The sequence below is a fragment of the Neovison vison genome, chromosome 1 (genome assembly GCF_020171115.1).
Source record: "Neovison vison isolate M4711 chromosome 1, ASM_NN_V1, whole genome shotgun sequence".
Taxonomy (NCBI): Eukaryota; Metazoa; Chordata; class Mammalia; order Carnivora; family Mustelidae; genus Neogale; species Neogale vison.
Window position 1 is genome coordinate 146,611,377 of NC_058091.1, and position 576,716 is coordinate 147,188,092.

Sequence of the window (576,716 nt, forward strand, 5' to 3'; positions counted from 1 at the left end):
CATGGTTCATCTCCCCTTCCAATTTACCCAAAAGCACATACCCTCCCCAATGTCCATAACCCTACCCCCCTTCTCCCAACCCCCCTCCCCCCAGCAACCCACAGTTTGTTTCGTGAGATTAAGAGTCACTTATGGTTTGTCTCCCTCCCTATCCCATCTTGTTTCATGGATTCTTCTCCTACCCACTTAAGCCCCCATGTTGCATCACCACTTCCTCATATCAGGGAGATCATATGATATTTGTCTTTCTCCGCTTGACTTATTTCGCTAAGCATGATACGCTCTAGTTCCATCCATGTTGTCGCAAATGGCAAGATTTCGTTTCTTTTGATGGCTGCATAGTATTCCATTGTGTATATATAACACAATAGTTAAAGGTTGGATATAACTCAGTTGCCCAGCAACAAAAGAATGGATAAACAAAACGTGATATAGCCACACAACAGACTATTATTCAGCCATAAAAAATAATGAAAATCTGATACAACCTAAAAGAACTTTAAAGCCATTATGCGAAGTGAAATACACTTGACAAAAAGGATAAATATTGTATGACTGCACTTATAAGAAATATCTACAATAAGCAAATGCATAGAGACAAAAAGTAGACTAGATAATACCAGGGATAGAAGGTAGGATAAATGGGGAGTTATTGCTTAATGGGTGGAGTTTATGTTTGGGATGAAAAAAAAAGTTTTGGAAATAGATAGTAGTGATGGTTTCACAACACTGTGAATATAATTAATGCCACTGAACTGTACATTTAAAAATGGTTATAATGGCACATTTTATTATATATATTTTACCAATCCCCTCCCCCTAATTATACTGCTTCATTACCAAGTATGCTTTACACCAGAAATGCAAGATTGGTTTCAAAGATAAAAACCAATTATTAATAGACTAGAATATAATCATTTCAGTAGACACAGAGAAAGCACTTGATATATTGTTTAACATAAATATCCATTAAACTGTATTTGTAACTGAATTCTAAAATCCACACTTTTAAAAAAAATTTCTAAGTTAGCACAAGTTCAAGATAATATAATTAAAATAATGTATCATCATATTGCAATGTTTTTAATGTAAGATGATTCTATTGAAGATGAAATCTTCCCAAAGGTAAGATGCATAGTTCCAGATTTTAGTTTTGTAAATCCTATGGGACTTTCTACATAGAGTGTCATGGTATCTGAAATAAAGATATTTCATGACTTCCTTTCAGTCTACATTGATTTATTTAGTTTTCTTGCCTTCCTGCACTGACTACAAATTTCAGCATGATGCAGTCATTCTTATCTTCCTTAAGCATTGTAGAAGAAATTATCCACTCTTTCTCTATCAAGTGTGTTGTTAGCTGTGGATTTTTACAGATGCCCTTAATGAGATTAGGAAAATTCTCTTTTATTCCTAGTTTGCTAAGAGTTTTTGTTTTGCTTTGGTTTTTATTTTACTAGAAGTATATGTTGAATTTTATCAATTGCTTTTTCTGCATCAGTTAATATAATCATTTGGGTTTTTTTCTTTATCTGTTAATATGATGGATTAGACTAATTTTGAATATTGAACCATTACATTCCTGGGATAAACCCCCACTTGGTTGTGTTGTATTATTCTTTCTACATATTCCTTGATGTAATTTGCCAGTATTTCATTAAGAATTTTGCTCCTATGTTTATGAGAAGTACTAGTATACACTCTCTTGCATAGTCTTTGTCAGTTTTTGGTAGCAGAATCTCATGAGTTGTACTGTTTCCTCCTCCACTATTTCTGAAAAAAAAATATGTTAAATCAGTGTTATTTCTTCATTCAGTGTTTGGTAGAAATTGCCAGTGAAATAATCGAGGCCTTAATTTTCTTTTTTGGAAGATTTTAACTTACAAAAGAAACTTATAGAAGTACAGATATGGGGATGTCCATATTTTTGGTGTTTTGGTATTTGTGGCTTTCAAAGAATTGGGAAATTTCATCTAAGTTTTTAAAAATTTCTGTACATAGAATTACTTATAATATTCCTTTGTTATTGGTATTTTTAACACTTGTGGGATCTTCAGTGAGCGCTTTCACTCCTGATACTGGTATTTGTCTTTTTTTTTCTTGGTGATGTTGTTTCATTGTTTTTCCTCTATTGTTTTTCTTCTCTTCATTTCATTGACTTCTGCTCTTGTCTTAATTGTTTCCTTTCCACTGCTTGCTTTGGTTTATTTTGCTCATTTGTTCTAGTTTCCTAAAGTGAGAACTTTCCTCTTTTTTAATATGTATGTTTAATGCTACAAATTTCTCTCTAATCTCTTCTTTAGTATCCCACAAATTTTGATACTTGTTTTCTTTTCTTAGTTTAAAATATTTTCTAATTTCATATGATATTTCCTCTTTGGCTCACAGATTACTTAGCAATATGTTTTTCAGTTTTCAAGTATTTGGAGATTTTCCAGGTATATTTCTATTGATTTCTAGTCTGATCCCAATAGTTAAAATTTGTTAAGGCTTGTTTTATGACCCAGGACATAGTCTCTCTTGGTCGATGTTTGTTCTTGAAGAGAACGCATGTTCTGCTATTTTCAGGTGGGATTTTCCATAAAATGTCTTTCAGATCCAGTTGATTTATGCTTAGTTTTTCCATATCCTTGCTAAATTTTCTCTGTTCTTATGCTAGCAGTTACTGAGAAAGGAGTGTTGAAGTCTCCAACTGTCATTCTGACTTTCCATTTTCTTTAAGTTCTATTAAATTTTTGTTTCATAAATTTGAGAGTCTGCTGTTATACAGAAACAAATTTAGGATTCTTACACCTTCTTGGTGAATTGACATAATGTGCTTCTGTATCCCTGGTACTTTTTGCTCTGAAGCCAACTCCATTGTTAATATAGCCATTCAAGCTTTCTTGGACTGGTGTTTGCATGGTATATTTCTTTCCATTCTTTTACTTCTAACTTATCTATATCATTAAGTTTAAAGTGAATTTCTTGTAGACAGCATAGAGTGGGTCTTATTCTTTTATACATTATGATAATCTCTCTTCCAACTGGCGTGTTTTGACTATCTTAATTTCTTTAAGGGATAAGTACTTTATTATATCTCAAAATGTTGCTGATCGTGAATTCAGATGGAGTTTGGATGATAATCCTTCTGTTCCATATTCTGCTGACTGGGATTAGTTAATGCTATTTTACATATGTATATATATAATTTTATTAGGGTATAATTTGCATAAAGTAAAATTTAGTTTCAGTGAGTTTTGACATAGGTCTGTGATATGGACCCACTGCCACAATCAAGTTAGAGGACATTTCCATAAGGACATTTCCAAATTTCCCTCATGATCCACTTTCAGCTGACAGCAGCAGGACTGGTCTGAAGGTCCAAGTGAAAGGCTTCACTCACATGTCTGTAGAACATTTATATTTAATGTAATTATTTATGTCCTCCATTTTACTATGTTTTCTGTTTATCTCTTTCTCATTCCTCTGCCTTCCTATTACTCTTCCTTCCTTTAATTTTTTGAGTATTTCATTTAGTTTGTTGACTTTCTTCAGTTTTATTGTAACATAATTACAATATAATTGTAATACAATACAATATAATTAACACACAGCACTGTGTAAGTTTAAGATGTACAGCATAATCACTTGGCTATATATTTTGCAAAATGATCACTACAATAAGTTTAGTTAACATCCATCATCTCATACACCTCATACAAATAACTAAAGAAAAAAATTTTTTCCTTGTGATGAGAACTGTTAGGATTTACTATCTTAGCAACTCTCAACTACACTATAAAGCAGTGTTAAATATGGTCATTGTATTATATGTTATATCCCTAGCACTTGTTACTGGAAATTTGCACCTTTTGACTATCTTCATCAAATTCTCCAACCCTACTCCCTGCCTCTAGTAACTGTAATCTGATCTTTTTCTGTGAGGTTTTTTTTTTTTAGATTTGACATATATGTGAGATAATATGATATTTGTCTTCTGACTTAATTCACCTAACATAGTGCCTTTGAGGTCCAGCCAATGTTGTCACAAATAGCAAGATTTCCTTTTTTATGACTGAATAATATTCCACTGGTATTCTATAATACCACATTTTACCCATTCAACCATAGTTGGACACTTACGTTGCTTCCTGTTTGGTCTGGGCTATTATAAAGAAGTTGCAGTGAAACTGGAGGGGTATATCTTTTCATGTTAGTGTTTTCATTTTCTTCTGATAAATATTCAGAAGTGAAGTTGCTGGATCATATGATCTATTTTTAATTTTTTGAGGAACCTCCATACTGTTTTCATAGTAGCTGTGTGAATTTACATTCCATAAGGGTTTCCTTTCCTCTACATCCACTCCAACACTTACTTCTTGTCCCTCTGATAGTAGTCATTCTATTCCACGTTTCATTGCAGTTTTGATTCGCATTTCCCTGATGATGAGTGATGTGGAGCACCTTTTCATGTACCTGTTGACCATCCGTATGTCTTCTTTGGAAAAAATATCTATTTGGGTCCATTACCCATCTTAAAATTGGAATAAGTAAATTATGGCACATTCTTCCATGAAATACTATACAGTAGTTATAAATAAAGTAGATATGTAGGTCCCAACAGAAATAGAGCTCTACAACACATCTTTGTCCATCTACATTTTTTTGGAATGTGTAAAAAATGCCTACTTATAATTACCTTGGTTTAATATTAACATCACATTTTTTTAAAAGATTTTATTTATTTATTTGAAAGACAGAGATCACAAGTAGGCAGAGAGGGAGGCAGAGAGAGAGAGGGGGAAGCAGGCTCCCCGCTGAGCAGAGAGCCCGATGTGGGGCTCGATCCCAGGACCCTGGGATCATGACCTGAGCCGAAGGCAGAGGCTTAACCCACTGAGCCACCCAGGCGCCCCAACATCACATTTCTTAAGGCCACAAAACGCTACACTATTGCTAACAGCTAGAGATAGTGGCTCACCAGCAGGTGAAGCCTGGAATAGACTAATCACAGCTGAATCCCCAGAGCATCTTAGAATCTGGAACATCAGAGACACACAGAACTGTTTCACAAGTCAATAAAACAGTCAGGCCAACAGCTCCAAGGCTCCTTCTGGTTCCAGTTCATTGATTCTAACTGAGGAAAAATGAAAAAACTGTCCTTTTTAATAAAATGGTCCCAACGATACCTACCTCAGGGAGCTGCTGGGAATATAAATAAAGCTATCCAAAATCTAGGAACTCTTTTGTTGTTGGTCTTCCTGGATAAAAATGACTCCTCTGCCAAGTTCAGAGTCGCTGCGGACGTTTCAGAGAGGCTTTTTTCAATGTGTATGGGTGGGGGGAGGCATGAAGGACAGGACAGGAGGGAGGGTCAAACATTAAAAATAGTATTAAAGATGAGGAAGGAGAGGGCGCTGATGGCAAGGGCCAAACCTGAATGCAACGCAGTTAAAAAGTAATGTTGAGAATTAAGAAAAGCTTTCTACTTGTTCTGAAGTCCCATTCTGGTTCTCTCAGCTCATTGCCATTTTTTTTTTTTTTACCATAATTGATGGCAAACTAGACTGTAGTCTTTTAAAACTTACGGGTGTAGGGACAATGTGTACAACTAGTTATTAGTTTCCTAGGGCTGCTGAAACAAGTTCTCACAAACCAGCTTAAAATAACAGAAATGATGCATCCCCTCACAATTCTAGAAGCCAGGAGTCTGAAATCAAGGTGTCAGCAGGGCTGGCTCCCACTGGGAGCTGTAAAGTCGTGTCTGTGCCTTTCTCCTAGCTTCTGCAGATTTATCATTTTGGTCTCCCTCCGGCTCTGTCTTTACACCACCTTCACTCTGTGTCTCCTCTGTGTCTACGTGTCTACGTCTGTGCCTTTTCCTCAAAAATCCTTGGCCATTGTATTAGGGTACACCCAGATAATTCAGAATGATCTCAAGATCCTTAATTATGTCTACAAAGATCCTCTTCTTCCCCAAACTAGATCAACATTCAGAGGCTCCCATAGACATACCTTTGGGGGTTAAGGGCAATCATCAGCCCACCATAGCTTGTTTGTGAGATTTTTGTTTTGGAAGAAGCCTACAACAACAGAAGTATAAACTGAAAGGAGGCAAAAGCTAAAAATAAAAATGTTAAGTTTACTGGGCCAGTTTCAAATTAACAGATGGAAGTGACTTGTGGTATCTTCTTCAAAACTTTGTGGCAGCATTTTAAAAAAATTGACCCAAGCTAGGAACACTCCTGAAATGGTTACCATACACTTTACCCCTAAAGCCGTGGTTAATTTCCTTCCTAATTTCTAGTCATGGAGCTTAAAGGAAACAAACATTCTCAATTATACTGACATTTGTAATTATGTGAGAGGAAAAAAAGCACGAGTGAGCAGCCTAACAGAGTTTGAGGTGCCATGTGCTAAATTTAGATTCTGTTTCCAGGGGTGCCTGGGTGGCTCAGTTAGTTAAGCATCTGCCTTCGGCTTAGGTCATGATCCTGGGGCTCTGGGATTGAGCCGTCCATCAGGCTCCTTGCTCAGTGCAGAACCTGCTTCTTCCTCTCCCACTCCACCTGCTTGTGCTCTCTCACTCTCTCTCATCCATGCTCTGTCAAATAAATAAATAAAATCTTAAAAAAATACATATTTCAAAAAACCTTCTGTTTCTAGTAAGGTGATGGGCTGAATACCTGAATGAATTCTCTTGTTAAAAACAATTAAAAATCTGAGAGTTAATGACCTGTCACCAAAGTAAGGAATTCTCAAATCAGGGATTGAATACAGGTAAGACTGTAGCCAGCCTTTTCCCAAACAAGGAGGGAGGATGGAGACAGACACTGAACTTTGCATTCAAGGCCTCAAATGGCTCAAGAGACGTAGCCCAGAGTCTCCCCAGCTGAGGAGTTTAACGAAGATCTTCCCCGCAAAAGCGATCCCAGTGGCTAAAACCATCAATTTCAGAATGAATGTAGACATAAACTGGTTTTGCTCTTCAATCTCCCACTTTTCCCATCTCAACCCCAGCTCAAGATAAGCAAGAAAATGTATTAGATCAAATTTTAATGCTAAGTAGGAAAGAGGAAAAAAACAGAAGCTAGCCTTCATGAGTGTTTTCAGCCTGAATTCACACGGGCTGGGGGAACTGGGCAATCCTCTCGCTGAACACTGAGGTAAGAAGAAGCTAGCGGAGTAGCTCCCACAGACCGGGGAGAGGCAAATGCGGATCCCGTCTGGAGGGCTCCAGCTCTAACTCAGCTAATGATAATTTCTGCGGGCAAAGTTCCAAAGCATCAAGCAACGGGTTGTACTCAATTATTAAAGTACCATAAACAAGGGCCAACAAAAACAAAAGAAACAAAACACAAAACAAAAAAACAAAAACAAAACCAGACTGCATGAGAAAGTCCACAGTGTTACCCTTAATCCAGTTATGGCCTGAGGCCTGAAATAAGTGTGTTCACGTATTTACACAGAAGCAATGTATATATAAAAGTTGTCAAGCAAACTCTAAGCAGAGACCCAGGGCTCCATCCCACGACCCCTGCATCATGACCGGAGCGGAAAACAGACGCTTCACCGACTGAGCCCCCCGGGCGCCCCAGAAACGACCGTGATTTTAAGTTTACATGCACTAATAACAGCCCCAAGACATACTGGCAAAACTAAAAGGAGTCACAGGCGAATTCAAAATCACAGATTTTAAAATTCTCCCCTCAGTAACTGAAAGAAGCAGCAGATAAAAATGTATTTTAATTCGTCTCAGGAGGACGCAGCAGGCGCGCCCACACGCGGGCCTTATCTTGGGAACCGAGGAGGGTTTCTGGAGGCGAGGGGCCCCCCAGACTCGTCCCGGAGAAGCAGGCGCTGCGGGAGCGAGGCTGCGGGCCGAGGGGCGCGAGGGGAAGGCAGCAGAGCCAAGGGACCAGAAAACAGCATCCACCTGAGGAGCCAGGCTCCGCGTGGGGAAAGGGAGTCACCTCTCCGCGCACCCCGGGCGTGAGGATGGAGAACTCGGGAAGGTTCCTCCTCGTCCCATTACCTCGGGAAAGGCTCCTCCGCGGCGCGTCACGCACGGTAGGCGACAGGGAGACGTCTGCGAGCCCGCCTGGCACCCCCTCGCCGAGGCCCGCCCGCCGCGGCCGGGCTCGAGCGCCTCACGCGGAGTAGGGCGCGCCGCTCAGTGCGTCCCTCGTCGCCCAGCGCGCAGCCGCGGTGCCTACCCTGCGCGCGCCCTCGCAGCCCCGCGTGCGCTCGCCCCGCCCTGCGCGCCCGGCCCCCGCGCGCCCGAGGGCCACTCGCGCGCTCGCCTCCCGTCCCGCGTCCTCGCCCCGCGCGCGCCCTCACTGCCCCGCGCGCTTGCTCCCCGCGCGCCCTCGCCGCCCTCCCCAAGTCCTCACCCCGAGCTCTCTCGGGCCCTATCCCGCCCCGGAGAGAGGGCAGCACCTTCCCTAGGCTCTAAGTGGCCTTAGAGAGAATGTTGTATTGAGATGTGTCGTTCCAAACTAACTCGAGCCGTTGTCAAAGGAACAGTAGCCCCCAAAGGTACGAATAAATGTTGGGACATGTCAAGAGGAAAAAAAAAATTAGTATATGTGCTGCCGAAGCGAGCACGGAAAAAAAAAAAAAATTAGTAATGATGAAGACGATTTGAATCAAAACTACCAAACCTCCCCCAATGAAGATTCTCCCCGTGCACACACACACAAAGGGTCAATAAGCGCATGAAAAAGTGCCCAACATTATCATTAGGCATCAGAGAAACGTAAATTAAAACCAAAAATGAGTAGAAATCATTAGCATTAAGAATGACACATGTAGGGGCGCCTGGGTGGTTCAGTGGGTTAAGCCGCTGCCTTCGGCTCAGGTCGTGATCTGAGAGTCTTGGGATCGAGCCTGGCATCGGGCTCTCTGCTTAGCGGGGAGCCTGCTTCCTCCTCTCTCTCTGCCTGCCTCTCTGCCTGCTTGTGATCTCCGTCTGTCAAATAAATAAATAAAATCTTAAAAAAAAAAAAAAAAAGAATGACACATGTATTTCTACTTCTGGTCAAGGTAGAATAACAGGGGTCAGACTTACTTCCCTGTTTTAAATAAGCCAAAAAAAAAAAAAAAGACATAGCTAGAGATATAGGTATCATATATAACATACCACTCAACAACTGCTGAATATACATAATTTTCCTGCACACATATAAGAGTTATAATAATTGATCACACACGGGCTTCATCTCTACAAATTTCCAAGGAATAATATCATATAGAGATACAAGGTTGCTTATATCATAATGCAACTATGTTCAGAATCAAAAACAATGATAACTAGTAAAATTCATGGTTGGAAAGTAAGAGACATTTTAATATAATATATTGGTCAAAAATAAATCACAATAGATCAGAAATTATTTAGCACTAAATAATAATAAAAACATAACCAGGATGTAGAGGGAAACACTGACATTAGAAGAGAAGAAAGTGAAATTTAATGGGCTAAAAAATTGAGTCCAAGTACTTAGAAAAAGAACTGCAAAATAAACTCAAAGAAAGAAAAAGGAAATAATAAAAAGTGGAACTTCATAAGATAGAAAACATATAATAAAGATCTGTTTAATATAATCTGCTTAAAATTAGTTCTTTGAAAAGACCAAAACAAAATCAAAAAGCCTCTAATGATTTTACTGGTCAAGGAAAAAGTAAAGAGAAAAGACACAAGTCACCATTACCAGGGAGAAGAGATTATACTGTAGGTGTTGCAAACATTAAAAAGATAAAATAATAATATAAAAATATTTTTGCTGATAAATACATAGATGAAAGGGATAAAATCTGAGAAGAGTATCAAACAATTAAAACCCTGTATAAATAGCAACCCTAAAATGTCAAGGATTGGAAGACTCTATTGTTAACATATCAGTTCTCCCCAAATTGATCTCTTGATTCAATAGAATCAGTTCAGTTCCAATCACAATCTCACTAAGATTTTTTTGTGGAAATTGACAAGTTTATTCTAAGACACATATGGAAATACAAAGGACCTGAACAGCCAAAGCAATCTTGAAAAACAATAAAGTTGGAAGACTTACACTATCTGACTACAAAACTACAGATTGAAGACAGTATGATACTAGCAAAGGGTTGAAAAATTAGATTGGGATAGAACAGAACCCATTTGAAATGATAAACCACAATGAGATATCACCTCACACCTGTCAGCAGTGGCTAAAGTCAAGAAATCAAGAAACAACACGTGCTGGTGAAGATGTGGAGAAAAAAGAACCTTCGTGCACTGTTGGTGGGAATGCAAACTGTATGGAGAACAGTAAGGAGTTTCCTCAAAAAGTTAAAAATAGAACTACCCTATGATCCAGCAATCCCACTATTGGGCATTTACCCAAAGAACACAAAAACATAATGCAAAGGAATATACGCACCCTGATGTTTTAGCAGAATTATCTACGATAGCCAAATTATAGAAACAGCCCAAGTGCCCATCGACTGATAAATGGATAAAGAAGATGTGTGTGTGTGTGTATATATATATATATATATATATATATACAAGGCAATATTATTCAGCCATAAAAAAAGAATGAAATCTTGCCATTTGCAATAACGTGGTTGGAGCTGGAGAGTATTATGCTAAGCAAAATAAGTCAGACAAAGAAAGACAAATACCATATGATTTCACTCATATGTGGAATTTAAGAAACAAAACAAACAGAAGGAAAAAAAAAAAAAGGACAAACCAGAAAACAGACTCTAAACTCCAGAGAACAAACTGATGGAGATGGGTAGGGAGATGGGGGAGATGGGGGAAATAGGGGAAGGGGATTAAAGCACACTTACCATGGAGAGCACTGAGTATCGTAAGGAACTGCTGAATCACTGCATTGTATCACTGTATTTCTGAAACTAATAAAATACTGTATGCTACCTATGCTAGATTGAAATTTCTAAAAATTAATACTAACAAAAATATTTTTAAAATGGAATAATAAAAACAAAACATGCAAAGAATAGAAGTCCTTTGTTGTTTTTCAGCAAATAATGCTAGAGCAACTGGATGTTCTTATGGGGAAAAAGTTCATCTTTATCCCTAGCTCACACCATATATAAAGATTAATCTGAGATAAACATGAAACTATAAAGTTTTTGGAGGAAGCAATGAAGAATAACATCGTGATTTGGAGGTAGACAAAGATTTCTTAAAAATGGCACAGAACTCCATAAAAAAGACACTAATAAATTAGGCTTCACTAAAAACTTTTTAAACTTCTGCTTAACAAAAGATGCTGTTGGGGCGCCTGCGTGGCTCAGTCGGGTGAAGCGTCTGCTTTTGGCTCAGGTCATGATCTCAGGGTCCTGGGATCAAGCCCTGCATTGGGCACCCTGCTCAGTGGGAAGCCTGCAGCTCTCTTTCCCACCCCCCTGCTTGTGTTCCATCTCTGTGTGTGTCTCTCTCTGTCAAATAAATAAATAAATAAATAAAATATTGGAGAAAATAATGTTAAGAAAAATGAATAGGCATGCTATAGAAATATGTGCAAAGAAAAGAAAGAAAATATGTGCAAAACACACATCTGATGAAAAACTCATGCCCACCGTATACAACACAAGAGTTCCTACCACTCAAGAACAATAACTAACCCAATTTAAAAAAAAGGGCACAAATTTTAAATAGACATTTCATCAAAAAAGATAAACCAGTGGCCAATGAGCACATGAAAAAAATGGCCCCCATCCCATTAGGTAAGAGAAATGTAAATTAAAACCAAAAATAAGTAGGAAACAAAAGCATGGAAAATGACTCATGTATTTCCATGGGATGGAGGAGGAGGGACCAGATTTACTCTCCCATTTGAAACAACCGGGGGGTGGGGAGGCGTGGGGGACCAAACAGCTGAAAGAAACAAATGGGATAATAAAAAACAGAGATCTCTAAAGAGACAAGTGAACCAGTGAGGTGAGCAGAATGATCGCCCCAGCTTGCCCAGAGTGGGGAAGAGACACAGTTCCAGATGCCTCCCCAACTTGAGGAAACACCCAAGAGGCTGGAGAGTTGGAGGCTGTCAGTTTCTTGACTAAGATTATTACAATAGGGTCAGATAAAAGGGTTTATGTAATTTCAATGCTTAAAAGTTATGACTTCTTTCCTATAAATAAGTCCTGGGGATATAAAGCAAAGCAGAATGACTATAGTTGACGACATGGTGATGTAGATTGAAAGTTAAGAGAGTAAATCCTGTAAGTTATCATCCCAAGGGAAAAGAAATGCATAACTGTGTGTGGTGACGGGTGTTAACTAAACTTACTGTGATAATCATCTTGTCATATATGCTCTAGAAGCCGAGGGCAGGCTGCCCCAAGATGGACCACTTCGGCATGAAGATTATTTTGAGCCGAAGGCAAATGAGACCCTGCAGGACCAAGAGAAACTTTGTGCCTCCCTTAACTACATCAAAGAAACTAAATTGGGGTGTTTCCCAGAGTAAGGGTTATTACCAGAGATAAACGTTATCCGAGTGACCCACCTGGATGGCAGAGCAAACTTCTAATTACCAACACCTGCTCGTCTTCCTAGTCCTCTGCAAATTGTTCTCCTTCCTTCCAAAGTCCCAGACCCTTACCTCCTTCTCTGTAGTTCAGGATGACATATATGCCTCGTTTTGCCTGATTGTCTTTGGATTTTTACATATATGGGCTCCCCGCAGGTCTGCTATTAAATTTTATTTTTTTCTGCTTAATTTGTCTCCTGTCAATTTGATTTTTAGTCCCACTAGAAGGACATTGAAGGGGACAGGAGAGTCTTTCTCCATGAGAATTCATTTATCAAATTCTTATATTGTACACCTAAAACCAACACATAGTGTCAATTATATCTGTTTTAAAAATGATGACTTCTTTAAAGTGAAGACTTTCTTTATGACCTAGTGCCTAGAGTGGGAGAGGCTATGATACTATTTGAGATTTGAATTGGGTATTATTGAAGTTTTAAACAAAATGGACTTTTAGTAGCCAAAATTTACTAAATCTTCCCAAGATTTCATCAAGGATTGGGAAGGGGATATTTCACAGAGCATGACTACTTCATAAGCTAGGTATAGTAGGTCCTCAATACATATTTGTTGGGGGGAAAAAAAAAGATTTACCTGAGAGCCCACATCTTCCCAAAAAGGCTTTACATTCTGATTCTCTTTTGCCTAATACTCCCGAATCCAGAGGGCTTCTCCTTGCTTGTTTTTCTTTGTCTTCAAAAGTTTGATCAGCTTTCACTCCCAGTTGATTATAATTTCTGGCAAAATTCACTTAGTTCTCAAAGAAGCATGTCTATGTCTGTGGCCAAAGGCTTTCCTATTTTCTGAGGGTCCCCTGAGCTCCTAAAGGATGCCTTCCTGGTGTGATGGCTCAGAAGCAGGAGCCTCCGCTTGCCTTTCCCCACCAAGCACGTGCTCTCCTGCCCTCTCTCCCAAGGCGAGCTGGAGCAAACCCAGCCTGTCCGCTGCTCTATACTCACAGGCCACCGGGTGTCAGCACTGAGCCATACGAAAGCGACAAACCGGAGCAGGAGGACGAAATGCTGAAGGAAGAAGAGAACTTAATTAAAGTCATCCAAGATCACCCATTTTCAGCCAGGGCAGATGAAAGAAGTCATAGGACGGGGGTGAAGAAACAGAGGGATCATCACAAGTTTGAAAACATTGCCCAAGGTGTTTAAATAAAATTAGTTATTATCAACACGGAGGTAACAGGGTGCTCCGGGGAGGTGCATGTGTGCAGACAAACACGACCCTGAGGTGCAGGGGAGGGTCCTGCGCTCCTTCCACCACGCTGTCATCCACCTGCGGGACTGTCCTGCTCGGGACTCTCAGCCTCAGATCAGTTGCCCTGCCCTTCTCCGCTTCTCTGGCTTTAGCGACAGCGCAACTGCGGGAATGAGCGCCTTCCCACAAACACAGCATCTTTCATCTTCAAAGGATGCTCAGTTCAGCTTGTCAGTCCTTTGGGTCGTCCAAGAACAGGTCTGTGTGTCTCTCTCCCCATCCTTTCTACCCCATTCCCTCCTCTGCTCCCCTCTCTGCCTTGGTCTGGCATCCCAAACCTTCAGCTCTCTCTGTCCTAGCCAGTGGTCCTGCCCGTGAAGAGAATATTGAGTCCACGACCCACCCTGTGCACAGATATTCTGCCACTGCATCTCATCTTCCTTCTTACTGCTTTGCAAGGTCTCCTTCTTGAAAGTATGGTCTGCCTTTGTGGAGACAGTTCCAGAACCTTCTGTCCTCCTCTGGCGATTACTTGCACCAAGGTCAAAGGACTCCTTAGTGCACAGGACGTCTCTTCCACGTGAGGCACCATGGATAACGTTCCTGGCCTCTCTCATGCAGTTTTAACGTTTCAGGTCTTATATTCAAGTCTTGAAACCCTTTTGAGTTTGTGTGTGTGATGTGAGAACCTGGTTTACCTGCATTCTCCAGCATGGAGCTGTCCAGTGGTCTCAACACAGCTTACTGAAAAAACTGTCTTTTCTCTGTTGTATATTCTCGCCCGCTGGGTCATAAATTAATTCACCGCATAAGTGAGAGTTTGTTCCCGGGCTCTGTATTCTAGTCCACTGATCGAGGTATCTGTTCCTGTGCTCAGTATCAGTGTTTGATTGCTCTAGCTTTCTTGTAGAGTTTGAAACCAGGGACTGGGATCCCTCCAGCTTTGTTCCTTTTTCTCAAGATCACTTTGGCTATTCAGGGTCTTTTGTGGTTCCGCACAAATTTTAGGATGCTTTGTTCTAGTTGTGTGAAAATGCCATTGGTATTTCGATGAGGGTTATATTGAATCCATAGATTGTTTTGGGTGGTATGGACATTTTAAAAATATTAATTCTTTCACGTGACTTATTTAGCATGATATCCTCCCTCTAGGTTCATACAGGTTATTGCAAATGTCAACATTTCATTCTTTTTTATGGGTGAGTGTATACATACAAACATACATACATGCATTTGTATATGTATAAGTATATATCACGTCTGCTTTACGTGTTCATCTATCAGTACACACTAGGTTGCTTCCATATCTTGGCTATTGTAAATAATGCTTCAATAAACATAGGGGTGCATGTATCCCTTTAAATAAGTGTTCTTATTTTCTTTGGATAAACATCCAGAAGTGAAATTGCTGGATTGCATAAAATTTCTTGTTCTTATTTTAAAAAGGAAGTGATTCATTTTCTTGACTATATTAAAAAATGAAACTTCGTTACCCTAAATTCTGAATTAGGACAGGTAGGATTACGGTGAAACTCTATCATAGTCAGGTGAATGAAATCTGAATAAGGACAAAGCTTTCCAAAGAAGGGGAATATGTCTACAAGGGAGGAAAATCTGTTCCAACAAACTGGATAAATAGTATACTGGAAGGCTCTCTTGTGCTCTAGTGCTAACGTTCATCTACTGCTGATTGATCTTCCTAATACCATGTAATGCAAATATGATCTGAATGCTTTTTGACAATGAAGACCACCATGGCTAATAAAAAGAACACTATATTTCATGGATCTAAAGAGGTTATGATAAATCACCACATAACACATTCCAAGTAGAAGTTATGTAGACAGTGTTTCCCATTATTTTCTGATGTTAAGGGACTATTAGAATAGAAGGTATTCTATTAAACTGCACAAATATAAAATGTATATAACTGGACCACTTTCTTATACTATTCACAAAATTAACTCAAAAATAATTCAATAAATAAACGCAACAGATAAACTCAAAGTGTATGAAAGGCTTAACTGTAAGACCTGGAACCATAAAGAAGAAAACATTAACAGTAAACTTTTGGACATCAGTCTTAGTGATATTTTTTGGATCAGTGTCCTTAGGTAAGGGCAACAAAAGCTAAGATAAACAAATAGATGACATCAGACTAAAAAGCTTTTGCACACCAAAGGAAACCTTCAACAAAATAAAAAGGCAACTTACTGAATGAGAAGATATTTGCAAATAATACATCCAATAAGAGTTATGTCCAAAGTATATAAAGAACAATTCAATATTAGTAAAACAAATAATATGATTATAAGTGGGAAGACTTGACTTTTTTTTTCCCCAAACAATGCATACAGATAGCTAATAGGCACATGAGAAGAAACTCATCCTCACTAGTCATCAGGGAAACGCAAATGAAAGCCATAAGGAGAGATCATTTCACACTGGTCAGATGGACAATTAGCAAAAGACAAAAATCATTAAGCATTGGTGAGGACGTGGAGAAAAGAGAACTCTGCTGTTGGTGGGAATTGAAATTGTTGCAGCCAGTATGAAAAACATTATGGAGGTTCTTCATAAAATTAAAAATTGAGCAGTACCTTCGTGGCTCAGTTGGTTAAGCCTCTGCCTTTGGCTCAGGTCAGGATCCCAGGGTCCTGGGATCCAGCCCTGCATCAGGCTCCTTGCTCAGCAGGAGCTTCTCCCACTGCCTGCTCTGTCTGCTGGTCCCCCTGCTTGTGCTTTCTCTCTCTCTCTGACAAATAAATAAATAAAAAGGAAAAGTGCACAAATAATCATTAGTGCAGTGCATTTTGTGAGAATATGATTTTGTGATTTTACAAAGCAGCCTGTGATTTGTACTTACTACTATACAGAGGCCGACTTCACCTCGGAAGGAAGCTGCTCTTTTATTTTCAAGAGGAGAGGGCATTGAAAAGGTTGGAACAATGCCCCAATCCTGCTCGGAGGATAAGACAGAAACCCCTTTTCACTGTGGGTGGACAGCGCTGAGCAGGGCCCAGCTGGAGCCTGAGGCCAAAGGGAACAGGTGCACCCCTGGCCACACAGCATACTCTCCTGAATCTTGAACCACCGGAGAGTTAATAAAAGTATCCCAGGGTTCAAAAGTGACTCCACATGAGCCCGCACTGACCCATCTGTTCACACACCGTGGTCACCCCTCCAGAACCCACCGGACCCGCGGGGCCAGGACCCACCGGCTGACGGGCACCGGCCGTTCCTGGGACACAGGAACTCAAAGTCGTCAAACCAACAGCCGGTCTTCATTGAGACTTTCTCGGGTTTTACTCATCTCGGAGTTTTGCATCACTTTTGATTCTTTGAATGTTGCATTAAAATAACATCCTGATCCTTGAGGGTTTTGCCCCTTCCTGACCAGTGCGCCTCGGTGGGGACCTACCGCCTCTGCCTTATCCGTGCCCTGTGGCTGGAAGATGGTCTCGCGAGGTTTGCCGGCTTCTCGCACGCTGGGAACGGCGGACCTTAGGACCCAGCGGAGAGAGGCGGGGACTCAGGTCTGCGGCGGGAAAGCCGACCGGGAGCTGGGCGACCCGCTGGGGAGCAGTGGTGGGGGGAAGAGGAGGATGAAACGGAGAGTTCTGATGAGAGCGTGCGGGAGAGCCAACCCAGTGTGGACACAAAGGAAGCGAAACATCTGGATGCTACCTGTCGCAGGCCTGAGCTCCCTGCTCCCGCGCCACTGCTCCACATTTCAAGCCCGCGGCCCCCAGTCTCCTGCAGAGACCAGGAGCCAGATCTGATGGCAGAACCCCACACCCGTGGTCTGAGACAGCAGGCTCAGCCAAGCTCCGGAGTGAACGAAGACATAGGCCAAAGAGACAGAAGAAGAAATGACTGGACTTTTCTGCATCGAATCTGATCAAATAGCTGGCACCCCAAATCATATTCTAAATGCCCAATGCCGTGGCCTCAGCAACATCAAATGAGCCTATTTGGAGCTCTTCGGCTGCCGCAGGCCAGCACGTTAAGAGTGACCGAAAGACTGGATGATATTCTTCCAGTTAAGCCTTTATATTAAAGAGGAAACGCAAGAAAAATCAGTCAAATAATGAGACGGTTATTTAGGACATTTGAACTTGAGGAAATGAATGTCAGAGACATAATGATGTATATTAGATAAAATGCAGCTAGATAAAGGTCATTCCAGGAAGACCTGAGAAGATAGGACACACATGACAGGATGTAAAATTCACTACAGAGGGGTGCCTGGCTGGCCCCGTCAGTAGAGCACATGCCTCTTGATCTTAGGGTTATGAGTTCAAGCCCCATGCCAGATGTAGGGACAACTTAAAAATTTAAAAAAAAAAAAATCTTAAAAAAAGAGTTCACTTATAGAGATTTTTTAAATAAGTTCAAAGGTACTTTTTAAGTGAAATTAAAGATTGCTAAGCCACCTTAGAATAGAGCCCATCCTTTCTGTACATGCAGAAGGAGGGCCAAGGAGAAGCCGGATGCAGCCATGGGAAGTGAGAATGAACATATATTCCTGGAGAATTTGTACAACTACTTGTTGCTCAGAATGGGCACCTGGATCCTGGCTTCCTGAGAGCGGCTTTGGAAAGCCCGAAACCATGAGGATTTAGATTACATGCACAATTTGTTATTAGAAATCCCAAAGACAGGGTAATCATTCTAGGAGAGACCCATCGGTAGTATGTGAGAGGATGTACCGCCAACATAGATCCTGGACGACTGACAGAAAGCCAGCAGCCAGAACCCAGAGCAGAACAACTCCCTTGACCACATCTAGTGAATGGGTATCTATCACTGGAACACTGGTGCATATAATTTGCGATATATGCATTCATGCTTGCGTTGAGGGTTTAGCGAATTGTACCTAGCTGTATGTTGTTACTGTCGACGAATCACAGTAAAACAAAAATTCATAAAGTCGTGAACTAAGAAGTCCCTCTGGGGGGACGCCTGGGTGGCTCAGTGGGTTAAGGCCTCTCTGCCTTTGGCTCAGGTCATGATCCCAGGATCCTGGGATCGAGGCCCGCGTCGGGCTCTCTGCTCAGCAGGGAGCCTGCTTCCTCCTCTCTCTCTGCCTGCCTTTCTGCTTCCTTGTGATTTCTGTCTGTCAAATAAATAAATAAATCTTAAAAAAAAAAAGTCCCTCTGGGGAATGCTAAAAATGATACCTTCAGCTGTCAATAATCCAAACCGTCGTGCTTAGAACGGGCAGGCTGGTCAAACAGTGTAGCCTGACTTAAGTCCCAGCTGTTGAACCAGAATCGTCTGCAGTGCTGGCTAGAAACACAGATCCCTAGCATCCATCCCAGATCCACGGAATCTGGGTTAAGGGATCTGTCAGCCACTTTACCAGTTGGTTGTGAGACAAAAAAATGTGGGCAGAGCTTATATTTCAAAACAAGTAAGTGAGACCATCCCCACTAAGAAAGATCCAAGACTTCTGACCTTGCTAAAAGGGGTGGGGCGGGAGGCTCTGTCCTGGATCCTGCCCCCTGGGACATCCAAGAGCCCCAGAACTGGTCTTTGAGGACCAGATGAGGACCTACACTCTTGAGGCAGACTCAGGATTTTCTCAAATAGAAGAAAGGGCTTCCACCAGCACCTGTGGGATGACCAGATCGAGGTCCATTCTTCGGAGTTTTAATCCCATCTACCAAAGAAGCCCATGGGCAGAGGGCAGGCAAAAGTGCCCTGACTGCCCACCATCTTGCAGGATGGGAACTCCCTCCAGGACCCCAAACACCCCTACAGATTTATGACTGAAAATATTTGGGGTGGAAGGAATGCTCCCAATGCTGGAGAATAAAGCTTATTCTGGGGCTTGTTCTTTTTTCTTTTTTTAAGATTTTATTTATTTATTTATTTACAGAGAGCAAGCACAAGTAGAGGGAGCAGCAGGCAGAAGGAGAGGGGGAAGCAGACTCCCTGCGGAGCAGGAGCCCGATGCAGACTCTATCCCAGGACCCCAGGGTCATGATCTGAGCCGAAGGCAGTCACTTAGCCGACTAAGCCCCTCCCCAGGCATCCCTGGGGTCTGTTCTTTAGCATGGATATAACATGAACATCTAATTATTACATGGAAATGAAGATTGGCCTTTCCTGTGTCCTCAAGGGAACCGCGAGCCTGCACCCCTAACAGCTGAGCCTTCAAGCAAATGTGCGTTGAATGTTTTTATGTTAAAGGAAATAAACCTTTTAGTTAAAAATCAATAATATATCGATGTCAGTTTCTTAGTTTTGACAAATGCTCCCTGGTAATGTAAGATGTCAACAATGAGGGGAAATGGGTAGGAGGTTATATGCAAATTCTCCTCTTCTGGCCATTTTAAACCTGACATTTTTATAATTATTTAACAATTTAACAATTATTTTAATAATAAGTTTTAAAGTAAAACTTATTAAATGTAAATAAATACAACAAAGCCACCTGGTGGAACCTGCAGGGGAGGCTGGGATGGTGTTAGGGGTGGGGTTGGGGCGAGCACAGGTGGGTGGTTCTCAGACCCTACCTTCCTTTAGGTTCTGGCCTTTCTGGCAGAATTTCAGCTTCCATGACTCGGAGATTTTCTCCTTTCAGCATCCCTGAGGATGGTGTCTTAGCACTGGCTTCCCCTTCCTGCGGGGTGAAATTTTTTTTATGTAACCTCTACTTAATCCTTTGTGTCAACCCATTGGAGCCACGGTCACCCCCCAGCGCTGTCCTTATTGCCATCAAGTTACAGCCATAAGACTGAAAGGGTGGAAATGAATTAGCCTACCTCTAAGAATTGGCTTGAGATGTATTTCCCCTCTATTTACATTCTTTGCATATGTAGCTACTGTGAGAGTCACACAAGGCACTGTGGTGGGGTGAGAAAGAACAAAAAATTGGGGGGCTCATCAGCTCTACCTGGAACCCTTCGTAAGGCAAGTTTATTTTAGAGTGTTAAAATACGTTCCACTACGCTTATTTTAAGAGGTAACTACTAAGAGCGACAATTAAAAAAAAATTTTTTTTTTAACAGGGAATGTTGGGCCCTTTCCAAACTCCCACTTAAAAGAATATGAGGGATGGTGCTTTGGTGAGTGCTGTGAAGTGTGTAAACCTGGCGATTCACAGACCTGTACTCCTGGGGATAAAAATATATGTTTATAAAAAATTAAAAAAAAAAGAATATGAGGGAAGTAGGGGGATGTGTGCTCTTTGTGCAAAACTCTGAATGGACGCATTGTGTGAGGCCAGAGGAAAACTTAATTTGGGTAAGATTCTAATTGTCTTCTTCCTTATCATGCTGGAGAAGCTGACAAGCTATATTTTACCACTCAAAAAAAAAAAAAAAAAAAAAGTAGAAGGCGTACCTGGTTCCCAGTGCAGAATTCGGGAGGGGCTGAGAGAGCACGCGGGATGAAATGTTTCCTTTTGGTTTTCTTCTCTTTGAAAGCCATTAACCGTCATTTATTCAGACTCTTGCAGTGATGTGGCATGCAGCATCCAGGAACACAAAAACGGACCTTTTATTGATCCGAATCATCCGGCCCAGGTGCAAGGCATAGCCCCCGCGTCAGCAATCTGCTGTGTAGAATGGTGACAGGTGGGGGCAGATGAGGCCGGGTGGGGGCGGGTGAGGGTGGGTGGGGAGCGACAGCCCTGGTGTCTAGTGCGTGGAAGCCAGGGACACTGCTTAACATCCTGAGACGCACGGGAGAGCCCAGCAACAAGGGACATCCGACGAGAAGCATCCAACCCCAAATGCCAGTAACCCCAAGGATTCAAGAGCAACTCTCTGCAGTTTGTTCAAGGTTGAGGAAACAGAGGAGTGTATTTGGAGGGTAATGACTGTCGTGCCCCATGGGCTATCTATCACAACTTTCTCTGGGTATTAGAAAGTGTTTCTGGTACGTTCCCTTCAGCTAAGGGAACTGACAGTGAATGTGTCCTTGAAGTCCTTAGGGAGAAGATCCCAGAGGGAAGGAGCTTAGGAAAGACCGCTTAGGGCAGTCTGCTATAAGCCAGCAGGGTGCACAAAAAATGGCCTGACTCTCTCCAGAAGAGAGAAGCCAAGAATTGCTTTGCCACCATGAACATGGCCGGAAGACCCCACGTCTGTGCAGCTCAATAAGGTCACTTCTTGTGCTACTGAGCTCTTGAAATGTGGCCAGTCCAAATCAAGACGTGACACCAGTGGAAAATACCACCAGATTCTGAATACTTAACATGAACAAGGAATATAAGTACTTCATTCATGATTTTTATATTGATTACATGTGGCAGTGAGAATATTTGGGATGTGAGGGGGTAAATAGAATACATTATTAATGTTAATTTCACCCATTTCTTTTTACTTTTTCCATGTGGCAATTGAGAAGTTTCATACTATGCTTGTTCCTCAGGTATAGGCCTGCACTGTATTTCTGTCAGACTGTACAGCTTTAGAGTCTCATGGAGTAGGGTGCCTGGGTGGCTCAGTGGGTTAAAGCCTCTGCCTTCAGCTCAGGTCATGATCTCAGGGTCCTGGGATCGAGCCCCGAATCGGGCTCTCTGCTCAGCAGGGAGCCTGCTTCCTCCTCTCTCTCTCTGCCTGCCTCTCTGGCTACTTGTAATCTCTGTCTGTCAAATAAATAAATAAAATCTTAAAAAAAAAAAAAAAAAAAAGAATCTCATGGAGTAAGCCGCGGAGGGCTGGTGTTAACCTCTGTACAGATTCCTTTTCTATCAAATGTATGTGACCTGCTGAAGGGCTGCACCTCCTACTGAAGAACCAGCCCAGATAGTTGGAACTTTCTTAGATGAGGCCAAAGCTCTAAGACCTGGAATATACTTTTAATTTAAATTTTTATTTTTTAATTTTAAAGATCTTATTTATCCATTTGAGTGAGAGAGCACAAGCAGGGGGAGGGGCAGAGGGAGAGGGACAAGCAGGCTCCCCACTGAGAGGTGAGCCCAACATGGGACTCAATCCCAGGACTCTGGGATCATGACCTGAGCCAAAGTCAGATGCTTAACCAATGGAACCGCCCAGGCACTCATGGAACATACTTTTAATTGGTTACTACACGGTCTTGTCATGAGCGCTATACATGGAATATTTGTGTCCCACCAAAATCCATATACTGAAGCCTAATGCCCAGTGTGAGGTTAGGAGGTTAGGCCTCCAGGAAGTCCTGAGGTCCTGAGGTGCGCTCACCAAAGGCATCAGTACTCTTGTAAAGCAGAGCCCACAGAACTCCCTAGCCTCCTCCACCATGCGGAGAGATAGCAAAAAGACAGTTGTCTACAGGAAGTAGGCTCTTCCCAGACACTCAATCTGCCAGTGCCTCGATTTTGGACTTCCCAGCCTCTGATACAATGAGAAATAAATTTCTGTTTTCTATAAGCCACTCCAATTATAGTATTTTCGTTATGGCGACCCAAATAGACTGAAACAATGGGAATTACCAGTGCTTATGCTGTGATGTTGGTACTGAGTAACAATCACTGGTGACATTCAAATACATTTTTATTGTCAGCCAAGGTAGGCCCCAGCAACTCTCTCTCAGTGGTCGAATATATAGGCTGAGACTGGGATTTTCAGCCCAGGATGAAACGGGTCCCTTTGGTGACGCCTGACTTGTCCCTACTGATTTGCATACAAGGAATACCCTGACACATAACGGGCAGAAGCCCAAATACTTTACAGGGAAATACCTTGAGGCTATATAAATATCCATTCATTGATGTTTCTTGGCTCAATTCGTTATTTCTTCCATGTTTGCCAAATAGTGCTTTTCAAATTCCAACATTCCTTCTGTTTATTATTTGGGATTCTGTAAGAAAATGGATGCTGTAGGAATAACCTTTTATTCTTATATATTTATTTATAGCAGTGTGGACTCATGGATTGCTTTATTCAGTGGGTTACATTTGTTACTATCATTTATTTTGAAGATCAAATTATCCCAGATTTCACCAGTTAAACTCCACTTAAACTGACTCTAGTGTCCTTTTTGATATGTCCCATCATTCTTTGAGAACTTCCTCACTTCCTGGCACAAGAGGTCTTGTACGTTCCCTGCCATAGCCATGGACTCAGCCATTCCTGTATAAAGCTCTGGTTCATCTTTGTGAAGACTGGTATTTAAATACCAAGATGTGAGCCCTGGGTGTGATCATGGCTGTTGGGGTGTTGCTGCTGCTCCTAGGCCCTCTCCATAGATAAAGACAAGGAGTACATGTATCTGCATAATACAGAAATGCACATTTTTATTTGTATATCTAGAAGCCCAAATATATTTCTCTCTCTTTTTTTTAAGATTTTATTTATTTATTTGGCAGACAGAGATCACAAGTAGGCAGAGAGGCAGGAAGAGACAGAGAAGCAGGCTCCCTGCTGAGCAGAGAGCCCAATGCGGAGCTCGATCCCAGGACCCTGGGATCATGACCTGAGCCAAAGGCAAAGGCTTTAAACCACTGAGCCACCCAGGCACCCTAGAAGCCCACATATATTTCGAAAACCTTAGGTTTACACTACAATCCTAATCCCACAGCACAGATTGGTTCTAGTTTTTTTCCTTTTTCATATTGGTAACTCCTTTCTCCCACAGTGAGAAACTTGGTTCCCATTATCCTCAATATATTCACTCATTGGCGCATCACTACCACCTACCCAATGCACTACTAATCTGGCACTGGTGCTACCACTGCACTGCCCCCCCCACCCCAATCCCATGTGGGCAAACTCCTAAACCCACTTGGGTTCCAAAACCCTACACAAGGCCATGGCCTCGCCCCCCGTGTGGGTGCTCTCCTTACTCTTCATTGGCTCTGATATCCCACGCTGGGTTGCTGCTGACACCACTGCCCAGACAGGGATGTTTTCCTCACTCCACCCCCGCACAAAGGCCTACTTTACTCTGCACTTGTAATGACTTTGGACTGCATTCAGGAAGTCAGGCAGGCAGGCTGTCAGGAACCAACTAAAATATCTTTGAGACAACTTGGAGCATAAGCAAACATGTTTTATACTTTTTTAGGACAGCCCAAATGGTTCTTCCGAATCTCATCCTGTCTACCTATAGAAGAGTCAGGTAAGTATCTTAGGTGAGTTGCTTCATAAGACGGTGCTTGCTCTTGGTGTACAAAGATACACTTCTAATTTGTAAGAGGAGGCCTTCATTGAGAGTATCACTAAAGTAGAATATTCATTTTCAGTCATATATAGCCTTATAAAAAGAGATCTCTGTTTATTGAAGTCAACAGGATACTTAGTACCTAAGGTAGTTTGTTTGTTTTTTTTTCAATGACATATCCTAAAATGACCTATGAGTTCAAATCAAAGTTGGAATGGATGAATCATGTTAAGAAGTCCTATAATATTGTAGAGGAGCATTTGGGTAGTAAGTATCTTTTCTCCAGAATGAACTGCAATGTGAGGGAACACTATCTCTAATAGAAAAACATTGTGGAGGTGCCTGGGTGGCTCAGCCAGTTAAGAATCTGCCTTTGGAGGCACCTGGGTGGCTCAGTTGTTGGGCATCTGCCTTCGGTTTGGGTTATGGTCCCAGGGTCCTTGGATCAAGCCCCGAGTTGGGCTCCCTGCTCCACAGGGGACCTACTTCTCCCTTTCCCACTCCCCCTGCTTGTGTTCCCTCTCTAGCTATGTCTCTCTCTGTCAAATAAATAAAATCTTAAAAAAAAAAAAAGAATCTGCCTTTGGCTCAGGTCATGATCTTAGGGTCCTGGGATTGAGTTCCGCATTGGGCTCCCTGCCCAGTGGGGAGTCTGCCACTCCCCTTGCTTGTGCTCTCTCTCCTCAAATAAATAAATAATTTTTAAAAATAAAATTTAAATTTAAAAAATGGGATCCTATTATACAAGTTTTTCTTGATAATATATGCCACAAACATTGTCCTGTGAATCTAGATACTCTATGACCTCATACTTTTAGTGGCTAGGTAATATTTTGTTGTATAGATGCACCATAATTATTCACTTTTCTGGTTTTGGGTACTTTCGTGGTTTCACATCTGGGCTGTTAGAAATGATGTCATAATCAACATTTATGAGTAAGTCTTTGCTCACTTCTATGATTCTTTCCTTTTTTTTTTTTTAATTTATTTGACAGACAGAGATCACAAGTAGGCAGAGAGGCAGGCAGAGAGAGAGGGGGAAGCAGGCTCCCCGCAAAGCAGAGAGCCCGATGCAGGCCTCGATCCCAGGACCCTGGGATCATGACCTGAGCCGAAAGCAGAGGCTTTAACCCACTGAGCCACCCAGGTGCCCTATGGTTATTTCTTAAGCATAAACTTTTACAAGTGGAATTTGAGTCTCTGGAGCAAATAGTGTTGTACAAAATTGTATTACTCACATGACTTTAATTATATATAAATAGAATATATAAGTAGGATATGCAGAAAGGGTAATATACTTTCCCAAAGTATGTGACAATTGTTTATAAATATAAGTACTATACAATATATAGCATTTTGGTTGGACTCTTTGCTTAATAATCTCTGGGAAAATCAAAGAACAAACTTGTCTCCCAATAGTCTCAGAAAAGTAGGATTGCTAGTTTGAGCCTAGTTCCAAGGACTTCCCTTGGCTTTTGTGGTAAGAAAGAAATTGTTGCCTCATATCACACTGGCGGTACAAATAGTAAAATATTTATTTTGGAATATGTGCTTTCTATCTGAATAGGATTTGGAATTTTAAAATCTTTTCAACAATATTTCAGAACCACAAAATACAATAAGCTTTGAATTAAGTATTGAGATTTTCTCTTCCCTACTGTTTGATCAATTTTTTAAGAGAAAAAAAAAAAGTGCTACACAGAATACAATTAAATCTTAGTCCTGAATAATTGTGTGCTATTGCCTGGAACGCAGAGAGTGGATCAGATGTCCTCCTGAATTTGTTTCAGCTCAGCAATTCCAACTTTTATATTCAATGAGCTTTAACTTGGAGAACTTATCACCCACTGCTCAACCAAGCCCTTTCCTCTTTACCACACATTTTCTTTGTGCTTTAATTTTCCTTTTATAGTCACAGAAGGTGTCTGCCAACCCCCCATTGTTGTAATTATGGCAGTGTTTTTACATGAATATTACTTTAGCAATGAAGGAGACAAAGGAGTGCAATGCCAAGTTCAGTAATGCTTCTAGTCATAAGCATAGAATATTCTTAGAGTATTAACAAAAAGTTTAAAGTCTTGGTTTAAAATCTGATGTAATATGATTATGCTTGAGAGTAGAAGAAAATTCTCAAATGCTTCCTTAACATGCAAAGGAAATACAATGCTTTTTTTTTTTTTTAACATAAAACCTTCTACAGAAAGATGGGGGGAAAAAGCAACCCCCCATCACAATGTTATAAATTATTTACCCTCTCTAACTCACTGAATTATAGTTTTATAATTTAATAAAATTCTTGTCTCTATGAGTCTATTGCTCTAACATGCTATATAAATGACTTATGTTCATTGGCCTAATTCAGCTTTTGTTGCGGTTGGTTGGGGTGTGTGTGTGTGTGTGTGTGTGTAAGTGTGTGTGTGTGTGTTTGTGTATGTGTGTGTATACCTATGTTGAGCAGTATAATGGTTACCCATTGTTTGATCCTCAATATCTATGCCTGACTTAACCTCTTCCAATAGTCCCCATTTCCACTTAGAGATCCACTGCTACTCTACCCCCAACTATCCCACTTCAGGGATGGAACAAATGGCACCTGCTTTAAGGCAAAGAAGACCTTCCATGGCACTGACCACGGTGCTTAGGTCAGACCTGAGCCTGTGGTCCAAGCCAACAATGAATTTTAGGGCTTTTGATGGCATTTCTGGGACACATTTCTTTTCCCCGCCGCATGATATGGAATGTAAAGTTAGAACTACTATTGTGACTAGGATGCTAACCTCAGACCGAATCTAACACCCAAATAAGTAAACACAGAAAATCAAAGAGAAATTTAACCCTGATTGATACACACCTGGAAAAATAAGTTCCCTTTGTTGTGTAATGTGGTTTGATTTAAGCTGTGTTACCTGCCATTGAAAGTATAACTGATGTGAAATCTCAGGTGTGGTTACAGGCCTGGGAAGCATGGAGGAAGCCACATGGTTCTGGCCTTCTTCAGTTCTTCTCTAGAATGTTCTTCTTTAGATCAATGCCTATTAAAGAAGAGATGAAGTGGAGGTATGGAGAGAGAAGTTAACCCAGGTGTCATGGTTAATTTCATGTGACAACTTAATTGGGCTAAGGAATACCCAGCTAATAATGGTAACACATTATTTCCGGATGTGTCTGTGCGTGTGTTTCTGGAGATTATATGGAGGATGACGCTATTCTATACACCTAAAGCAGTTTCTGGTTGCTTTTCCACTATGTTCTCTATGTCTCCTCCAGGCATGCATAATACAGCTGGTAGACCCATCCAATGAGTTCTTAATTTGATATATTATATTCTTTTCTTCTAGAATGTCCATTTGATTCTTAAGTATTTTTTTTTAAAGATTTTATTTATTTATTTGAGAGAGAGACAGTGAGAAAGAGCATGAGCGAGGAGAAGGTCAGAGAGTGAAGCAGACTCCCCATGGAGCTGGGAACCTGATGTGGGACTCGATCCTGGGACTCCAGGATCACGCCCTGAGCCGAAGGCAGTCGTCCAACCAACTGCACCACCCAGGCGTCCCATTTGATTCTTTAATTATCAATTCCAGTTCTAACATTCTTCATCTCTTTTATTCTTTTTATCCATTTTCATCCATTTTTAAACATTGATTATGGCTGCTTAAAAAAATCAATGTCTGCTATCTCCGGCACAAGACTTATGGGTCTACTTCTATGGTTTGTTTCTCTTGACTTTTGAGTCACATTCTCATGTCTTTTCACGTATCTAGTAATATTTGTTGTATTCTGGATGATGTATATAAAAGAATCATAGAAGCTCCAGAGGACATCTTCCTCCAGAGTTTCCTTTTTCTTCAGTAGATTGGGCAAGAGGTTGGTGATCTCAATCCAGCCAGGGATTGAGTTGGGCTAGACCTCATTGTAAGTTCACTAAACTAGATCTGCTCTGGTTCATCCTTATTTCTTGGACATGGTCCTCCAAGGCTTTTAATTGAGAACCTGGCAGTCTTCGTCTCCTTAGCCCAAGAGGATGCATTTTCCTCTGTTCTTTGAGGATTCTGAGCTGTTAACCTCCCTCTATTTAGCCTCCCACTCTATACACTCAAATATGGCAGCTGCCTTGAGGGGAGACAAGCTACATATTTGAAACACACTTCCTCCTTCTAGCAGGAGTTTGCCTCCTCAGTACTGCAGAATGCAGGCTCTCAGCTGTCTTTGTATAACCCAGAACTCACCACATGTCTCATGGTAAAACCAGCCACATTCGCAGTTCCTCAAATTTCCAGTCTGTCATGTCAGCCATGCACAAAACTTCACTTACTTCTCTTTCCTCAGTGGAGTCCCACTGTATAGGCTTAGCCTGATCCTCCCTCTGCGCCTAGACTCAGCAACTGCTGTAGTTAATCCAGTTTTTCTGATTGCTGTGCAGGAGCATTGTGTGGCTGTGACCTATTTTATTCTACTCAAAAGTGGAAGGCCACTTGTGGGTAACCTCTTAACCAAACTAGCATTTAGTGTGGTGGCCCAAGGAGTGGTCTCAAAATTCTACCCTTCTAGCTTTTTGACCATGGAAAATTCACTTAACATCTCTTAGGGAGAACAATGGCTACTTCTTTGAGTTCTTACATGGGGAACTTTCCAGGTATAAAGTGTTTTAAATAAAAGGCAATCTCTTTTTTATTCATTTCTTTATTCATTCAAAGACATTCCTTGAATATTTAATGTATTCCAGACACTTTGCTAGAAGCTGGGTGGGAAAAAATGAATGAATAAGACTTGGAGGCATGATCTCACAATTCTAGTGGGGAAGAAGAATAGTAATTAAATAAGAGAAATATATTGTACAATTATGACATTAGTATAAGATAAAATGGCACAGAGAAAGGAATAATTAATTCTGTTGATAGGACAGGTAAGTTATGGGAGATTTCTCAGAGGGAGTGAGTGACTTACAAGTGAAAGTTAACCAATTACTGTAGAGACTACCAGTTCTCTGCCTGAATCCATTCTCCATCTGTTCCATAGAAAAGAGTCATTGTTGGACAAATTGCTGCACACCTGGAGAACACAATCTCAGCTGCCTTTGAACCTAGGTATGTGTCGAATTTCTGTGTCAAAGTCCTCACTGAGATGAAAATAAGTAACAATTGTAATGCCTCTTGGCCTTAAAACCTTGCATATACAATGCCCCATACTTTCTCTGAGAGCCAGAGTGTAGGCATTCGTACACCCAACTTAGCCACTCAGACAAGGACAGCAACCTAGGAGATGGCTAAGCAATAGGATATAAGGAGTCCAGGTCCTTGAATGATAACATGAACCCTACCCATCCCACTAACTTGGACAGCTCACTTCAAAACTCTCACGTAAGGAGAAAAGGATTTGTTTTCTTTAAGCCATTCTATTTTGGAAACTTTTTGTTATTCTATCTTAGCTGTACCATACCCAATTGCCCTGAAGAAACACTTCTAAAAACCAATAAGAAAACAATAAGCCAAAGAGAAAATGGGCAAAAGTCATGAATAGGCAGTTTATGAAGGAAGAAATGTAGATGGCCAATAAACATATGGAAACATTGGAAACATTCAAACTTACCAGCAATTAAAAAACTACAGATAAAATTACAGCAAGATGTCTGCTTGCTTATACTGAATTCACTCTATATAATGTATATGATTATATATGCAATGTATATAATGTACATATATCTTAACAATTCACTTTCTAGGCATTCGTTTTAAGGAATTATTGTTCAGAATATGGGAATTCATTTAGAGTTGTTAGGTAATAATTTATATAAATCAGAATTGAAAGTAATTTATATGCTTAACATCAGGTAATTGAATTAAATAAATCTGGGTAGAAATAATATTCCATCATTTAAAATAATTAGTGGAGGGGCACCTGGGTGGCTCAGTCAGTTAAGTGGCTGCCTTCTGCTCAAGTCATGAGCAGGGAGCCTGCTTCCTCTTTCCCTCTGCTGCTGTCCCTGCCTCTTCTCTTTCTGTCTCTCAAGTAAATAAATAAAATCTTAAAAAAAAAAAAAAGATAAGTCAAGGCCCAAGAGGTGCCACTTGAAGTGAGAGTTATCTGTCTGACCTGACAGTCATGAGTGAATAATAGGATTGTAGACCCAGGTCCTGGGAGCAGGACATTTAAAGTGACCAAGCTTAGCACAGGAATCACAGAAAGTTTCTCCTTTTCCAAATCCTTATTAGAAGGGGAAAAAAGCCTCTAGAAACTATAGCTATGACCTGGTAAATAAAGAAAATTATGTGATTTAAAATTATCCCCCTGGCTGGAAAATTATTCAATGATAGTTGAACATGTTTGCTTAAGTCCAGTGGTTCTGATTTAAGACAGATAAATGCCCATAATGAAAATACAGTGGGTATTTTTCTCAAGCTTCTTGGAATCATGGAATGACACAAGTTCTCTTCAATGGGAATTTGCCTTTAAATGTGGCTTTAACTTCTGGGGGAAGAGAAGTGTCAGTGCACGTCTAATCTTCTTGGAGTTGTGTTGGGTTGCCTTCTGATGCTCACCAATAATTTATAGAAAGAAAAAGAATACATCCGACGTGGCTAAGTCGTTTCTCAAAATTCACTTTGAAGAATATGTAATAACTGATTTCAACTGACTTCAAGTAATCATTTTAAAAAGGTCAAACCTATCAGCCAATACAGAAACTGAATGTGATGGGAATGTTAAGATTTCAAAACAACTCAAAGGACTGTGGGAATGAGAAAAGGTCACCTTTTTTGTTCCAGAACATACTGGTAATATGGCTAAGTATGTAAATGCATACTTAGTTGCACAGAGAGGCTGTGCCTATTAAGGAATGTTTGATTATCCAAAATATCTTAAAATAAATGGTTTTCAGAAAGACATGTATTCTGAAAACTATGAATCATGGAAGGAATCGACCCCCCCCTTTTTTTAAAGCTGTATAATTGAAGCCACCAATGAAGGGTAAACTATTTCATAGCAAAGTTGAGAAACATATGAAAGAAACATTTTCAAGAAGTTGGTAGAGCATGCAACTCTTGATCGTGAGTAGTGAGCTTGGGCCCCACATGGATATAGAGGTTACTTAAAAAACAAAACAATGAAGCTTTAAAAACAGATAAATAAGTAAATAAAGCAAATCTTCATATGGCACAAGAACATAACTGATAGTTCTATGAAGAAAAATGAATGACATTTATTACCAGAAATGATAGAAAGCAATCACCATTAATTTATGGTTGTATTTTACAAGAAAACATTTAAATGTATGTATCTATATTCTTATGTTGAAAAGTGTTGAAAATGTTTTTAATAAAAAAATCAATATTGGGACGCCTGGGTGGCGCAGTTGGTTGGACGACTGCCTTCGGCTCAGGGCGTGATCCTGGAGTCCCGGGATCGAGTCCCGCATCGGGCTCCCAGCTCCATGGGGAGTCTGCTTCGCTCTCTGACCTTCTCCTCGCTCATGCTCTCTCTCACTGTCTCTCTCTCTCAAATAAATAAATAAAATCTTTAAAAAAAATCAATATTAATATATTGTTCATACTGAGACACTAGGTAAGGAAAATATCCTAATTATTAATATGTTATGATACCAATAACCATTAAAAAATAACAACCATCATGCTTTTGACAAGATGAAATAGATTTATGAAATCAAGATTTTATCTTCATATAGAATGTTGTTGTTGAAACTAGTTTCACAGAGTTAATAAAGCTCATTATTCCTTTTGCTTATCTGTGTTGTCTGCAATAAACATGTATGTTTTACACAATAAACATGTAAGCAAATTAATGTAACTTTTGAAAGGCAATAAAAATCGGAAAGAAAGAAGGATAGAATGAAGGATGAAGGGAAGAGGGAGGGAAGAACAAAAAGAAAGGAAGGAAGGAGAGCTTTTAAATGAAACTTGACCTTGCATCAGCTCAGCAAGGACTGGAGGTAACATACACGGGAATGGGATGGGAAACATACATGGAGTCCTTCAGTGGTTGAGGAGCATGAGAGAATTGGAGAAGTAGCTAAGAGTCTGAGTCTCTCCGTGTGTTTGTGCTTTAGTTTTCCATCCCATTATATCCTACGACCTACCCTGCAGAAGTGATAGGTATTGTCTTTCTTTACAGAGGGGGAGATGACCCCCCAGAGTGGTGAGGTGACTTGCTGATCATACTGTATGAGCCAAGACCACTACCCCACTCCCAAAGTTCACCTTCTGTGGTGAGGAAAAAAAGGTAGTTGGGCACAGTCCAATTTTCCCTTGTATGTCTAGCAGCTCTTAATCTTTCTTGTTTTTCTTTTTTATTCCTGTGAAGAACCAATAACTTTTCAAAGCTTTTTTAATGTGTGTGTGGGTTTTTTTTTTTTTTCCTAAGTAGGCTCTATACCCAACATGGGGCTTGAACTCACAACCCTGAGATTAAGAGTTGCATGCTCTACTCAAAGCTTTTGAGATGGCACATCTGCCCGAGATCCACCTCCTGTTGCACTGTGCGAAGCTACACAAACGGCTTCCTTAGAGGAACTGTCTTGACTTTCTGCTAAAGAATGCTTGCTGCCACTCTGTAATAAAGATCCAACAAGACATTAAAAACCCACGCAGACTCCTTGGTAAACATGGCTGGGCCGGAGTACTGTTGCTGTGTGCTAAGGGCACAAAAATCTTGCTGTCAGCTCCTGTGAGTTGACAGCTGCAGTGGCAGATGGTAAATAATAGAAAAAGAGTTCTCTAAGTGGCCAACGTTATAGGAACCAGAGAGAGATATCATATAATTATGTCAGCTCTAATAAATAAATTCATCATTTAAAAAATATTTATTTACTTGAGAAAGAGTGTGTGCATGCGCAGGGGGAGGGACAGAGGGAGAGGGAGAGAGGGTCTCAAGCAGAATCCCTACTGAGCACGGGGCCCGACTCTGGGCTTAATCTCATGAACCAACTCTGGTCCTGAGCCAAAACCAACAGTTGAATGCTTGGCCAGCTGAGCCACCTTGGCACCCCTGTAGATTCATCATTTAAAATAGTATAACAGGGGCACCTGGGTGGCTCAGTGGGTTAAGCCTCTGCCTTCGGCTCAGGTCATGATCTCAGGGTCCTGGGACAGAGCCCCACATTGGGCTCTCTGCTCAGCAGGGAGCCTGCTTCCTCACCCCCCACCTGCTTCTCTGCCTACTTGTGATCTCTATCTCTCTGTCAAATAAATAAATAAAATCTAAAAAAAAAAAGTTAAAAAATAGTGTATCAATCAAGCTTTTTAAAATAAGTAAGCCCGGGATGCCTGGGTGGCTCAGTTGGTTAAGCAGCTGCCTTCGGCTCAGGTCATGATCCCAGCGTCCTGGGATCGAGTCCCACATCGGGCTCCTTGCTTGGCAGGGAGCCTGCTCCTCCCTCTGCCTCTGTCTGCCTGTGCTCGCTCTCTCTCCCTCTCTCTCTCTGACAAATAAATAAAATCTTTAAAAAAAAAATAAAATAAAATAAGTAAGCCCTTGGAATCCCACCCTTTTTTCCTGTAGAATTTAGGCCAGTGCTATACATCTGTGTTTCAGTAAAATGAAATCTTTTTTTTTTAAAGATTTTTATTCATTTATTTGATAGACAGAGATCACAAGTAGGCAGAGAGGCAGGCAGAGAGAGAGGGGGAAGCAGGCTCCCTGCTGAGCAGAGAGCCGGACGTGGGGCTCGATCCCAGGACCCCGAGATCATGACCTGAGCCGAAGGCAGAGGCCTAAACCACTGAGCCACCCAGGCGTCCCAGTAAAATGTATCTTAAAGGAAAAATTTTAAATTTAAAATAAGACCCTTCTACATTCTTCTTGACTTTGTTTCTTATCACCTCCCTCAAGTTCCCCTTAGAAAAAAAACCAAATACAATTACCATTTACCATACTTGCTGGTTTGCTTTATTTAATGTTGGTGACCCCAAACAACTTAAGAAGAGTATACAGGAAGCCCAAACTGCCTCAAACACAGGGTCGGTTTACTTCCTCACACAGTCCCAAATGTTGGAGATGGTCCCCTCCACCAACTGGCCTTCCCTCTGACCCCATGTGACATGTGTCTTCCTAGCATCTTTCCTTCAACTGGACGGTATGAAAGAGAGAACATTAGTCCTGGAGTCAGGCTGTTCCGGGTTCACCTGCTGACACTTTTTCTTGGTCACGTGAGCTTGATACTGTTGATTAGTTATTCTGAGCCTTAGTTTCTATATTTTCAAAGTTGGGAAAGAAGTCCTCCCACATGCCTTTTAGGAAGACTTCAAGCATGAATGTCAAGTGAGTATCAAGTATCAAGTGAGTGACCCAATGCTCAATCTGGGGGAAGTACTTAACTGTTGTTAGTTCACACGTCATCTGATTTACATTCCCATTACCCCCAACACACTCCTGCCTGCCACCTACTATTGACGGTGATTCTCTCTAGATGGTCACTGTCCTCCAGGAGACTCCATGCTCACTGGAGGTGAAGACGGTGCCCGATCTTCAATATAGTTCATTTAAGTGTCAGTGATGGTCAATAACCAATATGCTTGGCTAGCCTACCTTTCAACCAGGAGCAAATGAGGTGTACAGCTAGGCCAGTGCTTATCACTATCCATCAGCGATTGATACACTCTGGTCAGAAAACCTGGCAGTGGCTGTTACACTTTTTAGCTCTAGTAAAGCATTTCCCAATATCCCATAAAAACAGAGAGCTTTAGACCATTCAAATCAATACACATTGGGCAGCAACACTGGAAAGCATCCACTCTAAGACAAAGAGTCATTTAAGAAAGGCTATTGATTTTCGGTTTGTAAACACATGAAGCCCATTTTCCCCTACTGGACCAGGCTGTGGGGCCCATTCCTAAATGAGGCTACACCATAGAAAAATGTCTGATGCTCTCTTGGAAGAGATCCAAGACAAATACGCATTACAGCAAACAGCCCCCTGAGTCTTGTCATCTTCCAGATGCAACATGTTATTTTGCAGTCTTGGAGGTAATTTCTGAAATATCTGTCAAGTGAAAAATGTTCACTGGTATATAATATAAAGCCTTGTGTGACTGGAGGGAAAGATCATTATTCAGCCTTTGTAGATCAGAGTATACACTGTGAATTCAGTAAGTGCTATGTAACTGTGAGTTGAATTGAACTAATCAGTACTGGTCTGTTGGAGGGCAGAAAAAAGAAATCCTTTAGTTTTCATATTTTGATTGAAAAAGTCATTCTCATGGTCTTCCTGCAACTGAGTCTTACTGCAATCCAGCACAAGTGGATTTCTTTCAAAGCTGGGATAATTTCTACCAGTTATAGAAGCATGTTAATTACGTGTGGAGGTTTGGATAGAGTTGTGTGTATGTAAAATCAAATTCCTCTTAAAATCATCTCGCCTATGAGTATTTCCCACCCAAATTCGGTCTCCTTTGGTTTCAAGCGTTTAAAATATGAACAGGATTTAAACCAAGCTGCAAAATGTAAAATATAGATGGGCATTTGGAAAAGACAGGCTTCTTTTCCATTTAGGAAATATCATAGGGTCCCAGGAGTTCAGATAGCATCAAAATAATGGGATGATTCCATAAACTTCCAAAGGCAAGTCATCACCTGTGGAAATGACCTAGCCAAACATCCCATTCCGTAAACCAGTCAAGTGGCAAATTAGATATACTGCTAATTGCTGTGTTGTCCTGTGGCTGAGAACAAAAGCGAAGAGTAAGGGACCTGTCATTGCCTATTGACTTAGCAAAAATGTAAAAAGCTATGATATCTGATGCCAGTAGGCTTCAGTAAATTCTAGCAATCTTGGGTGATGCTGAAAGCAGCAAAAAAATGATGCCTTTCTGGAAAGCAGTTTGGGAAACCACAAAAATGCTCCTAGGCTCTGATCCAACTTCTGGAATTTTATCCTGGGAGACTTGTGCAGATGTGAACAAAAGCTATTTGCACAAAAACACACCAATGTCAGGATGGTCCATACTGGTAGTAGAAAGAAACGTCTAGACTGCAATGCCGGCAGAAATACAGTCGCTACTCTAGGGACTGGTCACGTCAAGAATGACTGTAAGATCCACAGCACATACAAAATGCGTGGTTGGGGGGGAAGCACGATGGCGGGGACAGAGAAAACATGAATATCATAGGGTCCCAGGAGTTCAGCTAGACAGTTATCAAACCACTCTGAACACCTGCAAACTCAACAAGAGATGGAAGAAAGGAAGAGCAGCAATTCTAGGAACAGAAAAGCCACCACTTTACAGAAGGTAGGACGTGCAGAGAAGTGAATCTGAGGCAGCATATGGGAAGAGAGACTGTGGGGGGAGGGGCCAGTCCTGGCAAGCAGCAGAGCACAAAACTGGGACTTTCAGAAGTCAGCTCCACTGAGGGATGTCACTACAGAGGCTAAGCGGGGGGTGGAGCCCTGGCGGGGACAGTGTGGTCTCAGGACCCGCGGGGTCACAGAAAGACCAGCGGTATCTGAGGGTGGCAGAGCCCTCAGGTATCGGAGCAGGGAAGCCGGCTGCAGAGACAGAGCCAAGGAGGGGCTCTCGGCTGGAGGTTAACGTAAACCATGATCCAAGTCATATTCGGGCCACTGCTCTTCCAGCAGGGACCCCACAAGCGGCAGATCCAGGGAGATCCACCTTCCTTTTCTGGGAGGAGCGGCACAGGAGCGAGCTGCAGGAATCTGCTGGGTTTAGAGACTCCCAAAAGGGCTGCGCGCCAGAGGCAGAAATGCTGGGTCACAGGCTGGGTGAGCTTGGAATGCGGACCAAGGCCAGAGAGAGGGGAGGGATTGTCTGCTTTTCTCTGCGGGCACACGGAGGAGCACCGGAACACTCAGCTCCTCGGGCTGGAGACTGGGCGCCACCATCTTCATTCCCGCCCTCCAGGGCTCTATGGAAAGCGCTCAGGGAACAAAACCTCCGGAGCGCCAACCTGAGCAGATTGCTTAGCCAGCCCCTGGCAAGGGCGGTGCAATTCCAGCTCCGGCAAAGACATTTGACCATCACTGCAACGGCCCCTTCCCCAGGAGATCAGCAAGACCAAGTTCACTAATCAATGAGAACTGCGGAACTCAAGAGGTAGGGGAATACAGCACAGACAATTCAATGCTTTTCCCCATGATTCTTTAGTTTTGCAAAGTTAAATTTTTTAATTTTATATTTTTATTCTATTCTTTTAAAATTATTCCTTTTCTATTTTAACCTCTTTAACTATTTTATATTATCAATACCTTTTAAAAATATTTTTAAATTTTCATGGTTATAGTCATAGTCTATCCCTTCATTGTATTTAACCTTATTTTTTGTTAGAAAGAAATTTCTTCTTTAAAATTTTGGGATACAGTTTCTTCTAACAGACGAAAATATACCCTAACCCCAGCATATAACTTTGTTCTAGTCTCCAGCCTGATCACATTCTCTCTTGTTTTTCATTTTTTCAACCAACTTCTTCCCAAATCCTTTTTAAAAATTCATCTTTATAGTCATATTCCATCCCTTCATCATGTTTACCCTTATGTTTGTAAATACATGTTTTTCTTTTTTTTAAGTTTTGGGAGGCATTCTCTTCTAACAGACAAGTGTGTGGCTCTGTTCTATTCACCAGTCTGATCATATATATGTATGAGTGTGTGTCTATTTTTCCCTTTTTTTCCTTTCTCTCCCCCCGGTTTTGGATCTCTTCTGATTTGGTTAGTGTCTATTTTTCTAGGGGCATTGCTACTTTTCAATATTTTATTCTCTCAGTATTTTATCTCTCATAAAATAACAAGGCAGAAAAACTAACCTCAAAAAAAAAAAAAAAAGAATAAGAGGCAGTATGGATGGCTAGGGACCTAATCAATATGGACATTAGTAAGATGTCAGAACTAGAATTCAGAATGATGATTATTAAGATGCTAGCTGGGCTTGAAAAAAAGCATAGAAGATACCAGAGAATCCCTTTCTGGAGAAATAAAAGAACTAGAATCTAACCAAGTTGAAATTTTAAAAAAGCTATTAATGAGGTGCAATAAAAAACAGAGGCTCTTACTGCTAAGATAAATGAAGCAGAAGAGAGAATTAGGGATATAAAAGACCAAATGACAGAGAATAAAGAAACTGAGAAAAAGAGAGACAAACAACTACTGGATCACAAGGGGGAGAATTTGAGAGATAAGTGATACTATAAGACAAAACAATGTTAGGATAATTGGGATCCCAGAAGAAGCAGAAAGAGAAAGCGAGGGGCAGAAGGTATATTGGAGCAAATTATAGTAGAGAACTTCCCTAATTTGGGGAAGGGAACAAGCATCAAAATCCAGGAAGCACAGAGAATCCCCCTCAAAATCAATAAAAACAGGTCCACACCCATCATCTAATAGTAAAACTTGTAAGTCTCAGTGACAAAGAGAAAATCCTGAAAGCAGCTCGGGACAAGAGATCTGTGACATACAACAGATAAATACTAGATTGGTAGCAGACCTATCCACAGAGACCTGGCAGGCCAGAAAGGACTGGCATGATATATTCAGAGCATTAAATGAGAAAAATACGCATCCAGGAATACTATACTCAGCTAGGCTGTCATTGAAAATAGAAGGAAAGATAAAAATAAATCTTCTAAGACAACAAAAACTAAAAGAATTTGCAAGTACCAAAACAGCTCTACAGCAAATATTGGGTATTTACCCTGAAGATACAAATGTAGTGATCCAAAGGGGCACGTGCACCCCAATGTTTATAGCAGCAATGTCCACAATAGCCAAACTATGGACAGAGCCCATATGTCCATCAACAGATGAATGGATAAAGAAGATGTGATATATATATATATATATATATCACATATATATATATATATGAATACTATGCAGCCATCAAAAGAAATGAAATCTTGCCATTTGCAACAATGTGGATAGAATTGGAGGGTATTATGCTGAGCGAAATAAGTCAATCAGAGAAAGACATAATCATATGATCTCTCTGATATGAGGAATTTGAGAGGTAGGGCATGGGGTCATGTGGGGAAGGGAAGGAAAAAATGAAACAGGATGGGACCAGGGAGGGAGACAAACCATAAGAGACTCATAATCTCAGGAAACAAATTGGGGGTTGCTGGGGGGTGGGATGGGAGGGATAGGGTGGCTGGGTGATGGACACAGGGGAGGGTATGTGCTATGGTGAGTGCTGTGAATTATGATAAGACTGATGATTCACAGACCTGTACCCCTGGGGCAAATAATGCATTAATAATATGTTAAAAAATAAAATAAAATAAAATCGGCAACATTGATCCTCCTCATTGTTATTCCTGAATGTTTCTCCATTCCCTGAGGACATAAATTGGGCATGGGGTATGGCATTAACCTTTTCTTACAAGTGGTCTGGGTTTCTAGAGCTCTTAAACATGACTGACTGACTCCTAACTTGCCCATAAGGAAAATACTGCCCATTGGAAGCCTTTAGAGCTCTGGGAACCAACGTTCATTCAAGAAGTCAGTTTGGTTCGATTCTCTAAATATCTGTGGAGTGCCCACCAAATGCCATGCACTGGGCAGGACTTGGAAGGGGCAGCAGGGGTTCGTGGCTAAGAGTGGGGTCAATACCCAATTGAAACAGATGACTTGAAGTTTGGGGCCCAGGAACCTGGGTCTCAAGGAGGAGTACCCCAGAAAAGTACCATGGAGTACATGCATTACTCATCAATGAATTTTCTGCCAAAACATGAATTCATTCCATTTAATAGCCTATATAGTCAATGGCTTTTTTGCCTATAAATGGCATTAAGGCAAGTGAACTTTCAAGTGATAAAGCATAATATCGAAGAGAATTATTTAAAATGATGAACCTTTCTGCTATGAAACGGTGATCACTGAAACTTTCTTTGTCCTCCTGGGATCACTCAGAACTTATTTTCAGCTCTGGCCGCCTGTTTCCAGCTATTTCTGTTCTCAGCATTGCATAGGTCATGCTCTCTGTTCTATCTACCACTCCCTTCGAGGGTAACACCTTCTAGCAAAGGTCTGCCTGGTATCTGCCTCGGAGCTCAACCAAATGAAACTCGGCAACAGAGGTACAGCTCGTGTTTTCATCTGGACTGTGGCTTCTCCATGATGGTCTATTGCTAGGTAACCAACCGCACCCCAAAGTAGAGAACAGCAGCCATTTCCTAGCTCACAATTCTGCAGTTGGCCTGGGGCTTGGCAAAGGAGGCTTATCGCTGCTCCTGGTGGCATCACCTTGAGTGGTCCAAAGAACGGCGTCCTGTATGGGGCTGGCAGCTGGTCCTGTGGGCCAGGAGCTCCGCTGGGGCTATGCGCAGGGAGACTTCAAGCTCCCCTCCACATGGCTCCCTTGGGCTCCTCAAGGAAGCTGGACGCCAAGGGGGAGCTACTGAAGAGACCGACACGCAGCTGGAGATCTCTTCAGGCCCAGCTTTGGAAGTCATGCCATGTCGCTATGGGACATTCATGTCAGAACAGGGTCCAAGGGCAAGAGAAGTAGAGAAGGAATCATTATCCCCAATTTCCAGATGAAGAAATGCACTGTGGGTTTCAGCAAGTTGGGTGATATTGGACAGTGTTGCGGGGGACAGCTGGGGGCACCTGATGTCAGCTTCCTACTCATCCTTGTTTCCCACTTGTAGGACAGGAGCAGTTGGCATGCTCCCATGCTCTCCGCAGGTCCCTGATCCCTGCCATACACCCCCTTCTGTGACACCCTGGTGTTCAGGCCTTACCACTCCCACCTCATCCCCATCACGGGGACGTCAGCAGGAAGAGCTAACGCCGGGCCCCAATAGGCAAGGCACGCCATGGGGACCGTGCGAGAGCTGGTGGCACAGCCTAGGAGCAGGCCACGCTCTGCAGATGGCCAACTCTGCTCCGGACACCTTCCATAGGGGATGAAAAGCCAAGCCACTTCCTCCAGGCCCCACAAGCCAGCCGACAGCAGTCCCTGTGCCAAGAGAAGCTCCTGGCATGGTCCTGTCATTCCCACCTGCTCTCTGAGGGGCCTGGGACTGAAAAGTCAGCAGGAGAAACTACCTACTCTGTGCTTTACTTTTATTTTTTAAGGAGACAGTATACATGTGTCACTTTTTCTCTAGGCTCCAAGCTAGGCTCAACAGCCTTACTACTCCCCTCCCCGTTCCTGGCCCAGCTCTCTGGACTTGATCATAAAGGACGCTGCGCTGTGGCGTGGGAGTGGGCAAGAGGGCTGGTCCCCCTGACTGCCACCTGCTTGCAGTTCATGGACCAGCATGTCCGGGCATTTTCCTTGGGACAGAGCTGTTAGCTAATCAGTGCCCCTTCTCTGCATGGGATTGAGATTAAAGCTGCAATCAGTGCTGTGGCCAGTTTCGTGGCTCTGAGCCCCTGGGGCTCCTGATTGAAGGAAACGGCCCAGCTTCTGGAAGGGGGGTCCGCTTCCCTCCAGCTCTCCCAGGATAACCTCCCTGTGGAGGGAAATCTGGAGGAGCCTGGCTTCTACTTGTTGAGAAGCGAAGTTAATGCCAAGCAAAAAGGGCTTTTTTCTTCCCCCTGGCAGGGGACAGGGTACCCCTTTCTGGGGCAACCTTTGGGGCTTACATGTATACACACTTTCCCCATCACTCACTCTCACTGCTTCCTCCCCTGCTTTCCAGGACTCTGGACTAGGAATCAGGAGACCGGCTCTTCTCCTTGTCGGATGGTATTTGGGGGCGATGGACTGCTTGGGTCATCAACTGTGTGGTCTTGAGCAAGTTACTCAACTTCTCTGAGTCTTAAGTTCTTTTTTTTTAAGGTTTTATTTATGGGGCACCTGGGTGGCTCAGTGGGTTAAGCATCTGCCCTCGGCTCAGGTCATGATGCCAGGGTCCTGGGATCGAGCCCCACATCACTCTCTCTGCTCTCCCTGTGTGCTCCCTTGGTGAGTCTGCTTCTCCCTCTCTGTGTCCTCCCCCTCTCTATCTATTTGAGAGAGAGAGAGAGTTGCAAGGGGAACGGTAGCAGAGGGAGAGGGACAAGCAGACTCCACATTGAGCTCGGAACCCAAAATGGGGCTCGATCTCAGGACCCTGAGATCATGACCTAGGCTGAAACCAAGAGCCGACGCTCCACAGGCTGAGCTGCCCAGGCCCCCAAATTCCTTATTTTTAAATGAGGATGATAATGCCACCTTCTTCCCTGGGCTGCTCGGAGGACTGTGTACGGGGTAAAGCATGGTGTACCTGACATCTAGCCAAAGCCCAGGTCCTGTTCACTTTTCTTTCTGTCATCCTCTCCCTACTCCTGGAGGAACTGCAGCAGGCCGCTAACTATTATCCTGCTTCTCCATTTCCTCACCTGCACATTGTGAATAATAGTGCATTTGGAAGCACTTTGCAAATGCCAGAAACTTCTGAGTACTTAAGCCCACTGTGTTGGCAGATGCCTTTGAGGGGAACATACGCGGAGAGACAGGGAAGCCATGGAGCACTCGCGGGCAGTGGGGCAGCGGCTGAGGGTGACAGAGGGAAGCACATGACTGAATGGGAAGAAATAAAACGGGCCAACCTGACCTAAAGGGGTTAAGACCCCTCAAACCAATACCAGTGGTTTTGCAAGGCTCCCAGGAGACCTCAGCTCTCTGGGGCCGCTCCAGGAGGGCAGATCTCGGTACTGCTGGCCCCTGTGGTTTCCAAGGAGACAGGACGGTCACAGCCTCGTGCTGGACGGATGGCAGATGTGTAAATATTTGTTGATGAAGAGATTATAGCCCGTTTCTTTCACAGTGGTAAGGAGAGGGGGCCGCAGCACCGGGGAGAAGCTGGAGAAGGAACTCCTGGATGTTTCCAGAACCCCATTTATGCACCTTCAGCTAATGGAAAACTAGTCTGCTCTCCTGAACAGGCTGCAAGGGCAGACCTTCTCCCAGAGGGCATTCTCCCTCAGGCCAGGAAATGCCAAGAGGCCAATGGGAGAAGGGCAGGCTCTGCCGCTCTCCCACAAGCTCCTGCGGAAAAGGGCGGGCGCTGTGTTTGCAGGGGAGGGAACCTGGGTGTCTCAGAGTCGTCACGATGCCTATCGATGTGAACTATAAATAGGGTCCGTTAAATTAAGTTCAACATCACTACTTTATTTATTTTTTAATTTTTTAAAAAGATTTTATTTATTTATTTGACAGACAGAGATCGCAAGTAGGCAGAAAGGCAGGCAGAGAGAGAGGAGGAAGCAGGCTCCCTGCGGAGCAGAGAGCCTGATGCGGGACTCGATCCCAGGACCCTGGGATCATAACCTGAGCTGAAGGCAGAGGCTTTAACCCACTGAGCCACCCAGGCGCCCAACAACATCACTACTTTAGATTGAAATATTTTTAATCCATTTTGTTCAAAGTTGATGCAGACTGGTTTCCCAGAAAGCCAACTGTGAGATAGACAATGTTGCGCAAGAGTGTTATTGGGACACGCTCTTGGGATCAACACCGATGGAGAGGAAGGAAGGAATTGGGATTGGGCAGAGGGCAAAGTTGAGCTACGATGCTCTGGAGAGGTCTGGACATGGGGTGACCTTCCACAGCTGTCCTGATTTGGAAGACCAAGCCCTCCTGCTGTTCACCTTGATGGAGGAAAACTACCCACCTTCTCACTTCTGACCAGAGCTGCGCCCGTTAACATGTGTCCATGCCAGCCTCAAAGATGACACTTTACGCTGAAGTTTGAGCCCCTGGTCCAACTCTCGGAACTATCTGCTCCTCCAAATAAATTTGATTTTTAAGTTTTAGGCACTTCCCGGAGCCAACAAGAAAGACTTTCAGGGCACGTGTGGGTTTAGGAGATAGAACACAGCTCTGAAGACAGCAGGAGGGACTCTGTGCTGCAGAGAAGAGCCATTTCCTTTTCATTTCCAGAAGCATCTGCCCGGCCCCGCGGGGCCTGGGGCAGCTCCTAGAGCCCATCTCTCACCTTGCTTGAACTTTCTAGTCTCATGAGGTCTAGTGACCTCTTCTCAGAATAAAGACTTTATAGAAATACAATTTTATAGGAATACAGTTTTACAGAAATAAAAACAGGATACAGAGTCTTACAAAGAAAAGTAACTATACTTAAATTCAGGTAGTTAAAATTTTTTTTAATTTTTGATTTAGAAATGGTAGGCACTGGTGCCCCCTTCAAGGTACTCAGGATGGGGTACACTGCTTCGTTCCTGCAGGCCTGTCTCCCTGTCCTCGTAAACCAGGGGTCCAGATTCTCCCGAACTTTCAGAGGCCGGTTTTTGGCTGCCCCCTGACTCCTCTCCAGGCCCTGACCTGCACCCGACAATGCTGGCCAATGCCTCGTGCGGAGTAGACCCCAAGGGACCGATGTGAAACTCAGGAAAAGCACCATTGGAAGGTCGGCCTGCCTGATGTAGCCACCAGTGCCCCAAACAAGCCAAGGGGACTCTTGGATTATTTGGCCCCTGCCCGCCACCCCTGGGATGGGCTGTGATGTAGCCTCAGTCTTCATTCCGGGCGTGCACATGGCACAAGCAGGAAAATCATTCTGTCATGGGAAGATTCCAGGACTCCTCCCAGCAGCCGTTCTGCTTCTCTGTTTTGGGATTTTTCTGGGAGGCTCAGGACCCCTCTATGCTCAGGCCCCTGCCATCTGGCCAGGCCAGTGGGCTCCCTGGGCTGTGTGACTCCTGGTCTGCTCTCTCGCAGTCTCTGTACTTGGCTCCACTGGGCCCTGAAGGAGGGCACGGCTCCCTTCACTTCTGTTGTGCTTGACTGACGTGGGTCCTGGAATCGAGGTGTGGGCGGGTCGCCAAAGTCCTAGAGGACCTGAGCCGTCAGTCCACTCTGCCTTGAAGGTATCTTTCTCTTAGAGACATGCAATAAGTTGATACAGATGGAATATTTGTATCCTCCCCAAATTCTTAGGGGAAGTCCTGTCCTCAGTGTGAGGACATCCGGGGGTGGGGCATTAGGGTGCTGATTAGGTCATAAGGGAGCCTCGCGAATGGGATTCCTGCCTTTAAAAAAGAGACAGCAGAGACCTCCCTTGTCGCTTCTACCGTGTGACAAGGTGAAAACAGCCATTTATGAACCAGGAGGCTGGACCTCAGCAGACACCGAATCTGCCGGCACCTTGAGCTTGGATAGCAGCCTCCAGAACCAGGAGAAAGACATTTGTGGCTTAAGCCGCCGAGTCTCCAGTACTTTTGTTAGAGCAGCCTTAAGGGACTGAGACATAAATTCTCTACTTTACTCACAAAACACACAAACAAAAGCCCACAGACTTTGAGTAAAGTGCACTGACCTTCAGCTCAGCAGACACGCACCACATGTTCTTGAACTTGGCTGAGGGACACAGGGTCCGGAGGATGGTGGGGATTCCGGTTCTCCGGGAAGCGGAGGCCAGGGTGGGATGAGCCTGCAGAGATTGATTTATGGGGGAAAGGTCCGTGAAGGATAAACGTGGGGGGAGCGGCAGGCGAGGGGCCCCTCACGCCCGATGCTGGTTACTCACCCGTAGAAGGCAAGGGGAAAGGAGACTTGGGTGGAGAGACCTTGGGCGCCGCCCAGAGATAGTCCTGGTCAGGCCAGTGGAAGGTCCTAGAGTGAAGGTTGCCCAGTCGAAGCCAGGGAGGAGTGGCTGGGGCACGAGCTCTGTGGGAGCCAGACAGGTGAAGCAGGTAGAGACTGTCACCCCCGGCCAGACAGGTGAAGCAGGCGGAGACTGTCACCCCCGGCCAGACAGGTGAAGCAGGCGGAGACTGTCACCCCCGGCCCCCGCCCTCTCCCCAGCAGCACTTTCCCTCAAACAGGCATCTCGACAGGGAGCTCCTGACCGTTGTCGTGAAGGGAAATGAAGGATTCTCGCTTGGCTGCTTGCCTCCTGGTCCACAGGCTGGACCACTATGTACTCCAGATCTTCTATTATTGCTTAAAAATAGGCAATGGCTCCTCTTTGCATACAGTCTTCCGACTCCTTAATAAAGCACCAAGGCCAGTCACTGCGGGGCCTTCTCCCTGTTCTCTCAGCAACAGTTCCTGTGCCGAAACCCAGGGATTTCAGGTGTGGTCTTCAGCACATACTGTTCCAGGGGAGCAGGACCTTGTTTGCTCTGTGACGAGCACACACTGTCCGGTGTCACCTGGTCCTAGCAGGTATTTACAGGGGACACTCCTGTGAATCCAAGTTCCTGCACTTAGGGATGGTATGACTCTACGGCCCTGCACACACGTCCTCTCCTCTGCGGTCTCCTGAGCACCACAGACACGAACTCCCCCTCCCCACTGCGGTCCGCTGACAAGCGACGTCGGCTCGATCACCCGGTATACGGCTGTTAGCTCACGGAGGGCCATATTTGCCCTCATGTTTCTCCTACTTTGACAGCCATGAGAGACATTAGAGCTGTCCTCTCCCATGGGCATTGATGCCAGCAGAGCTACAATGGAAAACTACTTCACCTGTCTTCACAGAATCTCTTGCAGTGGCAGGAAACCATTTGGTCCACATTTCCTGGCCCTCAGTCTATGCCAGCTGTGTGTGCAGTTGCGGGGGTGGGGGACAGTCATGTCCCACAAGCCCCAACTGGTAGGATTCTTCTTGCCAACAGTCAACCACACAGCTTGTAAATTCAAAACATTCATCGCTCACGCTTGCCCCCCTTACAAGACCCTTGATTTGAGGTAACAGGAAGTGGAGCAGACTCATAAACTTTTGATTAATTTCATTTTTTTCCCCAAAGGTGAAAGCAGGCACTGCACTAGCAAGCTATATTTATTATGAGTCTAACAGGTTTGGTTATCTGGGGTCTGTGCTCATTCTGGATTTTAGAAATAAGAACAAAGTTCATTACCACAAGCCAATCCTAACTTTAAAAAAGTAACCAGAGGGGCGCCTGGGTGGTGCCATTGGTTGTGTGTCCGACTTTTGGTTTCAGCTCAGGTTATGATCTCAGGGTCGTGAGATCGAGCCCCGCATCAGGCTCCACGCTCAGCAGGGAGTCTGCAGGGGATTCTCTCTCCCTCTTCCTCTCCCCCTCCACCCCTCCTCCTGTTCTCTAAAATAAACCTTTGAAGAAAAAAAAAGTAACCAAAGGAGGTCAAAATGCCACTTGTAAAATCTTTTTATTGATATAAATATACATATGAATAAAATACCTCAGCCTGTAATTTAAGTGAATATTTGTGAAATGTCTTAAAAAGAGTAGTATTTTGATTTTTTACAGGGGTCAAAGTATTCTTTCTTCAAGTCATACATTAAAAGCTAATATGCAGACAGAAATTAAAGGCCTTTGAAAATCACAAATATTCATAAAACTTCATTCCAATCAACTATGTACATTAACCCGGGCACATGGCAGTGTCAGCCGTGGGCCTCTTTCACTCTGTTCCTCGCTGTGCTTACTGACGGTCCTGCAACGGTCACCGACCAAATTTAAATGTACAATTCCACATCAGGAAGGAAGAAGTTCCCCATGGGAGAATGTAAAAACCATAGCCGAGATCTAATATATATAATTTATACAAATTATTTATTAGTGTGCTCTGTTAATATACTCACAATGTGCAATTGCATACATCAAGAATAAATCTATCGAGTCAAGTGCAGATGTGACACGGGTACCCACGGCAGTGCCCCACGGTCAGCCGATGGTGTTACCTGCGTGAGTTATGTGTCCAGTTCCTCTGTTTACTTCCCCAAACTCATCCTGCAGGGCAAACTGTAGCTGCCTCAGAGAAAATTCAAGTAGGATGCATGGAGAGTTGCTGGCATTCACTGAAGGCAGATGAAGAAATGCTTCAAACTCAAATCCAAGGTGGGGAGAAGACCCCTCAATGGGTCCATTTCTGTTTTCAAAAAGTAAGTAAAGGAGAAAGAAAAGAAAAAAGCACCAAGAGAAGAGCGTCGGAAGTAGGAAGAGGTGCTGCCCTTGATTCCCCTCTGACGGCTAACCGAGCACCCTGTGCCGTTGGCACGGGGGACCTTTACACAAAGATAAACTCTTTTTCCGCTTCTTCACCAGAGTCGCTGGACTTGCCGCCTTGGCGGCCATCTTTACTGGATGACCACTGCTTCTGTTCTTGATACTCCTGGGGCTGCTGGCCCCAGCTTCTCCTTGAAACTGAAACAGAAAGGGAAGGGGGTCATTATAATTGAGGAACAAGGTACAGTCAATGGCCTGACCAGTAATGGGGTGAGATGCAGGGGCTCCAAGAGGCAGGAGGGCTTGGGGGGGGAGTGGACACAGAAACAATTCACCAACTACGTGTAGAGACTCGAGACGAAAATTAAGAAAAAAAAAAAAAAACACAACAGAAAGAAAAACAAAAGAAGAAAACATAAAAAGCCCAGTCTATGAGAGGGTAAACCTCTCACAGCTGTGGCTGCGAATCTGGGGGTAAGGATGGTGGAAGAGAAGGGGCTCCTCTGACCCCTCACGCCCCTTGTGTGGCCGAGAGAACAAGACAAAGCCCGGTGGAGGTGTGGCCAGACAGATGTCCCTCATGATGCCTTCTGCCACCATCTAGAGTTAGCTTGCCTCTGCTCTGGGGCCAGGACTTGAGGAAGGGCCCAGCAACTGTGGTGAGACCTTTCCAAGCCTTGGCAAACCTTGTTCTTACTCTCTAGGAAGACAACCATTTAAAGTCTTGTCAAAGGAATGAATACCACTGATGGTGCAATCAACTCTTTTGGAACTAGCTTCTGGAAAACAGGCGTGCCAGGACTGTTCCCTGCTCTGATCACATATAAACATGAAGGATCCCGAGACTTGACAAGGCAATGGTGGTAGACCAGTTGCCTGAACGGAGCCTTGGGTACCAGTCATGTCAGACAGGCTCCGCTCTACGATTCTGCTCCTCACAGCTACTCTGGAAGACAGGTTTTGTAAATGTGGAATCTGGGTTGACACTGGACATCTCTCTTGGGTCTCTCTTGGGTCACTTGGATGGCTCATTCGGTTGAGCATCTGACTCTTGGTTTTGGCTCAGGTCATGACCTCAGGGTCCTGAGATCAAGCCCCTCATCAGGCTCTGCATTCAGTGGAGTCTGCTGGAGATTCTTTCTTGCTCTGCCCCTCCCCCTGCTCATATGCCCTCTCTCTAAAACAAATAAAATCTTAAAAAAATAAACTGACTCTCTCCTTCAAAGACCCTGTTCTTTACAACTACAGCACAGCTTCACTGGTACCACACATCTAGCGTACAGATCCCACTTAATTAAAAATACCAAGCCACAGGCAGGTTAAGCAACTGACTGAACCACCCAGGGGTCCCCCAAATGAGTAATTTTTAAAAATGTGACTTCTTTATACCTAACACCTCAGATGGAAAAGTGATAGAGAAACATCACAACTGATTTTATTTTTTAGCTTGAATCGTGTAAAAAAAAATAAATGTCCTTTGATAGTTGTCAACAAATCAGTTTTGGGGAAAAAGGTAAAATAGGTTTCTATACATAGCTTGTCCTTTATCACAAAATCAATATGACAGTAATACACAAAGAGTCCTCTCAATTCTCAACTTTTGCGTGTGCAATATGCACAGGAGCGGGTTTACAGTATCTTCATTGCGAGGGCACTTTGCAATAATCTGACCCCCAAATAGAGCATTACTAGGGCAATCTTGCTAGAAAATTCTAGTGATTCCCTCTTAAAACAAAAGTGACTTTTTCCTGTCAGGTGACTCAAAAATAAATTTCCAACACTACAGGTTCAAAAGAAGAAATAAACATGGTGATACACTGCTTTTTGTCTTCAAAGCAAACATACTGGCTCGAATTCTTAGATTCAAAAGGTTTTCATCCCTCCCAGTAGTTTAGCTTCCTAAAAATCCCGGGCCTAATTCATGTTCTGTGACATCAGAGTACTCTCTAAGAATGGAGAAATTCATGCCATCAACAATGTTTATGTCACAGGTAAAAACAGAGCACCACGGACCAAGGTCGCTGGGGCATAGCCAATGAAATTCAGGGAGATCTCACATAGGAGTCTTCCTGCAGAAAGCGGACTATCCTTTGATGTCCTTCAATCCACATCCAAGTGACAATGATTTTGAGTCCTCCAGGGCTAGGGTCAGGGCGGGGGACGGAGTACAGAAAGATACAGCAAACACTGGTTAACAGGCTGGGTTTTAGGTTGGTGATGTGGACTTAGTACCAGTCACGAAGGCACGAATTTTAATTTGTCCAACACAGTCCCTGAGACAAATAACACGGTCTTTCTAGGGGCCCGACAAAACAGTTCACTAAGGCAGTGACACTGTTTAAAATTTCATTCTAAGGCCCCTGGGTGGCTCAGTGTTACGCATCTGCCTTCAGCTCAGGTCATGATCCCAGGGTCCTTGGATTGAGGCCTGCATCCGGCTCCCTGCTCAGCAGGGAGTCTGCTTCTCCCTTTCGCTCCCCCGCCCTCCCAGCTCTCTCTCTCTCTCTCTCAAATAAATAAAAAGTCTTTTAAAAAGTCCACTCTAGGGATGCCTGGGTGGCGCAGTTGGTTGGACGACTGCCTTCGGCTCAGGGCGTGATCCTGGAGTCCCGGGATCGAGTCCCACATCGGGCTCCCAGCTCCATGGGGAGTCTGCTTCGCTCTCTGACCTTCTCCTCGCTCATGCTCTCTCTCACTGTCTCTCTCTCTCAAATAAATAAATAAAATCTTAAAAAAAAAAAAAAGTCCACTCTAAAAATATTCACTCTCACTGAATAAACTCTAACATTTGTGAATATAATCATGAAACTAGCTGGCATTTCCTTGGCGTTGTCGGGAGGCCCGTGAGCAGACAAGAGACCAAAGGAGGTGAGATCAGGGAACGAGAATCTGACACGTAGCCAATCCGCTCACTCTCCCAGACTCCTGCCTTCTCATCAGCCCAGAGCACGGGTGCCAACAACTTTGTAGGCAGAATGTTCTTTGTCAAGTTTGTTTTCCAGTACTCTGGCACCAACTGTTTTGGTTACATATAATTAGGATGCTGACTGCAATGATATTGAAGTAGGTCTGGTCAAACCTCCCGCTAATGAACAGTCCAAATAAGATTATGTCTGCTTGAAACTTAGAACTCTGGAAATCATTTTAAAATATTTATAAAATCCAGGCTTTTTTTTTTTCCTTTTCTTTAAAACTAATTTAGATGAACCTTCTGCTAGGCAGCCCGATGTAATGCCTGACTTTACGCACGATAAAAAAGAAAAATCAGATTGTTTCACTCCACTTCTTCAATGCAAGTAGCCGTGAAGCCAACATGTTAGGGCATCTCCATACGTGTCATCTATGCACGAGTTTACTGCCATCCCACGTACCATTAAAATGATAAAAAATACTTGTGTAACTGAACAGGTAATTTATTCAACACAAACGCTTCGTGTATACTCACCTCCCATCTACAGTGCCAATGACTGGTGCAGAGAGGCTCAAACATGAAATCTGTCATTCTTGAGATATTTTGACTTTGCATAAATACACACACACACATACATGCTCAAATACATGTATACACATATACATGTGCTAATTTTAAAGCTTCCAAAATGTGCATATAAATTCAGAATTTGAAAACTGGAGCTTTTCTCCACTTTAAGCTCCATGAGCATTCATATTTCCCAGGAGGAAAACATGATGACCTTAAAAATAATATTCAGTAGCCGGCCCTGATTTTTTTTTTAAATGTTTTCTGGTAAGAGCCAAAATTGCAGACCAACTGTTAATTTTTTTTTTTTTTCAAGAACTTTTAGGGGTAGTAGAATCCAGATCTGGTGGAAAAAAAAAAAAAAGGTAAAACAGAGCACCAGCTTACAGACCATAAGCCAAAGCTGGGTACTGGTTGGCTCTGGGTTGGATTATGGAAGAAGCAGGTGACAGATAAAAGGAATGTCAGAAGAAGACGGCCTGTACAAACAGGATACGTTGTGACACACACAAAGCCAAAACCACCTATTTTCTTCAAGAAAATAGGACACACTCTAATGACAACATCACAGCTTATCATTAAACTCAAGACAGGAAAGGGGATGAAATTCAAAAGTGACAGAGAGTTCCAGTAAAAGAAAAGGAAGCATTTTATACCTGTCAAGTCAAAACGAAATAGCCACATAATTAAAACAGTAATCATGGTAAAACTACGCAGCATGCTTTGAGAACAACAGCCTCTGTTTGTTACATGGTACTTGATTTAGGAAAAGAAAAAAGCTGTTTTAGCATCAACAAAGTTGCTCATGAAGGATTTAGAGGAAGGCACACAGCACGTGTGACAGCATCGCTCTGCCGAATGCCATTTGTTAGCCAGGAACTAACTATTCAGAAAGCAGACTGCTTTGCGGTTCTCAAGGATGAAGACAGGAGTTGGCACTAACAAAACAAAATTCAAATCTCTGACATTAAATGACTTTAATTGAAGCTCCCGTAAAAATTACATTTTGGGGGGTTCCCATCTGTATTTCAAGAAACTGAGGCAGAAAAGCAAATACAAGATGGTCCTGTTGAATTCCATGAAACTTGGATGCAGCCCACGATGGTGAGGACTGTAGGCTGAAGAGGTCATGGAAAAATCTGCAAAGGGCACAGAATTCCTTGCCTTCCGATGATTTGGTTTATGCCCGTCATCAGCCTCTTTTCACTATCTCAGGGCCTTCCTGCAGGTTCAGTGTGGTCCTGGGGGCAGTCTCGGTGTGTGTGCTGTGTGAAGTGTTTTCAGTGGCTTCTCAAAAGCAGGGACAATGTGTCACCTCAAGCTGCCTTCTTCCTGAGAGAAGTCAACTGATACAATAGTTCAAATGCAAATTTTCAAACTCTAGAAACATCTGTGTAACCTCATCAGAAGAGGCCACACAGAGACAGAGCTCCTGTTTCAACAGACTCTAAGAAGAACTCTACCTCTCTTCAGAAAATGTCTTAGGCATTCATTGCTTTAATTTTTCTACCGCTTGAACAGATTTTCTGGAAAATATCAGAGGCAATCTCTTACAGAGAGAAGAGTTATTGTAAGCATGTGTCTATTGTAAGTTATCGTAAGGATGTGTCTACAAGCAAACACACAGGAAATCCATGTGTGCGCACGTGCGCGAGTGTGTGTGCCAATAAGACTTTATGTACAAAAACAATGGGTCATAGTGTTTGTTTGTTTGATTGATTATAGGGTCAACCACAGTAGTGTCTGGGGCATCACTGGTATTTATTTATTTTAAATTTTTAATTGAAGTATGGTTGACCTAGTAGTTTCAGGAAATCCTCTAAAAGTTTCTCTAGGTAGGGCACGTGCTACCTGCTGGCCCAGGCAGAACGTTCGTATGTGACCTATGCTGTGGATGGCGTCCTTCACTCCATCTGGTCCACCCCAGCAACTAGCTGGTGTGTGCCAGATCTCCAGGCAAGTCAGAGCTTATGGCTCATCCAACCGCACTGGCCAAGAAAGCTGGCTCCAAAGGTAGTTGCCCGTGGGGCACCAGTAGGTGCTTTTTTGTCGTCGTTTTGGTTTTTAAGCCTCTGTCAAGGGAAGTTCTCAAAGACAGTGGTCCCCGTTTGAGCCATCGTAGGGGACTCAGTGGGTTGTTAAGCTGGAGGGTGGGTCACGAGAGTCAGACTATCAGCTAAGGAAGTGCTGGAGTTCGAGAATGGCTTCTCCTTTTGCAATAAAAAAGAGTTAGCCCCATAATAAGATCATGCCCACTGACTTGCTGTCCAGGGCGCTAAGAAGGCTGTGAGGGGCCCGGCCGTGCCTTCGTCACTGGGACTCTAAGCTCACTCACATGCTAACTGCCCCATAGAGTTTTACAGGAAGACAAGTGCCCTGTTTCAAGGGAAGAAGTATTTCCAAGGAATCTCACTCATCAGGATATTTTATGTATCTTTTTTTCTTTTATGATACAAAGACGCCCTTTCAGATTTTTCCAGGTAAGTTTATAAAAAGTGATCAGCCAGGAAGATCATCAGTACTGAGTCACAGAAAACATGTCTCCTCTCCGGATCAGCTACGCTTGCTCTAACATCGCCCCTGCTGGAGATTAAAGCCGACTGGAAATCTGTCTCCTTTTTTGTCTCCTGGGACTCTTCGGCTGCACTGAACATGGCAGAGTTTACCATTTACCACAGTGTCCAACGGAAGACAGGTGCCAACGAGTTGTAAAGTTGAATAAACTGTTCTCCGAGGTTGAAAAGTTAATTGGTACTTTTTCTGTCTCCCTAAGGGGTCCTCAAATGTCCCAGGAGAGGTCGTGGGCATGGTGTGAGGTCTGCCTTTAGTCCTGGCTTTTTATGGCTCCTTTCCCAAAAGAGTGTAAGGTAAGGCGTTACGGCCAATACTCGAGAAAGGCAGAAACTGTGTTACTCTCAGAATTTCTGATCCGATCCCAATTACAATCTAACAGAAGAGTAGAGAGATCGAGACAACAGGAGGTATGACCCCAAATATAAAAATGAACCTACATGGTCACAAAATTTTGAAAGGACAAGTCACCCTACTCCAAAGTAACTTGATCCTCCTCCTGACGGTTTCTGAATTTAGACTTTTAAGTTCATATATATTTTTTTTTTTTCTTTTTACTCCAAAGGGAAGGACCATCCTGTTGCCATTTAGGAAAAAGAAAAAACACAAAAAAAGCAGTTGTCCGAATTAATCCCTGGACTGGTTCTGGGAGAGAAGTTACTCAATTAAAGTTCGGTTTTGTTAGTGCCAGTCCGGAAGCTTTGGGTCAGCGAGGGATGATAACCGAAGGCTCTAACCATTTGTTGGCTGTGACTTCCTGTGCCCAATTGCATTCACTTCCTCTTCTGCAATGGTGGAGTACAGTTTTGAAGATCTTTTCCCTCCACTGGAAGGCTTGTCACTGTCATGATCTGAATGTCTTTTGTAATAATCTCCTCTTTGCACTACTGAGGAAAAGGGATTCGTTTTACCCTTTATATTAGCAAATACATCACTGTGTTGACAATAATGTTAACGACTGTTAGGATGAAAAATTAAATATCAGAGAACCCACCCCACTTAGGATTTAAGGAACCTACAGTGTTGGGCCTGCCCAGATACACCATCACCTACAGAATTCAACAGCCAACATTATGGAAATGTGGTGCAAAAATGAGGTGAGCTCTGAGTCTGCCCCCCCCAGGGGTGCTAACAAAAGGCCCCCCGTGTTATCACTTCTGATTCCAGGATGGATTAACGAAAATCACATTCACTATGGAACAAACCAGAAGAATCATAGCAATTTACCTGTTTCAGAAATTAGTTGGGCACGCTAGTCCAAAGGGAGGCACAGAACAAGGAAATGAAGTAACCAGCATGAATAATGCACAAGAAAACAGGAATGAGAACATCAGGAGTATTTTCTAAAGAAAAAGACAAGGCTCGCGAGCGGCTATCATTCCTGGGCCGGCAGAGCTGGGGAGCTGATAAACAAACAGGTCGGACTCTTATCACCTTGGGCAGACTTTACATACTCCTCTCAGATGCACGCATATTTTCAGTCCAATTTCAATACCAAGTGACAACCACAGTGATCTCTGTGGTTAACTCATTGTGGATCCCCGGGCAAAACTCTCCAGGCCCTACCTAGAAAGATGGGGGCATGCATCACCCTCGGTGTTCCCTCTAGAGGGAGAATGAGGAAGGGTGTCAAACGTCTGCCCCAGAGCTCGGAAACGTCTGAGGGGCAAAGACGTTGCTCAGGGACCCGGAGCAGGCCAGGGCTCGCTGGTATTCACCCACTTGAACCAGGGGCGCCATGACACCCATTTTCAGCTCAGGAGGCTAGTGGCTTCCTCGCGGCCTTGTTTTCGTCGTCTGGGCATCTAGCACACATAGCTTTTCATAAAAGTGGAGCAATTTCCAGAACTTCCTTACAGGTCACGATGCGAAGTCGGCAGTCACAGAAAGAAGGGAAGACGAGGATAGGCATGGGGGAGGGGCTGCCCGGGACGCTTGCTGCCGGCTCATGGGTCCGACTGGCCACCAACCAAGGTTCTGCCCTCTACGCCAAGACTTCCGAGGGCTACGGCTATCACAGCAAATCTGTGTTTGTCCTTTCCATGTAAACAGACTCTCGGCACCGGTTACCTCTCCTGGCTTTCAGTGCTCTGCTTGACATGAGTGTTCTATCAGCTTTGGTCCAAACCCTACCTTCTTTTATCTATAGCCCACAGGTTGTGCGTGAAGCCTGTACCCACCAAATGAATCCCCAGAACGGAGAGAAGAAAGCAGGCAATGTTTTTCTTTTTTTTCTGAATTATTATTATTCTCCCAAGCCACAAAGATAGTACTCAGAAATACTTTCTATTAACTTCAACACGAGACTACCATTAATAACAGAAAAGAGGCCAGGGCGGGAAGATGTCAGAGCCTGAAGGGTCAAGGAATTCCACAGCCATCAGGCCTCTACAAGAAAACCAAGCAGCTTCAAACCATAACAGGCGCCATCCGGTCATGCGTGATGACTCATGTGGCTCTGGAACGTCCTTACAGGTGGGGGCTTCAAGACAGCAATTATATAACTCTGTATGAAGGACAGAACCCAACCGTCCATAGTGTTTTTAACAGATTGAGCGAAGTGGGGAGGGGCGGCAGAGAGGAATGGTAGGTTGCCGAACACGTCTCGCCTCCACTGCTCAGGGAGAGGGCAGCCAAGTCCCCGCATATCTTGCTCTGCTCCAACCCCAGCAAATCAGGAGCAGCCAACTGGGGACAATGATTTCCCGAGGGTGTCCTTGCAGGTGCCACGCTTGTGAAAATAAGGAATGCATGACCTCATGATTGAGCAAGCAGGAGGAGCTGCCAGGTCTCTTGGGCCTGCGGGGGCTGCCTGCGATCATTCACAACCGGGGGGAGCTTTTCTGGGAAATAATGGGACCTAGAGTTCTACATGTCCCCGCGATGAGGCACAACATATTTAAGGCACTCCTTAACTGCTGGGAGCCCGTGCAGGAGCACCTAGTGATTATAAAGAAGTTAAACCTTGGCTTCGGGTGTCTGGTATATTTTCACTCATTGTGTATGGTCTTTCATTGAGATCCAGAATCATCAGAAATGTCGATTCAAGTTTCTGAATGGGAAAACTGCTCTGGTTCCAAAAGTTTAGTCCAAGGGATGCTGATTTAAACTCTAAGGTATTAGTTGAGTCCAAGATTAACTCCTTTCTCTTGAAAGGACTCTCCTTGGAGAAAGCGGACGTACCGGAAACATTTCTTACCTTCCTGGGAAAATGTCCTGGGACTAGGCTGGGGGCTACTCTGGCCATCTCTCTCCTTGTCTGATGGAACTTTCTTCAGAACAGGCGGAAGAAGAGCGATTTTAGGGGAGCCAGAGCTGGATGGAGAGTCTGGGATGTCCTCTGGAGAGACACAAACGCATGAATCAAACTGTTCCACAGACCGGATTCCGAAAACATAAGCCAGGCTAATCTTTAAATACGAACGGCCAGTGATTTTTTAAAAGCGTTGTAGAACTTTTTTGGCCAAAACCCAAGTTTTGTGTTCCTGCAGGTAACATCTACAAACAGTAGGGGGAAAAGTAATTAAAACTTAGGAAAGGTTAAAATCTCTAAAAATCACAGATGTGAATTTATCTTGTAGACACAGAATTTCAATGAGCTGGTATTTGAAAATTATGCTCTAAGTGAACTCCATGTTCCTTTTGCCTCAGACACAGAGGCGGCTGGATATTCCTCAAACATGTGACATTGATAACCCTCCTCCTTCTACCTGCTGCGGAGTCCAGTGAAGCGGTCACGAAATACACACGAACATATGCACGTAGGAACATGGGTGCGCGCACCTATATAGACCGAGACCACTAAGAATAACTTCGCATCCCAGACTTTTAGAACTGGAAGGACTTCGGTGATCCCTGGACAAATGAAGAGATTAACAGATGACCCGCTGAAAGAAAACGACAACGTTGCTAGGATGTGCAGGCCAGTCTCTTCATTCTAAAGGTTGTACTCTCTCACTTTAACTGAAAGGATGTCCTGAACCGCTCTCCTTCCTCTGCTCTGTGGCTGGCAAGGCTATCTGAACTCGGCATGTGTGCGTGCGTGCACAAAGACGACAATTTTCAGTCAGGCTCTGTTCAGCCTTCTACTTCCGATTCAACTCTCCTACGTGCTCCACTGGATGAAGAGGATATGAAAGAGCTCCCCGCTCGAACAGTCTCTCAGGGTTGTGGAGAGGAAACGAGCGGACCGGGAAGTGCCTGCTGACTTCTCAAGCGCTAGTCTTGATACAGTCAGTGCTAAGGAACAAATGAACACACTGAACAAATAAATTGAAGAGAGAAGCTCCTTGAGACAGAATACCGGGAATCCAGCTAATCTGACATTCAGAATTCCCAACTGAGGAGCCAAAGTACTGTACGAGCTAGGTCCGTTTTGTAAGAGCCCTTCCCTTATCACAGACTAGAGCTACACCTTGTCGATGAAAATACCGGCCTGATTTTGAGTAGTCATTTAAAACAATTCTTCCAATTATTATTATTATTTTTTGGTTTCATTCTCCGCACTCTTTATATTATGACGATACTCTGTGTGCACCAAGAAATGTTCCGTGTTTCCCAACATAACAAACTTCGGTCTGTAAAACGGTCTGAGCAGACTTAGGATGCTCGAAGAGATCTGCTCCAAGGGTCAGAGGCCTGACGTGACCCCAGGGTCCCTCTGCGGCTGTGCTTTGGAGACCATGCACTGGGTTTCTTGAGGGATGACTGGGCTGTGGAGACCGGCAAGCATTAACCAGCTGGCCGCTTGGTGAACAAGACACGTTTGAGGGAAAATGGGAAAGACCCACAGTGGAATGAATCCACAGTGGGATTCCCCACAGTGGAAGGTGCGTGGGACGCTGCCTTTTTTCTCATTGCACCCAGTCCTCTGCGTGTGGATGAATGACTGTGGTGAGCTGCGTGTCTGTCTTTCTAGCACCCACGCCTACGGGGAGGAGGCTGGTGGGAGTGGTCACCCTGGGGGTGTCCCAGCGTCTGGCTGCTGCTCACCAGCTGTGGGACTTGTCCAACTGAGGGTCCTCACCGTCCACAGGTGTGGTGGGGACATATGGAGTTTACACACGTAGAACACTTAGAACAGCGCTTGACACAGTGTTTGGTTAATATCAGCAGGGATGGCGGTGCTGAGGATACTCTGACCCTCTGCACCTTTACCCTTACTTGCCTACTTACGACAAGGGAAGACAATGAAGAGGTTCTATGAGGTTCATTACATTATCCATTTTACTTTTGTTAATGTTTAAAAATTCTCATAGTAGGCCATTGGGGGAAGAAAAAGAGAAAAAAGAGATAAAAAAAGAAAAAAAGAATAAAGGGGGAAAAAGAAAAAAAAAAAAAAGGCTGAGAGGGAAGAGCAGTTGTAGGAAAGAAAAAAAGGCAGAGTCTAATCCATTTCTAAGTTTCTTCTACCAGTAGATTTTCTAAACAAGAGTCAGCAAACTGCTTCTGGAAAGGGCCAAACAGTAAATATCTCAGGCCTGCAGGCCAAACGGCCTCGGTCACAACAGCTCTGTTCTGCCGTGTGAGAGCCGAGCGGCGGGACATAATATGGAGACAGGTGGCCTGGCCACATGCCGCCAGCATTTCATTTACAGAAACAGGCCCATGGATGGCCAAGCCATGTTCTAAACCCAAAATATTTCACGTACTATGGGGCAAAAAGAGGAGAACTTACACTCTCCCTATTTACTGCCTGCATCCTTATGCAGGGCCTCCCGAAGGGTGTGTAGACCCTTGAGGCCGTTCTCAGGAAGCTCAGAGAGGCCCTGCAGTGGGCCAGCGCAACCCAGGGCTGCCCTCTCATGTGGCCCTCTAACCTGTGGCCTGAAGGCAGGGGCAGTCTCTGAGGCCCTGCGCCTGGGTGTTGAATAAAGAAACTCGTCAGGGGCGCCTGGGGGGCTCGTGGGTTCAGTGTCTGCCTTCAGCTCAGGTCATGATCCCAGGGTCCTGAGATCGAGCCCTGCATCGGGCTCCTTGCTCAGCAGAGAGCCTGCTTCTCCCTCTGCCTGTGTCTGCGGTTCTGCCTGCTTGCGCTGTCAAATAAGTAAATAAACAAAATCTTAAAAAAAAAAAAAGAAAATTAATTCTTTAGCCTTTGTCCCTGTTGAAACTGCTGGCAGGTTTCTCTGAGCCCTCCTGCAGACCCCTGTGCCCATGATCATTGGCAGCTCCCGAACTGTGGGTAGAGTCGCAATCCAGGGAGCCCCGGAAACCGCCTGACCCGGGGGTCACCCCCTGCCCAGCAGAACCCTTACCTGGCCGCGAGGCAGTTCTTGGTTTCTGTGGGATGGTGGGCCGCGCCGCCAGGCTGGGTTTGGGGGACTGCAGCGGGGGCTTCGGGCTCGTTGGAGTGCTGGAAGAGCTCCGCGACCTGGGGCCCACGTCCGCTTTGGGCTCCGCTTTGGCGTTCTTCTCGGGTGTTCCCACACCAAAGCGGCTCTCCGCGACACCTGGGTGCAGCTTAGGCACTGCGATGAGAATGGGGACAAAGAGCACACTTGAAACTCAGAGGAGAAAGAAACGGATCATTCATAGCTAGGAGAGGTCTGGTACAAACTGCCGTAATCTTTTCCCATACTTTCTCATCACAGGAACATCCATATGGAAGCACGTCGTTCCAGCATGCTTGTAGACTCGAACACGCTGGAAGACTACACTTCTTTGTGGAAAAGCAATGAACTTGGTGGTGCTCTTCCGATCGCTCCTGACTATTCCACAGATGGCAAGCGTCAAGTTCAAGCGTGTCGGTGTCCTGCAGGCCAAACGGCCTCGGACGGAGAGCACGCAGGGCTGAAGGCATTGGAAGCACTCAGCTCTTTCTCAGATGTGGCACGAGGTGCAGGTACAGGAACGACCAACCACAGGTGCCTTGGTTCTGGATAATCATGAGCAGGAAGGGGTCTGGCTATGGGTCCCCAGCAAGGAGAGCTACACTGATGCCCAGAACCTCCCACTTAGAACCTCCCAATCACACAAACAGCTTCCGGATGTCATCCTCATCCCACCCCTGCTGGTTGAACATGAGCTACCTTCCAGCTCTTACATAAAGATACCCAAGCTCAACCCAGGACTTTGAAGCAGCAAAGCCAGGTTCCTGACATGTCATTTGTAAGTTACTCTTCAGTTCCCTTCAAACATGTCTTACTCTTTTACTACACCTGAAAAGTCAGAGGACCAAAGGGTAGTGGACATTCATGCTGAAAGAACATTCTTTCATCTCAAACAAATGGGCTACCTTCCACCTCCTGAGTGTGACTGATTGGACACATTGGACATGGCCCTGTCTTCCCCCTACTCCTCAGATGCCCACAGTTTGGGAGTTTTCCTCAAAGACACTTCTTCCCTCTGGGAAATTGGAGAAGGTGCCCTGTGCTGGCACACAGCTAGCAGGGCGGGAGACATGGCCCAGGCAGAGCGACATGGCATCCAGGGGAAAGCTGACAACCCACAACACAGGGCCCCATTCTCCTCTCATTCTAATATTTCTTCTGTCAATCATGTGTGATTCCTGGAACCGGACAGGAAGTGTTTTTCCTTAGAGGGTGATGGTCTTACCTGCCCCACCTCCATCCAGACGTTCTGTGCTGCCCAAGGCCAGGCTGGAGGATTCCTGAGAGATGGCCTCATTCCCAAGCTTCTGAAAAATTCAAGCACACAGTCCCAGGAAAGTATATCTTTATTTAAGATGTAAGAAAAAGAGGGGCACCTGGGTGGCTCAGTGGGTTACGCCTCTGCCTTTGGCTCGGGTCGTGGTCTTAGGGTCCTGGGATTGAGCCCCACGTTGGGCTCTTTGCTCAGCGGGGAGCCCGCTTCCCCCTCTCTCTTGCCTGCTTCTCTGCCTACTTGTGATCTCTCTGTGTGTGTCAAATAAATAAATAAAATCTTTAAAAAAAATGTAAGAAAAAGAACATAAGCAGATCATAAATGACAACAAATAATGGCCCCTTTACTATTCTCACACTGACTGTGTCCCGCCTCTTCTGTCTCCCTTAGCTGCCTTCTGGAACAAAGCTTGAATGAGCAGGTTCTGTTCTGTGTTCACAGCTGGGGCTCTGGGGTCCGGAGAGTGGTCAGTCCCTCAGAATGTTCCCCTGGGGTGACAGGTGCGCGGGCTCAGGGAAGCTAGGAGGCTTGGGGACAGTTCCAGTTTCCGGTGGGGGTTTCCTGTGGGGATACCTCGATGGCTCCGCAGCCCCTGATGCTCCAGGCAGCAGGGGCACGGACACTCTGCAAGTTGACGGACCCTCTCTCCAAGTTGAGTTCCCCAAATCAAATTTTAAAAGTAGTGGAAACCTTTTCAACTTAACTGTGTAAGATAGGCAAAAAGGGGCCTAGAGCCAGCAGGGCCTTCCCTGTCACTGACACAGAACCACAGGACACAAATCTATTGTTTAATCTACTGGCCATGGATGAACAGAATTAACTGTAAAAACCCCAAAATGGGCACCTGGGTGGCTCAGCGGGTTAAGTGTCTGCTTTGGGCTCAGGTCATGATTTCAGGGTCTTGGGATCGAGTCCCACACTGCGCTCCCTGCTCAGCAGGGGAGCCTGCTTCTCCCTCTGCCCCTCCTGCTCAGGCTCTCTCTCGCAAAAATAAAAGACTTTCGAAAAGAAAAAGAAAAAGACCCAGAGCTCTAGGCAAAGGGGTCTGTGATAGCAAAAGGGGGTGAGGTTAGAGGCCGTTGTCTACGGGAAGGAGCAGGAACTCATGAAGCTAGGCCTCTGCCTCTTCCTTACGGTGCAGAGAGCCCACCTAAAAGGGGGGGCATCTAGATCCAAAAAGTTACCTGAAATGGAACATCTACGGTTGGCTTAATAAGGCCCAAGTTCCCCAGTGACAAAGACGATCTGCATCTGCTTCCCATTCAAAACCACAACACAGCTGGGCAGGTAGACCGGGAGGCTGATGACGTTTGGCCTGTCACTTCCCGCTGGGGGCATACACTTCCAACAAACCTGAGCAGCACAGAGCGGCTGCCGCTTCCCAGCTTCTCACTATTTGTGATGCTCTACGAGGAGTTATCGGAGACTCAGATCAGAGCTGCCTCATCTACCACATGTACCGGTCGGCCACGGCCAGACCCTGGCACAGATCGCCACCCCACAGCCCCGACCCCAAGGTAGCAGGTGTCCCGGGCTCCCTCAGCACGACGACGTTAGCTCCTTCGCGGAAGGTGGCTTAGCAGGTCTCCGAGGAGGAATGTGCACACAGGTTCCATGTATAGAACGTGCACATTGTTTGGCGTCACGGAGGAAACGGGATTCCCAAGGAAAGGAAGCCCCGTTTCAGGGTCCCAGGCAAGCCCTCAGTTCCCACGGGGCAGAGAGGCACGAAGTCCCCGCCTGGACCAGCAGGGGGCACGCGAGCCTGGGAACAGAGCCCCGCCCAGAGGCGGGGCCTAAGCAACACCCCGCCCCCATCTCCTGGCCTCCAGAAGGCAGGGCCACATGCTCCTGTGCTCAGACACAGGTAAGAAGGTGTGCTGCTTAACCATGGCCAGGCCCAGGCTGTGACTAGCAAGCCACCAGCGCATGAATCCAAGGGGACACCGGCTTTCGGGCGTGTGAGTGCTGGGCTGGGCTCTGAAAGCCAGGGCCTCCTCACACTTTGCACCCGGGTGCCCCGCTTACTCCATTTAATATATAATCCGAGGAGTTGTGTTTTCTTTTTCCTTCCCGGCTTTCTGAGGAAGTTAATAGGTATCAAAAACGACAGGGTGGAATAAGGATAAAATACTGTGACATCCATTGTCTTTGAGTGCCAGCAGCTGAGGAGGTGGCCCCCAAGAAAAGATGGGGGCTCTCTGCATTCAGTACTTGTTACTCGCCTTTGTTAATAAAAGAGAAGTGCCATGTGTTCACTTCACGGCTCTTTTCCTTTAAATACATGTATTATATGTGAATAGTGCAAAGAAAATTATTCAAGAGTGAAGACACCATAAATTTTAGCAACAGTATACTGACCAATGGGGCTTATGCTGCTTTTATGAAGAATACAGTCATTTTAGGGGAAAATATTTTTATACTAATTTTTTAAAGTTTGATTGTTTTTAAGAGAGCAAGTTCATGAGGCAGGGGAGGGACAGTAGGGGCAGAGAGAGAATCTCAAGCAGACTCCCTGCGCAGTGCAGAGCCCAATGGGATCAATCCCATGACCCTGAGATCATGACGTGAGCCAAAATCACGACTCAGATGCTTGACTAACTGAGCCACCCAGCTGTCCCTTATACTAATTTTTGAAAATCCTTCCTATTTTATTATTCTGATAGAATACTCCTGACCAGTTTCAATTTCCAATTCAGGCATTGTAGGTAACCCTACAATGTAGGTAACCCTACAACGGCCTCTAAGTGTTCAAGTGAAGGAAGAGTTACACATCTCCCTTTAAACCAAAACCTAGAAATGACTAAGCTTCATGAGAAGGCATGTCGAAAGCCCAGACAGGCTCAAGGCCAGGTCTCTTGTGCCAAGGAGTTACCCAAGTTGGGAATGCAAAGGAAAAGTCCTTGAAGTAAATGAGAAGTGTTATTCCAGTGAACACATGAATGGTTAAGAAAGCAAAACATCCGGCTCTCTGCTAAGCGGGGAGCCTGCTTCCCCCTTTCTCTCTGCCTGTCTCTCTGCCTACTTGTGATCTCTGTCAAATAAATAAATAAAAAATCTTTAAAAAAAAAAAGAAAGCAAAACATACTTATGGCTCACGTGGAGACAGTTTGAGCAGTCTGGACAGAAGATCACACCGGCCACAACTACCCTTAAGTCAAAGCCTCATCCAGAGCAAGGCCCTGACTCTCCAGCTCCATGAAGGCCTGAGGGAGGTGAAGATGCTGCAGAAAAAAAGTTTGAAGCTAGCGGAGGGCAGGGGTGTCATGAAGTTGAAGAAGTTCCAGAACAGAAAAATGCAAGGTGAGGCAGCAGGTGCTGATGGAGAAGCTGCAGCAATTTCTCCAGAAGATCGAGCTGAGAGAGTTAATGAGGGTGGCTACACTAGGAAACAGACAGTGTAGACAAACAGCCTTCTTTTGGAAGAAGATGCCATCTAGGACTTCCACAGCTAGAGCGGAGAAGTCAGCGCCTGCCTTCAAAGCTTCAGAGGACAGGCTGACCTTCTTAGGGCCTAATGCAGCTGCTGATTCTAAGTTGGAGCCAATGCTCAGTCCTTCGAAACTCCCAGGGCCCTTAGGAACGGTGCTAAAGCGACCTAGAAGTGAATGACCGACAAAGCTTGGAGGATAGCACATCCGTTCATAACATGGTTTACTGAATATTTTAGGCCCACTGTTGAGACCTGCTGCTCAGAATAAAAGATTCCTTTCAAAACATTACTGCTCATTGACAATGCACCTGGTCACCTGAGCGCGCACTGTGGTTGGCTGTTTTCATGCCTGCTGACACAGTATCCATTCCGCAGTCCACGGATCAAGGAGTCCTTTCAACTTTCGAGTCTTACTATGTAAGAAATTCATTCTATAAGGCTAATGCTGCCATAGACAGTGCTTCCCCTGATGGGTCTGGGAAAGTCAACTGAAAAACCTTCTAGAAAAGATATGACATTCTAAATGCTATTCAGAACATTTGTGATTTATGGAAGAGGTCAAAAACCCAGCACGAACAGACTTTGGAAGATGGTCACTCCCACCCTCGTGGAGGACGTGGAAGGGTCCCTGACTCCAGGGGAGGAAGTCCCTGCGGGTGTGGTGGAAACAGCAAGAGAGCTGGAAGGGGAGCCTGAAGAGGGGACAGCGTGGCTGCCATCTTGGGATCAGACCTGAATGAATGAGGATGTACTTTTGACACATGAGCGAAGCATGTGGTTTCTTGAGACGGGATCTACTCCTGGGGAAGACGGGGTGATGATTATTGGAACGACAACAGAGGATTTACATTATAACATAAACTTAGTTGAGAAGGCACCAGTTTGGTTTGAGAGGGTTCACTCCAATGCGAAAGCAGCTCTGTTGTGGGTCAGATGCTGTCCAACAGCATTGCACGCTACAGAGAAATCATCGGTGAGGGGGAGAGTTAATCAATGTGGCCAACTTCACTGTTGTCTTATTTTAAGACACTGCCACAGCCATCCCCACCCTGGAGCAACTGCCACCCTCATAGGTCAGCAGCCATCAACATGGAGGCAGGAACCCCCACCAGCAAGCGCAGATGATCGTATTTTTTATCGATAAAATAGTTAAAAATAATAAGGTAGGTACAATGGCTTTTTTAGACACAATGACAGTCACATACTCAACAGACTACAGTATGGTATAAACATGATTTTCTATGTACTGGGAAACCCCTAAATCCATTTGACGTGCTTTACTGTGATATTTCCCTTATTGTGTTGGTCTGGAACTGAACCTGTGACATCTCTGGGGTCAACCAGATGGGGGTCCCCATCTCTGGGGAACAACGTGACATTGTTCTAAATAGGCACAAGATGGCGCTAGGAGCTCGTTACTGTAAGCCTTCAACACCTAAGACCTAAACCACAGGAATGTTGTCACTCCGAGTCAATTTATGTATCCAATCCAACATGCATGGAAAAAACCCTCCAGCACGTCCCATCTTTCTACCAAAAAGCAGCTGTTCATCCATGAAAAAAGTGATAAAATAAGCAGCTCATTAGTGAAAACAGCAGTTCATTGTTGTAAGAAATTCTATAAAATGGATTGAAATTTAAACATTTCCTTGGGCGTGTGACTCACCAGTGATGTGGTCACAGTGCTTATTCAGAATTCTGACCAGTGAATTAGCAGAATACAGTCAAGTGGTCCTGCCCTCTGCACCCTCCTCAGCCTTCCATAAGGGTCAATGAGTAAGTTAGCAGAGATCTGTCATGAGAAAATTGCTGGGTAACTACTGTGCTGGTAGGAGAACTACGGCAAACAGTTGTAAAGTCATGTGGGATGCAGGATTTAATGAAAAAATAATCAGCTGTTAAGCCATATGAAACCCCTCCACACCTTGGTATATAATACAGTTTACGAGTAACTTTCTAAAAATCAACGGGTCATTGGGGTGAACCATTTATTCTCATACTTCAAATAAGACAGATAAGCAATTTTCCTTTCTTGGGGAAACCCAGTTACGTAGATGAAAAAGAGCTCAGATACACATGCAAAACCCAAAACCCGGGCTAACATGGGTATGTTGATCTTAGCGATCACAATAAAGCTATAATCTTTCAAGTAGCTACAAGAGAAAGGAGAGATAATGGAAGAAAAAACACCACAATGTCTATTTTAAAAGATATGCGAAGGATAAATGATATATTAAGTCAGATTTTGGGAGGACTGGGCAATTTTGAAATGATCAAGCTTTTCTTGAAGCAATCCACAATATATCTCATTGATCAAGTATTTAATTAATTCTAACAGAACACCTTTACTTTTTTTCCCTTTTGACTTTAAAATCTGAAACAGAGCAAGGAATTTTTAGGTTTGGAAAGCGGAACTCTGAGAAAACTGAAAAGGAGATCTATTTCTATATAATTAGAATCTGGTTTCAGTATTTTTTTTTTAAGGTTTTTTAAAATTTTTAGGTAATCTCTACACCTGACGTGGGGTTTGAACTCACAACCATGAGATCAAGAGTTGCATGTTCTACTGACGGAGCCAGCCAGGCACCCCCATAGTTTTGGTATCTTTATTAGCCTCTATCCGTTGTTTCTGGTCACGCTCAGGTCTCATCTTGGATTCAACAGACTGGTGCTCTCCCCAGCTGTGTGCATTTCCAGGCATTGGGGGTCCCAGGCTCCTGACTCACACAGGAAGCACCTCCGCAGGTGGGGACAGGCTGGCAGACTCTCAGCCAACGACTTACCTTCAAACGCTGTGGCTCAGAAGAGCGGACCCTCGCGCTGGAGGGAAAAGCTGGCCATGTCTTCGTCATCTGTGCTTTGGGTTCTTTCGGATAAAGGCTTTTGGTTCTGGATTTGTACTGAACCGAATGGGCTAGCTCTGTACCTCTCTCGCCAATGAACACCAAGAGGGGGCGAAGCCACACAACCGAGTCAGAAGGGACCCAGCCTCACCTTCTGTGCGCAGGCCGCTCTCCTCTCCTGCTTGGCCTTCATCTCCGCCATCAGGCCGCTGCCCATCACCTGGATCCCATACCTTCGCCCGCCCTGCGGGCTGTTCTTGCCGTCGCTCCGCTCCACCCTGCCCAGGTCCTCCCCGTGACCTTCCTCAAGCGAGTCGGGGGTTTTTAGCTCCTCTGTCTGCTCCGAACTGCCGTTGTGCTCTGCGGGCTTAGCGTCCTTTCTGGGGGTGTCCGTGGCCGGACTTTTGACGGCCCCTTTTGGCGAGGACGGTTCGTCCGGCATCAAGACCGTGGGAGGCCGCTCAGATTTGGACCGGGACTTGATTAAATTGAGAAAGCCGCTCTTCCGAGAGTCTCGCTTTTTCTTTTCATCTCCTCCCTCGCTAAGCTCGTGGGACTCAGAGCCTCTTGAAGATGATCTCCTGGGATTCAAAAGAACAAATACTGTGGGTTCTGCTGTAATTAAAGTTCTAGCCAGAGTCAGTCAAAATACAAACACGGAGCTTGCTGCTGCCCTGGCAGCCGTTCTAAAGCAGTTGAAGAATTTGAGTCTTTGCCCTTGATAAATAGAAGTGGGGAATGTTGTCAAAGTCGCAGGTAAGGAAGTGAAGGCACCACCAGCTAAGAAGGAGAACCTGAAAGGGTAGGTGTTTTTGAATCTTAACGCTCAGGTCAACTGCCTCTCCACTTGTAAGACCTTCCAGCAAAGCTGGCTCCACACAGACACAGAACAGAGATGGCCTTATTTAATGTGAATGACAGTGGAAAGGGCCGGCCGTCCCCACAGTCACCTACAATCCTTGTGTCATCACTAGATCACATCTGAAATCCCACCGTTGGTGCGCAACTCAAACAAAGATGTGGGTCTTTGCCTCAAGGAAACACCACTGAAGGAGGCAACAGGGACGGTGAGCTTTGGCAGAGCATTGTACACAAGAGTCAAGTTCAGGAACGAAAGAGAATATTCAGGAATGGGGGGCTGTGTAGGGGAAAGAGCAAGTCCAAGGGGTCAATGGGAGGTCTCCCTGGTGCCTTTCATTTAGAGCTGGCAGACTCCGGTCCCGTTAGCTCCTCTGAGTCCCCCATGAAATCATGACCAAAGGTGGGAAGAAAAAAATAAAGGCAAGAGCCCCAGAGCAGAAGAAAGGAAAAATAACAAAGTCTGGAAGCCAAGAGAAATTTTGACTAAAAACAGACTTAACAGACGTGGAAAGCCGCCCCCTGAAGTGCTGGTGGGGGAGACAAGAGGCAGCGGATTTGCACAAGGCTCCTGGTGCCTCTGGAAACAGAAGGGAAGCAGGAGCTCTAGAGAGGAAGAGAGCCAGAAGTCCATTCGCCAAACCATCATATCCTCTCCCCAAACCAGAGATCAAAATTGCCCCTTTGCACCCAAGTTTACCCAGCGGGCAGGGTGAGGGCCAGCAGGAAAGCTGAGGCACATGTTCTATCAGGAGACCAGGGGGGTTCAGGTGGGGGGCAGCAGACCGTGGGACCCCTGGCATAAGGATTATTTTAGGCTGATTAAGAAATAGCAGACACCGGAGCAGCTCTGAAAACTGAGTACAAGTTGACCTTTCAGAAGAGCCATTTATAAGAGAAATGTCCATTTGTAAGGGCGTGTTCTTCTCAATAGCAGGGAAAGGATAACAATCTCTAGAAATTTGTCAATGGGGAAGGTATGGACTTAAATCTGTATAACACCCTTAACACAGTTATAGTCCTTTTCCTGGTAACCTCCCCACACTCGTCCCCTGCCCACCAGCCCCACATCTTTCTTTTATTTTTAGCTAAAAATAGTATTTTAAGGTGGTGGCTTGAGCCGTTCTGGGGAACTACTCCATTTTTCTGGGTCTCTCCCATGTATATAGAGTGTATCCATGTTTGTGAACTTCTGTTTTTCTCCTGTTAATCTGTCTTTTATTATAAAAGTACCTCAGCCAGGAACCTAGAAGGGTAGAGGGAAAATTATTTTTCCTCCCCTATAATCGTAAGAAAGCCTGCATATTGGGACAAAGATATTCCCAGGCTCCTTCCCTCATTCTGGGTTGTAGAATGGGCCAGGTTTACACCCTCTAGGCAGGGGGTCAAATTTCCCAACAAGCTCAAGAGAAAAGACTCAAAGACTTGGATAGTCAGGGAGACCCTCCCCCAACAAAATGGTTCAAGAAGGGTACCCTACACCGAAGTCCACCAGACAACAGGCTCCACTTGCTGCCATGTGAACTGGGGAGACCCTGGGCTCCTGATCCAGTCCGTCCCAAAGATGTCCTGGAATGCTCTTGGCTTCAACATGAAGAAGAATTCAAAGACAGACACACAACACAGTGGATAAGCAACACAAGTGGGAAAGTTTATTAAACCAAAAATACCCACTCAAGGGGCACCTGGTCAGCTCAGTTGGTGCAGCAGGCAACTCTTGATCTCAGGGTTATGAGTTCAAGCCCCACAGAGAGATTACTTAAAACATAATATCTTTAAAAAAACAAAACAAAACAAAAACAAAGTACACTTGTAAGATAGGAGTAGATAAGCTTAAGAGAGAGCAAGCTGTGTGCAGGGGTTTGGGGTTCTACCTTTTATGTGCAGTTGTTAAAAAGAGTACAATATTCATTATTTGGTGTGGGGAAGCAGAGCTTCCGGTCGTGGCGCCGCCATCTTGGGCCTGTCTGGTGGAATCCGGCTTCTCACAGACGCTGCCAGGACGGGACTCTGACCTTCCCTACAGCCCGCTGTGGCCCCCTTCTTGCTGGCCTCTGGGGATCCTGTTAGAGCCTCACTGCCTCTAAGACACCACCTTCCAAGCTCACTAGTGTTCCATTTCATTTCAAAAGAAAGAGCAAAATACTGTTGCGCCATCAAACAAGCATAACGGGAAAAGGTGATGGCAGGAGTATAAAACCAAGGTTGGAAGTTATAGCTGAGGAAATCTCCCAGATGGTAGGGAATAGGGGGCAGGTAACAGAAAGAATGAGAAAACGAGAGACAAAAGATCAAAACAAAACAAAACAAAACAAAAGCTAGTGGATTCATAGAGGAAACACGTAAGTTGCATAATGGATGTTTTAAGAAAAAGAATATAGAGAAAAAAGAAGGGAAGACATTATGAAAAAAATAATTCAAGAAAAATTCCAGAACCAAAGCACATGAATTTTCCAGTTGAAATGGCTCATTAGTGCCTCGCAAATGGATTCAAAACAAAACAAAACAAAACCTACCCAGAGTCAATCATCATAAACTTCTGGGAACAAAGAGAAAATGCCAAATGCTTCCAGAAAAGAGTAAATACCAAAACAAGTAAGAAAGGATACAGGCTCATGATCACAACAGACTTGTTCGGGCCAAGGGCAGCCTGCCTCAAGATGGGCTGCTTTGGGATGAAGATTATTTTAAGTGAAAAAGTCATCAAAATCCAGCTGATTCAGGAAAAGCTCCTTCCATCTCCCTTGACAGCCTAAAAGAATTTAGACAGAGGAGCTGGTCCAGGGAAAGAGCTGTTGGCTTTGAGAATTGCACTGTGCCATGAACCAGGAGTGGTAGACGAGGGAGGACCCTAGCAAGGCCTGTTGGATCAAGGTCCTCAGTGTCCCACTGTCTGAGTGGGACACTCAGTGTATGCCAAACATTCACTCTCCTGAGAATTGCATTCCTTCCCGTTGAAGTCCCAGACCCCTGTCCCCTTCTCATCAGCTCAAAACAACATATACGCCTCATGTGGCCTGACCGTCTTTGGCATTTCCCCTCTGTGAGGCTTCCCTGTACATACACTATGATATTGGATTCTCTCCTGTTAATCTTTCTTTTGTCAATTTGATTCTTAGTCTGGCTAGAAGGATCTTGAAGAGGACAGGGTATCCCTGCTCCCCGACAGACAGATTCTAACAGTAACACTAGAAGCTAGAAGAGAATGGGACCAGGTTTTGAAAACTCTTTGGTACGATGGATTCAATCTAGAATTCTGTATGTAGTCACACTGTTGATCAAAATGAAAGATGGATCTATGAGTCTCCCAAGATGCCCTTCTCAGGAGACAACCAGAGGAGGCCATCCACCAAAATGAGGGAGTCAGGAAAGGAAGGAGAAGACAAAGGCCAAGGGAAACAGGAAAAGGACACAAGTATGTGGCAAGGGGAAGCCCCCAGCGGACCAAGACGGGAGGTGGCAAGGGACAGCAGGAACTGCTCCCAGATGCCACAGAGTTGGTCAGGCATCAGTGAAGGACGTGTATCTGTCCGTCCCTGGAAATGACACAGAGAATACTTGAGCAAATGCAGAGGAGGTTTATAATTTTCTTGGAGACGTATGGGAATGGCAGAGACAGGACTACGGAAAAGTCAGCCAACGCAAAGGGGACGATTATTAACTGTAGGGAACATAAAAAACCACGAAGGAGAGCAGACCAGAAGACAGTGTACCTCAGCTGTGCACATTCACATGGAAGAGAGAGAGAGAGAGAGGGGGAGAGAGTGTGTGAGAATGTGTGTGTGTGTGTGTGTGTGTGTGTGTGTGTGGTGGGCAGTCGGGTCCAGGGTATCAGAGCTAAATTGTCATCCTCTACAGTGAGGAGCTAACAGTCATGCCTGCTACCTAAAACTGAAAAACAGGAAAGAGCAAAAAAATGTGATTAAAAATATGGAAGTACAAATAAAAAATAAGCAGCGAAAGGCGTAGGAATGATTTGCCTCTGGGGAATAGGGAGTGGGGAAAGAAACAATGGAGTTCTTTTGTTTTTTTTCTTTTTTCTTTTCTTTTCTTTTTTTCCTTTTTGGGGAGAGCCTTGTAGAACATCTGGTATTTTAAACTAAGAGCGTTTCTAACTTTGATTTGCAAACGTTCTTCATACAGCTTGCAGATTCTACCCGTGCCTAGCCCTTTACATATCAAACTGACAGTCTGTTTTTATACAATAAAAAGACATAAAAAAAAAAAATCAAAACTTCTAGTAGATTCCACCATTTGATGAAAATTGATCTCTATTTCTACTTGTGCACTGCAACTTACTCCCAAAGCAGTATCTTTGTAGAAAGTAGATTTTATACCTTCTAAAAACATGCCTAACTTTCCTCCAGAGCCTATCACAGAAGAAGGCATCATAAGGATGCAGGAAATCACACGGGGCGGGTGTGAACAGCTCAGATCAGGAGTGCGTATACTTCTCCACCAACAACATATCACCTTCTGAAGTTTGGGAGGCAGTGAGCCTGCAACTGGGTCTGTGGTTTGTAGGGATACAGGGCGAGACAGTCCGAATTCATCCCACCAACTGCGACCGAAGGCAGACTGTATGTTACAGGCAGGGTCAGACATTCAAGTTACAACGAATAGGAAGGCCTAGGGGATGCTTCCGAAGAACAGGCATTCTCTGGGGATGGATGACTTGAGAGCCCATCCTGAAAAAGGACTCTCCTGTTCCGTTCTGTTTAGGTTGGCACGTCGGGACTGCCTGAGTCTTTTACACTGAGAATGCATCCGTCCATTCCTCGTACCGTAAAAAAATTTAAAACAGAAGAAACGCTCAGAGGATTGTGTGCACTCTAACAGATGGATGCAGGGGATTTAAAAAAAAAAAAAAAAAAAAAGCTTTGCGCCAGTGGCAGAGAAAGAGCAATTAATCTGGGGGGTGGGGACGGAGCCATCCCGAGACAGCTTCAGAGAGTGAACGACACCGAGGTGGGTTCGAGAAGAACGGAGCCGGGAATGGAGCCCAGCACGCCACAATTCGCAAGCAGGTCCTGAAGCTTCCAATGTGCAGTAAGCTCCACTGGCATGGACAGAAACACTCCACTCATTTCCACCTCACCATCCGCTGAGGCAAGAGAAGGCCCGTCCACCCAGACTGGCCCCGTGTTGTCCCTCCCTGTGCGGGCCCCCACCCCGCGAGCCTCCGCTTCCCGCTGTGGGTGCGAGGCGCTCCTGAACTGGGTGTCTCCAGGGGACGGCACAAGACCACAGGACACAAGACACGGTAAGAGTGTGTCTGGGGACAGGTCTGCATTTGGGGTGGGGATTAAAGAACTCGGAATGAGTCCTGCTTATGGCTGGAAGCGTTCCAGGTTAAACCGCTGTCAGCAGAAGTTCCTAAAAGGCCAGTCTTTTAAGGAAACAGCACTTAAGAATAAGAAAAAATAAGAATAAGAAAATGAGACAACTTCCTTGCACACTGCCTGTTGAAGCCCCCCATGCACTAAACTCTGAGCCAGGAGAGTTTAGAAATAAGTGACGTCAGCTGCCGAAGTTCACTGTCCTGACATAGAGTTCTCCAGGCGCCGGTGGTAAAGACCTTAAAGACAGCCCGTGTGTCCTATGGTCTATTTTAGAACAGTACGACGGTTCTCCAACTTCAGCATGCCTCAGTTTACCCTGGAAGGGTTAGAAAAGTACAGACTGCTGGGCCCCATATCCAGAGTCTCGGATTCAGTGCGTCTGGGGTGGAGGCCTGAGAATCTGCCTTTCTAGCAAGTTCCCGGCGGACAGTGAGATTGCTGGCCTGAGATCACGTTCGGCAAACATCAGAAGAGTCAATCCCACGTCATAGAAATAAGATAAACAAGCCCTGGCATGGTGAATTTAATGGCGCATTAGGAAGTATTATTCGTGGAATGACTCTGAACTCACTTGGAATCCATTTTGGTCACCTTCTTGGTGAAAAATTCATCCACACCTTCGTCCACTCTTCCCATAAGGCCATTCTGCTCACCGTCTTGGGGGATGACACTGGCGGCGCAGACCTGCAAGTCGAACACGGGGAACGGTCATTCAGGCCGCGTCACTTGTCACACATCACAGTCCTGTTCCAGGCACGGTGAGGAGGGTCACGGGAAGGACGAGACCGGCTAAGTAAGGGCCCCGATGGTCTACAGGAGGGCAAGTTCTGCTTCGAACTGTGATGGGGGCAGGAACAAAAGCGAGGCGTGCACTATTAAGGCACAGTTTCCTGTGGCTGGCTGTCCCAGGCAGTGAGGCGCCCAGTGCCCCTAGAGACGGAGGAAGGCATTGCGGGTGCTGGTAAGGGAAGAGAAAATGCACAAGGGAAAGGAAACAGGGCTGGTTCTGAGACTGGAGAGCACTGGGTGGCCAGGGGCCAGTGGTGTGTGGGTGGGGTTAATGGCTCAGTCCAAACCCTGGGCGATACTAACATGGGCCCCTGCAACCAACCCCCCACTTCCTTTCTTTCTGGTGGGAAGAACCCTGATTTCAAGGTGTGAATACTTACTTGTATTAACCAAATACCATAATTCTACCTCCTTGCCCATGATCGGTAGCTAAGGCATATGATATAATTCCAGTCAGTGAGATGTAAGGCAAAACTGCTAGGGGCTCATGAGCAGGTTTTCCTGCAGACGAAGGAATGTATGTTTTCCTGCATGATTATATGCGGGAGGACGTGATGTCGGAGCCACAGCAGCCCCGTGGGGTTCAAGAGAAGGCAAGCCTGAGGACAAAAGCCAACATGTCTTGGACAACAGAGCAGAAGGGCACAAAGGACAGAAAATTCCTGAGTGTTTGTGCTTTGCTGCTGAATAAACCAGTCTTTGATCCTGAAAATTTTGGATTTCTTGGCAATATTTCTATTTAAGTCATGTTTAGTTGTGTATCTCTTGTTATCTCTACTGAATGAATACTTCCCAATTAATGACAAAGGACCTATGGTGAATAGTCTTGAATCTTACGCTGAAGAGTGTGGAATTTACTTTGCAGGTGATAGGGAAACCACAAAAGAAGGGCATGACCAAACCTGAACCCTGTTCAGATAATTCTAGGGCAGCATGAAGGGCATACTGGAGAAGCCTGGGAATGTATGTAGGCGTATCTGTTCAGGAACACAAAAGAAAGATTCCTGGAAGAGTCTAATCTGGAGGAGATGAGGAGCAAATTAAGGGCTTGAGAACTGAGAAAGGAGGTGCCTCAGATGAGGTCGAAGTTTCTAGGCTAGGTGAATGGGAGCCTCATTCGAGGCAACATAATTCGAAGACCAGATTTGGAGCAAGAAATGATGAGTTCAATTTCTGATGAGCATTTGAGATGCTGTGGGAAACCCAGGGTCAGGCACCCAGCACACACATGAAAGCTTGGGTCTCAGGCGAGAAGGTATAAGGAAATCATTTACCAAGTCAGCATTGCTCCTTGAATGGACAACTCACAGGGAGCTTCACCACCTGTCTGACTTGTGTCTGCAATGGAGTATTAAGTTAATATTTCACACCAATAGGTTGTGGGCCCTTGAGAAAGAGGGCATAGGTTGCCCATTCCTTTGGGCACAAGAACAGATTCTCCTGTGGGTGAGAGGCTCTCTGTAATCTTGATTTGTAAGTGTCAGGCTGCCTCGGGGGGAATCTGGCTCCTGTCCGAGTCTGCATACGTGCTATTTAACGAAAGAGCCAATCACATGCTCTAAGCAATCATCCACTTCACTCACTGGGAAATCTCCATTACGAAAATGAGCTGTGTGTCTGAGTTCATGTTTGTGAAATGCTGAAAAGCGAGCTGATAACAGATTACAAACAAAAGTACTCCCATGAAATGCGAATAATGCCAGTGATGTGTCTCATCTGAATGTGCTTCTATTGGAGCAAGGCTTTCCTACGCAGCAGAATAGAGCAGAGAATCGGCAAAGTTCTGTAATTCAATTAGGGAGAGAAAGCAGCTCTCTGAGTCACTTTTACCACAGAAGAGAAAGCAGCACAGAACGTGCTTGTGTTGGCATTTCTCCTTCTGTGAAAGAACGGAGACTGCGACCTCTCTGGTAATGATGGGGCCCCGTGTGTGCTGAATGCTTCATCGTTCGCACAAGTGTCTCGCACGTTAGGATTTCAAGAATGTTTCCCATCTACTCTTTGCACTGAAAAGGAAAGGTTAGTTTCATCTTAGTTTTTGATTAGTCACAGATCAAAACAGTGGCTCAGAGAGTGGGAGGCACCCACACGGGTCCCCTGATTGAAGGACGAGAAGGATTATGAGCCCAAGACAGACAGTCCTAACAGGGGGCTTCCTTCCAATGGACCCATAACTCCCTTCAGAGGCTCCCTTCTCAAATTCTTCTCATTTTGAGAAAGAGGAAAAAAACACGATTTTTTGATAGCATAAATTTCTCCTTTAAGCCCTTTCCTTTCTTCTTGCTTTGAAATGGAATGCAGAGCGAGCACAAAAGGTTCTCAGGGGTCAGGGAGAACTTCAGTGGGTTTCAGAGATGGAAGCAGACAGGGCTCAACAAATCAGTCCGCTTTCCTGCATGACGGGCCAGCTTTCAGGGCTGGACAGACCTTGAGGCTGATCCCTCCCAGTCTAACCCTGTCATTTCAGAGATAAAGACGCTGAGAGCAGAGAGGTGATGGGAAGTCCAGAGTCGCTGGGAGATCCTCAGTGAGAGGCGGTTTAAAATGTATCCGTTAAAATTGGTAGGGGGAGGTGTCGGAAGCTTGTATGGAGAGCAGCAGAAATACTGAACACAAGAATGAAACTGTTTGTCAGAACAGTTCAAGGCTAAACACACACGCTGTTTCAGCTCAATTGCTAGCAAAAGGAAAGGAAGGGACACAGAATCATCAGAAGTTCCCTGAATCCCACTGGACTTTGGTCTTTCTGTCAAGGAGCATACATTTCAGACTAAAAAGTACAGCATCATTACTGGAAGGGGAGAGCAGAAATCCCTCAGCTGGCTGGAATGGATGCATGCAAAGAAAACAGGACATCGGAGTGGCTGTTGCGGTATCTGACAAATCGAAAAAGTCGATTTTGCACTTTGGTGTATGAATACATGCTAAAAGGATAATTTGCGAATGCTGAGAAGATGAGCCAGTGATTATGAGGACTAATGACAATTCAGACCACCCTCCGGCAGGCTTATGAACATGATCGCACCAAGGAAACACTGTGGGTGGTGCACCTGGTTTCCGACGAGGCAGCTGCCAAACCTCTCCTAATGTCTCCAGAGGCCGCATGGAGATAGATGGGCAGGGAGGGAGGACAATTAGTATATTATTAGTGACTCTGAACACATACACCCAAGCAGTGCTAATGAGCGAGCTGAATGATCATGGAATCTTACACGCATAAATTACAGTAAGAATCACGGAGAAGAGAGCGCGAAGGAATTAAGTCAGGAAAAAAGTAACCGAGAGGATGAAAAGTGAATGAAATATAATAAAGGGACAAAAATGGATGAATTTGAGAGGACAAAAAAAACCAAAGCTGATTCTTCCAGAAAAAAATAAAAATAAAAAAAAGGAAAAGAGTAAAAAAAGAGACAACCTTGCAAAATGAGGAGAGAGGCCAAATAGATCAGAAAAGGGAAAAATGGGACACAGCTACGGTTCAGGAGATTAAAAAGTTTTAAGAATGTTATAAACAATGAAATGAACAATTATAGTAAGTGGATGACATCCTAGAAAAACACTGATGGCCAAGGGGGTCTCAGGAAGAATTAGATAATCTGATTAGCTCTCTAACAAAAGGAAGCAAATCCCTAGAAGAGGAATCCATGTGTAGGCGTCACTAGCACACAGGACACATCAGCCCAGATGGCTTCCCAGGGGAGGGGCAGAAACTCTCCACTGGATACAGACAGCTCCAGAGAAGAAGAAAGGAGAGCTTCTACACTAATATAGGAAGATAGTAAAATTGTGAAACCCAAGTAGAGGGATGGTCTAGATAAGAATAAGAAAAACCATAGGTCTCTCTTATTTATGCACATAGATTAACCCCCGCAAAATATGGTAAACAAAACCCAGCAGTGTATTAAAGCAAAGCAAGCACATACACCTGAAAATAGTATGACACAGGAGGTTAATGATACTAGGGTTAAAAAAGTAATCAAGAGGATTACGATTATCATCAAGAGTGGTATACCTTTAGGAAGGTCCATTATTGTGATTCACCACAACAGCAAAACAAAAAGAGAAAAATGATTAATTTCCAGAAAAATAAGTGATTAATTTCCAGAAATACTGAAGGAAGAAACCAATCAAAATTAAACTTTCATTCACTGAAAAAAAAATTAGCAAACTAGGAAGGAAACTTTCTCAACTGAGTAAGGAACAGCAGAAACTGCTACATGCCTACCCAGTCTTGGTATCAAATCCTGACTTATTTGGCGTATCCATCAGACCAAGTGAAACACATTATCTTCTCAGATGCTCTTGCACCGGGGGCTGGAAATAATGGCTCATTTCTGGACAGTGAGATGTAAGAGCAAGTATACTAGGACTTCTGGGTAAGCTCACGTTGCCTGACGCATGTGCCCCCTTTTTTGTCTGTCTGCAATACGCTTAAAAATACAGAAGGCTACAGTTCTTGCTTGAGAGTGACCACTACCAGTTACCAAGATGACACAGCTATGAAAAAGTGAATACATCCACTCTCACCACTTTTACTCATCATGGTACTGGAAGACCTAGCCATAGCAATCAGACAAGAAAAAGAAATACTTTCACTGAACATGACACTACGTACAGGAAAAAACCCAGAAGACTCCACTAAAAAATTACCAGTACTAATAAGTGAATTCAGTAAGGTCACAGAACCTTTAATTAATATGCAGAAAAACATTGCATTTCTATACAGGAATAATAAAGTAGCAAAAAGAGAAATTAAAGAAAGAGTGTCATTTAGAATTGCAACAAAAAGAATAAAATACCTAGGAAAAAACTTAGCCAATGAGGTGAAAGACCTGTACTCTGAAAACTATAAAACGTTGATGAAAGAAACTGAAGATGACAGAAAAATATGGAAAAATATGGAAAGATATTCTGTGCTCATGGATTGAAAAAACAAATATTGTTAAAATGCCCATACTATATCCAACAGCAATCTTAAGACTTAATGCAATTCCTATCAAAATAGCATTTTTCATAGAATGAGATTAAATAATCCTAAAATTTGAATGGAATCAGAAAAGAGTGTAGATAGCCAAAGCATCTTCAAAAAGAACAACAAAACTGGAGGTATCACATACCCAGATTTCAAGCTATACCACAAAACCGTAGTGATCAGAACAGTATGGTATTGGCACAAAAACAGACTTGTAGATCACTGAAACAGAATAGATAGCTCAGAAACAAAACTGTGATTATATGGCCAATTCCTCTTTAACAAAGGACGCATAAATAAGCAATGTGAAAAAGACAATTTCTTCTTCTTTTTTTTTTTTAAGATTTTATTTATTTGACAGAGAGATCACAAGTAGACAGAGAGGCAAGCAGAGAGAAAGAGGAGGAAGCAGGCTCCCCGCTGAGCAGCGAGCCCGATGCGGGGCTCGATCCCAGAACCCTGGGATCATGACCTGGGCCAAAGGCAGAGGCTTAACCCACTGAGCCACCCAGGTGCCCCGACAATTTCTTCTTGACAAATGGTGTTGGGAAAACTGGACAGCTACACACAAAAGAATGAAACTGGACCCCTTTCTTATACCATATATACAAGTGAGCTCAAAATGCATTAAGAACCTGAATGTGAAACTAGAAACTACAAAAATCCATAAATCCAAGGATAATAAACCACATTCTTTCCTACACGGAGCTTACAGACAGAGAGTGCCTAGAGAACACTATGGCGAGAGCTATAAAAACAGAATAGCTATGAGCAGTAGGCACTGGAGGAGCCGAGGCCTCCATGGAGGGTTGTTCAGGCGGTGCACTGTGCACAACCAGTCTGTGAAAATGACCTCCCCTGAAGTCATGTGAACACAGACCTATGGGAGGACAGAGATAGACACAGAGACGGCTTCCTGGAATACTGAGACAAGTGGAGATCTCAAAGATAAGTGGTTATCAGCCCAGGAAGCGTGGGGAGTGCAGAGAGCAAGTGATGAGAAAATGGCTACAGCTCTGGAGGATTGATACCCAGGCTGAGAAGCATCAATGTCAGGAATGACAAGGAGGAAGGTGGACAGCAGATCAGGGTCGGCAGCAGGGACCTGGTGTTCAGGGTCAACTGTGATGCTCCGTGGGGTACAGGGGCTATGAGAGGAAGACAGGTTTGCAGAGAGAGAGGCTCCCAGTTCTGAATGTGTGGATCCCGAGGGGCTCTGGGACACTGAAGTCCAGGAGGCAGGTGAACACTTGAACCCAGAGTGGAGTAGACACAACAGAAATCAACAAGTGGCAATCGGGCCCAGGCAGCAAATAACACAGTTGGAGGCCTCATGTCCACGTGGGGCCAAGTGCCTGGGCCAATCTCCAGCCTCCCCCCTAAAAGGGAAAGGGCGAGAGGGAGAAGGGGCCCCTCCCGGCCACCTACCGCTGCCTGGGTGGGCTGCTGCTTCTTATTCCGTTTTGGCCTTAACTTGGTAAAGTGCTCCAGCTTCTTCCCCTCCTCGGAAGGCAGCTCGGAAATCAGCCCGGAGCTCCGCTTCTCTGGTCGGAAGGACGGGAAAGGCGGGTCTTCGATGTGAATGGGCACCTCCTCCAGCGCCTTATCGAGGTCAAACTCCATCTCTGAGATAAAGCAGAGCCCTGGGCTGACGCTTACTGCGGAAGGACGACGCAATACAGAATTCCTCAAAGGGACTCTAAGTGTATCGCGGAACAGCAAGTGTGCTCCTGGTCCCCAACTGTTCATACAGAGCATCCCTGGGAGGCAACCCTAAGGTGGTCTGAGGTCCCTGCTGCGGGTGTGTCACAGTCCTGGGGAAGTGGCAGGCATTCATTAATGACTCACCGAAGGCTCTGGAAACGGGTCGCAGCATCCGGCTATGGATACTCTTCCTTTTGGATTTAGGAGTCATCTAGCAATGAAATAAAGAAAGCATTTAGGTACTCACAGAAAACTTGCCTTTCAAACTTCAGAAACCTCCTGGGGGGTGGGTGAAGGGGCGGCTGCAGAAACATCTGGGATCACATGTTACACTCAGTATTTGTTTCCCTTCTTTCCAGAATGGTTGATCAGCTACATTCTATTTATATGGTGGAAAGGAACAATGAATGATACAGAATATAATTCCAAGCTGCACATGAGGATATTAAAATGGATATAAAAAACCAGATTAAAAGATTGTAAACACCAGGTCCTAACAAGGGAAACTGCCAACTATTCACTGTCCGTTAACACCTGCACATCAGGGATGTAAGGCAACCCCCAACTCTTCATCCCTTTAAGGGTTTCAGCACTTGTAACTGTTTCGTTTCATACTTCTGCCACCAAGATTTTGAGGTTTACATTATGGGAAAAGGCTAACTAGGAAAAAACTGCTATGACTTAGGAGTCGGTATCTGCTGTCTCTTCTCAGGAAGAGTCTTTGATCCTGTTAGTCTTTTAAAAATGAGATCAAACCCCAAATCACCAGTGCCAATCTTGATGACACAAAGCCAAATCTAAGGGGGGGTCTTAGCTTCTCCCACAGCAGGACCCCAACTGTGCGAGCGGGAGGTGGCCTCAGTTATCATCCAGAGGAACGAATTTTTTTTTTATTTTATTTTATTTATTTGAGAGAGAGAGACAGTGAGAGAGAGCACGAGCGAGGAGAAGGTCAGAGAGCGAGGCAGACTCCCCTATGGAGCTGGGAGCCTGATGTGGGACTCGATCCCGGGACTCCAGGATCACGCCCTGAGCTGAAGGCAGTCGTCCAACCAACTGCGCCACCCAGGCGTCCCTGGAGGAACGAATTTGAAGGAAGAAGTTGTGTCACAGAGATGACAAGGGCTCGTACTGGAGCTGGCATTAGGAGCAGCACCGGGGACAGAGCCATCGTGAGGATCCCTCAAAACTGCACACTTTGTAATCGATATACAGATGAATGGATCTGCGGGATGTTTTAATTGGTCTGATACTGGAAACTAGTATTTGTCTAAACTAAGAGACAAGACAGCTTACTTGGTAGTGTTTCGTTTCATAGGGGGTCATGTAAGGCTTTCTCAGAAAACATCCACACACATGAAAAACTCTCTTCGGTTCAAGGAATGAATTGGTTCACATTGATTTTTAAAGCAAACTACTTTACAGTTCTTACAATTTTATTCCAGATTTAACAACAGTAAAATCTTTGCTGTTATTTACTACTGAGAGAAAAGGGAGAGAAAAGATGAGCAATCGTATTTAAATTCAGGCTGGTCGTCTGGAGATATACAGTGAAAACCTGATTTGGTTCTTTCATTCAAGGTTTTGTTAAAGGCAGACGATCTAAGGACTACCTATCTGTAAAGTAACAGGTCTTGCGGGTTCAGTGAAAATGGCGTCAACACAATGCAACTGGAAAGGGACCCAGCTTCCAGGTTGTTCTCCTCCCCAAATGGCCCTGCCATCCACCGAACGAGATAGTGGACTGACGGGTCTCTCCATAGGTGAAACTTCTAAAAATAATTGATTTTCAGAAGTTTCACCTATGGAGAGACCCGTCAGTCCACTATCTCGTTCGGTGGATGGAATAATTGATTTTCGGGCGCCTGGGTGGCTCAGTGGTTTAAGCCGCTGCCTTCGGCTCAGGTCATGATCTCAGGATCCTGGGATCGAGTCCCGCATCGGGCTCTCTGCTCAGCAGGGAGCCTGCTTCCTCCTCTCTCTCTCTCTGCCTGCTTGTGATCTCTGCAAATAAATCAATAAAAATCTTAAAAAAAAATTGATTTTCAGGGGACACAAACTCCCAAAATATACACTACATTTAATGAAAATGTCTTTAGTATTCCATCCCCTTTGTGCACAACCATGATGGGTAAAAGGAGCAAGCAGCAGCTGGGGATATAATTTCCAGCCAATTCATTTAGACAGCCACAAATAAATCAGAAAGAGGTTTTAAAATGCATGGAATGAAGATGTCTTCCAACATTTTTTCCTGTGACTCTTGATTAGATTTTATAGAAAGAGTGTTCATGGGCAAAAATAATCTAGCTCAAGTTTCCCTACATAACCTTTTTAAAAGAGACCAAATGTGTGACCATTATGACATTTCAAATATATGACAATTTTAAATATGTGAAGCAGAATGTGTATATTTAATTATATATAAAAGAGTACATGGACTGCATAACATTTATAAATAATATGAAAATATATATAAGAAAGGTATTTACAAACTAATGTCCATCTGTGACTAGGACATTCGGCTCAACCTGATTTCACAGACACACTGAGGACTGTAGGAACTTATCAGGATATTTGATGGCAGACTTCAACCAAAGGGGAACTAGTTCATTCTTGGTTTGACTTTCTAATGCTTCAAAGCTATCCTTCATTTCATACGCTCTGTACAAGTGTAAATATCTCCAGAGGGCATTTCACATAAAACTCTTCCACTGAATGGGACATATCTTAGTTTTGAAGTTTTTGACATTTGGGCAGGGACAATGGACTTTAGCTAAAACAAGCAAGACTTAAATGAGACTAGTTTCTGCAACTGGTGTAAGAATGCAATTCGATTTTAGACATTTCTTTTTGTGCATGAACAGTTTCATGCTCTCTTATGGTTTAAGTATAACAACGGGGGGGGGGGAGTAAATTTTATTTCACTCCTCTTTTTCTTTCCTTCCTTTCGAATTTTTTCTTCCTTAACAGTTTTAGAGAAAAAAACAGAACTTGCTCACTCTTTACTGGCTCACTCCTATGATCCCACTACATATAAATCTAAAGCAAGAGGAAATATAACATTGAGCTACGATTATCTACCCAAGAATATATTTCGGAAGAAATATTCTGTGTTTCTCCAGAAATCTGGTTTAGATGCACTCTACGCCCCCTCCTCACACCTGCTGATCACACGAGTTGCAACCGGGGGGTGGGGGGTGGATATCTAGCTTTACCAGCCTCTTCAGAGCTGTTAGTGCTCTTACATCAAAATAAAGGGCTAATTTTCTCCGACTGTTTCCTAGTCTTCATTTCCTGCCCTGGACATTTGTCAATGAGTATTTACTGACAGGAGGGATCATAAAGTGCCCCTCAGATAGAGGGTCAGAGCCCGAAGAAGAGGTACACACACCAAAGGACACTTCACACATCAATTCATAGTTAACTATTATTTTAGGCCTAGACAAAATTACTTGAAAAATGCATTTTGTAATAAATTATTTTCAATATTCACATACTTGGCAAAGAAGAGGAACAGTGTGTTAAACCCTTTACAAAGTAACTTCAGAAGGAAAACCCCACGCGTAAGACTTCTTTCTCATCCCAACCTCACCATGGTCGACTGCAGACGAAAGGCAGGGCCCTATTCTCTAGGAATCAAAAGCAACACAATGTCTACATTGCTCAGAAATCTCACTCATTTCATTCGGTTTTTATAACGGAATTGAGATGATCTGTTTGTCACTCAAGTGATAGAACTACTTTAACACTTTAACAACTTATGTTGGAGTCTGATGAACAACACAACATTTTATTCCTGTTAAACTCACTTTTAACACGTAATTCCGAGACACATTTTTTTTTTAAGCGAGAGTAAAATTGTTTCTATTACCACAGAAATAGGATGGAGAAGCTGCCTTGTTCATTTCATCAAGTTTGTGCAAAGAATAATAAATAACACTCTCACTTTGGGCTCAAGAATCCCTGATTTTCTTTTCCCTGAGGTTAAAACAAACAAACAAGAACAAAACAAAAACAAAGTTGGTTTAAAAAAAACAACAAACAGTTGGGAAATGAATTGGGAAAATTCTTCTGATAGAAGAAGCAAATCATGATGCCAACTTTCTACATCCCTGGGAAGCAAGAATCAAGAAGAAAAAAACCAAAACAGAACCCAGACATTTGAGTGATCTTTTTTTTTCTTTTTTTCTTTTTTTTTAATACAAAGGGAAAAACCACTTCTCCCCTCTTGAAGGCTGATACACTCTTCATCAACATTCTGCTGGCTTTCAGGCAGAGCTAGGATCTTTTCAATTCATTGCCTGTTTTGCTGCTGAACCAGCTTGTAAAACGCAACCTTGTCTCGAGACTGCTGCCGGTTTCCCGCAGGATCCGCAGACGGATGACGACACTCAGTCTCCGGGGAGACCAGCCGGGCAGCGCAGAAGCAGATGGAGCACGAGAACACAAACCAGAACAGCCAGAAACTGCAGAGCCACCAAGAAATACTTACACTTGTACAGCAGAGAGTCTCCATGCAGCAAAAAGGAAGGAAAAAAAGATGAATGGGAGAGAGATAAAGCAACAGGATTACAGGAAAAAGGGAGGGAGAGACACGGTTCACAAACAAACAGAGAAGCCCCATAAAAAGCTTTCACAGCAAAGGAATAAGGCAAGAATGAGGCCACAGTTATTGGCTTAATGCGTCCATTCTAGCTCTGGGTAAGCAGCCGCACAGTTGCACAGTTATAGCTTGAAAACGGCAGAAACTCTTAGAGACGTGACCTCTTCTGTCACATGCGCACAGAATGCCACCTACAAACCCCAGAAGGCAGGGGCCCCGTTTGGGGAATGGAGACGTCATCAGCTCCAAAGGCACATGGTAGATAGAACACTGGACAGACACTGGGGAACTCCATGCAGGTTTTGGTTCTTGGGCCAAACTGCTAGACCCAGAAACAACACGGGGACGGGGTTTCTCCAGGCATGTAGAAACATCCCTTCTGGGGGTCCTTCTCTATCATCTGATGCTCCCCACTGTGCTTTAGGATGAAGGAGTTTTGCATCCTCTCTCCCTCTCAGTCACCAAAGCTTTTCAGGAATGGAGCTGATGCCAGGTTCTAGAAAGCAACCTACCCACAGTGTTATCAATGGTGATGATCCCTTATGCCTTATATTGGACATTCGGTCTCAATTAAACAATCTTTTAAACCCCACTGAACACCAGCAGTTGTTAGGTCATCTTCTTAATGCTGCAAATTTGTAAGAATTTTTAAAAACAACCAAAACACAAGTCCCGTTATAGAACATCAGGCTTTGTGAAAGCAAAATACTTGGCGGGGGAGGGGGGGCCAAGGGAGTCTTTTCCAAATTTCCTGAAAACACACCCTGACGAAGGCTACCTACGCCATCCACCTGGGGCTGACTCTTTTTTAAGTTCCTTACTTTTTCTGTGGCACTTTTTCTCAAAGCACAACACAATGAAATCATGGTGCCCCACAATCTGAGAATGGGGTGGTCTGGGTCTCTTTAGGGACAATGGTGGCACAGGGGCATCTGGGTGGCTCAGTCAAGTGAGCATTTGAGGCTCTGGTCACGATCTCAGAGTCGTGGGATGGAGCCCTGTGGCAGGTTCCACACTCAGTGCAGAGTCTGCTTGGGATTCTCCCTCTCCCTCTGCCCCTCCCCCTGCTCTCACGTGTGTGCTATAAAGAAATTAAAAAAAAAAAAAAAGAAAGAAAAGGTGGCACACCAGAGGCCTTCCCCATAACCATCGCCAACATCACCATTATCATTAGCATATTACCCGCTTATCAGAAAGGCTTCCATCAGCAATGTGCCAGAAAAGCCTCAGTCTCCAGACTCATTTCATATTTTATTAGGTAATTTTCTTCAAACAGATCTCATTTTAGGATTCATTAAATTAGATCGAAACAGCCTTGCTAGATGGGAGGAGGAAAAGTAAAAATACATTTTCACATATTATTGAATTGCCTGAAATAAAGACTCCTGCTCCCCTTTTTAAACACACATCTCCTCGGAAGTTTCCTTGGAGACACAGCTATGGATACAGACATGAGTGAGTTACAGTTGACGGTTAAGTCTCACGGATTATTTTAGACTTCCCTTCTTCTTATGAAAGGTTAAAAACCTTTAACACTTTTTTGTCAATAAGACAAGTGCTCTGTCCCAATGGTCCACCTAAAGATCATTATTAAGTGATGGTGAGGGACCTTTCAATTGGTTCAACTCCTAAAATGATAGGCAAGCATGAAAAAAAAAAGTTCCTATGAAGAGGGAAACCATGGCAACAGGCAGCTCAACTTTTCAACGTAACAAAGATCATTAGCTCATGCCTCTACTCCTTCGGCACACTTTTCGGAACCCAGTTAACTATACTGACTCCAACATCTCTCATTAGGACAAGAGAAGGACCAGTGAGTGAAGAGAGATCATCCTCTCTTAAGAGTAGGTCTCACGTTCGAGGCTTTGGCATCCCAGAACTGAGCTCTCATCTCGAATCTGCCACTTATGGGGTTGTGAAGTTTTGGCTGAAGTTTTTGTAACATCAGCCTAGTTTCTAGTTTGTAAAATAATGTATTGTGAGGATTAAATAAGATAAAGTGAATATAAATGTTTATAGTGCCATTCAGTGGCCTCACGGCACTTCACTAACTGGGAGTGACAATGAACATTAGGAATACTGTCATCTTTCCACGTCCTATTCCCAAGTCAAGGACTAGGGTGTGAGGATGCATGCGTAAGTAGTAGACTTAGATAGCCAAAAACTGGGAACGATCTGAAAGCCCATGGAACAGGGAAATGGAGAACGCAAATGAAACTTAGTGAAATGATAGAACAGCAGTTAAAAGGCAAAAGAAGTTTCACAGGTAACAACATGAACGAACCTCAAAAGGTTAACATTGAATGAAAAATGCAAGTTTTGGAAAAAATAAACATGGTATGGTGCCACTGATGTAAATTCTAAGCCACACAAAATAACACTATCTATTGTTCAGGAATCCATGTATATCGGAACATAGGAACTAAACAGGTAGGTACAAACTCGTAACAGAGATGCCTTTGAGAAGAGAGAGAATGTCGGTACTGGTCGAAGGAGGCTACCACTTTACCAGGGACGTTTTGTATTACTTAAGATTCAACCAATGTTTACTGAGCACCTACTGCATACCAGGCACTCTTGAGAAGGGGGATGGTACAGCTCAGTCACAGCAGGTGGTACCCATGTCAGGTTACTGGGCTGCTGGTAACACTAAGTTCATTAGGTGGCGACCTCCCAACCAACCATTATAAGGGTACCTTGGTAATTAATAATTACTCCTTCGGTAAATAACAGTAAGTCTCTGTGGACTTTTGTTGCATGGGGATGACCCCATTTTCAAACAACCATCGACAACCCCTAACTGGATGAATGGCTACAAGGGGAACTACAAAACTGGAGTCCTTGCCACTTCTCTCGTCATTCCCACATTTATTAGGTGCCGATCCCCTGCAAAGATTATTCCTTTTAAAGGTCCTCTGTAACCTCCTCTTTTTTACTTTCTTAGTATTGCTATGGGCTCATGGCAATGAGTCATCCTATCATAAACTATTACTGTCTTTATTCTTTTCGGTGCTCAGAATGACCGGGTGAAAGCCATTTCAATCTGGATTTTGTAGCCTTTGAAATGGTCCCATTTGACGTGGAGCCCATCCTTGCTTTTTGATACAAGATATCCTAGGCTTACCTTCCGCTTTTCTGTGCACTTTTAGAATAGATCTGGGTAATTCCTGGTTAATGAATTAGGTTACAAAAATTAAATACTTCCTACCAGATTTTCAGCTGAGTCAATGCTCAAGGGGAACCAAAGATCAGTCATTCTTAATTGATTTATACTCTCAACAGCAAACCAAGTAAGAGTCTCACATGTGTGGTTTAAAAAGCAATTTCTAAATAAATAAAATAAATAAATCAAATTAACTATTTTAAAGTAAAGTCATTTCTACGCATTTCCATTTTTAAAATGTTGAGCTGGTGTAGACCTCCAAGAAAAAAACAAGAGATGCCTAATCCTTTCTGTGCCGACTGGTTAGATAGGAGCAGGTTTTAAACTTTCCAGAGAGTAGGGCTATGTAAGGCACAACTCTGGGAGAAGTACAATAAATCTGGGGACAGAAATCTCTGTCCTAATGCATAGATTTCATGAGGTGCTATTTCCCACCGAACACATCATTACCTCCAGCTCTCCACATCACCCTATTAACCTCCATATCCAGAGTCCCAGAGCATATGGAATTAGATGGCATCGCGGTGTTAAATGTGTTGAAGGAGTAGCCCTGACGAGAGCCTATCATGAAATCACAGGACTAACAATGTGTATGTTAACTTGATTTGCTTTCGTACTCTCCAGATCCGCACATTTTTTTGTTGTTGTTGTTTGTTGCAAGAAAATTAAAAACCTTTCTCTTCCCACCTCTGTCATGTTTTCTTCAGGAAAACAGTTAATGGCTCACTTTTTGTTCGTTCTCACTCATCTTGCAACTGATGCCAAAGTGAAGTGTTACACTTGTGTGTTTTCTTTAAAAAGTACCTATAAGTTAATGCTCTTTCTTAAGGGCTGTGCAGAGAATGAAAGGGCTCGGTTCCGACTGCAAGCAGGCATCTGGAGGGCCCAGGTTAGTGCCGCCAGGCTCAGCAGCACATGCTTGCGGACACGAGAACCAGGAACGCACCCCTTTTAGCACTGCTATAAAAAAGACCAGGACTTCACTGCCGTATTAAGCGCAATGTTATTCTGACAGTCATAAAAAGTTGAGTAAGATTTTAACTTTTTTAATTGCAAAAGAAAGAATGAGTAAATAATGAGGGAAAACATTTGAGAGAAGTATTTTAGGCTCTGCTAGATCTTTGGAAAATCCACATAAAAATGGAAGGCAGGAATGAGGCGGCCAGGAGATTTAAAAACTCGCCTTCAGAATGGACATCATGGCTCAGTGACATCAAGAGGAATAATCAAAATTAGCCTAAAATGCTTAATATAACACATTTTTTTCTTTTTAAAATAATTTTGGCCTTTACAGGCAGGATTTTTGAGCGTAGGAGAGGGATGTGACCTGCCTTCTGTGTTAACAGGCTCTGAGCACCAGTGACCAACATCTCCAGCCCCCCCCTTTATAAAAGATTTTATTTATTTATTTGACAGAGAGATCACAAGTAGGCAGAGAGGCAGGCAGCGAGGGAGGGGGAAGCAAGCTCCCTGCTGAGCAGAGAGCCCGATGTGGGACTCGATCCCAGGACCCTGAGATCATGACCTGAGCCGAAGGCAGAGGCTTAACCCACTGACCCACCCAGGTGCCCCTTAATGTAACACATTTACTCTGTCCGTAGGATATCAGCTCTATAAAGATGACAAAAAATAATCATTAATACCACCACCACCATCAAAAACCAGATTAAATCCTTTAACAAAATGGGGCGCCTGGGTGCTGAGTTGGTCAAGCATCTGACTCTTGATCTCAGGGTCACGAGTTGTTCAAGTCCTGCATGGGGCGCCACAATGGGCGTGAAGCCTACTTAAAAAAAGCTTTAAATCCTACAACGATTTATTCTACTGGTTTAAAAAAACTTGAGTCCAGTAAACCCCAGTGGTGCTAAGTGAAAAGAACAGATGGTGACTGACGGGCCTGATGCCATGGGATTCTGGCTGGAGAGCTGCAGCAGCCAATCAGCAAGCAGGAGATCTCGTTCTCGCTGGATCTCCTGGATCTCCAAGGAGTCTTAGAACTCCTTATCCTAAATCTCCAACCTCAAACAGATCTCGGGGTAATGATGGCTTACCACCCAAACTCTATAAAAAACAGATCTGGCTCAGAAACCAAGGTCTTTGTCCTTTTCGGTTCAACTCCATTTGACTGACATCCCTTCGGAATGGACTCTCCAGGGAGACTCTCGAAAGAGAACGGATTCTCAAGACGCCTCTCTCCAGCTGCGGATCCGTTCGTTTGCATGTTATTTGCTCACAACCTTCCATCATCATCATCAACACTGTCCGCTTCATCTATGAGGAAATGTGCCAAATGCAAGGCAATACTGTTTGCCACCAGTGATTTTTCACTGGCTTTGGTTGCATTTTGAAGTGAGTTAACTATTTGCAACCCAAGCTACAGGGAACAGTGAGATAATCGGTCTATTGAAGTCACTTCCTTCGTGCCACTCTGTGGCGTACTGTAACCCAAGAGGCCTGGCTATCTTGAAAGCACATGGGTACAGTCTCTACCTGTCATCCTGACCTAATATTAACCATACAGCAAGCCCTACATGAATGCCCTTCATTGACATTCTGCAGCCTTTAAGATTTCAGTATCAAACACCTGCATACCGAAGGTCAACAGAGTCAGTGACCTGGGAAGTCGAGGCACAACTAGAAGCATTTCTGTGGTTTCACGATGCCCAAGATAGAGGATGCTCTGGAGCAGTTTTTAGGAAAAGACCACTTTGGCCGTGCTGACTTGGGTATGGCTTTGGGGGATTTAAACTGAGGACCTGCTCAAGGGCGGAGGTCGATGTGAAGCTGCTTCCAGAGGAAAATCCTGGGTTGGTTGCCGGCACCCACCCTATAGCAGAGCTCTGGTTGGGCCGTCCTCTGTCTGAGGAAGAAAATAGTCTCATGGCTCAATCTGGATAATCAGATGTTGGGTGTGAAGCTGGCTGCGTGACTTCTGGAGGCTAACGCTTCACCCCTTCCCAGCAAGCAGAACAGAGCTCCATGCAGGCATAGTGGGGCACGGTTTATGCTTATGTTTACTTGTTTATGGTTTTTTTTTTTTTAACTCCTCTTAACTCTGTTCACTCACTGTTTACCTTTCAATTTCTATTTTATTAATTACTAAATGTGCCACCTAAAGTAGCTTCTCTCAAGGAAAGCAGGACATGTATAACTCCAAGAAGCAACTCTGTGAATAAGGTCACACAATCTAAACTAAAATATATCAAAGAAATGCAGTTACATCTGGAGCACGGAAATAATTTGTTTCTGGTCTAGTTTCCAAATGTGGGTTTCGGTCTGGAAGTCAGCAGGATTTTCAGAATACACATCAAGGGCCAAAGCTAAAAATTATTTACTTTATATTTTGATTTTGTTAAGGAATAGGCTAGGGGCACCTGGGTGACTCAGTTGGTTAAGCGTCTGTCTGCCTTTGGCTCAGGACACGATCCCGGGGTCCTGTGATGGAGCCTGCTTCTCCCTTTCACTGCACGTGCTCCCTTTCCTCCTATCTCAAACAAATGAATAAAATTAAAAAAAAAAAAAAAGAAAAAAGGAATAGGCTTGTGATCGATGTTTGACCACAGCCCTGGTGGCTGGGAAATCAAATACCAAATTCTAGCAGTGTTGGCAGTTTCCTCAGAAGCAAGTCTGGAGAAACCAAGAATTTGGAGAGGCCAGCTTTGCTCTGAATTTCCACATGGAGCTCAAGAAGGAAGATGACCTCACCCAACCCCAATGGGTATCCCATCCCTCAACTACAACTGGGACTATGAGAGGTTGACATCGAATCACGACAGCCATCGAATGCAGCCCGCTGCTACTCAGATGGTCCCCGGCACCGAGCGGAGCTCTGCACCCAGGCTCCCCCCAATCCACCTGCAGCTTAGATCCTGCTTCCTGTCATTCCCACGTTATTCCAGCCCGCTCGTTCCCTCCACAGCAAGCCTCTACTTTCAAAAGATGTTTGGCTAAACCCCCAACTCCAACAGGCAAGAAGGAAAGCCAGGAAACCGACTGAACATGGGGCAAGGAGCATGGCCCGATTTGCCCGGAATGAATCCAGACTGGCCACCTATGTTCTCTGATCGGGCAGCTCGCAGAGGCAGAGAGCCCCCTGTCCCAGGTCTCTCTGCTGCTCGTTCCCAGCACCTCCAACACAAGTTAGAACGCTCCCAGTCCACTGACAGGAAGAGTCAAACCGCGTAAGGACAGAACGGCCTGCAGTCATGCAGACCAGCCCACGGAGCTCCCAGTGCAAAACCCTTGCGCATGGGCTCTTTCTCACCCAACCTTTGCTGCCCGTGACCCAGGCCAGCCTGAAGGCCAGAGATCAGCAGAGAGGGCATGGGCTTGGGAGCAGCGCCCAGCTCTGGTTGTCCCTTAACTAGTGATGCGTGCCGGGACAGGTGTTTGAGTATCTCTGACCTCTGGGAGTCCTGTCTGAAAAATGCGCTAAAAGCTCCCACACATGGCTGCTGCGACAAAGTCACACAGGGCCGGTAGTGGGATGGGGCTCTCCTTTTTTCTTATCCAACTTATTGAGAGTTGAGATCATGGAGGACATAACCTATAATCCCATTCTTCGAACCTCATAGTTTTTTTTTTTTTTTTTTTTAAAGATTTTATTTATTTGACAGAGAGAAATCACAAGTAGACGGAGAGGCAGGCAGAGAGAAAGAGAGGGAAGCAGGCTCCCTGCTGAGCAGAGAGCCTGATGCGGGATTTGATCCCAGGACCCTGAGATCATGACCTGAGCTAAAGGCAGCAGCCCAACCCACTGAGTCACCCAGGTGCCCCAGAACTGCATAGTTTTAAAGATAACCTTTTCATACAAGGAATTATTTCTAGAGTCTGCAGAGAAATCTTTTACTGACACTGGATGGTATCGACTACAGAAATCAGAAAGACCTAAGTCCTGTGCTCTTAAGGAGAATAGACTCTCATAGGGAAGCAGAACCAAGCAATAACCATAATGCAAAGCCAAGTCACTGAACAGGATTCACTGAGCAATTATTATGTACCGAGCAGTGGGCACGGGACCATGGGAGATGCGGTCAACAGCATAACCGGGTCCCTGCCCTCCAGGAGCTGAGAGTCCAGTGTGGGGAGGTGGACAAAACATCCCTCCAAGAGTAAGTTAGTTCATTTTCCGTGATGATCAGTGCTAAGAAGACGAAGGATGATAATATGGTGGCAGACTGGAGGGCTTCCTTGCCCAGGAGGGTCAAGGAAAACAACTGAGAAAGAGGCAGTTGGGTTGAGACCTGCAGGGTGGGAAGAAGCGGCTTTGGGAAGATCCGGGTGTGGGGGGTGTGTTCCAGTGGAACAGCCCATGAGATGGGAGCCATGGCAAGCTCTGGAGAAAAGCAGTCAGCCACCATGGCTGGAGGGAAGTGAACAAAGGAGAGAGCAGAAAAAGGTGGAGACAGAGAGGCGGACCATGAGGAAAGCACATTTATTCTGTGTGCAATGGGAAGCTGTTGGATGGTCTGACACCTGGGAAGGTTCCCAGGCGGCTGGGTAGGGACTGACAGGTCACAGACAGGCAGGAGCATGGGCTGCTGGTATGTGTCATCCAGGGTGACAAGGCTGAGGGACAGAGCGGGACAGGGCACTCTGGGAAAGGGAGCAGCTAAGCCTGCTGGGCAAAGCTGGCGTCACAGGTGGGGACCGGGCGTGCCTGGGGGGTGTCCGTGGCTCTGGTGTGGACACACTAAGTATGACATGTCTGCTGGACATCGAACTGAGACGTGAGCGGAGCAGTGGAAGATACAAGCACAGCTCAGGGTAAACTGGGGTAAATGTCGCGAACACAGAAAGACGACACAGTCGGGAAGGCAGTGATCACCACGGGGGAGTGTGTCTACACCGAGGTTGCACGTGCTCACCACCCGCTCACACCCAGCTGCTGAGCCCAGGCACACCCGCCATCCCAACGGGACAACTCGGCCAGGGCCTGGCAGGCACCCCCACTCGACATGTCCACCACCGTCCGTTTCTGGCAAGACCTGCCATTCTCCCGGAGGCCTCGTATGCACGGACTCCTTGCTCCTGAAACAGTATATGCCTGAGCTAGCCCTTCCTGCGTCTACAGGACTGGGGCGTGGCCTCCAGCCTCTTCGCTGCCCTCCACCCTTCACCCCTGCCCACAGCCTAATGCTACGACAGTTGCTGAATCTGCGACGTTCTCGCCTTGCTCTGAACCTTCGTGTGCCCTGCTCTCGGCCACGCTTACTTACTCATTCTCCTGCCAACCGACTTCTCTTTCCAGTGCCTTCTCTCAACGTCCCAACAGTTACCGAGCGCCCACTATGTGCCAGGCGTGATGCTCAGAACCTTCCTCCAGGAAGCCTTCCTTGACCACACCCCTCCCCCACGCTGGGCTGGGCAACGTACCTTCTAGAACAGCACTCACACCCCACATCCAACACTTCACCGTATCTAAGGTGGTCCTTAATGAGGCGCCACGACAGAATGCAGATGCACACCTCAGGAAAAGCAACCGTACAGAGGCCCAAAACAGCAGGAGGAAAGGGGCGAGTCTGTTTAGGGTACCATGTCCTCCCCCTGGTCTGGATCTCTGCTCAGGCCCCGCTGTGCCATGAGGAAGAGTAGGTCAGGGCGAGGAGCTGGGCCCATCTAGTGCCGGGGTCAAGCTGAACCCCATCGGGGAAAGTGAGCTTCTGGTGACTACGGTTTCTCAGACGTCTTTGATGGTGACCAATCCTTTTTACTTAACTTTTTAGGTTTTACTTATTTATTTTTAGGACTTTCTGCAGCCAACATGAGGCACCATCCAACCCCGAGATAAGGAGTTGCGTGTGTTTCTGACGGAGCTGGCCGGGTGCCCCCAACATTGTGACCCACCGTATATATGTGGAATGTATTTTCCATAACGACCGGACGCCTGCGTGCATGGACATGTTGTTGAAACAAACATTTGGTGTCATCTGGTACTTTATATTCGTAATACTTTATGTTGCATTTCAGAGGAGTATTTTTTTTTAAGTCCTGGTCAAAACCATGACATTCACTTGATGAGGCACTTGGGGGTTGAGACAGGGGGTTGAAAGACACATTCTTTTCTAATTCTAATTCAAGCCTTTCCGGATGACCTCATTTCGGTGGCAGACGCCCATCTCTCCACACCCAAGCAAATGCGTGTGCGGGCTTTACACCAATGCCAGTTCCGTGATGTCCAGAGTGAGCTGCGCCATGTCTTCGGCACGGCACACTTGGTGGGGATATACCGGTTCCCTCACCTTCCACTTCCAGCTAGAAGCTGAGAATGTCGTTCAAGATGAACAATAAGCATCTACTGGATGGAGAAATGGCCTGCCAGTCTGTATTTTTAGTTCAGGAAGTCTTTGATAGCTCAAAACTACCTAAGGCTTCGACAAGAAATACTCCTGCCTCCTCCCTGGGTGCCCCGGCCAGCAGCCATCTTTGTCCAGCTTTTTTCTCTCCCCTGTTCCCGGGTAAGTGAGCCGCCTTGAAGGACTGCTCACCCTCACCCTCTTCGTGAGATGAACAGACGACACATACACACACTTACTATCTAAAGGTACTGTTTTCTACGATTTGAATATTGTTTAATTCAGAAATTAAAGAGGACATTTAGTCTTTGGTTTCCACTGGCAAGCAGTGATAATCTGGAGCTTTCTGACGGAAGAGAGAGGTTGTTGAAGCAAATGTGTGTACTCTGCAAATATGAGTTTTCTAAGGGCTGCAAAGTGGGACTGATTTTAGAGAAATCATCTGATGTTGGTTCTATTGCACTATCCCCAGGAGTACTGAATCTGTGATTGCTTGTGACGGACTTAACTAGTTAGGACTTAAAAAAAAAACACGTCCAGTTTAAGGGAAATATAAGTATACTCTGTGTCCTCAACACACACACACCCCTCTAAACAATGGAATGTTTTTTGTTCATTTGTTTCATCAATGCACAGGCTATTAGGGTCATTCGTGTAATTTAACTCACAAAAGAAACCAAAATTATCTTTTACAATTATCATTACATGTCGGAATTGAGCTCGGAAGAATCATCACATCCTCTGCAAGTCAGGTAACGGACTTGGATGCTGGTTTTGGAATGCCCTGACCCCACAACTAGTGTATGTTCTAAGTCATTTTATGGGGGGAAGGATTTAGTAAGTCCTCCCCGTGTTCCTCCTCAGGAGTTTGGTTCATACTGGGAGCAGTGCAGCCGTTCCGTCACAGGCCAGGAAAACGTACAGGGATGACTGTAGAAATGGGATGTCACAGGGATTTCCCATGAGGTCTCCTTTGTCCCTTGGGGGCTCCTGAGGGTGGTCACTGTTGTGTGTTAGGCTTTCTAAAAAAGGTTTTGGGGGCAGATCTCTAGGGAGCTCCCTGGAATAAGGCCTCTGCAAACAGTATTGGTGTCAGTCAAAAATTAAAAGATTAAGGTAACTATCAGTTGTCAGGGAATGGGGACCTCTCTGGGGACTTGTGGGTGCCACTGGCATTTCCACAAAGGACTGCCATAGAAATCACTAGAAACTTCGAGGAACATTCAACACCCATTCTAGCTGCACTATACAGACTGTACTATAGTTGTGAAAATTTATAGTTGGAAATCAAGAGGTTTTCATAGGTTGCTTTGAAACCCCATGTTTCTTGTGCTCTCTTTCTCAAATAAATAAAATCTTTAAAAAAAGCTTAAAAATTATATATTAAAATTCAACGCTGAATTTGTTAAGGGAAAATAATTGTTATTTTGTCATTGAAATAAAGATTCATAAGATGTACTTGATAATAATTCAAGCCTTTTAAAATTCTTTTCCTAGGAAACAGCAGTAAGGAGATGAACGGCTTCTCTGCATGAATATCTTTTGATTTCAAATGGGTATGATGCTCATTAAAATAATTGAAAGTATTACATACAATTAGTGAGCTAGTTATGCTACGAAGCAGACCCTGGCTCTTCACCCACTTGGCACACGATCCTAAACCCCGAGCTTCTGGGATTTTTTTAAAGGTGGTAAACTATATATAGCGATAAATTAAATACTGAGAAGTAACTCATCAGTAGAATGTGAACCGCATCCCTTGATACTCCAAAGGCCAATGACAAAGTGAAGTTCAAAGAGACAGCTGGGAATACTGATCTCCTAAGAGCACCTGCTCGCAGGGAAAGAACAGATGGTCTGCGGACAGTCAAGCAGCGAAGGAAATACGCGTCTCAGCGTGACACAGAAGGCATGGGTGCCGAGATTATAAGCATTGAGCAAGTTAATTAATCATTATCGGCAACAGAATAACACATGGAAAGGCAAGGAATGGTCCAGGTAAACCTGAAGTGGGTAGATTCATTTTGAACAACAGAGTGTGTCAGATTTTTGACACAGCGGTTTCCAGTCATGTGTCAAACTTGCAGGCTTACATTAGGGTTATTGGGCACACGCCCTTCACTTGTGTTCCTGGTTACGTAGCAATTTAGTCTGGAATTAGTAAGCAGATAGGTTACACAAAGCAATGCAAGTCTAATTAAATCTAATGGAAGCTTTAATTCTGGAAGTAAGAAATCTACCATATAGGACAGCCATATACTGGTTGAACATGTAGACTACGGTACCGAACTCCCCGCCTTTGTTCAAGGTCACTTGAACAAGTTACTTAGCTTTTCTATGCCTCAGTTTCCCCATTTGGTAGACACAAGAAATTAATGAGATCTATCATTCTAGGTGGTTGAAAGGAGTGAATTGGTTCCTCTTTAAACAGAGCTAAGAACAGTGCCTATCACATTACAGGGACTACACCCAAGTGTTAAATAAACGAACAAGAGGACTTCTGATTTTCTGTCTGGAGTGAATTGACATCAGAATCTCTGGGGCAGAGATTGGACACAGGCTGCAAAAAATCTGCAGCTTATTCTAATAGTTCGTGTTCTTTCTGCCCCTCCATGACGCCATCACTTGGACTGGATAACTTCTTTGCTTCTTTCTAGCTAAAAGAAAAAAAGATAATTATTTGACTGAAGGCAGTTTTGTAACTGCCTTTTTACTTAAAGAAAACTGCCTTTTCCTTCAACAATTCCGAAATTAAGGCTGATGAGAAGGTCTTGGGCGTCAAACCACTCACTCATCAGTCACCCTAACTTCTGCCCTCACTTACACAGTAAGTTTAAGAATTCAGTCATATAGGTTGTTTCCGTTTCCAAAAAGGCAACCACTGAACTTAACCAATATAAATTTCTACCTCTCATTTATGGTGCTAACCCTTCCTTAGGTGTGATTATAGTGTGGTTCCTTACAGAGACATAAGGACCGAAATGGGATTGACTTTTGGACCAGGGAGAAATGGAAGAAACAAGATGATAAGATTATCTAGGGGTAGGGAAAAAAGAGCCGCCCAGATTGCCTACTAAGTTTGTTAAAGAAATGTTCGAAAATAGATTTAGCAGATGTCATGAACATCACAGGCAAAAAAAAATGCCAGGATCCTGAGTCTATAAGTAGAATCTCTAAGGAGAAGGTTGGAGGAGTCCAAGTTACTTTGGAATGCCCTAGGGATAGTGTCACGGGCTCTGGGCTACCAACCAACATTTCAGGGAAGAGCAAAGTTACATCCCCACGCTTGCCAGGGCTCTGCTTTGTGGGGGGCACAAGTCCTGCCCAGTGGGGCTTCACGATTCCACGTGGGAAAGCTTGTCTGCAGGCACGGATGCACTTGGCCTTCTGGGAGTCTTCCACACAGCAGTTAACCTTGTGTCCTAGCTTCCTGGATCACTTAAGCCAGAAATGTTGCCAAGGAACAGGCACAGCCTCATTTAGAAAACCAAAACAAATTCAATGTCTCTGCCTTGAAAAGCTGTTCTTCAAACTCTTTTAAAATGGTCCCACGTGAGGACCACAGCATGAATCTGGTGATAGACGTCAATGAGAAACACAAATGACTTGTCACTCTGATCACGAAAGGCAGAGGTGGGGGGCGGGGGTAGTTTTAAAAGGTGAGACGAATCCTCTCTCCCTTTCAAATTCGCTCTGAATTTGTGCCACTGGCTTAGGGTAAGAAGCCCAGAGCCCAGAAAATTGATTTTCTTTAGGCAACAGAGCCCTGCCCTCGGGGGAGCTGTCGTGGCGTGTAATGTGCTGTCTGCGGGTGGCTGAGGACGACGGCGGGCGGAGGGTATCGAGAACATCCTCGCAGTCCAAACACACTCACACACACACACACTGTAGACGCACGGACGTTCCTGCTCATTAAACTGACAGCAAACTCAGCTCGGCTTTCTGCTACTTCACAAGTCATTAGCCTCATTCAAACAATGATTAAAGCATTCGCTGGAACAGACCACAGCAATTCTCATGACTTAAAAATTCTGCCCATGTATTTGGGTTTCTGTAGAGAGCTCCGTCCTGTGTTTCTCAGGTCACCCCCCTCAACGCCTTCCTCTCCCTGCTCCGCCCCACAATGCTAGAGGTGTTCATGTCAGGAGTGACAATCGGGGCCAGGAAAGGACCACCCTTCTAACCTGGGCCACCGTCAGAGCGTGGTTCTGAGAGACCTTGGTCTAGTCCTGCTTCCTCTGTGCCACAGCGACAGGAACATTCTTACAAAACGGAAGCCACTCTGAGCTGGGCATTCCTGAAGCGTGGTTTTGCCCTCTGGTCCTCCATTTTAAAATATAAACCAAATGCATCTGCATTTTTAAAAAAGGTACAGACTTCTAGCTGTCTGATAAATAAGTCTGAGGGATATAATGTACACCCCTGTAAGTAGAGTTAGTACCCTACTGCCTACTGGAAATCATACTGCCAAGAGGAGATCATAAAAGTTACCACCAGGAACAAAAAGTCTGTAACTATGTGTACAGACGTTAATTTACTGTGGTCATCCTTTTACAATATATACATATATCAAGTCATTGTCATACACCTCAAAGTAAAACAATGTTGGGATGTCTGGCAGGCTCCATCAATAGAGCCTGAAACTCCCGATCGCAGGGGTTGTGAGTTTGAGACTCACATTAGGTGCAGAGTTTACTTTAAAAACAAATAAGAAAAGGGGAGCCTGGGTGGCTTAGTTGGTTAAGCGTGGACTCTTGATTTTGTCTCAGGGTCCTGGGATGGAGCCCTGTGATCCACACTGGGCGGGGAGCCTGCTTAAGATTCTCTTTCTCTCTGCCCCTTCCCCCGCTCATGTGTACTCTTTCCCTAATAAAGAAATCTTTAAGAAAATAAAAATTAAAAATAAAACTTAAGAGTATTATATGTTGATTGCATCTTAATAAAAAAATAAATTTAGGGGCACCTGGGTGGCTCAGTGGGTTGAGCCTCTGCCTCCGGCTCAGGTCATGATCTCAGGGTCCTGGGATCGAGCCCCACATGGGGCTCTCTGCTCAGCAGGGAGCCTGCTTCCTCCTCTCTCTCTGCCTGCCTCTCTGCCTGCTTGTGATCTCTGTCTGTCAAATAAATAAAATCTTAAATAAATAAATAGATAAATTTAAAGAAATTATTCCTCTCCTCTCACTCCACCCACCTTAAGAACAACCACCTTTTTCTTTCCCATGACAAAACCAAAGAAAATCAAACGAAAACAAAGTTGACACAATGAAACACCATCCTTACAGTAGCTAAGTCAGTCTTTCTTAGGCAACACACTCTCATTCTAAACCACACAACTTACACAAATGCAACAAAATACATCTTACTAGCTCACGTTTTCTTTATTCCTTCCCAGCTCACACATGACTGAATAATTCTGGCAGGAAATGTGACATACAGAGTTAATTTTGAATTTTTAATTCATATTTATTTTCTATAACATACTTATTTTCTTTTAGGGTTAGCCTAAGACCTTCCAGAAATAGTCACCCTATGTTAACTTCCATTGCCTCAAGATGCAAATGAGGTATAAAAAAAATACTAAAGCTATATTTTATAATATACTAGACAAGTTATTAAAAAACTTGAGAATTCCCAGATATAGACCAAATACACTTGTAAGTTTACAGAGTTATATAGCAAATTATTTGTCATCTTTCGCTATACTAGAATGGTCTTTGAAATCTAGGACTGTATTTTTGGCTTTCTTTTTTTTTTTTTTTAAAGATTTTATTTATTTGACAGAAAGAGATCACAGGTAGACAGAGAGGAAGGGAAGCAGGCTCCCTGCTGAGCAGAGAGCCTGATGCGGGGCTCGATCCTACGACCTTGGGATCAAGACCTGAGCTGAAGGCAGAGGCTTTAACCCACTGAGCCACCTAGGCACCCCTGTATTTTTAGCTTTCTTTGTAAGCTTCCTTGTATATATATGATAGGGTTTTATCTGGAGGGTTCTCAATTATTTTATTCACAGACTTTAACAGATAACAATGGCTTATAAATACGGAACTACTCAAAGCATGATCTTTTCTTCTGGACTAGAAAAATAACAGCAGGCACATCAAGTCCTTGGTTTTAAAAGTTGAAAATAAGTATCATTCCTCACAATGGCTTAATCTAAAAATTACTAGAATTATTAGCTGATGTAGAAACATTTGGGCAAAAAAGTGGCCGAGATACTGTCTCAGCGGCACCTCTCAGATTATGAGGAATTCCTAAAAACATGAATTATTTTAGTGAAACATAAAAATATTGAGAGGCACATACAACTGTTTTTAATGGTAAAGTAAGAAGTTAACTATACTACTAATACAAAATTCTAAAATAATGAAATAGGAAGTAAAATTATCCTCAGAGGGAAAAAAAAAAACAAACGTATCAACACGCTGAACACTCCAGGTACGTGGCCAGATGGATACACAATGTGAAATCCAGAAAATGATTTAGGAATCAAGGCCTACTGCTGGGTGAGCCCTTGATGTACATTCCATCCTCTAAAGCACAGGAAGCCAAGGGAACTAACCGGAAATGCAAATTTAAGGCGATACCCCAAAACTGGGTAAATTAAAAACAGAAAAAAGCACCAGAGGGGAGAAAAATGATAGGACCAAGACAGAAAATGCCATCCTACATATTTCGTGTGTGTGGGGAAAGTCCTCCCCACCTTTTTAATGGGTTAATTGCAAATATTTTGTCACAAATGACCTTCAGAAGTTAAATAATCCATTTCTCCTAAGGAAGTTAGGAATTCTTTCCCACTGCAGCCACAGGCACAGATCCAGGTTTTATACTCACTGAAACTTCCAGAACTTTTCCTTGGGAAGGGGGTATGGGGATACTTTTTAAGAAACAACAACAAAAAAATCCCCCCAAAAAATGAGCAAAGGAAAAAAAGAGAGAGAGACAAACCAAGGAAGACAAACCAAGACCAACCAACCTATTCTCTTCACTCCAGAGAACACACTGAGGGTCACCAGAGGGGAGGGGATGGGGGACGGGGACATGGGGGCAGGGATGAAGTAGGACGCCTGTCGTGCTGAGCGCTGGGTGATGTAGGGAAGTGGTGAATCACTGTATCGTACACCCGAAACTAATATTATGCTGTATGTTAATTACACCGGAATACAGAATAGAATAAGATGAAACAAAGTGAAGTTTTATGAACTTATGAATCCAAAATAAGGTACAAGCCTTTAGCGGGGACCTGATGCTTCAGCTTCATTAACTGTCTCTGTAAGCAACACGTTTCTGAAAGAAGGCTCTCTGGCGGGGAGTTCTGTCTGGGTCTGGTTTGTGATGGTGAGCGCTTTAAAAAAGAACAACAAACTGCAGCAAAGCCCTGTGGCGATGGGGTGATGGCATCACCTGAGGACGCGTCTTACCATACAAGTATCCAGATCTTCCAAACGCTCCATCTCCGTGAGCTCCTCCTCCGTGACCACCGAGCGCTTTGCCGGCTTCTCCTCGGCCAGCTCAAGCTCGAAGGTCTCTGGCTGAGCGAGGGTCTTGCCGCGTCTGCTGAAATGGTCGGCCTGGGAGAGTGGAGGAGAGCCAGCAGCAGAGGCAAGGGAAGAGTGTGTTAGCCGAGCCCTGGGGGACCCTTCCACAAGGGGGCGCGGCGAGGGACTCTATCTGCCTGCGGCCAATGACGACGCTTAATGCATTCGCCCTAAAATGACTTACCTCTTCGCACCTTTGGAGGGTGGATTGTCTTAGGCCAGAAATTTAAAAACCTCCTTTAGTAAAAGACAAGAAAACTTGGTCTAAAAGAAAATAAGGAGTGTTCTTTTTATTAATTTTATTTTACAGTTCCTCTGAAAGAACTTCTTTCTCCATCTAGTGCACTAAAAGTATCTAATTAGGGGAAATAAGATGATTCCAACCTTTCCTGTTTTTAAAGGGCTGAAAGGAAGGAAATCGCTAACAAAATTGCAACTGCGGCCGGCTTTCATTGTTTTCAGGTAGTGAATACTGTATCTGATAGGATTTATTCATTCCCACTGTTAGGCTTTAGGTAAACCTAAAAACATTAACGATAAGAGGTAGAATAAACGGGGCTGACATTAATAAACTCGCGTGGCGGGCTGACTCATCGCCAGGAACTTTGATTTAATTCTTCGGAAACGACGAGAACCAGTTGACAATACCGTGAACCCCTGGCTACGCTTCTAAACAAAGTGGGGAATATATCAGCATCACTGGAATGTCTTTGAAAACAAAATTTCAGTTTTTAGATACTATTCCTCTCACACAGCAGTTAACCTCTCCTCTTACAATCCAAATCAGAATACTAAAGTTCAATACATCAGTGCTCCCACACAATTTTTTAAATTGTTAAAAAAAATTTTTTTTTAAAGTATACTTTTTGAGTAAATTCTTCAAAGAAAGATAAATGCAAAAAAAGTGAACAATTCAGCCGTCCAGTGTGGTGCCTGTGGGCAGACATGTTGAGTCAATATCAAGGGGGAATTCTGAGGGAACCCTGAAGCTGTGGGTTATCGAGCAAGTTCCCATAAAGGATGTTCCATTGATTTTGTTTCTGCTTATTTAAAAAAAGGAAAAGTCTGACTTGGGAGCTCTAAACACTAACACAGCTCTTTCCTGTGTCGTAAATGAGAAGCTAGTGCTTCTTAAAACCTCTAGGGTGATGAACCAGTTTTTAATATCTCCGGTCTGCCATACGCCGACATATCAGTAAAATACAATAAACGTGAAACTTTGGAGAAATAACATGTGTTTGCATTTGTGGTCATCTCCGACTGTTCTAGAAACTTCTCCGTGTTTCCTCTTGGTTGCTGACCTGACCTTGTTGGGGACGGGTGCCGGGTGGAGTAGGCCAGCTCTAGCTCCTCCCAGGCAGGAGACGCCTGTCCTACCTTTTCAGTTTTAGAGGACGGCCTACGTATTTTTCTGAAATAGTCATGATGTCTGCCTCACGGAGAAGAAGTGGTTATGTTTTTCTCATTGTGGGGTTCGCTGGTGTCACCAACAACTCAATGCCATAAACCCCAGCCATCTCCAGCCTGCACAGTTAACTTGAAGTCTTTCTCTGGGGAAAATGACAAGACTTGCTTGAGAGATCTGTACCCACATCGCACTGCTAAAATGTTTGCGACATGAGACAGAAGGAGTAATAAAACCTCCATTGGTGCCTCAGGGGACTTCCTGAAGCTGAAAACACATGACATTTCTGATATATTTTATATATGCAGTGATATTGGAAGTCTTGTACCTTGATAAAGCCAATCTCTAGACGAAAGAAATTTCTTTCTTTACCTCAGTTATATCCAAGAGGCCTGGCTGGGCACGCAGCCACTAATCCCTAGAATGTGTCCACTTACTCTGGCCTTTCTTTGGACTCCACATATCTCCTTCCCCTCACCCCACGTTTTCAGGAATAGTCCATTCTCCGATGTGAGTCAGAGAGCAACAAAATATGCATACAAAAGTTAAATGACCTAAAATATCTTAATTTTAGATCTCAGTCTCAGTAGTATTTCTTAGCAAAACTTTGATCTGCGTTATAAATGCACAACAAAATTTCTCAATACCATCACTTTTCCGTGCCCTTCTATTCCCTCTGGAGAGATTCTAACATGTTCTAGAATCGTCTGGAAGCAATGTCAGAGAGGAAAAGGATTGTGGCCCAGAAAGCTGCAGAGGAGTAAGATGTGGGAAAGAAGCTGCCTCCCCAACTCGGAGGCTGCCCGCCGTCACAGCGGGCCCCAGCCGGAAGTCCCACTCCGGATGGGCACAGCACTTACCAGTTTGTGATGGCAGCGTGACAGCGCATCCAGGATTTCGTCCACAATCCGATCAGACAGGAAGGAGGCCACTGTCAGCTTGACCTCACTACGTGAAAGGCAAAAGGACACAGTAGCATTTCAAAATTTGTGCAAAGAAAAACCATCACCCACCCCTGATGCTATGTCGAGAAGGTCAACTGTGATTCTGCTTCTGTCTCTGAAAACGGAATATCGAACATTTGCACAGGGCTAAGGATTTCCAAAGATGAGCCTTAAACACCGCCATAAACACACAGGTAACAGACCTGCTTGGCCAATTTCAACCTGTCTCTGTGATCTCAAAACTCAAGATGTAGGGGCATAAATGAGAACCATCTGGATAAAGAAAAACTGAATGGGAACCAGATGTACCGTGTGGGGAGGAACAATTCCTCCATTGACATAAAGGAAAACAAACCTGGGCTGGAGAAAATAAGAAAGTCTAGTCTGATTGTTAAACTTGGGTTATTACTTTAATATGCATGTCCCCTGCCTTAAAAAAAAATACAAAGCTTTTTTATCAATCCGGTGGTACCACACTGAGCTGCTTCTGCCATACTCCCCGTCTTAACTTCGACTGTTAACAAATCCACCGCTCTCTTGCCTTTTATGAACAGGTTACCAAACGAGCACCTTCTGTGTCCCTCGTCTGACCTTAAGAAGGCATCCACTCGACACAAAGTAACCCACTAGTTAGTTTTGGGGTTTTCACTAATAAACAAGTCACGAGGATCTCTGTCAGAAAGCTGGTACTTTAGTCTGCATTTTAGTTATCTGCTATTCTCAAGAATTCAAATTCCACCTGTTGTCTTTAGTCCGAATAATGCTACCGAAATGCACATACCCATAAACGGACATGAACACATGACACAGCTGAAGGTGAGTGTTCTGGAGAGAGACAGACCCATGCTCCCATATCGCCTCGTGAATTCAGTCTGCTTTTGAAGTCAAGAATCATTCAAGTTTTTAGAGCAGGGAAAAGAGTTATCAAAATAAAATTATTTAACCCTAAAGCTAATGTTGAAAGTCTATTTGTGGAACAGGGAAAAACCTTTCTAACCTAAAGGCAGTAATTTGCATTGAGATTTTTTTTCTGCCAAGGCAGATTTTGGATGGCAAGGGAAAAACAGAGGCACTAAGTCTTTGATGTCTACATTAGAAATTTTCCTAGGCTAAAGATAAAACAGCATTTCTTTAATTCCTGTCTCTGAAACAAGGTCTTGGGAGCTACTGGGCTTATCTAATACTTTACTTTATTATTTCCCAGAGGTGTCTGCTGGTAAGAGTCACCTGGGTCTTATTTTTTTTTAAATTTTATTAACTTATTTCAGAGAGAGAGAAAGAATGTGTGTGTGAGAGAGAGAGAGCATGAGAAGCAGCAGCAGAGGGAGAAGCAGACTCCCCGCTGAGCAGGGAGGCCAATTCGGGACTTGATCCCAGGTCTCCAGGATCGTGACCCGAGCCAAAGGCAGTGACCCAGCCAACGGAGCCACCCAGGCCCCCTCACCTGGGTCTTACTAAAAATACAGATTACTGGGTCCCACCGCAAACCTGGGGCAGGAGGGTGGTTTAGGAGAGTAGGGGGACTGGCAATCTAATTCTGACCGGTACTTCCTCCCATTTTTTAAGGCATGTTTGGGAATTTTCTTCCCCATAAAACTATAGAACCAGTCATTTATTTCTCTTTCTCTCCCCCTTTCCATCTGAGTTGGGGAGGGTTGGCTTATCTGTTTCAAATTGTAGCACGAGAAAAGATCCTTTAAAATGCACTTAAAAAAAAAAAGTTTCAGGATCATTTTATCATTTTGTTACTGGATAATGTGCTTCCTTATTGAACTCCCAAACTGCAGATTTTGAGAAGAAATGATTCCACTGAACCTGCGTGGGCACAGCTGTGTCTGGATGTATACACAGGTGGGGGCGTTTGTATTTTCATTCACATGTGCTCCGAGGACCACATTATAAAAAGCTGAGCAAGGAGTCCATGAACATAGAAGTGATTCACTGACATGAGGAGTTCTAACCTGCTGGTCACTTTCCACAATGAGCCCATCTTTAAAAGAAGGGACCGTATCTGACAGAATTTGGGACTCCAGTAAAGGTGTCAGAGTGTCATCTATTGGTAATTCAATCCAGTTGGACAGAAGGATGGTGGCCAATGCATTTTTTTTCTTCCTTAATATTTCAGGGGCTTCAATAAAAATCCTAAAACTATGGGTTGCAGAAATACTAAGCATACCTAGTCTGGACTCGAGTCAATAAAATCATTGGTCTATGGGGTCCTGTAAATCTTTGAAAAGGCCTTTCATTGCTCAAGTCTTACTGTTCAGTTGAGTTCACCCTAGAGTTTTTTATTTTTAGAAACCCCAGCACACACACGGGACAGCTGCACCCTAGACCCAAGACGGTCGCGTTGCTGCAGAATCCTCAGTCCTCAAAGTCTGACGATCTACTTTCCATAGCTAGGTTGTATCATTGTTGGCTTATTTTAAATCTCATTTTTCTCATAGGTTCTCATTCGGCTACACATTATTCATTCTGTGTTAACGCAACTCCCAATTCTTCAGAGAAGAGCTGGGATTTGTTTTGTTTAGTAGTTGTTGTTTTTAATACACTGAAGTTCCCCACCAAGATCCAGAAACAGTTAAGAGAGGACACTTAAAAAATATTTCTAAATTTAGTTTCTAGCCCTCTGACTCCCCAGTGGAGGAACACTGAGAATTCGTGGAGTATCATTCAGACCACGAACCCCCCGCCCCACCCCACAGAGTTTCTAGGTGGAAATTGAGGACAGTTTGGTGATCACACCTTCTCAACATTCTTGGCGTATTTTTCAAACTTTACCAGGCACAAATCTAGGTCAACACACCAGAGCGGCATCAGCACGTACCCAGTATCCAAACCCACCAAAGAACACAGGGGGCAAATTCAGCCAGGTCCAAGTGGGCCTCCTCGCCTATCTCCAGACTGTGCACTTGCTCCGAACAGCACAGTAGTAGAAAGCAAACAGCAAGTTAGTAATTTTTAAAGGTGGAAGATAAGCTTCAGGAAAAGAAGAAAGGGATTACAAACAGGTGTACCCCTCCTCCACCATTAAAAATCAAACACTTAAAAGAGCAGAGAGCTGTAGGCTCCTGAATAAGGCAGGCCTATCTGTGGTCATCTGGCTTTGGAAATGTATAAACCTGGGCATTCATGCAGAGCTCCGTTTATACACAATTACTGCCCCTGAGATATGCCGAACACACCGTACCTGGTGAGAGCCAACAGTAACCAGTCTCCCCAGCTACCTAGACTGCATTCCCAGGAACCACAGAGCCTCGGTTTCTTAACGTCATAAACCTACCTAATTTTGTTGAGGATATCGATTCCAGACTGCTCCAACAGGACATTTTTCACAAAGGTCCGTGGAATGGAAATCTTTTCGGTGCTGGCGTGAATCAAGTCTTGTCGAATGTGGGCTTTCTTCATCACGTTGGGACAAAGGTCCTCGGCAGCATCGACCATGGACTCCAGCAACACCTGTAACGCAATGCAGTGGAGGGGAGAGGTGACATCAGAGCACAGGGCTGGGGGAGAGGTGACGTCAGAGCACGGGGTTGGGGAGAGGGGACATCAGAGCATGGCAGTAGGGCAGAAAGCTGAGAGCTGGTTATACCAAACCCTGAGCCCTCCCAGAACAGGGACACAGAGTCTCGGAGCACGACCAAGGATTCTGAGCTGCTCCTGGGGCACCAGTGCTGGCTGGCTGATCGCTGGATTTATAGCTTTAAATCACCGGAAGCCCCAGCCGAGCTTTGGGCTGGCATCTGAAGGGTCACGGTGTGACGGCTGCTTGTAACACAAAGCGCTCGGGAGAAGACGAAAGAAGACATGTATCAAGCCTTTATACACCAACTTACCGGTAGCACCGGACTATTCTCTCTGCTGCTAGAAAAGAAAGTGCCAGATACCCCTGGAACATGTATCAAGCGTGAACTCTTACATGATTTTGCAAATCACAGAAACCCCAAATCGAACCCTTCAACAGCTCTGTCAAAACATAGATGGTGAAAAACCCACGGATGTATGCTTTTAAAAGAAAAGCTTTAATGTTCAGTAAAGTTACAACTGTTATAAGACACAGCATGAATGACAAGACAAAAACATTTAGTGGGCACTTGACAGAGAACAACCAAAACTCTGGAGTTTGCAAAATGTTTCTGCACCTTTTATCCTTCTGACACCTGTGAGATGGGGGAGGGGGTGCTTTTCACGTGATCACCATTTTGAAGCTGAAGAACGTGAGCAGGGGAAGTTAGACCATTTGCGGGAGTTGGAGGACACGGCTGGGAGTGTGGACAAGGGCACGAAACGCACCAGCGTGAGACCGAGATCTGAGTCCTCGCGGAGGGACACTGGGCTGTTGCTGATTTCCCCATTTTAATTTCCTCCTGTATAAAATGGCAAATAAAATAGTTCTTGCCTCCTGAAATTACTGACGATAAAATGACATTACAACACTTGAAGTGTTCAGCGTGGTGCCCAGCACGTGATAAAAAGCCTGTCACAGGTCATATTAGGAATGTTTCCGAGGATGCTACTTTCAACAGTAAGATTCAGTGGAGGGAAGCCAGCTTGACCCCGTCACTAGTCCGGGAGAACAAGGACGAATGAAGCCTGTCACGGGCAGACTGGTCCCGTGACAGGCTTCATTCGTCCTTGTCCTTGCTCACGTATTCACAGGCCCCTACCTACTAGTAACCCCTCATTCTGCTGCGGGATGAGCAGCAGAGCAGCAGGAAGCAGGATGTGTATAAAGATCTTCTGGAAAACCGGGGAGGATGGGGAGGAGGCAGCTACCTGAGAAATTTCCAAAAGCAATTCATCTTCTGACAGCGCTCTGGCCCTATTATAACGCTAATTACTGATTTCACAAATCATTTCAAGAAAGCTGCAAGCAATGCAAATACATCGGTTTAAAACAAATTACTTTCCTCTTTGGCATGAGAATAAACGGACACTCTGGTCCAGACTGTGTGGCATCCGGTACTCTGATCAGAAAAACCTCAGGAACCAGCATGCTATTGGGATTTTGTTAAGTTCATCCGTATGTTTGTGACTTTCGGAAGGGTTCCTTCTGCATGACAGCGCAAATTCAGCTAGAATGAACCTCACACCTAGAGGGGAGGCCTGGCCTCCAGTGTAGACCCTGACATGAAATTTCTGTGGAATGTTATCTCAGAATAACTTTGCAGATCTCTGCATTCTCGTTACAAATTCATTTCTCAGGCCTCTTTCTGCTCTCCAAATTGATAACTGCATGACTTCAACCCTATAAAAAGCAATTTCAGCCTGCCCTTGGCACTCAATTCAACAGCGGCTTTGGACTGAGTCCCTACCACCCCCTGTAGCCCACCACTGACCAACACGAGAATACTATATTATCCCACCAAAGAACATCATCCATGGTAGCCTTTGACCCATATAATAACCTTCTAAGTGAAGGCTGGTTTCCACGAACCCATTTTATAGCTAAGGAAATCGGGTCTTGGAGAAGAGGAGCGACTTGCTTGAGCTCACTTAGCTGGTTAAGGTGACAGGTGAGATGGGGTCTCGGATCTTCTGTTTGCTATGCCAGGGACCCTCTTCTAGTGCCCGTGCCCATTGTTCTGAGGAGCCTCCCTTTCCTCTCTCTTTATAACTTACAATTTTCATCCCTGTTCCCTTGGGTCAATGGTACCCAAGGCTTCCATAGTAGACATTCTGGTCATGGGCTTGGTAGAAAGGGGAGAAAAAGTTACAATGGAGCCTCTGACCACTTCTTGGTATCCAGCCCCCAGCTAGATTCTAGAACAGAAGCTCCTTCCAAGTATCACGGCTTCCGCACACCAAACCATGTTCTCCAACACCCATCCTTCCCACGGTTTCAAATAACTACCTACATTCCAATGATTCTCAATCAAACGTTTATGTACAACCACCTACATAATCCAGAACATACATATACGTACATACAAGGCAGTCTAAGCATTTCACCTGCATTTTCTACCGTGAATAGGTCAGTTGTAACACACTTCATCCTCCCCTTACCCTCCACTAAACAGGAACTACAACAGCAAAACCCACCAGTTCACAAAGTTTTTATTGTGATGGTACCAGACGAGATCAGAAATTTTAGTCTTCAACCCTGTCCACCATATCTACCTCAAAAACATGTTAAATTTACTCCTATATGCTTCCTCAAAAGCAGAAGTAGGTCAGAAGATTATTCATTAGCACAGAATAGAAATCTCCAAAATATCCGGTAACTGCTCAACTTGCTAGTTTCATTTCTTGTCCTATTTCTGTATTCCCCTTCTAGCTATTCCCATTCAATTACAGTTGAAGTTTCCCATATGATGGCCCAGGCTCCATCCCCAGGCTTTGCACACACCATTCTCCTGGCCTGGGATCCTTCTTCCTTCCTTTGTAGCCAGAATAAATGGTCGGTCTTCCTCCATACTCAGCTCAGCTCAAGCATTACCTGTTGAACAGACTTTCTTGCTCTTCTCCCCTTAAGCCCTCTACACCCCAAGCTTTGATGACACTCCTTGGTAACCATATAGCATCTAGTGGAGACTTCGGAAATTAAATGTGTCATAAAACGGTCAAGAATGTAGCACCTTGTAACCACTTGGGGGTGTGAAAGAACCCTTCTGAGACTCTGATGAACACTCATCCAGAAAAATTAGTATAAAACTTAGCAAGTAATTTTAGAAGTTCATCAAGAGCTAAAGGCACCAGACTGCAGGTATACAACTTGTACCGGATGGCCATTGTGAAATCCTACCCTTTATTGCCAGGACCTAGCACACATTTTTTTTTTTTTTTTAAAGATTTATTTATTTATTTACTTGCAGACAGAGATCACAAGTAGGCAGAGAGGCAGGCAGAGAGAGGAGGAAGCAGGATCCCCACAGAGCAGAGAGCCTGATGTGGGGCTCGATCCCAGGATACTGAGATCATGACCTGAGCCGAAGGCAGAGGCTTTAACCCACTGGGCTACCCGGGTGCCCCCTTAGCACACTTCTTGAACAGTTTCTAAAAAACAAAAAATCTCACAAGCCCAGGGACTCACTAAATGTGGGTACTAAACAGTCTATCTTTTCTCTACTAATCTCTCTTTCTGTTGCACTGGTTTGTCTACTTTTGATTAGTCCTAATTATGATACGTCTTAATATATGCTAGGGTAAGACTGTCAGCCATCTTGTTTTTCTTCGTAAGTGTCTGAGCTCTTTTTGAGCATTGCTTTCCCATATATTCAGAATCAGCTTTGTCAAGTTCTGTTAAAAACCCATTGGAATTTTTACTGAATTGTATCCAATAATAGATGAGTTTGGGAAAAACTGACATCCTGTGATGTCTCTTCTATCCATAAACCTGACACATATTTTACTTTGTTTCAGACTTTCATGAAAGACCTTCAGTCAAGTTTTATAATTTTTCATCACTGAGGTGCTGAACATCTTTTTGTAAAATTTATTCTTAGGTACCTTAGATTTTTCTGTCGCTATTTAAAAGGGTAATTATTTCTAATGATATTTTTGAACTAGTTTTTGTTGACATATAGAAATGCAATCAATTTTTACATATTGGTGTAGCTCCAGCAACTTTATAGTAGTAACCCTAACAATGTACCTGCAGATTCTTTTGGGGTTTCTATGTAGACCATCAGAAAATCATAAAATGTACAAATCAGAATAATTTTCCTTCCTTCTTAATCCTTATAATTTTCATTTCTTTTGCTTGTCATATTGCATTGGCTACAGTCTTTAAAGATAATGAATAGAAATGATGCTAAAAGACATCTTTGCTTTCTTCCTGATTTTAAAGCAAAGATTTGTATCTTTCCCCCCAATTTATTTAAAAAAAAAAAAAATCCAGACCTACAGAAAAGTTGAAAGAGTGAGAGAATATTCATATCCTTTTCCTGAAACTTAGCAATTGCTAATAATTAGCAACATATGCTTTTCTCTTTCACTGGATCATTTGAAAGCAAGTTACAGGTATCAAGACGCTTCCTTCCTAATTTTTAGCTTTAGCTCATTAGTTTCCAGCCTTTCCTCACTTCTGATATTGGCATTTACAACCCATGTATTTTACTCCCTACTGGTTTAGCTGAAGTTCAGAGGTTCTTATATTACTATTAAACTTATAATTTAATTCTGAATATTTTCTTATTTAAATCATATTTTTGCCTTTGACCTTCTGGTTATAAGTAATTCTTAGAGGACTCCAGGTGGCTTAGTTGGTGGCTGTCCTACTCTTGATTTCTGCTCAGGTCATGATCTCAGGGTGGTGGGACAGAGCCCCCTGTCAGGCTCTGCACTGAGTGTGGAGCCTGTTTAGGGTTCTCTCTCCCTCTGACCCTCCCCTGCTTGTATGCATGTGTGCTCTCTCTCTCTCTCTCTCTCAAATAAATAAATAAATAAATAAATAAATAAAAGTAATTTTAAAATCAGTAAACAACTGGATTTTTGCCCAAATTTTCTTTGTCTACTAAGTTTTGTTTGAATTGGGACCAGAGAATATGGTTTTTAAAAAATTACTGTGATGTTCATTATGACCTCCTTAGCATTTTTATAGATATTCCAGGTATCCTTAACAGAACTAATATTATTCTGGTCCACTTGATCAGAACTGAGAATTCTGGGGCATCTGGGTGGCTCAGTGGGTTAAATCCTCTGCCTTCGGCTCAGGTCATGATCCCAGGGTCCTGGGATCGAGCCCCACATCGGGCTCTCTGCTCGGCAGGAAGCCTGCTTCCCTTCCTCTCTCTGCCTGCCTCCCTTCCTCTCTCTGCCTGCCTCTCTGCCTACTTGTGGTATCTGTCAAATAAATAAATAAAATTAAAAAAAAAAAAAAAAAGAACTGAGAATTCTGTTGCTCCAAAATTCTTCTTTTTTTACTACTTAAACTGAAATGGTCACTTCCTTAATGCATTATTATTCTCTTTATTCTTTTTTTTGAAGTATAATTAACAGTATATTAGTTTCAGGTGTACAATATGATGATTCAGCAATTCTATACATTTGTCAGTGCTCAATAAGGTAAGTGTACTCTTAATTTCCTTCACCTGTTTCACCCCCCTCCTCTGGTGACCACCAGTTTGTTCTCTGTATTTAAGGTTTTGTTTTTCTGTTTATTTTGTATTTCTGTCAATTTGTTTCTTAAATTCTAAATATAAGTGAAATCATATGGTATTTGTATTTTTCTGATTGACTTATTTCACTCAGCATTATACCCTCTAGGTCCGTCCCTATTGTTGCAAATGGCAAGATCTTATTCTTTTTTGTGGCTGAGTAATATTCCATTGTATACATATATTACGTCTTCTTTATCCATTCATCTCCTGATGGACACTTGGGCTGCTTCCATATATTGCCCATTGTAAATAATGCTGCAGTAAGCATAGGGGTGGATGTATCTTTTTTTGTTTTCTTTGGGTAAAGACCCAGTAGTGGAATTACTGGATGATATGGTAATTCTATTTTTAACTTTTGAGGAATCCCATACCATTTTCCATAGTGGCTGCAGAGTTTATATTCCCACCAACAGAGCACGAGGGTTCCTTTTTCTCCACATCCTCACTCATACTTATTTCCTGTCTTTTTATTTTAGCCTTGTTTCCGGTTTAAGATTTGACCTGCATTGTAGGTTCGATTTGCATTTTCCAGCATCTTTTCATGTGTCTACTGGCCATCTGTCTGTCTTCTCAGAAAAAATATCTATTTAGGTGCCCTGCCCATTTTAATCAGATTATTTGTTTTTTTGGCATTGACTTGTAAAAGTTCTTTATATATTTTGGATATTAACACCTTATCAGATACATCATTTGCTAATATCTTTTCCTATTCAGTACATTGCCTTTTTGTTTTGTTGGTCATTTCCTTTGTAGTACAAAAGCTTTTTATTCTGGTATAATCCCAAAAGTTTAATTTTGCTTTTCTTTTGCCTGAGGAGACATATCTAGAAAAATGTCTCTATGGCCGATCAAAGAAATTGCTGCCTATGCTTTCTTGTAGGAGTTTTATGGTTTCAGGTCTTGACATGTAGGTCTTTAAGCCATTTTGAGTTGGTTTTTGTGTGTCTTCTAAGAAAATGGTTCTGTCTCATTCTTTTGCATGTAGCTGTCCAGTTTTCTCAGCACTATTTGTTGAAAAGGCTGTCTTTTCCCTATTGTATATTCTTGCCTCCTTTGTCATAGATTAATTGAGCATAAAAGTGTGGGTTTAGTTCTGGACTCTCTATCCTGTTCCATTGATCTGTGTGTCTATTTTTGTGCCAGTACCATACTGTTTTGATCTCTATAGATTTTTAGTATATCTTGAAATCTGAGATTGTAATACCTCCAGCTTTGTTCTTCTTTCTGATGACTGTTTTGGCTATCTGGGGTGTTTTGTGGTTCCACGCAAATTTTAGGATTATTTGTTTTAGTTCTGTGAAAAATGTCGTTGGAATTTTTGCGGGAATTGCATTAAATCTGTAAATTGCTTTGGGTAGTATGGACATTTTAATAATGTTGGTTCTTCTAATCCATGAGCATGGGATAGATTTCCATTTGTTTATGTCATCCAATATTCTCTATCATTACTTTACTTAAATTTACTTCACCAATTACTGGTAGTCATTTTCAAAGATTTCTACCATAATAGTGAATTTGTCAATTTCTCTTTGTAATTGTATCCACTTATTCTAATATACATGGACCCATAGGATTAGACGCATACCTGTTTGAAATTACGCATTTCTGGTAAATTGGATAATTCAATGATCTGTTTTATTTCCAGTGATGCCTCTTCTGTTGTATCACTAGATCTGGATAGGATCATTCCTCTGGTGTGGGACTGAATCTTATACTGCAGGATGGTTAGGTTCATTGTCACCTGCCCATCCCAGTGGCTGTGACAAACGAAAATAATCTCAAATACTTCCTGATGCCCCTCTAGGTATACAGTATAACCCCTGTTCAGTACCTCTGTTTCAGTGGTTACATGAGAATTTTAACATGGATACTCTACTTCCTGTCTCAAGCAGCACTGTCCAACAGAACTTCCTGAGATGATCAGGCGACCAACAGGGAGCCACTAGTCAGACACAGCTATTGAGCACTTCAAACACGGCCAGTGCAACTGAGGAACTGAGCTGGAAGTTTTTTAAAATTTGATGTGAGCTAAAATTTAAATGACCACAAGTGGCTAACAGAGAATACACTGGATGATATACGTCTAATGCAAATGTCTTAAATCTTTTCCAGACCATGACTGGGACCCTAGACTGGTTTTCCTCATTCCTTATCAACTTAACTACTCGCTTCTAATACTTTATTTCTTCTTAATTTTATAGCACAAATGGGGCATTAACACTGTTGATTATACTCAGTGTTTCTCTTTGCCCACACTCAGCATTTGCCCTGCTTGTTATTCTTTCTTGCATCTCAGACTCTGATAATTTTTCCTTTGTCCCAAAGTATATGTTTTTTTTGGAAAAGATTTATTTATTTTAGAGAGACAATGAGAGGGAGAGGAGGAAAGGGCAGAGGGAGAGAACCCTCGACTCCCCCGCTGAATATGGATCCCAACGTGGGGCTCGATCTCATTACCCTGAGATCACACCTGAGCCGAAGTCAAAAGTCGGACACTCAACTGACTGAGCCACCCAGGTGCCCCAAAGTATATCCTTCAGGTGTTTATTTAGTATAGTCTAGTTAGAGTAAACACCACAGATTTGGTTTGGATGAAAATATTCTCATTTCACCTTTATTCTTAAAAATTAGGTTTTATTGGATATATCGTTCTTGGTTTATACTCCATGTTCTCTCAGAAGCATGAAGATTTCCTTTTCATTGCCTTTGGCTTCCACCCACTGTTGATTTGGGAGCTGTCTTGTCGGTCTTAGTATTGGTCTTTTTTAAGTAATATGGTTTCCCCTCCCTCTGGCTCCTTGCAATGCACTCTCTTTGTTCTCAGTATTATGTGATTCTAGACATCGGATTTGCTTTTATCTATCGGACACGGGTTTCACCGGACTTTCTGAATTGAAAGATTCTGGTCATCAGTGCCTGAAATCCTCAGCCCTCATCTCCTCAACTGTTACCTTTTGCTGTTCTCCCTTTCCTTCTGGAAATCGAAACTAGGCTTACGGTACCCTTTCTCACTCTCACCGTGCTTCTTCACTTTTCTTACACAGTCTTCCTTTGGTTACTCTACGTTACCCTACCTTCAGACAGTTGGAGTCGAACAGGCAATGCACTGGAAATGCGATCATCAGATTTCACTTTGCCTGTATCTCCCCGATGCGAGTTAGGAGGGTATCTCCTAACTGTAAAAATAACTAACAATACTCAGAACACTTACATAGCATTTGTAAAGTAAGTTGGCAGCTACACCCCCGTATTCTGCTTTGAGCCAACACTTACTGCCATCTACCACCAGCAAACACAACCTCTGCACTCAAGTGCCTGATGTCTTTCATTTGCTTTAAGAAATAAGTAGAGGGAAACAAGAAAATTCAGAGAACCCGTTTAGCCAAACCAAGTGAACACCTGCTAAAATGCCATCAACACCCCTCAGGACTAATTTCCTTAGTAAATCTGAAATTGACCAGTGAAGTATTTCACAGGGTGTGCCGGGAGTGAAATCATGAATTTCCAAGGCCAAAACAAGCACTCTAAAATTTAAGTCCCAAAGGGGAAAAATAAAAGTTTCTTTTATGTTAAAACACTCAAATCTCACTTACTCATCTACTACTACTCCGGGAATAAATGTTAGGATCAAAAACAGGGAAAACAGGAAGAGAGTTGTCTTTTAAAAACACGTAAAACAGACCAGCCCAGAGAAAATATCGCCTCTTCTCAATGAAGGAATTTCTCCAAATTTAATTGCTTTCTTCTCCTCCAGATAGTCTGCTGAGAAGGCTGGTTTACCTGGCCATTCTGTTGCTTTTCTGAAAGGGTATTTCTGAAAGATGTCTCAGAGCGCTATTTGAACTTATTATTACCCAATATTCAAAATGTTTACTGCTGACCTTCATGCAGGACAGTGCCTAGACACAGGGGATACACAGCTGAGTGGCTTAAAGAAAGCTGACTTACAGCAAGATCAGGACACAACCTCGGGCCTACTTGTCCCATTTTTTAAAAAACCATTGTAATAAAATCTTAATTTTTACGAAATAATCCACCCACTTTAGCTTCTGCTAGTGCAACATACTAATTTTAAAGAACCTGGGAAACAGAGAAAGGGCTTTAAAAGCTAAAGTAGATACTAGTAGTGAAGTAAATAAAGACCACTGTGGTTTAGTGAGAAAGTCAATATGGATTATAATGAAAACATTATTTCCTACATCGTTTTAAGAAAATCAAGATCTTGAAAGGCTATATACATAGACAAATGGGTAGGGTGCCTCAGTGGCTCAGTCAATTGAATGTCCAGCTCTTGATTTGGGCTTAGCTCATGATCTCAGGGTCATGAGGTTAAGCCCCACCTCAGGCTCTGTGCTCAGCACAGGGTCGCCTGTCCCTCTCTCTCTCTCTGTTCCTCCCCCTGCTCTTTCTCAACTAAATAAAATCTTAAAAAATAGACAAATGGGGATTTTTTTTTGTTTAAATAGTAAAATGATGTCCACTTGTTAGTAAGTCAGAAGGAAACAGAGAAGACGTGAGCTGCCTACAGTCTGTTGAAAGAAGTCTATTGTTCCCAGTTCCAAGGAAATTAATGAGTAACATTTAATTAAGAAGCTGTGATTGAAGATTTGCAATGATTCCTGCCAGACATTCCCAAAGGGAAAGGAACTTGGAACTCAAAAGGACTGAGAGTAAAGAAAACAGGCCAGTGGGGACTACAAAAACGGGCCAAGGAGGAGTCGGGGGCCTCCAAGAGCCATGAGAACAGAGAGAAGCAGGCTCTGAGGTTTGCAAATAAGGAAGCGCTGATGGAGAACACGGCTGATACTGACAAGGGGTCAGAAAGGCCAGCCTCAAAAAAATGTGGGGAATGTCTATTTACAGAAAAATATTTTGGGTCCTAAATAGACTGACATTAGTGCAGGCTTTGAACAACTCAAAAGCCTTTTGCTTCAGACCTCCGCCTTCTACTCCCTTCCAAGAATGAGGGGCAAGTCAACTAGAACCCCTTGGTGCGCAGAGAAGGAGAAGGAAACGTGTGATCAGAAACTCCACGGTCAGAAGCTGTTTGGCAGGGATGTTCCTGATGCAATATTCCACCCTGATTTTTTGGGTTTGGGGTGTTTGTTTTGGTTTGGTTTGGTTTAACAGAAGTTTTATTTCTCACTCCCATAAAGTCCACCTCAGGACTGTGGGATTCTGCAGAACAGCTTCTCTCCCTGCAGGGGGCTCAGCGTTACAAATGACTCTCAGTTTCTGACCCTTTTTTCCACACGGGCCTCCAAGACTGCACAGGAAAAGCCCCAGATGTTTCACGCCGACTTCGACACCAGCCAATTCTCAGTACGTGAGGAATGCTCACGGAGACGTTAGAGGAAAACATTAGATGATAGATACGAATATACAATTTAGAAAAGAAGAAAAACCAATAGATAATAAAATTACCTGACTTATACTAGCTATTAAAAATAAAACAAAACAAAGACCAAATAAGATTTTTCTATTCCTCTAACCTGACAAATAGGAACAGAAGACTACAGTAGTGTCAGGGAGGGTGTGGCAGCGGGAACACCGGCTGCAGATGTAGATGAAAGTATAAAAGGTCCCATCTGACCTGGAAATGCGCCAGTTACTGGCATTTACCCTACCTGGATTAATTAGGAATCAGACCATAAATAATAGCAGTTGTGAGGTAACAGAAAATACGTATAATGCTCTCGGGCCCCAGTTCCTGGCACAGAGCTCCTGAAACCCTTGCAATTTCCTGAGAGAAAACACTAGAAGCATCTTCAGTTCTAAAATCTGGCCTGTGACCCTGATTCCTGATCTAGGCTCCTAAAACCCTCGTAATATCCCGGAAGCTAGGTGTCTGTTCTAACGAGGTGACACAGAGTGGGCTTCTGAATGGTTCCTGGTTGGAGACTGGTCCCCGAGAGACCAAACACCACCCTCAGAAGGTCGGAATTCTCAGCCCTGCTCCCCAGTGTCTTGAGAAGGAAGAAGGGCTGAAGACGAAGCTAACGATCAGTCATTATTACGTGATGAAGCCTCCACAGAAATCTGAAAAGGACACGTTCAGAGAGTTTGCAGAGTGGTGAAGACCTGGAGGTGTGCAGGGAGGGGCGTGCCAGGACAGGTAGCCCCCTCCCCTCGCCCGACGACCTTGCCTGGTACACCTCTTCCCTTGGAGTGTTCGTCTGTACCCTTTATCATATCCTTTCACAAAGTGGTCAGCGCGTTTCCTCGAGTTCTGTGAGCTGCGCTAGTCAATCAGTCGCACCCGAGCAGGGTGTCATAGGTGTCGTGGGAACCTCTGACTTAATGACACAGCCCGTCAGTCAGAAACACAGGTGGCAACCTAGACTTGACCTTGGTGTCTGAAGTGGTGGTGGGGCGCAGTCCTGTGAGACTGAACTCTCCACCGGGGGGGGGGTCTGAACCCTCCCCAGGGAGATAGTGTTGGAATAGAGTGAAGTTGTCGGACCCTGAGAACCACTCTGTGGGGGAGAAGTCTCACGCATCTGGTGACCGGAAGTGTCATTTGGCGTGAAAGCAAAGGCGAGACACGCACAGGTGAGTGGAGGTTTCCAAACACACCGGCAGATCCAGACAATGAACTACTATGTAGCCATTAAAATGATGGTGATTTTCCACTTATCTGGAATTGTACTCATGCTGTTGTGCCGAATCCAAAAGCACTACAGTCGGTACGAACAATCGTGCATATGGACACGAACATTTGGGAATTCACTAAAATGTTAAGAAGGATGCTATCCTTGGGATTTCAAGTGTTTCTTTCCCTTTCCTTTCTTTCACAGTTGTCAGTATTATTTAAATGCTTCACAGACTAAGTTTCCTTTTTAAAATAAAAAATAAATAGCAACAAAGATCGTTTCCTTCCTACACACTGTATCCTTCATGGAGGATGAAACAAGTGCCCTTAGGAAACAAATGAGCTGGCGGAACTCTGTACCGACGGGCCTGTCCTCCTTCTGCCCCTCCGTCTTTACTCACAATGGATGCAAAACACCTACATTAAATAAAAGAAAGACGACTCACTCGAGTCTCTCTCTGCATTACATGCCCAGGAAGATAAGAGGGGCTTAAACTTCTAAATAATCCACAACATTTTCTCCTTCATTAATTTAATTTACAAGCAGAGTAATTATCATGTTGTGAAGTTATTACTGAGTCCCACATCCAATCCCCATGAGCTGAAGCAATCTCATTCTCAGGAGAAAACCGACCAAATAACTCTAGAAATTGAGACATGGTTTTTTAAGGCATCCTTGAACAGGCAGAGCAGAAATGAGGACCACCTTCTGCAGGTACAGTTTCTCTGTGTAGTTGTGTTTTCAAGTAACCTTAAGAAAAATCTAGTCTCCAGTTAGATTTCAGAGAATTTTTTTTCTTCCCCAGTCAGGGAGCCTGTGGATGAGTCTCTGCAACTTGGGTTCCTTGTTGCTTCATCTAAATCCCTGTCCTTGTCTTTCAATCAGCTTCTCATGAGGACCATTACCCACTCACCCAGCGGGAGGCCCTCTGTAGATCAGCTTCCGGTTACCGTCAATGGGGCTCCTGTCCTCCGGACATTCTCTAAATCAGATGTGATGCCAGAAGATATTTTTTTCCTAGAACAGCCTTCTCTTCCTGCCTCGTAAGTGGAAATCCATCATTTGCTTATCAATGGCACCTTGTAAAGTGCATTTAGAGATTTTTCCATCAAAAGTATCAATTTTCTAGGTTTGACTCGCTCTCATTAGGTAAGAAGTTACTCCCACATTTGTCCACAAAGTTCAGACAGATCCGGTGTTACTACCAGTGCCTGTGGGGTAGGTGAGCGCACATATACAAATCGCAACCACAGAAGTAGCTACGGTAAGAAATGCCGTCACACACAGCTGTCCTAGCGATTTCCCGCCCCAAAATAACGGAAACTGCACACACCTTCAGTTGCTCATCTACGACTCTTGTCACTTCTCCAGCCATTGACTCCAGAGTTTCTTGAATGGGACCGGACGACAAGCCGCTGGCCCCCGCCCAGGACGCGCCACCGACGTGGTACAAGTTTGGTAACAACTGTAATAAAAACACAAATAACCTCTCTGTAACTATGTAACTAAGTACCGCAGTCACTGTAGAGTTAGTGAAAAGGGTAAGAAGCTTATGAGGGAGGCTCTGGTCTTGATCAAAAGCTTCATACAGAGTCGTAAACTGTGGAGTTCAGGATCAGATTGTTACCTCTGTGCCCCTTCCCGTCCTCCTCTGCAGAATGAAGGTTTTGACTAACGCTCAAGATCGTCCTCCTGACAATACTGGAGGGCTGTGTGAGTCCAAGAGCAGAGCCAGGGCCAGGCCCCAGGCTCTCTGGCCAGCCCCACCCCGCCGACCCTCAGTCTTTTCTCCATGAAGCCAGACTTTGGGGACCAAATTCCAATTTGAAAGAAGCTTCCTTTTAGAGGTGACAGGGGGGAGTTTCACCCTATCAGCTTGGAAGGAGAATACTTTCAAGTGAGCTGTTGCTCATGTAAACTACAACTCTACCCCTCAGCTCTTCAGGACCCGATGACAACCCTTGTCAGCACAGGGTCCCCTACTTCTTTTTTTTTTTTTTTTTAAATATTTTTATTTATTTATTTGACAGAGAGAGATCACAAGCAGGCAAAGAGGCAGGCAGATAGAGAGAAGGGGAAGCAAGGCTCCCCGCTGAGCAGAGAGCCCGATGCGGGACTCGATCCCAGGACCCTGAGATCATGACCTGAACCGAAGGCAGCGGCTTAACCCACTGAGCCACCCAGGTGCCCAGGGTCCCCTACTTCTTATTCTGTGTTTGATGACTGGTAATTAGCCCAGGGAACAGAAAGGAGGCAAAGAGGAACTCCCCTCACTCTGCCACTTGTCAGTCACCTTGACATTGGGTAGAAAGCTAAAAACAGTTGGACCTCGTTTGTAGACCTGAAGTTTAAACAAGCTTTTTATTACACAAGACTCTCACGTAGCCTGAAGTGAAACTCACCGTTTTAGAATTCTTCGCATCACGCATGAGCCTCTCTGCTGACTTTAAGTCTTCCTGGACAGCGTCTCCCGCACAGTTTCGTAAAGAGTTGAGATGGTCCTGTACTTTCACACATATTCTGTCAATCATCTGCTCCACGCCGTGAGAAGGACAGCAGGCACCCAAGGCAGCACAGCCAATATTCAGAGAGAAGAAAACACGGAATGAATGAGGACAAAACCACCTCTTAACTAGAACATTCCAGAAGGTAGCTTTCGGCCAGTTACTAATTTATCTGTTCGTATCAGCAGCGTTCGGCAACATTAACTCCAATAAAAGCTCAGGGACTTCAGTCTTTTTTCCTGCCTTAGGAAATGCAGCACATAGAACCAAAGTGTGTACTTCTGGATGATTCAGAATTTCCTGGCTACTCTGTGACATTTCGCTAGATAGTAACTCTCCTTCATTAATTTCTATTAAGTACCCTCTGTGACAGACACAGTGCCAGGTACTGAGGAAACAGAGGAATGGACTGTGTAATTTGGCGCTGGCTGCAATGACTAGAAGATGGCGTCCACAGCCAGTTGGTCTCAGTATTACAGAATCATAAGATCTCTGGAAATTAATATTTTAAAAAAGATTTTATTCATTTATTTGAGAGAAAGAGAGCATGAGCAAGGGGAGGGGCAAAAGCAAAGGGAGAAGCAGGCTCCCCCCTGAGCAGGGCTCAATCCTGGGACCCTGAGATCATGACCTGAGCCAAAGGCAGACGCTTAACTGACTGGGCCACTCAGGTGCCCAGAAATTAATATTTTTAAAGCTAATTCAATTATATTAGGTACTTCCCCATATAAATTAAACAGCCACCCTTCTGCCCAAAAAAACACATTGAGGTTTTATTATTTTAACACAGGCAATAATAAAGTTGATAACATTTAGTTTCTATTCCGTGAAAGCCCCTCTCCCAGGTTAATTACATCTGAATCATTTTCAGTCACTCCAGGGACGTAAGCGTGAAACCCAGAGGGAAGTGGAAGATCTCTACTGGAGACAAAAAGTACCAGAGATAGGCAAGATTATGTCCTTTTGTATTTGCATTTACAGAGAAGAGCATAAAGAAAGCTAAGAATTCTAATGAAAGAGATAAACTGTGGTTTATAACGTCTCTCCAGTATTTTGCTCAGAACTGCAGGCAATTTCATGGTCTTAAAAAATTACTCCTTCTTCCAGGGACCTCACATACCCAGAGTCCTATCCCATCTGGGCATTCACTCGGCAGAGGCGGCAATCTAGTAATATTTTTTTTTTAAGATTTTATTTGTTTTTTTGACAGACAGAGATCACAAGTAGGCAGAGAAGCAGGCAGAGAGAGAGGAGGAAGAAGGTTCCCTGCCAAGCAGAGAGCCCGATGTGGGCTCAATCTCAGGACCCTGGAATTAAGACCCGAGCCGAAGGCAGAGGCTTTAACTCACTGAGCCTAGGAGGCATTACTAGGTGCCTCCTAGTAATATTTTTATTTAAATTCACATTTGCTCTATTTTGAATGACTTGAAATAACAACCACTGGAACCAAAGTCAGCCCTCCTTCCCCCATGAAGTCTGTGACAACAGAGACTTGGGTCCAGTACTCGGAAGACTTATGGTCTAAATACAGAGTGGTAGCATCACCATCCCTCTTGTCCTCCTGTTCTAGAAAATCTGGTTCTAACATTACCCCATCTGCCTTTCTAGGGAATTAGGAAGACAACCCAGTAACACCACTCACAGAACCTATTCCCTGACATAGGGTCACTAAGTCAACATTAATGTACATTAAGAACAGCTCCTATTACCATCAAATGTCCTGGGGTTATAGACGTGAAGGACCCGGAGCTCCCCACAGGAAACAGAAGTTCTATGAATAATGCTCTAAAATCTTAGCTCATAGGGAGCAATCATATCTTAACTTGATGTGTTCTCACAATGCCCTGCAGAGAACTAACTATAGGTTTTTAAAATATCTTCTTAATTGATGTAAAGTCTAACTCTTCTGTTGTATTGATCTGTGCCTCCTCAAGCGAGGAGTCATCCATAATTCAGATCTTCCCAAGAAGAAGACTTAATTTCTAGAGACAAACCACATACTACAAAAGGAACTGATACAGCTCTGAGGCCACATTTGAGAGGCCTGTGGAGGAGGCACTGTGAAGTTGGTCATCCTGAATAATCGGGAGGCCAAAGAGACTCCCGAAACGTGTGCGGTCCCCAAGGAGACAAGTTCCCATGACCTCAACACTATGTTCCGTGAGTGGAATTTGTAAAATTACATCCGCAAGAAACATAAAAATATAGTTCTTCCATTGAAGCAAGACATAAAACCTCCCAAGTCTCAAAGGTTTGTCTGAACACACAGTTACTAAGGTTCGGCACAGCCCAAGAGGTCATATCCAGATGCTTCACAACCAAAGAGCTCAGGGCCCAGGAACGTTAACCTACAAAAGATGACACAGGATGACTGTGTGGAAGGCAAGTCTAAAATTCTGACAAGAACTCGAGGATTTGGACTCTCCGTTCATATTGAAGTTCCTAAGGCACACAAATATGAGGAGGAAGGGAGACAGGAAGCCGGAAGACTGTCATCCCTGGGCTGGCCCGCCACACGTGTCAGGGTGACAGCACCCACGCTCTTCATCTGAACGGCCACTCCGTGCCTCGAGCCCCAGCACTCCACTCTCCTCACGCAGCCCGCTGAAGCTGTTAACTACCACCGTCCATCCGAGCGGCTCACGTCCCTCTGAGGAAATGTACTCTGTCATTCTTGGCCACGGTCATCTTTACGTTGAGTCCTAATCCGTCTTCCCACGTCCCCTGGGACAGACCCATGACTCTCCCTTGAGAACAATAATCAATGGCAGGCTCGCTTCCGTGGGACGGTCTGGCACACGTCTGAACGCAGGCAACTCCTCTTCCCTAATCTGCTTCTCTTCAGGCTTCACGCTCCTGGTTCCTCTTGCCACTCTGCTATGGTGACAGTCTCACAGTCCCCAACCCTTTCCACCCCCCGGCCCCTTCTCTGCATTGTCTCTTCCATCTTGGACCCCCCCCCCAAATAAAACTGATTGTAACCCAGGAGAAGGGGATCGGAAAGTTAAGCGGGGCGGGCATCTTCCTTACTGTAGCAAGCATACCTCCATTAATGCGGTACAGGTCAAGCTGGCTTCTGTGGCAGCTAAGTCACACTAGCTCACATCACACCTGTTGGGGACCACTTAGGCTTTTGCAAACGTACTGGGCTAAAGAACCCGAAGTTCAGAACTTAGAACTCCTAGTAATAAATGCCATCTTTGGTTGCTCTCCACTTGTTTTAACTGTTCCAGCAAATGCCGCACTTGCTGAGAAATTTCATCTTTCTCCATGTCAATCTCTTTAGTTGATTCAAGAGACAGACTGAATGCCTAAAACCGAATGCGATACCGTCCTGAGTAAGATACACCTTATACCACCCAGTGACTGAGAAGCCTGGAAGTGGAAAGAAATATTCACATCAACAGTAACTCAAGCTAGAGAGCGCTCCCTAATAAAAGACCCATAAGGGCACCCACGTTTTGTTCATCTTGTTCTGCCCAAGCTCAGCTCTGTTTCCTAGAAGGGTGCCTGCCACATACTTAGAAGTATAGAATGATACAGGAATGATACACAGGAATGATATGAAGTTGTGCAAGATTTCAGCCAAGGGAGGGAGCCCATCTAGCTGAGGTTGAAGGTGGCTTTTCAACTGGGTCCTGAAAGACTTCTACAGGTTGAGAAAGTCGAAGGGAATTTTAAGCAAAAGAATAAGCATAAGCAACGGCACAGGCAGACACCTGTGAGGACTATTTCCTGATTAGGAAGAGGGCACTTTATTGTAGGAGACAGGACTGGAACGTTCAGCTAAGGCAAGAGAGTGTGAGACCCAGGCACAGGCTAAGGAGGTGGAACAGGGTGTATGGGGCACGGGGTATCCCGTCCCGGCTCCTGCCACAACCGTGAGGTCTACAGATCCTTACCCTGTAGCACCCTTGGTCACTCAGCTTCCCTGCCTGATGCAAAGGACATGGGCTATAGAGAGCAGAAGGAGACATGGAAGGTAGATACACCAGTTCCCACTGTACTTATGAAAGAAGACATAGAAGTGAGTTGATAAAAGCACCTGAGCAAGAGGGCTGGCAATGGAAATGGGAAAAAAAGAAAAAGAGGAACAGCTGCAAAGACACTTGGAAGGTCAACGGGTGGCCACAGCGACCATTGGCTGGTGGTGGCAAGACATCTAAGATGGCCCCAAGGGTTCTATCCTTGGTGATGAGGCCACTGAGAGAAATGGTAAAATCAGGAGTTCCAGAGACAAATTTTGTCTTAGTGACCCCCTATCTCAGACATGCTGAGCAAGTGTTGATAAGTCAAATTTGCTGGAAAAAAAACAGGGATAGACCCAAGAGTTCCCTACAGTTGGAGCATTAAAATGGTAATGGTGGATGAAATAGCTAAAGGAAACAAGTACTAAGCACAAAACTTAGGAAATGGACTGCATTCAGAAGATGAAAGGTTTAAGAGTCATGTGGGAAGGAGACAGACAGGATCCAAGAGGAGCAGAAAGATATTCAAAATGGCACACTGTCCATGAATGAAGCAGTGAGTCTTCGAAAGGATGAGGCAAGTCAATCGTGACGGTATCTGTGACAGTAAGACTAACAGCAGCAACAATAATGGTTTACTGGTGACAAGTCAAGTTCTTCTCATGCTTTATCTCGGTGAATACCCCCAGCATCTTCAGAGTTGTCTCCCCGGCTTCACAGATGAAGAAACCAAGGCTAGGACAGGTTTAAGTGACTCACATCAGTTCACGCCCACAGGGAAAGCAAAGCCCATCCTTCAGTCTGGGTCGTCCGCACTATCCTGCCTCCTCTCATGAACAGATGAGGGAGAAAAAACCCAGGGACTTGGTGACAAAGCACCACAGAGAGAGCCATTCTGGTACAGATAGGGACATATCTGGAAAGGTTACGAGGTGATGGGGTAGCAAAGAGGTCAAGCAAGAATAGAAACTCCACATGTGAGGCAGGAGGGGAACGCACTGGATAAAGAGCTACAGACAATAAAACTGCCTTCTCCCTTTTCAAATACTGGTCAGCAATGTTTATGAGTGAGAAGAGTGGATTTCGGGAAAACTACAGGCACTTCTGGGCCTATTTTAATTTTTTTATTTTTCCAAAGTCTTTATATTTTGCGAATTCAGTGTTTTAAAAAAAAAAAAAACCCACATAGGAAAACAGACTGAAAAGAAATAAATCAAGACCATGTGGGTGAGGGTATGCCCGAGACTGCCTTTATAAATAAAGTTTTATCAGAAGAGCCACCTCATTCACGCACACAGTGGCTATGGCAGCTTCCGCTCTCCCACAGCAAAGCTGAGATGTTGCAGGGGCACCTTACAGCCTGCAAATCCGAAAATGTTTACTTTTTTTTTTTTTTACCAAAAAGATATGCTAACTCCTGATGAAGAGAGTTTATGAGCTGGATAAGTATACGAAAGCAAAGGGAGAGTATGGTATCTTAGAATCTTAATGAGAGTTCTTGGCTACCTAGCTGGCCGGGACAGTAGTCACAGAGCGCCTATACTTTCTGTATTCAGATTTCTGGAAATTTCGATAAGAAGTTTCAGTCTCTTGGAGATAAATCTCTCTTAAAGTAACTGAACCAATTAAAGTCTGAAAACTGCTAATCATAATGTCCTAAGAAATCCCCAAAGAGAAAAGGTGGCAATATACCTACCACACAATGACTCAAATAATTCAGACAGATGTCACCCATGCAGAATTTAACATCCGCACTACGCCCCCTGTGTCCCATTTCCTCCAGGCTGAGAAGACGAAACTTACTTTTAAGAATTAGCATTAAAGGTTGCTGCAGTAATTTTTTTGGATGGGCAAAATCCCCTATGATTGAGGGGCAACGTTGGAAGGATATTGCAGTAAGAAGAGCCCGTATTACAGCAGCTCAGAAAGGAACCCAAGGCAAAGACTCAATGTAAGATTTTAGCACTGTCACTGCTTTTAATGTTCACCACTAAAACCAGGAAATAACAGTAAACCATAAAGTGCTAAGCTAATATTCGTCCCTTACAGGGGAGAAAAAAAAACAGATTTTTCAGGCATTGGTAAGGGCAACATTTTGTTTTCTTTCTCAAAACTCCCTGCTACCTCACCAATATTCATAATTACCATTTTCCTTTTTTCTTTTTTAATTTTTATTTTTAAAGAGTTTATTTGACAGAGATCACAAGTAGGCAGAGAGGCAGGCAGGGGTAAGAAAGCAGGCTCCCCGCTGAGCAGAGAGCCCCCCATGCCAGGCTTAATCCCAGGACCCCGAGATCATGACCAGAGCCAAAGGCAGAGGCTCAACCCACTGAGCCACCCAGGCACCCCTTTTTTTTTCTCAATATACTTCGTTTTCCTATTTCCTTTACAAAGAATACATGTTTGCTGTAAAGGTTTCAAAGAACACTGTGAAGTATACGAGACTGAAATGCACCTAAAACCTCCTGAGGAAACCCTCACAGACCTCTATGCAGACCTATGCGGTCTTCCAGATAATTTCACCCACTTGGAGTAATATGTGACACCTTTTATCGTGGACACTTCTCTTTCATTCTCTTTTAAGAAAAAGCAACAGCAAAAAATTAAAATGACATTTGCACAAGGTAAGAAAACATTAAACCATTAAAAAAATGGGTCTCAATGACAAATTTTGCCTACCAGTCCCCCTGCTGAGATAAACACTTTTGGAAATCCGCTGTTTTTTTAAATTCTTCTGGTGGCTTCCATTTGAAATTTAAATAGTAGACTTACATTTGTATTTTTCTAAGTAGATTATTTTAATTTCAGTAATAGTTGACTATATTTGTATTTTTGATTTAAGAATGAATGTCAGAAAAGAGATTGAGTCCATAAAATAAAAATTACAAATTGAGCATACTTAACACTACTATTCAACTGTTCTCCCTCTTCAGTTTCTAATTTTCATTAGTATCAATACTGGTGCATGAAGACTTCTAACATTCACATTTTTTAACATAACAATTAGGTTTTCCCTTCTCTGTGTTGATATTAAAATTTTAAGCCCACTAAAAGAAAGGCGGTTACAGAATAATGATGATGGGACCTGCACAGCAAGAAATGTAATCCTGTGTCTTAATCCCGCAGCTCCCAGCAGACTGGCCAAAGGGGCAATTTTTAAAAGCTTTCCTTCAGCTTCTATGACTATACGGATTTCATTGTTGCTCTAGTTTCTTATTATTACTTCATAATGTGTCCTCTCTTATTTCTCATTGTTATGCTGGAGAACTTCCCCAGAGAACTTTTTGTGCATATGTGATATGTGGGGGTGATTTCTCTAAGTCCACGTCTAAGCCCATTTTAATTCTGTCCTCATGTCTGTTTGACAAAGTGGTGAGGTGTGGAATTTGTGGTCCCAAATAAATCCCCCACTGAACTTGGATGACATGACTTCATTTGCTTCCAGTGATTGGGACGGACGCTAGTTCTAGTTCTCCTGTAAAATAGCCCTTTGATTCTCTCTGACACTCTTTCTAAGATTTTTTTTTTTCCCTCTCTTATAGGTGTTCTGACCAGGACATGTCTAGGTGTGGCTCTTTTGGCCTTTCCTTTGGATCAATTTCAGAGGGTCCCATCAACCCCACAATTCATGTTTTCTACTATTTTTTCTCCTTTTCAATTTTTGAGCTCCTATCGGAAGGCTGTTGGTCATTTTGAATCCACTCACCATTCTGTTTTACTTTCTTTCATGTTTTCCATCTTTTTACTGCATGTTTTAGAGATTTTCCTTTACTTTTTCTTCCAGAGAGACACCTTACTTTGTGCCCTGCCAGTTTATTTAATTCTATCTACTGCGAGCACATTTCCAGTTGCTAAGCATTGTTTCCTGTTGCTCAGCGGACTATTCCTATTATGGATATAATATTCCCTCAAGTCCCACTTAACTTACTAATTACAGTATTTTTCAAAGTCCTTGGCTGTGCTCTGAATTATCTGAGGTCAGATTTTTGGTTTATCTTGCTCTTTCTTTGACATATATTTCCTCAAATATCTTATGATCCTTGGTTTGGGTTGGTATTTTGGAAGAAAATAATCCACATTTCTTTTATCATCATAGTTCCTTTTTCTTCCCTAGCATTGGGTGGAGAGAAGGGAAATAAAGTAGAAAAGGAAACACTTTAGTTTCCCTTTAGTAATTAAGTGTTAACATTTAACAAGTTCTTTCTCTTTTTATTTTTATTATTTTTTTTAATTTTGAGAGAGAGAGAGACGGATAACACAAGCAGGGAGGGGGAGAGAAAGAACCTCCAGCAGGTTCCACACTCAGGACGGAGCCGTGGTGGGACTTGACTGCAAGACCCTGAGATCATGACCTGAGCCAAAATCAAGAGCTGGACGCTTAACCAACCGAACCACCCAGGTGCCCCAATACTCAACAAATTCTCAATTATTTGGGGGAAACTGGAATTTGTTTCAGACTCACAGGAGTGTGAGAAAGGGGAGAGAGAAACACAACGTCCCTGACGTAGCCAATCTGCTTACCCTCAGATTCTCTCATCCGTAATAAGGGGTTCCTACTATTTGCAGGGAACCCTAAAATATGCTTTATCGACACTCTTAAAAAGCACAAAATCATCAGCAACGAAAAGCACATTTTCAGAATTAGAATTAGCCTATGTTTTCCTCGCCCTGCATCCTCCCCCAAACTCTACTTCTGTTTGTTGTCATCTTCAGAAGCCACTTCTTCCGGCTCCCCTGGGGATGACTCGGGGGCAGAGATGCTGCGCGCCCCCCTCGGGAAATTGGCCGCGGTGAGCGCGCCCGCGGGCACGCGCCTCTCACCTGCTGCGTGGTGCTGGTGACGATGCCCTGCTGCAGGCGGTACGCCTGCTCCTGCAAGTACTTCCGGGTCTCGTGATTCCGCAGCAGGTAGTTTTCGATCTGAAAAGCAAGCACACGGATCTCTCAAGGACACGCCGCGACTCGGTGGAGGGTGACGGGAGAAGCCAGAAACAGCGAGGTGCTGAACTTGGAACCAAAGCTCAGATTCGCTGACCCCACGCCCATGACCTCGCGTAGACCGGAAGTGGGCGGTCACCGTGATGCACTCTGGGAGTGCGAGTCGGAGCCGGGACCCGCGGGTCCCGGGAGCAATCCCATGTGACTGGGTGCCCGACAAGGATCAGTGAGGGGCTGAGTGCCCCGCCGTTGGAGACCCCACGCGATGATCCCTGCTTTCTTGCACACAATCAGTCTCTCCCTCACGAGTCCTTAACACCCAACAGTTGCAAACTTAAATAAACGTCCCAAGGTGGACAGGTGGCGGCCTCCGAAACTCCGAGCCTGTAGGAGGCGGACTCCACCGGCCCTGAGAAAGCTATCTGTTTGAAGGGAAAAAAGGAGAAAATAGGTAGAAAATTGGAAGGCCACCAGCTGTACAACACAAAGACATACACTAGTTTCATTAACTCATGAGGTCTTCACGCTATCTCAAAAACAGCACTGGTTTTAGCAAAAGGAGAGAAAATACGAAATCAGATTTCCTCTGAAAATAACGCTTGAAGTTGCCTGAAGTCTGTATTTTTAGACACGATCTCCTATTAAAAATTCAAACATACAAATGATGACCAGATGGAAATGAAGTGTTTAAGAACAGTTATTCAGTAATAAGAACGGGGTTAACTGCTGGGTCTGATGGACGCGTATGAAGATGTCGGCAAAGAATGATTCGCCATCAGTAACTGCACCATCTGGGTTTTTTGTTGTTTTTTTTTCAGTTGTTGTTTTCATTTGTTTTTAATAACACCAGTTAACCGTTTGGCTTTAATTGGTCACTGTAGTTCCCTGCTTAAGAACGTCTAATAACTGGGAGTCTCTCCATATTATTACATTTTCATTTTAATTTTCCATATGCTAAAATGACCACTATTTAATGCCAATTAGAGACAATTAAAATGCAGACTATAATTACTATCATCCATGGAAACCATAAAGCAGAACGAAATGTACTTTCTACTAAACATAAGTGAAGGAATCATAAAAATGAAGAGATCCCTGAAATGAAACATCGTTTAAGTGACACATTAGGACCATGGCATTTTATTATATTAATTTTCTCTTCTGCTTCCCCCAAAGTCATGTCCTTCCAAGGTGACATTACCATTGATGGGAAATGTTTTCGCCAAAAAAAAAAAAAAAAAAAAAAAAAAAAAAAGAATCCTGCCTGAAATATAACAGGTACACACTGTCACCCAGCTTTGGGTACTTTTGCTTTATTATTTGTCCTTTTGCATTTGGTCTTGTTAAACACTGTCCTGGGGGCCAGTTGTGAGAACAGCTTGTACGAGAGGCTCGGCTCACGTATGGGCCACGCACCCAGGGCTGGCCCATGCATTTCCAGACTTTCTAGAGGAGTATCAATGGTGCTGCACAGACTAAGTCTGGAGGGATTTATTTATTTATTTGTTTGTTTGTTTATTTATTAGAGGGAAAAAAAAATTTAAAGCTCATTTCTAAAAGCCAGTGCAAAGGGAAGGAAGAATAACAATGATTCAGTTCCTTTAACATCAACCACTAAAAGGACTGCCTCTTAGATTAGCAGGATAAGCCTTCCTTCCCCACACCCTTTCAGGGAGGACAGAGACCCCATGTCCTACAGGCTGAGGATGGAGGGCCTGACTGAAGATGGGAGGGAAAGGGCCCAAAGTGTGGTCACCATGTCTACCGGTCCTCCGGGGCAGCTGTGACCTGGACGGCCCTCTAGAGCTGATCGACACCTTCAGTCTCACTGCTGAAAATAACAGCAGCATAAAAGACAAAAAGACCTGTATTTCAATGTAGAAATCATATATTTAAAAACAAAAACCAACCCCCCCCAACTTCTAATGATTGAGTACAGGGTCACAGTGTTATTCTTTAGTAGAGTAAAATTAAAAAGTATGTTTCTTCTGGGGAACAGACTTCTGTTAAAATGAAATCTTCACGATGTAAGAGTATAATAAGTATTATAGAAAAAAAAGATAAATGTCAGCTTTAAAGTCACTAATTTTTCATTAAAGAAAAAACAAATTTCACAATTAACATATTTGTAGATGAGGCATTTCTTCTGTTTTTTATGTCCTCTCTTTTTCTGCTTTAAGTATTGTATATGATTACACTTTTCTCTCCTTAGTATATTGACTACACTTCTTCTGAAACAGTTTTTAGTAGTTACCATAGCGTTTGCAATATACAGCTATTTCAAGTCCACTTTCACAGAATGCTGTATCATTCTGCAACTGGTACAGCTTCCTTGTAAGAGAGCACCATCAGTTTCTCCCTCCCCTCGTAACAATGCTATCTTTGCACGTTTTGATTTCTCCTTCACTTTAAAAAAAAAAATTTATTTATTTGTTTGAGAGAAAGAGAGTGGGGGGGGCAGGGGAAGGGAGAAGTAGAGGGAGAAGGAGAGAGAGAGTCCCAGTCAGACTCCCTGCTCATCGTGGGGCCAACTCGGGGCTCGATCTCACATCTCACGACCCTGAGATCATGTTCTGAGCTGAAATCAAGAGTCAGACACACAGTTGACTCTGCCACCCAGGAGCCCTCTCCTTTACTTCTGAAGAAGATTTTGCTAGATACAGAATTCTAAGCTGCTAGATTTTTCTCTTTTGGTGCTTTAAATATTTCATTCTACTTTCTTCTTGCTTGTATGATTTCTGACCCAAAGTCTGTTATAATTCTTATCCTTATTTCTCAATATGTAAGGGCTTCCCGCCTTATCCCCAGCTTCAAGATTTTCTCTTTATCTTCGGTTTTCTGCGGTTTAAACGTGGTATCCCAGGGCTCCTGGGTGGCTCAGTGGGTTAAAGCCTCTGCCTTCAGCTCAGGTCATGATCCCAGGGTCCTGGGATCGAGCCCCGAGTTGGGCTCTCTCCTCAGCGGGGAGCCTGCTTCCTCCTCACTCTCTGCCTGCCTCTCTATTTGTGATCTCTATCTGTCAAATAAATATATAAAATCTTAAAAAAAAAAAAAGGTAGACACTAAACGTGATACCCCTACATGTAGATTTTTGGGGATATTTATCCTACTTGGCGTTCTCTGTGTTTCCTCAATTTGTGGTTTGGTCCCTGTCACTAAATTTGGAAAACTCTCAGTCATTATTATTTCAACTACTTCTGTTCCCTTGTCTTCCTTCTCCCTCTGGCATTCCCACTGTGTGGATGCTCTATCTTTTTTAACTGTCCTGAAGTTCAGGAATATTCTGTTCTGGTTTTCTCCTCCATTCCTTTTTTTTTCTCTTGCTTTTCAGTGAGAAATTTACATTTACCTATCTTCAGGCTCAATGATTCTTTCTTTAGCTGTGTCCGGTCCACTAATGAGCTCAAAAAAGGTATTTTTCATTTCTGTTCCAGTGTTTCTGATGTCTAGTACTTCCTTTTCTTTCTTCGAGTTTCTATCTCTCTGCTTACATTACTCATCTATTCTTGCATGTTTTTTACTTTTTCCATTAGAGTCCTCAATATACTAATTAGTTATTTTAAATTGTCTGGTAATTCCAAAATCTGTGTCATATCTGAGTCTGGTTCTGATGCTTGTTTTGTCTTTCATGATGCATGTCGTAATTTTTTTTTTTTTTAATTTTTTGTTGTTGGGGTGCCTGGGTGGCTCAGTGGGTTGGGCCGCTGCCTTCAGCTTGGGTGGTGATCTCAGGGTCCTGGGATAGAGTCCTGAGTTGGGATCTCTGCTCAGCAGGGAGCCTGCTTCCTCCTCTCTCTCTCTGCCTGCCTCTCTGCCTACTTGTGATCTCTCTCTGTCAAATAAATAAATAAAAATCTTTTTAAAAATTAAAAAAAAAATTTTTGTTGTTGTTGAAACTGGATATGATGTATCTGATAACAGGAACTGAGGTAATCTAATCAGGCTTTTAATGTGCAATTTTATGTTAATCTGGCTAGAAGCGGAGTTATGCTTTAATCTCTTCCCATGTCCCTGTTTTTATCTCCTTGGTTACTTTGGGGTTTCCCTAGAAATCCTTTCTTAAATAAAGTATCTTACAGCTTTGCTCATTTGTAATCTGCTGTTATCACACTTGATGTGCTGGTAAGGTATTGGGGAAGGGAATAATTCTATAATCTTAAGGTTAAATTTAGGTTTTGTTTAGTGGGACTGAGTTCCTGGGCTGTGACCTGCCAAAGTACTTCTTGGCCTTTTTTTTTTCCCCTTCCCTTCTTTGAAACAGGAAGGCTAGGATTGTTGTCTGCTTTGTCAGATAAAGCTCTGGTAGAGTAGTTTCCCCCAAGTGTAAGCCTCTGTTATATAGACAACAGAATGCTTCAGGTATATTTAAAAATGGCTACTTGTTCCTGTCCCCCTACCAGAAACATGAGAGGATTTTTGTTCAATCTTTCCTGTGATAAGTTGGTGGGGGCTCTTGGAGGTGAAGCCCATGAAGGGGTCAGGACCTCGCTAAGAACTAGCCCCTAGGAGTTCTTAATTCTTGGGCTAGTCCACACTAAGCCTCCAGCAATTCCTCAATTGCTGGTTAAACACTCCTCTGAGTTACTGGCCCCATTAACTTCTGCCCTAGGTGAGCTGATCTTGACTTTGATTCACAGTGATTCTCTGAATCCCATCTGTCCAATTACCAGAGTGACAGTCTCCTTCGCTTTTGCCTCAATTCTCTGATGGATCTGAGAAGAGTCACCGATTTTCTGTCTGTTTAGCATTTTTCTTGTTGTGAAGATGGGAGTATGATCTGCGCCAAACTCTTGATCTGTCGAGTCTAAACCCAGAAAACTGGTGTCTCTAGGATATGTCTTTTCTTACAAGTTGTTAATACCCTTTGAGAAAATATAAAGAGGTCTAACATCTTTATGTTGCTTTGTGGTTTAGAAACTTTTTTTCGCATGCGCTAACTGGTTTGGTCCCTGGGCACCACAGGCAAATTACTTCGTCATCCCATCCTTTGGTTTTCTTATGTGCAAAATGCGGACATAACAAATCTATCTCGTGGATTTACTGTAATAGATTATCAGTGTTCATTTATGTAAAGCATTTATAATAGTGTCAGGTCCCCAGCACGAACTGTATGTTAAACATCAGCTAAACATGGTTCCTGTCTAGTTGTACGTTTTAGAGACAAAGAAACCAAAGTTCAGAAAAATTAAGTAACTTACGGAAATTACAAAGCTGAAAAGAATTTGATTTAGTCAGATTTTTTTCTTTTTTGTGAAGCTTTTTTTTTTTTTTTTAATTAGAGAGAGAAAGAGCACAAGTGGCGGGGTGGGGGGAGTGGCAGAGGGAGAGGGAGAGGCAGGCTGCCTGTGAGCAGGGAGCCCTGTGTGGGGCTGGATTCCAGGACCCAGGGATCATGACCTGAGCTGAAGGAAGACACTTACCTGACTCAGCCACCCCAGCCAGATCTTTTGAATACAAATCTGGAATGATTTCTGTGGCCACATCAAGGCTTTCCCTCTCTCCACCCCCTGCCTTATTCCCTTTTATTCAACCAAGTCTAAGGAGCATCCAAGCAGGCAGGCCAGGCACTGTGCCAGCTGCTGAACAACTAAAAAGATGAAAAATACATAGGTTCTGCCTTCAAGGAGGCACGGTCACTAGAGAAAAAGATATATGGAGTCAGGTAACTTCAATGACATCACAAGGCCAGTGACGGACAAGGACAGGAAATTCTGAGAAGATCCCCAGCACAGGGGAGGAAAGAGGCTCTGAGAAGTTTCCAGATGTGCTCACACTTGCATTCAGCCATCGACAGACACGCACAGTAGGTAGTGGGGAAAGCACGAGCGTCGACAGACCGGAGCAGTGATGGCCAATTTGCAGCCACCAGGAGAGTTTGCAAAAACGCAGATTGCTGAGTCCCACCCCCATTTCTGAGACCCAAGAATATGCATTTCTAACAAGTTCCCTGAAGTAGAGCAGAGCAAAGAGGCAGGCTATTAAGAGAAGAAGGTAGCAGTGGATAGGAGGCAGATCCTGGGTGGAATTTTATACCAATTCAAGGAGAGAGGGTTCTATTTTAAAAGCTACTGGGGTTGGGGGGGGGCGACTGGGTGGCTCAGTGGGTTAAAGCCTCTGCCTTCACCTCAGGTGATGATCCCAGGGCCCTGGGATCAAGCCCCATGGTAGGCTCTCTGCTCAGCAGGGAGCCTGCTTCCCCCACCCCACCCCTGCCTGCCTTTCTGCCGACTTGTGATCTCTGTCTGTCAAATAAATAAAATCTTAAAAGGCACTGGGGGCTGGAATGCGGAGAGGTGGGCTAAAGATGTTAGTTTGTTCCAATGTGCCATGAAAGAAGATGGCTCTTTTTGACCATGACAAAGAAAACAAACAAAAATCCTGCTGAGAAATGATGAGCCTTGAACAAAGCCATCCCTGAGAGGGAGAGAGGAGAAGAACGCGAAGGAAGAGGTTTTTGCTGTACAGTCTGTAAACTGGACAATGGCATGGCTCTGGAAGACGTGGGGAAGAAAAGTCAAGCGTGGGAGGGAGGCTTGGATGGTACCACATGACGGGCGAACAAAGAAGGAAGAAAGGTTTCAAAGATGGCCCAGCGACCCCCACAGTAAACGTGGAGTAGGCTTCTTCAGATGGAAAATCCTTGAGCGCATCTAAACATGGAAAAAGGTAACCATAACCATAGAAAGAAAAGGATGGAGATGGGGCAGAACAAGAGAACAGTTTCCAGCTCAGGCAGAGACAGTGGGCTCACAGGCACATGGATGACTCAGCTTTGAAGGGGGGTAGCCCTGTCGTTTTTTGGGGTTGCCAGAAAGGAGAGGGAAGGGGTGTGGAGTGAGACACATCTATAAACAAAGATGGTAAAAGGCGATCCCATCCGTAGCCTCAGTTTCTTAGTAAGAAAAGAAGGAAAGTGGGGCACCTGGATGGTTCTGTCGGTAGAGTCCAACTCAATGTTGGCTCTAGATCTCAGGGTCCTGGGATCGAGCCCCATGTCCGATCCGTGGGCTCTGTGCTCGGCAGGGAGGCAGCTTAAATCCTCTTCCTCTCCCTCTGACCTCCCTTCTATTCTGTCTCTAAGTAAATAAGTAAATCTTACCAAAAAAAAAAGAAAAAAAGAAAGAAAGAAGAAAAGAAAAGGAGGGAAGGTACTAGCTGCTGAGGAAAAGTTGTGCTGACCCTCAGTTCCACACATTCTCGGAAGGACAAACAAGAAGCTGTGAGTGCTGGCACGCCGATGGGCCAAATGTTATTCCACTTAATTTTTAGGATAAGTTTTCATCTTTCCTATGTCATTCCTCCCCCAGGCATACAGGATGTCCACCGTGACCACAAGAATACAAGCTCAGGGGAGAAAAGCTTCAGAAAATACTGAGTCCTGTTTGTACGTTCAGAATTATTACTAACAAAACCCGATTCAAACGGGAGTTGATGACCATGGAGTTAGTGATTCTCCAGTACCTTTTGCAAAGCCTCTTCTGTTTTTTCAGGGTTTGTTTTCAGGGCTTGAGAAGCATCATACATAGGGATCGGCATGAATCTCAATGTATAGTTCCTAGAAAAAGGAGAAAGGGATGCTTATTTTAAAATAACACCCCACTACCTTCATTCAGCACTCTTTTTTAAATCCCGAGAGAGCTGCCAGTGTGTATTATAAAATATCAAACTCACAGCCTATCTCAGAGTCCTAGCTCACAAGCCCGCTTTCTCCGGGTTGTGTGTGTGTGCATCCATGGGAACCCACGGCACCCACGGCGGGCACCGCGGCAGCCCGTGCTGTCTTCTAACAGCAACACGATTGGAAGCATCTGGTTTTGTTCCTTTCAAATCCAGATTTTCAAACTGGGCCGAGAGAGAGTGGCTAGGAGGTTAAGTCCAGCATCTGCCGGCTACTTGGTTTTCGTCACCAATGGATCTGAACGTTCTCAGAGCCCCACAGGGGCCCCATGTGACGGGCAGCCCCCAGCCGAGAAAGGAAAACTAGGAGACAAAACCAAAACACCTGCATGCAAAGCAAGGACAGGAGTATCAGCAAAAAGTCTGTTCAGGCTCTGCGCCCCTTTCAACAGGGAGGCCCCCGAGCGGCCATGGTCTTTGGAAAAGCTGCCTGGCTCGGGCTGCCTGGCTCAGCGCCTTGCCCTCTGCAGGTCCTCGCAGGCCCCTCTTGCACACGGCCCACGCCCACAGACTCTCTGCTCACAGCGAAGCAACTTGTGGAAAACTGTGTGCCTGGATTATCTCCTGCTGCTCACCAGCTACTGAGACCCAGGAGGGCAGGGGGGAGTCATCTCTGTGTCAGGCAAACAGCACGGAACCCCAAATTTACACCCTGGCTTTGGACCCCACCCCTCACACCTGCTCCCAGACCACACACTCGCCCCGGAGATGACTGCTCTCTCCTGCCCCAAACCCATCTGCCCTTTGCGACCGCATGGCACTCAGGAACAAAGACCTTTGGAGCCACGTGGGAACAAGTGGGATCCCCTCATGCACTGGGATCCCACAGTCGGCCGCCCTGTCAACACTAAGCAACACTCAACGGTGTGATTCTTGTGGATACTGAGGACTTCTACTAGAAGAGTCAATGAACAACTCGCTCCCAAAACAAGGTACTAATCATGAAGAACGAATAAAAAGAAAAAAAAGAAGCAGCCATCTTAATCATAGCGGTCATCTGTATTAGTGCTACCTAACGGGGAAAAAATGTCTTTCAGTCCAACATAAGGGTAGTTGAATGCAGGATAACGTGCAAAGAAAAAGGCTGCCATTTCCATGACTTCCATTTTTTTACCTTGGCCTTGTTTTAGCAGAACTGTTTTTGTTTGGTTTCAGAGGGGCCAGCCAACTGAAACGAGGAGACAGTGCATCTGTTTTTGAGCCTGGAGCATTTTCCTTGGCCTCATCCAACGGTAATCACGCGGCAGACCAGCATACTTTATTTAAACCAGATGGGGTTCTGGGGCCACTGGCATCATGGAGCGGCGCGTAGCTAACAGACTAAGCCGGGGAGTGCTACCATCAATCCAGAAATGCTGAGTACCGGGTGCGCAGGTTCTTGGCATCCCACAAAGACCAGTGTGGGCTGAGGCAGTCCACAGCAGAGGCAACTGTGCTGTTCGCACCTAAATGTAGCTATTTGTAAACAACTGTTTCCATTCAAAGGTTTCCTGGTGCAGTGGGAGTAATTATAGGCGCAAGGCTCCAGGCAGAGGCGGAGCAAGCTGCCTTATCCATATTTAGTGACCATCTGTGGGGGCAGCCGCTGTGACATCCTGGCTACATCAGAACCCTGGGATTTAGGACTGGAGCACTCTTAGGGATAATTAACTCTGGCATTCTCCCTCTATAAAAGAAGAATTAATCAGAAAGGAGCCATGCTTTGCTCAAGAGGATAGGCGTGGTGGTGACAGAGCTGGGGACTGAATGGAAGGCCTGTATTTCCAGGCCTAGGGTTTTATCCAAGACACACAGCCAGGCAGGAGTGCTCCACCTGGGAGGCCTCACACATGAAGGGGAGTCTGGGAAAAAACGCCAATAGTGAGCATTCCCTGACCCCTTCCCTAGGGGACCAGCTTCTGTGCTACTGGTTCCTTATTTCCCACCCACATTCTGTAACCTCTCATTTCCAATGCTGCAAACCTGCTTTGATCACTCCTGCCTTCAGAATACAATATGAGGACGGAAGAGCTCAGAAAGAACCCGATTTCTAGAATTTCTTCCAGCCATCTTCGTATTATTGCCTCGTTTTGCTGACTGGCAAAGTCAGTCTGACAATAAACAATAATTGTAGGCTTAAGTTACCACGGTAATAAAGAAAGCCTTTGACAGTAATGAGACGAACTTGAGCCTGCTATCCCTCCATTTTGGTATTTTTTTTGGGAGCTCAGCTTTCTTTGCTCCACTGTATTCAAAGTTGTCATAATGGGCAAAAAAGACACAACTGATGGAAAGAGAATGCAAAACCACGAGGAAAAGCCAGGTGAACACTGGGTGGGCCTCTCCACCATGGTCTCATTTAATCCTCACGACTGTGGGGAATCCCTGCCCTCGTGGCCCAATGAAGAAACGGACCCCAGAACAAAGTCTGTGTCTTCTGGGTCTCATGACTGGGTAGCATTGGCTGACTCAGACCTAGATCTTCTGGATCCAAATTCCTTGCTACCTCCATCACCCCACAGGTAATACAGACCCCACTGGTTCTTTTGTATTGTTCCGGAAAGAAGTTGCAATTAAAACTTACTTTTCCATGGCAACAGCTATATCTTGAAAGCCTTGTGCAGTGATGTTGTTCTTGTCCCATATGACAGTCCTGTTGGGAAACCACATCACATAAATGATCAGACACTTAGGGATGGAGAAAATGATTCCCCCCAGTGAAGATGAAACTCTTACAGATGACATCATCTAGATAGTTTAGCACGAGAGGCAAGGAATGACATCAACTTAGTTTTAAACGCGCCAAGGATGAGCACTTCCGCCGAAATTACATTCTTAACCCATTCACTGCTCACACAGTGTGAGAAAACCATACTTCAAAGCAGCAGTACCCTCGTTAACTTGCCATGATGTTACCCAGTGCTTGGTAGCCAGAAAACTCTAAAACCTGATTTTCTCTGATACTCTCTCAACATATTCTCCCAATAGCATTCTAGTACTCGCGTCGGAAGTGAGAGCTGTTTATAAAAGATTCGGAAGCACCCCTTGTCCAACACAAGAATTTGGGGTCCTGAGACTTTTGTCCGTTCTAAGTAACTAGAAGGAATCCGGTCATATGGTCTTCTGTTTGCACCACTGCCCTGACATTCTACGACCAGCCACCCCAGAAAGCTCTCACTCTGCTGGTAAACCTCTGGTTTCTACAAATAAGATGCTGTTTCCTTTCTCAACAAAGAATCTATTTTGGAAGAAAAGTACTATTTCACTTTCAGAAGGTGAACACATCAGAGGTATTTTGGTGTTTGTGAGTTCACCTGCTACATGAAGCAGCTTTTATTTGTCTGATCCAAGAATCACACTTCTAACTGCTTTCCGTTCCTGATCTCATGGACTTCCCTTACATACACTCGTACCTTCAAGAAATGGTTGCAGTTTTTGGCCTTGGTATAGATGGAAGGTTCAGGAGGGTAAGGGAAGCATCAGGAAAGAGCCCCTTAAGAGCAAATATGAGTTAAATATTTGTTCACCGAACTGCTGGACTCGGGAGTGGCTGGAGCTCTTCGAAGGACAGACAGGAAAGTGGTCCTTAATAAAAGTGATTACCACGTAGCCAGCCCTTAAGAAAAGCCACAGTTGGGAAATGCCAGGAGTGGTCGAAAATCACCACCCAGAATAGCTAGCCCCCAGGATGAACCTGCCTTTAACCAGGGATCCTCGGGTTTTAAGTCTTTATACTGGCAGCAGTGGGGGAGGGGAGGTAAGACAGGCCCACAGCCAAGGATGGGCGTGCTGGACCAGTGGTCTTTCATCCCAGCTGCGGACACTGTGAAACGGGACCCTGCCCCAGTCGCAGGTGGGTTTTCTGCCACAGTGGAAACCTTTAAGACAACAGCTCGTGAAAATCACAAGGTCTAACTTTGGGCCCCGGCCCTCCAGCCTGCAATCCCAAGTGTTTTGACAAAAGACTTGAAATGGTTGCCTCTGCTTCCCAGCTGGCTTTCCCCACTGGGCACAGCCAGCCCTCCAATGCCGGGGGCGTGGAGGGGGACTGGGGCTGGGGCTGGAATCTTTTCCAGAACTTTCTAAGGCCCTGCTGGAGGCGAGCGTCCTTGTGTCAGGGCTGAGGGCCTGACCCACATACCTGAGCTTGGTGTTGATCTGAAGTGCTTTGGCTAACATCTTCGCGCCCATGTCCCCCATGCCGTTCCCGCTGATGTCCACTTTGGTCAGGGAGGTGTTGCTTCCCAGGGCATTGATGAGGATGGTGACCTCGGTCTTGAGTTTTGAGTCGGCCAGGGACAAGGACTGCAGGGGCTGAGGAGGGAACGAGAGGCAGCAAGCGATGACATGATCTGACGGAAGAGGCTCCTCTCCCTGTGACCCGTTTCATGGAGAATCACTGGGGTAGGGAGCCGTACCCCCTGCACGCACTGCACCCCTCAACCCAGCACTTTGCTTTGAAACTCCGGCTCAAAGACACTGATGGACAGGACCCGAAGGTTCTGGATAAACACAGACTCCTTGTGTTTCAGTGCTGACCCCAGGCCACCTCTGTCCACCTCTCTCCTAATGGAAGCGTGGAAGGACACCTGGAGTGGCAGATGTCAGCTCTCTGGAAATGGGAGGACCGGAAGAAATAAGTAAGGAGAGCCATAGAAATTCCTGAGCTTCTGTACGGCTATGCTATCCCTTTTTATCCATTCTATTTTTACGCCAGGTGAAATGACATCTTAAAATATTAGCGGAGGACAAATGCAAAATAAAAGCCAGCCAAGATCAGTAATAGCTGACATTTACTGAACACGTACCGTCCTTAACCACTGGTCCAGCTTTTCACACGTACTTACTCAGAGAATCATCCAACACTTATGTGCTATTATACTCGGTATTGTTATCCTTCTCCCAAATGAGACACAGAAAGGCTAAGTGACTCCAGCGAAGCCACAGAGTTAGAAAGTAGCTGAACGGAATGAATTTTGTACTCTGGGCCCCTTGTAGCTTATCCTTGACCCTTTTGATGACCCTCCTCCAATTTATCTTAGAAGAACCAATCAGAAGACACATAATTTTTAAGAAAAGACAAAAAGTCAAACGATGTGGCCCAGCGGCAGGTTCTGTCTGCCCCTGAGGAACTTGTTTAGGCCTCTGGCCCACCCCCCTGGCACCTGAATTTGCAATTCCTGAGTTCAGCCAGAACGGAATTAAGGAAGTGAGTATGGAGAATTCTAGAACCCAAACCAACATGGCCCCGACTGTCCGAACTCAGTCTTCCCTGGGGGATCTGGACGTCTTCCGGGTTGCTTCAGGTGGTCTCGAGGGGCCCAGCCATCCTACACAGTTTTAGACGCTATCCCTTTTTACCCATTCTATTGTTGATAGAATAGAAGGACACCCAGGTGTCCTTCCACGCTTCCCTTAGGAGAGGTGGACAGAGCTGGCCTCGGGTAAGCAATGAAACACAAGGTGTCTGTGTTTATCCAGAACCTTCGTACTTACTCCATATGCACGCTGACATTACAGTGAAGGGGACACCAAAAACAGCGGCTTGGGCCGTCCATGCTCCACCACAGCCCCTGGGTTCAGGGCTTTTGAGATGTGCCTGGAGATGCTGCCTGGCGTCTGTCTGTACCCACACTCGACCACCAGATACTGGTGGTTCAGGATGCATCAGCAACAGGGTTGGGGGAGGCCAGATGGGGACGCTAGTGGCTTCAAGACTCCGTCACCCATGGAGTCTTGCATTTGACTACAGTTCTACCAAGTGACCACGCTTCCCGTCCTCCCTGTCCAAATCTGGCCATGTTTTCTAAACTTCATACAGCTACGGTAAAAATCACAAGGGAACATATCAACGTGACTCAAATTTCTGAAATGAGATGACACTGAGAACCGGACAGCCCGCTGATGCTTAAACATAAGCAGCTTCAGCGAGCCTGCGTTGATGCAAAGGTCCCACCTTCCAGGAAACAGAAAAAAAAAAAAATGAACTACAATGCTTCAGCCTCGGGAACCTTCAGGTTTCAAATGAAAACAAATGCGGTGTTCCTTTAATAAAAAGCTCGACTCCCAACTCTCGTCATTTCAGTAATCTCTATTCAACTACTACAAAAATGATATATTACAGCTCCTTCCTCATTCTGGAAAGCTGCCAAGTCTCCAAGCGAGTAAGCGCTGATTCCAGTACTATATTCCAACTCCAATACACCCCAGTTAACGCTTAAAAATAATAGGCAGAGCCATTAACGCGAGCGGAACAGCCTGAACTGCACGCATATTTATAAGGTCTCCCCTTCCTGACTTCCTGCACTTCCGTGGAAGCATACTGTTTGAAATCTTACTATTTCTTTTCACAGCTGAACATGCTTAATCTGAGACTCTGTCTCCTTGCTACAGGCATTCCCAGGAGAAAGACGTTCACTTCCACTGGTTACAACAACGGGTTTGCCTGTAATACTCCAAAACAAGATTCCCTGTCATCTCGGCCCCTCCGCGTTACTGTCCCAGGGCTCGAGGCGCAGTGGCCTGACAAGCACGGTCTGTAGTTGAAAGTGACACGGGGGCCCCGGCATCTAGATTGTTCTAACCAAATAGAATGTGCAGCACGTGGCGAAGACAGTATTCCGCGAGCCGTCAAAGAACAGATTCTGTACACACAAGGTTGGGGCGTACAAAGCAAGCGATGATTTTATATATGTAAAAATCTTCAAAAAATAAAAAGAGAGCCCAATTGTGTCAGTCACAGGTGGAATTTTGAGAGTCACAAGCCTCAGCTCCTAATCATTCTGAATTGTTTTGCACATTACTAATTCAGAAGTAGGAAAAAATAGAAGGTAATTGCTTTTTGAAAAAACCACCTACTTTTTAGTGACATGAACACAAAGAGCTTTCTTTCCACTGTATATGATTAGTGCCACACTTCTCCAACTTGTAACTTGACACAATTCATGTTGATGGAGGAAACTTTTCAGCCTGCAAATATGGTTTGAGGTGTGTTTTAACTATCAAGACTGTTTTTAAGTGAGGGACTTTGGAAATTACAGAAACAGAAGACCCTTGTGTAATAAGCAAAATGTGAAGTTTTAAAATCTATTTGTCATAAAACGTAAATTTCCCTGAAATGTGCACTAGGAGACAAGTATTTGTGGATGGACGGCAAATGTGATGCTGCAATATTAGCTTCCTCGAGCTTTAAAACTGGGCCAAGACTGGGAAATCAGAAACCCAAAGCGGGGTGGTAGAAAGTCCAATTAAATAGGCAAAACTGTATCAATTCTGATTTATGACCCAAATTTTAATAACCCAGTGAAAAAAGTGACAGAACAAGGACAGTGTTACCAAATGAGGACAAAGAGAAGGGCCCATATTCACTAAACAATAATGAGTTTCACTTCTAGCCCATAGGTTGGAGATTATATTCATACAATGAAGAGGCAGGACAACCGAATTTTCTCCCGCCCTCCAGGTTACAGCCACACAGAGAGGTGTGGGCAAGGACAGGCGAGGAGAAGTTCCAGTCTCCACCTCTCCTGGCCCCTTAGCTTGCTCAGAAAAGGTAGCTTCCAGTCCTAATAGAGTTTGCTACTACCCTATATGGAACTCAAAAGGAAGAATGACACTTTTAATTTAAAAATGTGTCATATCTCACATGATTCACAGAGGAAGTCACTCTTATGACCTACAATACAACTGCCACAAAACATTAATTATGTGAGTCTTTGTCGGAGAACACACGTTGATTTGGGTTTGAGGAACCGTAAAAGCTGGCTGGTAGCCAAACAAGACTCCAGTAAGAACAGACAAACTCTTCAGAGCATCATTAAAATGTAAGGCACAAAATATACGATACACCAGGTTTAGGTTAAAGGAATTAATAATGGAGTGCTTCTTGCTCTGTCCACAAAATCTCTTTTTCCTGGGGTGCCTGGGTGGCACAGTCAGTTAAGCATCTGACTCTCGGTTTTGGCTCAGGTCATGATCTCAGGGGTCATGAGATCCAGCCCCGACTCCAGCTTCTCGTTGAGCACAGAGTCTGCTTGAAATTCTCTCTCCCTCCCCGCTCCTGCTCCTGCTCTCGCTCTCTCTAAAAAAAATCTTAAAAATATGTATCCTTTTTTCTTTTTTTCTAATGCATTTTAAAGGGCAGCAAGAGAGGACAGGGTTTAAAATTAAATTTCTTTACCCTGAACCGTGTCTTGGCCAGGAGCAACAAAAGGGAATATGAGTAGAAGGAGGACACTAGAGCTCTAGAAGAAATTCAAGACAGGTGGCCAGCCTTCTTAGTCTTTTATAATTCTGCAGAATTGCCAGACGGAATTCAAATTAGCAAGATGATGTTTCCCAGCATGATATAAGGTCAGAAAGTCAACTAGATTGAAAAAATACTCATGCCTGCAGAATAGTGCATCAGCTGAAGTTAGGAAGTAGTAAGTCTTATTAAAAGATGGGCTTACAAGCCAATTTATACTTCTTTTAATCTTTTAGTTACAATCTTCCTTTAATTAGGAATGAGTTGAAACGAAGAGCAAGCAATTTTAAATATATTCTCTGACTGTACTAAAGCATAAATATTTATTTCATTAAAAAAAAAAAAAAACAAGAGAAATGGTGTCTACAGATAAAATTACCTGAAAGCATAGCAACATTAACTGGAATTAATACTCACCGATTCCTCGTCTTGAATCATCTGTACTAAGTTGTCCAACACAGGGGTCAGATTTCTAAAGAGATTTTAAAGATGTGGACAGTGAAATCAAATCAAAAGCTCTCATGAGGTTGCTTAGTTTCATCATTGTCATATTAAAAAAAAATTCAAAACTCTTACTTGGATTTCATATTATTAAAATTTTTGCCTAATGCCAGGTGCTGTATTGATCTGTTTTTACTGAGCCACACTATTAAGGTGGATAGGTCAGATTCTAAACCTGGAAAGAATCAGAGTAAGCAGATAATCAAAACACACATGTATAAATAAATTCTCAGCTGGTATACAATTAAGCAAAGGTGACATGAACTTGGGTGACTTTCTGTACCATCCAGAGGGCTCTGGGATACTAACCTTCCATTTTCAAAGGAACTTTTTTGCTCTCTTTTCAAGTCCTATTATTTCATAGGGATAAACTCATTCTCAGCTAAGACTTAACCTAAATCTCATATACAATCAGTGGCTAAGTCCAGTCAGCAAGGAACGGGGAAAGGATGGTTCTCATCTCTGCCCACAACTGTGTAAGAGAAGATGCCAACATCCCGTTTGCTGGTAGGGGACTCCAGTGGCCTTTGCCAACTAAATAGGCTCCCACTCATGCACTACTATAACTGGCAGAAATGAAACTACTGAAACAGTTTCTGAGTAAATAAATAAGGATTTTATTTTATTATCACCAAGAATGCAGAAGGTTAGACCAAGATCGTTATCAATATTCTGGTGACAATTTTTTTTTAACTGACTTGTTCTCTTGCACTTTTGGCTGTGGTATCAACTTATTAAGACTTTGGCACTGACGTATGCCATAAATAAATTCTGTTAAATGTAACAGCCCTATTAGTCAAGAAGCGAGGTAACATGCCCATTAAGGTGTTGTCTAGGTTGGGCTTTCTGTTTTCTCCTTACTAACTTGCTTCAAATACTATTTCTGTTTCTTTTCTGATTTCAGACTTACCGTTATCGGAGATATCTAAGCTGGTGATGTTGTGGATCTCGGCGATGCAGCCTTCTAAGACTTGTGCGCCTCCTGATCTCAGCTGGAGAAACACAAAGGACGTACGAGGTAAAGGGGTCACCTACTGGACGTGGAACCAAAAAACATGAAAAGCAGGAGATACAGTCTCTGACGTTGTGTCAAAGGCGTATTAACTCTGTGGTTACCATCAATGATAAAGAGCCAATCACTAGTCATTGCTACTGGTCCCCATAGCACTGCAATCAGGAAATGGCTAGAAAAAGAAATAGAAAGATGGGGACCATACTCCCCATCAGCATGGGCAACGCAGCCTCCATCAGCCCACAGACACTGTCTTCATTTCTGACTTTTGGAAACCTATAAATCCCTTTTATACATGAGAAACTGGTATGGATTTTGTTCAATTATTCCAGATTTCAGGGCAGAACTCCACCAAGTAACAGCAAAACCACCAAAGGAGACAACGAAGATGAAGTCTTGTTGACTGTCAGCCACTGCCTGAAGTCCCAGCCCGGCGTCCCACGGAGACGGGGCGCGGTCACACGGTTACAAAGCAAATGGCGAAAGGTGATTATGAAAGCACTTGGGCAAACTCATTGAGCCACAGAAGAAAAAGATGTTAGATCAATTTAAAATATTATTATGGTTGGCTTATAGCAAAACGAATTCTCATTTCATGACCTCATTTATTTTAAAGAGACCGGCAACCTATAAAACTCAATACTTTGTATCCTTTCCCATCAAACCAAAAGCTACCTACAGAGGTCAGAGTATCTTTTTGTTTTCCACTCAGCAATTAAGTGAGTTCCTCTTACATGTAAAGGATTTTAAAGGATGTAGATTTCTCCCAAAGGGACCTATGGCCCCTTTGCTTGGCAAACTTACTATTTAGCAAGGGAAAGAAGCTATCATTTATTGTGAACCTATTATGTACCAAGGTAATATGGTGGCTTCCTTATTGATAGAAGAAAATTTAAAATGTATCTAAATTTCTATACCAAGTGTAAAATGCAAAATGCTACTTCCTAGAACTTGTGCAAGTTTAGATGTAAGAATTTAAAGAATCCTTATTTCACTATTTTAGATGCAATGTTTTTATGGCGGTTGGAACCAAAAGGGGCCAATTTCCCTGGCTGCTGGGTGTCTGGAAGAGTTTTTGCACAGATCTTTGGGACTGCCCTTTATCCGGGAGTATTTTGGTTGGGCTGTTTAAATTCAGCCTTTCCCACTTTCTGTGGTGACTGCAGATTCCTCTGGGGGGCTGAACTCTAAAGGGGAGTGTCACACAGGGACAGACCTGGCCAGGAGGCTGGTCTACACACTTGAGGGAAACCTAGACCAATCAACACCCAGTTGAGGGGCTTTTACCCAGTACGCGGAGCAACAGCCAAGAGTCAGCCGGTCATTTTACTACCCGTGGTTGTCTTCCCAGGAACTCTCTTACCCACGGCCCCGAGCCAAGCTTTACCGCATCATCTCTAGACTGGCCCCAGCAGCTGCTACTCAAAGTGTGGTCCATGGACGGGACGCAGTCTGCAAAGTTTGCTACTGGTCTTAGCTACAATACATACAGAAACTGACTATAAATGCTAAAATTATAAATAATTTTAGGTCTGCTGCATCTATTAACAAAAAATGAGGGCTTATGTTTTTTATGTCTTTTGAAATCTTTTAAAATATATTTTTATTATATTTTTACGAAAGTATTGGTTTTTTATAAACTAGACATTTTTTTAAAAATGGTAACAACCAGGTTCTTCACTGCAAATCATTTTGAGCAGCAAGCCTTCAGAGCCCAGCTTGTTAATACTGGAAGAATTGAATGTATGTTCAGGTTATGTCAAAGGTAAAGCAAAAGATATTTCAAGCAAACACTTCAAAGGAACATAATTTGATATTCAGAGCATGAAAAGACGATGCTTTTGAGAAGATAAACATAAGTGCCTAAGTCTCCACAATCTGATTATTTGCTGGTAGTGATGTCTCTGGTGAGAAGTAAAATTTCTACCAGAAAAGTATCAACTTGTTATTATTATCAAGTATAGTAAAAATATTCCATTTACAAATATGGAAAGTACAGGTGACATTTCAAGGGCTTGATGCTGTTTATTTTATAAATACTCTTGACTGATAATATTTCTAGTACATACCCATAAAATGAACATTTTCCAATGGTTAAAAAAAAATCGAATATATCCACAGACCCTAATTTATTGATTCATAAAGTACTTACACAGTGGCCAAGCTAAGGAAAGCCCAAGGAGAAAAAAATAAAAACATGTTATCAGCAGTAAACAGAACAGAGATGCTGAAGCCTTTATCAATATATCAGGTAAAAAAGCAAGAGTCAGAAAGACACTTCCAACTAAAATCTGGTCCCAGAACCAAAATCAAAAATTTAACGGAGAAAAGAACAGATCCTTGGTTACCAAGAACATTCGATTGAATTCACAGGTTATTAGAGGCCTAAAACTCTCCCAAAGCTAAAGCTTCTGCAAAACAGTAAAAGCTTTTCCATTCCTGTAAGTGAAAATTCTTTTAAATGAATTTGCATAATTAGAGGCTGTGCCTGCATGTGTGCGTGTAAAACTGGTTTTTAAATTACCCTCATTTGGATCCTACACACTAGCATTATGGAAAAGAAAGCAAGATCAAAGACGAGTCAATGTGACTGAATCCCTGAGTACTTTTTGGAAAGTTAAAAATAAACGCACATTTCTTTCCACGGAGAAGGGTCCTCTCACCCAAGAAAGGTGGGCACATTTCAGATGTGACTCACAGTTCTAAGTGAATGGTTGCATCTAACCCTCAAATAGCCATTATGGGGACAAGAGAAGCAACGGAAAAAGCCTAGAGAGAACTTTTAATAATTCATTTTCCTTTGGGGCACCTGGGGGCTCTGTTGGTTGAGCATCTTGACTCTTGATTTCAGCTCAGGTCAGGATCTCAGGGTCCAGGGATTGAGCCCTGTGGCAGGCTCCCCACTCAGCAGGGAGTCTGCTTCTCACCTTCTCCCCCTCTCCTCTCCCTCTCTCTAAAATAAATAAATAAAAATCTTAAAAATAAGCATTCATTTTCCTTCTTCAAGATCACTTGCCATTTAGAACGATGTGGCAAACATTAGAGATTTCAATATAAACTACCTCCCCCTGAATTATTATTGTTTTTCTACAAGAGTCCCAATTTCAATTAAAAAAATATATATATTTTTTTATTCTGGGAAATTTTCTCACATAAAACTGTGAACAGCATAGGTTTCTCCAAAGGACAAAAAAAAAAAAAAGAAAATGATTTGACAAGATCAGTTTCAAACTGTCCTCTCGCTAGCAGGGTCCGATGCCAAAAGGCAATTCAGAACCTACGAAGATAGATACAAACCGTCATTTCCTAGGTGCAAACAGTTGTGTGTTTCATATTCTTCCAATATACTTCCTGCCATGACGGCAGTTTCCACTTTGCGACCCACGTGTGGGGCCCAACAGGAAACTGATCCATGGGGGGGAACCACAGTTCGACCCCCCGTCCCACACACGGCACACCTGTCTTCGCGCCTCAAAGCCGGCGGCCCACGATCCGGTCGGACGGCATTGCCTCAGAGGTTCCTGTTGGCTCGCTGCGACGTCCCACTCATTACACATTTTAGCATCTGGGGCTCCTCTTTCCACACATCATCAAAGCATCTTGCCATGAACAGTGGAATGATGTGCAGGGAAGTTTCTCCTTCAAAGAAGGAACTCTACACCCAGACCTACAGCTAATTCCCAGCTGTAATTAGCCTTTGCATCTCCTCCGAAGCCTCGGAGATTTTGCTCTCTCACTTGGAAGCAGACGCGTTGGAAGAAGGCAGTTGAAGCCCTGACCTGCTCTCCTGAAGTAGGTGTTTCTTTTACAAATGAAGAAGATCTCATTTTTCAAATGACGAAGATTTCGCAACACAGGCCAGAAGGACAGACCCACGACCTCCCTTCTGATAGACGGGTACGTGGGAGGATTCCTCCGAATGCCAATTTCACTGCGACCATATAGAACAGTTCCGAAATGCTGCTTTGGAACTAACCTTAGAGGCAATGGAACACATTTCTTTGAATGTCCACACGGATGCTGAATGAATCCTTGCCCTTTGAGAGCGAATTTGGATCAGCCACAGGCCATTCAGAGACAGGTTGGGCCCTACAGGGTGATGGGGTTTTGTGTCTGATTATCAGGCATGACTATAAATGGATGAGACTAATTTTTCTTGAAAGTTTTAAAATAGTTTTGAAGGCAAGTCCCAAAAATGTTTCAGAAAAGGCAGAATATTTACATGGCTTCTAAAGAAGAAATTTGCAGAAAGGCCATACTGCCCCATGCTGTGAATTCAGACATGCAAAATAAGGTTTCACTACAGTAATCCTCTTCCTTCCCAAATTATGGCTCACATGTGCCGGGCTCGGCAGAGTGCCAGATGCTGTCCCGTAAGCTGTTCAATCTTCATTCCACAGGTGAGAACCAAAGGCTGAAGGAAGGCAAGCCAAGTGGCTGAGTGAGGTTTCAAAGGGCGCCTTTCTGATTCCAAAGCACCCACCCTTTGTGATGACCCCTTCTGTCTCCTATGACTACTTGTACTCCTTTTCCTAGAGGGATGAGTCCTTGTTGGTACTGTCAAGACCAAGGGAAGGAAAATGAAGTGGTAACATAATTCATGGGGGACACCTTAAGAAAGGCAGATGTCTTCTTCTCTAAGTGGAGATGATAACTGAAAATGAAAGCTCAATTTCAATACTTATTAGCTTAGCCCTCACGGATCAAAAGACTGAAGTCTCAAATTTTGGATTCAGGTTTCCAAAGAACAATGACATTTGCGTTGGAGGAAAAACACCTGCCTGGTACTTTCGTTTTTAATAGCAGTAGGTATAAATGTCCGCTCTCATTCTCACTGATGAACGTGAAAAGCCCCCTTCAGGGAAATACAGAAATACTCTGAGACCCACAGGGACAGCTCATTGGGCGAGGTGAGCACGGACAGTGAAGGACGCAGCAATGCTAAAATCAAAAACCATTTGCTTAAGCAAAGCTTTCTAAGTTTCCTATGTAGACACTTTAAAAAAAAAAAAAAACTACCCAAGTGTAGTTGACACGCAGTGTTGTATTCATTTCACATGGACAATATAGTGACTCAACAATTCTACACAGTAAATGTTCACGATGGTAAGTGCAGTCCCCACCTGACACCATACAACGTTATTACAATACCACTGACCATATTTCATCTCTGTAAACAATGCCAACTTGAGAGTTACTGTCCTCTCTCCTCCCAACTGGTCTCAACCACCATCTGAAACAATAGCCATTTATTTTCTGTAACACCCACACAAACCCGACTTTAAAAATTAGCCAGTGGCAAGTAGCTATTGTGTAATAAAAGGAACTATTTACTTCTAAATAGACAAAGACTATGTGGTATTTCTCACTTGTGCTTTGTTTCCATGGATGGGGTAGACCGTTGTATGAGAGGCATTGTTAGGGGGCAATGAACTCGTTCAGTGCCCACATCGGCAACCGTCCAGCATTATACCTTAGACACGTGACTTTTCTCAGGTCAGCCCCTCATCTCGACTCAGTCATCTCTGAGGAAATGACTTCCAAAATGACGTGGTGTCAGGGAGAAGTTTTACTTCCCACTACCACAGGTGGGAAATTTATGTGATCGTGGGGAACATGATGGGTGGAATTCTTGCCTGATTTTGACCAGCATGTGTACAGTAGAGGGGATTGTGTCCAATATGGCTAAAGAGAGAATGAACAGAAAAAAAATAGATACATGCATAATTTTAAACTTCCTAGTGGGCAACAAACTTTTTCTGAGAGTACTACCTCAACTCTCAAGAGTCAAATAATTAAAGGGTTAGCAGTTAATCCTTACTTGGCCAAGCATTCTAAGCGGATAACATCACAACCCCAACACCTTTACAGGAGACATTCACCCCACCATGCAGAGGAGCAAAGTGAAACTAGTTAGATCTGGACACCTGTCTGTAAGAAGAAAAATGTGACAAGACACCTAAATTTAGAAAAATCATTTGGTGTTTCACCAACTTCCACGAGCAGCAAGATAAGGTGACATTATAGACATGACCACCGGGACCGTGATCAAGTGTTAAGGAGGTGGGAGAACATAGTACCCCGGTAGTCTGAAGGCTTCCCATTTCTCAGCAGTACCACATATCACAGAATCCGTAAGTGAATGGCCAACACGAAGCCGTGACTACCATCATCCTAACGGCCAACCCTATCATCAAAGAGCAATCATTTGATCTGGATTCCTGCCTTAGTAAGAAAAAAATTATAAAGGAAAAGTCTACTAGCCAGTGGATAGAACCATATGAAATCGCCAACAGTCTGACATTTCTGACCTACAAAAATGTCGAGTTTATCGGTTCGCCAATAAAACTGTCTTTGAAGGTTATCCTCAGTCAGATCACAAGGGAGTTTAAAGAACAAGCCACATAGCGATTTAACAGTGTTCATATGGTATCTGACAGCTTCTTTTGAGAAGAGAATGTCTAATCATACTTGATGTTCTAATAATTACCCGTATAATTAACAACAATCAGGAAAGCATACTTTCATCATGACGGTCATTAGTAAGCCAGATTATTTCAGCTTTAGACCACACTTTCCTCATCCAGAAGTGTGGGAACCAGATGATCACTTATGTCCCTTCCCAGTCTGATCACAGAATTAAATGGAAGATGTCGTACCGATCGCGATTCCTCTATTTAATGAGGAGAGCAAAACATTTGGGTCATTCAGTGGTATGAGCTAGAGAGCAGTCAAGTTTATACCAATCTGCTTTTTTTGGATAGAATAACCATTCCTATCTCCATTCTTCTTACCCCTCCCCCATACAAAAGTTTTCACGACTACCAGGTTCTGTAAGAAAGTACTGGTAAGCAATTAATTCATATTTCCAGCCTTGGTTTCTATTATGTGGTCTGTCTCCACAGATAAAAGCACAGTGGGGGCGTTTGGGTGGATCAGTCAGTTAAGTGTCCAACTCTTGATTTTGGCTCAGGTTGTGAGATCGATTCCCCCCCACACTGGGCTCTGTGCTCAGCATGAAGTCTGCTAGAGATTCTCCCTCTGCCCCTTCCATTCCTCTTCTCTCTGTCTAAAATAAATAAATAAATCTTTAAAAAAAAAAAGAAGAAGAAGAACACTGATTTACACATGAAAATTTGATAGTGTAGGTTTTAAGGGGTTTTATGTGTTTTGTTTTTTGTTCTTTTTGGCTTTTCTTTTTTCCAAACAAAATGACTGCTAAATCACACACAGTTGGTGCTAATCCCAGCTCAAAATTAAAAAAAAAAAAAAAAAAAAAAATCCTGCACTTACAATTTACGTGATATTATTTCATACTTGTCAGTTTCTAGAATTTTCAGAGAGGTAAAGCAAATGTTCAATATTTGGTGTTAGGCTTGGTACCTGGCATTTTTTTAAGGAGCTAAGGGAAATGCAAAACGAGTAAGATACTAATAGCATCGTCCAGAAAGTTACAGCCTAGCGGGGAGAGCACACAGGTGCTAAGTGAACAGTTACACAAGATCCCGTAAGGGTCACTGTCCACATGCATGTCACCATCATTAAATGCCAGACAATGAGAAAAGGACAAGATCACCAAGGGCTGAAGCAGTCGGGGAAAATTCTACAGATAAACCACCGCAGCAAATAACCCTTACATGTCCCAGATGCCCTGGAAGCACTTTGCAAAGAAGAGCTCCTCTAAAGCCCTAACGAGCCATTGGGAGAGGCACTGATGTCTCCATTTTGCAGACGCAGACACTGAGATTTTGGGGTATCATTAATTCGTGTGGAAATGCATACCTAGTAAAGGCCAAACTCAGATCGAACCCCAGGAGTCTGATGTAGGCATGGAGGACATTGGACTTGAGCTAGATCCTTGGAGAGGGGAACTTCGAGAAAGAAGGAGGACATGGCACATGTGTTCCAGGAAGAGAGAACAGAGGGCATAAAGGCCCAGGACCAGGAATGAAGGGACCTCACCCTCAGCCCTGTTTAGAAGGAACCACATATGACGTGGTGGGTAAAGCAAGGCTCTGAAGGGGCCGGGTGGCTTGTACCTGGGTATTTTCTTTTTTTAAAGATTTTATTTATTTATTTATTTATTTGACACACACAGAGAGAGAGAGAGCAAGAGAGGGAACACAAGCAAGGGAGTGGCTGAGGAAGAAGCAGGCTCCCCACAGAAAAGGGAGCCCGATGCGGGACTCAATCCTACGACCCCAGGATCATGACCTGAGCCGAAGGCGAATGCTTAACTGACTGAGCCACCCAGGCGCCCCTGTACCTGGGTATTTTCTTACTGGTCTTCACACAAACTGAGTGTCTCAACGCTGTAAAAGTTTGGGGACCCTCTGAAATGTAGAGGCTCTTGGTCTCAAATGATCTTGCTGATCTTTGGTAGGAAGGGTCTGGAGTGGCTGTAATTTTGAGAAGCATCTTAATTTTCCTGTTTTAAATCAAGACATTAAAAAATAACGAATGACAAGACAGCCATTCTCTTGCAAACTCTCTGAATCCAAGTCAGGTCACACCCATCTGTCCCCCGCGAGGGGTGCAGAATGTGACTTTTTCATAACGGTAAAGCCAGTTTATGGCTTTTGTATCTCAAGGCTTCATCATAAAATACTTAAGCAACTGGCGCTAAGAATGAATTTAAAAAACCCAAGTCATTAAAAACATACTTGAATGCTTTCTGAATGGCATTCTGCGGCTGTTTGTAGATAAAACTTGCAAAATACAGAACACCAGAAACTTCTGCAAGATGTGTGTTTTTCTGCTTCATTTATCCCCTCTGGATTCACAGGATCACACTTTTTTCCAGGAAAGAGGCAAAGCGTTTTGGAGGCTATTCTAATCCCTGCCACCCATAGTCGGAACGTGTTCTTACCTCACAATTGCTGAGATCAAGGGAAACCCCCTTCAAGTTATGATTGCAGGCCAGGCCCAGCAGCAATGCTCTGCAGGGAGAAAACGCACACATGAGACACAAATTCCACAGGCTGCGCCAAAATATGTTCTCCTGCTGAATGGAGCCCAGAGAAGGCCAAGCCCCAAGTTGGGTGTTAGAACGGCAGCCGTATGTCAGCCTCTCCGATGCAGACAGAGAATGATGCTGCCACATTCTTCTCTTCGGTGCAGAGCAGGCCCCTTCCGAATGGCGGGACTGCTGTTCCCGGGCAAATACACCGACAGTACCCCTAACCGCACGCTGACATTAAATTGTGTTCCCTGCGGATCAATTCCCACCTGCATCTGCTTGAGAATACCTTTAATGTTATTTAGAAAATTATTGGGCAGTTGTGATTAGAGCAGCAAAGTAACACTGGTTTTCCCCAGGAGCAGATGGATGGTGGGGAAGTCAGGCTCCGCGGTATCCAGGATCGGGGACTGCTGACTGGGGAGGGGTGTCCTCCCCTAGCCCCAGCATGTACGGAAGGAGGAGGAAGACAAGAGCATGGGAGAGAAGGCCCAAGTCTGGAGTCTGAGTCCAGGATCCTGCTTGTGTGTCCAGCTACGACCAGCTGGGCTCGGGGCAAACCACATCACCCCGGTGAAGAGGACTGTTCTGACTACACGCTGAGGAGACTGGACTGATCACGTGGCTCGAGTCTCAGAATGGATCGGTTCCATCTGCTCAAGTCAGCCCAGTAAAACCCAACGCCCTTCACTGATGCAAATATCTCACACAGGCTCACGCCCAACAGTCATCCTGAAGGGATGAGAGACCTCAACCAGGCCCCCGGGAGAAGCACACAAGGAGCACCAGAGGGGGCTCCTGCTCTGGGGCAACACATGTCTGTGTGTGTGTGTGTGTGTGTGTGTGCACGCGCGTGCGCCCACGTGCGCCACTGTAAGGCAGGCAGACAGGAGGGAGTACTGGGGGGTAGACCCCAGGGCCACCTCCTTGGGGTGACTACCTGCTTCTCAGTGTGCCCAGGGAAAAAAAGACTTCCACCCCATAAGAGTGAGGTGGGAAGGCGACTCTTTCACACCAGTCCCCGGGATCTCCCCTTCTGGGGACGCTCTGGCCTCATCTACCCAAAGAGCAACAGCGCCCATGGAGCAAGTGGAGCCCACGATCCAGTAAGAGGGCTGGAGGGGGGGTAGTGCCTTTCCTCTCATTCCTTCAAGCTGGCTCACCAGTCCCTTATTCTAAACGCCGGCCGAGGAGAAAAGCTGGGCAGCTCTCATCTGTGGGAATGCTCCCGTTTCATTTCTTACTAAACTGCTCCTTCCCCAACAAGTGCTCTTCCCCCTTTCCTTCTTGGGGGCAGTATTGAGCCGCTGAAAGTGCCTGGGACTGAGAACCCAAAGGCCAGCCCTGAGGTCCTGGCTCTGTACCCACAGTGGAGTGGCTCTCATGACATCACCCGTCACTTTTCTCTCGGGTGCCTGTCAGCAAAATGGGACAGTCAGCACATTCCCAAAGAGGGCCCTCCGAGTTCGAATATGTGCTGAGTTTCTAGAATTTAGCCACATATTTGAACACTCTTATTCTTGGAAGGCTTATATGGAAGGGAAATTCTCCCTCTTCTCCTGACATGTAGATTAAGGCCCAGGAAACAAAGCTGCCCTTTTGGATATTTAAGGACAGTACAGGAGACCAGAGATGAAGACAGACCAGCTCTGAGACTGGTAAAGACGAAGAACCCACAGCAAGTGTAAAACAAAACCGGAGGGAACAAGGACGAAGCCTAAGGCACACCAGGGACAGCTCTCGGCAGGAAGCATCGTTACTTTCACCCAGGGATGGAAGAACAGCCTTAACGAGTGTTCATTGGTCTCCATCGTTACTGCAGTGCTGGTTAAGACAAGAATTTGTATCTCATTTCGCCGGCTCCGGACATGTGATGCTAGTCAGGATTCCTGAGTAGCTCATGCAATAGGTTTCTTAAAAATACTCAGCCGGGGAGACGGGGAGAAGGGGGGCCATGTGACAGGGAACAAGGAAGGGCACAGGGAAGCAGGGATGGGGGAAGAAAGCGAAAGCACCAGCATGAGCATAAACAGGACCTCGGGCCTCGCTCTGGGTGATGCAGGAGCCAGGAGCGTCCTCCGGATACATGAGAACCTTGCTGTTCTGAAGACTGTAGGAAACACGAGGGACAATGTCACCAGGCTCTTTACTAAAGCCCCTGGGATACTTCACCAACACGTCTGCCTGACACGTCTGCCTGACACGTCTGCAAGGAAAAAGCACAGCTGCAAAGTAGGCGGTCATAGTCTCTGCTTTGCTTTTGAAGAAGTCCCAAATGGTGGGAGACTTCTGCAGGACATGGTGATGTCCAAACGGAGAAGGTTTCTCTCAGAAGAAGTTGCACCGCTTTAGCATATTTTCTTATGGCTGCTGACCCCCAACCTTTAAATAAGCTAGGGTCTCTGTCTGTCCCTCTTGGTGCAGGGGAACGTGGTAGGTGAGGCATGTCGGGAGCCCGTGGCCACTGATGGCCACTGCCCGGCACCGCGATGCACCTCCCAGAACCCCCCAAGCCATCAGTCTTCCTCCAGGGCGTGACCTTGGCCCAAGAAACGTGCCCCACCCCAGGTAAACCCAAACACCTCAGTTCTGTTATTTCTTTTCAAGTTCTGGCCTCACATTAAATATAATTAATTATTATTTTTAAATAATTTTTAATAATTAATTAAATATTCAAAATTCAAAATTTTGCTTACAGAATCTTTAGCCACGGAACCTTTTCCCTCACGTTAAGATTTTTACTAAGTAAAACACAGAGCTGAAGAGATTACTGACAGGACACTATTAAATATTCCCATAAATAACAGGCCACAAGATTTAACAGTTACAAAATAACTCTTGAGGTATAATTTTTATCAGCAGGTCTCTATGCTAAATGGTACACAGTAAAACCCAGTGCTGTGGTGGTGTGGAACGTTCTACAGAATCACTGATGCTAACCAGTGAAGAGCTACTCTGTATTTCACAGGACCAAGAACACAGAAAGGACTGGAGTACCGGGTATCTGTCAGGAACTTCTGAATAAGCAATCTCGTAGCGGTACACTGAGGGCAAGGATCAGTCCGGATCTGCTTTCTACCCAGCGCCCTCCTCATGTCTGGCATGGTGTAAATGCTCCACAAATATTAGTTGAATGAAGCTGAATGAATGAATGAGTGAATGAAGTAAATATAACTAAATTCTTATGGATCCCCCTTTGGAATACTGATTCCATTGGTTTTGTGAAATAGCAAACTCAACGTATTAACTCAATGTTTAAGAAGGAGGCCTGCTGGTGACTACTGGATTTTTTTCTTGGCACTGGACTAGATCTACTGTCCTTAAAGACGTCCAGTTGTTTTGGTCTTATGGTGCCATAGGAGACACTGTGATTGATTTCACACCTCTTTAAAGAAAAAAGGCAAGTCACAAATTAGTTGAAGATTAATTTTCTAATAAAATGAATAGCAGACACTGATTTTAGCACGTCACACAAATTACAAGGGAAAAATTAAACGCTGATTTACATGCCAGCTGGGGAAAGGAGAAATCTGTGCACGCGTGTGACCTGTACGTGTTTGTAACTACCCGAAAATATGTTCTTTAGACTCGAAGGGAATTTGATCCTATAGCCCTTCTGATTATTTCTGGCCCTGGTGAACAGAAATTTCAAGGACGACAAATTATCCTCAAATCTTATTTTAGTTAAAGAGCTCAACTTCCCCACTAAGGATACTAATCCAGCTAAGTAAACACACGGAACAGACAGCCTCTGCTGACTGAGGTAATTCAGGAACTAAAGCATCTGAAAACAGATTCCGTTGCATACGCACTGTGCACAGTTTACTATGCTTAGGAGAAATACGGAGAATAAGTATTGATTAGAACACACACATGAAAATACCTAAAGCTCAACAGACGTTAACACAAAAGCAGTGATACCTGGGGGGGGCAACGTCTACGGATCAGTGACAACCGCCAAGATCACAAACCAAAGAGGTTTTTTTTCTCCCCTCGAAAATGCAATACTATCAACAGGGCACAATGTCTTCAAAAAGAATGTGATCTCCTTTTTGTGCCCCGAAATGAGAAAGGCATTTTCATCTGCTTTGCCTGTCTTAGAATTATGTGTCTTCTGCTTCCCCTTCCCTCAAGCACATTCGTAATAACAAACTGAATGCTAAGCGATTTGGAGAAAATGAATTAACGACTCACTTTAACGGCTCAGGAGACAGTCTTGTGCCTGAAAGGTTGAGTTGCATCAGAGACAGGGAGCTACTGAAAAACTGTTTGAAGGACGGGGGCACTTCTTTTCCTTTCCTGAAAAACAAAACGTGAGAGCGATACCAGCAGTTACACTTGGGGTCTGGTAGCCCATTTCTGGATTGGCAAAGTTACCCACTGGTTATTCAGACACCGGGGGAAATTCAAAGGTAAAAAGAAACAAAATGTCTGGAAGCTAAATAAATCCCATATCATCAAAGGAATGATGGGAGAAGTTAAGACATTTCATTTAAGTCCTTAAAACTACCACCTTTCTTTGTAGCCAAGGATCTCAAACTGTGTTTTACCCATAGATCTCCTTGTTGGAATTTTTAAGAAACTAGAGGTAAAAGAGGATGTCTATCTCTCACAATTTATTTTTATTTTTATTTATTTGACAGAGAGAGAGGGAGATCACAAGTAGGCAGAAAGGCAGGCAGAGAGAGAGGGGAAGCAGGCTCCCCGCCGAACAGAGAGCCCAATGTGGGACTCAACCCCAGGACCCTGAGACCAGGACCTGAGCCAAAGGCAGAGGCTCAACCCACTTAGCCACCCAGGCGCCCTATTTCTCCCAATTTAATGAGCTTTCCCTCTGGGTGGCACTGAATACTAAGGATCGTTACAGGCACTGGGCAAAACTGTTAGACGCGGCCTGTCTCAGGTGCAAAGACATGACCTAATGTTGAGCTCAGTAACAACACAAAGTCTGAATGGCATGATGCCTGCTCACCTCCTACATCCATAGGGCAAATCTAATCATTTCAGGCCAAATATTTTAAAAAAAAAAAAAAAAGATAGAACTTCAAAGGAGATGGCTACAGACTGCAAATATGGGCCCTTGTTATGGTAGAAACTGTACATCTCAGAAAGAAGGCAGAGTCCATGCCACACTAGAAGGGTCTTGGGAAAACAAGAGCCCAGGATCAGAGTTGGAATGTGAACCCATGGCTTGTTTTGCTCTATCTGCTAGAAGTGACGGCAGGACTGAGCGAGTCCCCGTGCAGCAAGCACTCAGCCAGGCGGAGAGGAAGCTCTCAGTTAGTGGCAGTTACTCAGACTCTCGGGGCAGAGGTTAGGCTAGCGGTCTAGCTCAAGCACGTATTCCTTGTACAGAGGTCCAGGAAAACTTGTCTATGTTGGTTTTAAAACAAGGGAATTTCAGGCTACCTAAGAACAACTACCTAAGCAACCAGAATCTCTACGAGGTTGACAAATAAATTTAAGAGGAAAGAGAATTCTGGGAGAAGATATATTAGATGTTTCCAATGAACTCTGGTGCCTATAGTGGAATGACGTAAGCTTGTATACTCCTGTTCGTTTCTGACGGTAAATGATGCTAAAATGCTCGCTGAATATACTTCTCCTACTACTTGACTGGATGTCTACTGTACCAACGTTTTCAAATACCCACTGCCCCTTTCTGTGGGAGGGCCACGCTTCATTCCCCCACGGCTGGCAGGCGCGGCCAGGCAAGTCCCTTGGCCAAGAGGACATCCCATCAGACAGACGTGACGTGTGTGGCTTCCAGAAGGAAGCTGCACCAGCTCGTATGAGCCATAACTCTTTTTCCTCTGCTACGTGGCTAGAGATCTGCGTTCTGGAATCAAGGCAGTATGGCCCCTCACAAGCGACATGTCACAAGACCACCACTGCGGAAGGCCATGGAGGTGAGGTGGGGTGGGGAGGGAGGACCATTTGTTGCTACAGAGCGACTCACCTACCCTGACTGATACATGTAGGAACAAAAGTATGAACAGCCTGGCTGACAGTCCACAGCTCAAAGTAAACACATGAACCTCAAGGTAATTACTAAGGGCTGGTTAGGACTGTGCCTAGGTGACGGGCTGGGTATTTAATCACAACTTCTCGCTGGATAAGCGCAGTCCTACTCTGTAAGCTTAAGAGCTCTGAAGGCAGTCGTCCCAGAGGAGGCGCCTGGGGGGGCTCTCATGTTATTTGGTTGAGGTGCTTGTGGCATATTTTTGCTCCTGTAAAGATTTACTTCACCACTGAAGTAATAGACTGACTGTGCTCTAAAATATAGAATAATTTATTTGCGAGGCACAACTATAGAATAAAGCCGGCTGAACAACCGAATTTTCCAAACAAGTGAGGGTTATGCCTTTGAATATAATATACCAAAATGGTAACTTACTAAAATGGAGGTATAGGGAGTCAGCAATTCTCCCTATTATTACAAGGCACATAATGACGAAAATATTGTTTGTGATCTATCGTCAATATTCTGAATACTAAGGGTCATACGGTATTAACACACTGGATGGTCCCAGAATTTCACAGGTACGAACCCCAGGTACTCTTGTTAACTCTTCCTTCTTTTCCCTCCATTTTAAGTTGCTGCTGCTGCTTCTAATCCAACGCCCTACACCGCAAACAATTCTAAGTCAGCAAGTAGAAGTGAGGTGCTCAGGCTGGCCCTCCAATTCTACAAATTAAACTTCACGAATCCAGGGCAAACCTGGGTGGCTGTCAGCTAAGCAGCCGACTCGTGATTTTGGCTCAGGTCAGGATCTCAGGGTCATGGGATCGAGCCCCGCATTGGGATCCCTGCTCAGCACAGAGTCTGCTTGAGTTTCTCTCTCTCCCTGCCTCTCCGCCCCTCCCTCCTCCATACTCTCTCTCTCTAGAATAAATAAATAAATGTTTTTTTTTTTTTTTATTTCATTTAAAAAAAAAAATGCATGAGTTTGGGGCAGGCTATACTCTTTGCCCCGCAAGGGAGTTTATACTTGTTTCCCAGTTTGTTGTCGAGAAGCCCCTTCTAGAAGAGCTTTTCCTGTATGAAAAGTGAGTGCCCGTCCTGCAGGACAAGCGGCCGTTACCTCACATAGCAGGCTTGGGGGACGGCGAGGAACATCCATCACACTGCAGTGAGAAAGTACAACAAAAACTCATACTTTCAAGGCCTCGTGTTCACAGATTACGGTTTAAGGCCACCTCCCTGCCACACAATCCACATCCTTTTTCAGATCATGACAGCAGACACTCCTGGAGGACAAGGGTGACAGGTACAAACCCATACCGGTGAGAGAAGACAGCTCTGGAGAGATTGAGCACGGCTAAATACTGGAGGCATCCGCGGAGAAGAGCTGCACAGACCTGAGAAAGAGAGAAGGCGCTCTCAGCTCCCGGGATTTCGGGGCCTAAGAGACAACTTCGTGATGGAGAAAGACCTCTCTTGATCCCCTGTAAATGGCTGCTCTGACACCCCAGCCCAGTATCCAAAAAACATTACCATGTCCAGGGAACATTCCGTGTTGGATAAATCCAGATGAGCAATGGCATTGGGCTGGGCCAAAAAACTGTACATGTACTTGAGATTTAAAAAAAAAAAAAAAAGCAAAAACAAAACAAACACGTTAGGATCTAGAAACACACACGCGCGCATTAATATTTTAAAAAGAAGTTACCCACGTAACTTTCATTCCCATAACATTCTCTACTCTTCCCAAGAGGACAAGCAGAATTTTATGTCCATCCATGCCTTCCCTGAGAGCAAAGTTATTTAAAATAACTGAGAGCAAAGAATATTTAAAATAATATTATGTCTGAGTTTAAAAAAAAAAAAAAAGAAAAAAGAAAAAAAAAGGCCAAATGAACTCTTGGCTGCCAAACCCCCTTTTGTTACACATGACTTAGTTTTCCTGATTAGCTCCATTTTTATAATTTTGGAGCACTGCTAATTAATTTTAACTGCTAAGATTAAAATACCACCTGAATAGCACTCACCCTCTCAAAATGCTAATCACTTTTGAAAGTGTTCAAAGATCTACTAATTTGAATTTGAACCATCAAATGGTCTCAGGCTATACTCTCTTCCATCCAGTGCAAGGATTTTTTTCTACCCTTAGTTACTTCCAAAATCTAACAAGAAAGGGTCGGATGGCACTATAGGTTTAGGTTGTTGTTAATTTCACACACAGTTCAGACATGTCAGGTTTCGAACTCTCCCTAAACTCTCCCCTATTCCTGTGCAAGACCATCAATACAACAAATGGAAGAGTTCTTGGCTCTTCTCTACTTGCCCCGAGGAACCACAGCCAGAGTCCACCGAGAGCAAACCGAGTCCAGGCTCCTGCCCGCAGGAAAACAACTACATTCTCCTTAGCTTCTCTGGATGTCAACAGATCCTTGCAAAAACTAACGAGCTTACACCAAGATGTCCTCATCCTTAGTAAAGACTCCAGGTGCAGTGGCTTAGCTCTATCATGCTTGAGCAAAATCCTCTCTACCAACTCGGAAAAGCAAAAGATTCTCCTGTAAATACTTTAGAGTAACTAGACACACACAACAGACTGGATTATGAGAGGTTCTGATTCAGAAAAATAATTTGCTCTTGCTTCTGTAACGATCTCGGCCTCTCTTGGGCTTTGCTGGGCATGTGGGTCTCCTCTTGGCCACCAGCTGGGGGAGCTCTAATCACCCTCCATAGGTGACAAGACCCTACTTGGCCAACAGCACCCCTCTGAAGAGGCAGGTCCAGCTCGGCCCCTGGCCCTAAAGACAGGGGCCGGGTAAGCCCCTCCCTGCTCCTGCTGGATGGCTCCCAGAACCTCCCAGAACCTGTCCAGGACTGTGAGCCCACTGTCACAGGCCTCGAGTTTCCACTTCCCTTTCCCCAGAGGCAAGCGGGAGCAAGACCCACTCTGTCTGAAAAAATCCCGGGCTGCTTTGCTATCTACCTTAAGTGACTATTAACGTCCCTATGTTAGCAGAGTCTTATTATTTAATCTTCAGGCTCCTTTTTTATCCCTCCATTTCCCTAGTTTGCCATCGTAACGTCTTAGTGATCTCCCATCTGACTTCCAGTTTCACATTGAGAGGAAGCAGACCTATGAATCATCATGGAAGGTGATAACTAACATGGACTGGCCATGCATTGAAGAAAATCACGGCACACTGGGAACCAGTGTTGCTTAAAATGGGTTCAAGTATCAGGGAGAGGGAAGAAATCCTACAAAAGACTGTGGCAATATTCCCTGCCTTACAGGGAAAGTAAAACACAAGGAAAATGCGAATAAATTTCACAATGGTTCTCACCCCCACGAAGAGGCAGAACACACATGAGGAGGGTTCTTCAAAGACGCACACTTGTTGTAGGCTCTACACGACAAGGAAGCATTTCTTCTAAATTCTATCACAGAGACCAGAGGGGACAACTCCCCAAATCTGAGAGTGAGATCACACCTAATTCACTGTACCAATAAAATCTGGCAGCCATTTATATTACTGATTTAGCTGCATGAAAGTCTTATTTCATCACAGGGGAAACTTTTTGCCTTTAAATTTGAACTTATTTAAAGTGTGGCCCCAATGTATTCCCAACCCTCCCCTTTCCCTACTGTATTCATGGAATATAGGATTGGACTTTATCCCAATATCCTTTTACAACTGTAAACTATTAAAAAACAAAAAACAAACAAACAAACAAACAAAAAACAAACAGAAACACCTGTCTTCTCAACAATATTATTTAATGACGAAATCATTCAGTTTACATTTCTAATCTTTCTTATCATTTATAAGAGGTTCAATAATGGTTAAAAGGAAGTGGGAAAAAAGGTCCTTCAGAAAAAGCGTTTCCAAAAAGAATTCACACTTTAGCAATATCAAGTTAACAGAGGAAAACATCTATGCGTTAGACTACATGTAATTAAGGACGGCTCTGGAATTTTTCTCTAAAACACATCCTAAGCTCATAACTAAATGATCTGAAACTCTCCTGATAAGAGAGGAAAGCCATGTTTGGAAATTATTCCAGGTTTATGGAATACAGTGTCTTTGAACATGACCGTGAGGAAAGGAAAACTTACCGAGAGGTCGTCCCCGCGGAGGACGTTCCCTGAGAGGTCGAGATGGGTAAGGGTAGTGGCGGTCAGCGGGTTGGCACTGAGTGACTGACAAAGGCTGTTCACCCCTGCAACATGGAGAAGACCCAGCTCGTTTTCCACTCCGGGAAACAAAATGAGGTTTGGAAGTGTCTATAAATGGCCCCATCAGATTGCAGGACTGAGGTTAGCCACAAGTACTGTCCCCAAAGGTAGGACTGTCTTCTTCCCACCTCCCCTCGGGGTGAATGGCGGAGTCAAGGACACAGCCATCTCACTGAGCAGGAGAGAGAAACAGAATTGGCTTCATTCTGCTCCACTTCTGATGTGGCTGGAAAGGCTGTGACTTGGAAGTGCCAGAATGAGGCACGTGAGTCGAACTGGTCATTTCTAGCTTTCTCTTAATTCTGTTTGGTGCTCCTGACTTGGTGTGTGGGGTTTAAGTGATGCAGTGGTGCCTACAGGCACTTCTTGCTATTTAAAGTACTTAGAAGCTAACGTAGGAGTCAGATAACTGTTCTACCTAATACATCATTCCCAAGGCAAAATTCAGAGGGAAATGGATTTTTCAGAAAGAGTGAGAACACGATCTGCATACAATATAAGCAGCAATCAAAAGCAAAAATGGATAATTAACAGTCTACACACTATTGACACACGTAACATAAAAAGCTCGGATCAGAGTCCACTGAACGGAACAGAACGGAACAGGGTCTCGCCACCTCCAAAAACCAGGAACAAACACATGAGGAGGACGAGAGCGTTCTGTGAGGGGAGAACCGCGTTCTTTCCTAAGCAGTAACAGTCACGGAGGCATGGCTGCTGGTGGGTTCTCCTCAGGCCACTTCTCTCCCTGGGGAGAGGAAGGCTCTAGAAGGCAGTCCCTACAAAATGGGAGCTCAGGGGCACCTGCGTGGCTCAGTGGGTTAAGCCTCTGCATTCGGCTCAGGTCATGACCTCAGGGTCCTGGGATCGAGCCCCCCATCGGGCTCTCTGATCAGTAGGGAGCCTGCTTCCCCTCTCTCTCTTTCTCTGCCTATTATGTGATCTCTGTCTGTCAAATCAATAAATAAAATCTTTAAAAAAACAAAAACAAAAACAAAAAGACAAAAAAAAAAAAAACAAAAATGGGAGCTCAGCAGAGTCTGGCCGCTTGTGGGGACTGGAAGAGGTTAACACACACAGCAGCTCGGATGTTCATTCTTAGGGTAACAGAGATGGGGACATAGCCAAGCTCTTCATGTCTCTATGGTCCACAGTTCCAATGTGTGTAGTTGGAAATATGGCGATTTCTAAACTGGATATACATTCAAAAATTTTTTTTCAGCAAAATTCTTAAAAACCCCAGCCTGTCTTGAGCACCCTACAGGGAGACAGGGAAGCCGGGGGGGGGGGTCCCCACTTCCACAGACCTTCCTTGGGATAAGGGACAGGGGTGGGGCCTGCCAGTGGGCATCAGAATGGGCCACAGTGGCAGAACTCAAAGAAGCCAGGAAAAAAGCAGAAGGTCCCAAGAACAGCCTCGCATGGGAGCGGGTCTCAGCTCCAAGGGTTTGGAATGTTTGCTGCACGGGACTGATAAAAGGGTTACTATCTTATCCTCCGCCTTTGGGGGGTTACACAACTGACTGCAGAATATCTGTGTCTGATAAAGACAACTGAGCCATTTCTCAGGGGTGACTGTGCCTCTGGGTATTGGGAGAGAGAGAAGAGACAGAAGTGCAGAGGGAAAAATATTTTAGTTCCGCACCAGGAAGCAGATCTTGGCTATCAAATTCAACATTTGTTAAGTGCTCGTAAAAATGTTTATAAAATGCTGGGGATTGGGAAAGAAATGTAAATGAGACCCATTCATTGCCCTTAAAAAGTTCAAAGACCATCAAGAAGGAAACTGAATAAATTCCAGCATGAAAAATCAGCACGGCACAAGGAATATGTATTCACTGCAACAAAAGTTTATCTAAGACCGACTGTCCTCCAGGCGTGGGCTTTTGAGACCCTGGATCTATGACGTTACCCTCGAAAAGACAGTGGAATGAGAGACACAGTCAAATAATCATAATTCAGTGAGGTAGGTTCTATCAAAGAGGTGAGAGACAGGAGCTTGGCAATGAAGGTGGTGGAGATTGATTGATGATGCTGGGTAAAAGGAACTCGCCATGGCCTACAGAAGGTTAATTTCTGGAGGTAACATCTTCAGTGGGTACCGTTACTGGTAGGACTAGTGTATTCTGTAATGGAATAATTGAGGTGCAAGCGTGGAGAATACCAGATTGTCTCTCATCAAGAAAATCATTTGTAAAATCCCTTCCTTAGTGAGGTATAACAAAGCTCAACAAATAAATTCCAAAATTAGAAGGTCAAATGAGCCTCGACAGGAAAAGGCTCCTTGACAAGTGTGGGCGCTTGGCAGTTGGCCAACACCTGAACAGAAGCGGGAGAGAATTATATTCTCAGCTCAGCTTCCTGCCACTAAATCAGAATGAAGGACTTCCGCCCCCACCTCTGGAGCCCATATCCACGTGAGGCTTATGTGAACAGGCACAAAAACAGCAGGAAAATACAAAAATATAGGATGGGAAAAAAATCAGGGCTCTCACAACTCAAACTCAGCAGATTCACATGGCATTCTCGATGCCGGCTGTCTGCTGATTGTGACCGTGCTTCGTACTTATTATTGGAGTGTTTACAGCTGGAAAAAGGTGGTACCAGATGGCCTGGCACTGACGTAATCTGGCAACCAGCAGGATATTTACTAGAAATCCAGAAAACTATCATTTAGCTAACATCTGAGGGAGAAAAAGGGTATTTAGAGACAGTGGGGATGTCATGAGGAGATTTTTTAAAAATCTGTCTTGAATTACGGAGCCATGAATATACATGTTTTCACAGAAGTAAAATACAAATGTTAGTCAAATTCAGCAAAAGATTAAAACTGCAGTGTAATCTGAGTTGTTGTGAATCTTCAAAGCTTTCGGATACTACAAGAAAATCTGCAAGAACAACGGAATCCTTTAAGAAATTCTCCTTTTTATGAGGAAAAAAAAAATAACCCAACATTTCAAGACATACATCTCTTAGGAAGGACAGTTTTAAAAATCTCATTAAACAATGTTAACTCTCAAACCACAAATTTTAATGCATACAAACTTTGTGACAGAGGGAAGATAAACGTGACATGATGACCTTTATCTGGGAAGGGTATGGGGAACGTGGGTCTGTCCTCGCTCAGGAGGAAGCTGAGGATCTCTGCTCTGCCTGGGGGACCTCCCACCCTCATGACACCTGGAGGGACAGGGACATAGTGAGGGGTGGCACAGAGGTACCCCAGACCCCATGTTTGTCCTTGAGAGGATAGACGATCACCACATCCCTCTCCTTCTGTTTCACAGTCATGAGCAAATAAAATAAATAAATTCAAGTTGGTCTGCTCTATCTTAAAAAAAGTTGGACCACACAGCACGGTGATTATAGTTAATACCATATTGTGTATTTGAAAGCGGCTGAGTGTAGATCATAAACGTTCTCATCACAGGGTAAAAGAAAATTGGAACTGTGTGTTGACAGATGTTAACTAGACTTATTGTGCTGATCACTTCACAATATATAGGTAGGAAATCATTACCTTGTACAGCTGACACTAATTTTAAAAAGTTATACCTATGGAGCACATGATAAATAATTAATTTTTTTAAGATTTCATTTATTTATTAGAGAGAGAGCAAGACAGAGAGCACAAGCATGGGGAGCAGCAGGCAGAAGGAGAAGCAGGCTCCTCGCTGAGCAGGGAGCTAGATGCGGGGCCCAATCCCAGGACCCCGAGATTATGACCTGATCCAAAGGCAGAGTTTTAACCGACTGAGCCACCCAGGCGCCCAATGATTAATACTTTTAGTGTGTAGGGAATATATATAAATTAAGAAGGAAGATTAACATGGCAAATAGAGAGGTAACAAAGGATGGAAACTAGTAACTTCCTCCAAAAGAAAGACAAATGGCCAAGAAACAGGAGGGTGCAGGAATGGGGGCTGGGGGAGAATTTACCTCAGCAAGACGTGAAGAAACTAAAATTCAAATATCAGAACACTTTGAGGCGCCTAGGTGGCTTAGTCAGTTAACTGTCTGACTCTTGGTCATGATCTCATAGGTCGTGAGATCAAGCCTCACCCTGGGGCTCCCTGCTTAGCAGGGAGAATCCCTGCCTGAAGATTCTCTCCCTCTACCCCGCCCCTACTCGTGAACACTCTCTCGCTCTCTTTCTTAAATAAATAAATCCTTTTAAAAAATCAGGACACTTTTGCTTACATGCTTGATAAAAAATGAAAAAGAATAACATCCACGGTAGTGGGAATGTGGACACTTGGACAAAGAACTCGGAGGACAACGTGACAATGAATACACAAAGAAAGCGTTAAAAAAAATGCACGACCTTTGGGACTTAACAATTCCAGTTAGAGAAATTTATCCTCAATGAGAAGGTAACAAATGACCAGTAATTACATATAGAAGTCACGTTAGCACTGTTTGCATTGCTGAAAAGGTAGAAACCCCACAAACGTTCACTAACAGCCCACTTAAATCAATTATGGGGCATCCCCCGCATGCTGGAACAGCATATGCGGCCACTGAGAGCACTCACATGTTTGTGGTCACAGTATACGACGCCGGGAGAAAGTTTACAAAATGGCAAGCGTCCTGTAATACCATTTGCGTGTGTGTCCGTACGTGGGCAGACAGACCAACTACGTACAGACAGACAGACCAACTACATACAGACAGAAGCCGCATGGAAGGACAGGTGCCGGACGTCAGCGGGGGCAGTCTCCTAATGGTGTGGCACAGGCATGATGAGTAACTGTGGCTTTCTTGTTTATACCTTCCAGTATCTTCTAAATCTTTACCATGAATATACAATATATTGATAATCGTCAGAAAAAGGTTCCTATGAAACTGATTTGCTGGAGTAGAGAAGTGGTAACGTCACTGGACGGCACTTAGCTTTGAGACCTGTGGACGGCTTCCAGCACCAGAACAAAACACAGACTCCTGGGCAAATGTGTCCCTTTGGGAAGTCACTAGAATGCCTAAACCTAACTGTCTGCACGTCAAATCATGAGACTTAGAGGAATAACCCCAATTTCAAATCACTCTTAGGGTAACTGTGTGGTGGGAATAAAGCAGGACTAGGTGACTGTAACAGGACCTAGGGACCGCTTTGCTGGTGACCCGCTCGCCTGTGACACATGCAGTAGGGACCCAGAACAGGCCAGGTGCCAGAGACGCAGCAATGGCGGAGGCAAAGCCCTTACTGTCCGGAAGCTCCCAGGTTAGGACACAATCAACACATAATTGGAAACAGGCTAAAGCAGAAGAATATGCAAAGTGCGATGGAACGGAGAGAAAGAAGCATCCACTTGTGCAGGGTGGGGTGAGAGAAGGCTTCAGGAAGGAAGGGGAACAGATGCTCGGTCTCACAACAGGGGCAGGATTCGGAAGGTCCAGGGGAGGGGACACTGGGGTTGTCCGGGGCGGAAGGAGAAGCATGTGAACACACAGTACAGAGCAAGATGCTGACGGTGATGGTGGTGGGGCCCTTTGTGCCCCAAAGTGCACGCTGTGTCCATTAACTCACTTTGTCTCACCACCTCTGAGGAGGTACTTTTTTTTCTTTTAAAGATTTTATTTATTTGACAGAGAGAGAAAGAGCATGAGCAGGGGAGGAGCAGAAAGAGAGCCATAAGGAGACTCCGTGCTGAGTGTGGAGCCCCACGTGGGGCTTGATCTCACAACCCTAAGATTATGACCTGGGCCAAAATCAAGTCAGATGCTTAACTGATGGAGCCATGCAGGTGCCCCACAAATCAGTGTTTTATAAAATAAACTAAAGTAGGAATGCCTGGGTGGCTCAGTCGTTACATGTCTGCTCTCAGGTCATGATCCCGGGGTCTTGGGATCGAGCCGGTCGGGATCCCTGCTCCCCAAGAAGCCTGCTTCTCCCTCTTCCACTCCCCCTGCTTGTGTTCCCTCTCTCACTGTGTCTCTGTCAAATAAATTAATAAAATCTTAACAAAATAAAATAAACTGAAGCTCTCCAAGAATATATATAAGGGGAGATGTGAGATAATAGAAAATACGTATCTATCGGTCTCTGACCCCCATTTATGGAACAAAGTTCTCTAAACCCTTATAATTTCCAAACTATTAAGAGCACTGAGGGCATCTTTTGTTCTACTGAAATGACTGTGGCTGAGCTCCTGGATGGGGCTGGTCCCCAGGGAGACGTACCCATGATTAGAAGCTTCCCTCCACACCCATTCTCCAGGAAGAGGAGAAGGGCTGGAGACTGAGTTAATACTTGACCATGCCTATTGGAGAAGCCTCCAGAAAATCCCAATAGAATGGGTTTTGGGGGCTTTCCAGGCTGGCCAACGCATCCACACCAGGTGGGTGACACAGCCCAGCTCCACAGGGATGGACACTCCTGCACTCAGGACCCTCCCACATTTTTGTCTTATGTATCTCTTCACCTGGCTGTTCACCCGTGTCCTGTATCAGATTCTTTAAGAAACCAGCAAACACAGTATCTTCCTGAGATCTATGAGCTGCTCTAGCGAATTAACCAAACCCAGGACGAGGTCTTTGGGACCTCCAATAACCGAGGCTTGCAAATGGGGTCTCAAGGATGGTTGGGAGCAGTCTAGTGGGACAGAGCCCTTCACCTTCACCTTCGGGATCTGGGGCCGTCTCTGGGTAGACGGTGTCGGAACTGAGCGAAATGGTGGGACACCCAGCTGATGTCGCCGAGAACTGCTCAGTGTGAGGAAAAACCGCCATGGATCCGGGGACCAGAACGGAAGTGTTTGGTGTGAGTAGTCAAGGAGACACACAGGAAAGGGAAGCACAAAGGAGGTAAAGAAGTCTGGTTTCACTCTATAGGATGAAAGACTTTCCAAGCAGAATACAAAGCATGTACAAAGGCACAATGCACACAGGGATAAATCAAGCATTATGGGGTGCTGATGTGAAAACGTAATGACAGAATGGACAGATTTATGGAACAACCAGATACAATGAGAGGAGGGTAAGTGGAGTCAGCAAAGACCCTGGGGAAGGAAAGGCAATCTCTAGAGCGGGACAGAGCGGGTAGAGGTGTGATGTTGACTGCCCAGTTAGGTTCACCAGTTTTCCATGCAGAAGACCATTCATGTGACAGTGTTTGTGACTGGGGGGGTGGGGGGGGGAGCAGAGGCAGGGGCAGCCCAGGTAAGCACTCCCCCACCCAAAGTCAAAAAGTTAAATACTCTATTTCAAAGTTATGCTCTATCCTGAAAGCATTTCACTTTAGACAACCAGAATTCCAATTACAGCACTTCTTTATCTTGTAACCATCAGAGTACTATAATATGTACCCAGATACATAACGGAGCAATAGTTCTAACTATTTAAGGTAGCATGGTGTAGCAGAAATATTACAGACATAAAGCAAAGTAAATAACACGTACTGTACCTTTAGGTGACAATGAGGTTTTAGATAAATTTAAATGCTTTAATCCCTTTGGGAGTTTGGCAAATTGAATACTTAAAGAGGACACACCTGAGAAAGGAGGAAAAAAAAGATTATTAGAATGTTCAACTTCTCAGAATTGCATTTGTTTTACAATGCCTGAAAATTAACTTAAATTTGATTCCGACTTGTGATCATTTTTTTTCTCATGTCAGGCTTTATTTTCTAATTATCTACCATCACACCTTCTTTTTTTCTATTCTCCCTAAAGGATAGGAGAAAAGAAAGATTGCTTAATTAAGAATAACAATATAAAAACTTTACCATTAGAGATGTTTTTCTTTGGACTAAAGTGTTACCCTCTCCTCTACAGTCCTATTTCAAATGCAAATACTCTTAGGAAGAGTGGTATAATTGCTTCTTTTTAACCTGTGTCTTAATGAGTTGATCACTCTTCTGGGTGAGCAGATGCACACTACTTAATTATTGTCAAGAAAATGGTATAATGTTAACTCTTCAGATAACAGCTTCACTTTTAGTACATGGATTCTAATACTTAATTAGCTATGGCTAACAACCTCAGACAAAGCATCACAGTGTGATTAACTTCTTACAGGTAGGTTGTGCAACTTGAAAAATCACAGTATTAAAAACCAGAGAGTCTCTAAATTTAATGACCAGACTGGGAGAATGAATACCAGCCTACTCACTCAAGGACTGCAATGAAAGTAAGCAAGTCCTGTAGGTCGTTCAACCAGCTCCCTGCTACATGTGAGTTATCTTCTTCCCAGGGGCATGTTCCTGGGAAGGTTCCTGAAATAATATTAACCATATGGTCGCCGAGACTGATTCTCAAACTCCATGCACTGATACACAACTACCAAGCTGGTTGCTGCCCTATCATATAACCCCCATTCTCTATGCACTTTTTCAAAGTTTATCAAGAAACACCTACTGTAGTAGTCAGAGTGGTAGTAGAGCACTAAACCTCTAGTTGGGTGTCTCCCCAAGGACAGTGGGTGTTCTGAGAGTCCCTATTTACTTCCCCATGCAATTTCCCAAGTAAATTTGAAAATCACTGGATTAAATGATGCCACACAGGTTTGTTTATGTGAATACTTCTCGAGATCTGAATATGCTAATCCATATTATTAATTACGAAGAGGGCACAGGCCTGGTATTGAGCTGATAGATTCTTGTAAAGGAATATATAATTAATCAGTTAATAGGAACACAGGGAAAAGGGAGTCATTTTAGAAATGTAATTAATCCTTAATCCAAAGGGCAGAAAAGGAGAAAAAAAGAACAATGAAAAAATGAGGAAGAAATAAAACGTACAGTAGATTGCCATACAAATAAATCAATAATTACAATAAATGTAAATGTTCTAAATAAAAAAACATGTCAAAAATGTATTATCTAAGCAAAAAAATCAAGTGCTTTCAAGAAACACTCAGAAATACATGTATTCAGAAGTGAACCTAAAAGCATGTAAAAAGATATATGCTGCAAACACTAACCACAAGAAAATAATTATGTCTGCAATAATATAAAACTAACATTAGATTTTAAGAGGCAAAGAGGTAAGTGAGATATTTCATTAATGAAGATGAAATAATTTTAAATCTGTATGGTCTGAATTACAGTCCCAAGATGTATAAAGTAAATCTAAGGGTAACAAAAGGAAAATAATATTATTATATACACTATATATACATACATGTGTGTGCTACCTTGCAACAGTGGGAGATTTTTAGACACATCTCTGTCAGATGATAAAACAGATTTTTAAAAAGGATATAAAGACACAGATAATACCAAGAACACAATAAAGAAGTGTTTGAAATATTTAAACCACTGTACCTAGTAACTGCAGAACTTATTCCTTCAAAGTACACATAGAGCCTTTATTTACCTAAAGCGACAATATGCTGAGCTTCATGAAAAGCAAGTCTCAACAAATAATATAGAGGAAGTTTCTTAACTGCTGTGAAATCACACAAAGCACATTCTCCAACTGCTACCACTATATGAAATTAACATAGGAATTATAGCAAAAAGAGAATTAGAAAATCCCCAAATCATTAGAACAGAAGCAAGGTATTTCCAAATAACAAAGGAGCCCCCGCAAAAAAATATCACAAAGGAAATCTTAAAAATATTTTTATTTAAATTTCTTTTAAGATTTTATTTATTTATTTGCCAGAGAGCACACAAGCAAGGGGAACAGGAGGCAGAGGGAGAAGCAGGCTCCCTGCTGAGCAAAGAGCCCGATGCAAGACTACAACCCAGGACCCCGGGATCATGATCTGAACTGAAGGCAGATGCTTAATGTTCTGAGCCACCCAGGTATCCAAAAAAATATTGTTATTTAAATTTTTAAAAACTATGATATCAAGATTTTAGGGATACAATTAGAGGCATGCTTAGAGTGAAATCTATAGACCTACTTATGTTATTAAAAAAAAAAAAAAGCTGAAAACTACCTAAGTATCCATCTCAAAGTATCTGAAAGAAAAGCAGCAAATTAATCTCCACTCCATCCCCATAAACAGGAGGAGAAAAAGATAACAAAGGGAAGAAATCCATTAAATAGAAAGCATCTATAAATAAGCAAATTTAATAAATCCTCTTCTTCAAAAAAAATTAGTAACATTAATGATCCCCAGAAAGACTGTTTTTTTTTTCTTTTTTAAAGGAGAAAAAGAGAAGGATCAAATTATCAAAATCAGAAATGGAAAAAGAAATACTAGTAGAGATCCTACAGACATTTCAAATATAACTAATTTCCTAATAAAAAATACAATTTACCGAAACTTACATAAGAAGAAATAGATAATCTTGGGGTGCCTGGGTGGCTCAGTGGGTTAAAGCCTCTGCCTTTGGCTCAGGTCATGATCCCAGGGTCCTGGGATCAAGCCCCATGTCTGGCTCTTGTTCAGTGGGGAGCCTGCTTCCCCTCTCTCTCTGCCTGCCTCTCTGCCTACTTGTGATCTCTGTCAAATAAATAAATAAAATCTTAAAAAGAAGAAGAAGAAATAGATAATTTCAATAGTTTTCTATCTATGCAAGAAAGTAAACCCATTATTAAAAACCTCTCCACTAGGAAAAGCAAAAGTTGTCTAATATAAAAGAGTATATACTATACAATGCTATTATTTATGAAGTTCAAGAATAAATAGCGCTAACCTATCATAACAGAAGTTCATAATAATTATCTTTCCTGGGCCGTAGAGGGCAAGGGTGAAAATCACCAGCGCAAAGCAAGAGGGAAGACTGTAAAGCTTGTAAAGCGCTAATGACGTTCTTTGTCTCGAGCTTGGTTTTCATGATGGGTGTTCACTTTGTAAAGAGTCAGAAGATGTAAACTTGGGGTTTGTGAACCTTTCTGAATGTACATTACACTTCGATGAAAACTTTTACTTCCCAAAACTTAGGCATGGGAGATAACAGAGGAGAAAATGGAGATGGACATGGGTATGGTGATGCCTCTTTAATGCCTTTTTAGATGTAACACCAAAGGCAGGATCCGTGAAAGACTAACTGGTAAGCTGGACTTCATTAAAATTAAAGTTCTGTTCTGCAAAAGGCAACGTCAAGAGAAGACAAGCCACAGACTGGGAGGAAGTGTTCTCAAGGACTGATATTCAGAATATACCAAGAACTCTTAAAATTCAACAATAATAAACAAGCCAAATGAAAAGGAGCCAAAGACCTTAACAGAACTCTCAGCAAAGAAAGTACACAGACAGAAAACAGGCATATGAAAACATGCTGCACACCCTAGTTCCCCAAGCAAATGCAAATTACGTAATGAGAAGATACCACTACCCACCTACGAGAATGGCCAAAATCAAGAACAGGGCAACACAAATGCTGGCAGGAACTCTCGCAACGGGAACCCGTTCATGGCTGGTGCGAATGCAAAATGGCGCAGCCGCTTTGGAAGACAGTTGGTGGTTTCTTATAAAACTTAACATACACCAACATGTGATCCAGCAATCAAGCCAAGGGTGTTGAAAACTACAGAAATTCTTGAAAAGTCCTAAGTATGGAGACAGCAGAAAGAGCAGTGATTGCCAGGGCTGGAGGATGAGGGGATAGGGAGGAGGGATGAACAGGTGAAAGACAGGATTTCTAGGACAGTGACGATCCCCCATGATACTGCAATGGTGGCTCCATGTCATCGCGCATCTGTCCAGATTCGCGGAATGTGCACCGAGAGTGAATCCTAATGAAAACTATGGACTTGGGTGATGATGAGATGCTAGTGCAGGTTCCTCCACTGTCAGGAATGTACCATGGGGCGGGGCGGGGCTGTCACTGATAGGGAGGGAGGCTCTGCCTGTGTGGGGCAGGAAGGATACGGGAAATCTCTCCATCTTCCTCTCAATTTTGCTGTGAATCTAAAACTACTCTAAAAAAGATAAATAAATATTTTTCAAAAATCAGGTATGGGGCGCCTGGGTGGCTCAGTGGGTTGGGCCTCTGCCTTCAGCTCAGGTCATGATCTCAGGGTCCTGGGATCGAGTCCCGCATTGGGCTCTCTGCTCGGCGGGAAGCCTGCTTCCCTCTCTCTCTCTCTGCTTGCCTGTCTGCCTACTTGTGATTTCGCTATGTTAAATAAATTAAAAAAAAAAAATCAGGTATGGATTTAGGAAGGGTATCAGATTTTCGCTTTTAAATTCTGGTAAGAGTTATCACTGCCTACCCATGAACAATTCTTTTATATGGTATTTTACCTAGCAAGGCGTATGTTATGATGATGTTTAAAAACAAAACAAAACAAAACCCAAACCTATATCCCATGTCTTCAAATTATGCTGAAAATAGATTAGATCAAAGTTAAAACCTACCACTCAACTTCAAATCCGTTGTGCTCATACTGACTTGAGTTGTTTAGCTTTGTTGAGAAAAGGACAATTTTTCATTTTCACGAATTTCTTTTGTGACAGACATACCTGTCAGACCACGTAAAACCCTAAATGCCTATAACCAGATGCAAGGCTGGAGTGGGACAGTCATTTAAGGTCACTGAAGACACCACCTGGGCATTCTTTCCTTAATCATCAACTATCTTAAAAAGGAAGATAGACAAAAAGGAGTAAACGATCCAGCATTATTTTTCTCCAGAAATTGAATGATCACACTGTCAACAACAAAAGAAATAAAAAGCAAAGCTCCTGAATCAGAATGAAGGTGAATAAAGTCATGGTTGATATTTATGTAAAAGAAAAAAAAAAGTAGGAAAAAAATGCAAACAGGATAAAAAGGAAAGCAGATTCAAATGGATAAAAGATGGTCTGTTTCAAGTACTTTCTACCAAATTTCCAACGAAACTTCTAGTTTCTTTCTTTCTTGACAAAATATTTTGACTTCCTAGGCATCCACAAGTCATAAATATATCACATTTCTTCTTTCAAGAAACACCCTTGCTAAGTGCTAACACAAGAAAAGGCATAAATAGGGTCAACACCGTTTTTGTTTTGTTTTGTTTTTTACATAAAAGCACTAAATTGATTTTTTGTTGTTGCTGCTGCAGTGTAATTGACATAGAGCATCCTATCCTATTGGTTTCAGGTATACATCATCACGATTCAGTACATTCACTGATCTTTGAGAAAAGGTAACAGATTATTACACAAAGGGTCTCCTTCCTCTCTGGCAGACTTCGGAAGCGTGGTCTTGGCCCACATGAATAAATTGAGGGTGCTGCCAAAATCTCAAGAAAAAAAAAAAATCACCTGCCTGGTACTTTCTGGAGCCATTTACTCAGCAGTGCCAGGGAACAAACTGACCATCGAGAAAACATTTCCCCACCAACAAAGGATAAGAAGAGACTTTTCAGCTTTTGGCTAACACTCTTTAATTTTGCCCCCCAAAATAAAGCAAAACATAGGCTTCGGAGCTGTGAATTAAAACAGAATTTATCACTAGACACTTTCATTTGGAGACTTTACTAAATGGATTACCCTTCTTGTGATTTTTTTTTTAAGTGTGTGTCAAATCTAGAAGAAAAAATGACTTAATTTCTATTTCTCCTTTCAAAACAAAACTATCATGGCTTCCTTGGCTTCAAAATATTTATGCCTCATAAAAAAAGTAATTACAAAATGGTTACTAGTATAATTTGCCATCCAATGTTATTAACTTAAAAAGATCAGAAATGAAATTTGACATTGCACGCTTACCCTATTAATCATTCATGAATTCAAAAGCCTATGGTAGTATCACATAAAATTCTAGCACTTGGATATTCTAGAATCCGTATGATAACAAGCCAGGCAAAAAGGTCTAAGGAGGTCCTTGTTAATTGAAGGCATCAATATTAATAGCTTAACAAAATTCTGCACATGGTTCTAGCGAGAGGATGTGGCTAAACAAAAGGCGTCCGTCCTTCTTTTCTGTCAGAGAGCATAGAGATTTGAACCTGGTGGATGTTGGAACACAGGTAACAGTTAAATTCTTTCCATTCCCACTAACTCCTACAGCTCCCCTGGAAAGTTCAGAAAACTAAGAAACGTGACTAAACGAAATCCAGTGCGGAGTTTCCATTTCAAAAATAAGGCCAAGGAGAAAAGATTCAAGACCTGGGAATATATGGGGCGACTGGGTGGCTCAGTGGGTTAAGCCTCTGCCTTCGGCTCAGGTCATGATCTCAGGGTCCTGGGATGGAGCCCTGCATTGGGCTCTCTGCTCAGCAGGGAGCCTGCTTCCTCCTCCTCTCTCTCTCTCTGCCTGCCTCTCTGCCTACTTGTGATCACTCTCTGTCAAATAAATAAATAAAATCTTTAAAAAAAAAAAAAAAAAGAACTAGGAATATAGGAACAAAAAGACCAGTGGGAAAAAAACGGAGTCAGCACACCGAACTTTCAAGCACCCTAAAATCCAAAGGTGGTTAGTTTAAAACACAAAACTTCCTCGTTCAGAAAAAGGGAATGACAACATTTGCATGATTTTACTGCACAAGGCTACTGTATGACTCAAAGGAGGCAGTGACAGCTAACACTGATGGGGTGCAAAGCATGGGACAGGCTCTTCTTGTCCTTTTCTGTGTATTATCTCATTTAATCCTGAGAAAACCTCCATGCAATCAGTACTATTATTGAAGAGGAAGAAACTAGAGTAGCTTCCTGAGCCCTGAGTCATGTAGAGAAGTGCTGAATCACTCTATTTATTGCACAGCTGAAACTAATGTGACACTGTATGGTAACTCTACTTGAATTAAAACTTTAAAAATAAAGATGAGGCAACAAACACAGAAGTTGGGTAACTTGTCCCAGTTAACTCAGCTGGTAAGTGGCAAAGCCCAGAACTGAACTCGAGTGTTTTGACTCCAGAACCCACTGGTACACACTGGCAGATAGGAAAGACAGAAAGCACCGAAAAACAAACAAACAAACAAACAAACAAACAACTCCCCCAAAAACAAACAGAAAAAACAACAACCCTTAAGTAGCAATTCTAGAATCTGTTTCCCTTGTCTTATTTAGCTCAAACCAGATGGTCAGGGGGAAAAAAAATCTGGGTGCTTCAGGTCAACATGTCCAAAAGAAAAACAGTTGACACAGCATTCCAAATCATCTTTAAACAAAATAATCCAAGTTAGAACAAAGTGAGGGGAAGAAACGGACAGACATTCCTGACAAGGCTAAGACCATAAAAACGAGGGGAATGGGGAGGGACGACTGGGAAGAAGAGAACATGGGGTTCGGGATGACTGAGGAAGTCCAGCACGTGGGAAGAGCTGTAGTCTCCAAAACTACACAACTATCACCAGAAAGTCGTGCTGGATCCAAAGGGTCAGTCACAAGGAAGTGACTGAGAATGCCACGGCTCAGACATGGGTCGGCCGGAGGGTCGAGCACAGCAAGTGGATCGAGCTGAGCTGGAGCAGAGATTCCCAGAGATTCTTAAGCCTTTTTTCTACCGTGACCCACATACAGACCCGGACTTGACATCACAATGAAGGAACCTCGTACAAAAATAAATACATACACATATATTAGAAAAGTAAAACTGAAGTTTTCCCAAACGAATGCACTCTGACATTTTCTATTCTTGTTTTTTTTTTAAAGTTTTTTTTATTTACTTAAACGGGGTGGGGGAGGGCAAACGCAGAGGGAGAAGCAGAGAAGCAGACTCCCCACTGGGCAAGGAGCCCAAATGGGACTCGATTGGACCCTGAGCTCATGACCTGAGCTGAAAGCAGACACTTAACCAATGGAGCCCCCCAGGAGTCCCTGATATTTTCTATTCTGCTCTATTCCTTCCTCTTCTTTTTTTTTTTAAAGAAGGCTCCATGCCCAGCACAGAGCCTGATGCGGAGCTTGAACTCCCCACTGTGGGCTCAAGACCTGAACCGAGATGGAGCGTTGGACGCTGACCGACGGGCGACCCGGGCGCCCATTCTTCCTTGCTCCCGTGCCTGTCATGAGCTAGGAAACTGATTTCACCACCTGCTGGTGGGTCTTGACCTACAATCTGAAAGCACATCAGGAGGGACCTCCGAGAGCCAGCCAGGGAACGGCGCTGGGCCCACAAGCAGAAGCGCTCGTGTGTGCGTGCCGTCTGTTCGCTGCCCGTGCGTGCCTCCCACACGAGAGAAGAGCAGGGCCCCGCACGGGCAGGACCGCTCCCACGCACCGCACGCCGCGAACCTCCTTCACCACGCGCCCCTCCACAACGGAAGGCTGGCTGTCCTCCGTACGGAAGTGTGACGAGGAGACAGAGCGGTCACGAACAGGAATGTGCTGCATCGACCTGCGTATCACAAAGCAACGAGCCAAACCTGCTCTCTGAGAGTTTCCAAACAAGCCCCTGAGAGGATGGTTCAGGTACAAAATCCAATTCCACTTGGTGTTGAAATTCCTCACAGTTCTGGGCTGCCAAATGGTCTTGCGCTTCCTGGAGTTTCCTCGGTCTCTTTTATAGAACCTGCGATTCAATTACACATTCTTTCTCCCACGCTTTTTAACTGTTTTCAAACATTAAATACCGTCATCGAACAGCTCAGGAAAAAAGATCATGAAATATTGTGCCTGGACTGAAATTCTTATAAATATTTTACACTTAGTTGGATTTCTTGGGGAATTTCCATCCACAGGCAAGAAAAACTACTGAGCACCTTCAGACATTTAGCCTGAAATTTAAAAAAAAAAAAAGAAAGAAAGAAAAGGAAAAACCTAGAAGAATATACACAATTTGTGTTCCAGAGGCTCAGCCTCAGAGTGAAGGTAGGAAATACGGGTGCTGGCAGCTGTCCAAAAACACTGGCAAACAGATCCATGAAGGAATCGAGAAGGAGCCGGAACAGGAAAGTTGCAGTTTGAGACAACGTTTTCAGGAGCATCAAAAAGAGTGTATGGGAGCAGACATTGTATTGGGGAATCGGTATGCACACACGACATGGAGGAAACTGTCCTTGGAACGGTCTGGGGTTTTAGCTCCTGTCAACGGACTGCCGGTCGATGAAAAGATATCCAATTGTGTCTCAGAGGTAGGACTGGGGGGAACAAAAGCCTGGACGTCCTGTTGGAGCCCATGCTCTGATATACAAGACATCTCTCTAAACTTTGCCACAACATTCAGTGCCATTAAAGAGCTACAAAAGAGAATTCAGCAGAAGTCAAACCTAATTTAAAGGAAGTATGTACTGATCTTGTCCAAGGTCTGAGGAGGCTGGGGAGGATGAGGGACAAGGAGCAGGGGCGAAAAGGGAGAGCGGGGAGGAGAAATGTCCGCATCTCATCGGAATGCACCAGAATGAAGCAGGAGCCTGCACAGAAGTTTAAACCACACAACGAGGGTCTGACGGGAGGGTCCCGAGTGGCTGCCTCTTGGAGCATACAAGGTTCTCAGCAGACAAGGAGACGAAGGGCCTCACACTCATCCTTCCCTCCAAGACCCCAAACTCAAACTCTATGTGGTCTCTGGGGTCCGGCTTCTGTCACCTGTGGTAAGGTTTCTGAGGTCCCACCACGTCGCAGCCAGATCGCCCTGCATCTGTGTCTGCGGCTCGGCTGGGTGCCCCGTCTAGATACACGGCCCCGCGTCTGCCCTCCCACCAGCCGTGGCCGCGGGGCCCTAACGAAGAAGCCTGCAGTGGGTGTCCATTCGCACGTCTGGGTGTGGGCGAAGGCTCCACTTCTCTTCAGTGATTTCTGGGAGTGGAACCATGGCGTTGTGTGGAATCCATGTCTAGCTTTATTCTTTTTTAAAAGATTTACTGATTTAACAGAGGGGGGCGGCAGGGGCAGAGGCAGAGGGAGAGTCTGAAGTGGACTCCGCACAGAGCATAGACCCCGACGTGGGCTCAGCTCCAGAACCCCCAGATCACCACCAGAGCCAAAACCAAGAGTCGGACGCTTCACCGACCGTACCGCAATGTGTGGTTAGCTTTTTAGGAAACTGTCTAACCAGTCTGCAAAGAGGCTGTGCCATTTTACATTCGCACCAGTGAAGCATGTGTCCTCACTGCCCACGTCCTCACCGACACTCACTCTGATCACAGCCATGCCACTGGTTGTGAACTGGTACCTCGCTGTGGGGGGGTCTGTGTCTCCCTGCCCTTGCCCTACCACACTCTGGGTTTACACCCTTAAGGACCTGCCTCTATCACCTCCCTCCCTCCACTGACTCTGTCCCACCAGGAGATGACTATGTTTGGGTCCCTCCCATCTTCAAAACCAAAGCAGAAACAGCCTCTTATCTATAAAAGGTGATCTCCGTGTCGATTTCCATTGGTCATAATCATCACCTTCTCTCAGCTGACTCATGGAGACAACATCTGTTTTACCTAAAGAAATTCCCATACCCCGAAGAAACTCCTACTTCAGGGATATGCAGCCACGATTTGCAGCTGTAGTCGCTTCCGAGAGGATGATTCTCATGGGCCCTCGTTTTCTAATTCAGTCTCAAACTTCCTTTACATTCACTTACTTTAAATGCTAGGAAGTTACTCTTTATTTTTGACTTGAATACCAAAATGGGTGGGTATCCTTTTCAATGAAGAACCGTGCCTCTATCAGGAACACAAAGAATTGTCTGTATCGGTACCTTCAGCTCCCTTTAATAATTAATCCTCATCAAATATATAACATTGCAAGATGAAAGGCTTTTATTCAGCCATGCTGGAAAACATTTGCAACCAATAATGAAAAAAAATAGTCCCTCCAGAGATAAAGCTACTCCTTCTTAAACCACACCCACCAACGTTCCCCTACTAATAATTCAAATACTTAAGTTTCACATTCTGAACCTACTGACTCTCCCTTCTGCCCACACAAACACTGTTAATGAAACTTTCTTCTGCCTCATCATGAACTCCAGTCCTTCATTTTCTCCAGATCCTCACATTCAAATCTTGTTAAATATTAAAAGATAATGTGTGGTAGACAGAAGAGTAAGAAGGTCCCCAAGGTTCTTGCCCCCAGTACACATGCCCTGTGTAATTTCCTTGAGTGTGTGGGGAAGACTGATGATTATACGGCACATCGCTAATATGACTGGGCTATATTCAGTTGACTTTGAGTTATTCGAAAGCAGAGACTGTCCTTGGTGGGCCTGACCTAATCAGGTGCTCCACTAAAAAGAAAGGTAAGCATCAGAGAGATGTGTTCCTTACTGCCTCAAGCACAAAGCAAACTGGCATGCAGTGAGAGGAGGCGCCATTTAGTAAGGACCTGAGCACAGACTCTGGATGCTGGGATTGGTCCCAGGTAACAGCCAGCGAGACCATGGTGATGTCTGTCCTGCACACACAAGGACATTGATTCTGCCGACAACTGGCAAGCCTGAACACATCAGGTCACACAAGATCAGAGCCGCAACTGACAACCTGACTTCAGCCCTGAGAGACCCTGAGTAGACGGCCCAGTGAACCTGCGCCCAGACGACCCTACCGACCCAAGGAGACTATCACGTGACACCTGCGGCCACATGGGCGGTAATTTCTAATGCGGCCATGAAGAAACTAATATGGTGGTTTAAACACAATATGCTGCTTTCTGTTGGTAGCTCTTCAAGAGAGGTAACATAGAGAATGAATTTCGGCCCCCGTATTTTCATCAAAGGGGAGAAAAACCGCAAAGCCAACAAAGCATCGGTGGCATTTATGAAATAATTACAACGGAGCTTGACCCCATTCGCGGGGGCCCGGGTCACATGACAGCTGCTGGGTGCTGTCACCACCCCGGTGGGAGAGACCACGCGAGCGTGACGATACCTCGGTCCTCCAGCGGGTTGCCTGCCAGGTTAACTGTGTGGAGTCCTGAGCTGGGATTGTGCGCTAAGGCACTGGCCAGTTTTTGGGCAAAATCCCTGCAAGTAAACAAAACAGCGAGGTTAAGTGCCACGGAACATAAAACTGCTCAAATCAAAACACAGCTACGGCTCGAGTGAGAGCTAACAAAAGAACACCTTTCTTTACAATGGCAATCAACTTACTACACATTTATTTTATTTTTTTTTTACACATTTGTTCACACTGAATTCCAGCCTCCACTAGTATCTATCCTTATTAGAGAATCCCCAAAGCCACAGCGAAAATGTGGTTCATGTTGATTAGCCAAAACCGCATTCAAAAGCAAAAAGAAAATATACAATTGCCCCTTTAAAGATACATTATAGGATGCTATAAATAGTATTAATTAGTCCCCTCATAACTTAAAAAAAAAAAAATCCTGAATTGAGCCTTCTTTTCAATGGAAACAGCCATTTGGCTGTTCACTCTATCTGAATTTTCATTTCATGCAATACTTGCAAATGCAAAACTGATCGCCCTACTTAATCAGTTTAAAGGCTATGATTGCTAGCACTATGTTTTAATAAAAACTCAAAATCACTATTTCAGGTATGTTGTACTTAAAAGAACACACTAAGTGCTATGATGACGAAGATGTCTACCGCCCTCACTTAGGAACAGTAAAGTCTTTGTTCTAGCAGATTCGATCTCCATGTGAGGCTTGGGCCCTGCCTACCCAGCCACTACCGACCACTGAACGAGGGAGGTATGGATCTGGAAAGAGAGAGAAGCAGATAAAACAGAGCCAAGCAACGCAACAGAACCACGGGAAATGTGTCAGTGCCTCCATGAATGATACTTCCAAGAGCTAACCCAGAGCATCTGTAACAGGAAAGATTCTTTCCTAAGCACTTTACATACATGGATTTACTTCTCCTCACAGCCCTCACTCTAAAAGGCAGGTGCTACTGTATTGTCCATCTTCAAGATAAAGAAAGTGAGGCCCAGAGTGAAGCAATTTGCCCAAAGCCATGAGGGCATCTGGCTCAGGGCCCGCTCTCCTCACCAGCACACCCGGCTCCTCCGAAAACCGCCAGGGACCGGACCACAGAGGATGTCGTAAGACCCTCGACCTCTGTGCTGATGGGGAGCACAGGGATCCTTTACTTATTTTTTTAATAAGAGAAAACGTGACACTTTATATGTGAGTGGCTCAACCGTTTTTCTTTTTTTTCTAACTATATATTAATTTTAGAGAAAATGACAGAAAATTTTTAAGTTACATGTTCATATATTCAGGACAGTACTCACGTTCTGAGCCCAGCGTTTTCCAACACCAGTTCCTCCAGCCGACTGGACCTGCTCACCACTCTCAAGATCTGTTCGCAGACATCGGCGGACTGTGAGGGAAGACACTGTGTGAGCACCCCGAGCCCAAGGCAACCTCACTTTCCTGTCACAAACCCACGCAGGTGCGAAGCTTTAATTAAAGAAGCCACGTAACATGCAGTCATTCCTCTGTCAACACCTGCTGCGGCATCCATGACTACACACCGTCACAATGGAGGACCCGGGATATAAGGACACCGAGGACAGAGAGTCCCTGCCTTTAAGAGTACACCAGCCAGCGGCACCTGGGTGGCTCAATGGGTTAAAGCCTCTGCCTTTGGCTCGGGTCATGATCCCAGGGTCCTGAGATCAAGCCCCGCATTGGGCCCTCTGCTCTGCAGGGAGCCTGCTTTCTCCTCTCTCTCTGCCTATTTGTGATCTCTGTCATCAAATAAATAAATAAAATCTTTAAAAAAAAAAAAAAAAAAAAAAAAAGAGTGCACCAGCCAGCAGGGCCATCAGACCAGAAAACAGACGATTCTGATGGAATCATTAAAGGCCATGTTAGTAGTGCTGTGGGCACTCAGAGGCATATGCGCCCAATCTTGGGAAAGCCAAAAGGAATTCCCAAAGAAAGCACCCTCCAGCCTGAGAATGAAAGACTTAGTGTTGGTAATGACGCAAAGCTCATCAGGGTCCTAGGATCCAGCCCCGCATCAGGGTCCCTCATCAGCAGGAAGCCTACTTCTCCCTCTCCCACTCCCCTACTTGTGTTCCCTCTCTCGCGGTGTCTGTCAAATGAATAAAGAAAATCTTAAAAAAAAAAAAAATGATGCTAGGTTCATGATGACAAGCCCTTTGCTGAGCTCTTGTCTTGTGCTTGGCCCTGAGCTAAGCCCTTTGGGTATATGTCATCATAAAACTATGAAGCATTATTACTCCCTTTTTATAGATAAGAAAGTTAAGGTTCAGAGATGTCATATACTTTTTTTTTAAGATTTTATTTATTTGACAGAGATCACAAGTAGGCAGAGGGAGGCAGAGAGAGGAGGAAGCAGTCTCCCCGCTGAGCAGAGAGCCCAATGTGGGGCTCGATCCCAGGACCCTGAGATCATGACCTGAGCGGAAGGCAGAGGCTTTAACCCACTAAGCCACCCAGGTGCCCTGAGATGTCATATACTTTAAAATGGTGGCTGAATCATGATTGATAAACGTCAACTATTAAAGGGGTCCTGCTAGCAGTTTCTAAAATAAAGGAGGAAACGACCCAGTAAGAATTCAGTAAGTGCTCTCTCATGTTCATAAACATTATGTTTTTTAAGATCAAGTAGTTGTAACATTGTATCTGTCAAAATATTTTAAGTGCTCAAGATATACTATCATATGAAAATGCAGAATTAAAATGAAATGTTTCAAATAAAGATCACAACAACTGAAATAGCTGTTGTATGTTGCACAACTCTTGAAAAATGCAGAGTTGTATCCTGGTGGCGGAATTGTACATGTTTCTTTTTTAATTTTACATACTAATATTTTTTAATTCGTCTATGTTTCTGCCTTATTCCAAAACTGACTTAAGGTGGCTCCTGATTTTAAAATCACTTCTACATTTAAAAGTGATTTTAGGGATGCCTGGGTGGCTCAGTCAGTTAAGCGTCTGCCTTTGGCTAAAGTCATGATCTCCAGGTCCTAGGATCAAGCCCCGCATCAGGCTCCCTGATCACTGGACAGTCTGCTTCTCTCTCTCTCCCTCTGTGTTCATGCCCTCTCTCTCTCTCACTCTCTCTCAAATAAACAAAAGAAAAAAAATCTTAAAAAAATAAAAATAAATAAATAAAATCTCATCACGATGTAGGGTCTATTTAAATCCTTTATGACATAGAAGGAAGGAAGGCAGGGAGGAAGGGAGAAAGAGAGAGAAAGGAAGGAAGAAAGGGGAAAGAGAGAGAGAAATTGAGAAAGAGAAAAAGCAAGCAAGCAAGAAACAAGAAAGAGAGAAGGAAAGGGAGAAAGGAGTAAAGAAAAAGAGGAAGGAAGGAAGGAAGGAGGGAACAAAGGAAGGAGAAAGAAAGAAGAAAGAAAGAAAAAGAAAGGAAAAGAAAGTAGTAAAAGCAGAAGGGGAGAAGAAAGAGAAAGAGGAAGGAAAGGGAAGGGAAGGAAGGGAAAGGAAAGGGAAAGGAAGCAGGAGGGAGGAAGGAAATTCTGAGTACCACAGCATACTAAATTAAAGCAGTTTCTTTTCTTAAAGTACCAACAAAAAAATTACAATTCTTTGATTTATCCGATCACATATGTCCAGCTGGATTAGACATCATTGGGACAGTCTGAAATGTAACAAAACTCGCTAGTGAACATCCTTTAGAAAACACACGAGTAAGACACCTGTGATTCTTATGTGCTGTCCGATTCCATTCGGTCTACAATGTAGCTTTCACAGGGTCCCGGAGTTTCTGATGTGTCCCACAGATTGATGAAGGAAGAGGAAAATTAATTCCAACTGACCCGAAGCCTGCCATTTACATTATGCTGATGGTGCTCATTTTCAAAATGATGACCCCCTTATCAGTGTAATTCTTTGTCTTACAATACACAACCAGGGGAACTGATCTTACTCTGTGTTGGCATGATAAAAAGTCACTGCTTAGACAGTATTTTTGCAGGGATTATCCTCATTTCCAAAAACAATCCATGGTGTATCATTATCTTTCCAGGGCTACCTTACAGAGCTTCCAGAAAAGCAATTTCCCAAAGCAGAGCTTTCATTTCCCTATTAGGTATCATTACTATAATAAAAATTTATTACAGAAAATGTCCAAAAAGTATGTCCAGCTTTTCTTTAAAATGCTGGTAGAGGAGAAGCATAACAAGTCATTCATGTCTATGTTAATTTTGCTACTTTTTATTAAGTGCCCAAGCACATGCAAAGAATTGTTTTCTACACTGAAGAATATTATAATGATGAAATATTATATTAGAGGTATACACCCCCTCTAAACCTAGACAGCAAATAACATACGACCACTAGAGTAGTGCTCCCCAAATGTCACCTACCTGTGCTGCACTACGGTCACTGATTTGGGGGGGGGGGAATTCTTAGTAAGTTCATACAGTGGCTCTCCAAGAGCTTGCCTTTAGTTAAAAAATCAGAGGTATACTCTAAAAACGAGGGAAATCGCGATCAGCAACAATCGGACTAGTACAAAATAAAGACATACAGAATTTTATAACTAAAAGGAACCAAGGCAACTGGCCCAACGAGGCCATTTGAAAAAGATGCAGAAAGACCCCACACTGCTTGCTAACTTGCCTACGTTACAAAGTCAAGACTTGAGCAAGATCCCCATCCACTGTGATGTCAATGAGTCAAGAATGTAAGACAGAAACTTACTCTTCATCACAACTTTGGCATATCTAAAAAAAAAAAAAAGATCCTTCTACCCTTCTATTTAAATTAAGGCAAGTGACTATTAATGGACGTCCTAAGATCAGCATAAAGCCCCTACAACCCATTTTTCTTGTGGCAGCTTAGCACCGGAGGATTTTAGGAGCTAGGAACAATCTTAACAACCCCAAAAATCCCTGTAACTCAAGAGGAAGTCACTCCTTTGTGTCCTGCACTCCACTCCACGTTTTCAAAAGTCCAAAGAAGGCGTACTACTGTCTTTCACACGCATAAGCTGAGTATCAGAAAAGGTTCCCAGGTTGCATCTTGCCGTCGCCTTCAAAGGGGCGAGTATCAGCTATTTTTAACGTTGGGTGAAAACCACGAAAAACTGCTACTGTTTTTGAAGACTGAAGAGCAATATCCCAAAGACCATTCTTCGTTTTAAAATACCAAATATTAAAAATATACAAATCAGTGTTTGGGAGCTTCAATCACCGTTACTGGAAGAGCGGTAAGGGCAGCTCTCAAGTCGTGCCACGACACTTCCTTTCATCCCAGGCCATCGAGGGAAAGCCTCTGAGCACCTCCATGCCTTGTGTTCTGGACTGAGGCTTCTGCTGTTGGATCTCCCTCCCACCACTGCGTCCGCCTGTTCCCTGGGAGTCTACCTGGCCCCCAGCCGAGCCTCACTCCATCCTCACTGAGCAGAGACCCTCCCCCCATGGGGCGGATACAGTTTCCATAACTCGCACCCCCACACTTGCTCATTTCTCAGCCTCTCCGCTGGTCTGTGATGCTGTAAGAGTAACAGTGAACAGGAAATGCCCACAAGATGTCGGGTACTCTGTTAGCATTTCTACACACATGATTTATTCACCCCCAATACCCTGCAAATTAGCTCTATTGCTGCGCCCATTCATTCACTCAACAAACTAATCTGACACCCATTTATTAGACCAATTTTTATGGACTAGATATTATAAACCAATATATTCCGATAAGCATTGGACAGAGATGAGTGAAACACGAGCTCCAATGGACTCTCGGTAATGGGAAACTGAGGCCCTGGGATGTCAGGTAACTTACGAAGGTCCCACAGCCTTGTCATAGGAGCCAGAGTCTGAGACCCAGGTTTCTGTTTCCAAGCCCGCACTCTTTCCTCTACCACACTGGCTCTTAGCGACCCCAAATGAGCTCAGCCCATGCCTATACTGATACTACTTTAAACCACTCACACCCCAGGCAAATTCAGAGGCCCAGCAGCCTGTCCACTAGCAAACCTCAGCCCTCCATTTTCTACAGATCCAGGTCTCCATCAAAATCCTACCTCTCCACTATGAAAATCGTTAACCCTCCAGTTCCCATGACCTCTGAAAGTCAGAGGCTTGAACAAAGAGTCACCAAGCAAACAACCTCTAGATTACATCCTGCCCTAAAATGAAGTAGGATAAAGTTAACTTAGGGATAAGGTTCTGCCCATACAGCTGCTTTGGGCTTGCAAAAAAAAAATCCCAACAGAGCATCTCACTTCCACTAGTAAAACAGACAGAAAATTTGGCTCCCCCATACCTTATGAAAACTAACGTCTCACTTCTGATTTCCTTTTGCTTACATACAAATGTGCCCTAAAACTCCTCCAGAAAATTAATGTTAGCTCTCATCACTCCAGCACACAAACTCTGCCTGATCCCGTTTACCCAAACTCTTAGGAAGGGAAGCTTGGCGGAGACAGAATGCAGGATAGAAACATCAAATCTGCTCCCTGCAGCTGGGCAAACGTAAGTTTAAGAGTTTTACCCAACAGAATGAGCGTGTACTGAAGGCTCCGAGAACTGGGTCTCACGGTTCATTATCTAAAATTGCCGGAGGCAGCTGAAAACAGGAGGAAGTACTTCTCCGCGGCATCTCACATTACCAACTTGGTGAAATGGTATGCAGATCATTTACAGGAAAATACCTCCTCGAGAAAAAAGCATGTATGCAGCTCGCCAGATCAGTAGAAAAACAAATGTCTTTCTGATAATTATCGGGCTTTGGAAACTCAGCAGAAGTAAGCAACATCTGCAACATCTTCACTTACTTACCAGTTTCAGATCCTTGGAAGATAGCTTTGTGAACCACTGATTGTATTCCAGAGCAGCAACGATGGGTATCAGGTCCCTAGAAGCAGAAATAACAACCTCCATCAGGGCCCTCCTACGGGAGCCTTACTGACACATCACGTTCAACCCACGGCACCCAAGTTCACTTGTTAGCTCCTGTTAGTACAAACATGACATCCCCCCGAAACTACTTCACCCACAGATCTCTGGGACAGATCTTCAGTCTGATGTAAGCAGAATTCCTAAAAGCTGAATTTAAACTACCTCTAGGGCCCCTGATGTCTATATCCAAAGGACAAGAGTGGTAGCAGTGTTTCCTCAGAGAACTCCTTGCTCTAGGAAAGACTGTACTGCTCCCTCTACATGAATGAGTCAGATTTCTTTAACCATCAGAAATGTCCTATACAGTTCACTCTCGAACAATATGGGTTTGAACTGCATGGATTTTTTTTTTTTATAAAAATGTACAGTACTCTAAATGTATTTTCTCTTCCTTAGGATTTCCTTGATGACATTTTTTCCTCTAGCTTGCTTTATTACGAGAATTACAGTACATAATACATGTAATATACAAAGTGTTTGTTATGCGTTCATGTTATCGGTAAGGCTTCTGGTCAACACGAGGCTATGAGTACTTACGTTGGGGGGGGTCAAAGGCTACACTTGGACTTGCGAGTATGAGGGCAGATCATTGTCCCTGGCCCCCACCTTCCCACCACTATATTCTCTAGTTGAGGAGTTTATACTCCAAGCAAGGACACCGTCTGGCCTTGCAGATAGTAAGTGACCCTGAATGGACTCCCAGTGCTTAGCGAGCATCCTATAACCCTTTGGTACGTTCTTGCAGTTCCTTGTACTGCGCACACACAGGAGCTAGCCCGGGTGTATTTTCATCTTATGCTTCACACACACCCTTCAGCTACGGACGCCGGCTACTTGCATCAGAGCCCTGTGTGCACTCCATTTTCCGGCCTGATCTCCCTGCGACATGCCCCCCACGCATGCTCCAGCCCAAAAGCAGACCGTTTACTAAGCATCACAGACGATGGCACAATCAGAGAATCCAAGTTCGCCTATGAGAATCCGAGCACCCCACGATCCGCACATCACTCTTCCTCCCCTCTCCGCATCCCCTGGGTCACCCCGGCCAGCACCCCTGCTTGCATCTCTGTTTAGCATTGATTTTCCTCTGCCTTGGATTATGGTTTGTACTGAACACCTATGTCTCCACCCCCATCCCAGGCTGTAAGCTCTTTGAAAAGCCACTCTATTTCAGTTTTCTGGCTTCGGTGAGATCACAATCAGTTTCACCCACACAGCATGACACGCAGCAAATACTCAAATTGTTACTGGAATAGAAAAGGAAGGCAGAAGGTGGAAAGAGACGGGAAATCCACATTGTTTCAGAGCTTCTGGGTAGCAGGCCCCATGTCGGGCACGTTACACAGCTTCATCAGACATGCTTTAAAAAGGAGAAAGGAGGGGCGCCTGGGTGGCTCAGTTGGTCAGGCATCTGCCTTCGGTTCAGGTCATGATCCCAGAGTTCTGGGATCAAGTCCCACATTGGGCTCTCTGCTCAGTGGGGAGTCTGCTTCTCCCTCTCTCTCTGCTGCTCCCCCAACTTGTGCTGTCAACTAAATAAATAAAATCTTAAATAGATAGACAGATAGAGAAAGGAGTCCCCCAGACTAGGCGAGAAAAACTACACACACAAAGGAATTACCAGTCTCAGTCACGTTGTTCCATAGGCCACCTGTCCTATCGAATGGCCTGTTTATTAATTTTGCCTAAGTTTTGGATTTTGGATTTAGAACCATGAACAGCAACTCTTGCCACGGTGGTTTCACGCTCTTCCCTCCCTTTACCGCTCCCCCGGCCGCCCGACCAGGTGCAAGAGCGAACTCCTGACGCTCTCCCTGGGAGCTGGTGACAGTCTGTGGCTTCTCCGGGGGCAGATGCCAGCTTCTCACATGCTCAGTTCAAGACAGTTCCCCTGTGCTGCTCCTTTCAAGAACCGGGGCAAAGCATTCTCCGATTCTCTCCTTCCGATGACTTAATGTCAAGTAGCAGCTACACTTCAGAACCTCTTCACGATGTGTTCCAGTCTGTCACCTGACTTGGAGTACAGCTGGCTTTTGTCATAATGAAGTCGTTTGCAAGAAGTGGAGAGCACAGCATTAAAAGACCCAGGCTTTGCACTGACATGGGGCACGGGACAGCAGCGTCTCTCCATACAAATAGCAAAAACCCTGAAAAGCCAGAGCCCGCTCCCCGGCTAAAGTAGAGAATCTAGAAAAAAATGGTCAACAGGGCAAGGAATGGCTTTAGTTGAAGAGTTTTTAGATGGGATGCCAAGAGCATGATCCATAAAAAGGAAAAATGGATAAATCGGACTTCACCAAAACCAAACATCTGCCCAAGATCTGTTAAGAGAAGGGAAGGACAAGCCCCAGGCTGGGAGTAAATGCTGACAATCACACTTCTGACAAAGGACTTGGTATCAGAATGCATGAAGAACTCTTGGAGGTCAGTAATAAAAAACAACCCAATTTTTAAAAAGAGGCAAAAGATCTAAACAAGACAGCTCATCAGAGAAGATGTATCAATGGGAAAGAAGTATACAAGAAGATGTTTGAGGGACCTGGGGGGCTCAGTCGGTTCAGCGTCTGCCTTTGGCTCAGGTCATGGTCCTGGGGTCCTGGGATTGAGCCATGCGCCGGGCTCTCTGCTCAGCAGGGAGCCTGCTTCTCCCTCACCCCCTGTGCGCGCTCTCTCTCTCTCTCTCAAATAAATAAATCTTAAAAAAAAAAAAATAGATCTTAAAAAAAAAGATGTTTGAAATTATTAGTCATTAAAGAAATGCAGTTTATAGCCAAAAGGAAATACCACTACAAACTTACTGAATAGCTAAAATTTAAAAACAAAATAAAAAAAAAAAAACAAAAAAACAAAAAACCAAGGGCTGGCAAGGATGCCGAGCAACTGAAACCCTCATACACTGCTGAGGGAAATGCAAACAGCACAATCGGGGTAAAACACAGTCCAAAGGTGCCTACACTTAACACACACTTACCGTAAGACCTGGTGGTCTCGACCCTATGTACTCAACCAAGAGAAACGGAAACGTGTCCTTACACAAAATGTACACATCATGGTCTCTACTCGCTGTAGTGCATATTGTCAGCCCCTGGCGACCACATGGATGTCTTCCTCTGATGCTGTGGGACTCCCAGGGCGAGAATAGAAAAGGCAATAAAATGGCTTCTGCTCAGGACGCCTGGGTGGCTCAGATGGTTGGACGACTGCCTTCGGCTCGGGTCATGATCCCGGAGTCCTGGGATCGAGTCCCGCATCGGGCTCCCAGCTCCACGGGGAGTCTGCTTCTCCCTCTGGCCTTCTCCTCGCTCATGCTCTCTCTCGCTGTCTCACTCTCAAATGAATAAATAAAATCTTTAAAAAAAAGAAAATGGCTTCTGCTCAGCTCCATCCCTCGACATGCTCAGCCACAGCATCCAGCTGCCTCGCCGAGAAGGTCTAGCCATGTGGGAAGGCCACGGGGAAGGGAGTCAGGAGACAGTCAGCATCAGCCACTGGGTGTGTGGCTGAGGATGCCTTTCGATGGCTCTGGACCCAGCCCCTGTCTGACTCTCATGGCTGAGAAGAGCCCCAAGGCAAAAACCTCGTGGCAGAGCCCCATCGAGCCTGGAACTGTGACAGGTGAGTGAAAATGATGGCTTGTGCTGTAGGCCCTTTAGGCTGGAGTGGTTTGCATCCAGCAGGAGATAAGCAGAACCCTGGAGGGTCCAGAAACCAGGCTGGAAAGCTGCACTAGGAATGGGACTGTAGACAGGGTGCCCATAAAAAGCTTTGAAGCAGAGAAATGTTTCAGGAGGTGAACAATTTCAGCCAAGTAGGTAGACTGTATCAGAGCAAGGACACAGTTTCCATCCTCCAGAGCGAGGCTGGACCAGGGGCCAAGGCAAAAAGAAGTAATTCTTCCTAAACTCTTAAAAGAGTTACGGGGACACCTGGGTGGCTCAGTGGGTTAAGCCTCTGCCTTAGGCCCAGGTCCTGGGATCAAGCACCGCATTGGGCTCTCTGCTCAGCAGGGAGTCTGCTTCCCCCCTCTCTCTCTGCCTACTTGGGATCCTTCTCTCTCTCTAATAAATAAATAAAATCTTAAAAAAAAAAGTTACCACCACCCCAATGGAAACATGCATGCTTTTATGACAAAACCCTACAGAACGCAAGGACTGTTAGAATAATTACTACAACCAGGAGTGCAGGGGTAATCGCAAAGGAAAACGGACTCATGCCAGTCTTCTTAGGAGAGGCTAAAGCCTATCTCTTGAGCGAACTGTGGAGAGCGTGGCTGGCGTGACCACTATGTGCATTCTGGTACATGACCGCCTGCCCTTCTCTCCACTGACAGCTCAAGAATGGCCTTATAAGCATTGCTCAGAACAGTCACGAAACTGACCCAAACATCCAATCAGCCACAGAACGGATAAACTGCTGCGTGTTCCCACGTTGGGATACAAAACAGAAACCAAAGTAAATGAGCTACAGCGGCACGCTACAGCGGGTAAAACATCGGTTCTCCGGTCTGAAACCTCTCACGCCGGCTGGGCTGTGCCAAGAACGGGAGCTTTGTGTCTAAGAAGTGAGCATCCAGAAAGCACTCCGGCAAACACTCAGAGAAAAGCCAAGGTCGTAGCCCAGGGACATCCGGGAGTCCTCGAATCTGTTGCTCTGGGACCGTCCAAGCCGCCAGGCCAGCCACAACACAGAGGCCAAGGTTCCAGCAGTCTCGGTCTAAACATAACAATCACCAACCATGATCAAAACCAGTGCATCTCACCCCAACAGAAAAAAACACAAGACTGCATGTCAGTAATTTGATTCCTGAGAGTTCCTTTTCCTGATGGCTTTCTTAGAACACAGTAGTAAGTGAGCAAAGAAGCAAACCAAAGATAAAAACCAATCTGGCATTCACGTGGGCCTCCCACGGCTGTGCCAACACCAGCTCGAGGCAAAGCGCTCCCTGCATTTCCCTGGTGGGGTCTGGGCTGATCAGAACCAGCCCTTTCTCGGGTTTTCACCAAGCACGGCTGGCATTATATTACATAATACAGAAAGGGTTCCAAACACCAACACTTGTGATCTTGACGGATTTTCACAGGGTAACAGCTTTCTACCCATCAGTCCGTGGCCCTGTGTATCCCACTGTTTCCTACTTTGATCTCCTAAGAGACTCTTAACTACCACTTGACTTTTGATCTGAAGAGTCAAGTCATTCTTGAAGAGCTACAGTTCCGGAACCTTCTCCTGAGTCGTGGCAACATAGTAGTTTTCTTGCCATTTCCATAGGCTACTTCTACCATTTCCTTAAAATGGCAGCAAAACCGCTCTGAGACTCCAAACCCTGAGAAGATCCAGTGTTAATACCCTTCGGAGCCCCAGGGCAGAACCTTTTCTGATACTGTGTCAAAGGAGAGAACGCGGTTAATATTCCCTAACCTTATTCCTGATATAAATGTATTATACACAGAGTTGTTCTTCTGGTTGTGGTTGTTAATGTAGCCACAGGTTGGGGTTTGTCCTACAAGCTGAGATCCTTATCTCTCATCTCAGTTGGCAATGGTGAGTGATCTAAACCTTCCCTTAAAATTCAAAAGAACCAAGTTTTCCACTTGTACCTTTCCAGAAGAAAATGTTGTCACAGAGCTGACAAGATAAAAGCGGCATCACAGAACAGATCATGAACTAGCCCCTGGAAATGCGAAATTTTCTGTCATGTAGGGATTTTGCGTCTCTAACTCTTTTCCTTTTAATTAAGAAAATTGGCCACTTTATAACACTATTCATTTTAAAAGGAGGCAAGTCTTTTAGGATATAAAAGTAGCAAGGGGGGAAGGGCGCCAGGGTGGCTCAGTTGGTTAAGCATCTGACTGCTGATTTTGGCTCGGGTTGTGATCTCAGGGTCCTGGGATCGAGCCCTGTGTCCGGCTCTGTGCTCAGCCGGGGGGTGGGGTGGGGGTCGGGGGGAGGTGTCTGCTTGAGATTCTCTCTCTCTCTGCCCCTCCCCCTACTCATACTCTCTCTCTCTTAAATAAGTTTTTTTTAAAAAAATAGCAAGCATTTATTTAAACATTTTTATGTACCAGCACACAGTGTTTTAGATTTATTAATCCACAGAGTCTTCACAGTAACTCTAAGAGGGAGGGACCATGACTCACATTATTTCACAGATGTAAACCCGCAGGACATAGAGAAGTTCGAGAACTCCCAGATCCCACAGTGCTACGCTGGACAGAGCCAGGTCTCAGACCCACTGCCTGGTTTCCAGCTCACCAACCCACCGTCCCAACCATGCTGCTACCGTTTCACCGAGCCTCCTGCCTCCCGCGCCCCCGAGAATCTTCAACCTCCTCTCCAGGGAATCCACGGCGGTACAGACATAGGATTTTAAGATCAAAGTCTCCAAACCTTTTCCATCACATTCAACCACTCACTTTGTTCATATTTGGAAAGTCAATATGAAGATTATCCCAGAGTGATTTCTCAAATACTGACAGTGCTCTTGCTCGGGACATCAGACATAAATTGCTAATACTTGGGGGCTAATTTTCAAAAGTTACTTTGCAAAAACAAAGAGGTTGGCAAGTGACTGAGGGTCTAAGTCACTTGGCCAATTCCTTGCTAGTGTAGATTCTGGATAACCTGTTGAATTAGCAGTTGTCAAGCCTCATCCTTCTGATCTGTAGGACTTCTTGAGAATTTAATGTTTCCAGTTATTATTTTGGGGCCAAATTTCCCTCCATACTCACTTGTCCCTGCCTGCCTCCTCCTCTCTGAAACTCCAAAAACAATGGGATGTTTAAAAGAGACAGTGTGAAATATTCCACAAGGGCGGTAAAGAATAAAAATGATTGACAGATGTGAAGGATGTCTGGCAAGCCCCCCAATCCACAATGTAGGAAAAGGGCACTCATCCCGTGAACGGCATGGTAATTTTCTGTCATATATCCACACTCCACTGGAGCAAAGATTTCCCCCTAATAAATCTCACAAAATTTCAGAGGCTCAAAGGAAGGTTGTTTCTTGCAAGAATGAGGTCTTGCTACTCTGCACGCCTCCTGCATGTACACGGAATGTGTGCTCTCGTGGGAAGGACGGTAAGACCCCGAACTGCAGGGTATCTTCCCGACATATTCACTTGAGAGTCTTTCCACGGATAACTTAGATTTTTCTCCTTCATATCCAGTTTTAAAATGGAAGTTGGAGGGTTTCAAGAAGTTTCAAATGTCATAGAGTTGTTACTCCTTCCTGCTATTCTAATTAATATAGAGGTGTGTCCCGTCTACTATTAAATGGTTGGTTGGACCACTCAGTCGCCAACCGTGTAAGATACGTGACAATCTGAATACTTCACGGATGAGGACGTGACCAGAATCCTACACGGATGATCGCTCGAGTTTTAGATCATTCACTCTTAACTGAAAAATATTTTGAGCACAAACCTCCCCCAGATCTATGTTTATCTGTAAATTATATATACGTGCCACTGTCCCAATACATGACATTCGGTATAAAACACACACACACACACACACAAATAAAATGGATATAAAATAAACAAAACAAGTTCTATTAAAGGTTCCGGGGTGGGGGACAGGGAGAGTCAGTCAATTAAGCCTCTGCCTTCAGCTCAGGTCATGATCCCAGGGTCCTGGGATCAAGAGTCCCACGTCAGGCTCCCAGCTCAGCAGCGAACCTGCTTCTCTCTCTCCACTGCCCCTCCCCCTGCTTGTGCTCTTTTTCTTGTTCCTTCTCTCAAATAAATAAAATCTTGGAAAGAGAAAAAAAAAGAAAAAGAAGTTCTACTATTTTTTTTTCATGTTCTCCAACATATCATCAACTTGTACATCAGAGTCCATCCAACCCTGACTGAAAACCGTTGTGGACATAACAGTTCAGACATTTCGGGACAGAAAACAGAAGCCCGTGCTATTCACACCTGAATTCACACTCCGAACTGCATTTACTCCCCTTCAAAATGAGAGTGGGAATAAAGAGACAGAGCCCAGATGAGGAAAGAATTACACCAGTGCCCTGGGGACAACCTTGACAAACATTAACCCACACTCCACACTCTTCTCCTGAAAGTGTCAGGCTCGAGAATGTCACTTTGATGAGGAAGAAATATGAAAACACGAAAACATGAGTCTGAAGGGAATGAGCTGTTGGCTGGGCTCTCAGAAGCCAAGTTTAAATTCAATGATGCGCATCTTTGCGTCTTCAGAGGACTGATGAGATTAGTTCCTCTTGAAAATCTCCTGGGCACAAGAAGAATCGATGTATTTAAAGCTATATATTCTCTTCAACTAGGGACCACCTTCTATACCCCATCAGTCCCCACCACTCCAAACTACAGTCTAGTTACACTTCAAACATGTCAGCTCACGGGTCTTTGGGCGATCCACGAGAAATGCACAACAAAGTCTTTTTCAAACTAGGCCTCTTTATGACCCACCGATGACAGCAAAACCAGAATACATTTTGAGAATATACTTCAATAAAATTTTGGAAGCTGTAAGTAACAAATGAGTAGGCATTCTCACAAGTATTTCCTAAGCGCTATTCTTCTCCAGGGAGGACTTGGATGGACCTAACAAGCCCACGGTCGTCCTCACCCCTGAATGCTTCTCCAGCAACACCAGGGCATCTGGTCCTACACTCAGTTGCGATACAGCGTTTCAGTTAGTCATCGAGCACGGCATTCAAGTTACTTATAAAATTTCCCTTGAAGCTCCTAGGCAGGGCCCTAAAGACTTTATGATGGGGGCTGACGATACAGGAACAGGGATCGAGCCCCCCCCTCAGGCTCCCTGCTCAGCGGGGAGTCTGCTTCTCCCTCTCCCTCTGCCCTACCCCGTCATTCATGTTTGCTCTCTGTCAAATAAATAAATGAAATCTTTAAAACAAAATCTTAAAATAAAATAAAATCTTTAAAAAAATAAAACAAAACCCTAAAAAATAAATATCCCCTTGACCTCCCAGGTTAATGATCTGCTCCCCCAGAGCAGCTCAATATCCCTTGAAAATCCGGAGCCACTGGTTTGACCCAAGAGCCTCACATCACACAGCAGGAATGGGACAGATACAGCCCAGCCTTCACAGAACTTCCCTTCCAGGATCACTAATGGTTTCTGGGACTCTTAACAAGGGATGTTTCTAACTGTGATGACTAAATACAAGAGAGAATGGCATGAAAAGATAAAGCTTGGAATAACGGCCAATTGGAAATTATGTTCACTTAGAAATACACGGGGCCAGCTGCCACTGTGGGAAAACCCATCAATGCGTAGAAGCATGGCCCCTGTTTGCCCACAGGCTCCAAGTCAACATGTGGCCCGCCTAATCTCTCCTCTAGCACCTCCAATTTGCCTAATTCCTCTATTCTCTTCTCCCTGATTCACAGGCAAATGAGAAAGTCACTAACTTCTTGTAAAACCTCTCAAATTCAGGGAATGATCCATATCACACCCAGACTGTACCACTGTGAATCCTTCCCAACTACTGCCAGGCAAGTGCAGATCTCCTTCTTGGGTAAACAGAAATGTTCATCCAATATACTTTGTTGCAACTTGATTGGGCGAAATACTATTAACACGGGCCACCTAACAGGAAGGACAGTCATCTCTTTATATAAAAGCCAGTATCTATTTTAATAGTAAGAATCGTGGGGACAAATTACACCCTCAAGAAAGAGAGGAGAAAGACAGTTCTCCTCTGTATTCAGACATGAGTAGGAAAGAGGACATCTAGAGCAGTGATGCCTGTTATTTCGCCCACTGCAAATAAATAAATAAACAAATAAATTTTAAAAAAGAAAAATTCTGAGAATGCCCTAATTTTTCATAATATATAGGTATTAATATAATTAATATAATATATAAATACTACCACAATAATAGTATTGTATATTATAAAGATAAGAAATTTTAAAATGAGTCAACAATGAGCATAAATAGTAGCTCATTATTTTTCTATTTCTTTTGTAGCTCATCTTGCATTTCTCTTTGGGTATATACAACCCCATGAGAGGCTGCTGATGTGGACCAGGCGTCAGCTAACCACAGCCCATGGCGTGTATTTTTGTAAATAAAGTTTTATTGGAACAGTCACGCTCAGTCACGTACTCTCTGGAGCTGCTTCCGGACTACTGCAGCAGCTGTGCATTTGCAACAGTGACCATCGGCCCCCTAAAGCCTACAATATTTACTACCTGGTCCTTCACAGAAAAAGTGTCCCATCTTCTCATCTGAAGTCTCAGTAATGAGAATCAGCCATCCAGCCCTTAATCAGGTAAAAAAAGTGGATGATTTACGAATGCAGTGTTTACTGGGAAACTGAAAATCCTCCAGCTAAGGAATGAGGAAAGATCTGCAGGAGGACTCTAGGTTTTGACAAGGCTCACTTGCGAGTAGGATTGTGCACAGTTCTGCATATGTCAAGTAACTGTATTTATCAGTAGCGTCCCTAGATACAGTTTCCCCCTCGTGACAGATGAGTCACCAGATTAAGTACAGTGGGTAAACTGGAAAATTCAGCCCTGCCGCTATGCAGAACATAATGGTGTGAAAGTCATTAAGGGGGGAACAAAGAAAGCTGGAGAAACACCTCAAGCTGCCCCACACAGCGTGCTTACTCCAACTGTGGTCCACGGACCCCACGGAAACCCTGAGATGCCCTCAGGGGCTTCACAAGTTCAGAAGTATTTTCATAGTAACACGAAAACAAATTGTCCCTCACGCCGTGGAGACGTCTGCATGGCAGGCAGAGAAGGGACAGGAGAAGGCGGCTCGTGCCTCAGCAGTGCCAAGCCAGGATGTGGTTACTATATTCTCCATCACCACACACCCGGCTGCTTTAACCACGCGCCAGTTTCATTTAAGAAAGCCCTTTCTGGGGGAGTAAAAAGTACTCATTTTATTAAATCTCGGCCCTTGACGACACGCCTGTAGGACAAAACAGAAGTATGCCCAAAATGCTTCCTCTATGCACCAAAGGGGATCACTGTGTCAGGTGAGGTGTTCCCGGGATAGAGTCAGAAGCAGAACTAGCTCCCTTTTTTCATGAACACACACACACACACACACACACAATGACATAACACAGTTATGGAGAGCTGGGATTTGGCAGGTATTTTCTCTAAGGCGTGAGAAGTTAGCAGTCGCATCAAGGAAATCACCTGACAGCACTTAGTAAATTTTATAGAATGGTGAAATTGTATCTTTAAAGAAAAAAATCTGAATTTGGGGAAACCTTTATCTGCCACGGTGAGCCCGAGAGCCATGCCACACTTGGAGACTTTGTGGATAAGCTCGGCGATGCTGACAGAGGTTTTCTTTCCTCCCTATCGTATAACAAGAGAACATCCGGATGCCAGGCATAGCTCCGCGAACTAGTATTTTCTAAATGACCAATGCAGGATGCTACACAGTCATCTAAGTAAGACCCATCAAAGTACAAGAAGGACCAGATGCGTTTTAATGTCATGAAATCAAAAATGTTCACTGAACGGCTTCCGATTCCATCCTACCTCTGACCATCAGAAAACCACCTCTTCCTGCCTTGTGGCAAACGACGGATGACTAGCCCCAGCTAAGTGAAAAGGTGATTCAGAACACTCCCTTTTGTAACTACGTGTCTGCTTAAGTCTGCATTTTCTTCGTGTGTTTCACTCTGTGCCACGAACCACAGCAGAGCGCAGCGGTCTTCTATGAGGTCGGGAGTTAAAGATGGCAGCAGAGAGGTAAACGGATGCGTTCTCGCGGCTGACTTATTTTTTGTCTTGGAAAATAGTTATTTTTTGTAAAACTGGTACTGATGGCAACATGTAACAGGCTTATGAGCATTTTTCAAGGAATTAATCAATGTTTTTAATTTTAGTTAATTTTAGTTTTAACTTCTAGGATGATCAGTACCAAAAGATAGACCCACATGAACAGAAATTCCACTGTTTTCAAGAACAGTAAAGGGATCCCAGGGCCAAAACCACTGAGCTCTGATACGGCAAGCCTACTCAGTCCTCTTATTCTACGTTCCACTTTCTGTTTTTATTGTAGAAAAGCTGGCAGAGCAAATATTTTCCCTTTTTCCTTCTCAGTTCACTTTTTCACGTGCTACCCAGGAAACAGGCAAGCCTGAACGGGAGCAGGACGTTCCCTCGTCTGCAGGAAAGGGAGAGCAGCTCTGAGCAGGAAAGAAGCTGCCTGCTCCACGGAAAGGGAGCAGAGCCAAGCCTGAGCAGCAGGGGTGGTGGGCACCTGGCGTTGGCCACAACTACAGACCAAGCGGACCCTGCCTCTCCGTCCTCTGTACACCCACCGCGCAGACACGAGCCCCATCTAGCTGGCATACGTGCTCTCTGCTCAGTTCAGCTGGCTTCAGCTCTTGGGGGTTCACCCTGTTGGTGCTGGATTTCCCTGACAGAGGTGGAGAAATACCCTGAAATGGCATTTTTCAGGGCAAGATGCTAGTGGTTAAGAAGGAGCAACAACGAGGTCTGCAACCCTGATTGTCCGCCCAGCACAAAAGGGACAGCCGGAGTCCCAGGATTCATTCTCTCTCTCTCTCTCAAATCCAAACAGGGATGGAAGATTTCCCAGGCTGAGGCTCACTGGGGTAGGACTGACACCTGCCACTTAAAATTAGGAACAGGATATCCAGGGTATCCATGGGGAAACCCAGGATAAAACACCAGCAAGGGCACTGGGTCACCGCTCAGCCCTGCCAGGGAGAAAGCACTGGGACGGACTGAATGAAGCTGCTTCTCTGGGGCCTGGCCACTCGAACCCCAGCCCTAAGTATATGTAAGTCAAGATCTTCAAACCTACATGTCTCTCAAATAACAAGTAACAGGATTCACAGTAGTACGGTCATTTTCACAAAGCAGATAATGGCAAAATGGATTTCCACCAATCTATGCACATACGTACCTGAGCAATCCCCAATTCCTAAAGAAATTATAAACAAAAAGTCATCTCTTATGACTGCCGCATAAAACTTCCTCCTAGAAAAATGTTCTCAGAGCAATCGGGAAAAATAATACTGTATCATATATACAGGGCAGATGATAAAATGGACTTATGTGGGCTGGTACAAGAACTCAAGAATTATGTTTCCACAGTTTCTAACTACAAACTCTGGATTTGAGGTACGCACATGCACATCAGCCCCAAATGCACACAGCTGAAACTATCTCTTAAAAGGCAGGATTCAGAGATGCTTAGAGTCTCCTGACTTCCCTTGTAACAGGATTTTCTGGAGATCACGTATGCCCATAAGCACCAGCAGAGAAATACAGCTTTGGAGGCACAATTACAGTTGTAAAAGACAGAAGTAGCTTACCTGTGGTCAAGATGACTGAAGTCTTGCAAATTCAATTCCCTGGTGTCTTGCGTCAGATAAATTGTATCCACATCCTATTTGAAATAGAATTCAATCGTGTAAACAGTCCACAAAGAGGATCGGGAAGAGGGACACAACGAGAATTAGACAATGGCACAGACAGATTTTCAAGGAACCCGAGGAAGATTTTAAGCAAAAAAATGAATTGGGGTGGGGGGCAGGGGAGAAGAAGTAAGCTGGTAAATACTGGCCTATTCTCCAGGCGTGTGTGTGTGTGTGTGTGTGTGTGCGCACATATAGACACTTACCCATTGTACTTCTTCTCTGTATGAAAATCCGAGCCAGTCGCAAACACAGGCATACATCTGAGAAAATCCACCTGAAACCCACAACAGAAATGTGACGGGTCTTCGGCTAAATGATTTCTCTGAACTGAAGATATAAAAGTTTAAATATGGCCACTGTTGACAATGCCGATTGTTCTTTCTGTTTGGGGAAACAGCAAAGACTCTCCCCTCCCCGTTGTATAGTAAGTACACAGCAGCACTCAATACCCCTTAAATATAGGACTTTCGTCCACCAATCCAAAGTCTGTGTGGTGCTAATTACACCTTCAAACCAACTGCACCTTTCTAGGAGGATACTAGGAATAGACGTAACTTCCTGGCAGGGGGACATCCACGCAGCCAGTTATAATTTGGTTTTAAAATGCGTGCTCACCACAGGGGCCCTGCTCGGCCACGGTCTGGCTGTCCCACAGAGCCTGGAGACTGGCCAGTCGCTCAGATGGCTCCATGGAGACTTTTTTCATGATTCGCCTGTAAGACCAACGGTTAACAATGAATTTCAAAAATCAAGGGTGTTTTTTTTTTTGCACTGCACCCAGAAATCTATTTGGTGACATGCCCTTCTTAAAACCAAAGATGGACGCCACTTCCATTTTGGTGACAATAATTCCATTTTCTGAGTAGGAACTTAACAATAAACTTGTGTCTTGAAATCCCTTTTGTAAGCTCAGGGTATTAGCCAGTGAGGTGCAGAGTCTATGTTATTTAGTTGTTTTTTAAGATTTGATTGTACCGGAATAGCTAGAAAATGATGTTCCAATGAATGAGATATTAGATCAGGTATATGCTGAATATAAATCACTAACTTTTAAAAAAATTCAAATACAAATCTCCTCTGTCCGCAGCACTGCCTATGAATGGCCATTGAGAAAGAGTATGTTCCCCTCAGGGAGCCACACCCAGCCCCCAGCCCCCGCCCCCCCTTGCTCAGCTTCCCAGCTAACAAAGTCCTGGGGCACAGGCACAGGACAGGGTAATGGTTAAAGGCACAGTCAACCACCCCCAGAGTTTCATTATTCATAGAACTAGCAAAATGGGAGGGCGTACCCTAAAAGCAAAAGAAAGAAAATTAATAGCTGTGAAGTTATCAAAACCATCCCTGGTGCCTGGTGAAGTCTTGACAAATGTTAGCCGACGGTCTCCTACCTGTTTCCCAGGAATCAAGTAACGAGGAACTTATGAATCCCTTAACTCACCCAGTTTTTTTTTTTTTTAAAGATTTTATTTATTTATTTGACAGAGATCACAAGTAGGCAGAGAGGCAGGCAGAGAGAGAGGAGGAAGCAGGCTCCCTGCTGAGCAGAGAGCCCGATGTGGGACTCGATCCCAGGACCCCGAGATCATGACCCGAGGCGAAGGCAGCAGCTTAACCCACTGAGCCACCCAGGTGCCCCCCCCCAAATTTTTATTAAATGTCTACAGTGCAGCAAGACCAGCTACCAGGTACTTGGCATACAACTGTGAACAAAACAGACACCGTCCCCGCGTTCCCAGTGAGCTGTCTCTCACAAGAACCAGACAAACAAAGAGGCGGTATAAAAGGAGAAGTTGTAACACGGGAGAAGCACATGGCAGCAGAAAGGGCACAAAATCTCTCTGGTGGGGAGACAGCAGCGGAGGGGCCGGGGGTTTGGAAATGCTCTCCAGCACCTGCTCCATCTATGCTAAAACCTGGTGACTCCATCTGGGGGCCAGTGGATGAGGACCAGGAGCCGGGGAGAGGGGTGCAGATAAAGGGCCAGCAAGTTCAAAGAGATGAGAAGGCTCGTATTCACCACCAGAAACCGCACGTAGCTCAAAGCAGCCAGCAGATGCTGTGTGACGGGGAGGAGGTGACCGAGTTGTCCGGGGAACTACATCGAAACCAGGTCACAGAGAGACTCTGAGGTCTCATCTCGGAGTTCAGGCTTTGTTCTCAGGGCAACGAGGGGCCACAGAAAGGGTCCAGAGGGTGCCCGAGATGGTCAGACAGGCACTGGAGACTGGTATCTGTAGGGCGGGGCGGGGGGCAGGTTTTGGAAATAGGGAAACAACTTGGGACATTAAAGAGAAGCCCCCAGGACCGGTCAGAACCCAGGGACCGCGAAGGTCAGGAGCTGCGGGTGGCGCCAAGCAGACCCCCCGCGGGACCCTGTCTGCAGCCCAGACATGCGGAAAGAGGGGGCAGCTGGCGCGCGGCGGGGCTACAGGCTTTCCAGGCAGGCGAGCCAGAAGAACAGCAGGACAGACGGACAGAAGAACAGCAAGACAGAGGGTCTTGCCAGGACCCAGGTGGAGCCCCGGACACGGCAGGCGGGGCGCTAGGGAATGGGAGGGGACAAGCCAAGGGATGTATGGCCGGGACGACCTGGTCCTTCCAAGGAGAGAAAGTGGAGGGGCTGTGCTCCGGGCGGGATGAGGAACTGTGCCGAGGGAACAGCAAGAGCTGTTCCAGGTGATGACGAGGGCTGAGGGCTCCCGTGTGGCACTCCAGAGCGAAGTGGGGAGGAGGGAAGGAGGGGAGGAGGGCATGGGCTGTGCGGAAGGGTGTCGGCAGGTCAGAGGTGCCCGGGATCATGGGAGGACCTGGGTGCAAAGCAGTGACGTCAAGATGCCCAATTACACTGAACACACTTTCACTTTCCTGCAAGGATTTAAAAGCACTTCTGCTACACTGAATGTTCTCAGTCATCACGACGCATCTCAACCACCTTGTAGAGGACTAGTGTTTCCAGGGAGCTCCACTTTCTCACAGGATGGATTCCAGATAAAAACAGGCTAGATCCTGATGAGGGGCCTCGTTCTGCTCGGAGACAAAACCTCAAGTACATAACAAAGTATGTAAATACCAACTTTCTACTAGCACTGAAAATATGTCTACTTCTTTGCAATTTTTAGGATTGAACCCTAACTGCCTATAACCAACGGATGTCAAATGTCATGAACGCCTTCAGATTCCTGCAGAAATGCACGGGGTCTGCCAGTGTGGCATGATTTTTCTCGGTTTCACCTGAAAACACCCATGATTAAGTCCTATTATCCTAAAAGTCCTGAATCTTGGAGGAATGAGGGTTTAAGAAGATGGTCACGCTGAAAAGTGCTACAGAATCTGGCCTTTTGAAATGGCTCATCTTGGCTCAATACTACCATTCTGGAATTTTCACAGCATTATCTCCAGCTACAAGACAGCAAAACCAGGTATTACGCAAAGAGAAGTATTACGCAGCGCCATCGGAAGCCACCCCAAACTTTGACACAGTTGATTTAAGTGAACGCTGGACACACCAAAGGAGACTCTAGTCGGACTTCCTCTGAGGTCACATGCGTGTTGTAAAATTCCTGCCTCGTTTCAGCAGGACGCTGTGGCATAACACTGTTTCAATGACACAGAGGTTGAAGTTAAGTTCGCCAAAAGCAGGGAGAAAATAAGGCAAATCTCTTTGGCAGGAAACTGGTGGGATCAAGAATAGGAAGGTGGCAGTCTAGGATTACAGGGAGACATGGATGACTCCTCATGGCTGATTCAGAAACTAAAGCCTCAATTTTGCTCCAAAAACAACACCGGACATTCCTGCTCGGGGGTAAGGACAAGTCAAGTGGAGAGCGAGAGCAGCAGCAGCCAGCAGGGACGTGTGTGCGTGGAAGCTGCCTCTGACCTTCAAAACTCATCTTTGGAGCTATCGGTCTGGGGACCCCTGGGGGCTCAGTTGGTTAAGTGTCTGCCTTCAGCTCAGGTCATGATCCCAGGGTCCTGGGATCGAGCCCCCCATCGGGCTCTCTGCTCAGTGGGGAGCTTGCTTCTCCCTCTCCCTCTGCAGCCCAGCTCTGTGTCAGTTCCCCTCTTTCTTTTGTAAGAAACTATGAAGACGTCTCACGAAACAGGTGTGTTTGTTTACCTAAGAGAGAAAGTGGTTAAGAACCTTCCAGAGGGTGGCTAACGTCCCCAGGCTCTGACACACGCGCAGAAGCAATGGGGAGGGGGACCCTGCCGCTGACCCACGCTGTTTCTTCCTGCAGCTGAACAGTGGTGAGGAATCTATGTGCGTGCGACGCAGGGCACCGCTCACACTTACACACCCAGGGCGAGAGGGTGCGTCGTGTGCAGAAAGACAGACAGAAAGGACAGAAGGGATCTGCCATCAGAGGACGTGCCACAGCAGTAGACCAAAATCCTGACAGACAGACAGACAGACAGACAGATAGACAAGTCATGACGCAAGGTTGCAGGCAGTCCCGTAGCGTTGGATCTAGAACATCTACACTAGAGAGGTCTGATTTACACGAGGCTCCAAGGGACCGCGAACCAGGTGACAAGCCGGCCAGAAGCCCTGGAGGAGGCGAATCTCATGCATAAATGGTTGAGACGAAAAAAAAATCTGTAAATTCTTTTACTCTACTTAGTTGATATATTTAGAATTCAGTTCCAAAGTTCCTCCGCAGGAAGGCAGCGGTCTCCAGAACCACACTTTTTCTGCCACAAACCACACCCCAACTAAACGCTGCTTCCGTTTTAGAAAAGCAGACGGACAAGAAAGCACCTTTCTTTTGTTTTTACATTAACTCTTGTTTTGCCACTCTTCTTCACAGGAACCTCACCTTTTCAAAGCACTTCAGTTGGCTCTGACTTCCTAAAGGGATCTGCAGCACCATTTTTATTACGGGAGCAAAGAAACCTGGTCCTAACACGCTGATTTTCCAGTGGGTCACAAGTGTGCCAGAAGGTCCAGGGATGCTGAAAGTCTAGGGGAAAATCTCGTGCCAGAAGGTTACTGTTTTGTCAGCTACAAAGGACGTTATTAAGTACTTTTAACAACAACAACAAAATCAAACTAGAGAAATGCTATATATAATTAAAAAAAAAGTGGGGGGGCGACTGGGTCGCTCAGTTGGTTGGGCGTCTGCCTTCAGCTGAGGTCATGATCTCAGGGTCCTGGGATCAAGTTCCATATCGGGCTCTGCGTTCAGCAAGGAGCCTGCTTCTCCCTCTCCCTCTGCTACTCCGCCTGCTTGTGATCTCTATCTCTGTCAAATAAATAAATAAAATCTTTTTTAAAAAAAATCAAACTTCAAATTAACTTCCCATACATAAAACCTATGCCCTTTCTGATGCTGCTGGGTAATGGACCACAACACCTTGTACTACGGATAAAATTTCTGAAGCCGTTTACAGGAGCTAATTTAATCCTTCCCTGTATCAGCAGCATTATTCCCATTTTACAGATGAGGACACTGAGGTGCTAAGATGGGAGTTAACTTGCCCAGAGTCTCATCCTCACCCAAGCATCCCGACAGCCTGACACCTTCCAGTGGCACCTCTCCACGGACATGTTCATAAGCAGCACAGAGGACCGCTGCTCCCTAAAGTGTGACTACCATGTTATTCTAAGGTTCCAGAGCCTTCATTGTCCCCAGTACCCCTCCTTGAGGCGTTCGCTCACAGTGACATCTGCGGGCTCCCAATTCGGGCTGTGCCAGGCAGACACCTGTCTCCCAAAGGCACCTGCTCCTGCCACTTCCCCACAGAACGCTCCCGACCCACCCTCCACAAAAGCCCCTCCATCTCCTCCAAAAAAGAAGGAAAGCAAGTACAAATCGTACACTATTCTCCTGGCATCTCAAGTTAGATGTGACTTTCCGTTCTCTGAAATCTGAGGATCCTCTCTCCCTTCCCTGTACTGTTTGTGGAACTTTCTTATGCTGCCTTCAGACTGGAAACTCCCAAGGAGCAGGCAACATCTCACTCACGTACGTATGCCCGAGGAAGTCCTTCAGCGAACACTTTCTAAATGAAGTCTACTGTGTCCTGATGACTTAATTTGACGTTTGGGGGGGGGGAAAAAAGCAAAGAAAAAGAAAAGAATCTCACTTGGTTCTGGAGAACAGCCAAGATTCTTAATACTAGAAAAGCTGAAGGCCACAACAAAACAGCCTCCTGAAAAGGAAAGCCACTACAGACCCCTCTGGGAAAACGGATTAAACAACATTTACTACAGATATTTCCCAAGCAACTCAGTGTCCATCTCTGAGGCCAGGCCTCCAAGGACACCCACTTTCGCACAGCAAAGATGAGTGGTCACAACACAATGCTAATAGCGATTCGATTTTTTTAACTTACATTTTCTTCTGGCATCTTTAAATTCTCACCATATTTTGAAATAAATTTTCCTTATTTAAAAAGGGGAGGGAAACATCATTTTCTAAGGGAAGGGAAGAGGAAGCGCTAAACATCCTAGCATATAGGTATGGGCCGGGGGAGGAGGGTAGGTGAAGAGTGGATCCTGGCGGGACTATTAATTTTTATTAAAATTCCTCGTTTTTTCCCTACCTGCATTCTCTTGACTATAGTCAAGAGGACTGATTACACATTGTAGATTATTTACATCCTGTTTTTGTAAGTTTGATTTTGATCGTGGGTATCATTTTCAAAATTTATATTTGGGTAAAACCAGAAATTCAGACCTTTGCAGATACAGTTTCATTTCTAGGCAGTCAAACTTGGACTCTCCAAGAACTGATTATCTGAGCGGAGACTTGCCCTGGCCGTGTGTGTCCCCTGGATTGTCCCGGTTCCTGACGTCCACTCATTAGATACTTTTCTTTCCACCCGGCCCTGGCAGCCCTCCGCAAGAGAGGAGATGAGGACAGGGGACCAAGGCGCCCATCACAGGCCCAGGTAATGTATCTGATGAGACAAATGACTCAAACCAGGCTGAAGATTCCAAATATGGTTTCTTTTTTACATTTTTGTTTTAATTCCAGTTAGTCAACATACGGTATTACATCAAATGCAGTTTCCTATTCTCCAGCTTACTATGAGTGGGAGGTGTGACACCACTGAGGACATGTTCTCCATCATCTACTTCCTTGCTGACCGCCTTAACCCGAGGCAACACGAGGGATGGAGAGGAAAGGATCTGAAGGCCTACGTCTCCCCACTCCCTGGTCGATAACCAGCACCGATGTTATTATGCATTTCCCCTGCTAAAATCACATAATAAGACCTAAGGAACTTCCAGAGGAAAGGCGGAACGTGCAAGTCACAAAATAGCACAGGTTTATTTGGACAAGCTAACTGCGCAGGGTAGGTAGGAAAGTGAGTAAAAGTCCAGTATGTTTACATTATTTAAATTCTCTGCCAGGACAAGTTCTAAATCACAGTCTCCCTTCTTGGGTGGGTGGCTTCATCTGGACTGCTACTGCCGTGCCCACCCTCCCCCCAACCCCCGCCCAGCCTCAGTCCTCTCCCCGCTTCTCAGGTGGGGCTCCGCTCAGCCAGCCACACCCGTTCACCTCCTCCGTAGGCCCTGTCACCCACTCATCTGCTTTGTGTCCCCTTGGCCCACATGCCCGTGGTTGCGAGGCCGGGCTACGGTCTTCCAACTTCCATCGGCTCCCGCGTCACACCGCCCGACGGTGCACTGGGCACACGGTAAACATGAGGAACCTCAGTGAGTATCTGGTATGTGCCAAGGACTAGGGATTTCAGATGAATAAAAAACACAGCCTTTGCTCAAGGCTTCAAGGCTCAATCCCTTCTCAAGGACACTGTGGATTTATTACTGCGGTCTCCAGCAACAACCTCTCTCTACCAGAGCATCCGCCCGCCACAGCCCTGCGCTTTACTATCTCCCATTCCGCATGCGAACAAAAACCGCCTGGAATTTCTCGGACCTCTTTCGTTACTTCCCACCTCTTCACAGCTGAATGTCTCTACCAAGTTTCCCGCAGGTGCCACATGGACCTCCTCCCTTCGGAGCCCAACCCAGCAGCACGGCCGCCGCCTCTCCCCACCACAACCCTGGGGCTGCACTTCACCGCGACCGGTTCCCCGGGCAGCCCTCTGCCCTGGGCTTGGTCCACATCCAGTCTCGGCCGCCACCCCCTCCCTGCTTCAGAGGCTCCTCCCAGGCCCTGGTTTTCCCCGGGAATCCTGTCTGACTCCCTTCGTGGCTCTTCCTCTGACACTTGTCATCATTCTCCAGGTATCTTCTCTCCCTGGATGATCTCCCAACGGCCGTGCCAGCAAGACTCTACACTAATGACGTCCACATCTGCGACGTCTCCAGACCCGGACCTTTCCCCTAAGCCCCAACCCCACATATCACATATATACCTGCTGATCTGACATCCCACCGTGTCCTAGATCTCGAGCTTAGCACACCGGATACAGAATGCTTGGGTGTTTCTCCCCCCAAATCAAACTTGCTCCCACACCTACCCTTGGCCCTCTCCACCTCCCTGCAAGGTAGCACGAGTCACTGAGTTATTAAACCGGAAGCCTAGGAGCCATCCTTGGTCCTCCCTGTCCTTACCACTGTCACCCACGTACCAAATCCACCAGCCAGCCCTGGACCCAGAATACACCTTCCATCTTCCACCACCCACCTCCCATCCTTGTCTCTAATGTCACGGCCGCAGCTCCCCTTCCCCTGGCTCCCCACCCGCGTTCTAGCCGGCTCTCCCGCGCCTGCCCTTCCCCTTCCCACTCTGCTCTCCCCAGTGGCAAAAGTAATCATCGTAAATAGCATCACGAATCAGGTCACATCCCTACTTGCAACTGGCAGGGGCTTCTTAGCGAGCTAGGGCTGACCTGCGCACTCTTTCCCACAAGGATCTATGTCCCTTGCCCCACTGGCCCGCACCAGCTTCCAGCCTCCTCTCAGGCCAGTCACCGCCTGCCACCAGCGTTCTCCTCATTCCCATACTCCAGCCGCCCTGGTTCTCTCTCAGCCCCTCCAAGACTCCAACCCTGGTCCAGGCAGGAGAGACAGCACAAGCAGAGGCCTGAGAAGGAAACGTTCTCTGCCCTCTTCTGGCTCCTTCTCTCCTGTGGGGTCTGTTCAAAGGATCATGGCCACAGGGAGGCCCTGACAGACAGAATTTTATTCCTTCTAGTAGTTTAAGTAAGTAAGTTAAGTAAGTTTATACTTACTTCACTGATTTATTTCTCTTTCTGGGGTCTGCTTCCCTATACAAGCAATGCAGGTTCCCAGTGTAAACTCCACATGGGCTGTGGACCCCAACACTTAACACGGTGCCATCTACAGTGGAATTCAATAAATATTGACGGTTTAAGTGTATCAAGAAAGGACTGTACCCCGAGAAACGTGCTAGCATAGGGACATGCTCAGAAAGTTCTACAGGAACATGAATAAAGAAGCTCTTCAGACACCGGGCTGGGTCCTTCGGAGTGGCAGTGTGTCTGGATGAGCAGCCTGTACGGAAGCCCCGAGGACAGGAGCGGCTGACGCGCTCGAACACAGGCTGGATCATGGGTCCAGACGGCAGTGGTCGGCCGCGCCAGCCTACGAGGCATCAACACAACTGGGTAATTCCAGTCGCCACGCGGAAGACCTGTTGCGAGGACAAGGACGGGAGACGAGACAGCCGCAAAGGCGATGCTGCCCTAGGAGACGGAGACACCTCTGAACCACGGCAGTGGAGAGGAGAAGCCAGGCGAGGGGCAGACCAGCAGACAGGCGTGGAAAGGGTCTGACTGTGCCACTGAACGAGAGACCGTGCACTGACGAGCCACTGAGATGCAGTGTCGCACACGGGCAGGCCTGGGGGGGAACCTGCTGAGTCGCTGGAATGCGTATCAGGTGCCTGGGGATGTCCTCGTGCAGCCAAGGCACAGAAGGGCTCAGATTGGGGCTTTGGATTTAGAAACTAACATACACTCAGCGAAGGCCTCCCTGGAAATGGAGTTCATTGTTCAATGTTTGGTTCATATTTGCTGCCCGAACCTTTCAACAAGAAGTTAAATGGAGGGGCGCCTGGGTGGCTCAGTGGGTTAAAGCCTCTGCCTTTGGCTCAGGTCATGATCCCAGAGTCCTGGGATCGAGCCCTGCATCGGGTTCTCTGCTCAGCAGGGAGTCTGCTTCCTCTTCTCTCTCTCTCTCTGCCTGCCTCTCTGCCTATTTGTGATCTCTGCCTGTCATATAAATAAATAAAATCTTTAAAAAAGAAAAAAAAAAGTTAAATGGAAGAGAAGAGTTCCGACATTTTCCTTAGACCATTTCTTCTGGGAAGAAAAGTGGGAAAATTCAAGCCAAAAACTGGCAATTCCCTCCAAACTCCTAGAACGTTAGGCAAATAAAACTGTATTTTAAAGAAAGTAGCGATTCTGCATGTTGCTCTGATGGTCGTATGAGGCCTTGCTAAATAAGGCTGAGTGTTAATAATCTTCTGATCTCATCAGTGCTATTTGGGATGAGAGCGAGGGTGTTACAAGGAAGCTCATGTACACACTCACATTAGTAAATGTCCTTTAAGGGAGGACAGGCTGTAGTCACTGCTGACTCGCGACCACCCCAGATAGTTCTCTGGTGTCTTTAAGAATGTTCTCCTTTGGGCGCCTGGGTGGCTCAGTGGGTTAAGCCTCTGCCTTCAGCTCAGGTCATGATCTCAGGGTCCCGGGATCGAGGCCCGCATCGGGCTCTCTGCTCAGCAGGGAGCCTGCTTCCCCTCTCTATCTCTGTCTGTGACCTCTCTCTCTGTCAAATAAATAAATGAAATCTTTAAAAAAAAAAAAAAGAATGTTCTCCTTCTGGGTATTTCCCCCTCACGGCTCACCATGCCTCACTTTGTCCCGCATCCCTGCACCCACGCCTCTCATGCACACACACGCGTGTGTACAGGGCTGCACACTGCAGGAGCTTGCCTTTAAGGCTTCATACCTGGAAATTCCAGGCAGGGAAGAGCTGGGTGGCAGCCCCCCTCGTCCCCTCCATGCCATGCAATGAGGCCACAGGACACTCCGCTCCCTCTGCAACCAGCTAGTCGGACACTCAGAGAAGCGCGAGGAACCCAAGGGCACAGAGAGGAGGAAGCCCTGGGTGAACAGCCAGAAGGCACAGGCCAGCCCCCACCCACCCCATGCCGGCAGGAGGTGGAAAAGAGAGAGAGCCCCGCGCATGGCTGTCAGAAGAACCTAGCAGGTCTCGGAAAGCCAGAGACCGTGAGGAAGCCCCATCCCCACCAAGCCACCTGCAAACGCCCAAAAAGCTCAAGGACACAAGGCTAGGTTTTTCTGCTTTGCCTCTTAATTCACAGGCAGAGCATCATAAAGAACACGCTCCACGAAGGGCAAGTCCCTGAGATGTCCTTCCGGCTCCCACGCAGTAAGGTGCACAGCTCACCATCTTCATGTGTCCCTGTGAGGCTTCGTGGCCTCCGTGCACAGAAGAAGCCCAGGAGAGGGATTTTTATACTCTGCACCATCTCCCTCCAGCGGGAAGGTATTTTCACTAGGGACTATTAATTTAGGGAGCGCATCATCTTAATTTCTGACAGCGCATCTCTCTGCCTTTTACCTCTGCCCATCCAACCCCCTACCCCCTCCCAACGACCCACACCCTCCTGAAGGACAAACTCGGTTACCCAAGCACAGAATCCCAATGAAAAACCCTTAGCAAAGAACCAGGAGGGCATGCACAGACACAGTTCACTCATATTCCTAACGCGTGTTTCAGAAAACTAAGAGGCAAGAAAAGACAAGGAAAAGGAAGCCTCTGGCTCCCGTGAGTACTCTCCCTGATGCATTTCTGCAAAGCAGTGAGCCCCTGGTCCCACTAGGGTACGTCTCAAGTTGGGTCAAAAAGGTTTCTGCTTCAATCCTGGGGGCAGAGGTGAAAGAAGGGCCGAACCCTAGATGTCAGACCCAAGGGCCAAGGGAGGGTTTGCCGTTGAATGTATGAGAGAAGGATGCGTGAGCGGAAGGCGCCCTCTCGTTCACAGCCCTGAGGAGCCATTCTTGCTCTGCTCGCCTTTCCCCCCAGCACTCACACTGGGGACAGGCCAGGAAATATCCTCCGCAGGCAGGTGCCAATGTGGGCCAGCACGTCGCTCACGTCCTCGGGCGACGCCATCTTCATGGAGATGCTGTACTTCTCCGTCTCCACCACCATCTGCAAGAACCGGGTTGGACGCTGCTTAGTACTCAGGATAGTGCCTTGAATTCTCGGGTTGAGAATTTAGGTGATAGAATTATCACCTAAACGATATACTCGTGCTGACCTATACCAACACAATACCAGCTTTTCAAGAAGGTCTCCCTTAAAATAACAACCTTAGTTAAGACTTGAGGCACTGTTTGGGCAGAGGGTGGAACAGTTGTCGGAAACATCCAGAAACTGAAACAAGGCAAAATTCCAATAGGACCCCCCATCCCCGACTCACCCACCCTGGCCGTGTGATGGAGACAGGATAGTCACATGCACACGTGACTTCTCCTTTTACCAAGGTTTGGTCCTGAGGTGTGGGGTCTTACCAAGTCTGTTAGATCCCTACTCTCCAGAAGAAGTAGGCATACCTCCCACAGCAAGCAGCCAAGGGCAATCTCATCTTAACCAATTTTTTTTTTGGGGGGGAGGGTACATATTCTAAAACCAAGACCCCTTGTGAGATGTTTCAATGAAGTATTAAAACCTTTCATCTGGTAACAAAAATCAAATGCTTATAAAACATTTCGACTTTTCTAAAAAGAGAGACTTCTTGGAAAGGATTATATGACAGGAACAAGGTCATCATGTTCAGGGCTAGGCAAAGAATCATTCCAATTAAATGCTGGGAAATGTCCAAAGCTTGCCACCAAAAATGCTGACACTGAGGTCACAGAGCTTGTACTGTAAATAAGCATAAATCAACCTGAGAAAAGGGGCAGGTCGCAAAGAGCAGCTGGTTGTTTATGGACACATTTCAAATAAAAAGAACAAACATCATTTAAAAAAACACACACACATTATCTTGGATCTCAAAAATATTCATGTTAAATGCAATCCCTTTGGATTTTCACTGCATCAAAATAGCCTCACATATTTACTCCCTGCGGGTATGTAACTTGTACAAAAACATGATGGGGACTACTACACTTAGGGTGCAACTAGCCAATTAGGTTAACAAAGCAGTTTTTAGATTTGTTTTAGGCTGTCCTAAAATTAGCTAAATTAAAAATAATCATCTGTCTTTCAAAGTGTTAACAGTAAAAGGAAAAGTAATGTGGGGCACCTGGGTGGCTTAGCTGGTTAAGCGTCCGCCTTCGACTCAGGTCATGATCCCAGGGTCCTAGGATCAGAGTCCCGCATCAGGCTTCCTGCTTAGCAGGGAGCCTGCTTCTCCCTCTGCTTGCGCTCTCTACCTCTCAAATAAATAAATAAAATCTTTAAAAAATTTTTAAAAAGGAAAAGGAATGCAATTTATTTGCCAAAATGATGAGATCAAATAAAAAGACTTCCATGACCCACAAGCACCCCAGAGGTCTCTCTCAATACCGATCACCTCTGTGTCAGTTAGTTGGCTCTACATATTAAAAAAAAATTTTTTTTCCCAATCCTAATTTTCATGCACTGGTCTGTCTTCTAGAAGGTGGCCCAAGGAATATTTCTCCCCCAAAAGGCAGCAAGAATGGCTGCACCTGGAGTTTATTTACTATTCAACCCCAGGATGTCCCAACGAAGTATCTTCAGCAAATTAAAGAGGCTCTTACAGCTAGGCTGCGAGGTCCCCCATGCCCGCATCTGCGCGCATGTGTGTCTTAAGAAGCCAGATGCTCTGGGACGAGGCCACTGGGTCGGTGCCCCGCGCCCCGCCCCCAACATCCCCACCGTGAGTAATTAATTATATTTTCACGACGGGGCACTTGTACTTTCCTCCCGTCTACGGCATCTGTCTATTCTGTTCACGGTTTGGGTGTGAGCAATTAGTAATTAGCTTATTCTAATTCTGCTTCATCTTAACACCTAATCATCCTTAATTGCACAGGATTGAGTAGAATGACAGGGAAGAAAAAAAGGTGACAGGTGAAGGGGAAGAAAGGAGGCCTTCAGATTCAAGCTGACGCGAAGGCAGCTCACAGCCCCGGAGAATATGTCATCACCTCGGGCTGATGGAAAGATTGCCACAGAGAGATCCGGGGGACACTCTACAACAAACCTTCTGCCACGACAGAGAACTCCTTCTCATATGCCTCTGTCCGTCCTACCGCGGCTGCTGAAAAACCAAATGCATGAACCAATTCTGGCTTTGCCACCTAGCGGGACAGAGCCCATGACGTCCAGTACGCGTTTAAGACAATAATCAACTTACTTAAATAAAATAATAATAATTGAATAATTAAATAAAATCTAAAATAGTAAAAATAAAATAACCATCCGCAGTATCATATGTAAGATTCAAATTTCCAACCCTACCCTGCCTCCTTTCTTTAAGGTAAAACAACCTGGCTACACACGAGCACTTTTAGATAAATGTCAGCCAAGAGATCGGTCAAGTCTTTTTCGTTCTTCTAGCAGAAGCCATGGGTTTCAGCCATGGGTTTGCCAAAATCATCCTATGACACAGCAAACAATTAATCTTATAATTTAAAAAATATATATATAGGTGTTTTGGTTGTACAAGAAATTGTCCAAAAATTCTGTAACTATAAAACCATATAATGGTTGGTCTCACTGTACTGACCACAAACGGGCAACAGAATTTCCACAGAACCTGGATGCCAAAAAGTGCCACGGCAACGAGATTTGGAAAATAAGATAAAGGTCTCTCACATTCCCACAGGGAGGAGGAAAGAGAGCAGCGGTCAATGTCACATTTCACCAACTCAGTAACACAACACGCCTCTCTCACTCACACACGAGGAAGTGTGAGGGTCCCAGGCGTGTGATCTGAGTTGACAAAGCTCTAATTAAATAGTGATTAAAAGTGAATCAGTCCCAGAGAAAATTAGAAGAGAATGGGGATGGGGTGCCTGGGTGGCTCAGTGGGTTAAGCATCTGCCTTCGGCTCAGGTCATGATCCCAGAGTCCTGGGATCAAGCCCCAGATGGGATTCCCTGCTCAGTGCAGAGTCTGCTTCTCCCCCTGCCTGCTGCTCTCCCTGTTTGTGTGCTCTCTCTCTCTCTGACAAATAAGTAAAATCTCAAAAAAAAAAAAAGCTCGTCTCCATCAAGGGGGAATTGTGAGTGCCACAGGCAGATGGTATCATCCTTGGGATTTCAAGTTAGAGAACATTGGAGAAACCAAACACCAAAGGTCCTGGTTACGCAGGTTACTATTTCTCAACCTCTAGAATACGAGACTCAAATGCCTGCCCAGACACACTGAGTCCCACCCGCTGTGGGCATGTGCGTGTGTGCGGGGGTGTGATGGGGCAAGGGTCCTCCTGAGGTATCAGTGTTTCTAAACAGCACCACAGAAACTTCTGAAACATCAGAATTTGAGTGTTGCGAAGTGCCCAGCATCACAGGCCACTCTGTGGAAGAGGCCCCACTGTCCCTTCATCCCCAAGGTCCACACTAAGCTGAGGCAACGCTATAGAGACCCCTCCTCCTGTTTTCACCAGGCCAACAGCCCCCTGGGCCTGACACCGCCTGAGCTCCTCTGAATGCCAGACAGACAGAAGGGACGGGACTACGGTGTCCCTAGACCAGACCAGCACCAGCAGCCACACGGGGAAACCAGTCTCGCTGTACCAACCTTTCTCATAATGAAACCCCACAGCCAAATCATAATTTGAATATAACCTTGGCGTTAGCATCTCAGTAGTGCCCTTCTGCTTGGTCACAACCCTGACATCATAAACATAAACATCCCAGAATGAAGACCGTCAAGAAGGCCCTGGTTATGTCATCATTCGTGAGTAATCATTCACTCCTGCATATGTCTACCATTTGGGCAAACATATGGTGCTGTAATTTTTCTTCCAAACTCCAGTGTCTAAAGAACGCTAAACACACAGGATAAACACTGCTCTCAGATGAACTATGGAAAAGTTCCAAGGATTTGTATGTTAACCTCGATCAACGTAAAATGACAGCTCTGACAACTTTTAAGAAAGTCATCAACAGACTGCACACACACGCACGTGGGCAGACACAAACACACATTCTCTTCATAGTTCTAAAAGCGAAAAGTAGAATGAAGGAAACAATAAAGATCAGAGCAAGAATCGAGGAAATAGGAAGCCAAACCAATAAAATCTCAATAGAGAAATTCAACAAAACCAAAACAAGTTCTTGGAGAAGATCAACAGACTCGATAAACGTCTAATCAGACTGGCAGGCAGGAGGGCAGGAAGAAGAACTAACGGATCAGTAAGAGGAGTGACGTTCTACAGATACTGAAAGCCTAACAAGGAGATACTCTGAACAACGTTGCATCAGTAAATCTGACAACTCAGATGAAACGGATACATTTCTTAAAAGACACAAACTACCACAGCTCACTCAAGAAGAAACATATAAATGCATCCATATCTATTAAAGAAATAGAATTTTTCATTAAAAACCTTCCCAAAGAAGAAACTCCAGGCCCTGATGGCATCACTGGTCAATTCAACCAAACATTTAAAGAGTTGGTTATTCTAAATTTTTCTAAAGAACCAAAGAGGAAGGATTAATTCTATGATCACTCTAACACAGAATGCAACAAAGACTTTTTCGAAGAGAAAAGTACATGGGCGCCTGGGTGGCTCAGTGGGTTAAGCCTCTGCCTTTGGCTCAGGTCATGATCTCAGGGTCCTGGAATCGAGCCCCACATTGGGCTCTCTGCTCAGCAGGGAGCCTGCTTCCTCTCACTGCCTGCCTCTCTGCCTACCTGTGATCTCTTCTGTCAAATAAATAACATCAGGGGCGCCTGGGTGGCTCAGTGGGTTAAGCCGCTGCCTTCGGCTCAGGTCATGGTCCCGGGGTCCTGGGATCGAGTCCCGCATGGGGCTCTCTGCTCAGCGGGGGCCCTGCTTCCCTCTCTCTCTCTCTGCCTGCCTCTCTACTTGTGATCTCTGTCTGTCAAATAAACAAAATCTTTAAAAAAATAAAAAATAAAAAAAATAAAAAATAAAAAAAAATAAATAACATCATTAAAAAAAAATAAAGAGAAAAGTACAGTCAGTAACTGTTATTAACATAGATGCAAAGATCCTTCACAGACTTTTGACTAGATTCCAACAATATACAAACCGGATAATACATCATGACCAAGTAGGGCTAATCCCAGGAACGAAAGGTTGAATTAATACCTGAAAGTCAATCAATATAATACACCTTATTAACAAACTAAAAAGAAAACAAATCCACATAAGAATAGAGGAAAAAACCTGTGACAAAACACAAACTAATTCCTGAATAAAAAACTCCCAGCCAAGTTGGCACAGAAGAGAAATTCCTCAACCAGATAAAGGGCATCAATGAAAACCCTCTAGCTAACGTCACTCGTAGTGGGAAGAGAATGGCACTCTCCCTCTGAGATGAGGGAGAGAACAAGGATGTCTGCTCCCAGTGCCTCCACTCAGCACTGATCTGGAGGTGTTAGTGAGGACAGTGCCCAGGCGCTGAGATCTAACTTTACTGCACCTAGAAGTGAGCAAGTTAGCCTGTCACTGTTTCGTGGATGCCAGCGGTACACAGCAGAGTCCTGGATCACATGGAAAGGATTTGACTATTCATGGCACAGCAGAGGGCATGAGCGCCATGCGAATCCCCCTTCCCCCCACACCCAGAGCCCCACAGGGTGACACAGAGAGGGCTCGGAGAGCTACCTGCACAGTGGGTTGCTTCCAGGAAAGGAACCCTGGAACCTGGGTAATCTGTTTTCACAGTAAACAGTAAGCAAGCCCACTCTTTGTTCTTAAGGGCACATGCCATCAGCTCACGGGGATACGCATGGCAAACAGAACCCCGGAAAGCAGCCTGCGTAAAGAGAAGTCACAGCACGGAATTCCAGGCACAGGCGGCAAGACATGTGGGAACCTCAGAGACCCAACAGCAATAAGGCAGAAAAAGAAATAAAACGGATCAATACTGAAAAGGGAAGGAGTGTAACTGTCTTTATTCACAAACGACGCCATTGTCCATGTAGAAAATGATGAAATTCGTTTTTAAAAGCTACTCGTACTAAGAGGAGAGCACACCACTTGTCAGGATACAAGTTTAATATGCAAAAGTCCACCATGTATCTACACAGGCAAGAATCATTAAGAACTGGCATTTAAAGCAATACCATTTGTAACAGCATCACAACATACAGGATGCTTGGGAATAAATCTGACAAAAGACGTGTAAGACCTGTATGCTGAAAGCTACAACAAAATGCCACAGAGACAAATTGAAGAAGGCCTAAATAGTGCAGAAATACACAGCTTTCTTGGGTCAAGGGCTCCATACTGTGAAGATGTCAGTTCTCCCCAAACTGGCTTATAGATTCAATCCAATACCAACCAAGATCTCAACAGCCTTCTCTGTAGAAACTGAGCTGAGTCTAAAATTCTTACGGAATTGCAAAGGACCCAGAACCACTGAACAACTGTGAGAAAGAAGAACAAAGTTGGGGAAGACTAACATTATCTGATTTTGAGTCTTACTATAAAGTTACAGTGATCAGGACGGTGTGGTAGTTGCATAAAGACAGACAAACAGACCACAGGGACAAGATTCAGTCCAGAAATGGACCAACACTTACATGAACAACCACAAAAGTGGAAGCCAGTTCAGTGTGGAAACAACAGTGTTTCAAACAGGTGGATAAGCCACACACATGCAAAAGAAAACACACACACACACACACACACACTCCCCAAAAAGAACCCCACGCATTGCTTTATTTTTTTTTCCCCACGCATTGCTTTATATACAGAAACTCCTTCAAAGTGGATCATAGAGCTAAATGTATAATGTAAAGCTGTAATACTCCCAAAAGATATAGAACATTCTGTGACCCCAGGTTGAGCAAAGATTTATTCAACATGACACCAGCATGATCCATAAAAATATATATATAAAGACAAATTGAACATCATCAAAATTTAAAACTTGTGCCCTTTGAAAAGCACTGCAAAGAACATGAAATGACAGGTTGCAGATGGAGGAAAAAATACGTGTAAATCGTGTATCCGAAAAGCGATTTGTATTCAGAATATACAAAGAACTCTTAAAACAATAACAAAACAATTCAATTTTTAAAATGGCAAAACATTTTAAACAGCACTTGAAAAAGGCAGATAGAGGATGGCAGACAAGTAGATAAAAAGATAATATTTTTTTTTGAAGATTTTATTTATTTGACAGAGAGAGACACAGTGAGAGAGGGAACACAAGGTGGGGTGGGGGAGGGAGAAGCAGGCTTCCCGCCCAGCAGGTTGCCCGAGGCGGGGCTGGATCCCAGGATCCTGGAATCATGATCGGAGCAGAAGGCAGAGGCTTAACAACTGAGCCACCCAGGCGCTCCACTCAACATCTTTAGTCATTGGAAAAATGCAAATTAAAACTACAATGAGAAAGCATCACGCACTTTTCAGAATGGCTAAAATTAAACACAATGACCACACCCGTGTCAGGAGAATGTGGAGGAACCGGGACCCCCATGCACCGTTTGTTCGTGGCAACGTCCAATGGTATAACTACTTCGGAAAAGAGTTCAGGGACTTCTTAAAAAGTTAAACATGCACCCACCATACACTTCAGCCATTCCATTCCAAGATATCTACCCATGAGAAATGAAAGCCTCTGTCCAATCAAAGATTTGTACATAAAGGTTCACAGCAGCTTTGCTGGTCTTGGCCAACAACACAAACAACCCAACTGTCCCCCACCGGGTGAAGGGTAAGGCAGCTGTGGTACAGCCCACAGGGGAATACAACAGAACACGAGGGGACATAGTGGGACACAACAGGACAGAACAGAACACAGTGGAACAGAACAGAACACAGTGGAACACTACTCAACAATAAAAAGGAACTACTGAGGGACGCCTGGGTGGCGCAGTTGGTTGGACGACTGCCTTCGGCTCAGGGTGTGATCCTGGAGTCCCAGGATCGAGTCCCACATCAGGCTCCCAGCTCCATGGGGAGTCTGCTTCACTCTCTGACCTTCTCCTCGCTCATGCTCTTTCTCACTGTCTCTCTCTCAAATAAATAAATAAAATCTTTAAAAAAAAAAAAAAAAAAAGGAACTACTGAGACGTGCAACAAAATAAATTGATCTCAAAACAATTTTTCCGATGAAAGAAGGTAGGCAATAAAGTATCAGACTCCTCTCCAGCTGCAGGGAGCTGACGCCGCAGGTGAGGAGAGCAAGAGGGAGGGCTGCCTGGGCGATACGAGGAGACCGTGTGATGAGGACTAAATCTGGTATCTCGACTGTGGTAATGGTTTCACAGTGCACATATGTCAAAGCTTAACCACACTGTACACTTCAGCTTCTGGCATATTACTTATTATCGCTCAATAAAGCTGTTTTCAAAAATCTGCATCTTAGGGACTCCTGGGTGGCTCAGGTGGTTAAGCATCCAACTCCTGATTTGGGCTCAGGTCATGATCCCAGGGTCGTGAGATCGAGCCCCACATGGAGCTACCTCAAGGCCTGTTATCAGGCTCTGTTCTCAATAGGGAATCTGCTTGAGAGTCTCTCCCTCTCCCTCTGTATCTTCCCACCATGTGCTTTCTCTCTCTCTCTCTCTCTAAAATAATAAATAAATCTTAAAAAAAATCCACATTTTATTAATACCAGAAAAATTTCATGCATCACTATATTCCCAGAAAGACCTTATTAGATACTGTTGTATAACAGCTACAAGATTTTAACACTAAACCTTGTTGTACAAAATCTCACGTTTACATCCCCAGCTCACATAAAAAGCTCACTGGTCCTTCTCAGACTGAGTTCCGCAGAATGTGTTTACCTTCCGAGAACAACACATTCCCAGCCCCGACCCACGAAGCCCCCTGTTCAGTCTCTCATTCAGAAACTTCATTTTCCCTAATCTGGTTTTCCTACATTATCTCAGAGAATTTCAACAGTGAAACCAGACAGGAGTTTCCCAGTTTCAGAAACCCAAGAGAGGTTAGGGCCCCGCTGTTGGGACACACAAGCTGTTGCTGTTGGCACGTACCTGAGCGGACTTGGAGCACATGACACCATGAATCTCCAGGTAGCTGAAGGTTAACTCGAGCTGCAATTGAAATAAAAACCTGTAATGAATGAGGGTGGCAAAACCTAGACTTCACGGTGAAAATGCTACAATTACAAACAGTCTGAGAGCCAAACAAGGTTCTGGGTGTCTTTGGAAGGCAGGTGGGCTTACCGTCTCCATTCCTGCATGAAGATATGACCTTGATTACTGTCTTTCAGAAAAAGTATTCTTCACTTTACTAAAGGGCTGAAAGGAAGCTAGAAGTCTGACTTTTTAAATTTCATGAAAGGACAAAATCAATGGAAAGTTTTTACACATCTACTCTATTATTTCTTCATTGAGAGATGAATGTGTATGAAATGAATGCTCTCCTATTTCAAAATTTTGCTCCAGAAAGTCCCATCAAGATGATGATGTCGGGTTTTCCCTTCTCTCTCAACCCTTACCTCTTTGGGTGACACTCTGGCCACTTACTGGAATCACTGTCATTCCTTCTCCATCTTTCAAAAAAAAATGCCTATTTTGAATGGATTTAGAAAAATATAATATGTAAGAATTTTAAACTGTGGTTAAATGAAACACACAGTTATATAAAAATTCTATCTCTGTGGGCAGATAAATGATTTATTTCCTTCCCATTTTAATAAGTGATCCTTTCTCTCTTCTCCTATAATCAGCATTTTTTCTCCTTCAAAATAGCCCCAGTCCCACACTTTTCCTATTTTTCCTGGACAACAGCCACTAATCTTACCCCCAACTTTGCAGTCTTTCATCTGACTATAGCAAACAATCCCAGCACACCTGTTTGAGGAGACTGAGTTAGATCAGTTTATTTGAACTCTTTGCCCTCAAACTCGAAAGGTAGGGGGAAAAGTACCTTTGAGGGAACCAAACCCACAAGACCCTTAGTTGTGCCCCTGGGTGCTATGCTGTACCCTATGCATTTGGTAGGAAAAACATTACAACGGAGAACCCCTGAATCTCCAGCTAACTATCTTGATGTCTAGCGCTGAGGGCCAGAGGTAGAAAAGTTATTCTTTCATTATTCACTCAGTCAACCCACAGACGCATGTGGAAGGCCTAGTAGGTGCCAGGACTGGAACTGGAAAGAAGGAGGACATAACTCTCTTGTCCTCCCAGAGTCAAATGCGGCACTGGAGGCGCATTTTAAATATTCTATTCGAGTAAAAGTCTTCTTACCTACCATTATTATCAAGACTGATGCTTGGCTGGGTTTTGAAAAGTCACCTCAAGCAGGAAATCATTTTCTAAAAAGTATTCATATCTACCTTCAGTTAGTTCAAAGCATAACTTGTAAACATTGTCTCCATGGCTAGCCTTTGATAGAGTGACCACATTTCCTCTCTGAGTAGAGCCTACTGGCTAGCCTGGCAACTGTATTTCCTCTGGGGGCCACCCCCGCAAATGTAGGGCGCCTGCCATCCAATTCAAGTCTCTCCAAAATGGAGTGAGGGGGTGTCCAGGTGGCTCAGTCAGTTGAGTGCCCAACTCTTGATCTCAGCTCGGGTCATGATCTTGGGGTCATGGGATCGAGCCCCATGTTGGGCTCCCTGCTCAGCGGGGAGTCTGCCTGTGATTCTCTCCCTCTCCCTTTGCCTCTGCTCTTCCATGCCCCACCACTCCCTCTCTCTCTCAAATAAATAAATCTTTAAAAATAAATAATAATAAACACAATGGAGAATTTGAAGACACTTGCAAAGCAACTTGAGGGTATAATTTTACTGAATTATTATGCTCCCCACCACCTCAGCCTTTAACAACTGTCTGGTCCTTAACAAGACAGTAATTTCTTTTTCCATAATTCACCTTTACCAATATTTAGTATTGCACAGATACTCTTTTGCAGCCTATTTCACAGCTATGTGAAATACCTTTAATTAAATAAATGTACTGCTGTCATGACAGCTGCTATGAATAGGTTTGGAAACAAACCGCTGAACCTCAGTGGGCACTCATTCAACTGGTGGGAGCAGGTGTGAACAGGCCGGTGCTCTCACCGCCCAGCAGCTATGAAAACCAGCTGGCATGAGTCCACACCATGCGGCATGGCACAGGTACCCTGTGATCAATCTGGCCGAAGGAGGTTAGTTGGAGGTCAATTAAGACGTTTCCATGGCACCTGGGGCTGTCACTGAGAGAGGCAAAGTGTCAGGGAGCAGGAAAGCATGGAGACATTTGGCGAGGCTCTCAAGTTTGTCAAGGAAACAAGGAGCCAAAAGGGAAGTCCAGAAAGAAGGCGGGGGGAGATTCTTCAACCCAGCTTCTCTGTGGGTCCGTGCCTGATCTGATAATTACCCACTCCTGCCCGCAAAGTTGAGCTGGGGCCTTCGGGGGTGAGAGCAAATTTCTATTTCTTCACTGGGCGTGACTGCAAAAGTATTTACTTTTGGGTTCATCACAGAGATGGACATTTCTATTTTGTACATCTGACTGCATGTGTGATACATTTAACATAAATACCACAGAAAATGTGTTCCTTCACTGCCCAAAAAAAGAGAAGACATTTATGCCATAATCAGTACCTACTGTATAGTACTCCTCTGAGTATAATATTTCCCCAGGAAATCAGTGCCATCGACACAGGTCTTGCTTCTCAGCCAAGGTGTGCTGTGGCGCATGAAAACCAGCCTGGTCTAAGGGGACAACGTGAACACACATCACTTTGGAAGAAAACTGCTTTTCTCTATCTGTGATGCTGACCAGATCTGAAATCAGAACCAATCCCCGAACTATGCACATCATAGGACAAAGCCGGTCTGGGGGCAGAGCAAGGGAGGGGGCAGTATGGGAGCAGTCGGCAAAAGAGGGGCAGCGACTGCCCCAGAGATAAGCCGCCTTTCCACATCAGAACATTTTTAATTAGGGGAAATATAATTCAGGGGCCTTCTACTCAATAGGGTACTTGACTATTTCTCAAGCCCATAAAATTTCCTTCTGCAATTAATTTTTGACCAGTGGGATAATGGTTCAGTCACGTCCTTACAGCCTGCCTTGGGGTGTTTTACTATATAGGCAACGTAGCCCAACACCATCCCCATAATAACTGATTTCATTTACGACACATTAGAAACAGACTCACTTCACATGACCAACGGGGGCGGGGACCAAGAGTTGCACTCCTCGGAGAAACATCGTAAAATTTAGCATCTGTTATAATCGGGGGGACAAAAACAGGCAGCAGGCACCCTGAGCCCTGGACTAGCAAACAGTGAGCCGGTCTCTTGGTGAAATTAAATCGATCCTTTCAAGAACAGAGTGGTTTCACGGTCGGGGATATGGAGCACAACGCTTTTCTGCTTTTCAGGGGACGCTTTTAAACGAGAAGAGGAAAAACGAAGGAGTAAATGCTATTCGTCATCGCGACGCTGAGGTGCTCCCTGAGGGAGAAGGAAGGAAAATATGGGTGTGCTAAGGACACTCCGGACACAGCCTCCATCGTGAAGTCGGCATCACTGAGGAGTGAGCATGTGCGGGCATGCGTGTACATGCCGCCTCCGTGAAGTCTGCGTCGCTGAGGAGTGCGCGCATGCGTGTACATGCCGCCTCCGTGAAGTCTGCGTCGCTGAGGAGTGCGCGCATGCGTGTACATGCCGCCTCCGTGAAGTCTGCGTCGCTGAGGAGTGCGCGCATGCGTGCACATGCCTCCTTCGTGAAGTCTCCGTCGCTGAGGAGCGCGCACGTGTGTGTGCGTGTGTGCGTGCGTGCGTGCGCGTGCGTGTTGGAGGAAAGGCATGGCCACTTACCTTGCTAGGGATCCGTGCTGTTACAAGGAAGGCCCGGCATGATGTGAGCACCTGCGGGAGAAAAAAGCAGCATCAGTATAAGCACCACCGGTGGGACTGAGAGGCTCTGGTGTGACCCACAGGACTGAGGGACATGAAGCACCGAGAGGCCATGGGGCTTGGCTCCTGGCGTGTGAGAAAACTAAGGGAACTGGGATGGCTGCTGCCATGAGAGTCGCTGTAGGCACCGAACAAACCGCCCGTGAACTCTCAAGGGGAGCAGTGGGTCAGCGGCCCAGAGGAGCAACAGATTACTTCAGCTGAGCCAGCACGACAGGTCTTACAGACGGACAGTCATGAGCCTCCCTATATCAACAGCAAACTGAAGGAACAAGCCAAGGGCTCAAGCATGCTTTCCAATTACAACCACCGGCCACGCTGGCCCTCTTGCTTCGCCTTCTCGGTACACAGGTGGAGAACACTTACACAAGGCCCAGGCAGCATAACCCGCGTACTCCAAGCTGTCCCCAGCTAAGTTTCTCGGCGGGCTTGTCCCAGTCCTTGAGAGAACAAGTATGGAAGTTTTGATTCCAAAACTCAGCTAAGAACATCGATGGAGCCCAGAGAGCCCCACATGCCCTGCGGAGGCTGGAAATGGTTTGAAGTCAGGCCTGGAGGAGGGATCCCACATCCATGACTGCAAAGGTCCCAAGGGGCTTGGAGGCCCAGGCAGACCCCAGGGCCTTTGCAGTGGAGAGGAGGAGTCTCTGACACTGTGGTGCTGCTGGGAGAACTGGCTTTTTCATCTCCCAGAGAACCTCCTTATCACTAAATTTAGTATTTACAATGCAGCACACAAGCTTCTCTCTTCCGAGGGCACTAATACAAGCAACCCCCAGTCTTGTCGCAAATCTAAAGCCCAGAGAAACTCCGCATAGAGGTAAATTCGTATCCAGGTCACAAAACTCACATGCCGAAAGAGGACTTAGTATCACCTGTGACCTAAAACCCCCTTGTTTATCGTCTCAGTTTCCCATCTGAGAGCAGGTCCAGAGAAACTCATCACATTTGCCGGCCTGTGCCAGCATTGAGACTGGACACTGGGACCCCTGACCCCAGCATATTATATCTATACACCTTCCCATCATGTGCACAATACATTTGGTGCCAAAAGCCCCAGACAAGAACAAGCCTTTCCATTATTTGCAAAAATACATTATGCTCTGTGAACAGTCCTGCAAAGGGAAACTGGTCCCACGACATCCAGGATCGTGTTACAAGCACAGTAGCGACAACCACGACCAGTACTGCTGGTTACACCATCCCTGATCCTCTAAGAGCTAGAAACCGTTATTATCCCCATTTGAACAAGAAGAAACTAAGGCCTGGAAAGATTATGTCACTTCCTGAGTGACCCAGAAAGCAGGTGGCAGAGCTGGGATTTGAAGCTGGTGTGGTCCCGGTCCAGAGACTAATTCTTTAATACAGACTGTCAGATTTCCAGAATCTACTTCCTGAAGAGTCTACACACATGCAAACACAGATGAGTCACAGAACCCTAAAGCCAGAAAAAAGCAAACGGGTATAAGCGTCACTGGCGGGATGAGCGATGTTTGAGGATCATAGAGAAAAGAACCTGTCCCTACTGGTCTGCCCGTCTGTCTCTGTCTTCTATCCGCCTACCTATTTCTAGCTCTCTACCTGAGTAACTCAGTCTGTGTATGTCTCTCCCCACCTGCTCCCACTCTTCCACACCCTGCCCTGCTGTGGCGGCCACTGCCCCCCACACTCCCCAGCTTCTCAGTCTCCAGTCCCTCCTCTGGTTCCCCACTCCCCACTCCCCACTCTGCCCTCATTTCTCAGCACTTCCCCTATGCCTATGCTGAGCACTAGAGAGCTTTTATCTTATTTATGCCTATTTCCAACAGTAGCCACTGTCAGAGGAGATCCCACATTCTGGAAGGATATTTCATTTGTAACACGGTCACAGAGACACTCAAACAAAACGTGAAATAAAAATGACAAGGCACCTTTTGACACGGTTGAACAAAGAGCACCTCGGTAATTAAGTGATTACAAGGTCCCCTGTGTGAATCTAATTAATAAGTCTTAGAAACTAATCTCAAACAAGCACCCAGCCCACTGACATGCAGCGGCGCGGGCCGGCGCGGGCCGGCTTCCTGTCCCTTTGTCCGTGCGGGGCTCGGGATTAGGAAGTTTCCCCACAAGCAGCCTGCCTGCCTTCTCTGGATAAGCCCTCTCCAGACCAGTCACCACGGGGGCTTCTAGGTGCCACGGATAGAGTATTCACTGGGTCGGTACACTTTTTAAAAGGGAGGATGAAAACAAAACAAAAAAAAACCAGAATGTTCCTATGGCTTCACCCTTTGAATCAAGAGCAACCAACCTCCTGACCATGCGTCGACACGACGACGTCCTAGAGGTCCTAATGAGCGCTTCTGCTTTCCCTCAGCCAGCCTGACAGAGCCTCCAATCTGTGCTCCTGTGTGCCAACTCCATTTCTTTAAAAATATTCCTTAAGTACCCAGTGTCCTCTGGAAGTTGTATCCAGTGTGCTTTGGAATTTGGACACGGGCCAACAGAATTTGCCTGAAAAGAGCCACATCCGTGTGGGAGCCCAGGCTTTGAAGGAAGAAGCTTTCTGCTGGCCGGTCCCCATTTCTGGTGGTCATCTACGGTCCCCAGAGGCACGAGGACTGGTCTTAGAAAGTTTGGGAGGGGGTGGGGTGGAGTGGGTGAAATCATCAGAAGCCAACCCAGCCTTTCCCAAGTCTATACCCGCCTGCAAGCACAAGAGTGTAGCAGTATTTTGCAGCAAGAGAAGAAAACTACAAATGCCTTCATTCCAAGAATCCTGCCTCTTGGTCCATCAATGCAAACTGGGCCAATAAACGGGGCTATGTTCATGCTGGGAACCCCAAAGAACTTGGTCACCTAGCTTTCCTGTTCAGCTCCAAGACTGCCCCGGGTTTTGTAGTCTTGGAGGCTTCAGAGTGCATACATATGGCAATCACACAGGAAAACTCCTCAGCGACTGATCCCAGTAATAAGCACCACCTCGGTGCTGGGAGTAACAAGTACCCCATTTGCCGATGGTTCTAGTCTGAGCACTGAGAATCCTGTGTTCCAGGACTCCAGGACTCCAGGACCCTTGCTCAGCCTCCCTCCATGGGTTTTGGAATCAGGAAGGCAGATTTAAATTCTGGTTCTGCTACTCGCTAGTGGTTTAACCCCAACAGTCAGTGAACTTCCTGATACCTCAATTTGCTCATCTGTAGAACAAGAGGAATATTCCTCCACAGGACAAATGCCATTATTTTAAGTATGATACCAACGTAGATAAAGGCCTAGCCCAGCTCCCAAAAGGTCTTTACCAAATACCCGCTATCATTTTAACTGATGTGATAGCATCTTAGATTTCGATTCCCAAATTAAGATTAAGTAGTTACATTTGCTGGATTTTTTAAAAAAATATATTAGTTTTTGGAACAGAACAAAACAAACAAAACCTACCAAGATTCTGAGATATCCTCTAGGCTAAAATTTTCAGTTCAATGTATTTTCTTGCAAAGTTAAAAATAACAACAACAACAAAAAACTCGGGGGCAGGTAGAGGGCCTCAGAAGAACTATCTGTCCTTAATCAAGGAAACTTAGTCACCAAGGATAAGCTACAACTTCCCTCCCACCTCCTCTGGGGAGGCCCATTCTTCCACAAAGGTCTTAGCATGCAAACCACATCTTCAAGCCCTATAATGAATTCCGTCTCCCTTTCATTGAAATGCAAGCAGCAGCCTGGCTCCCTCTGAGGCTTCTCCGCTCAACTTTTAACTTCAAAATTTCACTTCAAAACGATTTATAAAAATCCTCCCTACTGCTAAGACTCACAACTTAGCAGAGGAGCCTAAATATTCTTACGGAAATGATATAGAATGAGGTTGGCTATGAAGCCCTCTCACTGCATACTTCTTAAAAACTGAAATAAATACCTATTTCACCCTCTTTAATAACTCCATTGCCTAAAGCCTCCCGCCCCACAGGTAATCCATAAATTCATGCCATCTAAATCCACATTCTCTCGTGCAGATTACCAAGAATGCCTTTCCTTTAAAATTGAGCTCTACACGCCAAATATTCAAAAAAGGGTCTTATACCCCCTAAGTACTCTCTAATTTGCAAGCAAATAAAATGATGAAAGCCATGTAATACGTTTACCCTCTTCCAGACTCCCAGCTCGAAGGGTGTCATGGACAAGACCTCTTTAATCCAAGACACACACTTCCAGGCAGAGAGACGAGCAGGTGGCGAGGACCATTATCACCACCGTGCAGGCGTGAGTGACAGATGCCCAGAGCCTTGCACAAGATTGCCCAGAAAGTTGAATGAGAATAAAAAGTCTCTCCTAGCCCTGAGCCTCCTAACACACTGCACCCACCCATGAGAAGCATCACCCTCTCTAGCTAAAGCAGGAGGAGGCTTCACCCGAAAGGAATACAAACAATACATCATTTTGGTGCAATTTCTGGCTCCTGATCCCTTGTAACACCGGATCACCACACTACTGAGTATCTGTTTCTCTGTGTCATTAACAGATGTGCCTAATGAGGCAGGATGGTCTAGTACAGGATCTGAAAATTACAGCCTATGGGCCAAATCCGCACACCGCCTCTTTTTATAAATAAAGCTTTAATGGGACATAGCTACACCATTTGTTTGATGTACTGTCTCTGGCTGTTTTCACACAGGCAGAGTTGAAGCAACAGAGATTTTTAGGGCACAGAGGGCCTAAAATACTTACTATCTGGTCCCATACAGAAAGAACTATCAGGTCCCATACGGAAGGAGTTCGTCAACCCCTGGCCCAACACTCTCAAGGGAGAAGCCAGGAGTGGGACAGTTGTCTGCATTTCAATTCGATCTACTATCTGTGTGACTTAGGCGAACCACCTGACCATCACTGTGGCTCTGTTTCCTCCTCTGCAAATGGGAGCAGAAATCGTACCTGTGCCCACGGAGCCATGAGAGTTCACGGGTCCGTCGTACGTGTGACACACCCAGAAGAGCGCTCACAGGTCAAACAGCACAACCGTGTGTGAGTATTTGTGTATCTCAATAGTACAACAAAACCGCGACGCATGCCCACCACCGTGTTACACCAAGAGGGAGTCAGCCCTATGTACCCTGCGGTTGCCTCAACCTGGCTGAGGGCCCTAACGGAACAGGTCACTATCTTTGTGGACCTAAATGTCCCCAAAGTAGAATTAAGAATGGTGGAAGAGGTCCCCGTGTCCCCTTCCTGCACTTGGGATCCGTGACGTGGGTCCACTGTGGGCTCCCCCAGCTCCAGGACCCTGCTCCTCTCTGGTGTGCGGACAGCTGCAAAGGGCAAGTCCCCAGGACGTATCTGCTGAGAGGAATTAGTTCCTTCCTGGGGCCCCACTCCCTGGCAAGATAGCTGCTCCCTCCATACGGTAGCACGGAAGCCACTGGAGTTGGGCTTCGGTTCTCTCACACCTGTGCACATCCATTTCTTCTTCACCTGGTTATTTCCGCCCCTGTGCAGACAATGGGGCGTTTACACACAGCGTGTCAGACACAATGGCTTCCTTCCGTCTGCAGTCCCATTGCTGCAAGCTCCATCACCGAAGCATGAAAGAAAACAAACACATTTAATGTTTCTCCGCAGATGAGCATGTGGCCACTTCAAAACATCCGTTCTCCTTAACGTCACTCCATATCACATCTTTCAAAGCACCGGCTGACACAAAACTCTGGAATATGTCACACTGATTCTATTATGAGGGCACATTTTTCTTTCTTTTTTTTTTTTTTAAACACTTCATTTATTTGTTGGGGGGGCTCCTGGCGGTGCACAAGCAGGGAGAGTGGCAGGCAGAGGGAGAAACACAAGCAGAGAGCCCGATGCGGAACTCGATCCCAGGACCCTGGGGTCATGAGCGGAGCCAAAAGCAGATGCTTAACTGAGCCACCTAGGCGCCCCAGGACACACTTTTCGAGGCAGAATTCTCCCTAGAAAGGGACCACCTCCCAGGCTATGAACAAGAGGAGTCCAATACCCAGCTCCAGCTCCTTGGGGTGCAGGGGGGCCCACGTCAGGCCCTCAGGGGTCCAGAGTTCCTGCCCAGAGCTCTCAACCCTAGGTGGGTGCTTGGGAAGGCACCCAGGAAGCCACCTAGGTGGGTGCTTAGTGATCACTGTCCTGTTTATGTTCTAAATGAATTCGACAGAAGGGTCACAGCCGTGCAAGGAATAACGAAAACATACAACATCGTCGTATTAACCCAGTTAACTAACAAAACTTCTCCTGTGTCCTCCACCCACCAGCCTGTCTCTTCTTGAACGTGAGAGTCACTAGGACCCAATTATAGCTAAAAATCAGAGCTGAGAAGGACCTGGGGAAACGTGTCCTGGGAAACCCCAGAGGTGAGGTGAGGACCCTCTGTCCCAGGTATGGCATCCAACAGGGACCACAAAGAATCACTTGAAAGAAAAGACAAGTAACCATGACAGCGTAGTGACAAAGAAGGCTGGCTCCAGAGGCAAAGAGCCCAGGGATGAATTCCCACTACACCACTTACTACCAGCTGTGTGACCTTGGGCAGGTTACTTAGCCTCTCTGTGCCCTGGTCTCCCGTTCCGTAAAAGCATGGGGACAATATCACCTACCCAGATACCATACGTGAGGTACTCAGAACAAAACCAGGCACAAAACAAAGTCCGATAAAGGTATATCCTTGGGCACATTTACAAGAATAACTATAGCTAACAATGGGCTATACATTAGCACTGGAACAAGAAGTTAGTTTCTCCATCTTTTACTGGAATTTTGTTGCTGTGGTCTCTCCCCAACCTGAACCATTCCACCCAATCAGCCTCTGTTTCCCAGCCTTATACCCTCATCTTTCTAGCCAAGGAGTCACAGAAGTCACTTCCTTATTCTCTTTTGATACATTAGCACTGTCATCCAATGTAAAAAGTACAATTTTCTTTCCTCCTCTTGGAGCAAATTTATGAAATATTTTTCTACTTTGTGAAAGTGTGGTGGCATATGGTAGGAGGACTGATTTAGATTTAATACTGCTACCTATATAAAATCAGAGAGAGATTCGTCATGAAATTCAGAGATTAGAAATTGGGAGGGAAAGATTTCTGTATCCAGAAATCTTTATTTTTATTTTAGAGAGCACTTGCACAGGGAGGGAGTGGGGGAGAGGGACACAGAGAATCCCAAGCAGGCTCCATGCCCAGCAGGAAGGCTGACGTGGGGCTCGATCTCACGACCCTGAGATCATGACCTGAGCTGAAATCAAGAGTCGGACATTTAACCTCCGGAGTCACGCAGACTTCCCTGCACATACTCATCAGTAGAGCTTAGCAAGCATCTTAATAAAATGGACTAAACCAAACTGAAAGCGAAAAGAAAACCAAGTGCCTTGCAAGGGAATACCAGAAGCCACCGTTTCATGAGACTTCTGTTCCAGAGATACCGGAGTGCACATGGTACGCGGGCGTGCACATGTGTGTGTGTGCACAGGCATGCAACATACGTAGGAGAGGGGCCTCTCAAACCAGTATCAAAAAGAGCCCGTCTCGGAGTCCGGGTTTTGAGTCTGAGAATCCTGACTTCTGAAACCTGTAAGCACCGCCCACCATGAGGCCACAGATGAGGCAGAGGCAGCGGCGTCCCGCGGCCAGAACAAGGGCTTTGCAGTCAGACAGACGTCGGGACAAACCCCAGCGTTGCCATCAGGTGAGCGGGGAGGCTGCAGGCAGGTTACCTGAAGTTTCCAGGCTGCAGGACCCTCACCTCAAAGTTAGAAACAACACTTGTCCTTGTGTAAGATTTAAAGATAACCTATGGAATGCTAGGCCTATAGTAGACATTAGTGTAAACAGAGCCATTAGAACCATCCCGATGCTTACAGAACGTAGCTCTGGAAGTGACTGCTAGGCATAAAGAACTGAGACGTAAGAGACGTGTGCAAACTTGCTAGTGAGAGACAGAGCCAAGCCCAGATGCCAGTCCCCCGGGCTCAGCTTGGGTCTCTAGGATGTAGCCTGAGTCAGTCCCGGGAGATTATTCCCAAGGTAACTGCAGCCTCCCAGAGAATCAGAAGAGAATTTGCATTTCTGCATGGTGATGGAGGAAACCTGATACAGAGGAGGAACGGACTTTGGACTCGGAGCAAAGCAAGTCGGGTGCTTGAAAACTCCCCCACTGATTAACTACAGAATCCCTCTGAACCTTACTTTTCTTACCTGTGAAATGGGTAGAGCACAGGCTCTGCTGGACAGTTGTGACAATTACAGAGGTAACTTGTGAGACCCTAGCATTCTTCTGGACCTTCTGAACCGCCTTCACAGATGAGGCTAGCACTTGAGGTCAGGGATGCACCCCTCCCTGGGCTCCTGAGAGGTATGGCCCAGCCTGAGTCCTGACCCCATTGCTCACGAGTATGGGTGATTTGGGGACAGGCCTCTCTGCGCCTCACTTCTCACCTGTAAGATAAGGGATTGTAATACCTACCTCACTGCGGTCTGGGGCACGATCAGACAACAGACGCTCGGAGCAGTGCTGCCCATAGTAAGTGTTACTATCCCCACCGGGCACCTGAGCCTCGGGGGGCCGTTCAGCCATTCCCAGGCTGTGTTACCTATTGCTAAAGACTGCACCACCTCGAGGATTTCTAATTCAGGCATCCCACTCTAACGACTAGCTTCTCACTCCTCCTCCAAGTGCGACCCACGGGCCAGAGGGGCTGGCAACCCTTGGCAGCTTGTTGAAATGCAGAATCTGAGCCCCCTCCCAGACCCGCAGCATCAAAACCTGCATTCTGACAAGAGCCCCAGGTGATTTCTACGCCCAGGGCAGTGAGCCAAGCCCTCGTTTCTTGTTCCCCTACTCAGCGAGCCCACCACCCCATTCCCAACCCCTGCACGGGCCGGCCACTGACCATTCCACTTCCTCCCGCCTCAACACCCACAGCCCCTTCATCCCACAGAAACCTCCCTGAAACCCTGCCCCTGCTGTTCCTGTCCCTGCATCACGCCCACAGAGAAAAACCTCAACTCTGGATGAACCCGCCCAGCTGCCGAGCCCATGAGCCCATGCCCGCCAGCCGGGGTGCCGGCCAAGCACAGCTGGAGAAGGGATCTAACCCAGCAAGCAGACTCCACTTCCTTCCACCGGGAGGACAGCTTTGCCTCCTACTTCACTGAGAAAACAGCAACGACGGGAACGGAATCGCTGACCAGCCCCGCGCAGACCTCGCAGCCTGTCTGCGCCTGCAGCCGCCTGGGCTTCCCTCCTCCTCTCCCTCTGAAGTGCGTGAGGCCAATACCCATCCTTCTCCTGGGCTCTGGATCACATTCCACCCACCTGTCCTAGAACCAGAGTTTGCCCTCCCTCCCCTACCTAAAGGTCCAAATACTGTCTCCTAACTCGCGGTCTCAGCAACCGCCCATGTCGGATCCTGCTGGGCTCTGAAGCACGTTAGCACATTCCTCGTCTGCTAAGCTCTGCAGCCGCTCAGAGCATCACTTCAACCCTCTCCTCCCCACCCAGCCGCAGCTGCCTTCTGGGGGTGCTCCCACGGGGAGGGGCCTGCCCCTCCCTCCCTTACCTTCACCTTCTTCCCAACTACTCATCCTTCGGACCCCAACCTAAAGGACTACCCGAAGGCAGTTCAGGCCCTGGCAGGCAGCCTGTCATATGCTCTCAGGGCATTTGCATGTTCCCTTAGTAACACGTAGCACAATTTTCATTATCGGTGGAATGACGCATTTAGTATCTTCCGGCCCCACCAGACCTGGGAGCAGGGACCTTATCTGTCCTCTTCAAAGCTACACTTCCCCGTGCCCGGCACAGAGAAGGGGTTCAAGTGTCTGGACAGCTCCTCCCCAACCCCTTTCCAGACACGAAAATTCACGATTTTATAAAGTAAAAGGTTGCCGCAGTCTGTGAAAATGATTAGAAAAATTCTGCCTGCCCGTTTATTCCGGCCGCCTGCCATGTCTGCGACACGTCCTTGCACTTCACAGGGGCATCCTAGAAGGAAAGGACCTGAAGATGTATTGTTTGCAGCTCACCTCGGCCCACTACAAAGGCATCTTCCCACCGTACCTGTCAAAAGGAAGAGCGAGGTAAGAAGCAAAGGTTACCTAGCAGAGGAAAGGTTTAGAAGTGCCACACGCCGACATCCTGCCTTTTGTCTACTGTGCTCAAAGAACTTCACTAATTCGCCGCAGAGAGGCAGGTCCCTGCGCTGGCCTTCAGCAGCTCCGCAAGTTGGGGATGCCCTCTCTGGCCATGCATGCAGGAGAAGCAAAATGTGCTTTCACAAATACTATCAGAGAGCCTCTGGCTTCCTACATCTTGATTTCGCCCTTGAATGTGCTAACGGGGCAGCAGAGCAAAATCCACAAAACTAAACAACTCAGAAAGGGTGGGGCAGGGAACTACCCAGGAGACAGATTTTACACAAAATACAAAAATAACCCTGTTATCTTAGTGACTGATAGAAAACTTAAACATAAGGAACCCTATCTTCTAAAACCAGAGCACAGTCAAAGGACAGGCCAAAGAGAGGAAACCGTTAAAAAAAAAAAAAAGGGCACTAGTTTGGTTTCCTTTCTTGAAATTTCAGATAAAACGCGATCTGCTACGGGGAGCAGTGTTTTGCTCTGGCAACACAGAAACGTCATTCATCTCTTTGAGTAACTCCACGGGCCTGATGCCAAATGCTCCAAGTTTCCAGATAAAGTGAAGCCTCTGGGCAGAGCTTTTTCAGCCCAAATCAGCTTTGGTACAATGGCAGGAAGGGAAAAGTCCAGAGCCTCAGGCCAGACCCCGGCTGCTATGGGCTGCACCCTTCCACCCGCACCTCAAGGCCCTCTGCGCTGGGCAGGACCAGCCCACTGAAAGCGTCCCCATCTTTACTGCCCCAGGCACTCCCACGCTCTCCACTCTCCCCAGGATGCCAGGGACAGGCAGGTGCCCCAGTCTGCCATCAGACACTTCCCAGCGTGCGGTAAGGGACCCACCTCCTTCTCTCTAAAAGTCACGTCCTCCCTGCCCCCCTGAAGCAGCACACACTGGTTGGGTCCCTCATTCACGGCCCCTGCTACCTGAGAATAAACACAATTCTGTGGCCACTCGGCTCCTAAAATGACTAAGACCAGAGCCCCTAGTTCTGGTCTTTCCTGAGCTGTCCACATAGGACCCCTGGAGCCCTGGTTCAGATGCTCCCTGTGTGGCCTGTCCAGAGTGGGAAGGAGGGGAAGGAGGCGCTAGCAGGGTGAGCCAGAGAGCAGAGCCGGGAACCAGAGCAGTCCCCGAGAGCAAGGGGCTGGAGGCAGGATTACACTGCAAGAGGCATCTCTGTGTTTCTCTTGTTAAATGAAGCTCAGTTAGATGAGCACTCTGGTTCCAAAACACAGACCTGCCTTCTAAATGCACCAATCTGATCCCGTTCTTTGTGTGTATGTAGTATTTATCACAGTCCACCAGATATTGGAGTCATTCTTCCTTTCATTCATTAAATAATTATTGAGTGCCTACCTTGTGCCAGATACTCAGATTAAAAAGGCATAAAGCTCTGCCGTTGAGCAGCTTATATTCCACTAAGAGGGCACCGACTGCACACAAATAAATAAGTAACCGTATGAATGGTATGCCAGCTGATGAGGAGCACTGTGGGAAAAAATCTCGCTAGGAGAGGGAATAGGGATTGCTGTATAGACACTGGGGAGGGGGTTGGTAAGTGGCATTTTTAAATAGTTTGGTGAGCCCTCATTATGAAGGGATGTTGAAGAAGGTATAAAGGAAATGCAGCCATGAGCCATCTGGCTATCTCAGGCAAGCATGGTGTGGGCAGAGGAGACAGCAAGTGCAAAGGTCCTGAGGTTTGATACATGCCTGTGGTAACCGAAGGATAAAGAGCCCACTGTGGCTCGCAGAGAGCAAACATGACTGAGGCCGGGGGTAACAAGGGGTGTGGAGGGGGCTGTGAGATCTGAGAGGCCTTACAGGCCACTGCCCACACATTAGCTTTTACTTGGAATAAAAGGGTAAACCACCAGAGGACTGTGAGCACAGGATTGAGGTGAGATCTCAGACTGCCGGACTGCCCTGTTGAGAAGAGAATGGGGAAGCGGGTAAGAGGGCTGGAGTGAAAGCAGGAAACCCAGTCAAGAGGCAAGTGCAAGAAGTGACGAGAGATGATCGTAGCCAGGACCGCAGTGGTCAGTGGGAGTGGTGAGAACTGGCCGGATTCTGGATGCCCTTTGACAGTGGAGCCCAAACAGATTTGTGGAGAGAGTGAATGTGGAATATAAGAGATTATTTTGCTAAAGGTGAGGATTTGGTTTATACCCATGAAATAATTACTTAACAATTCAAGTTGGGACAAGATTAACGGACTGCTAGGTTGGTCTAGGTAATGCGTTATCTGGTGAAGTAAGAAAATATTTATAGGAGAAGTGCAACTTGAGAGCAAAGAACTGGCTCCAGGATTTTTCAAGGGCAGGTTTGTTCTCAGTAGAGAAACAAATGATGTTTTGGAGTGAGCCATTCTTTCCTGCCTGCCTGCCTTGTGCTCTCTTTCATAATTTCAAATGTACAGTTAAGATGGAGTAACATAAAACCAGAGACTCCATTCAAATTCTAAAAAGCAACCTTGGGAAGAAGGAGAATGGGGTGTTCTTTTGCCTTTCTTCACAGCTTCTCTTCAGCAGCACTATCTCCCAGAACCTTCTAGAAATGTTCTCTATCTAGTCTCTCCAACACACTCTACTACCCACATGCGGCCACTAAGCACTTAAAATGTGACTAACCTGACTGAGGCACTGAAGTTTTATTGAATTTATTTAATTTTAAACCATCCAGCTAGTATTGTGACAAGCGACTACCATATTGAACTCTACAGCTCTAAAGGGGAAAAAAAATCACTTTGCCTTCGTGAGCTGTACATTACGCTTTTTCTCTCGTAACTAAATTAAAAGGACACGTACAACACAGATTTGTAAGACCTTTTTAAAAGATTTTTATTTATTTATTTATTTATTTGAGAGAGAGAAGGAACATAAGCGGGGGAAGTGCAGAGGGAGAGGGAGAAGAAGGTTCCTCACTGAGCAGGGAGCCCGACTTGGGTCTCGATCCCAGGACCCCGGGATCATGACCTGGGACGAAGGCAGATGCTTAACCAACTGAACCACCCAGGCGTCTCCAGATTTGTAGGATCTTATTTTTCATTACGCCCCACAGTTACCAATGGATTCTCCTAAGTCTACCCATATTCTTTGAAAACAAACTGTGGATGGCTTGGTCTTAACAGTTTTAAAGCACATTTTCTGAGTTTTTGTTTGCAACTGTAATACCTTCCAGGCCATCATTCTAACAAGGACATTCAGAATGAGATCTCCCTCCTTGAAGTATATTCAATGCTAACATTTTAAATGTCACAGAAAAAGAAAGAGAGACAAGACATTCTTATGATACCTGAACTAACCTCCTGCTCTAAGTCTGAAGCACTTTCTCATTTTGCCTCCCCAGATCGCTCGGAGCGAAAGGCCTGGTGTTCGAGCCACCACCTTTTAGCTGAGGAAATCAAGGCAGGGAAAGGATTAACGGCGGTCCTAAATTTTACAGTGTAAATCTGCAGGTTGGTCAGGAAAGAGAAGCAGGAATTACTAAGACATGAAGACGGAAAATTGTTGAAATTTTTAGAAAAACAAATATCACCTGCAAATCTTTAGTTCCCATATCCTAGTAAGTTGGCGGGGCTGGGTCTCGAAACGCCGTCTAGATGAACTGAGCTGGTGGCCGCTCCTTTGGACCCCAGCCACAGCCCTGGGGTCTGGCAAGAGGCTAGCCCCACCACCGGGCAGGGGGTTAGATTTGGTCAGGCAGCGCCAGCAAAACAGGGTTCCCTCGCTCACCAGCAAACCAGACTCAGACAACGGGCAACATTCCTCACTAATCTCCTCACCCACCAGCTGCAGAATGAGCTTTCATTACGCTTGCTTTGGAAACACTCAAGCGAACCCTGCTTTCATCGCTGAACTGCACGGCCCGAGAGATTAACAGGGCAATTCAGTCAGTGTAGAGCTGATCTTTGAAGTTGTCAGTGAAATTCCTTCATTTTGAGGAGAAGGAAACTAAGTCCCAGGAACTCTCTGATATTTGCAAAAGAACACAACTGTCCTCATTTTCCAAGCCAGCAAGTCCAAGTTCCTGTGTCACCTACAACTGAGGTTCAAGGCTGTGTCTCCTTACCTTTTAACTATAACGTGTTTCCAGAAAGTACTGTAGGATTAAAGGATCATCAATTTTATAGATGTGTATACGTGTGTTTTTGTATATGAATGAACTATTCTACAACATATGACATGTTACATAATAACGTATATAACACAATCATACTTATAAGTCATATATATGTGTGTGTGAATAATATGTATATATATTATATATATACACATAAATAAAACAATATAATGTATTTCTCCCCCCAGGAAGGATATTACAATCGGTGACTGGATCCTTGAATGTTACTAAATCAGAGCTGAGACACAACAACATAAAAGCAAAGAAAATAAAACAACAAATACAAACTGTGAAAATTATTTAAAATTGTTTGAGTATGTGTTAGTTCCTGTGAAATGAGCAAAAATACATTATGTCTGGGACCACAAGTACTATTTACTATTTGGGAAATGTATAAAATTAGAAGTGTATCATACGTCTTCTTCTCAGAAATTTGGAAGGGCTTCTTAAGGATGGTGCGGTTAGCCTGGTCTTTTAAAAGCCACTGAGCGGTAAGTCAGTGTGCCATCTATAGGCAGGCCTGTTTCCATGGTGACAGTGAAGATGGGGTTTCACACCCTTGGGTGGAGGACAGCCATCCGGCTCTGCGACCAGACACCTGCCCCAAGAAGGCCACCAGCTGTGCTGTGTCACCTGGCTTGTCATTTCGATGGCCACTGCTGGAGAAAAACACATCTCCTTCATGAGTGTGGTGTTTTTTGAAATCCCCAAACTGTAAGTTCTGGAAGGAGACTCAAGATAAAAGGGCAAAAATGCCTAGTCTTAATCCTGGGGAAAAAAACAAAATCGCCGATGCCGTTAAGCACAGCCAGGGGCACAAGGCATTTTAGAACCAAGGAGGATCAGACCAAAACCTCATCATTCAACTTAAAATGTCATTTTGGTATCCTGAGAAACCTTCCCGGCAGGAAAACAGATGCTAATTCTTCCGACAACAAGCAGAAAAGAAAAGTATCCAGGAAGGTGGGTGTTGGTCTAACACTTAAGAATGGTCTTGGGGGCAGTGGCGGGGGGGGCAGGGACTGGGGTTCACTTCACCTTTTCAGGCCATCTTTCCTTTCCCTGGAAAGGGTAGATGCGTTCGTCACCGACTGTGCTAAATCTGCAGGATCCGCACAGAGATTTTAAGGTAGAGACAGACAGGAGTGGAAACTGGAAACTGCTCAGACAGGGCAAGAATTTCTGCAAGGCCCCCTGACTCCTGCGGACAGAATCTCAGGCCAGCGGAGCGGGGCTTCTCAGGACGGGCCTGCCAAGTCCTAGCTGTGTCTTGGGCAAATTATCGCGTCCCCCATCCTCCTGTCCGCAGCTGTGCACAGACACAGAGCAGTGTCGCCTTCTCATGCGCGTGGAGATTACACGAGAGGCCGTGTGCGAGAGCGTCTCGGCACAGAGCTGAGCCAACAACAACTCAACGCACATTAGTCGACCGATAGCTACAACAAGAAGAGTCGTAGTTCAAACGGTCAGAGTCGCTCTCTGAGAGGCAGAACTAAGTAAATTTCTAACTCCCTTGACCTACCAATAAATCAACAGGCGAAAGCAGCAAACACAACATCCCCCGGACCTAATTTGGCTTTTGAGTTCTCTAACGACTGCAGGAAGGGCCCACGCAGAACGGGCCCCGTCCAAACCAACCTTTCACATTCATTACCGTTACTTTCACCTTTAGTAAGTTAACAGAGTGTCCATTTTCTATCATTAGAAGCCCGCGTGTTAGAGCTCCTGAACGTTCACGGGCCAGGTCGATCTCTGGTTTCGAGAGCTCTGACATGACTGCAAAACCTGCCAATTTCCAGCGGTTTCCAGAAACCTGGCTCGCGCCCCGTCAACACGCAGCCACTGCCCAGCAGGCCCTTCGGGTCTCCTCCAGCCTCCCTGGTCAGAGGCACCGCAGCTGGAGAGGGAGGGTCTCCAGGGCGAGGGCAGCCCCACAGCCACGCTCTGGCAGAGCCCAGGCTTGGGGGCCGGAAGCCTCCGTGAGCAGATGTGCTTGGATCAAGTGCTTAGCGGCTCCAAGTCGTCTCATGTCAGGTGCTCTCTGTGGGCCTCCAAAGGCCTGAGCGTGTCACCCGTGGCTCAGCCCCACGGTGCCCAGCCGCTCGGGGCCAACATCCCAATGCAAGTCTTCCCTCTGGACACCAGAACCCAGCAAGCCGGGGTCCTCCGTGTGTGATTATCACAGAAATGGGTCTCACTGACTTCGAGCTTCCAACAACAAGCCCCTTTCCACTAAGCAACGGGCCAGTAGGTAACGATCACTTCACACTAAGAAAAGGATTCACTCAAATTAAGGACCCTACTAACACTTCCCTATCTTTGGGGAGGAGAGAAATCACTTTAACATACAGGCCGACTTTACTAGTAGCGAGTGAAGATGTTCATCGGCCGTTGGGTCGTCAGGGAAGCCCGTGAATTCTAAGCACAAACCAGTGACTGATCCGCTGCTGACAGCTCTTGGAGGACCACGTCCTGATCAGGGACATCGCTGGGTCCCACCCACATTAGAAAAATATCATAATGGTTTTGCTCATTAATTTATCAATGTCTTCCTCCGGCGCTTCCCCTTCTGTAGTGATCAATATTGGGGGACACGGCCGCTTTTCCGAATGCTTAGAAAATAATATATTCTTTTACCCCCAATATTCCTAAATCATCCAAATTTCCACTAAATGACGACAGCCGCACACATAGCTATTTGGAGAGAAGGAAATAAATCTGAATTCACCCCAAATCTGTTTATGTGTTTAAATTCGATGCATCTGCCCTAATTTTAAGGGCCTAACCTTGAGATTCCGGGTCCCACGGACCGTCCCGGAGGGCCGCAGCCGAGGGAGCACAGACAAGAGTGCTCTCGGCAGAAGAGAGGAGGCGCCCGGGGAAGAAAGGGACGAGAGGAAAACCAGACAGGGAGGCACACTTCACCCAAACATGCAGCACCTCTCGGAGCTGACAAGACCATCCCGCCATGCTGTGTGCTTGACCGAAAACCACAGCCCGCCGGTGTCGGCACACATGGGGCCCAGGATGGCCGGGACCCCTCTGACAACCAGCGGCAAAAGTGTACGTGACAACCACCCTGTCTCTGGTGGCAGTGACATCTGCACCTTTCATCACTGACCCTCTGCCTCGAAACTCCCCGCCTGCCGCAGCCCCTGCTCAGAACGCCCCCCTTTCTGCCGCCCGCTCATCTCCCAGGCTCTACCTGCCTCCATTTCCCCAAACCACCCAGATTCCTATTCTGACCCTCTGCTCGCCAACAGGCTCTTGAGAAGAGACCCGAGTGAGCCTCAGCCACCCCGCCTGCCTTCCCCTTTTAGACACCACATACAACTTCACCTCTGGTGATGGTTTAACCACGAGGCACTTGCTTTTATGGAGATGTGAAAATCACAAAAGCTAGAAACCCTGAGCTAGAAAGAACTTGAAAACTGTACCACAGGCCTGCAAACCCTTTTCTGGACTGTTGGCTCTTCACGGGCTGGACCATGGCTTCATCATCCTTATCCTGGCGTACCACTTCTCCAAACTGTTTGCTGATGAACAGCCCCAGCAGTGACACCCCCCACCCCCAGCAGCCGGCTATCTCCATGACAACCAGTGACTGCTAGGGACTCTGCAGTGGAGCAAACACCAGACTCTCTTGCAGTTAGAAGGTGTGAGCCCCAATTTCTGCTCTGCCACTCGCTGGCTGTGCAATGCTGGGCAAATCACTTAGCTTCTCTGGGCTCCTTTTCCTCCTCTCCACAGAGCATGAAGCAGACCATTTCTCAGGGACCCCGTGTGGCTCTATCAGACTCTGCTTCCAGGTTTAAGACTAAGCTCCTTTCACTTCCCGCTGAGACAAAAAACTGACTGAGTTACTACGCATCAGTGAAACCACCCAGAGATCAAAATCTTCCCTTATTTTCCAGGGATGGTTTTGCTCTCGGTGCTTGAGAAAGCAAGGACATAGGACAGGTCACCCCAGAACTCTTCCTTTCAGTTCCATAATTCCATGACCAAGTGAAGACTTTTGAAAACAATGTCCTCATCCTACCACTATTAAGATGTTTATAATGTTGTGGCTTTTATAAAATAGACAGTCTGGGGGGGAAAAAAAGGCAGAAAGATTTTCATTTCTCCTGGAAAGAACTGGGCGAGGCCTCCGGGCAGTAATAATAAACATGCTCAGCCTTTTCACGCGGCGTCGGCACGCGCTGAACAGGGCGAGTCTCAAATCCAGAAAAGCTTGTGTTTCCCTTAGTCAGGAAACCACCACAGCGCAGGAAAGAGTCTGGGAGGAGGGTGGGGCACAGAATATCTAGAATTCGTGGCATGTGGGAGTCACGAGGATCCCCAGGGTCAGGGCAGCCATCCAGGGGACCAAGTCAACACACAAAAGCATGAGCAACAGGCTTCGACACCAGCTGGAAGCTCTACCCCGCGTGCACGTGCCTCACCCCAACAGGACCACGAACGCCACGTCCTTGCTTCCTCCCTCCTCTGTGCACAATTAACGTCCAGGACAACAACTTGGGAGTAATGCTGATAAGGGGGACTTGCGACGGTCTGGCAGATCACGGATTCCAAAAGTAAATAGAACAATAAACGAATGACCCTTAGTGAGGTTCGCAAAACAAATGACTTACATATAAATAAAAAGGAATTTTTTAAAATGATGCATTTTTCAAGTTCTTTAACAGGAAAAATAGGAAAAGTATGAAAACAAAACTGCAAACTCCCTCACATTATCTCATTTTTCTGCTAGAAGAGGTATCCTGTAAGCATCTTCTTCACGGAGATATTGATCAAGGAATGGCTACAAGGAGGGTCAAGTGAAAATAGTTTATTTTGACTTGGATTCTTTTTTTTTCTTTTTTTCTTTTTTTAAATTATTATCTAAAAAGCCTTTTCCTGCTCAAAGAAGTCAATGAGCCTGGAGCGAGAAGTTTCCAAAATCTTCAGTGGGGCTAACCATTTACCACAGAGGATGCTTTTTTGTTCTTGATGTATAAATACTTTTTTACTGTCATTCAACCTGTTGACTAAGGGTGTCATGGCGGCCTCCTGTTTCCGTCCTGGATTCCCTCCCTGGTGAGTTCCCACCCCACCCCGCCGGACAATGCATAAGACTCGGAGGCAGTAATACACAGAAACGTGACCACACATTCCCACTGATGTGAGCCACCAGGCTGAGCTCACGGCCCCGAGTTGAGGTTTTCATTTGCACTTTTGGTGATGTGCCAATAAATTCAGACTCAAGTGTTGAAAAAGGTAAAAAGGAAAAAATACTGAAGCAACCATGTATTTTTATTTTTTTTAATGAATTTGTCTTTAATGATAAGATGGCACCTGGGTGGCTCAATCAGTTAAGCGTCTGCCTTCAACTCAGGTCATGATCCCAGGGTCCTGGGATCAAGCCCTGCATCGGGCTCCCTCTGCTTCTACCCCTCCTCTGCCCCTTCCCACAGTTTGTGCTCTCTCTTGCTCTCTCTCAAATAATAAATTCTTTTAAAAAATGCTAAGACGCCTTGGGAAATATAATTAAACACACTTTGCCATAAATCGTCTAAGAACTACCAATAGTCAGAATATATTTTATGCTTAAAGGGAGCAATCCTTGACACCTTCCCCCAAATTACTCTCCTCCGCTAAAGCAAAAGGAAATAAATCTGCAAACAGCAAAATGCTGCCCAACAGGTAGTGTCTTTGCTGGAATCACTTAGCTTGTCACAAACACCCCACAGAAGCGACTATCTATATGCAAAGTTTCCTTTGAAGTAAAATTAGATACGTCGAGTAACTTTTCACTGAAACCCTTTATTTCTAACTATCCAGTGAAGCTGTTTCTATTACACCGTCCTTCCGAGGAGACCAGGGTAAGTCCGGCTCTTGGCACAGTCCCCATCACAAAGCAGAAGCTTCAACCAAATCCGGGGGTTACCTCAAGTCACTTTTCTATTAGTTCTACAGCTGCAAAGTATGTAAAAACCTGGCCTAACCAGAGCGATTACCAGCTTTCTGACTCTGCCCCTCACCAGTGGTGTGATACGGAGCAGAACATTCCACCTGCAGGTCTCAGTTTCCTCTTCTGTAAAATGGAGATTAGTGACGGCATGGGTCTCCTGGCACCGTCACGAACATTCGGCAGTGCGGCACTGTGTGCAGAATGGTGTGTCATCACCGTAACCTTCATGCATCTTTCTCTGTGACTACAAGTTCATTAACACTGGACGATGGCAGACGGGTAGACAGGTGCCTGACCCAGCACAAAGCACAGGACAGAAATCAGGAGGTGGTATGTGGGTGCTCACTCCTTCAACTTTTCTGTTTGAAAAACGTCATAATAAGACGGTGAAAGAAATGCATGGAGTGGGGGAGGAGAAATACGTGAAAAAGAAAAGGACATTAACATGGTAGATGGTCAACTCTACTTCCCCCAAATGTTACTCAGCTACCATGATAATGCACAACAATACTGGTATGATCTTTACAGAAATCTCATCTTCGAGCTCAAACATTTGGAGTCGTACAACAATCCTAGCAGAAAGGTACTCCAGAGATCATTCCCATTTCAGAAATTCAAACACGAGAGCAGACTCAAAAACCCAAGGACCGTGCAGCTGACAAGGGTCATCGCAGAGAATTAAACACGGTTCTACTGCATCTTTCCCTCTGCGGGAATGACTCTACCACTTGTTTAGTGCCTGTCTTCATGGAAGAAATCACTCTCGTGTTCCTCACTGTGTCCCCAGGGCCCAGTTTCTGACACAGCAAGCATACAAAGATGGGGGCTGGCTGGCTGGCTGGCTGGGTGGACGGGTGGATAGGAGGGAGGGAGAGAGGGAAGGAGGAAGGGAGACTGGGAACACGGTTTTTTGTTCCACTCACGACATCCAAATTCTACCCAATATAGTGACTGTACAGAGAAGCTTTACTTTTATTAAAATTGTACATTTTTATTATAAAAGTAATACATATTTATTACTATATAGAACTATATTACTTCTTACCAAAGAAACTAAGTTAATGTCTTTCATATATGGATGAGAGTAGACATTTTTCCCCCTCTGGAAACACTTGACATTTTCCAAGCGCACCTAGACAGGACCTCCACTCAGATGAACAATGGAACCTCCAGCACCGCTCTGAGCCATGCCCTTGAGTCGGTCTAGCAGAAGCAAACAAAGCGGTGAGAGGTTTGCAAATCACGTGCCATGGGGGACAGCGGAAGGAACCAGGTCTACTAAGCACACAGGAGAGAAGACACAGACTGAACAGAAGAAGTCATCCAATATTGACGGGGCCGCACATGGCAGCGGGAGCCAACCTTGACTGTGAGCTAACGAGGACCGATGTGTAGAAAGGAAAGAACATTTTAGCTTGATGTGAAGAAAACCCCAGATGGATGAGAAGCAATGGGAAGAAGTGAACTCATGTATGGAGAAGCTCTCTCAAAATCAACAGCCTCATCAAGCATACCACACACATGTGGGCAGAAGGGAACTAAGATACCTTCAGAAGTCCCATCCAACTCCTCTACTGCGTGGTTTCAGATCCCCACATAGCCCTCTGCGACGGGCGTCACACACAGGGATTCTCAACACATGGCACCGTGCCACGTGCGAGATCTCACACGTTCACAAAAAACTGCCAACGATGAATCACAAATATTTGTAAAACCGAAATTAGGTGGTAAGAAAGAATTTCTAGCTCTAATTATAGAGACTTTCCCAGAGACTTTGGAAGAAGGATGTGGATATCCCCATTGAAGTTCAAGCTGTGATGCCCAAAATTGAAGGACTGCATGATACAGGAAAAAACAACTGGGAAGCGAGTCCAAACACCTGACTCTGCGTCGCCCAGCTGTGTAGACTGCGGCACGCCCCTGCCTCTCTCTAGAGGCCAACGTGCAGAAGAACCCACCGCGTCATTCAATATGGTAGCCGCTAGCCACATGGGCCTCCTCGGGCCTTTGCAATGTGGTGAGTGCACCAGAGGAATTTTTAATGTAAATATAATGTTTAATTAAAATTCATCACAATTCATTTATTGAATTTAAACAGCCACGTGTGGCGAGTGGCTATTGTGTTGAAGAGTCAAGTTCTAATGATTCCTGAAAAGTCCGCGAAAGAGTCAAATTCCAGGCCGACTTCAACCCGTCAGCTCGTGGAAGAGCTCACTAGCACACGGCCAGCTGTGTGAGAAGGAAGAGGGGTGGAATACGAGGCCCAACATGGGGAGGCCTTGGGGCTCCCAGCTCTTGCCTCCCGTGTCCATCGTCGCTCTGTCTTGCTGGGATGGACAGCGCAGTGGCTCTTCGCCCTTTCATGTCCAGAGCTGGGCTCCGCATTCAAGCACGGCCGGGTGATTATCCACGTTCTCTGGAAAGATGACCTGTGAAGGGCAGCGTCCTCTGGGAAACGCCACCAGCCACCTACCCCTACTATGAAGACACGAATTACTGGTGGATACCAGCAAATGATTAGTGAACATTACTGAGATACAGCGTTCCCTGCAGAGCACAAGCAGCTACTTGCAAATGAGTTAAAATACCTCTTACAGAGCAAACCATCAGATTTATTTCAGGTGGACATACTTACTTCAAATCCAGTTACAAACCAACCTTGAAATCTCTTCGACAAGTTTGAAAACACACCAGGAGTGAAAGCCAGGAAACATGACTCGTGGAAGACGGGTCTAGGTTGCTTCTTTAAGAAATGTAAAGAGTCCAGAAAAACTCCCTTTTAAAAAGTTGCCAGACAATGCTTCTAACCGGGAGAGTTCCTTGGAGACAAATCTCACATACATGGGTGAAGTCACTCATCCCAGCGCTGAAAGGAGGTCTCAGAAGAGCACGAGCCCAATCATAACGACGGGTTCAGCAGAAGGTTCCCAGTAGAGCTGGAAAGGATTACGTTTGCACTCCTCCACTTCTGCAGTATTTTTAAGGCTGTTTTGTTTTTTTGTTGTTGTGGGGTTTTTTTTTGTAAACTAGGCAATGGTCACCAGAAAAGTCTTGTAAGCCAGTCATCGGCTTAACCCTGGCACGGACAGCTTCCTAGCACACGGGGCAATACCACCGGCTGGTCTGAGAGCCAGTTCTCCTGTGCAGAGAACTCCAAGATCTGCTTGCTGATTCTTAATTCCCAGGTTGCGTTCTGCTGAGGCTGCATACCTCATAATTATCCTGAGTCCTGCACCCTGAGAACGGGGCGGACAAAAGCTTTGCTGCTTCTGCCCACACTGGCGTTTGCTTGCTTTCCTCCTGCTTAATTGGCTCTGGTCACGGGGCAGACACTGAACTCACTGCCTTTTCTCTCCACACGCTGACTCAAGTGTTCCCAGCACCATTATTCATGTTTCACAGCCTCTCGAATGAAAGACACCGATACTCAACTCCAGCAGCGGCTCCACGATAGACTTCAAAGAAAACTGATCCAGTCCTTCCTTCCTGCCTGACTTCAGGCTTCAGCCTCTAACCCTTTTTAAAGACTTAAAGATGATCTGTGCCATGGCTTTTAAATGCTGAAGGGATGACTGCCGGGCAGATTCTCTTAAAGTTGGCCTCAGATTGTATCTGAGCCCGCGCTGCAGTAACAGATACCACGGGGTAGGTGGCTAACCCAAATGTTTCTCAGAGTTCCAGAGCTGGACGTCCAAGATCAAGGGCCGGCAGATGCCATTCCTCGTAAGAGCCTTCCTCCCGGCTTGCGGATGGATCCCTTCTCGCTCTTTCTCTCAAGGCAAAGATGGCAAGCTTGCTCTCTGGTCTCTTCTCAGGCGGAAGGTCAGGGTGCTGATCCCATCACGAGGGCCTTACCTGCATTACCTGACTGCAGTCTCCAAGGCCTCACCTCTAAACAACATCGTACTGGGATGAAGGCTTCACCATGGGAATCGGGGGGGGGGGGGGGGGCGTGCATAAACACAGAGTCCATAGAGGATCCAGGTGAATTTTAGCCACTACATTTTCAGGAGGGAAGACCAGTGCAGGACACACTTCCAGGCACTGGAAATACCTGACAATCATCTGCCAACGCGGCCCGTGGGTTTCCCCGGCAGTGGGGGGAGCCGAAGCCCAGCAGCGGCCAGCAGCAGCTGAATTCTGCTCTGACTGGGTGTCCCTGTGTCAGCAGCTGTGCCTGCCACCGGTAAGCAGAGCACTCCATGGCCCAAGGAGAGAAAAGAACGAAGCCATCATCTGGGCTAAGCACTCCAGAAACAGCGGAGCCTTCAGCCCTATCACAGTCCTCCAGCTGTGTCACCTGGGACAGGTGTCCCCAAAAGAACACGGGCCTTCTGATCGTCTGCAGCCTTACCTCTTCTGGAGTCGTAGAGAGCGCTGCCAAATAGCCAGGGATAACGCTCTTACCAACCCACGGACATCAGGGCCACTCTGGGACACGGCATAGGTGTGATGCTCCAGTCACTTGACGCGGCTGGGTCTGAAGGCCCCGGGCACTGGGGACATGTTCTCACGTGCCTATCCGCTCAACATCCTTCCTTCCTTTTTTCCTTAAGAACTGCTTCACTCAGAGTTCTGTTGTTCCCTTCTTCCAAAAGATACCCAACGTGAGGAGTCCATCTGCCAGCTCACAGCCAGAGGCAAGGAAGCAATGAGCCCCCAGGAGAGGTGGTCCACAGCCACATCTGGTGACTAGTATCCATTTCATTCAATCATTCAATGCAGATGTTGACCGCCTGCCCCCACCCCAGGCCTCATTCTCATACTGAAAATAATTTCACTGTTCATTTTAAGGTCATCACCACCCACAACGCAGAGCTGTTTCGTCTAGATGAGTAGGCACGGCAGCCAAGAAACAGGCTTCTATCCCTCACCCATTCGGAGCTGCGGATCTTGGTCTCTGGAATGGCTGGCGGAATTGAAAACGATGCCCCCAAGCAGGAATTTGGAATTCTGCATTTGCAAAGCCAAAAGCAGTTATAAAAATTCTGGCTTGAAAAGCTACTGAATTGCAGAGTATATACTACTATTGGAGAGCTTATCTATGCCCCACTGAAGGAAGTTTAGCCCTCGCAGAAAATCCAGAACGATTTACGTTGTTTCACTCAGTCTCCGAACCAGGATGGTGAGCAGTGATTGACAGATGGGGCGGTCTCCTCAGTCACGGACGTTTTATGTCTCCGATCCTGCTTTTCACCGTGACTTCTTTGGGGACCCAGGGAAAAAAGTCACAGCTCAAATGAGATTTGCCTTGCTCCGAGTTAATAACAAGTATTTTTCAAACTTGAGGCTGCAACTGCCAACACTTAACTTTCCTAGAATCTAAGCATTTAAAATTACTAGTCTGCCAACGGACTGTATTGCTGATGGAAGTCGAAAGGTGCTCCAATATGTTTTACCAACTCAGCCAAATACCATATTATCTACTACTACCAGGATTTCTCACCTGTTGTTTGTTTCATGCAAATTCTAATTAGTTTTCAAAATTAGATCAGTAAGAACAGGAAATCTTTACGTGATGCTTAATCTGCGCAGTGAGCCTAGGCTGGGCTTTTATTAAGTCATGAGATCCTCACAATAACCCCGTGACATGGGTATTCAATACCCCTCCAGTGTTCTGGGGTGTTTGCATTATGATTTTGTTCCTACTCTTAAACTATACCAGTGAAGATCAAGTTAAAAAAAAGTATCAAATAAATAACAAAATAAGTCCCATGTCATTGTATCAGACCGTGGTCACCTCTTCGGTGCTGTAGATAATTACTGTGATTGGTGAACTGACTGCTTCATTACTGGGCTATCAGCCTACACCAGGTTTCCAAGGCTCATGTACCACCAGGTACATCCACACACTGAGTCACCCACACTTGGGAGAAAGTTAGAACTATAGCCGAGAACAAGCCCATGGACAGGTTGCAACCCAATTTCAAAGCAGACTTAATTTCATCACATTTTTTACCACCTCTGCTAACCAGCGGCAAGTGAGACTGAAGTTTCTCTCCCCTCTCTCTGCGAGAGGGGCTCATGTGCAGAAACATGAGGGTCCCAGGCCCGGAATGATCTACAGAGTGGAATCATCAATCTTTGACACCTCGAGAGCTTTACTGGCCTGCACCACGGAAGAGACCAACTCTGTTAGTGCTGACCCAAAATCCAAGGTCAGTTATCCCCAATCAGTGTATTCCCCTAGAAACAAGCATGTCCTCAAAGGGGTGACAGGATTCTAACCAGCATACTCTGCAATTTATTTGGTATGAATAATCCCTCCTCCCACCGCCCCCAAAATCTCATCACTATTTCTCTCTTTTGTTCTCCTACGTGAACACACATTCCAAGTGCCTAGAACAGGGCCATGGCACACAGTAGGTGCTCAATAAATGCTTCCTCAATGCCGTACAAGAAGGAAGAGTCATGGTACCTCAGCATTCTTGCCCTGTTACTCTCGGTGTCCCGTCCCCCACCCCCAAACCACACGGCACAAGCTGTGGAGGATGTTTCCAGAGCACGAACCTACCCAAGATGCTCAGCAGCATCCCCTCCGCGGACTTCTCTGTGCCTCGTCAGCAAGCTGAGATACAAGCACGCAGCCCACAGCCACGGACAGTCTGGTGTCCACCTGCCCGCACCCACCATGAACCACCCCAGGGCCCACCGTCTCCCCAGCCCCTAAGAAAACACTCAATGCGGGGTGGGCATCAGTAAATGTCTACTGGATTTTGGATGGACAAAACGAATGACGCATGATGTCCATCCAAAAGGTCACAGGGAAGCTGTGCTTTGGAGGATGACGATACCAGGCCTGCCCCTCGGAAAAGATAACAAACAGAACTGGATCATGTAACGGAACACTGTCTGGTACGGGCCACGATGACAGGCTTGAGACTCCTTGCGTGAGCCGGTCCCTGTGTGGGCTGTCCCTGAAATCTCTCAGGGCAATGAGATATGGATAACCCAAAAAACAAGAAGACAGGAAGTCGTAGCTATGCCTTCTTGGATCCTCTGCTCCAGAGGGAACATTCTCGAAGCAGATCCAAAGACAGACAGGATTTTCAGCTGGTGCCAAGGAAAAGGAACTGGATGCCCGGGTACGGTTGCGCAGACACACGGTTTCCTTCCACTCAACGCAGAGGGCATGGGGGCTGGCTCACAGCAGCCTCGGCCACCCCCGAAGGAACACCCTGGCACAAGCCCACCTTCCTGCAGGACAGGGAGCTGTGGGAAGCCTCGGGACCCAGGGCACCCTGGGCTGGCAGAATTCAGGTGCCAGAGCTTCAGGCTTTGTCCCCAGACTGTGCTGTGGACAATCGGCCTTCACTTCTTAGAAACAGTCAGTCTCCATGTCTCTCTCTTAAACACAAAATGTAGATGAGAGGTTCATTATGCTCTTCTCTTCTTGTTGGTATTTTAAATATCCCGTAATAATTTGTTCTCAAGAATCTTCCAGAACAAGTTAAACAAAACAAAACAAAACAAAACATAAGCCATAGCTTCCTACTTTAGGACTTTCATTGTAAGGTCATCTAAAAAGTTAAGAACTGGGGCGCCTGGGTGGCTCAGTGGGTTAAAGCCTCTGCCTTCGGCTCAGGTCGTGATCTCAGGGTCCTGGGATCCAGCCCTGCATTGGGCTCTCTGCTCAGTGGGGACCCTGCTTCCTTCTCTCTCTCTGCCTGCCTCTCTGCCTGCTTGTGATCTCTCTGTCAAATAAATAAATAAAATCTTAAAAAAATAAAAAATAAAAAGTTAAGAACTTGAGGTTATCCGCATTATCTTGTTGAAGGGAAAATAGCAGATTCATCCCACCTGCTATCCGGCGGCTCAGTCGATGTCACCAGATGCCAATGACACTCGTCTCTATGAATCATCACGTATTTGTGGAAATTACTCGCACCTTTGGAATTCATTATTTCTGTCTTTCATTTCCAAAATACTTTAGATAGGCAGATGCTATCTGGACAGGATGCTTTTCCTGTCCACCCACACCGGTTCTCGGTGCTCTCCAATACCATTAATTCAAGCCCATCCTCATAGCACCGGCTGACCCTTCAAGACCCCACAGGGACAAAGTAGGATTGACTCTTTTTCAAAACAAGTCACTACTTCAGAAGAAGCAAGGGGATGGGGGAGAAGGTCTTTCCTCTATACTTTTTCTAGAGAAAAATATAAATATATTAATGGCCGCCACTTATACACCTTCATATTCACTCCCTCACACTGCCACCACTGCCAACTGTATTTGTAAAAATGTGCTTTTTATTTCTCCTTTTTAATTTTCTTCCCTCATCTCAACCTAAAGTACTTCCTCTCCCCTCAATAAATGCCACGAAAGCAATTCTTTGGGATATTTTTTGAATAATTACATGGAGAAAAAGAAGGTGAAAGCCCCCCGCTTCTTCCAAAGGTTCTTCCACATCACCTGAGCCCAAATGTGTCTTGAAACCACGTATTCTCTCCCTCCCTCTCTGGCCCCGTTCGCTGGCATTCTGTTGATCAAAGGCTCAGTCGCTCCAGAGCCCAGCTTTCTCCTGGCACTCCTCTACTGAGGGAGCACCCTTCTGTGTCTGCTGGATCCCATCACACTTAAATGTCTGCCTGGCTCCCAAGGCCCTCCTCCGTCAGAGTCCCCCGCAGGGCTCGGCAGGCCCCCCGACTTGGGCTCTCAGAGCTCCCGCTCCACACCCCTTCAGACTAGAGAGCTCCCTCCTCCATGAATGGCCTGCCCCCTCGCTACCCAACATTTCCACCCAATGTGCAAGGCCAGAATGGCTCTGGTCCAGAGAATATTCTGGAAGTGCTGTAGACACAGGACAATCTTTCATACCTGTGCATTCCAACACTGCTAGGAACGCATGTTTGGTAGTCTAGCGGAGCTGGTCCAGAATCTGGTAGGGAGAACTTACAAAACTTCAAAAAGTGAATTAGGGTGACTGAGTCAACACCACAAAGGGCAGGAAAACATGTAACTTTTTGAATCATCAAGACTGAGAACTTTGGCAACTAAGTTACCAAAATATTTTCACCACTTGTAAATTCCTCAAGTAGGCGGTACTCCAATACACAACTCAAGAGAAACAAAAATACCCAAGTCCCAAATGCCTTTGAAGTAGAGAGGAAAGAGAAGTGTACCCCCAAAAAGTCCCTTTTGGAATGCCAGCTCCTTGGTACCTTGTGCCATACATTTGCTGTGGTCCAAGACAAGCCACATTTGGCAACAATGAGTATACCGTCTAGACTGTGGCTCCCGAAAGGAAAAGGTGCACGCCTAAATTATTTGTGAATTTCCAAAGCCTCGCACAGTGCCTGGCACAAAGAAAATGCTCAGTAAATGGTTGCCTGATAAAGACCAGCTGGTTTTGAACCTTAGATCCTAGATGTAAAAAAACGAATCCTGTAACGGTATTCAGGGCTGACTGACGAACTCCTTATTAAGCAGGAAATTTAATTCAAATAGAAACAGAATTTTTTTCTAAGCTTTTGGTGGTGCTCATTATCTGGAAATGTTGTCTCATTGTAATTTCCTCCTTCCCTTCCCAATCTAACACAATCTCTTTCTTTAGCGCAGGACTTCGCAGACTACTTCAAGACCGAAAGCTGCCTCACTATCTCTGCTCCTAAATAAAGTTCGGCTGCAAAACGGCCACAGCTGTCTATTGCCGATGGCTTGTTTTCACACACCACAAAGGCAGAATTGTGTATTTAAGGGTTAGATAGCATGTTACAGAAAAGGTTTGTTGACCTCTGCTTTAGCGTATCATGGAATACTCAATAGCTACTAAAATGTGTTTTATAAAATAACTCAGACGATTTACTGACCTCAAGCTAACTGAACACACTTTTTACTTTGGGTCACCGTGGTCTTCTTTTGATCCTCAAAATCAAAATCTACCAAAGACATGCCTTAAAAACTAAGAAAAGTCCAACTACAAGGAAAACTTAGTATATGTCGTGATATACGTAAAGCATTTAGATACTTAAAGCATTTAGATCCCTGAAAGAACAGAATAAATTCCACAGGGTTAAGAAAAAAAATTGCATAATTAAAAAGAAATTAAGGTTATACGGACTGAACCAGGGCCAAAGGCCACACCAAATCTTGATTTCACCACATACCGAGTACCTGTGATTGAACAAAATGGGCTCTGTGCAGTTTTAATGAAAAAGAACAAACTGGCAGAAAGAACAAGTAACCTCTGGGTTCACTGATCCAGAGTAGGAGACGGCGAGAGAGAAGGACCGTTTCGGAAACAGGCCAATCCCAGCCTTCCGCAAAGGAGACTCAAAGACCATACGGAGGGAACAGAAGCATTTCACCCAGACCTGCACCCACCATACCAGAAGGTTCACTCCACCCGGCTTGTGGTGACTGGGAAGAAGCCAAGCCCAGGAGACCCCTGAAGCCTTCCAGCCTGCCTCCCCATCTCCTCGGCCAGCCGGGAGGTCTGCTGTCCTCTGAAAGAAGGTTTATTCCTACCAGGTTCCCCCCATCCCTCTTCCGTCTACCCACATACCACCTGTCCTTCAAGGTCCCATTCAAAATGCCAAGCAGACGACACCTGACTGACGAACCCCTTATTAAGGAGCCAAGCCAAGCAGAGGGACCCCTTCACAGAGACCATCGTGGGGACTGGGCCTCGGGAGCTGGTGTGGGGGCCACCATGTTGCATGAGTTTTCCATAAAGTGTCTCCCAGCCAGATCACAGCAGGGTCACGTCCCCCCTCTTCTTTCTAAACCTGTGTGTGTGTCCCACAGCCCTCACTGGATGGTAAGCTTCTGGAAGGCAGAACACACCTGATAGGTCTTTCCAACACCGAAGTCAATAACGACACAAACAACAAACAGCATTTAGTGCGTCAGGCCCCGTCCTCAATGTTTCGTATGCGTTATCTTGTTTAGTTCTCTAAACAGTCCCCCTGCGCTACAGATGTGGAGGCAGAGGCAAACAGGCTGACTCTGCGGGAGGCCGTATGGCTGGAAAGTGTCTGAGCCGGGATTCCAGCTGGAGTCTGTCCTTCTATGAAGCCTACCTCTCCCCCAGAAGCTAGGCTCCCAAACTTCGTTAGTGAATGGAAACAGCCCCCAAACTCTGGCTGCGCTCTGGGCCGGCCCTTCCATCATGCCGGTTCCTCCCTCAGAACGGCCCGCGGGGTGGGGGGGGGGGTGGGGGTCGGCAGAGCCGGTGTCCATCACCGCACACGAACACAGCGGCCAGAAAACTCTGCCGGGATGGTGCAAAATGCCCGACGGTGCGCCTCTCCCCATGCAAGCCGGCGAAGCACATGGTTACAGCTATTTCCAGGGCTTCTTTTTAACCGCCGGGCCCGGGCCAGATGACAAAACCCACCATCAGGCCGCACATCCTCAGCCATGAGCACAACGAGGGAAACGCAGGGGCAGGTCCACTGCCACACATGTGAGAAAAAACGAGAAAACACCTCACAGCTCCGGTCAGAGCGCACACACTTCTCTCTTCCGACCCAGAAATCATGAAGGATCGGGTGAACCAGATGCACCCAGATTCCCACCTGGAGATGGAACGTCCACCCACAGAAAAGCATCAGGGAAGGTCCCTATAGCACTGGCTTCAAATGTTTAATTATATGCATAATGTAATCAAATGCATCCGTACTTTACCACTGTTTCCTAATGAGGTTGGCAACGAGATGGAAACTTGGCATTTTATGCTCAGCTTAACATGCTTGTTTTTATGCTTACTGTCACAGCTGGAGCACTGCAGAGAGAGTCTGCGGGCTCTACGAGAGGTAGCAAGGAGGAACTGCTCCCTGTGGATAGGACCCACGTGGAAGACAGCCAGGACCAGAGAGAAACTCCATGAGGACAAAGGGGATCCAAAGGAAGCACCATTCATCCACGGAAGGCTTGACTGCAACATCCTTCCTTCAGGTACGATCCTGAGCTTTAAAAAACAAGGTGAGTGGGAGGGGGAAGCACAACTGCTTCACCTGAAGCAGCTTTCTGTGTCCTTGCAAGAGTTCCCCAGACTAGGGGGAGAAGCCATACCTAGGAAACAAAGCAAGCCCTTCGGAGTCCCAGGCAAGCAACATTCTCCTGCTAAAAGCAGCTACTGTGAACCGAAGGCCCAGCCCCCGTGAGGACGGGAAGTCAGCAGCCCCTTTCGGGAATCTGCCCCCTCGGAGCAGAGCAGCAAGGATGTCATGAGAGGTGGCAGATGGAAATGGGTGAGCAGTGGGGGAAGAAGCCACACCCAGACAGCTGTGGCGTTACAAACACGGGTCAGCGGACAGGGCAGGCTCAGGAGGTTGGAGCATCTGATTAACCGAGAAGCAGCTGTGGTGATTTCTGAAATAACTCGGAAAAAAAAAATTAAAATTAAAATACAGCACTATATTCATGGTGAGGTAGGCTGCAGGAACAATCAATGGGCCACGAATAAAACCAAAGCTGGAGACAGTCAGCCTTGTCCTTGTGGCATCCGTGCCCAGGGCCACGTTAGCAGGAGAACTGGACTATAATGAGTCCCCCTCTGGGACTTTCAAGAAACATTCCCTAGAACAGGGCCCAACAACAGATCCGCCCAATAGTTAAATCCAGCATTTAATGAAGACGTGGGTAGACACCAGACTTAGTAATTTGAGTCTAAGAAGAGACTCCCCAAAACTCAGATAAACCTGTTTACTTGAACTCCCCACTGACGCCAAAAATGGAAGGAACGCACCACCTCATCCCAGATGGGTTTTCTAATTCAGCCAGAATAACCGGCACAGGGGGCCACAGGAAAATTTTCTTGCTAAAACAACATAAAGGAAACCCTCCTGATGGAAATGCTTCACTGTGATTCCTTACCATAAACCCATAACAGTGCCATTCTACAGAACGTATCGGTCAATAGGACGGATTTTTAACCAATTCCAAATTCTGGTCAAAAAAACATGCATTTGGGGGGACAAGGGATGATGCTATACATAAGTAAGGTTGTGGACGTACAAAAACCACACTAATGCCACAGCTGGACATTTCAACCACTTCTGAACAGCAGGCAGAGGGCTGAGTACAGACCACAGGATTTAAACTTTCTAGGAGATCCACAGAACGACCAAGCGGATGGCCATCACGTTGTTGGCTGCGCCATATCCGTTTGCATCTGGTGTTCTGTGAGATCCTCAGGTCATGTGCATTCTGTCTCCCTGCACTGATGACCCACCTTGGGTTTTGCTGGAAAACACTGATCTGTAAGCAGCTGGGCTTATTAGGAGGTGTTAGCAGTCTGCTCACCGAGTTCTCAGAGTGATGGACTGAGCTAACTTAACCCAAATGGCTTTATAATTCTGTCTCCACCTCCTCTCCGTAGCTGCCCACTTTTTCTAGGGCAGGGTCATGGAAATTATTTCAAGAAATGGAAAAAGTGTGAAATCAGGAACTCCTCGGAGCTTGTTTCCCTCGGAAGAAGAACAGCCAGCTGACTACCCTCGGAAAATAAAGATGTGCTGTGTGACCTCCATCAGTCATTCAGGTTTAGCAATATTATAGACAGAGAGAATAGAGAAGGTGTTCCAGGAGCACTGGGACTCTGCTGCTAAACTCCTTTCTTGGTGCATGAATGTCCTCCCTTAACTCTTTCCCTTCCATGTTCTATCTTCCCAGCTTCCTTAATTCACTTGGGACCAAGGAACAAGAGGAGTCCACACAGCCACCTTACCAGTACCGGGGAGCCTTTGGGCACTGGGAGGAGGATGGGTGTTGACCCTGCCGTGGGGAGGCCTTTTCCAACCACAGCACCCAGCACACCACTCCCAAACCACAAGTCCCAAGGAGACCAGACCTTCACCTGGCTTGGCCACTCCCATCCCAAACCTGTAATATGTACAGGCAACATGGCATTTCTTCAGCCAGAGTATATATTTACCCAAAGTACCCTCAGAGCAGTATTTCTTTCCTTTTCCATTCCCAGCCCTCACAAAAATAGCTCAAAAAAAAAAAAAAGAAAAACTGAAACCAAAAATTTATGTCCATCACCAAGAAAATCAACGGTAGGCAGCACTAGACCACGCCTCCCAAGTCAAAACAGTGGCACAAGCTTCCCGAACGTCTGAAGAAAACCAATTTTCACAGTAGCAGCCAACACGTGAAAATACTTTTATTGCAAAATTGAAGAGTGTAGCTCAGCACATACACGCTGGAATGCTAATGTGAATAATTACACAGGTGGTTATGCAAACACTGAACTCATGCTTCAATTTGGCAGAAGGATAAACATTTCTAGGCTAGTTCGCAAGGTTCAATTGCCTAGATCTACTGGTTAATTTCCTTTATATCCCCCAAAGTCAATCACTGCCCAACGGAAAAAGTCACTTCTAGAAACACGTTACGCCTAGGCAAGAATAAAGTAGTTTTGTACTCCACTGCCTCCCCATTTTTAAATCAGGAGCTGACCTGTCGAGACATGATTATTCTATTGTGTCCTACAACTTAATTCAAACAAATCTTTACTCACGAAAACACAGACTTATTTGAGTATAGCCATGATCAAATACGTGTCAGGCCCTCGCTACCCTGAGATGGTGAGGATACAGCAATTAACTACACAGACAAAAATTCCTTCTCTCCCGAAGGCTTACGTGCTACCAAAGGGAATACAAAGACACAGGGCATGGTCAATGCTGATCAAAGTGTGAAGAGAAATTAAAGCAGGTAAAGAGAATAGGTGGGGGTTGCAATTTTAAATATAAGGGAAGACTACAGGAAGGGAACATGGGAACACCTGAAGAAGGTGAGGGAGGGAGCCGTGCCAGGTGGAAATCTTGGCAAAGAGGAAGCGCTAGCTCAAAGATCCTGAAAGAGAGGCATGTGGGGGGAGGGGGTGTCAGAGATCAACAGAAATCTACATTTGGTTAATTGTTTCATAAACGTGTTAAAAACTGTATCCCACAGAGAGATACTGAAAAACTACACTGTTTCCAGTAGGAAAGTAGCTTTCTCTTGCATATGTAACATCTGAGACTCCTGTGACTCAGAGACATCCAGATGTTCTCCCACCAACCCTAAGTGCCCTGACAGCTTCTTGTTTGCGGTGAGTTACATCCCAAGGGCTTCGGGAGTACGTTTAGCACCACAGCAACCCAAGCTAGAGGGCAAGTACAGCACTTAGATATGCTGTAAGTCACAGATGCCTGTATATGGTCTGTGAGGAGCTCTATCTTCACCCCCCCAACGCCATGACCGTCCTCACCATCCGCGCTCAGGTGACTGTGAAAATGGTCATGAGCCCAAAAAAGAGCTAGAAGGACAAAAGACCTCATCTCTGCCCTTATGATATAACAATGTGATCTAATATTCTTTCTTCAAACTTAAGATTTTTTTCAAGAAAAGGTGGGAAAAAAGCATAAAAATCCTTATTTGGAACACATGCGAAGAAGAAAGGGAGAACTGTGTATGGCAGAAAACAGAACATGAATCTCTAGAACCCAGAGGAAGGTCAAGGCCAGAGTGAAAGATGCCAAGGCTGAGAGTCAGGTGCGTCTGCCCTCCCCCACCCCCGCACACCCCACACCCCCCTCCATGGGCCTGGTAATGCAGCCTGGGTGCGCCCCTGCTGCTTTCAAAAGCTTTGCTTCTTCATCTACAAAAGAGAGGTCATAAACCCTCCGTTGTAAGACTGTTGCAAAGACGGGAATCAGTGGATTCAACGTGGCCGGCTTGTGAAAAGGTCAATCTCAAAACATTACTCCGTGTGACTCCATTTAGAGAACATGCTTGAAATGACAAAGTTAGAGAGACAGAGAACAGGCTGGTGCTTGTCAGAAGCTGGGGGCAGGGGCTAGGAGAGCGCTGGCTAGGATTATGAAAGGCTACCGTGAAGGAGCCTCATCGTGGAACTGTTCTGTGCCCTGCCTGCCGGGGCAATCACACAAAACTTCATGTGATAAAAGAGCATAGAACACACGCATACATACACACACACACACAGGCACGAGTGCGTGCAAAAACTTATGCCATTTAAATAAAGTTGATGACCGTACTGGTGTTAATTTCTTGATTGTGATAGTGTAATACTGTTAGGCAACGCTGCCTATCCTTGTAGGAAACCGCATCAAGGGATCTACAATGACCTCAGATAAGTGTTTTTTTTTTTTTTCCTTTTTTAAAGGTTTTATTTATTTATTTATTTGACAGAGAGAGAGATCACAAGTAGGCAGAGAGGAAGGCAGAGAGAGAGGAGGAAGCAGGCTTCCCACAGAGCAGAGAGCCTGATGCGGGGCTCGATCCCAGGACCCTTGGGATCATGACCTGAGCCGAAGGCAGAGGCTTTAACCCACTGAGCCACCCAGGCGCCCCAGATAAGTGCTTTTTAAAGCTCATCACTCAAAAAAGAAAAATGCTTGGCATGTTACGAACACTCCATAAGTGGCCTACTGGGCAAGTTATCCTGTTACCTACCAACCGGAACTATGACTCCCTCCCCCTCACTTTCCAACAGAGAGGAAATGCTGAGCGCTGGGCCCGAGAGAGCACACTATGTCAGGGTTTGTTGCTACGCTGGTCATCACCTCCATCATCTTTGGACCCCAGCCCCTTAAAACCTCACCAAGGGCGGCTGGGTGGCTCAGTCAGTGAAGCATCTGCCTTGGACTCAGATCATGATCCCAGGATCCTAGGATCAAGCCCCACGTCAGGCTCCCTCTTCCATGGGGAGTCTGCTTCTCCCTCTGCTCCTCTCCCAACTCATTCTTTCACTCTCTCTCTCTCAAATAAACAAATCTTTAAAAAAAAAAAAAAAAAAAAAAAAAAAACCACCTCACCACTATCCAAGTAAAATACGTACACTCTTTATATAACTGATGGAGAAATTTACAGGAATCCATTTACCACAATATGCAAAGAGCATTTAGTCTGTTTCTGAGTAATGAATGCACATACAGTGTGTCCTATGGAAAGAGAGAGAAAACCCTTTAGTGCTCTAGAGTAGCTTTTTCCAAAGTGTTATCCTAGTTCCCTAAGATGCTCCACAAAATAAAAATCAATCAATCAATCATACAAGATCAAATAAATTTGGGAAGTGCTGTTATACTGTGTTCCTCTGGGAACTCCAGTTAAATAGAAAACCCCTATTCAACTTCATTTAATCCAACTTCATTTAATCTGTCTTTCCTCAAATTTACTTGTTCACAGAATCGTTTTTATTATACCTACTGGCATCCTGAGAAAGACTCCCAGGGCCTAGGATTTTAAGTCATTCTATATGGGACGGCTACTCACAATGACCCCATTTCTCCACCCACGGTGTCCTTGACAAAGGAAACCGATGGCTTTTCTCCAGCTGCTACAGTGGCCGGACAGGTAGCTACCCTTCCATATGTGTTTGCGGAAATCGATTCGATGCAAGTACAGTTTCAGGATGACAAGCCCAGGCACAGGAGAAACGACTCTTCCTGGTTTCTCGGAAGCACCTCACTTAGTTGAGAAAATGAAGGTGCTCCTTTTCTGGAAGTTTCTGAGAGTTTCTCCAGCTTTCAGAGGCAAAGGTTTCCCATGATGCCAGTGTCTCCTCCTGAGTGGTAACCACTCCCAATTAACACAGCAGTTTCCACTGGGCTAGCATCAGGAGGAGCAAGCTCATGACCAAAAAAAATCCCTACTCAAAACTATAGGCCTTGAAAGTCCTCTAGCAGAATACAGAGTGTTTCAGACCAAACAGAAGTTAAAACTGCTAACTACAATAATTTTTCCTGGGACAGGTGATGAGTTAAATTTAAAGTCACATCATGAAGATGACAAGATTAAAATTATATAAAAATGAATTACAAATCTCAGACTTCTGAGATCAGGCTTGGATGGGGGGAGGGAAGAAAGGTGAAGACCCTTCCTCCTACAGAGCAGAGGGAGAAAGAGAAACAAGGGGAGGCCCAAGTTCTCAAAAATCAAGCTTCACTTAATCCACGGGTCCATCAAAGCCAAAGACACTTCTTTACGATAACACATTTTCTGTTTTTAGGAGTAACTCATACCCCAACTTGAAGAACCATGAACTAGCTCGAAAATTAAAAGAAAGAAATCCAAACAATTTTAAAGGAATGAAATGAATCTGAATAATCAAGGAGAGGGAGAAAACATCAGGAATTTTTAAAAAAAAAAAAACACAAAGTATTTGAAAAATAGACACTTCAAAACTAGCTCAATTACATCCATCTTCTTTGCAAAGATTGAGGAGTTTATCATGAACCCCCCCAACATAGAAATAAAAATCAAAATCTAAAAAATAAAATAAAATAAAGTTTCAATCACTAAACGATAATAAAGCAAACTCAATGAGCCTTCCATTCCAAAGGCTCAATCATGATTTTGGGAACATCTCCAACCTGTCTGAAAACGAAAAAGGGTTTCAGATAAAACCTCAGCGTAACCCAAGCAATCCAGCCTTTCAAGGTTATGAAATAAAACGAAGCCATGGTTTGGATATTCCATTACAGTCAATCCTCCTAACATCACAGGAATATGGCTGGCAGGCCAATCCTTTCCTCAGTAAGACTGGCTCTAATCACAACACTTCCCATGAACAAGGACATCCACTGACAGATGTCTGTCTGTCCTTCCCCTGCTTTCTCAGTGGCCCCCTCCTCAGTGGCCCCCTCCGTGTCACCGGACCAAGTGTTTCCTGGTGGCCACGGTAACCTTTTTTTGCCTTGGCTAGCCCCTCCTTCTCTCGTTGGCCCAGAAAATAACACGGAGGGAAAAAATACAAGTATTTTGGGGAAAAAAATGTATTTTCTGGTAACAGAGTTTAAGTCAACATAACATCACCAAAAAAAGTGTGTATGGTTTTGCAGAGATCCTGGTGAGTTTCCAGAACTCAGGGCCCCCCAGACTAAACAAGCTGGAGAGAAGAAAATCAAGAGAACAATTCTAAGTGTGGGCTAAAGAACCGAAAAGCCCCTCATGCTCTACAGAAGTCTTCTCACAAGAGACTGCGTATCTTTTCTGTTCTCAACGCCTGCTGCCAGAGGCTCGGTTCCTCCCTTCAGAGGGAGAAAGCCAGCCTGTCTCTTGCCTTCCTTCTCACCTCCTCAGCTCCTGCACACCGGAATCAGGGACTTGCCTAAATTCCTCTTCATGTGGATGGAAGGAGGGAAAGTCTAGAAACTCTCACCCCTAATCCAGTGTTTTATTAATAGAATTTTAAATGTTGGGCCACTTTTAAAATAACTGAAGGGGGAAGCCAGTGAACAACGATGGGACTGTGGCCCTCCGGGCCCCCTCAACCCCCAGCCCTCAGTGAGGCCGCGTGTCATCTTAGCCAGGGGCCCCCATGTGGACACTGATGCACCTGTCACGGGACAGACCCTCCTGAAGTCCAGGGAAAGTTCTCCCTTCTGCTCCTTTCACAGGCCGGAATTCATCAAGGTCAATAATGCCATGCTCAAATACAAGTTAAACTTTTTCAATTAAAAAAAAAAGTGTTTTTGGTTTTGTAAAAAACAAAACAAAAAAAAAAAAAAAACCTCAACTCTTCAGCCAGACTTGGCCAAAACTTTAATTTTCGTGGTGGGAAACACTGTAGCCATTGGCCCAAATACCCCTAAGAGGGAAGCCAGACTCAAGGGCTTCAGAAAGGAGGAAAAAGCCTCCAGGTTGGCTCCCTGGCTCCCCCACTGTGCCCATCAGAGCAGGCGCAGGAAAGGATTCCCATCTTTTCTCTGGCGCAGCAGTCTCAGGAAGACAACCCCAGTATGGGGGAGGGGGGATTAGTGTGCCAGTGGGGCTCAAAACCCGCTGGATCATCCACTTCCAAACAGACCCACACGCCTGAAGTGCAAGGCCCAGCCAAGAGGCTGGGTGCCTGCCTCTGAGTCCCGCTCCGCTGAGCATCCCTGGGCTTAAGCATTGGGCCAGCTTCCCAGCTGCTGCTTCTGCCTACCCAGGGCCAGGGGAGCACTGGCCAGCAGGTGAAAGCCACAGGGCAGAAGAGCCTTGGTGAGCACAGGGAAGCCAGCAAGCAGAGAGGTGTGTCTCTGAAAAGCAGCCTGTCCTGAAACCTCATCTCCCCGACAGCATGGGACAGGCCGCGAGCCCCAGCCCAGAATGGTGTCAGCACCCATCATGGAGCCCACGTCCTTCCCGCTTCCCTTGCTGGCTGGCATGGGGGGCGGGGCGGTCCCAGCCACAGCAGCCCTCAGGGACTCTGCCCAGTGGGAGCAAGCCTCTCTCTGTAACACCCAGTAAGTCTGTGACCAAGGTGCCCAAAGCTCATCCCGGCAGCAAAGGACAAACCATGATTCCAATAATAAATGCATACATGGCACAAAACTAATCAATATAGCATGATTATACATTCCCATTTAGTTTCCAAACAGGAAACGAATCAGTGTTCTTGGCGATGGCCATATAATAAAACGGCCCCTGCGACACTGGGTGGCTCAGTTGTTAAGTGGCTGCCTTCCACTCAGGTCATGGTCCCAGGATTGAGCCCTGCATCGCATCGGGCTCCCTGCTCCACGGGGAGTCCGCTTCTCCTTCTCCCACTCCCTCTGCCATGTTCCCTCTCTCGCTGTGTCTCTGTCAAATAAATAAATAAAATCTTTAAAAAGAATTTTTTTAAACGCCCCCCTTAAGAGACTGCCATAGCATCTGTCTGTATGAAACGTATGGGACGAGCCCATGACTGCTATTTCCACCTTGAGCCCCTCCTTGGGTCATTAGATGTCTTACACTGATTATACACTATGTCCCGTTGTTTTGCAATGCATTTCCCGGCATTAATCCTCTGACATACATAGTACAGGCCACCGCTGTCTGCTAGGGGACCAACCTTGAACAAGCTATGGATTCCCGTAAAAGCAGCCTGTGACTATGTATCCTCCCTTCAGAGACCCAGCACATCCTTAGGATGGTAAGACGGTCCTTGTGTTGGCTAGGACACGCTTTGTAAATATTTTGTAAATATCATAGGTAGGAGGTTATTTGATTCATTAATTTTCTAATTTTTACTCTTATTTACCTATAGCATGTACACTAACCCCTAGCAAATAGAAAACCCGGTGTATTTTTACACATTCACAATAAAGTCACATATCTCCTACCTTCCTGTTCTCCCTTTGTTTCTATCAAATAGGACCAGAAATAAAGGTACAAGACAGCTGCAACGCTTCCCCCAAAAAGGGCATCACCTTTTATTCCATAGAAGAAAAATTAAAGCCAATATGATACTGTCTGTTAATGTTGTGGTTTTTTTAAGATTTTTTTTTTTAAATTTGACAGATATAGAGTGACAGGGAACACAAGCAGGGGGAGTGAGGGAGGGAGTAGAAGCAGGCTCCCCACTGAGCAGGGAGCCCCAAGCCCAGCTCAATCCCAGGACCCCGAAGGCAGATGCTTAATGACTGAGTCACCCAGGCGTCCCTCTGCTGATGTTTTTTTAAAGGAACAGGCAAAACACAACCTAAGTTGTGTTGTTCACCATTTAGTTCAGAAATAGTTAATTCGCCTATTGGATTAGCTAAGGTTTTTTTTTTTTTTTTAAGATTTTATTTATTTATTTGTCAGAGAGAGAGGGAGAGAGAGCAAGCACAGGCAGAGGCAGGGGGAGAAGCAGGCTCCCCGCCGAGCAAGGAGCCCGATGTGGGACTCGATCCCAGGACGCCGGGATCATGACCCGAGCCGAAGGCAGCCGCTTAACCAACTGAGCCATTTAATTGATATTTTTTATTACCAAACAAAATGTTTTTAACGCATGGAGGACACATCTCTCATATCCCTGATACAGACAGAATCAGTGAATAGGACAAGTTCATCCAAGTTTGGGGGCTGAAAAGCTCAAAATCAAACTCAGTTTAACTGAAAAAATGCATCCCGTGCCGCTATAAATCACAAAGCGTACGATTTCAAATTCTGAGATGATCACACCTAGAAATGTGAAGCATTAATAACCTCCCACCAAAAACAATGTGCCCCTTATATGACATCAGCCCATCTGTAGTGGCCAAAGTTGAAACATTTGTGACTTCACTTCATCTGCCACCTGCTTGTTAGAAAAGCAATTCAAACTTCAAGAAGTTTTTGGAGCTATTTACTTCATTAACCACATAATTACACGTTGTTTACCTTGAACTGGGGAATTCACCCCTGCTCAGGATGGACAATAAGCAAAAGCTTCTCCGGGTGGGCACAGTAAACATTAAATAACCAGAACAGTAACACCATGAATATCTACAGGCTCTTAGACTGTTTTGAGTTCCGTGCTACTTATTTGTGAAGCTGAAATTTCCAAAGCACTTTCCCAGCTGTTAAAAAGAAACAGAACCTGACTGTATCGCCTCAGTCAGGAAATCCCAATTACCCAATTTAATTTCCTTGATTCTCGAGGTCGGCCCTCCTGGGGAAAAGTCATCCGATAACTGACTTTCTTCAACTCCTACAGGCTCTACAGCGTTTGCCGTCTCAAAACACAGCCTCCTCCAGCCCAGTCCGAGAGAACATCCCATCTGAATCCCACGTTCCCCAGTAAGGCGTGAAGCCGCCTGCACAGGTAAGAGTTGGAAGGGAAGAAAAGGTTATGAAGGGCCCTGAAGAGAATCCAGGCTTTCCCACCACCGCTTCCTACATGCACAAGGAGCATCCTTCCATAGAAAGGTCAGCTGGACAGACCAGAGCCTGCCAGGGCGCCTGCCTGATGACTAATTCATGAAGTCAAGAAACCACGAGAGCCCAGTAGCAGAAAGCCCCATGAACTCAAAATTAAACAGCACCCGACACCTGTGATTCCGCCCCAGCAAGACAAGGCAGGGGCTGCCAGGAGGTGCTGAGAACTAAGGGAGCCACCATATGGGATCTGGGGAAGGGAGAGGTGCCAGGAAAAACAACCCTGTCCATCGTTCCGCGCTGGACCTGGTACTCAACAGAGAAGCTTTTCAGCAGAGTTCTTTGGTGAGGCTTATATCCTATCAGCCAAGAAGACTTGCTGGCCACTTGACACATCTTATTAAAGCAAATCTCTGTTTTTTCAAACCCCACGTCTGCTCAGACTCCCACCTCGTGTGTCAAGATGAGGACAACTTGAGCACACTCGCCAAGCCGCTGGCCCAGCAGTGTTGCAGGGGGACGTCTGCCCAGGAGAGCCTCCTCCCTGGACTAGATGCCTCAGGAGAAGTGTTCTGTAGGAGGCAACAGGGCAAATGATAAATGCACAGGCATACAGTAAACATACGTCTTACCCCACACCACCAGGAAAGATAGTCAGCAAACAAACCCAAAAAGTTCTAGAAACTTCTAGAAAAAAATTCTAGAGACCCACTGCACGAAAACGTGGACATAGTTACCATTGAACTGTATACTTAAAAGTGGCTTGTATGGTTAAGTTATGTGTTTTTACCCTAATTTCTAAAAATTAAAATATATATATATATTTTTTTAATTTTTAGAATATATTTTAATTTTTAAAATATATATATTTTAATTTTATATATATATATATATATATATTTTTTTTTTTTTTCAGCCAAAGCAGCATCCCACATTGCACAGAAAGCCAAGGAGGAAAAGACAAGTCGAGATGTTTCCTCAGAAAGGTTTTGAAGCATTTAATCTGCTGACTGGACAGAAAGCAAAGGTAATGAAGCAGAAGGCAGTATTCCTGGCATCTTGTCCATATGACGGACAACAGAATAGGGGCGCTCAGACCATTAAAAGCTCCTTCATTGGCTCATCTATGTAGACCATAACATGAGAGCCTCTAGGATATCTGCACCAATTCTGAATTCTATGTAAGAACCCACAGGGCTCAGGGCCTTAGTGGCGACACCCTCTTATGAACAGCTTTGCAACTTGGAACTCTGGTCCAAGGAGAAGGCACTATGTTCTAGATCCGCACCCCTCCAGAATATTTCTAAGTGGTTGTCTGTCAGTGGACTTGCCAGCTTTATCAAGATAGCTTCCCACGGACATCTCTGGGGATGTGGGAGAGTGTCTGATGAGCTAAATTTCAGCCAAGCATAAGACTAGGTCTATATGTGGAAACTTCAGGGGTCAGATCTCAGGGTAAGGGGGAACTTTAAAATGACTAAAAGTCTGCAATGATATTAGAGTCTCCTCCCTACGCAGTGAACTATGTCCCCAGAAATGCAGAGGAAATGTGGAGTAGAGCTTCTTGATGAGCTGAGACTTTGGGTTCAGGTCCTTCCTCAGTCAAGTTCCTATGGTACTCAGTTAGGAACACGTGTGGCTACAAAGAAGAGAAAACCCAATCACTTTTCATCTTTTCTTTCCACCATCCTTAGTGTGTTCATTTTGATCTTCACCTTTGTTAGCCCCTAGTCACAAGGTGGACGCCCCTATCTACAGGTTTAAGCCCATGTGGGAGGCAAAACACCTGAACACAGGAAGGGACAGCTCCTGAATCAGAAAGACAGAACTTTCGCAGAAAACCTCCGTGTTCCTTCACTGGTGTGTAATGGGTTAGAATGCACCGTGAGGATGTCCCTGGGCTCGGGAGTCTCAGCCTCAGCCCTACTAACAGCGCAGCCAGGTAATTCCTCGCTGGGAGGACTGTCGTGTGCATTACAGATGTCCACCAGCAGCCCTGGCCGCTCCCCACAGACGCCAGCAGCAGCCCACCCGACCCGCAGCAATAACCATCACAAACGTCTCTAGACATCCCAGATGAACGCTTGATTACGGAACCGCCCGTGGTCAAGAAGCACTTGCAGCCTAATCTCCGCTCCATAGGATACGGCACAGGGTGGTGAGGGGCCAGTCGGCCAACCAAGGGTTTCTGCCCCCAAGGCTCTACCCCTATTTCTTCCATGTTTTCCCCTGCCACAATACCAAGTGTTTTTGGAAAATTCGAGAGAAGCATACAAAATGCCCCACATCAGAAGTCCTGACAAAGTCTGAAACATCGAGATCGATGCACAAAGAATAACCAGGAAAAAATACATTGTATAGGGCTAAACTGTAGAGACAGGCAAGCCATGTTTCAGTCGGCTCCGATCAGGAGAGATAAAAGCACACGAGAGAGTCGCCTCAGTCCTTAATGAAAACGTCACTTCAGAGCTAGAGCCTGCACGTGAAGCGTAGAAATACTCAGACGTGTGGCAGGTGAGAAGGAAAACAACAGAAGCAGAGCTCACGAAGCCAGCGGGAGCTGCTCTCTGCCTCAGCTAGGTTCCCACAGACCCACGCCTGAGAACCCGCAAAGCACACAGCTTCTCTGCACCTCAGCTGTCTCATCTGCATAATGGGGACAATACCAACACCCGTGCTCCAGGCCTGAGAGGCTGGAAGAGAACAAATCAGCTACGGGAGTATCCAGCACCCAGGAAGCAACAGGGTGTTAGTTTCTGTGATCACTATTATTATATATATAGTCATAACAGGATACATTACTTAACACAAGAACAACCTGAATGTGTGGTTGGGGGGCATCAGGCTCCTGATGGCCACAGGACGCTGGCTAAGATCGGGGCGGGGGTGGGGGGGGAGCGTGAGAACCGCCAGGAAGCATCGCCCACACGCACGATGCAGGAGGGCTGGCTGGGCTGCGTGGGCGATTCCAGCGAACTTCATGGCCACTGGCCATGACCAGGTTCGTAACAAGAGCTTCCACGTTACAAAGGAGTTTTAGCTTGCAAAGCAGGTCTACATGTCCTAGCTGAGGAATTTGCATGTTATAAGCCTGTCCATAGCTCCTGAGCACTCGAGCAACAAGGAGTTCTAGCAGTCGCTTGAAAAGTCACTGCCAAGCAAAGTCCAACTGCCTAAAGTTGGAAATTCAAAACTTGCCTTCTAGCTGTAGCACAGGAGACATGGGTGTCAGCCAGAGAACAATGAACGTAGTGTCTTTAATACATTTAAGAGGAAAAGAGACAAGCTCTCAGAAAAACAAAACAAAACACATTTCCAATCTATGCATCCTTATCTGAGGGTCTTACCAGTCTCAAACTCCTAGCTTCTGGGTTGTGACTTCTTTATGACCAAAGGAAAAGGAAGAAAGACCCACTAAACTACCAACTGTTCCTGGTGCCCTGTCCTCACTCAGGGTTTCTCCAGCCACTTGAATTCCGTACAGATGTTCCCTAGGGTTACACACATTCATTACCTACTTAGTTGGGTAAGTTTCCCAAGGCACATGGCATGGCTTGAAGACATGGAATACTTAGAGTTCCCTTAAAAATCAATCAATCAATCAATCAATCACAAAGTGCCCCCTGTGTGTGCCTGAAAACCACAAAGGGACGGGTCAAAGAGCAGGTCAGACCTTCCCACAGCAGGGTTCTGGGTCCTGTGCTCGTCCTCACCCAGCCAGGTGCCATTCCCTGGGATCATCTCTGCAGAAACAGACAGACTACGTCATGCTGCCTCCCCTGACACATTTCCAGCATCTGCCAACAGTCAAGGGGTCAAGTATTTTCCATAACAGCCTATCTGTCATTTAATCTACTGCTGGGTTTCCATCATTACTGAGTCCCAAACAGAAAAGACTGAAGTGCTGGGAATAAGGATCTCTGTCATGTATTCCCAAGTAGTTAATAGAAAAAAAACAAAAACAAAAACAAAAAACAAAACATTTATTCATGTTTTCTAGCAGAAAGCATCATGTCACAAAGCAGAGGTGCCTTCATCTGACATTTTGGGCCAGCCTTATTCCTGACACACAGAAGCAATCCATGATATTTTTTTCCTACTACCAGGAATGATAATTAAAAGTAAACATAATTTACTGTACTCAGTATGTTGTCAACATAACTCTGGACCTTTCACATGTTACTCTCCCCAGTCTTCAGTCAATACTGTGGATTGCCACTGTCCCTATCTTACAGGGCAGGGATCTGAGGCTCAGGGAGGAAAATTAAGTGACCCCAAAGTCGATGAGAGGATCTTGGATTACACTGCTGTACCACTAATGCAACAGTATCATACGTTAATGAAGCAGAAACTTGATTAAAGCCAAGGGCTGTAAAAACAATTCACCACTCATGGTCTGTCACATTTGTTCTCAGCAAGGCCTGGAAAACAGGCGGCACGCCCCTTCTCACCATCAAATCCAGCAGAGTCCAGAGCGGCTCTGTCTGATGGAAAGAGATGAATTGTGTCGGCTTGAATTTTCTTGTGGCCACATTTTTAAAGAGTTAAGAAAACAAAGATGGAAGCAACTTTAAGAAGTTATTTCACTTAACCAAATATATCCAAAACATTATCCATTAAGCATGTAACCAACATGAAAATTATATTTATTTATTTGAGAGGGGGAGAGAGAGCACGTGTGTGCTAACACAAGTGGGGGGGGGGAGTGGGAGAGGGAGAAGCAGGCTCCCCGCCGAGCAGAGAGCTGAACGTGGGGCTCGATCCCAGGACCCTGAGATCATGACCTGAGCTGAAGGCAGATGCTTAAATGACGGAGCCTCCCAGGTGCCCCCAACACGAAAATTATTAGTGAGACATTTCACGCTCTTTCTTGCATAGCAAGCCTCTGAAATCCAGCATGTTCTTTCCCTTTACAGCACACCTCAGCTCAGACCAGCACCTGGCTGGGCAGCTGTGAATGACCAGAGCGACCAGGCTGGCCACACACATTACAACCCCGGAGTCCCACACGTGTCCAATGCCCCTTGAATCATCGATCTCTGTTCCTACAATGATCCGGAAAGGGAGTGCGCTCCTCTCCTCGCTGTCCCTCACCCACTTCCCTGGGATGAGATCACAAGGATACCAATCAGGGACTACCTGAAAGTCATCACTTCCAGGTAATTCTCTAAATACAGCGCTCTGAGCTGTGGAGAACACACGGAACCCCATCCACCCTCAAGCCCGAGGTTACGCAGACGGGAATGGACGGCACAGTCAGGAGCTGAGGGTGGGGCGCAGAAGAGAGGACAGGACGGCGGACTTTCCGCCCCCTCCCCTCTAATTCTGTCACAAGCCCCCGTCCTGATGTCCCTTTTCCTCCATAACATGGAGGTATTTCAGTAACTGTGTTGTCAAAACAATATCAGGAAACACAGGACAGGGGCACCTGGGTGGCTCAGTGGGTTAAGCCTCTGCCTTCAGCTCAGGTCATGGTCCCAGGGTCCTAGGATCGAGCCCGGCATCGGGCTCTCTGCTCAGCAGGGAGCCTGCTTTCTCCTCTCTCTCTCTGCCTGCCTCTCTGCCTACTTGTGATCTCTCTGTCAAATAAATAAATAAAATCTTTAAAAAAAAAAAGAAAGAAAGAAACACAGGATGGAAACACTGGGGCTCCCTGACCCCCAACCTACTGACTTCGGGCAGCACTGCGAACCAAACGCCTCAGGGACCAGCCCCACGAGTGGGCTTACAGGGCAGGAGGAGCCAGTGCCCATCCAAGGGGATGGCAGGAGACCCTGCAGGTGGAGCACAGCCCCAGAGGCTCCGACTTCTCAAGAGAAGCTGTGAATCTGGCTCCCCAGTGAGCAACTCATGGGCTGTTTTAGAGAAGCACGTGCAGGGGAATGGGAAGTAACTGCAAACCAGATGCCATTTTGGGGAACTGTGCGGCAGACCCCAGTGTGGGTGCAACACAGCAAAGATACACGGGGACAAGCAGGGGGACGGAGCTCCTGCACCCTCTGTCTGCCAGCATCTGTGCAGAGCGAAGCCAGGCTGGCTGCGGCACCCCGTCCCCCGACCGGGGCAGCTGCGTCTAGAAGGTGAGGGGCATGATCCGATGTGAACCGGGACACACCTGCTCAAAGAGAAGGGACAGCACCCCCTTGGGCCACAGGATCCTCCCAGCGAATGAACAGACCTAGGGCAGCAGGACCTGCCGATTTCTTAAAGAGGAGCCAAAAATACAGATTTTTTGTTTTTTTTTCTGGAAAATCTAATTGTTACTTTTTGACAGCTAATTAGCCAAACTCAGCCTACGGGGCCACCCCAGACCCCCCAGATGGGAGCATCTCCGAAGTCCCAGCCACCCAACATTCCAGCAGCTTTAAACCCACACGTTGTCATGACATCAAGACAGCATTAACTTAACCCCCTTCCCCATCCGCAAAAACGTCACTGTTGACTGCACGTGACTAGAGGACTAACGACCAAGTGAAACACGGGATCCTGGACTGGATCCTGGAATTCAAAAAAGGACAGTCATGGAAAAACAAGTAAAACTCCAAATAAAATCTGGTCTCATTAACATTACTGCACTAGTGCTAATTTCTTGGTTTTGGTAAATTCACCCCAGTTCAATGAGCTGCCGACAACAGGGAAAGTCAGGGAAAGGGCCCGTGGGAATGCTCTGAGCTTCACAAACCCAAAATAATTGTAAAATAAAATGTTAAAAAAAAATTTGAATTGTATCCCCAGAAAATGTTAATTTTTAAAGTATATTCACTTCTGGGGACACCTGGGTGGCTCAGTGGGTTAAGCCTCTGCTTTCAGCTCAGGTCATGATCTCAGGGTCCTGGGATCGAGCCCCACATCGGGCTCTCTGCTCAGCAGGGAGCCTTCTTCCATCTCTTTCTCTGCCTGCCTCTCTGCCTATTTGTGATCTCTGTCTGTCAAATAAATAACTAAAATCTTTAAAGTATATTCACTTCTAAAATGTGTGTGTGTGTGTTTAAGATTTTTGAGCCATCTCTATCTACACCCAACTCACAACCCCAAGATCAAGAGTCACACACTCCACCACTGAGCCAGATAGCAGTGTTTTTTAAAGCAGTGATGCGTTTTTTAAAATTTGCTCTGAGGGGCGCCTGGGTGGCTCAGTTGGTTAAGCGTCTGCCTTTGGCTTAGGTCATGACCCAGGGTCCTGGGATCGAGTCCCGGGTCCGGCTCCCTCCTCGGTGGGGAGCCTGCTTCTCCAGCTCCCTCTGCCTGCTGCTCTCCTTGCTTTGCTCTCTCTCTCTCTCTCTCTCAAATAAATAAAGAAAACATCAATCAATCAATCAAGCAATCTTGCCCTGAATCTTCACGCTGGTGGACTGAGTGACTAAGAGAGACCAGAAGGCTCCAGAACAGGCTCTAGCCTCTGCAGCAAGCAAGAGGGCAGAGAATCTGTGGACTTCTAGTAAAGTACCAAATGGGTGAATGATTAATTTGACTTGAATCAAGAAGTTGCCAAACACTCAATAGCTTTTTGGCCTTGGAATATAAATCAGATCCCAACTGGAGGGCTAGAGACCCTATGGCCCAAACAAGGGAGGCAGAACTACAGTACTAAACACAACAGGGCAGGCTTCTGTGCAGTGCTTCTTAGAAAGGAGAACAGTCACATAAACCATGTACATGCTACTCAAGCCAGCCAGCATTCGAAACAGCGCCCCAGACTGCAACACCCTTACAGCACCCCATTTCCAATCAGTCCCTTTTTAACTGTTTTTGTTTGGCTTCTGTTATCAGGCAGGAAACACATAAATAAATAAACTGACACGTTTCCAAACGTACGGAGAGACCCTGTAGCACGAATGGGACTCCCTTAAATGAAACCACCTCTCGGAGTTCTATTTGCATTGTCTGCCTTTCCTGTTATTATGGTCTTAAATCAGGGTGACACATGTAGTAAATACACTTCAGAGGAAACACGAAATAAAATAATTGGCTTTATTAGAGATTTGTGGCAAACAGACTTACCATAACTTTAAGCTAAAAGAATGCACCAAGGGGAGGGCGCCTGGGTGGCTCAGACAAAGCGCGGACTCCTGGTTTGGGGTCAGGTCATGATCTCAGGGTCGTGAGATCGAGCCCCGCACTGGGACCTGTGTTCAGCTCAGAGCCTGCTTGTCTCCCTCTCTCTCTGCTTCTACCCCCATGCTTGATCCCACTTTCAAATAAATAAATTATATATATATTTTTTCTTTTTCTTTCTTTTTTTAATGCCGCAAGAATAGGCATTCTTGGAGTGCCTGGGTGGCTCAGTCAGTGAAGCATCTGCCTTTAGCTCAGGTCATGATAGCAGGGTCCTGGGATCGAGCCCCACATCGGCTGGGCCCCCTGCTCAGTGGAAAGCCTGCCGTCTCCCTCTCCCTCCTTGGCTCCCCCTGCTTGTGCTCTCTCTCAAATAAATAAATAAAATCTTAAAAAAGGAAAAAAAAAAAAAGAAATAGTCATTCTTCTCCTTAACAAATATGTATAAGGCTCTACCATGAAACAGCCTATGTCCGGGGTCTGGGAATAAGCAGTGAGAAGACCAGAGACCTCTGGCCTCCTGGAACTTACCCTCTAGCAGGAGAGAGGAGAGACATGAAACAAGATAAGCAAAACAGTCCGTGAGATGATGCTAAACGCTAAGGAACTAATCACATTGAAAGAGGAGGCAGAATGGGTTGGAGGTGTTCAACGTGAACCTGGGGGTCAGTGAAGTCCCTCTGAAAAGGCGACGTTTGAGGCAAGACCCAAAGGAAGGAGGGGGCGATCCACACAGGTTTGTGGCTGGAAATGAAAGGGAGTTCCAGGCGGAGGCAACAGCCGATGCGAATGCTCTGCCATGGAAGCCACCGGAGACTCTACGGAGAGAGAGCAAGGATGGGCGCGGAGCAAGCCAAGAAGAAAGGGGGGATGCGGTCAGAAGGTCCTGGGGGGCCGCATAACCCCTTGCAGGTCAGCAGAGTGATGACTTCGCTGCCAGTCTGACAGAGATGGGAAGGGGAGCCACACGATCTGAGCACTGAGGGGGATAAGGCATGTAAAAGGACACGCCACTAATTCCAGGGGGAAAAAAAATCATGGCAGCTTGGACCAGGGCAGGACAGGTGGTAAGAACTGGATTCTGAACACAGGTGGAAAGTAGTGCCTACAGGATTTGTTAAGGGGATGACAGAAAGATAACTGAAAAATGACCCCAGACATGTTGTCCTTGGTACATGGAAGAAGGGAATGCCGTTCACCAAGACGGGAAAGATGGGAAGACTGTGGGAACCAGCAGGTTGGAGATCAGAGGACAACAGGACTTCCCTCTTGGATGTGGCACAGGTTTCTTTGGTTGGTTGGTTTTGTTGTTGTTTTAAATGCAAGCAGATGATTCTTATTCCGGCATTCCTGAATTTATAATCAAAGAGTGGACAGGATACTTTCTCAAAATCCACTCAGAAAAGGTATCACCAGCTCTTGGTTTGGCCATGATCTGCCTTTCCCTAGTCCGTCTGACCCCCTACACCCCTCTGCGCCCCTCCCCGCACAACCACGAGCACCCCTCGGCCATTTTAAGTACTGATTAAGATCAGGCAATTTCAGCCCCAGACTGCCTTCTCTCCCCTCCCTTTGCCTCTAGAAGCTCCTTTACACACACACACCCTTGTGCAAGCCCCCCAGAAGCAGCCTCCTAGGAGGGGTCCCCTAGAAATGAGCACCTGGGGAAACAGACACATCAGCCTCCTCGAGGGGTCCCACAGACAGGCGATGTTTGAAATGCTTATTAGACACGTGCAAACAGAACCGTGCAGTACGCAGTCAGCCGCGGGAGTCTGCGGCCTGCGGGAAAAGATCGAGGCGACAGACACAAATGCAGACATTTTCTTCACACTGAGGACTCTGAAGGGTGGGCGTACATAGAGCAGAGCACCAGGTGCCCTCACGCGCTCCACGAGACTGTGGGGAGATGAGGAACCAGCAAAGGGGACTGAGAGACCCCAGCTCAAGAGGGAAAAGGAAAACCGGGAGCGGGGCCCAAGCAGTGAAGTAGAAACTGTATATTTCAAGGAGTGTAATTGACCTGTTAGATGTGGCTGTGAAGTGAAACCGAGAGAAGACGTGGACCCGACCAAGGACCGGACTGTGGACCCGACCGAGGGCCCGACTGTGGACCCGACCGTGGACCCGACCGAGGGCCTGACTGTGGACCCGACCGTGGACCCGACCGTGGACCCGACCGTGGACCCGACCGAGGACCCGACCGAGGACCCGACCGAGGACCCGACCGAGGGCCCGACTGTGGATCTGACCGTGGACCTGACCGTGGGCAGCAACAGGGAAACGTCACCGCCGAGCTGCGGAGAGCAGAGCTGGAGGGGGCTGAGCAAGGGGCAGACGCCCCACTGTAACGGGTCCAGCCCAGAAAGGGCGGGAGATCTCAGACACAACCAAGACGAACAACCCACTCAAACCCTTCTGCGACACGGGGAAGAAAGAAACTAGCCAGTGGCTGGAAGGGAAATCAGACTTGAGAGACGATGTTCTTATTTAATGGGAAAAACAATAACTTGCATGCCAGTGGGAATGCGGTAAAGAAAACTGATGCTATAGAAGAGGAGGGAATGCCACGAACAATGTCCCTGAGACAGAGGGAGGACGTCGTGCACGAGGAGCTGGAGCTCGGGCACCGAGACGGGCGGAGGCAGGTGTGCGGGCCGGAGCCTGAGGATGTCCTCTTCTGACCATGTCTGTTTCGTCAGGGAAGAAGGAAGCTGAAAGTAAGGAGAGCACGGGCATCTGGAGAGCAAGGACAAAGTGTACCACAGTCGTGGAAGAGAGCGGGGAGTCGAGTAGCCGCTGGGCAGCATGCAGGGCCCACCAGGATTTATGGACTTAGGGACACGAGGGGCATGGTGTTGTGGCCTTGTGCAGGGCCCACGGAGAGACACGGCTTTCACCAGAATTGCGTTCGAGTCGAGGGAGAATGACTGAGTACGTATGGGAGAGGCAAGGGTGCTGAGGACACACACCTCAGTAGGGATTTTAGAGGCGGATCCCGAAGTGAAGCTGGGAAGGACGGGAGTCCAGAGATGGGGTGAGGGCAGGACTATAAAGAGGCGGTACGTTCAATAAAGGGACGATCCCACAGCTGTGAGCGCTGTCGGGGCTGGAGGGACCTCCAGGGCAGGAGGGGATCAGAGCAGGGAGCCGGGGAGGCACCGAGATTCCTGGTGGTCGCAGCACCAGACACCTGAGCAGGGATGCGCGGGCAGAGGATGGCAGCAGATGAGCTCCCAGGAGGGGAGGCTGGGAAGATGTGGGGAACATGGTCAGCAGGAATAGGGGCGTCCTGGAGACCTGGCGGGGGGCGACTCAGATGGGGACAGTGCAGAAACAAGGGTCTTCAACAGGTCAGTGGCAGATGAGGTCAGCGGGAGGTGGAGGGGCTGGGAGAGACCCCGGGTTCAGAGCACGGGCTCCTGGGAGGAAGGGGGGTGAGGGCAGAGATCGCGTCGAGGGCACTGCCCCATCCCCAACCACGGTTCAAGGTTCAGGAGGGAAAACCACAGCCACCTGGCTGGGCTGCAGGAGAAACAGTATGGCCAGGGGAGATCTGGTTTCCAAACATGCAAGAACGGGGCAGGGGACATTCACAGACCCAGTAGGGAAGCAGGGGATTTCGCTGAGGACTATGTGGGCTCCATACCTTCCCGGGGCAGGGACAGTGTTGGAAAAGAGTCCCCGAGGACTGGGACAGGGGCATGACAGCTGCCCTGGGTGTCCAGGCTGCCTGCGGTGACCGGCACATCAAGGGCAAGAGGTTGTGGTGACACGGGTTCTCATGGGCAAGGCAGAGAGCGGTGGAGAAGCTGGCAGCATGGGTGGTCCCACGGGAGCCCCGCTGGGAAGGGGCCAATGTCCCCCCACTCCTGGGCCAGCAAGAGAGGTTTCGCAAAAGTAGCCTCTTCCCCAAAAAAAGCATAAATATGACTTGATCTATCCTCACACGTACAGCCAACATAGCTGCTTTATGTGCAAAAGACATCCTCTAGAAACCACAATTCCGCATTTTTTTTAAATTACAGTTAAAAATACCCCAGATTTCCCCAACTGCTGCAGAATGAGCACGAGAGCAGGCGAGACTTCACAGCGACACACGGGTCATGGCGGGGGGGGGGGGGGAACATCCTAAGTTCGGGAAACACCCAGCGAAGGGCATTCCTCCGCAAGCACGATCTCAGACACCACCAGAATGAGGAGGAGCTGTGCTCAGCCCCCAACTGCTCGAGAAGTCTTAGAAGGAAGCTGGGTGCTTGTTTTACGTCCGGAAAATAAGATTAGACACCCAGTTACATCGTATTTCCTGACAGGATTATCAGGGGATGGTTCCCACGGTAACCAGGGAACCGCTGGAGGCGGGAGGAGGAGAGGTGGAAGGCATCTTTCTCAAAAAGAATAAATCCCGTGATCTCAGAGCTGGAAAGGGTGGCGAGGGGCCCTGTGGTGGGATCCTGCACCACGTGCCCGAGACGATGCAAAATTCTCACACAGACAGAAATCGTAACAAATACCCTGGTAAAATCCCACATCGTCCCCAGAGAAAAGCGAGGCAAAAAATGCCACTTTTTTTTTTTTAAGATTTTATTTTATTTATTTGAGAGAGAGAGACAGTGAGAGAGAGCATGAGCGAGGAGAAGGTCAGAGGGAGAAGCAGACTCCCCATGGAGCTGGGAGCCTGATGTGGGACTCGATCCCGGGACTCCAGGATCACGCCCTGAGCCGGAGGCAGTCGTTTAACCAACTGCGCCACCCAGGCGTCCCAAAATGCCACTTCTTGATGTTGAGTCGAGAGATGCTGAAGGATGGCGTCAGGCCTGCCTGCACAGCGGAGAAGACGCGCCGGCGATGGTCCTCACCGCAAGGCCTTTCTTCAGAGCAGCCATCCATGCAGCCGTCCAAGGTCACAAGGCAAAGCTGGGATGCAAATCCAGGTAGGCCTCACCCCTGCGCAGCTCACACTGCCTCCCGGAGACTGTCCCCGCTGTGGCCCGGTGCCCACAGGGGCTGTGGTCGGATGAGCGCACAGCCAAGCCCTCCAGCTGCCTCTGACCCCAACACCATGGACTGGACTGGAGAAAGCCACTGTGTCCTCCTCCCTAGAGTTTCCTCTTCTGGAAGGGAGATTAAACGACCTCCTCACAGATGGAAAACCGAAGAGCCAAAGAAGCCTCCGGTCTAGTCTCATATACACCATGTCGTGGGAAGAGAGCTTAAGGGTGTCTGATCCCCCTGGCTGAGGCGTCCCCACACCCAAGTCCACCCACCCGATACCCGAACTCCTCCAAATATGGGTTGCTCGCTGACCAGAAAAAACGTACTTGAACATGAGACAATTACACTTTGTCCCCATGTAGGATCCTCTTTCGCATTCCAGCTTTATGGCACAGGCTCATTCGGAGCAAGCGCAGAGACACAGCGGGATCTACAGACGGATCTGTTTGCAGACATCAGCTCCCTCTAAGGAGAACTTCCCCGCTTCTCCACACCAAGCCACACATCCGCCCTCCCCCACCTTCCCGGTGTCCTTTCTCTTCTCGGCACTTCCTCAAAGATCATGAACACGGTACAATGACCTCTGTCCAAAGTGTCCTCAGGGCCCTGGGAAGGACTTCCGTTAGGCTGGGAGGCTCAAACTCATTTAGAAAAACTAAATCTTCCTGAATACTCCCCCAACACACTTTTACTGTTCTGGGTTTCTTCGGATGTGTATAAAAGACAGACCCTAGGAGCAGAAAGCTGATGGTGTATCGCTGTCCTTCACTGGAGCCATTCAGAGCTGGCGACGGTCCTCTCTGCTGGCTCCGGACACCTCTGTTAACCACCTTTTTACTGTGCGTCGCATCCTCTGCGGGTCTCGGATCCCTCCCGAAGCAGACCTCCTCGCTCTGCCTCCCCCTTCGGCTACTGAGCTAGCTCCATGACTCACAGGAAAATCTCCAAGTCCAACGCCTCAGTTTGCTCATCTGTGAAATGGTGATGATTGCATTGGCCTCATAAAGTCACAGTGAGGTCAAACAAGAGTGCTTAGGACAGAGCTGTAAATGGGAGAGGCTATGCTTACTGCCGGGCCCCTTGACCGTCCATCCCCTGTCTTTGGTCCACCTTCTTTTAAGACCTAAGTTCATGAGCCAGCGGCCATACTCCTTCCTTTCGGTACTCCTCCCCGATCTGGCACGGCAGGCTCATTCACAACAAATACAAGGTCAGAACTAAGACATCCTGAGAACTTCCCAACGTTCCTGACTTGCAGAATCTGGTCTAGCCCTTCACACTGCTGACTCAGCATCTTCACAGCTTCCCGGCCAGTCTTCTCCAGCACTCCCCGTAGCCGGACTCTAATGACCCACCAGCCTGCACACAGGAGGCAACGGGACCTCTCCTCGGATCGAGCGGCCGATCCAGACTGGCCGTTGTGATGCACGCCCCTCGTGGCCAGGCCTGCCTGTCAAAGACAGATGGCTGGGGTTTGAGGTTCAACCTGATGTTGTGGAACAAAGCTCCACTAATTGGCCCATCTGGGAATTGAACCTCTGGTCTTCGGCCTCTTTAAATAGCACACCCTACACGAACGAGCCAACAGGCTGGGCCTCCAGCCAAAAGCAATACATTCTAATGGACTGTTCTTGGTTATCTGCAAAATCCTACAAGTAGAGGATTTGTCAGATAATCAGTATTCTAGACTCAAAATGCTGGGATATACACACCAGTGCAAAAACAGCAATCATTTCAAAAAGACATTGAGCCACACACTAAACACAGATTTTAAAGGAAATGGGCTTCAGAAGTCAAGAGAAACTTGAAAACTAAACGGCAGTCCTAAGGAAGACGGGCCCACCTGGGTTAACTGGGGGGGCGGGGTGGGGGTCAGATTCAGACACTCCATCAAATCTCCATTTTAGTTCTACTTAGAACTTCGTCTGTGACTGCGACAAGGCTAAAGAAAACATCATAAAAATAATATAAGGAATGAATTTATGAGGAGGAGAGAGTCATAATGAACCAAGCAGAAGACGAAGTAGACAGTTCCCATCAGGTTGCCGAACAATCCGGGCAAAACGGACCTGATGCTAGGATCCTGGACAGCCGGAAGGGGGTGTCCACAGTCCCCATCAGGACCACCTCCACTGTTGCCTGATTGTACGTCTGAAAATGACTGCGCAAGGAGTACTTTCCACCCGACCTCGTTGGCCTTTATGAAAACCCCTACGACATGAGTTATCGAGGTATAACAAGGGTACATAACAGGCGCAAGACCCAAAGCCGCTCCATCCCCACCCTCTGCCTGTTCCAGCGCCCTGAGCCTGGCCACCGACATTCCCAGCCCAACCCAGACCTGACTCTGGTGACAGCAAAAACCTCCGCTCGGTGGCTTCACCAGCAGTGGGCATGCACAGTCCGAAAGGCCCCAAGCCCGCGGCTCAGACCTGCTGTTCTCCTCAAGGAAGAACATCTTGAAAGATCCCCTATGGGAGACACACCACACAGCCGGACAGACTCCATGACACAAATCGAACTACACCCAGAAAAGGATCAGGCAGGATTCCTAAAAGGGAAAGGGCTTCCCTCCCCTTGGCTACCTTAAGAGAAGGACCTCAGGGCAGGGAGACTCTCATTAGCCACTCCATAAATCCCGGAAGGAAGGAGCAGGAGGAGGAAGGGGAGGAAACCTAACCCCGGCTTCGGATGCGAGCTAGAAGCCAGACAGTCTTCTGAAGTGGCCAGAGCCCACGGGCTCAAAAGCCTTCCCAAAAGGGTTCAAACAGACAAGGATAGGAAAACATTTTCCCCTCCCAGCCTGGGCTTAGGGACCATGGGGGCAGCAGCAGGATCCCCTCCTAGACCCCGAGCAACTTCTTGATTTTTACCTCCACCAGTTTGTTGTGGTAGTCTTAGTTCATTCGACATTTGGTCTTTTTTTTTTTTTTTTGCATTCATGGAATATACCAATTCCATCAAAACTAATCTACCCTTTCAGGGGCTCTCCACGGGAAGACTGATCCTGGTAGAGACTCCGGTCCTGAAATCATGGGATCACTCTTGAATCTTCAAGCCTCTAACAGTTAGGTGCTGATTCTTTTCATCTTAAATAACTTTCAGAAGACAAAAATAGCACAACCCAAGAAGCAAACTTTAAGTGCGGAATCCTTTTACAACAGAACAACTCGTTCACCAAAACAGTTGTTAAATCCCAGTCAATGGCCCACTTCTGGGGAAAAGTGCTAAATAACAAAGATTTCATTTGAATGAAATTCTCTGAACTGGTCCGATAAAATAAGCAATTTATACTTGCTCACAGGCAATGACATCATGGCAGAACCATTGCCAAAGGCATGGGCTCTCCTAAGAAAACCGGACAAGAAATAGAGAACAAACCACCTTTTTTTCCAGTAAATTTATAAAGACAGACCTACTAGGAAAATCAGCAAAATGTGCCTACATGCGATTTCCATCGTATGCAGGGAAAACGAGCGTGTAACGGGACAGGTAAGCATGCAAAGTAGATCCCATCATGGGACAAAATCCTGGGGACAGAACTTGGCCACCCACAGCCACAGCAAACAGTGAGGCCACGTTAACACTATTGAGCATCGCTGCAGTGGCTTCTTAACAACCTAAGGTCTTCTGAATACAGAAGAGTCTTTAATACCATCACTGAGTCCAAATATTAGTCACTAAATGAAAGTTTTCTAAAAACTCTTGACTCCCTCATGGCCACTCTGGCCAAACAACAGTCTTTCTGACGAGAACATTTGGAGCAGTTCATTCCACCGTGCAACAAAAGGGTCATTCATGGCCTTGTCCTCATTCCTGGCTGGCCTCATTCAGGTCACTCGGAGGGTCTCGGAGGCACCACCACCACCGGCACCCTCCGCGCCGGGCCTTCTCTAGGGCACCTCTCCGAGAACAAGTCCACACAGTGCAGACGTCAATGACACCATTGTGGCCACGGGCGCTTTACAGGATGCTGGCTGCGTATACCATTGTTTGGCAAGACAGTCCCCTTGACGTTCCGTTTTTCAGAGCTGCTCGGGATCTCTGTTTCCTTCCAACCTCCCTCCAATGAGGCCAGATCATCACGGTCTGAAGAAACGCGCCCAATTACAAGGACACAAATAAAGAAGCAGAAATGTACCAATAAAGAAATTAAGTCTCTTCATTTGTCGGCGTTCCTTGGGCTGTGAATAGTTCTGGAGAAACGATACCAGGTGCAAACATATCGGAAGAAAAACACAGGAAATGGAACCCCAACATGTGAATTCTGTGCTGATGCGAAACTGCACTGAGACGTTTATTAACTCCGAAGCAGCGATGTAGAACGAGGAGGTCGAGAAATATATGTGGATTATCGCGACCCCTTTCTGGAAAGCCCAAACAGAGGATAAGCATTTGACTCCTGAAGGCTGACATCATAATCCAACATAATGACCGCTTTCACGGACAGGCCCTTCACGCATCAGAACAGACATATCATTGACTTAAACACGGGATTCGTACAACCCGTCTACACAGTCTTTGAAAAGGCAACGAGGCCCAACCCTCCAACTGTTCGTGAAAGAGCAGAATTTTCAAGCGAAATTCTAAATGGCTCTTAAATGTGAAATAGGAGATAAGTACCAGTTCATATCGACACGTCATTCCAAAAAGAGACATCTCACACGGCGACGAAGTAAATCGTTTTCTGTAACCATAGCAGGGCGTCCCGTGACAAGCACTGAATGAGTGCCCTGCATTTGTGGACCGTTTCCATCTGCTCGTTGGTGTCAGCAGCATTTACTGAGTGCCCACGGTATACCATGCACTTTGAAAGGAGCGTGAGATTATCAAAACGCAGTAAGACTTTTTTTTTTTTTTTTTTTTTTCTAAACCTGAATAGAAACTAGTAAGATTTAGAGTATAAATAATCATAGGACTGACATGCTGGCACTTTCATGACTGATTTTCATAGGCTAACTCATTCAATCCTAACGACAATTCTTAAAGATAAATACTGTTGGGGCGTCTGGGTGGCTCAGTGGGTTAAAGCCTCTGCCTTCGGCTCAGGTCATAGTCCCAGGGTCCTAGGATCGAGCCCCGCTTCGGGCTCTCTGCTCTGCGGGGAGCCTGCTTCCTCCTTTCTCTCTCTGCCTGCCTCTCTGCCTGCTTGTGATCTCTGCCTGTCAAATAAATAAATAAAATCTTTAAAAAAATTAAAAATAAAAATAAAAGATAAATACTGTTAGTGATTCCCTTTGACAGAGCTGAAGCACAGAAAGATGAAGTGACTTTCCCAGCGTCACAAAGCACGGAGCTGGCAGGGAAGGGGTTTGAACCACGGTCCACACTCTTCACCTGCACATTACGTTCGGTCGTTTACTGGCAGGCAGGAGGGTGTTAAGGAGAGGCTGTGTCTGGAAGGGCCTTCCTCAAGAACACATGGGAGTTGAGTCCAGAAGGAAGAACTGGATGAACTGGGGAGGTACTCAGTCCTGGGAGCGGGGCAGGGAGCATAACCTGGGAATGTGGCGGCTTAAAACCTCATCATCCACGGAGCAAGTAGTTCCTGAGGCTAGAGCCCAGGATGACGGAACAAGGAGCAGGAAACGTGGATGGAAATGAAGGCAAAGCAATCATGGGAGTGGTGGAGGCCAAACAAAGGGGTTTCTCTCCTGGGAAGGTAAAGAATAGCAGGGGGTACACCAGGGAGCAAGGAGGCAAGTTGGGAAGTGATCACCACAATCCAGGAGAGAAGCAATGAGCCCCGACTGGTCCCCTGACGGACAATGATGGCCACCGCAGAACGAGGGTGCACCGGTAACGAACCTTGAGACACGCACGCCCTTCACAGAAAAGATGCACATGGTCCACAGAAAAGGACGCCAGCTGCTTGCAGGTGATGTGGAAACCCAGGAAGGATACATGACAACGCAGCGAGCACCGAGCCTGAGCCCACGGAGCACGACTCCGCAGCAGGTGACCTGGGACCGCCCACGTGGTCCCTCACAGGCTCAGTTCTTCATCAGGCTACAAAGGAACCCCACGTCTCCAGGTCAGCTACTGTCCAAACACCATGTCTCAGCCGAAGACATGTCAGAAGCAGTAAGATGCGCGTCCGAAGGCTCTCCCTTCTTAGTTTATTTTAAACAATTGTTTGTAATCGAGCACAACTTCGGAAAAAAATTACAAAGATCACAAATAACAGCAAAACCACACTCTTAGAAAATACATCTTTTTTAATGGCCACAGCAGCAACATGGAAATTCTTAAGGACACTTTCCAGAATTTTCACAGAACTCGTATCATTTTCATAATTCAACACACCCTTGTAATACAAAGCCCCAAACCCTGAGTTATTATACATTTCTTCCCTTAGAAGGAAATCATGTCAACAGAACAGTGTGTTTTCCAGGATTTTCACAGGTTAACTGCCCACCTGTAGAGAACGCCTGAGTAATCTAGGAACCAGAACTTCGAGTGCAGCTTAGAACACACACACATAGGGCGCCTGAGTGGCTCAGTGGGTTAAAGCCTCTGCCTTTGGCTGGGGTCATGATCTCTGGATCCTGGGATCCAGCCCCACATCAGGCTCCCTGCTCAGCGGGGAGCCTACTCCCCACCCCACCCCCGCCACCTACTTATGATCTCTGTCTGTCGAATAAATAAAATCTTTTTTAAAAAAAAAAAGCACACACACACAGCCCAACGCATGTGGTTCCAGGGGGACAAGCCTCCCACACTTCAAAGACAGAAAGAAGCATCAACCCACACAGGGCAGTGAAAAGAACGGAAAAGACAGGCGTCTGAGTCGACCTTCCAGACCAGCCCTCACACGTGCGACTTCAGGAAGTGGCCTCACGTGTGTGGAACTCGGTCTCTTCATTGGCAAAGAGGGGACACTGACAGGTGGTCCATTTCCTTTTCCAGATCCACAAACCGAGAAATCGGGGAAACCCTGGACACTAACCCTGCTCTTGAAGAGGCCCAGAGCTCACTCACTCTTAAAGGCGCTGTCAAGCTCTGCTGTCAAGATCGCGTCCTCTTCCTTTACACGTGTTTGACCAAACAAAGCTTCTTCATTTAATACCTCGAACCTTGGCATTCCAAGGGGTACAGCACGGCAGACAGCGGGGAGGGGATCGGTCCACACTTCTTAAGTCTCTGCTTTTCTGGGTGATGGCCTCGTTCTCTACTGTCCAGAGGGACTTACTCTACGTCGCAGGCGTCTCAGCACAGATGGCTCAGGGCCACCATCCTGGCTCCCGCAGAAAGAGAAGGCCTTTCCCTGGAAGCAGCGTCTCTCAAGGCCCCGGTGAAGGACCTGGGTGTGTCTAGCCCCCTCCCTGGGATGAATCACTGTGGACAAGTCACTGAGGCCCAGGACCCAGCAGGCAAGAAGCCAGCAGCCTTTCTCCTGTGGCCAGGGAGGCCGAAGCCACATGAGAACCACAAGGCAAGAGAGATCCCTGAATGACAGCCTTTGCATATAAGCACGTGTGTGCGGGGGACAGAGGTAGAGGAGGAGCAGAATCTCTTCCTGAGTGCCAGGCCACCTCAGGGACACTCCGCCTGGACGTGTCCAACAGGGTGTCCGCTAGCCACCCCTTCCCCCACCTGCTCCCTCAGCCTCCCCGAAACCCCCACCTGCATCAGAACCTGGGGGTCATCCTTGACTCCCCCTACGCTTCTGCCACGTCCCTGCCCGACAGCAGGACACGCTGGGTCCACCCACTCCCAGACTCGCCTGCCCGTCCTGCCCAGCCGCGGCCTCGCGCCCCACACATGACAACCACTCAGTAAATATTTGCAAACAAAAGGATAAATCAGGAAGGACAGCTGCGCCCGGCAGACCCAACCAGCAGACTGCCAGCGCAGCCGCCACCTGGAATTCTAGGATTATCAGGAGCAAAAATTCTACTTCTGGGGCTCCTGGCAACAAAGGAGAAAAGAAAAAAAAAAAACCCAAAGTCTGATTTTAATTGACTTTTTTTAATGAAAGAGGTCAGTTTCTTAAATGAGAAAAGTTCGTTTTTTCCTGGCACTAAGTGCTCAAGGCAATCTAGCCCATGAGCTATTCATTCAACAAATATTCACCGGTTCTTAAGGAGAATGCGAGGAGAAAAGGAACCGATGATTCCTTTAACAGAAACCACGGATGCGTCCTCCGCACTAGGCTTCTTGTATCCACATGAAAAATTAAAGTGGGGAAGGGGCTTCTTTGGGGGCCACAACCAGGCTGGCCATCGAGGGGTCTACCCGCAAGCGGGGGTATGGGGGGGCCGGGAGCCGGGCCCACCGGTGGGGAGATGCCGCGGGAAGAGCACAGCTACGGGGCGCCCAGGCCGGCGGGCTTGGCTGCGGCCTCCCCTGCTGCGCTCAGGGACCTGCTGAAGGATTTTAAGCAGGGAATGACAGGCTCGGATTTGCACGTGAGAGATCCACTCCAGCAGCCCTGCAGACCACGGATCCAAGAGAGGAGAGAGGCCCCAGTCCCCGGGGCCGGGTGAGAGGCTCCTGGAGAGCGAGGAGGACAGCCTAACCTGCACCCACAAAGTCTCTTTAGCCTCCAAGCGGTGGCCCCAGGGGTGATGGCTCTGGGGCAGCGGGGGTGCCCCGGGAGCAGGTAATCCTTACCCAAGATGTTCTGTGGAGAGCTAGCCCCAGCGGCCAGTGAGGCCTGCACAGAGCACGGAACACCAGACTCCCACAGCTCTTAACGAAAAGCAAGAGAAAAGAGTTGTTTTGACAGCAGGACGGTTGGGGCCCACATAAAGGTCTGCTGAATGCGAGTGACAGCCACGCTCCTTCCCTTAGGGACCCAGCAGCAGGCATCCTGCCCTCCAGGAAGTTTCTTTCTTTTGGTGGAGTCATTTCCCCTAGAAACAAGGTTATAATCAAACAAACTTCTTGTACAATTTATCTTGATAAATGTGATTCACTTCCGCAAAACTCGGCAAAATTACAAGTTCCCGCCCCTCAAAAAAAAAACTTACAAAATCTAATCTAAGAGCTCGGCAACATGATAAACGGATCAACCATCCTCGATCTTTCCATGTCTACCCTGAGCATCGGAGCCCGTCCTCTAAGGGGCAAAGGGCCAGCACCCCTGAGCAGTGTCTCACCCAGGGCAGCAGGCAAGTTGAGGCCTAGGGCATCCCAGGGCCCAGCCTCCCCTGCCTCTGAAAATCAGAAAGGACTTCCCAACCCGGTTACAGCTGCCCTGGTGTCCCACGGGCCTTCCCGAGGCCGGGCTGTGATCCACTTAGCACACTGCTGCCACAAGTAAATCTCAGCATGTCTCCCCTCCCGCCCGAGCTCCCGAGAGCTCCAGCACGGCCCGCCCCGACACAGCCCCTCCACCTTCCAACTGCACTTCGCACTCCGAATTCTTCCCCAGGCGCCCTGGCCTGGTCACCTGCCACTCAGCCTTCAAGGTTCAGTGGGGGGTCACCACCCTGGGGAAGCACCCCTCCCACCCAGGACTGGGGCCAAGGGCCCGGGGCTGAGACCCACAGCTCTGTGGGCCCGTCTCTCATCATGAGACACTGATCTACAAGGGGCCGCACGTTCTGTCTTCCGAAGCTTCACTCCCCCAGCAGCGGTGCCGGCCAGACACATGTCCCGTGCTCCGTCACGGACTCCCAACTAAGCACAGAAGGAAAACTCCTCTGCTTGCCCAGCCCAGCACGCCTCACTGTGCACACACGGGTCATCCCAACTCTCACCTCCCCAGCCCAGTAGGATCCCATGCTCTCCGCACGTCGGTCACCAACAACTCCTACCGGAGACTGTCTGCGTCCAAGAATGACAGGAGAGTGAATGCGGTAGCGGAGCTGGAAACTTCCCAGATGGCTTTATTATCCAAATACTCTCCGAATATCTGCACCCAACAGCCCGAACGACTCTTCTTCGGGGTAAAGACATCCCTATTGGTCATCTCTCTGTTTTTTCCTCAACCCCCTCATCCAGCACACGCGTGTACACACACACACACACACACACACACACACACACGCTGAGATACTTCCAGTTTCTCTGTTAAACACGAAGGGTCTGCACTTTAGGCAGGACCCAAGAGGTGATCGGAGCTCTCATTCGACTTCTCCAGAAGACCCCTTATGTGCTCCATTTCAGTATGCGCTTCCCCTTCCTCAGACCTTGACCTGAACCCCAGCAATGGCTCTGCTTAGGGAAGAAGACTTTTCTCATCTCTGCTCTTACTAAGAACTGACAAACTTCTCAGCGTGTCACGTCCCGGCCATCTGGGATGAGGGCCGGTGAGGTCACGTGTCCAGAGACCATGGTGGCTTAGGAAAAGACCAAAGCAAGCTGGATGGAAGCCCCCCAGCGTCAAAGACACCATAAATGGCAGCCAACAGTGGCCCTCAGGGGCAGGGGCGCCCTGGGGATCGCGGAACACTGGAGAGGGCACACCTCAGCCGTCACCAGCTCCTCGAGCTTCTTTGAAGGACAAATGCAGCCCAACGTCCCAGTGTCGCAGCCTGCCAAGAGTGGCTGGAATCAAGATTTAAGACTGAAGTCTCTGAATCTGGAAACGGTAATAACCAAATTTAATTTTTTTTTAAACACTGTTTACGGAAAGCGCATCAGAACAGACGGCGAGCCACTAGCTTGTGACGTCTGCTTTGGGCCCATATTGCCCATTGTCATCCTAAATAGCTCAACGGTTCTCGTGAGCTTTTGTCTTCTTCCACGTGACTGAAAGATCTCTTGTCACTGGAAGTACATACGACCCACCTAAGGCTGGGACCGGCTGTGGAGCCCAGGCTTCGAGGCCCGAGCTCCCAACAGCTGGTCTAACGTCCCCGTTCACTGACTGGAGTTTTGTTGGGCGCATCACTCCTCCAAGTCACTTTATCACCCCAAACACTGTCTCCACAAGGAGGCGGGAGAGAGGAAGCCAAATGGGATCCCTGAGCAAGCGCTCCAAAGGCCTACACGACCTAGGACAAGTGAGGGAGGAAGACACGGTGCAACCGGAGAGAAAAGCGGACAAGGGGCTGTGGCGTGTGACTCAGAGACACGGAACATCTCCAGAAAAGCAGCAAGGCCTGCAAGTCTTCAGGGAAGAGAGGTAAATAAATTAAACATGCACAGGAGAGGAAGAGAAAAGACATCAATGTAAAAAGGACGCTTTTAATGACCTGCCCCAAGGAGACACACAGTGCCAACCAGGTCAGTCCTGAAGGAGCCTGGCCCACGAGGGGCATCTGAAAACCCTTTCTGTTGTGCCCAGTTCTTGTCAGGAAAACTAAATGTAGGCACACCGTGGTAGTTTGGTCCCCTTCAAAGTCTCCCGTGAGTCCTCGTCCCTTTCAGAGGTCCCAGGCTTCTGTGCACAGACACCACTCTGTGAGCCCCTGTCCCATAAGTCCAGCCCCATGCAAGTCTTCCCCATGAGTGTAGCACAAAAGAGAGTCTCACTTGAGACTCAGGTTCAAACGGGAGTTTTCTTTATTGGCTCATGTCTTCGCCTACAAATGGGGAGATACCACCTCCCTCCGAGTGGGGACGAGATGAAATCATAAACGTCAAGACCGAAGCACAACACTTCAGACAGAAATGGTGCTCCAATGGTCCCTCTCTCCCCGAGCCCACGGCCTCTCACGCAAGCCCCCACGTTTTACAGTCTGTGACCCCAAATGTCACACATGGAAAGTTCTGAAGTCCTAACCATACCAAACAGAAACTTGAAGAGACACCCAAGCTATAAATCTCTTTTCCTGCTTCTTCCCCATCGATGCGCATTTGTTGAGGGACAGATTACAAAGACGTTGGACTCGAAACCCCAACATGAGGTACCCAGGAGCCCGTATCAATAGCCAGTAATAATTTTATCACAGCCTGTGACGCTAGTTGCCAGGAAATTCTTTTCCTAATCTTGGATGTTGTTTTAAATATAGTAATAAAAAAAAATATGACCAGCTGTGAAAGCCCATATGCTGCTACTTTTGGGGACGACAAAATGCTCATTCAGAGTCTGCCTGTGCACACCGAGTAGCAGCCGGAGGGGAGGAGCAACCAGAGAAAACCCCCCTGGGAAAGCTAGATGCATAGCAAGCTGGAGCTGTCTCCCCGGTTTCTTCTCACCTGAAATCCCCGACACAGATCAAGCTGACGCTGGAACTTTCGTTTTGGTTTTGCTGAAGACCCCCATGCTCACTAATGCTTTCTGGGCTTCCTCACACCGAACCCAGGAGCTGTAAGCACAGGCGGCCGCTCTATCCTTGGCATAGCTTTCCCGTGCGTCCGGTCGCCTGGCGGGCTCGCTCCAGCCCCGACGCTGCTGGAACGGCAGGTCTGCAATACGGCTGAGCACGCGTGTTGCCGGCCCGACTCCGAGCCGTCCCCGGAGCAGCCCTGCCCTCCACCAAGCCACTCTCGCTCACATCCGCAACGCAGCAGCAGCTGGTTTCCCGCAGGCCTCCGCGTGCGCTCCTTCTGTCGGCAGTCATTTTAAACGTATCACAGGTCATGAGATTTCTCTATTTATAAATGATACCCAAACTCCTTAGTTACCGCAGGGTAGGTGGTCCAGCCTGACACCTCCAACCCACCGCGCTCTGGCCTCACGGTCCTTTCAGTCCTCCCAAAACCATATGCTTCCTTGGGGCCTTTGCACATTCTGCTGAACTGCTGAGAGGCCCCTTCCTCTCACTCTTCACAGGATCATGCTCTCTTTTCCTTCAGGCCTCATCTTAAATGTCTCCATCACAAAAGTGTCTGACGACCCTACATAGACTCCCCCCTCCTCCAAATTCCCTACCATTCTACCTTTTCCATAATTTCTAGGTTTGCCACAATGAGTGTGTGTGTAAGGCATATATTTGCTCTGTCTCCCTCACTGCCTCGAAGGCTAGACGAGCCAAGTCTATTTGCCACATCCGAGCACAGTGTCTGTGACACAGGACGTCCTGAATAAATGTCTGTTGTGTGACTGCATGGACAAACCCAAGGAATGAACACGACCATATGACAGCAGAAGACAGAAACTTCAAATTCCTACTGCGTGTCATCAAACTTCCCAGATTAGTTGAATCAATCTCTTTAAGATAAGTAAATTATCTTCCAAACAAGTCAAAACAACACACATGAGAGCAGCGAGGGAAGTGAAAAACGCCACTGAACACCAGCCTTTTCCACAAAAACAAATGCATGGCAGAACCCTCAAATCTGGAAGCGGGTTCTTTTCCAGTCTTTTTTTTTTTCCCCAAGATAATTAAGTATCAGCCTTCACACCACATGACACTTCCACAAATACTTCCAGATTAAACAGCTCAGGGTATGTGACAGGATGTCAACACCCTCTCATGGAACATATAGTCCCACCTCCCAGGACGGCAAATATTCGAGTTTCCACGAATTTTCCACTGCACAGATGTTGGAAGCCTCATCCCGGGGCACAGCTCATGGGACCGGTCTCCACAGAGACTCAGTAATAAATCAAGCAAATTAACGCGACGCTCAAAGGAACCCGGACCTCCCACCTCCAAACAGTGTCTGCTCTCCTCTGATCCCTACTCGGTGCTTGCTCGTGAAGCAATTAATTCTCTGAGTGAGGAGTAAGTACATCAGTGCATGCTGGGCATTTCTAGCGATATCCTATAATCACACGGCTGCTGGGATAGTCCTCCGCAAAAGCCCATCCATTATCACTTTTCCTGTTGAAAACTCCCCCAAGAGCTCCCAGAGGCCTTCCAGAAAGACTCCGTGTTCCTCAGGCTGGCACAGGGGACCCTATTATCCGCCTTTCCTGGCTGCTGCTCTGGCTTCCAGCTCCCGTTCTCGCCACTCCCCATGTTCTCACCTCCCGCGACTCTGTAACTGGATCTGCGCGCCCTCCGACGAGAAGCCTCCTTCCCCACTGACCACCTCATCATTCCAAACCAACCCCTTCTGGATCCTCCTCGAAACCTCGGTGGGTGGAACACATGTGGACATGGCCTGGACCCTCCCGCACCACAAACCCTTCTCGGACCCTGCGGAGAAACAGAGGACTATCCCTGGGGAGGGTCTGGGCCGCGTGCATGTCCTGACCCCATGCCCTGGGGGTGGTCAGATGTGGCAGCCACCGTGTCCTGGAGGCAGGAGGGCACATGGTCTACACGTGTGGATGGATGCCAGGCGGCTTAGACAGGCAATCCGGGGGCGCCTGGGTGGCTCAGTGGGTTGGGCCTCTGCCTTCGACTCAAGTCGTGGACCCGGGGTCCTGGGATCGAGCCCCGCATCGGGCTCTCTGCTCGGCGGGGAGCCTGCTTCCCCCTCTCTCTCTGCCTGCTTTTCTGCCTGCCTGTGATCTCTCACTGTCAAATAAATAAAATCTTTAAAAAAAAAAAAAAAAAAAGAATGAAAGGCAATCCGGCATGTGCTCCAGCACCAGCAAACCTTACCCAGCTAACGAAGGAAGCCGGCCCCCAAAAGACAGACACCTCAGGAGTCCACTAATGTCAATTGCATTGGTGTCCAGAAGAGTCAGACTCTCAGAACGCAGACTGGTGGCTCCTGGGGACTTGGGGGACAGGGAGCAGGGACAGAGTTTCAGCTTTCCAAGGGACAAAGTTCCAGAGATTGTGCATAGAACGATGCATGTGGTTGACAATCCCGTTCTCTGCACTTACAGATGGTAAGGACAGTAAACTATACACAATATGGGTTTTTTTTTTTTTAACAATTAAAAAAAAGAGCAAGAAGAGCTATAACTGAGGAAAGAGATGTGTAGCCGCGTCGTCCTACCAGCAACTGAGCTCGAAGCAAGAATCCTTCAGTTTCCAGCAAAGTAAATTCCACACAGAAGTTTCTATTTTCCTGCTCGGATTTACCAGTTAGAAGTCCTGCTGCCACAAAAGGCTTAAGGCTCCAACACAAACACCGGGAGACCACAAGGCGGGCTGGGGGCCTACGGGGCCCTGTGTGGCCTGGCCACTGCCCCCTTGAGGCCTTCTCAGGGTTCCTGTGAGCCTCCTTGACCAGGCCAAGCTCATGTCCACCTTGGGGCCAACAGTCCCACGGGGCCTCCCCGGGAACACTTTACCCTCACTTCAGAGGTGCCTCCCACATGTCCTCACCCTCCTGACCGCACACGGCACCTGTCACCCCATTGTCTCTGTCTCCTCCAACTAAGATGACCACTTCATGCGTGTCAGCGGTCTGTCACTGCCCACCGCCCCCACCAGAGTCCAGAGTTTAGGGACCCATTTTGCTTGCTGCTGCATTGCCAACACCCAGAATGTCCTTGTGCTAATATATCCGTCCACTAACTGCAGAACGAGCTAACCCTCGGGCCTACGTCACAGACACCCCGAGAAGCCAGGACACGAAACACTCAGGACCGCTGTGCTGTACTTAAACATCCTGCAGAAATGGTGACGCGCTTCCCGACACAAGAAATTTACTTTCCTCCAACGAGGGTGGTTATGATCTGAGAGAGCTCTGTTCCAACAGTCCCCCTGCTGATGCACATACATATTCCAGCCAAAAAAAAATATTTGAATCTTGAGGTAGTAGGTTCTTCAACATAACTAGTACCTTACACTGGGAATGTGAGGACCTTGGTCAGGGTGTCCCCTGCTCTGAAAGTGATAAAGGCAGGGTTCTCCCTCCACAGTGACCACAATCTCCTGCACACCACCTACCATGGGGCTGGCTTCCCTGTGGCAGCTGCAGACCAGAGAAAGTGATCCTCCAGCCCACTCCTTTGTAGGGCACTGGAAGGGCTTAACTTCCCAGAGCCATGATTCCCTGGAGCACTGTCTGAGCCCTGGCCGCCCATCCTGTTCCCCGGAAGACTTGCGATGCCGGCCAGAAAGCCACGTCTTTTGTCTCCTGTTCTTTCTTCTCCATTTGCCAAAACAGCTAGCACACCTGGTCTCTGCCCTTCCACTTCCGTCTTTCTATTCTGAGCTGGAAAACTAAAGTGGTCTAAATGCCGAACCATCTTCCAACCTCTTGCAATCTTACCATTACAGCCGAGAGGGAAAAAAATGAAACACTGTTCTGCACAGATGGGAGTGTTAAGATTCACACAACAGGGCCAACCCCCAAGGTTTCATCCAGCGACGGTCCGTAAAATGAACGGTCACAAAAACCAGCAAAAGGAACCAGGAACGACTTGGACGATTTTCAAAAAATCTTTGCAACCACTGACGACTTCTTTAAGGAAGGACAGCTTCCGAGAAGACAGCTGAATGATTTTAGTTCATGTTTCTCTCGCATTCCTTCCCCTTTGCACGGAGAATACTTCTTCTTTTGTTTAAATTTTTTAAAAAGATTTTATTTATTTATTTATCAGAGAGAGAGAGAGAGAGAGCACAAGCAGGCAGAATGGCAGCAGGCATAGAGAAAAGCAGGCTCCTTGCTGAGCAGGGAGCCCAATGTGGGACTCGACCCCAGGACCCTGGGATCATGACCTGAGCCAAAGGCAGAGGCTTAAGCCACTGAGCCACCCAGGCGTCCTGAGAACACTTCTTTCTACCAATCCTTATCCAAATGTCCTTCCGGGTCAGATGCCCGAGGTGGCAGCCACTGTTTATCCATCCACTTAGCCGATGTTTCGGTCCCTCTCCCCTCTGCTGTAAGTCAAGTGCTACCCAGCCAACAGGGAGGGAAAGCTTCTAGATGAAGCTGGGGTTACTTAGAATGTTTGCAGTTTGCCAAAGGCAGAGGGGGAAAAGGTGTTCCAGGCGGGTTAATGCAACTATTCCAATCTCAGCCCCCCTCCTCCAACGTCTCCTCCCTGGGTACGTATGGACCAATAATCATCATATTGTCTTCAACGCTGAACGAAGAGACCCAGCCAGAGAGACTGGCCTTCAAAGGACTGAAATGCAGACCTGTGGGAAGAGGAGATCCTGGCTTCACACTCAGCAGAGAGACCTTAAGAACCGTCTCCATGTGGGGAAGGAGGGCAGAGATGGGGTCCACGCGATATCATCACGTAATCTGAGCTTAACAGCAACTCTGTCTTTTTTTTTTTTTTTAAAGATTTTTATTTATTTATTTGACAGAGAGAGATCACAGTAGACAGAGAGGCAGGCAGAGAGAGAGGAAGGGAAGCAGGCCCCCTACTGAGCAGAGAGCCCGATGCAGGACTTGATCCCAGGACCCTGAGATCATGACCTGAGCCGAAGGCAGCGGCTTAACCCACTGAGCCACCCAGGCGCCCCCAGCAACTCTGTCTTTAGAGACCTTCCGCAGAAGCCTTTCAACCGGGTAACTTCTTCGCAAAGGCAGCTGGATCAAAGCAGGTGCCCCTACAGGGTGTGGGCGGCATCTTTTCAAGTGGTTATAATGCGGAGACCGTGTTAGCAAGGGACAGGTTATAAGGTCACAGAAAATCGAAGATGCTATCTGCCGAGCACACAAAAGGGAGCACCCGGCTGGACTGAGGAAAGACCTAAAGGAGACTGTGTGCAGCGGTTTCAACATACTTCTGGCCTTCCCCTGCGTCACTTTTTGGCAGAATAAGACAATCTTCTCTTTCCACTGCTGATAACTTAAAAGGAAGTAACCCCTGCTAGGAGAAAGCAAAGGGGAGCTCAGTCCCAAATGTTTACCAAAGCGCATCAAGTCCTGAAACTACGAGAGCTCCCACCTTTGGGGTGTCCCCAGTCCGGGGGCTCAAGCCAGCTCACCTGGGAATTCCCTTCCCCCGAGATCAGGCAGCAACCCCACTCGCCAACACCAACACCTTTTGCTGACACAGTCATTTTCCCAGAGAAGAAATGTTCATCTGTACAGCACCGATCTGAAGCTGGCATTAAAGGTCAAACAAGCAACAGCCCGAGGAGACCAGCAGCTTCTCCGTGCCTGTGGAAGCCACCAGACACAGTGAGCATCTGTTTTACTCCAACAAGTTCACTGGCCAAACCTGAAAAATATTTTCCATTGACTTCATGCTTTGTCCTCAGAAGGGTCTAGCCGCTCCGGGATACATCCCGCCATGTAGAAAAACCACCTCTACAAGGTAAGCACTTGGACTGGTGAGGACGCACAACCCCCCACAGCAGGAGAGAATGACGACAAATGACACATTTATGCACCTGGGATGCCTGGGGGGCTCAGTCAGTTGAGCACCGGACTCTTGGTCTCAGTTCAGGTCTGGATCTCAGGGTCCTGGGATCGAGCCCCACGTTGGGTTCCACGCTCAGCGGGGAATCTACTGGAGAGTTTCTCTCCCCCTCTCCCTCAGCCCCTCCCCCCTCACTTGCATTCTCTCTCTTAAAACACACACACACACACACACACACAAACCCATCTTATTTAACAGCCCTTTCTATAAAAAGACTTCTGCAAAACTAACTACAAGAAATAGAAGGCCCCAAATATTATCAAATACTTAAACTTCTTTTCCAACATGATAATACAACATAACACAGCATTCTGCTGGGGACCCCAATATCTCCAGGTTTAGAAGGTATTCTGGTTTTTACGTGGAAAATCACTTCAACCTTTCCTATCTGCATAAAGCATTCTAGGCTCTCACCTTCCTGACGCTCATCACGATAACAGCAGGCATTTACCACGAATGTACTCGTTCATTCAAACGCCACCTTCTGCACCTCCCCAACCTGCCCGGTTTTTTACCTCCAGACTGACTCAGGCCCTCCTCTCGAGGAGCTCAGAGCAGCACTCTTCCTCAACACCAGGACGCCTGGGTCACCTGTCTGTCTTCCCAACGAGCCTGGGAACAAATCGAGTGCAAAGACCTTTTTTCCTTGTTTTGCCACAAAACCTCCCAAGTTTCTGCCGACCCAAGGGTGGGTGGACATTCAATGAAGGGTGAGAACGGATTAAATGACCCCATTTTTACTGACCAACTACTATCCCCCATGTCACAACGTGCTGTAAACCCTCCCCTCAGAGTTTCAATTCTAGAGGTGCCTTGGGAGCTCCAATGGCTAAGCATTCAGCTTGGTTTCAGCCCAGGACACAGTCTCAGGGTCACGGGTTCAAGCCCCGACTGCTTGAGATCCTCCCTCTCCCTCTCCTCTCTCCCATCTACGTGCACTTGCACACTCTCTCTAAAATAAATATTTTTTTAAGTTTCAGTTTCTTTTTTTTTTTTTTAGATTTTATTTATTCCAGAGAGAGAGCAAGAGAAAAAGTGCACAAGCAGGAGGAGCAGCAGGCAGAGGGAGAGGGAGAAGCTGGCTCCCCGCTGAGCAGGGAGCCCAATGCAGGACTCGATCCCAGAATCCTGGGATCGTGACCTAAGCTGAAAGCAAGCTCAATTGAGTCACCCAGGTGTCCCAGAAAGTCTTGATTCTAGACAGCCACAGAAAAGACGAGCACAGCAAGTCCACGAGAATGAGTAGAATGCAGAATGCACACACTGGGGGTGTGGGGCGGGGGGCAGAGGCAAGCAAGCAGAGTGTGCAGAAAGGTCTATCTACATGGCATTTCAGGCTCCTCCCGTTCCTGAGAGTCTGGACAAGGCAGAGCCTTCCCCTCCCAGCCTCCAACTCAATCTCCACACTTCACCCAAGAATGCAACGTCATGGGTAGGAATGTTATCGCGAACTTCCGACCAGCCTGCAGGAAGAGATTACTCACTATGTGGCTTTGTTTCCTTTTCATTTCTGAACAAGACCTATTCAACCCAAGCCATTTCTTGGGAGGATAAAATTAGTTATTATATATCAAGAGCTTAGAAACAGTACCCGACAAATGGCAAGCACTCATACCCGCTAGCTACTAACAGGGCTTGTTTTCTATGTAATCGGAACAAAGGTAAACCCCTTTGTGAAACCCGCTGGGTTTCAGTGACAGTGATTCTCCTTGTCCTGGGAAGTGTCCACTGGTCATTATTCCACAACACAGGCCAATAAGCAGACCTGAGAAACCAGAACCCTAAAACAGAGAACATCCTCCTCTTCAAGTTTAGGGCAAAGCCTTTGCTTGCATCGATGTGGCCTCTAGAAATTCCTAGTGGTGGCTGTCCCACCTCCAAAATCTACCTGTAACCATGGCGGGAGACAGAGGGGCGGCAGGAGGGAGAGAAAGAGGAAGAACATGTGTCCACACTGCACCCGATCCAGGTGCTTTTTCTCCTTAGACACGATGCCATACTCGGAGCAGAAATAACGCCACATCCCGGGAACGTCTGGGGTCTTTGAAGCAAGACAGCCCCTGCTCACTGACGAAGCCTCACAGATGAACCTTCTTGGGCCGCTGTCTGAACAGAACACGTGCGGCTCGGTTTGCTGCTGGACAAGTAAATAGGAACCGACGGAGCCGCCCTCGGGGAGCCTCAACTGGAGAGATGCGGAGTTTCTCAAATCTGCGACCCTGTCATCCCATTCAAGAAAACACTCTGCAGAGAGTCCCAGTTTTGGGGGGGGGGGGTAGCTCCTCCTCTGAAAACCGAATAAAAGGTATGGGCCCCAGAAAAATGAATACAAATGAAGTTTTGCATGGACCTTGCAGGAGGCTCATGGGCTCTGGAGCACGAAAGTGAGCAGCAAACACAAGCTAAAGTCCCTGCATCCCCCCCAACTGTGTCCCTCCCCAGTCTGCATCCCCCCCTTCCCAAGGACTGCCATCCTTTTTGAAGTCACTGCTTCGCTTCAAGGAAATCTCGCTCTTTGAACTTAGAATAACTTTCAGGGCGCCTGGGGGGCTCAGTCAGCGTCTGCCTTCAGCTCAGGTCATGATCCCGGGGTCCTGGGATGGAGCCCCGCATCGGGTTCCCTGCTCAACGGGGAGCCTGCTTCTCCCTCTCCCCTTGCTGCTCCTCTGTGCTCATGCTCTCTGCCAAATGAGAAAAATCTTTAAAAAAAAATAGACGTTCGCATAACTACTAGCATCTAAGGGCAGAGATTAGAAGCATGCGTGCTACCATACACGACAAACCCTTACCTAAATTATTATGCTTGGGATTTTTTAAATCAAGATGACACAAAGCTATTTTATGGCTCGCCAGCATTCGCGGGAGTCACACCAAGGAGCCCAGGACCGGCTGCGCAGCCGAGGGCACGTCCGACGAATAAATGTGAGCGACGCACACTCACTCTACTGAGTTTACTCACCAGGCACACTAAGGCTTCTTGAGGCCAGAGCAGGACACTTGAAAAGGAGTCTGTGGTCTTCCCTGCCTCAAACTCAGCGACTCCTCCCCATCGGACTCCCCTACCTCTATCAGCAGACGCAGCCTCCGTCATGGAGAAAGAGCTCGTGCACGTCCCCGGGGCGACCTCAGGTGAAGGTGATGCTTGCATTCTGGTCTTCGCTAAGGAAGGCTTTCGTAAGTGCGGGGCGAGGCCAGATCCCCCTTCAGGTCAACCTTCTCTGATGGCACTGGTGTCCCCAGGGGCACCTCACTAACTCGGGTAGAGAACAGCCTCCAGGGCGGTCATCTGGGCCTCAGGGCCGGGCTGCCATGCGGGCATTCCAGGTGGGCCACATGCTGTTACCTCCCCACCTCCCTGAGCTCCTGGGAGCTTCTCCCCAGAGCCGGACCCCTGCCCCACACAGCACAGCCCCGGGCGCTGTCTCTGAAACACTGCTGCATGCTTCCTGTGGGTCCGATGAGTTCTCCTAGAAGACGGGGCTCCCAAACCATGAGCTGGGTCCCCCCACCCTCGCCACCCCCACAGTGGACGACCTATGGTCTGGGGCACACACAAGGGAACAGAGAGGGCTAGGTGTCCTCTGCGGCCACTTTTCAGGTCCACAGTAGGATTTATGACAAACTGCTCTGGAAAGATTTAAAAAAAAAAGGGGGGGGGGACCTTCACCTGGCCCAGGGCTTATTTGATCAGGTTCTCCTAAGAACATGGAAATCTGAAGACGCCCTTCTCAAGGCCAAAGCCTCTAACCAGTCATCCGGACTCTTTCCTTTTTCTTACTCTCTGCACCTAACGAGTGGCCCAGAAGGTCTTGCGATACCCCCACCCCTCCTTCCCAATTTCAGCGCAGAGGCTCGAGCCTCAGACCACCCACGCAGCCGCCGACTGACAGCCCCCCACCCGCACCCCTGCCAACCCCCTGTGCGCCCACGCAGGCAGGCCCCTCTTCCCTGCCGGAAGCCCCATGGCTCCTCCGTACATGCAGATCAAAATCAGCGCCTGAGGCTGTCGCACGCCCAGAGTCCCACGTCTGGAGGACAGTTGAACAAAACCAACATGCTTCTGGGTTCTCATTTGCGTGTGTAGCTGCTCTGAGTTAATGTTTATTCCCTCACTAGTCCCAAAAGGAACTGGAAATGACTTAAGAGAAAAGGCAGATCCTAAAAAACGAACTTAATTATTAAGACAAGAAGGAAGAAGGGGAGGAAGAGAATCCGAAGGCGTCATAAGTAGAGGAGGGCTCCCAGCACAGACTTGACCAACTCAGGGCTTCCTGGAAGACCAGAAGATGAGGAAGAAAACACGGAGTTACAGCTCTCCTTACCAAGATAAGGAAGCACATGGACAAAAAGTTCCTAATAAACTCTGAGAGGCACCTGTCCCAAGGCCAACACATTAGAGAACAAAGAAGATGGTCAGTGTCCTCAGTGACAGGTTTGAGTCCATACTAATTTTTTTTTCTTTCAACAAAAACAAAATCTGCTTTGTTACCACGCGAACCTGGAGTCACGCTATCACGTGGGGCACGGGGCCTGGACGAGAAGGCAAATTCTTAGACGCTGTTTTCTGTTTCTAAATTATAGAGATGGTCCTGAAGCCTTCCTCCTCCACTCAGCTGATTACAAACTAAGGGTCTGCAGATAAATCTGGCCTCTAGGGAAACCACAGTGGGGCCAGGGGAACACGCATCCAGCTCTGAGTACCCTGACGTGGGGCAGGGGTAAACACCCTGAGGAGGATTCGTTACGCAGCCCCGCAGAATCTGAAACATGTCATCCAGAAGCATTAAGACAATTCAGGGGCACCTGGTGGCTCAGTTGGTTAAGCAACTGCCTTTGGCCCAGGTCGTGATCCTGGAGTCCCAGGACCGAGCCCCGTATTGGGCTCCCTGCTCCGCGGGCAGTCTGCTTCTCCCTGACCTTCCCCCTCTCATGCTCTCTCTCTCTCTCTCTCTCTCTCTCTCTCTCTCTCAAATAAATAAACAAAACATTTTTTAAAAGACCATTCAGAACTGAGATCCTGTGGGTCCCTGGGAGAGAGGTGTACACCAGGCGGGGGACCCCAAAGTCAGCGCCCCCTGACCAGTACAACCTGGACAGGCCTCAGGCTGCACAGCATTGCACAGGGCAGCCCATGCCCCCCGCAGAGCTTCCATCGGTTTCAGGATAATCACTAATTCACTAAGGCTACTTTCAATTCCATCCTTCTGGTTTTCCGAAGCCGCGCTCTGCCTACGTCAAGAAACCTGTCTCCACTTGATGTCACCCACAAATCTCACTGGGATCCTCGCTAACCATGACACTGGAGGCTTTCGGCTGGGACCAAGATGTAACATGCACCCTTAAAAAAGGAAAGAAAGGAGCAGCTTCTCAGTGTTTCCTCTGTGTTGCTTGCCTACCATCATCACCTGGCGTCTTGTTAAGAACGTGGGCTCTGGTCCTGCAGGTCGGAGGGGCTGCGAGTCCACAATCCTAACAAGCTCCCAACCGATACCAGTGATGCTGGTCCGTGGACCACAATCGGAGCAGCACGGACCCAGACGGTGTGTTCCTTTTAATTCTGTTGCATCTAATTGTGAGCACAGTGAAAGGAAAACTAGAATATTACAATAATAAATAATAATCAGACTCAGAATACTGAGCCAGGTCCTAGGAAATACCCCATTTAGGGGTAGGGGTACCTTCTTTCATGTGTCAAAGGTGTGCAACATTAAGAACGAATTGGCCACAGAAGAAGCAATTACCCAAGATGGAATTAAATAATCTGCTTCAGGGAAATACAAGAGGGAGGAAGTGGGAGAGGAGAAAAGGAGCAGGAGGTCTAGAGGGACCCGTGCCGAGCGAGGCCCTGCTCAGGCCCCAGGGTGGCTCTGGGCACACAGGTTGAGTACTGGGGAGCCCTTAGGGTGGGCAGCAGAGACGGCGACAGTGTCCCAACCGCTGTGTCTGCAAGGGGGAGGTTCAGAACTCAAGAATGCCAATCAGGAGCCATGAATGACAAGAGGGGTGTCGACCGCCCCGGACAAAGGCTCAAAGCTGAGGCTGGAACAGGTGTGCAGGAGAAAAACCTCACGACACCACGGGGTTCCCAGGATCAGACAGAGCCGACTAGGAAACTCTCCACACACAGACAGGGAGCACCGTCCTGACAGTCTCCGGTACACAGCTTCGTCCCCATCCTGCCTCTGCTGTGACCCCAGGAGGCCATCTAAAGTCTCCGGCCTTGGTTTCTCCGGCCTTGGTTTCTCCGTCGGCAAAATGGAGACCAAATGAGCCCAGCTCGGTCACCCAGGGCTCAAACAGTGCACGGAGCATGGGCGTACCGGGAGCCTGTAATCACTTGGGAGCTGATCATCACTTCTCGGTCTTCTCCATCCAGCGCGGCCGGGGCTCGCGTCCCGCTACCGGTGAGGCACGCTGCTCTCCCTAACACGCTGTGAGCCCGTGATACCTCTGCAGTGCCCTCCGAGACTTTGCTGCCTTTCGGACGCTAGAGCAAACCCGTTCGTATAGCAAAACCTTAAATATGTAGGCAAAAATCTAACCATCATAAAAATAAAAGCTATTTGGGGATATTTATATATAGTACCTCTGTCTGTATCAAAGGCGGGCCCTACGAGAAAGCCAAGTACATGTTTGACTGTTGATAAATACCTCGAAGAGGGACAGAGCCTTTTCCAGTAAGGACGAGGCTGAACACAGGGAAGAGCACGGAGTTTCGGAGACACTGGCAGAGAAGGGGGCAAACACTAGGTTGACCATTAGGGTAAATACACAGACACATACATGTTCCCTAAAAATTTATAAGCTGGCTTTAAAATCAGGCAGAAAAAGACCTCACAGGTTAGCCTTCCTCTAAGACTCTTTACTTCCTTTTACCTGGAACAGTCTTCCCTCGGCTCACATGTCCGAACCACTGTAGAAAAAGATCGGGTGGAAAGAGAACATACCATAAAGGAACGTGCAATTTTTGAATCTCACTGGACCCCACATCTTCAGGATGCCTCCCCCTCCAACGTTCCCTGGGGCTTATTTTAGCAAAATTCATCCCATGTTTTTACATCCTTCGGCTCCTCACGCCCACTCTGAGGAGTGAAAGGAATCGCTGAAAGGCAAGAAGGAGAAGGAGCTGGCCGACGTCCCAGGAAGTTAGCCCCAAAACACGTTCATTTCAAAGTTCAAAGCCTCTCTTTAAAAAATATATATATCTATGTAAAAAATACACACACATACACACACACACACACACTGCTCTGATTTCTCCCAAACAACCTTTAAAAAGACAAAACTGCTTTCCCTGGGAGAAGATCTGAAGAGCTTAGAAACGGCCACACCACTGACGCACACAAGCAGGTCTTTGTCCGCAGCCTTCATGGGACTGCTAACGAGCTGGTGGGGAGACCCTGGGCAACGAGCCGGTCCCTCGTCACTGACAGCAGGCTGGCCACCGGCCCTGACAGCCTCTTCCACCCAGGGTCGGGGGGGCCCCTTAGGCCAAGTGCCCTCACCCCCACATCTTTCTGTCCACTGCACCTGCAGCACGCAGACCCCACTGAACCCCGGCACTAGAAATACCAAATGACCAGAGAAGCTGCTTGACCAGGGAAAGAAAAGCCCCAGGCGAAGACACCGGTCCAGGGGAGGAAGGGGACAGGCAGCCATCCTGTCCCCAAGGAAGGCATCCTGGCCCCGGGTGGGTTGGCACAGGAAGGGCAGGGGAGGAAAGGTCCCTTCTCTTCCTCTGGGCAAAACTTTGGGCCACTCCTTTTGTAAATCTGAGTAACAGTTTGTTTTTCTCTGAAATTCATCATCCGCCCCTGCACCAAGAACGATGATCACGAAGTAAAAAAGAAAAAAATGTTTCCCCCAAGTTGTGGGAGGCCGGGCCGGCTCACACACTCAGCTCCCAAAGGCCGTCCTGGGGGGAGGGTTTCTTTGCCTTCATCACAGGCTGTGGTCCAAGAGAAGGAAACCGGGGCAATTAAATAAAAACCTTCATAAAAGTCCTTGGCGACTCAGAAAAGGAAACAAGGGTTTCTTCTCTCTACTCGCTCCCCTCCCCTGGACTTTTCGTACTGAGTCATGCAAGGGAAATCTCAGAGGTGGGACGCTGGAGATACGCCAGCAGTTTCCTCCTTACAACCTGGCGATGTTTCCAGCAGCTGTCCTCAGTCATTGCTCAGAGAAGACCAGAGTCATTGGGAAAAGGAGGCGTGGGAATTCCAAAAGCGACCCCAATAATAGTAAGAATGTCCTCCCCAGCCCACCCCCAAAAAAACCACATAAACTCTAAACAGGAAGTCTCCATAGGAGAATATTAACCTCGCAAGCAAGAAAGCATCTTCGGCTAAATAGGGTTATCACACATTTGGGGGGGGGGGGGTAACACATGCGTTAGGAATTAAAATTCAAATTCCAAGATTTATTACAGGAGTGGCCCTCAATTTAATTCTTACACTTGTGAAGTTTTGTCTTTTTTAAAAGCCTATGTTTTGCAATCATGGCTATTTTCCCAGGAAGAAAAAAAAAAATGACAGAATAAGCAGAAGGATGCCTAAAATCTGGAAGTCATCCTTGGTATCTTAACCACTGAAAAGCTAGCTCTCAAGATCTCTTGTCTTGGGGGACACATATCCTTACACTAAAGCAGTCCAACAACATTTCAGTAAGTTTATTACAAACAGGAAGGCTGGCCTTTGGTGAGGCTGTTCTAAGGGGCCCTTATAAATCTTTGGGGCTTTCAAATGGATCTGGGCACACCCAGAATGAAAGGGGGTGGGAGGAGGTGTGGACAGGATGCGGCACAGAGAAGGGTTTTCACCCTTCACCCTGACAAGATTTATCTTCAAAGTCGTATGTAACTTAGAATTTATACAGCCCTCATAAGTAGACTCAAGTTCAATGAGCACAGGATAAATCTGGTTATTACCTCCCACGAGGGCCAGCACGTCGCTAGACACAGTACCTACAACCGATTTCTAAATGACTCTTCTGGACCAAGAGGACAATGACGCAACAGTAGTCTGATGGGCAGCGATCGGCTCCTGGAACAGAATCCGGAACTGGGAAGCAAGGGGGAGAGGGCAGGGTCATGTCTTCACAGAATCGCCCCAGAGAGAGGACTTTTCAAACAACGCATTCCCTGCCCCTCTGAGAGGACCATGATCCCACAAGGGTCTGGGCGTTTTCCCTCCTCCCCGCCAAACCCAGTGGAGAAGCACTGCCTAAGTGTGCCATTGTGTCTGTTGGGTGTGTCTTACATCTGGTGTGTGCGTTTGTGGGGTCTGGTGGCTACATTACAGAACCCTTGGGTAGAAGGGGAGGGGCGGTCACCTGGACCTGACAGGTGGGGTGTAGGTGGGGTTTAAGCACTTTCACAGGCCCCCATCGAATGCTGTCCTTCCTTCTCAGGTCCATACCTACAGCCCTGGTTGTAGATCTCCGGTCTTTCTGGGGCTCCCTTCTCACCAGTATTGCTCTTGGAGACCCTGGAGCCCTTGCCTCTGGCAAGTCAGGGAGCCCTCCTTCCAAGAACCTGAGGGGACTGACCTCTTCTGGATAGTTCACATAAAGAGAATGATATGGGGCCTCTTGTGTCTGGTGTGTTTGACATCCCATGATTTGAGTGTCCATCTGTGCTGGTGCCTCATCAGCGCACCACTCTTTTTCATGGCTGCACAGTATTCTACCAGAAGGCCTTCTACCAAAGGCCACCATTTATTTATCCATTCATCTACAGCCTCGGTGGGCACCTGGCTATAGGTTAATCCACAGAGACAGGAGCTGAGGAGGACAGGAGGATTGGGGGTTTCTCTGGGCAGGGGGATAAAAAGTTGACTGGGATGATGGATGCCTAGTCTACTAATAACCACTGACCTGTATGCTTGAAGTGAGTGCACTGCATGGGATAGGAATTCTCGCTTTATTTCTCTTAAAGATTGTATTTATTTATTTGAGAGAGAGAGAGAGAGAGAGCGCACGCGCACAAGCAAGGGGAGGAGGAGGCAGAGGGAGAAGCAGGTTCCCCACTGAGCACGGAGCCCAACAAGGGACTTGATCCCAGGACCCCAGGATCATGATCTGAGCCAAAGGCAGACACTTAACTGACTGAGCCACCCAGGCACCCCTGAATTCTATCTTTAATGGAGTGGTTTAAAAAGGAGGAACCTAGCAGCATCTGGCTGGCTCAGTCGGTAGAGCACACAACGCCAGATCTCAGGGTTGTGAGTTCAAGCCCCACGCTGGGTGTAAGGGATGACTTAAAAATACAATCTCACATACATGAATAAATAAATAATTAAAAGGAGGCATCTCGAGGCGGACGTGGGAATTGGTCCAAGTTGCAAATGGCAGGACCAGAATCAGCCTCACTTTCCCTCTACCCCCACTCTTCCAGCACAAGGCCGGTGTGTGGCAGAGGCTCCAGGAGCGTTTGCTGAATGAATAACTGACGCCCCACGATGACCTGATGGGCTTTCCCGATGCGTGGAGGCGTCCGCCTCGGGGCAGCTGAGGGCAGCCGCTCAAAGAAGGAAATGGGCTCCACTTTCATGAACTGACCTTCACCTTCACTTATCAAACAATCCAAAGTCCAACAGCCTTTATGATTAAAATCTAAAGGGTTTTTTTTTTTTTTTCCAGAGCGAGGAAACCATTTTTTCCTGTTGTGAGGTGGACGCAGATGGACGACAGTCTGTCCCACAGAGCCTCACAGGAAAGCGGGCTCACGAAAGCTCAAGTGGGGGGTGGGCGGCAGGGAGGACGCAGTGTGTGGGAGGCCGAGCTGCTGGGTGTGGGGACACCCCACAGGGCGCCACCACCTCACACTGCCGACTTTTAAGCTTAATTCCTATGCGGACACTCTCAGCTCGCTTTGGACAACCACGAGCCGCCAAAAGTGATCCACGATCACATGGACTTTCGTCAATACGAGTCAAGTGTTTCCATGGGTGTTAAACGTGTAGGTTTAATGCACACGAAGCCATTCTTTCCAGCCTGAGCACCAGGATGGCTACCTCAATGAGGGTCTCCGCGGGGCCTGTCTAGATGCTGACATCCATGGCCACGCCGGTCAGAACGCCACCAGCCGGCTGTAAGTAAGAGGTTAACTGTCTGACCCAAGAGGTGAAAAATCTGGTCATCTCTTAAAAATAAAACCAACAGGGCCACCAGGGCGGCTCAGATGGCTAAGCAACTGCCTTCAGCTCTGGTAATGATCCTGGAGTCCCGGGATCAAGCCCTGCCTTGGGCTCCCAGCTCAGTGGGGAGTCTGCTTCTCCCTCTGACTGCCCCCACTCATGTGCACGCACGCGCTCTCTCTCTCTTTCTCTCTCTCTCTCATAAATAAATAAATAAATAAATAGAGAAATAAATAAATAAAATCTTCATAAAACAATTAAAGTAAATAAAAATAAAACCAACGATCACAAAGACCCATCTTTCACCACTGTCGTATCTCCAAAAAAAGGCTTTAAACTTCAGATTTAGATGCCAACCGAGAGGGTAAAAGGAAAAACAGCATCTAAACAAAACAAGAACATGACAGAAAGACCACCCCAACGGTATTCTCTTCCGACACTCTTTTGGCTCCTGGAGGAAGCTGTTCGCCAGTATCTAAATACTTTTCTATTTTGCCACCCTCTTCTTTAACGTGTATTTTTAACAGCAGGGATGTTCCCATTCTGCAACCAAGCAAAATTAACAAGTAATATCAGAACTTGACTTGGGCACAAGACCTGGAAATCATTCCCATGTGTTTCTTATGAACTGATCTCCTCTTTCAAGTAACATTTTAGAATATGCTGCCCGGCTACCCAGTGTCCCAGTAAACAACTCTTGCTGGATAACGTACAAAGAAGGTGGCCATGGATGGAGGAATGCAGAGCGGGTCAGGGAATGTCTATTTAAGGGAGGAACATGGGAACCCAAACGAGTGACATGCAAGGAAGACAACTAACGAATTCCATGACAGAACCAAAGTCCATGATGAAAGTGCTGACATCTACACTCTGATCACTTTTCTAATTTAAATCTCCAAATGGTTGAGAAATAGGGGAGAACGCGGCTTACCGGCACAGGCGTGAGTGCCCAGGGCTGGAATGGCCAGGGCGCTACAGAAGACAGTTTGGTGGTTCCTCAAGAAGATAAACACAGGATTACCAGCAATTTCACTGTCTGGTACACACCCCCAAAACACTGAAAACAGAGACCAGTACGTCGATGTTCACAGCACAACAGCCAAAATGTGGAAAACGACCCAGGTGTCCATGGACAGGTGAACGGATACACCGATGTGGTCCCCTCCATGCAAGGGAACATTATTCAGCCAAAAGAAAGATTAAAGTCCAATATACCATGTGGATGGACCTTGAAAACGTTGTCATGAAGCCAGACACTAAAGGAAAAATAGTGCACGGTTCTACTCCTAGGAGTAGGTTCTAGGAGTAGGATCTATTGCCTCCAATAGGCAAGGTTATGGAGACAGAAAGCTGAACGGTGGTTTCCAGGGGCAGAGGGAAGAGAGGAATAGGGAGTTACTGCTTAATGTGTACAGAATTTCTTTTTGGGGCCACGAAGAAGTTCTAGAAATGGACAGTGGTGTTGGTGGCATTGTAAATATACTTCACACTGAAGGGTACACTTAAAATGCTTAAGATGGTAAGTCAGGTTATGAGTATTTGAGCATATTTTTTTTTAAAGATTTATTTATTTATTTATTTATTTGACAGAAAGAGAGATGACAAGTAGGCAGAGAGGCAGGCGGGGTGGGGGGGAAAGCAGGCTCCCTACTAAGCAGACAGCCTAATGCAGGGCTCGATCCCAGAACCCTAAAATCATGACCTGAGCTGAAGAAAGAGGCTTTAACCCACTAAGCCACCCAGGTGCCCCTGAGCATAATTTCTTTTTAAGTAAAACAAACAAACAAACAAACAACAACAACAAAAATTCAATGGCCTGGGCAAAGAGCGGCTCAGTGAAAACATCAGCATCACGGGTAGAGACAGGCACGGGTCCCACTCCCCTGACATGTCTTACAACAGACAGCCCTGGGTCCCTAACCTACACAATGGCTATGTATTCACAAAGAATGACAATGACCATCATGTTCCCACAAGAGAAACATTGTATCACGTTATTCTGTGCACCACCGGCTGAGGGACAGGGACCACCTATCAAAAACAACTTTGGAATAAAAAATTATCTACAGCCTCTCCATTGGCTGCAACTCAGTACATAAAATTTAAAAGTCCAAAGTGGGGCAGAAGAGCGAGAGTTCTGAACAGCCGCATCATGGAAGCAAAGTTCCTGGGCTCAGCTACTTGCCTTTAAGTTTTAACTACTCAACAAAATTCAAGTCACTTGGGACAAAGGAGATGACTTCACCTCAGGCTGGGAGAGAGGACCTAGTGAATTATCTTCCTTTTGAAATGCAAAGAAATGAGGGTCTTGGGAGGAAGAAACTCAACCGGTATTATTAACTGAACTAGCATCCAGGAAGGAGCCTCTGCCATCTCCACACTCTTAGCTAAAAACAAACAAACAAACCCAAAAAACAGAGCTGGGCCATGAGCACTAACTCTCTGGTCTCCTGATGCCCAATCTTCCAAAGCTCCTTGAAGACCCCAGCATCTTTCCCCATCTAGATGGACAGACGATGCCCATTGTTTTTCCACCACCTACACAGGGAGCAGAGAATTCTGCTCAGGGTAAGACTCACAAGTGTCAAAACCTAACCCTGCGAAACACGCTTAAAGCTTCTCACAGCTCTACTGGAACTCAAAGCAGCAAATCCACCAGAAGCCAAAGGGCCAGGCTTTCAACCTCACCGAAGCAATTAAGTGCCTTCAAGGCAAAGACACAGAGCTGATCCACACAGCCAGTGCGAGGCTCGCTGGTTCTCAGCAACTGCTTTGTCCTGGCCTAAGTTCGTAACAGAAAAACTGTGATATTTAATATGCTCTACACCATACGTGCTTTGACAAATAAGCAGTGAGAAGTCAGAATCCTGGGCTCTTGGATCAAAGGAGGCATTTTCATACACGGATGTCCTCTAGGGCATCCCAGTCTGAGTGATCTACACCCAAATGCGTCGTGCTTCGAAGGACTTGAACCCCTCCCCAACCCGGTACACAGATCAGCACCTTCTTTTACTGGACAGCTCTGGCTGTTGGGGAGATTTTTCTGAGTCTCTAAACCATCCCCAGTCCCCAGTAGTTTTTATCCACTGCACCCCGGGTCAGGACCCCAAATACCAAATCTACATCCTCTGTTCTGTGGCAGGCCCTGCCCACACGTGAGGGCTCCTCAGCACTGAGCGGAAGACAGTCTCATAACAGAAACTGCACACAATCAGGGAGACTCATGTATTTAAAGAACTTTCCCTCACCCCATTCCTCAATGCTCTTCTTAAAGCAAAGTGTCCAAAATTAACTGGAACATTTCTAAGAAGCAGACCCAACGTCTTCTCCAATGGAGAAGCCAACAGAGGAGATCCCTGGGGAAAGGGCTTCCTCCTTGACTTTACCCCTCAGTTCCCAGGTACAACCGCCTTCTTCCCCCCAAACACAACTCCTTGACATGGACAGTGTCAATGTAAAAAAACACAGTTAAAAAAAAAAAAGTTTGGTGTTTTTTTTTTTTTTTTGGTAAAAAAACATCTCAACCATCTCCCCAAAAGTAAGATGGAATGATGTGTCTCATCTCTACCTTTTTTTTTTCTTTTTCCAATTGGCTAATCTGCAAAGTGTCAGAAGCAGATACCACAACAGTTTAAAGGGATGTGCAAATTCTCATACACAGTTTCCCTATGTCAAAGAAAACAAAACTGAAACGAGTTGGCAGCTTTTCTCTGAGTTCCTCAGAACACTGATGTCCGAGGAGATGGGAGCCGGTGCCTTATGAAATGCACAATGTATATATCAAGTCAAAATGCGACAGGGTCCAAGAACAGAGAAATGGAGAAACCTGTTCAAGATTGGGAAATGCAGAGTCCAAGTCCCGGGCACAAGCCACTTTGCTCCTAGCACGTCTATATTCCTATCTTAGGAGCAGGATCTGTTCCCCAATTTGGGAATGGAGGCACAGAGCTACGCAAGGTTTCTTCTGGTTTATAGGCTAAAAGGGGTTGCCAGTAGAAGCCTTGGGAAATGAGATGCTTTCTTAGTATTTCCAGTAACTGTAGGGGAAATTTTAAGTAACAGCTTTATTTGTTTAAAAATAAGAAAATAGGGGGCCTCGCTGGCTCAGTTGGTTAAGCATCTGCCTTCGGTTCAGGTCATGATCCCAGGGTCCTGGGGTTGAATCCTGTATTAGGACTCCCTGCTCAGCAGGGAGCCTGCTTCTCCCTCTGCCCCTTCCCTCTGCTCCTGCTCTCTCGCTCTCACTCTTAAATAAATAAAGAAAATCTTAGAAAAAAATTAAAATAAGAAAATAAAAACAAGAAAATAAAATCACACATTTTAATTTCATCACACAAAAGAAATGAAGTGTCATCTCTGAAAAAGAGCCGGCAGCGCGCTGAAGCCGGAAAGGACAAGCCGTTTCTCTCCCGTGTGCACGATGAAGCCACACCTTCACCGACAGGAAATCAATCACACTCTCAAAACAATGTGTAGAAGACACAGTAAGAGAAGGCCACCCAGTCCCAAAGGCAGCGGCACACATAGCGTCTGGGATCCCACGGTGGGAGGCAGCGGCTTTGCTCCTGAAAGCACCCCCAGGGCTCTTGGGTCAGGAACAGTGCCAGGGGCAGCGGAGCTGTAAAGCAACCAGTCAGGAAGCACCCCCCTGGCTTTCTCAACTGCACTCATCACTGCCCGAAGCACAGGCACCGTGCACGGGCTTGCAGCCACCCATTCCCCTGCCTGGCCGCGCCACCGTGATTGATCGCCGCGTCCACAAGACACTAAATTAAAGATGGGCGATGCCAGATAAGGCAGCTGAGCAGCTGGGCTCGAGATCTGTTCTCCAGGCCTGGCTCATTGATTAGGCTAATACACCTGCATTGCACGGAGAAAGATCACTATGGGGTAGGAGCGCTGGACACCAAGCTACAGTAAGGAGAGTCCTGGGCTTCCTGCAGAATCTCCTCGAGGATACGACTTTGATAAGAGAATTCTGATTATGTCTAGTTCGGCCCCAAATCTTTTATTTTATTTATTTATTTGACAGATAGAGTGGGCAGAAGCAGGAGCACCAGTAAGAGAAGCAACGCCCCGCTGAGTAGGGAGCCGTACACAGGCCTCGATCCCAGGACCCTGGGACCATGACCTGAGCTGAAGACAGACACTTCACCGACTGAGCCATCCAGATTGCTCTAAATCTTTTAAACTGGGCTTGAAAACGAGCACTGGCCTCCATCCTATAATCCATTACTGCAGTGGGTCAGCGAACCATCTGAGCAACTAGTAAAATATTCTGCATCTCCATTCACTCCTCCCCTGGGGTAATTCATGCGAAAGAATGCCTCGTACATGCTGCACGGAGGTACTCATTTTCTGCTCCGGGTGTGACTGGGAAAGGGAGGGAGGGAGTGCGGGCAGGAACCATGAGGGGGGGACTGAGCATCTGAACAAGGCCTGTGCCACGAACTCAAACTAAAAAATTAATTTCTTTAGGCCCACTGAGTTTTTAGAAAATGATTCACAAGACTGATTTCAACACTCGATTGCTTGTCCTTCCAGTGATTCTTTTTTGAAGGCTCTGACTCTGCCTCCAAAGAGCTAGCTTGGCAAGTCTTCAATGGGAAACGGTAAGAGGAAACGTGACTCAAGTCAAAGTGATGGACCCCTGGAACAGATTAATGATGAGCTGTCCTCCTTGGCCGGATATAAGGAAGCGAAGTGGGGTCTAAGGAGTTCTGAAACACGCCCTGTGAAGGTCTCTTTGGGGGGAGTCAACATGACACGTGGCATTCTTTCCTGGGGTGTCGACGCCATATGAAGATCTCGTGCCACGAGGGTCTTTAAGCAACGAGGAGGGGACTGCCCAGGTGCCCATGCTCCGCCCCCTCCCGGGCAAGCATCTGTAAGTCATCCAACAGCCCTACAGGGCCAATCTGTGTCGGAGAGAGGTTCTTCTTGGTGGGGGAGAGAAGAGGGGCGGGAGGGGGAGACACAGAGAGACAAAGACAGAGAAGGGAGACGGAAGCTGAAGGCACAAGGTGGGTGGAGAATCTCTGCTCTGGGGAAGCCGCCGGCCACAAACCTGCCCACAGAGCCCAGCCGGTCCCCATACGTGTCATCTGTTTGTCAGATGCTTACAGGTGACGGAGAACAGACTCAGAGGGAGGCTGTCTCGGTCCGTGACGGGCTCAGATGAGGCTATTTGGGGAAGCGAGACAGGAATACCCGTCAGCAGCTGCCCAGCCGGGCCTCGCAGAAAACGAAAAACCACCGTTCCTGGATCTGCTCGTTTCACACTCGCCCGAGCGGCCGTCCAGGCCAGCTCGGTCACCCCGTCCTGCTCTGCTCTTCCTGCCGCAGGAATGGCTCAGTAACAGCCTCTTCACGCCCCACGGCTTCCGCCTCGGGCCTTCGGCTTTCTTTCGTCTTCCTTCTCTGTCCGGGTCTGTCTGTCTGTCTCCCTGTCCCCCTCCCGCCCCTCCTCTCCATCCACCAAGAAGAATCTCTGACACAGATCCAAATCTGCCCTGCTGGGCTGCTGCATGACTTACAGATGCCTGCTTTGGGGTCAGGCACGACCACGGCTCGCTCACTGAGCCACGCAGGTGCCTGAGGAGTCTGCAGTTCTAAGTTGTTCCCAGGCAAAGCTCACATGCAGGTCCCAGAACCACACGTTGAAAACCACTAGGGGAGGGGGCGCCTGGGTGGCTCAGTGGGTTAAGCCGCTGCCTTCGGCTCAGGTCATGATCTCAGGGTCCTGGGATCGAGTCCCACATCGGGCTCTCTGCTCAGCAGGGAGCCTGCTTCCCTCTCTCTCTCTGCCTGCCTCTCTGCCTACTTGTGATCTCTCTCTCTGTCAAATAAGTAAATAAATAAATAAATAAAAAGAAAACCACTAGGGAAACCTGTTAGGCGTCCTAAGTCAAACTTCCATTTGGTACAATCTGTTCTTTTGTTTTAAATAGATTGAACTACCTAAATACTTCAAAAATAAGTATTTTAAAATGCGTGGGGGGTTTTAGTTCAACTAACCATAATCGTATTACAGAACGGTACATTTCCAGATTAAGAATTCTGTACACAAATATGACTACAGTATTGTTCTCTGACATTTGGGGACCCGCTGATCCAGACCAGTGTTTCTCAACTCGGGGGCAATTCTGTCACCCAGAGGACATGTGGCGATGTCAGGAGAGATTTCTAATGGCCATAACGGGAAGGAAGGGGTGACACTGCTAGGATCCAGTGGGCAGAGGCCAGGGGTGCTCCTGAATGTCCCATTACACAAAGGCAGCCCCCACGGCAAACATCTACCTGCTCTACAAGGTCAGCAGCGCTAAGGCTGATTAACCCTGACCCCACCATGTTGAGAAGGCAGGAATCCCACATGGCCTGGAGATTCAGAATCCTGCACGCCTGGAGGTACTCTAATGGGGGAAAGCAGAACCAAAAAAGCCAGCAAACCCAAACGATGCCCCAGAACAAAGAGCAACAGGACTGAAATGCAAGAAGAAGCAACCGCAGTCAGACAGCAGGGACCCAAAGGGGCCAACAAAGCCCTATCGGGATGAACGAGAGTCAACTACTGATTTTTGTGGAGTTTGGGGGTTTTGTTGTTTTGTTTTTTGTTTTTTGAAATCTGACTAACGTGAAGTGAAAGAGCAGCTTGAGCCTATCTCTGAGCACACCTGAATCTGCAGTAAAATGAGGTGAGAAGAGGAGCACTATACCACCCTCAGCAATGTGCTTACTAAACCCTTCTTCAAGAAAGCTTCCTCAAAAACCACGCACCTTCCTCAAGAGCCGTAGAGTGAAAAAATCCTAAACTCATTTTTTTAAAAGACTTTATTTATTTGAGAGAGAGAGAGAGAATACACAAGTGGTGGGGAGAGGCAGGCTCCCCGCTGAACAGGGAGCCTGATGTGGGGCCCGATCCCAGGACCCCAAGATCATGACCTGAGCCAAAGGCAGACGCTTAACTGACTGAGACACCCAGGTGCCCCTAAACCCATTTCTATCAACAAACTGATACTGGCTTTAAAAAGCTCTGAGCAGAGAAAACATAACACAAGTATCTTGCCCAGGACCAGGAGAATATGCAAAGGAGACATACTTTTTAAAAAAGATATTTGTATGAAATATACCAGAGCCATCTCTGACTATGGAATACAGTCAAATTCTTGCAATCTGAGCACTGAGCACCTTCACTGCGCGCCGCCCCCCCACCCAACAGCAACATACCCCGAGATTCACCCATAACTTCCGGTAGGCCAGGCACTGTTCAAAGTATTTTATCTGTAATTGCTCATTAATCTTCAAATCAAATTTATGAAGAAGGTTCTATCATTACACCCACTGTGTAGACGAGAAGAACGAGGCAAGGAGAAGTAAATACTTGGCCTACGGTTAGAGAATAACATGGAGCCAATTCAGGACTCAAACCCAGGCAGACTAATCCGATAACAGCTGCTACAAGAATGGAAAGCATAAAAAGTCCATGAAGACATTAAAAAACAAAACAAAACAAAAAAAGCCATCCCTGGATTTAAGGTTAACTATATCACACCACAAGCATCACTCTCCAGAACATTACTTTAATTTTTTAAGGTTTTTTTATTTATTTGAGAGAGAAAGAGAGAGAGAGAGAGAGACAGACAGACAGAACACAAGCAGGGGGAGTGGAGAAGGCTGAGCAGGGAGCCCGATCCAGGACTCAATCCCAGGACCCCAGGATCATGACATGAGCCAACGGTGATGTTTTAATGACCGAGCCCCCCAGGCATCCCCTCTCCAGAAAGTTAGAAGTGGAGAGAGAAGCTGACTCTTCCCAGCGAATGCAGGGCCAGACAGAGAGGAACCAAGTGTAAAGTCTTCCTGCACACACAGCCCACGGACACCACACACTCGTTCAGCACCGCGGATAACCTGCAGACATCACATATGAAGACAGATGTCACTTTTGTTAAACCTCGACAGCAAGCACAATGCTTGACAAACACCACGTGACAAGGTGCTGATGGTCTCTGCTCTGCTCCAGCTGGTCTGGGAACAAGCCACCCTGGACAGCCCAACCTCTGGCATCCAGGCCCTGTCGGAAAAACGAGGGGACCCGAGGACCACCCATCGGAGGAGCATACCCAGAGAGAGAGGGCCGGGGCTATGGAGACTTGGGAAGTCTCTTCTAGAGAGGCCAACTGCTGACAAGAAAACAGGTCTCAGAAGCTCATAGTTCATTTTGGGGGCCAGAAGCCCTGAGAAGGAGGACGACAAGGGGACCTCAGCAGACAAGTCTACACCAGCAGCCAAGTCTTGCGGTCCTCCAGTGCAGGCGAGCTTCGATGGCCATCAGCCAGGGAGGCAAGGAGCAGAACTGCACAGAAAGTCTCCCCCAACTGCAACCCTTCTGCTACCCTGAGGATGCGGGCAAAGAAAAGAAACCCCTCCCCCTTGCTGGTGGTCCCAGGTGCTGAACAGAGCTGTCCCAGATGGAAGGGACAAGCCAGCACAGGCGGTGGGGGGAAGGCAAAAGGTTCTCTCCAGGCTCCTTCCTCTTCCTATGAGGGAAGGACATCTTTCTTGAGTTGCTAGTGACAACCAACATAGGACAGATGGGGTCAAGAAACCAAAAATGCCCACTGGGAACTCACCAAGCAGCCCGGACTCCCACTAGCCCCATTGCACCCACATTTTGTGAGGCTACTCCTAGGCCCTTGTGGGACAGGAAGTTCAGGCATCTCTCAGCACCGAGAAGGCCTTTGGAGCAAGTGACCTCACAGTTACTGCCCCCCATCTGGGGCTCACCTTCCCTGGTCTGTTCCACAAAAGGAGTAAGAACGTAGCCCTGAAGAAGGAAGGAGTCTCATGGGCTCGCTCTCTGAAGAATAATCACGGGTCCCTGAGGGACCTCACAGAACCACGAGCGAAGCAGGCCACACCAACAGCTCTGGAAGGAGAGAGACACAGGCTGAACCATGGGGAGCTGCGGGGGGGGGGGGGCGCTCAGTGAGGAAGAAGGGGCTCTCCGAGAAGCTGCTCCTGGAGGAGTGCGCTCAGGTCCTTGCCTGGACATGCCCCCCCCCCACACCCCCAGAGCGGGAGGGTAGGCAGAGAGTGAAGAAGTAGGGACAGTACGTGGGAACAGAAGGGCCAGGGACAGAGACAGGCCATGCGACTGAAGAGATAGCGTTAGCTACAAGCAGGAGAGGTAAACTGTCTTCACAACTGTCTGGAAGGCAAAGTAAGGTCTCCTTCCACGAGGATACTAAACTCTCCTTTAAGACACAAGACTAGCTATCCGCGCTGATAGCTCAGGAGTGTCCTCAAGGATGCTTGGTCTCCCGAAAGTGGCCTGGGCCTTGTCACCTGCAAATGTGCTCAACGACCATTGATGAAGAGCGTTCGAGGACCCAGGGGAAGAAAGCCCCACGAAAGGAGCAAAGAGCAGAGATCGAAAGCCTCCAATACAGTCTCGCCCTTGAGGAAAGACAGCACGGATCCTGGGACGGCGACAGTCCACAGCTGGGACCCTCGCTGACAAGCACAATGAGCAGAGCAGGGCGCACAGAATTGTTGCAGCAAGCCATGTTGTACATCTGAAGCTAATGTAACAGATTTTAAAAAATAAAAAAAATAAATAAATTTAAATATTTAATTTTAATTTAAAATTTTTTTGAAAAGCTTTAAAGAGGGAGAAAAAAAAGGCTGTGACTCTGGCAATCCATTTGCAGACCAGAAGACACAAGAACCACTCTAGGCCTGCAGATACACCACAGGAGGAAAGCCCACACATCCCACAGGCACACCAGAAAGGACCTCAGACTGCCAAAAAAAAAAAAAAAAGTTAGTCTCAGGAGTGCTGGCCAAAGACATACAAGAAATTGAACAAAGAGAATGAGCCAGTCTGCGAAACAGATTCTTTTTTTAAGACAATAAAACTGATGCGGTCGGGTAATTATTCTCCATTGAGACTTCCTGAATAACAATCAGGTGAAAAATGTATCCTTTAGAAAGCCCCTCAGGCGGCAACTCCACTTCCAGGAATTCATCCAAGAGAGATAAACAGGCGGAGGTACTCCTTTATAGGGCAAAATATTGGAAGCCACCTAAATATCTCGCAGTAAGTGTTAAATTATAGCGATTAATGAAGTGCCATGGGGGAGTCCAAAACATAGATGCGTATTAGTCAATATATACCTTGTATACAATATCAGTATATCAATATTAGTCAATATATACCTTTTATTAGTCAATATATACCTTACATAAAATATCAACACACATATACCTTATATACAATATCAACACATTCGTGTCACAGAAAGCTTTGACCTTAAATACCACATTTTTAAAGTAGAGTACCAAACAGTACTCATAATTCCACCTTAAAAATGTTATATATATATATATATATATATATATATGCATGCGTGTAGGAAAATATATAAAAAATACTGGTATTTCTTCCAAAGGTAACTTCTGAATTGAACACCTAGGTGATATTTCAGTTTTGCTTTCCTATATAAATTTGTAGTAATGCAAATAGCACAGATACTTCCAAAATTTAAAAAAAAAAAAAAGAAGGAAATGTTTTCCGGGCCCGAGCAACATGTAGCTGATATTCTACACTTGGCAGACCTCAACATATTGAGTTTCATATGACCTCATACATATTGACCTCAACATATTCAGTTTTCTACAGGGTCTAGAGGGACAATTCTGTGATGACACGATCCCATCCCCCTTCAAGAGATGCAATCCACAGGAGCCCACTGACGTCTCTGAGAAATTCTGTTTAATTCAGTTCCACGGTGTTTACCAAATACTTGCGATCCCCAAACATCTACAACGTAAAAGGCTCATTGACAAAGGAGGCTGCCTGGAAAGCAAGGGGATGAGAACGGCACAAACTCTGAAAGCAACATCCTCGTCAGTTCAGGCTCAGGAAGGCTGCGGGAAGGACGTGCATTCCGCCGGAGGACCAAGAGACCAGGGGAAAACATGACAACCGTCTTCAAATGCCTGACTGGCACCGGTGGAAAGGCACGAGTTCTGTGACATTCCAGAAGACTAAGCTACAATGAATGCGGACAAGTCCCTGAGAAGCAGATGCCAGCCCAGACTGCCAAAGGCTTTCTGAGACTCTTGTTTTTCCCATCCCTGGAAATAGTTAAGCGAATTGTGGACACCCAGGGATATTACTCAAGAAACTTCTTGTAGGCTACAGTGCATGAGCCCTCCAGTCCCAAGACCGCCTGGGGGACAATCGAGGAGGATGGCAGGATCTGAACCAACTTCCCTGGAGTCAGCTGAGGTCAAGCCCCTCCACGCCAGGGGCCATGAAGAGGACACGGGCACGAACCCCAGATGATACCCATATATGGCTTCTAAGACCCCCAAGGCCCAGCAGAAACAGATACATGTGCCTCCTTAGCGGGGAGTAAGCACACTCATCTCCACTTCTTGCCACAGACTGGAAATGCTCTAAGCGCAGTTCAGGATACGTGTGTACCCCTGCTTCTACCTCTAGGAGGATCCATGGAGCGCCCACCACAGCCAAACAGACCGAAACACCGCAGGCCAGCGCTCACCAAGGCACAATGTCTTCAAAACAGAAAAACTCTCTCAAAACACGAGTATATGGGAGAGACCCAGTGGGTGAAAGCGAACAGACTGTTTTAGTTTCATACACACATCCCACACCAAGCATCCTTCTTTCCACACCTTTAACTCTCTTCTCAAAGAGTTGGGGGAAGTGATCTATTTAGAGAGAGAGAGAAATAGGGCACGGTTACCAAGATTTAGACAGCACGCCCTACATACACCAAACCGAATTCTTTCAAGAGAGAACACACATTTGAGAAAGGGGAGGGCGACCGAGGCGGAGAGGCAGAATCATGGAACCTTCAACGGACTTGATAAAGTTGCATTTTTCAATCTACTTTAACAATAGATATTAACAGTGTTTCCAATGAAATGCAACAGTTGACAGTAACCCTTCACTAAAGTCTTTGTTTTCTCTGTAACTCTGCAAAAAGAGTTCTCCCTATTCATTCCGTACTCTCTGTAGACCTCCGGGCTGGTCGGTTTCCACCGTGCCCCTTTCACAGCCCTGCCTCCCGCGCCTCTCCGGAACGGGCCTGAACACTCTCTCCTCCCAGGGTGGCCAAATCCCAGAGGCTGGAAAGAATTTCTTTTTAAGAACAATGAAAAGATACACCAAGGCTGATAAATGTCGGAGGGCTTGTGCCCAAGGTCATCGGACTCTCCTGCCCTAACTACAGCAGAAACGGGGGCAGCTGCAGATGACAGAGTAGGACATAGATGCATCTCGGGTAACAGGCGTACAATGGCCGGAGCCGCCTTCTGCAAACAGACGCCCGGAGCCAGAGCCGGCCTCCAGCGTCCTACCCAGAGATCAGTGGGTGCCGGCTCCAGCCCTGGGTCGGGTAAAGTCTGCAACACTTCAATGTGGACTTATTTTGAATTTCCCAGGACTTTTGCCAGGCCCCTTGGCAACAACGGGTGCTCTCTGCTACCTCCCTCCTGACGATCGTGTCAGTGTTGCGGCTGTTTTCTGAAGCTCACTTTTCTCGAGTCGGGTAACTTCACCCAGGTGCTCTGAAAATTACCTAAGCACTGAATTGTAAGTGATCCTTAAAAGTTGAGGCTCCTAAGGGTACCACAAAGGGAACTGTTCTAATTACCCAACGACGGGCACACAAAAGCCTCCCACAAAGACAAGTGAGCCAAAGACCTGGGACAATGATCTTCCTGATGTTCTGCAGAGGCCCCCACCACACCCAGACATCGGACATGAACTTCGTCCCCCCATTTACCGTAATTACTGGAAACTCATGTGCGCGGTCTGACGTGTTGCACCCGGTTTAACATATTAGAGGTATGCTGTGCTGTCAGCACAAAGTACGTTCGTACAGGACTCAGGAGAAAGCTGTTCCTGCCATCTCGACTTGGAGAACATCCCAAGACTGCAGAAGCAGCTATTTTAAAAGCTGTGATATTTGTACCACTTCACTGGTGAACAGGGAGTCTCTCCATACTGCGCAGCCAAAAAAAAGTCCAGTCTCCCCTTGTAGTTCTAGGTCACGCTCATCACAACAGCCTCGCTGTGGTCGCTGATCGGGTTTATCCTATTTTGGATTCAGCTCTAAATGTGCAAAACAGAGTCCTAAAGAAGGTCTACTTTATGGGATCCCTGGAAAATTAATGTGCTTTATAAAGGTAATAGTGGTTTAAAAAAAAAAAAAGCCTGGACACCATTGACCAAGGCAGGTGTTGCCTGAACGGAGCCGCGAAACACCAATTCCGGGACGGCTATTTGTCTAAGAAGCAACAGTGCCACGGGCTGTCCTGCTAGTCCGAGTCAGGCACGAGGGGCCAGGAAATCAGGAAAATGTTAGACCGGCCACGTGACATAAATGTGGCCTTGTCTCAAAGCACAATGCTTTCCAGATCTGAGAATATCTGAGATTTAAAATCCTTCACAACTAAGTGGACCAGATACCTGCAAAACTTTTAGGTGAGAGATAGTCCCCCTCTGAATGTCTTTTTTAAAATAAACAGGTGGTTGTAGAGTTTATATTTTGAGTTAATGGAAGACAGCACCGCCACCAAAATATTTTAGGGATATGCCTCCCCGAAACTAACATCCTTATATCTTTTAACATTTTTAATATTAGTTGACAGTAATTCTAACCAAACCTAATTAAGAGACTCAAAAGTTACAAATCCATAGTCAAATTTTTAAAAAATGCAGTAAAGAGATTCTGGAGAAACTCTGCAAAAAGGAAATAAATGAACAATGGATGAGTTGTTTCCAAGAGACTGGTGATGCCATTTCTCCAGCCTCCTCAGTCGAGGACGAAAGGCAGTCCCTCTTTCCTCCTGCTGGCCCACTTGATGAAGGGTGTGGAAGAACCAGGGGCTGGCAAAGATGATAGAGCCCGAATTCCAAAATGGAACAGAAAAAAAATGAAGCTGAGACCAAGGATGACCTTTCCACATGCTTCAGAACCACCACCAGGAGAGAGGAGACCACATTCCTTCCCCCCAGGCCAGCAACACCAGAGCGTGGGTGGGAGCAGGTACCGGGGACCCTGTTTCCTCCTGACAGAATCTGTCTTTCAACCATTATTCTCAAAAGGAAAGGAAAGGAAAAAGAAGAGAGAAAGAAAAAGAGAAAAAGAAATAGAATGTCCAGGCAATACTGTCAAAGACTCAGAGAGATGGGATTATTCACATGTCACTGGTAGGACTACCCCGTGGTAGAGTCACTCTGGAAAACAGCTGACAGCTTCTTCTAAAATTAAACAGGCAATTCCAATACAGACCCGCAACTGCACTCCTCGCCATTCATCAGGGAGAAAGGAAGACACGTGTTCACACCCAAGTCTGTAACTTTGTATCAATCTCAGTTCTATTCCTAATAACCCCAAGTAACCCCCCACAGGTCCATCTGGATGAGTGGACATCCAGACCTTGGAATCATCCCCAGTGTGGGTCCGGGGTACACAATGGCTACATGCAACATCCTGGAGGAATGTCTTGGAAACTATCACAGGTGGAAAAAATAAAAACCCAAAAGGCATATATATACTTCATGATTACATTTACATAACATTTTTTTGAAGGAACAAAATTTTAAAAATGAAGAACACATTAGCAGCAACCAGGGGTCCGAGAAGGGGGTATATGGGTGTGGCCCAGAGAGGCAGGAGGAGGAATCCTTGCGATGGTGGGAATGTTCAGCATCGTACAGCATCAACGGCAGAATCCTGAACGTAGTATCACACGTTGATTTTGCAAGACAGGAGAAGCTGGATAAAGGGTACTTTATCTGTGTGACTTTTTACAACCGCATGTAAATCTATATAGTGATCCCAAACTGAAAAGCTTGATTTAAAGAATGCACTAATTAAAACAGTTTTAAAAGTCCAGGTACTGGGCCACCTGGGTGGCTCAGTCCGTTAAGCATCTGCCTTCGGCTCAGGGCACGATCCCAGGGTCCTGGGATCCAGCCCCGCATCGGGCTCCCTGCTCAGTGGGGAGTCTGCTTCTCCCTCTCTCTCTGATGCTCCCCCAACTTGTACTCACTCTCATTCACTCTCTCTCACATAAATAAACAAAATATTTCAATAAATAAATAAAAATAAAGTCCAGGAACTACAAAAATTGGCTTAAGATTCAACAAGCAAATGGGAAAATGGAGTAAGAGTCAAAGACCACATCTCTTCCCGATGACATGCCCTACAGACGAGAGAGAAGGAATTACAGAAACAGACGACATTATCTTCTGTGAACCTGCCTGCCACTTAGATAAAAAGTCCAGCGCCCAGGGACCATACCCTAGGAGAGCCATCCTAAGAATGGACAGCCTGTTCCAACCTCTTCTATCTTCCCTTTAATTGTCCCCAGAGGCTCCACCTCAGGTCTGTTCCCCCCTGGTTTCCTAACCTATAGTCATTAGGATCTCTGACCAAATAAGATCGAGAAAGACAGCACGCTCCAGCTCATGCTTAGGAACCACCCATGCCCATAGATGCAATAACAGCTCCGAAAAGCCAGGCGGTAAAGACACTCGTTTATCTCTAACACCCTGATTGCCAAACGTATCACAGATCTCTCTGCCCCCCGCACATCCTAGCATTCTTGATCCCATGGGAGCGGAGTCCTACCTGCAGAATTTCGGATCTGATCAGTTGCACTCTATCCTGCTGAAAAGGAGACGGGGCTATAAATATTCCCCTTGGCCTTACGGTGAACTGAGCCCAACCTCTCGATAAAGGTAGGAGATGCTCGGGCATCAGGAGTGGCATTTTCGGTGCCACTGAGGAAACAAGGCAGGGTTTCTGGGTTCCTCTTGCTTTATCATTTGGTGGCTGTTTATCTTGTGCCGGGCCCTGCACCAAGCATGTTAAAACGTAGCCTCGTTCATCTTCAAGGCACCCGGGAGCAAACAGCTCCTGTCGCACACCTGTCCCATTAGAGAAAGGAACAGAGGCTTCGCAGTGTTACAAAGCGGCTGGACTGCACTGAGACTCCAGGGCCCAGCTCCCTCACCTCTGAGCCCTGCTGCCTCCCTGGACACCAGAGGATAAAGTTCACGTCAAGGTTATTAGAAACAGGTGGTAAGACCCCTTGAACCAGTCCCTGTCGCACCTGATACCCCAATGGCAAGGAAAGGCATCCCCGCTGTGCCTGGTCTCTCCACGCTGTGCCTGGTCTCTCCACGCGGCACCTGCTCCAGTCCTGCTTCTGCAGTGGCTTCTGCTTCTCTAACACGGAACCCCGGCCCAGCTTCCAGGCTTGCTCTGTTCCCTGGGTCCACAACGCGCCTCTACTCTCTCCCCTTGGCAACTCCCACTCAGCCTCCCAGTGTCAGCTTAGGGTTCCCTTCCTTCTAGAACTCTTCCCTGATGCGCCAGCCAGAGTCTGAGTCTGGGACATGCTGTGATGACAGCCCCCCAGTCGTCCTGCTCACAGCCCGGCTGAGAGCACGGCCCCCTGACATGTCTCCCTCCCCAGCGAGACTGCGGGCTCTGGATACGTGAAGTCTCCTACCTGCACTCGGCATGGTGCCCAGGACGTGCTCAGTCGGTTGGAAATTGGAAATTATCGTAGAAGTCCATCAATCCACCAAATAAACACGAGGATTCCTGATCCTCCCAAGGCCCAAATCTTCCTGATCATTGAATGAAAGAATGAACAACAAGCCAAAGGACATTTTCTTTATTTTGAGAATAACGATGAAGCAGGGACACCTGGGCGGCTCGGTCTTTAAGCGTCTGCCTCCGGCTCAGGTCATGATGCCAGGGTCCTGGGATGGAGCCCAGCCTCAGGCTCTCTGCTCAGCGGGGAGTCTGCTTCTTCCTCTCCCCCAGCCCCACCCCCACTCTGAGCTCTCTCTCTCTCGCTCTCTCTCTCAAATAAGTAAATAAAATCTTTAAAAAAAAAATAAATAATGGTGAAACAACATACGCTCTGAGTGAGGCAGATCTGGGTTCAAATTCCAGCTCTGTCATTAACTAGTAAATGACCTGAAGCAGCGTATCTGGCCTGTCCCAGTCTGAGCAGACACGTACACAGAGTCGCTGCGGGACTGAATAAGGTAATGCTAATTAAGTGTTGAGCAGAGAGCCTAGCCCTCGGTCAATGTCCAATAACTATTAGCTATTATGACCATGAGAAAGAGGAAGATGAAGATAAATCCTCCACAAAAGATAAGCTACAAATCATATCAAGTCTCCAACTGTAAAAAGAAGGAACGACGTGACAAAAAACACACACTCCCAGCCTTAGGAGAAGGAAGGACGGTAAGAACAGGCACTGTGGGAAAGGAAGTAAAATTCCAACAAGATATACTGAAGGTACTAAGCCAATTCATTTATGACCAATTTAGTGGACTGACAGCCACAGAAAGTCAGAAGTGAACATTATAAAGAGATTTCCCCCAGTGTTTTCATTTCAGTAACAAATTCTCTCGATCCAGAAACTCCAAAAACACAACATGAAGGTCAGTTTGTCACTGACCACCTTGCTCCGACCTGAATATTTCTTTTTTTTTTTTTTTTTTTTTAGATATTATTTTATTTATTTGAGAGAGAGAGACAGTGAGAGAGAGCACGAGCGAGGAGAAGGTCAGAGAGCAAAGCAGACTCCCCATGGAACTGGGAGCCTGATGTGGGACTCGATCCCGAGACTCCAGGATCACGCCCTGAGCTGAAGGCAGTCGTCCAACCAACTGCGCCACCCAGGCGTCCCCGACCTGAATATTTCTATTAAGATCGTCAGACTCTGGGGCGCCTGGGTAGCTCAGGGGGTTAAAGCCTCTGCCTTCCGCTCAAGTCATGATCTCAGGGTCCTGGGATTGAGCCCTGCATTGAGCTCTCTGCTCAGCAGGGAGTCTGCTTCCTCCTCTCTCTCTCTATGCCTGCCTCTTTGCCTACTTGTGATCTGTCTGCCAAATAAATAAATAAAATCTTTACCAAAAAAAAAAAAAAAAAAAGATTGTCAGACTCTTGAGTATTTCAATTAATAATTCCTGTCCACGCATATAAGGAACAACCAAAAACAAGTTTATGCCAAAACGATCAGAAACCACTTAAGTTCCAGATTTAGGGAAATAAATGCTTACATGCAAAGATGTGGATAATTTGGGGACAACCTTAACTCCAGCTTATGTTGAGATGTGTGGGGCGTTGGGGGGATGGGGCATACAGGGCAGTCCTTAACATTAAGTACTAATCGTAAGTATTTGTAAATGGTGCTAATTTTGTTATACTGGACATTTAAATTTGTCTTTGTTATTTTCATGTTATAGATTTCACTCATAACATGGGCCAATTCCTAGCATGATGAAGAGGGTCCACACCAAATAATACCACGCATCGGGTCAGACCGTTGTAGCAAATGTTGCTTGACAAGGACAACTGAGTTGGACAAAAGTGGATCCATCCATGTAAAGACTGGCTTTAAACAGCAGAAACAAAATGTCTTCTCTCTCCACTGCCACCTCCCCAAGACACCACTATCCTATAACATTAAGTAACATATATGCTAAGGAAATTCACTCTTTAGTAAAGCAAAATAAATCAGAATGATGGCACCCATTGCTTCTGCTCTTGGTCACCCTAACAAGGCAGGCTACATGAACACACTCTGTCGCCGGGCCAAAGCCCCTCCGTCAAGTTTCCCCACTTCAAGTCCTCTGCCATTCTGCCTTGGACACACAGACCACAGAGAAAGAGATGGTGTCCACCAACAGCATAATCCTCCCATCTACAGGGGAAGGCAGCCAGATATTCTAAAAGAATCTCAAGACAGACGTTATCAGAAAGACACTTGTGATTCTGCAGCAAATTCAACTGAAGAAACAGAATACTCAAAAGATTCTCTTTCAGGGACGCCTGGGTGGCTCAGTTGGTTAAGCAGCTGCCTTCGGCTCAGGTCATGATCCCAGCGTCCTAGGATCGACTCCCACATCGGGCTCCTTGCTCGGCAGGGAGCCTGCTCCTCCCTCTGCCTCTGCCTGCCTCTCTGTCTGCCTGTGCTCGCTCTCTCTCCCTCTCTCTGACAAATAAATAAATAAAATCTTTAAAAAAAAAAAAAAAGATTCTCTTTCAATGACAGGTGCTCGGAATTTGTTTTAAAATACCCTGGGGGGTTGGGGGGGCTTGTGGGGAAACCAACAATATCAGTGAAACATGAAAACCTGTTGAAGCTAGATGAAAATACACGGGGTTCAGTACGTTAATCTCTACTTCTGCATATGTTTGAAAATTTTCACTGATAAAAAGATAAACAGAATATTCTCTCCAACTTGAAAATATAAATAGCATGTATTCCCCCAAGACTAAATCTAGGTTTGCCACAACCTCAACGGAGAAGCCAATAAAACACCACAAAGGGCTCTTCGCTTCTCTAAAGCTACAGTCCAGTCACTAAAATGGCCTCCCCAACTCCGTGCCCAGCGTGGTCCAACTCCTGGGCCCCCGGCAGCTCCCCCACATGCTGGGAGGACCCCAAGTCCAATGTCAACACTAGCAGATACTGCCTGCATCAAGCATTTCCCTTTAAAACACCAAATGTCCTCGTGAAACAACAAAGATACAAGGTATCTTTTTCCCCTGGAAAGGGACTCAGATGTAACATCTGAGAACATTTAGTTACACAGTTAAACCAACAGGAGATGAATTCTTTAACCTCCTCCCTAAGTCCTCACAAATGAAATCATACAATCAGCCACAGAAAAGATAACTATAAAGTCTATTTCATATCAAAATTGAATACTCTGAAAACCGGCTGTAGGAGAGGACCTCAGTGTGGATGACTTAGACAATTTTAAGAAATAACTTCAATCTCGAAAATGTTAATATCCTACTGTTACCTTTCAATGGGCAGACATTCCAGTTAATCCAGGACAAAATGGCCCTTGGAACTTTCCAGCAAAATACGAAACACAGCACTTGAGTTGCATGGAAATGAAGCAATCAAAACAATGAAGAGGAAAAACACTTTCACTTCCAAACATCTTAAGAAACGAGAATACTTACCAGCACTTTGTTTTCAACTTTGTCTCCCTTGACTTCCAACTTTACTTTCTTCGTCACTGCAATTTTTATCTTTCTGCCAATAACATCCTTTATGCTTTCTGAAAGAAGGGAAGAGTTTCATTATATTCCTTTATTAATAAGAAAAAAAGCACTGGAGAGGGGAGAACATGTGAAGGAGTATTCTGGGTTGTTTTTATCATTGTGGCTTGTGTTTTTTTTTTTTTTTTTAGCTTGTTTTAACAAGCCTGACGGTTATCGGTCACATAGTCAATGAACACCTACTATGTGTGTCATCTTGTGCTCTCAGATGCTGAGGCAAATATAAAAGCCTGTGACACGATACCAGTTCACGCAAGGCATGACGTAATCCCGCTGGGCAAACAGACGCACATACAAGAAAAAACAAGAGCCACGTCAGACGGTACCACGGAATGTAGTGCTACATGCAGACCACAAGCACAACAGAATTCGTAACCTCCCTTGGCTGGTTACCTCTGGCCCCCAGCAGCCTCTGTGCCCATCACAGTGGCCTAGAAATAGCACCATTTCCAGGTGCCTGACATCACAGTTGGGGAATATGGCAAAGAACCAGAACCAGACTGGACAATCTAGCCCGGGAAGGGTGATCCTGGCCATCTGTCTTCTGGAGGCATCACAGCCTGACTACCCAAAGAGCGGTCAAAGGCGACAAGAAAGCTGGAATCAAGAGCGAAGCAGGGGAGACTTCAAAATCTGGATGGTGGCAGGAACGATGGCACTGAGTGCTCCAAATGGAACAGGTCTCAAATCAGACTCATTCTCCTCCCACTCCTGTGGCCACTAATGAAGCTGGAAATTTTGTTTTCTAGCAGACAGGAAGCCAGTCACCCACTCTCCTAGAACCATCTCCTAAACAGCTCCCAAACCCCGGGCTTGACCCGGCATTCAAGGACTAAGAATCTCAAGACAAGTTCATGATGTCCCACCTATCAGCTCTCTGTTCCCTCCCTCACCAAAGGGACCCTCCAAAAATCCACAGGTCTGATCACATCGCTCTCGCTCTTTGAGTTGCTGTCATTTTTGGATAAGGCCCAACGCTATAGCAGACCACTCAAGGTCTTCCATATTTTTTTCAGTTTAACTTCTCAGCACACACACTTAACAATCCAATCGTCCCTATCATCTCCAGCTTGTACACCCCCAGGATTCTGTGTGGACTGTTCTCTTTCCTGGGATGCCCTTTCGCTAGTCTCCTGGTTACATTCTACTACAAAATATAGTGACCTCGGGTGCCTGGGTGGCTTGGTCAGTTAAATGTCTGTCTTTGGCTCCCGCTCGGGTTGTGATCCCCGGGTCCTGGGATGCTCTCCTCCCCCCTCTGCCTGCCGTTCCCCCTGCTTGTGCTCTCTCTTTCCTACTCTTGCTCTGTCAAATAAATAAAATCTTCAAAAAAAAAAAATATATATATAGCAACCTCCTCTATACTCCCAAAGCTCTGTATTCTATATTATAATCATCTTGGCTTATTCATATATTCAAGAAATACACTGACACAGGAAGTGCTCCTGTTTGCCAAGTGTTCAACCAGGCCCGGGGACACAGACAGCCCCTGCCTCCCACAGGTGCTTACAATCTAGACAACTCGGACAAATGGCTCCAAGCAAATCCGTACACACTAGCATGAGATCATGGACAAGGAAATTCCCGAAAGTTTCAGGGAGGAGGGGACCGGTGAGCAGAATCTTAAAGGAGTGGGACCCAGACCACTAGTCCAAAGTCCAAAGTAAAGTGTGCAATGCCATCCACTGAGCTGCGGGAAGAAAAGAGAATTTTTACTTCTATTTGCAATGTATTCCAGTTTCTGTTTTAAATTATCCATGCTAAATGAAGAATGTATGTAGTTAAGTACATAAATATGTTTATGAAGGGGTAATCAAACCCACCACAAAAGTTTAGAGCTGCTGAGGTAGAGAAGAGTGAGGAAGGAAGCACTTCGACCACAAGGAGAAGAGAATGGAAACAGGAGAAAGTGCAGCTTGGGGGCGGGGAGGGGCGGGTCAGAACCAGCAACCAGGTGGGACTTTGGGGAGAAAAGGGGATGGAGGGGGCCTCACTGCGCTAGGAGTTCTCTATCAGAGCTGGAAACAGATAAAAGCTACTCCTCCCTCCCCTAAAAAGACATGTGGGAAAGTCACATCAGAAACAGACTTAAGCGGGGCGCCTGGATGGTGCAGTCAGCTGAACGGCCCTACTCCAGGTTTTGGCTCTGGTGGGGCTGTGATCTTGGGTGGCAGGGACAGCCCATGTCAGGATCCACAGTGGGTGTGGAGTCTGCTCAGTATTCTTTCCCCCTCTCCCTCTTCCTCACCCCCTAGTGCTCTTTCTCTTTCTCTAGAATAAATAAATTTGGGGGGAAAAAAAAAGAACATACCCACATGGAAAGGGACGGTAAAGTTATACACCAAAAGGTTAAAAGTTAGCTATCTCAGAGTGGTAACACAGCTGACAGATAGTCTTCTCCTTCCTCTTAGCATTTAAACTTTTTTATAAAAAGCCTGTATTTCGGGGCACCTGGGTGGCTCTGCCTTTGGCTCAGGTCACAGGCTCTGCTCAGCAGGGAGCCTGCCCTCCCCACATGCCTGCCTCTCTGCCTACTTGTGATCTCTGTCTGTCAAATAAATAAATAAAATCTTAAAAAAAGAAAAAAGCCTGTATTTCTTTTATTATCAGAGAGAAACAAACTGCATTTTCTTAATGTCTTCAGTAATTAGCTTAAGGGAATACACTGAGGTTTTCCCACGGTTGCCATTTTGAACTGATCTAAGTGTAACTCTCTGAACACCTGAAATGAGAGAAGAGCAGGTGCAGGAATTTCCCTGGTCCCAGACTAATGAGACCATTTAAAGGCCCAGAAAAATCAGACCGGGCATGTCACAAAAGCATGCATCACTCGTTGAAGGATATGAGCTGCGCAAGACTCAATAAACACACAAATTCCTAGAGAAGGATGAAATCAAATTCTCCAACATACCAAAGAATTTATTTTGAGAACCATTCACATAAACCAGGTATCTTGTTCCCAGCCCTTCCCTCTCTCTTTAGGCTGAGAAACTACCTGAAGTTTTCATTAGGACGCTCAAGGTCACCTAAGTTAAAAATCTGCCCATCTCTTTGGCTATCCTTATCCCCGCCCCTCCCCCACCCAGCCAGGGAGGCCAGCCCTCCCCCTCAGACCTTTTCAGGACCTCCGCAGGGATCTGCAGAGACTCTGGGCGTTGGTTTCCTCTTCCGGGTAGGGTGCTGGGAAGATCTCAGCCTCCCAGAACCGGATGGGCCACTCACTCGAGCAAAGGCAACTGATGCTTTATCTCAGGAGCCTACTACACAGGGTTGGGGAGAGAGAAGAGGCCAGAGTGGGGGAAGGGACTGGTAACTTCATACCCTAAATTTGGGTGAAAAGTTAGGATTGGGTTTTTGGTGTGTTGTTGGTGGTGGTGGTTTTGTTTTTGTTTTTTGGGGGGGTTTTTTGTTTTTGTTTTTGTTTTTTTTTAACTTCACAAAAGCTGAAGCTTTCATAGAAACCTAGCAACAGCTTCTTCACATCAAGTGTCACCTGCTCAGTTAGGTCACTAATGGAAGAGCACAGAGAAACCGAGGGGCAAATTTCTCAAGAGCAGATGAATGGGCAGGCAGAACTTCCTCCCGCTGTCAGCCCGGATGAAACAGCACCTTTCTGCGCAGTGTGCCAAGGATGGGAGAGGAAGGAATACACGTCCCTAGGGCTCAAAACGCGCGCGCAGACACACACACCTTGTTAAAATACAATGTGCTATACATACACACACGCTTAGACGCCGGGTTTTCAGAACGCTCCTCCCCACCTCATTTTAACTCTGCCATTTTAACCCAACGCGCAATTAAGTTAAACCCCAAGACATAAAACCCCCCTGCCCCCCCACACCAAAACAAACAAACAAAAAGCAAAAAAAAAAAAAAAACCTCAAGGGGCTCAAACAACCAGTCACCTTGCATAGGGTACTGCACACAGGTTCCCCGAGATTCGAGATGGGGAGAATCGGTAGGTTAATTATTATTAAAATAACTCATACCATTAACCCTCAGTTTGCCGGCCGGAGCGTGCGTCACTTCGGTAACCCTTTCGCTCCCGGCGGGCTGGGCGAAGCCACGCCTCGCCCGGCTCAGTCCGCACTCGCGACTACCGCCCCCTCCCCGAGTCTGCGTGTGGGAGGAGCACCTCGCCCAAGGGGGGGGGGCGCCCGGCAGGTGCCGGAGACAACCCACTGAGCGCTCGCCACCCCCTCCCCCCGGCCCTGCGCCGGCCTTTCCCCGACTTCCCCGAGTTTGGGGCAGGGGTCTGGTCTCTGCAAAGGGTGCTCCTCGCCGCCAGAGCTCCCAAGTCCGAGGCAGCCCGCCCCCCTCTTCCGCCCACCGCGACCGCCCCCACCCCCGTCGCGGCTGGGGAGGAGCCCCGCACTCCCGGGTCCCCGCTGCCCCCCACGGCCGCCCTCCCCGAACTGGGCTTTCCCGGCGGCGAGACGCGAGCAAAGTTCCCGGCGCCCCGCCCAGCACGGCGGCGACCTGAGGGGCGCCGCGACTTCGCGGGACCTGCGGGAAGGCGGGAGGAGGGTAGGGGGGCGGCGGGGAGGGGTGCGCCGGGGCAGACGGCGAGCCCGCGGCCGCGCCACTCTTACCTGTCAGCTCCCTGGGAACCTCGGAGCTCTCCTCGGTCATGGTGGCCCTCCAGGCGCGGGGGCAGCGCCGGTCCAACTCTGATTTACGGCCCCCCGCCCGCCCCCGAGCCCCTCAGGTTTTAGAGGCAGATGCGGCTTGCGCCCGGGAGGAGGCAAGAAAGCGAGGGCGGAGATACAATTTTGCCGCGCCCCCCGCCCCTCCAAAAAAAAAAAAAAAAGAGTTGCAAATAGGAGGTGGGTCGGCTGCGGCCGCTGCTACATGTCGCCTCGGCGCAGTTACCGGCGGCGGCGCGGAGACCCGGGGATTCCGGAGGCGGCGGCTCGGGCTCCCGGCTCCCGGCGGCGCTGCTCCGGCCGCGGCCACCTCCCGCCGCCCCGCGCCGCGCCGCACCTACGGCCCTAGGTGAAGGCGGAAGGCGAGCGCAGAGGGCGGGGAGAGCGGCGCGGCGGGGCGAGGGTTTCCTCGCGCCCCTGCCGGGCTGAGGTTGGGCGGGGGCAGCTCGGGCCCTCCTCCGCCTCCTCCTCCTCCTCCTCCTCCTCCTCCACTCCTCCTGCGTCTCCTCCTCCTGCTCCTCCTGCGTCTCCTCCTCCGCCGCCTCCTGCGCTCCTCCTCACCTCGCGAGAGCCGGCCTCCGCACGGGTCCCCGGCCGGCCTCCCGCGCCCGGCCCTCGCCCTCCCGCGCCCGGCGCTAGCGCTCCCGCGCGGGGCGCACCCGGACAGGGGGGCTGCGGTGGCGGCGGCGGGCAGGCGGGCGCCCCTCCTCGCAGCCTCCCTCCGCCGCCGCCGCCGCCCCGGCCCTGCGTCTGGAGCGGGGGTGAGGGAGCGAGGGAGCGCGAGCCCGGGAGCCATCTGCTGGCTGCGACGGAGGCGAGCCGGGTGCGCCCGGGCTTCCCGGGGCCGCGTCCCCACCTCCCGGCGGCCCGAGGGGGCGCGAGGATGGGACACTGCAGATGCCCGCAGATTCCGCAGGCCCGTCCGCGCGGAAGCCCGTTCTGTCTGGGACCCTTCTCCGCACTTTCCCTTCTCAGCCCTCCCCGGGGCGTGATTAATTTTCTATTTCTGGTGAGCAGGAGCTAGACGAGACCTGGAGACACTGACCATGCGGGGAGAAGGCACTTGTTTCTGCGCGCAGCCGGCGTTGGCAATCTCGAGACCTTGGCATTGCGAGAGCGCTTCGGGGAAAGCCTTGCACTCGCGGCGGCATCTCCTTTAACCCCAGGGGCGCAGTCGGAGAGCTCGCTGAGCCGTGTTCCCAGAAGCCGGAGTAGGGCCGCTGGTAGCTCTGGTCCTACCTGTCCCCGCTCCCTCGACTTTCCCAGACCCCAGACCCCCCACCCCCAGAGAGACAACTTCGTGGCCAGGAACACTTGGGAGCGCCTCAGTGGCTGCTGTCTCTCCTGGCCGCTGGCAAGGGCTCTGTCGAATCAGGTTCTGTTTTTAAAGGACAGAAAGAGGGGAGGGAGGAAAGGAAGGGGGATCCCCTACTTCTAATCACTGCTGCCCACCTTGGATCCACAAGAGTCATCTTCAGCCTCTCCGCCTGGCGTGTCCCAGTGGGGTCCTTGCTACGTTTCTAACCTCTCCCACCCCCACTCCTACAAACTGACTCTCTCTGACACTATTTGCTTTCCCCACCCCATGAATGCTATTTGATTTTTACCTGTGTTTTCAATCCAGCCCAATGTGTGAAGATTTTCAGGGGATCTCAGGGCACTGTGATCCCTGTATTCAAAACCAGCAGAGTATATTGCTTGAAATACTCTGTAAACCCAAACCATACTGTGCCTTCTTTCACTGCTTGTGTATTTGACTGGTTTTACTGCATTAGTCCCTGGGTTTGGGGTTGTCCGTCCAACTAACTAGGCTGTGGGCAATTTGAGACAGGACTTTATCTCAGACTTTTAAACCTCCTCAACAGAAACTTGTGCAAAATAGGTGTTCAGTAAACATTTGCTAACGGATTGGTTTTAAAGCATGTGGCCTCAGGCTCCCTGATGTTTGTCTCAAAAATTGGAACTTGCTCTAAGTTAGACATTTCCTTTGTGTGTTAAATATCTTTTTTATGCAATAAATGGGAATTAACATCTCAAAACTATGTTCCATTCAATTGTGTGCGTTAAAGGGGATTTTTCTGGCACGCACCAATGGAGTTTCAGAAATAGCCCTGCAGGTTCCAAACCATGTGGTAACTTGTGAAAATAAGGACAAAAAAAAATTTTTTTCCCCATGGCCTGGGGTGATGGAAAGAATAAAGGAAAGGCTGTATGGTAGTCCTGTAATTCAGTGCTGCTTGGCATCCTGTAGAGGAAGCTGGGATTTCAATAAAAGAATCCATGTTTTTCCTGATTGGCTCCCGCATCTCTGAAGGCATGGATTCAAATGAATCTCCCTTCTTTTTTTTTTTTTTTTTAAAGATTTTATTTTATTTATTTGAGAGAGAGAGAGACAGTGAGAGAGAGAATGAGCGAGGAGAAGGTCAGAGAGCGAAGCAGACTCCCCGTGGAGCTGGGAGCCTGATGTGGGACTCGATCCCGGGACTCCAGGATCACGCCCTGAGCCGGAGGCAGTTGTTTAACCAACTGCGCCACTCAGGCGTCCCTGAATCTCCCTTCTTGATACCTAAAAAGGACTGGTTGGTTTTGGAGATCATCTTGGGTGCAAAACTCAAATATCTTTCAGAATAGCAAGCAGAAAACTCCAAGGAGCACATTTTATAAAGCTGCATAACCCAGCCAGTAGCAAATGTCCTCCTGCCCAACACAATCCTGGTGCCAGCTTAGAGAATGCATTTCGAATTCTGAAATGCATGCTTATTGACTAAAATCTACTCACTCCTCCCATGCTGCAAACTTTTCCTCCGTGAAACTGCCCTTTTACTTCTAGGATTTTAAGGTCATACCATTTTGTTTGTTTTTTTAATAGTTTTTTTTTTTTTAATGTTACGTTGGTCACCATACAGTCCATCATTGGTTTTTGATGTAGCGTTCCATGATTTCTTGTTTGCTTATAATACCCAGTGCTCCATGCAATCTGTGCCCTCCTTAATACCCATCACAGGGCTAACCCTTCCCCCAATCCCTTTTTTCCTAATTTTTTTCTTAGACATTCACAAACTCTTGATTTCTATTTTTTCTTTTAAAGATTTTATTTATTAGAGAGAGAGCACAAGCAGGCAGAGTGGCAGGCAGAGGGAGAAGCAGGCTCCCTGCTGAGCAAGGAGACTGATGCAGGACTCAATCTCAGAAACCTGGGATCCTGATCTGAGCGAAAGGCAGATGCCTAACCGACTGAGCCACCCAGGCGTCCCTCCTTATACTGTCTTGATTCAAAACCACCACACGAGGGCTCCTGGGTGGCTCAGTTGGTTAAGCAACTGCCTTTAGCTCAGGTCATGATCCTGGAGTCTGGCATTGGGCCCCCTGCTTGGCGGGGAGTCTGCTTCTCCTTCTGACCTTACCCCTCTCGTGCCTCTCTTGCTCCCTCATTCTCTCCCTCTCAAATAAATAAATAAAATCTTAAAAAAAAAAAAAACCAACACCATATGAAACTGATTGTTACTATAAGTAAGATGAACTGTAGCTACATCTAAGTAAATATTTATATATAGCCGCATTTGGGCGTTACAACTAGCACTGAAAACTGAAATCTATTAGAAAAAGTAAACTGGTTTTTCAGAGCATCCCTGCTGCACCTGAACACAGTTGCAAAATATAATAGATACAGAGTAACAAAATTATTTTAGGAAATTAAACATAGATTTTCATTTTTAGTTCATAGGCACATGTTCATATCCTTATAGTATACTTTGTAGTTAGTGCATTCTGGTGAGAAAGTACACCTGAATTAAAAATCTGCCCAAAATACTAATGCCTATAATGATCTAACACACTGTTGTTGGATCCATATCATATAATAATTAAACCCATGGAGACCAAAAAAAAAGAAGAAGAAGAAGAAGAAGAAATCAGCAAGCTATCAAAAAACAAATAAACGCACAAACTTACCCAAGTCAGTTTCTGATTTTGCATACTACGTGGAGAACGGGTTTTAAAAGCAGAAGTTACGGGCGCCTGGGTGGTTCAGCAGGTTAAGCGTTTGCCTTCAGCCCAGGTCATAATCCCAGAGTCCTGGGATGGAGTCCTTCATTGGGCTCCCTGCTCAGTGAGGAGTCTGCTTCTACCTCTCCCTCTGCTCCTGCCCCTGCATGTGCTCTCTCTCACACTCTCTTTATCTCAAATAAATAAATAGAATTTTTTAAATAAATAAAAGAAAACTGGCAGATATTCAGATATATAGGAACCAACAAAATTTCCATTTCCCACCCTGAGCAACTACCATTGGCTAGGGGCCTTCTCAGGGAGATATGTGTGTCTCGACTGGGTTAATATAAATCTTTCTGGAAAAATATAAAATGCACACTAAGCTTGCACACACCTCCAGGAAAAACTATTGTATCTCTGATTAGAAGGCAGTGCGAGGTAAATGGCTATTAATTAATACTCCTTTAAAGTATGTGCAAATGCTATGATGTGGGGAACCACCTAGGAATAAAGATTAAACAAGAATGGTCTTGTATTGATTTTTGTTGCGTCTGGACAATGGATACATGGGAGCTCATGGTTCTTACTTTTACCTATGTTTGCAATTGTCGATAACAATCAGAGCAAATCCTTCACAGATAAGGCTGAGCAAGAAAGAAAGTCAGCTCAGCTATTAACTTGGAATCTCTACTTGAGTTTCCGCCATCATGAGAGCTCACAGTTCCATAACGGTTCTCCGTCTTCAGAACACCTGAACACTTCCATAGACATCCTACTGCCTTGATTCAAAGAAACACTTTTGCTCCTTTTGATGTTAATGACATCAGAACTCATTTTATAACTGGCGGAGCAATCGTGTTTCTCACACCCCACAGCCAACACAACTGAAATATCTGCTCTGGGGTCAGTGGTGGCTTTGACAACGGACACCAGCTGACAGGTTAGACTAGGTGAGTCTAGGTCTTTATCACAATGAGGAAATAAGTTCAGATTTGTGGAGTGGCTTACTCAAAGTCACAGAGCTTGTAAGAGTCAAAGGTTGAAGCTAAAAAAGCCAAGCATTTTACTATGCCCCTTCACCAGGCTCTTGGGCTGTGCCCCTTGGGAAGTTTGCAGATGGCCAGGGCTTGGTCCCCACCCGTCCACAGGGTGCTCCCTCTCTACAAGGGAAGATTAAGGGGATCTTTGATCACCCTGCAGTTAGTCATCCGGTGCCAGCCATGTGACAGGTATGAATTCGTTAAATGTCACTGAATTGAACACTTCTAGAAAATCAAAAAAGTCAGCTCAAAACGTTTTCGTTAGGTGCGGAGGGATGAGTTTGGTTAAGTGTCAGAGAAATTCATAGAAGTGGAGGCAGAGAGAGAGCTACCTGGAGGAGAGGTGCCTTTACAAGCTCACTCAACAAATGTGAGTTGAGCACTTACTACTTGCCAGAGGATGCTCGGGTGAATTACGTGGATGTTTCATGGAACCCAGAGGGAGCAGTGGAGAGAGAGAGAGAGAGAGAATTGCTCCAAATGCTGAGATGGGGTTGGAGAGTAGGGAGGTGGGAAGGTGAGAGTGAAAATGTGTACAGGACAGAAAACAAGAAAAAACATGGAGAAATTGAAATAAATTAAGTGAGTTTTAATCACTAGAGATGGGGAGGGGGGGACTAGAAGGTCCTGCAAGACCTTAGGAACTGCCAAATGAATTTGGATTTATCCAAAGAGCAAAAGGGGAGTTTTTAAGAGATCTTCAGTAAGGTAGTGCCACAATCCAATTTTCTTGTTTAGAAGGATTACCTGCTTGGAATAATAGAAAAGACGGGAAGGTAGGCAAGCCTGTTCGAAGCAGACAGAGAAGGTAGGAGGCTGTTGCAATAAATGGGGGGGGTGGGGCAACAAAAACAATGGTAGCCTGAGCTGAGGTAAAGGCAGAGGGCTGGTCAGATGGGAGAGCTGTGGATGGAGGGAAGAAGGGAGTTCTGTGGTTGGTGAGTGGGCAGGAGGTGGATGTCGCTGGCTGGAAAAGCAGCACTGAGGAGAGTATATGTGGTGAATCAAGATGAGGGGTTCAGGTCTGCTCTGAAGAGTGTGAGGTGCCCATGGAACATCCAAGGCAAGATGGACATTCGGTGGCTAGATGGGGAAGTCTGAAGTTCAGGAGAAAGCATATAGACTCAAGATTCATCAACGTATGGTATCTGAAGTCATAGAATTCCGTAGAAAAATCTGGCTTATCTGATTAGATGACAGCGGTTATCAAAGAGCAAATCCGTCTCAGGAAGTGAGTGAGCTCTAACAAGGAAAGTATGGACTATGAGGAGGAAAGAACTTGAACTCTGAAGAATTAGAAGCCACCGGAAAAAGAAGAGCTGCAGGGGAGACCGTGTAAGTTACCTATTGCTGTGTAACAAACCACCCCGAGACCTGGAAGCCCAAACATTTCTGTCAAAGATTGTGTGGGTCTCCCGAGAGCAGCTTAGCTGGGTAGTTCTGGCTCAGAGTCTCTCATGAGCTTGAGGTCCGGCTGTCAGGTGCAGTTGAAGGTCCTCTGAAGGTTTCCCTGGGGTTCGCAGAGTGTTGGCAGATCTCGGATCCTCACTGGTTTTTGGCTGAAACCTTAATTCCCCGGGACACACATGACTGCATTCTCATGAGAAACACCTGCGGGTAGGGGGCTGGCTGGGGGTTGGGCGGGAAAGACAAGCCGAGACAGAAAACGTGGTGCCTTTGATAACTTATTCTTGGAACGACATGCCTCACTCCTGCCATATTCTACTGGTCACATGGATCAGTGGATCAGCCCAAGTCAGTGAGGAAGATGACTGCTTCGTGTGGATATCAAGGGCGGGGATCGGTGGGAGCGTCTTAGAAAGACGTCCTACCACGGAGCCTGGCAGTACCAACCAGCAGAGAAATAGCCAGAAAGCAGAGAAAGAGGGCATCAAGTTGGGAAGACGTGAGAAAATAATGCTTCCAGAAAGGGGAAGGGGGTTGCCAGTGTCCTGTGCCGCTGAAAGTCAAATGCGATGAGGGATGATAAGTTTTGCCTGAAGTTAGCAGTAAGGGAAGAATTGTGTTCTTTGCAGAGATCAATTTCAGTGAACTAATGAGGAAAGAAGATAAATTGCCGCGGGCTGAAGAGTAAATCAGAAAAGAAGGGATAAGCAGAACGCAGATGACTCCAGAACAGCAGGTGGGGGGGCCAAAAGGCTATCGGGGGAACTTTCTGTTGAAGACAGAGGATTGAATACTTGCATTTGTATAATGCTGTTCTTCCCAACAGAGTGAAAAACAGGAGGAAAGGGAAAAAAAAAAAAAGGGTATGAAGTCCCTAAAATAAACTATGGACTTCAGTTAATCATATTGTATCAATATTGTCTCATCAATTATAGCAAATGTACCAAACTCATGTGATATGTTAACGAGAGACGAAATTGGGTGGGTGGGTGCTGCTTGCTGCTGACTTGTTTGTGCTAATTCTTCACTGGAAGCGGCAGGTGGGGGGTGAGAGGGTGTGAGATAATAGGAAATATGTACATTGGTCTCTGCCCCCAGTTCTGGCACAAAGCTCCTAAACCCTTTGGAATTTCCTAAGTGATAAGAACACAGGGAGCATCTATTGTTCTAATACTTGGTCTTTGACCCTGTCCCTCACACAGAGTTCCTAAAACCCTTACAAGTGTTAACAGCATCTTTTGTTCTTTTTTTTTTTTTTTTAAGATTTTATTTATTTGACAGAGAGAAATCACAAGTAGATGGAAAGGCAGGCAGAGAGAGAGAGAGAGAGGGAAGCAGGCTCCCCGCCGAGCAGAGAGCCTGATGCGGGACTCGATCCCAGGACCCTGAGATCATGACCTGAGCCGAAGGCAGCGGCTTAACCCACTGAGCCACCCAGGCGCCCCAGCATCTTTTGTTCTAATGAGGTCACTCTGGGTGGGTTCCTGGTGTCTCCAGGATGGAGCAGGTCACCTGAGAGACCCACCAAGCTTAGAAGCCTGGATTTTTCAGCCCCAACCCCACCGCCACCCTCCAGAGAGAGAAGAGGGACTGGAAATGGATTGATAATTCATGGAAACCCCCATAAAATCCCTATAGCATGTGGTTCGGAAAGCTTCCACGAACACAGCCACAGCAGGAGAGTGACCCACCTCGACCACAGAGGGATAGGAGCTCCCGCTCTTAGGATCCTCACAGACCTCTCCCTATGTATCTCTTCACCTGGGTGTTCCTCTGGGTCCTTCATCACCTCCTGTAATAAGCTAGTAAATGTGTTTCTGTGACACTTCTGTGAGACGCTCCAGCAGACTGATGGAACCTGAGAAGGGGATCATGGGAACCTCTGATTCGCAGCCAAATAGGACAGAAGTTGTGGGTGACCGAGAGGCTTACTAGTGATTGGCATTTGAAGAGGGATGGGAAGAGGCTTATGGGACTGAGCCCTTAACCTGTGGCTTATCCAAATTATTTCCAGGTAGATGGATCAGAATGAAATTACACTGTAGGACGCCCAGCCGATGTCACAGAGAATTGTTTGTCGTGGGGAAACACCTCCATGCATTCACTGACCAGAAATGTTGGAAGTGAAATGTTCTCCATAAAAATAAAAAAGACGCACAGGAAAGAAAGACGCAGAAGAGAAGAACTGGGATTTTCCCACACAGAAGGAGGAATGGGGCACCTGGATGGTACAGTCAGTTGAACTGAAGCCTCTGACTCTTGGTTTCAGCTCAGGTCCAGAGCTCGGGGTCATGAGTTCGAGCCCCACGTGCGGTTCCATGCTCAGCACTGAGTCTGCTTGAGACTATCTCTGAGAGAGATTCTCTGAGAGAGAGCCCAGGCTGGAGGAGGGGCAGAGAGAGAGAGAGGGAGAAGCAGGGAGTCTGATTCGGGGCTCGAACCCAGGATCTGGGGATCATGACCTGAGCAGAAGGCAGACACTTCTGACAGAGCCACCCAGGCACCCCTAAATAAAAAAATCTTAAAAAAAAAAAAAAAAAGAGGAAACGTTTTTTTCCTTTGCTGGGGGTATATGGAAGCTCTGTACTTTCTGCTCTGTTTTTCTGTAAATCTGAAACTGTTCTTAAAAATAGTCTATGAATTTACATAAAAATGCATAAAACCACAAGGAAAAAAATAGGAGGTGGTAGCGAGTAAGAAAACTCAACATTTTGGAAACTGGGGAAGCCAGTGGAGGAACGATAACTGACTTAACAGGCCAAAGAAAGACAAATTCTAAACCAGCCGAGAGAAAGCAAATAAAAAGCAAGCTAATTTCTACAGCAGAACCCATGAAAAATCTCAGGAACCAGAGGCAAATTATCTCTGAATGCGGAAGTGCAGAACGGGAGAGCGAGAAAACCCAGGAGGGTTGATAAACACTTGAAAAGAAAGAGTTTGACGCTCAGGTTCCCTCCTCTGCCTCATACAGCTGGTCAACTTCCACCCCCAGCAGACCCCCCAGCTGCCCAAGACTGGAGGTTTACTCTTTGGAGAGACTGAATCAGAAGGACTGAGTCTTAGAACAGCAGAGGGTAAAAGTGAGAAGGCTTACCATACCGAAAATAGGGCAATTTAGAGAAAATCTCCCTCCTAGTGTAACCCCTCCCCACAACTTCTTTCCCTGCCTGCTTCTCAAAAGTCTAACAGCAAGGCTTATAATTTCAGATAGAGAATTTGTCTCCTACGTTACTGAGTATCTTTAAAGAAAACCCCGTGGGGGGCGTCTGGGTGGCTCAGTCAGTTAAGCATTGGACTCTTGGTTTCAGCTCAGCTCCTGAACTCGGGGTCATGAGATCAAGTCCCACGTAGGGCTCCGTGCTCAGCACAGTCGGCTTGAGATTCTCTCTCCCTCTGTCTCTGGCCCTCCTGCTCTGTCTCTCTAAAATAAATAAGTAAGTAAATCTTTAAAAACAAAAAATGAAAGAAAACCTGGATTACTAATATTTGTGGATTTAATATTTGTGGATTTTTAAATTGAGCCCCATCAATAGATCAGTTCTGCACATTCATGTAGAGCTCCAGATCAGCTTTGTTACACCTCATTGTTAAATATGGACATCTAAGGAACACTGATATTTGAGGAAAGTCTCTACCGTAACAGTGAGAGACCCTAACAAGGAACACAGGAGAGCATGGAAGAATCTATACTGAGGGAACTCCTGCTTCTGGTCGGGATAGAACAAGGATTAGATATCCCTTCCCATCAAAAACTAGAAAATTGTACAAAATACAAGAAATTACTATTTACCAGGTATTGGACATCAGATAGGACAGGAGTGGAATCCTGGAAGGAAAGGAAACAAGGAAAGAGACCGCTATGAATGTCCAGTTTCTGCCTGGAATTAGCTGGACTACGGGTGCAAAGAAGGGATCCTGCATGAAGTCCAGCAAAGGTCAAGTTTAGAGAGGCAGAGACAGATGGATATTGCAAAGCAGAATTCTATGAGGGAAGCTTGGCCGAAGAAGGCTCCAGAAAGCAGAGGGGATCCCTCAAATCTTGGCTGAGTACTAGATCAAACACACATAGGGCGAAACTCTGCAAGGACAGGGAACAGCCAGTTGGGGCTATTGTAAACCCAGCTATCCCTAGAGCTCATGAAGGGCAAAGAGACATTTGAACTTTCAGACCAGCTCAAGTGGGGAGTTGAGTGTTCTCCTCCTGAGCATTTAATGAAGACTTTAAGAAGCTGTAAAAGAAGGTGGTGCCCGGCTGGCTCATCAGTGCAGCATCAAAGTCTTGAGTTTGGGTCTTGAGTTTGAGCCCCACATTGGTCTTAGACCCTACTCAAAAAAAAAAAAAAAAGAAAAAAAAAGAAAGAAAGAAGAGGAAGAAGAAGCTATAGAAAAGAAAAGAAAAAAGAGAGAGAGAGAAAGAGAAAATGAAGTCTGTAGTCTTGTTTCCTCCTCTCTCTCTGGTTGCCTCTCTGCCTACTTGTAATCTCTGTCTGTCAAATGAATAAATAAAATCTTAAAAAAAGAAAATGGACAAATAATTTTTTTCCTCCTTTTTTTTTTTAAAGATTTTATTTGTTTATTTGACAGACAGAGCTCACAAGCAGGCAGAGAGGAAGGCAAAGAGAGAGTGAGAGGGAAGCAGGCTCCTTGCTGAGCAGAGAGCCCGACATGGGGCTCAATCCCAGGACCCTGAGATCATGACCCGAGCCGAAGGCAGCGGCTTAACCCACTGAGCCACCCAGGTGCCCCTCCTCATTTTTTTTTTTTTTAAAGATTTTATTTATTTATTTCAGAGAGAGAGATCACAAGTAGGCAGAGAGGCAGACAGAGAGAGGAAAGGAAGCAGGCTCCCTGCTGAGCAGAGAGTCCGATATGGGGCTCCATCCCAGGACCCTGGGACCATGACCTGAGCCGAAGGCAGAGGCTTTAACCCACTGAGCCACCCAGGCGCCCCAGACAAATAATTTTTAAAAGATTTATTTATTTACTTTAGAGAGACAGAGAGAGAACAGGAGTTGGGAGAGGGAAAGGGAGTGTTAAGAAGACTCTGTGCTCTGTGCTGAGTGCAGAGCCCGATGCAAGGTTTGATCTCATGAGGCTCTCAGGGTCTGAGCTGAAACCAAGAGTCAGACGCCCAACACATCGCACCACCCAGGCTCCCCCGCACAAATGATTTTTAAAATCAGTAAAACCTGACCATTATAGAAACAGTAATTAAAACCACACTGAGTATCACCACATCCACTAGAATGGCTAAAATATAAAAGGTTGACAATGCTAAGTGTTCGTGAAGATACAAAGTAACTAAATGCTCAGACATGGGTGGTAGAAATGTAAAATACACAATTACTTCGGAAAATACCTGGGCAGTTCCTTACACTCCTCACTCCTGTGTGTTTATCTAAGGGAAATAAAAATATATGTCCCCACAAAGATTTACACAAGAATGTTTATAGTGTCTTTATTCATAATATCCCCAAACTGAAATAAAACAGACTATGCAATAGAAGAATAAACAAATGTAGCCTATTCCTGCCAAGGAATCGAACTCAGCAACACAAAGCAATGAACTAACGTTAAGTACAACAATATGCGTGAATCTCAAAAATGTGCTGAACAACAGAATTAAAACATAAACATTCAAAACCATATACTGACCGATACCATTAGCATAAAACTCTAGGAAAGACAGACCTGATCCATAGCAACAAAAAGCAGATCTGCTGTTACCTGGGATGTGGAGCTGGGAGCGTTTGGGAAGAGGCGCGCTGAACAACTCGGAAGGATGAAAATGTGCACCATCTTGACTGCGATTAGAGGAGCAGAGTGCAGACACCAGTCAAATTTAATTGACCTGCACGCCTGGAATGGTTATGCCACAATAAAATTGATGAAAAAAATCTATAATCATATCATCAGACAGACTGAAAAAAAATCATTGCATCCATGAAAACAAAAGAATCCTTGGGAATTCTATTTTAGAAATCAGAGAAGACAAAAGAGCTCTCAGAATTTTAAAATCTATTACCAGGAATTGCTATTCCTGGAGGGCTCTTGGGAAGAATTGGCTTCCAAGAACAGAGGATGCTGACAGAACTTAGTTCCTTATAGGACCAAGGTCTCCATTTCTGAAAAAATAGCTGCTGTCAGCTATTTTTGTCAACCCCAACCTCAGCTCCTAGAGGCCGTTCTCTTTCCTTGGCATGTACCCTCCCCCCATTCAGTACCAGCAAGAGTCTCTCTTCCATCAAATCCCTCTTGTGTTTCAACTCTCCTTTTCCTGTAAGGGTTCACCCAGTTAGTCAGGCCCACCAAGTACAGTCTGCCCTTCTTAAAGTTAACTATGCTGCATGACATAACCTGATCATGGTAATGACATCCCATCTGATTCACAGGTCCTTGCACATACTACAGGAGGGAGTAGAGGTCGTTGGGGCTGATTTTCAAATTCTGCTACCATAATAAAGTTGGCATAAAACTTAGAAAAAAGGGGGCTCCTGGATGGCTCAGTGGCCTCTGCTTTTGACTCAGGACATGGTCCCAGGGTCCTGGGATCAAGCCCTGCATCAGGCTCTCTGCTCAGCGGGGAGCCTGGTTCTCTCTTTCTCTCTGCCTGCCTCTCTGCCTACTTGTGATCTTTGTCTGTCACATAAATAAATAAAAAAATCTTAAAAAAAAAACAGAAAAAAAACCAAGAGAAAATTTCAAATTACTGTGTCGTGGTTGCTGACTGATGGGGCTACACTTGTTTTTGTTTTGTTTTGTTTTGCTTTGCCCCATTGAATTTAAAGGTGTGTGTGTGTGTGTTTGTGTGTATATGTGTCTGTATTTTCAACATACTGATACATTGAAAAATCAAGTTAGGATACCAATACCTTATCTGTGAATGTAAATATTTTTCACACTCTTTCTTTTTGAGTAATACCTATGTACTCAAATTTTTTTTAATTTTTGTTTTATTTATCTACTTTATTTTTCTTATCACTTCCAGAACCCGATATCAGAAATAGTTTCAAGAAGGTACCTTAACATGGGAGTAAGGAATAAGTCAAGAAATAAAACAGAAGGTAGCAGTTTCCACTCGGTTTTGCAAGGAACCATAAACTGCTTGAAAACTCAAGTCTCCTTCAAAAACATCTAGTCAGCTGAGAAGTCACAACAACGGGAAGAGCCACCATTTAGGGGTGCTGAGCCCCTGACGTACATCAGCTACGCTTCTCCCCTCGTCTGCTGTTGCTCCCTTGTTCAATCTCATCACACAGTGTCATAAAAAGGAGAATAGTGTTGCTCAGCTGCTCATCGGTTCCAGCTGGGGGGCTCTCCCCAAAGGATAAGGTTTCCGGTGAGACATCACTACTTGTTACCAGAGAAAAGTGTGGATGTTTCAGACTGCAGATGGAAACGCAGTTGGTCTCTTTACCTGAACTCTTGAGATTGTACTGGAATCATCTATGCCCCGAAGCACCTTAATCATTCCCATATGGATGAATTTATTCAATAAATACCTATATTTGCATATCTGGATTATCTCGAGAAATAGCTGTCTGCTTCTGGGAATCTGGGCTGTTTGAGCCATTCGCGAAGTCTTATAAAAGAATCCTAGTCCTCCTACCCGCCCCTCAGCCCCAACTCTGTTTCCCAGTTTTGCTTTCCCATATCTTTCTAGAAGTGAGGTAAGCTGACACTGAGGCTTTAAAACCTGAATTCTGGCTCATATGGACAGAGGTATTCTGGAGGTCTTGGAACAACGGCCTCCTTTGTCCGGAAACAATAAACTTATTAGAAACTGTTCACTTTCTTTTAGCCCTCTGCTTCTGTTGGTGATGGAGGAACTCCATTAGCCAGCCAACTGCTCCTCTGATAGGAAATTGACCAATCATTTCCACTGACTTTGAGCTAGGACAACTAGAAGTCATCAGACAACCAAGATATTAAAAAAATGAGAAAAACAGTAATTTAAAACTCTGCCCAATTTCCTGCTTTCTTTCAAATGATCACCTAGGTGGTACTCCATCCTTTGTTACATTTTTAGGTAAACACATGCCCTCCTCTATTGTTGTTGCTCCACGAAGAAACACTACTTTTAGCCATCTGATTTTATTCCTACTTTGGCAAGGTGACATGTTGTCAAAAGGGATGAGAACAGTATCAACCACACTGAATGCCAACACTCATGAGACCTTCCTTCATATTGAACACTTTAAATACCTTTTCTCATCTGATCCTCAAGACATCTTATAAAGAGGGTGCTTTCGTTATCTCCTTTATTCAGGAGCCCCAGAGGGGTGAAATGTCTGTCGCAAGGTCGCACATCAGCACCAGACAATTTCTGATTGCAGGCTTAGTTAAAAAGAGTTTTTATTTATATATCCATTATTTTATATATTCATTTATTCCTGAAGCCATCATGCTGCTTAAGAAATGGTTACTACTGCCACCTGCTGGTGGCTGGGGGAGTCAATGTGCTCCTGCTCAGGTTGTACCAAGATTGGGACTGAGTTGAGGGTCATTCATCATGCTGATGTCTAGAACAGTGCCTGACACGGAGTGGGCACTCAGAATTTGTGAAATGAGTGAATGGGAGATCCCAGGAGAATTTATTACAGTGAAAGTTTTCAAGTAATTCTTTAACTCCACAAAGAACCAAATCCAGAAATAATACGAGGGCTGCCTCCACACAAGGCATGGATACTGTTTCTGACGGTTTATTCCATTGACCAGGGCTAAACACGGGACTGCTGCATTTCACACCATGATTTAATAAATGAACATTCTTGTTTGAACAACTGCCTCTGTTGGACTGGCCGGTGAGAGTCTGTCTGAGGGGCACATCTTGCCGACTCTCCAGGTGTCCACCACATTGGCCTTTTTTCATTTTCTAGAAAGTTCAGCTATTTCCTGTCTTCTACTCTCCATATGTGTTGTATTCTTTTCTACTCCTCCCATTTTACTCTCTTTTCCCTGACTTCAAATGCAGAGAATTAGGTTAATGACAACCTTTGGTTAGTGATAGTCATCATCATTGGTCATCACCCAACCCAAGGGCCAAAAGACAACCAGTAACTTATATTTACCTACCTGTTCCTTCCTGATCCCATCCTGCTGCATCTCCCTCAAAGGATATCTTGATCCTAAATAGTAGATTCATCATTTGCTTGGTATTTTTGTTTTGTTTTTTGTTTGTCCAAACACACACACACACACACACACACACACACACACTTCTTTTGACTGCCTGTTTTTCTGCTTTTGTTTTGTGGTGACACTTCCCAGCTTCTTTGCCTCAGAATCTTTGATTAGATACTAGACATTGTGAAAGTTGTATTATTTGGTGTCAGGATTTTGTTATTTTCTTTTAAAAGTAACAGTATCTGAGTTTTGTTCCAGCAGAGTTATTGATCAACTTCCCATACTTTTTGTTTTGTTTTGGTCTTTTTTAGGGTTGGTCTGGAATAATTTTTACTTTAGGCTGCTTTAGCCTTACCTAACCCGTGGTTGTTTGGGAGTCTCTAGTGAAAACCTGGCAAGATCCTTCTATTCTTCTTGGTCAGAAAACAAACATCTCTCAGCACTGTAGGGGTTCCTCAGCTCAGTTTCCTGGTAATTACTCTTACGAGGATTCACTCCTGTTAGTACAGATAGTTTGTATTAATTCACCGTGTTATGTCCTTCACGTGGTTTTTCTTGAGACAATAGTATTATCACTCATTGTGTAGAAGGACAAACTAAGGTGAGCAGAGGTAAAGGAAATAATTCAAGATCAGGATCTCAGTTGGCTTCTGCACCCGTCATTGGAGCACAGGCAGGCTCTGAGACGCACGAGCCAACTTTTCACATACCTCGCTCTGTATGATATTTACAGAGTGCCAAGAACAAGATGCATACTCAATAAATGCTGGTCACTGTAGGCAAAAATGGGCAAAGATTAAAAAGGAGAAGAAAAGAAATGCACCTGAAAGCAGAGAAAACTTGACTGGGAATTAGTCAGGAAGGCACTGTTGAATTACGAGTCGGTAAGTGGGTTCTAGGCCTTACCCTGTTGATAATTTTGCTACTTTTAGATAATGCCTTCCTACACTTGTCCTCGTTTGCTCCTCAAAAACCCTGCTCAGCTTGCCTTGGCAGAATTTTATAGAAAATTCGGGACACCTCCCCAAGGTCACAGGGCAAAAAAATGGTAAAGCCAATACTTAAAACCCGGTCTGTCTGGTGTGCATTTTTTTTCTGATCCCGGCTGTGGGTAAGTGCATTAACATCTCTGGGTCTCCATTTCCCCATCTTGTTGAGACCTAAGATAAGTCTAGATCAATGATGTCTTTTCACATTTCAAATTTGGAACCACCGTGATAATCTATTAAGGATTATCTATTATATTAAGGATTATCTATTTATCTATTAAATAATATATTTGAAATTTGTCAAACATTGTACTACTTCAAAGAACCACATTAGTCACGGTTTATTCCCAAGTACGAACCCAAAAATGTTAGCACTGGTTTTATGCTTTAAAACAAACAAAGAAACTCACCTCTATACATAATTCTAAGTCTTCCCAATATCACACTGGAGATTTTTGTAGACAGCTTAAGTACATATGGCAGGTGGCAGACTCCAAGCCCATTCCCTCCACATGGGGTTCACTCCCAGCCCCAGACCTCCAAGACCAAGGGACCTACTCCATAACTATGAAGTCTGGTATATTTTGGCCATTTCATCTAGATTTTTAAGTTTTTTAGTTAGATTAAAATAATCTATTTAAGGTTTCATTTTATTCTGAAAAACTCCCACATTTCCTAAATGAGATCTGGGTGGATTCCACTCTCCCTCTTGTCTTGTTGAGCCCTAGCACAGTTGTAAGATCATTTAATAACACCTCCCGAGAAGATAGAGACGTTGCCAGGAATCTCACTGCTGGGTAACAGATGCTCTAGTCCCTGGACATCCCACATTTATCCCACTGTCTGTGGGAAGAACATAAATAACTTAGAGCAACATAATACGATCTTCTAGAAAGAAGGCCAATGAAAAGCCAAGACAGGTCCGAGAAGTATGTTACTTAAATGTACGATTGATCCACAATGAGACCAGTGTCCATCACAGGGCTTTCCAATCCCTTTCCTAAAATGCACAGGTAGAAAATGATTCTATTTGTTCTGCACACTGGCGTAAACAGATAAGGCAGCTCTCAACTGGACTGGCTCTTTCTCCAGGACATCCCCAGGCCCTCGCAGGCGGCCCCAAGGGCTGAGACGAACCGCAATGTCAACACACCTGTTATTTATTCCCCGTGTAGTAGTTGAGATTCTCTAGGCTAAGAATTCCTGGAATTCCATAAATGCGGCTCAAGAATGGAATACGACAGGAATCTACAACTTCTCCATCGACTCCTAGTCAGCAGTTGCTGAGACGTTTATGATTGGGGGCTGGCTCACCGTGAGGCTGAACACGCCTCACAAATTGACAAACAATTTGTATAGCTTTTTATTATTAATGCCTTAGATACACAAGCACCAATATATACATACAATCACATGTGTATCTTACATCATTAGAGCACTACAGAATCTACATCAGGGAGCACTTTGGGGGGAAAGACACCCAAACCCACGATCACAGTTTAAAAATGCATCCTCATTAGGGTTCTTAATCACTTTTACTCATGAATACCAGGAAATGAGGCTTTCTGGTTTTATTTATTTGTTTGTTTGTTTATTTGACACACACACACACACACACACACACAGAGATCACGAGAGAGGGAGCATAAGCAGGGGGAGTGGGAGAGGGAGAAGCAGGCTCCCTGCCGAGCAGGGAGCAGAATCCCAGGACTCTGGGATCATGACTCCAGCCAAAGGCAGTCACTTAACGACTGAGCCACCCAGGTGCCCCTTTTTTTGTTTTATTTTATGATGGGGACACATCTAGTAAGTGAAAGAGCGAGTACCTGAACCCAGGTTCCTAACTATACAACATTAGGGTCATATATTATGCTTGGGGCATGCGTCTTTCACCCTCTTGGTAGGTAAGTGTTTTTGAACTAAAGAGCCACCCTCACACAGCATGATGACCCACCAGCTTGAGAATGGGTCCCCAAAGAATAAGACCGTGGATATTTTATTTTTGCTCAAATACAGCTCAAGTCTCCATACTCAAAAGGAAAACAAGAACTCGGTGATTTTCCAGTGGGCAACCATAAAGATTTGAGTTTCTTTCGGGGTCTCTAGGTGGCTCAGTTGGTTAAGTGCCTGCCTTTGGGCCAGTTCACGATCTCAAGGTCTTGAGATTGAGCCCCATGTCAGGACTCCCTACTCAGTGGGAGCAGGACTCCTTACTTCTCCCTCTTCCTCTGCCCCTCCCCCTGCTTGTATTCACTCTCTCTCTCTCCCTGACAAATAAATAACAAAGACTTTAAAAAAAAATAGTGTTTCTTTCAATCACACAAGGTAAACTGAATAACATCAGTTTACTCAGGTTAGATAAGAGACGGGACCTCTTTCTTGAAGACAAGAAAGGCAATGGCCCTGGTTTAATCCTACGTGAGAATGTTTTTGAACTTCCATTTTTAAAATAGGCCCCAGAAGGAGGCCAGCTAACCAGCACAGATTTTTAGAATTAAAGTATACATCCATTAGGTGGCCTCAGAAGAAGCCAATGTCAAAAAAGCCTTACTGGGTCAAGTATATCGCATTTAGAGTTTAAACACACCTGCATACAACCCCAAGAGGAAAAAACGATTGAAAAACTCTAAGATGAAGTTATAGTGCCCTTGCCCGAAAGATCAGATCCAGACGATGAAAATGGTAAATTTTACAGGAGAGCAAGAGAAAATATACTTGAGCCACAGCAAGAGAAATGCAGGTTGGGTTTAAGGAAGTCTCCACTCATCTTAAGTTTATGACTCACTGGAGGAAGAAACAGGAAAAGACTATTGCTTTCGTTCTCTGAAGGTCTTATTTTGCATTTTTTACTTATTAAATATGACCACACTATAGAATATGGGTGGAATAGAAAATGATGTTAAAGTACCTACCCTCTCATAGTGCTCGATTTCTAAATAAGGTCCTATTGTCATTGTGGGTGTCTCTTTGGTTACTCTTTTTCTTTTTTTAAAGTTTTATTTATTGATTTGACAGAAAGAAAGAGAGAAAACAAGCAGGGGGAGGGGCAGAGGGAGAGGGAAAAGCAGACTCCCTGCTGAGCAGAAAGCCTGACACGGTGATCAGTCCTGGGACCTTGGATCATGACCTGAGGTGAAGGCAGATGCTTAACTGACTGACCCACCCAGGTGGCCCTCTCTGAATTATATGCATTAATCAAAAAACTGTTGCTATAAACACAATAGCAACTTTATACTTTGCAATTCTTATTTCTTAGGTTGACACTCCAGACATGTTTGTTTGTTTAACATATAATGTATTATTTGTTTCAGGGGTACAGGTCTGTGATTCATCAGACTTACACAGTTCACAGCACTCACCATAGCACACACCCTCCCCAATGTCCATCACCCAGCAACCCTATCCCCCCCACCCCCGACTCCCAACAACCCTCAGTTTGTTTCCTGAGATTGTCTCTTATGGTTTGTCTCCCTCCCGATCCCATCATGTTTCATTTTTCCCTCCCCACCCTCCGATGACCTACCCACCAACCTCTCAAATTCTTCATATCAGCAAGATCATATGAAAATTGTCTTTCTCTGATTGACTTATTTTGCTTAGCATAATACCCTCTAGTTCCATCCATGTTGTTGTAAATGGCAAGATTTCATTTTCTTTGATGGCTGCATAGTATTCCATTGTATATATATATATACCACATCTTCTTTATCCATTCATCTGTTGATGGACATCTAGGTTCTTTCCATAGTTTCACTATTGTGAACATTGCTGTTATAAATGTTCAGGTGCACGTGCCCCTTCTGATCACTACCTTTGTATCCGTAGGGTAAATACCCAGTAGTGCAATTCCTGGGTCATAGGGTAGCTCTAATTCAACTTTTTGAGGAAACTTCATGCTGTTTTTCAGAGTGCTGCAGCAGCTTTCATTCCCACCAACAGTGTAGGAGGGTTCCCCTTTCTCCACATCCTTGCCAGCATCTGTCATTTCCTGACTTGTTAATTTTAGCCATTCTGACTGGTGTGAGGTGGGATCTCATTGTGGTTCTGATTTGTATTTCCCTGATGCCGAGTGATGTTGAGCACTTTTTCATGTATCTGTTGGCCATTTGGATGTCTTCTTTGCAGAAATGTCTGTTCATGTCTTCTGCCCATTTCTTGATTGGATTATTTGTTCTTTGGGTATTGAGTTTGATCAGTTCTTTATAGATTTTAGATACTAGCCCTTTATCTGATATGTCATTTGCAAATATCTTCTCCCATTCTGTCAGTTTTATTTTGGTTTTGTTGACTTTCCTTTGCTGACAAAAGCTTTTGATCTGGATTATGTCCCAATAGTTCATTTTTTGCCCCTGCTTCCCTTGTCTTTGGCGATGTTTCTAGGAAGAAGTTGCTGTGGTTCAAGTTGGATAGGTTACTGTCTGTGTTCTCCTCAAGGATTTTGATGGATTCCTTTCTCACATTGAGGTCTCTCATCCATTTTGAGTCTATTTTTGTGTATGTTGTAAGGAAATGGTTCAGTTTCATTCTTTTGCCTGTGGCTGTCCAATTTTCCCAACATCATTTGTTAAAGAGACTGTCTTTTTACCGTTGGACATTCTTTCCTGCTTTGTCAAAGATTAGCTGACCATAGAGTTGACGGTCTATTTCTGGGCTCTCTTTTCTGTTCCATTGATTTGTGTGTCTGCTTTTGTGCCAGTACCATACTGTCTTGATGATGACAGTTTTGTAATAGAGCTTGAAGTCTGGAATTGTGATGCCACTAACTTTGCTTTTTCTTTTTCAATATTCCTCTGGCTCTTCAGGGGCTTTTCTGGTTCCATATAAATTTTAGGATTATTTATTCCATTTCTTTGAAAAAAAAATGGAAGGGACTTTGATAGGTATTGCATTAAATGTGTAGATTGCTCTAGATAGCATTAGACATTTTCATAAAATTTGGTTTTCCAGGGGCGCCTGGGTGGCTCAGTGGTTAAGCTGCTGCCTTCGGCTCAGGTCATGATCTCGGGGTCCTGGGATCGAGCCCCGCATTGGGCTCTCTGCTCAGCAGGGAGCCTGCTTCCTCCTCTCTCTCTGCCTGCCTCTCTGCCTGCTTGTGATCTCTCTCTGTCAAATAAATAAATGAAATATTAAAAAATGTGTTTTTCCAATCCATGAGCATGGAAAGTTTTTCCATTTCTTTGTGTCTTCCTCAATTTCTTTTATGAGTACTCTATAGTTTTCTGAATACCGATTTATTGCCTCTTTGGTTAGATTTACTCCTAGGCATCTTATGGTTTTGGGTGCAATTATAAATGGGATCAATTCCTTAATTTCTCTTTCTTCTGTCTTGCTGTTGGAGTTTAGAAATGCAACTGATTTCTCTGCATTGATTTTATATCCTGACACTACTGAATTCCTGTATGAGTGTAGCAGTTTTGGAGTGGAGTCTTTTGGGTTTTCCACATAAAGTATCCTATCATCCGCAAAGAGTGAGAGTTTGACTTCTTCTTTTCCAATTCAGATGCCTTTTATTTCTTTTTGTTGTCTGATTGCTGACGCTAGGACTTTTGTACCATGTTGAATAGCAGTGGTGATAGTGGACAGCTCTGCTGTGTTCCTGATCTTAGCAGAAAAGCTCTCAGTTTTTCCCCATTGAGAATGATATTCACTGTGGGTTTTTCATAGATGGCTTTTATGATATTGAAGTATGTACCCTCTATCCCTATGCTGTGAAGAGTTCTGATCAAGAAAGGATGCTGTACTTTGTCAAATGCTTTTTCAGCATCTACTGAGAATATCATATGGTTTTTGTTCTTTCTTTTATTAATGTATTGAATCACATTGATTGATGTGTGGATTTTGAGTCAACCTTGAAGCCCAGGAATAAATCCCACTTGGTCATGGTGATATTCCTTTCACTGTACTGTTGGATCGTATTGGCTAGTATTTTGGTGAGAATTTTTGCATCCATGTTCATCAGGGATATTGATCTACATATAATTCTCTTTTTTGATGGGGTCCTTATCTGGTTTTGGGATCAAGGTAATGCTGGCCTCATAAAATGAGCTTGGATGTTTTCCTTCCATTTCAATTTTTTGGGACAGTTTCAGGAGAACAAGTATTAATTCTTCTTTAAATGTTCGGTAGAATTCCCCTGGGAAGCCGTCTGGCCCTGGGCTCTTCTTTGTTTGGAGATTTTTGATGATTGCTTCAATCTCTTTACTGGTTATGGGTCTGTTCAGGTTTTCTCTTTCTTCCTGGTTCAGTTTTGGTAGTTTTAAGTCTCTAGGAATGCATCCATTTCTTCCAGATTGTCCAATTTGCTGGTGTATAGTTACTCATAATATGTTCTAAAGATTTTATTTACTTGGCAGATAGAAACCATAAGTAGGCAGAGGAGCAGGCAGAGAAAGGAGGAAGCAGGTTCCCTGCTAAGTAGAGGGCCTGGTTCGGGGCTCGATCCCAGGACCCTGAGATCATGACCTGAGCCGAGGGCAGAGGCTTTAACCCACTGAGCCACCCGTGCACCCTCATAATATGTTCTTATAATTGTTTGTATTTCTTTGGCGTTGATTGTGATCTCTTTCATTCATGATTTTATTTATTTGGGTCCTTTCTCTTTTCTTTTTGGTAGGTCTGGCCAGGGTTTTATCTATCTTATTAATTCTTTCAAAGAACCAGCTCCTAGTTTCATTGATTTGTTCTACTGTTCTTTTGGTTTCTATTTCATTGTTTTCTGTTCTGATCTTTATTATTTCTCGTCTCCTGCTGGGTTTAGGCTTTCTTTGCTATTCTTTCTCTAGCTCCTTTAGGTGTAGGGTTAGGTTGTGTATTTGAGACCCTTCTTGTTTCTGGAGAAGGGTTTGTACTGTTACATAATTTCCACTCAGGACCATCTTTGCTGCATCCCAAAGATTTTGAATAATTGTGTTTTCATTTTCATTTGTTTCCATGAATTTTTAAATTATTGTTTAATTTCCTGGTTGACCCATTCATTCTTGAGTAAGATGCTCTTTAGCTTCCATGTATTTGAGTTCTTTCCAACTTTCCTCTTGCGATTGAGTTCTAGTTTCAAAGCACTATGGTCTGAAAAAAATGCAGGGAATGATCCTAATTTTTTGGTACCTGCTGAGACCTGATTTGCAATCCAGGATGTGATCTATTCTGGAGAGTGTTCCATATACACTAGAGAAGAATGTGTATTCTGTTGCTTTGGGATAGAATTTTTTAAGTATATCTGTGATGTCCATCTGGTCCAGTGTGTCATTTAAAGCCTTTATTTCCTTGTTGATCTTTTGCTTAGATGATCTGTCCATTTCAGTGAGGAGGGGTGTTAAAGTCCCCTACTATTATTGTATTATTGTTGATGTGTTTCTTTGATTTTATTATTAATTGGTTTATATAATTGGCTCCTCCCATGTAAAGGGCATAGATATTTAAAATTGTTAGATCTTCTTGTTGGACAGACACTTTAAGTATGAATAGTGTCCTTCCTCATCTCTTGTTATAGTCTTTGGCTTAAAATCTAATTTATCTGATATAAGGATTGCCACCCCAGCTTTCTTTTGGTGTCCATTTGCATGGTAAATTGTTTTCTACTCTCTCACTTTAAATCTGGATGTGTCTTTGGGTCTAAAATGAGTTTCTTGCAGACAGCATATCGATGGATCTTGTTCTTTAATCCATTCTGATATGTTGTGCCTTTTGATTGGGGCATTTAGTCCATTTACATTAAGGGTAACTACTGAAAGATATGAATTTAGTGCCATTGTATTGCCTATAAGGTGACTGTTACTGTATATTGTCTCTGTTTTTTTCTGGTCTGTTACTTTTAGGCTGTCTCTTTGCTTAGAGGACCCCTTCCAATATTTCCTGTAGGGCTGGTTTGGTGTTTGCAAATTTTTTTAGTTTTTGTTTGTCCTGGAAGATTTTTATCTCTCCTTCTACTTTCTTTTTTTTTCTTTTCTTTTTTTTTTTTTTAAAGATTTTATTTATTTATTTGAGAGAGAGAGACAGTGAGAGAGCATGAGCGAGGAGAAGGTCAGAGAGCAAAGCAGACTCCCCATGGAGCTGGGAGCCTGATGTGGGACTCGATCCCGGGACTCCAGGATCACGCCCTGAGCCGAAGGCAGTCGTCCAACCAACTGCGCCACCCAGGCGTCCCTCTCCTTCTACTTTCAATGACAGCTTAGCTGGATACAGTACTCTTGGCTGCATATTTGTCTTGTTTAGTGCTCTGAATACATCAAGCCAGTCCTTTCTGGCCTGCCAGGTCTCTGTGGATAGGTCTGCTGCCAATCAAATATTTCTCTGTTGTATGTCACAGACCTCTTGTCCTGAGCTGGTTTCAAGATTTGCTCTTTGTCTCTGAGACTTGTAAGTTTTTCTGTTAGGCAACAAGGTGTGGCCATATTTTTATTGATTTTTGAGGGGTGTTCTCTGTGCCTCCTGGATTTTGATGCTTATTTCCTTTGCCAAATTAGGGATATTCTCTGCTATAATTTTCTCCAATATACCTTCTGGCCCCCTATCTCTTTCTTCTTCTGGGATCCCAATTATTCTAATATTTCATCTTATGATATCACTTATCTCTCGAATTCTCCCTTTGTGATCCTGTAGTTGTTTATCTCTTTTTCTCAGCTTCTTTATTCTCCAACATTTGATATTCTATATCCCTAATTCTCTCTCCTGCTTCATTTATCCTAGCAGTAAGAGCCTCCATTTTTTAAAAAATTTTTTCAAAGATTTTATTTATTTATTTGACAGACAGAGATCACAAGGCAGAGAAGCAGGCAGATAGAGAGGAAGGGAAGCAGGCCCCCTGCCGAGCAGAGAGCCCGATGCGGGACTCGATCCCAGGACCCTGAGATCATGACCTGAGCCGAAGGCAGCAGCTTAACCCACTGAGCTACCCAGGCGCCCATGAGCCTCCATTTTTTATTGCACCTCATTAATAGCTTTTTTTATTTAAAATTGTTTAGATTTTAGTTCTTTTATTTCTCCAGAAAGGGATTTTATTTCCCCAGAAAGGGATTCTCTAGTATCCTCCATGCTTTTTTCGAGACTAGCTAGCACCTTGATAATCATCATTCTGAACTCTAGTTCTAACATATTACTAATGTCTGTATTGATTAGGTCCCTGGCCATCAGTACTGCCTCTTGTTCTTTTTTTTGAGATGAGTTTTTCTGCCTTGTCATTTTATCCAGATAAGAACAGATGAATGAGAGAACAAAATACTAAAAGGGTAACATTGACCCCAGAAAAATATATACTAACCAAATCAGAAGAGACCCGAAACCAGGGGGAGAAGAAAAGAGGAAAAAATATATAAATATACATTCTTCTTCTAAAATATATATTTATATATATAAAAAATATATATCTTCTTCTTAAATATAAATGAATATATTTATATTTATATTAGACTGGTGAATAGAACAGAGCCATACAGTTGATTTTGGGTGTATTCTGGTCTGTTAGAAGAAACTGCCTCCCAAAATTTCAAAAAACGAAAAAGTTATATATATACAAAAATAAGGGTAAGCACGATGAGGAGATAGACTATGACTGTAAAGCTGAAAATTACGAAATATTCTAAAAAAAGAATTGATACAGTAAGAAGTTGGTTGATAAAAGAAAGAAAAAAAGAGGAAAGAATGTGCTCAGGTATTTACTGAACTTCTGTGGTTGTAAAGCTATGCCAGCTTTTTAACATTTGTATCCTGCAAAATGGTCCTCATGGCTATTTATTTCCTTTGTCCTTTGGAGCTGGTGCACCATTAAGCCAAAACAATCTCTTTAAATTCTCAGGTCTACTATATAGTCTATGAGGGGTCCACCACATTTGCATGTTCAATAAATATGGGGAGACAATGTAAATGATAGCAATGTTTATATTTCCAGCTAGAAATTTCATCTGAGTTTGTATAAAGATGCAGATATTCTAACTCAAGAGTTGAATGCGTGCATCGTGGTAATTAGCAATGCTTCAAATTATAGACCACTGATGTTTTTTGTACAACTAACCATCAATTTGCTATGCTAATGAGAAAAGCAGGAAATGACTGCAAGAAACAATGAAATCATCAGGGATGAAAAAGAAAAACAACGCATTGCAGATCCAGTCTCAACTACCAGTCAAAACTTACCAGAGTGATTTAGAAATATAAATTCCAAGAAGCTTTTTCCTTTTCTGTAATGTCCTTTAGGGAAGCTATCTCCAAATGAGCAGCTTTGGTCCAAAATGACCAAAATATACAATAGACAAAGGGCTAGTCATTGGTTCTAATATAATTCCTAGGGAGCTTTAAAAATATATCAGTGTAGAGTCCTCATTCCAGACAATTTAAATTAAATTCCCTATGGAAGGGGCTGCATTAATCCATCAGTTTCACAATTTATTTCAGGTTGATTCTAGCTACTTTGTACTTGCTTTCCTCTGAGTTTTCTCATTGGACAATGAGGGTCTCGGGTAAACCACTTCTGGTTCTACCACCACCAACCCCCTCACTCAACTTCCAGGTAGGAGAACCTAGACAGTGAGACAGTCTTGTAGGTGATTCCCATGATCTGGTATTTTAAAATACTTTCTCAATTGGTATCTTCTTTGTTAAGGGTTAGGATAGTTTTCTCCCAAGGGAATCTCTATTTGAGAGAATGTGAGGGGCCTGAACATTATCTACCTAGTATCACGATAGAGGAAAATGGGAATTTATCACCTAGAAATTACAATTCCCCACTGAGCTCCACGTGCCAGGCTCCTGGAAATTGTTTCCAGTGAATTCCATGCGTTCCCCAGTTCCAAGAAGAACAGCAGTCTTTGGGCTGTGCTTCTTTCCTCCTTCCCTTAGATTTAAAAAAAAAAAAATCCTAAAGAAGTTTTAATAGTTTGCATTATATGCTTACTGTAGACAGTTCTAAAGAAGAATTAGAAACAGCAAAATTAAAACCACCCATGAGTCTCCCTCTTCCCCATTCCAGAGATAAACATCTTTTATATCATTAGTGTATATCCTTCCATTTTTTTTCTAAGTACAGAAACATGTGTTTTATTTTACAGAATTGGGTGATACTATATGCACACTTTTGTAGCTTGCCATTTTTGCAGCCTGCTCTTATAGTCCAAGCAGTGTGTGTGTGTGCACACATGTGATAGATCAGTCTTCAAAACCAAGATTTCTGTGTATGCAATGAAGCCCATAATAGAGAATTATCCTCAATTATTTAACCACCCCCTACATTAAACCTTGATTATTACTTCTGACATTGGCCTTCTTTTTCCTTTTTCCATTTTATCAGAAAACAAGATCAGTCACCATCTTGGTGAGTTCGTGCAGATTCCTCTTCCTGACCGATGCCATATAACTGTGGACACTGAGCCGCTCACCCTCTCATTCCGCTATGTTCCTCAGTATTTGTACACAACACCTTCCCCAGAAGTGATGATTACTCAAAAATCCTGAAGCTTATTTCACCATTGTCTAAATGTCTATGTACGGAGATTTATCGTTTTAGCAGCTAACCTACATTCAGTGTTTACTGTGCTAAGTTTCTATGTATTTTTTCATTTTATCTTTATGACAACAATGTAAGAGCAAATGCTCATAACTAACCCCATTTTTACAGTGAAGAAAATGAGGTTTCCTCCAACTTGTCCAATATCACAGCTAGTAAGAGGCAAAGCTGGACCCCAAACCCAGAGCTATTTGCTTCTAAACCATTTTTTTCTTTATTATAAACCAAAGTCGTATCTTTTCATATTTTCTTAGTTTTTGCCTAATGTTCCAGGATCCTAACCAAGGTACTATATGGCATTAATTATGATGTCTTCTCAGATTCCTCTTAGCTGTGACAGTTTCTCACTTTCCTTTTTTCTCCACATTATTTAAAAAACTCACAGACAGTCAACTCTCATCCTCTGTAAGACCTGTACAGCAGTTATAGTATTCTGTGCACTCCTATGATGGACTCGGGTCCCCACAGCAACCCCCCCCCCCCAGAGCAGATATTATTATCCTCACTTTCTAGATGAGAAAGCACTCTCAGATGAAAACTGAAGGTCTCAGATGAAAACTGAAGGCCCAGGTCACAAAGCTAGCAAGTGGTAGAGCTGGGATCCTAACTCAGGACTGTCTAGCTGGTAGCGTCATGTTCTTTTCACTACTGTAGTTTAGTGTGTGTGTGTGAGGCAGTGGGGGACAGGAATCTCAAGCAGCCTCTACCCAGCATGGTGCCAGAGGTCAGGCTTGATCTCAGGACCCTGAGATGATGACCTGAGCCAAAATCAAAAGTCAGAACCTTAACTGAACCACCCAGGCGCCCCTATATGTGCTTTTTAAAAATAAATTTGAATGCTAATGTCTGAGTCACTGTCATAAAGAAAATCTTTATCTTATTAAATTCTTTTAATACCCAAGCTCCTTCTATGGATTCCTCAGCAGAAGGTTCTAAGCCCACGGTCAGAAGACATCCACGCTCATCAGTTACCTATTTCTCAAAGCAACCAATCAAATTTTGGACAGTTAAGATCATTAGACAGAATTCTTTGTTCTTCCGAATGATTTTTGTCCTTTGGGCTTGGTGAGGCTCTTATAAGCCAAATACAATAATTTAAGTCTTCTACCTAAGGACTCTGCAGCTGGCCACTGTGTCTCCCCCAGACCCTCTTCTCCTGGCAGAGCATGGCATGGTTTAGACTTTCCTCAACATTCTGGTACCCTGCATTAAACCATAGTTCCTTGCAAAATGCCCATTTAGTTACATGTCCTTATGGTGCATTATAGCTTAACAATAAGCATGCCCTAATACTCAGGGATAGGTAATTGCTGTTGACCGTCTCCTTGCTTACTGTAATCTCCTACCACTACCAGTATCACCCCTCTCCATCCCACCCCCACCCACCCCACACACTATTTCTAAGTCATCAGGTCCAAAGGGTTCTAACACGGAATCCTCTCCCAACATTTTCATTGCGGGAGTTCTCTCAAGAGGGGCGAAAGTTGGGTGTTCAGTAAAAGGTAAGGGAGGTCATTTTCTCTGAGTTTGGCAAACAAGTTAAAGGGCAAATGCAGTTAGCCATGGAGGCCCCAGCCTTTGTCCCCACTCCCCCACAGCGCAGAGGCAGAGGACCACCCCCGACCCCGCCCGGCCGGGAGGGTGGGGTGTGGGGCGCGGGGGGCGGAGCGGGACCAGCGAGTCTGCAGGAGGGCGGGCTCCGCGGTCTCTGGTCTCCGCTTAGGGACTGTAGCGACGCCAGGGCTCTGCCACCCGCCGCCTCGCCAGCCGCCCTCTCCCCCGTCCCCGCAGAAAGGTGCTCAGAGCAAACCAGAGAGCAAAGAAGCAGGCAAGGGAGTCAGGCAGAAGCCGCTACCAAAGTTCCCAGGTGTTCCTTGCCGGCAGGTGCCTAAACTCCGCGCTCAACACCATGGACAGCGCCCGCGAAGCGACTCAGGGGCTCTTGGACGCCGCGGGCTTCTGGCAGGTCTGGCAGCGCTTTGACGCGGACGGTAAGTGGAACACGCCACCAGCACATTCAGGTGTATACGTGGCTCCAGCCCTGACCCTCCGAAAGGATCTAGAGTTTCCCCTTCCCGTCTTTTCTCGCAGGGAACGTTGTCTTCCGGCGCTGTTAATGCTTATATCAAACCAAACAGATGTTAGGTGTCCTGGAGCTACAGATCTAGAGTTTGGTATTTAAGTTCAGGGTCGAGGGAAGGACTTGGTCCCCCTTCCAATCTCTCTCTGTGTGTGTCTAAGATGATATGTCAGATCACTACCTATATTCGAGGCTTGTGGCTGGCAGGCAGCTGTCTGAAGTAAGCCCTCCCTAAAGGTGCTTTTCAAAGGAAGGGAGGACGAATTTTACCAACTTTCAAAAAGATGCTACCCCCCAAAAAAAACACTTGAAAAGAAAATGGAGCCACTTAAAATGTGCTGTATCTTTAGTAATAATCCAACAACCATAAAGAAAATAGCTAAACTGTGTTTTGATCCTGAAAAGTAAGATTTAAGAATTATACCTGTTAAATCTTTCGAAGCTTCCAAATCCTGGGCTTGGATTTTCTTCTAAAACTCATGTTTGTCTGTGGATTCAAATGTATGTATTTAGTCGCTTTCCTTTCCCAAATATTCATTTAAACCCAACACAGAGCATTTACGCTTGAGCATATGTTTATGATTCATGTCTCTGAGAGGTTAGACCCTAGCACGTGAGCACTGAGTTATCGGAAGAGTAAGGAACAGTATCCATGGGGATTTTACAGGCTGTGAGATCCAAAACAATTGAGATAAATAGTAAATGTCACATGTCATTCTATGTAAGTGACGATCACTTATGCATCTCCTGTTGCATTTAGAAAAAGGTTACATAGACGAGGAGGAACTCGATGCTTTCTTTCATCACGTGCTGACAACGCTGGGTACTGAGGTAAGTACTTGTGCCACGAGGCATTAATTTATGTGCCTTTAGCAAAACAGGAGAAGCATCCAAGTCTCATGTTGATCTGCACCTATTAATCCCATCTGACCTCTTTTCTTCCTTGCTTGCGTTAATTTTTCTCCATCTCTTAGCAACATGGAGGGACGGAGGCAGGTTTCATAAAAGGGATGACTGTAGCGTTAGACATGCTGGCCATTGACTTCTAGTGTAACATCTGTCATCCCCTCGACAGACCTTAACTATAGATTCAAACAACTCTGTTTTGAACGTCTCCTTGGTTATGTTTCTGCTAATGGGTTTTGACGTGAAGATAAGGCAGCTCACTGTTCAAAAAGGTGGAAGAGATGTTAAGAGCTCCGAGGTTCCGAGTGTTTAGTGCATTTGATACTCCTTTGATAGCAGCTTACAAACAAACAGAACATTTAAAATCATTTCCTGTTATTAATTTCGTTAGAAGAGGTTATAGATTTCTTTGGGAATAACAAACCAGAAAATAAGCAATATACCCAGAGCCCAGGTATAATAAATGGAAACCTATTCAATCGTGTCCATGTCCTTCCCTGATGGTAAATCCGGCCTCAAGAGATGGAGATTAACTCTGGAGGATCCCCGTAGCAAAGCAAAGACTCCTACAAAGACACCCCAGCCTGGGGATGGGAGAACCTAGTCAAGACTCCATCTGAGGGGGCGCCTGGGTGGTTCAGTGGATTAAGCCGCTGCCTTCGGCTCAGGTCATGATCTCAGGGTCCTGGGATCGAGTCCTGCATCGGGCTCTCTGCTCAGCGGGGAGCCTGCTTCCCTCTCTCTCTTTCTGTCTGCCTCTCTGCCTACTTGTGATCTCTATCTGTCAAATAAATAAATAAAATCTTTTAAAAAAAAAAGACTCCATCTGAGGATGCATGGTAAGAGGACTAGCTCTGGAAACAGGAGCATTTAAAGTGAATTCTGGAAATCACTTATCCTCAGCCAGAGAACTGTTTACACAGAAGAATGAAGTGCCTTGTACTGTCCTGTAGGAGCCCAATGGAGGGAACGAGGCTCTCCGTGCCACCAAGGAATGCTTTGAGAGGGTGTTTCCGGGTGTGGGCGGGCAGCCAGCTGAGAACAGAAGAGGCTGCCATCTGCCTCCAGCAGACACACAGACCTTGTCTCTCCCTGCCTCTGTCTCTATGTACACAGATCTCTCTCTCTCTCTCTCTCTCTGTGCCTTGACTGTTCATTTGATGTCTGCGTGTCTCATTTTTCTGCCCATTTCTGTTTCTCATTTTGATTCCTGGCCGCTATCTTCCATCATCTCTTGACTTTCTCTCTGACCTTTCTGTCTCTCATCTGTCTGTCAGACAGGTCTCTCCAAGTTTCCTTGTTTCTCCTTCTATCTGCAGTCCGTCTCTCAAAGCTTGCCCCTCTTTTCCCTGTCTTTTCTTCTCCTTTCTCTTTCTTACCTATCTCATCTCTTTTTTGCCCCTCATTTCTTGTCTTTTATCAGTTTCTTTTCTTTTCTCCTTCTTTCCCTTAACACTCTCTGTCTCTGTCTTCTGGTCTCTCTGTCTCTGCCTTGCCCTTCCTTATTGCTCTAAATGCTAGGGCTCACTGCACTCCAGAACCCATGAGTCAGATGCCCTTTAGTCAAGCATGACAGGTGTGTTTAAGGAAAACAAATAGATGAAGGCAGAACCATTTGAAGTCTTGGGATAAACTGGATGGTCCAAAACCCCAAACTCCCAGAGACTTAGAACTTCACACCTTTCCAGAAGTTCTTTGCCTTAGTGATTTACAGGAAAGAGGGAGAAAAGCTATTGTCAGTGTGGAAGCTGGGAGTGTCTTATTTACAGTTGTAAGGTGGGGGTGGGGCTGGTAAGACACAAGGGTCTGCTCTGAGCCGAGGGCATCTTCTTCCGGGGCTTTGGCTAACGTTAGCGGCATTGTTGCCATTAGTGATGGAGCAGAGAGGTGCCTCGCTTGCTGCTGGGCAGTCCATCTCTTCCCTCCCTCAGAGCCAGCCTGGCGACTTGCCCTCCCACACAGGGGCGGGCATGGTCCTTGCAGGAGAGGAGACAACAAGAGACTCACCAGTGTCCTGTGCCCCTGTGTGTCCCATCCCCAAGGAATTTCAGTACCTTTGGGGTTTGCCTAGGATCTTGCATTTTTAAATCACCGTATGTCCGTTGGTATCTCTCTCACCCTCTGTCCATCCAGGAACAGTGACTGCCCATCATGGGGGATGGTGGGAGGGTTCTAATAGAATCAGGCCAGTCTCGCTGGGCTTGGACAGCAGACCCAACCACCCGTTCTCGGCATGTGGCTGGGGAGAGAGTTTTGGAGCCAGATCATTTGTATAAGCCATTGTCTCAAAAAGTCATCACCTGCCATTATTCCATTTCAAAATGCTGATACCTGACCCTGGGGAGTGGGGTTCTAGGAGCCTGTGCTGGGCCCTCCATGCTCCCAGAACAACCACGATTAAGGAAACTATTCCTGATTCCTGGTTCTGGGTTTCCTCCCTGCAGAGAAAGGAGTGGGCTCTAAGCATGTCCTTAATCAGAGAGCAGGACTTCCAAGTGGACGTCCATCAAGCTGAGTGACAGTCCCCATCCCTGCTTCTAACCAGGGATGCCCCAGCGAGTAGAGAAGACGCCACAGGGAGGCCTCCAGGATTGGGCCTGGGATTTAGGAGGAGCAAGCGGTTCTTCAGAGGCCTGAAGAACTCTCCTTTCCTCCCTGATTAGCAAGCAGGTCACAGAAGCCTCGGAGGAAGGAATTTCAGGGTCACCAACAGCGACCTGCTGGTCAACCTTGGAAAGCAACCAATCTGTGTGTGACTCCCTGCTTCTCGGGGCCTCTGCGGGGACAGACTTAATGGAACCATGAGCCATTCATGCTGCGGCTCCCGTTCCTCACCCCTCCCTTAGCTCCTACCTTTTCTTTTCAAATGCTCAGAACTGGCCTCTGAACTAGGTCTGGAGAGAGCAAGTAAAGAGCAGAGCCTCACTTCCTGGGGCTGTGTCCATATCTTTCCTGTCAGAGTCTAGCACAGCCTGGGCCTCCTTCCATGCTTCAGAGACGACAGAGTCTTACGGAAGCGGGGTAGGGTGGTGCAGATGGGAAACACAACAGAGGCAGTCCCTCGGCTCTGTTGCTTTAGGTCCAAGGGATGGCCATGAGCTTTGGGGTTACGGGATGAAGTCAAGGTTCTGTGGCTTAAAGCTAAGGTAGCACTAGACTCTGGCCTCAACTTCTTTGGCTTAACATTTATTAATTGTGAAACTTAGTTATCTTCCCCCATGGCTTATGTCCACTAAGGTCCTTTGGGAAGGTCCAGCCCACCATAAAGAACCATGTATTCATACTGTATCTCAGAGACACAGAAGTGACGGCTGTCCTGCAGATATCCTAATCTAGAAAGCCAACCTGAAATGCAAAGTGAAAACCCACCTTGTGGAGGAACCTCCATCACGTTTTCTTTCTGTATGGTGCACGTACACAGCCCAGACACCCACACCCACACACAGGATCCGAGGAGCCAAGACTAGAAACGCCGATCTCTCCATATGTAGTGCAGTGTCTCAGGAGGAAGCCTGGCTAGCAGGGGTCATGGGGGATCGGATTAGGGACAGTATATCAGGGAGGCTGAATTTAGCGGCCGCTGCAGTCTGGAGTCCTGGGATCTGGCACTAGGGGGGACGTTTCTACCTCTCTGTTCCTTCATCAGAATTCATTCTCCATTCTCTCTATTCCTTGGTAATTCAATAACTACTTTCTTACTTTTTCCCCTTCTAATTATTTTTCCCTCGGCGGGCTCAAGGAGAAGATGAAGGGATGAGTGACGGCAAACTTGCGATCTAAAAGAGTTGGGCTTTTCCCTTTGAAACAGAACAAAATCTCTGATCTCTTGGAGGGAGAACTTAGGAGTCCTGCGAATGAGCTTAATGGAGGTGTTGTCTGTAGATCAGCTCATGGGATCAGGTTATGTCAGTCCGAAGCCCCTCAAAACCTAGTCTCTCGGCTTCTCTTCCTTCATTCAGGTTTTAGGAGCTCACTAGCCTGTAGGTCTTACCTGCTTGGGATTCTGATCAGCGGTGCTTTGCTCAAGAACTCTCCACCACTGTTCTCCCTTGTTCAACAGGGTAGGCTCATTTTAAATGGCTAAATAACCTGCTTTCCAGGTTAGACTAATGTAATGACCAGGCTCTATGCTCTGAATATTTGATATCCTGACTACATTTTTGGAATCCCCATGGTTTTTTTTTTAAAGATTTTATTTATTTATTTGACAGACAGAGACCACAAGTAGGCAGAGAGGCAGAGAGAGAGGGGGAAGCTGGCTTCCCGCTGAGCAGAGAGCCTGAGGTGGGGCTCGATCCCAGGACCCTGAGATCATGACCTGAGCCGAAGGCAGAGGCTTTAACCCACTGAGCCACCCAGGCGCCCTTCCCCATGGGTTTAATGCGGCTCTGTCTGGCCTATTGTAGGAGGCGGGCATGGAAGAAAATGTGCAGAGAATGAAGCAACAGTTCACGGGTCTGCAGGGTGTCTCCAGAGGTGGGCGCGTGCTGATGAAAGAGGTACCTTTCCCAACTGTCCTTTCTCCACTGAGGCTTTTCGGGCTGTCATTTTCCTCCCAAAAATAATACAAATCTTACATCTGAATGGGAAGCTAGAACTGTCTGCCAGGCTGCTGGCCTATCCAGCATTTTGAAGTAATCTTCTCTCTTTTTCCATTTTCTTAACAACCCGTATCATTTTCTTTAGGTCAAGCAGTATCTGTAGTTATTGTAACTGGGGAGTTCATATGCTGGAGGTCTTGCAGTTACTCGATCCAATGGGTCCCTTTGCTATGTGCTGTTCAGATCCAGCCTGGGCATAAGGAAAAACTGACTAACAAGAAATGAGTTGATGCTGAAAATAAATAAATGAAAAAAAAAAATGAGTTGAAACTCCTGCATCAGCTCCCAGCGGAGGTTGGGGAGATCTAACCCCAGAGATCATTTGAAACAAAACGGACAGCAGCCATCCTTCAGCCCAGCCCACATAGTACCTTTCTTTTCAGAAAATTATGACACTAGGGCAAGATAATTGTATCCTTATGAAAAGTAGACATGTTTGCCCGAAAGGAAGCAGCCCTCTCAGAACCCTAGCATTTCCTAAATTTTCACTCCAAGGCAAAAATTGTTCATGTCGCCAGCGATGGTAGATAACCGGAGCAAGTAAACGCAAGCCTCAAGCTAGAAACACAGGTCTCATGACTGTGCGTTCACCGCTGCGTTCTCCAGCCCCCGGAGCACAGCCGAACATTAACGGTGCCCAGTATATGTGTGTGGGCTTAGGGAGAAGATATGAAACACGGGAAATGGCTGAAAATGACGGTGTTATCTCACTAACAACAGGCAGAGCTTCACGAAGCACTTAGAAACCCGGCAACGGCTTGGACACCCGTGCCAACCATCCCATCACGGAGTCCCGCAGATGCACAGCGGAGGTGTCGTCTGTAGACAAGCTGATGGGATCTGGTTACACCCGTCCCAGGCCCCTTAAATCCTCTGGAGTCTGTGCGCTTAAGGAGTACAAGTCTCCCCCACCTCCTCCTGCTGGACCATGGCCTATCTCACTCTAGTCACAGGTCGTTAAGACCTGAAAATCAGCCCACCCGGACACATATTAGGTATTCTAGCACAACTAAGGTGGGGCAGACTTCGTCACGGACAGCCCAAGCCAGGCTGCGGGATTATCTGTGCATTTGATTTGCCCCGGGCTCCCCCAATTAAAGCTGAAGACAGACTGGGTTCTAAAGCCTGGGGATCTGTGAATCACATTTTCATTTGGTTTTTGGCTTGTCCTACCCCATGGGAAAAAGCACGTAGTTCTGAAGAGCAGATGCTGATTCCAGTGGACCTTGGAGCCCAGACAGGGGTGGCGGGGGGGAGGCAGGATGTGGAGGATGGGGCTGGGGCAGTGCCAAGTCCACACGGTGAATGTGAGACCTTGGCCAAGTTACTTCTCCCCGAGCCTCTGGTTCATGGTCTTCATCAACGCGGCATTAGCATTTATTGAAGGAATTTTGCCTGTAAGTAGTGACTCACTTTACTTTTAGCCTTCACATTAGCATCAGGATATAAACATTATTATCCCCATTTTACAAGTGAGGAAACTGAGGCACAGAGGGATCAATTAACTTGTGCCAGACCAAATCAAAGGCGAACAATGGAGCAGGAATTAGGATCCACTCTAAAGCCTGTCCCGGACACACACTGCGCTGTCCTGATCCCATGAGTAAAAGGGGGTAATCACACCAGGGGGACTGGTGTGAGACTTTAATGTAGCATAAATGAAAAGTACGTCGCCAGTGCCTGCCACGTCATAGCTACTCGATACATGATATTAAAATATGATTGCTGTCGTTCACACGGTGTGTCCTTGAGCAGACCCACACCCAGCTAGAGGAGTGAATGGGCGTGTGGGCTCAACATGCCTCCCCACCCCCAGCAGCCTCTGCGTGGACTCCACCGTGGCGTTGAGCGCGGAGATAGAAGGAGTAGCTACTGTTTCTGGGGGACAACGCAAGCCAGCAACACGGCCGTACCGTATCATGGGATGAGCCCAGCCAAACACAGCCATGCGCTGAAGTAAGAATTATAGTCATCCATCATGGGAAGAAAATGTCACCGTTACTCATGAGAGAAGTGACCTAAATCAGTAGAACTGGTGCTCACATAGGAGGAGGGAAGGCGTAATGGATCCCACCCAGACCAGCTCTGGAAGATCACAGAGACACTGATAATGAAGAAGAAGAAAAATAGCCGACACTCAGGACCTGACAGCAGGCACTCCTGTCTGTGCCCGTGGTGTGGAGAGACCGCGCGGACGCCATCTCCCCAGCACGGCGTGAAGCTGGAAAGGATGGCCCTAGTCCGGGTGCCACCACTTGCCACATAACTAACGCGAATTCTAGTTTCTTTTTTTTAAAAAAAGATTTTATTAATTTATTTGACAGAGAAAGATCACAAGTAGGCAGAGAGGCAGGCAGAGAGAGAGAGAGGAAAGCAGGCTCCCTGCTGAGCAGAAAGCTCGATGCGGGGCTCGATCCCAGGACCCTGAGATCACGCACGACCTGAGCCAAAGGCAGAGGCCCAATCCACTGAACCACCCAGGTGCCCAAGTTCCAGTTTCTTTGACGAAAAAATGAGAATGGGAGTGTGTTGCGTACTTTCTGGGTTGGGGCTAGGATGGAGTGAGTAAGCATACGTAAGAATTTAGAACAGTTCTTGGCACATATAAGAATTATTCACTCTTTTTGATCCCAGGGTCCTGGGATCGAGTCCCGCATCCGGCTCTCTGCTCAGCAGGGAGCCTGCTTCCCTCTCTCTCTCTCTGCCTGCCTCTCTGTCTACTTGTAATCTCTGTCTGTCAAATAAACAAATAAAATCTTTAAAAAAAAAGAATTATTCGCTCTTTTAATTTCCCATTATATAATGGAGTTAAATTATTTTAATATGGGAGAGTCTTAAAATAGTGTCTGGAACATATTAAGCACTGACAGATTTATGATTACTATTAGGATTATGGGGCGCCTGGCTGGCTCAGTTTGTACAGCATCTGCCTTCGGCTCAGGTCATGACACAAGGTCCCTAGGATCGAGTCCTGCATCGGGCTCCCTGCTCAGTGGGGAACCTGCTTCTCCCTCTCCCTCTCCTTCTGTGCTCTCTCAAATAAATAAAACTCTTTAAAAAAAAATAAAATTAGGATTATGATTTTGGATCGTAAGCTTGTGGGAGGCAGACACCCGCCATGCTTCCTACCTAGTAACAGAGCAGTGTTTGAAAGCATCAGGGAATCCAAAACTGCAGTCAGGGACCCAGAACTGTAATCGGAGCTCTCGGTCCTGGGAAATCCAAGCCCTCTTCCCCTTGTAGTATGTCCCACTGTGTCTTTTGCCCAGGGAGCAGTGGCCGGTGTGGCTGATGGCTGTTTCTCTCTGCTTCCTCTCAGCTTGCCAACATGTTCTTGTCTGAAGATGAAAACTTCCTGCTGCTCTTTCGTCAGGAAAACCCCTTGGACAGCAGTGTGGAGTTTATGCAGGTAAGTGTTTGGCTGTGTCTCTGCAGAGGATGAGGACTGAGAAAAGCTCAGGATCCCAACTACCCATGAGGGAGGCCAGCAATCCTGTCCAGTCCCCAAATCCTCAGAGGGTAAGACCAAGCAAAGAAGCCCTTGGTGATGAACCAGAACTTGGGTCCCAAACCCCCGTGCGCTCTGGGCGCTGCCTTAGGCTGCTCCCAAGCCAACAGAGTCCTTCAGCCTGAGCTAGAGGAAGCCCAGAAAACAGGCAGGCAGGCTGACATGGAGGAATATGACAGGGGTCAGCTAGGAACTCCGGAGCCCGGAGAGCAGGTGTCCCATTCAAAGCAGAGAACCCTGGGGAGCTCCAGAGGATTGCTGGCTTCTAAGCATGCTATCTGGACATCTAGCCTACTTGTTTTTATATGTTGGCCACTAATTCTGGTTTCAAAGGTATAATACCATGAAAACGTAACTCCCTAGCGTGTCCATCCAGCCAGCAGACCTTCTGTTTGCAGTCGCTGTGCTCGAGAGAACGTTGAAGGCCGTCAGTGCCTCCTCTTAGCTCCTCTTTCGGCCTCCGGATGTTACTGTCCTTTGGACAAAGACCAGGAAATTTAGAGCAGACTCAAGACAGCTACTGCATCCCAGGCGGTTCTTGAAATAGTTACCAAGACCCCATTTAGGAGATAATAGGTTAGCACCCTTTTACACGACTGTAGTTACTTCCGGCCGAGTGGAAGTCATAAAATTGAGCAAGCACGAGCATAGACTATTCACGGGAGAGATCTGAATGATCTGAATGGACAATAAAAGTTGGCTGGTAGATAAGAAGTGCCAATTTATAACAACTGATTTTTGCCAATCCAAGTGGTAAAGATTTTAAGAGGATCAACAAAATACATGGTGCCAGCCAGAAAGCCCTGATATTGACGCTCATGATCTGTTGTTAGGCATGCACACTGCAACAATTTTATGGAGAGCGATTTTGCAAAAATATAATCAGAATCCTTTAAAATGTCATTATTCAAAGTTAAAAATATCGTTACCCTTGGACTTAATAAGTCTACTGCTCCAGGCATCTATCTTAAGTTATAATCAGAAATGTTTGTAATTGAAGGAAATGTGTTATATTGTTAAGAAGCAAAACTGTGCATGCATTAACATTATTTAAAAAATGGTTCACCCTAACACCTATGTAAATTAAACTGTAGATAGATACACATAAGATAAATGCTAATTGCTTTTAAGTGGTAAGATTTCAGATGGTTTTCATATTTTTTGTACTTTAATATTTTCCAACTGTGCACAGATCATAATTATTTATAAATCACTTTAAGTGACATTTTCACAATGATTTGAATGGTGCTCAAAAATGCTCTCAGAAAGTTTTAAATGAAAATAATAAACAGATTGCCCATGTGTATAGACAATATGACTTCCAAGTTAGTCTTGTCATGTAACAGAAATATGAGGAAAGGAAACAAAGGTATACCTGAAAAGTGTAGTTTTCTCCTTTTTGTAGCTCATTAATTTTGTACAGTGAATATGATTTACTCTTATAATCAGAAACACAGTATTAAAATGTTAGGCCTTGCTTAATACTGAATAACTCTGAGGAATGGGAAAAAGCAAAGAGCACTATGGAGCTTTCCTATCTTTTTGCTTTTTCTTTTTTTTTTTTTTTTTAACTTATTCCATTTACCCCCTCCCTTTAAGTTGGTTAGTGGCTTCCGTAACAAAGAGCCTTCCCTTTCTCTACCCAATTAAAAAAAAAAATACATATCTCTTCAGATTCCTGATTTCTTTTCTTTAAGTTAAATTTGTTATAACCTACTATTATCCTATATATTTTTAAAAATTCTAAGTTAATGTCTTTACGTTCCCCCTAGGCCACCGGACCTTAAAACACTTTAATCCTAACATAGGGTACCCAGCTCATGTGTGGTGACTGCCCAGGATATGAGTTCTGTCTTGTTTTCTTTAACCTTACAAATTTTATGCAGTCAAGATTTGTTACCCATCATCTTTGTGAACCATTGCTTTTTGTGACTAAGAGTCTCTTTATTTTCCTCCTTCCTAGTGTTTATCCTTCACTAAATTTTATTGGTAAAACTTTATTTGCCTGGAAATCTCTTATTTTTCTTTCATTCTTTAAAGTAGGAAGGGGGACCTGGGTGGCTCAGACATTAAGCATCAGCTTTCAGCTCAGGTCATGATCTCAGGGTCCTGGGTTCAAACCCTGCTTCGGGCTCTCTGCTCAGCAGGAAGCCTGCTTCTCCCTCTTCCACTCCCCCTGCTTGAGTTCCCTTTCTCTCTTGTGTCTCTCTCTAATAGATAAAATCTTAAAAAAAAAAAAAATTAAAAATTAAAAAAAAATAAATAATAAAAATAGATAGATAGGTGAGCACATTAATCACATAGAAAACTTTGGGCCTCCAATGGCTGGCTCAGTTGTAGTAAAATTATAAGATAATGTAGACAGAAAATTTTTGGAGAATAGCATAAGAAAAGCATGAAAAATGGTTTGATTATTTAAAATTCTCATTGTTAGCTTTGGTATATTCACACCATAAAAGTTTGAATGTAATTTATATTTCATTTGTTGACTTTGTAAGTCTGGCTGAGTTCAGGGGCCATAGGGCATGAAGTTTCTCAGTCTTCTCATGGCCCATCAGTACCCCCACTAGCCCTGCAGGGGCTCAGGCTGACTGGGGTCTAGAATTAAGGTCCCTGCAGTGAGTGACTCAGCTAACCCATTATATAGCTACAGACGATCTGTCAGTTAAAAAAAGAAAAGAACTTAAAAAAAAAAAAAAGAAAAGAAAAGGACTTAAGGGCACTTGGGAGGCTCAGTCAGTTAAGCATCTGCCTTTGGCTCAGGTCATGATCCTGGGGTCCTGGGATCAAACCCTATATTGGGCTACTGCTCAACGTGGAGCCTGCTTCTCCCTCTCCCTCTGCGGCCCCCCCTGCTTGTGTTTTCTCTCTTTTTCTCTGGGTCTTGCTCTCTGTCAAATAAAAAGTTAATTAATTAAAAACAAAAACAAATAACAGTGTTACTTCTTCTGTTCCTTTCCTTTTCTTCTTTTTCATGTAGACTCTGCACCCAGCCTGGAACCCCAAGCAGGGCTTGAGCTCACAACCCTGAGATCAAAACCTGAGCTGAGACCACAAGTCGGGTGCTTACCCGGCTGAGCCGCCCAGACACCCCTACTTTCTGATTCTGTACAAGAGTTCGAGAAATAGCCAACCCGTGAGGCTTAAGCATGGGATAATCCGAGGTGATCCAAATCACACCGCTTATGAGGGAAAGCAGTTCAGCGTGTCTATAGCAGTGTTCAGTTGTCCAGTTTTGTGAGCGTATCTTTAGCCAGATGAAGGCTGCCCTTACACCCTAAAGCCAAGGAGAGGCTTGTCTCATCACTGGGAACTACCTGAGATGTTTTCTTCCCTTTATCCAGAGCCAAGGCCACACAGGGAGGATCCCTGAGGGTCTGCGGGCAGCACAGTTTATTTTGAAGGGGTTCACCCTTTCACTAAGGGTTATAGTTTGATGCAGGTGCCTCCACCTGATGCTCCCCAACTTTGCATGGGCCCCGGGCTTTGCCTCCTGCCGGCTTTGTGTGCAATTTCCTGATACAGCTGCAGGCTACGTTCTCTGCGTCAGCACACGGACCCGGGACAAATGTCGGCATCCGTCCTCCGTGACCTCTGGCTGCGTGCTTGTTTACGCGGCCGCTGGTTCGTAGACAGATGCCTGGCTTTTGTGTATTTCAGATTTGGCGCAAATATGACGCTGACAGCAGCGGGTTTATATCAGTGGCTGAGCTGCGCGTAAGTGTCCCCGGGCGGGTCTCTCACCGGGGGGCGGGATGCCCGCTCGCCCCTGGGAATTGGATGCACGCGGATCATGAATTCCATTTCTGTGAGCCCAAGAAACTTGGATTTGAATGTGTGACTTTAAAAAACAGTATTTGTGTTTAAAAGCTTTAGAAAGTACAAGTGATACCGGTTTCTCTAGAGAAGACACATCATTGAGGAGTTTTGACACTTTTTCCACGCCTGGAGCTATTCTCTGGGTTCTAAGAACATCCTTTAAACAGGGACATCCCTCCCCATTCTTGGATTTATTGCTTGCTAAAAGCATTTTATTTTCTCCATTAAAAAACCAAAATGAGCCACCATCCTTGATGTAAGTCCTCCCGAGATCTTGGCGGTTTATCTGCTCTCCGTTTAACATGTGGTTCTTCTCTTGATGCCACAGAACTTCCTCCGAGACCTCTTCCTCCACCACAAAAAGGCCATTTCGGAGGCTAAGCTGGAAGAATATACTGGCACCATGGTAAGTAACTGAGCGATGGGATCTCCACAAGGGGGTTAACCACCCCTCCGCCCCCCGCCTCTCCAGGGCCCAGAAACAGAAGCGCAGAGTAAGTGCCCCAGTGAGCATGTGTGGACTAAGTGAATGCAAGAGGAAAAGTCAACTCTCCAAAATGGGCTAACATTGAGCCTCGTTAGGCCCTCTCTGAGGTTGGGGCTGCATGTACTGGAGATGGAAAGCAGTTCACCTGTCCTTGGGGAGACCAGAGAAGTAGAGTCAACATTGGGTTACTAGGCACCAGGCCAATGAGCTCAATCCTACCGGAAGTCACATGGAAATGGGTAAACATGGACAATCAGAAACCTAGACAACTAGGACCAAACACATGGAAGCCACTTAGAGAGCTGAGAGCCAGCTGGGCGGGACAGGTGTGTCCCCGTTCTGCCACGTCTTAGCTATGACCTTGGGAGATTGTCAAGCCTCTCCTTTTACTTACTTCATCCATAAAATGGGGGGTTAATAGGACCGAATTACTGTGAGGGCAACAGAAGTACTGGGCAGGCGTCTGGGTCATGAGACGTGTTAACTCTCATTTTCAGGCTTGCTATGGTCCTTGTTGTCATTACTTTACTTGTCCCTTGTGGCATTCACGTGCTGAATGACCGAGATTATTTTGGTGTCAAAACTCCTTGGAAAACGGTGGTTTGGGAGCAGCTGTTTCTGGCAACCCCCTCCTCACCTTCTGTTCCGACTCGTTCCCCGAACATCTCCCCTGCCATGCATCAGCAGCCTGGCTCCCCTGCCTTCCATCTCCTCTGAGCCCCCTCCCGGCCCCAGACTCGTGCTCCTTTCCAATCGAACTCCGTAGGTGGTTTCTCAGTCAATAAGCAAGGAGATGGCTGGTGAAGGCTTGACGGCTTGTAGGATTGTTACATCTATCGTATGAGGTGTTCTTGACCAGATTGATGTTACTCAAATTCCTGGAGCACAGTCGGGAACATGCACCACTGGGAAGAGGTCATGAATTCCCATAAAATGGGAGCCACTTAAGTGATGTTTCCAAATTGGGTGTTATCTCTGTGACTTCTCGGCAGGGTTGGCATTGTTTATGTTATATGTCTTATCCTGAAGCCTTAGAAAGGGTAGTGACAGTCACCACCTTGTTGAATTTTTTTTTTTAAAGATTTTATTTATTTACTGGAGAGACAGAGAGAGAGAACAAGTCAGGGGGAGGAACAGAGGCAGGAGAGGGAGGAGCAGACTTCCTGCCGAGAAGGGAGCCCGACCTGGCGGTTCGATCCCAGGTCTCTGAGATCATGACCTAAACCAAAGGTAGACATGCTTAACCGACCGAGCCACCCTGGTGCCCCACCATGTCGAATTCTCAAATGCACTTCCCAGATCGGGTAACTGGGAGAAGTTAAGTTACTGGACCAGAGGCCCCAGTTAAACTGGAAGCCAAGCCCCCTTGGTTTTCAGCCCGGCCCCTCCTGCCACTCACTCTGCACTCTAAGTCCCCAAATGCTGCCCCAGTCACAGGCGCCTGCCCTGGGTGGGAGGAAGATGCTCTTAACCATGAAGACTTGTAAATGGCCCAGAAAGAAGCTAAGCCCATTCCAAGGACAGAATCCAACCCCAGGCCAGGATCTCAATGAAGGAAATAATCTGGTGTCTTGCTCTGTTGATCTGTTTTGAGAACAGGCAGCGGGGTGCTTGAGATCCCAAGTAAATATATAGTCAGCCCTGCAGGGTGACGTGGGACGTCCCCTCGAAGCAGGAAGCAGTTTCCCAGTACAGGGAGATCTCTGGGTTTCTTCCCACCCGATTTCCAGTGAAACCCGCCCGCAGAATAAGGACTATGAAATGAGCGATGTCCCTGTAACTGCCTGGGACAGAGAAAGACAAGCAGATCCTGTTTCGAGCTGAGCACTTTTCCAGGCTTAGGTTCACACCGCGTCAGCCCTGACTGTTGTTACCTCGATTTGATTCACTTAAAAAGCATGCGCCGCACAATGCAATGCTCTCACTCAGGATCTCCAGCGCTTCTAGTGTTTGTTTGGTTACCTTTGATTCTGAGGGGCTTCCCTCAGGCTCCAAGTGTAAGGCTAAACCGCCTCTTTCTTTCTTTCTTTCTTTTTTAAGATGAGAGAGACAGAGTGAGCGCACAAGCAGGGTGAGGGAAAGAGGGAAAGAGAAGCAGACTTCTTGCTGAGCAAGGAGCCCCATGCGGGACTCAATCCCAGGACCCTGGGATCATGACCGAGCTGAAGGCAGATGCTTAACCAACTGAGCCATCCAGGTGCCCCTTTTTCTCACTTCTTAGCATGGCTCAACTATTTTTTCCTTCTCTTTCTTCTCCTGGTTCTTGCCTGTCCTTCAAGGTTCGGTTAGACGTCACCTTGCCTTAGAAAACCTTCCAGAACCTTCTTCTGTAGTCGACCAAGTGCCTCTCTTCTGTGCACCCAGACTTCCTTGTACCTATCACTGAGTCCTCCTCACAGTCATCTGTTCGGCCCATCCCACAGCTACCCACGATCTGCTATGCCCCAGGCACCCCTCTGGTCGCCGGGGACCCAGCAGTGAGCAAAACAGACAAAGCGGAGACGTCTGGCAATAACCAGAAACATAATAAATAATAAATCAGATTGCATGACAGAGGGTAACAAGTATTATGGAAAAATGAAAACGCAGAGCAGAGCGAAGGCTAGCCACGCCAACAGAGCAGCGAGGACAAGGGCCTGGGGAGGAGAGGAGGCTGCGGCAGGCCCATGAGCGCAGCAGGCACAGAGCCCCTGGGACAGCAGTGAGCCTGGGATCTTCAAGGACTGGAAGACAGCAGCGGGGCTGGGGCAGAGGGAGCGTGGGTGAGAAAACAGAGGCCAGACCCTGTAGGGCTTCTTAGGATTTAGCAGGATTCCTGACGAGTCAGCTGGGGTCAAGGACAACGCTGACATTACTTGTTTACAGATCTTGTTCTTTCCCAGCTGGTGACTCTTCCTGCGCAAGGACAGCGTCACATCTCCTCGCGTCTCTGCGTTCCCTGCCCTCCCTCGGGGCCAGGCACACATAGGCTACTTAATGCCAACTGTCAGAACTGAATCTGCAGGCTAACTAGTAGCCAGCTAAAATAAGAAGCCGTGATGACAAAAGCAAAGCTTGCCCTTGGGACCTCCCACCTCCCTTGCCTGTGTTCCTTGAGCCCTTCCACCCCCATGACGGCTCCCGCTCCCCCTTGGGGTGCCTCGTAGGTCATGGATTGCACATGTCCAAGCTCCCTCAAGCTGTGCTTGGTGCTCTGAAATTCTTTTTTTCCCTCTTTTTAAACCAAACCCTCCAGGCAGAGCCAGAAGAAGTGCTTGGAAGTGCCGAGCCTGATCCTTTATGGCTCCCACTGGGGTCCTTCACCCCGTGTAGACAGTCATCCAGACTGGTCCCCACCAGGCAGGGTCTGAGCGGTGCTGAACCCAGGGGCAGACCCAGACAGGGTGGCTGGAGCCCCACGCTGATGACCAGAGGGACGAGGGGCAAGAAACCAGGTACCAAGAGTGGGGACAAGAGCCAGAGGATGTGGAAGAGGCAGAACAGAGCAAATATGAAGAGACAATCCCAGCAGGACAGGCCTGTGATATGTCCCTGTGGATTCAGAATCCATATCACTATGTTCCTGAAGTTGAGTCAGACGTGCTTTAGTAGGCTAAGGAGTAGGTTCTCAAAGTGACCCAGCATATCTTCCCACACCAAAACCCTCACTCCCTTCATGCTTTTTTCTTCCAGGTCTGACTATGATCTAGTAAACTAGTTCACTCAAAGATGTGAGTTCATTCATTCAACAAATATTTAGGGAGAACTCACCAAGGCAGATATGGTCCCTGACCGTATGGAGTTTTCCAATTAGGGACAATTTTGTAAAGGAGGGAAAAAGCAAAAATTCACTCTGGTCGCTCCAGTTCATTCATCCCCACTGTGCCGGTCATTGTCATAGACCATCCACCGACAAGTTGAGCTCAGTTTGGCCTTCCGTCCCTAAATACAGTGATCTCATCTTGAGATCCAGTTTGCCTGACTTTTCAAAAATCAGGCAGATCACAAGGAAGCCACAATTCTAGAGCTTCTGCAAAGGCAGAAGGTAGGTAGATGGACAGAGTCCAAGTTGCGTTGTTTCAAGATGCCTTCTCCCCTGAGGACACGTGATGTTTTCATGGCAACACAACTAGCCTTTATTCCAGTCCTGGGTACTTGACTCGTAATCATTGTGCAAAGCACTTTTCAAACATTTGATTCTCTCAACAACCTCATAAAAATAAGGGTTTTTTTTAGCCCTCATTCTATAAATGAAAGAAACTGAGAATAGCAGACTTTCACGGGTCAAATATAGTAAGGATGGAGTGGAAATGCATACTCAAATCTATCTCCAAAGCTTGCCTTTTCCACCACAATACTCATGTCTGAGAGCTGAAATACTGAGTCATTAGAAAGAAAACTTCCAAAAGGGAAAAGTAAAGCTCTGCTGAGAGATCAAGAAGCGATGACGATCCCCTGAAGAGAGTGAAGAGCCAGGCGAGGACAGGCCGCGTTGGGGACTTCGGATTCTTGTGATGTTTTTCAAGAGGAGATGATACCGGAGCTCAAGCTCTCAAGCTGCACCAGAATTTATTACCTAAGAAAGTGGATTGTTCATGAATCATCCTAAGAACCGACATCTTATTCAACACAAAATAGGAAACAAATGGAAGACAAAAGGGAAGGAGAAAGGATTCTACAACATCACCTGGGGAGGAGAAGGGCCTGGGAAGAAAAGATAACTTTTTGCCTGTAGAGAGCCCCCCCAGGGGCATCTCATTCAAACAGCCCATCATAAGGGACAGGAAGGGGTGTCAAGGAGACATTGGGCTGCTTACAAAGATAACACTCAGCAGGAAAGAATCCGCACATTTCGCCTCAGCCTGGCAACCCTAGTAGCCCAGAGCACTTCTCTTCGAAGACTTCAGGTTTCAATCTTGAAAAATACTGGGCTGGCAGCTCTTTCCATGGGCATGGCCTGGGCTGAAGAAGATCTGGCAATGTACAATTTTTGATGGCTCTCAGCTCAGATCTGGAAGCCTAGAATCCTGTGAAGTAGCTGAGGGGGACCCCAGTGGTCTCACACAGCTTTAGAGTGTCTGCGTTAAGAACCGTTCATGAACCAAGACTGTCCTGTTATTCTTTGTCTGTTTTGTTGTCCAAAACCTGCGGCTCTTCTGCTTCTGCGGCTGCCCGTAGCACTCATTTTGTTCCAAACTGTCGTGTGGGGATAGGCTAGCAATCAGTCAAATCCAAGTGGCCCCTCACAGGTTCTTTATGCCTTGAGGTGATCAGCGAGTGTTGAGGAATCCAGCCAGTAGGGGAGTTTCCACCCTGAGACCTAGTCTAACCAGAAGATGAGATGACTTTAATGAGATTATGGCCCATCTATTTCAGTTGACTTCCTTAAATTCAGAGGCGGCTTATATATACTTTTCCAGAGAACATGTTTCGGACCTGGACTATAGTTTGTTTGTTTGTTTTTTAAAGACTTTTTTTTTTTTTAGATTTTTATTTTTATTTATTTGACAGAGAGAGATCACAAGCAGGCAGAGAGGCAGGCAGAGAGAGAGGAGGAAGCAGGCTCCCCGCTGAGCAGAGAGCCCGATGCGGCCTCGATCCCAGGACCCTGAGATCATGACCTGAGCCGAAGGCAGCAGCTTAACCCACTGAGCCACCCAGGCGCCCATAGCGACTTGTGGGTGAATGAACTTTCAGAAACTCAATATTCTCCGAAGAGATTTTAGAACCTTAGTCTAACTAAGTGATACACCAAGTGTGAAATCTGCTGCTGCTTTAATGGCTTTTTTTGAGCAATGGGCACAGTGAGGTCAACACTGCATTACAGATCTGGTTCAAAGGTTTGGCATCAAATGCTTTATTTAAGAAATGTAGCCTGCTAAATAAATTCAAATAGACCCAGACGACTGGCACGTTTGAAAGTGGTCTGCAGCCTGAACAATGAATGAGTCACAGCAGAGCACCCAGGCCTAAGCACAAAGTCGAGGTCTGCAGACCTGACCTTCTCCTAACTCCTGATTAATGTTGTGGACAAGGAAGGAAACAGCCTATGAACAAAATCCAATTATGACATCTCATTGAGAGTGGGGTAGGGGGAGGATTAGCTGTCCGAATAGAATATTATCAGGTAGTATTGAACTTTTAAAAATGTAAGCTAATGCATGTGGGGAGATGTTAAGTTCACACACCATGCTAATTAGAGCATGGAACTTTAACTCTTGTAAATGTGCAAATTAAAATCTGAGACCACGGCAGACAGAGAGACATGTGATGTTAAGCTTGTCCTATCCTCTCCACTGGTCACTGTCCTTGATGTTCAGGCCTGGATGGAAGTTGCTGGATTGCAGCTTTCTTCCATAGATGGAGGCACTCAGCTCTCGGATCCAGGCTGATGGGAAACATGCCTGGGTTCTGTGTCGAGAGCTCTTCCCTCCTGTGCTGGTGACCCCACCGGCCTCATGACTTGAAATACCAGCTAATGGTGATGAACCTCAAATTCACAGCTCTGACTCTTCACTGAACTTCTTAAGTGAACTGTGTAGCCCACTTTCTGATGGGAAGAAGCATGATTTACCACATTGGTGCTCAGTTCTTCCTCAAGCCAATTTTGAGCAAAGGGCATTTTTCCCTTTGAGTAATCTGCACAGCAGTGCAGATGGGCCTATATCTTTCGAGATGAGTTACTACTTGCTTAAAGCTCAAGATCATTGAGCTCTCTATTAAAATAGACCTTTTATAATGACGGTGTCATGGGGAATAACTCATGGCTCAGCCTCCCGCAAAGAGTGCTGCTCTCAGATTTTTACTGGATACAGAATTTATGTCTAAGGGGCATGACTGGATGTGTAATACATCCAAGTGTGTAAAAATATAACCTGCATTTTAATGGATTCTGTAATACATATTTTTGATGCTAAAGTTTTGGGGGAATGGACTTTCAAATTCATTTCCAATATTAAAAAGAAATGATTTAAGGAGTGAGGAAGGATGGACAGATCTGTTTTTTTAATGCAAAAAACTGTTAGATATGATCTCAGTTTTTCTCATTCTCTCTTTTCCCCATACAACCTCTTCCTACAAATATGTTTAGAGATACTCTGCTGCACTGAAATGTTGTGAAGTCACAAAATTCATTCACAATATGACTCAAATACGCCACATTTGTCTCTCTTCCATCTTGCCTAAACTAACCTGGTTTTCCTGATTTTTAACCTTTAATCTTATCTTGTTCAAAGCCTTCTCTTATCTAATAATTTAAATAGTCTCTTTAGATAGTGCTAAGTCTTTCTGAAAGGAGGAGCTTGGCCTCAGATTTCTCAGTCATCTTCATCCAACCCAGACTGCTCTGCAAAAATGGCATCAAGGAGGGGCACCTGGGTGGCTCAGTCAGTTAAGTGTCTGCCTTCAACTCAGGTCATGATCCTAGGGTCCTGGGATTGAGCCCCGAATAGGGCTCCCCATTCAGTGGGGAGTCTGCTTCTTCCTGGCCCTCTGCCCCTCTACCCCTTGCCCCACCTCTTGTGCACTCTCTCTCAAATAAATAAAATCTTTAAACAAAAAATGGCATCAATGAGAGAAAAGTGACTTTGGGCCTTAATGGTGGAGGTGGGAAGCTGAGGTCTCTGGGCACAAAGGTCTGACACATCTAGTCTACAGGCTGGTGCCTCTTGGCCACTCAGTGGCTGCCTTGCTGGTATTCACAGCTGAAGTCTGCGGTGAGCTCATAACCCATGCTCCTAGCTTTGGCTAGCCCACTGGGAAGTATAGGCTAATCCAGCAGCCATCCTTTACCTCTTGTTAGATGCAGGCCACGAATTCTCTGCCACATCTCTAGCAGAGTCCAGATATTCTTGCCACACAACAGACTAGTAAATTGGGAGGCAGGTTGCTGGGGGAAGGAAAGCAACTTTATTTAGAAAGCCAGCAGACCAAGGAGATAGTAGACTGTTGTCCCCAAGAGCATCTTTCTTCAGCATGAAATGTGAGCTTCTTTTATTTTAGGAGGAGGCTGGAATCAAGAGGTGACTGATGTCTGTAGACATTCAGGAGCCCACAGGGTCCAGGGAAGGTTATGAAACTTTTCTGTCCTTGGTTACTTCATCTCTGGGTGTAGGAATCCAGTCATGGCATCCTTGTAAACCTTAAACATAGCATTGTTCTTTCTACACATGCTTCCTTTTCTTTTTGGGTGAAGTGGGTATTGGGGAAAGAGTGGGTTTTGCATGTCTCAGCTGCAGCACACCTATGTGCAGGGCTCCACAGATGTCTATCAGCCCCAAGTCACAGCAGCAAGGGAAAGAGGCGACACGGAATCAGACATGCTAAGTGTCTCCTATGATGCATCCTCTTTGCAGCCTATGGCTCAGGGGTCCACCCCAGCCCTCTGTTCTGGCATCACCTCATCCCATCACAGCCAGACACATGGAAATTCCACAGGCTCTCAACCCAGCACCCAAACCCTTGGGTGCTCAAAGTGTCTTGTGGGGGTGCGAGCGGCTGAGCCACAGCAAGTCCTTCCTCAGCTGCTGCCCCCCTCCCTCAGGAATCTCCTTTCCAGCAGACTGAGCTCAGACACCCACCCACTGGAGCCTCCTGTTTCTTCCTGTCCCTCTCTTCCTTCCTATAATCCTTGTAGCCTAGAGATGTACATTTTCCCCTCTGCCCCATTCTCCTCAACGACTTTGGCCTTCAATGGAAAAGCGATATTTCTCCTGTGCTCGGTAGGGAGCATTCTGTGACATGAGTCAGCCTCAGGCAGTTTAGACAACTGTGGAATCATAAGGGCAAAACGGCAAAGTGCTCCAGTAACTTTCAGAGTGAATTCCTGCTACAAGTACTTCTTGCAATCATGTCCTCTTCTGCATTCCAGATGAAGATCTTTGACAAAAATAAGGATGGCCGGTTGGATCTGAATGACTTGGCAAGGTGAGTGGCCTGGGAATAGTGTTGCAAACCTAGACACACCATCGTGGGGGTTCCATGATGCACACACTTCTCTTTGAAAGACAGAGGTCAGGTCTTGCCTGGAACCCTGAAGAACGGGCTCATCTGGCCAAATGAACAGCAGTTGTTTTCAGTCTTCTGGGGGTGACAGATCCCTTTGTAAAGATAATAAAAGTCCCCCCCACCAAAGGCACAATACACAAAGTTTTCATAAAATTTTATAGGTGGGTCATGGGCCAGCCCTCCCTTCAAAGGCCAGACGTTCCTGGTCTCACATAAGGACCCCATGTAAACATAAGTCTGGAATCCCATTCACTGCTCTGGGAAAGCGGAGTGGTAAGTTCAGGACAGAGGACGACTGAACCAGACTCCAGCCGTGCTGTCTGGAGTTTTTTGGTATTGGCATAGCCTCCTTGGGCACCCAGCCAGAGTGTAGGAGAAGGGTGACAGCAGAAGTAGCCCAGTACCTGCAAAAGTGCTGTTAGGCCAGTGTTGTGACACAATGGGCATGTCAGCATGTCATCTCAAGGCTAGCTGACCCCGAGATGACCTGTGGTGGTCATAGAAAGGGAAAAAAAAAAATCACTGGATCCAGAATACATGGGTATAACCAGATGGAGCAGTTATGATCCCAAGTGCCTGAGGATGGGGCAGATGGAGTCACAGCACGGACAGTGACAGAGGGTGGCAGTTACAGGCTGCAGGGCACAAGGAAGTTTAGCTGGGAGACGGGGAATCCATGGAATGGGGGTGATATTCAGTGATGGAATATCTTGGCAAATATTAACCTGGCAATGGTTAACTTGGCAATGTCATAAGCAGATATTAACTTGAGTTCAAAATCACAAAGCCTATACCAGCTACCCCCTCTCTTGATAGCAACATCTGTGAATTCTTGCAGGGGATCTATTAAAGGGGACACACCAGGAAGACCCTCTCCTTAGTGGTGACCAGGACATTGACCCCAACACTCTACTGGGTCTTCTATTCTAAGCTTCATCCTCCATGGCTCCTTCTCTAGGACCCTCATCCCAAATTTGGCCACTTTTCTGGGGAAGAGGCACGGAGAGACCAGCCAGACCAGAGGGGGATAAGAGTGTTTCTCCCAAAGGTTGAGGACGGGGGGTTCTCCACTTTGTAGCCTTGGGGATTTGTCCCCTGGGTCTCACTCACTTCTCATTTTTTTGGCCAACTGAAGCAAAGTTTCCTCTCAAATAGAGGCCAATCTAGCTAATCCGAGAGCTGTGTAAGCACCAGTCCTAATAGGAATACCCAAAAGCCTAAAAGATTCACTCAAAACATGGCATCTGGATGAAAACAAGAACATTTGATTTCATTGCTCCCCTTACCAAAAGCGCGCACCATCTGACTGACTCAAGGCACTTCTCAGAGGTAGTAAGTGGAGGAGCCTTGAGCGCCCTCTGGAGGCCAGAGTGTGCCACTACCGGAAGCGGCTCTCTACCCTGTCATCAGCGATGCTTTTACTTCTGAAATGAAATCCACAGATAATATACTCTACCTGTGCACATAATGCTAAGACAGTTAGCATAGTGCACAAACTAGAACACATAAAGGGGAAATAAAGGAAAACAATTAATAGTAAAATAAAGTGTGTTTCAGTGTCTAGGTGGCTGGACAGACCCACAAGGAAGACATACCCGAGGGGAGGCTGCTTACATTTTGGTGAAGAATTACCACGAATATGTCAGATCACATGCTGATTGATACAAAAATGGCCTTTTGGCAACTCACATGTCAGGAACTCACTTGCTGTTGATACAATTTTATAAAAAATAAGTAACTCCTGATTGAGTTCCGAATGAAACAAAGCGCAGTCATCCCTCAATTTACGTGACTCAGATTATAGGGATAATGGACACAATTAGTAAATTATGTATACCTTGAGAAAAAATACCCGGGATCTTTATGTAAATAGGAATTCAGTTCTTGGTTCAAGTAGAATTATAAGCAGGATTTGTGTGCACGTGAGTGCTCCCCTGCACATTCCAGCTTCAGGTGAGATATGGGATGATTGCCCCAGACCTTTCCATGCAATGCACAACATCTAGCATCCCGGGTCCTCATCTATAGAGGTCATGTCCCTTCTGTCAGTCATCCCCCCTGTCACTGTGGCTACCAAAGGGCCCCCCTGCAGCTAGCCAAACATCCCCAACTGAAGTCCTACTATTCATGCCCTAATGTCTTGAATAGCTTCTCTGCCATGGAGTGTTGTGTATAGAGAAGGATTCAAAGAGCAGTTGTGAACTACAGGAAGAATTGACTTCATATGGAACAGAGATGCAAAGTGACAAGAGTTACCACATTCTTTTGAAACCAACATGATACGGAATTGGACAGTGACAATGTGGTAGGCAGAATGAAGGTGTCCATGTCCAAATTCCCAGAACCACTGAACATTTTATGTTACATGGCAAGGATCCATGCAGGTTGCAGAAAGCAATGAAGTCCCTCACTGACAGACTTTCCAGAGATTAGACTGGATTATCCAGGTCAGCCCAAAGGTAGTAACAAGGGTCCTCTAAATGGGGAAGAAAGAAGCAGAGGGTCGGGTTTTGATGGCTTTGAGGTGGAGAAAGGAGCCATGAGCCCAAGAATGCAAGAAGCTTCTAGAAGCTGGAAAAGACAAGGAAAGGGATTCTCCCCTGGAGCCTCCAGGAGGAGGCAGTCCTGTGACACCTCCATTTTAGCCTGAAGAAATCTGCCTCCGACTCTGATTTCCAGTATCATAAGATGCTGATTTGCGCTGCTGAAGCCACCGTGTTGGGATCATTTGTCATAGCTACAGGGAAATAAATGAATGACTTACAGGCCTTGAAACATGTATACACAGACTCTCTCTGTTCCCACCTGTAGAACGGAGCCTTCTTACTCCACATGCGAGCTCCCCTCAGGCACATGTCCTCTCACTGGCGACATAATTTGGGCTGCTTGGTGCCAACCAAGAGATAAGGACAGGATTCCTCATAGAGTTCCAGGATAGTCTACCCTTTGCCTGGATCAGATTCTCTTTACCCTGGGCATCCAGAAGAGCAAAATGTTCCAAAATCATTGTGTGATATTTTTCTGCCTTTCTCTATATTGTGAATGCATGATTATGAATGCAACATAAATCCAACATTTTAGTCGTTGGAAACTGACTGTAGTCTAGTAAATACAACTGTAATTAAGCAGAAAGTACGGAAATACTTTTGTTTTCCAAAACAAAAGTATTTTTGTTTTATTATTTTTCCCATATTTTTTAAATTGAGTATCATTTATGTCCTATAACATTTACTCTTACAAAGTGTACAATTCAGTATACTTTAGTCTATTCATGAGGCTGTCCTCCACTGCCCATTTCTAGAACATTTTTATTGTGCCAGAAAAATGCTCCATCCCCAGCAGGGATTACTCTCTCCTCCCCTTGCCTACCAATCCCTGATAACCACTAATCTATTTTCTGTTTCCATGGATCTGTTTCTAGGTATTTCACATATATGAAATCATATAATACATGATCTTTCATGTCTGGCTGAGGTTCTTTATTTCTTCATGTGGACTAAAGCAACTGTCTCATGTTCTTTTCATTTTAGCTCGAAGAATCCCTGTAGTATTTCTCAGAGATCACATGTATTGTTGTTGATAACTGTTGTCTTTTTGCTTAATGACCTTTTGGAACTCATCCTATAAAATCTTGATCTTTGTCATATGTGGACACTGAAGTCTCTGCTTGGTTGCTGAACGGTTAGTTAATGACTGGGCAGAGATTTCTTGTCTGTCTCCCAATGTTTGTGGGGGGGGGGGTGGGCTGTGTATGGGTTGGGCCCATCTTTCATATGCAACCAGGAAGTTTACAATTCTGCTTAGCCTTAACTTCCTGCTTGTACAGAGCCTGAGGATAAGCTGCTGGTGAGCCCTTGGGGCCTCCCGAGGTCTTTTCTGTGCACACACAGTCCTGGGCATGGACGTAGTCTTATGCATGTCTACAGCTTTCTAGATTCTCAGAAATATGTTGGAGCTTAGATAAGCCCCAGTGGACATCTCATTTCCCCAGATTTTTCTTTCAAGCTTTTTACTTAGCCTGCTGTTTACCCAAACTCTTTTCTTTTTTTTAAATATTTTATTTATTTGAAAGAGAGACAGAATGTGCAGGGGGGTCGAGGGTCAGAGGGAGAAGCAGACTCCCTGCTGAGCAGGGAACCAGGGGCAGGACTTGATCCCAGGACCCTGAGATCATGACCTAGGCTGAAGTCAGACACTTCACCGACAGAGCCACCCAGGTACCCATTTGCCCAAAATCTTATTTTCCATTGTCACCTGTGATCTTAAATAACTGCTTTTCATTGTTTTTGACAAATGCTCCCAGGTAAAATGCTTTCCCACTAGCTGACATCAAAATCAGGTCAAAGAAGTGCATCTTGCAAATGGGGTCGCTCAGAGAACATCAGGAAAGTCAAATAATGGCAGTTCTCTGGCAGTTAGGTTTTGAAAGGGCTCCAGCTCTGCTCTGCTCACCACCGAGCCGAGCCGCTGCTAGAACGTTCTTTTCCCCTGGGACTATGGGCTCTTCATATTCCAAGACACAATAGAGCTGAGGAGGGTAGAAGGATGAAGCAAGTTAAAATGCCCCCACATCCACTGTTCTTACCAAGATTTAGTCATGTTTTTGGAAATAAACACTCCCCAGATTTCTGTAAGACTTGAATTTCTAGAATTCTGAAGAAGTTATTTTGACTATTTTTTTTTTTGACAGCTTTCTCATTGCTGTTACAGAGGAGAGAGTTTTCATAAGACTTTCCTCTGCTATTTTCCACCAAAACAACTTTTTTTTTTTTTTAAAGATTTCATTTATTTATTTGACAGAAAGCAGAAGTAGGCAGAGAGGTAGGCAGAGGGAGAAAGGGAAGCAGGCTCCCTGCTGAGCAGAGAACCCAATGTGCAGCTCAATCCCAGGACTCCGGGATCATGACCTGAGCTGAAGGCAGATACTAAACCAACTGAACCGCCCAAGCTCCCCCACCAAGATGACTTTTTAAAAGTCTCTCTGTGGTGATCTAATCCCTATGAAAAGTCTCTCCCAATTAACTTTTTAATTTGTTCTTATAATATAGAAATTTCCTGTTTTTCAAGAGCTCACCCTATTCTGTAGAATGATCTGGAAATTGTCTGTCCTTTCCTCATGCAAGAGTTACAGATATGCTTGCCTCTGAGAGCTGACAGATCATCACATAAATTACTTTTTTTTCTTCTTTTCCATTTAGGATTTTGGCTCTTCAGGAAAACTTCCTTCTCCAATTTAAAATGGATGTAAGTGGTGACATTCCTCTAAGTGGGCTTGTGTCATTCCTGTCTCTCCATAAATTCGAGAGGGAGGGAAGAAAGGAAGGCATCCCTTTGTCTTGTGTAATTTATCTGGAGACCGACAAGGCTTAACTTTAGAATCAAGGGATTAAGGGTCATTGTCTCAAAGTTTATAAATTTGTTTATGACCCTGGAAGAACGGTACAGCTGAAGGTTCCCGATGCTGGACTCACATTCCTGTTTTCTCCGCACACAGGCTTGTTCCACTGAAGAAAGAAAGAGGGACTTTGAGAAAATCTTCGCCCACTATGATGTTGTAAGTGTGTCCTTTTGGGTTGTGCTGACTACTTTCAGGGAGCAAGCTAGTTTAGTCCCTATGTGAGGTCATCCTACCCACAGACCCTAAACTGATATGATGAACCCCAATCCCACATGTCCGCTGCTATGTCTTACCCTCCGCTTCTCCACGTAAACCAAAAACTACATTAAAATGGACAAAGGAGTATTCATGGTTGAGAAGAGAATAAAATCTCATTTTGTTTTTGTTTTTTTCTCTTTGGCTGCACACTGGGAGAACTTTTCTCCTTCTTGATCTCCATCCAGAAAAGTATGCTGGAAAACAAAAACAAACGATATCAAGTTACAGACCACATCCAACCCAAAGAAACAGAGGCAAAGTGAGCTCTGGTCAGCATAAAAACCACGTCTCTTAGAGGATTGATTATGTGGTTCTTCTTCAGACAGGAGAAAAGAACAATTCTAAAGCACTAAGTATGGCAAGGAGGTTGCATTTCTCGAGGACAAGGTAGGGTAATGCAAGAAGGACGAAAAATGAGAAAGTTAGGAAGAGTCAGAAGAGATGCCATCCTGAAACTCACCAGACTGGGCACGTGAGTGTGTCATACCTGGAGCAGACACAGGCATCAGCCTGGGAGACGCGGCTCGGCAAAGTGATTACATGTCTAGCCTCTGTGCCCCGTCCCCTGCGCATGAATCACGCCTCGTTAGCCACGGGACTTTGGGCAGGTTTCTTAACCTCCCTGGGCCTCATTTCCCTTACCTGTGAAGTTAGGGTGAGGAGGCTAATAATAATAATACCTACCCCAGGGGACTGGGGTGAGAATTCAGTGATTTCATGTTTGTAAAGCTCTTAGAAGGTGTTGGCAGATAGCGTTTGATAAATACACTACTTTTAAAGAAATAGATTTTTAAAAATGATATGTTAGGGACGCCTGGGTGGCTCAGTTGGTTGGACGATTGCCTTCGGCTCAGGTCATGATCCTGAAGTCCCGGGATCGAGTCCCGCATCAGACTCCCAGCTCCATGGGCAGTCTGCTTCTCCCTCTGACCTTCTCCTCGCTCATGCTCTCTCTCACTGTCTCTCTCTCAAATAAATAAATAAAATCTTTAAAATATAATAAAAAAATGATATGTTAAAGGTTCAAGGTGAAGAAAACTCAAAAACATGGATGGATGCGTTGTCATTACTGGAACTTTAGAGATGAAACTGAAATATTTTAATATGTATTGTATTTTATAGACATTCTTATAAAATGAGTAGGAAAAAAGTAAGGGTTTTGTGTAAGGACCAAATAATAATTCTAATACACTCAGTCAATATAGTCACTCCTGATTTAAAATTTTAATAACCACGAGATCCTTGCTAAATCATAAAGCACAATTTAAAAAAGTGTCAGCCTCTATCCTTCTAAGGACCGACATGATGTACAAAAACAGCACTTGTCTGCATGAAGCACGATCCTTGGGAAGCAAACGAAGTCGGTATGTATCACGTTAACGCAATTTGCAGGAGCCAAGGAACTCCCATTTGCTTACACGGGGGTCGCTATGTACAATTAATTATTTTCATGTCTATGGAATGTTCACATCCCGCACACAGAACCTAACTGGAATGTACCGTTTTTGAACCTGTTTGCAAGCACAAAAGAATACTGATTTGCACAATTCACCCAATTTGCTCTTTAGCTTTCTGACTTAAGCAAACGGTATCTGACGGAGTGGTTCTCGTCTCTTTCAGAGTAGAACAGGAGCTCTGGAAGGCCCGGAAGTGGATGGCTTTGTCAAGGACATGATGGAGCTGGTCCAGGTGATTTGAGGGGGCGTAGAGGTTTGCTCCTCATGGGTCAGGGAGGCCGTTGTGACTGATTCCACTGTTAACTTCTGAGCACCTGTGGGGCTGACAATGCCAGGGACCAAATCTAGGGACACGGTCTGTTTAACAACCTTTGAGCTTCTGTGAGAACCGACATGTCTCCCTTTCTCTCTTAAGACCATTTGTAGTTTCGTGAAGCCCCCATAGCACCTTCTTGTTTGTACCATATAAAAGCCCTCTCTTTTACCAGAGGGGCACAGTTCTGTTTATTTTTTGGTTACAGAAAGGCCATTCTACTCCTGGACTTGGTTATTAGAATACCTAAAACTTTTAATTTAATTTCATGAAATCAATCCCATATTTAGTATCCACCCCTCCTCCACCACCGCCATCAGGGGCTGCTTTAAGGCCTCGCCTAAAATCTAGGCTAAGTATGTGTCAGGACACGTTGCTGCAATTCGAAGTGACAGGATTGAGTTATAATCCACATCACAAAGCTGTTTTAGGTAGTGTGGACTTTAAAACAAGCCATCTCCTTGGAGATCCTGGTGTACTCTAGTAACTGGCGGTGGGATCTGGCTGAGCAGACACTTTGCAACTCTTCCTTTCCTCTGGGGCTGTCTAGCCTCTGAACTTAGCACATTCAAATCCTTAGAGATTTTTTGAGGTTTACACAGGACATGATGATTCCGTGCTGGTTGGCCCAGATGGCAACAAATTGGAGTAGCAATTGTTTACTGGCTCTGGAATCCCAGACCTGTTTGAAAACCTGATTAAAACTGTGGAGTCTGGGGGGCACCTGGGTGGCTTTGTCGGTGAAGCATCCACTCCTGATTTTGGCTCCGGTCAAGATCTTGGGGTCGTGAGATCAAGCCCCCTGTTGGGCTCTGCAGTGGGCATGACGCCTGCTTGTGATTCTCTCTCCCTCTCACCCTGCCCTGCTTGCTTGCGGGCTCGCGCTCTCTCCTTCCCTAACAACCACCACAAAACTATGGAGTTTTGCAGCAGAAACGCCCCCTCCCCCCAGTTTACCAATGTTTGCATAAATCTGCAGCAAGCTCACATCATGTGATTGAGCAGGCACGAATGAGGTTTTTCTTCTCATCCATCAGAGGTCAGGACCTCTGATCAGGATGACACTGGTGTGCTCTTTGCCTCCTCGCTTGCCTTCTTCCCCTCCCAGCTGGTCCCCCACCTCTTCTTTGTTCCCTTCCCGGGTGTTCCTGTCTGCGACTCCCCTGGCATTTCTGCAACCACGGAACAGTGGATGGTCTGAGTGTGATTGTGCCTTTTGCGCTGATTGCCAAAGATAAGTCCCACTGTATTTACTATCTATTTAATGCCAGAATGATTTCTGTAATGGAAACTGAGCAATTATCTATGGGACATTAAAATCGCACGGCAGTAGGCTTGGCCAAATTGCAGTTTTAATTTGCCTTTGATAGAGAGCATGGGATGGTGGTTGGGGGGGGGACCTGCCTCTCAGAGCAGCTTTGTGGAGCTCGGGCCGCTGACTGCTCAAGGGCTGCACAGCCCTCCAGACCCTTTCAGCTGTCACTGAGGCTGGCAATGGCTTCCACAAGTTCCTGGAAGATATTGAAGGTCTGAAAACCTAAACCAGCCATAGAGCAGAGAAGACGTTTTCCCAGAGAAAATGAAAGAGCAGGGGAAATTTCTAGGCCACCCAAAAACATGCGGTTTGCCTCTTTTATAGATTCTTTGATAGATTCGTATCACCTCCATGGGAAGCCAGAGGACCCCCATCACTCTTGTCCTTGCCCCGCTTATTTGGGTGGGCCTCTGGCATGACAAAAAGGTATCTCTCAATATAAGTACCAGCCAGGGGACGAGAACTGGTTTCCAAGGACTGAGGGAGGCCAGCGTCAGTAGTAGAAAAGCAGGGAATGAGGGCTGGTTTGTTGAGCTAAAAAGTACTACAAAGCAGTTCATTATTAATGTTCTCCTCTGAAGCCAGATCATTGAGGTGCTAACCTCTATTGGAGCTTTCCCAGTCTTTGGGGTTGCTTAAAAAACTATTCACCATACAATTTGAAGGATGTTGTCAAGATTTACTCAAAATCTTTTGAGTAAATCTGACATTTCTCAGGTTCATACACTAGAGTCCTATCCTGTGACTTTTAAATTTTCATTACATTAGAAAGGATCATGGGACAAGTTGACAAACCAATATCTGGAATTTTTTTTTTAAGATTTTACTTATTTATTTATTTATTTGAGAGAGAGAGAGCACATGAGCATGGAGAGGGGCAGAAGAACGGGGAGAAGCAGCTTCCCACCGAGCAGGGAGCCCAATGTGGGGCTCGATCCCAGGACCCTGGGATCATGACCTGAGCCGAAGGCAGAGGGTTTAACCCACTGAGCCACCCAGGCGCCCCCTGATAATTACTTTTAAAGCAATTATCCCCCATCCCATGCTTTTAAAGCAAATTCTAGGGGCATCTGGGTGGCTCAGTGGGTTAAGCCTCTGCCTTCGGTTTAGGTCACGATCCCAGAGTCCTCGGATCGAGCCCCATGTTGGGCTCCCTGCTCGGTGGGAAGCTGCTTCTCCCTCTCTCACTCCCCCTGCTTGTGTTCCCTTTCTCCCTATGTCTCTCTCTGTCAAATAAACAAATGTTAAAAAAATAAAAAACAAGAAAAAAATAAAAGCAATTATCAGAGCATGTCATGAGGTCAGCAGGGAGGTGGCTCAGTTTCTCAGGGGAGAGTCCTGGTCAGGATCCCTGACGTTTGCAATAATGACCCTGAAATAAATGGACTTTATGGCCTTTCTTTCCTGTACAACTATGTGTGATACATATGTTGAATCTGTATTAACAAAATTATCTGGTTATCAGAACATCCCTTTCCTTGATCTCTGGAATATGGCCCCCAAGGCTGTCCTCTGTCAGTATGATGCGATCAGACAAAAGAATTTCTGCACAAGATTTATAAAGAGTCCGTAGGCCCCTTGGCACAGCACAAAAATCAACATGAGAATCTACAGCTCAAAGAAGAAAGCAGAGAGGCAAGATAGTTGAGACACCCAGCATCCCCTCACCAAGGGTAGAAGTGTGGGTGGCAATGTGGGAAGCCAGACAGATGGGGTGCCAGAGATGCCCAGGGTATCTGCCTGGAGGGGATGAGAGTTCCAGTCTCCAGGCTCCCCCAAATTCATTCTTTTCCCTGCTAGACTCCCCTTCTGCTTTTCTCTGTTGGCAAGGAAATGATTAGGAACAGGGGACAATACTTAACCTAAAGGATCGAATCCAATGTATGTCCCTCCAAAGAGCTGCTACCCCTTAGCAGGTGTTTCTTTTCATTTTTTAAATTATAAAAATGATACATACATCATAGAGAAACTTGAAAGTAGAGAAAAGAAAAGACAGAAGAGTACTCTCTAACCTCAAGTAGACCTCATAACGGACTTCGTTTCTGGCTATATTCTGCATAAAGTATATTCCGCTCCTCTGACAAGCATTTCCCAGTCACCATCATGGTGTTGGTGTCTGTATAAGATTTTACCTGTGGTTAGATATCCCTTACATCCCTTACAGTTCTCTTTTGCTAGTAATTTTTTAAAAAATTATTTATTTTTTTGGAAAAAATTTTTTAAAGTAATTTCTGCATTCAACATGGGACCTTCTTTTGCTTGGTAATTGAAATTATTTACCAGGTTTCTGACTCCAAGTAAAACTTAGTGGGTGTTTTTGTATGTAAGTGTGTCTGGGTTTTAGGCCTGTTCCCAGGAGTGGCATCGAGGGATTTGCACACTTTCACGTTGCTGACACCCGCTGTCCCGTTTTAGAAAGAGCAGTGCTGGCTTCTTCCTTTCCATCTTTGACATCCTTTCTTCTGGACCCACCTGCCCTCCCCATACCACCTGGAAAGACAGTGACATCATTTTGCCCCACGCTTGCCCATCAAGGAAGAACAAAGGCAGAGGGATGTTAGTGACGTTGTGTGCTGTTGTCCTTTGGGGGACAGATAGCTTTTAAGAAAAGACAACAGGTGGTAAGGGGAAGGCAGTGTAACCCCCAACAAGGAGTGCTACGGTGGGGGACACCGTGATGGGACCCCAGGGTATGTCACTCTCTGTTGGACTTTCCACAGTGTGATCTGGTCTTTCCATCTGCCTAGCAAGATGATCCTAAAAGAACACCAAGAGAGTGCCCCCTCTTCCTTGGAAAACATGCAATGTTGGGTGATCGATCATTAGAAGAATTGACCCAGGCTTGCTGGCCACGACCAGGCTGAAGTCGTAGACAATAATGGTTTGGCCTCTGCATGTCACCTTGGGGTTTTCGGACACCCGTATGGCCAATAAATAGCCAAGTGCAGCCAAGAACATATTATGAGTCTGCACAGCTACAGAGTGAGTTTTGGGCTAAATGTTCTGATCAGGAGAGTTCTCCCAGTGGTTTATGATAAAGAGCACTTGCCATGGTCAAAGCTGTAATTCCGTCCCTCTACGGGTCAGAAGGTAGCCCACGCAGGGCCTTGGGGCATTGCTGCTGACTCTAGCATGGAGATTTGGGGAGTGCTGGTAAGGACGTATTTGGGGAGGGGGGTCTGCATATTCACTTTTGCTGTTTTAGGAGAGATGAAATGTACAGGAAAGGGAGGGCACGTGACAAAAACGTGAAGACTGCATTTGGGGACGGTCACTCATTAATTCCACAGATGTAATTGAGCACTTACCACAGGCAAACATGAGAAGACAGATCTAGACCCAAAGGCTCCCCTAGTCCCAGGATTCAAGTGTTGGGGGAGGGGATAGTTAAGCATTTTTCAGCCAACTACCCCGGATCCACTCTCACACTCTCCCATGAGATGGATAAGAAACAAAAAACGCATTTTGCACGGTCGGTTATGATACAGTGCACTGTTAAAGAGATGTGCTCTGGGGTCTGCCTGCCTGAGTTTGTATCTGGTTCTGACCTGGACCAGCTGTGTGACAGTGGGAAAGTTATTTAACCTCTCTGTGCTTTAGTTTTCTCATCTGTCAGTTAAAAGTTGATTGTAGATACAACCTCATCAGGTTGTTGTGAAATTAGAATTAATTTGTGTAGAACCCTTAGGTCTTGAACCTATGTGCACTTATACTGTTAAAACTGAAGCCCCTCAGTAATCTTAGGTGATTTCTCTTCCATGATCCAAACATTGTTGAACAGCAGTATTTAAGTCTCCCTACTCCTAGTGAACTGTAAAACATTAAAAGCATAACTCGAAAGGGCCAAAGAAACTTCCCTTACATACCTCATTACATACATTCATACCCTCCCCTAACACACACTCACACACGCACAACAGCATTCCTTTTACAGAAAACAAATTAAAAAAAAAAAAAAGAGGCTTAGACTAGCTTAAATGAGGAAAATTCACTGGCAAAGTAATTTGTGCTACTGTGTAAATAACTACCGCGAGTATTTCCTAAGCATGGGAATTTGCTAAGAGGATCCTGGGGCAGAGAGCCACTAACTGGGCAAAGGCTATGTCAGGAGTGGTTGAAGAGTTGATAAGCAAAGGGCCCCACTTTGCAACCGTACAAGAAATGGGCTCCCTATATGGAGCCATGGAGTGTTCCTTGCTGCTTTCAGGACTCCTAAGCCATTTCCTGGACCGCAGCTATACCTGCCAGTCACTGATGCGCAAGGAAGTATCCTGGGTGAGCCCCAGTGAGGAGGACATAGTGACTGTATGTGACATCTCAGCCTTTAGGTCCAATCCCTGACGGACCCACTGGGGAGTGCTATCGGCCCCAGATTCACGTCCGGATGTCCCCTGTGATCCTGCCCCACGTCGGGGGTTACTGTCGTTCTGCCATCTGGCTCCCCACTCTCTGCCCTCCATTCTTCCCTCCGTGGAAACCCGGGATCAGGGACAGACTGGGTGTCACTCTTCTATCCTGGAGGACAGTGCTAATTAGCTTGTCTTAATTGGGTCATCTTGTTGAAGAATGAAAGTCTGTGTTTCTTTCTCAAGGTGTCTGGAGATTTCTTTGACAGCGAGGCAACCCTGGGGTGGGCTGGGTGATGGGGAGAGCTTCCCTGCCTCCTCTGCTTGCCAGTGAGACCCGCCCAGTAATCAGGGGGCTTGGGATGTGATGGGCCGGCTCTCCCCTCTCCACTGACGTGGGCTTTTTCTCTCAGACCCCGAGCCTTCACACCACTGGTCAGGCCGCTGCCTCTCCAGCAGGATGGTGTGAACTGGGGGAACACGTTCTTACTTCATTGGAGGCAGAAGACTCAGGATCAGAAATGCTGTTGCAATTTCCTAGCTTGGCAGGACCGTTCAGCTCTGAGCATCCGTGTTCTAATCTGTAAGCCTGGGTTACCCCAAGGTTATCATGAGCATTAAACGAAATCGCCTGTGGAGAACCACTCAGTTCACACACTGCTCACTTTTGCGGGCCTTTTGAGTTCGAAATTATTTTCCCAAATGATGCGTATCACGGTTCTTTCTCAGACCCTAAAATATCCCTTGGGATCGTTACTCAGGGACATACTCTTCTGGTTCGATTTTCATTCATTATAACCTTTTATAAAATTAGAGGCACATGGGACACCTGGGTGGCTCAGTCAGTTAAGCATCTGCCTTCAGCTCAGGTCATGATCCCAGAGTCCTGGGATCAAGTCCCGTGTTGGGCTCCCTGCTCAGTGGGGAGTCTGCTTCTCCCTCTCCCTCTGCTCATACTCTCTTTCACATAAATAAAACATTAAAAAAAAATAAAATAAGAGGCACAAAAACCTCCCACAGGGAGAGACTAGAACAGGTCTTCTCTCATCCATGTCCCCATCCCCTGCTCAGAGGCACAGTATCTTCATCACAACGAGGAGATGGACTCGGGGCAGGCCTGTCTCCATGGAGCCCCCTCAGCAGCCAGGGGCTCTGCTAAGCGTAGTGAGTGTGGGGCTGGGGAGGCATGAAAGCCTGGGGCCCCCTCTGGCTGGCCCCCCTGACGTGTCTGTTCTCTTTGCTGTCCTCAGCCCAGCATCAGCGGAGTGGACCTTGATAAATTCCGGGAGATTCTTTTGCGCCACTGCGACGTAAACAAGGATGGAAAAATTCAGAAGTCCGAGCTGGCTTTGTGTCTCGGGCTGAAAATCAATCCCTAACCCCCAGAACGCTTTGCCTTTTGCTCTTACGGTGTCTCTGTGCTCCTGCTGCTAAACCTCTGTCTGTGCTTTGCTGTGGGGACGCGCGGGCAGACTTTCTGACTGACCGCGTGGTATTCTTGGGCAGGGCCCAGGGCCTTCCTGCTGAGCGCGTGGTGTTCTCCCGCCTGGCTGAAAGCCCCCCAAGTAGTACCCCCCATGTTATCCACTCCCCACCCCCGCCGCCCCCAGAATCAACTAGCTTGCTGCGTCTGCTCTGCCTCTCCTCCCTCGGTCATCAGGCAGGCAGGGAGCTGTGTCCATCTGTCTGGGCTCCCTCATGGGCTTTCTGCCCAGTCCCGCGTCTGTGGCAGTCCTGTGACCTCTACAAATTGATTTTGTCATGGAAATAAACCTGTGGCTGGAAACAAAGACGCACTGGTCCCTGTCTTTGTGTTATGATCTTTGCAGTGCTCTACCAGATGGTTCTGTGACTTAGGGTGGGCGTGGTGAGGAGGACAGAGCCTGGCAGGATCCGAATGGAATCCACCCCCGCTTCCTTCCGTGGTTCACAGATGTCCTGGTCTGCGACTTTGCAGGAAAGCAGGAGTTGCCAATAATCACTTCTTACTCATTGCACGGAGACCAGAACATTCGACCTGGGCTGGGTTTTGCTCTTAAGTGCTTTGTAATGTCAATGGCCATGAAGGTAGGAATAGAGGAGAAAGTCTGGAGAAAATGCTTCCCAGGTTATCCTCACGTCTGTTCCCCACTCTGTTCCTTCCCCCTCCTCCGGTGTCCTTTAGTGAACCTTTGACCTCCAACTCTCATTCGACCTCCCCGAGGGTCTGGGCCCCTCTGCAGGTTGCAGGCTCCCCTTGGACCTCTGCTTCCTTCACCTTGGGGCTCTGGTACAGTCCCCATGTTGGGTCTCACTGTGGGACCCACCGCAGTCCCATTTCTCCAAGTCTGGGTCTAGGGCCATGCTTGATGGGAGGCTGGAGAGAGCCCAGGTGGCAGCAAGGGGCCAGAGCAGCCCCCTTCTCACTGGGCAGCTGCTGAGTGAACCACGCACATGTGCACCCTTTGAGGAACAAACTTTGTTTTTCAGAGTTTGTTTTCAGAGATCGTTCAAACCCATAAGAGGGGCTGAAGAATGCGTATCTCCAGGATTTCACATTATTCTGTAGAACCTCGGCTCTTCTTCTAAATAAATCTCCTGCGTTTTTACATTTTAACCATAACAGAAGTCCTTTATTTTAATGCAGTTGGACCTACTTTACATTTATTTATTGCAGTGCAGCTTCTGTTTGGTTTGAAAAATCGTTTTTGGGGTCACAAATGCATTCTCTTCTATCATTTTTTTAAAAGCTCTAAAAATATTTTACATATAACTATTTTGGTTATATATAGATACAAAATATACATGTAAATTTTGGTTAGATACATAAAAAATTTTCCATTTTTACTATTTTAAGTGTATCATTTCATGGTATTAATTACATCCACAATCTTAAGCAGCCACCAACACTATCTATGTACAAAACCCACTCATAGCTGCAAACGAAACCTCTGAACCCATAAGAACATAACTCTCCATGCCCTCTACCCCCAGCCTCTGGTAACCTCTCATCTACTTTCTGTCTCTATGAATCTGCCTCTTCTCAGTATTCAGAACCTGAATCATACAATGTCTGTCCCCCTGTGTCTGGTTTATTCCACATAGCATGTTTTCAGGATTCACCTGTGTCATAGCACGTATCAGGACCTCAACTCTCCTTAGAGATGAAGACTATTCCTTCTGTGGATATGCCACATGGTGCTTACCTGCTGCTGCTGGACACTTGCTTTGTTTCGGCCTTTGGCTTACGGTGAGTAACAGCACAATAAGCCCTGCCGTGCCAGTATCCCAGTCCCTATTTTCAGTTCTCTCATGTCTATACCCAGGACTGGAACAGCTGGGTCACATGCTAAGTCTATGTTTATCTGCCTGAGAAACTGCCAAACTGGTTTCCACACAGCAGCGCCATTTTACATTCCTACCAGCCATGCATAAGGGTTCCGATTTTAACCTTCTGCATCTAACTAGAGCCTTTTCTGGGACTGACCAAAGTAGAAACTGGATCCAAAGTTGTCCTGTATCCCCTTAATTCACGACTCCTCCTTCAGCTACATGAAGCGACAATTTGAGCTTACTGTACCAGCGAGAGCCATAGAAATTCGTAGCCGAGGGTCCTCATCACCTCGGTGTCTATCTGAAGATGACTGAGGTGGAGATAGGTGTGGAGGAGAAGTTTAATTCTTTTAAGAGTAATTTTTTTCAGATCCACTGAGGGCAGCTATTTGATCTCAACACCAGCAAGTTTTTAGTTATAGCCTATGGCTAAGACTCTATCAGACTCCCCCAGGCTGGGGCACGTGGGTGGCTCACTCCATTAACTATCCGACTCTTCGTTCGGCTCAGATCATGTCTCAAGAGTCATGAGATCAATCCTCGCGTCCGACTCCAAGCTCAGCTTGAGAGTCTCTCTTGCTCTCTCCCTCCTTTTGCCCCTCCCCACCATGCACATGCTCTCTCTCAAATAAACAAATCTTTAAAAAAAAAGCAACCTACCAGGCTTCCTGCCCAATCACAACTTGAGGCTGGTAAAGACCTTTCAAAGCATCCCAAGAAAAGGCTGGTGACTGAGTGGGAAGAAGGTGTTCACTCAACGGCTCCCAATCATGAGGCTAGAGGGTTGGCAGTGGGCACAAAAGGGGGTTGGGGGGCTGGAGGGTGTCTCACTGCTCATGCCAGCAGGGAGAGGGGTGGATTTCGCAGCCCAGGGAAAGAAGCTAAAAGCCTGTAAGATGCTTCGGGACTCAGGGCTTACGAGTGGCTCCTATCCAGGGGGCTGGAAGGAGACCCAACTTTATAGCCTGTACCTGTGCTGGGTCACCCACTGCCCCATCATACGGCTTCTAACCCCAACATTTCCGGAGGACGGGAGTCACAGGCCACCCGTGTAGGGAAGGTATCGGTTCTGAGCTATGGCAGGTCGGATGCAAACCCCAAGCCAGTGGTAGAGAGGGAGGTCTGAATTGAGACAGAGGCGGGATGGTCTTTTTCCCATAAGCCCACAAGCTCTAATTCCAAAATTCATGAGGAAGAGGCAAGCCAGAAGGACTGATACAAGATTATAATGGACTGAACGTGTCCTCCATAAATTCATACATGAAAACCCTACTGCCCCCAGTGTGACCTTTGGGAGGTTGTTAGGATGAAATGAAGTATTTAGGATTAAAATAGGATTAGTGCCCAAAGAAAAGTCTTGAGAGAATTTTCCAGCTCCCCCAACCTCCCCACTTTTCCGCCTCCTCCTCTCTCTCTCCCTCTTGCTCTCCCTCCCGCTCCCGCTCTCCCACACAGACAAGCTGGCAGTGTGCAGCCTGGAAGAGGGCCTTCGCCAGAATATGATCATTCTGGAATCCTGATCTTGGACTTCCAAACCCAGAATTGTGAGAAATTAATGTCTGTTGTTCATAAGCTACCCAGTCTATGGTATTTTGTTACAGCAGCCCAAATGGACCGAGACATATAAAATAAAAATAATAGGGTCATCTGAGAATAGCTCTAAAATAAGTATGTTTGGTTTTGCTTAAAGATGTGCCGCTTATTTCTGGAAGGAAATCTGTAATTCATTTGCGTCCAGGAAAAGAAACTAGGTGACTATAGATGGGGTGGGAAGGAGACTTTACGGCATACACTTTGTATCTTTTGAATTTTGAACCATATAAATATATTATCTATTCAAACAAACTTATATCGTACAGAAATAAGCCCATCCTTTTAAAACAAACGATCAATTATTTAAAAAACAGAAACGGAAGAGACACTGGTGGATGTGACTAACCCGTTAGGAACCTGAAAATAAAGTGTGAGATCACTGGAACCGTGTCAGGGCAAGAGATAACTTTTGACTGGTCACAGTTGGAAGTAATTAGAAATCAGGCCGATAACTCACACAGCCGCACGGAGACATACTGAAATACAACAAATGTGAAAACGAAGGTCAGACGGGCGCCTGGGTGACTCAGTCTTTAAGTGTCTGACTTTGGCTCAGGTCATGGTCCCAGGGTCCTAGGATCGAGTCCCGCGTGGGGCTCCCTGCTCAATGCAGAGCCTGAGTCTCCCTTTCCCACTCCCCCTGCTTGTGCTCTCTGTCAAATAAATAAATAAAATCTTAAAAAAAATCAGAAACATAGTCCTGTAATAAAAGTCCATAGCATTTGTCTATAGCAACCCCCCCCCCCAAAAAAAAGGAATAGAAGGAAGAGTGGATAAACAAAACTTGAAAGAGATCATGGTTGAGAGCTTCCCGGAATGAAGATGGGAGTCCTCAGAATGTGAACACACACTGAAGGCTAAACATAGTAAAAATAGCCTCATAGCAGACAACTTGCATTGAAACTGTCAAAAATAAAGGTTTAAAAGGATAATCTCAAAAGCCATCCAAGGAAAAGGAGAGAAATACCTACTAAATGATGATAATTAGATTGTTAGTAGATTTTTTATCTGCAATGCTACATGCCAAAAGACGATGGTGCACTTCCAAGGAATGAAGGGCTATAACTAAAATACACTAGAATACATTACCTAGCTAAGCTATCATTCAAAACTGGGGTGAAATAACGTTTCTGATATGCAAATATTAAGAGGGCTTTACCGCTGTCCCCATAGGTTCTTACTGAAGGAACCAATAAAGGATGTATCTGAGCCAAAGAAAAGTAAATCCTAAAGAAAATTGTGGAACGCACAAATAACACAGACACTCATTTTTAAAAGTCTAAACCTGAGAAATGGTGAGAGATTTGGTCAAAATTAATATTAAAGGATATTCACTGTAGTATTTATTATAATAGAGAACATCTAGAAAGTTCGGTGATTAGGATGTGATTGTTAATGTTGCATCTGTAATGTGGCATATTTTACCATTACACAGTGAGGAAAATGTTCTAAGAAAACAAGAGATGCTTTATTTGATGATCTCTAAGTCCATTCTAGTCCTAATGCTATCAGTCTATGACGGTGATTGATTGGAAACATGAGATTTGATTTAATAATATGTTTTCTAAACCTTCGACATCTGTTTGAAGCATTGTAGCACTTCATTTTTATTAAAAACTTGGACCCTTCAAAGACATGGCTCAGTCTTTCATGCTTTACATAATCATCTCAGAAAATGCCTTTATGGTGAAAAGTTTGTTCAGTGTTTATATTCTATATTTTCCTCTCAGTAGAAAGAAGAAAGATAATGATCTTTTTCCCCAGAAACATGGAACAATTAGTATTATGCAACTTTAAAAAATGTGCAAAGACATCTTAAGATCAGTGAGAGCGTAAACAGGGAATTGTTAGAAGAAGACTGGAATAAATCAGGAAAAGTACCCAAAGCAGACGTCAGATTACTCAACCTTTTAGAGACCGCATTTCAGTAATTAAGAGACATTTTTAGACAAAGGAGATGAATCTGTCATGACTCTGTTCTACTATGTTGACTTTATATCGAAAACTCCCACCTCTCTGTGGAGACATGAGAGAATCAGGGGGCAGCATGGCTTGGGGGCTGGCCTTCAAGAAAGCTAACGAATTGGGGCACCCGGGTGGCTCAGTGAGTTAAGCTTCCACTCTTGATTTCAGCTCAGGTCATGATCTCAGGGTCCTGAGATGGAGCCCTGTGGCAGGTTCTACCTCAGCGAGGAGTCTGCTCAGGATTCTTTTCTTTCTCTCCCTCTGTCCCTCCCTATCCGCTCCTTTGTGCGCTTTATCTCAAATAAATAAATTAATTAAAAAAAAAGTTAATACATTCATGGCATTTCCTCTGATGTGATGTTCCCCATACTCCACTTTATCTTGTCATAAAAACCTGCCCATTATCTTCCTCTAAAGGTAGAATTAGTGCTTGTCTACCTGGCTTTCCTGGGATCTAATTCTTTTTAAACACTTTCTCAGCCTTCTTCCTGTATGTGACAATGAAGACGATGCTGACAACAGAACTGAAGTAATCATTTTCACAGGGAAGTCATTTCCAGAAATCTCTAGTCTGTCCCTGGCATGTTCCCTTTAATAACTGTGTTCATTAATTTGTTGGAGCATGTAATACCCAATTCCATTTTTCACACCCTAGATTACAGTCAAGGGAACACCTCATTCTTCTCACATCCACCATAAAAAGAGGCCCAGTGTACAGCGGCTGGCCTGCCATCTTTGCTCATGTGTGTCCAGGAAAACCTCATGGTGGTGAAGATACGCTCCTTCACCCCTAATGTTATTTCATTACTCAGAATCAACGGGATTGATGTCTGCTCTTTGACACGACGTACTTAGCTAGATGATGAGATTCCCTCCTTGACTTCTCCTCGATGTCAGGAACCACAAGATGATTGATGCCCCCATGTGACTGCAAGTACAAACTGAGCCTTTGTTCTTTTGTACCTCCTGGTGGCGTCATTAGGTGTGTGACACTTCTCCATTTGACAGACACCACGCACCAGCCCTCTCTGGGTGACGAGCAGGTTAACACCACCAAAGACAACATCCTGTCCACCTCTACAGCATCTCTCCCCCAACCCACCTACTTCTCCCACTGGATTCTCAGGACTCTGTCAGGCAGAAGAAGGAGATGAGGTTCAGACAGAATTGCAGAAGCCACCAGTATCCTTTGGTTTACCCTGGGAAGGACTGGAGCCCTTGGGAGAGAAACATTCCCGAAGCGGGCAGAAGGGAGAAGGAACGAAGCGAGGGCATGGACAGGGAGGAGGGGAGAGTCAGACAAGACGGAGGAGAGCACGGGGCAGTCACATGTGAGGGTCCTCTGTGATGGGGCGGGGGGAAGACGGGGAAATAGGATTTTGAGCACATTCACGGGTTTTATTAATGGAATCCTCCTTTGCTGCTTATTGAAATAGTTCAATAATGATTTAAGTTTTCAAGTTTTGTGGGGTTTGCTTTGTCAGATGGTGGTTTCCTCGACTAGATCTCAGCACCAGTGGGCCCCATGCTCCATGTCACACGGTAACACCTGGCAGAACTGAGCGAGGCCCTCTGGAGGTTATGGGTTCTTCTCTTGAGGGGCTGGAAGTTGCCGCCTGAAAAACCCAGCAAGATGCTGGAAGAGGTGTTGAGCCTGGGTGGGAAATCTTCCCCGTGCGTTCCCATTTAGGCTGTTCTCCAGTAGACAAAGTCACCTGCCTTCCCCGGGGTTACGCTCCTAACCACAGACTAGTTGACAATCTGGTGAGCATGCTAGCTCTGTCGTCCTTTCTGTAGTGTTTTGAGAACAGACAGAGCTTTCCCTTAAAGGAGGTCACAAGCTTTGTGAAACACAAGCTGGTGGAAAAGATCCGGGGGAGGCAGGTGCATCTCATATCCAAGGACATAAATGCCGGCCTCCGACCTTCTGCCTGTGTGTCTTTGTTTTAGCTCCTTAGAAAAACAATACAGGTCACCCTACGGGGGTGAGAGGGGAACAATGGAAGAAAGAATCTTTCTCAGTCACCTGAAAGAAACTGAGACTAGTCTTAATTGGTCACATGGGAGAGAGTCCCATTATAAACCATCCCAGCTAAATTATAAATCCCAGGACCACGAACCAGTATTCTGGATAAGCTCCAAATCAGTTGCCCCAACCATTAGGGCCACTAAGTCTGGGAACCAAGGAGAAAAACGGGGGGTGGGGGCTTGTGTCCATGCGTATTTCCTATATAACAAACTGCCACAAAATTGTAAAAGTAAGTGTGTATTATTGGTGGGAGAGTCTGTGCTGTGTGAAAGGAGGTCCCCATCCCTGGACTTTCCATGAAAGATTAGCTTGAGGATCCACGCTCCGATAAAGCCAGCCAGCAGGAAGGTCGCTGGCATAAAGCAGTTGTGAGGACCAGACATGGGCAGGCCTGGAGGTGGCAACTGCGGGGGGGCGGGGGGTGGGGGAGACTAGAGGAGGAAGAGGGGTGTTTGCAGAGCTTGTGGATCAGAGTGCCAGGCGACCTTCCAACTGAGGTTGTTTCCAATCATCTAAGAGACTCTTTCCGTCAGTTGGGAGGAGGAGTTTTTGGCCCCCTGAGGTTCCTGTCAGAACTGTCAGGGCCACTGTCCCCCAGGGGCCGGGTAGGCTCAAACGCAGTGTAAATATATTATAATGAAGCTCTCAGTTACCCTGGGGCTGAGGTTGAAAAGAAGAGTCCCCGCTCTGCACCTGTGGCTCTAGGCGTGTCAGCCCCCAGGGAGCTGGAAGCCCTGAGGCCAGGATGTTAAAAGCCCGGAAGTCAGGGTGTTGTGCCCTCGGGCTTCTGTCGCCTACTCATCACCACCTTTGTCTCCAGCTCCCGTCTAACCAACTGCCAACTCTATCATTTACTGCCCCCAAGTCTGAGATCAGCAGGGGGCGGGGTGGTGCGGTTCTAGAGGTCACTGCTGAGCTTGGCCACGCTAGATGGGGATCTGGAGATCCCAGGTGACCTGCTGATGGGGTTGGTGGGGGGAAGTGGATGGAAGGGGGGAGTGAGGGGTTGGGAGGGGTGGCTGAGCATGCGCCTTAGGGACAGCGCAGCTCAGCTCTGGGACTCCTCTAGAGGCTAGTCTGTTGCGTTCTCGGCATAGTATCTGCAGAAACCCGAGCGGGCAGGCCCTGTTCAGGCGTCTCCCTGAGCCCTACTTGCTAACATCCCACTGACCAAAGCAAATCTCAGAGTCCAAGAGGAGGAGGCCACCGCGAACTTATATGGCAAGGGCAGGGATGGACAGGGAGAACCGGTGGCTTTTCTGTGATCTGCCTACCATAACTCCCAGGTCAGATCTGGTTCATACTCTTTACCTGGGATTTGGCCCAGGGGCTCCCTTTTCACCCGACCAGTCCCCATGAATCTGTAGGGTGTTCCTGTCACTCCCCTGTGGCCTGGCCCACTGTCAACCACAGCAGACAGTAAGGGTTCTGATGAATTTTTACCGTAGCTTGAGAGAAACAGAAGTAGAAAATTTAATCTACTATTTTGGAAAGGTAAAGAAAAAAAGTCAAGTACACTGAAAAATCTAATATAATTAACACTATTAATTCCCCCATTTGTCTTTATCAAGAACACATATTAAGCTTCCTCACTGGATGAAAAGGAGGAATTGGTTTCTCAATTTTCTTCCTGATACCCTGGTGAATATGTAAGTCGTGTTGTTTTCTACTTGTTATACTAACACAGTCCTGAAGTCAAGAGAGATAGTGCCTTGGTCAGGAGCCCATAGCCAGTTACTGGTTGGGAAGGGGGCTGGTGGATGTGTAGAGATTCTAGATCGGACCCCAAGCGGCCCTGCTCTCTCCTCCTTCCCCACTCCCCTCTGGTCTAGCTTCCCCTTTTGCTGTATTACTTGGCTTGACTTGACTTGACTCAACTCATATCTGGGCAAGGGGATATAGGAGTTGAACTATCACTCAAAACTAATCAGATGGGTCTATTTTTAAGGGAGACAATTTTGTGACATGCTTCTAATGTTCCAGTATTCTAAAGAAAAAGAGCTTGGTAATTATTCTGATTTAATCTAGTCATTTAGTCCTAAAGAACATGGAGAAATGAGAGTATGTCTGGAGAAATCCTCACCAGTTTTAACTCCTGCTAAGACAGAATTAGAAAACAATTTTCGAGTTTCCCTCACTAGCCAAAAAAATTTTTTTAAGGGAGAAAAAAACGTACTTGAGAATATGAAAACAGATTGTTTAGATCTCTCTCTCTCTTGTGTTTGCTTGTAGAATGATAAAATTCCATTAGTAATAAAAACAATAGCTTGCAAGTCAGAAGAGCTGCCAGCATCAACATTGTAGAAATGTCTCTTGTGATGGAAAAATAAGCAAATATTTTCATTTTGTACTTTAATTCCAGATATTATTGTTCATGATGATTTGTTAGGAACTGCTGCCCCAAAGAAGACTCAAAGCTAAAAGATGGTAGTTTTGAACTACAGCACTCTGTGGGCCGGTCATATGTCATCTACAGGGAGAAGGCATGCGCGGGACATCTGGACAAGACACAGGCCTCCCATGTTCGAAATGTGCTGGTGAATTCCAGGGCAGAAAAAAGATGTAATGGGAAAAATGAAAAACCTAAACAAATGAGAACAAATGTATCTGAACTTGGAATCAAGAAACATGATTAAACCTTGAGGCTACTGTTCATGAGCTCTGTGTACTCGTGCACGTCCTGTTTGAGCCTCCGTTGTCACCGACTGAATAAAAATTGAAACAGCAGCAATAGGTCGGTGAAGAGACCGTGTGATGGGCAAGTGCACCCTCCTGAAGACATGCTGTGAACCGTAGCCCCTGCAAACATTTCAGGTAGCAAGACAGCAGTGTGGGTGGCGTGGGGTGGTGTGGGTTCTTCCCCTTCCTAAGAAAGCTTAAAACAGTTTGCCATTCCATTGTCCCATCCCTGCTCCTGAAACACCTTGGATGTGCTCCCACATGGTCCTCCAGCGGCCCCTCTGGATCTGTGTGTCCCACATTCATGTTGACCATGAGTCTTGAATTTGTAACCTTGTAGGACCATTAAGACTCACTCTGCCTCCATTTAATTCACTTCTCTTTCAAGCCCTATTCTCATTTTTTTTTAAAGATTTTATTTATTTATTTGACAGAGAGAGACACAGCAAGAGAGGGAATGCAAGCAGGGAGAGTGAGGGAGGGAGAAGCAAGCTTCCCGCTGAGCAGGGAGCTGGATGTGGGGCTCGATTCCAAGACCCTGGGATCATGACCATCATGAGCCGAAGGCAGAGGCTTAACCCACTGAGCCACCCAGGCACCACCCCCTGCCGCCCCTGCCATTCTCATCTCTAAACCTGAAAGAGTAGTACATCTTTCCAGCTTCCCCAAGAGGTGTGCCTTTGGTCAAAGGCATCTAGGGGTGGTTTGGTCTAACCCTTGACTAGAAGTGATCAAAAACAGCTAACCACAGTGCCAAAGTAGAAACTGATTTCCAAACAATGGAGATGGATGAGATGAAAGTACAATTATTATTTCTATTTTGCAGAAAGTTGGGGCTTGGAGAAGGAATTAAATTGCTCAAGGTCTCCCAGCCGGTAGGTGACAGAGCAGGAGACAAATTCATTTGTGAAACAGGGATAACCTTGACCTCTTAAAGTGTATTAGCCAGAATACTTTTGGGTTGTAAGACCAAAACCAGACTCAAACTAGCTTCCACAAAACCAATCTTGTACACAGAACTATAAGTCATAAAGGTAGATCTGGATCCTGGGCTGTGGATAGGAGCTCAAGAAATGCCAGCATCTCTTTCCCTCTCTCTCTCTTTCATTTCTCCATCAGAAACTCTCTACCATGCAGAGAAGATGACTCTTGGCCATTCCAGATTCACATATTCACAACTAATCAACTGCAGTGCCAACTTTTTCTGGAGCTCCAACAGAAAAGTGTCAGGGAATATTTTTGATTGGCCCAGCTTGGATTCCATACCTCTCTCTGAACAAAGCACAGGGCATTTCAAGGTCCAGATCAAGGGTGGATTTGAGACCCTCAACTCCTTGTATGGTCCTACTCTGTTGCGCTGTCTTGGGATCCTCCCTTTCTACTTCCATAAGGAGGCAGCCCTCCTTCATCTCTCAAAACTTAGCAACTATTTTCTCCCAGACACAGAGACAAAATTTTACTCCTCTAGGTGTCCAACTGCCAGCAGTAGAAGAACCAAGTAAGAATGTTGCACGTATGCTGGGGGAGCAGGAAGGTGGTCTGTGTGGAAATCCTGGCTGGGCACACACTCTTTGTGTTTTCTTTATAAATCTGTGCCATTCTGAGTCAGCACTGATTACCACGTGCACAATTACAGCACTCGGCGGGCAGGCGTTAATGCTACTAATGATACCGCTTTGCAGAGTGATTATCTGGGAACTGTCCTCAGCGGCTGCACCAGGAAGGCAGCCTTGCGTGACCCTGCGTGAAGCCAGTGGTGGAAAAGGCAGCACGTGTTCCGTCAAGATGGGCTGTCAGAGAGGGCAGCCTGCAATTAGATCAGACATGCTGTCACCAGGGGGGCTGGCGTGCTCCTGCTCACGTGCTCTAGGGTTGGCGATGACCTTTAACAGCTGTAGATTCTCAATATAACAACCCTTGAGTGCAGAGCAGATAAATGCACGCAGGCCCCTTCATCTTTCCATCTCTGCTTGGATCAACATCTCCCGGGCTTACAAAGGTCACTGTGGCGATCCCAGGCTGTCCCCCCTGTAATCTCTCCTGTTTGGGAATCCCTGGGGTCAACTCAACTCAAACCATTCCCTTTTGCCAATCTCTTGACCATTGTCTTGATAAGTTTCCTTTTCACTGTTTTTGGGGAGAGAAGAAAACAAAAGTCCCGACACCTCCCTCCCCCAACCAAAATGAGATTATATCCATCAACTGTTCCTGACAAAGAAATGGTGTCCCCAACAAATGTTTTGCCTTAATAGTACCCCCAGAATGGTCTACCAGACAGAGGATCGCTCCTAATCTCTGAAGAGCAGGTAATGTACTGGGGAGTGTGACTGGGCTGTTTAATATATTCCAATGACCCTCTCCCTCCCCATTCCCCGACCTGCCTGCCAGCAAGCTCAAGAGCTTGCTTCCAGGGAAGCCTGACCTTTGATTAATGGCATGCTCAGGTTCACAGAAATGTTAAGTGGCTCCCTATTGGCCATGACTTTTATCTCCAGGAAATTTACAACCCCTTACAAGATCATATTTGTAGTACTCAGAATATGCAAAGTTATAATCAAGTGCTTCCTAATATGATGAGTCTTCTGTGTCAGGCCACACTGGCTGGGAGCCTTCCTGGCTTTTGTCTGTGCTGCCCTCATTCCCCACCCCCCCTTCATCATCAGGACTCTTTTGATCTTCAAGCACAGCACAGAACTCCCCTCTTCCAGTGAGAAGTCCCCTCACCAGTCCTAGACTATCCTGGTAGAAGTGGTTGCTTCCCCTCAGGAAGTGAGACAATGGGCCTATCAGAGAAAGAGCATTAGGCGGACAGTCAGAAAGGTTGGACCCAAATCCCAGCTTTGCTAGGAATTCACTCAGTTTTCCAGAAGTGTTGTAAGAAAGTACCATAAATTAGGGGTGTGTAAATAGCAGAGATGTGTTGTCTGACAGTCCTGGAGGCTAGAAGTGTGAAATCAAGATGTCTGCCGGGTTGGTTCCTTCTGAGGGCTATGAGGGAAAATCTGTTCCATGCCTCTCCCCGAGCTTCTGGGGTTTGCTAGCAATATCTGGTGTCTCTTGGCTGGAAGCAGCATCACCCCCATCCTTGCCTTATTGTCTGTCTGTGTGTCCAAATTTTTCTTTTGTATAAGCACACCCACCATGTTGAATTAGGGGCCCACTCTACTCCAGTGTGACCTCACCTTAATTAATTCCACCTGCAGTGACCTTGTTTCCAAATAAGGTCACATTATGAGATACTGGGGGTTAGGACTTCAACATAGGAATTTTGGGAAGACACAATTCAACCCATAACAGGGGCCTTGGCCAAATCCTTCTCAGTACCCTCACCTGTAAAACAGAGATAGGACAGAAATAACTGCTCACAGAGTTTCCAGAAGGATCAGAGCATGTGATTACCCAGCACTGTGGATGCATATGTTGGATTTCCTCTGTTACCATTTCTATTTTCTGCCATCTTACTAAGCTTCTTACAACTGCTTATGAGTGGAAGCAGAGAGGATGGGAAGGAGGAGGCCAGACAAGACACAAACATAACCGATGGCTCCTCCCTGGGGAAATGGGGACACCAAGATGGCTTCCTTCAGTCAGGCACCTATCAAGGCAAGGGCACAAGACTGTAGGCAAAGAAACTTACAGAGGAGCCCAGTGCCTGAGGACCCAGCAGAGAGATAAAGCCCTTGCTTGGCAAGCAAGAAGAGCAGACACATCCCCAGATGAGGAAAGATCAGCTTCGGTAAATTCATGCCCAGAATTTTACAGTTAAAAAAACTGAACGAAGTTATTTTAATCTCAGCACACATATATAGTTTTATCACTAAAACACTTATTTTTGTTCGGAATTACATATGGTTTAAGGAATGAAGGCTCTCTCATAACCTTTTCGGGGCTTAGTGCCTCCAAAGACCTTATAAGAGCTCTTAGAGAGCTTGGCACAAAAATATGTAATTATATTAAAAGAACAAATGATCCTGAAGAAGAAGAGAGGGAAGAAAGATTTCTTAAATAAATAAATAAATAAATAAATAAATGTGGAGGTACAGGGAACGCTGAAGAATTCATGCCTAAAAAGGATCTTATCAAAGGTAGTAGGAAATCGGTTTTATGAAGACACAAAAGTATATAAAAACAAACTAAAGCCCCCAATAAGATGAGACTGAGAAATCCCATTCTGTGTTTTTCTGAGTTCTTATGGAGGGAAAAGGTGGCGCTCAGATTAAAGAAGAGGGAGCTAAGGGGCAAAGCAATTAGTGGATGGAGTTGCCAGCAGGGAGCAGAGGGGGGAATTTCCCATCTCCTGGCATTCCTTTATCCTTCTACCCAAGGAAAATGGTTTGCAGATCCAAAGAACCAGGATAACTATCATTAAGAGAAAAATGAAACCCAAGAGGTAGATGACCCAGATGCACCTCCTGGCTGGTTCCCAGCTTGTGCTCTCTCTTCCTCGCGACGCTCCGTTTCTTCCTCCCCGCCCCATTCTGACATCTCAGAAGAATGCTCTGGACAGCTTTCTGCCCTTCCTCAGCTCCCATGGATTCCTCAGCCCATTGTTAGTGGTCTTCTATGCCTAATACTCTTCTGTAAGAAACAGTCTAAGGTCAACAATATCTGACAGACCCACAGGTACATTTTAGCCCTTGTCCCACGGGGCCCACTGCCGCATCCACCCAACTATGCTCATCACTACCTATTCCTGAAACTCTATGCTTTTGATTCTTGGTTCTCCTCTTAGCTCTCAATATTCTTCACTTGCCCCTTAAAGTTTGGTGTTAGTAGGGTCCATGCTTTGCCCACTGGCTTTCCTGGTGATCTCATCCACTGTCATGGACATATGGTTGGTCTCCTGCCTCCATTCCATTTCAGATTATTAGTCTGCAGCCATTGTGGCAAGTCAATCCTCCTGACAAGGATCAAATGTCCCAACCTTAGTTCCATAAGAAGAGGTATTTCATGAAAAGAAAGAAAACTAACTTCTCGGGGGGGAAGAAAAATTCTCACTTCTAGGAATCTATCCTAGATCCCTAGAAAGCATGACAGATGTCTGTAAAAAAGGTGTTTACTATCAGATTATTTATAAGAGGGCAAACCTCCCCCAAACCTTGACTATAGCGGTGTGAGACCCAGGTCAGACTTCTGAATCTATACAACTGTGAGATGGTAAATTCATGTAGTCTAAACCACTCAGTTTATGTAATTTATATTTTATATTTATGTAATTTTACACCAAATCTCTTTTAAAGACACATGATTACCTGAGAAGCTTCTACATTTCCTCTCTGAGTAGCAACCTTCGCTGACTGGCCTGCTGTAGGAATAACAGGCCAGATTCAAGAGCCCGCTTTCCCTAAGGGCTCCATCTGTACTCCCCACCTGCACACAGGAGCGCCAACGTGCCCCAACCTACATACAAGGAGCTCCCAAGAAGCTTCCTTGACCCCAACCATGACACCTGATTTTCCATTGTGCGTGGTTTCTTTCAGAAACTGCATGGAAGCCCACGCATAAAGTTAGCCACAGTGGGGCTTCCTCACTGGGTCACTCAAAGTTTCCAGTAACTTTCTTATCTAAAGTGAGACGCATAACTACACATTTTATGCCTCTATTTCAGATACATGGTGTGGGCATCTGTTCTCTGTGTAGACAAATGTGGGCCCCAAAGTAGCCTGTCGCGAAACTGAGAAGTATGTGGAGAGTTGAGTTCCTGAGTTGAGTTCCTGAAGACGGAGCCCAGGTAGGAGAGGAGGCAGGATGTGGGCTCCTGGGCACAAAGCCTCCTTTCGGATGCTTTTCCACGTTTGCATCTTAAACAACGGGCATAAAGTGCTGACCACAGAGTTTCGCATATCCGCTGACCAACAGTGTGAATCTACCTGTCTCCAGCTGGTCCCTTGAAACTGACCCAGTAACTGATCAATTCTGAGCTAGGTGGCAGGACACAGGCATAGCCTGACCAGCAAAGGAGAGGGGAGCACAACTGACACCTTGTAAAATACACAGAAGTTCATGGGGGGGTTCTTCCTTCCACGCTGTCAGTGTACAGAGGGTGGAGATGTCGAGACCTTCCCCATCGCCCAGGCAGAAGAAGGCAGACCCAGGACTCAAACCCACACTGGACTCAAGGGCTTTTTCTCATTTCCACGGGCCACAAACACCCCCAGACATTACTAAGTGTTCTGTGGGGGGGCAGAGTCACCCCTGGTTGAGAACCACAGCACTAGATGAAGAAAAGCACTAACTGATTGGATGGTTTCTTGATGTGATCTAGGATTTTGGGCCCCTCAGAGGTAGATGTTAGTGTACAAGGAGGAACAGAGAGGTTAGGGAACTGGTTCAAGTTGGACGTAGCTGGTGGGTCTGTTTCCCACCATCACGGAGCCAGAAATAGCCGTTGGAAAAAGACTGAACAACCATCTGTGGGTGTCCTACAATTGTTCATGTAATCACCATTCTTATTCCATACCGTTCCCAGTTCACAGAAAGGTTGGGGTCTGAGTATTTTCAGCGCTGATTTCTATTTTTCTCGCCAGAAATATTAACTGCAGTATTCAAATTTTACTGTACGCTTTCAACAGTGCCATTTCAGAGACATGTTAAAAATTGGATCTATTTTCCCCTGGAATGTCTGCTGGGCTCCCTCTGGTGTCAGCTAAGATTATATTTGGCTTTAAAAGAACTCATGTGTGACCACAGCTCACACTAATGAGGAATACGTTCTCCCTCAAGGGTCGTTTCAGAAATCCAACTGGCTCTTATCGATGACCTTGTAAAGTCATTTTTTTAAAAAGATTTTATTTATTTATTTGACAGAGATCACAAGTAGGCAGAGAGACAGGCAGAGAGAGAGAGAGGAAGAGAGAGAGAGGAAGAGAAACAGGCTTCCCGCTGAGCAGAGAGCCCGATGCAGGGTTCAATCCCAGAACCCTAGGATCATAACCTGAGCTGAAGGCAGAGGCTTTAACCCACTGAGCCACCCAGGCACCCCATAAAGTTGTTTTATTAAGATTTTACAAATATTCTGGGAAGGGTCTATCATAACTTAAGTTTTAGAAGGTTAGAAAACAACGAATCTGAATTTCTTGTTTAATTTTTGCAAGGACCCAAAGTGACATTTCACAAGATGGGACAAACTGACAAGACAAACATACACCCATCAATGCTTCTGTCTGTATCTTTCTGTATACAGGAAGGAATGGAAATGTCCAGTCTCACTCTGATGAAAAGAAATGCAAAATAAAATAACTTGGTAGGGCTTCACCTTACCAACGAAGCAAATCTTTCTTTACGCAACACCAAATTCTGTGAGTGTAAAGTAAAACAGGTATACTCTTGTGCTTTTCTGGTGGCTTTTTCACACAGCCATCTGGAGAAATAATTGAATGATACACAGAAAAAGCCATAATAATCTTGCATACTCTTTGACCCACTCATCCTATATCTAGGAATGGTTTAAGCAAATGCTTCAGGAGGAGGAAAAAGCATGTGGATGTTCATTATAGCGCTGACTGTAATAGTAAAATGTTGGAAGCGGCCTAAGTAACCAACAATGGAAGAATGGTATGTTAAGTAAATTATGGTAAATTATCCATCCCAGTATAATAGTGGTTAAGGTGGGCTTTTGAGTCAGAATGTCTGGGTTGAAATACTGGCTCCAAGGCTAGCTCTGTGATCTTAAAGACTGAATCTCTTTTTCTGTGCAATGAGTATAATAATAGTACCCACCTACAGTATTATTTGGGAAAGTAAAAGATACCAAGTACATAAAACATTGAGTGTGTGATGCATAGTAAATGCTCAATAAATGTCTTTTTCTTTTTTTAAAAGATTTCATTTATTTATTTGAGAGAACTAGAATGCACACAAATCAGGGGAGAGGCAAAGGGAGGGAAAGAAGCAGACTCCCCACTGAGCAGGGAGCCCGATGTGGAGCTCAATCCCAGGACCCTGGGTTCAAGACCTGAGCTGGCAGATGCTTAACCGACTGAGCCAGCCAGGCGCCCCTCAGTACATCTTTTGATGGACCATTATGTACCTAGTGAAAATAAGAATTAGGAAAAATCTGATAATTTTTTAAAAATCACAATATTGAAATAGAAGCTATTCTGTATTAATGAAGGCTAATAGAAAACATACAAAAATAAAAATAAGTTTGTCAAAATGTTGAAGTCATGGATGCCTTTTCCCCCTCAATTTTCTATGTTGCTATTATTTTTGTCATTAAAATACTAGTAGTGGTCACCTGTGGGGCTCATTCTGTTGAGCATCTGACTGTAGCTTTTGGCTCAGGTCATGATCTCAGGGTCCTGGGATTGAGCCCCAGGTCGGGCTCTGTGCTCAGCAGGGAGTCTGCTTGAGGATTCTCTCTCCCTTTGCCGCTCCCCCACTCATCCACACACATTCTCTCTCTCACATGGATGTATACATCTTTAAAAGATTAAAAAAAATAAAAAAAAAAACTAAATTGTAAGCAGCTGGAACGCAGAACAAAAATCTATTTATAAATGCACTCAAGCAGCCATTAATTGGTCTTTTATGTTTCAGGCACTGGTAAAAAATTAAGACATCATAAAAAAAAATCTATAGTTCAGTAAAAGAGAGACATAAAAATTAACAACTTCTACTGGAGCATATTAAATGCTATAATTGATATTCATTCAGGGTTCAACAAGGTCACTGAAGAGGAACATCTACCGACCCTATGATGGAGAATGGTCAAGGAAAGCCTCACAAATGATGTAATGCATGAGAATAATCTTGAAAGATTTGTAAAATCTAATTAAATGAGGAGAGGAAGGAAGAATATTCCAGGGAGGAAATATAATTAGAAAGACAAAAGTGAATTAAAGCAAAACGGATCCAAGGAACTGAAGTATATGAATCAAGCCACAACATGGGAGAGTGTTGTAAGAAAAGAGCCCAGTGGTGTAGGCAGGGGCTACATTTCACAGCTGAGCTGAACAATCTGTACTTTGCCCTGAAAGTCAGGGGGAGCCATTGACAGACACTGTTGGAGGAGGTGACTGAGAGGAAATGACTGCAGGTTGACCCTTAAACTGGACCCGGGCAATTGGCAGCACCCTACCCACTACCCTGTCCTTAGAATGTATATCCCACCCACTGTTCCCATAGTAGGAGTCCCTTCGAGGGCAGAGATAGCCTTGAGAGAGTACCGTGTTGAGACCATCTGAACCATATACAAGACTGAACCCAGGCATGGCCTCTACAGAAATTCTTAAGATTCTGGTGGGCGTGTGTGGAGATCTATTCCTCTTGCTGGCGCCCGAGACAACCTTGTACGCAAGTTTCTCTGCTTATTAAAGCTGCCACCTACCGACCTGGAGTGGCTGACCTCTGCCTTCTGTGTCTCCTTACCCTCTGAGCACAAGGGCCGATTTTGATTCTCACTCAGGGAACTCCCAGAGTTGTAAGCCAACAATTGGCGAGCCAACCAGGAGACCAAAGAAATGGGTCTTAGGAAAGAGGCATCAGAGGGGGAATCCCAGGTTGGCCCTGTGGAGAGGGATGGCCCATAGGTCAGATGCCTGGGGACTGCTGCATGAGTACAGGGATGCCCTAAAAACGCCAGCTGGCCCAGTGCGTTTGGTGGAGGAAGTGTGCACAGCATATGGTGGCCAAGAAGGGAAAGCAGGGCTGCCACAGTGGGCTGGCCTATTCTGTGGGCAGTTTGAAGGCCACCAACACCCAACAACAGACTGTAGCTCAACTCAGAAAGTTGGGAGAGCTGAGGTTAGAGAAGGCTGTGCAGGGGTCCCCTACTCTTCTAGCTTCGGGGCCTGGCAGGCACGGTGGGAGAGCAGGATAGTATCAGAGGCCTTGACATGCCCTTGTACAAAATGAGAAGGTTAGAAGCTGCTGCAGATAAGGGTCAGATCACTTGTGAAGAGCCTGGTTGGGATGGTAAAAGGTGGAACCCCTGGGAAGGAGAGCAAAGAGGAGGAGGTGTGGTGATTGATGGCCTGCCCTTGAACCCCAACACAAAGGGAAAGAAAAGCACAGCAAGAGCCTCCAGTTCAGGAAACAATCATTCCCGTGGAGAACAAAGGCAGAAGGAAATATAGACAAAATTCAATGTCCTTATAGCAGTCCAACGACAAATTCTTGAAGGGGGCACAGTAGAACATTCCTCCAGGAAACTCCCAACTGTCTTCATGTTAATGCCCGTGGGGCTAGAGGTGAAAACCACCTTAGCTTGACAATTGCAAGCCCTCCAGGACCCTGGGAGTCTTCTTTCTCGCACATGAATGTTCTTTGGGAAATGTCCCTCTTTCTTTACCTCTCCCAACTCCAAAGATACAAATCAGTCACCCTGAGGCTCCCAGGCCCCTTCTTTCTACCCAGGGGTCCTGTCCCCATGCTACAATAAAAAAATACCTTTTTGTACCAAAAATCTCAAGAATTCTTTCTTGGCCATCTGCTCTGAACCCCAGTATTTCCACATCAGCCATGATGAGAAAATATCCTTGCAATGAGGGTTTTTTTTTTGTTTTTTTTTTTTTTAAAGTAGTCTCTATGCCGAACACTCCGTACACTCCGTATCCAACTTGATTTCGGTTCAAGACTGAGATCAAGAATCGCAAGCTCTATGGACTAAGCCAGCCAGGTGCCCCCTCCCCCGCCTCTTTTCCCACTGAGCTTACTGACATAGCTGCCAAATTCCAGCAGAAGGCCCGGCAAACACGGTTGCTGTGGCTATGGAATATGGGGGCCATAACATTTCTCTGAGCAGGCTGGAGGCAGAGATGGTGAGCAAGGTCACCTTGCCCTCTGGCAGCGCCTACAAGGGGCTCAGGGGGTCAAAGTACTCACTCCCAAACAGATTGAATTATTCTAGCGTACAGGGAGGTTTGGCTCAATGCTGGGCATGCGGAAACTGGAACTCTATAGAAGAAGGGCAGCAAATTCTCAGGGAGGTGGTAATGCCACAGACCATCTAGGCCCCCATCTTTGAAGGGTGTGATGTGGCCACACTCACTGCAAAGAATGAAAACCAAGATTCTCCATTCTGCCCCTGGCACCTGGTACAGATATCAGTAGATATCTGCGCGGAGCCCAGTTGTGGGACAAGACAGGTATGAGGCTGGGCAATCCATTGTTAATCTGGGGGACATGGGCAGATCCTGGGAACAGGTATGTGATATAGAGAAGACATTAGGGTTTGAAGCTGATGGCTAAGAAAGAATTCTTGGGACATCTTTGGCGCAAAAAGGTGATTTTATTAAAGCACAAGGATAGGACCCAGTGGGCAAAAGAGCTGTACCAGGGTCACAAGGAGTGACCCATTATATACTTTCAAGTTGAGAGGGGATTAAGGATAGTGTGAGTCACTAAAGAATTTTGGAAGCAAGGTTTCCAGGACCTCCAGGGGGCTAGCCCCTGTTGGGAAATGTCACTCATTACTGTTAATAAAACCTGAGTCATGAGACCTTTCAGATGGATTTCGGTGGGCCATACGCTTGGGGATGAATGCTAACATGAGAGGTAGAGATAAAGGAAATTTCTAAGGAATTTTTTTTAAAAAAAATTTATTTATTTATTTATTTGAAAGAGGGAATGGGGAAGGGAAGGGGCAGAGGGAGAAGGAGACTCCCTGTTCAGCAGGGAACCCCATGTGGGGCTCGATCCCAGGACTCTGGGACCATGACCGGAGCCAAAGGCAGATGCTTAAGTGACTGAGCCACCCCTCTAAAGGAATTTTTATCTGTTAAAGTAGGCTTATGGGATCCTGGGGTGGGGGTGCTGGGGTAGGGTTGGAGGTGGGCTAGGATTGTCTTTCGCTCTTAGCAAAGTATTGACACTGAGGCAGTTGAGTCCCTAGAGGAAGGTCACTCTGCCTGTTTCTAGGACTCGGCAGTGGGCTGTAGGTAGTAAGGAAATAGAATATTTTTTCTTCTGCCTTTGTTTCTCACATCAGTACGGACTGTGGGAAAGACTGAAGACCAAGAAGGAACTTGAGAAGCCAATAGGCTCCTCCAATTAGCTATAAAGGTAAAGAAAAATACCCAGGAAGTAACTGTAGTTTTGTTACAAAACCTGGACTGGATCCTGACGGAAGAACCAAGGGGCCCTCGGAGATGCTGGAGGATCAGAGGTTTATTTAACACTTGTGGGCTCAGAGGAGACGGTTCTCCTAAGGTCTGGGCCCTGAGCACAAGCAGGGAGGGGGATTTACACCCTTCTACTTCTGCACACTTGGTACTTTTGGTGCACGCGGGAAATGGGGTAGAAAGAAGAACCCAGAAGATTCCAGACGGGCTAGAATTCCCTTGCTGGTCTGGTCGGCCAGCTTATGAGGCAGATAGAGACTCTCTCTCCCCAACCAACCCCGGGCTCCAGCCCCTTCCTGCCCTGCTAAGGCGGAGGAAAAGACCAGAGGGCTGTCCTGTTTAAGAAAAGAAAAAGAAACCGTCCCCAGGGTGATTTAGCACGCTCCTCATGAATTATACTGCCACAGGAAGGGGCCATTCGGCCTTGAGAGACCTCAAAAACGTCCCATTACCATCCCCCCTCACCCATAAACATAAAAACTCACCCCTAACCCTGTCGGGTGCTCAACCTTTGGGAAAGGATCCCGCCGAGGCCGCCAGCGATAATAAAGCTAAGTTCTCCCTGATTTCCGTGGGCCGCTTGAGTTTCCTCGGTCACTTCAGATTTTTCCACAACACTTAGATTACAGTTTTTCCCTTAACAGTTTGTCCTCATGACTGCCAGACCTCACCTGAAAAGATGGTCTTGCAACCTACTACTGTATTGGTCAGCCTTCTGGAACCCTTAAAACCTGAGTACTAGTTCAGCCCTGTTCTGTCTGTCCCCGCCACCCGTAGTGCCCTGCCTGGTCCAACAGAGGCCTTATGGACACAGTCCTCCTCAGGGTGAATGGTTCCCGTGCCCTGGGTTTAGGACGCAGGTCAAACTCATCTTCAGAGGGGGCCCATAGGGGGTGATCAGAGTTCCCAGGTTGAACTCATTATTCACTCGGTCCCCAGAAATAAACAAAGGGAGACGGCTTTGGTGGATACTGGAGCTGAATGTACTCTAATCCTTGGAAACCCTCAAAAGTTTCCTGGCTTCTCAGTGCCACTGAAGGGCAGACAGTTGTGCTCAGGAGGGTCCTTTGGACACAGAAAATTGGAGGCTCCCCTCACCATGAGAATACCAGGTTTTAACTCTCCAATACCAGAGAACATATAGGGGATTGATAACGTACGAGGTCAAACATAAAACCTCTATCTTTGAACTCTCCCTCTCGGTTAGGAACCAGTGTGGAGGGGAAATGCTGACTAGGAACCCCTAAGCCGGGCACCCTCATGAATAATGTTAACTGTTCAACAATATAAATTGCCTGGGGTGGGGGGCCTGAGGGACTAGGAGACACTACCTGAGAACAGTGTTGAGTAGCTCTATTGTACTCCCTGCCCACAGTAAGAAGAGCCCAGTGCAGCCAGTAAAAGAGCCAAATGGGGGAGTACTAAGAATTGAACAAGGTGGTGTCCCACCCCCTCATCCAGGCTGCTGTGCCCAACATGGCCGCCATCTTAGGTACCTTGGCCATGATCCTAGCAATGTGCCATGATGTGCTTAACTTGGCAAATACTTTTTTCACTATACCCCTGGGCAGAGTCATTAGCCCAAGTCCCCCTTTATGTAGAAGGGGCAACCTGATCATGGTGGATAATCTTTTTAATGTGCTGTTGGATCCTGTTGGCTAGGATCTTGTTGAGAATCTTAGCATCCATATTCATCAGTGATATTGGCCTAAAATTCTCCTTTTTGTAGGGTCTTTGCCTGGTTTGGGGATCAGGGTAATGCTGGCTTCATAGAAAGAGTCTGGAAGTTTTCCTTCTACTTCAATTTTTTGAAACAGCTTCAGGAGAATAGGTGTTATTTCTTCTTTGAAGGTTTGGTAGAATTCCCCAGGGAATCCTTCAGGTCCGGGGCTCTTGTTTTTTGGGAGGTTTTTGATCACTGCTTCAATCTCGTTATTAGATATCAGTCTATTCAGGTTGTCGATTTCTTCCTGGTTCAATGTTTGTAGTTTATATTTTTCCAGGAATGCATCCATTTCATCTAGGTTGCTAAGCTTATTGGCATGTAACTGTTGATAATAACTTCTGATGATTGTTTCTACTTCCTTGGTGTTAGTTGTGATCTCTCCCTTTTCATTCATAATTTTATGAATTTGGGCTTTCTCTCTTTTCTTTTGGATTAGTGTGGCCAGTGGTTTATCGATCTTATTGATTCTTTCAAAAAACCAGCTTCTAGTTTCATTGATACGTTCTACTGTATCTCTGGTTTCTACTTCATTGATCTCAGCTCTAATCTTGATGATTTCCCTTCTTATGTGTGGAATTGGTTTGATTTGTTGTTGATTCTCCAGTTCTTTAAGGTGTAGAGACAGCTGTTGTGTTCTAGATTTTTCAATTTTTTTGAGGGAGGCTTGGATGGCTATGTATTTTCCCCTTAGGACCGCCTTTCCCGTATCTCATAGGTTTTGGACCGAAGTGTCTTCATTCTCATTGGTTTCCATGAATTGTTTCAGTTCTTCTTTGATCTCCTGGTTGATCCAAGCATTCTTAAGCAAGGTGGTCTTTAGCTTCCAGGTGTTTGAGTTCCATGATCAGGTGGGATTCATCCCTGGGCTACAAGGATGGTTCAACATTCACAAATCAATCAATGTGATACAACAAATTAATATGAGACGAGAGAAGAACCACGTGGTCCTCTCAATTGATGCAGAAAAAGCATTTGACAAAATCCAGCATCCGTCCCTGATTAAAACGCTTCAAAGTATAGGGATAGAGGGAACATTCCTGAACCTCATCAAATCTATCTATGAAAGACCCACAGCAAATATCATCCTCAATGGGAAAAAGCTTGCAGCCTTCCCATTGAGATCAGGAACAAGACAAGGATGCCCACTTTCACCACTCTTGTTCAACATAGTATTAGAAGTCCTAGCAACAGCAATCAGACAACAGAGAGAAATAGAAGGTATCCAAATTGGTAATGAAGAAGTCAAACTCTCTCTCTTCGCAGATGACATGATTCTTTATATGGAAAACCCAAAAGACTCCACCTCCAAACTACTAGAACTCATACAGCAATTCAGCAATGTGGCAGGATACAAAGTCAATGTGCAGAAATCAGTGGCTTTCTTATACACTAACAATGAAAATACAGAAAGGGAAATTAGAGAATCGATTCCATTTACTATAGCACCAAGAACCATAAGATACCTGGGAATAAACCTAACCAAAGAGGTAAAGGATCTGTACTTGAGGAACTACAGAACACTCATGAAAGAAATTGAAGAAGACACAAATAGATGGAAGACCATTCCATGCTCTTGGATCGGAAGAATAAACATTGTTAAAATGTCTATACTGCCTAGAGCAATCTATACTTTTAATGCCTTTCTGATCAAAATTCCACCGGCATTCTTCAAAGAGCTGGAGCAAATAATCCTAAAATTTGTATGGAATCAGAAGAGACCCTGAATCGCTAAGGAAATGTTGAAAAACAAAAATAAAGCTGGCGGCATCACGTTACCTGATTTCAAGCTTTATTACAAAGCTGTGGTCACCAAGACAGCATGGTATGGCATAAAAACAGACTCATAGACCAGTTGAACAGAGTAGAGAGCCCAGATAGGGACCCTCAACTCTATGGTCAATTAATCTTCGACAAAACAGGAAAAAATATACAGTGGAAAAAAGACAGTCTCTTCAATAAATGGTGCTGGGAAAACTGGACAGCTATATGTAGAAGAATGAAACTCGACCATTCTCTTACACCGTACACAAAGATCAACTCAAAATGGATAAAAGACCTCAACGTGAGACAGGAATCCATCAGAATCCTAGAGGAGAACATAGGCAGTAATCTCTTCGATATCAGCCACAGCAACTTCTTTCAAGATACGTCTCCAAAGGCAAAGGAAACAAAAGCGAAAATAAACTTTTGGGACTTCATCAAAATCAAAAGCTTCTGCACAGCAAAGGAAATGGTCAAAAAAACAAAGAGACAACCCACGGAATGGGAGAAGATATTTGCAAATGACAGTACAGATAAAAGGTTGATATCCAGGATCTATAATGAACTCCTCAAACTCAACACACACGAAACAGGCAAACATATCAAAAAATGGGCAGAAGATATGAACAGACACTTCTCCAATCAAGACATACAAATGGCTATCAGACACATGAAAAAATGTTCATCATCATTAGCCCTCAGGGAGATTCAAATTAAAACCACATTGAGATATCACCTTACACCAGTTAGAATGGCCAAAATTAACAAAACAGGAAACAGCATGTGTTGGAGAGAATGTGGAGAAAGGGGAACCCTCTTACACTGTTGGTGGGAATGCAAGTTGGTGCAGCCTCTTTGGAGAACTGTGTGGAGATTCCTCAAGAAATTAAAAATAGAGCTTCCCTATGACCCTGCAATTGCACTCCTGGGTATTTACCCCAAAGATACAGATGTCGTGAAAAGAAGGGCCATCTGTACCCCAATGTTTATAGCAGCAATGGCCACGGTCGCCAAACTATGGAAAGAACCAAGATGCCCTTCAACGGACGAATGGATAAGGAAGATGTGGTCCATATATGGAGTATTATGGAGTATTATGGAGTATTATGCCTCCATCAGAAAGGATGAATACCCAACTTTTGTAGCAACATGGACGGGACTGGAAGAGATTATGCTGAGTGAAATCAGTCAAGCAGAGAGAGTCAATTATCATATGGTTTCACTTATTTGTGGAGCATAACAAATAGCATGGAGGACAAGGGGTGTTAGAGAGAAGGGAGTTGGGGTTAATTGGATAGGGAGGTGAACCATGAGAGACTATGGACTCTGAAAAACAATCTGAGGGGTTTGAAGTAGCGGCGGGGGGGTGGTGGGAGGTTGGGGTACGAGGTGGTGGGTATTATAGAGGGCACGGATTGCATGGAGCACTGGGTGTGGTGAAAATATAATGAATACTGTTTTTCTAAAAATAAATAAGTTGGAAAAAAAAAAAAGAAAAGAAAGAAGGGGCAACCTGAGCCATTCAGGGGCTTCCTCAAGGTTACCTGAAAAGCCACGCACCTCAAGGTGGAGTTCAGCATTTCCAAAACGACTTTCATATGCTAAGGAAGACTCACAGGATCCTGGCGGCCCAGCTGTTGTCAAGCTAGAGCTGTTTCTCCCTCCAGCAAAGCATTAACTTGAAGACAATTGGGAGTTTCCTGGAGGAATGTCACACTCTGCCTAACTCAAGTATTTGTCAGTGGGCTAGGAGAGGTAAAGACATTGAATTTTATCTACATTTCCTTCTTGCCTCTGTCCTTCTCATCAGTGGGAAGGTAGCCAGAGACTTGTCCCTGTTTTTCCTCCCCACAAATAGGCCCATTACATTGGTGACAAATGTGAACACTTGCTTCTTGACAGGCCACCTTGAGGGCTTTGCTGGAACATCAGCAAGGGAGAGGATGGGCAGAGAACTCCCAGAAAACTCAAGTCCCAGGCACCACCGTAAAGCTTCTGGGAGTCAAAAGAGTAAGGGAACAATGTGTGTTGGAGAGGATGTGGAGAAAGGGGAACCCTCTTATACTGTTGGTGGGAATGCAAGCTGGTGCAGCCACTTTGGAGAACAGTGTGGAGATTCCTCAAGAAATTAAAAATAGTGGGCGCCTGGGTGGTTCAGTGGGTTAGGCCGCTGCCTTCGGCTCGGGTCATGATCTCAGGGTCCTGGGATCGAGTACCGCGTCGGGCTCTCTGCTCGGCGGGGAGCCTGCTTCCCTCTCTCTCTCTGCCTGCCTCTCCATCTACTTTGTGATTTCTCTCTGTCAAATAAATAAATAATAAAATCTTAAAAAAAAAAAAAGAAATTAAAAATAGAGCTTCCCTATTACCCCAGGTTGCACTACTGGGTATTTACTCCAAAGATACAGATATAGTAAAAAGAAAGGCTGTCTGTACCCCAGTGTTTATAGCAGCAATGGCCACGGTCATCAAACTGTGGAAAGAACCAAGATGCCCTTCAGCGGACGAATTATGCCTCCATCAGAAAGGATGAATACCCAACTTGTATCAACGTGGATGGGACTGGAAGAGATTATGCTGAGTGAAATAAGTCAAGCAGAGAGAGTCAGTTATCATATGGTTTCACTTATTTGTGGAGCATAACAAATAACAGGGAGGACTTGGGGAGATGGAGAGGAGAAGGGAGTTGAGGGAAATTGGAAGGGGAGGTGAACCATGAGAGACTATGGACTCTGAAAAACAACCCGAGGGTTTTGAAGGGGGTGGGGGGAAGGTTGGGGGAGCCAGGTGGTGGGTATTAAGGAGGGCACGTATTGCATGGAGCACTGGGTGTGGTGCAAAAACAATGAAGACTGTTACGCTGAAAAGAAATAAAAAATAAAAAATAAAAGAGTAAGGGACTGTGCACATTGTCCCAGAAGCTGGGATTAAGATGCAAACCTATCCAACCCCTAAGAATGTGAAAGGGGCACAAGCTTCGATAGGGATTTGGGGGTTTGGGAGGACTTTTATTGTCCAGTTGGCACACTGCCTCTGTCCCTTATGCCACTTGGTTTAAAAGTGGGGGGGGGGCACAGACGGGAGTGGGGATGAGAGCAGCAAGCCGCCCTTGAGAAGACCAAGCTACTAGTGAGCTGGGTAAAGCTCCGGGCATCTCCCAAGCAGGCTTACTGCTTGCATTAGCTGTTTTTCTGACTCCAGAAGGTATGGGCCAGTCACTGGGGCAGAGACAACAGGAGAGAGAAACCTTAGGATTTTGTTTCCAACTCTGAAAGGACATAGGACAAAAAGCCACCAAACTGAAATGATGCCTCACCTCACTATTTAAAAAAAACAAACAAACAGAAATTCACTCAGGCTAATAATTCTAACAGCGAAGTGTCACCTGCACTTGCTCAGGTGGCACACCGGAACCACTCTGGACCACAGGACAGGGTTATTTCAAACAGATAAAGAGAAGCAGTTACACCACCACATCAGGAAAAACTGGAAAGTAGACAGTCCTCCCAACACAATGATGTGTCCACCCAGATGCACTCTTTGCCGAGATCGCTGTCCTCCCTCTAATGTTGCTGGGCAGCAAGCGGACATCTAACTCAACCTGGCCTGCTCCATTCCTCTGGGAATCTGGACCTCGGGTAAGGAAGCCGGACTCTCCAAGAGGCTGAGGCTGAAACCTACAAAAGCAAGCAGGCACCACGGGCTCCTCTTCAAACTGCTTATGAACCTAGGTCCCGGGGGACAATCTTCTGCTTTTTGAGTGGTCGATGCAACTAGGACGACGATCCAATCGGAGTTGACCTGCAGTATCTCATTTACATTCACGTGCATCTTGATTTTTTGTCTCTTCAGAAACGAGTTTACCCAAAACCTCATCTGAATACGCGATGTATTAATAAGTCCCGTGGCTTCACAACTTATTGCCGTCTTTTCTTCAAGACTGGGGGGGCTGTGTCTCTTATTTCCAAGTCTTTCTCTAAGTTTTCTCTCAATCCAAGGAAGGCTCCAGGAAGCCATCATGGCAGAAGAAGAATGGCAGGAAATGGCAGAGATGTTACGAACAGCCCTATTACACTAACTATAGAGTAGGTCTTGAAGATGGTTCACCCCCAAACTGGCATCTCTACAGAAGCCCTGTGAACGAATGAATGTTCATGATTTTACAGCACCTCCCCAGTGGTCTACTCACCTGGCTCTTTACAATGGGCTCTTGGCTATCATGTACAGGGAATTCCAGACGGTTCCTGCACTCTCATGCCTGGAAAGCTGACCAGGCACACAGTGTGTAGGGCACTATTTCCTATCACCAAGTATACTGGCCACAAATGAGTTTTTAAATATTTTTTCAGAGAGAGAAAGCTCAGGTGGGACACGGAGGGGAGGGAAGGGGCAGAGGCAGAGGGAGAGCGCGAATCTTAAGCAGGCTGCACGCCCAACACAAAGCCCGATGAGAGTCTCGATCTCACCACCTGGGGATCATGACCTAAGTCAAAATCCAGAGTCAGGTGTCCCTCAAACGAATTTTTTAGGAGGACATGAGCATCCAAACCCTGGAGACTCCTTTCAGAGCCAATTACACTGGCATGTTAAGAGCTGTATTTCAGGTGTTTGATTTTGGATTTAGAACTCTTCCTTGTTTTTTTGTTTTATTTAGTAAATTTGAGTTTATTGTTCTGTTCTTTTCAGTAAGTTTTCTAACAGAGTAATTTAAAAAAAAAAGATTTTATTTATTTATTTATTTGACAGACAGAGATCTCAAGTAGGTGGAGAGGCAGGCAGAGAGAGAGAGAGAGAGAGAGAGAGAGAGAGGAGGAAGCAGGCTCCCCGCTGAGCAGAAAGCCCAACTCGGGCCTGGATCCCAGGACCCTGGGATCATGATCTGAGCAGAAGGCAGAAGCTTTAACCCATTGGGCCACCCAGGTACCCCTAACTTAGAGTAATTTTAGATTTATAGAAAAGTTGTCAAGATAAGAGTCCCTGCTACTCCTCACCCAATTTCTCCTACTGTCAATATTGGTGCATTTCTTACAAGCAAGGAGCAAACACTGGTAAATCACAGTGACTTGAACTCTAAACTTTGTTCGGATTTCAATAGATTTTACCTAATTTGTTTTTCCCCTGTTCTAGGATCTAACCCAAAATACATGACACTTAGTGGTCATGTTTATTTAGCCACCTCTGGGCTATGACAGTTTGTTAGAATTTCCTTGTTTTTCATGACTTTCATAATTTTGAGGGTTTATAGTCAAGTATTTTATAAAATGTTCCTCAAATTGGATTCGTCTGATATTTTCCTCACGGTTTGATTGGAATTATGGGGTTCCTGGGAGGAAGACCAAAGATGTGAAACGCCCTTCTCAACATACCAATTTAAAGGCATATTTTTGACACGGCGCTCATCACTGATGCTGTGTGCACTGATCACCTGGCTGAGATATTGTTTGCTAGATTTCTCTACTATAAAGTCATTTTCTTTCTCCCCCGCCTTTCCATACTCTGTGCTTTGGCAAGGCTGGGGTCTTGAATGCTACCTGCTTGATGGAAGTGTATCTATTGAAATTATTTAGAATTTTTCGGTTTAGATTTTTTGCATATCCCTCATTTAGACATTTATACCATTATTCTTCCTTGATTTTAAAATTTCACATTAAAAAATTTAATTGCTATGTTCTAGACATTATCTAATTTTGTTCAATATATCTGTACAACTTTTCAGTCTTCAAAATTTTTCCTTCCTTTTGTGCCTTCCCCAATTGCATGCCTTAATTGATATTTATGTCCATTAATTCAAGAGATGGTTAAAACTCTTTCATAACCCAATCTCCCCTAATTGACATATGTATTTTATGCTCATCTTTTAACTTCTTATAGAAGTTTATACCTTTCTTATATCTGCTTCTTTACATATCCTATGTGTAGATCTCAAGTGTCTCGAATGGCTTTTTTTTGAAAACCAGTGAGATTCTTTTTCTTTTAGATAGACTACTGAATATTTTGTAGTTATGCATTTGACAGTCTAACTAACTAAATGTTCATTTGTTTTCCAATTTTTCTTGGTGTTCACAGCACAAACAAATCACCTGAAACTATTTTGTACTCAAAATTTTTGAAAAGCTTGGCCAAGATTTCTTAATAATTTCAAATAATTATGATAGACATTTTAAAAAAGATTTTATTTATTTGATAGACAGGGAGAGAGGGAACACAAGCAGGGGGAATGGGAGAGGGAGAAGCAGGCTCTCCACCTAGCAGCGATCCCCACAGGGGGCTCGATCACAGGACCCTGGGATCAAGACCTAGCAGAAGGCAGATGCTTAATGACTGAGACAGCCAGGCGCCCCCTCCTGTTTGTTCTTATCCAATCATCACTTAACTATAGTCCTTAATTCAATTTTAGCATTAATGTTGCCTGTCTACAGGTGCCTGGGTGGCTCAATGTGTTGAGCGTGGGACTCAATTTCGGCTCAGGTCATGATCTCAGGGTCTGGAGATCAAGCCCAGGTGGGGCTCAAGCTGATGGAGCTTGCTTGCTTGGGATTCCTGCTGTCCCACTACCCCTCCCCCATGCTTTCTCACATGCAAGTTCTCTAAAAAGTAAGTCAAAGTCACCTGTTTACATTAGCTCAGAAACTAAGTGGTGGTTGCAAAGATAAGAGTAATTATAGTTCTTTCTCCCAATGACTCCAGTATGGTGACTGAACTTTGCTGTCTGGGGTGCCTGGGTGGTGGCTCAGTCAGTTAGGTAGACTCTTGATTTCTGCTCAGGTCATGATTAGGGTCCTGAGATTAAAGTCTCCAGGGGAATCTACACAGAGCATTGGAAACTGATTCTCTCTCCTCAAAAAAATCTTCCTTGCTGACCAACCACTTACAGGAAGGCTTGTTGATCCTTAACAGCTTTAAAACTCAGAAGAAACCGTTAGCAGAACCAAAGGTCTGGTATGCGGGGATTTTTTACTAGGATTTATGGCACATGTATGTATGTGTATGTAGACAACTCACACACATGGCAGTTTATGCACAGCCTTCACTGATCATTTGAGTGGCTCTTAAAAGAGCCTTTGGTTTTTCTTCACCAATGTTCAGGTCACTCACTAGGATTCATGACTTGTTAACTATTTGCTCTGGACTTTGTGGTGGTGGCTCTCGGTCTTCTTGGGCAGCAGCACGGCCTGGATGTTGGGCAGGACACCGCCCTGCGCGATGGTCACACCGCCCAGAAGCTTGTTGAGCTCCTCGTCATTGCGGATGGCCAACTGTAAATGGCGCGGGATGATGCGCGTCTTCTTGTTGTCCCGAGACGCATTGCCCGCCAACTCTAGAATCTCTGCGGTGAGGTATTCCAGCACGGCCGCCAGGTACACGGGTGCACCAGCCCCAGTGCGCTCTGCATAGTTGCCCTTTCGGAGCAGACGGTGGATTCGGCCCACTGGGAACTGGAGGCCTGCTCTAGATGACCTGGATTTGGCCTTAGCGCGAGCTTTGCCGCCCTGCTTCCCGCGCCCAGACATAACTGAGTGCACTGCAGCAAACCAGCCACTAGAGACCCTACTGGGCCTATTTATAGTCTGACAGTAGGTTGTGATTGGCTGTCTGATTGGCTGACGGCTATCTAGCCAATCAGAAAGCCTCGCCAGAATCACCTCATTTACATTCACGCCACTGCCTACTAACCAATCAGACGGTGTCTGCTCAACGCGTCACTTCAGAGCTGCGCCTATAAATACTGCTCTCGCCAGCCTCCAGTGCTCTTCGCTTACTTGGTGCCTGCTGGAGCCGTTAGAGCTGTAACTGGAGAGCTGTAACGCTATAGAGCTGCACACTCATCATGCCAGAGCTGACTTCAAAGGGCACGACCATTTCCAAGAAGGGCTTCAAAAAAGCTGTAACTAAAACTCAGAAGAAAGAAGGAAAGAAGCGCAAGAGATGCCGCAAAGAAAGCTATTCCATTTACATCTACAAGGTGCTGAAGCAGGTGCACCCTGACACCGGCATCTCTTCGAAAGCCATGAGCATCATGAATTCCTTTGTAACGGACATCTTCGAGCGCATCGCGGGCGAGGCGTCCCGCCTGGCGCACTACAACAAGCGCTCGACCATCACGTCCAGGGAGATCCAGACGGCCGTGCGCCTGCTGCTGCCCGGGGAGCTGGCCAAGCACGCCGTGTCCGAGGGCACCAAGGCCGTCACCAAGTACACCAGCTCCAAGTGAACTAGCCCAAGTAAGCGTCCTCACCTAAATAACCCAAAGGCTCTTTTCAGAGCCACTTAAATTTCCTGGAGAAGGGCTGTGGGCTCTCCGCTGACCGGGCACAGTCCCTATGTCGTGGCAAGCTGAGAATTTAAAAATTTAGAAAACCTGTGAAAGTAAGTGCTAGTTCTATTTGGAACAGTAACTTGTTCAGCCAGTTGAGGACCAAATAGTGCTGTAAAAAGAAAAACCTGCAACTGAAGTTTCCCGAGTACTGTCCCCAATGGTGCCAAGATTCACATTACATGCTAGGGCTACTGGTATTTTCCATGGGAGCCCTGAGCATCTCAATAGAAGAAATTCTGTAATGTAAGTTCTGAGAAGCAGACTAGGATGTTGAGGAAGACCGGCTCACAAAGGATCAAGGGATGCAGCAAGGTGTTTTTTTTTGTTTTTTTTTTTTTTTTTTTTTGCTTTTTTGCTTTTTTGTTTTAGGATAGCACAGCAGGCAGAAGGAGAGGGCCAAGGACAGCCAGAAATGGGGCTGGTTCCCAAGACCTTGATACCATGACCTGAGCTGAAGGCAGATGCTTTAACTGAGCCCCTCAGGTGGCCCCGTAGCAGGCCTTATGTCCAAAAATCTTCCCCAGTAGAAGGCAAGGGCCTGAAGCTGTGGAGAGCCCTTGAGACCCTAGGGTATTCTGGAGAATATTAATGGTATTTTGCTTCCTGTTTACTGCTGTGCATGAAATTAGTCCTATAGACTACTCTAGATGCCCTCAAGTTGCAGAGTTTGAGGTGCTATCTCTTGGTTCAAGGTGTTCTATGTTAGACGCTCACAGAGGGCATGTTGACACTGAATGTGTAAATGTTAGCATATGAGGTTTTCAGATTGGAACTCACTAACCTGGCTAGTCACAATCAGCTGGTAAACAGTAACTTTAACTGAATCATTTTTTCATTGATTTTCTACACCTATGATCACTTGTTCTGTCGTAGGATTGATCATTAAATGGTGTCTGTGTCCTGGGGCGCCTGGGTGGCTCAGTGGGTTGAGCCTCTGCCTTTGGCTCAGGTCATGATCCCAGGGTCCTGGGATCGAGCCCCGCATCAGGCTCTCTGCTCGGCGGGGGGCCTGGTTCTCCCTCTCTCTGCCTACTTGTGATCTCTCTCTGTCAAATAAATAAATAGAATCTTAAAAAAAAAAATGGTGTCTGGGTCCTGCATCACTGCATCATCTGGACTCTTCTCAGAGAAGCAGACCAAGTACTAAAATCCATACGTGATTGAATTCAATGACCTTAAAAAGAAGGGATCAATTACTTCCAGCAGACCTGTGATTTAGCTGGAATCCTCAACTTGACTTAATTTAAAGCACTTTTTTTTTATGATTTAGAAGTGTATACATGTTTTCTTCTCACTAAATAAACTTTAGTGCCACCCAACAGTGCCAAGCCTGACACAGCTTTTACCTCAGATTATGTTTTGGTTGCAAATAGCAGGAAGTACCAAATGAATGAGCTGATACAATAAGTAATGTCACTAATCAGGATGTCCAAAGGTAAAGAAATTGCAAGAGTGGGATAACCGAAGTCCTGGTTCCATCGCCATGATAGCCTCTGCAATTCTCCACACCCTGACTTCACCGTCATGCTGGCTACAGGCCCAAGTGTTCATGCAGACAGGGTGAAGTAAAAGCAGGAAGAAATAGTCTATTTCACTGGGTCTCTGACTGAGAGCAAGAAAAGCCTTCCCTGAGCATTTCCTTGTCCCTTTTCCTTTTTTTTTTTTTTTTTTTGAGAGAGAGAGAGAGAGAAGTACAGAGGGGGAGGGAGAGAGAATCTCAAGCTGACTCCCAGCTCAGCAGGGAAACAACATGGTTCTCCCAACCCTGGGATCATGTCCTGAGCTGAAGTCAAAAGTCAGATGCTTAACTGACTGAGCCACCCAGACACCCCACCTTCTCTCTTTTCTAAACCTGATTCTAGTCCCAAATACCGCTTGAGCCATTCACCTACAGGGAATGGGACCATGTGTCTGGTATGGGCAAATCAATTTCCTTCATATAAATTTGTCATATTTTTTATTAAGTATAATTCTAGATATTTTCGTTCTGCTCTTATTATAAATGGTATATTTCCCTATTCAAATCTTCTATCATTTAATTGTTCTATGTGAAGGCATTGTTCTATGTGAAGTTATTGACTTGTGCATCACTTTTATATCCTTATTATACTTTACTTAATTGACTTAAATTCTTGTTGGCTTTCTGGTAAATTCTGTTGGGTTTTACACTTTTGTGATAATATCTGAAAATAAACATTTTACTGCCTCCTTTTAATTAGCTTGCTTCTAATTTCTTTCTTCTGTCTGATTTCAATGGCTCACAGACTTCATAATGATGTTAAATAGAAATGAAGAGAGTAGGCATTCCATTTTTTTTCTTCACTTTGCCAGAGAACCTTTTGCACTATTCTTCATTAGATATTTTTCATCATAATGAGAAATAATTCTTCTTTGTCTACTTTACTGAGAACTCTAAGTTAAGAATGGATATTGAGTTTTAGAAAATGCTTTTTCAGCATCACTGGGGATGCTTCTTTAGACATATTATGATGAGTTATTTTAATAAACTCCCTAATACTGAGTTATCCTTGCATTTCTGCATAAAACCCCGCTTGGGCATCATGTTGTTCACTTAATTCCAGTTGCCAATATATCATCTACAATTTACGCTTCAATATTATAAATTAGATAATCTCTATTTTCCTTTTTTGTGTGTAATAGTGTTCAGCTTTTGGTATAAATTTTTATTCAGTTCATAAAAATAACATGGAAGATAATGTTCTTTTTTTTCTTTAAAGATTTATTTGAGAGAGAGAACGTGTAGGCACATGTGCACGGACACATACGAGTGGGGGTTGGGGGAAGGGGAGAAGGAGAGCGAGAATCCCAAACTTCCACTCAATGTGGCGCTCAATCCCACAACTCTGAGATCATGACCTGAACCAAGAGTCCGATGCTCAATGGACTGAGCCACCCAGGTACCCCTAGAAAATAACTGTGTTTTTAATACTCTGAGACTGAATACACTGGAATTCTGTTTTCTTGAAAATTCTGGTAAAATTCCCTTTTCAAAACAATGGGTACTTGGTGTCTCTTTTACAGTTGACAGTTCTTTGACCATTTTCCCTATTCTTTTATGAACCTATTCTGCTTAGATTTGCTAATAATTTGTAATAAGTTTTGGTAAAATATATTTTACAAGAAAATCATTTAAAGATATCCTCTTAGGGACAAGCAAATTGGTCTCGAATGATTTTCTCTCCACCGTGCATGTAACTACAAGTCCTTTATTATCCCTAATTTTCTGTTTGTGTTTTCTCATTTTTTTACAAACCCCATCAGTTACTGGCTAATCTTTCATTTTTTAAATGTATTCATTTATTATTTCTTTACCTTTATATTTATTATTTTACTGTAATGAAAAATTTAAAAACAGTTTGGCCATTTCTCTTTCTCCTAAGTACTTTCCCCAGGTTTTTCATTATTTAACCTTTTGCCTTCCACCGACTCACTTTATTTTTATTTTTCCTAGCTTCTTTAGTGGGGTGCTTACTTCACAGAGAAAATTTTCACACTGCACAGTTTTGATATAAATGAATTTCAGTTATGACAGTTCAGTTAAATATCACCAGTTGTCCAACAACACAGTATGAATTTCAGTAATGAGTAGATGCATAAATTACAAACTTCAGCATTGGATCTTTAGTTCATATAAGTCACTACACAGAAAACAAATGTACATTGTTTTCTATCATGTGACCTATCATGTCACTTATTTTATTTATATATATTTTTAAAGATTTTATTTATTTGTCAGAGAGAGAGAGAGCACAAGCAGAGGGAGAAGCAGGCTCCCCCCGAGCAAAGAGCCCGATGCAGGACTCTGTCCCAGGACCCCGGGACCATGACCCGAGCCAAAGGCAGACGCTTAACCAACTGAGCCGCCCACATGTCCCATTTCACTTCTTTTAAAATGTGTTGGTTTCTGGACACTGCAAACGTTACTCAGTTTATGTACAAATAGGAAATGTGTACTTTTAGTTGCCACTTTGTCTCCCAGTGATAAATGTACATGACAAGAACTGCTCATCAAAAGAGGGATTTGGCCATCAAGATGAAAGTATAAGAAAAAAAAAAGAAAAATAATTATCCTGGAAGTGGAATTCAAACTGAATATAAAAGGAGTTCTAGAAGAACCAGCAGGCAGCGAGACTGCTGGCGCTATCGAGAGACAAGCTAAGTGACCAGAGGACCTCGGGGAAGGTGAACTCACGGACACAAATCGGAACGTGTTTGTGTCAAAAAGGATGAAGATGTTCCAGAGAAAGTGGCTCCGGCAAAATAGTACAGGAATTCTCAAAGGTATTTCACAACACTGAAAATACAAAGAATAAAATGGTGGAAGCTGACACGAATTAAGAGCCTGACCCTTCACCACGGTGTAGAAAAGCAACTCAGTGTACCCTGAGTTATATGATGACAAGAAGGCAAGCATGTCCAACTATTTTCACGAAGCTTTTAAAAAAGGAATGACACTTTAATTCTTTAATGGTTTTAATATTTTAAAGCACAATGTCCTAAATATTTTTTTTCACTTCCCTCTATAATCATAACAGTCAGTTAAGGGAGGTTTTTTTTTTTTTTTAAAGATTTTATTTATTTATTTGACAGAGAGAAATCACAAGTAGGCAGAGAGGCAGGCAGAGAGAGAGAGAGGGAAGCAGGCTCCCTGCTGAGCAGAGAGCCCAATGCAGGACTCGATCCCAGGACCCTGAGATCATGACCTGAGCCGAAGGCAGCGGCTTAACCCACTGAGCCACCCAGGCACCCAGTTAAGGGAGTTTTTAAATATCTGGATAAAAATGTAGAAATTATTTAGTAATCATGATTTTTCCCACTGATTATTAAGATTGCTTTGCATCATCATTTTAAGATTTTATACTACCTGAAGAACTGCCTGTATTTATGCGTTCTGATTAATGTAAGCAGTTACACTATCTTTTTTTCCTCTAAGTCATGCTCCCCCTCATTCCCACATATTCACAAATTTTCTGAATTCTGATATGTAAGAGTTGCTGAAAGATATGAATTTCTTCATTCTCCAATAGGAAACTAGAAATGTTTATTATTAGAAAAGCAAAGCCATTGGTGAAACTGTCTTTCCTTAGATTGAACTTGCAGGCCAAGAACCCAGCTTTAGGGACCTTGGTGGCACAAAGGACAGTGGAAAGGGTTTGCAATCTCCGAAGACTTTTTTAATGTCAGACAAGTTAAGAGCAAAGCTTTAGTCCAAAACCATCCACAGGAAAGCAGTGAAAACACAGGGGTTCTTGTTATTGTTTCAGGTTTTTAAAATGTGCTTTAAGAAGGGTACTGTCTGCCTGTTGCCGGCACCTCAGTCCCTGAGTAACATAGGACAGGCATGATGGAATTTTCTGAGGAAAGGGTCACAGCAGAGCTACCACTTGGCTTTAAATACAGTGAGGTTGGGGTTGGGAACTGGGGAGAGCAGATCCTGAAGGTGCACCCCTCCCTAAGCCCCTCTAGCTGTTTACTCCACCCGGACATTACCAGCAATAACTACCTGTTGGGATTTGCCCTGGAAGTAGGGAAGGTCTTCCCTCTCTCTCCCTAATTCTAGGGCTGTGGTGTTGTTATGCCACAGAGCAGAAAACATAAGGAGTGCCAGGAAGGTGAGGCCTGGAAAACGGACAGAGCACCCAAGCCTGTTGAGAGACCTGGATGCTGCCATTGCCCTCAAGCTACCATAATTTCTCTGAACCCAGAACAGCAGAAAGACCTCTGCTGGTGCAAGTCAAAAAAGAAACTTCCCAGTCCCATCTCGGATGGGACCGTGAGGTATGTGGGGCAAGGGAAACCATCCTGGGGAGCGGGGCCACAATGAGCCAGACCAACGTAAGTCCTCACTCTACTGCCCCGGCAGGCCCGCATTGCTCTTCCTTGAGTGGAGGCCAGTCAGAGAAAGTGGCTGCAATTTGTTGTTACTCTTCGTGTTCCAAAAAAGATTTTAAAATTGTGTTTCTTTTTCCTCTGGTCTTCAAATATTTGCTCAATGAATGAACGTGTGTGTGTAAAAGGACAAGACCGAGGAGGTGCTTACTCTTCTTGTGTTTCCTTTCTCGTAGAGTGAGGTAGACATAAACACAAGGTTTCAATTAGTTATGAATGAGGGAGATAATTAGGTGCCCCAAAAAGGCTTTCTGTGCTCTATAATTTAGTCTAAATTACTTCAGTCCATCTTTTCCTCTGGTGACCAGGAAGACAGTAGACATTCAGAGTGAGCATGCCTACTCACAACAGCCAAAAATCTTTCAAAATAAGAAGGTTCTTCTTGGAGAAACTGGCAAGGAGAAGCTCCCATGATACTATAAAAACATCGATCTGGGTTTCAAGGTGCCTAAGGAGGCCACTGAGGCTGCCTACATTGACAAGAAATGCCCCTTTACCAGCAATGTCGCCATCTGAGGGTGGATTGTGTTTGGCATGGTGACCAAGATGAAGATGGAGAGGACCATTAGTTATCCAGCAAGACTGCCGCCACCACGTCTGAAAGCATAGCTACTCAGAGAAACACCATAAGATGTCCTATACCTGCCCTCCTGCTTTACAGATGCCCAGATCAGGAACATCATCACAGTGGACAAGTGCCAGCCCCTGAGTCAGACCACATACTTCACCATTTTCAAGGTCACCAAGCCCACTGGCACCAAGAAACAATCTAGAGGTTCTGAGACTGGATGCTTGCCAATGCCAGATAAAACAGAGTTATTTTCCCCATTCATCAGTCAATCAATCAATCAATCAATCAATCACTTCAACCCAGATAGAATGATAGAAATTTTGTGTGCATCAATGTTAAGCTAAACCTTAGGAGCAATTTGTTAGTTTGTGATGTATAATGGGTTCAGTTTTGTTCTGTTAAAGGATATATACAAGTCTTAACCCCTCATACCTATGAATGTGTTTGGAAATAGGGTATCATTAAGAGGTAGTTAAGAATCTTGAGATGAGATCAATCTGGATTTAAGGTACCCCTATAAGGGAAAGGAGGAGGTCATCGCAGACATAGAGATGTGGAATGGAGGGCCATGTGAGGCCTGAGGTGGGCAGAAGGAGTAGGAGTGTCTTAAGCAGACTGCACGCTGAATGTGGAGACTGACATGGGGCTTGATCTCAGGACCCCAGATTATGACCTGAGCCAATACCAACAGTTGGATGCTTAACCAACTTCACCACCCAGGTGCTCCCAAATATGAGCTTTAATAATAAAATAATGCCAGATTGAAACAGTTTTCAAAATGTTTTTTTTTTTTTTTAAGATTTTATTTATTTATTTGAGAGAGAGAGACAGTGAGAGAGAGCACGAGCGAGGAGAAGGTCAGAGAGCGAAGCAGACTCCACATGGAGCTGGGAGCCTGATGCGGGACTCGATCCCGGGACTCCAGGATCACGCCCCGAGCCGAAGGCAGTCGTCCAACCAACTGAGCCACCCAGGGTTTGATATAGTAATATTTTAATATTTATATTTAATAATTATATTTAATAGTGCTTTTAAATTTGCACTTGAAATAGAAAATAACAATTATAATATTTTGAGGTTCTCACGGGTATTAATATTTTGAGGGATCGGTAATCATGGTTAAGAGCTAGGAATATGGCTGTGATTTCCATTGGCAACAAAGCCACAGGTATGGCTAATGTGACTGGTCTGTTTGCTATGTAATATTCATAACTGAAAAGAATGCTAAATTTCAGTTAATGGTTAGTGAAAACAAAAATTTTTCTCATTTAATATTACTCTGCCAACTGAGTGGAGAATGGATTTTATGGAAACAAGATTAAGAACAGTGAGGCTAGCTAGGGACAGTAATTTAGGTGTGAGATAGATGACAGGGCCTGGGCAAAAATGGCAGCAGTGGAGGTGGGGAAATGTAGCCAGATAACAAAAATATACAGGAAATAAAATTGATATATCTTGTAGATAGATTGAAGTAGAGACTGAACAAAAGCACTAACAAGGAAAAAATATCACATCTCTGGCTTGGACAACCATGTGAATGGGATGGCACCATGGCTACCATGAACCGTAAAATTGAAAACACTGTCAAGAGAGACTGCAAACCCTTGTGGAGAGAATTTTGAGGTGGCTGTTAAAGTCAGAATGGCGACGTTGAGAAAGCAGTTGAATTTACTGGTTTGGAATTCAAGGGGAGCCCTAGACTGCAGATATAAATCTGTGAATCTGCCATAGGTGTTTAGAGCAAGGGGTGTGGTTTAGGCTATGTAGAGTAAGTTTAGTGTCCAATATGGTAGTCACTAGCCATACGTGGTTACTGAGCACTTGAAATGTTGCAAGTCTGAACTAAGACATGGTGTAAGTATAAAATACACATTGGATTTCATAGATCTAATTCTTTAAAATGCAAATTCTCTTAATTTTATCTTTATTACATGCTGAAATTATACATTTTTGGTATATTGAATTAACTAAAATATTTGATTAAACATAATTTAACTAATTTACTTTAAATGTGGCTGCTGGAAAGTTTAAAGTGACATATACGGCCAATGTTTGTGGCTTGCATTATATTTCTGTTGGGCATTTTTGAAATTAAAAATGTATGCTCTGCTAAAAACCCTGGGTAAGAGAATGAAAAGACAGACCACAGATGGAGAAAATATCTGCAAATCATCTATATGATAAAGGACTTGTACCTAGAATATATTTTAAGAAATGCCTGAAACTCAACAGCAAGAAAATCAACCCAATTAAGGAATAGGCAAAAGATCTGGACAGACATCTTGCCAAAAAGATCTACAGATGGTAAATAAGCATTTCAAAAGATCCTCAACATAACTGTTATTAGGGAAATGCAAATTAAAACAATGAGCTATTACACACACCTATTATTAGAATGGCTAAATCCAAAACATAACATTGCCAAATAGAGATGAGGGTTTGGAACAACAAGAATTCTCATTCAGTGCCTGCTTGTGAGAATGCTGAGCGGCACAGCCGCTTTGGAAGACAGTTTAACAGTTCCTTATAAAGCAAAACATACAGCCCAGCAATTGTGCTCCTGGTAATTTTTACCCAACTGTTTCAAAAGTTATGTCAACATAAAACCTGCACACAAATACTTACATCCTTACTTACAATGGCTAAAAAGTGGAAGCAACGAAGAGCCCTTGAAATATGTAAATGGACTTCAAGGAGAGCCCTAGACTGCAGATAGAGATCTGTGAGTCTACCATAGATTTTTAGACCAAGCACAGTTGGTCTATCCATACAAAAGAGTTATTCAGTGGTAAAAAGGATCAAGATAGTAATCCACATAACAAAAAGGGTAAATCTTAAATACATGCTGCTAAGGGAAAGAACCAGCCTGAAAATCAAAACTTCTCAACTCCAGAGTTGATCAGGATTTGGGAGCTGTGCAGATATCTGCTGTTTTATAAGGTCTTATTAGGGCAGCTGGGACCCCTGACTGGAGATGATGCCCCCCCTCCCATACAATGTGACATAGATGTTCAATCTATTACCTCCTTCAAGGACTCCTGGCTAAGGCATTCAGAGGTTCTGCAAGGGCATGTGACACTTTTTTCCTATGAATTTTTACTATACATATTCAACTAAATGGCATTTCAGTTTGTTTTTTATTTTTATTTCTTATAAAGAAGATGTATATATATTACATCTTTCTCGAAAAGGAAGAAACTAGAAATTAAGAGTCAAACTGAGGATTCTAGCTGAACCACAGGTTTCTGGGAAGTAGTCATAATAATTTGAGTCCTTTTTTTTTTTTTTTGTCAATTTCCATGGCTTTTTTCACTGATTTTTTAAAATGCTTGTGGGCTCTTTCAGAAGAGTCCAGATAATTATGACAGATTAGATCTTGTACCTAAAGTCCTCTGCTGTGATTACTGGGCATCCTATTTTGATAAATTCTGTATGACCCGATTTGGAACATCATGGTATTGAGCCCAGAAGTACATGGTACAAACACAATTTAATGATCCAATCACAATATAAAAAACAAGTGGCCCTATTATAACTTGTAATAAATGATGCAAAAAAAGAGTGAATTCATTAATGTTCCTCGTTTGCCAGTTGATTGGGGTTAGCCAATTATCGGGCTCCAGTGTGAATTAGTTGGCAGGGCAAAGTGTCCACATTCCTGTCAACCTGCTCTTGATATATAGCCCAGTTTAGAAACCACAATAAATGTTCGGATAAAATCAGACCAAGAAATTCTGGGCTCTGAGCCTCAAATATCAGCAGCTTATGGGCAGCTAGCCTGACACAAAGAATTTTTTCACACATCACAGCCAATGTACAGAGGAAGCAAAACAGCTGTAACTAATGCTCCCATACTAGACAGTCTTAAGGTCTGTAAAGTCTGTCCACAGCTCCAGGCTTTCACTGTTATCTGGTACAAAGTACTTAAAACTAATATTTTTTTAAATAAAGGGAAGCCATATTCCTTATGGCTCTCATGGTCCATGGAAGGATCTCCCTGAGGACACGGGATTACTGAAATCTTCTTCTGTTCAAAGGATTCCCTTCTCTGAATTTCTTTACCTAGATATAAAGTCTCACTGAAAATGCTGTAAATGCATAAAGAATCCAGTTAGGTGTTTAGTACTAAGATAGTCATGCAACCACTCCAGTGAGACCTCATTATTTCTCAAAAGATATGGTGTGAGCAAAGTGAACTTGGAAAAATGGACCAAGAAATTTGCTTGTTACACCAGCAGTTTCCAAGTCAGAACACCTACCCACATACATTACAACTAAGATGAGCCTACAGTCTTTTGGAAAGTGTGGGTGGCTCTTAAAAGAGCCTTTTTGGGTTCTAAAGCTTGTCTAGTGACTGGAGTCATTTTACTTGGAGCTGGTGTACTTGGTGACGGCCTTCGTGCCCTCGGACACGGCATGCTTGGCCAGCTCCCCGGGCAGCAGCAGGCGCACGGCCGTCTGGATCTCCCTGGACGTGATGGTCGAGCGCTTGTTGTAGTGCGCCAGGCGGGACGCCTCGCCCGCGATGCGCTCGAAGATGTCGTTGACGAACGAGTTCATGATGCCCATGGCCTTGGACGAGATGCCGGTGTCGGGGTGCACCTGCTTCAGCACCTTATAAATGTAAATGGAATAGCTCTCTTTGCGGCATCTCACGCTTTTTCCCTTCTTTTCTCTGAGTTTTTGTTACTGCTTTCTTGAAACCTTTCTTGGAAATGGTCGTGCCCTTCGAAGTCAGCTCTGGCATGGCTGGTAAACAGCTCCAATGTGGCCAACAACTGGCACTCGGAGAAGCCAAGTGTGGTATTTATAGGCGCAGCGCCCAATGACGCGTTGGGCAGCCAGCATCCGATTGGTCAATGGGTAGTGGCGTGTTTTTAAGTTTGGTGATTCCAGGAACATCCTCTCATTGGTAGACTAATAGCCAATCAGATAAATAGGCCTGGTGCCTGGCCTAACGGAAATTCTCTCCGTTATCACACAGGTGTTCTTAAGCGATGGCTGGTGGGGGCAAGCAGGGCGGCAAGGCGCGCGCCAAGGCCAAGACGCGCTCGTCGCGGGCGGGTCTGCAGTTCCTGGTGGGCCGCGTGCACCGCCTGCTCCGCAAGGGCAACTACTCGGAGCGCGTCGGGGCCGGCGCGCCCGTGTACCTGGCTGCCGTGCTCGAGTACCTGACGGCCGAGATCCTGGAGCTGGCGGGCAACGCGGCACGCGACAACAAGAAGACGCGCATCATCCCGCGCCACCTGCAGCTGGCCATCCGCAACGACGAGGAGCTCAACAAGCTGCTGGGCCGCGTCACCATCGCGCAGGGCGGCGTGCTGCCCAACATCCAGGCCGTGCTGCTGCCCAAGAAGACCGAGAGCCACCCTTATAAAGTCCAGTCCAAGGAATACCTCAGAAGCAGTAAAGCTTTGCGAGTGAAAACAAACCCAAACTGAACCAAAAGCTCTTTCCAGAGCCACTCACATTTTCTGAGAAAGAGCTTAGATTTACAAAAAAGTTAACAAAAAACAGTAACGGATTCATCTGCAATAAATAAGGATTTAGTTGACCACAACTCTTTTTAACAGGACGTGGAAAACTATCTAGTTAATGGTGACCGAGACCTCTGAAGCAGTTTGCCTTAACGTGCGGTGACTCTTCCAAGGGAATGGTTTTAGCCCTCCAGAGGACACAGAGTAGCCATCTGGCAGGCTCTCGGGGGCAGAAGTGCCTCTCCTTGGCAAAGGAGCAAACTTAGATTAGGGCTGTTGTGACAGCAACAAACTTAGCACCAAACAAGGGGTATGACTGGTCTTGAGCGTTTGTGGATTATCAGAACATTGTGACTCAGCTCCTTGAGGTCATTAACCCAATTCCACCCTCTGCTGCAAGAATCCATAAAAGGGCAGTGAGATAGGCTGGTCTGTCACTTATGGTTTCATCTCTTGCCCCATGAGTCCTCTAAAATCCTGAAATTTATCAGAACTGGACCACATTAAACATTTTACCTAGTAGAAATAAAACTGACATGTGACTACCTTCCCATCTTAAACTATACATTCTTACACAGTCCAACTAAACTCACCAGTATGTTAATCAACCAATAATATGCGATCATCATATAAGAATGGCACCCAAATGACACATGCTGGAAATAAGAACCAAATTTGTTGCCTTCACTGGAATATAACAATATTATTAGATCTCTGACCGTTTTCTCTTTAAAATCTAGCAGGAAAATTTGGGATTCCCCAGATGAATCTCCTCTCCCTTTGTTATCACAGACAAATTAAATCCTACATGATATAAGTAATTTTATTCCTAACACCTTTCTTTTGATTCTCCTTAATCGCAGCCATTCAGGTTCTGCTTAGATTCTAGGCTGCTGTCTGTGTTCTTTCTGGGCAATTTAGGATCTTGTATTATCTTAAGGGCCCAGGTGGGGCCTAAATCCAGTAATAACTGGTTATAAGAAACCAAAGAGAAGACACAGAGAAGGGAAGATCATGTGAAAGTCGAAGGCAGTTGTTAGAAGTGATATGGCTACAAACCAAGGGACCCTAAAGATTCCTGGAAGCCACCAGAAAAGAGGAGGGAAGCATGGGACAAATTCTCTCCCTAAGCACCCAGAAGGAACCAGTTCTATTACACTTGAATTTGACTTCTTCCTGCCAGAAATATACAAGAATAAACTTCTGTTTTAAACCCCCAGTTTGTGATTTGTTATAGCAGCCATAAGAAACTAATACTCTCTTTTAAGAGAATGCAAAGACAAGCTATAGACTCAAAGAAAATAGCTGCAAACCCATATTTTACAAAGGACTAGTACTTAGGATATATAAAGAACTCCCAAAACTTAACAGTAAGAAACTAGTCAACAATCCATTTAGAAAATGGATGAAAACATAAATGGACATTTCACCAAAAAGGATATACAGATGGCAAATAAGCACATGAAAAGGTGTTCAATATCATATGTCATTAGGTAATTTAAAATTAAAACCACAATGAGATGCCATTATACACTGACCCCAATGACCAAAATCCAAAACACTGACACCATCAAATGCTGGCTAGGAGCTGAAGTAATGGTACAACGTTACAGTGCTGGTTGTAGTGAAAAATGGGACAGCCACTTTGAAAAACACAGTTGGTTATAAAAGTAAACATTAGCTTACTATTTGATCCAGCACTTGTGATATATCTATCTAAGATTATGTGTGTGTGTGTATGTGTATGTATACCTCCCAAATGTTTATAGCAGTTTTATTCACAATTCAGTTCAGTAGATGACTGGATAAATAAACAATGGTACATCCATACAAGGAAGTTTTATTCAGTGATAAAAAGAAATGAGCTATCAAGCCATGAAAAGGTAGCAGGAATCTTCAAAGCATACTGCTAAGTGAAGGAGCCGCTCTGAAAAGATGATGTACTACATTAGTCTAACAACATCCTGGGAAAGGCAAAACTATAAGAACAGTAAGAAAGACCAGTGGTTGTCAGGCTTTGGTGGTAAGAGGGGGCAGGATGAAGAGATGAAGCATGGAGGATCTTTAGGACAAGGAAACCATTCTCTGTAATACTATATGGTGGGTACATGACATTATGCAGTTGTCAAAACCCACAGAACTAACAGCACAACACAGAATGAATGCTAGTGTAAATTATGGATTTTCATGAATAATAATATACCAATAGAGAATCATTAATTGTAACAAATGTGCCATACTAACACAGTGGCAGAGGAAGTATATTAGGTATATGCACTTTTTAAAAAAAGATTTTATTCATTTATTTAACAGACAGATCACAAGTAGGCAGAGAGGCAGGCAGAGAGAGAGGAGGAAGCAGGCTCCTCACTGAGCAGAGAGACCAATGCGGGGCTTGATCCCATGACCCTGAGATCATGACCTGAGCAGAAGGCAGAAGCTTTAACCCACTGAGCCACCCAGGCGCCCCGGTATATGCACTTTCTACTCAATTTTTCTGTCAACTTGAAACTGCCTTTAAAAATAAAGTCCATTTTTAATTTTTTAAAAAGACTTATTTATTTGAGAGAGTGTGTGAGAGAGAGATCATGAGATGGGGGAGGGATAGTGGGAGAAGCAGGCTCCCCACGAGCAAGAAGGTGAATGCGGGACTCGATCCCAGGACCCTGAGATCATGACCTGAGTGGAAGGCAGATGCTTAACAACTGAGCTATCCAGATGCCCACAAAGTCTATTCTTTAAAAAACAAAACTCCAAAAGATTACCTACTATATAATTCATTTTACATAACATTCTTGAAATGACGTAAAGAAACAGAAACTGTATTAGTGGTCCAAGAGGAGTGTGGGTGACAGAGAAGTGTCTGTGCTATAAAAAGGAAAATATGAGGGATCCTTGCCATTACGGATTGCCATGTTGATTATCTCAATGTCAACATCCTGGTGGTGATACTGTACCAAGTTTTGCAAGATGTACATTTTGGGGAAACTGAGTAAATGCTACACGGTTTCTGTAATATTTTTTTACAATTGCATGTGAATCTACAATATCTCAAAATAAAGTTTACTTAAAAAATTTTGGGGGGCACCTGGGTGGCTCAGTTGTTAAGCGTCTGCCTTTGGCTCAGGTCATGATTCCAGGGTCCTGGGATCGAGCCCCATATTGGGCTCTCTGCGAAGCGGAAAGCCTGCTTCTCCCTCTCCTATTCCCCCTGCTTGTGTCCCTCATCCTGTCAAATAAATAAATTAATTAATTAAAATTTTTTTTATAGGATTCAGTTGAAGTCATACTGAGAGGGAAATATAGCACTAAATGGTCATATTGGAAGAGGAGAAAGTTCTCAAATCATTACTACAAACTTCCACATAAAGGTATAGAAAAAGAAGAGCAAAATAAGTTCAATGCAAGAAGAAAGAAAGATAAGAAAAGAACTCAGGGAGGGCACCTGAGTGGCACAGTCAGTTAAGCATCTGACTCTTGGTTTTAGCTCAGGTCGTAATCTCAAGAGTCAAAGAGATCCAGTCCCGAGTTGGGCTCCATGCTCAGCACAGAGTCTGCTTGAGTTTTTCTCTCCCTCTCCCTCTGTCCCTCCTGCTCTTGCTCTCTCTCTCTTTAAAATCAATCAATCAAAAAAAAAATAAAATCAATCAATCAAAAAAAAAAAAAGAGAGAGAGAGAGAGAACTCAATGAGATTAAAAACAAACAAACAAAAAAAGCATAGCAACATGCTTTTTAAAAAAAATCAATACAATTGAGAAGCTCTATCAAGACTGACAATAAAAGAGAGAAATTACAAATCTCAGAAATATAACAGGTATATAACAGATCATTAAAATGATAATAAGGGAATACTGCAGGCAACCACAAACTAGAAGAATTCATCCAAGACAAATTAGAAAAATGGAATATTCTTATAACTTTTAAATAAATGGAAATAATAACAAAAACCTTCACTCAGATAAGATCTGTAGACCTAGATGGTTTCACTGAAGAATTCTACCAAATGTTTAAAGAAGAAAAGCACTGATTTTTATACAATCTCTTCCAGAAAAATTAAGGAAAAAATAATTCCCAACTCAATTTATGATTCTAAAATTAGCTCAATACTAAAATCATATAAAATAGTATAAAATAAAACTACAAATCAATATCCCTATGAACATAGGAAAGAAACAATAATAGCAAACAAGTCCAACAGTGTATAAAGATCAAGGAATGCAAGACAGGCTCAATATTCAAAATTAATCAATGTAATCTACCATATTGACAGTATAAAGAAGAACAGTATAACCACAGTAATGAATGCAGAGAAAATGTTTGACAAAATTCACTATCCTTTCCTGACTAAAAACTCTCAACAGAGTAGTAATAGAATTTTCTGAGTGTGATAAAGGACCTCTACAAGTATCCTACAGATAACATCATATTAATGAGAAGAGAGTCAGTGCTTCCCCATAAGATTAGGAACAAGGCAAAGATATTCATTATCACCATTACATTCAACTTCTGAAGTCTTTCATAGAGCACAAAAGAAATTAAAGGCACATGGATTTGAAAAGAATAAATAAAGCTCTTATTTGAAGATGATGGGATTGTCCATGTGGAAAATCACAAAGACCCTAAAAAACAAAACAAAACAAAAAACCAAAACCAAAACCAAAACTCCTAAAACTTAATAACTGAAATGTAAAAGAACTATAATATCAAACAGTTTTGAAAAGAAAGAATAAAGTGGGAGGAATCACTCTTCCCAGTTTCAAAGCTTATTATATATTGTGGTGATCAAGACTGTGTGGTAATAGGAAAAGGACAGATAAATAGATTAATGGACCAAAAGAGAGAACCCACAAATAGTCCCACACAAGTAGGGCTACCTAGCTTTTGACACTGATGAAAAAGAAATTTAAGGGAGGAAGAGTAACGTTTTAAACAAACGATGCCAGACCAATAGGCAAAAGTAGGAAACTCAACCTAAGCCTCACACCTTTCACAAAAATTCGCTTAAACCTGATGGTAGATTCAATTATAAAATGTAAAACCATGAACCTTTTAAAAGGAAGACAAATCTTTGGGATCTAGAACTACACAAAAAGTTCTTAAACATGAAACCAAAACCATCCAGGAGAGAAAAAAAATTGGTAAATGTCATCATCAAAAGCAAAAATGTTTGTTTTTTGAGAGTCCTGTAAAAATTAAAACGACAAGCTATAGACATAAAGAATATATCTGCAAACTATAAATATGACAAATCTACATTTAGAATATATAAAAACTTTTCCAAGCTCAATAGTAACAAACAAACAAACAAAAGCAAAAACTATCCCATTTAAAAAATGGGCAAAATCACTAAGGGCCATTTCACGGAAATTAATAAACATTAACATTAATAACCACTAGGGATATGCAAATTAAGACTCTGATGAGATATCAATATATACCTATCAGGCAACTAAAATAAAGAATAGATAGTGACATTGATTGCTGGCATAAATGTAGAGAAATTCCATGTCTCATACATTGCTAGTGAGAAAACAAAATGTTATTGTCACTTTGGCAAATTTCTTGGCAGTGTCTTAAATTACGAAAGGTATTTCTTAAAATGCGAAAGGTATTACCATAGGATCCCATACTCCCGGTACGGAGCACTCATCCCAGTGAAGTGAAAACTGACGTTTACACAAAGACCTCTGTGTTCACAGCAGGGTTTTGGTGGTTTATTTTTGTTTAATCCGTAATAGTTGGAAAAGCTAGAATGTCCTTTAAAAGGTGAATGTTAAACAGCTGTTATTTATCCCTACCACGGAATACTATGGAGCAACAAAAAGGAAGAGCTACTGACACGTGCAGCGAGCGACCTGACTGTACCTCTGCGGAATTCTGCAGAGTAAAAATACGGTAGGATTTCATTTACAGGACATTTCAAAACAGAATGATTGAGTGTATATTAATGCTCACTTCCAGCTGGTGTCCTTGGTGGACATCACACAGGAACTAGCCATCTGATGAAAACTTCAAGGCCTGAAGAAAGCCTCTGCTTCCAGTGAGACTGCCCAACACGTCCGCAGGGCAGCAGAAGCAGCGTGACTCCCCCAACCGCCCGGGTTCCCCAGGAGAAACAACGCCCACGACCATTGCTGAACTTCAGGACACGCTGCTTTACGGTCTCGCCCAACAACAAAACTCCTGCTTACGGTCCTCACATTCTCACCGCCTTCCCTAGAGACTCAGGAAAACCCCTTAGACCATCAACCACAGGAACGTGACTCGGCCTCTAACAAAGACTGCTGGAGTAAGGGGCTCCTTTACAGTCCGTGTAGTCCAACAAGTTTGACATAGCCAGGTCTGATCGGACGAACGTAACAATACACTGTAGGTCAAAGCCAAACAGCCCCGTTCGACTCTCTGGTTGGACAGTTGCCTCGGTGACCTCAGCCAATCAGAACATGCCCCAGTGCAGTGGCCGGAGGATCCTTCCCTTTAGTTGTGCCTGAAGTGCTCTTATTTCTGTTTCCTGTTTTTGAAGGTGGGAAGAAGCAAGAAGGCCAGGCGGAGAGTAGATGCACCGTGTTTCCTCCGGGGCTGGCAAGCGGCGAGCCCGTTGCGGGGGGGGAAGGTGGACTCACGAGCTGGCCGACCTGGGAGCTGCGAGCCCAGCGCTGGGCAGGGCAGGCAGCCAGTCCATCATCCAGGAACACCACGGGCCACCACCACAGAGGCAAGTGTGACCCAAGTCTTCGGTTAGTAAAAGCCCAGCGAGTAATATGCACTCCTGGGAAAGGACACAATAGCAAAGCAAACATCAAAGTCTCTTTTTCAAAGGTGTGTACCCAATTTCAGAGAGTGAGCTGTGGCCAGATTCCCAAGAACCATATATATTTCCATAAATCAAACCATTTAATTATGTTTTCTTGATAAGTTTCCTGTAAGTTACTCTGCGAGAACGGGTTTTACTTGAAACTTCGATTGTCATTAGATTTTTAAATCCCATTGTAACCTTTCCCATTAAAAAACAAACAAACAAAAAAAACAAAACAAAACCAAAAAACAACTCTACGTGCCCACTAAGTTGATTTCAAGGCAGGGTAGGGCACTGACTTGAAAAACTCTGGGACAGTCAGTGCCAAAAGAGAAGTGCCCATCCCCCAACCTTACAGCCAGTGGAACTACTGTCTGGGGTCCTGGGTCACAGTTACCCCAAAGGTGGGAACACAGTCTGAGCTGATCTAATGAAAGAACTTCCTGAGATTTTTAGCTCTGCCCCTTGAACACACTTTTTCTTTCTTTTAAGAAGTTGTGAATAAGGCTCTGGAGCTGCTGAGGAAGGTCTCCTGGCTCTCAGAAAAGATTGAAAAGTGAAATGAAAGGGAACAAGAAAAATGGGTTTGGGACGTCTGGGGTGAAGAAGAGAGAGAGCAGCCTTGACACCCAATCTCAGCCACTGTGTTCCAAAGGCCCTTAAATTTTGAGCTGCCACAGACTACTTAGCAATAATCTCCCCTTTGCTTTTGGCCCTTCTTTTAAAAAATACTATTCAGTTTGACTTCTTCACTTGCAAGAGACTGTATCTGACAAATCAAAGCCAAAACTAACTCTGCCCATGAGAAGTTCCACCCCCCATGTGCTAACATAACAGAAAACTGTGCATCTGCCCTTAATTCTGTCCCTCCTCTTTTGTAGCAATAATGCTGAGTCTTTGCTCTTCACCCTTACGTTTCATTCAAAGAGAGGTGAAAATCAGAGTGGGAGAGAGAGGAATCTGGTACATTGAACCCAATCAAAACTTTAAAGTAAATGGCTGAAGCAGAAGGTACTCACACAGAGTCTCAGGCTATGACTGATTTTTCCTACACTGGGTGTTAAGAAAAAAGAAATGACTCTAGCTTTGATCTCCAAGCTAAGATTAGAAGAATGCTGAGGTAGTTGGATGAAGAGGAAGGAAAATATGGAAATTTTAAGGGAAACTTTTCTTTTCTAATAGGTGGCATTATGGCTGACCCCCCCCTCATGAATGTACCTTAATTTAAAAAGATTTCTAAAAAATTCTAGCCATTATCTAAGCCTCCAGCAAGTTGCAATCACTAATCACAGATCACCATAATGAATATACGATAAAGAAAATGTTTGAAATATTGCAAAAATTACCAAAATGGAGATACAAAGTGAGTAAATGCTAATAGAAAAATGGCACCAATAGACATGCTCCACACAGGGTTGCCACAAACCTTAAATTTGTAAAAAACAAAACAAAACGAACCACAGTATCTGTGAAGTAGAATAAAGTGAAGCAGGATAAAATGATGCATGTCTAAACGATGAAAATGAGTAAAGGAAACCTCATTTAAAAATGGAGTCAGGAGGCCATAAGTGGGAACTCTGATGTTTTATTTCTTCTGCTCCACTGCATTCCCAACAGGTAGAAGCATACTTTACTACTGGGATAGGGGGAAGGAAGACCTTCTCCTTGCCCAGCAGCAAGCTCAGCCAATAAGAAAATACCACAACTCAGCCAGTGAGACGCTGTCACCACCCTGAACTCTAACTTTCCTCCAGTGGGCTTTCTTTCCTTTAAAGTAACCCCTTCCAACCTCCTCCTTTTCTCTACCCAGTAATGTTCCTTTCCTTTGATCTCCGGACTTGCCTATGGTTTGCCAGAGCTTGTGTGTCCCAAATTGTAATTCCTCTGCTATTCCCAAATAAACCCATTTCTCCGGTAAAATGATTGGCTGTTTTACTTTTAAGGTTGACAAAACCATACATTTGAGAGTGGCCCCTAAGTGAAACACACAATGAAAGAACAAGGAGAGGCAAAAGAATACTTTTAACACTCACTTTTTCTTTGGCTTCAAATCCCAACACGATTCCTGAGAGAGGCCAGATCATGGGAAGAACTTCTTTTCCCTGCACTAGAGAAAACAGAGAGGAAATAAAATCTGCTTATTATTCCTGTTATAGACTTTCCTAAGTTGAAGGATTTTCTCCAGGCTCCAAATCCTTGTATCTCAGACCTACGGAATAACAATCATTTAAGTAGCAAAAAGAGATAATATGGCCTCTTTCCAGAAGGGACTGACTCAGGGTTCACAATACTCTGCTCCTGTGCCTGAAAAATCTTTAAAACCAAAATGCATGGGCATCATGGAGGCATTTAAATGGTTTTTCTCCTTAGAGCTCCTTTTATTAGAGAAACTATCTCTCCCATACCTATTCCAGCTAACAAATCCTCAGAGGCTTTCCAGAAACAGTGCCTTTGCACAAGACTGCTTTGGCAGAGCTAAAAGACATGCCTGGAAATAAATTCACATGTTTGACTTAAAGACAGAGGGAATCACTCATGAGCACATTTTGCAGCCCTAAAAATAAGTACAATTAATGTAATCAACCTGGTAAACTCAAGTGTTTATCACATCTGCAAATAATAAATTCAACAAAAAGATGCATCAGGTCTTATCAAAGGAACTGTGTGAATCACAGCCATTATAAACAAGGAAGACAGTTAATCACAGCATGTATTCTGGAAACTTAGCTGTTTTGAGAACACTTTGGTTTCTGATGATCTTTAAGTAGCTTATCTGCAGCTGGAGGTCTTGAGAACTGCCTCCTGGGGTTCCTCCCAGAACACAAGCATAATTCAATACTAGTACATCCATAAAGATGATTCACTGACTTTAGTGAATCAATACTGCTACAGCACTAAATTCCTAACAATGGTTACTAAAAATACATTTGACAGTGCTTGCTCTAAGTACTTTAAAGTTAAAAACCCTTAATAAAAACCTTAATAAAAACCCTGGGGATAATGGGATAAATTCTAAAAATTATTGAATGGACTAAAAAAACCCAAGTGTCATATATTTAATAGTGAAATAACATTTTTATTGTCGTCAGTGAATCTGCAAAAAACAGTCCCTGTCACCACCATATGTCCCGTTGCAGAATATTAGACACAATTATTTTTTTAAATTTATTTTTAATTTATTTTTGGCATAACCGTATTCATTATTTTTTCACCACACCCAGTGCTCCATGCAATCCGTGCCCTCTCTAATACCCACCACCTGGTACCCCAGCCTCCCACCCACCCGCCAATTCAAACCCCTTAGATTGTTTTTTAGAGTCCATAGTCTCTCATGGTTCACCTCCCCTTCTAATTTCCCGCAACTCCCTTCTCCTCTCTAACTCCCCATGTCCTCCATGCTATTCCTTATGCTCCACAAATAAGTGAAACCATATGATAATTGACTCTCTCTGCTTGACTTATTTCACTCAGCATAATCTCTTCCAGTCCCGTCCAAGTTGCTACAAAAGTTGGGTATTCATCCTTTCTGATGGAGGCATTATACTCCATAGTGTATATGGGCCACATCTTCCTTATCCATTCATTAGACACAATTATTAAGTAAAGCATGTAACCTGGTCAACTCTAAGACAATATCACACTTTCCCATGACTTACCTGTATACCTAGTGTGGTAGCCAGCTTCCAAGATGGCGGCGCTCCTTTGGCGATCAGGTCATAATAGATACAGCAGCTTCTTCTAGTCAGAAAGCGTCAGAACATAGCAACTGTCTGATTCCCAGCAATATACTGACAATATGAAGAGATACTTCCATTTATCGCAACTTTTATAAATTCAGAGTACTCTATAAAAACAATCTTTGATTTGGAAGGACAAGGGCCTCCCAAAGCTGTTCACTGAGACTATCACCAAGAGAGGAACTCCTGATGCCCGTGGCACAGAGGATGCAGGTAGGAAGTGAGCCCACCCAAGAGGGTCTTGAGCAGCATCCTTTTTGGTTAGGGCATTTGTGGAGCTACCCTACGGTAACAGAGCAAAGTACTGTACCAAAGTACTTTTGGAATCATGACAACAAAACAATGGTCGAGAACAAAAAATAAGTATGTAGGTAATAGTGGCTGTATGGGGAACCTTATTTTAGGGCTTTTCTTTCAGTGATGTAAGAAGCTGGGCTTACAGGGTGATGGGATTAGCAGCAATAGAAGGAGGTGCATCAACTTTCAGCCTTCAGTTCAACTGGCTCATGGCAGAGTACCCCACAAGGTGGTACATAGCAGGCTGTTGCTGGGAATAAGTCAGTTGCTATATTCTGACACTCTCTGACTAAAAGACTTATCTATTACAACCTGGTCGTCAAAGGCAGGCCACCATCTCAGAAGCTGGCTACCACACTACCACACTAGAAGTTGGCTACATGACAAGTACCACCTTACCTCCAAGGCTATATAATTTCTCCAAGTATCTCCTGGTCAGGAGTAACCTTCCAAGAAACTTAGTATATACTAACATGGGGAAATGTATAACAGGGGACTTATAATACCTAACCAAAATATTTCCTTTTGATTTATCACCAACAGTATTGAGAACCTAGAGGTTGTCCTTATTCTTGTTTTATTCATTATTCTTCTCCATAAAAATTAATTTTGCTCTGGTATGTGGCTTTTGAGACAGTGGTCAAATGAATTATATGACTGTTTTGCTCTAGAATGTAACAACTCTGTCTTGTAATTTTGATTACTGGTCATCAACTTTCAAGTTTGAGAAAGAATCTATATTTAAATGGTCTTAGATTTATGTACATAAAATGTACTTGCTATTAAAAAAAAGCAAAAGATTAGTGATTTGAAGAGAAGGCAAAGCACAGAAAAAGCAAAACCTTACAAGTGGTTAAGAAGAATCATGAAACCACAGGAGACAGTACTGTGATTATAGTTAATTACACTTGGCCCTAAGGCTACAGTGAATATAGAATCACCTAATATATGCCACATTACTGATATTTTTCCTTAATGAGGTTTCAATTTTTGCTCTGTCAAAAAGAATCCATTTTATTAAAAATCCGAAATTGTTTTTTCTTAAAGGTATATGTAGTTTCTCTGACATAATCTCATTTGAGAAGGAAGTGATTAGGGAGCAGAGCAGGGGTAGGACTGATATGTAAGACCAGTAGCTACAAAGACTTCTCAATTCTTCTTTTAGAACTAACATTTGGGAAATCTCCATACTGTTTTCCAGAGTGGCTTCATCAGTCTGCATTCTCACCAACAGTTCAAGAGCCAAAAATAGAACTACCCTACCATCTTGTATTTGCACTAGGAGGTATTTACCCAAAGGATAAAAAAATACTAATATGAAGGGAATACATTCGCGTCAATGCTTACAGCAGCATTATCTACAACAGCCAAATTATGGAAACAGGCTAAGTGTCAACGGACTGACGAATGAATAAAGAAGATGTGCTATGGATGTACAATGGAATATTCCTCAGCCATAAAAAGAATAAAATCTTGTCATTTACAATGATGTGGCTGAAGCTAGAGTGTATAAAGCTAAGTGAAATAAGTCAGTCAGACAAAGGCAAACACCATATGATTTCACTCACATGTGGAATTTTAGAAACAAAACATAATGAGCATAGGGAAAAAAAAGAGGGGCAAACCAAGAAATAGACTTTTAACTCTAGAGAACAACTGATGGTTACCAGAGGGGAGGTGGAGGGAGGGGTAAAGTAGATAATAGGGATGGGGGGGCACTTGTTGTGATGAGCACTGGGTGTTGTATGCAAGTGGCAAGTCACTATATTGCACATCTGAAACTAATATTTTTTTTAAAGATTTATTTGAGAGAGAAAGGGAGAGAATGCACGTGAGCCAGGGGAGGGCCGGAGAAGGAGACTCCCTTGTGAGCAGGGATCCTGATGTAGGACTTGATCCCAGGATCCCAGGATCATGACCTGAGCAGAAGGCAGATGCTTAACTGACTGAGCCACCCGGGCAACCCACCTGAAACTAATATTACATGTAGGCTAACTACTAATATTTGGTAGAAAGATTTTCATAAATTTGGGGGTTGCTTTACTTTAACAAATTGTTTCTAAAATTGTTTTCTCATTTTTTTTCAAGTGAATGTTATAGTTCCTCAGAACACCCTTCTCATTTTCAGAAGTCATTTTATATCTTAAGTTGCACACAAATAAATCATTTATTTCATTGCCTTCCAATACAGTGTCCTGAAGCCCACTGTTCAATGAAGAGGGGCTGTATTTTTGAATATGAAGCACTTTAATATTGACTTGATGGTAACTAGTCTATTTTTTCCAGAAAACAAATTGGATATATATGTATAATGTACGAAATTTACATAGAAATTCCAAATAGTAGACCACAAAAATTACATCTAACTCAAAAATGTCATGATCAAATATCCCCTTCCCAACCCTCTTGTTCCTTTTTTATTTTACTATTTATTGTTAAATTATAAAAGCATAAATTAAAATAACATAAATTTTAACAAAGATTTTTGCTTCCAAATCAAATGTGACATTTGCACTAAAAAACCGAAAACCGAAAAACCAAGACCCAGAAAGCGTTAAATTCAAAATTTGCTGAAAGGTCATATGTGCCTACTTATTACTTATGTTACAGAAAAAAGCACTTAGTGAAACAAGACTAATAGTATTCATAACATATGGGCAAAAGATATCTCAACCTTAAGTCCAAGATCGTGTTTGATGACAAAAAATCATACTGTTTTCAGAAGAGATGAGATGCAAAATGAACTCTTTATATCATAATCACTATCGATGACATTTTGTGATTTATTTATAAATAAATAAATAAATCGCATTTTGTGATTTAGTCAAGGAATTTTCTAAGTAGTTTATTTATTGCTTGGCATACAAACACCTAAAAAAAAAAAAGACATAAAAACCAGAAATGACCATTTTAGCAAAGTGGCCAAAGACATTTCTGTGAGAAAAAAAAACCAAACAAACACGAAGAACTTTTTTTTAACCATGAGGCTATGAGATAGAACAATGTAATCCATATACCCAATAAATTATCACACACATCCAAAAGTTACAGAGATTTGGGGCACACATAACAAAAATATGTAGTAATGGGAAGAAAGGTCTACAGCTCTTTAAGAGGTTTAACCTAAGGGACACCTGTGTGGTTCAGTCGGTTAAGCATCTGCCTTCAACTCAGGTCCTGTTTATCCTGGGGTCCCGGGATGGAGCCCTGTATTGGGCTCCTTGTATAGCGGGAGCCTGCTTCTCCTTCTCCTTCTGTAATCTCTCTCACTTTTGTTCAAATAAATAATAAAATCTTTAAAAACAAAAAAGAGGATTAACCTAGGATTAGAAGAAATGACATAATTTGACAGTTAAGAATGATCACATTTATGAAAGTCATTTGCTCCTTTAATTAAGCACATGTATTCTCTCTCATACATACATGTGTGTATGTTGGTGAGGGGTTTCCCCCCACAAAGACGCAGAAAAATTCTGGAAGATATGAAGAGAAAATGGAATCACAACTAAATTACACAAAAATATATTTCATTTGTATTTACGTAGAAAACATAATAATAGGGTCAAACCTAATGAAGAACATGCTTAAAACTGATCAGTATTGATCAATATATTTCCTACATTAAAGATTTGATGTCAACTCTGGGAGAACATTAAATAATGAGCATGTAAGGCCAACCTGAGGAGAGAACAGAAGGCAAGCTGAGGACAAAGCAGAAGCTGACCCCCTGCAACTGCCCCCCCCCACTCCTGGGTGGGACATATGTGATGGTCTTTCAGGAATCTCCCAACTATCTTAGTGGTAATAACTTGCTAGAGGGGAAGAAGAACCTTAACTTGACAATGGCAAAGCCTCCAGTATCTTGTAGGTCCTCTTTAGCATATGGAAGTCCTTTTGATGAACCTTGAGAGACTATGGACTCTGAAAAACAATCTGAGGGTTTTGAAGGGGCGGGGGGTTGGGAGGTTGGGGTACCAGGTGGTGGGTATTATAGAGGGCACAGATTGCATGGAGCACTGGGTGTGGTGCAAAAATAATGAATACTGTTATGCTGAAAATAAAAAAATAAATTAAAAAAAAAAGAAAAGAAAACCTCTCTTTTCCTTGCCTCCCCCAACCCCATAGTATATCATCAGCCACCCCTCACAACCCTGGGGCAGCAGCTGTTTCTGGCCGGGGTCCTGTCCCCGGCGCTTCAATAAACCACCATTTTGCACCAAAGACAGCTCAAGAATTCTTTCTTGGCCGTTGCCTCTGGACTTCACCCCACTGAACCTCACCTATATTCCAAAACCCCATCAAACCTCTGATCCAAAAGGTTCAATATCTGATAATAGGCAAAAGTGCAAGTCAATGGTTGTATCCGTCCCTCCAGTCAAGAGAGAGAAACCACACAGTGAACTGAATGAGGAAAGTTTCACATGAAGAATTACTCTCTCAACGCCCCGGAGAAAGGAGGGGGTGGCTAGTGAGAAGTAAGAGCTCAAAGTATCAGAGGAAGGGCATAGGGTAGAAGAGTGGGTTAGTATAAGAATAGCCATCTTGAAGGCGGGGAAGCCATTTTACTGAGCGTCCCTAACCAGCCCACAGGGCTTACGGAACTTGAGACAAGAGAAAGTTGCTAAACCCTAAGAAAACAACTTAATCATATACTACCAGGGCGGTTAAAAGATGGCGCTACAGCGACCAAATGTTAAAGAAAAACAAATAGTTAACTTGCAGAGATCACAGTCCTGCAAGACAGGAGTCTCCCTGGTTTGCAATTGTCCTGGTGATTTACAACAGAAAGGCCATCTCTTCAATGGCCCAATTTCCAGAGACAAATGGCTCAGTGCCTTGAGGCCAAAGGTCACCCTCCCCACCACAAAACTGTGGGAGGCTGAGGCCGAAGGAAACGTAGTTAAGGTGAAAGTTCTTCTAAACCTAAATCTCACTTAACCGCCAGGGTGACACCGGGATGGCAAAAGGTTAAACAAAGTTAAACTGTCAAAGTGGGGCGCAAGAGATGTAAGTAGCTATGAAAAAGTGCCTTGAAAATGCTATATAAACCCTTGGCTTTGAGTGCTCGGGGTCCTTGTTGAAACCTGCTGCGCCGGGCGGATACTTGGACCCCAGCTAGCTGGAAATAAACCTCGCTGTGTGACTTGCATTATCGAGTGTTCTCTGTCTAATTGAGGGGTGGTCGACTCCATACCCTAACAAGGGAAGGGCCCACTGCCACCCCTGGGGCTGGAGAAAAGACCAAGCCCGGGGATCCGGACCTTACTAGGGAGGGTGCCTGTGGAGCTCACTGGGTTGCAGAGAAGCTTCAAGAACTTGGCACTTGCCAGAGTGGCTGAAAACGCAGGCCCTGGGGTATGAGAGAAAGTGCCCTCCATCCCCCACCCCCAGGCCAAAGGGGTGAGGGAAAGGTATGAGGGAAAGGGTATGAGGGAAAGCTCCCCACCTGGAAGGTTCTGCTGATGGCCTGAGAGAGCCACGTTCATGAGATGTGCCGCTCCACATCTCTCTGGAGAAGCTCAGGGTAGCCCTGGAGCATGGTTGGGAGGGAGTGGTGACTGGAAGGGGGGAGTACACAGCCACATCCAGCAAGCAAATGCTTCTCCTCTAGGGTGTCTCTCCAGTGCCCCCATCTGATGAGGCTTTGATACCAGCTGACAAAACCCTAACATTCAACAAGGGCCAAGTCCACTGAGCAGGCCAATGGGAATTGCCTCCATTACTGACTCCAGGTAGGTGGGCCCCTCTGAGGACAAGTGCGGGAAAGCTCTGAGCACTCCTGCCATCATCTCCAGGGGTCCCTCCTTCCAGTTCCCTCCACTGCAGCTCAGAATGACCCAAGGAGCTGAGACCACAGTTCTACCCAACGTACCGACGACAATAGCGTCTCGGTTATCGTCCTGTTACTTTTATAAAGCTGCTCAGAACTGAACATTAATTCAACTAGTTTACTTACAAATTCACTCTACAGAGAAGAAATAGAAGCAACATTCTACACTTACCCCAGAGGAAACCATACTCCGTTCCCCTGGCCGTCCCACATCACCAGCATTACGGAGTAATGTAATTACAAATTCAAAAGCTATAATGCAGTAAGAGAGCCACAGTGTTGTGTCTTTCCAATTGTATTTACTAACTCAGTTGAGAATTGAGAGCTCATAACTCTCAATTTATTGTTTATTGACAAAAAAATTAAGGTGCCTACAACAAAATGTCCTCTTCTTATTGCTGGTCACACCAAGCCACAGCTACTCTGATGCGCAAACTAGAAAAAATACATCTGTTCACCTGCTCAGAGAGACAAAAAGCTTTTCTCTCTTGGCCTATACTCTAGATGGTAAAAACAAAACAAAACATACCAGACAAAACAATAGAACAAACAAGAAACCCTCCTAATGAAATGAATAACTACAGAGTTCTATAGGCTTTAGTTTTAGATTCACATATATGCTATTTACGTAAGTCCAAGAAGACTAAGGTCATAAAATGGACATAAAAGTGGTCTCAGGTTGGTACTATTTAGAAGCAAACACAAAAATCTCTCTGGAAGAATAATCCCTCAACCCCCGGCAAGATCTCCTTGAGTAAAGTTTATTAACCGTGAGGCCACAATCTGAAATTACACAATACATCCAGAAACACTCCAGCATGAGCAAGGGCCAGGTGAACACAAACAAGATAGAACATCCTTCCCCAGAACTTCGGATAAGAGGACAGCATAAGAAGTTTGACAAATGAAGAAAACAGCACATACGAAAGCACAATAAGGACCTGGCAGATATGGGGAAAAGGCAGAAGGAGCAAATAAAACAAAACAAAACAAAAAAGAGTCACTGAAAATAAAGCTCAGTAAAAAAAGGTGAGTTTTGTGCCAGATTAGACACTGCCCACAGAGTAGAGCTATAAGCCACGAGGAAAGAGATTCTGGGTGCACTGTTGTCCTCCCCATCATCTGCAGAAGCCCCATCAGGAACCATACACCAGTTCTTGAAATGGCTACCTACAGGATTTCAGATTTCTTTGAACTAGCAACGACCAATGTGTGTTCCCTCTGTTTGCAGCTGCCTTTCTGTGTTCTAGCCTCACATACTGGGTGTGTGTTGAACAGAAGACAAATTCATTCATGGCTTTCGGGAACAAGAGAAGCAACATCCTGTTCTGTGCTGTACATTAACTTGGTCCATTTTGTCCTAATTCTACTGAGAAGGCTTTGGAAGATGTTAAACCAGTAAATGGTGCATTTACATATTTACAGATTTATGTAAGTTACAATATAGGTATTTACATTTTCAATAGTCTGCCTGCCGTGTGGAGATGAACTGAAAAAAAGAGGAGAAAGAGTGGGGCCAGGTAAGAGTATGTTTTATTTACCCCAGTGACAGGCAATTGTGTTAGGAGTGGAGGAAATGAAAAGCAATGGCATTTGGGGAAAGGTCTGAAGGCAGAGCTGACAGGACATGCTGGTGGAGGGAACACTCGCCGAGGGAAAGAGCAGACTGAGGAGGACTCCAAGGTTTGGGGGCAAGATGCAGTCTTGCCCCAGGGATGAAGATGGAAGGGGTTGAGGCATTCTCCTTGTGGTCATGTGAAGACCGAGATACCCACTGGATACACCAAGAGAGATGATGGTGGCCAAAGGGCTGAAGTCCTGGCTCGGGAAAGGGTGTGAGGAAGGGCAGTTAGAGAAAGGAGACTGTGTGGGCTCACCTTGGGAGTGAGTTTGAATAGGGAAGAAACTCAAGACCACAGTCCTGGGGACACCAATATCAGAGGTTCCAGAAAACATGAGAACTCGCTAAAAGGATTCAGGAGGAAGACACAATAAGGCATGAGGAAAATCAGGTCCAAATCATGGATGATAATCAAATGAAACAGTCCAGGGGAGAAATGAGTGATGAAAGCTGCTGAGCTTAAAAGATAAAGTCTCGGGACTGGCCACTGGATTTACCAGAATGGAAGTCAGTGAAGGCTTCGCTAAAAGCTTTCTTGTCTCGTGTGGGGCAGGGAGTATATGTGAGTCTCTTGAAATGTTCTGCCTGGAAAAGGAGCAGAATCACAGGCTATGAATGTTCCAGAGAGCTCAGTGGTCTTCATGCCAACAGCTATCATCAGTAAACCACAAAAGTCACTTGAGTCAACCCAAATGGATATTAAGTCTCTGCTTTGTGGAGAGCCCATTTCTACTAAACATTTCTGGTGAGACAGGACTCAAAAGGGACAGGGCATACCCCATCCTAATGAGGAACACAATGAACAGCACTGCAAACACAGGGTATGGGGTGTCGGGATCCTACAAGGAGGGACATTGATTCTGGCTGGAAGATTAGGGAAGACGGAAGTGACCTCAGCTGGCCTTTAAGTCTGAGGAAGATCTAATGAGCTTGGTTTACTTGTCAACTAATAGAAGTTAAAAATTAAACCATTCACAAAAAAAAATATTTCCATTGGGTAACAAAGGCTAAAGGTTTTAAGGTAATCATTTACCTCTTGGGGATCTAGGACAATGTAGAAAATTTTGAAAAGCTTAAAAGAATTTATTGGAAAGGACTGAGGACCCCGCACTCTGACTTGCTCAGGTTAGCCTACCATCTTTCCTCCTAATTCTGCTTTTGAGATGACGGGAGAGGGTCTTTCTTTCATTTGCTGCTCTGGGTTGGATGCTATGGGGTGCAGAAGAGAACTCCTCTTTCCTAAGATAATCCTGGAAATCAAGAGAGGATATCACCTTATCCAAAGAGAAAAAGAGCCCTAGAATTCCAGAGAATAAAACTTCAGGGAATAAATTCACCAAAAAGAATAGTTGCGGAGGCAAGAGTCGGAATTTTCTGAAGCATGTGGAAGTGAACCGGCAACTTTAAACTATGCCTTTAAGGCTTAACATTACCCAAATATTGGGACCAGTCGAGATACCTTCAGCTTAAGATTGATATATTGGGCTTATTTTTGTGAGATGTGTTAATAATAATAATAATAAAGCAGTGACTGCATTTGGGTGAGACAATAAATGTAAAAGCTGAATTTTGGCAAAGGAAGATTTTATCAGGGCTAAAAGACCAAACTAATTAGAACAGATGAGAACTCACCAATGAACTGATGCAAATGGAATCCCACGGCCTTGGGCAGTAGTAATGGAATGAAGAGTTTGGGGCCCAGGACTCAGATTTTGGAGCTATGAATATGAGCCATAAGCTACTTCTTACATGGAGGAAATGTTCAGGGCTGAGACCAGATATAAAAATATGTGAGCTGCTAACAGCTCAGTATAGGACCGTAAGGGAAAGCCTCACTCCATAGTGAACTAGTTTAGAGCAGAAGAGCAAGACACAGGTTCATGCATAGAATAGACACAGAATCAGTTTTGGCCAGGGAATCAGACAACAAGTTGACAGAATGACTCATTCAATATCTTTGCAGGTTGTTCCTCATTTATTTAGTCTGTAAGTAAACAGATAAAAGTGATGACTTTCAAATTTCTATTTCTTCCTTGGCCCCCTGCCTCAAGCTACAGCATCACAGACACAATGCCTACTGGGCCACCTTCCCTTCTGGGTCTAACAGGCATCTCAAAACCAACAGCACAGAATGAAACTCTTATTTTTCTTCTGGAAACCTGCTTCCCTCCCACTTGCTTTCCCATCTCTACGGAGCATAACACCATTTACTCATTTGTACAAGCCATAAATCTAGAAGTCTCCAATGATTCTCTCTTCCCCTACCCATCTCATTAGCAATTCTTGCTGGCTTTCACTCCAAAACAGATCCAAGTACAGCTCTTTTGTACTATGGTCGGCCTCCCCTATACATCAGCTCTTGCCTAGCACAGCCTCTTCTCGGCTCTCTTGGTTCCTGGTCTTGCCCCATAGAGACCAGGCATCACCCAGCAGCCAGGTGAATCCAGTCCACTTACCTGGCCTGTAGGAACCCTGTGGTATGGCCCCTGACAACCACTTTGGTCTCCCTACTCATATCAACCTTCTCACTCACTCTGCATGGGCACTGGACAAACTTGCTGGTTCCTTTTACTCAGAGCTCCATTCTTCTCATCTTTCCCAACTTAGCTCAAATAGACCTTTCCCAAACAACCAGGTAAAACACTTGCCCTCTTCTTGCTAGTTACCTGGTGGCCGTCACTGTGACTCTCATTTTCTCCAGAGCAAATGTCATTCTCACATTTTCCTTGCTGGGGTTGACGAGGCAGTGGAAGTTGGCAGTGAAGGAGGAAGATAGGACACATCTGATGTAGGGCAAGGGATGCAGCCATGGACAGTATGTGAGACATCGTTTCTGGTTTCTACCAGACAACCTGGCATGTACTTCTGTCACAGTAAGCACAGAGAGGGGCCAAATTTAATGAGAACTAAACATGTCAGCCATAAATGTAAGAGAAAGAGCAAAGCTGTCTGCCTTTGGCTCAGGTCATGATCTCCTGTCCTGGGATCAACCCCCAGGCAGGCTCCCTGATCAGCTGGGAGTCTGCTTCTCCCTTTCCTGCTGTCCCTCCATGTCATTCGTGCTCTCTCTCTCTCTCTCTCAAATAAATAAATATTTTTTTTTTAAAGAAAAAGATAAGGAAAAATAACATCCACTGGTTCAACAAATATTTACTGAATCAATGAATGAACTAGTGATCAGTGAACTCTCAGACACTGGTGCGTGAGAAGTGTCCTTCTAGTTGTCACTGTGGCAAAAAAAAAAAAAAAAAAAAGTTAATTTGAAAACTAGGGCTGCGGGTCTTGTGACCTGAGTTCAAGTGATAGCCCTAAATGTGGACAGACGTGAGGAGCAAACTATTTTTACAGGAAAATATTCCATCCCTTCATTTGATGGATTTCTTCTCAGAATCACCAGGGCGACTCATTGGTTCCTTTCAGTTTCCAAATAATCTCATGTTGTAAACGAATAGGTCCTGTCTGATGAAAAGCACAAAACTCCAAACTTTATCTAAAAGTAGAGCTTTTTGGGGCACCTGGGTAGCTCAGTGGGTTAAGCTTCTGCCTTCAGCTCGGGTCATGATCTCAGGGTCCTGGGATCAAGCCCCACATTGGGCTCTCTGCTCAGCAGGGAGCCTGCTTCCTCCCCTCTCTCTCTGCCTGCCTCTCTGCCTACTTGTGATCTCTCTCTGTCAAATAAATAAATAAAATCTTAAAAAAAAATATATATATATAAATTAAAAAAAAAAAAAAGTAGAGCTTCTCCCTAAATAGGGATCGAGAGTAATATATCGTGATGAACACTGAACTGTTGAATCACTACAGTGTATACCCGAGATTCAAACAACGTTGTATGTTAATTCTACTTTAAAAAAAAAATAGAGCTTCTCTCCATCTCCAGCTTGGACCTTGGTGGGGGTCAGTAGTCACTTGGTTTGGCTTCTTGTTGCATCTCTGTCAGCTCCTCCCCACACCCCTCTTGGTAGCTGCGGCTTCTGAGCCTTCTAGTGCTGGGGGTTAGGGAGATGGAGGGGTGGCTGGGAAGAGGCAGGAAGTGGTTTCTGACTGGGACTCTGGTGCTCTCTGGGCTCGGGTGGGTGTTCACTGCTGAATCCTTTAGTCAGTTCCCCACTGGAGACATCCCACAGTCTCTCCCTTACGGGGCCTGTCAGCCATCTGGCATCTATGGTCCCTCCACCTCTTTGGGGCTCATGCTTCTCAGATAGTTCTGAGTTCTCTCAGGTATGGCTTCTAGATAGTTCTAGATAGTTCTCTCAGGTATGGCTGTAAGCTGGATCCCTCCTGCGTCACCCACATCTGGTTCAGAGGAACCTGCAGCTCTACGTCCGCGCGTCTGTACCTGTCGCTGGGGGAGGTGGAGGCATCACGACCTCTCAGTGGGCAGGGGCCTTTGCTCTGCTCTGCCAGCCTCGTGCCTGTGGATGCTGAGGCAGGTGTCACTCACCAGTCTCCTTTCTCTCACACACACACAGGCCTCCAGGGGACATAGGTCAAGCTGTCTGGGTGACACCTCCTCCCCCCACAAGCAGCCCCTGTCCTCTGACTTAGAGTGAAAGGCAGCACCCTCCCCGCTCTTCCCTAAAGGCAGGGTGGAGAAGTGACAGGCCACACCGGCAGCTTTCTCTAGAGATATTCTCTCTCAGGGATGTCATCTCAGCCAGTTTGTGCCCTGGTGGTGGGCTCAACAGCCCTCTTCTTGAGTCCTGGAGGGTGGTCTCCTATCGTTTTGGAGTGGAGGCAACACTTGCTGTTTTCTTCTCAGAATGGCCTGGGGGCAGTTGCACTAAGCAAGAGGCACTTTTTTTTTTTTTTTTTAAGATTGTATTTATTTATTTGACAAACCGAGATCACAAGTGGGCAGAGAGACAGGCAGAGAGAGAGGAGGAAGCAGACTCCTCACTGCGTGGAGAGCCCGATGTGGACCCTGGGATCATGACCTGAGCCGAAGGCAGAGGCTTAACCCACTGAGCCACCCAGATGCCCTAATAGGCATCATTTTAACATCCAGTTATAAACACACACACACACACACACACACACACACACACACAAATCACACATGTACACATATGCACACAATTTGTAAAGCTGTTAGGAAGAGAGATTCCCACGCCCCAGACACTGTGATCAGAGGTTTTATGATAGTTTTTTCTGTTGTTGTCGATTTAAATGTATTTTAAAAATTTATTTATTTGACACAGAGAGAGAGAGAGAGAGAGAGAGAGCACACAAGCAGGGGAAGCAGCAGAGGGAGTGGGAGAAGCAGGTCCCCTGCTGAGCAGGACCCTGGGATCATGACCTGAGCCAAAATCAGACGCTTAACCGACTGAGCCACCCCATTTAAGGCACCCCTTAAATGTATTTCTGAATCACAGTAATAATTTACAAAAACATTATTGTTGTAACTCATTTACATACCCCAGATAATGTGAAGTTCCCTCCTGGCCATTCCTCCCCAAAGGGAATGGTCCCCTGCATTCCCTTCTACACATCTGACCAGTGTTATCAGATTAATGTATCTTAATTTAACTTTTCTTTATTTTTTAAAAGATCTAAGAGAGAGAGAATGAACATGAGGAAAGAGAGGAGCAGAGGGAGAGGGAGACTCGGCACTAAGCAAGGAGCCCGGTGAGAGACTTGATCCCAGGCCTCCAGGATCATGACCTGAGCCAAAGGCAGACACTGAACCAACTGAGCCACCCAGGCTTAGCCAGCCGTGTATCTTATTTTAAAACCAGTGCTAAGGGCAACATACAGCAGAGCTGTCATTGTTTCAGTGTTGTGCATTTTCTTTTCACAATTTTCTACTCACTTGTAAACACGTAAATTACATAACATAATGTTGTGTGCATATATGTTTTACTCATTACCTTGGTACTTACTGTTCTACAACTTGCTATTTTCTTTTAAGTTTTTATTTTAATTCCAGTTAGTTCACATACAGTGTCATGTGAGTTTCAGGGGTGCAACACAGTGATTCAAACTTCCATATATCCCCCGGGACTCATCATGAGAAGTGCCCTCCTTCATGCATCACCTACTTCGCCCATCCCTCCACCCCTCCCCTCCGGCAACCATCAGTTTGTTCTCTGTAGTTCAGAGCCCATCCCTCCCTCCCTCCCTCCCTCCATTCCATCCTTCCTCCCTCCCTCCCTCCCTCTCTCCCTTTTCCCTTTGCATGTTTGTTTTGTTTCCTAAATTCCACATAGGAGTGAAATCATATGGTATTTGTCTTTCTTTGACTGACTTATTTCACTCACCATTAAATTCTCTAGCTTCATCCATGTTGTTGCAAATGCAAAGTTTCATTCTTTTTGACGGCTGAGTAATATCCCATATTTATCTATACCACCTCTACTTTCTCCATTCAGCCATTGATGCACACTGGGCTGCTTCGTATCTTGGCTGTTGCAAATAATGCTGCTATAAACACAGGAGTGCATGTATCCCTTCGAATTTACAACTTGCTTTTTTCACTTAATATGTCCTTTAAATTGTTAATACGTATATTGATTTTATTAGTTCTTTTTGATGGTTATAGAATGTTCCAAAAATATACGTACTTTGCTTTACTTACCTATTCAAACATTAATGACCACTAGCTAGCTGTTCATTTTTCACTTTTACAAATATCGCTACAAGGACTGTCTTGGGATATGCTTTTGGGTGGCTGTATGGATTATTCCCTGGTAGAGGCCTTGAAGCAGCAATACCAAGAGGAAAGCTTCCCTGACTCCCACAACAACAGCTTAGTTCTCCACACTTTCACCTAAACTAAAGAGAAGTCTTTCAAATATTTGTGGAAGCGGATAAGAAATATTGTCTTATACTTTGAAGGTTTATGTCTTTGATAGTAAGTCGGGGTGGGTTCTGCTGTCTGTTCTTCATCTGTGCTTACATACTGTACTGATAGTTTTGTACTCTTCACTCACTTTCTTCTACTTTGTCTTTATTATTATTATTATTATTATTATCTTGAAGTTTAAAAAAGAACACTGCTCCCTTCTCTGGTATCATATTGTAATTACTTTCTACCCCCTGTCCCCCACCAATGACCTCATATGGTATGTATCATTACAGATAAGTTTCATGCTTTTTGTATTCTACAGGATCCCTAACGCTTTGTCTAAGTATAGCTTTAACTTCATTTTTGTGGCTTCAAACTCACTGTCATTCCTGAATCTGAGAAATCTTGTTTCATCTCTTCTGGAAAAGCCCTAACCGTTATTTCTTAAAGCATTGCCTCTCCTCAGTTCTGTTCATTTTCTTTTCCCAGAAATCTTAATGAACACATATCAGAACTTTTAACTCTATTTTCCAAGTCCCCTAACTCTGCTATGATATGTCATTATCTGCCTGAGCTTTAATCTGTATAATATACTTATTCTATTTAATATTCTGTATAATTATTCTGTATAACTTATTCTGTATAAATTACTTTATTCTGTATAATTCTGTTCTATCTTCTATTTCACTCATTCAGTCATTAGCTCATTGTCTAATGGTGTCGTTTCTAATTTCAATACTTAAATTTGTCGTTAGTATTTCAAGTAGTGCCTTTCTTAAATATGCCTGTTCTTTTGGATATCTTCTTACATTTTGGTCTCTCCTTTATTTCTTCAATTATTTTAAACATGCTTATAAAAGGCAGTTATCAGTTTATCCGACTCTTGGAAGTTCTCAGCAATTTGATCGTGCTACATGTTGAGTCTGAGGACTTGCTTTGGATGGTTGCTTCTCTGAGTGTTTCTAATTTTGGATCTGGAAGTCATATTACGCAGAGCTTCATCAGTAACTATGGGTGATCTCTGTTAAGGAAATCGGCCTGGGCCCAGTTCTTTAGTCCAATTTTTCAGCCAAGAAAGAGTTCTCTCTCAGACAATGAAAACAGTATGAATTGCAACCCCCAACTCCCCGTGACATAGTTATGAATTTTTGGAATTTTAAGCAGAGGCCCTTTTTTTTTTCAAACCAGAGCTCAGGAGGATGTAAGCTATCACTGTCTCACTATTGCAATGGACAGAGCCTCTTTAACTCAGTTTTGAACCCCTTTGAGGGTTCTGGCTCTATAATAGGATCTCCATGATAGTCGCCTTCCTAGCGGAGGTCTAAGGCTTCACCCCTTGTCCCCAAGGACCTAGATCTCAATACCCTGCATCACTAAAACTGATATCTGCTCCCCACCCCAGTCCCAATATCACTGAGGAGTTAGCTCATACTGCAAACTTTTCATTACATCCATGGGGATATCTCTTACTATCTTTGGAGCTATGTATTTGAAAAGACATTTGCCATATTTTATCTGGTATATCTAGATGTTCAGAACAGGCAGTTTTTCAGGTAATTTAAGAAGTTGGAAACTTCCAGATGAAATTTCAAAGAAGACTGTCAAGTTTTAACAAGCAGTTGATACATTTATCAGTGGAGAGACAAAGGAACACAGAATTGGAAAGAATATTATAATCCATTATGGCTATCCAGGCCAGACCCTTCATTTCAGAGAAGCAGAGATTAAGACCCAGGGGTAACTGTGATGTTCCCAAGGTCACACAGTTGGCTAGCAATAGAGTCTGGGCAACAAATCAGGTCTCCTGAACCCCAATCAAATATTTTTCCCATCAAATATTTCCTCCTAATTCACAGAATTGGGGCAGTGTCATGTGTGATACAGGACACTTGGTGCCCTGTATTTGCTTTTGCATTCTTTTATTTCAGCAGGTGAATGTCAGTCCCTGGGAGAAGAGAACCAAAATGCCTAGTAGAACAGAAACCAAGGGAGTGGGAGCTATTTCCAGTGATGGTAATTTAAGCACGGCTCATGCACAAACCTCCAGGAAAGGTAAAATCATGCACTGGCTACAGATAAAACTGGTAACTGTGTCACCTTGACTTCCCTCTTGGTGATACAGAGCATGAGACTACCCCCAACTGCCAAGGGCTCTACATAGTTATAAAGCCTGTTTTATGGAGAATTATTTCACTTCCTGTAAGAAACCTTGAAGGTATACAGGACAGGTAAGTGTCAAGACATTATTTATAGTGGAATGAAAAACTTCAGAGCAGATGCTAAGTAGAAACTATAGAAACCAGTCTTGGGTTTTCTGACTCTAAGTCCAGGAGCATCCAGTTAGATCTCTCTGTTCATACAGAGTCAGCCCTGCCTCAGAGAACAGGCTTTTCCTTTCCACTATGTTGTAAAAGTCACTTTTCCTCCTCCACGTTGTCTATGTCACAACTTGGTACTTTTCTATAACATGTCCGAAGAAAACCTGCTGAACACCTTGTTTTGCCCTAAACTCTTTATGGTTCACAATTACGTGATTCATTAATTCTCCTACGGAAGTAGACTTTTCACAAGATAATGCCTTTGAACAGTACAGCACTAACCAAGGTGGGATGCTTTACAAGCCTCAACCTTTCAGCCAGTGTGTCTGTTGGGAAGTGAGCATGTCTCAAGGACAAGAGGATTCTCCTAGTCTTTTCCATCAAAGGAGAAATAAGGAGATGTGCATCTAACACTCTGTCTACAGTTAACTAGGAATCATTTGACCTGGAAGGCATACTACCCCTTTGCCTCAGCTTCCCCATCTGGAAAATGGGAGAGCTTGATTCTTGTATCTCTAAGATCTCATCTACATCTAAGTAGTTAAGAGCCTATCGGTCAAATTCTCCTATCCTAACTCGCACGTGCTCTCTCTGTCTCTCTCTCTCTCTCTAAATCAGAACTTATACATAAAAATTTTCCATGTTGGCGATCCTGATTTTGCCATTTCTGAGCAATGTGACCTTCAAATTTGTGTGTCTCGGTTTCCTTACTCATAAATACAGGATGATAATGGTAGCTGCCTCACAGCATCTCCATGATAATTAAATTAGTTATAAAATGTAAACACTTAGAATAATGCCTGGCACATAGAAAATACTATATAAACTTTAGCTATGATTATCACCTCTCCCACAGTGTCCCCTCCTCAGTCCCCTTTATGGCAGTGGTGGGACTCATGTGTGGTCTTTCTGGATTCTTCTACAGTCTTCTAGAACATCCACCCCACCATGCTGCTTAGTCCACTGCTGACACCCCAGAAGCTCCAGAAGCTATACCCAATCCTTTCGTAACCCATTTGACCTGTCGTTACAAATGGCATCATGCGAATAATAATCCTTCTTTGGATAAATCTCGTCCCACTTGATAAGGCACAACCCCAACTACTCATGGTCCCACCTGGTTATTTTGTTAAGTCTCCAAGTACTTGTCACAGTGCTTATGCATAAACCCTGCTGACTGCTTCATCCACAGGTGGCCAACATCAATTTCCACTCATCTCTCCTCCTCTCTGGAGCACATGTCCTGGGCACTCCTGGGTCCTCTGTCTCACACCTTCAGGGCACTGCTGGGGTTTTCTCTAAGTCTCTGTGCCCCCAAAGGCTACTGACATCTTTGCTGAGTATGACAGCACTTCAAAGAAACTTACAGAACCAAATCCAGCTATTCTGTGGGACACACAGAAGTACCCCTCCCCCACTACAGGTCAGATACAGTCACAAGATAGAGTTGCTTATGCTCCTGTACCCCTAGAGACCCAGGGAAAAGCTGAACTTTGACGTTCTGCCAGAGGTCAGTGGTTTCTATTAGGCTCAGTTAAGGGTTCATGGGGCTGAGTGGGGACAGACACCACATTGCCCTTCCTATCCCCTTATCTCCCAAAGGCCTGTGAGCTTCTGTCTGGGTTCACTCAGAAAAACAGAAGGCACTCTAGATATTCCAAGAAGAAAGAGGCTTAATATAGGGGATTGGAAGATTCCACAGACTTCGGAGGGCTGGGGAAGCAGAAGTCTGGATTAGCCCCTTCCAGAAAATCCAGGAGTCAGGATGGATGGGTCACTCTGATGACCACAGGCAGCCCCGAGTGACTCCCAGAAGTCACAGGCAGAAGTCCCATCTCCACCGTCATTGGTCCTCATCCATGGGCCTCTAGGTGCCTCACAGCCATCATGGCTTCTCACTGCGTTCCCCCTTCCAAATCTTGTCAGAAGGCCCTCATTGTTGGAAGCCTGTCTGTCTGCGTGAGAGATTGACAACTATCACTTCCAGGTATTTGTCTGTCCATGGAGAACTTGGAAGGGCAAGGATGGCAGCAAGAATTCAGAAACAGCATATGGCACAGCTTCCTTCCTCCCATCCAAAGCCCACGTGGAGGTGAATATACTCCGGCCCACAGAAAACATGTCACCCAGAGGCTAGGCTACAATAACACCCCTCTCTGAAAGTTCCAAAATTAAATAAGCAAGCATGGCACTTGGAGAAAGTATCTCCATCCAGGTTAAAATTAGGGAGTTGCTCCTACAACACACTATGAATCCTAAGGCTCATTGATGGTTTTAATACATTTGGAATGAGATTGAGAGAAGATGCCAAGTGCTTACAAACCTCTCCTCCTTGGAGCATGGGGCAGTCATTTAGGAAGAAAGGGAGCACACTCGTTAACCGTTAGGCCTCGGCTCACACTCCCAAAATATTAGCAAAATAAAGCATGTGTTTTCATTACAACAGCCTATTAAGAGATCATTTCAAGAATGTAAGCACATTATTATTAATAATAATTATAATGAACTTACGTAAATGTACTCAATTAGTCTCTATTTCTTATTTTAAATATTTAATTAATTAATTTATTTGAGAGAGAGAGTGAGAGAGAGAGAGCAAGAGCAGAGAGGGAGAAGCACGCTCTCTACTGAGCAGGGAGCCCAACGTGGGGCTCAGTCTCTGGACCCTGGGATCATGACCTGAGCTGAAGGCAGGTGCTTAACCCACTGAGTCCCAGGCACCTTGAGGTAGGCTCTATTATTAACCCCATTTTACAGGTGGAATACTGAGGCTACAGATAGCTCAGTAATTTGCCCAAGAACATACAGGTCCAAATAGAGCAGATCCAGGTGTCTGACTCTTTGATTCAAATACAGTTTATAAACTCCTGCATTCACATCAAAATAATAAGAAACAGGAATAGGACAGCTTCATACAACAAAAGTGCAAGTCCCACTAACAAGTACAAGTCCTACGACACACTTAATGGTGTGATGTGAGAAACATGCTCAGTCAATTCGGAGAGGCTCTCACCACTCCTATTTGGCACTGTTTACAAACTGCCAGTGGATAAATTACCCAAGGGGATGAAATGTTACAAATGACAAAAATAACCATGTTTTGTTTTCCACTATTAGTACTTGCCACTTGTGCGCCTTTGGCTTTCTGCTGTAAACCCAGAGGAAAGAAACATGAAAGTAGTAAGGGGAAGACTCAGTTATAGAAACGATAAAAAGTCTCTGAAGAAACTTGGGTGGGACTTAACTGAAGAGAACTAACTCTAAGATTCCAGCTCCAGCCAGAGGAAGAGACTGGAATCCACAGGGAGCCACCCTGCTCTTGGCCAGGAGAAGACAACAGTCCATGGGGCAGTCCCTTGCAATGTCATCTGCCCTACCTATACAATGTTGATCAAAACTCAAATGTAAATTCGTGTGGTTTGGGGAGGGGCAGTCTCAACTGAATGCCCCCCAAGTTAAACCAAAGGTGGGGGTCCTGGAACTTGACAAGCGTGTCACCCCTCAACACGAGACAGCGTTAGCCATTTCAACTGCATTTCCTCCCTTGTAGGAGCCAGGAAATGGGGCACCCACGTGCCTTGAAGGAGGGATCACACATTATCCCTCTGACAGCTCATCAATCCTTCTGCTTATTGGCAAACTAATGTACCTGGACTCAATCCAGGATGACCCCAGACCCCTCCTGGACCGCTGGCAAATTTCGTGCGACCCCAGATTACAGTAGCAAGATGAAGGTGAAATGCTTCTGGAGTCTAACCTAGCCTACCTCTCAAGTCTGATCTCCTTCCAGCACCTAACCTGTTAATGTGCCTTGTTCCCTGGTAATAGGGTGGGGACCTTGGAAGTCATGTCCAACAACTCCTGTCTCTTCCTATCCATCTCCCCTCGACCACTACCTCCAGCCAGTTCTCTGTCCCATTTCACTTCTTTCCAGTCCCACGCTCATGAGCTCATCCCAGAGCCTGGGCTCAGAACCCTTCCTAACACTCACTCTGGCCAATTCCACACCTCCTTCAAGTCTCTGCTCAAGTAATGATTCTAAGCAAGTGACTGACCCGCTCATCTCCCGGGGCGGGGGTGTGGGTGTCCACCAGCCAGCTGCGAGCCTCTCCTGCTCTCTCTCGATTTCTCCTTCCACAGGCTGCAGTCTTCTCCCTCTTCCAGACTTAGGGAAGGTGGGAGAAAATTACCTCGATCTTAAGACTTTCTGTGCCCCTTCACCCCAGGCTTTTGTTCGGTCCGACATGGGCTGGCCCTCCTTGTGCATCTCTGCAATTTTTCGATTGACTCTCAACGGATGAGCCTGAGCATTGCCATGCCAGCCATGGTGAACAGCACGGCCCAGCTCAGGCCACTCAATGCCTCCACAGAAAGGCCTCCTGTCGACTCCCAGGACGGCTGGAATGGAACTCTGCAGCACTCTGAGGCCATGGTAAGTTTAATGAGACTCCAGACTCTTTCTCGGACTCGGATGGTTTGACCTAAAGGGTTATTTATGAAGCAACTACTATGTTCAATGAACTAGACTACACGAGAACATAACAGGTAGCTAAGGAGACGATAGCTCTTCTCTATCTAGTGTCTAGCAGTGGAACCGGACCAAGCGGACTAAGTGAAAATGCACGAAACCAGTTTCGTCTTTAGTGGACAAACATTCTTCCCCAACAAGGATGAACATTGCAAAATAAGTTTCACAGATGTTTATCTTGGCTTTCTTTCTTCACATATTTTTCAAGTTACCCCATTGCCTATAATGCTTTCTTCTTTATAGCTTTTCTTTATATACAGGATCTCTTGCACTTTAATGGGTTAGTTTATTGTCTCACCAGGGAAACTGTGTAAAAGGAAAGAGTACATAGTGCATAAGTTTGGGTTTTTGGTTTTGTGTTCTGCGTTTTTTTTTTGTTTTTTTTTTTTTTTTTTTTTGAATGAAATTGGTAGACTGGAGGAACTGGAGAGAAGTATGAGAGAGAACTGCCCGTTTTTGTTTTTGTTTTGTTTTGTTTTTTGCCTCTCAAGTTTCACATGATCAAAATGGTCAACTCTCTGGCCAAGATAAACAGTGAGATTCTCTTGTCCCTTAGGGTCCCGTGTATGACTGGGGTCCTGAAATTCAGGGGATCATTCTCAGCTCGTACAACTATGCTTCATTCTTGGCTCCCATCCCTACTGGCTACATCGCTGGAATATTTGGAGCCAAGTACTTGGTGGGTGTTAATCTGCTTCTTTCCTCAGTCTTGGCCCTCTTGATTCCATTGGCTGCTGACGCAGGAGTGCTCTTGATCATTGTCCTGCGGATTGTTCAAGGCTTAGCCCAGGTACCAAGATGCTTTCTAATTATAAGTGGAATATTAGTTCCAAAATGACCTCAATAGCCAAGAATGGAACTTTTTTCCCCCTCCAGGTTATGGCATTAACAAGCCAGTTTTCACTTTGGGTCAAATGGGCTCCCCCACTAGAGAAGAGTCAACTCATCAACATTGCTGTATCAGGTAATCAAGGCCCTAAGCTGTCAGTTTGTACGCACTGTCCAAGCGTACTCTACAGTGGCCTATCAACAGAAGCAAGACCTTAGGCTCCAACTACCCTGTCTCCCTGCTCCTGCTTGGGTGAGAGAGGACCCTAACTCTCTCACCCCTCTCACCCAAAACATCCTCACATCTTCTGTTTAGGGCATTTGATGGGATCCTTCATTACTTTGCTCATCGGTGGTTTCCTCTGCCAGACTAAAGGGTGGCCTTCTATCTTCTATATCTTTGGTAAGTTTGGGCTTCTCAGATCTCAGGATTTTCTTTTTCTTTTTCTTTTTTTTGTGTGTGTTTCATTTTGTTTATTTATTTATTCATTTAAGAGAGAGTGGAAGAGAGAGCATGAGCAGGGGCGTAGGGAGAAGCAGACTCCCCACTTAGCAGGGAGGTGATGTGGAACTTGATCCTGGATCCCAGCATCTGGATCTGAGCCAAAGGCAGACACCCAACCAACTGAGGCACTCCGGCATCCTTCAGGATTTTGTTTTGTGATAGAGAATGCTGGGCATGATTTTTGTGATGCAAGTCATCTATAGTTAACCAAATCCTAATAGATATGAATATTTATATAACTATATAACTACAGGTGATAATGTTCACAGCTAATCATGTTGTGAATCATGCAAAATGACATTTAAATCCCAGGAGCCTGGATGCATAGTCAGAATAACCTAATGACTTCAAAGGCATCATAATGTTCTCTCCTGCTTCCAAACCAAACACACAATGAACCCCAGAGGGATTTCTTTCATAAGATGCTGAAAATGGTATCTTGATGGGATGGTATTTTTAGTTATGCTTATTTAATTCATTTTCTATAAAATTCTCCTATTATTACAACCAGAAAATTCAAAGACTGTACCTGATCATAAAATGCTGATTGAAACAGAGAATTAACCAGTAGAACCTGCAAGACAGGGCAGATCGTGGGAGGCTCCAGAGTGGATGTCAGACATTAAGAGATGCCGCAGAAGGTCCCAAACATGCATGGGGTATTCCAGAAGCCATATTCTACTACTTCACTGTTTTGCCTTTACCCAGCCCTGATTGGGATCTCCCCAGCTGCTTGCAGCTAATGTTTGTGTCTGAGTTTTAAAATATTCTCTAAAGTCCTATCTGCAACCTGCGTGATTCCAGTAAGACCAGTAAGCACCAGCAGTGTTTCTGTTAGAGGACGATGCTCTTATATCAAGGGTTCCTGTAACATCAGGTCAATATATTCACTAGAAGCAAAAATTGTGTGAAGACGGATTACTTTTGCATGGCAACCTGCAAAGGCTCTGTCATGGAAACTTCAAAGGGCAGGTTACAAAAATTATCCAAGCAACGAGAGAGGTTTACTCTGCTCCTAGTTTTCAGAAAGGGAAGCTACAAATGTAGATCTACAGGGAAGGAATTCAGTGAAATATTTGTTGACATCCTCTACTCAATCTCCAGTGGTGGAAAATTTTCCTATCTATTTCTCTGTACTTGATTTTAAGTTCCTCCATGGCAAGATTGTATCTTTGTAGTCTTATACTCTCAAAATCTCACAGAACACCTGGTGTATGTTAGTTCTATACTCCATGATAGCTCTTTACTCTCTGTGAAGGCACGGGTAAAGGCCAAGGTGGCAACTAAAAAGAGCGGTTAAGATTAGGGCATGCATGGTGATGAGCACTGGGTGTTGTATGCAACTGATGAATCATTGAACACTACATCAAAAACTAATGATGTACTCTATCTTGGCTAATTGAACATAACAAAAAAAAGTATTGGGAAAGTTGGTGATGTTTATATAAAATCTATAGATTAAACAATATTTTCATTAAAAAATAAAATCTACACTCTGCTTCAAAAAAAGACATTTTCTTAAGATTCTAAAAAAGAAATTTTTAAGATGAATTTTATTTCCACTCAATACTGGGAATGTTGGGTTGTCCAACACTGTCATAATGTATATACAGGTGGTGGGGAAGCACCCTCCACCAATGATGGGGGCCAGAGCATAGATACAGGTAGGAATGGAATATTGGGGTCAGTGATTCTCTCAACCACAGAAATCAGCTCAGTGCAGAGTTAAACTGAAAGAACTGCCATCAAGGTCTAATGGTATCCTCTTCCTAGGTGGAATTGGCTGTGCCTGTTCTTTTCTCTGGTTTCTTCTTGTTTATGATGACCCCATACATCATCGGTTTATCAGTGCTGGAGAGAAGGAATATATTGTGTGTTCACTGGCTCAACAGGTGCGTTTGATGAACTTCTCTGCTATTTCCCTGTATTGGTCCAGATATCTTGGGCTGAAGACAGCGTTAGAGCAAATCTCTTGTCTTCTGATGGAGCAGTACTGATATCTGCCTTCTTCTAGGGCTGTTCGCCAGGCTGGTCCCTTCCCATTAAGGCTATGATCAAATCCCTGCCACTTTGGGGCATTTTAGTCTTTCATTTCACTGAATTCTGGATTTTTAATATTTTGATCGCGTACCTGCCAACATACTTCAACTCTGTACTTCAAGTTAACTTCAGAGACGTGAGTATAGAGAAAGTCTATTCCATTCTTCTGTTGAAATGCCTTATTATATAATCCTCTGTCTCACTTATGGCCATAAAATCAGGGGATTAGGCCAAGGACCTTCGTATAGGAAATGCAACTTGGTTGTGTGAATTATTAATCACCTACCGATTATTGGGGAAAACTGGGACAGTTCTAGGTAAGCTTGACATTCACAGAATGTCATACTTTTTAAGGGACCAATGTAAAACTTTGATGTTCAATCCAACCAACATTTGCAAACAAGATAGTCTGCATAATACAGTGTTAACAAGACAAATTCTGCCTTCAAGAAGGCTTGACAGGGAGCATAAACATTATAGGCTGAAAATAAGAGCTTATGACTAGGATATAAAGTCCCAAATAGGACTCCTACCCAAAACTTGCAGATAATGTTCTTCTAAAAAATATGTTATTCAAGTATGACACATACAGAGAAAAGTGTATGTGTACAGCTGAATTTTCACAGAATGAACAGGTGCCCTGACAGGTGGACAGGAGCCTTTAAATTCCTGCAAGACGAAGGTCTTAGAAGTGGCAAAGAGTGTATCAGATTTCAGAGCCTATTAACAGCAGTTCACAAGGTTATTGAGTGAATGATATTGTGTTTTGGACTCAAAAAGCAGTGCTCTCATGTTAACTGGGCTCCTCTTGTGAAAATGTGCTAACCAGCCAACAGGAAGTTGATTTTTGGAGCAGAGGTCAGAGACTGGGGTGCACATGTGCAAACAGGCTGGAGGTACTGAGGTCAGAAAGCCCAAGGGTTGAGTGGCCATGGGTCTTCACAAAGAGGAGGTCAGAAGCAGGCAGCAAAGCCATAATCTCGGGTGAGACCATCAGGGGACAGGAGGTCCAGATAGACATCTCTGAGGCCAGCTGTTGGGGATGGTTTGTCTGTGGTGTGAGGCCAAGTGGGTTCCCCATATCAGAGGCCAAGGCTGAGGACAGGAATGGGGGAAGGAAAAGACTGGAGAGACCAGTGGAGACCAGGCTTATCAGCTTGGGAAGTCAAGAGGCCCCAACTCCCATGGATCTCAAGATGGCTTCTCCCTAAGTCATAAAGCCTTGGTGGCTTCAGTCTACTCATCCATAATGTGAACAGTTGGGACATGGTGACAGTTAAAGCCTTTCTGTTTGGGGAGTTTTACACAACATTTCTTTCCTTATATTTTCTTTAATAACACTGTAATAGAGAGGCTGAGCTGATCAAACCAGGGTTCAACATTTTAAAAACTCTATCCAAAGAGAGGAGTGAAAGATCTTCCTGTCGTTCCCATCCCCGGTCTGCCCTGTCCCCCTAGCCCGTTCCCAGCCACAGACAACTCTTTTTTATTCATTTCTTAAATATTCTTCCACTGCTTCTTTATCTTCTTTATGAAGCTGTGGGAATACACAAACATATTTTATTTTGTCACTTTTTTTTTTACACAAAACATTATGTGTTGTTGTACATTGTTGTTGTTTGTATATTACACCACAGTGATCTTTTCAGATCAGTACACAGGACTCTTACTGCAAGACATTTGGGTTGTTTCCAATCTCTGGGCAAAAAACCTTGCTCGTCAGCCACCCATCTATGCAACTCTTTCTGCATGTCTGTTCAGGGTAAACGCAGTACAGACTTTTGTATCTGTTGCTAAATTGCTCTCCACAGGGCACTGATATTTCTAAGTACCCAGTTTCTCACAGCATCCCAGGGGATCAGGTCAAAAAACTGCTGGATTTTTGCCAGTTTGATCCATGAAAAAGTAGTTCTTCTTGCTATGAAGTTGGAGCCCTTTATTTTCCTTTTTCTGTAAATTGTTCCTATCTTTTGCCTATTTTTCTATTGGGCTTTGCTCTTTTTAAAAAATCTGTTTCCAGGTGACTTTACCTAAGATGAGAGCATTAAACTTTTTTTCCCCCAATGGAACTATATGCATATTTTCTCTTAGGCACCAAAATTGTATTCGAGTAATTCCAGTAGCCTGAAATTTGTATTCAAGGAGATAGGTCTATATAGAGAAGCTCTACACATAGACAAGGCACACAAGGCTCAGTGTGTGTCATGGCACACGGAGTGAGGCAGGCGTCTTCTCTCTGGTCCTCAGAGTGGAGTCCTGTCAGCCCTGCTGTTAGGTACCGCCTGTATTGGCACTATCCTTGGAGGTCTACTGGTGGATTTTCTTCACTCCAGAAAAATCTTCAGACTTGTTACCATCAGGAAACTCTCCACTGCCATTGGTAAGGACCCAGGTGGATTGTGGGATGGACGTGGGAAGCTCAGGGCAGTTTTTATTTCCTCTGTGTTTGTCCTCCTGCTGCAGGGGTTCTTGTCCCATCAGTGGTCTTCGTGTCCCTGCACTGGGTCAGATTCAGCTTCAGCGCCAGTATGGGCTTGTTGGCACTGTCTTCTGTCACCGGCACCTTCTGCCAAACAGGAGCCCTTGTTAACATCTTGGATATTGCTCCTCGGTAGGGACCCCTTGGCCACATCCACATAGGAGCTCAGCTCAGGTCCTGCAACCCTAAACTCACACTGATGCCCCAGTTCCATGTGGGTGATCCATGTTACAGGTCACAGGAAATGCCAGCATTAGCCCTACATCCAAATAATTCCTGGAAGGGACCCAAAGCTAGCCCACCACTGTGCACTGTTTTCCAGGTGAAATGGGGAGGCAGTGGCCACACTCGCAGCTCAGCTAGGGACAGGAGGGGACTCACATCCACATCTCTGTGGGGGAATGCAGCGGTCCCACAGGGTTAGATAGGGGAAGGACCCGTAAAATACTACTGTGCCGGTTCCCAAAGGTAAAGCTTGACTAATGGGAGAGTAAGAGAAACACTGACCTCCAAGAGAGGTAGTATCAAGGAGGACTGGGGACTTCCAAATGCAGCCCCCAGGATCCTTTCACGGTCAGAAGAACATACTCTATCCTCAGAGAACCAACCACCATGACCCATGGGAGATGCCTTGGTCGCAGGGGAACCAACGTCTCATTCAGTGAGGGGTCTTTTTTACCCAGAAACAAAGCTGTGAGATCAGGTTCCATAGCAGAAACTAAGAGGACATACAAACTCGGTGCAAATATCTGTACATTATGTAACAACAATGTTGACAAGTTAGTACAAATGACCTTGGGAGCCTCAGACCCTCACACGGGACTGTACTAATCTCAAGTCAGCACATTTCACTCAGGCTTGACCGAGGGTCGCCTCAGGGCACCCCCAGGGACAAACACAGAGTTACGACAAGTAAACTGTGGTGAACGGTTTGCTTACACTGGAATATTCTTTTCTGTCTCAGGTACACCAGCTTTCTTCAGGGACTATCGGAAGTCTTTGCGTACTTATCAGGAGCCATTTCTTCCACTGTTGCTGGATTTTTAATCAGTCAGGTGAGGTCAAATGCTCTGATGAAAATACTCATGAAAGACAGCTAGAGAGGTCACTCAGGAGAAGTCAGACTGAAGGTAGTTTTGTTCACTCCCCAATGGGGGCTCAGCTTACAGCTCGAGAGTCCCAAGCCCCCTCAGAAACCCCCCATCCCAGGCTCAGCTCATGCAGGACAGTTACCACAGGGTTAGGATGTGGAGTGATAATGAGCGTCAGACTTAGAGTTTATACTTTAAGAGTTTTTAGAAGCTTTTCATGCTAATCATCAAAATTTCTAGCAATATTCATGGCACTTCTTACAAAGTATAGAGAGGTCAACTATTCTGGTTCGACTGTGACTGCGGGGTTTCCCTTCTAGTCGCTAATACTGTCAGGAAACAGCTTTTATTATTTTTTTTAATTTAAAAAGATTTTTATTTATTTATTTGACGGACAGAGATCACAAGTAGGCAGAGAGGAAGGTAGAGAGGGTAGGGGGAAGCAGGACTCTCTGCTGAGCAGAGAGCCCGATGAGGGGCTCGATCCCAGGACCCTGAGATCATGACCTGAGCTGAAGGCAGAGGCTTTAACCCACTGAGACACCCAGGCACCCCAGGAAACAGCTTTTAATAGGGAAATTCTCAAACTGAATTTGTTTCCCTTGTCATCCCTCCATTCATTCATTCGTTAATTCAACCTTAGCGTGTGCCACGCATTGGTTAAGTGGATCAAAGGAACAGACGTCCCTGCCTGGTAAAGCTTATATTGTAGGAAAGCAACTGATGGAAAACTAATGATATCAATAACATATGAAATATACTGAATTGTGGCAAAGTGCGAAGAGAAGAATAAAGCAGGAGAGAACAGGGCACGCAGGAGAGGGTGGGATTTCCATTTCATATAGGGTGGTCTTGGAAGGTAACATTTAAGTAAGGACTGGACACAAACCAGAGAGTGAGACAAATGGCTATCGGGAGGAGTACTGTTCTGGCAGAGGGAAAGGCCAGGGCCCAGGAAATGACCTGCGTATTCTAGGAACAGCCAGGAAGGCCACAGAGTCTGGAGCGGGATTGGGGAGCCAGACCTGCACCAGGACCTTTCTGAATAGGAGGACCAAGAGCCAAGAGACTGTTAACACTCTGTAATTTCCTCTTTCCAGGATTCTGAGTTTGGCTGGAGAAATGTCTTCTTGATTGCAGTTTCTATTAACATGTCAGGCCTGGTCTTCTACCTCATCTTCGGCCAAGCAAAGGTCCAGGACTGGGCTACAGAACAGAATTTCACTCAGCTCTGAGCAAAATGGATGCGTCAGATCCCAATGCTTAGCAATTCATTGTTTGCCGTCATGGACATTCCCCCTTAGTACCTGCTTGACTGGTTAGCCATTTGATTTGCATTGACTGTTTCCAGTATCTTCTCAGAGAGCTTGGCTGTGTCATACTGAAGGTTCCGCCTGCAGAGGTTACTGTGGTGGGTGGGGTTAGGGAAGGCCAGTTAACTGTGAGCTCTGGAAAGCATAGGTGTATCTGAATTTCTAAGTGTTCTCCACTCTGTCCATTATTATGACTTAATAAGAAATTATCAATAAGAAATACATATTTAGTCTCTGCCCCTACTTTCTGGAACAGAGCTCCAAAATTTCGGATTAGTGAAATCTCAGATCTCTTGAGTGGTAGAGATGATAGGAATACCTTTTGTCATAATACTTGGACTCAGTCCCTAGTTCCCAACACAAGAGCTTCTAAGACCCTTGGAATTCCTGGAGTGATGAGAGCACCTTGGGTATTCTATGGAAATGACCAGTGGCTGGGGGACACTGAAGCCACTCATAGCTTCAGGATGGGAGCTGGAACCTCCAGCTCCACGATCCCACCTCCAGGGAGGTGAGAGGGGCTGGAGATTGAGTTATTCATCAGTTGCCATTTACTCTAAGCACATCTATGCAATAAAGCCTTGATAAAAACTTAAAATACGGGGTTCTAAGATCTTTTGGCTAGGTGAGCACAGGGAGGTGCTGGGACAGTGGTGACCGAGAGAGGACAAGGAAGCTCCGTGGCTCTTCCCATATTCCTTGCCCTGGGCATCTTTTCCTTTGGCTGTTCCTAAGTTGTATCCTTTACAATAAAGCAGTAGTAGTAGTAAGCAAACTGTTTTCCTGCATTCTGTGAATCATTCTAGCAAATTATCAAATGTGAGGGGAGAGGGGTCATGGGAACCCCCAATTTTGTAGCTAAATCAAACAGAAGTGTGAGTACCTCGGGTACCGACTACTTTAATTGGTGTCTGGGTGGGGGCAGCCTTGTGGGATGGAGCCCTTCACCTGTGGGGTCTGCACTAATCCCAGGGAGTTAGCGTCAGAATCGACTCACATGGCACCTGGCTGGTGTCCCCCCAGAGAAAGAGAGAACTGTCTGGTGTGGGAAAACCCACACATTTGTTGTCAGAAGCGCTGAGGACAGAAATCCCTTTTGTTTAGTTATCCTGGCAAAAGCACGAGGGGCCAGAGGACAGTTTCTCACCACAGCAAAAAAGGAAGCCAGAACCATGGGAATGAGAACAGGGGAGCACAAGAGGAATTGTGTCCAAAGACCAGATGACGAACCATGAGAACTATTTTCTAAAGAGAGCCCCAAACAATGGAAGCCACAGTGTACACAATGCAAGGTCCTAGGCCAGGAAGTCAGAGCAAGTCAAGCTGACCTCACATTCATGGAGAACAGACATAGGATGTCCAGGAGAAAAATACCAAGGAGGGAAAAACGATGAAACCTGAATCCACTGTATGCAGAGAAGGGCTCATGCTTGCCACTAGTGGCAGTGGGGTAAGGAAACGTGGGCCCTTTCCGAGAACTTGTTTTCCGTGGATGACGGTGTAGGAATCAGAGTGGCCTCTAGAAGGTGCGGGGTGCTTGGACATGCCCTGGCCGTCACTTTTCCCAGCCACTTTCTTTCTTGCCATCGTGACCTCTGCTCTGCATCTTGTTTGTGGGTCTCTGTAGATCCCTCCCACCTCAGGGACCAGACATTGGCCAGGGTTCCTCCTCTGACCTCCTGGTGTCACAGCTGCTCTTCTGACCGCTGGAATCCCGCCTACCTGCAGTGAGCCTCACTCCACAGTCGCCTCATTCACTTACCAGTTCTTCCTAACATGTGTGTGCAAGACTCAAGCTGGCTTGACTCCACTCCACAGTCTGCAGGGTGTGTGCGGTGTGTCCGCTTTCATTAATCCCCCACGTGGGGAGGATCAGGATCATGAAGCACAGCAGCAGCACTGAGCATCGGGAAATGAGTATTGATGAGGATATAACATGGGTTCCTGGCAGAGACCGAAGTCAGACCCAGCTTCAGGGAAGACAATGTGTCAGGAGAGTGGATGACAGAAAGGCATGTGGATGATGACTGTAGGAAAGGAAATAAAGGGGTCCATGGGTGAGGGGTAAACGGATTATGTGCCATAGGGGATACACCTGACAAGACCCAGACACTGAACGGGCTTAGGGGGACTCCCAGGTTTTGGTTTGGTACTGTCCAGATGGAGATGCCTAGGAGGCTGAGAGCTACCCAAGTGAAGATGACAGGAAGGAAAGGAGACACTTTTCCTTCCTGGGAGATCTGGGCTTCACGTGTAAATCTAGGAAGCTTCTAGATACAGGCAGTGATTGAAATGCTCAGCGCAGCGGAGGCTGTCCCAGGCAAAAGGATGGCGTAGGGAGGGAACGTCTGCCGAGAACCTTACAGAAGTCCCAACACTGAATGGCCAGCCTGGGGGATCATTAGCCTTTTTAAGAAAAAGGAAAAAAGAAGAGACTAGAGAGAAGGAAAACCGAGAGAATACAGTGCTCAGAGAAGGAAGAGAGACGTGTTTCAAAAAGGAGTGTAGCAGGAAGGGAGCGGAAAGCGAGCATGGTTCAAAGCTGGGGGAGAAATGAAACGGACTCTTGAAAAGAACACACACGAGTGCAGTTCTTGAGAAGGCTGAGAGTTCGGGAGGGACCTGGGCCCGAAGCCCATTCGGATGGACGACTGGGGATGCGTGAGGGCCTCTCCTGCTCTCTCACAGCTGGCTCTGCGTCCTGCCTTCAGGGCTCCTCCAACACCTCCCCTAGTTCTTCCCTCCCCTCCCCCCCCCCCGCCCCGGTTCATTAGGACAGTTCCCTCCACCACATCTGACTGCAGACTCTGGAATTGCGGGAACCATGACACATACTACTTTGTAATGTCTTAAACACAACAACAACTTTGTCTTGCACACAGTAGCAATACATTTGTGTGTGTGTGTGTGTGTGTGTATTGAGTGTGTAAGTGTTCACTGTGTGCCTCAGTGCATGGCCTGTGGTGGTGTGGAGGACCAGTTAGGGAATAAATGGGTGAGAAGGTAAAGTACCCAATTCTTCTTTAATATCCTTTGTTTTTCAGAACATAGAATTATCTAAACCTACCAAATCCCTCCCTTATCCCATCTGGTGTTGAGACTGAGAGACTGGTTCTCTCCATTCCACGTCTCCAACAATCACAGAGCAAACCCCAGGCCCTCAGCAGCAAGGATCATGGGGTTCGCCCATCAGGGCAGAGGCTCGTACTTGTTTCTGAACGACCCCTGTTGGCGTGTAATTCTGCTCCTTTCCTTCGGTGGACTCTTCTGTTTTTTCCTCATCTATTACTTTTCATTGCTTCTGGAAACAAGTTTGATTCCTCCCCAGGGCCTGATGAGTACAGCTTCCCCCAAATGGCTCACTTAAAGTACAGAAACCTGTCAGACTTCCCACTGACCCACACATTGACAACACAGAGGACTGAAGGCTGAAGAGTAGGGAAAAGGTCTTTCAGAAAATCTTAGAATAAAATTGTTTTTCTTGCACTTGTTTATTGGTTGACTCAGCAATCATTTATAAAGCAAAGAATGTGGAGTGGAAGACGAAAAAAATCCACATTTAAAATTCAGACCTGCTAGCTGGTACAAACAATATATGGTACAAAAGAGATGCACACGGGGTGTGTGTGGCGGGGGACATCCTAGGAAGGTGCACGCCATCGTCTTCCTTGGGCCGCGTACTGCCCCTCAGTCCCAGCTCCGGTGCTGGTCCCTCTTCCCTTCAGTGAGGAGGTCAGTCCCAGGCTCTCCCAGGGTTCTGCTTTACACGAAGTTTTGTAGAGAAAGAAAAAAGTGCACACAAATGTCACGGGTGAGTCCCGGCGGATAAAGGAAAGCTTTCAGAACAGTTCAAAGCACCAGTCTGGTCAAGCGTATTTTTCTCCAGCTATCTTCCTTGTGCTGATGACAGTTTATCCCAGGCATGTGCTACTCTGTTCTCCTCCTGACATAAAAACAAGTATGACTGGTGAATGATTCCAGCATCGTGCTAAGTCCAGGCACACAACACGAGACCATCCCTCCCGTTCCCTGTCTCTGCGGTGTCCGGAAACATTGGGCAGCTTGGGCTTTGCAGCTGAAGCCATCTGATACTGCTGCCCTCTCTTATTAATACGAATATGTGTTATTTACAGCAACAATAAGGCACAAAAAATGCATATTGTACTTTGGTAAATGCCTATTTTGTGAAACGAAGACTTCCATGTGTGCCCCCACACACTCTGGTCCTGCTCAGATGCACCCCCGTCCTTTCAAAGAACAAACTGCCGGAGCCCAGGCCGACTGGAAGACCAGACTGCAACCCAGCTTCACCTGGTTACAAAATCCAGAAAGGGCAAGTGCTCTACACACATACTTCCTCCGCCTGACAGATGAGTCCAGGGCTGCCCAGCAGGCCGGGATGAGGAGTGTTGGAGGCCACGGGAGGTCAGGACTGTTGGGACAGGACAGCCTGGCATAACGTGCTGAAGCCTGACCAGGGGTGTGGACCATGTCTGCGTTGGCTGACAGCCTGGCACAGGGTCTGGAAGTGACGCAGGTGAGGAAGGCCAGCGTCCATGAGCACCAGTTAGCCATCCCAGGTGACCCTCCCGTGGGCCAACCCCCTTCCTGCTTTCTGTAATTCTTCACCGGTCTGACTCTCCTAAGCCCCTACTTCTCCCCTCTCCTTATTCCCTTGTCCTCCCTTTAAAATGCCCCTCACCTCTGTACGAATAAAAATTTGAGTTTGGATCTCTCTAGACTCATTTGCTTTTTGTAACAGTATATGACTGATTAAAATCTGTCCTTACCACTCTAAATAGCATCTAGCTTTGTTCATCTTGGATATTAGGGTAGGATGTCAGCACCCAAGAGAGATGAAGAGGGTTTCCATGGTCCAGGAGGGGTGCCCCAGGGTAATGTGTCAGAGCATGGGAAAGAAAGCAGGGAAGAATACACAATGGGGAAAAGACCGTCACCTCAATAAATGGTGCTGGGAAAACTGGACAGCTACATGCAGAACAATGAACCTGGACCACTTTCTTATCCCATATGCAAAATAAATTCAAAATAGATTAAAGACTTAAATGTAAGATCTAAAACCATAGCATTTCTAGAAAAAGACACAGGCAAATCTTCTCTGTCATCAGTCTTAGCAATATGCATTTTTTAAAATCTGTCTCCTCAGGCAAGGGAAACAAAAGCAAAAATAAACAAATAGGAGATATCACACTAAAAAGCTTTTACATAGTGAAGAAAACTACCAACAAAACAAAAGAGGCAACCTACTGAGTAGAAGATATTCACAAAAGACATATCTGATAAGAAGTGAACACCTAAAATACATGAAGAACTCATACAATGCAGTATGTTTTTTAAAAAACTATCAATCCAATTAAAAAACAGGCAGAGGATCTGAACAGACATTTCTCTAAAGACATCCAGATGGCCAGGAGACACATGAAAAGATGTTCAACATCACTGCTCATCAGGGAAATGCAAAACAAAACTACAACGTGGTACATAACGGTCAGAATGGCTATGATCAAAAAGATAAGAGACAACAGATACCGAAAAGAATGTGGATGGGAAAAGAGCCTCATGCATTGTCGGTGGAAATGCAAATTGGCGCAGTCTCTACAAAAACAGTACAGCTTTGAAAACAGTACAGTGGTCCCTCAAAAAATTAAAACAGAACTATCATAGGGGTGCCTGGGTGACTCAGTTAGTTGGGTATCTGACTCTTAATCAGCTCAGGTCTTGATCTCAGAGTCATGAGTTCAGGCCCCATGCTGGGGTCCATGCAAAACAAACAAATAAAACAAAATAAATAAACAAACAAGCAAACAAAAAATAGAACTATCACAGACTCCAGCAATTCTATCTTGAGGGATTTACCTGAAGAAAATGAAAACACCAATTCAAAAAGACACATGCATCCTTATGATTTGTAGCATTATTTACAACAGCCAAGATATGGAGGCAGCCCAAATGTCCATTGATAGACAAATGGATAAAGAAGATATGGCATATTTATACAACAGGATATTACTCAGCTATAAAAAAGAATGAAATCTTGTCATTTGTAACAATGGGGATGGAGCAAGACACTAATTGAAATTAAGTCAGGCTGAGAAAGACAAACACCAAATGATTTCACATATTTGTGGAATCTGAAAAACAGAACAAGCCAACCAACAACACAAAACAGAACCAGATTCAGAGATACGGAGAACAAGTGATGGTTGCCAGAGGGAAGGAGGGTGGAGGGATGGACGAACAGGTAAATGGAATTCAGAGGGACGATCTTCCGGTTATAAAATAAATAAGACAGAGGGATATAATGTACTATATAGGGAATATAAGAATAATATTGTAACAATTTTGTATGGAGACAGATCGCAACTATGCCATGACCATTTCGTAATGTAAATATATATCAAGTCACTACATTTTTTTGGAATCATACGTTTTATACCTAAAATACAACATTGCATGTCAATTATTCTTCATAAAAAATTACATAGATAAAAATAAACAACTGACTTCTTAGAGTAAAACTAGAAGCGGCACCTGGGTGGCTTAGTGAGTTAAGTGTCTGTCTTTGGCTCAAGTCATGATCTCATGGACCTGAGATCAAGCCCCACGTTGGGCTCCCTACTCAGTGTGGAGCCTGCTTCTCCTGCTCCCTCTGCCCCTCCTCCTGCTCATGCTCACTCTCTCTCTCAAATAAATAAATAAAATACTGAAAAAAGAATAAAACTAGAGTATATGCATTTAAAGGCATAAAGAATAAAAGAATACTAACAATAACCCATTATTTAAATTTGTTCTGGAAATTCTAAGGGCCATGAGTCCAGAAGGGGGGAAAAAAAGATAAAATATCCAAAGGAAGGAAAGAAAATTATTATTATTATTATTATTTGTAAAGGACATGATTATGTACCTAGAAACTAGAGAATTAACTCCCAAACCATCCAAAGGAGATAGCTTAGCTACAGGTTAAATTTTCAGTTAAAAAATAAATATATTCAAACAATACCTTCCCTACATCCCAGCCCAAATATGTAAGAAATTACAATAAATAAAAAACACATTCAGGAAATATAAATAAAATTTTGTTAAGAAATGTATACGAAGTACAGGTAGCAAAGTGCAGCACTGGACTCAAAAACTGAACCCATATTCATCATGGGGTGGAGGGGTCTCACTATGCACTCTTAGGGGAGAATGTGATGGTACAAGGAACTTAGTTTCTCCCGAACAGATTTAGTGCACTCTAATGCAATTAAATTGCAATTTGGTGCCATTTAAATACTGCAGTTCAATCTTTATTAAAATGGCCCAATGATTATAAACTTTCCCAGGAGAATAAACAGCTGATATTACACAGTATCATCTTCAAAAATACAAATGAAAAATGTTTGATTGGTCTTGTATTTACATATATTATAAATTTTGACCCATCAATATATTACCCAACAAGTCCCAGTAGCAACAGATCTTAAACTATATATTAAGCCCAGAAACACATATAAATACATAGAAGTTTATTTTACCAAAAGTTGGTATTTTAAGTCAGAGGAACAAATGTGAAGTATTTTTTTTAAAAAATGACGTGGTTAAAACTCACTGGCTTGGGAAACAAATCCAAATCCCTACTTCAGCTGTCCACTTAACATCTGTAGATGAAGTAAAGACGGTAAAGAAACCATGAATCCCCAGGAACTCTTCTTTCCCCGCTACTGCTTTCCCCTCTGTGTGAGCTCTGACTCCTGGATGGTGGCAAGGGGCGGGGGGTGGGGGTGGGGGGCTGCCCTAATTGGCTGACACAGCGATTTCCAAAGCTTGTGGGAGTAATACAGAGAAGCCTGCAATCACCCTTTGTACACCTGAAACTAATACAACCTCGATGCTAACTCGACTGGTATTAAAATTTAAAAAAAAAAAAAAAAGGAAAGAAAAGTCAAAGCAAAAAGCTTGTAGGAGCTTAAACTCTGCCAACTGTCCTTGGTATCCTGCTGGGCGACACGCCAGGTGGCTGACAGTGTCAGAGGGAGAAGCCACAGGACCGAGTTCACCCATGAGTGCCCTGGCGAGGGGAGCCTTTTCTGTCCCTCCAGTGGCTTCACTTTGTCCCCGGCTTCAGAGACAGCTGCAAAACTGTACCTCCTACTTCTGTTTACAAACCCCAATACCTTCACCGCAATCTACCGGTCCAATAAAATCCGTGCATATCGACAACACATAACGTGCGAAACTCTAGAAGATTCCAGGCGCACAGAACTCTGCCTTTTCAGGGGCAAACTCTCTAGCCCAGTTTTTTGTTATGTAGACTACGGGAGAGCCTCACTGACAAGGCTCACCCCGCAGTACCCACAGTATCTAAAGTTCTGTGCTGTCTTCCAACGGTGCACATTCCCCAACCCCCTAAAAAGGCAACTTCAACAGAGGAAACGAGGAAAACCAGGGAGCCACCTCCCGCCAGAACCTACAAGGGCTATTTGCTAATTTCGAGACAAGGACCCAAAGAGAAGGTGACAGCCAACTCACAGCTGCCTGCCGGACTTCTGAGCTCGGCTCCTTCCTGGGGTGTTGGCTAGAGAGGGAGTCGGGACCGAGCGAGGGCTGCGGGGCTTAGTCAGCGCGCACGGGACACCCCCCTGACGCCTGCCATTCAGCGGCCCAGGCCCTTTGGCCGCATGCGCTCTGGGCTGGAGGGGGGGGGGGAGACGCGTGACTAAGACTCCGCCCTTTCCGGTTTGCCCCGCAGCTTCTCCAATCAAGACGCGCGGCTAAGGTAGACCAACCGGAACAACGTGTCCGCCTGGGCCCGGGCCCCACCGCCGATGCTGCAAACTGTTAAGCACGCAGGTTGTTGAAGAAACCTTCCATTCCCCTCTCAGTGCCCCCAGACTCAGAGCGGGAGGCCAAGGGAGACGCCTCCCGAGAGACCCCCGCTCCCTGAAAGGCCACCAAGGTAAGCAAGAGACAGGAAATTGCCCCCGGGGAGCTGTGGGGGAAATTACAAAGTGAGGCCAACGCAGTCCCGCGGGAGAGAAGTTACTAGAAAAGCCCGGTGTGTTCACCAGTGCCTGCTGATGAAAAATGGGGGCATTTTCAAAGATTTCACCAGAGCCTGGAAACACAACAAGCATTTCAAATATACCGCAGACCGGAGTTACTAGCGGCTGGCCAGGGGGCAGGCGTGGGAGGACCGCAGAGATACGGAGGACACTGCTTGAAGGGGACAGAGAATCTCATGACGGAAAATGCAGTCTGTAAGGGTAACAAAAGTTTAAGCTGTTGGCTGAAACCCTGCAAAAGAGGCAGCTCTCAGAGTGGGTGAAATATTTGTAAGAAACATGTATTACGTGAAATGACGCAGAAAGGTGGAATTCAGAGGTGAGCGTCTGTGCCAGAGAATCCGGAACCGGCACAAACACAGAATTTGCGATCACTTCCTGACGTGAAGACAGGTGCTTAACCATCTGAGCCACGCACGCGCCCCCTGTCCCTAGGATTTAGTTCATGTCCTCCTGCATTCCGTGGTGTATTTCTTACAAAACAGTAGCTGTCTTTACCGGCTTGATTGTACCCAGTTGGTGTTCACAGAAAGACCTTGGTGGTGGCAGTTCTCTCATCAGGATGTACACAGTATGTCTGAATCTCTCTCTGTGATGTTAACAGCTGTTGATTCGCAAAACCTAGATCCCTTCATTCCCTGGAGTTTGCAAACTGAGGATGTTCTACCAAGACCAATTCTTATTTCTGTATTCGCTGAGATAATCCTACAAAGACACACGTCTACTCTTTATTTACCACAGACAGAGTTTCAGGAAGCAAGGCACAATACTGGATTCTCTTTCGACCTTTGATGGACCCTTTGTTTCCATTATTCATTCTAGTCAGGGTCAAATCCATGGGTAGATTCTCAGACCTCATGCAGTTTGCTCCCTTGGTAGTGTTTGCCAGGGGTGCTCAGGTGCACCTTTTTCACTTCTTTTCTGAGCTAGCACATTTCTTCAAATGTTCTTCCTGCTCCATCAAGTGTCCTTCCCATCCCCTCAAAAGCGTCCCCTTGTCCTTCTCACCCTTAATGTTAGAGAGGCCCTGACTCCCAAATTTCTATATCCTGGACCCACTCTCTCCCCAGAATCCCAGAGCGGCACCTCCTTGGGGCTGAATGTCCCATCAGGACACCAGAGAGTTTTAGACTTGACATGGTCCCCTTCTTCCCCCAAATCTGAGCTTTTCCCCACCTTAGCACCCTATCACCCTAAATCCCACCCTATCCTGCACCCCCAGTTTCAAAATCTGACCTCAAGCTGATCACTGCTTACCTTCAGAGGCGTGTGTGTTCTTGTCTATCTTTAGCCCAGTCCTGAATTTCTGCTTTTCCAAATACGAGACAAAAAAGTAGGCATATCCCGTTAATGACTGCCATCAGGAAGAAAATTTTAAACCAGGCAGATTCTGGATCCTGAGGGATTATAGTGCAAAGTGATTATAAATTAATGGGCTTGAGGTATGTTGTAACAATTCTAGTATAATTTAAAAATAGTATAGGTTCAACACAGGTCGCTTAATAGACATGGAAAAACACACTTATAAGGAGCAAAAAATTGATGATTTCACTCTACAAAGATAACTACCATTTATCTTTCTATTTTTAAAAAAGATGTATTTGAGAGAGAGAGGGAACATGTGGGTGGGGGGAGGAGCAGAGAGAGAGGGACAAGCCAGCTCTTCACTGAGCTCAGAGCCAGATATGGGGCTCTGATTCCAGGACCCTGACATCATGACCTGAGTTGAAATCAAGAGTCAGATGCCTAGCCAACCAAGCCACCAAGATACCCTCTGTCGTCCTACTTTTTGATTTATGTCCGTGTACATATAATTTTTCGTGTATAAAAAATAACATCATAGGGACGCCTGGTGTTGGTTAAGCGGCTCAGTTGGTTAAGTGGCTGCCTTTGGCTCAGGTCATGATCCCAGCATCCTGGGATCGAGTCCCACATTGGGCTCCTTGCTTGGCAGGGAGCCTGCTTCTCCCTCTGCCTCTGCCTGCCAGTCTCTCTGTCTGCCTATGCTCACTCTCTCTGACAAATAAATAAATAAAATCTTAAAAAAATTAACATTATAATGTACATAGTGCTGAAGCCAGAAATGCATTGATTTTTTATCTAGAAATATAAACATGTTTGCGTATCAAGAAATATTTGGCTATATCATAACCTTTATGACTGATTAGTAATCCAGAGTTTAGATTTATAAAATTTATAAAACATCACTTATTTCTTTACATTTAAATTGTTTTTCACTTTTTGAAGCTATAAATCTGAATATCTTGGTAGTTAATTACATAACCATCAATGCTTTTGCATAAAATTTATCAAATACCTTTTCTTTATATATAACATTTTCTCTTTAAGCCTACTAGTATGATCAGTTTCATTAATAGATTTTGTAATACTGAGTCACTTTTACTTTCCTAGACAATGCCTTAGTTAATCATGGTGTCATAGGCTGGTAGAGTCTATACACTGGTGATTTATTTCATTTTGCATCTATATTCAAAGATGACATTGAATTTTAATTATGTTTGAGATTTGTTTACCATTTTGCTTTTTACCTTTTTTATCAGCCCAGATTAAATTTTATGTAGTTAAATGTATAATGCATCGTGATTGGGTTTAAGTGTCTGGTCCCAAGCTTTTGAAGGATGTCCAACCCAAAGTTTATCTAATTACTAAGTCTTGTTTTACTTTAGTATCTTCTTTGTTTCCTTTCTTCACTTAAATTTTTTACCATCTAGAATTAATTTTTGGGGTCAGAGTATAATTGTATTTTTATATAAATAAGATATAATTACATTTTTCTACAAGTGGGCTTCCCACTATGTTTTTTAAAAAAATAAATCCATCTCCTCTGGTTTGAAATGAAGCTTTATCATACAGAATGTATTTTTTTGGAACTTGATCAAATCATCATCAGTTTTATTTAAAATATAATTAAGAGTAGAGGTGCCTGGGTGGCTCAACCTTAGTCTGTCAAACTTAGTCTGACTCTTGATTTCTGCTCAGGTCATGATCTCAGGGTTGTGAGATCAAGCCCCACAAATGGCTCCATGCTGGCTGTGGAGCCTGCTTAAGATTCTCTCTCTCCCTCTCCCTCTGCCCCTCTCCACTCCTACTTGCTCTCTCTTTCAAAAAGAAAATTAAAATTGGAAAAATAAAATGAAATTAAGAGTAGACTTTGAAAAGGTAAAACAATATGTTTCCTTCAGCTAAGGCATTAAATATATTTAATTATAGCGATTTCTCTAATTAAAACATGCCAAGCTTGACAAGTCATTGGCAAACAGAAAGTGAAGAAAAGGACCAAGATGTGCCCAGAAATTTAATGATAAATAATAAAGTTTTCAAAAGCTTTAAGTTAATAGAATTCATTGTGTGTGTGTGTGTGTGTGTGTGTGTGTGTGTGTGTATTTGGACCTGAGCTCCAGCATAAAAACTTAATATGCCTCCCTCTTCATATAGTTTTACTGTGTTGCTTTAAAAGGTGTGCAGTTTTCTTCATATGGAGTTTCCACAATTTTCAGTGTTTTTCCCCCATAGGTATTTTGTAATATTGGTTGATACTGTGGTTTAGATATTTATATGATGTAATATCTAACTTTGATTCCCCTCCCCACCCCCGACAGTTTGTTCTCTGTACATAATGTAACTTTGTTCTTCTGCATTTGCATTGTATATACCTGTAACTTACTTTTCTTGACCAATTGTGTTAGATAGACAACATTTAAAAGGGTATACAAATAATGATATTAATTTCTGTTATGGGTTGAATACATGAGCATCTGGCACTTGCAGCCATGATCTGATTTGGTAAGCCCCTAAGCCCCATGAGGTTTCTGTGTCATTTTTGCCATTTATAGCTGGAGACACCAGGACTTAGAGAAATGTTTCTGGGGTCTCATACCTCATAAGTAGTGGAGTTGAGATTTGAATACACACATATTTTATATATAAATTTGAATGCACACATATTTTTAGGAATATGAATGTATTTGTATGTTCATATATGTTCATTTATATACGAATATATCAGTTTTCCCAGATTTTTAGCATAGAGTTGTTCTTAATGTTCTTAGCTTTTAATCTACGTCTCCAAAAAAAATGAGCCACCCAGGCACCTCTGCTCTGCTTAGCCACAGGGAGTGCTTAGAAGACGGGCTGTCCCCAGTTAGCCCGGCTGACTGGAGATGGATCTACCGGCTGAGAACGACAGACCCCCATATCCGTAGTTTCGGCTGCTGGGGTTCGGCATTGTTAGCAGTGCTGCTGTGTCTGTCTGATTCATCCAGTGAATTCCTAATTTTGTTTGTACAGTTTTCCATTTTTAAACTTCAGTTTTAGTCCTTTTTCCCTCACGTATTCTATGTGACTTCCTGTAGTCGGAGCCTCCTACAGAAACTTCCAAGCTTCACTTATCCTTCCCTGTGCAATGTATGCGAGCTGGTGGTACCAGTTGTCTTTGGGGGCCCTGTTCTCCTGCCACTGTTGTTTGCTCTTTGTTCTGCCAGTTTCCCCAGCTTTTGCTGTGTCTCTTTCACGTGCCTGGTTATCTTTTGTTGTGTGCAGGAGATTGCACTTAAACCATTTCTAGGGACAGTCGGGTTGGTGACGCCTTTGCCCGAAAGTGCTGTTTTTGATGGCTTCCTCAGACTCCTCTGGTAAGTCTGAAGCCCTTTAAGGTCAAGTTGGCTATGTTCCGGTCTGCCCAAACAACTCAGAGCAGGCTGTGTGAGGACTGGTGTATTTCTCTTCACCTTTACTCCTTCCATGCAACTCTTGGAAGGTCTCAGGATAAAACAAGAGTTAATATATCAGGGTCCTCGTGTTTGGCAGGTCCTCAAAAGCTGCCAAAAAATCTGCTTTCCTCAGCCCAGTGGAAAATACCCCGTAGTCTTTTGCCTAATTGTTTTTAGTTCCTGGCTTCTCCTACATCTTGCCTGTTAAAGTTTTCATCTCTCTGGTTCTCTGAAGCTTCGCAGAAGACTCTCAACATTTTCCCAACCTTGTAAATGGCTTTTACTAAGAGAATTGGCCCAAATTACTTACGCTTATCAGTGGAATCAGAAATTTCACTAATTCTCTTGTTAGCTGTATTTCATATGAAATTTTTTATTTCGATTTTTCTATTTTTAATTGCCAGAGGTTAGATTCAGTTCTTTGTCAGATCTTATGCCTCTTATTTATATTTGCAATCCTCTTTTTGGCTTTAAACATCTGCAAAGATTTCCAATAACTCTGAGGATCTGATGCTAAGGTTCTTTTATTCTTCTCTCACATGACACCTTCTTTCTTCACGTGTTTGTTGATATTTGATTGACTGTAAAATCATTCTCACTGAACCTTAATGCTTGAGAAAACCCTAGAGTATGAATTTAGGGTGAGTTTCTCCAGAAAACTCTTCTACTAGACCTCTGCGAACTACTCGAAATTCAATGCTGGGCTTACAGTGTTGAAAATAGAGTTTGAATTTGGGCCTTAAACCTTTGTGAAAATTAGTTCATTGTTCCAGATGTCCAGAATAGTCTTTATTTGGTTTTTCCTCTCCCTTTGAAGCTGAGGCTGAGACAGACAAATTTCCTTACTGGACAGAGATAATTTTGGACCATCTGGAGGTATATTTCCTCCCACCTTGTGGAAGTCAGCAGAGAAGTTAGCTCATCTCACAACTTTTGGAAGTTCACTCAGCACATCCCAGTGAATTAAATGGAAGAACAGGCTGAGTGGGCCCGATACTGAGGAGGAGAAATCAGCCTGGTCTCTTGGACCAGGGGGATTCCATGGTTATAGTGACTTTCCTGCCTTTCCGAGACCATGAGTACATAGAACCTGATGGTGGCAGGTGCCCTTCTTTAGGAAATTTGGCTGTGGTGAATGCAAACCATCTCTCCTTGGCCCAAGTCATGGGATAAGGAGCATTGGAAGAATTTTGTAGATATTGCTACTTCTCAGCTTATAGCTTTTCCTCCAAATAAACCAAGTTTGCCTGTAAGCTACATGGTACTATGAAGTGAGGATGTAGTCCTTTGTGATTACAGATTTTTGCCAGCATTTTCAATCTGACTTTTTTGTGTTTTTGTCTTATGAGTGGTTTGGGGATATTATCTCTTATTCTTGGTTTGTTCATCGCAGCTGAAGTGACAGCTCGCCCAGCAAGGGTCATTGCACCCGGAAGAGCACAGGGCTTCATTGGGCTTTGACCTCTCTGGGATCAAGCTCTTCCTTCGTTTTTCATCTCTGAAATATTCTTCTACATCTTTTTCAAGGTCAGGTATGCACTGAAAATGATTGTTTCAATTTGTTAGGGCATTTTAATATCCTTAAGAGAAGGATTTCAGGTAACCTTGTCTAGGATACTTGTTGAAACACAAGTTGACCTTTCTTTCTTTCTTTCTTTCTTTCTTTCTTTCTTTCTTTTGCCTTTGCTTACTTTTTATTTATTTTTTTAAATTTTATTTTATTTTTTCAATGTTCCAAGATTCATTGTTTATGCACCATACCCAGTGCTCCTTTAGAGAAGGGTTGCTTTTGATCTCTAATTCTATTTGCTCCTGATTTTTCATTCCTTTTCTAACAAAACTGTATCTTGTTACTTACGTTACCATTCACCTAGCCAAATTCCTGTTTGGATCAAGACACACGCTCATTGTTAAAAAATCACAGAGGTTCATTTCTGTTCCCAAGACCAATGACTAAAATGTTCCCAGCACAACTACTTGATATACAATGAGAAAGAAATTACATTATCTATAGATTTGGAGGGATGCCTGATCTGACTAAGGTTAATGTGAGCGAATATCTCATTATTCATCTCCTGCTGATGTCACATCTACAATTGTTTGTGTGTATATTGCTTTCTTTCTCTATATAAGTGATATTAGAAAAGCAACCACCCATGCCTGGAGCTTTCTTACCTGATTAAGGATCACGCCGCACAGAGTAGAAGAAGTTAGTCCTCCTATCATCCCAATTAAAGTTGTAATTCCTTTAAGAAATCCATAATAACTATGCAAAAAAGAACGACAAGACACAGATATAAAGTCAGACACATGCTGCAGGAAAAGCCAACCTAACAAAATGAGGTTTAAGAGTGGTAACTATTGATTTCCTGAATTTTGCATCCCTTCTCAAATTCCATTAAAATGTTGAAAAATGATGTGTATGGAGGTAACCTTCTTGTTTCAGTACAAAGTTAGAAAGGTTGGCTTTAACAGTAAAAATGATTCAGAAATTGAGAGAGTGAGAGCCTAGTGGAGTGAAAGCCAGCACAATTAGGAAATCTGTGAATCCAGTTGAGAAAATCAAGGTGATGTTTACTGGTGATAGGAACTGGTTTAGAGTCAGTACAGAAGGGAAGGACACTGTTCACCCAGTCTCTTCCCACAGTCCCAGAGCTACTGGTCACAGTGATTGCTCCCAGTACATGGATGAGGAAGCTGGAAGCTTAGTGTCCAAGCAGCTGTCCGTGGCCAGTCCTGGGTACCCAAACCCAGCTCAGCAGAAAGCAGGAAAAACCAGGGAAAATGATCAATAGAGTAAGGGCCAAATCCATCAGCCATAGAGAACAAGGAGGTGCTTTTTGGAAAGCAGAATCTCTGTCTTACCAAGAGATTAGTTCTCTCCAGGCACGCGGGGTAGGGGTGGGGGGCAGTCTTTGCCTTTCCTGTTCAACAGATTTTACCATTAAAGGTTCTGTTTCCTTTTCTTCCAAGAGTAAGGGTTTTTTGTTTTGTTTTGTTCTGTTCATTTCATTTCCCTAGGTCTATTTTATTCCTATTCTGCCTTTACCTATTAAGTATGGGAGGTAATAGTTTGTCTATTAGTTTCTCTGTCCCTTAATCAGAGAGGCATGACATACGGACTGAGAATCCCTGCATGTTGAGTTGTATGAGGTCACTGGGTGGAAATTTGATCTGATTTTTAGGGAGAGCTGGAGAGTGTGTTCTAATGTATAAAGAAGAACATTTATGGTTATTAGCAATGACAGATGTAGATTGGTACAGAAACCACCAGTTGTCCCCAGAATTTATAGTTCCCCTTTTCATTTTAGCAATAGGACCCCTAGGGTTTTTGTGGGAATTGGGCTACATATGCCTTTTGTGAGCCTCTGTCACATTTGCCTTCATGAGCCCCTTTCCCCATAAAAATATTAAAAGTTATATTTATGACTGTGTATATGTGTGTTGATGGACATTTCAGTTTCATCTAAATTGTCAGACTTACTAGCAGGAAGTTGCTCATAATAGTCTGTTATTTCTTTTTCATACTCTAAGCTTACCATAATATACTCTGTCATTACTGATACTGATAATTTTTCTCTACTTTTCTTTTCTTTCTTTCTTTTTTTTTTTTTTTTTAAAGATTTTATTTATTTGACAGAGATCACAAGCAGGCAGAAAGTTAGGCAAAAAGAGGGTGGAAGGGAGGCCCAATGCGGGGCTCGATCCCAGCACCCTGGGATCATGACCTGAGCCTAAGGCAGAGGCTTAACCCACTGAGCCACCCAGGTACCCCTCTTCTTCTTAATCAGTTTTCATTATTTCATTACTTTTATTATTTTCCAAATAACCAACTTTTGACATTGATAGTTTTATGTATAATTTTTTGTCCTGATCTTCATAATTTGGGGGAAGGGTTAATTTGCTGTTTTTCTAGCTACTTGAGATAAGAAACACGATTATTGATTTTAAGACTTAACTGCTTTTCAATACATATGTTTAAAGCTATACATTTCTCTCTGGGCATGATTTTAAAAGCATTCCATATGCTTTGAAATGTTCTACATCATCATGATTTAGTCAAGTATTTTCTTATTCCAATTGTGATTCCTTTGACTGAAGTATTAGTCTCAAAGCAATGGGGGTTATGTATCTTTTGCTTTTGATGGCAACCTTAGTTCACTGTGATCAAAGAATATATTCTGAATAATTTCAAGCGTTTTAAATCCATTGCAGCTTGCTCTGTGACCCAGCATATCACCAATGTCAACAACTGTCCCATAGACAAGTGAAAATAACGTAAATCCTCTCCTTGTTGAGGGAACTGTGGTCTTCCACATATGTCAATCAGGTCAACTCTGTTCATTTTTGTTGCTTTTCTAGTCATCCATATCCTTACTGATTTTGTCTACCTGTTTTTGTCCAGTCTTTTGAAAGAGGTTATGAAAAGTTCTTCCTACATTGTAAATTTGTCTAGTTCTTTGAGTTCTGTCAATTCATAATGAACATAAATTAAAGCTGTGTTACTGGATTCAAACATATAATTCTGATATTTTTCTCTCCACCATTATGAATTAACACCCTTTATTTCTAGTAGTATTCCTTTTTTTTCAGATACTAACATAGTTATTGCAGGTTTCTCTTGGTTAATGTTTGCTTGGAATACTTCTTTGTATTCTTTCATTGCATCCTTGCTATATCCTCATGTTTAATGTGTGTCTTTTATTTGCAGCATAAGCAGAATTTCCTTTATTTTTGACTTTGACAATCTTGATACTTAGAGTATTTCATCTATATTAAGTTAATATAATTACTGATATACTTGTGATTATCGGTTCACTACTTTCTTTTTGAACTTTCTCATATGCCATTTTTTCTTCAAGATTCATCCATTTTATTTTTCCTTCTATGGTTTCCTTCTATTATTTCAACTGTTCTTTTCAAGCATTGAAGATGTTATAACAAGTACTTTTTACTTAAGTTTATTATGAATTATATTTTTAGTATTTTCTCTATTTCAGAGCTTAGAACATTTTTAAGATTTTAATATTTTAACATTTCTGTTTATCTCCCTTCTGCTCTTTGCATTATTTCATCCTGTATTTTAGTTCCTTAAGGCAATTTGTTTTGATATGCATTTCAACTCACAAGTTACTCTCTGTTGTTTTTACAGATCAATAGTCTCTGTAATTACACACATATTCACCTTCCCTAATTGCTCCTCAGTCCTTCTATTATATTCAGATTTCAGTAGGGATTTCTTTTTACCCAAACATTTTCTTTTAGTATCTCTTTTAGTGAAGATCCACTAGTGACAGTTTCTCTGTTGGAAAACATTTTTATTTTGCTTTGATTTTGAAGTATATTTTTACTAGGCATAAAATTCTAGGTTGACATTTATTTATTTTTTAGCATGTTGTAGAGTTCGTATCATTATTTTATGGTTTTCTTGGTTTCTATTGAAACGTTAGATGTCAGGCATATTATTGCTACTTGAAAGTGACATGCCTTTTTGCCCTAGTTCCTTTTTAAGATTTTTTTGTCTTTGGTTTTTAGCATTCCTACTATATATACGTGTGTGTGTGTGTGTGTGTGTATGTATATGTGTGTATATATTATATATTGTATATGTTATATATTAACATATGTTATATATTTTGTATTATATGTACTTATATATTGTATATTATAATTTACATTTCATCATGTTTTTAAAAATTTACAGAGCTTTGCGTATGTGTGGTTTACTGTCTCATTACTTTTGCATTATTTGGGGCGGTTTTCTCTTAAAATATTGCTTATGTTACATTTTATCTTTCTTTTCCTTCTGAGACTCAAGTACAAATTTGTTAGCCTTTTTACTTCATTCCACATTTCTGCTATGCTCTTTTGTTTTTTTTCCTGTGTATTTCAATTTAGATATTTCTTTATGATATGTCTTTCTATTTACCAATCGTATCTTCTCTTGTGGCTAATTTGTCATTAAATCTATTTAAGATCTCAGTTTCAGATATTTTATTTTTTTCAGTTCTAGAACTTCCATTTGATTGTTTTTATAGATTCTAATACTGGTCAAGTTCTTTATCTTTTCTTCTCATTTCTTCAGTTTTTCCCCTGGTTTCCTGGGTATATTAATCATAGATATTTCAAAGTTTTTCTTCCTGATAACTTTAAATCTGTTTCAGTTGTAGGACTATTTCTAATGCATTTTGTAGTTATTGACCACATGGCCCTATCCCTTGTCTTGCCTAGTAATTTTTATTAAATGCAGGACATTTTTAATAAGACGTATAGAGACTTCAAGAATGTGTTATGCTGACAATAAGTGACTCTTAATCTCACAAAACAAACTGAGGGTTGCTGGGGGGAAGGGGGTTGGGAGAAGAGGGGTGGGGTTATGGACATTGGGGACATATGTGCTATGGTGAGTGGTGTGAAGTGTGTAAACCTGGTGATTCACAGACCTGTACCCCTGGGGATAAAAATATATTATATGTTTATAAAAAATAAAAAATTAAAAAAAATGTGTTACGCTTTGTAAGAGAAGATTCACTCTTTTCTCTAATAAATAGACTTGGAGGGGAGGGAATGGATCACTTTAATCTAATTAGTGAATGAACTGAGATGAGGCCAGGTTTCAGTATTGATAAGACTCAAAACCTGTAGTTACCCTTCCCCCCAGTTGCTTAGGTATTGTCTTCCATGTTGTTAATGGAGTGCTCAGTATATCCAACCGGTTCCCTCCAGGGGTTGGTAGTTCTTGTCTCCTTGGTATATACAGTATAGGAAATTCTGCCATACTTCTCATGGTCTTAGCTTAGTTTGGTTTTGTGGGGTTTGTTTGTTTGTTTGGCCACTTGCCCCATTGAACTTCAGAATTCAGTAACTGTCTCTAAGAAAGAAATTGACTTTATGTTTAAGCTCCCTTAATTTTCAGCGTTATCACTCCAGCCCTGTGCAACCCAAATGCTTCATAATTTCTCCATCCAGAGCAGCAGGCTTGTCCGGGCCAAACCTGGATTACCAGCGTTTTGTCAAATGACTCCAGGGAAGAGTGGTGAGAATGGTCAGCTCACCTTAGAGGTGCTATCCTCTTGTTTCTTTGGTCTTATAGGCCTTGGATGTTACCTGATGAATTTTAGTGAATAGTTTGGCTATTTTATTTTATTTTAAAAATTTTTTAAGTAATCTTTATAACCAGTGTGGGGCTAAAACCTTGATCTTGAACAATCTTGAGATCAAGAGTCATACACTACATTGAGGGAGCCAGCCAGGCACCCCTACTTTTTGGCATTTTATTTGGTCTTTTCAGATTTTTCCCAGCTGGAATGTCAGTCATCCTCAGCTGCCCAATCCTATGTAGAAGTTGAACAGTTTTCTCAAATTTTGCTTTGCAGTTGTAAAATGCTAGGTGCATAGAAATTTAGAATATTACATCTTCTAGTGAATTAAAGTCATTCTTAAAAAATTCTTTCTTTCTAGTAATGCATCTTGCCTTAAAGTCTAGATTGGCTGATCTGTTTTCCTTTAGTTTGTTTATAATCTGCTACATTTTGTTTTTGCTTTTATTTCCATTCAGATTAACTCAAAATTTGGAAGATATAGTCCTTTTATATTTTATGTTTTCCTGATATATTTGACTTAAAATGATCCTCATTTGTTTTTTTCCACCTATTTTATGCTCCTTTTTAAACAATGTTCTTGATTTCTTTTTGTTTTTTTAAAGTATCATTTCCTTTGCACTTTTACTAACCTTCAATAGTTACCCTAGAGATTAATACATGTATTCTTGATATATTTTAGTTTAACATAACTTAATATTTTTATAAATTCCCATTAATGAAAGCGCCTCAGGACACATATTTATATCATCTCATCTTTTGTGTTTTTTACTGTCATTTTAATTTACATATATTTTGTATCCTATGAGGTATTGTTTTTCTTTTTGTGAATTCAGTAATTATTAGATTTACTCTATTTTTTTTCCTCTCCATCTGTTTTTATTTGTTCCTAAATTTCTATGCTTTATCTGTGATTATTTTGCCTCTGTCCAAAGAATTCCCATTTAACAAGTTTTCATTGGAGGTCTTTGCTGATGAATTCCCACAATTTTCCTGAAAATATTTTTATATTACCTTAATTCTTGAAGGAACTTTTTGCTGGATATAGACCTCTAACTAATGGTGATTTTCTTTTTTTCATATTAGAGATTGGCTTCTAGCTTTCATTTTTTTCCTCTTGAGAAGGCAACTCCCAGTCTTATTATTTCTTCTTTGAAAGCAATGTGCCTTTTGCATATGGCTATGTTTAAGAGATCTCTATTTCTCCCTCCCTGCCTTTCTAGTTTTAGCAATTTTACTACTACTACTATGAAATTTTATTTTCATTCCGTAGTTGGAGAAATAAACAGAATCCTCAGTGTCAAGAAGCCTGAGTGCCTTGACAATTTCTCTGAAAACCATTACTCATCCATAGGGTAGAGCAGTTCTTCTGATCTGAGAGTAGGTTGTAACATTTTATGGTCCAATCCTCATACCATTCAGTCCTCAAACGGTAGGTATGTGATGTGGAGAGTGAAAACAAAGGTTGTTCTAATGAAGAATAATTTTCTGGACAATAATGATCTCAAAATTGGCTTATCCTTCAGCAGCAAGAGTCCATGCTAAGAGACATTTTGAAAGTTTAAATAACCATTAAAGTAGACTTTCAATTTTATTGACAATCAATTTTTATTGATTTTATATTTTGGCATACTATGATTTAGTAGAGCCCAAATAAGATTCTGATGTCTGAACTCTACTATGGAGGGAAATTCAAGGGTGTACAATCCATCCAATCAGTTAAAAATAATGAAAAGCAATTAGTCTTTTTGGAGCCTCCATTTAAGAAAGTCAAGGCAGTGACAGGTTCTTCTTCATTACAGAACTCTTCAGAGTTCTCTGTGCTTTTCTACTCTTACTGCCCACCAAAGTGATGGCAGCCACTCCATTCTTGGGTCTCTGTCTCCCTCAATCTTATTTCTCAAACAATATCTTCATAAAATCACATGTGTGTTTCTTTTTCCTTCCAGACCTTTGTAAGCTCCAACCTATGTAATCCCTGACAGACTCTTTAGTTCTAACAAAGACTGAATTTCCCTGAGAAAACAAATTAGAAATTTATTCTCTAAGGGAGCTGTTTGTAATAGGCAAGGGAGGTATATGATTAGGAACATGTCTTGATTAAATAAGTTTGGTCTCCATCCCATTAATAAACAATAGTTTAAGCAACACAAATAGGTATGGTTGATCTATAACACACATATGCCCTAAAGATTGAGGATGACCTAGCTTAAGAGACTAAGAATTTTTTCCAGTTTGTATCTTATCTTTGTAGTATCTCTGACTACAAAATTACCTAGCTGATAGAGAATTTGGGTCCATTGGAATGATGCAACTCAGACCAAGCCCTGTATAATTCAAGCCATTGCTGGTTGAGATGATTTCACATCCTACTGACCAGATGCTAGCAAATAGCCCTGTTGATGGAGGGAGTACAGCTAGTCAGCCACAGAAGCAGACATACATAGTGCTCAGTGTTTATTGCTGTGTGATTTACATAAATTCTTTTCTTGGTCTTTTGCTTCCCCACCCATACTATGTGGGTGATACCTCATTTACACTGGGGCATGACAGGCACATAAAAAGTACTCTGTAAATCCTAGCTACTTGTAATTTCCTTTCCCTATTTCTGTATACATTCTTTATTTTTTTAAAGATGTGTTTATTTGTTTTAGAGAGAGAGAGCATGAGCAGGAGGGGCAGAGAGAGAGGGAGAGAGAATCTCAAGCAGACTCGGCACTGATCATAGAGCCCCACATGGGCCTCGATCCCAGTACCCTGAGATCATGACCTGAGCCAAAACCAAGAGTCGGGTGCTTAACCGATTGCACCACCCAGGCGCCCCTATTTCTGAATACATTCTTTTTTTTTTTTAAAGATTTATTTATTTATTTATTTGACAGAGAGAGATCACAAGTAGGCAGAGAGGCAGGCAGAGAGAGAGAGAGGAGGAAGCAGGCTCCCTGCTGAGCAGAGAGCCTGATGCAGGGCTCCATCCCCGCACCCTGGGATCATGACCTGAGCCAAAGGCAGCGGCTTAACCCACTGCGCCACTCAGGCGCCCTTCTGAATACATTCTTGATTTCAAACTGCATATGGCTCAGTTGACACTGTGCTTTCTGTATCAAATAATCCTTATTATATTTTGACATAATTCCAAGTAATCGGAATAGCAGTGGGCATTTTAAAGAGGGTCTTGGAACTGAACCAAACAAGTGAGCTCATGTCCTCATTACTCTGGCACTCACCTCGTGTAGATGTAATGAACAAGACTCTTTATAAGAATCAAGATAAGTAGATTATTCATTGTTGATTTCACCTCTCTACCCCACGGCCACTGCTTTGCTAAACTTCAGAGAATTCTGTTCCTACTGGATCCTTGTTCTCCAGGACTACTAGTCCCATAAAGCATAATGTAAACAGTGCCCCCAGAGTTATGCAAATGGCCGGGCTGCTTCCATCAGTCACACTTGGTGCATCTTTTTTTTTTTTTTTTTTTTTAGGATTATTTATTTGTTTGTTTGACAGAGAGAGACACAGAGAGAGAGAGGGAAAATAAGCATGGGAAGTAGGAGAGGGAGAAGCAGGCTTCCTGCTGGGCAGGGAGCCTCATGTGGGCCTCGATCCCAGGATTCTGGAATCATGACCTGAGTCAAAGGCAGAAGCTTAATGACTGAGTCACCCAGGCACCCCACTTAGTGTATCTTTAAAAAAAAAAAAAAAAGCATCCCAGTAAAAGCAAGAGATCTTTGCAGACAGATCTGGATTAAACTCCCAGGTAAGATCCCAAACCAGTGGTAAGATCTTAGGCTGACAAGTATCTGACCTTCAGTTTCCTTAACCCAACCCTGGTGGGTTGTCATGAAGAGTTATAATATATAAACATGCATTCAGTACAAGGGCAATGGGAAGCAGGTACCCCATATACAGTGTTTGCTATGGGCCAGGCACTATTCTGTGTACTTGACCGAAATTAACTTATTTCACCCTCTAATAACTCTATGAGGTAAGCATTCCCTTATCATTCCCATTTTAGAGGTGTGGAACAGGCCCAGAGCAGGTAAGTAATTTGTTTGAGAGTGGTCATGCTGTTATTAAACTGGGCCTTCTGACTTTAGAATCTGTGCTCTGCATCACTGGGCTATACTATACGTGCGCGCACACACACACACACACACACACACACGTGTGTGTGCATGAGTTGCAAACATTAATATTATCATTAGGTATCTAATGATTACTTACACTATATGAATGAACTATATTGATGCTACTTCTGGAAGCATTTTGGCCTGCTGGCCACAAACAAGGAATAGTTGTATTCTTAAAACACTCTCGAGAGCTTAGGTGCAGGAAAGAGATTTGTAAAACCCTACCTGGGAGCAATATCCAAGCCATTTATGAGTACTCCGGCCATGCAGAAGGCTCCTGTTGAACTGGCAAGTATCAGGAAGACAGTAATGCTAGAGAAGCTGAAACTCCAGTAGAGCAGGCACATGCTGAAGAAGGGAGGCAGGAGAAGTCCTGGGGAGGGAATTCAGACCCCACAGTTAGGGGCATCCCAAAGACTGGGCAATGGGCCGCAAGGTGCTTGAACATCCCGGCTGTTCCTTACCTAGTGTGTTGAAGAGTTTCCGGATGGTAACTAAGCGGAGAATATTCTTGGACAGGAAGAAGTCTGTCAGGTGACCTGCTAGGATACCAAAGCTCCAGGCAAACAAAGAGGGGAGGGCTGACAGCATCCCGTTCTGGGAAGTAAACGTTAATATGAGGGTGAGTATGATAGGTAGAGTCAACCCGACACTAAAATTAAGTACTGAAAATTTGTAATTGCCGTACAAGCAGCCATCAAAGTGCAACCTCAGGATTCCCACTTGGGGCCACAGCACTCATAAGAAAGAGGAAAACAGTTCTGGGGTCAGGAAGCGTTGTCAGAGTCTGTCCGGTGTTCTCTTCCCTAGTGTCACAGCACCTGAAAGTACTGGAGCATCAAGATCGGAAGACTATAGTCGGGAATGGGGAATGCAGGCGCTAGGCAAGGGGGTAGAGCTAGTAATGACAGCGATTACAGACATTCGTCTGGTGCTTGTTTTGAACCACTGCTGTGAATCCTTTCAAACCATCCATGATCTCATGAAGAGTAACACTGAATCAGAGAGCACTTGGCCCTCAGGCTGGGTTACTGGAGGTTGGCTAATGCATGGCACTTTGGGCATTCCATTTCTAGAGGGGTCTTTTTGGTTATTATGGCCTTGAACATAATATTCAGGGAAGAGTGGTTTTCCAAGTCAGACAAGCAATGAGAGTGCCCATCCTTTCAGAGCAAAACCTGAGTCATGGGTTCTCAAATCAGGACTTGTTGCCTTATCCCAGGAAATAGATTGGTTGTGAGCTGGGAAGGATGTCATGGAAGGATCCTAGTCTCTGTAGGGAATGATGGTGTTGAGCCTTAACTAATACTAATTAGAGTGATCATGCAGTGAATGGGAGGTAGGGAACCTGTGGGAACATGAGTGTGTCTGTTGTGGAAGGGCCAGATACTGTGCCTAAGCCCTTTGTTCTGGGAAAAGTTAACGTAAGAATTGGAAAGAATTGAGTTTCCAATACAGCTAAACAGTGTAGGGGCGAGCAAGAGCTTGGATTAGAGTCATAAGAAACAAAGAAATGAGCAGAGTCCTTCATAAAGTTAAAAAGAGAACACAGGTTGACTTACTTCTTTTATATTCACACGAAGCTTGGAGTTGATAAATGTTGGAGTGTAAAAAACCATGATGTTATTTGTCCAGTGAAAAGCAAAGGAACCTAAAGCAATGGCCCAGACTGGGAGAGACTTAATCATAGCTTTGATCGGCAGAGACTGTGTCCTTGAGCTGACCTGGAAGCAAAACAAAAACAAAAAACAAACCCTGTTTAACTGTTAGCACATTAGGACAAGTGGGAACATGGTTTCATTCGTCACAGAATCTGGGAGATACCACAGTGGAGCATCTGTGTTCTACCTGCTGGCTGAGGGAGGACAAGATGTATTCCTTCTCACTGATGCTTATACATGGGTGGTCCTTTGGGTCGTCATAGAACAGAACAAACCAGAGAAGACTTAGGGCACAGCCACAAGCACCTATCAAAGCAGGACAGGTTAGAATCGAAATTGCTTCTGTCTGTAGTAAGTTTCTTTCCCAAATTGGCATTTGTCATTATCAATCAGAGAACCTGGACCTCCTCTTCTTTAGAACTTTGCAACAAGGCTTATGTTTTTGACAGTCCTCTCTGGATCTGCAGTTGCCTCTGCTTACACTGCGAGTTTTGCAGAGAGTGTGGGAAGCTCTCTAGCCTCTCCTGTTCAAGACTCTGTATCCCTTCAGTCATCATAGTGGGACTCCCTGCTCTTAGGCCTTCATCTTTTTAGTTTCCCAGTGTGTTTCCACTGTGAGAATGTGGCACAGCTGAGCCCTCACAGGGCTTGACAATCACCTACCTTTGAGAGCTACATCTTGGCCGTGCTCTTAAGATTCAGCTCAGGCTGGGGGGATTATACAAGTCCTCTGGGAGGAATCATGTGTTAGGACCAGGGAGTATGTACTACCCAGTCAGTCTTCCGGAAATGCATTCATTCATTTGACAAATATTGATTAAATGCTCATGATGTACCATTCACTGTTTTATATGCTGGGGATGTAGCAATGAATAAAACACAAAAATTCTGTCTTCATAGAGTTTACTTTCTAGTGGATGAGAAAGGGATGATGAAAAGTAAATAAGTAAAAGGTATTAAATGTCAGTGATAAGAGCTATGGAGAGAAGTTATGGGGGCAGGGGTGGGGTGGGGAGTGTCATGCTCAGTAAAGGCTGGGACATGGATATGGGGCAAGGACATTCCAGACAGAGAGAGCAGAGATCATGAGGTCATGAGGCCAGTGTGTCTGGAGAGGAAACAAGGGGATGGCGGGAAAGGTTGAGGACAAGAGGTGATAGGATCAGACCATGTGGAAACCTGGAACCACTGTAAGATCTTAGACTTTTACAACACTCTTTTCAACAGCATTAAAAGGATAGTTCTACTGTATACTCTTTCCATGTCATTCTGTGACCTGAGTAGCCACTCCCAAGGCAAAACGTAAATGGAGAGAGGTGACTATCTAATAAATACATGTGTAATATGTACATTTTAATATATTATTTCAGTTGACTCAGGAACTTTTCCAAATGAGAATACAGATGTTCAGAAAGGTCCCATCCTTGCCCCGGGACACACGGTTAATAAGTGGTAATTGACACTTAGCATGAATTATATTTTTAGAGCTGGAGTAGAGTCCTTGAGGAGCAGCCTGGGGCAGAGCTTTGAAGAAAGACAAGAGTTAATGGGGTAGAAGAGGATGAGTTTACAAAAGAATGAGACAGAATGGCCAAAAGAACAGGGTCCAGGGCACGAGGCATAGGCATCACTGGTGATAGATGTGATTGAGAGCTCAGGTCAGATGTGGACTGGAGAACTTCCATCTGGCTTATGGGCATGGAGGTTTGACCAGCTCTAACATTTGTGAGGCCTAGGGCAAGACGAGACATGGAAATCCACATGAATGTTTAAGTTACAGATTTATTAAGAAACTTAAAGTGTGTCTTCTTATCCTATGTTGACAAAAATGTAACTTCAAAATGACTTGGAGAGAAACTTCTGGTTTCTTACCCAGCATTTAAGGAACTGGATAGTCATCCTCATGATAAGAAAAATGTTGAACAAAGTAAAAATCAACAGCTCTTCTTTGAAAATTTCTCAGAAAATTGAGGCCATAGGACAAATTACTGTACCCAAAATTGGATGCAGAGACTCACAACTTCCTGGAACAGAAGCCCAGAAGCAGAAAACTGCATGGGAACAAGTACCAGGGTAAGAAAGCCTGGGAATTGATTAATCCTGGCAATTAAGCAGTAGGCTATGTGGACAAGTTTGAGAGTTAAAAAAATCTGGAGTGGGGGGAATCCTGGAGGGATCCTCATACTTTTGAGAGTTCTACCTTTAGGAGACCTAGCCAGGTTCTCACAGTGAAGATCAGACAAAAATTCCTACATCCTTTTAGCAGGAGAAAGGAAAAGTGGCTGTTTTGAATTATGCCTAGAGCATTCCGTTCTTAACAAAGCCTGCTATGAAGGGAAACTTCTACCACAGTCTAACCAGCTTACGTGAGAGGAAATACTCAACTGCTACTCCCTCTGGCCTTCCTGTCTTACCTAATGGGGAGCACACTGGGAAGGACTTCTGAAGGTGAAGCCCAGAGGCGCAGGCTTACCAAAAGACTGAGAGTAACCATAAGACCATAGAACACTGTCTTCCCCACAATCACCTTACCACCACATCAGCAGTTTCCCTGTATAAAAATGGGAATACAAATGGAAAAACTGCATGTGTCAAACCTCATTTAAGAATACTGTTAAAAAAAAAAAAAGAGGGAATTGTAATCTCTGAAACTAGAGCTATAACACAATAAGCAATGTCTAACCCCTAGCAAAGCCAGATAAACATAAAACCTCACATTGAAAGACTGTTTCCATTCCTCTTATCCAGTACATCTTATGGAGCTTTCAACAATAAAAAAATCACAAGGTTTCCCAAAAGACAAAAAAATATAGTTTGAAGACAGCAAGCCCTGGGACTGATTCAGAAATGCAGAGATGTTGGAATGATCAAATCAAGAATTTAAAACAACCGTGATTATATCTCTTCTAAAAAACGGGACAACACACAAGAATATATGATTCACATAAGCAGACAGATAGAAACTCTAAGAAGAAAATCAGCAGGAAATGCTAGAAATGAAAAACACTAACCTAGAAATGAAAAATGCCTTTAGTGAGCAAGGAAAGAATCACTGAGCTTGAAGAAATGTCTGTAGAAATTTCCAAAACTGAGTTGCAAAGAATAAAAATGACAGGTATCCAAGAATTATGGGACAATTATGAAAGGTGTAATATATACATATGGTACTATCAGAAGGAGAAGAAAGAGAAAGAATGGGAGAAATATTTGAAGGATTGTTAGAGTCTTCCAAAATTAATGATAGATGCCAAACCACAGAGACAGGAAACTCAAGAGAACACCAAAAGGGTAAATACAAAAAAATTCACACCAAGGCATATTATATTCAAACTATAGAAAATCTAAGACAAAAATTTTTTAAAGAAACCTGAGGAAGAATGAGGTTTAAAATTAGAATTCTTAGATTCCACTGGTCACAAATCCCTGGTCACTATGGTCTGAGGCTTGACCTACCCAGAGCTGATTCCCACACCATTAGAAGTTTCAGTTAGTTATTTGTCGAAATTCTTGCCTTCCCCATCATCCTCCATTTACATCTGCAAGCAGTTTTGCCTGCCCCTCGTTGGCCAAGTCTAAATTCAGTGGATGTGCTGAAGAGTACTGAGAAGTCTGAAAAGCCTTGGTGGTTTTTGAGCTAAAACTTCTGGGAGTGATGACTAGGAGTGATGGACATGGGCTCTGGAGAGTATATAATCTTGACCCCACAGACAACACAGAGGGCCTGGCTGGAGGGGACCAAGAATGGGCACAGTGTGGAATCAGGGCAGCTCTGAGTGAAGCCACAAATGATCTTGTCAAGAGGTATCTTGATGATGAGACACATATGTGGCTCAGTCAGTTTAACGTCTGCCTTTGGCTCAGGTCATGATCCCAGGGTCCTGGGATCAAGTCCCATATCAGACTCGTTGCTCAGAGGGGAGTCTGCTTTTCCCCTCTGCCTGCCGCTCCCCCTGTTTGTGCTCTCTCTCACATACTCACAAATAAATTAATGTCTTAATGGCAGAATGGGTCAGACACAAGTCAGAAGTTGAGAGGTCTGGAAGGATGGGGTAGTAGGTACGGACAGGATGAGCAATAATTTCCGCTGTTCTAAGAGAGGTGACATGAGAGAGAAGGCAGGAAAAAGGGAGCCAATTTCGAGACTTGAGGAGACTAGAGAAGTTTTGAGAAGTTCAAAATAGTCCTTGTGGAGGGAAACTTAGCAGGCTGGACAGCTGTTTTAAGCACAAATGTGAGTTTATGAACCCATTTGCTCTTCTGGGATCCTTTCTCCAGCAATTAGAATCTGCTCGAAGGCAGACGTTATTTTGTTCTTTAAAGTGGTGTGGATCTAATTTATTTATTGTTATTATTGTTATTATTATTATTATTTATGGGGAAGAATAAATAAAGATTGAGAAGAACTTTCAGATGAAACAAAAACCATTTTGTTTTCCTCTTGCCTCTGCCACAAACTGGGGCCAGCCATTTGGCCTCTGTGGGCATGGTGTGATGCCTTACTGTAAAGACTTGTGGAGGCAGATGCCCAAATCCCTACCCTGCTACCCTCTAAGCCTTTCCCCCATTCCAGGTGCCTCCATCTGAGGCAGTTCATGGGAAAGCTGCTGACCCAGGACAACGAACATTGCCTCTCTCTGAGCTTCATGGAGCCACCCGGGAGAACAGCAGATGACCTTTGTCACTGTGCACATGTTTATGACATTGGAATATGAATATGCCATGCGTGTTGGAGGTCATCCAACCTCTGATCAGCGCTGATGGGCAGCATTAATTATTGAGCTTGTCTTTCAAGGAGCACAAACCTCAGCTTCCTGTTATTTCTCTGATTACTTTTAATTTTGTAATACAGAGCAGGTGTGCATTTTTCTTCTGCTCATGCTCTTTCTCCCAGGCTAGACAGTCCCAGTTCTTTTGGCCCCCTTCCTGGTGCAGGGTTTGGGTACTGTCACTATACTCATCATCACTTACTACTGATGACTAATCTAGTGATGAAGAGCAATGGAATCTGGAGGACTCGAGGCGTGTTTCCACACTGTGGCTTTGCCATGTGCATTGGGTGTCTTTGTTTGTCCCTCTAGACCCACTGTTCACCCTTCTCTATCCTGCTTTGGTCACAGATGGCTGGCTTGAAGGAATATCACCAGGTGCCTGTGCTTTTTGCTTTCTAGATTGATTTGGCAAGCAGCCTCAGAAGAAGGTAAGGAAGAGAGTTGAGTGAGATTGGGGGTTCTTCCCTGACATAACTCCTTCGTAGCATCGCTTCAGTCTGTATGCTCCTTTTTATGAACAGTAGTGGCTCATCCCTTTTCTCAAGGGTTTCCTATAAGGGGTATGGATCTCTAGTACCTACATGATAGAATTGCAGAGCTTATGTACAATAACACATAAATAGTTCTGCTTGTAATGTGAAATTAATGAATGTTGCCTTCTCTCTTTCTTTCAATGAGGTTCATGATTTTAAATGTCATTAGCTTTATATAAATTATTACCTGATAGTTTTTACTTTTAATTTTTTTTTCAATTCTGAATAATGACTGGGATGTTACAGAAAGAGACTTACCAAAAATGTAGAAGGCCATGGGCCAGCCCAGGGATTGGCAGATGAATCCAGTCACAAGCAGAACAACGAAGGACCCCAGCAGAATTCCTAATCAGAGGACACAAAGAACACCGCTAAGAAACATAGGCATCTGAGAATAGAGATAACACAGCCTCATGGTAGCAATAAACAATTTCCAAAGAAATACATTCGTAAAGCAGAATACTGAATGTAAAGCAGAAAAGAATGAAATATTTTTCCTCTTTTTTTTTCTGTTGTTTGAGATAAAGAAGGCTTTTCTTTAGACAGTCTCCGTATCTTTAAAGGAAAGATGCTGGAGCAGATGGTTTCCAAAGCCCCAGACACTTGAAAAGACACATCTTTTACAGGTCACGGAGAACGTGACAGAATGACATGGCAACAGAATTCAAACACTCTAGGCCTTACGTCATTACCTGATAGACTCAGGGAGGTGAGTCGGCCTCGTTCCAAGGGAGGAGCCCACTTGACCCACACGACATGCTGAGCTATGGATATCGACCCCTGCAATCAGAAGGATGGAACATCTGATTTCTGGTACTTTCTGTGTATTTAAACCCTGTTCAGGATTTGCAGTATCTGAATACCTGGGCTGCTCCCTGGGCTACCCGGCATGCCAGGAGGAAAGCTTCTCCACCTTCAGCTGCCATCGGCATTAACAGGCTAAGCAGAGAGCTGAGGAGGAATGCAAAGCCAATCATTTTCTTGATGGAGTATTTTTCAGACAAGTATCCAGCAGGAATTTGGGTGATGAGTGCACCATAGAAGATGGAACTGAAGATGAAGCCCTGGACTTGGGGGTTCCAATTATACACGGGGTTCTGAAAGAAACAAGGAGACACATGGAGCCACTCTACATCCTGTGAGTTACTGCAATAGAGATGCGGGGGACCTGCTCTACCAGCCCACAAGCTCCCCTCTGCCTCATTCTCATCATGGGATCCTTGCTGTTCCTTCGACACATCTCCTGTGTGTACTGTCATGTAACAGTGGCGTCTTCAACTGTAAAGTGAAGTCCTTGCCATTGAGAGCACCCTCTGTGGCCCCAGGACAGCATGGACATTTATTACTTGTTTCCGGAACATTGCCACGCTGCACGTCAGCCCTTCTGTAGAGTATAACACCCACTGCAGTCATGAATGTCCTCTTGCCTTTTCTTGTCCTCTTACTCCTCCAGTAAGTTAACCTCATCCACAAAACAACATTCCCCCACATCCAGGCTACTCCCAGAGAGAGGAAATAGTGATAGATCAAATCACAAAAAGACGATCATGGGCTGAACTGGAAATGGTTGGATGAAACAGTGAAGGGAGAAGGCCATTTCTCTCTCTCTCTCTCTCTCTCTTTTTTTTTTTTTTTTTTGGTTTGGTGTCTCTTCTTTTCTAAAACGTTCTAAATGTCTTGTTTTTCCATAATCCTTCCCTGAGTTCTGCCAGCTTGCTTGTCTTCATTTGTCTATGGCCAGAACATAGCCTCCTGTTGCCTGACCATCTTGGCTTTGAGCTGCTGTATGTTCTTCCCTGTGGTGACTCCTTCCATAACTATAATTGTTTCATGAGCTTTTAGGTTCCTTTTGTAATTTCAGATTTAGATTGTAAAATCTAAATTTACAATTTAGATCTGCTCTTTGGAAAGAGTTTTCTGGTGAGTCTTCATATTTGGGAATAATTACATGCTATATTTTCTCATTTTGTTCATCTAGTGCCTTTGCATGGCAGCAAAGAGAATTCCTTTTCTGTGACTCACATTTGAAGGATATCAGTTTCCCTGCATTACAGAGGGAGCCTCTATAGGACCTCCACAGCTTGAGCTCCCTCCTTTTTTGCTATGGTGAAGGATTCAGTACATGGCCCCTGGAGTAGATATATCTCTATAACATGGTTCTCAATATTGAAACCAAAGCATTGGAATAGTACAAATATTTAAAGAATATAATTCAAGAGAAAGTTTGGATTAAAAAATTCAAAAGATTTTTGAGGGACAAGTGACACAGTGAACTTCATATTTAATCTTTATAACGTTATAAAGGATACAACTTGATAAATATTTAAATTTGTGTATGCTCACAAACCCATCACCACAATAAAGGCAATGAATGCATTATCTACCTACAGTAGTTGCCTTACTTTTATAATTCCTCCCTCCTTTTCTCCCACCACTCATCTGCCTGTCGCTATGACATCATTTTCATTTTCTGGAAGTTTTGTATAAATGGAGTCATGTACTATGTATATAGATTATTCCACTCAACATACTTATTTTGAGTTTCATCCATGTTGTTCTGTGTGTCACTAGTTCATTTCTGTTTAGTGCTAAGTCATACTCTGTTTTATGGAGATACCATAGTTTTGCATATCTATCTACTGATGAACATATTTATTGGTTTTAGCTTAGGTCTGATGTCAGGGTTGTGGGTTCAAGTCCCCCATGGGGCTCTGCACTCATAATGAAGTCTACTTGAGTTTCTCTCTCCCCTCTTCTGCCCTGTCCCAGCCTGCTCTGTCTCTGAAATAAATAAATAAGAATCTTTATAAAAAAATAAGTAAAAATAAAGTGATTATTGAGAGGTGCTTGAATGGCTCAGCCAGCTAAGGGTCCAGCTCTTGATTTAGGCTCAGGTCATGATCTCAGGGTCATGAGATTGAGGCCTGGGTTGGGTTCCATGCTGGGTGTGGAGCCTGCTTAAGATTCTCTCTCCTTCTCTCCCTTTGCCTCTCCCCACCACCTGCTCACAGGTGCTCTCTCTCTTAAAATAAATGAATAAAGTTGGTACAGTTGGATTAAAATCTCCCATCTTTTAACATTTCTTTTACGGCAGGCCTGGTGGCAATAAATTACCTCGGTTTTTATTTGTGTGAAATAGTCTATTGGTAATTTCATTGGATATAGAATTCTAACTTGGCAGATTCTTTTTCTTTCATCACCTGAAAGAGTATTTTCTGTCTCTTAATTTGAATGGTTTCTGATAAGAAGTCTTCTGTAATTCTTACCCTTATTAGATATTTTCCCCTCTGGCTTCATTCAGGATATTCTCTTTGTTTTGGTTTTCTGCAGCGTAAATATGTATGTCTGCTTGGTTTTTCTTGTTAATTGTTATCTTTTAGTGTCCTATTTGGTGTTCTCTGAGCTTCTTGAATTTATGGTTTGGTTGTCTAGTAATTTTGGAAAGTTCTCAGCCATTGATTTTTCAGATATTACTTCTTGCCACTCTCTCTGTCTTCTGTTTCTGATATTCTAGCCATTTATATATTATGCCCCCACTTTTTTAAAGATATATTTGAGGGAGAGGGTGGGGGAAAGGCGAAGGGAGTGGGAGCGAATCGCAAGCAGACTCCCTACTGAGTGTGGAGCCTGGCATGGCCCAAATCTCATGACTGGGAGATCAGGACCTGAGCCAAAAGCAGGAGTCTGATGCTTACCAACTGAGCCACCCAAGTGCCCCTATACCTGTTGATATTCTCCACAATTCTGGCATAGTCTCTTAAGTTTCCGTCCCAACTCTTCCATTCTCTTTCATTTCAGCTTGAGAAGTTTCTATTGACCCCTATTAAAGTTCATTGATTCTTCCCTCAGCTATGTTGAGAGTACTTAGGAGCATGTCAAAACATTCTTTATGTTACAGTTGCCTTGATTTCTGTTTCTTTTTTATTCATTCTCATAGTCTCTATCTCTACTGACACTACCCATCTGGTGTTATGTGTTGCAGCCTTTTTCCATTAGAGCCTTAAATTATTGATTATAGTTATTTTAAATTCCGTGTATGGGAATTCCTACATATGTGTCATATCTAAGCCTGGTTCTGTTGATTATGAAAAAAAAAATTAAGGTGCCATACATTGTATATAAAGTGTTATTTTTAATGTAAAAAAGGTAAAAATAAGAAACTGCTCATGCTTGCCTGTGCATTCATAACAGAACATGGGAAGAATAGAATGAAAAAATATTCTTCCCATTCGTTTCCTTTTTTTCCCTATTCTACATCTTCTGATAAGTAGCAACCCATTACCTTCCAGAGATGAAATTAGAGAAACATGTAAATATACCACATACTCAAAAACTTTTAAAGAAACAATGTGTCTTTACTGGTTTGAAATGCTTTCTCTTCTTTTCTCTTATCCACACTCCTTAATTCTAGGAACCCTGATGCTTGATTTTTATTCCTCTTCACATAGAAGGATTCATATAACAAAGCCCTTCACAAATATAAGGCATGCTGAAATCATGGGGCATGTTTAGTTAGGTTACTAACTAACTAGGTTACCTAGCAAGGTAGATAAAGACTTGAACTTCTTTTTCTAGTGATTACTGTCACATCAATTATGGTAACATTCGATTGCCACACAAATTGATTAGCAAGAGAGGATTTTAAACTTGTAACTATAGACAATATTTTTTATATACCTTATTGTGATCCAGGTGTTCCTCTGTGGTGGTGTTGGCCAAACCATGAGCATCTGTGCTGTTCACCATGGCTACCATTGTGAGGCTCAGACACGTGCGCTGTGCGGTTATTATGACATTGCAGAAATGCAAGAGGAGAGATAATCCGTAGCGGAAGGAACAAAAACTTGGAACTAAGAAATAAAACAAAGTGTCCATTGTTAACACAGCTGAGATAAAACCATATAGCAGCTTCAGGAAGGGCACTCAGAAATTTGGAAACATATATATAATATATATTATATGTGTATGGAACCATATATATATAGAATCAATTATATATATCATATATTTTTTTCAAGTATAGCTGACATATAGTATTATGTTATGGAACCCTAGATATTCATTTAAAATTTTTATTATTAAATTTAAAATTTCATTGTACTTAATGGCATTTAAGAAATTATGATACAATAAGAAGCTATGTGATTATCATAGTCCCATACCTTCCTACCATATAATCCCAACAAGAATGTCTCAGAAAATTAAACCAGTCCTCCAGATACTTTGTCTCATTAATGGGACTACTTACAAGTACTCTGGGTTAGTCTTGGAAGTAAGTCCCCTTAATAACAACAAAGACTTTCTTCCAAGGAAACTGTTTCATTCTCTAAATTTGTATCAATAGTGTATGAATAGTCATAAAAGCACATTGCAGAGGAAAATTACATTTAAAAGAAATGTAATTACTTTTTGAGGTAGTTTCAAGCTAGAATAATGAGCATGGTGTTTGTGTAAGGCCAAACAAATTCATCAGTGGAAGAGAGTAGGGGGTCCAGAAACAGATGCAAAGACATGGTCAAACGCTTTTGAATAAATGCACTAAATGCAATATAGCAGAGGAAAATAAAGACTTTTTCAACAAATGGCATTTTCCCAAGAGAAATAGCAACATAGGTCTACAAAAACACTTGTACCAGAATGTTTATAGCAGCTTTATTCAAAATAGGTGAATGTTTAGAATGAACCGTATTATATGGACATTACTCAAAAATGTAAAGTAAGGAAGTACACACTCAGCAATCAGATGAATGTCAACGAAAATCTGCTCAGCTTGGGTGCCTGGGTGGCTCAGTGGCTTAAAAAGCCTCTGCCTTTGGCTCAGGTCATGATCCCAGGGTGCGGGGATGGAGCCCTGCATCAGGCTCTCTGCTCAGCGGGAAGCCTGCTTCCTCCTCTCTCTCTGCCTGCCTCTCTGCCTACTTGTGATCTCTGTCTGTCAAATAAATAAAATCTGTTTAAAAAAAAAATGCTCAGCTTAAGAAACTAGACACCAAAAAAAGTGCATACTAGAGAGATCTATTTTTATGACTTTTAAAAACAGGCGAAATTAATTTGTGTGGTTAGATACAGCAATTCCCTCAAGGCAAGAGAACCAGTAAGAACCTAATGGAACTGTAATGTAATGTTCTAAGAGTGTTGCTCACAAGTCTATGCATTTGTCAGAACTCATTTAAGGGTACACCCGAGATCTGTGATTTTATTGTATGTAATGATACTTCAATAAATCTTTAAAACATATTGAGAAATTATGATCATGTATCAGATTGGCATAGATCCAAAAGCACATTTGTTGGCCAGCCCTAAAGAGAAGAGAGAAGCTACATTGTTACATCCCCATGGAGGGTAATTTGGTGTCTCTTTAGTTACATTTTTTATTTGCCTGTGTTTGGTATAAAGAAATGGATTAGACTTTTAAAGATAGATACTATATCCAGCAGCTAGCCAAAAGTTGCTATTTCTTAAAAATACCGCTGTTAATTTGGGGAAGTTGTCTGTGCTGGGAATATGCAAATAATGACGATTTTATTTCTTCTTTTGCTACCCTCGGATTTTTAATTTCATGTTCTCCTTGGAGCAGAACCACCAGCGTATTGGTTGCACCTGTCATCCCTGGATTTTATACCAGTGCTCCTGGTATATAAGGAGTGATTCTAATGTTTGTACATTTCAGATAATGCTTTGTTGAAGGTTCAGTTGTAGATAGGCTTTAAAAAGTGTGTTCGTTTTCTGTTATTGTGTAAAAAAATTTTTTTTTTATGCAAACATAATGGCTTAAAGCAACACCCATTTATTAACTCACAGTTTTGTAGGTCAGAAGTTTTAGCATAGTGTTTAGCATGGTATGGTTGGGTTTTCTGCTCAAGGTCTAAACAGCTAAAACTCAAGAGTTCAGTCCAGGTGAGTTCTCAGCTGAAGACTCTCAGCAAGGATCCATTTCCATTCTCATTTAGATTATTGGAAGAACTCAGTTTTCTATGGATGCAGAATGGAGGTTGCTGACTCCCTGCCAGCTCTCAGCTGGGAGCTGTTTACTGTTCCAAGAGGCTTCCTGTGACTTGTCACATGGCCTCCTCCAGCTCCAAAACCAGCCAGGAAGAATCTTAGCATTGTCTTAGTATTGAACTTTCTCACACTGAGTCTCTCTAACTGCTTGGTCTTTGACCTCTAGACCCAGATTTAAGGGCGGGGTTATTTTCTGGATAATTTCCCTATTTTAAGACCAGCTGATTTGGGACCCTACTTAAATCTGCTAAATCTCTTGATGTAGCACCTTGCTTAGTGTTCGTTTGAATAACTAGCAAAAAATGCATATACACTAGGGGTCAGAATCTTGGGGGTGATCTTAGGATTCTGGCTACCATGGCCCACTCTCCAGTCCTTAAAGATTCATATTCATCCCAAATGCAAAACACACTCACCCCCTTCCAGGGTTCCTTTAAAGTCTCATAATACAGTATCAGCTCAACTGTCTCCTCCTCAAAATCTCATTAGCTTAAAGTCACAAATCTTAATCATCTAAATGATCTAAAACAGATGTAAAGGATGGTCACACTGGAGCACAATATTTCTGTATCTGTGGACTTGTGAAATGAGAGGCAAGCTCTTTGCCCCCAGTGGTCTTGCCATACAGAGGTGGGACAGGCATTGGGTCATTGTTGCAGAAGTTCCAGTTCCAAAAGGGGGAGAGGGAGAGTAAAATGCTGTTGCTGACTCATACGGTTTTGAAGGTCACCTAGACAAATGTTGGATATACTGCTAAGTGAATTTACACTAATGCCTGGAAAATTTGGTTTTTGGACTGATCTGTTTGTAACAGATAAAAATATTAGATGAAATGTATTCAAAATAAAATATTTCAGGGCACCTGGATGGCTCAGTTGGTTAAGCATGTGACTCTTGATTTCAGCTGAGGTCATGATCTCAGGGTCAAGAGATGGAGCTCTGTGTTGGCTCTATACTAAGCATGGAACCTGCTTGAGATTCTCGTCCTTCTCCTCTGGCCCCCACAACTAAAAATCAATCAGTCAAGTAAGTTATTTCATTAAAAGCATGGATGATCTGCTAGGAAAAATGAAATATTCAGACCAAGAGTTTGGTGGAGATAGGCTCCTAAAGGCATATACTGACCAATGAAGGCAGATTTTTCTCTGAAGATGTTTGATACCAGCATTAAAAAAAAAAATATTATTTGTTCTTGTTTTCTGCCTCCCAGGGCACAGAGACAATAAGGAGTCAAGTGCCAAGACCCTGGCAATGGGAGGGTCTAGTAAGAGACCCTCTTCTCAGACAAGTAGATGCCAAAGACCCACTGGCTCAATGAGGGGCTGTGGAAACTTGCCTGCAGTGAATGAACCCTGGAGCTCAGTGGAGGGAAGAAAGCAATTCAGTTATCAGCCTGTCTTTCCTTTGGCTTGCAGCCTAAAACTCACTATCCCTGGGCCATCGGAAAAAAAAGTCTCCAACCACACACATATGCACACACACTGAGGATGGCTTGCTCCAAAGCTGATCAAAAGGAAAGTGAATAGACCTGGAAAACTAACAGAAAATAGTCCCTGGAAAAGAGAGAGAGAAAAAGAATAAAAATCCTTCTAGAGAAGGGAGGCAGTCCTCGGCATGTGCAGAGAAGAACTTGATGTCATTGTCAGGGATGGCCTTTTGAGTTCATGCACTCGTCTCCTTTGCTTTGCTCCAGGAAGAACATGAATTAATTCTAAATAAGCCTTGAGTTAAAAAGTAAACCAAGAGAAATTCCAAAGTGCGTGGGATGAGCAACACTAAGATGCATCGTGTCCAACTCATGGACAGTTAGAGCCAAAGGTATACCCTGAGGATGATTATCAAAAAAGAAGAAAGAATTCAAAGACAGAAAATTAGCAAAGGAAAAAACCCAAAGAACCAAAAAGGAAGGAAATGGTAAGAAAAATGGCAGAAATTAAGGATATATACATATCAGTTTATATGTTTAAATGTTTTGTATATCTGTATATAAGTTTGAATATAGATTAAATGAACAATAGAAAACTATCCAAATCACTAAATATAAAAAAAATACAAGAAGATACTTAGAAGTTAATAGACCACTCATCTTTACATAAATTGAAAAAGAATATAATTCATTGCCCACTCTCTCTCCTTAGATTGTGTTCCCCTGGACATGCACATAACTCTAAGACAATAGTGGTAATTTCTTATTGCCCTTCCATTGCCCTGCTCAAAATAAACAGTGTGGCTAAAAAAAGTTTTCAGGATATGCAAGTGTTGATGTCCAAGGATGCAATGACTTCAGAATATTCATCCTGCCCAGCTTCCATCTGGGCATCTGTCTCTTTCTCTTCGAGATGCAACAAAAATTGTGCACCTCTTTCTGATATTCTCCAGCAAGTGATTCAACTGACAAATATATAAGAATCAAAATAACTTAGTGAATTCTTTGTATTGGGCTTTTTCTAATGGAAAACTAGAGTAGGACTAATTTTTTTCACATCCTTCCCTGAACATTTCTAAGACCCTTTATATATATATTTTTAAGATTTTATTTATTTTAGAGAGCACAAGTGGGAGAAAGGGCAGAGGGAGAAGGAGAAAGAGAATCTCAAGCAGACTCCATGCTGAGGACAGAGCCTGACTTGGGGCTCAATCCCACGATCCTGAGATCATGATCTGAGCCCAAATCAAGAGTCAGATGCTCAACTGACTGAGCCGCCCAGGCATTCTAACCCTTTATATGTTTTTTATGGGAAAATCCTCTCACCTAGAATCTATGATGTCTCTCTCTCTCTCTCTCTCTCTTTTTTTTTTTTTAAAAGAGAGAGCTCTCATGCACATGGAGGGGCAGAAGGAGAGAGAGAATCCTAAGCAGACTCCACGCCTAGCACTGAATCTTACATGGAGCTCAGTCCCATGACCCTGAGATCATGACCTGAGCCCAAATCAAGAGTCAGAGGCCTGACTGACCACCAAGGTGCGCCTTGATGTCATATCTAAGAAGAAGAAAGCCTATGCACTGGGATAAAGAATAATTTGTACCTTTCCTGGGAGGGAACTGGTTATCCATTCGCATAAGGGGTTCCAGTTTCTTCTCTTCTTACTTGAAGGGTTTGCTCTCCACTGCAAGTGTAAAACACATTGGTGTCAGCGTGGTGCAGGGAAGAACTGACCAGAAACCACCCAGTCCTCCTTTCTGATTTAAAGCGTGCATCAAAGGGAAGCTTTCTCCTCCCACGAGTACCCATTTAAGTCAACCATGTGCTTTTTTTTGACATTGCACTCTTGTGTTTTTTAAGTTGACTAAAAATATAGATGCCCCCTGAAAACTATTAAAAAAGAACAAAAACCCTGCTAACCCATAATTCTACATGCAGTGAAAATATTCCTCAAAAGTGAAGCAAACAAAAACTAAAGGAATTCACTGACGGTTGACGTGCCCTACAAATAATGTTAAAACATGTTTTTCAGGCAAGAGGAGATCGCTCACGGTCAGAAAGTTGAATGTACAAAAAGAACATTGGAAGAGGAGTAAGTAAAATCAAATAAATAATTTTTTACATCTTAATAGGGCTAAAGAATAACTATCTGCTTATTAATTTTGCCTCCTCGAGGACAGCAGGTCATTCTCACATAGCCTCCTTCCTGGACAGACCAGTTTGTACGCTAACAGGCACTGGTCATGTTGCTTGTCTACACCTTGAGTTTCAGCCGCATCAATTTGAATGACCAGATGCTCAAGGATAAATTCCCAAGGTTGGATTTGCAAAATATTTTTGAGTGAGCAACTGGTCAACTACCATTATCACATGCTGAAACATCTTTTGGGTCTGCTGTTTATTTCCAAATACACACGTGCACAAGCACACATACCAATACACCACAAACATACTACACAAACACACATACACTCCGCACACACACACAACCACACACAAACACATCTCAACACAATACAGATATATGAAATACACACATCACATACTTATGCATACCAGCTGCCATGCACACCACAGACACCTCACACCATTCACAGATACACGAGCACCAGACAGCACACACCACACACTTCTCTTTCCTTGACTGTCCACACAACTGTCCACATCACATTCATCCCTAGAAATAGGTTCTTTTTACTTTTCTTTGGAAAGAATCTGTGGAAATACATATTTTCCCCCAAATTTCCTGAGCTTGCTAAATACCCTTGATAAGGTCTTTAACAGAGAAGTCCCCCTTATCACTCTGGGGAATTGTTAATTTCATTTAATATCAACATAAGAGTAAGACTGACCTGATTCGGGAGAGACAAGCGATTCCTTCTTCCCTTGCGAAGCCTTTGAACTTTAAAAAGTACTGAACTTCTGGATTTACCACTTTTAGCCCCATTAATCCTTCACCCAATCCTTTGACTTCATTATATCCAAGTTAAAAGGGTTAGTTTTTAACTTCACTTTTACCTTTTCTTGAATCTTCAGATGAGGAGTGTGAGTCTTACAATCTTCCAGCAAATTAGAAACCTCCTGGAAATCAGCCATCAAGTTCATGACCCTATAGCCAGACATCGTTCATCTCCTCCTGCCAGGAAGGAGAACCAGACTGTTGCGTAAGTGTTCCCAGGGTAGATGTTTTCTCTTGAGCATGGCTCTGGGTATGTAATACTCTTCTGACAGGAAGGCTATGGCTTTTTAAATGCCTGATAAACACCCTATTAGCTTTTTGCTTTCCTGCCATCCCTTTTCCTTCTTTTCCCTTCTCTCTGCCCTGCCTCGCCTCTCTTCTCCTCTCTTCTCTTCTCTTCTCTTCTCTTCCCTCCCCTCCCTCCCCTCCCCCTTTCTCTCTTTTGCAAAGGCCACATCTGCCTGACACTCAAGCTACTCAGAGAGATGTACATTTTATTAAGGTATATCCTCCAAAGAAAGTGACTTCCCCTATAGCTTCTGCAATGACTACATTCTCCTGGTTCTGCTACTTACCCATAGTGACACCCAGGAGCGCTTTTACCTTGGAATTCTTTGAAGGGAACCTACTGATCAGATAGGAACATCTAAGCCCTTAAATCAGGGACTTTGTACGACATATAGTTTCTTACATACTTAAGCATTTTTTAAGAGATATGTTATTATACTTATAAAGTGCCTAATAAATTTTGGGCACATAGCAGATACTCTATTAATTGACCCAATCATTTTCTCTAAAGAAATGTTGAAAACGTTTAACCTATTTGCCCCAAAGACTCTGATGTCTTATGTAATCCGTTGGATATTTTCCCCATCTGAAATCTATGTCCTGGCTATCCCTGCATGTTTGTACAGTTTGATGATGAGGCTGGCCATTTCTGGCATTCTCCAGCCTTTTAGTGATGGGAGCCCCAGATCAGCAGCTGCTCAATGTCCATATTTTAAATAAACAGCATTCCCATCTGGTGTCCATGTCTCGGGTTCTCGTCACTGATTACCCAGAGCAAATGATCTTCTTGTATGCTGACCCCCAAAGCTTTATGTTGCTCTGTGATATGCTTTGAAATCACTTCTGGATTCTACATCTGGATTCTGTGTTTCTTATTAAGTTTTTAAATTTAACACTGTATATGAAACTTCCCAACATAGAAGAAACATAGAGCAGTTTAATGTAACCATGTGCCCATTAACCAGCTTCAACAATCACCAATATATATAATTTTATACATACATATATTTATATATTTTTCTCCAGTGGTGGTTTTCTGTAGTGTTTTAAAATAAATCTCAAATATTATGTTATTTTTCCCACAAAAAGGACAGTCTGGGTATAGAACTCATTAGTGCCTTAAAAAACATAACATGCCCTCAGCCCATCTAATAGACAATGATCTCTTGATATCATCTAATAGCTAGTCATTATGAGTATGCTTCCAATTGCTTTAGAGTTATCCTTTAATACTTCATGTATTTATTTAATCATTTGTTTATTTAAATGAGGACCCAGACAAGATCCACGTGTGGTCCGTAACTTTTAGGGCTCTCACCTCTCTGTAACTTCTTAACCATCATTCCCTTCATTTTGTACCAGCTGTTACTTAAAAACAACAGTAGTAACAAAACCGGCTCATTTGCAGAGTGACTCTCATGTCTGATTTGGCTAATTGCTTCCTTTCAGTGTCATTTGATAAATTTTTTATTCCCTATGTTCTGGAAGCTGCTGGTGTGTGGAGAGGCTTGCTTAGACCAAGGACAAGAATCCTTCATGAGCTGCTGGCAGCTTGACTCATCTTTAGTGGGATAAGATTGCTTGGTGGGTTCAGATAGTCTCAGCTTGATTTATCCACCAATGAAGTTCTCAGCAGCCTTTGCCTGCGGACTTTGATGGTTGTTAGTAAATCCATTATTTTATTAAAAGTTACAAAATGGTTTCCTAATTCTGTCCTGCCTTCGTCGTGTAGGAACTGGAGCCTTCTGCAAAACAGGATATTTGCCCAATTGACTATTTTGTTAACATGAAACACAATTTAACAGGAAAGCTGGGGCGCCTGTGTGGCTCGTCAGTTAAGCATCTGCCTTCTGCTCAGGTCGTGATCCCAGGGCCCTGAGAATGAGCCCATGTCTGGCTCCCTGCTCGGCAGCGAGTCTGCTTCTCCCTTTGTCCCTCCCTACTGTTTGTGTGCACTCTCTTTCTCTCTCTCAAATAAATAAATGATCTTAAAAAAATAAGAAAGCCAGGATACTTTATGAAGTTGTAGAATAATAATTTAGTGCCTTAGTGAAGTTGACCAAGGAAAATTATGACTTCATGGGTTTTACTTGATGTGTTTCAATCTGTTGAGCCCCTGTTTTTTGATGCTTAAATTGTCCCTTCTTTGGCCAGTAGGAGGCTACTCCAGCTGGTTTCTATCTATTAAGACCTGACCCTAGTTGTCTGGGAAAGCTTCCTTGTTTTCTAACACACACACACACACACACACACACACACACACACACACTCCAGACTTCTCTAGCGTATTTCCTGTTCTGGAACCCGGGCTTTCTTATGGAGTGCTGGTTCCTTTCAGTAGCAGATAACAGCCACGCTCCAAACACTGAGGTACTCTCTGCTCCTAGGTCTCATTGCTTCTAGCCCCTTTCAGCAGAAGAACTTAAAAGAACTATTTTTTAAGAAAAAAATTATAAATTCGGATTGATATTTCCTTCAATTTGAATGTTGGAGAGATTTTTAAAACTTCTTTGACTTTATGCTCCTGAATTTTTGTCATACAGTAAACATCTTGATTCCTAATACATAGAATTACGTTTTTGCTTTATGATAACATTCCTATATTAAGATTCATCAGACATTTATTAAGTACCTACACCAAAGACTCAGAAGCACATGGCTCAGCCTTGGACCCTCAGGGCCTTCAGCATGTTGGTCATATCCATTTAGTACTCTCAAGAATGACATTAAGAACCTGTCATTAGCAGGATGTCTGGGTGGCTCAGTGAGTTGAGCAGCTGACTCTTGATTTCAGGTCATGATCTCAGGGTTATGAGATGGAGCCCTGGGTCAGACTCTGTGCTGAGCGTGGAACCTGCTTAAGATTGTCTCTCTCTCTCTCCACTTGCCCCTCCCCCAGCTTCCATGTACGGCATGCTCTCTCTCTCTCTCAAACCCCCCCCCAAAATAAAACAAAAAATCTGTCATTAACATGGGACATCCTTACAAGTAGGGGAAAGTTTGACAAAGAGACATGTACAGAGAGAAGATGATACGAAGACAAAGGGGGAAAGACTTCTACAAACTAAGGAGTTCCTGAGGCTCCTAGCAGAGAGGCACAGAACTGATTTTCTCTCAACACTGAGAAGGGACCAAATCCGCTGCTCTGTTCAGACTTCTGCAACTGTGAGACAATAAATTACTGCTTTTCAGCCACCCAATTTGTAGCACTTCGTTATGGCCAACCCAGGAAAACGAATACACATGCCCACTTGATTACCTCATTATTATCACTAACACAACATGGCCCCACATCATTGTCTTCCCTCTAAAAAAGACTCCTCTTCCTGCATTCTCTGGCTTAGTTGTTCAGACACTCTATTTGCAGTCTGTCAGATTAGAGACCCAGATTCCTCAGCATCCATCTAACCAAATACGATGACCTTTCAACTTTACCTCCTGAACATTATGGATGTCTCTCTTCTTCTCTCCATGCCACTATTGCTTGTAGGGTCTCCCTCAAGCTCCCTAACGTGGCAAACACGACCTTCATGTGCTGGTCACACTCACCCTCCTCATCTCATCTTCTGTTCTTTCCTCACTGACCGTGGAGGCAGGTCATTTTTTTCAGAATTCATCCCGTTTCTTGTCTCCATGCTTTTGCATGTGTTGGGCTTCAGTGTGAGAAATCTTACCATAAAACAACCCATTTAGCTCAGGAATTTCTTGTGGAGGAAGGTTCCTCACTGTGCTCTTCCACTAGGGGTCAGAACCGCTTGTATGGTCTCCCCAACTGTCTGTATGTCCCTCTGCTATTTTGCCTAAGGCAGAGGCCTGGCAGCCATTTTGTCTGTCCTGTACTTTAGACTGGAGAATAGTGACTGTGCCCAGTTTACTTTCGTGTCCCAAGTTCCTAGATTCTAGATGAGAGCAAGACCTCAGTCATGGTCTTTTAATGTACACAGATTTGACCTCTGTTTACTTGCCCTGGTTTTTCATTCAGAACCATGCCTATCCCATCACCTCAACATGAAATAACCTCATGGCTCTACTGTCTCTGTGGTGAAGATCACCGCAGGAAGCAACCAAGGAAACAGCCCTGGATCCCCGTACATGCTCTGACCAGTTGACACCTACACATTCCCATTTTACAAAAATACTGCTCCTTCTCCTGTTGGGAGCATTATAGATGATTCAACCACTGAGGCCGTTGGAGCCCAGAAGGAAAATACAGCAGACTCACAGTAGTGCATTTGAAGACAGCGTTAAAAGAGACAACTTACACAGGACTGGGAATGTGGCACAGGCCAAGAAAGTCCTGACAGGGAGGAGAGAAACCACCAGAATGTGTGGATGGACCAGTGGCTGTGAACTGCAGGGGAAGAATCAGCCACCTGCCGATCCCACAGGGAGGGACTTTAGAAATAGACACCCCCTGTCCTCACTCTTCAGCCTCCACTGACAATCCAGCAGGAGCCAGGGGACAAGGCAGTGTGGATGGAAACCGTGCAGGTCAGCCTCCTGGGGCCGAAACGGGATGAAGAGTGGATCATACAAAGGGAGGGGTATGTGGCCAATGTCTAGTCCAACAAATATAAATGAACATTAGCTTTTACAAATAGGAAAAATCATCATCCTACTGAGGTTACCACCCTGGATGAAGAGCTTCCAAACATTGTTTCCTGTTTTGAGATCCAGAAGCTGTGAGTCTGGCCTGTGGGCTCTGATCTAGCAGTTCCTCCTAATCCAATGGTAATTCAGTGAGGATGACAACTTCGTACCTGGCTGTCACTTTATTGGAATTTTCATTCTTCTTACATTTTTCTCAGAAAGAAAGCTCAATAACATAAAGAGCTGATCTCAGATTTGAAAAGAACCAGACAAAAGAAATTCTTTCTGTTGGTATTTTTAACACCAAAGTCTTCTCATTTGTGCAGGAAGGTGTCCAGTAACTTTCCATCATAGCAAGGTAGGATAACTAAGGAAGAAAACTGACATCAAATTAAAGATTTAAATAGTGCTTCTGTGGTTAAATCCACAGACAAAATCACTATCCTTTACCTTCATAAACGAGTGAGTTTCCTCTCTTTAGCCCAGTCTTGGATAACTGCTTCTCCAAATATAAGGTAGGTGATCAGTCCTGATAGGTTAATGGCAAATAACAACAAGAAGACATTTCTCCACCCAAATTCAGGGTCCTGAGGACACAAAAGCTCAAGTAAATATTACCCCCTTTCATCCTTTTCTCTGTGAGGCTGTATTAATAGTTTGCTAGTGGGTTTCCATGCAGAAATTCATTCCCTGCAAGCAGCTTGGTAGTTGGATAGAAATAATATGTTCAAAGTGGATTTGGAATAGTCTTAATAAATGGGATTTAGGGACCTTTACAATTAGCTTACTGAACTGCATTTGTCACAGTTTACTGAAGTGCCATACATTTTCTCTTTTGTGCAAATCATGACATCAAACACGCTGAGTGTTTTTTTCTTGCTTTGCAATGTCATGGTGGCAACATTGCAGGCTTGGGGCTAGACAAGGCTAAAAAGGAAGAACTCTGATTCTATATCATCTTAGTGGAAAGACTTATTCTGTCAGATTTTCAGCTTAATCATCAGGAAGTGGGGGTAATAACATACCATCCTCATTAATTAATCAATAATTAAATGAGATTCCTGCATATGATATTCCTATAATGATGCCTGCATGTGTCCCACATTCCACCACATCTGTTTTAAATCATCCCTCTGCTTGGGGATGGTTGTGCAAGTGAAAATTCCAGAATGTTGCAGAAGACATGGTAAGTTGCCTCTATGCACGCAATCATCATCTCTGGACACCTCTATGGCTGTGTGGTTTCTGGTTTTAAAGACTGAAGGAAATTGTTCTACATTTTTCTTTGCCAGGTTGATCTTCATGACAAAGGGGACCTGCAATTTATTGTGTTTTCTAAAATGAGAATAGCATCTTTATGCCACTACCTCTAGATCTAAATGGCAGAGCATCTGAAGAATCTGTGACAGGAAAACTCTACCTGATCGAGGAGAAATCCATTGACAGTTGGTGTCAGGATTGCTGCTATGAATATGAATCCCCTTGTGGCTCCCGTAAGAAAACTGGAATGTCTGTGGGTGACAGGAATGTTCCAGGCTAGATCCAGAGGTGCTCCACAGTGTCCTTCAGCCCTGCTCTTCTACGTACATCAAAAAGGACTTGCACTGCATATGTTCAATGAGAGGCACTGAGACAAATCAAAAAATACCCCGCCCCCCACGTACCTCAAAAAATGGCCAGAGGATCAACTGCGGTCCTTGCCTATGATTTATTATTTCTCAAAGTTTGGGGCTCCCAGAAAGCTTTGGGCTACATCTTTTTCAGAATACATGAATATAAGAGTGGAGATTACCCTCCTCCTTGGAGCAATATCTAAGACATTGATATAGATCCCTGAGTGACAGAAGGAGCTCAGTCCACATGAGAGGATCAAGAAGGTCATTGTCGTGATGTAGCTGGGGGTGATGTAGGGCAGAACCACAAGGAGCGCTGAAGATGGGAAATTTCCTAGGGAATGTGGAACAAATTAAACAATGAGATACATCTTTGGCTGTTGGATGCTTTGCGAATCATCTACCCTTCAAACCCTGTTCTTACCTAGAAATGTGGCAGCTTTCCTCACAGTAACGAGCCTAAAATTCTTGGTCAGGAGGAAATCTGCCAGCTGGCCTCCTAGTATACCAGTGACCCAGGCGACAAGAAAGGGAAGGGCAGACAGGAACCCATTCTGAAGGGGAAAAAAATGAGTAAACCATCATAACAGGGACAGTGAGCCCACACCTTTTGTTGATAAACCACTGATCATTGTACTGACAATCCTGAGATCTCATGGTCTGAAGAAAGTCAGTAGCCTCTTCTATCATGTCCTTAGAAGAGCTACCAGCATTAGTGTTAAATCTTAGATGATTTTGTGGTAGGGGTAAAGGAAAAACTTCTGGAAGGAGTGAGTTGTGAAGACAAAATGATTGGTGGGTCATGCACACTGGAGAAAGGCATGGAAGAAAAGGCACTCACATCTCTCACGTTAACGTTGAACACAGAGTTGATGTAAGTTGGTGTGTAAACCATCAGTGTAATTATTAGCCACTGATGGCCGAAGCCGCAGACACATATGGACCAAAGTGGTAGCGATCTGAGCATGACCTTGATGGGAAGAGGCTGCTTACAAGGGCTGACCTGAACACAAATGTACGGATTAGAACAGTGAGATCTGCACCTCCGGCTCCCCGAGAAATCCAGAGGCTGACACAGCTCTCTGGAGATGCTTGGAGTCCTTACGTGTATCTGGTCGGCCAAGGACGATACGATATATTCTCTTTCTATGATGTTTATCCATGGGTGAGAGATGGGGTCGTCATAAACCAGAACAAACCAGAGAAGGCTGTAGACACAGCTGATGCCTCCTGCAAGCAGAGGGTAAGTTTGGGAACTGGGCCTGGTTCTGCTTTCTGTGTGACTTTCTTTTTTTTTTTTTTTTTTTTTTTTGAAGTTTTTTTTTTTAAGATTTTATTTATTTATTTGACAGAGAGAGATCAACAAGTAGACAGAGAGAGAGAGAGAGAGAGAGAGAGGAGGAGGAAGCAGTCTCCCTGCCGAGCAGAGAGCCTGATATGGGACTTGATCCCAGGACTTTGGGATCATGACCTGAGCCAAAGGCAGAGGCTTTAACCCACTGAGCCACCCAGGCGCCCCTCTGTGTGACTTTCTTTTCTGTCAGGACATTCACGTCCTGGGAAAAGCCCTTGCTTATAATATCCCCTGTCCATTTCTTTAAAAAAAAAAAAAAACCCTCACATGAATAGCACAGCTTTCTAGAAACCTCTTTTTTAAAAAATACATTTCTTGATTTGTGTGAATGGAAATCACAGACCCTAGGGATGGCAGAAAACTTGGTAATTCAACCTTTTTAATATTACCAAAAGAAAACTATTTCTTTTAACACTTTTAAGAAATTCTCCAGTGCTCTGTAGACACCAGCTTTGGCTCAGTTTTGACACTAACATCTGGTACAGACCCCATAGGGTGAGGGCTCATTCTTGTAAGACTGCCCCCCCACTCCTTCAGAGGCCAGTCACAAGCAGGGGGTCCCCATATCACCCACATTTCTGACTTGACTACACAGGTGGAGGTTCCTACAACTCCCATCTCGGTTTTGATAATTAATTGGAACAAAGCTCACAAGAGTCAGGAAAACATTTACCTACGCTTACCAGTTTGTTATAAAGGATATCATACAGGAGAGAGACGGACAGCCAGATGAAGAAATACACGGGGCAAGGTCTTTCATGCTCAGAGAAGAGGAGTGGTATGGGGGAGCAGAAGGAGTCTTGGAAGAAATAATGGGTGATAAGTTGCTTAAGTCAATAAAAACTCTGAACTCACAGACTCAAGAAGGTCCGTGGGCCTCAAGGACAGGAAACATGAAGAAAATGACACACTGTTCTGTCCTGATGTTCTCATTCACTATTACTTTATTTCTCAGGGTGGTCCCTTCTGGATGATTTATACTGCTAATTTTAGGTACCTTAATCTGTCTTTATCTGTCTTAATCTGTCCATCCATATAGTATAGTTTTCATCTCCAGAAGTTAGATTTGTGTCTTTTAAAAAAGATTTTTTCCCTGTCTCCACTTAACTTCCAAACAAATAGATTTAGGTTATAGCAGAGTTAGACTGTCTATTTTAATGCCCTTGTCTGCTAATTCTTAACACTTGTGTCCATTCTGGGTTGGTTTTCATTGATTTATTATTATTATTATTATTACTCCAGATTGTGTTACTGTGTTTTCCTGCCATTTCTCCCCCCATATCTGGTGATCAATGATTGGAAGCAGACCTTATGAATAACACGTAGTTGGGTGCTGACTATTTTTGAGCTTTTGTCTTGGATACAGTTAAATTACATAGAAACCGTTCGATCTTTCAGGTCTTGTGTCCTTATTTGTCAGATGGACCCCCACAGCACTTCCTCTGGAGCGAAGGGTTCCGCATTACCGAGGAAGTCAATGGGGAGAGTTCTGCCCAATGGCCTCCGACCTCTAAGTGTTTCCAGCCTGTCCTGGGGTCAGAGACACTATCTCTGATTCTCTGTAAATCCTGGATACTATTCTTTAATCTTTCCCAGTGATTTCCCCCCACTCTGGGCTCAGATGATGTCTTCACACACGTGTCCTGATGAGTGTTCCACTGCGGATCGAGTTGGTGGGGAGGAGCCCTACAGAGAACCGGGTTTCCTGTTCCCTCTTTTCTGCCTCACGCTCTCCTCTCTCCAAGCTTTTAGCTTTGTCTCCTCGATTCTATTTCTGCGGAGTTCCCTTGTCCTGCGCCCTGCCTGAGACCTCACCTCTCACAGGGCGCTGTGCCTCCCTCCCTGCACCCTGCTGGTGTTCAGTGCTTTCTCTGCTTAGGAAGCTTGCCTCTCACCCGGGAGACACGACACCAGTAGTGGCTGCACGTCTGTCTTTCCTCTCTCACGAACCACCTCTCTGGGGCTGGGGAGACAGTAGCTTACCAAAGATATAGAAGGCAAAAGGCCACCCAAGGTTTTGGCAGATCATGCCACCCAGGAGGATGGTGGTGAAGCTTCCCAATATCATTCCTGCAAAGAGAGAGCAAGCTGTCAGGCTCCGGACCGCCATTGGAGAGACACCGGCAGATTGATGGGTGTTCCCAGCATCACCAACCGTAATGAGGCAGGCATGCTGGAATACGTGACCTTCAGATGTATCCCCTCACATGTTCTCCATTTTTCTGACAGTTCCTTAATAACATGACAGATGACAGGTATGCTTCTTCCTTCTGTGCTATTTTAATTTTTACCTACACAAGTCGTGTGACGTATGCTTATTGTAAGAGTAAATTACCACAAAGAACCAAAGTTCCCCTCGTGTGCCCCCAAACCCATTCCCATTCTGGTCTCTAATGTTAACTAGTCCCCATTATGTGGTGTAGAGTTGCATGCCTTTCTTCTCTGCAGACATCTCTAATGTGTACTGACACACACACCTACCTCTCTGGAAAGGCACGTGTGCCCCATGCAGGCAGAAAGCTCAATTTGTCTGTGAAGGGGCCAGTAGCATTGTTTTAATTCCCCTGACCTCACAGAGTATTCTCATACATAGTAGGGCACACTTCCTTTTTACAACTTTTTTGAAACTAAGGTGTTCTTTCTGAACATAAGTATAATTTATTTTGGTAGAACAGGCTATCATCAGTGGCCTTGCCTGACCACTTGTGCATTTTTCACTTTGATGGATACTGTCAAAGTATCTTACAAAAAGGTTGTACCAAACTAAACGGCCAAAAATATTGGTTTTTTTTTTTCCCTCATCTCCTTGAGAACATTGAACATCTTCAACGTTTCAGTACCTTTTCTACCATGAAGTCCACTGAATCTTCATGTTCCCCTTGAACCCTCTGCCTTTACTCCAGTTACAATAGGGGACAAGTTCCTGCAACCATCCAAGACCAGATCCCTCTGGAACCCTGGACCACGTCTCCTCCAGTCTTGCCCAGGCCCAGGCCCAGGCCGCTCAGAGAGGAGGCACCCTCAAGTCTGTACCCTCACTTATTCCTTGGCTCTCTGTTCTCACCCATCCACATACGCAAATTTACCTTCCTTCATACAGCCAGGGCTCAAAACCAGACAAAACTTTCCACCTCTTCAGAACTCCTTCCATGTGCTTTGACAGTTTTCTGCTCCTTTTGTGCTTGCAGTCCCTGTCCTTCCACCCTTGTCAAGGCCTTTCAGGACCTCTGGCTTGCTAAGTCCACCATCGTTTTCTCTAGACCAGCAGCACATGGTTCCGTGGACCCGTCACCTCAGACTGAATGTTGTCCAAGGGCCCCTGGGAGGCTTCCCAGTCCCCGCTACCTCTCCTTCTCCTCTGTCTGGGGCCCAGAGATTGGAGGGTCATGGGACTATTTCCTTGGGTTTCTTCTCTGGGTGATCACATTCAACCGAGGTCTTCAAATACCATCTGTGTCTTCTTCTTTTTTTTAATAGAAACTTTTTTAAAAAAATGTATTTGACAGAGATCACAAGTAGGCAGAGAGGCAGAGGGGGGGTGGGGGAGTAGGTTCCCCGCTTAGCAGAGAGCCAGATGATGCAGGGCTCGATCCAGGATCCTGGGATTATGACCTGAGCCGAAGGCAGAGGCTTTAACCCACTGAGCCACCCAGGCGCCCTACCATCTGCATCCTGAGAGATTTTAGTATGCCTTGTTCTCTGCCGTATTTCTGCCGAGTCCATTCGATCTCCACTCATAGTTCATAGCCAGCACTTGATTTATATGTATTGTAAATTAACGCTTAAACCTATCACCTGTTTATGCAACTTGTACCCCATGTGTATGTGTATGTGTATATGTATACCTCAAGGGTATGTTTGTCTTTTCTGACTTTTATTAAAGTTATAGCATCCTGGCTGTTCTCTTTAGGACATTGCAAAGTGTATCTTAAGTGTGTCATTACCCCATTTTTCCATTTTCCGTTTCACTGTGAGTTTTAGAGGAGTTTAACTGGACAAGAGAGCACCCCATTTATCCTGTGAGCCCATCTGTACCGTGACCACTGGGATAGCTTGCCAGGATAGTGTACTTGGGGCTAAAATTGCATCAGGGTGATTTTCCATCACAATAGACATGCTTTGTTCATCCAGCATTTGTGTTTCTAACCCTTAGCCATGTTGCTGTGTGCAGTTGCAGTGTTGTTGTTTTTTCCCCCATTTTTACTGCTGTATGTTGTTGCCTCATCTTCAAACTAAGTGTGTGTGTGTGTGTGTGTGTGTGTGTGTGTATTTCTGTCACCTCAGATATGCACTGCCAGTTCTGTTTTATCTGATTATTAGTCTTTTTTCTGCAAGTGGTTAGAAAGTTTCCTGTTTATAGATGTGCCTCTGTGGTTCCCCGGAGAGGAAAATAGAATATGTACTGTCCTAGAGCCTGGCAGTACCTGGGCCCTTCTACTTTGGGGTGTTTTCTGGGACTTCTTCCTTCAGCCTCACAGGATGAGTCATCCTGTTGACAAAGACAGCCTGTTGAAATCCCTAGAATCACCAGAAATGGCCATTTCTATAAGAACTATTGAGTTCTTACAGGCTTAGCCCACTCCACCTGCCGGTTCCTCCAATGGCTTCCCATTGGCCCCTCGGACGGCCTTGGCTTTGTGTTCTCTGAACCAGAAAAGATTTCTAGAGGCCAGTGAAGACTACCTTTTTGGAGACACTAAAGTATTCCCCTAATACCAAAACCAAGGAAGCCTCTGGAACTTGCAGACTTGTGGATTCCTGAGATTTCTAGACAGTCAGTCATCCTATTCCAGTAGCTCTGTGCCTATGTAACAGGAAATGAGAGAGAAGGGGGCTGTCTTCCTTCCAAAATTTTAAACCTTTCCTGCATGCTTTCCATCTATCTGATTCTTGTATTGTATTCTGGGATAATCTTTCAACTTACTTGTCCAATTTGCTAATTTGATGTTCATCTCCCTTCATTTAGGTATTCAGACCATTCATTGCAGTTAAAAATACTAACAATTATATTATTTTATCAACAACTATTTTACAGCAATCTATTTTCTAAGTTATTTTCTCACATTTTTAGTTGAAGTATAGTTGATGTATGTTAGTTTCAGGTGTACAATATAGTGATTTGACAGTGTCACACATTGCAAAATAACCACAGTAAGTGTAGTAACCCTCTATCACCATACAATAGTAATATTATTGACTCTATGCCCTGCGTTGTACTTTCCATTCCCATGGTTAATTATTTTGTAACTGGAAGTTTGTATCTCTTAATCCCCTTCACACCTATTTGACTGATCCCCCCACTCCCCCACCCTCCCACTTCTGGCAACCACTAGTTTGTTCCCTTTATTTATGAGTCTGTCTGTCTTTCCTCTTGTTACTGTTATTTGTTTGTTTGGTTTTTTACATTCCACATATAAGGGAAATCATATGGTCATTGTCTTTGTCTGACTTGTATCACTTAGCATAATAAAGCTTTGGGTCCATCCATATTGCTGCAAATGGCAAGATTTCATTCTTTTTTTATGACTAAATAATATTCCGTGATGTCTATACCGCATCCTCTCCAAGCCATCCATCTATTGATGGATGCATGGATTACTTCCTTATCTTTTGCTGTTGTAAAGACTGCTGCAAGATATGAGTGCAAATATCTTTTGTGTGAGCATTTTTCATTTTCCTCAGGTAAATACCCAGAAAGGGACTAATTGGGTTGTATGGGATCTTTATTTCTAGTTTTTTTCAGGACTCCCCATACTGTTTTCCACAGTTGCTGCACCAATTTACATTCCCATTAATAGGGCACAAGGATTCTCTTTTCTCCACATTCTTTCCAATGCCTTTTTGTTACTAGCCATTTGGACAGGTTTTTTTTTTTTCTTTTTAAATAAATGTTATTATACATATTTCCTGGGATCTCTCCCATGTTATTTGTTAATCATGTAAAATTTTCTTTTAATTTATCCTTCATTTGGATTCATTCTTACAGTTTTTGAGTTTGGTCTTTCTCTTTTGTGCTCTTGGTTTCTTTCATGTGTTTGAGGATTGGAGGCGGGGGTTAAACTTAGAAGCTCCATTAGTCATTTGTGATAACTGATGTGAATTTCCTTTGCCCAAATTGGTGGACTATTCCCCTATCAGTGAATACTGAATACAAGCTCTGGTGATTGAAAATAATCCTCCAAGGTTATAAAGGGCTCTATGGGGGTATGAAGTCAGTCAGGCTGTGTGTGTTTGGGGGGGCTTGTTTTCTGGGATGAAGAGTCCCTGGCTCTCTTGGTATCCATTAGTTAGCTGTAGAGTTACCCTTCTTTTCTTACCCAGCACCTACTTCACCAATTTTATGTTTGTTAGCTCTATTCTTTTTTCTTCACCAATTTTATGTTTGTTAGCTCTATTCTTTCCATTTTTCATTCTTCCCCAATATTATGTAGACTTCTTTCTTCAGAATATTCCTTTCAGATACATTGCCTAAGCAAATCACAATCAGAAAGCAGTTCTCAGTAAGCTAAGAGAAATTCCAAAGAAGATTAAGTTGGATGCATACTTTATACATAGAATTCTAAAATAGACTCCAGTATATCAGAAATTTAGCTATAAAAAATGAAATCATGCAAGTTCAAGAAAAAACACAGGTGGATGCTTTTATCTAGAAGCCATAGAAGGAAAGAATGATCAATTTACACAAAAATATGTTTCTTTCAGAATAGGAAAAATCATTATCAGCAAAGTCATGTTACAAATGACAATTTGGGGAAAAAACAACTGAAAGTGCTGTCACAAAGGATCCATCTCCCTAATTTATAAATACCTGGTCAACACTGAGGGGAAGACAAAGAAACATTCAATAGAAAAATTGTCAAGTAACCCAGGGTGCAGATGTTTCATGGTAATGTACTCATTTCAGTTCTGTGTTTTTACCTGATAAACTGATGGAGCAGAGTCGACTTCGTTCATGTGGAGGACCCCATTTCTCCCACAGCGTGTGCTGACCCCCTAATACCGATCCCTGAAATTAACATAGTTAGAGCTCTTGATGTGTGGTGCCATGTGGAAACTCCCATCCAGCTCATAGTTGCAAAGTATCTGGATACCTGGCCTATGCTCTGTCCAATTCGAGTTGCAATGAAGGAAACTAATCCCAGCTCGGCGCCAGAGGGGCGAACACAGTGAAAAGTGAGGTTGCAAACAAAGAAACACCAACCACTCTCTTTGTTCCTACTCTTCCAGCAAGGTATCCACTGAGAAACAGCATCAGTATCAGGCCATAGCTGAGAGAACTAAAGATGATGCCCTGAATTTGAGGGCTCCAGTTGTACACAGGGACCTTAAAGAGATAAGAGAACGCTCCGGTGAGCTATTTGCAGGAAGGTGCTATCATAACTAGAAAAACCTTGTTAGATCTTTCACTTGCTTTCACATCAATATTTCCCCCAATACAACTTTTTTTTTTCCAATTTATTTATTTTCAGAAAAACATTATTCATTATTTTTTCACCACACCCAGTGCTCCATGCAAGCCGTGCCCTCTATAATACCCACCACCTGGTACCCCAACCTCCCACCCCCCCGCCACTTCAAACCCCTCAGACTGTTTTTCAGAGTCCATAGTCTCTCATGGTTCACCTCCCCTTCCAATTTACCCAAATTCCCTACTCCTCTCTAATGCCCAATACAACTTTTTAACATAGAAGCCCCCAAATAAGCATACAAGCAGATGAGCAGCAAGAACAAGCGCACAGCTTCAATCTTGCTTTGCTTACCCCTGCAGGGAGACTGTCTGGGGCGTTATTCCGGTCACCAAATGAGTCACCAGGCAGCCCCTCGGTAGAATCATTAAACTGGAACCGATGGTCCGTGCTGTTGACCATGGCTACTATGGTGATGTTTAGGACAGTACACTGTGCCGCCGTTATGAAGTTGCACATGTGCATGGTAAAGGCTATCCCATAGCGAGTGGAGCACAAGCTTAGACGTAGAACGATTATAATGTGACGTTAGGGCTTTTCTCATTAAGCCATCATTTGTTTCTCACAAGTTGTAATACAGAAAAATACCACAGGCCATGCCTTGATGGTTTAAATGGCACTCTGCTGGCTTTAGGAAAGGAAGATACAAAAGGAGGAAATCACTGAGTTGAACCAAAGGTGTTTTTATTTATTTTTATTTAAAAAAATTTTTTTTTTAATTTGAGAGAGAGAAATTGAGCATGAGCCAGGGGTGGGGCAGAGAAGAAGATTCTTCACTGAGCAGGGAGCCTGATGTGGGACTCATTCCCAGGACTCTGGGACCATGACCTGAGCCAAAGGCATTTCCCCCAAAGGTGTGTTTATGCTACAGCTGTGCAGACACTGACTTGCTCTGAGGCATCTGTCCTTCCCATAATTCTGTCTCTCCCATTCCTGGGTTATTATATTCTATTGTTGATTAAAATCCTCAGAAGTAAATACATATATAGTAAAGTGTACATTTTATATGCATATAAATAAAAATATGTATATGTACATATTTACATTCTGTAATTTAAATAAACTATGTTATATATATTTTGTGTACTACATTATAAATTAGGTATATATAAAACACAATTTTTTAAACTCTGAAGGAGTTGTTCCTTGGTGTAGATGATGATTCTTATTATTCCTTATGTCTTCAGGCGTTGAGGACAAGCTTTCAGTTAAAGTTTAAAATTAAGAGGTGCCTGCGTGGCTCAGTCAGTTAAGTGTCCCACTCTTGATTTTGGCTCAGGTCATGATCTTGGGGTTGTGAGGTCAGGCTCCACACTCAATGGGGAACCTGCTTGAGATTCTCTCTCTCCCTCTCCCTCTGCTCACTCCCCCCCCCTTTCTCTCAAATAAGTAAATAAGTAAAAAAGATTCTCTTTTTCCTCTGCCTCTCCCACCCCATTCCTGTGCTCTCACTCTCTCTAAAAAAATAAAATGAAGTTTGAAATTAAACCCCTAAAAATGTTTTCTCAGGGAAATTCACAACCACAAACTATGGAAAAAATATAGCAAAAAAAAAAAAAAAGGTAGAAAAAGAAATGAGCACAGCATTCAAATCTGGTTTTGCATTTCTAGGAAAGATGGCTACTGCTGGGAAGAAGCTATTGCAATAATGCAGAAGGCAAGTGAAGAACGTTGGACGGGGGTCATAGCAGTAGAAGAGCAAAAAGGTAATCAGATCCCAGATCAATCCCCAGCACGAGTCACACTAGATCAAGGTTTCAGTTTTATAGACCGGTGGGGGAAGGGCACTGGAGAGGTTCTTGTTCTAAGAACTAGAAGCCTGGTTCACTGAGGAAGGAAGTTCTGTGGCAAGAGCAGGTTTGTGGGGAGTGGGGATGATCAAGAGCTTATTGTTAGACCCACAGAGATCCCTTTTAGAGACCTAAGGGAAGGTGTCGAGAATGTTGTTGGATACACAACTTTAGAGTTTAGAAGAGATATAGGGGCTGAGGTATAAGACTGGACACTCATAACCTACATATTATACTTGAAGCCATGGTATTCGGGAAAAGAAAACACAGAAGGAGGAGAACCAATGACTGACTCTGGGCCCGTCTAATACTTACAGAGGCCAAATACGTGGGTACAACCAGTGAAAGGGAATGATCAGAGGGTTAGGAAGAAAACCAGGAGAGTGTGGTGTCCTGGAAGCCAAGGGGAAAAGGGTTTCTGGAAGAAGGAAGTCAGCAAGTGTGTCAGACGGTCCAGATAGCTCATGTAACATAATGACTGAGGAGCAATTCACTTAATCCTTACACAATCCTTTGAGGAAGCTACTGCTACTATCCCCATTTTACAGATGTACCTATGCTTCACATAGGTATAGAGAGACCAGCTAATGGTGTAGGTCAGGTGTCTATGCTCTTAAACATTGTACCACAAGTATATCACGGCTTTTCTTTTGTCCTAGATGACACCGTGAGAATACATTTGCTATAAACCAAGTGCACCCATCTGTGGGTGCATCATATGGCTATATGGTGTAGAATAGAAGGTCGACACCCTGTGTCTTCAAAAAGTCCTCATAACTTCAAGGAAGGAGTCACCTTGAGATAACAAAAGAGCCTTCCTCAAAAAGCCATGCTGTTTTCTCTTTAAATGTAGCAGAAGCCTTTGTAGTGAAGGTGGGGGCAGAATTTTGATAAGTGAGAAGCTCAAATATAATACTTTTATAAGGGTTTTCCTTCCTGATTCAGGGCCAAGTAGTGACCTCTATGTCAATCAAATCAACTACTAATTCATGAGTTCTTGGGGGTCTCTGATTTCTCCAAGTTGCCCAGGAGTCCTAAAGACAAAGACTACTGAAAAGTAGTACCAGTGAACCAAGAGGCTAATGGCTCATGAATGAGGGCATTAAACATCTGCCGTATTAGATTACTGAAAGACTAAATAGATGCTTGCTGGGTAGTAAGTATTCCTTGCTATTATATGTGTCCTTAAGGATGGTTTCTGTCCTGTGTCCATTCTCAATGAATAGTTCTGGCCATGTCCACCTAATAGGTTGGCGCCAGTGTCATGCTGACTGTGAAATATTTTTAAGGATTGCCCTTTTAAGGATTACCTGAGAATGTATGAGTTTGTGTGTCTGTGTATGAGAGAGAGAGTGTGTGCAAATTAATACATATCTTGGAGTTATGGTACTTAACTACTGGAAGTCATGGACTTTTGAAACTGGAATCTTATGTCAAAGAATTCAGTACTATAATCACAGTCGAGAAGACTTGTTTTTTTACTTAATGTGACAGACAGATCCTAAGGTGACTCCAGTATTGCTCACCTCATGGTGTTCACGGATTTGTGTAATCCCCTCCACCTGAACGGCGGCAATACCTATGAGTTGCTTCCAGCCAGCGTAAGTGAGGGGATGCCCTCTCGTGATTACATTATATAAGACTCCATCTTAGCAAACTGAAGCTAGATCCTTTCCTCATGGGCTTGATAAAGTAAACAGAAAGTTGGTGAAGCCCATATGTTAAGGAACTATGGGCTGCCCCTAGGACAAGAGAGCAACCTCTAGCCAAAACCTGGCCCAAACCAGGGCCTTCAGCTATATAGCTGTAAGGAGATGAATTCTCCTAACAACCTGAATGAGCGTGGAAGTGGGACCTTCCCCAGTCTAGCCTCCAGTTGAGAAGGCACCCTGGCCAACTCCTTGATTGCAGCCTTGTGAGATGCAGAGAACAACCAACTAAACCACGGCATGTCTTAAACTCTGACCCACAGATTATATAACATAATAAATGTGCATCACTTTAGACCAGTAAGTTTGTGGTAATATGTATACAGGAATAGAAAATGAATACAGTAGGCAAAAAATAATAAAGGTGAATTATATATATTAATAGACTATACAAGAAGCTTTTTTTTTTTTTTAGACGGGATGGCAAGCATTGAAAGACATTTGCATTAGGCTGCAATGAAATTTTCATGAAGTCTGAGTTCCCCTCCCCAGCTCATTTCACCCAGGCTGTTTCTCAGCTCAGTGGACAGAAATCCCAACCTTGCAGATACTTTGCAATTATCCTTGATTTCTTTGTTTCACATGTTAGATCCTATTTATCTGGAACATACTGTTGTCTTTACACTGAAAATGTGTATGGACTCAAACCCCTTCTCACCAGGGCCATTGTTATCTTTTGGTTTGGAGCTGCTTCCAGTGGGTTCTAGCTACCAAGATCTCTTGCTTAGATTTCTGCAATAGCCTTTAACTTGATTTCCTGCCTCCAATTAATCTTCAATACAGCAATTGAAGTGTTCTAGTCATACCATAAATTAGATCACCCCCTCTTCCATTCAAAATCTTCTATGTGGCTTCACTTTTATTCAGATGAAAAACTAAGGTCTCTATAGTGGCCAACGGAAATGAAATATTTATGCCCATTGCCTCAAAATTTTAAATTTCTTAGGAATAAACACTGAGGAAATAATAATTCTAATTGTAGACATGGGTTATGTTAAAGGATGCATATATATATATATATATAATACAGACATTTTATATATGTATAAAACATATATGTAAAATAGCTAAGTAGTAAAACAAAACTCTGTAACTTAAATATCCAACCACAAGATTTTTTAGGTAAATAATGCTTTATCTATTGGATATATTCAAATAATAATATGCATCCTTTAAGAAGAATGATTGAGTATTATAAAGCAATATGGAAAGGTGTGTATGCTCAAACTAAAATGTTCTGACTTTACCTAATTAAGCAATGCAATTATATTTACAATATTGTTATGCAATGACAAGCAGAATATATAATGCTAGGTGTATACAAATTTGGTAGCAATTGTCAAAAAAAGGTAAATGCATATGGACCAAGATTAGAAGATAATTATCAAAAATAAAAGACTTGTTTTTTATTGTATTTATTTATTTATTTTATATTTTTGGAGGGCAACAAAAGCAAGGTTTATTGAGCAATAGCAAAGTGAGAGTACAAAGCTCCCGAGGAGGGAGGGGACCTGAGGGGGTTGCCCAAAAGGCTTGTTTTTTTAGTACAGTGGTATTTATTTCCTTCATATATTTGAAAATTATGCATTAATATTGTCTGATTTTAAACAAGAATTAAATGACTTACAAGGTGGTATAATTTGTATTATGACACTGCCCATAAAGAACCCACCACAGAATCCTAAAACCAAGCGGTCACAGCTGCATTTACCTTTCTTGCGAATGGGCTTCTCATCCACTTGCCTATCTTGGGAGCACTTCCTCTTCCCCTCTGTGGCACTCCACCCTGCCATTGTGTTCTTTCCCCCTGATATTTTTCACCTGTCAGGGTAATATGCAGGTGTCAGCCAAGAGAAAGAGACTCTTTTGAAACATTTAAGCAGTGGGCAACAAGCAAACCAAAGCCAGGCCATTCCATCAGGGTCGGATATAGGGAGGGTCACTATTCCCTCTTGGCTCACGACAACAGATTCACCGCACTTGAGGTGTCGAACTGTCCATTACAAGGATCTAGAGTGCTTGCTGGGTGCCAGTTTAAGAGTGCTGGCTTTGGAACTAGGCATTGCCAAGTTCAAATCCAGGCTCATGATTTACGTAATGTGCCAAATGCCACCAGGAGCAAATTTGTATATATTGAGATTCTTGACTATTATTATTAATAATAACCAGCCCCACAACCGCCGCTGCACTGGCATCAAGGATGAGAAGAGTTCCGTAGACTGCTCATGTCTGGCACCCAGCAAGTGGTTGGCACATGCTTTATTGTCATCATTGTTGAACCACCACACATGTGGGTCATCTCAGAGCTGTACTCTTCTGGAATGCTCTACCACACTGAGAACCTGGCTTCTAGTGTCCCTGATGATTCCCCTACTTCTTCTCCAGTTGACACACTGAGATTGTTGCTGTATGTATGTCGCCAATACTTGGGGACCATAAATATGGTGTGATATGATACGATAATATCATTTTAATCCCATATTATTTCTGGCCACAGATGATGAAGTGTCTACAAAGTTCTGAAATAACTAACATGGAGATCTTGACACTAGTATTGTTTGGGGTCCCTACAATTTGGATCATGACTGCCTCAAATGAACAAAGTTCTGTCATAAACAGGATCTGTTTGGTTTAAGGTTATAAATATCCTCTTATTTAATTAACAAGTAGTTGGGATTATGAAGTTGGTTTTAACTGGCCCATAGCAAGAAAAACTGAAACCATATATACTACCCAGCAGGGGAAAATGGAGATAAAACTGGATGATGAAAATGTCATTCTTTAGCAGTTGGGTCTGAGATAAAAAATACCACCATGTTTGAATATACCCCATTGTAGCCACCATGAATGGAGGCTTAAGACTCTGAGTCCTCTAAGCTTTTAATGTTGGATCATGTTCTTAGTTTTCCCTTCCTTAAACTCTTTGATGAGGGCCGTGTGACATCTCACAGTTGTCTCACCAAGAATTCAATAATTTCTGGATGGAGGGTGGTCAGCTTTTTTGTAGAAGCACCTGATGTGGATGTCCTAAAAAAAAAAAAAAGTGAGACAACCAAACAGGCATCCTCAGAAATGTTAATTTATATAGGGAAAAATTATATAAATAGACAAAGGCATGGCAGAGCTTGAATTGAGACAGGAAACCACGAGAACCCAAGAGGTGATACAGCATAAGGAGTGGGATACTGGAGTCCGCTCGCATAGGCCGGCAAAAGCAGACAGTTACATTTTTAGGAATTTTGTAAGCTGGTTGTTGAAAACAGCCATTACTGACAATTAAATTATATAAATTCAGAATTAAATAAATTATACTTTTAAAAGGGAAGAAATGTTTATAGCTCATGACTTTGTAATTATTTCACTGCATTTTACTATCAGGTACACTCTTGGGATCATTCGTGTTTCCTGCATCTATATGGTAGGAGAATGATGTAAAGGCATGCTGCTGCCTATTTCTTCCTAAGTCTGAATTCAGTGATGTCATGTTAATAGGTCAAAGTTGGCCATAATTGGAGATTTCACACCAAAAAAAAAAAAAAACCCACAAATGCTACACATTTGGACTTGATTTGTTGATTTCCTGTACTTAAGAAATTTATTGAATAATATTATATTAGAGCTAGACTCATTATTGATGAGTCTAGTGAGTAATTTTTTAAAATATTTTATTTATTTGTCAGAGAGAGAGAGAGAGAGCGTGCAGAAGCAGCAGGAGTGGCAGCCAGAGGGAGAAGCAGACTCCTCGCTGAGCAAGAAGCCTGATGCAAGACTCAATCCTAGGACCCCGGGATCATGACCTGAGCCGAAGGCAGGTATCTAACCGACTGAGCCACTGAGGTTTCCCATGAGTGATGTTTTTGCTTAACTAATTATTAATCAAAAATGTACTTGTGGCCTGATTTTGTGGCACTATGGCTGGGGAAAGAATTGTAAAAATTCAGAGTGAATTCTGCAAGAAATAGAAAATTACACCGAAGTTATAGATGTAACTGGAAAATAGGGTAAGCATTTTAACTTAAAACCTGTTATTTAAAAAATGATATAAAGATATTAGTAACAAATTTTATGTTACCCTGGAGTGGTATTATGAGTTTGATTAACATGAACTTAAATTGGGCAATTCATGCATTTTGCAGATAGTAATGTAGAAGCAATCCCTTCAAACACACAAAAAGCTAAACAGTGGAGAAAGGGGAACCCTCCTGCACTGTTGGTGGGAATGCAAGCTGGGGCAGCCACTCTGGAAAACAGTGTGGAGGTCCAGCAAGACGTTAAAAATAGAGCTACCCTACAACCCAGCATTTGCACTATTGGGTATTTACCCTAAAGATACAAATGAAATGGTCGAAAGGGTACCTATACCCCAATGTTTATAGCAGCAATGTCCATAACAGCCAAACTATGGAAGGAGCTAAGATGCCCTTCAGTAGTTGAGTGGATAAAGAAAATGTGGCATATATATATATATATACACACACACACACACACACACACACATACATACAGTGGAATATTAGCCATCAGAAAGGAAGAAATCTTACCATTTACATTGACGTAGATGGAACTGGAGGGTGTTATGCTGAATGAAATAAGTCAATCAGAGAAAGACAGTTATCATATGGCTTCACTCATATGTGGAATATAAGAAAGAGCACAGAAGATCATAGGGGAATGAAGAGAAAACAAAGTGGAAGGTCATCAGAGAGGGAGAAAAACCATGAGAGACTATGGTTTTTAAGAACCATAAGAAACAAACTGAGGGTTGTTGGAGGGGAGGTGGGTTGGGGGGATGGCGTAACTGGGTGATGGACATTAAGGAGGGCATGGGATGTGATGAGCAGTGGGTATTATATGCAACTGATGAATTACCAAAACTACATGTACTATATGTTGGCTAATCAAATTTAAATTAAAAAACTAAAAAATAACTAAAAAATTTGGATTATTGTAATTCAGAATGCTAAAGCTGAGGATGGTTCCAGTTTGATGAATATAATTTGTATGAGAGAGAAAACATTCAACAGTAGATCATCTTTGATATTTACTGACAACAAATATATTGAGAAGAATTGGCAGACTGAGATTCAATTTCATTTGTCAGATTGTGTCTGTGTTTCAACCTTAGGTTGCCTACAGGTACAGTGTTCAGCAAAAGCACATGAAAGTTTTACACCTTAAATACATAAAATGTCTGTTTGTTAATTATACCTCAATAAACCTGAAAAAAGCACAGTATTCTAAGAGAATCAATTAACTATATAGAACCTATAATAACAGTATTGTATATTTTATTATTATTCACAAACTGTGTGCCCCAGATTCTATCAGTAAGATTTATAATATGCCCATCTGTGTTTGTGCATGCATTTTCCTCCTGTGGAAAGCCAGTTGTGAAATATTCATCAACATACCACCAGGGTAAGGTAAGGAAACACATCTCCCCCTTGCGCCTCTCTACTTGGTGCAATCATTTATTGATGAACCTACCTTTTTTTACTTGGCCACCAGCATTTAGGCATTTTCCTAGAGGGTTTTCTATCATTTGACACTCCTATTTCAGGAATTCCAAAGAGGCAATTTATAGGGAAGTGGCCCCCTGCAGGAAGCAAAGGGCCAATTTCCATATGGAAGGAATAGATATGAAATCTGGTGCCTGTGATCCGTGCTCATTCCTGTTTTTTTTTTTTTTGTTGTTGTTGTTTTTTCTAGCATAAGATACTTGGTCCAAACTCCTTTACAAAAATGAGTATATTGGGACATTCATTAGGCCCTCCAACTTTCCACAGAGGTGGTGGTTCTCACTGAAAAGTATAAGGAGGGATTCCATCCTACACAAGCCCCATAATTAAATTCCAAGTGTTATTCAATTCCACTGACCCATGGCTCCTGGACCGGTTCTAGGAAACAAGGACCCTTATATGCACCAGTAGCTCGTTGGCATTTCCAGGGCTGTTGTGATCGGATCTGTGTAACATACTGTCCGTCTTTTTGGTTTGTGAGCAATCAGGTTATTGCCTGCCTGGACAGGGTTCTCAGACTACTTGGATTTCCGTGTCCTGCTATCTCCTTTAGGTGGCTTCTTTCAACTGTACTCAGCACAGTTTTCTGGGACACCGTAAGAATTGTGTGCTTATGTCTCATGAACTGAAGTGTGTCAGTGATGTTCTACACAGCCAAACTTTGAACATGATTATTTCATCAACAAGCAAAAACACAGAGCAATTCCAGTGTGATCTAGAGATTGAGGTTACTTTATTCTCTGCTTTTATGCCTGGACCACCTAGCAGCTGACCTCTTAAGATGGAGAGTGATTTCCTGTCCTGGGGTTTGATGCTAAATTCCGTGGGATGAAAATATTATGGGATGTCTATTCCTGGTTTACCACAACTTTGCCTGTTCTTGGAGGTGTGCCTCTGGGACCTTTCTATCATGGTGGGAGTGGGTTCTTGAACTTTCCAGTTTTGGGTCTGTTCATCCAGATGGCAGCCCCAGTGAACCCTCTCTAGTCCATGGAGGACATTTGTCCATTTTCAAATTACTTTCAAGACTTATACCCATGAAATAGAATCTCAGTATTTACCCATAGTGTGCTCAGAATATCAGCTTTCATAATGCAGAAACTTAAAGAATAACTTGGGTAAAGTAATCTGAAGTACTTGTAGCCTTCTACTGTCTCTATACTAGAAAACTAGGACGTGCCTTGTCCTGGAAATCTGAATGCTCAATGCTAGCAGATAGGACCATATCTATGGTCATTCTCCCAGGAGATTTTGTCAGCATTTACTCACACAGCTAAGCAGGTGGTTGGGCACAGGCAGTGAATGGGAATCCATGTAAGGGAAAGTTCTGAGAGCATTTGGCTGCCAAGAAAGCATGTAAGCAAGCATTACTCCAGTAAAGCTCGGTGACCTCAAAAAGGTCTTGTGGCAGGATGCCCCAGCAGTGGGGTTGCAGCAGTAACACAGTTGCACCCTGGCTAGCCTTCAAGTCCTAGGGCTGTGCAAAAGAAACAATTTAATGTTGTCACACATATATTGTATATCAATATGTCATATATGTTTTGTGGGGCATATATGTTTTGTGTGTATATATGTACATGTATATATTCATATATATGTATATATGAAAACATTTTAAAGATTTTATTTATTGAGAGAGAGAGAGAGAGAACTCATACACACTCATACACACAGGGGGACTCTGCTGAGAAGGGAGCCCAATGTGGGGCTCAATCCTAGGACCCTAGGATCATGACCTGAACCAAAGGCAGATGCCTGACTGACTGAGCCATTCAGGTGTCCCCATATGTAATTTTTTTCAATAGCAACCTTGATTTTCCACTACTGGCCAGAAAACTGCTGGTTCCTTGGGTCAGGGACTATATATGGCACCCTGAGATGTTTCTGCTCCAAAACAGTGTTCACAGGGAATCCCAGTGAAGGTCAGCTTCCTGCCCACCATTAGGGTTAAAGACTGGGTGTCCTGCTAACAGCATCTCATTTATACCATCTGTGAGGTCACAAGTACCACCACAAAGATGTAGCTCCCACATGCCTGCCTTGCAGGCTCTCCTGGATTAACTCCGCTCAACTGCCGTCAGCCTGCCCTCCATCTTCTGACCCTAATGACCCTCACTGCCCCATCGCTACATTTCCCTTCTATCCCTGCCGTCTCGGTTTGCTTAACTCTCCCTCATCTCCTCGCTTCATGACTCAGCGTTCCTCTAGATGCCATCTTGGACCAGCGTCTGTGTCAAAGTCCTGGATCCTACTTGACGTGGGAGGGAAATGAAGAGGGTGAACTTGATCGCAAAAGGCTGGAGTTCTTCAGGCCCCCCCAGGAATTGCCTGTTGCTGCATTGAGCCTGTCCAGGAGAAAAGCCCAGCACAGACTTCTGGACGGCAGTGAATCTTGGCTTAAGGGATGGAGGCGTGGTTGCCCATTTTTTTTCTTATCTGAAATATTTATTTCCAACCAACCTACAACTCTTCCTCTGTGTTCTGCCGGCTGTTGGTATAAGGAGCTCTCCTAGCTGCTGTATCCTAACTACTAGCCATCAACCCCGGATGGATATGTTGACCCTCTCTGTCCAGGCCAGCCCATCAATAAATAAAAGAGCTGGTATTTCTTGATGAATCCCCCAATTTAATCCCTTAAATTCAGCTTTTAAATACCTCACGAGAGTGCCTATTTCTTGGAAATGTCTTGCACAGACATTTTCCACATGTTTATGGATGATCAGGCATAAAACTTCAGCTCCCTGCTTATACCTCTCTCCCCGCTGCCTGGTTAGGAACATAGGGGTTTTTCACATTTTCACTCACCGTTCAAAAAATCAACATGAGAAAACCTGGGACTTGGGCAGGATATCAAAACTGTCAGTTGTTACACAGAAAGAACCCATAGAGAGTCTGCATATCAACAACAGGGTAAGTGACTTACCAACTTAGCATCTGAGGGAGGACTTCCACTGAGAACCTGCTCCTCCTTCACGCTCTGGCTCTGCACCTCCTGGCAGACGGGGGAGGATTCTTCGCTCCCCCAGGGCTGGAACTGCTAATCATTAACAAGATTCGTCAAACTAGAAGTTGAAGGAATGGTGCTTCTGGTCTGGCAGCCTCTTCCTCAGAGGTGTGCTTTCAGAACCTGGAATCTAAGAGCCTCCCCCGCTCTGCCTTCTTCCTTACTGATGTGAGCGTCTTGAGTCGGTCTCCTCCAAGCCCCAGGTGTGTCCTCTAGTTCAGACATCCTCATGAGGCCTTCGCTTTGCTTTGTGGTATCTTTAATGACTTCAGTTCTGTTCTGGAAAGGCAAAAGAAACAAAGGGATTATAATTAAATGTCAAAGTTGAATATGTTTTTTCTCCTTTGTGTTTTGTTTTCCCCTTTGAAATTTTGTTAATTTTTTTCTTGGAAGTCCATGAGATATAACATTACATGTAAACTTGGATTTCGTACCTGCTTTCCCTGGTCCTCTGGTGTGCATACACACATACACACACACACCCCAAGAACAAAAACATTTCACATAAATTAGGTTGCTCCATATTCTTTGATTTAATGCTATCTATAGATGCACTCCTAAACTATATAAAATAACGCTTTCTCTATTTCCCAGTTTGTACCCCTGCTATCATGCACTATGGACTTTTCTGTAACTCACTTTGGACAATAGACAGCATGAATTGGGAACACTCACATGGGCACCATGGAGGCCAAGCCCTTTCAATTTCTTTTGCTCGCCTTGTTTTCCTCTCTCCCCCCACGTGGTTGAAAACATCCTCACTGCTCTCCAGGCTTGTTTGTAGTTCTGCTCATCCTTATCTCAGAGATGAGGCAGCGCTTTCGATCACCAGCTTTATGTAGATGGTTCCTTCCCCGCTCCCCACCTCCACCCCGCCCTTCTGTGCTTAGCGCCTGCACACCTTTCTCTGTGGAGAACATTCAGGTCGATCTCCAGTCTTGGAAAATTAAACCTGGTTCTGACTCCTGGGAGCCATCCTTGCTTCAAGGCCTGCTTGTCACCTTGACTTTAAGTTCCTTCTTAGTTCATGGCCCCAGAGGAGACCTCCTTGTGATTTGCAGCTGGACTCTTTATACCTACTTCGAACTGTGTTGTGGGGGGAGTAAACCACCTCACAGCTCCCTGGTAGAGAAGTGGGAGCCTGGCAGTCCATCCCTGAGCTCAAGAATTCAGAAGGAGGAGCCCGGGTCTTAGGGATTCAGAGATACTATTTTCCAAGCATTCATTATAGGTCATTATCACACTTTTTTTCAGGTTAAGTTTTTTTAGTCTTTGTAAGAGAAAAGAAAAACAGATTTGTCCATGTGCATTTTGGGACTTTAAGCACGACAGTCTGGGTTCATTACGCAGGGGGAGGGGATGTCAACTTCACTTTTCTATGTAAAAGATTTTTCCCTGAGTCATGTTGGAGGGACTCTGGACCCTGAGATAATGAGTAACAACGCCTGAATTCAAATATCACGTGAAATATCGCTAACCCTGAAACTGTACCCAAGTCAGAAAATGTGGTTTTGATTTTTTTATTTAATTTTTAACTTCATTTTAAAATGCCCTTAGGTTGTTTGTTCTTCCATTCTATGAATTAGACTTGATAGAAACAGAATCATGTTGCCTGTTGTGTAGGGAAAATCCAACTTGGCTAACATCTATAATTAATTTTTTTTGACATTTAGTTTATGGATGCAATTTTTTAAAAAGATTTTATTTATTTATTTGACAGACAGGGATCACAAGTAGGCAGAGAGGCAGGCAGAGAGAGAGAGAGAGAGAGGAAGAAGCAGGCTCCCTGCTGAGCAGAGAGCCTGATGTGGGGCTCGATCCCAGGACCCTGAGATCATGACCTAAGCCAAAGGCAGAGGCTTAATCCACTGAGCTACCCAGGCGGCCCATAATTAATTTTGTTAAACTTGAATATCAGATGGTAATAGCCACCTTTTAAAAATGTATGTTCTCCTTTTGAAAAGTGTTGTTTTTAAATTACTTTGTTTTTGTCATGTGAATTATTAGAGAAGATGAAGGGCAAGTTTCTCCTTTGATAGGGTTCAAATTATCGTGAGTTGTTTTCCTAAGACTGTAAACAATTGTTGTTAATAATCAGTGGGATGACAATGCCACATGATGCGGGCTGTGGTTCTGGGTACTCTGACAGAGGATTCCAGTGCACCATCCTATCGTGAGTGTAGGAAGCCTGTTGTATGCAGTCTAGGAGGCCGGGAGGGGCCTCAGCAGTGGACAGACACCTCCCGCGCCCACTCAGTGACTCAGGAAATGCAAAAGCAGCTGTCAAGCAAACACATCAGATGAGTTTAAATCCTGAAACAAAAGACTTTCCTAAATAGTCATGGTTATTCTCTGGAGCTTGGCTGCTTTTGCAAACATAATTAAAAAAAAAAAAAAGGTTTTATTTAGTTATTCGAGAGAGAGAGAGAGAGCACACATGAGCAAGGGGTGGGGGCAGAGGGAGGGAAAGAAGCAGACTCCCCGCTGAGTGGGGAGCCCAATGTGGGACTCTATCCCAGGACCCTGAGATCATGACACAAGCCGAAGGCAGCCGCTTCACTGACACACCCAAGTGCCCCTCAAGCATACTTGAAACCATGAATGCTGCATTGTTAGTTTGCTTAGAACCTTACATTTTCATCATGGTTCTGGCAAATCCTTTTGTCTGCCAGTCAAACTCCTGTCTAGCCTCACTGTCCCTATAGTGAATGAGGTCATGAAGCTCACAATGGGACCTCATCTCGGAGTTCGGCTTCTATCGGCAAAGCAGCAAGGTGTGTCTCTGTCAGCTACACAACGCAGCCAGTTACATGCTGGGTTGCTACAGCGCAAATACTCCTTGCCTTTTCCTCAGACATGGCTTCCTGCCCGTCTGCTTTCCAGCTTAAATGGCTCCTATTTTAGCAACCCCAGTACTAGCAGTTCCGGGCTAAAAGTGCAAAATCGCATCCTACTTAGGGCAGCATCCGTAGGACAAACAATACAATGGTGACAAATAAAATTTTAAGAGTAGATATGGAAGGAAATTAGGAATGCTAATGGAAGGACATGTTATGTGCTTCCAGATAGGATAGTAAACAAAGGAAAGTGGCTGTTTGTATTGTATCGTAGCTATCAAGTAAGTAAGACAGTGGCACATTTTCTGACCAGCATGAGTAATAAAAATATTTCACACTGAGGTTTTATCCAGGGACTTGGAACAAACATAGTTTACTTGTTGATGCTCTCTTATTTGGAGATCATCGAAAGAAGCAGGAATAAATCATACAACTAAACAAAATCAAGAAGCATACTTTGCCTACAATAGAAAAACCAATAAATGAAGTCAATTGCTGTCATTATTATTATTAATACCTCTGAACTGTCATGTAATGATATTCATAACTGAAAGTGATTAAAAATCTACCTTACCCCCCAAAAAAATATATAATTACATTAAAAAGTTAGAGGTAGTAATCTAAGTCAGGAAATAGCTTGACAAGATTGCTATGTGCAATTCAACAAAATAAAAAGAAAAAGCATTCCTGGGAAACTGAGACTAAAACTAAATTCAAATTAATTTCAAGTTAAAGAGTATTTATAAAACCTAGGACAAACATTCCACTCAAAGGTGAACCCCCTGTAAAAATTACGTACATAAAAGGGGTACTGGTTACCACATCTCTTCAGCAGCGTGTTAGAAGTTGCAACCAATACAATAACACAAGAAAGAAATGTGAAATGATTGGAAAAGAAGTAAACCTATAATTATTGATAAGTGATATGATTGTCTACATGGGAAAACTAAAATTCTATTCATAAGTTATTATAAGTCATAAGGCTTCAGCAAGCTTGACAGATATAAATGTGACTTTTAAAGTTAGATTGCAGTTTTAGGTACCAGCCTGAAACAAAAAACGATCTTATAAAAAGTGCTGTAATTCAGAACAACAGTAAAAGTACATAGTAGCAAAAAAAAGGAAATAAGACCCAGGAATAAATCTAACAAAAATATGGCACATCTTTATGTAGAAAATGGCAAAACTTTACTGCAAGGTATTAAACTAGAACTAAATGCTAAGTATAGACACATAACATTTTCATGGACAGCAACATTCAGAAAACTCTCCGGTCTCCCCAGAGAATCCATAGATTCAACACAATTCCAATCAGTATTCCAACATGATTTTCCATAGAACTTGCTAGCTGGGGACTCCTGGGTGGCTCAGTTGGTTAAGCAGCTGCCTTTGGCTCAGGTCATGATCCTAGCATCCTGGGATCGAGTCCCATATCAGGCTCCTTTCTCGGCAGGGAGCCTGCTTCTCCTTCTCCCTCTGCCTGCCACTCTACCTGCCTTTTTAGCGATTCCTTCAGATGGGGTCACTTATTTAACACTTAATATGTACTGGGCACACTTCTGATCACTTCACATACAATAACATTTTTGCTGCTCACTCACAGCAAACCTCTCTGGAAGGTACTATTACTATGCCCATTTTACAGAGAGGTTAAATAACTTGCTGGTAAGATATAGAATTGGGAATCTTATCACCCAGGGAGTCTGGGAATATTTGTCATTTCTAAGAAAACTTTGTTTTTCATGCTTCTGGTTCTTGTTGTAAAAATATTTATAACATTCTGGGGGGATGGGTGAAATTTCTCATGACGAGCACTGAGTAATGTATGGAATTGTTGAATCTTGTTGAATATCATACAGTGAAACTAATATAACTGTATGTTAACTGTACTAGAATTTTAAAAAATTTAATAAAAAAAAGAATGCTAGGGGCACCTGGGTGGCTCAATGGGTTAAAGCCTCTGCCTTCGGCTCAGGTCAGGATCCCAGGGTCCTGGGATCGAGTTCCGCAGACATCAGGCTCTCTGCACAACAGGGAGCCTGCTTCCTCCTCTCTCTCTGCCTACTTGTGATCTTTGTCTGTCAAATAAATAAATAAAATCTTGTAAGAAAAATTTAAAAAACAGAATGCTATTCACCAAACATTTCTGTTATTCATTTATCTAATTTAAATATTTATACAAATACTCGTTTTTTTGAGGAGGACATTAGTTTGTCTATTAACTTTGCTGCTCTATCTTTAAGGTTGTTGAATTGTACTTGCTTAATGATTTTTGTTTATGGTGTTGAGTTACCAAATGGAAGAATATATTTCCACAACCTAAGTGTGAATTACTACTTACAGGTGGGTTAGAGAGCTTCTGGGTTCCTATAGCTTGTCTTGGGAGAGGAGGGTAGATATTGGATGTGCCCCTGGGCCTGGTGTGTGAAACACTGGCTTTTCAAATCTTATCTGAAGCATTTTTATTTATTAGTCCTCAGTGACCTTGTCAGTCATTTAAAATATAGCTAGATTTCAAATCTTAGAGAAAAATGCAAAGGGTAGTTTCCCTCTATCTTCTTTTTTCTTTTGTTCCTTTGCACTCTGCTAATCTTTATGGAGATAAGGAGTTTGCCTCAGGCTTGACATGGCTTCTTTCAGTTTCCAAAATCTATATTAAAGCTTTCCATGTGGGTCAAACCCTTTTGATCTTTCCCTCTCCCGCTCAGATTCTCACTTCTTTTCTCAGTGCTGAATCAGGATGAGTGAGATCATAGACCTCCATTGTTGCTACAAAAGAGGATTAGGAGCCAAACTCATTTACTGGCCATTGCACTGCAAGGCTAAATTTTGATTGTATTCAGTTAGTTGTGGCCTCTTGTTGTCAGACACTTGTGCTTCTAAGAGACGGGAATCCAACTGAAATGGTTTTGGAAGAAAAGAAGAAGACAAGGTGAAGATTGAGATATGCCACAGACAGTAAGGAGGTTGTAGCAGGAACAAGCCCAGTTCCGGACACACAGACTGTATCTAAATCTCTCCCAGCCAACCACAACACAACAAAACAGGACACACTCATTTTTGCTGTTTTCTTACGTTTCCCTTCCTTTTCTAAATCTTCTCCAAGAGGCAATAGACATGTCTGCAGGCCGTTCTGGAGTCTCACTCTTCATATCCATAAAAGAATGAAAAAGTAACTGTGGTCAAGCTCCAGGTCTGAAATCCCAAGAAAGAGTGGGATTTGCTCCGTACGGGAGATGGTGCTACCATTTGACCCAAAGCATCAAGTGGTCTGATTGGCTGTTCCCATCATCCCGAGATTCTTCAATGTCACTGCTCTCGGGTAAAATCAATTTAGTGCCTCATGAACAGCATGTATGGCTGTTTTGTTTTGTTTTTAATAACAAAATAGGATAAAATAGATTGAAATCAGAGGGCATTGTATTTAGTAAGTGTA

At 44.8% G+C, this 576,716-nt stretch overlaps 8 protein-coding genes and 2 pseudogenes across 21 annotated transcripts; 5 read left to right on the forward strand and 5 right to left on the reverse strand.

The window, feature by feature from the left end:
- Positions 1-47,853: 47,853 nt before the first annotated feature.
- Positions 47,854-346,933, reverse strand: CARMIL1 (capping protein regulator and myosin 1 linker 1). 7 transcript variants are annotated; one of them, XM_044260134.1, is made up of 39 exons: positions 346,598-346,933; positions 341,907-342,004; positions 235,757-235,807; positions 231,972-232,031; positions 222,880-223,001; positions 211,487-211,584; positions 211,075-211,145; positions 210,767-210,840; positions 197,330-197,405; positions 191,843-191,931; positions 190,514-190,608; positions 178,291-178,377; positions 170,769-170,872; positions 168,191-168,268; positions 167,978-168,054; positions 164,887-164,991; positions 160,603-160,672; positions 153,886-153,897; positions 151,632-151,713; positions 150,797-150,896; positions 150,638-150,692; positions 146,117-146,289; positions 144,560-144,628; positions 141,781-141,874; positions 134,203-134,301; positions 125,312-125,440; positions 124,243-124,374; positions 110,496-110,671; positions 107,129-107,216; positions 104,747-104,896; positions 82,412-82,478; positions 81,992-82,188; positions 75,374-75,486; positions 68,754-69,183; positions 62,279-62,360; positions 60,979-61,191; positions 57,921-58,061; positions 55,459-55,605; positions 47,854-48,870 (listed from the first exon to the last, which is right to left on the reverse strand). In XM_044260134.1, exons 1-39 carry the CDS (start codon positions 346,635-346,637, stop codon positions 48,734-48,736), a joined length of 4,281 nt encoding a protein of 1,426 aa, XP_044116069.1. In that variant the 5' UTR covers positions 346,638-346,933; the 3' UTR covers positions 47,854-48,733. The 7 variants fall into 7 exon arrangements, with proteins under 7 accessions (XP_044116069.1, XP_044116063.1, XP_044116076.1 ...); XM_044260128.1 differs by having other exon boundaries at positions 55,459-55,608; XM_044260160.1 differs by lacking the exon at positions 55,459-55,605 and adding an exon at positions 55,949-55,973 and having other exon boundaries at positions 48,851-48,870.
- Positions 346,934-376,603: 29,670 nt separating this feature from the next.
- SCGN (secretagogin, EF-hand calcium binding protein) lies at positions 376,604-413,641 on the forward strand. Its single transcript, XM_044238748.1, has 11 exons — positions 376,604-376,685; positions 377,535-377,605; positions 382,087-382,179; positions 385,601-385,690; positions 389,450-389,506; positions 389,937-390,014; positions 398,944-398,999; positions 404,279-404,324; positions 404,575-404,634; positions 406,357-406,425; positions 413,418-413,641. The coding sequence occupies exons 1-11, from the start codon at positions 376,604-376,606 to the stop codon at positions 413,544-413,546; spliced, it is 831 nt and encodes a 276-aa protein (XP_044094683.1). The 3' UTR covers positions 413,547-413,641.
- A 32,765-nt stretch (positions 413,642-446,406) lies between these two features.
- Positions 446,407-446,802, reverse strand: LOC122913431 (histone H2A type 1-A). Its single transcript, XM_044260168.1, has one exon. It carries the CDS (start codon positions 446,800-446,802, stop codon positions 446,407-446,409), a length of 396 nt encoding a protein of 131 aa, XP_044116103.1.
- Positions 446,803-447,119: 317 nt separating this feature from the next.
- On the forward strand, positions 447,120-447,503 carry LOC122913442 (histone H2B type 1-A). Its single transcript, XM_044260175.1, has one exon. The coding sequence runs from the start codon at positions 447,120-447,122 to the stop codon at positions 447,501-447,503; it is 384 nt and encodes a 127-aa protein (XP_044116110.1).
- A 4,352-nt stretch (positions 447,504-451,855) lies between these two features.
- On the forward strand, positions 451,856-454,433 carry LOC122908900 (annotated as a pseudogene).
- Positions 454,434-458,454: 4,021 nt separating this feature from the next.
- Positions 458,455-458,836, reverse strand: LOC122900238 (annotated as a pseudogene).
- A 250-nt stretch (positions 458,837-459,086) lies between these two features.
- On the forward strand, positions 459,087-466,923 carry LOC122908952 (histone H2A type 1-H-like). Its single transcript, XM_044252430.1, has 3 exons — positions 459,087-459,495; positions 466,091-466,282; positions 466,856-466,923. Exons 1-3 carry the CDS (start codon positions 459,087-459,089, stop codon positions 466,921-466,923), a joined length of 669 nt encoding a protein of 222 aa, XP_044108365.1.
- Positions 466,924-478,895: 11,972 nt separating this feature from the next.
- Positions 478,896-500,512, forward strand: SLC17A4 (solute carrier family 17 member 4). Of its 6 annotated transcripts, none has more exons than XM_044238772.1 (12): positions 478,906-478,973; positions 486,564-486,687; positions 491,180-491,385; positions 492,038-492,271; positions 492,358-492,445; positions 492,626-492,712; positions 494,588-494,706; positions 494,829-494,990; positions 497,102-497,234; positions 497,318-497,465; positions 498,298-498,388; positions 499,525-500,512. In XM_044238772.1, the coding sequence occupies exons 2-12, from the start codon at positions 486,600-486,602 to the stop codon at positions 499,657-499,659; spliced, it is 1,491 nt and encodes a 496-aa protein (XP_044094707.1). In that variant the 5' UTR covers positions 478,906-478,973; positions 486,564-486,599; the 3' UTR covers positions 499,660-500,512. The 6 variants fall into 6 exon arrangements, with proteins under 6 accessions (XP_044094729.1, XP_044094707.1, XP_044094720.1 ...); XM_044238785.1 differs by having other exon boundaries at positions 497,336-497,465; XM_044238779.1 differs by having other exon boundaries at positions 478,936-478,973; positions 486,567-486,687.
- A 2,697-nt stretch (positions 500,513-503,209) lies between these two features.
- Positions 503,210-548,269, reverse strand: SLC17A1 (solute carrier family 17 member 1). Of its 3 annotated transcripts, none has more exons than XM_044260189.1 (14): positions 548,159-548,269; positions 543,004-543,287; positions 541,755-541,835; positions 536,403-536,575; positions 532,589-532,822; positions 532,418-532,505; positions 531,984-532,070; positions 526,611-526,729; positions 526,325-526,486; positions 525,227-525,359; positions 524,988-525,135; positions 515,708-515,798; positions 510,060-510,199; positions 503,210-503,494 (listed from the first exon to the last, which is right to left on the reverse strand). In XM_044260189.1, the coding sequence occupies exons 3-13, from the start codon at positions 541,786-541,788 to the stop codon at positions 510,062-510,064; spliced, it is 1,407 nt and encodes a 468-aa protein (XP_044116124.1). In that variant the 5' UTR covers positions 541,789-541,835; positions 543,004-543,287; positions 548,159-548,269; the 3' UTR covers positions 503,210-503,494; positions 510,060-510,061. The 3 variants fall into 3 exon arrangements, with proteins under 3 accessions (XP_044116124.1, XP_044116128.1, XP_044116118.1); XM_044260193.1 differs by having other exon boundaries at positions 503,210-503,497; XM_044260183.1 differs by having other exon boundaries at positions 503,210-503,680.
- Positions 548,270-549,677: 1,408 nt separating this feature from the next.
- On the reverse strand, positions 549,678-558,937 carry SLC17A3 (solute carrier family 17 member 3; the record flags this gene model as incomplete). Its single annotated transcript, XM_044252558.1, is given in 9 exon segments — positions 549,678-549,935; positions 550,026-550,155; positions 550,443-550,604; positions 550,707-550,831; positions 552,939-553,025; positions 557,874-557,961; positions 558,047-558,102; positions 558,105-558,279; positions 558,716-558,937. Coding segments are annotated over 9 exon segments (1,281 nt in total), but the record flags the coding sequence as incomplete, so codon positions are not given.
- Positions 558,938-576,716: the final 17,779 nt, after the last annotated feature.

What these genes read in the sequence shown, in the direction of transcription:
- CARMIL1 (XM_044260128.1), bottom strand. Translation starts at nt 346,637, where the DNA reads ATGACCGAGGAGAGCTCCGAGGTTCCCAGGGAGCTGACAG. An exon ending in AGAGCTGTCTTCTCTCACCG is followed by an intron (nt 164,992 to 167,977) that starts GTATGGGTTTGT and finishes TTTGTTTTTCAG; the next exon opens with GAAAGGAAAAGAAGTGCCCC. An exon ending in CTTAGATATCTCCGATAACG is followed by an intron (nt 150,897 to 151,631) that starts GTAAGTCTGAAA and finishes GATTCTTTCCAG; the next exon opens with GTTTAGAATCTGACCTATCC.
- SCGN (XM_044238748.1), top strand. Translation starts at nt 376,604, where the DNA reads ATGGACAGCGCCCGCGAAGCGACTCAGGGGCTCTTGGACGCCGCGGGC. An exon ending in TGACAACGCTGGGTACTGAG is followed by an intron (nt 377,606 to 382,086) that starts GTAAGTACTTGT and finishes GGCCTATTGTAG; the next exon opens with GAGGCGGGCATGGAAGAAAA. An exon ending in GATCTGAATGACTTGGCAAG is followed by an intron (nt 399,000 to 404,278) that starts GTGAGTGGCCTG and finishes TTTTCCATTTAG; the next exon opens with GATTTTGGCTCTTCAGGAAA.
- LOC122913431 (XM_044260168.1), bottom strand. Translation starts at nt 446,802, where the DNA reads ATGTCTGGGCGCGGGAAGCAGGGCGGCAAAGCTCGCGCTAAGGCCAAA.
- LOC122913442 (XM_044260175.1), top strand. Translation starts at nt 447,120, where the DNA reads ATGCCAGAGCTGACTTCAAAGGGCACGACCATTTCCAAGAAGGGCTTC.
- LOC122908952 (XM_044252430.1), top strand. Translation starts at nt 459,087, where the DNA reads ATGGCTGGTGGGGGCAAGCAGGGCGGCAAGGCGCGCGCCAAGGCCAAG. An exon ending in CAAGGAATACCTCAGAAGCA is followed by an intron (nt 459,496 to 466,090) that starts GTAAAGCTTTGC and finishes CTGTTTTTGAAG; the next exon opens with GTGGGAAGAAGCAAGAAGGC. An exon ending in CACGGGCCACCACCACAGAG is followed by an intron (nt 466,283 to 466,855) that starts GCAAGTGTGACC and finishes CTTTCTTTTAAG; the next exon opens with AAGTTGTGAATAAGGCTCTG.
- SLC17A4 (XM_044238772.1), top strand. Translation starts at nt 486,600, where the DNA reads ATGCCTAGTAGAACAGAAACCAAGGGAGTGGGAGCTATTTCCAGTGAT. An exon ending in TGCAGCACTCTGAGGCCATG is followed by an intron (nt 491,386 to 492,037) that starts GTAAGTTTAATG and finishes CTTGTCCCTTAG; the next exon opens with GGTCCCGTGTATGACTGGGG. An exon ending in TGTGTTCACTGGCTCAACAG is followed by an intron (nt 494,707 to 494,828) that starts GTGCGTTTGATG and finishes GCCTTCTTCTAG; the next exon opens with GGCTGTTCGCCAGGCTGGTC.
- SLC17A1 (XM_044260189.1), bottom strand. Translation starts at nt 541,788, where the DNA reads ATGCGAATGGATAACCAGTTCCCTCCCAGGAAAG. An exon ending in CCAGTTCCCTCCCAGGAAAG is followed by an intron (nt 536,576 to 541,754) that starts GTACAAATTATT and finishes TTTATTTCTTAG; the next exon opens with TTCCAAGTTTTTGTTCCTTC. An exon ending in GCGGCGTGATCCTTAATCAG is followed by an intron (nt 510,200 to 515,707) that starts GTAAGAAAGCTC and finishes ATAATCCCTCAG; the next exon opens with GATCCAGAATCTGCCTGGTT.